Genomic DNA, 527,108 nt, shown 5'->3' with positions numbered 1-527,108 from the left:
GCAAACTCGTCCCGCGTTTTATAAAAAACAGGAGTTTTCTTTATTTACTTGCATTTACCACGCGGGAGTGCGCTCCGAGAGTTAGAAATGTACACTCATCATAAGATTAAAAAAACGCGGGACAGCGTCCCCAGGTAACTTTAAAAACTCACTCGGGAAGGAGATCTACCTGGATCGATTGATTTGGTCGAAGCATTCTTGCGTAATGGACCCCTGACGCCTTATATGTTTAGCTGCCATTGCATCAATGTTTGCACGCCCGCAAAATTTAATTCTCAAGTAAACTGAAAATCATTACCGAAAGTGGTGCATACCGGGTTCCCTTATTACAATTTGTCTAAAGCCGTTTACACACACGGAACTGATACTTCTGTTTTTTCATGGACTTAAACTTAACCTTTGACCGAGTGTGATGTGTCTTTTTTTTCAACCGTAGTGGCAAAGATGTCATCTTTTTTTTCTTCGAATTTTTGCCGACTTAAAACATCAAGCACAATGACTACCCGTGTTTCTGTAGGGAATTTGCTGTCCAGGGTTGCGAACGATTCGAATCGATTTTTTCTCCCGTCTGTCAATCAAGATTGGTTGCCTCACCTCGCTTCAGAGGCGCATCTAAGAAGATTGCTTTTTTGTGTCGTAATTGTGGGTATATTAATTTTGGCTAGGGAAGGCTGCGGCCCAATTGCTGGCAATAATGATTACGCAAACATCCGATTCGACCGCATACAAATCCAGCGCATGATTTTACTCTTCACTGCCCTTTTAATTTGCCAACATGTACGTATGTGTTATATGTGTATTTGTCTTACTTGACTCCTCAGGGAGCGAAAAGCGCCGGCGAACTTTGTAAAAGATCGCGTGGCACTACCTAGCGGTAATTTGCGTCCAAGCATCGGTTGAAAACTTTTCCGGAACGCCCATGACTTTCCAAACATAGATCACCCAGATAAAAAGGAGTAGTTACAAAGCCGAAAGCACCATTAATTCGCCTGTCAATCTTGTTCCACTATTCCATCGGCGACATTTTAAAAGATTATACAGAGCGAGAACAGGGTTCTGCGACTAAATAATTGATGGAGTGCTGGATCTAGCCGAGATCAAGACTGCCATTAGGAGATTTCGAAGAATTCAGTAAAAGAAGGCGTCCAAGGTACGGCAATCTCGCTTGTAATCAGGTCAAAGTCAAAGATATTCAAACAGAGGATGTTCTTTCGGCTAAATTAATTGTGTTATCACATTAGGACTGTTTCTCGTCACGAGTGAGAGAAACCCGGAGCGCTCTGTTGATAATTACAAACGCTTTATCGGTCGGTTGGCATTTCTGCCAAGTATACAACTGTCTTGTGTTACACATAACTTGAAAACTCTAGGCGGCGCCCTCCTTCACATGAACAGTGAAAAAGTATGGCTTGCCCTGTATGTTCAGTTCCTGCTGCGAAAGATGGGTGACCGATTCATTCGTTTATGTTTGAAATTAATGAATTAATTAATCTATTTTTATTTATTTATTTCGCAATTTCGGATGCTACTAGATCCTATCTTGTCACGGTGCCATAAATTCTGGAATGCTTATATTTTCTCTCACCTGTTTTTGCCTATCATTAAGTTACGGACACTATTCGGGAGTTCAAATTCGTATTTGGAAAAGATTATTGAGGTATAATAATGAAAGTGTTGGCTCAAGAATATCGCCCCCTCGCGTTTGAACACGAAAAAGAATTGTAAAGGTTTTCTTATGGACGTTGATGTAGTTTGAGAAATTTCTTCTTGTCAAGCAGCCTTTGCTTTTTATTGAATGAAAGTTATCGAAAATGATGTTTCATTTTGCAAGGTCGAATAATAATGAGGCATAGTTATTTTTTGTACCTTCTTTTCCAGTTAAATCAGTTCCCCCCACCCCCCCCCTCAGTGAAATATATGCAATACATCTTCATCGTATAACTCTTTGTTTGTACAACTTGAAAATCAAAGTAGGTAACTGATTTGCGCTTTTTGAGGGCCTTTCTCGTCAGACGTCGACTCGGAGATGGAATTTCAATTGTGTACCTTGTAAGACTATGATTCGTTTCGTCAGTAAATTGGTTCCTTTTGTGGCTTTACGAATAAATGTGCTGTTGACTAGTTTCCTTGCATGAAAATCTCGATTGACATCCACATCTCATCAATACAATATGACTTTTTCTAGATTTAATGATCGGTGTCAACAGATGTTTCCTTAAGGGAAGCATCCATAACTATTTTAACTGGCAGCATGGTTCATAAATGCAGGAGAATGAAATAAAGAATTGTTTAACGTGAGTAAATAATGATTCGTGATTTTGTCGTTGGCGGCGCACGACAGCCCTGGCCTGAGGTTCAATTCGGAAATCTTAATCACATACACGGATACGGGGCTTTTCTTAGAGACACTTCATTTTATTACCTTCTTTAAATGTTAAAGCTGTATTGAATTGCTATTTTTAAGCATGCATAATCGTATAATGACTTCATGGAACATATCAAATCCTGAAAATAGTCTTCTCAAGTTGCAGACATGGACTCGTGACTAATGAAAATACAAATCCATTTACCAATTTACCATGCAATGATAGAGGATGCTCATTTCATTTTTTGTCTCACTGAAGCCAAGAAAAGCTGTTGGTTCGTTTCTCTTCCAAGGTTCTTCCAAAAATAGTACGGCTTTTGTTATTTATTTCCTTATGTTTTTTGCTTGATTGTTTATTGCTTGAGTTCTGTTTGTTTGTTTTATCTCACAGGATGCAACTTCTGCCACGTGAAACAACAAAATCGATGTTTACATGCAGCAGTAATTCTGACTCGCCTCAAAGTGATGAAGATAACTTCATTGTTCATTACGATAAAGTGTAGCGTCGTCATCATTTCATCTTTTAATATTATCAAGCGAAAGAAAGGGGAGGGGGAGCCTACCCTGCCCCTCTCTCTCATACACAACTGACAACACCGTTGCACATGATGTGTTTTGCAGTGACGAGAACACATGCGCAAAGCGTTGAGCAGATGAACTCTGAGATCATTAAATATAACTATTATGAGTCCTCCGCTCCTTCATCATAATCGAGGTTATCACAATGCTAATCAGTTTTATCGGAAAGTTCTGCATCATTTGATAAATTGATTGCGTGGTTTTTTTTTAATACAAATGGCCACCTGTCCATCATAACGGTCCTTCCGGATCACAGTAGAAGACAGCGTTTAGTATTACGATAAAACTTCATTTTTATTCGAGAGGTTGTGTGTAGCCTGCGTAATGTAGATGTGTTCGATGAGGAGAACGCGTTGCAGTATCTGTTTTTCTTCTGTTTTTGTATCCTTTCGTTGAATTCTGTTTGCTAGGGGCATTTCAAGCTGTCACGCCTTCATTGTTAAGGTACTATTTTCACAGCGTGCAAGTAAGCTGTAGGCTTACGCTGTCCAGTACATTTCTTCAAATTCTTGTTTTCACAGAGAAAATCTATAGACAACTTCCACATTCGCTAAACCGGTTCTGAGAATGGGAAGGCGAGTGCACAGGCGCACTTTTTGCGTATTGACTCTCACGCTCTGTGCATCCAACTATAGTATTATATAGAGCTTGAGAATCGATGTGCAAAAGGTGCACATGTTGGCCTGTGCATGTGTTTGATTTTCCGTTTCGGACATAGCAAACTTAAACCATCAAAATGCCCGGCCTGCCAGTGTATGTAGCTTTACTGTTATAATTAAAAAAAATATGGGAACTTAGTAGCAGCTATACATTTTCATAAAAGTAATTATGATAACAATAAACTTTTATTTGAACTCAATGGCCTTGATAGATTTCCGCCTCCTTTAACAAGAGTCAAGTATAAAATACCAGTACTTGTTTATACAAATATTTTCAAAAGGAGATAAAAAATAACATTACAAGTTCTAAAAGATCTAATGGTAAAATTATCAGAAAAGCTTTGAAGATAAATTTATAACAAGCATATTGCGCAGCAGCTCCTACTGGAAATGGGTAACTCATTGTACAGTTTAGTTACAGTCCCTCCGAGGGACTGTGGTTCAGTGTAAATTTAGAAGTCTGCCGGGTAATAATACTCAAAGCTTTTTAACATGACCAATGTCTTTTTCGTTGTCTTTTCTTCCTTGTTCCCGATTCAAATTCTGGAGAGTCGCCAGTTCATGTGAGAAGGTAGTTCCCTGTGCATACAACGCTATCGATACATGTAATAAAGAGCAACTTCTGTATGTAGAAGCGCAATAAACGTTTGATTATGCGGGTAAAAGGGTAAAGGCTGCGGATAAGCTTATGGTAGTGTGAGGGCGCAATTATTTGCATACTAGTATTTTCGTTCTCCAAGAGTCACAAGATATACTTGCCCAGTTTTGTAACGATAAGCTTCAAGTACTGGTCAGCAGAGAGCATAGGCGTCAAATATAAATTAGCATATCATTGGTGTTATTCAATAAACTCATTGAATGACACGAGTCTATTAAATCTGAGTAAAGCTAATTGAATTAAGCAATGCTATCAAATTTAGTGAAACCTTATTACACGTGTTTAGCTAAAATTCAGTTTGTAAGAAGAATCTAATAGCTGCGTACAAGTACACAAGTTTTAATATTCCCAGTTATCAGCGATGGCTCAACATTATTCTATTATTAGCTAAGTTCACACAGCTCTTGCTCCACAATTAGATGTCTGAAAACTTGTAAACCCCTTACAGTTGTTTCGGTATACCGGTCCTACGTCCCACATTTAACGGTGTCAGATTCTTTCATTAAAAAATCGGGAAAATTGAAAATCAAGAAATAAAATTCACCTTCATTCTGTTGAGATCATGGGCAATAACGCTGAAGATGTCAGAAAGCCGGCCGAGTGTCCGAGAAAAACAGGTCGGGGAATTCATTTTATCGGACGAATCCTCTTGTCAAGCAGGTACGGTAACGCAGAGTCGCATCTTTCGCAGCTAGTCGAGTCTGAGTCTGTAGGGTCCTGTAGTGAGCGATAGAGTTTGATAAACTGTGAACCTTAGAAATTCATCAAGCTCGAGGTTTTTGTTGACTATTGTAACCAACACAGAAACGCTGGCTCAGCTCTTCTGCAAGACAGGAGCGTATGTGTTGAAATGTCTGGTCAAGGCAGTTTGTTTGTGTTTTTTTAACACCTGCACACAGTCACGTCTGAAAATGCACGCCGCTTTCGGAGATGATCAAATTGTACACGTGGAGAAAAGCCGAGGTTAATCATGGCTCGTTTAATCGAAATTGCGAGCTTCAAGACGATTTTTAAAGACTTTAGCCAGACGATCATAAGAGGATATTACATTTGTGGGAAACCCGCGTAAACAAATAGAGCACTCGTTAACAACGGTATGCAACCCGATGGGACAACAGTGCGCCCGACATTTCTGTTTGCTTCCTGATCGTACGTGATGTTCTCTGAGACGGCGGCATTACAGCGCTCTCCTTGACAACACGACGAGCACAGGCCTGTGCGAATTAAACCATTACACGTCTTGTGGTCTTCGATGCAGTAATCTTCTCCCGTACATCCGCGATTCAAAACCATCATCTTACCAGACATCGTAAACACAGATGTCTGGGGAGGAGAGAGAAAAGCAAATGGAAAGATTAAAGGACAATCGCACGATGGAAACATCCCAGACGGGGATATGTCAACTGTAAGTAGCAGAAATGCAAATGCATGATTCGCCTCTGAGTGTTACCTAAAACCTTTGTCTTTTCGTGAGTGCATGGGCTTGTTTCCTTTCATGTCCTTTCGAAATTTCGTCCATCCCATTCAATTCTTGTCTGTCTGTTTGCTGTCCACCTGTGACATCAACATGTCTGTTTCTTGTCCACCTTAAGCCAAAGTACTGGCGTCTGTGGAACCGTTCCGGTGTCCTAATATTTATCATCCTTATCTACCGCATATTAATAGTGGCACTCACACTTGGGAACATTTTTAAAGCACATTTTTTTATTGCAACGGTCGATATTTGACAAGGCGACTGCGCGCGGATCGCGAGATATCGATAAAAACATGTCTTCAAAAAAGTAAAAAATTGAATTCCGGTGGCCCACCTAAATTCAGCTTCCGAACATCGAACGTTCGGCACTGGGGCCATTGTCAACTATATAAGCTATGGAGTACGAGTCTATGCTGACGCTGCTGTACGCCACAGTACCACTGGCGTCGGTGATCGGTCATGGCCTGTGGGAGAAAGCTGAATCTTACTGACTTGGCGTATAAACGAAAAACAATTTTTGCTGATTCCACCAGAATTGGCAAAGATGACTAGCACAGTTACGTGCGGTTGATACATAGCGGCCGCCGCGTGATATGCATAGACGCATGCCACGCGCGCATACCACGCGCGCGGCGTACTGTGTGGCAGACGACAAAATGTAGTCATCGGAGGCGGCTAATATTTGACATGTAAAAACTGATGTTTATGTGGTATTGGTTAAAAATATAATACAACAAATTTAGAATAATGAAAACGACAAAAACTAAGGAGAAGTTTTTAAAAACTTACCTGAGGTAAAGGCATAATGCTGTATATAAAGTCTTTGCAGTGGGAAGTAAATTAATTGCGTCGTTCGAACTTATTGTAGACTCCTATAGAACATATCGTCAATCAGCACAACAACAAACCTTCGGGGGATTTCGAGTCAAAATTAGAACGATCGTAAAACTTCGGGATGTGAAAAATACGCTCGGGAAATGACAGTTTTTATCGATATCTCGCGATCCGCGCGCAGTCGCCAAGTCGATCAAATATCGACCGTTGGCATTAAAAAAATGTGTTTTAAAAATGTTACAAAGTGGTGAGTGCCTCTTAATAGAGATTTGTTTTTACAAAGTCGTCAAAGGAAAAAACATCAGTGACTCCTCCCGTCTCTCGCCTTACTGCCCATCTCCCTTCGTCCTTCCCTCTCGTTTATAACATATTCCCCTCCCACTCTCTCCCCATTTACGTGCTTATAGCAGGCTATAGTTTTTCAGCGTTCTTTCACTGTGTTTTGACCCCCGTCTCGCCCAGACTGTTGACCATTCTGTCGATCTTTTACCCGTTCATCATCCGTAATGATGCTTCTCCGGGCTTGCGTCACATGTTTCAGCATATACATTGCTTTCACCACCTATCTGTTTGATGTCTCTGTCTCTCCTTTAGTCCCCCTCCCAGTCGGGGAAGGTGCAAATTGACATAGTACGTACTCACATAACAGAAATGTGAATCATGGCAAAACACGGTGCTGCCGATAGCTTCTGGATCGAATTCACACAGCGAGCTGTCGTCCAACGTGGTCTGACAAGAGTAACAGGAAAATCCCTTTTCGCCAGACACAGGTGAAAACACCGATCCTGTGAAAATGACGTCATTGTCGGATATCAATTACAGCCACTTAATTTTGGTATTTGTATTTCATATCATATCAGATTTAGCACCAAACAAACAAAGATCAATCCAATCAGCAAAAATATTAAAATATTACTTTTGTTGACTGGTAAATCTCAGTGTGTTCCAGAAAATACATGTAATTCACTCTCCGCAACACAGAACTGCACTTTGTCTGCGAACGAAGTACATGCTGACTCGCTAGCGTATTCTTCCGGACGTCAAAGACCACGGATGAAAAATTGCCAGAAGTTGAAATATGTCAAAGAGAATTTTTAAGGTCAATTTCAACCGGAATTAACAATCATTAAATGTTCCGTGATAAGGCCAGCAGCATATGCCCGCTACTAAAAATTAACACATCGTCACTTGTGAATAATAAATGCAGGAACAGACACCTGGTCCAGTGGGTGTGTGCAGAGAATTTCCAGTGACGTGTGAGCTGGGAATTTCTTCTCGTCTTTCCAAGGACGATTTTAGAATGCCTTGCGTCATTCTGTGGACATACATTGCAAAGGTGACTTTTTAAGTGATGGTAGTGACCGACAGGCCACCCTGTAAAATGCATTGAGTAATCCAGGGCCAGAGCTCATCGATCACTGTGGGCATTTACTTGAAATAACTAACATGTTTATCTAATTTGTTGAGATTATAAGCTCATGTAAACACCTCTCCTCCTCCTCCTCCTCCTCTCCTCTCTCCCCCCCTCTCTCTCTCTCTCCCCTCTCTCTCTCTCCTCTCTCTCTCTCTGTCTCTCTCTCTCTCTCTCTCTCTCTCTCTCTCTCTCTCTCTCTCTCTCTCTCTCTCTGAAATGATTGAATTTTCGATAACCTGCACTTGTCTACTGAAATGAAAAATCGACTTCTAGTAGATAAGCATGAACCTTCGGTTATCAGGTAAAACGATTTCTCACTCGATATCAGAATTCTGTTCATGATGCAAAAAGCTAAAACCTATACTTTTGCTAGAGAGAGAGAGAGAGAGAGAGAGAGAGAGAGAGAGAGAGAGAGAGAGAGAGAGAGAGAGAGAGAGAGAGAGAGAGAGAGGGGGGGGGGAGGTATGGTATTGTTCAGCCGTACACTTATGACTAGTGACGTCACATTATTATGGTCAAAATTGTTCAAAAAGTAAATTTGACATTTCGAACTTCTTCAACGTTAATAAAAGATCGACGCATCGGAGTCGTGTAACGGGCTGAAACACTTGAGAGTTCGACTGGATTAGAATTAAATTAACGGTACTTATTTGCACCGGGGAACTTGTCAAAGATTTGACAGTATCGAATGTTCATGCGAGTGTTGTTGAAATATTATTACATAAATATTGGAAAGTTACGGTAAACTTAGGTGTTACCGACGGGAGCCACAGAGTACCAAACGTGACATCGTTGGAGCAGTGAAAAAATCTCCCAGCAATATAGGAAATTATTTAGTGATAAACTGAACATTAAAATTGGCACCGGTTTGATCAAGGAGGCTAACGTACTTCAAGGAACGAAATAAACAATACCTGTCCACAAAACCAATGAAATGAACACCATTAGCGTTACTGTTCTCAAGGTCTGACGTCCTGCAATCCATTCTGTACAAGCTTCCTTGCATATCATCCCTACATACGTTGCAGGCATCCCGGTGTAATTCACAGCCTTACAAATCCACTGTCTGCACAAAGAACTCAAGCTCTTTCATGACAGTAGAACGAATTTATTCGCTTTTCTTTTTTTTTCTCGCCCGATTATTTCCATGAATTATTTCCGTACACTTTTAGTACACGGGATCAAAACAGTTGAAGCGTATAGATAGTGTAAGCTACATCACACAGACAGACTACAAAGTCCCTAACATCCATTGATGACTTACAAAGCTGATCGACATTTCAATCATAACGTTATGCTACTTTTGAACGGTAAGGGGGCCCAGTAGCCCGGAGACAACTTTGCCCATTAAAGTCTCCTAAACGGGGAAATTGACATCATCTGATATCATCCCATGCGTATTTGAAATGGATTTGTCTGTCCCTAACATAAGTTTGAGTCGGGTCAAAGGTAGCGACCTAGAACACTCGCCCTGAGGCGACCTACATGTGTGCACGTATATGTTTCATATTTGGGTCGAAACCCTCTAAAATGGGATCACTAAACTGCAGCTGCCTTTCGAATGTAGATGCCTGATCAATTATTTCACGCATAATTTAAATCAACGAGTTGGCAAATCATATGAAAGACGTGAATACAAAGTGGCATTTTCAAATGAATCATCACGTCTCGAAAAAAATGGGCGTATTTCGGAATTTATTTTCGACTATTATAAATGCGCTGAGGTCTCGCCGTTATCATCAGAGTATTCCGGTATGACGATTATTTCACGCCACAAAATTTATGGTTCTCATGTGTAAGGGCAGAGTAATATTTTCTAATAACAGTCGATGCACGTGTTTGTTAATAGACTCATGACCTCATCTCGGTTGTTAAATGAAAGGTGGGTCCATAATTTTAAGAAAAATATTCAACACGATAATAGACAAATTTTCGATTGACTTTTGTGTCAACAGCATAGAAACCGTCATTAACTCTGCAGTCATGCATGAGTTGCCTCATTCGCATCTGACACGAGAGGGCGCTAGACTATGGCACGAACTAAATGGCGCGACCAAGTGTAATATTTATAGATACATTTTTGTATGTCGGCATATAAGGTATTTTTTTATCGTTGTGATCAGTTCAACTTCTTTGCTTTGCTGTGTCTACTCACAATCATGTTTATGGATTCCTTCTTTAATGCTTGTGTGTCATCATAGTAGTTATTTTGTAAAAGAAGAGAATGTAAACTTTTACTGACTGTCTTCCGTTATGCAAACAGTACCAAATGTGACCACAAATTTTGAAACAGTAGAATGCATATTCTGGGTCATTCCCTCAATTTATTGATCATAGACAACAATTCGAAAAATGACTATTCATAGTTGAGAGAGAGAGAGAGAGAGAGAGAGAGAGAGAGAGAGATTGGTTGGGCGAAGCTGCTGATATTAATTGATACTGTTGCAGGCCATTAAAACCGAACTTTATTGACATTCATGTTAATGATATTCATCCTAAAATGGCTGCATGGTCGTGTCATCAAGAACATCTCACATGTTTTTCTAGATACATAAATATAATTCATTTAATACAGTCATAAATTACAGCAAAGTAATACATCGTATCTGTGTCTAGTATCACTCCACATTACAGTGAAAGTTATTTGATCTGATATCACTTTATTTGTAAATATTGATGATGTCACGGCAAAAAATGTGAATCTAAAGATCGCAACAGTTGAACACTACTATCTGTTTGCCAGGAGTAAACAAAGACAAAATAGCAAACAACATAAGGTGGCAATTTGGAAAAAATCCTGCTGTATTACTTCTGAGAAGAAAACATTGACAATTTGCAGAGAAGGAAGTATCATTGTGGGAATTCAGGGTCACCTGATGGACCGTGTGACCGACTCTTCTCTGTGGTCATAATGAAGTTCTTGGGGGTGGGGATGGGGTATCTGGAACAAATCTTGACTGAACACACGCCCAAAAACTTGAAATCTTAGATATTGGTAAAAGTGAATTTCAGAATCATTTTGCTTTGCTTAGTTTCAAAGACTTTGAATAAAGATCAGCTGCTGGGAAAGATAAATAACACACAATGCCACTTGTCATCTACTGACGGATCCATCATAAAATGATAAACTAAAATGTTTGACACAATATAAACTGCTGAATTTCACAGTAAGTTGATTGTCATGTCAGAGTGACATATAAGAGCTGCATATATTTGATTGTTATATCAAGTAAAATGACTCTTCAAATGTATTGTGTTATCAATTATGAGTTAGTTATTCATTGCAAATTTGCTTATATCCACATCACACATGCATTATGAGGCATGTCAATCATATGTATTTACTCATGTTTTGGGTGTATGGCGCCCTCTCTCCTTCAAAGTAGAGATTTTGGCTGTGTGGTGCCCTCTCTCCTCCAAGTGGAAATCAATGAAATGCATGTGATCAAATCTCTGTATGGCAAACGACAATACTCATATAGTCAGGGAGTGATTTTGGTACAAATGTAGTGGCAAAATAATCAAGTGATTACTTTTGGAGAAATGTCAAAAAAACGCCGTATTTTCATCATAAAGGGGTAAAATTTCAGAGGTAAAAGTCCAAAAATGTTTACACTCAATAAAGGAATCAACAAACAAACAAAACAAGTAAAGAAACAAGCTTGGAAAGAGATCTTCCAACACAAATTAAGAATGCCCTTTATGACACCTTAAAATTGAGTACTGTATATGAGTTTCCTTGTCAAACCATGCATTTCAGTGAAATCTTTATATTATTGCATTCTGCACAAAGTCCTGTTTATGACTGCCATCGCAATACGGTGGATTTTTGGTCTGTTTACATCCACACAGGAGTAACTCTTTTGCCTCTTCAAGGGTAAACCGTAATGGTCGCATTCCAGTGCCTTTGTGAGCTCCATCGCAAAATGGCTGATCAAGAGAAAATTGGACAATAAAATTATGACATAGAACCTTAAAATAGTGCAATCATTTTACCTTTACACTGATGATTGTTCTGAGTGATTTCATATCACTTAAAATATGATAGAATCATTAAATGTAGTTTCTGATATGTCAAAAATATTCAAACAACAGGAGACATCACAATCGCTCGTGATCTATTCAGCTCTGGGACTATTCGCACCATAGACGTGTGTATATAAGCGAAAAAAACCCTCGCTTATGTACACACTTCTATGGCGTGAATAGTACCAGAGCTGAATAGATCACGAGTGACTGTGGGAGACATATACAGAATACTACGAAATCTTTCTAGTTCTTTCAACTATCATATGCTGTTTTAATATTTTCAGATATATACTTAATCTGTATACATTGTAGCAAAACTTGGTCTTCAACTGATAGGAAAAAGTATAAGAAAACCTTTTAAAATGAAAACGTCTTACATTTCATAAGATGTGTTTCTGTAAATCAAAGTTGAATTCTGAGCTTTAGAAATCATCTGAGACCCATACTTTCTCATACCTGTTTCTTACTTCTACCACATGAGCACCAACTGTACCGTTTATCTGCTTCACATGTTACTTTGAAGGGGCTCTTTGCAGCTATCACTGCCGTGGTCATCCTACGAACCTAGAACACAATGTTCCTGCACTGTTGATTGTCACAATGTGTGCAACATGAACGTGGCTATGATCTGATTCATGGTTTTGTCACTGTTGTGACACAAATTAACTCAAATGAGAACAAATAAGCATGACAGCATACTAACACGACTTCTTACACACTGCCATCACAGTGCAAGATCACATTTGTGGGTGGGTTTAACAGAGATTAATTTGACACCCTTATAAGATGGTTTAAAATCAACCAACCTCTGTACATAAACTCCCTGAGGACAGTGGAGTTGTATTTGAGAGCTTGCTTTTGTAATATCGTTGTTTTCATTTCTGGAAAGTTCAAAAGTGATGCTTCTTTCACCAATGCAAATATTTTGTTCATGAGAATTCTCCCTTTATGGGCGTAGTAAACTCACACAAAAATATAAAGAAATATATACAGGGCAATACATAAAGTGAAATTGCAGAGGTAGAAATTTGGTTTGGTTCACTACAGTGATTGAGGCGGGAATAGAGGGTGACTGTAACTTGGTCTCTGAAAACAGTCAAGAATTCATTTCCACCACACGTCAAGAGACTGGTGAAAAATTAGGTCATTTGTCAAATATTATAGAGCATTAAACTTTTATCGTGATCAGTTACTCAGAATTTGATTTTGGTCTACAACACAGCCCAGACAGAACATCCGCTATACAATACACTGCTTTTAGGACTGTGCACGGGCTAACACAAGATACCTCTATATAGAGGGACCGTGGACTGTGGTACAAAATTAGGTCAATGTCAAATGTTGTCTTAAACCGAACAATTAAACCACCTAGTTGTTTAATTTCCCGTCAATCTCGGCCATATGAGCGACTGGAAATACCAAAGCCACAGTCTATACTGAACAAGACAATGCGCTCATGCATGAGCGCATTGTCTTGTTCAGTATAGACTGATATATACACTGACAACCCGGTTAAACCCGGCCTAATCTGCTACCCTTGTACATTTATTGATACCGGACAAATTTACCTGAGGACGCGTCCGTGCTTCCACAACATAGAAAAACCTAGTCGTAAGGGGACATCGCACCATCCAGGACAGCGCAGACATGTTCAAGAGTTATTAGTGAAACTGACGTAGTAGTAGTAAACAGGCACCTGGTGACAGCCGAGTCCGAGTACTGTTGTACCTGCTTTGGCGTCTGCTGCAACAGGTCAGGTCGGCTCGTGTCGATCTGATGTAGGGTCATGCGTGTCAGGACGCCCTCTAGTGCTTTGACTATTAGACAACGCATAGGCTGTCTGTTCCAGATAATATACTGGTGTAAGATAACAGAAGCAGCTAATAGCTTACAGTTATCGCAGGAAAAAATACGCGATACTAAAAAGGAGAAACAGAAGAAAACTTTACAAATCCAGTGCTAAGTCCGAGTCACCCAGGGGTGGTAGTGCGAATCTTTATTGGGACGATCACAGTAAAAAAGTATGTAAATAAAATCCTCGAACACTGTCCTCGTGTGCCATCCACGCTTTTCGCTGTCGCTTGACTGTAGAGCCAACCATGGGATAATTTTTTTTTTTGCTATTATCTTACAAAACTAGCGATATTGCTACGATTACGATGGCGTAACTTTTGCAAAGGGCGTTTTACGATAACATTAAATTTTACAGTATTTATTTATATATTTATTTATTTATTTATTTATTTATACAGTAGAGAGTGAATTTGTAAGGAACAAGAATATGGAAGTGCAGAAACATCGAACTTCTCATTGAGTTTTACAATTTGTTAGGAACAACTACACAAGTGACAAACATAAGAATGAGTTCATTGCTTTCTATGAGATATTTGGTTAACATAAGCTCCACCAGAAAAAACTACCAAAATGGGGAAATTAGAAAGTGTTAATAACACCCGCATATTATCAACTTGTGTGCCAATTTAATGCCTTTGAAATAACCCTTTGATCTCTTTTTTCCTGTTTCCTTTTGGCATACATAACTTTGAAAGTAAGTAAAAAGGTAACAGAAAAGACAGTTGCAACCACTGGCGTTGCGCTCTGGCATCCGAAACTGAATCTATGACGGAAAATGTAAGTAATCTAAGCTTTGATTCCAGTTGAAACGTGTTATGCGTTTTGGATCAGTTTTCCCTTCAGCTGTGCCTGTCATTTGCATGAATTAAGGCAAATTTTGACATTTTGGTGAATAGAAACACTGTTATTCCAGCGACTGCGCTGTACGGACTTTGACTCATTTCACTAGTGCACTCCCATCAAGCAGCGCGCCACAATTGATCCTTGCACATGCGTACTAAGTACTTCCTGTGTTGGCCTTAGCAACAAAACAGAAACTCCTCATACCTGGTGTGGGTTCGCTTAGACGCCGATGCTCTCGGAAACCAGTGGTGATTTCTAAAACTGTTACTTGAAAATATCGAGGAATTGAACACAGTCAGCCACAATGAGTTCGAGACAGGTCTTACAAGGTATGAAGAGCTGTTATGAAGCTCGAATATTCACTTTTTCTAATTCGGAATCTGCAATTTCCGAAGGTTGTTTTCAGCTGTTTGCGGTATGCATGGCAGTTGACAATGACAACAGGCTCTCGTTTGTTGATGTATGCTTTGAAACTTTTCTTTCTCTTTGCCCAAAATCATAAATCGTAGTAAATGTTGTCACCAAAAAATAATGTAGGAAGACTGCTAATGAATTTCATTTTCTTTACAAATTTTGATTTCAAACGGGAGATTCGATGTCCGCTCTTTGTGTAGTGTGTGTACTATGTGCCAATGTGGGGACGTTGCATTTCCATGAAAGATAGTTCTGTTATAAATTTATTGGAAGAAATAATACTCTATGGAAAATATCAGTATTTTTCACTCGAAATTAGTCCTCGACAACATCGACCAAATTAAACTCTACTGCTGGTTAGCGCGTTGGATTTCCAGTAGTATGAACAGAACATGGAGGTAGGAAGAGAACAAGTTGCCACAAAGTTTGATGTCGTCTTTTCTTGTCTGTACTCGCAGTGTTCGAACAGTATCAGAAGTCAAGAACGCAGTTTGTGCAGACTATTGCTGAACTGTCATCTCGACCACAGAACATTGAGACTTTGCAAAATGCCGGTGAGTAAATCAGTAATCACGTTAACATAACGAATCTGTGGCCATTGCCACAACAAATAAATTGTAACATAAATGTGTTACAGATTTTGGAAAAATTAATCAATGATGCAAGTTTGATGAACTGCCATGACGCTAATACTCTAACTGCTAGGAGTAAGAAAATATTATTTTTTGTTACAATGACTTTATTTTTCAAAATTCTGTTTTATAGTTTTAAATTCAACTGATTGTATCCATGGCAATGTAAATCAAGATTTCATCATTATACAGTGTAAAGATACAGAAAACATCATGCCCGATATGAAACAGCTCTACTAAATAAACTGTAAACTATTTAGACAGGTAGATTGACTTTAGTTTAATCTCATTTTTCCAGGTGTTATGTCCTTGCTGCGTCCTCTCTTACTTGACATCGTCCCAACGATCCAACAGACTGCTGCCTTAGCACTTGGACGACTGGCCAACTACAATGATGACTTGGCTGAAGCAGTTGTCAAAGGAGACATTTTACCACAGCTGGTGTATTCCCTCGCTGAACAGAATGTGAGTCTACTCAATGTGAAAGACATCCTCACCAACAATAAACCGTGTATGCTCACTAGCAATGAACATTTGATTCTCTCAATAACAACGTGTTTGATAACTTTAAAAAAGTATAAAAACTGGAGTGATGGATTAGAATGTCATGTACAACATCTGTTAAATCCAAATTTCTACACCCTGTTAACTTAATCAATGGGTATTCAGTTGGTATGAATAGGTTAAGATTATGGTATAGTTGTCACTCATTTAAACCACGGTCCCTCCACAAATGAACTGTTGTTTAAGCAGAAGCAATCATTCATCATGTTTGTCACAGATTTCCATTGCTGAGAATACAGTGAGTGGAGGGACTGTGGTGGGAATGAATCTCTTATAGAGGTATATTCCTGATTAAATTAGAAAGCAAAATTTTCAAAATTCAGCAAAAAGCAAGGGTTTAAAGGTGTGAATTAGATAGAAGAAAATGGAGCAGATTCCAATAAACATTTAATTTGATTGTTTGTAATACACAATTAAGTCCTGAACAGTTATGCAAATTTAGAATAAACATTACTGGTACACAGAGTGACAGTTAATTTCTACCCTTACTCAATCCTTTGTCTCTATCTCTGTATATGGAGTAACATATATGCACTTACTGTCAGAAGTCTGATCTTTGAAGATGACATGACAGCAAAGGCTCACAATACTTTTTTGCCTTGCTCTTAGAGTCTTATGTGGTAATGATACATGAACTCTCATTTTTGTTTTATTATACCCAGCGTTTCTACAAGAAAGCCGCCGCATTTGTCCTGAGAGCTGTAGCCAAGCATTCACCACAGTTAGCTCAGTCTGTCGTCGACTGTAGTGCGCTTGATGCATTGGTTATTTGCCTTGAGGAGTTTGATCCAGGTGTCAAAGAAGCCGCTGCCTGGGCCTTGGGATACATTGCTCGGCATAATGCTGGTGAGTGGTTGAAGAAATTGAAGGTTTTTGTGTCTGCAGATCTCTGTTATCCTTGGTCACAATTGTTATAGAGTCACTTTGATTTGCAACTATGGTATTTCTATCATTGCAGTAAATATCAGGTACATGAATGGAGGATTTCAAATATTTTACCACATGGTATTTTGTCATTCTTTACATTTTATGTGTATTATTGTAAATTAGCCATGTGTACCATGGTAGTAACTGCAGTTGGTTCTACAAGGATAATAAAAAATTGGAAATTACTTTTAATCGTGAAACTTTTGCGTTCCTCTGTGCAGTGCCAAAAGCTTTAGTCAGAATTATACAATTGTAAGATATTATTTCTGAACAGTGTTATATTTACTAATTGGACTGTTGCTTTCACAGAATTGGCCCAGTCAGTTGTTGATGCCGGTGCTGTGCCACTGCTGGTGCTCTGTATCCAAGAACCAGAGTTGTCCTTGAAACGCATCGCAGCATCTGCTTTGAGTGATATCTGCAAGCATTCACCAGAGTTGGCACAGACTGTGGTGGACTCTGGAGCCATAGCTCATCTGGCACAAATGATCCTCAACCCTGATGCTAAATTGAAGGTTAGTTCTCACTGTTAATTAAAAATAAATCATTGATTTTAACTTTTGCTTATGAATTCCCTGATGTGTGACTTCAAAAGTCAAAATTTGTCCAAAAATTATCAAAAGATTTTCATAAACCCCATGTATTCTAACTTGAATTCCAAGAAAGTGCCTCTCATGAACTGCGTCAAGCTCAAGTTTGTTTTCAATTTCAGTGGAGAAAGTCAAATGACAAAATCATAATGTGGTATACACAGCAATTTTATGGAGGTGCATTTCTTGACTGTTCCAAAATTTACTCAAGACTTTTGCTCCATGAAAGTTACGGCATATGAAATGGTCAAGAAACAGACCTAACTATTTTGATGATAACTAATATTGTCATTTCATATTCTCCTACACAGAGACAAGTATTCTCAGCCCTGAGCCAGATTGCCAAGCACTCTGTTGATCTAGCCGAGATGGTGGTAGAAGCCGAAATCTTCCCAGCTGTCCTAACATGCTTGAAAGATGTCGACGAATATGTACGTAAGAACACAGCTACCTTGATCCGGGAGATTGTCAAACACACGCCAGAACTGGCACAGTTGGTTGTCAATGCTGGTGGTGTTGCTGCAGTCGTTGATTATGTTGGCGAATCACGTGGTAATGTTCGTCTACCTGGTGTCATGATGTTGGGATATGTGGCCGCTCACTCTGAAAATCTTGCAATGGCTGTCATCGTGTCAAAGGTATAAATCAGCTATTCCTTACACCAAAATCTTTCCTCTCTATTCTTCTGCTAGGGTTGCTTTTCTAAGGTAACAAGCACCTTGAATACAGCAGTTTGGAAATTTTTCTTCAATTTCGATATTCAGAAGGAAGCTTTATTCATTTTCATAGTAAAGAATACTAGTCAGGAGTCGCCATGCAATTTTTTTAATTTAAGAAGCAAATCATAATGATTTCACAAAAACAAGAACGTGATTGAAGAGTTTCAAAATAATTTTAGTAAATCAACAGAAGTAGACAGACAAATAACTTTGAAAGCCAAGTCTTTTCCTGAATTGAAGCGCTATCTACCTCAACTCAGTATTTCTAACCTATCTCTTTCATTTGCTTGCCTATCGACTGCACAACTTTTAAAATTTGTTTCCTCAAGACCAGATATGTTTAAATTATAGCCTATTCTTTGTGCTTGCATGTTATGTTTCTGCATACTCAATCCAAACTGTCTATAAAATATGACTATCATATAGGACTTAGACTGTGGTATTTCATTGTCAATTCTACTTTCACATTTGAGCTCACAACAAACTTTCCTGTTTTCATTACATAGGGTGTAACTCAACTTGCAATTACCTTGGCTGAAGAACCAGAAGATCACATCATGGCCGCCGCAGCATGGGCCCTTGGGCAGATAGGACGTCACACACCAGAACATGCCAAAGCCGTCGCCGTCGCCAATGTCCTACCCAGACTGTTGCAATGTTATCTACGTGCAGATGCCTCAGAAGATTTGCAGACTAAGGTAAAACCAGATTTTTGTTAAATGTAACCACAGTTCAAGTTTTCTGTTGGTTTTACTCAGTTGAAACAAAAGGGGACAAGATGCACTAAACTGAAATGTGACATTTAAATTTGCATATAGCCTTTTTGTTTCCAAAAACTTATGAGTGAAATCACTGCATAAGTCTGTCTAATAAATGCAAACATAATTGTCTCCCATATGTCAGTACTGAGTATTGATAGTTATATTAGTGTATAAAAACATCTTGAAAAATCTCTGCGTTTTTTGTATCACAAAATTACATCTAAGAGATGTGCAGAGAGAATTTGAAGACAAAATGTCCTTATTTCAGTGGTGTAACCACTTTACCACAATTTAGCCCCCTCGTTTTTTTATGCCAGAGTTAACCTGTTCACCCCTATTCCCTGTAAACAGGTCCTCAATTACCATTTATAAGTATGGTTTTTGGTCAAACTATGATGGTCAAAGGGGTGGGGTCTATAGTTGCGTTCCTATTACCACAATATGACAGTTTAATCCTACTATTTCATGATGATATCGGCTCTACATACTTGGGAGTTAGGGGTGAAGATGCAATACTAAAAATCAAGCTAATATTGATCAAATCTTCTTGTTCTTTCCTTATGCAGTCTAAGAAAGCCTTGAAGAACATCCTCCAGAAATGCGTCCACCTGCCCGCCTTGGAACCACTGTTACACGATGCCCCTGCAAACATACTCAAACACGTCGTCGGTCAATTCAGCAAAGTATTGCCACACGACGCAAAGGCTAGGAGACTCTTCGTCACAAGCGGTGGTCTCAAGAAAGTACAAGAAATCAAGGCAGAACCTGGCAGTGCACTCCATGAATATATCAACATCATCAACAATTGCTACCCTGAAGAAATTGTCAGGTAAGATTCCGTTCAGAATGTTTTGGTCCATCCATGTGCCTGGCTGTGACAAAAGATGTGCTAATTCTTATTCAGGTTACATATGTCGTATGTTAGCCAAACGATTTTGTAACATAGGGTACCTTTTGAGACAGCCAACAATAGAAAAGTCCAGAAAATGGTTGATAAGAATTGGTGATGTATGGCAATATATTTGTATATGAGAAACCACTTCTTTTACTGATCACCAATGATTACAAGTTGAAGTATTAAACATCTTCATTTTAACACAAGAGAATGGAAAATACTCATTCTTCTTGCAAAATGTTTCAAAGACCTTAAGTTAGCAATGTAAATGTATGTTCACCTAACTTTGCCCATTTTTATGTATTTTACCCTTCAACGTTTTCCCCTGTGATATTGTGGAACTATTTGAGAAATCTTAGTACTGTTTATAGGTATTTTCACATTCAATGTGATGAATGTAAAAATGAAAACCTGCTGCCATATTTACCAGTAGTAATTCGTTTGATGGAAAACGCAATAGGCCATAACTTCTGAAGATGCAATGCCTTTAATTCTTGTTGGTTACTCGTGGATGATCCTCGCCTCCAGGGATCTGTTTCCATGGAAAAGCAGCATTGCCCTCCAGAACCGTTGTAATTTTTCCTCTTCTATATTCCTTCATCCACAGATACTACTCACCTGGATATTCAGAACAGCTTTTGGAGAGAGTTGAGCAGTATCAGCCAGTGGCCTAAAACCTGAACTGTGTTTTGCATGAAGTAACAGCATGTACATGCTAAATGGATATAGAACACCTATCTACCTGAAGAAAGCTACAAACATTTGAAAGACACTTAAACAACACTGAGAATGCGTTAGTGCAAGAAACAAAATAACAATACAAAAAGACTTGGCATCTGTGATTTTTCAATGAAAGCTGACAACAAAACATTTTGCAATTGTTTCTTGGGGGAAAAAAAGATACAACTGTACAGACTGTAAAATTTGAAAGGAATGCAACTTTTGATGGTATTTAATCATCTTTCCCTTTCACAAATGTATGCAAGTGAGTCGAGCGAAATCCTCGTAGACAAATAAAGATATTTTGACTTAAACGGCCCACTAGCTTTGTAAATGTAGATCTGTTGATGTATAAAACCTGCAAAACTGAATGAAGAATAACAAATTTTCTCTTTTTAGGAATACACACTTTTGAAGTTTGTGGCATCCACATTGAATTGGTGACCCATTGTAATTGCATGTCACAGATCAATTCTTTCTTGTATATACATTTTCCATTCTGTTTTCATCTCAAAGCCTTTCTTGGACAGTTCCTGTGAAGTAAATTGATTCACCCACATAGTTTGTATTCTTAGACTCCTTTTTTTTGGCTAATAAAATATAAGTATTGTTGATATATATCTATATAATTTGGCTGTCTGTAGTATTTGTCGTTTGTTTGGAGGGGCACATTATGCAGATACCTAGCACTACCACTGTTTCCTATTGGAACTTACTGCAGAAATTATCGCAATGTGCCTTTTAGACATCTGGGACGATTTAGAATTTCTGCTTAAACTTTTCCTTGAAAGACGCGTATTGGTGGCTAGGCTTTCAGCTGATCTGAGACTTGCAGCACCCTTCACACCATAGGGATCACATACACTGTATATCATTTATGTTTTCTTGTTATGGTACATATACCGGTAGATTACGTGCTCAATCTAATACCTTTATTCTGATGTTAGTGGGAGTGTACGATTGATATACATTGTAAGTGCAGCCTGCTTTGAAGAAGTGTTTATTGTGAGTGCAGGTCTCAGACAACTGTTGCAATACTGGTAAGCTTTCATGATTTTGAGTCATTTCAGTAATTTCATAAAGTCCCAGTTGTCTAACACTTGTAATCTGTTGCAAGATCACTTAAAAATCTTTAGTTCTGATTTTGTCATAGTTTGGTATCAGTACCATATGAACCAATCACACACACGCTCTTGCTTGACAACACACTCAGAGTGTTGTAAAACAAGTCATCGTTGATGACACAGTCCCCACTTGTTAATGGGTACTTTGATTACATGTCCTAAGAGGATAGAGTCCTCTTCATTAATTAGGTCTGTGATAAAAATACTTTGATACAGATGGCGCTCAATGGCCAAGAATGAGTTCCATGGTGATGAAAACATAAAACCAATGTAGGCCACCATCCTAAAGTTCATAAAATGAGTCAACTAGGAATTAATCAACAGGATGTTGCAAAACATTTTTGCATACAATTCTAACACTTGACAGATTATCACTGGTACCATATTTCATAAAGTTTGATGCAGTATTTACAACACTATGAGATCAACATCTGTATCAAGTTTCATCACATTTGACGTTGTATTAATTTGTGGCTATATCACCCTAATTAGGAAAGTTCATTACTTATGCAATTACAAATTAATTAAAATGACACTGATAAATGTCTTTTTCAATGTTAAAGCAATGTGAGCTTAACATCAGTTAATATCTGTATAAAGTTTCATGAATTTGATGCAGTACGTATTTCTTGACATATCAGCCTACTTACAAAACTTCAATAATTGACATGTTGCTGCTACATGACGTGAAACAAATTGATGAGCATATGTATGGAATAGGTCAATGTCCTTGTACCAACTTTGAATGATACTGGTGGAAATATGTCTGAGTTATGGCTCTGTACATCTGAAAATTGTAACAAAATCACCGCCATGCAGCGATATTTGATCTTACTGTTTAAAAAATCAACATGTATATGTACCGGTATGACGTAAGTCAATGTACATGTACCAACTTTGAATAAGATCAGTTGAGACTTGCCAGAGTTATGGCTCTCGACATGAAACAACCATAACAAAATTGCTACCATGTGGCCATATTGGACCATCTCGTGAAACCAATCGACATACATATGTATAAATAAGTCAATGTCCTTGTACCAACTTTGAATAAATTTGCTTGATACATGTCTGAGTTATGGTTCCGGACATGAAAAAATCGGAAAACAATGGCCACACGGCGGCCATATTGGATTGTATCATAAAACAAATCAATGTGCATATGTATGACATAGGTCAATGTCCTTGTACTAAGTTGAATAAAATCAGTGAAAAAAATTAGTTGAGACATGCCAAAGTTTTGGCTAAGGACACGAAAAAATTGTAACAAAATGGCTGCCATGCAGCCATATTGGATCATATCAAGAAACAAATTGACATACATATGTATGACATAGGTTAATGTCCTTGTACCAACTTTGAATAAAATCGGTTAAGATATGCCTTAGAGTATTATGGCCCTCGACATATGAAAAAATCATAACAAAATGGCCGAAAGGCAGCCATATTGGATCGTATCACATAACAAATTGACATGCATATGTATGACATTAGTCAATCTCCTTGTACCAACTTTGAATAAAATCCGTTCTAACCGTTGAAACATGTCTGAGTTATTGCTTTGTACATGAAAACATCGTAATAAAATGGCTGCCTAGCGGCCATATTGGATCATATCACATAACAAATCGACGTACATATGTAAGACATAAGTCAATGTCCTTGTACCAACTTTGAATAAAATCGGTTGAGATATGCCTGAGTTATGCCTCTGCATATGAAAAAATCGTAACAAAATGGCCACACAGCAGCCATATTGGATCGTATCACAAAACAAAATGACGTGCATATCTATGACATTGGTCAATGTCCTTGTACCAACTTTGAATAAAATCGGTTGAAACATGTCTGAGTTATGGCTCTGTACATGAAAAAATCGTAATAAAATGGCCGCCTAGCGGCCATATTGGATCGTATCACAAAACAAATCGACGTGCATCTGCATGACATATGAAGTAATCCTTGTACTAAGTTTGAATGAAATCGCTTCTTGCATCTCTGAGATATCTGCGTGAACGGACGGACGGACGGACGGACGCACACACGGACGGACATGACCAAACCTATAAGTCCCCCCGGACGGTGTCCGTGGGGACTAACAACTTTGCAGAGTGCAATTTCATGTACAACTGCTAAAAGTACAGGGGCACTGAATCCATATTGGTCAGTGTTCCTGGCAAAGAGAAACTGTGGTCATGGCAACCATCCAAATACTATTTAGATCCACGTACTACCAGCAGTTGTAGGTCAAACATTTCTGGTGATAAAAATTTCTGAGGTACAAAATCTTTTGAAAGTCTGGAGTCCTCATGGATATCCTTTGAACATTTTCCACTCTTGTTCATAATAGCTTACTGGCAAACTTAACTTGAATGAACGGAGTCAACAACCATGTCTCAGAAACTAGATGTGATGGGGGGGGGGGGGGGGAGTTGTAAGGTAACATACAAAATTCCATATTCGATTGGAACACCTCAATTTGGATTTGTGAAGAATCGTGAAAAAGTTATGATCATGAATTAATGCAAAATGTCTTTGTAAAAATTTACATATGCATGATGTTGCATGCTACTTCTGGCGATTTGGTAAAAATATTAACTGGCTGACATTTTAAAAAATATTTTCTACCAGTTTGTGTTTGGAATGCTTTGAGTTGCCAACTATAACTTTGTCGCTATTACATTGAAACAAAACAGAAATTTCACAAAAACAGCACACAAAGTTTGTTGTTTTTTTTAGTTTTTATTTATTAAAGTTTTACTTCAACAACAGAAAAGACATGTTTTTTACAATAACCACGTCATTTACCATTGCTATTCGGCATGATTTCAACTTGACAAATCTTAATAAACTGTGTGTACACATGAAATATACCATGACATACATTGCGTAAATTTGATGATTCCTAGGTTTTCATACTCAACATGCTTACATGTACAGGGCAAATCACTTCATGTGATAATGAATTGATGTACAAAGCATTGGCAAACTGGTCCAGTTCAGCAGTATCTATGTTGGACCAGTTTCACGTCTGCATCACCATGTGTTGCATTTGTGGTAGATTTTTGTCCTCCAGGTGGTCCAAGTTTCCAGGACAAACATCCGGAACGAAAATGCACTGAGAAAATGTTCATTTTTATCAAGAAAATGGGGATTGATACTAGTCCATCCTTGCCTTCAGCGTCCTTGTTGTTACCTTGTCTTTTTCTCTGTAAGAAAAGAAAGAAGTGGACTTGAAAATTTGCAGGAAGCACGGAGGGCAGCATGAAACATGCTCATCACCCAGTGGGTCAGCTTGAATCCATACGGTCAAGTAAGTCATTGTGATATCATTTGATATTTTCACATTTACATTAGGTTACGGATGAACAAACTGAATTTCAAACACATCCTGATGCATCAAATGTGTTCTAGCACAGAAGTGAAGGTGCCGACGGATTGACTATAAAAATCACTGACATGGATAGCACCAAATCAGACCCATAGTTAAATGTGAGTAGACCATGCATGCATGCATCTGCATTCACCAGGGTATCCTGATCACTCGGTGAATGTATATCAAAGGAAGAAAGCAGGATTTCTATGGAGACACTTGATAGCAGAGAATCATTCTGAACTTACACTATATGTACAACTGCTCCCCAACCAGCCAGGGCGTCTCTGTCCACAGCGTTGAGTAAAGCTTGTGATATACATTCAAATAATTCATCTGGGCCCTGTGGAGTGAGAAAGATAACATGTTTACTCAGATGTTTCACACATTTGTTGCTCGGCAATATGAAAGGCAGTATTTCAATTAAATGAGTGATATAAAAGCTGGACATAAATTTGATAAGATGGTGTAATAGCTTAAAGAGGAGCTTCAAAGCTTGTTGAACAACGTACATCTCGCTACTGGTGCGCTTTCAAATACTTTGGTTTGGTAGGCTTGCAATAATGTTTGCTCAGGTGGCATCTATAATGATCTGATATCACATGAAATAATAGACAATGAGAAATAAGAGTGGCAGTTTTCATTCATCCTAAATGTCAATTGCATTAATGGCTAGAGTTCTGATGAAGTTGTCTATGTGTTTCCACGCTCCTCTTGCCAAATTGCAAAACCAAAGAAAAAAGTACCACCAGGTGAGAAATGTTTTTGCCCAAACTTGTAAAGCATGAAATAAAGCCAGGCGTTATCGATCAGCTTCATGCCCGACTGCTCTCGTAATGCATGTACGTACAACCTGACTGTAGTGTGCCACATGCAATCTTGGTGACCTCAGTGACCAAATGCATTGTTGATACACATGTAGCACTTGTAAAACAAATGAAATTGCAACAAATAACACACATAACTATGTTGCTTGTAGAGTGTTTCAAGGTAGTGTTTGATGTGAAAATAATGTTGCATAAAAGCTCCTGTGATGGCAAGGAAAACCGAACTGATCTGCCATATCTGCCTGTCAAGAAGAATTTCTCGGAAATAAGTACAGCCAGGAATACTTACCATATCTGGAAGCCAGAGAGATTCACACATACCATACAACTGTTCTGAACTAGTTCCTGCGACTACAAAGTCTTCAGGTTCCATGGGACAACCTATCAAGTCTAGTGAACATATGAACGGTTCTGACGTGTGTGGGTCTAAACCTGCAATGATGGGTTCTACAAAGTAGGGACCAAACCTGAAATATAAATATGCGACATAACGATGAGACTTTTGAGTTTTGAGTGTTTTCACAATGATTTGGCAGCGAAAACTGGTGACTGCACAAATCTTCCTATACTTGTAAAATTTGCAGAGATTACGTTTTGCAGTCATATATTATAATGCAGAAAAAGTTTACGTGAAGACAGCGTTGCCCATCATTGAAATTCAGTGAAGGACGACATAAACATAGTGCTTACTATATATACAATTTACACCAATAGAAGTTTGAGTCCGTACAGAAAATTGGCACTATCATGTCTGAGAACAGTTTATTGGTCTCTCATTCAGTAACTCACTACAGTACCTCAAAAACAGTCTACAAGATGGTTGCTTCTTTGTATAATGTCTGGGGCTACAGCATGTACCAGAAGTCTGAGGGAACCCTGATACCTACTGTGGTGAATAATGTTAGTCTTATGTAAACATTCGCAATACTGGTGATGACTTATGACTATGGGTATGCTATCCTAGAGTTTTGTTCTAACTTACCTCCTTTCATATAAGAGATTTGAAACCATACTCATGAATGTCTTGGGTTTTATTTGTCTGCTTTCCCTCAATGTGTATAAATTGAGCCTGAACTTCAACCTGTTGGATCTGCAAAATGAAAGAGGAAAACACAGTGATGTCCTGCAAAGTTACCTGAATGCCCATGAATGAAAACAAATGTTCTCTCACTATGTCCTGAACAAACCAATGATGCAAAAAAAAATGCTTTGAAATTTCTGCATTTACCATTAATTACTGAAGTTTGCACACAACCATAAGAAACAATATTAAATACAAGTCAAATTCAGAACAAAACTGCCTGGCGGTAATATTGGATTGTACCATGTCACAAATCAATTTGAATATCGAATCAAGTCCTTGTATCAAACTTTGAACAAATCGGTCCACATGTTTTAATGACAGCTCGAGACATAACAAATTTGTATGACATATGTTCATGTCCTTGTACTAAGTTCAAAAAAAATTAGTCCAGGCATCTCTGAGAAAAGCTTGTAAATGAACTGACCAACACGACCAAAACCATTAGTCCCTATGACTTGTCAGCTGGGACTATAAATAATACTTAGAAGTTGAAAAATATTTATTTTGATCAGATGACACTCTATTGTCCAAAGTGGATCACAAAGTTGTATCTATATACAGTTGAAACAATATTTTCTTGCCGCAATGGGTTACAGTAACTTTACAAAGAGACACATTAGGTAATGTTTTGATCAACACTACCTCAAGACTGGGAGATTATGAATGCTATAGTCTACAAGTAAAATCCAAATCAACCACCCATCCAACCAAAGATGTTACCATCTTAATTAACCCTGATTAATTAACTTGAATGCTGGAAATTTTTGGCACCATAATGACTTACCATACACCTCGCAAGCCAAATTTTTTGTTATTTTGCAAACGATAACAGAGGCATGGGGTTAAAATTTTGGGTTTGGGGACCAAAAGAAGTTTAAAATGGTGGATGTAACAAATGAAAAATTTCCTTTCAAAGCTTTGGAACTATTACAGAAGTGGCACTTGCACAAATCATTGCATTATGGATTACTGTGCTTTGTCTCTGGCAGGTATGATGTCATCAGATTGTGACAATACCACTTCAGTAATAGTGCCATAGATTATGAACAGGAATCAAGATACTACTTACACTGTTTGTACATCTGTTGCTAGACCTGGTAAACCTAAATAGAGCCTTGGTGCCATTTCAAATATCTTTTGGAAATCCATAGATACTGTCTGTGCTTGAACACCCAATCTTTTATCGGCTGCGATGGCAACACAGTCTTTCCCCTTCATGGCCACAATGGCCGAACCATTATATGACATAATAGACTGCAATGAAATTGAAAATATTTTGATGAGTCATAGTGGGAACTTCAAAATATGTTCACCAGGTGAATAAAATACACATATTTGATACTTGCCAAAGAAAAAATATGAGTTTGATTAATTTTTGCTGTCCTGCAAGTACTCACTGCACACTTTCAGACATGTGAGGAAAGGATCAGATGGTAAATATCAAAAGTACTCCATTTGAAACAGGGTTCTTTCCTCCTGACAAGATCTTGGACGACAAAAAACAAAAAAAATTATCAAAAAAAATTCTGAAAATCATTGTGGTTCATGATTGTTGATCCCTTTCCTCTGAAGATTCCCAGTGCAAAAATTGATTCAAGACACAAATAATTCTAAATCTCAGTTATTAGTATTAAATTGAAGTAATGAAATTGAATAAAAAAGTTTATATTTACTGCAACCCTGAACAAGGCACATATGTTTCTCATGAGCCCGTTTTCATGACTACCGTATTTGTCCTTTGAAGGACGATCGGATGGGACACTAATATTTCAACTCTGAAGACTGTTTTTACATGTGATTGTGAGCCCTGATTGTGGACTGCACAAGAATCTGTCGGGGGAAAGTTGTGGGCATCAGACAACTAAAAATAGGGGCAGAGAAGTATGTGAAATTTATTTGATAAGTAATGACCATGACAAATGGTGATGATTTGAATACTTGACAGCAAACTTTCTTGGTGCAACGACAATACTTAGAAGTGTGAATTCTCTTAGCTGAGAATGATCACACGTTTTACAGGTCCTGTCTGAATATCATTATCCACATAACAAAACATCATTTTCACACATTCCTTGAGCATGTACGTGTACGTCCATGTACTAAAAGTAAACTGAATACAATATGTAGTAATGTAAAAAATGTTATTCAGTTTGCAATCGTCTCCGGGACTGAGCACACGCTAAAAGCACATACGTAAGGTTTGATTGGTGATTGGTAGAAGCACGAAGAAGGCCATGGCAATGACACAGCTGAATCAGACTCATAACATCCGAAATGACATCGCAGATAAAACGACTACATGCAGCATGTACTTACCATGATTGCGAAAAATACCTAACCCAATATCAAGAAGAGTATATTGAGTTGATATTATTACAGGTGAAATTTGAAAATTTGCAATTTTGAACGACGATTACTCCGATGGATAATCCCGGTTCGCTTGTTGTCTGAAGTCCGGAGTCAACCCGAACTAAAATGGCGGACGTTTATATATGAAAGCGCCCCCTGTGTCAAATTTTCTCATGCCCTTTGTTATTACAGCTCAACACACTGTCCCAGGCCTGCATTTTTTTGAAAGAGATTACAAAAGATTGGGTAGCAATGAAACCGCGAGGACTGGGTTTTTTTTTGATAATTTTTTTTTTGAAAAAAAAATGTTCAGTAGACAAATATTGTCGTCCCGAATTAGAAATCAATCCAACACAGTTATTACCAAGTTGAAATCTTGTTGAAGGCAATTCTTTCATAAATTATCAGATGTTAGAAGTAGATAACATGACCAATTACTTATGATAATCCAACATGCGAGAAGACATTAGTTTTTAATTGTAAGTGGTAGTACTGTGTGCATATTGTAGCCATCCCAGCAAAGTCAATCAATTTTACATTGACCTCAGGGGTCAGGTTTTTGCGCGAAGAACCATGGGTAATACATAGGTCGCCATATTGGATTCAAGGATAGAGAGTGCATCGAAGCTGAAAGATTCTGATGTGACTCTCAAGAGCATGACCATCAAAACAGAGATGGAAAGTTAGTTGTCCAGACTTGCCGATATCCACCTTTACTCGTACCTGTTGTAGCCGTTCCGTTTATCACAACGTCCACTCGAAATGGCGACGAGCAAGAAAAAGCATATCAAAGCCGTTTCTCAGAAGGTGAAACTGTTCCGAGCGAACGAGCCGCTCCTCAGCGTATTTATGTGGGGCATCAACCACACGGTAAGATTTCTTCTTCCTTGGCAATTGTTCTCCTGTTTGCATCCATCATAGAAGATAATCTACGAATTGCAAGTTTGCAAACAGAATACTGTAAGCCGTAGGGCGTTCACCTCGCTCAGCTGCACAGAACGCACAGGAACTCGTAAACGTATGTACAATCAGTACATCCCCAGCAATGAAGTCCCCAGGCTTCATTGAAACCGACATCGTCAAATTAAAAATTATAATTTATTGGAAAGTAAGGATGTCTCATTTCACAAAGCAAGTTGTTTGACATGATATGTTTTGGGTACACAGTTTTAAGCTCCGACACAGCGAAGGGAGTGACCTTGAAAAATCGTGTGACTCACAGATAATAATAATGGAACGCAAAACAGGACACCAGCCGGGATGTTCTTGTCTTGCAGGGGAGCGCAAGTACAGTCTTTCCAAGTTTGGTATTCACTCTGTTTTTAAAACAAGGTCTGCAAACTTGTGGAATTGTTAACATATAACACGTCGTTTCAAATTTAATCGTGACTTAAACCTTTAAAGCGACCCTGTTCTACCCCATCGCAGAACGTTTTACTGGTATATGTAACGGTGTACAACTAATAGAAATGTCAACATTGCTAGATAATATTAACTGTTATAATCGAATAACAAACCCTAGATATAGATCTCAACTATTATGGCGTGCTATTTATCACCATCAACATCGATTCTTCCTACTAATTTCCAAACAAGGATGTCTTGGTCCAGTTTTTGGATTGTGTAGCATAGGGGAAGGAAGTGACAATGGTATATGTATGACAAACCCACACAGGACCATTATCACACCTACATCCACAGTTGTACACAAAGCCAAGGCCAAGCCCTCTCAGCTGTAATGCTTCTCAGCTTCCTTGTGTCAAAGTGTCAAGTGATAATCACAGGTTACAAACATATAACAACACTTTTACACACCCCTCTCACCCTATCAATAGAATCCCAATGAAAGCATGAAATGATTGATTACGTATGTAAAGTTTTCACACCCATTTATCCATTACATCATGTTCAGAAATGAGAACAGTACAATCTGCAATCTTTCATTACTGGGGTTGGCAGGGTGTTGTTGTTGGTGTTGTTGTTGTTGTTGTTTACAGTCTCTACAATGATCAGACGAAATTCTGTTGAATTACGTTGAAAATATGCTTACTTTTTGATGAACTTGCAAATAAGGTGATTATCTTTCCACTAGTGCTCCCCTTTTCAATATTACAGAGAGCATATTTCACATTGTATCTATCATACAGAATTATATAAATCAGTGAGTCAAATATGTGAAGAAGTTTTAGTCCTTAACCTACCATGGCTGTCACTTCCCCATCTGCATGATTAGCCAAGTCAGTAAATGCAGCAGTGAGACAAGACCTATATGTATTTTCACCTACTTAGCATATACCTATGTAATGTATGTAATAGAAGGTTAGTGATGGATACAATATCTTGTATTCAGGGCCTTCAAATGTGTATATATTGAACATGTTGTTATATCTCATTGGTTTTGACCAACTTGACTCGATGGTGACACATGAGCTTGGCATGATAATGGTCACCGTCATAGATTAATTGTGGAAATGTATGTGAAGAAAGATTCTACTTAGCCTGTCTCAAACTGATATGTAGCCAAGGAGGATTAAGATTATTGCTTGCTTTCATACCTCTTTAATCACAAAATTTCAGAAGGTTAAAAATTTCTGCTATCTTTGTTGTAAACTTATTTATGCCTCAGCTTGATCTCCATGCCAGTGTTAGGGAACAATTGTTTATCAGCTATCCTATAGGAATGCATTAAACATCACCTTGTTATTAAACCTAGAAGTTCAACTGGGGTGGCATTCGCATATTTTTACCTTTTCCAACAATTACTGGAACAATTACAGTCTAGAAATGGAGCAGTCGGCTAGGCCCGCATGTAGTCACATGCACTAGGGGTGGTTCCTTGTCAGGACCTTTCTTATCAATTGATTTGCAAATGTGTGTTTCAAATTGAGTGTTTTCCAAACTGAATGTGGTGTTTCAACAGCATAGTAAACAACATGAGAGACTGACTAGCCCAAGCACTGTGCAGGGACACCCCCTCTGCAGATCTTGTGATTTTAAGCTGTCACATGTTTAATTAAAGTAGGCATTTTCACAAAAAAATATTACCACTTCATGTTTTGAATAATCATAACAAATGCCACTGAAATTGCTTCTGTTTGCATTGGTTCAGATTTTCCTGTGAATCACGGTGACTTGGACACTTTGAATCACAAAAGGTGGTCCCCTGGCTGCGTCTGGCTGTGTAGGCCAAGCCGACCTAGTTTTCATAAATGGAAATCTGCTGTTTGTGAATGCCTCTTTATTTCCACTTGTCAAGTTACGTTTAATGTAGTCCATGGAATATGCCCAAGAGCATAGAACTAGAAGCATCCATAAAAGCATACATAGCAGCTGGGGTGATCCTCAAAACAGAATGAAAAAAAATCCATTAATATGAGCAAATGCCAGATGTGAAAGCTATTCACAAAATCATAAAAACACATTACCAATATCCTGATCGTGAAATGTTAACACCAATTAGTAAGCTATATTGATATTACAATTGGCATATTCAATTTTTCATTGAAACTCCTCTCGCAATACTAAGTCCCCTGTGTTATTGTGTAAATTAGCAAGGCTAAGCAAACAATTTAATCAATGCAGACATGAATACAAGTTTCCGCAGATGGTGGGATGTATTTCCCTCTGACTTGATTAAGCATGCTCCAGGTTACACTTTGCCATTTGCAGCCATCATTATAAAAACAAGAGATGTTGCCCTCGGTGGTATATTAATCACGGGTTCAGAGAATGAAACTCCCTCTCAAGGTTTGAGCTGGAAATTTCTTTTAGTGTGTCACAATCTACACTGTCCATGCCATAAAAATGTTGATGTACCAGTGCGGATATGAACAGAGATATCCATATTTTTTTGACGCTACGATTTTTAACCTTCAGTCTCATAATTGTCATGAAATGTTGCTGAAATTGGGAAAAATTTTAAAATGTGACGTGGTAATGTGCAAGGGTGGGCACACATTGAATGTGACTACTCGCACATACCATTACTACGCACAAATATAAATACAAACCACATATGTACACATACCTGGTAGTCGTGTCAGTGTAATATGGTGTATCTATAGATTTCAGTATTTGGCAGATGTGCCAAAAAACTTTATGACATGAATGTGAAATATGTCCTGATAAATATTGAATAATAGTTTTACTCAAGGAATTATCAGTTACAGCTGACTGATGCACTGAGATATGTGCATTTGAATATATATATATATATATATATATATATATATATATATATATATATATATATATATATATATATTATATATATATATATATATATAATATATATATATATATATATATATATATGTATATATATATATATATATATATATATATATATAAAAAAATATATATATATTTTATATATTTTGTATGTGTGTATATATATATATATATATATATATATATATATATATATATATATATATATATATATATATATATATATATATATACACACACATACACACACAAATTGCAAATGTATGCTTTAACATATAATGACATGAATTTGAAACCTTATAAGTAAGTATTCAATCATATTTTTACACCAAGAAGTCAGCTATTGGTCCTCTTGCATTGTAAAGCAATGAGATATGTATGAGTTCTTGAGTACGTATACAAATGTATATAAATACGCATACAGACACACCCAGACACACACATAGACTCTCACACACACTGAATGGAATGACGCATGCACTTGTATGCTTTAACATATCACAATTTTGCAGTGGTCTCAACTCTTCAGGTATTCTGCATGCACAGTAAAATTATATGCCCTTCCATCTGCCCCTTTGTGAGTTGCATTTATCATAGCCATCAACTCTCTCACTCAGCCTTGGAGAACATACCATATTTCCAGGAAATGACTGTATGTGTATGTTCATCAGTGCATGTGTCAAAAAGGCAGATGTAAAAATCTTTTCCACAATTCCAAATTCTGTTCTTTCCTTGAATTGACTGTTTAATTCATGCTGAACATCACTTTGAAAAAGTTTTACTATTATATAATTATATTCTTTTATCAGGAAAATACTACATCTTTTGTCTATGGTATACCAAAAACTTCATAATATGTTTTGACATATTTAGAATAGAATATATACATATATACATATACAGGAGATTTCTAATTCAGCAGAGTAGTTTAATCTGATGACATTTTTTTTACGTGACTCAAGAGGTAACATTTTAGATTTGGACACAGATCAAAGTTTTTTATTGACAGTAGGTGGAAGTAACGAAATACATCATTCCTATGAGGATCAAAGACACTTCCTACTGACAAGGATGAAAATAGTGCTGTGAATATTTTTACCAGATGTCTGCCTGTTGAGAGCTTGTCAGTCTCACATATTACAGAGAGATACGTTGCACTCATCGACAGGATGATACTTTCTATCAAGTGTGGTATTGTCAATCGCCTGCAGGAGGCATTCTCAGAAAAAAGCTCATAACCGAAACAACTGTTACAGTGTTGACCTTTTATTTCTTGTATAAAAGTCTAGTTAACAGGAACAACATTACTGCAAACTCATCGCCTTAACCTATTGCCTTCTAATGCCTGATATCTTTCTTTTGTAGTGTCAGTTGGTAGGGATGGCACAGTATGGTACAAATGGGTCTCTATTTAGGGGTCTGCTTTTAGCTTCTTACTTCTCTAACAGGACTAGGTCAGTGTACATATACATAAAATGTGCATCTTTGCAACACAAGATCACTGCACATCAAGTTCAATCTCTAGTCTTCTGCCCGTATTGCCAGTGCAGAGCAGTGCAACCAGAAACTTGAAAACAATTGCCCAGATTTATACGTGATTGCTGTAGATACATTGTATACCAGTACATGATATAGCAGTTCAAAATGTTCAATAATATTCACTCTCAAACACATTCATGTATGAGGACAGATTCCACATACGACAGAAGACTTGCCTATAGCTCAAATGTATCATATGATGTGAAGCCGTGATCCATACACTGCTGTATCTTTTGAAAAGCCGTACAGCTGTACAGTATTACCTATACGCATGTGAAGTAAAGTGTATAATAATATCTTGTCTGGTTTTCTTTCTCTCTCATGCTCATTTGTTGTTACAGCATAACCCGTCTACTTATATAAGAACCCAAGTACGTCAGTACATGCTCGGCATTTCAATATCCTCCGTCAATATTGATGATCCAAACACCGTCGGGGCAGTTAAATGTTCCAGCAGTGCAGTGCAGTTTGCACTGCTGAATTGCGAGATGATTAATACTTGGAAAAGTAGGCCAGGAGGCTACCATCCGTCTCGAAAGATGTGACATTCTTTCCTCCCCCCACCTCTGGAAAATTAAAAACAGAGTTGCTCAGCGTGGCAACAAACAGGAAACTGAAACACATGATATGAATTATTTCTCATATAAGCGCTGGAGATCAAAACTCTCTCTCGCCATCTTCAATGAAGCATTGAAATTTCTCATTTCCTGCCAGTTAACGCTGATGCACTTCTGCTAAGGAAGGGCTTAAATATGCAGGGTTCGGTTTCCTTTTTGTCTTCAGAGAACGCTTCCAGTCCCGGCTCGTGTATAAGCCTCTTATTTCCCGCTTATCGCGCTCTTTCACATGTGTGCTGCAACGGCTGATTTTACATATCTTTGTACCCTGACTTTTATCTTTTTTCAAGCTTTTCATATCTGATTAATGTTTCGTATTTGATGAATGTCTGTTTTAAAAACATGTAGGCTGCTCAGCATACGGTTTTACCACAAAACCATTTCATGTTTTAGGGTGAGTTGATCTTAGATAAGATGTTGGTTTTCTGTTGAGTAAGAGAAAAAAATACAATTAAAATAGTGGAGAAAGACGGCAACAACAAAAAAAAACAGACAAGGTGGGTGATGTTGACAGCTTATATGGACTGAAAAACAAAACCTGAACAACTGAAAGCACCAAGGAAAACATTGAATTTCTGAAAAAAATGCCTCAAGCCAGGAAGACAGAGCAGAGGCCAACATGTTCGGCAGGAAGTCAAATGTTTGTGAATCATACACATCCTGAATGAAAACATTACAAAACAAAAAGCAGAATCATTGTTTCTGTATCAGAGAAGTGGTGAGGCACTCGCACATTGTCTCATCTGTATAACATCTCATCTTGTCAAGAATGAGAAAATTGAACACAGCAGTCAAAATCAACAACAGTTTTACAAAGTGCTCCACTACGTATTTCAGAATTTGTTCATTGAAGCTGTAGTCTTCCAGAGCAAACATCATCTTATATCGTTGTAGTCTTCGAAAACAGATATCATCTTCTTGACTATTTTAACTATTTTGAAATCATATTTGCGTACCTGTATGTGCAGTGCCAAAAAAATGTTATCCCTGACATCCCAGAACTTAATGTACATACACACAATTACTTTCTACTCATATATGACTTACCAGCTTGAAAATAAAAGACAACAAATTTAGTTTCAACACTCAGGCAGCACAAACTGAATCACATGAGAAACAAACTTCAGTAGTACAACTGCGGCTATTGATCTGACGAATTGTGAGGGGCCATCCAAAAGGCAATGTAAATTTCCTGAATTTAAAAAGAAATATTTGCTCAGTTAGGGTTTAATATTTTGCATCCCTGATGCATGAATGATTCAGACTCAAAGCAAATTTATGCCATTAATACTACCACGAGTATGATGAAGGTAGTTTCATGAAAATACTATATCTTGTCTGACGTAATCTCAACCCTGTCAAAGCGAATGGTTTTGTCCAATTTCGTTTATTCACTGCAGTGGAGATGGACTTGTGAACTTGGAAATGGGGGGGGGGTGGGATGGGATGGGATGGGAAATGATCAAGCCAATTTTTGAAATAATACCTGTTTCGCAGATATAGAGATTTTATCATCTATCATAGAGCCATATAATTATTTTATACTTTTTAACACACTGACAAAGACAGCTTGTCATATTTGTAACACTGAAGTATGAATGCAAACATGCCTTGTAGTGGCTTACATATCCAGTAAATGTGAACATGTATAATCTGATGAGATAGACTTTCTCAGTTTTACGAGCTTTTGAAAACACTAATCAGTGGAGTTTGTTTCAGATAATTCATACTGTATACGTACATGTATAAATGCGACTTGTCAAAGAGCACAATCCCAGAGGGTTTGTGGTTATCAAGGGTCGACTTTACAAAAGTGACTAACTGCTTATCAAACACTGTATGTCTTCCATTGTGATCATGTCCAATCTAGAATATACATATAACCATACCAAGACAGAGTCTGTCACGGAAACTGATAATTCCGCTTGACAGATTTTGCACTTCAACAACTATTCTCTCGTGTATACAGGATACATGCCTGGGGAAAGATTAAAAAACTTGTTAAGAAATGCATTTGGTTGAACATTTTACCTGTAATCGTGGTAGATTATATATATATATATATATATATATATATATATATATATATATATATATATATATATATATATATATATATATATATTATATATATATATATATGTGTATATATTATATATATTATATATATATATATATATATATATATATATATTATATATATATATATATATATATATATATATATATATATATATATATATATATATATATATATATATATATATATATATTACACGTACCAACCTGCTGGTTCAAATAGTTTATTATATCTGCACAACGTTTCGTCCTAAAAGTAGGACTTCCTCATATATCATAACCACGCCACCGACAACACTGGGGACAACCTGAAAAACACAGTCGAACATATATATATATATATATATATATATATATATATATATATATATATATATATATATATATATATATATATATATATATATATATATATATATATATATATATATATATAAATAATAATTATATATTGTATATATCGGTATATATCAGTATATATCTATATATATATATATATATATATATATAAGTAATAATAATTTTATATTGGTATATATATATATATATATATCGTATATATATATATATATATATATATATATATATATATATATATATATATATATATATATATATATATCGGTATATATCAGTATATCTCTCTCTCTCTCTCTATATAATATATATATATATATATATATATATATATATATATATATATATATATATATATATATATATATATATATATATCTATATATATATATATATATATATATATATATATATATATATATATAGGTATATATCGGTATATATATATATATATATATATATATATATATATATATATATATATATATATATATATATATATATATATATATTATATATATATATATATATATATATATATATATATATATATATATATATCGTTTGGTTTTTCCTGTTCCTGTTCACCTCTTAATAGATGAAAGATGAAGTATTTTAAACAAAAATGTGAAGCTCTGTCACATCAGCAAAGCAGTCTTTACAAAAAAGATGACTTTCTTGTTTTCTTTCTCTTTCAGATTGGTGAATTAGGTCATGTAAATATTCCAGTCATGCTGATGCCAGATGATTTTAAAGCCTTCAGCAAAGTGAAAATAGACAACCATGCCTTTAACAAGTAAGTTCATTAAAGTGGCCATCTTAAAATAGAATCACCATCATAAACTCTCCTGTAACGTCAATTTGCACTGAGTATGACAATTTTATTGAAACTGTAAACTCAATACTGGGACATCATTGACTTTGTTTATGAGGTACTGTTCAGGATTACAAATTTCAGACTGGGACAATGAATATGGAGGTTAGTCTAGTATCTATATGGTTTATAGGCCCCTCTGGAAATCCCCCAAACTCTGTGGTTTTGATTGAGTTAGGGAAACAAGTTACCTCCAAAATAAATGACTGATTTAGTCGCCTCAACAGCTCCAAAAATATCCTGTAGGAAATGTAGAAATATTCTAACAAAATCATTTTGTGCCCATTGATGTCATGAAATCATTAGAATAGCCATAAAAATGCACGATTGTAGAACAATAGAGCCTGCACAAAAATTTGAATGCACAAATGATGTACAAGGTTGGCTCAAGGAGTTGTCTACTTTTATTTTTATCCCTTTTACTGCCAAGTCAGTCAAATGAGATTAAAATAAAAAAGAGGCAATTTTCCTATCGCATGGTGGCACGTTAATGCGCGGTGTATGCATACTGCACGCATGTAACATGAGGTGGTTTTGCAACAAGTTAGCAGGATGACATGTAACGTGTACGGCAAAAAAGGGGTTAATTTTGATACACATACCCAGGTTTTGAAATTTTGATTTTAGTGTGATGGTACATGTAGACCGCCAGAATATATTTTGATGGTCAGAATGAAAAAGGTGGTGGTCATTACAAAGCAAATATTAAGACTATAATCTGCTAATTAATATTCCTGTAACACCTTGCAAACCTATATAATGTGACTGATTTATTACATATTGTGTTTAATTAAGAACATCACTTTCGGTTGGTACATGTACCTAATGACATTCAGCTTAAGTTCATATGTAAATGGTATAAAGAGACCACAGACGTAGAAGACACTGCTGTTTGGAACGCCACATTAAAAATATTTCGGTTCAGTCACAGTGATTGATGAACTTGACTTAATCTGATTCAGAGGGCTGTCAGTATTTCTGTGACAGTTTTCCCAAACCGTACACTGTAAAATAATGGTGGTCCAACTGGGCCACCAACCTTTCTTATTTGGCAGTCCATATATTTCTTATTTGGCAGTCTTTGGAATCAAAAAATTAGAATAATTTTGAAACCTGGAGGCTATATGGAAATTAATTCATTCCTCTGCCCAGGTCAATGTAATTACGTGAGCAAAAAATATTCACAAATGATTAATAATAAAGGAAAATTGATTAATCTCAATCAATATTCATCAAGCTGCTTCTGTCAGAAAACAAAATATTGTAAAGCTTCCTAAATCCATCTGTTAAATTTTTAATTAGGCCTACTAATGATACAGGCAAATTATTAATTAGGTTGGCTCGCTTCACAGCGTGCGGTGATGTAGCTGACCTGTACGGTGACACTGTAAAGGTCAGTTTCCTCATCGGCCATCAATCAGGGACCCCCATATTGCAGGCAAGAGAATGTTAGATGTATTCTTGTCATGTGCAGACACATTGTGTGGTTTCCACTCAAAATGTCACAGTATTTCCAGTAAATCTGGCTTCTAGTCTGCGTAAGCCAGGTATTTTCAAGAATCACCAAGCCGCATTTGTAGTACATACAAAAGACTCATAAAAAAGACGAGTGTGAAAATAGCGGTGATAATGGATGAAATGGCGCCAGTGTTGATATAACGTACAGCAAATTCTCATGTTTATCAGCAATCTATTGGCAAAATGACATTTGGTTCAGTCTGAATTGCCTGAAACACTGGTTGTTATCAACTGGACCACTGACAGTTTACTATACCAATATTGGATTTCATCTCGTCAGGAAGCATACTTAAAAAAAATCATGGTTGCTTTTCCCAGGCAAATATTGATGTTTAGCAATTTGATATTCGCCAGAAAGTTAAAAGCGTTAGAATTGATGTTGTTTGAAAATAAATGATGCACATACAATATACATTGTACTGGTACTACTTAAAGGCTACATGTAGGATTTAATTTCATTCAATAGCTTTGAATGTCCAAGACAAATATGAACATGTACACAATGTAAAGGCACAACTATTGCTGTATATTATTGACATTTTTAGTGAAATTATACATTTTGAATGTTGGTCACCTATTGGGTGTCATGCTAGACAGGGCCTTCCTTCAGCCGTAGTTTCAAAGAGAAACTGGCACCATAATTTCTATCATCACAATCAATGCATGTTATAGCAAACATATAAAAATAAAAAATAAATACGTGACTTTGTATGCAAGCTGCAAAATTTTGAAAGTACAGCAAGGTATATTGAACTCGCCAAGTCTCATCGTGTCATAGTTTGATTATTCTCATCCATGATTGGTTTCAAGATGATTTCAGCTTTTCATAGATTTTCAAAAAAAAACTTTTCTGAAAGCGTGTTTTTGGTCCGCAAGTTTTATGTGACTACCATCAATGAAGCTAATCAGGCTTGTACAAGAAAATTTAATAATGAAATTTGATGTGCTTTTACAATGTGGGTATGAGCCAACCCCATCTGGAGAATAGGGATTAAATAACCGTCTTAAAATGTTATACTGTTGTGAAACTCCTTCAACCCAAAGATTAGTTTCATCTATAAGAAGTGATTTAGACTGCCCTAGTATTAAACCATACATCAGGGTCTGTGTGTGTGTGTGAGATTTGTGATGTCTGTCCAATTACAGCGACACCTATCCAAGATGTACACAAATACCAAAAAGGACATGAAACCTCTTCAGTGTTTTCACAATACATGATTGTGGTGTTTTCCACCAAGTTTACGTAGAAGTCTACTTCAAAAATTTTAGCCGGAAATCTCAGTTCAAGGCGACTCTGGTGACACTATGTTGTTAAATACTCTATATTTGGAATTGAATCCAATCAAGGAGTATGATAAGGCTGTTTTCAGATTAAGACGTTTAGCTTTTCTCAGGGTCAATTTCATTTTGGTTCTTGCTTTCAAATGAGAATAAAAAAAAATCCAACAGAACAAATCAAAATGAGTTATGGTAATAAATACATGCCACTTTGATGTAACACACAGATTCTAACATGAATTTGTTGAAAGCTAGGTTAGATGGCAAATGCATAGCCCACACTAGAGACTTACCACTGTGTTTACAGCAAAATTCAAATCCCTGGAAAAAATTCTCTGCCACTGTACCTGCCTGCCCTTATCAGGGTCTACCTCAAAGAAAAGCCCAATGATGTGATCTCATACTCAGATTGTATATACATCATACTTTAACCTGACCCATAGCACTCTTGGACCTCATCAGAATGAAAAAAAAAAGTGGACGTGGCCATGCAGATCTCAGAAAATTTACAGCGAAATTGGTGATTAACCTTTGTGGGTTCTGTCTGGTGGAGCCATCACACCAGACAGTATAGTACTTAAAGGGTATACACATACATATTGCTCACAGAGGTGGCAAACTGTCATTGATATATGTAGATGGCCAACAAATGGGAGGAATTCAGTTGATGTATTCCCTCCCTTTTGAGACAAGTTTTGTGGTGAAAAAACAGCTGCAATGAGTAAAGTACCGGTCAGTTTATCTCATGTCTGGCTAAAAATGTACAGATAATATTACGGTAGCTGTGCTTACCAGTTACCTTTAAAAATATAACTCTGCAATATTGCATGTTTTTTTCTCTTTCACCTTTGATCTAAATAAGCTTTCCTGTCTTCACCCTATGGGCATTGCTGTGCAAATCCCATCTCTTACCGTTATACTTTATCACCCCCAAAAGAATTAACTCTTGCATTCTTTATCTTCTGTGGTAGCCATAAATTTCATATGCCACTGATACAGTTTACATGTAGATATGCAAAGCAACAAGTAAGGCCAAAGTAGGTCATACAGGACAGAAGTTGTCTCTTCACATTCATAAATTTGATCTTTACAACCAAGATCAAATAGCGCTGATGGCAAATGACGTCACTTTTTCCCTCATTAATGTGCATAAATAAATATTTCTCCCCCGCATAAACGACGAAAATATGACCTGCTAGTGTTACAATGGCTACAAAAAGTCACACTAATTCGTATGAATTTATGGCTCTGTCTACAAGCTGCAACAACAGCCGCGCATTCAACAACAAAATTTGTCTGAACTTTAGGCAGTGTTGTCAGAAGTCGCATGCGTGCAGCTATATTTAGTAACAAACCTGGAATCGCGATCAATGCTATTTTTCCGTATCATGATGGCAAACCAACCCTTCTTAAGGCTTGCTACAGTATATGATCCCTGAAAGTTTCTGACTCAGGGCCAAGGGTGATATTAACTTTCCCAGACGTATTGATTGTACGAACATGTTCAGTGTGTGACCCTCTGTTAAAAGCAAAAATTTCCATTTTTCTATTTTTCCCTCATTCAGAGAAAATCTTCCAAGTCATTTCAAAGTGAAAGAATATTGTCCATTGGTATTCAGAAATTTAAGAGAGAGATTTAATATCAATGACCAAGACTATATGGTGAGTATTGTATTATTTCATGTTCTGTCACAACAATGACTTTTGCTTGCCTTCTACAGTGTTCTCCCAAGGATTTTCTGGTAGAGTGGTGGCCAATTTGCCTAACAATAATGTAACTGTTATGTTAATGAGTTTCTATTGTTCACCAAAAATTAAAAGTGGCGGCCACCACTCTGTAAATGCTCTTGGGAGAACACTGCTTCTATGTAATCAAGATCCCTCTACTAGCATTGAAAATGGCCAGCAGCTTTAACTTTTGATTTTTTCTCCAATTTCATGTTGAATTTCAATTTCTATTCTTGTTCTACTCTCCAAAGCATATTGAAACATCCTCCATGTATGCTTGTCAACACAAAGTTTGTAAAGGTAAAATGCACGGCCATTGTTTACATTTGAATTCTACTCCAGACCAGAATTCACTGTCAACAATAACAATAACAGTGGCAGTCTACACATGTACAAGCAGAGTTGACAAGAGCTCGACACTGTATCTCAATATGCCTTGGGCAGTCAAACAAGAAGCTGTACCTGACATTATAAACAATAAATGAATAATGGTGAAAAAATCATCAAAAGTTATAATTACAGTCCCTTTAATTTATGAGTCCATGTACTGATTGAAAAATTTGTGTGTGTATAGTATATCATTCCCTGCGGTCAAAACTGAGGTCTGTAGTAAGAAATATGCATCATGGTGTGGCACATCGGTAGCACACTGGGCCCAGATTGCATTATGAGAACATGGGAGTTTCTTAGGGGGCCCTCCATACCTTTATGATGAAGCTAGACCCCCTAGGAACATGTTAATATATGAAATTAGTCAGTGTAGGCAGTCTTGTTCAGTCATGCCCATAATTGGAAAGCATTGTAAATTATAGGTTTCACCAACCACAAAAGGACACTTTTGTCTTTTGAGAAAATACATCCGGCAATAAAACAAATCTGTGCAGCAAAGTCTATCTGAACAGTTGAAGATAAAAGTACTTTGATGTGTCTACAGATGAAGCGATGCAATTTTGTTGAAAGTGCATCATGAAAATTTAATAACACCTCTAGACCCTGCAGGCTTTTAAATACTTCAGTTCTTGCTTGTTGCTTTAGGCATAGTGAGTATAAAGACTTCATCATGACTGCTTCTGTCAGAGAAATCTGTGACAAGATGGATTGAAATTATAAACAGTCTTTCTGTAGGTTTTGGATATACTTAAAGTTCCATTAGCGTTAACTGTTGCCATATTTTCCAGTATTTTTCTTCTGTCTGAAAACAGTTTTGTGTTTTACTCCCAGTGATCATGCTGGGATGTTTTGTGTTCAACTTGTCGACAAATGATGTGATTAATGTTCAGATTTTTTCATGGATTAGAATTCATTTGTCAATGATAATACTGCATTCTGTGCGTAATGTGTTGTGTTGGCAAGGCAAATACTGTGTCCGTGGCACAGTAAGTGGTGGTACCCACGATGCTCCTTGATTCCTACACACTGAAGTTGCAATTGAGCTGAAGCAAATTTCTCCTGCATACAGAACAGCTTGGTCAAATTCTGACAGCATTCGTTTGAAGATCATGTCTTTCTCATTTCCCACTTTGATCAATGAGAAGATCAAGCTCTTTTCCACGGAGGAGATAACAATTTTGAAATTATGGCAACGGATAATTTTGACAGCTACACACAATGTTTTAAAGGAAACAATGGGAGTAAGCTGCACCTGTTTTGGCAAAAGAAAGGATATTGATTTTTTTTAATTGTCTGTGACATAGAACATTTAAGTTCTGTACAGGTGGTGTGATGAGACTATCTCAGTAACTGATAACTTTGCCTTGAGAAGTGTATAATTTGTAGAAACTACAAATATTGGCTGTTCATTTCAATTTACTCTTGAATGTGTAACATAAATGATATTTCAGGAGCATGCTTTCAACAAATAATCTTGAAATTAAATTGTAGTGTTAGTTTGATATTGCTCAAAATGAATAAAATTGAATGGGCCTTCGTCAAACAATGTCTGAGCGTACAAACAAAGCTGCATTGTGGGTAACCTTTACTGTGTGTGGAGAAAGAGTGAGCGGAATGAGAAGACGTGCTCATTAGTCCCCGCGGACGAAGTCCGGCGGGGACTTATAGATTGGGTCCCGTCTGTGCGTCCGTCCGTCCGTCCGTCCGTCCGTCCGTCCGTCATCAACAGTTTCTCAGACACTGCCTGACCAATTTCGTTCAAACTTGGCACAAAGGCATAGCACTATGACCTACAGATGCACGTCGATTTATTTTGTGATACGATCGAATTTGGCCGCGAGGCGGCCATTTTGTTGCGATTTTTCATGTCTTTGGACCATAACTCAGATATCCTTGAGCAGATTCTGTTCAAACTTGGCACAAAGGCATAACACTATGGCTTTCATATCCATGTCAAATAATTTTGCGATATAATCCAATATGGGCGCGAGGCGGCCATTTTGTTGCGATTTTTCATGTCTTTGGACCATAACTCAGACATCCTTGAACAGATTCTGTTCAAACGTGGCACAAAGGCATAACACTATGGCCTACATGTGCATGTCAAATTAGTTTGCGATATGATCCAATATGGCCGCGAGGCGGCCATTTTATTTGCGATTTTTCGTGTCTTTGACCCATAACTCAAACATCCTCGAACTGATTCTGTTCAAACTTGGCACAAAGGCATAACACTATGGCCTACACATGCATGTCAAATTATATTGCGATACGATCCAATATGGGCGTGAGGCGGCCATTTTGTTGCGATTTTCATGTCTATGGACCATAACTCAGACATTCTTGAACCGATTCTGTTCAAATTTGGCACAAAAGCAAAACAGTATGCCCTTCATATGAACACCAATTTATTATGTGAAATGATCCAATATGGCTGACAGGTGGCCATTTTTTTGCGATTTTTTCATGTCTTTGAACCGTAACTCAAACATCCTTGAACCGATTTTGTTCAAACTTGGCACAAAGGCAAAGCACGTACTATGGCATGCATATGCATGTATCAATTAACCTTGCGATAGGATCCAATATGGCTGCAGAACTGCCATTTTGTTGGAATTTTGCATGTCTTTGAAGCATAATTCAAAGGTCATTACACCCATTTTGTCCAAACTTGGCACAAAGATCAAGCACTTTGGCATACATGTCAATTTACTTCGTGACATGTTCCAATATGGCTGCCAGATTGTAAATTTTTTTCCAATATCTCTGCCCGATGGTCTTTTTTGGATTTTTTCATGTCTTTGGGGTTAATAATCATATGCAAATATTCCTTAACCAATGTTGTTGAGACTTGGTACAAAGATAAAGTACTATGGCATACATATGCATGTCTACTAATTTTGTGCTATGATCCATATGGTCAAGAGACAGCCATTTGATTTCAATTTTGGTGTGATTTTTTTATGTCTTTGAAACATAAACATAGGTCACTGTCCCTCGATGGACTGATTTTGTTCAAACGTGATACGAAGATAAAATACTATGGCTGCATTCTTGTGCACATTAAATTGTTTCATTATATGATCCGAAATGGCTGATGGCTGATTACAACAACATACCCAATCCCATAGCATTTCGAAAATTCCACCAAACCATGTGTATAGTATGTGCCGTCATGACACTAGAGGCAGTGAGGGCATCGTTATGTGTGATGTAATCAAAAGTTCCTTCAGTGGTCATTACCGGCAGAGATGAGTCATTTATTGAACGTTCCTCAGATTACTTTATTATGCAAGTCACAGGCCTGATGCACCTGTTGCATCAATGTCATTCCACAGCGACCTAGACCACAGCTACCTAGACACCAAAGATTATAACAAAATGGACAAGCGGGGACTGTGTCATCAACGATGACTTGTTGAATACTATAAATAGAACAAAATATGAGGAAAGCTATCGACTGTTACAGCCATTGTCTCTTGAAACCGATACTGAATATCAAATGTCACTGTCAGGAAACTAGGAATGGTGATAACACTCAGGGGGGTGTAACTAGCTACGTGTTTCTTTTTTTTTGTATTAAAAATTTAACTCCTTTGCACTTCCATGCTGACAGATTTCCCTGGCATCGTCACAGCCGGTGTGGAGTACCTCACCGGGAAGGAGTGGTGCCCGCTTCCTGATTTCATCCGATAAAAGATACGTCATCAAAACAATCTCCAGAGAAGAGGTGGAAATGATGCACAATATCCTCAAACAATATCACCAGGTAAAAACAAAATACAAACTTATGACTCACACTTAAAATACAGATATTTTTTATCAGCTTAGGGTATGTATGGGGTGACGGTTGTCTGGGTAACGTAACCCTTTGATAACAATTTCATTTTCGGTGGCATTTCATCTTGTTGATGCGTGCTGATCCTATCGATTTGTTTTATGAATACCTTTATGTATCTTCATGTTTCCTTTAAAAGGTTACAAATAGAGATCAATTCTCATTGGGACAGTGCAAATCTCAAGGTCTTGAGTGGTTTTAATTTAAGGGCCTGTCAGTGTGAGTGGAAACTCATCTGCGTATGTCCACATCCTGAAAATGTTTTTACACACTCGTGAATTCTCATGTGGCTATTCCTGTGTTTCTGAAGCTTAGGATGCTGTGGTTTGAAACGTCTTTTGACACAAGTTGGTTTAGTCTTACTAAACTGCCAACTTCATTGATGCAAACATTTCTGTATATGTATTGCTGCACCATTGTTAACAATTAGATTAAAATCGCCTCATAGATCAATGATATTTTTTGATGATAAATGATTTATAATAAATATCCATGTACATGGATATTAATGTTTTATCATTGTCTGACAATGTCAGAGTGACTTTTACGCAACTTCTCCCTTGCACAGTTTCCATATAATGGTACCAAATACATGTATATTTTATGTTGTTCGATATTTTTAAAGTATATTATTCCATGAATTATGCTCAATAGACATATAAGTTATTGTATTATGGGCATTTAAGGTTTTTTTAAAAAAAAAGAGCAGTATCAATGGAAACAGGCATAGATCTCTCTGTGTGTGTTTCAGTATCGTCTCATTAATTCCACATGCCAGATGATCTTCATTTTGTCATCCATTTTTTTTGCTGTAATAGGTTACAAAAACACCCTCATTGTTTCTCTGGAAACCAATTACGCCTGTAGGATGAAGTACATCAGAGAGCTGGGATTAATGAGGCTATCAGTCACAGGCTATGTAATTCTGACACAGGTTTATTTCATTTATTGGCTGTACATGTGTGTAAAAAAATCAACTTGTACTGACATTGGTAAATGAGTATAATTCAGGGTTGTACAGTCAGAGTGGCACATTTTGGCAAAAGGTTAAGAAACAGCTGCATAAAAAAAATTTGGTTCTGTTTGCTGAAGATCTGCCGAAGCCTTTGAAAAACATTGCTAGAGATTTCCTTTTAAGGTAGTGTGTGCCTTGAAAGTGAAAGACTTCAACTTTTGCTCAAACTCTTCTTGAGTTTTTTCAACAATTCTCTTTTAGAATCAAGAATAAAAATTTGAGGTCAACATGCAAATTTTGGTATTAGGGAAACAAATAACTCAAGATTTACCGATGTTTAAAATTCAAAATGCCGGCCATCCCTGAGTTAACTCTATGGAGAAAAATAAAATTTTCAAATTTCAAAAAACTTAGCCAGTAAAAAGATTTTTTACACCAAGAGCTTTATAATGAACCCCCACGAGTGGTAGATCAGAAAAGAATTGGAAAAGTTTTAGAGTCCAAGTATCTGTCCTCGAGGCACGTTCTACATGTACCTTAATTAGCCTTGGAGAGAAGAAAAAAAAAGTACAAGGGCTGGCTGTGTAAAACCTGTTGAAAGGAGGCACAGGAAAACTCTAGTCACCGCTTCAGTTGTACCGGTAGTTGAAGGTAACCACATTGTGCACAACAGCCATAATTTTCAAAACTGCAAACTTGAAAAGTGTGGCCAGGTTTCCAGACTAGTAGCCACAGTATCCATAGTAAACTGTGTGATACAGATTGAAACCAGTCTCTGGGCATTTGATGGATGGTAGATCAAGGAAGCCTGTAAGTTTCACCATAAAAGGGAGAGAGTAACCATCAAGGTATTACTCTCTCACAGGCCTGATTACTAATAGTCCCATGAAGGTTTGAATTCCAAACAGCTAATGAGTTTCGCACGCTGGCTATTTTTCTTAGTTTTCCTCCTAGCATTAAAAAATACTCTCATTCTTCTCCCATCACTGTAATTGTCAAACCCTGACTGATGCATAGCATTTGTATGTCGGTAAATTAACACTTTTGTGTTTACTGTTTCTTAATGGTTTGCGAATTTCACCATTACAAGTCATCTTAGGGGCATTCGTGTAATACCTGGTCCATTAGGCCGGCAGCACTTTACAATTTAAAGTGTGGAGATGATCCTGCAGACATGTTAACCTTCAACTTGCGTGACATTCTGAAGTACTCATTCCATCTTGATTGACAGATCTGGTTGTTTCATTCTTTTAAACCTTTCCAAATGACTGCCATGTCTTCATTGGCATAAAAATTAAATACGTGGAAAACTCCAACAGTTGTAATGTCCTGTTTTCTGTATTATGTTTGTGAAATACTGTAACTCCAAAAATTATATCCACATTTCAAAATGTTCAACTTTTAAATACAACCTGTATTGGTATGTGTGTGTTATCACCAATGGTGTGGTTGACAATTGAGTTTTAACAGATCCTGGTGTGAAGAATAAAATTTAGAAAATTTTGTTTTGTGAATCTGACACAGTGAAATATAATCTAAAGTTTAACAGCTATTGTCCTTGCCACTCACCTTTTACCTCATCACAGCTTTTGACTTGTGTTTGGATGAATAAGCCAGACCAGTTTGTATTCAGTTTGATTCAAAATGAACAGAGGCTAGCAGATATTTCAGTGCTAAGGTAGAATGCGCCTTGGGGACAGATATTCAGACACTCAAATTATTGCAGTTGTTCTCTGATCTATCACTTGTTTGGGTTCATTTTAAGGCTCTTTCATTAAATTAACTTTTAAATGTCTTAAATTCACTTTTTTAAGATAAAAAAAAATTATTTTTCCCCATAGTGTTGACACTGGGGTGGTGGCTATTTCAGTTTCACCTTAATAAAAGTTTTTCTGTGATGAATGCATGTAAATGTACTCTTCACTCCTTCATTTTGTTTCATGTTGCAAATGGCACTTTCTCTGAGTGAATCTCAACAACATTTATAGATAATTTTTCAATTTCCATCTGCTATTAAACTACATGTAGTCTAGCTTGTTTAACAAAAATGCATTCTGCAGTTTTTGACCGTTTTTACAAAAGAAATTATTTCAAATATAAATATGCTCAAGTTTTTTGACTGAATCTTAAGCTACCTACTTTTTGTTAGAAGCTTAACCCTTTGAGCACCAAAGTCAATTTTTATCACTTTATAAAATATACCCAAGTCAATTTTTTTTCACAGTTTTGACAAAGTTTTGATAAAAAACTTTAGCCAATGAAATGGGATATCCTTTTGGTCCAAAATTATGAAAAAAAAATTAGATAAAAATTGGTAAAATGTTTAATTTTGGTTTTAAAAAATTACAGAACTCAAAGGGTTAATACTGTCTATTAGACATGTTAGAGTGCTCTGACTTTCATGATATAAATGCTGTAATTTGATACTTGGTATCTGAAAGGAATACCCAGTACTGTTTTTGTAGCAGTGGAAGTGAATATCACTGTGCGAGTGCTTTGTGTGTTTTTTCAAACAAAAAAGAACATATGTTACAGTATCAATTGACTCAGCCCATTAAAAGTTGAGGGTTATTTCAGTACAAGAATTTAATATTGTAATGTAATGTCACCCCCCAAAAAAGTTTAGAACACCATCGAGCAATGGAAATGGGTAATTTTAGGGTTTTACAGTGGCTTCTAGATAAACCATTTCTACAGAAAGTGATTGTTTGGGCATCATGCAACGGATTTTCCATTGCCAATCTGGGAAAAAAGTACGACATCAGCTCATAATATTCATGCAGCTGTTTGCTTCAGTCATTTTGTGGAACTGTCCTTCATTGTCAGTGATATTTCTTTTGCCAAGAGCTGTCGCCAACAATTAGTCTGTGCTCAAAAATATTTCCTGCAATGTAAGATTGGAAAGCAACTGATGGGTGCGGAAAATACCCCACATAAGCTGGCACATGTACATGTAGGTCAGGGAAATCAAAGACCAGATTGGTAATATGCCTCCAAGATATCACGTTACAGTTCTGAATGTCATTTCACTTAAATGTAAAGAGCTTAGAAAATATCTGTCTGAAAATAGTTCAAAATTGTTTGCAGAAAGCTGCTTGGATTTTAAATGATCAGGTACACCTACATACAGGGTGATACATATCACCATCCACAGGGTGGTATGTACCATTATCCACAGGGTGGTACCATTATCCACAGGGTGGTACCATTATCCACAGGGTGGTACCATTATCCAGGCTGAGTATCCATTTTAATGCATAAGAAATTTTATGAATCCCACGGAGTGCATTGTAAATTATCATGGCAAAGCATACAGCTGACTGTGAGTGAATTGCTTATATTCAAAGACAATAAATTTTATAGAAAGACTCAGAAAGGTGACAGTTCTGAAGCCGACTCTGCAGTAATCTAATACAGGGCTTCAATATATTTGAATTTGATATTGTAGAGAATCGCAAAGATAAAATATTTTCTGTTAGATTTTTTGTAGTTTTATACAGACTGTAAAGACAATTTGGAAAGCAAAGTTTGAGAGAAGAAATATATGTAGTGCATATCCCTGCATGCTGTGCTATTCCAGCCTTTATAGTGTGCTGAGGTCACAGGTCACATGTTCATACGTAGCCATTTAATGTTTATTGTAGTGACCTTTACAGGAAAAGTACCATGAAATCTTATAACGGCCGAGTGGATTCCTCAATCATGTCATGGAGAGAAAACAAAGTGCTAGGGTTGGAGTAACTTTGTCTGATGCATTGAGAAAGAGATGAATGCCCCTTCTCATTGTCCCTTCTGTGCTGTTAGTGTATAAAACTTGAAAATTCAAAAATTGTTCTCATTATTTTACCATATCACCCAGTAAATCACCACTGTTTAGTAAGTTAATGATACATCTTTTACTTAAATCCTGAAAATGTTCACGCTTAGAATTTGTATTTATAGCATATTAATTTGATTATTATAATAAGATAGTGAATTTCAACTATTCATAACACATATCCACACATCTGTACATGTATTTGAAGAGAGATTTTTGTTTTTGCTTTCTGCAGGAGCAGGCAATTTGTATAATCCCTGCATGACTTTATCTGTACATACTTTAACATTTTGTTTTGATATGGCATTTAAAATCAAAAATTCAACAATTTGTTGTGAGAATACTAAAAAATTTTGTGTGAAAATAAATTTTACAGTGGCATTGCAATTTTGTTATGTAATTCAAGGAATGCTTTTAGACATTTAGTGGAACTGTTGAATTCCTATCCATGAAAGTACCTGGGTTCGTGTAAGGTCATGCAGAGTCAGGATGGAAGGTCACGTAAGGGTCATAAAAGAAACACCAATTTTGTCTTCAGGGTGATTATTATGGGCTATGTCCTGGTGAACTCAGTTCTCAGACCAACAGATAAATATGATGTAAAACTGATTGTGTGAACTTTCGATATAGCCCATTATGGATGTATCTGATACATTTCCACTCTTCATCTTTTATGATACAGTTCATCGTTGAACGTCACGGTAAGACACTACTGCCACACTACCTGGGGATGTACCGACTGACTGTTGACGGCACTGAGACGTACATGATTGTCATGCGAAGTATACTCAGTACCAGTCTAACTGTTCACAAAAAATTTGACCTGAAGGGGTCAACCGTCGACAGACAAGCAAGTGATAAGGAGAAGGTAGGTGAGGGGTCAGATCTCGGTGTCATTGACCCTGTATATATATACTCAGTTTCAATAAATCTCTAGGCTATGCTATTAAAGCTGTGCATTGTGACATGTTTCAATCTGTCTTCAAATATTTTAAAACTTTGCCTGTGCATCGGGTGCTATGATATGCTGCCCATTGAATTCTGCACCTCAACTCACTCCCAGCTGTTTACTTCAATTGGTGTTTTTGTTTTTATTTGCATATTTTTGATGCCAGTTTTCTGTTTGACGGCAGTGAAATAGAACTAGGTCACAGGATCACTGTCTATGGTATTTTCAGTACATTTTGATCAGATTTCAAACCCACAACGTGTGGCACTCAGTCACCTCGGGAAGGTATCTTCATTCTGGTGCTTCAAACCACAGAATCAAAGGACTTTGCTCTCCCCTTCCTAAAACTCCCCCTCCCTCACCCCCAGCTTAAGTAACAAAACAATGCTATCGACTATTCTCCAATCTGTACATGTACTTGTATGGCACGGAAGTCCAAAATGTGGAAGCATCTGTGATTAAATTAGAAAAATGTGATCAGTTCTAGCATGCTGGCAGTTTGCTTCTTAATTAGTTGATATTGTACATGGAAGTAAATGCACGGCAGCTTGTACCGTCCGTGTAATAGAACAGGGTGATTGCTTCTTTTATGAGCAGCAGTCACTGTTGATTTATCAACACTTAAAAATTTGTGGAAGTTGTTGTTACTTATCGAAAGACGTACAGTATCCAAACAGCGTTGGATTGTGGATACAGAAGTACGTGCTGTCATTGGAAAACCACTGAAACAGCACAACAATTAAATGTCTTATTGAGAAGTGACACTGATGTCAATACACTCTACCATATACAAAAGGCTTATAATTATACATGTATCTGATGCTCTTTCTGTCTTGATGAAGAGCTGTGTGCCCTGTAAAATTTTCCAAGTCATTATGATTGACAAATATCTATGTCCTTCCATCTTTATCTATTTCCCCTTGAGTTGTATGTTTTTTGAATGTTTTTACTATGGAACCGAACAGGTCTATGTGTGCATGTCTTGAAGGGGGCAGGGTTCTTATCAGCTTTATCTCTGAACAAATTTACCGACTGGGTACAACTTTCAAAGGAGAAGAAATGCAAATGACACATAAACAGTCAATGTTGACAACCAGCAATGTGGAAACTAGGGATTGAGGACTGCCAAGTTAAAGGGCCAGTGCACAGTGGATGTCAGTGCAGTTTAACAATGCAGTTGACACATGTACAGACTGAGTTGACAAGTCGAATACCGTTTATTTGAACATGCTTTTTGGGAGTAGAACAAAAAACTGTTGTTGCAATTAAAAACAAAAGTAAGGAATAAAAATCATCAGAAGTTACAGCTTCTGGCCTTTTAATTGAAACACATGTCAATTTTTGTCACTGTTGGTTTTTTTTTATTTTTACAATGTCACAGGTCTTTTGATCAAAGATTCTTTTTCTTCAACAGGCCAAAGAATTCCCCACTTTTAAAGATAACGATTTTGTCAAAGAAAATCATAAAATTTATATTGGATCTGAGAATAAAGAAGAATTTCTTGCTCAACTTAAGCGAGATGTGGAGGTATGGTATGACTTAAATCCTAATTCTGCTGCGATCGTGAAAAATTGTTTTGATTTTGCAGGGTGCCCAGAAACTGGTATGATCAGTCTGTGAAATTCCCTATTGTATAGCTAGCCAAGTCCAGTGACACACACCCTGTATAGGTGGATGTTATAGGGCTCAGACTGGCAAGCTGAGTTCAAGTAGTATGTTGCATTGTAGTATATGGGACTTGGTGTTCTCTAGAACTTTGGAATACAGAGGGGTGGATATTTTATATGACAAAACATAATTTGTATATCATTATGTTAGGCAAATGCATTGGTTTGTGTAGTCATTAACATATGAATAAATTTGTCCAAAAAACACAAGGGTTGCCCACCCCATAAATCTCCCTATGGAGAACCTTAGGAACTGCTTAGTTCAATGGTTATAATTCCCCATACCACTTTTCACTGATGCTGCAGGGTGGCTAGTGACAGGTCCTGCAGGAAAATGATAATAAATAGTGTTTTTTTTGAAAAAATCATCAATATCCCATTCTGTTGCAACAGTGTTGTATTTCTATATTAGGCAACAAAGAAATTCAGTTATGTAATTTTTATCCACACCCTGAAATCAAATTATGAATCACTCTTTGCACAGATGTCAGCATGACAACAGCTTGTGTGATAAAATGTAGCATCCATAACAGCAAGTCTATGAGAGTTCAACTCTAGTAGCATTTGTGAAATGCCCCTAGGTAGTAACATCCATCCGTGATCAGAGCTTTATATGACTCTCTCTGTAGGGAGTGTAACCTGTGTAGAAAATTGCAGAAGATAGTTGCTACGTATATCACATGTATTTATTAGAATCCCAGTGTCATGACTTAATTGTCAAGATGGATTTGTGTCATCAAATTATACCAAACTGCTTTCAATAAAGATGATCAGTTTATCAGTAAAGAAATGAACCATAGAATCATAAGGTGGGCGCGGGATGATTGGTGAGGGGGGATGTGCATTGTTTGTCATGAACTTGAGGGAGGGTAACTTAAGTAGGAGTACAGCCACATTCATATGTGTAGCATTTTAATATTTGTTTACTGTGCAGTGTATATCTATGACAGTCATCACCGCGAGGTGGAAAGAAATTCATGTAAAGGAAGAAGTTATCTCTGAGAAATGACACCGTTTGTGTGGAAGTGTGTGGTCACATGAGGAAGTACCTGTCCGGAAGTTGTGTTCCTGCATTCCAGATTGGCTAGCAATCAACCAACAGATGACATTTCTGATGCACTTGATCCACTCCAACAATTTTAACCTTTTGATCACTTCTGCATGGCATAGCTACAGTGCATTAATTAAAGCTGCCCCTGTTTATCTTTGCCTGAGTTGAGCCCTGTCTTTTGAAATTGCTAGAATCAGACCACAGGTTGGAATGGACAGCATTGTGCTGGCTTTGTGATACTGAGAGGAAATGTTAGCCTTTATCCTGGGAGGCCTGTCACTTCCCTATCTGCTGAGTCGACAAAAAGCGGCATTGAGCTAAAAACCTGTAATGTCACCAGCTTGGCATGGTACATTATATAGCAGGTCTCGTTAGTAACAATCTTGTTTACTGTGTCTATGTTTTCAGGAGCCTTAAAAATGTTCCAGTCTTTGTTAAAATGCAACATGAGACATGTTATGTCTGACAGGTTTCAAACAACTTGATACTTGACAATAATACATGAACTTGGCAGGATAAGGGTTAAGTCTACAACTCATCCCTTTCAAAAAGTGTTCTATATTATACTAAAATTCTCCAGTAAAATGGCCAAAAGTCTGTAGACTTCTATGTGTTTCTATGAATTAGGCCTATTGGAGTCCTGTCAGTGATGTTATGTCTTCCACCCCCATTTCTGTGTATTCAGGTCCGACCAAACCATTGAAAACAATAGGATGAAATCAAAGCAGGGTGTTCTCATAGGAGCAATAAGATAACAATATGCATCTGATTTCCTCTTCTTCTTCTCCTTCTTCCATGCAATAGTTTTTATCAGAATTAAAATTAATGGATTACAGTCTACTAGTCGGAATCCACGACGTAGAGAAGGCAGAACAAGAAATGGCCGAAGACATGGAAGTTGAGAGCAACGGTGTTGACGAAGAGGAAGACGACAGTGGAAGTAATGCAGCATTTACACCACCGGACAGTCCACAACCAGGTTATACATTTCAGCTGCCGCAACCTGGCCAGTATGACTCTGATGTGGATATATTCGGCTACAAAAGCTCAGCAGGTGCGGTCTTTTGTGCATAATTGTATCGAAGTTCAAGATTTTATCAGTTATGGGTACAGTTCATCAGTATAACGTAGTCCCTGCCGGATACCTGGGTGTAGGGAGTCTGCATGCTAAGTGTTAATGAGGCCAGTTTAAAGCCCCGTTAGCAGTATCTCGATGCATTTGACCAATCAAAATATACCGTCCAAACTTCAGAGAGATATTTTGGATTCCTGTAATTACCCTAAATTGTCTTTGAAAGTGTTCCTGTTTCAATCCTTGGTGGTGGATGAGACGCTAACACATATATTTACAGCAGCCATATTTGAATTGCAACTGGAAATGATTTAGTTGTTGGAATCAAAATGTGCATTCGTCACCAAAGTTTGAAAACTCTTCTGTGGACACACATCTGTAGGCACTTTTACATACGCTGCATTTGATGTCAGACCATCTTATCAAAAATGTGCAACAAGGTACAGCTAATGGGGCTTTAAGGAGCTTTGGATTAATTTAAAGATGCATATGACAAACAAAACTCATTGCTTTTAGTGACGGGAAGGGGTTTGGTTAAGTTATCATGTGCTACTCACAACTATCTGCCATGATTAGGCCATGGAAAATGTGTGAGTGCATGATACTCTGTCATAATTCAGATCTCTCTTTGAAATATTTGTTTTGAAAAACCAGTCGGCAATCTTCAACGTCAACGAGGTGTTTCAGTAAATTGTCTTGTTCAGAGGAAGCTCAAGTCATTATTAATGTACATGTAGGGCTTTTGCACATCACGATTTTTGTTTAGGGGAAGGGAAGTTTGAGGCCAAATGAATTGAGTTTCATGTGGTGTGTGTAATTATCCGTTGTCCCTGAGCAAGTTTTTAAAATGATGATGGATGTGTAGCCAGTAACCCGTAAGTATTGCAGGAATTGAGTGGATGAGGACTAAACATATACTGGTATTTTTTTCACTGGTAGTAAATGTATAGTGTTGGATATACACTGTTCATCTATATTTGTTTATTATGTGCTTTATAACTGGACAAAATTTGTTCCCGGGTTGTTGAACATCAGTTTAAAAAATTTGGTAATTGTTCACCTCCGATTCTCTATGTTGGCTTTAGATTGATATGACTGCACAAATTTTGCAGGCAGTGTCAGGGACACATGTTTACAACTTGCATTTGTTGTAGGGCACTCGATCTATGGCATAGCCATGTTCAAACACTTTTTATGTTGAAATTTTAAAACGGACAACCAGGGTATTTGTCCTCACTTACCAAACATCTTGGGAATAGTGACTGATGTCATATTTCTAGATCATTGCATATTACTATATCGTGTTTATTTTGATGATATATTCTTTCAGAAGCACCACGTAAGGAAATCTACTTCATGGCACTCATAGACATTTTAACCCACTGGGGTGCAAGGAAAAGGGCTGCACAGGCCGCAAAGACAGTGAAACACGGGGTAAGTGTTAAGACTTTCAAGTCTTCAGTCAGGACAATACTTCATCAGGGCAGGGTTTATCAAACTAGTGCTTCTTTCATAAAAAACACAAAACACTTTTGTAGGGCGTTTCTTTCAAAAATCGTTTATGGTTTCGATATCTTCTTTCATGATTTGCAAGAGATGATAGATTTGATACGCAGAGGAAACCAACAAAGTAATGTATGTTTGTTTTGCAATGGATGCCTTCATTGAAACTTGATTAAATATCTAGTCTTTTCTACTGCAAAGATATTTGATAGCCCAACCCATCCTCTTTTACAAGTAGGGTGGGAAAGGGAGAGGGAGGTTGGACATTATGTACTTTGGAAGTTATGGTGAAAAGGAAAAAAACACACATCAGTACATACCAGTACCGTTTTATAGTGTTTATAAGATTTATTATATTACCATGCCCTGCCCAGTCGCATTTTGATTGGTCGAGCTGAACCACGTGACTGACCACAAATACACAGTAATGGTTTGTTTACATGCCCGTGAATATGAATAATAAAATTAAGAACTCAAAGTATCGTAACTTTACAGCTCAAACGTAAATCGTAATCAATCACAAAATAAAATGGAGCACTTGTAGGTCAAGTTGAGATATTATTTTCTGAAAACATCTCCGGATTTGCCAATTTTTTAAGCGCGCGTGATAGTGCGTCGCGTATTGTTCAGTTTCTGGGGCCCAGTTGTCGTTCGCTCCGGAAATTTTCGCAAATTTTGACGGTTTTCTTGGGTTCGCTTATAATATAATTGAAATAACAGACTCCGCTCTGACCATTAACGTAAATAAACGTTAATGGTCAGCGCGTCGCCCGTTATTTCTATATTTGATGATAGCAACTTTGCAAACCAAACATTCAACGGTAGTGATTTGCCAGTTTAAAACCATCTGCAAATTTCAAATGAGTACCAACACAATTGTTCATCGTAGCTCTCCAGTCTCTAGTACTTTACAAAAGTATCACAATGAAAATGGTACAGATGTCAGAGTTTGAACAGTTGGTCCATCCGGTGTCAGCTAGATTCTGCCCTTTTCAAGTTTACTTTAGCCATTGAGAATACTCAATTGAAGCAAACTGGTTGTTTTGAATGGGGTTTGGCTCTTATTGAGGGCAGCAATAATAGAATGGGTACAGCGGAATGAATGTATGTGTGTATAGAACGTTGGGCTTTTGACATTAGAAAGTTTCAAGTAAATTCGTACTGATTCTTCTATCTTTCATTTGTGTTTTTCAAGGCTGGTGCAGAAATCTCAACAGTGAAACCAGAACAGTACTCTAAACGATTCTTAGAATTCTTGGCCAACATCATCGAATGAGGGCGGTATTTCCTCGCCTGGCTGGGCACAGGACAGTCTTACTGTGGATTGAAATAATTCTGACTCTCAAGAAAACCACCACAGATCACTTCTTTGTCTCAATAACTACAGTGTCAAGTAGGAACCACAAGATTCTCTGTTTGTTCCAGCACAGCTCGGCTGTGACTGAGGCGCGAGTTCTGCTGATGCCAGTCGGCCCAAAATGTGCAAATCTTAGACTTGTTTCAAAGATTGAAATACTTTTTTAAGTGTAATTCCTGAGTTAATGTTTACGTGAAAATTGTTCAGAACGTAGGTTAAAAAAAATGCTCAATACATACCGGTAATAATAAAGGAGTAAATCTGCCAGCTGTGTTAATATTGTACGATCCAGCTGATTTTTTTCATACATTTGCACGGGACACGCTCATTTCAATTTCTGACATCTTTTTTCATAATTATGTCATAAAAAATATGTATTTTTATATTTTTCATAATTCATTGGTTCTTTCAATTTTGCCATTGTTTGAAATCATTACCAAGAAATTACACATTATTCAATGACGCAAAGAAAAAACTTTAAAAAAATAAACTTTGTCGTTTAAGTCCATTTTTATACAGTTTTCAGTCATGTCACCATTTGCCCTTATGTCGCTTTGTTTACAATTATGAAATCAATTGTAATGCTTGTGACAATATCAAGAAACTTATTTCTTTAGTCAAATTTTACCGTTGTTTTTTTTTGCTGTATGTCAATTTAATGTACATATAATAACAGTTAATTATGTTTAATATCCTAACAACATGGAACTTGTTATTCTTCACCAGTTAGTGCAAATTTTTTGGTCAGAGTATTTTGTTCAGATCATGTGGCCAGTGAGAAAAGTGTTTAGCTCGGTCCTGCACATGGATGATGTCTGTTGATGAGTAAAACGTGTGAATCAGTGTGCCAGGAGATGTTTTAAATTTGTGTTCTCATGAAATTAGTGTTCTTCTCTTTCCAGGATAAAAAAAGGCACCTTTTAATCGTAGGAATGTGCTGATCAAGAGGAGGCATTTTTTCCTGTAGTCAGTTTTATTCAGCAACAGGTCAGATACATGTGCGATGTATCTCTTTAGGTCTGCAGGCTTTTTGATGTACGGTAGTTTGATGATAATCATGACGTCTATTGCATTTTCCCCTCCAATTGCATCAGTAGCTAGTCTCAAATCATCAATCAAGCCCCATCCATACTGTTGCCTGTTTTGAAAACTGGAAGTCAACACCTGTCCGTATCTTCAACCATTCGTATAGATTGATCCGATTTACAAAAGACTAATTTTTTGGGTCCACATGCTTCTGAAATAAGTCTCTTTCTCCAGACTGTGTAAACCAATGTCACCTATATAATTCTGAAATACAGTGACTTCCAACACAAAACTGTCTTTTCTTACACCACCTTTCATTGGTTTACAGACCTGAAAGCTCTTGATGTTCAGCCAATAGGAATAGAAATACCATTTGAACAAAGTACCTTTTGTACTCATGAAAAAAACCGAGTCATGGTATTCTGAATGTTACAAGCACAAAATTTTGACATTTTTTTTTCCACTCAGATTTGCTCAGTAGTACATAAATTGTAGAATAAAAATAAGATATGACATGGCTGTTGGTGAGATATACTTTCAAATGTGCCAACAGACAACATGTAGAACCTCCTACAACAATGCTACAGTAAGCTGACATCAGAACAAACCACCTGGCTTTAGTAATCATACAGCTTTTTTCACCACTAGGGAAATTCATGAGAAATGCATCACACACGCACACACACACCACACACATACACACACACAGAAACTGATGTGGTAAATGCGGACCAAGGATGAATTATTTTGTACCTCATTTCTGTCAAAATATCCGGCTCTTTGTTACATCACTGTGCAATGTTTGAATCAAAGTGTGAGAGAGATCTAATGTGTTTGTGTGTATGTGTCAATAACTTCCTTGTGTCGTCTTCAATATAGATATTTTCAGTAAATTTACAGTGTATTCATCCGTTTGAAGTGAATAACTATAGTTTGATATCCTTCAGCTCATAGCCTTTGCCTCTTTCTCAGTTGATACTTTATTCTGTACTCATAACAACATTTCAAAGAAAAAAAAATTAAAGTAAAAAATGTTAATGCAACGGCAAGCACAGTTTTAAACGGTTGTGAAAATTAGTAATCTTGCAGGGAGTTACAATTTGAAATGCTGTATGATCAACAAGTATGTTTGTCATGAAAATTGTCATCTTGAGAAAAAAATTCTGAATTTCATGAGAAAACAGACTCTTGTCATGTGTTGGGAATTCAATAACGTTCAACTTCTTGATATCAGTGTCTACAACAGGTGTATATGTATAGTATTTATATTTTGTTGTTGTACTTTTGTTTTGTGTTTTTGTTTTATTTTTTTTTGTACGAGAAACAAGGAGCACATTGTCTGTCAACTGAAATTGAATCAAGCTTTATCAGAACAAATGGCACACCAACGTATGAAAACAATGCACAAGGAACTTGTGTGAGAAGTTTGTCTTCTTGGATGCCGCCGAGTACATAACGTAGTCAGCACAGAAACATTGGTGGGCTGTCTTTGAGATTTTTTGTAAGACTTAAAAAAGCAGTGGATTCTTTCATTCTAGTGCAATCTTGTTAACATTGTAGCCAACAGAAATAAGGGAATAATAAAAAATATAACAAACAAGGTTAAAAAAGGGAAATATTCATAAATTAGTAATGAAACGTGAAAAGTCAAGTATGTGTCTAACCATGATCGTTGTTTGTAGGTAATATACAAGTAGCAGATAGCGTACTTTTGAAATTCTTTGTAAAACAACGTAGTTCTAATCTCTTGTAGTTTAGTATTAAAACTATTTTTCTTGAAAAACACTGTGATTCACAGATATACATAGATAGCTCAGACAAGTGAAATTAAAATTTTTACAGACTTCAAGACTTTGCCAAGGCAGACTAAGTGCAGAGTTGTCAATTTATGATGACTTTGATAGAATGTCATTTCATAGAATTGCGTGTATTGTCAGTGGTGATTTCATCACGCAGTAGGGGCTATGTATCTAAATCCATGGCACTCCTGTACTTCTCTGTGTTTTCCTTGGGCCAAAATGAAAATAGTGTACGTGAAAGTTGTTTGATATTGTTGTCCTGTTGAGATTAATAAGCCTACCAAGCATTTGCCGACTCTTTCAAGAGAAATCGGCAGAGACAACGTCACTTCAATAAGCAGCTCTGTTTCCTTACATTCCAAGTGAAATAATAAAAAATCACTCAACGTTGGATGCATTTTAGTCCACATAACTAATATCTGTCACGTGCCAAGGTGTCTGTTGTACTATGTACGATCACTGTAAATACAAGGGTCAAAATAATACGAAGAATTAAAGACGTGATATTCGTGGCAACTTTAGTGTTCTCATCTGATGTATGTTGACAGTTTGTCAAACGCATATTTTTATTACAGAGAGTAAAAACTGACAACCTAAAGCTTTTAAATTTGAATCCAAATTGTTATTGCTATCACAGCAGAATATGAAGTGGCAAGAAAACTACCTACAAATTTTGGACTGAAGTCGCCAATTTATTGCTTGCATTTCTGAGTGTATTGCCTGCTTCTCGGGCAAACAGATACTATTTGCAGAAATCAATAATCATCGTTCTCTCTGACAATCCAATCAGTTCAAGTTCCTTTCTGTCAGTGAGACATCGGTCAATCAAAGTGATCGTGAGAACACATTTGTTTGTGTACATGTCACACATGCAAATCACAGAGTTGTTGTGTTGTTGACCATTTTCTGTCCTGTATCGGTCACTATTACATTTGTGCTTTTGTCAAATCAACATAGGGTTGTAACATGGTCATAAATGAATATTCATGAGTTAATCGTAATTTACAACTTCTTCCAGTGGCCACATATAGTTTAATATAACATGCCATATTTTGCTCAGCTAAGCTGATTCTTCATATACTTTCAATGCCTTAAGTGACATTTTGCTATTGACCATGTATGCTAAAAAAAACCTAAGAAAACGTTTTGATAAACGACATCCCGCCACTAAAGACATTTAGGATGAGTTGCATGAAATAACTTTCTTTAGTGATTGTAGTGATTTGAAATGGTAACATAATGATGTGACATGTTTGTTTCAATTGCTTGTTGTGATAGTGAGCTAGCTATTTGACCCTTTGAGCGCCAAAGTCAATATTTGTCACCTTTACAGAATATACCTCCATCAAATTTTTTCGGATTTTTGCCAAAATTTTGATAAAGAACTGTAGCCAAGGAAATGTGATTTCCATTTGGTCCAAAATTATCAAAAAAACTACAGAAAAATTCATAAAATTTGGCAAAATGTTACACTAACATTTTGGTGGGAAAAATTACAGCACTCAAAGAATTAAATTGCTGGATCAGCATCAGCTGCACTTCAACATTTTCTGTATTCGTTAAGTGTTTGCGACAAGGTGTCAAGTTCATTTCCTGTCTTGAGAGGTGTCAAAGACAAAGTGTTGCGGCAATTACAAAGAATTCCAGATGCCCAATGGGCTCTTCTTACACAGCACCTACTAAACTCCAGTTTCTAGCTTAAATTAGCATCTGTAGAAAGGTGAAACTGTTTCATTTTTCCTTGAACATATTCACACTAGTTCTCAAAGGAGCCAATCTTGATATCTTTTGTAGCAGGCAACAACATCATACTTCTTGTGTCTGAGACTATCCTTGGCTGTAACAGTGTTGCCCGGCTTGAGTTTTTAACTGTGATGTAAAAAACAGTGACATACTTGGAGGCATTTTGAAACCCAGAATAACAAGTAGCATATAGATTTATAAAATCAGTGAAAAAAAGACAACCACTAATTGTAAAATGTGCCCGATTTCAGTTTATTTATTTGATATTTACATTTTTTGGTCTGAAAATCCTTTCTTGAATTTTCAGGCGTTTCTGAGTTTAGTTTGGTTTCTGGTTTTCTACTTAGTACTCTCTACGTAGGTCACTTGTGTTTAGAAAGGTGTTTAATTAATAATGGCATAGTTGACCAGATAAATTTTGTACCGTAAGTTGTCTCTGTTATAGTGCTGTCACCCCTCATTGGTTTGTCAGCATAACAGTGAATTGACTCGTTGACAACGTACAATGCACCAGACTTTTATGTCAAAACCATTTTATGAACTTCATTTTCTCTCTTCCCTCTGTTCCAAACAGCAGTTGATTTTTACAGTGGAGAGAGACCCACAGCAAATCAATTTTTTTTTTTGAGTGCACATGTCGATGAACTTAAGATGCATGATTCTGTATATCCTACTAGTTTAAGTACATTTAGTCAGTGTTTGTAGATTTGAATTTAGGTAGCACAGAAGTCCAAACAAATGATTGTAAACCAAATTACAGTATATGACATCACATATTTACAGTGAATACTTTCCCCGTGTCTTATAATGTAATTGTCTGTATTTTTATTGTTTTTTTCATAAAGTTAGTTGAAGTCCACCTGTAAGGGGACAGTAGCATTATGCTTCTATATTGATCCATACCACCTCCCCCCCCCCCCCCTGCCCGCACCCTCTTGGCATTCTTTGAAATTTTCCCTGCCAATATCATAGCTGATGACGCCACAGTCTGTTTCAATCTGTTTTCACATAGACTGGTGCCGAGGGCCCTAATATGTAGCGGCAACCACCTCAAAAATTTGTTCTTTTAGAACTGATCGATGATTTCCCACGCGGAGCCGTTTGTGACTAGGGGCACGTTCAACACTTCCTTGTCATGACATGCAAATACAATAATGACTTCTGTTCTGTTTTTATTTTTAAATTCCATGAAAGGCAAGGAAAGAGAAGGGGAAGTTCAACTTTGATGTAGTTGATGTAAAATTTAAGCGTAGTTTTATCGAAAAGTGTCACAATTTTTAAAACTTGTTCTGTGAAGGAAATAAACTGAATGAAAAGAAAACTCTGATGGTTGTTGTATTTTTTGTCCAAGTAAACCTGAATTGAAGGGAATTTTATTACACCGTTGTCTTTATTGCGAAATACAGTGATCTAATTCAGCGGTGTGAAAATAAGAGTCACTCATGTCATAGCTAGTTTGAACATGCACTATCATTTAGAGAAAGACCTCCCTTTTGTCATGCCAGAATATCAACATACTGTTATGATACAGTTGCAATAAACCACCTCGGCAAAGGGTATACCACTCAGTTTTGACCATTTCACTCCAAATATGCACTCATCCCATATGCCATGACCTAGTCAAAATCTCATGGTATACCTGTCGCCTAGGTTGATTTAGTGCCTAAATATAATACAGCAGTTTTTCATGGAAAACTTGACAATCCTTGTATACTGAAAAATATGTGAAATGATGGTGCGAATGAACCTTGTAGCAGTGTCCAGGTGTTTTCGTCACCAGGACTTTATTGGCATTTTGTGGGCGGCTGTGTGGCGTCACAACTAAATTTGAAGTCATCAGCACAATATGCCAGCTGCTCCCTCAGGAAAGTGCATCTTCAATAAAGTACTACAATGATTTTAACAAGTGCAGTATGTTTTGAGTCCTCGTAAAAATTGTGTGGGCTGTCGGACGAGGTGGTTGTTGCCTTAATGAGGGAAAATGATTTACGATTGACCTTGGGATAAAAATGCATGCACACTGTTCTGCAGTCAGTATTCCTCCACTAAAGATCCAATATTAATATACACACTACTTTGACATAAATATTTTGACAGAACTGAATCCAATCTAGTTTTTCCTGATCACCCAGCCTTCCAATGTAATATTCTGACTCTGGCATTAGAGCTTAATCAAAGCATGCCAAGAATATAGAGCAAATTAAAAAGACAGCTGGACTCTGACATGAATCTTTTCATCTGTGAAATGATCAGAAATGGTGTCATTTTAATTAACAAGATATTAAATATCACATCATCATAACATCAGACTCACGGCACACATCACAGATTGTATTAGACATTGATTACAAATTGCGTAGCTTTATGTTAAATTTCACAATGGCCTGACTTAATCTTTGACATGTCATTGAAAATGAAGATTTAAATGTCATTAAAAAGCAACCCTTGTCAGAAATTGGGTCAAAGGTCAATTATTTGAGAGAATTTTATGAGAGTACCTGATTTCTTGAAATAGACGCAGCATCAAACACCATATGTACAGAAAATAAAAACAAATATTTCCTTGAAAGAAAGTCCATGCATGTTGAGACAAATGAAACCTGCATATTCTGATATTGCTCTCGCCAAATCAGGTTCTCCAAAATAATTTACTAATGTACTGGATAAGTTTCTTACAAGTAATCCAGACCTTACTGCAAGATTGTTTTCGCACTCACTGGAAGTACTTCATGGTGGTGGAATTTGAGAAGTATTCCCACTGTCAATTGGGTGTATGAAAAGCACAAGGAAATACAGCAAATAGGTCGACATTGCTGATGGCATATGGCACACACACCTGATTGAGGTCATGTTTGATTTCATAGCCTCCCTGTCCTGATTCAACGTAAAGAGGGATGAAAGACAGACTCTTACAAAACATACAGAAATTTGTCTCATCTGTGAATTATGTACGCATCAATGCGAACAGCTCATTGACGTTTTGTCATCAATAATTTGTAATCTGCCAGAGGGATAATTTTCTACTGTGCAGTGTTCACGACGGTGATAACTGATCATTCTTCTGTATTGTGGAATTGTCAAGGGACCTATCTAATGGATTAATAGATAGGTGTACCTGTGTGCGCTTTTCCTGCCATCAATTGTTACATTGAAACAAGAGACGCATACTTTGAAATATAGTGGTGTGTGGGTGAAAACCACACCTGTTTATTCACCATAAATGATTTATCTTGAACAATTTTGTAATGTTGTTGCATCAATTTGAGGTAGAGAGGTGGAGGTGTACAACAGAAACATGTCCAGTGTTAATATCTTCACAAGCAGTGTGCTGACAACGGATTTCACATTCCATTTCCATTTTGATATTCACAGCAAGAAGATGTCATTTCATGGTGCACTTAATCTATTTTCCACATGCTGAAAACGTATGGTTGATCCAAACACATATGACAGCCACACTGACAACCAGGCATGCATCAGTAGCACCAGACTTTCCCATTGTAACTCATTTTTGACCACCTATCATCCAACTAGGGTAATAACATATTTTTGCCAATATAAAAATACAAAGTATACTTTTGACTATTCTTGCCTTATGACTATTCTCACATGTACTTTATCATAGTGTCAAAAAGTCAATTTTTTGTCTTCACCAAATAAACGGAATTAAGACAGCAGTGTTTTTCACATACTGCTGATATTGGGGATTACCACCCCACCTCTTGAGGGCGCTCTTCTCCAGCAACGGTATTCCACTGACCCTGATGAGTAGATAGGCTACAAACATTGGTGATAGAACACTGGTGTACTGATAGCCAGACATGATGGTTGATGCACTGACGAACAAGCCAGACCATAGAAGTATCTCGCCAAAATAATTTGGGTGTCGGCTTATGCTCCACAGACCAGTACTCATAAACTTTGTCTAAAATAGAAGAAGAATATATGAGATGTACTACTGTATCAGAATAGTTTCTTTTTCACCTTTCATTTATATGTATGACAGTCAAATTTTTTTATTAACATTGTTCATCAACATATTAAATTGTTACCAAAATAAAAGTATGACAATGATTTGTTCAAATAAGAATATTACCATCAGTCTCCTCTCATTCAGTTATGAAATGTACACGAACATATCATAGTGAAATGGGCAGAAATTAACTACACAAAACAGAGTATGAAAGAATAATCAATACTTAAGAGACAAAACACTTTCACTGATTATCAGATGCTGATATTGCATAAGAAATGCATTTTTCCATCGCCTGTTCTTCAACCAACAAAGTATATCAGTCATTTTTGTACAAATGGTCAGATTTATCATGTTCATTTGTACCATGTGGCAAGATTTGTCGAAAACCAAAGTCATGAGGCATTTTTTCATAGATGTTTGGCTAACTGACGGACTCTAGGCCTATTTTTCCTTACAAAAATTAATACGACTTTCTTTAGGGGCCTCTCGTCTACTCAAGACAGAATCCACCTCAGGAACAGATACTACGACTCCAGAACTTTTACAATACTTTTGTGACCTACAACTTGTCAGGTCTGGAACGTCGCTCGTATGCGCGATTATCAACGTCGCGCAAAATCGCGATGTTGTGTCACATGACAGAATATGTTTGCATATCGATCGGGTCACATCGATTGACGACCCAGTTAACCTTACGTTTGCAATTTGGTTAAAATTACCTACAAATTATCTATTTACCAGCCCGCCGAGTTCGCCTTCTGATTCATTTGCTTTCTAACTTTGGGCAAGAGGTCATTACCTGACGTCATTTCCGTATGGCTTCGCGCAGACGATAAGATATGAACGGGGGCGCGGACAGAATGGTAAGCGATTTTTTGTTGATGAAACGTCGGTTCGCAGATGATTTTGTGATATGTTTTGTGGTTAGAGAAGACATTCCATATTTTTGGCTTCATAGGGATATTTTACTTGAAAATTTGATGCACAAATATCATAATTTCGGCGATAAAGTGAGCAGTAATGTTTTATTACTGAAAATAATGTTTTGTGAACGACAGTGACGCATCATGTAAATCGATGCAATTTGTGGATTGAGCTAACGTATTACCAGTCATTTGAGGCAGCACTTTGGTCTAAATTCACCTTAAAAGTGTTGATACCGTACTAGTTTTTATCTTTGACGTAGTTTGATAATATTTACCTAAAAAACTCGGTCAAGACATTGTAATGTAAAAGAGTGATTTCGTAATGTTTTGATTTCGTTCGTAAACCCATATGGAGGTATGAGAGTGGTAAGCCTTAGCTTTTCCATACATTGATTACACGTAGCAAGTTTTAAGTCATACGTTTTAATTTCATTCGGAAAAAAACTAGCTTTTTGAATGCGTTATTTGATAAGTTTGAAGGCTGACTTTCTCACAGTCCTCACCAGCTGACATCTAGGTCTTCTCCATTTGCGCTGAATATGCCGAGGAAATGTCAGGCTGCTTTGTGTTAGACACAAAGCTCACTTGCTACCACAAGACAGCCTGGCTTATTTGGCACATTGCACAAATAGAAAAAACAACTCGTATGTTAGCTAGTGGACAGTGAAAAAGCCTAGACTCGTTTTACTACTAGAAAACATATTTTAGATTTGACTTTCGTCAACTTTCCAATACAGTTTGTCTGAGGTAGTACACTGTACAGATGATATGACAGTATTATTATAAGGTCAGAAGCTGTGGAAATAATTTTATTAGTGAAAATAGAAATCGAAAGCCCTGTAATAATTTTAACAAGTATGTGTGTATGTAAAACAGAAACAAGTGATACCAGAGTCAATATCATACATTACATTTTTTTAATTTATTTTGGTTGTAGCAATAAAGAATGATGTCATCTGATGCCCAACACCATTGTGAATTGCTGCTTCATACATGTAGGGTTTGCAGTGTCAGGTGTGATCCAACTCCATCAGCAGATAAAACCAAGTTTGCCGATGAGTTTAGATCTGTTTTCAACATAAACGTCATTGATGAAGACTCTGCAGTTTACCCAAGACTAGTCTGCCCAACCCATAAAGCGTTATTGTATCGATATAGACAGTGTCGGGAAAAGGATACTACTTTCTCAACATCCGTAACACTGTACAATTTCCAGCCCCATAGTGATACTTGTAAAATATGTTTTAGTTCATCTAAACATTGGGATCATGGATATGCAGCACCAAACTGTTCTCTTGTCGGGAGACCGAGAAAAAAACAACGGACAGCTGGCCCAGGCCGAGGTCACCGTGGTTCCAGTTCAGTTGACATAGACTCTCATAAAGCAGACTGGGAGCGAGCATGTGATGCAGAGCCTAGTCATTTAGATGACATCATAGATCTGAGTAAGACTCTTGACAGTGATGACAAGTGTAAACTTGTTTGTGAACTACTTGATACGATGAACAGTGACGAACTTTGTAATATTAGTTTTTATTTGGGTCAACAGCAGTCACAGCCTCTGTTATCAGATATTTCAAAAATATCTCAATATTATAAAGATTTGGAATTTCTCAAACTATTTGATGTAAATAGTTGGCTTTCTGAGAGAAACCAGGTTGTTTTGAATTTTGTCAAGGGTGTATCTTGTATTGATCCAATTGTATCAATGAAAACTAAATATTTGATGGGTTGTACACTGGAAAATATTTACAAGCTTAGGTGTCCTGCGTTTATCGGGCCACTATCATTTTTGACCAATTTAAGTACTTACACTGTTACTGGTAGTAAATCTGCTGTGAATATTGGCAATCCAGCTGGTGGTAGTTATTCCACAGTAGTTTCATGGTTAGATCATCAGGCGTCATCGGCCTGTGACTGTCCCCCAGGTGATATTGCTAATGTATTTGATAACCAGCAGGTTATAATGGGTCGGCATCAAGTGATGCCTGATAATAAAATCACAAGTAGTGTCATATGTAACCATTTGTGGATCCAGTTGGATTCTAATGGCAGTCTCCAGAAAAATGACCAGTTATTGCCAAGACAGTGGTTTAAATTAACAGGATTTGAGGACAAAGTTGTTGAAATTCGTGACTCTAATTCTAACCATTTTAAAATTCTTGATGAGATTCATTATGAGCAAGTGATCTATTTACTTGATTCGATTATAAAAGAAGTTGAACAAGAACAAAACTATACAGATGAAGGATATTTAGACCATGTAGACTATTTAGTCGAAAAAAATCAACATGAAAAATTGTATAGTAAATGTGCTAACTGTAATGTCGATGTCAAACGGGGAAAAGTAAAATGTGATTCTTGTGGAGTCAATTTAAAACAAGCCAAAGAACGTGCAAATGATTTTGAATTAATATCTGAACAATGTATTGCAGCAAACCGACAAACGTTCGCAGAGCTGACACTTTCCACTGACAACCAGAATACTTCTATTATTCACTGTGTAAATGATTCACCTTTGGGTAAATATAACCATGTAGAAAGTAACCATATATCTACCCCAAGGCTTTGTCTTTCTGATCCTGTTTTCTTAAATCCCAATAGTTATGAAAACTTGATTTTAATACTGAGAAAAATAGGTAAATCAAATGGAATCGAAAGATATGGGGGTACCCTTCGTAAATGGACCATTGTATTTGTGATGGTTTACCATATTTAAGCAATAATGCACCCCCTCCCGGCCCATAATGGACGAAAGCAAACTTTGCACGACATAATGTACGAGGCGAAGCCGAGTACATTATGGAGTGCAAAGTTTGCTTGAGTCCATTATGGGCCGGGAGGGGGTGCATTATTGCTATTATTTTATAGTTTTGGCAATGCCAGTGAATTTGTAGTTGTAGAAAACGAATAAAAAAGGAAATTTAAACTGAGTTTGAAGCCAGTGAGCGTCGTCCAGCATGATCGGCCCTGACTCTGTACATATTACATGCACTCCACACTGCACAGTGCACTGCACGTTCAGCACAAAAAATGACCAGCACTTTCACGGTTCATTTTGAATTGAAAAACGATGTATTTTCGAAGGAAATGAAAAGTAACTGCATCCCTACCGTCTATATCAAACTTGAAACATCACCTTTAAATATCATGCCATTCAAAAAATCGACACGGTGAAATGCCAGAGATGAAGAAAACGGAATGTTCATGCATCGACATCAGTATGATCAGCGAGCTGCATGGTATCAGCTGATCGATCATTATTATGTCGCTAGTAGTACAGCATTCATTGCAAACGATATCAACAGAGTTCAACATTGTTATTCAAATGTTTATATTTCAATAATAATTGTGTCTATAAATTTAATTTTCGATGGCTTCTTGAGAAGAGCTATTTTATTTCGGCGAACGACAGAACTTGATCTAAACGGGTGCTTGAAAGGTACAGTTTACAAACATACTGGAGGGTCTCGGTACCGTCGCGATATCGAGAACAAGGCAAGGTAAAATCACAGACATGGAGAAAAAAATGATGAATGAAAGTTGTCTCCGATTACAGTCAGTGCATCAGAATTAGGTGGCCGAGATGTTAGATCACGAGTCCACGGTCATCATGATTGTTGGTAGTAGAGTTGGACTGAGACTTGAATGGCTCCGTAGTATTTTAGACACTTCCGGTCAAGGTTGATGACAGCAAGCTGCCGTTGTTGGCCCGTTTACGGCTGGTTCGAGTAGCCTTTCACGCTTGCATCGTTTACATGGCCACGGACATACATAATATGCCATGTGTCAAACACAGTATCATCTAGGAGTTTGCAAATGTACACGGCAACGAAGCGAACCATGTTGTAAACAAACGTAGTAGTACAACCAGCGTATCGGACGGGGACTGCATGCTGAGCGCCAGCCAGCCAGACGACAAGTGCGTACGTGAGGACTCAAAAAATGTGATAAATCGTACAGTAAGATATTATTATCAATATTGTGCACCATTATCAAGATTTATAGTTTTGTGTATTACATGGTTTATCCGATATTTTCCCTCCTTTTAAATGCGCAGTCCTTTTTTCGTTTTCAAAAAAAAAAAACTTGCTCGCTGTGGGGCCGCAATGCTGAATAATGGAATACATTATCAGTAATAATGTATGGATATGACGTCACAAAATTCACTGGTATTGACAAAGCTATAATATAATTACTAATAATGCGAATTACTCAAGAAGTATTTGCATGTTTCCACTGTAATATATCTTTCATGGGGTACCCAAATCTACTGAAACACCACAATGAAATGCATGTGGGTTTAGTCTTACAATATTACCATGAATTTGACTGGGTTGTGCTAAAAATTGGGATGGGTCATTATGAAATGAATGTAATGAAATCATTCATGGAATTGAATTGGGTGCCATTTATGAGTGATATAGCTCGTATAATGGGATTCAAATCAGACTCTGCACAGGCAGCTGCAAAAAAATGCAGTGATAATCATAAGACTTGGATTTTGATACTGATTTATAACATAGGCACATTGAAAGAGCTTGTCTTACCTTATGTTAGAGCTTGTCTCTGCCATGGAATAAAACCAACAGCAAATTGCTTCATCAATGAATTTGTGAAGAAATCAAGAGCTCATGTACCAAATTTCATGTATGCAGTTGAGCAGTGTTTGACATATGCACAGTCCATTATCAATATGCGTATGGGTTTGAGAAGAAATAATTCTAGTCTCATCCAAAGTGCTAAATACAAAAGTGCAATGCTCTTCCATGGCAGAGTACATCCTCACTACCAGCAAATAGAAGTGCATGATGCCATTTACAGGTATATGATGCCAAGTGACTTGAAGGATTTGTTTGAAAACTATGAAACTATCAGTGTAAGTGGCAATGAATCCTTGGGTGAAGATTTTGACTTTGTTCTTGAAAATATAAATAAGCAACAAAAACACATGTTGCCAAAAGGTGTACCATCGACTAAAAAATGGTTAATTGTCTGTCGAAATTGGGAATCCCTGAGGGAGTTGAATACAAAAGCCACTGAACTGATGGGAATTGGAACAAATGAGAATTCACTAAAAGTAAGAAATATCACTCCTGCTGTAAATGCTTGGCGTAGCCGATTGCGTGAAACACAGTATCTCAATGACCATGGAGTCAATTGGTTGTCAAGTGTGTCTGGGGAACCCTTAGATCAGGATTTGCTTAAATTTTCCAGCTCAGCACAGCTGAAAAGAGCAAATTTCATCAACATCAATTATCTTTTCAGGAGCCGAATGATATACCTGAATACTATTTTCATCCAGTGTACATTACCTATGATGAGCGTATCATGTATAATGACATATCAAGGCAAACAAAAAATTTCATTAGAAATCAAATCTTATCATTTATTGATGATATCAGTGACACCACTGTCAAGTCTCTCCTGTTGGATGAGTTTAAAACAAATGTTGAGAAAGGTCGAAAAGAGCTGTATCTTCAGTTTTATCGAAAAGTAATAGACTGTGTAGATGTACAAAGTGCACTCACCCAAGCAAATGTTGTCATGGTCTCTGATGATGAAATTGAATAGACTTCAAATATCATGAAGTAAATCCCATCAACAAACTTTAAATCTATCAGAAGTTGAGGGGAGAATGAACACAGGCTTAATCAGCTTGTACACTGTAGTTGTCCATTAAAGTCACAGCTGTATCTTTTTGGATATTTTCAAGTAAAGCCCAGTTTCTTGATCAGTTCCCACAGTATTGTAAAATACCCAATATATATTGTTTGTCAACATGGTCTATATCTGCACAATGAAATCTGGATTTGAATGCAATTTTTGTCAACATCAATGCAAATTGTACAAAACAGTTTGTGTTTAGAACCAAAATATTTGATGTTTTATTCTGCTGTAGAAAGTTGAACAAGAAACCACAGATACACGGAACCAAAATAGAGTAAAAACAGCTATAGTTACAGACAGTGAAGTTTTAAATAATATCCTCAGTATACAGGTTTCCAATCTACTTTGTAGTACATGTCACAACAATCTGATGAAAATCAGATGTAGAGCACGGCGACGTCTATACTTAGGCGGTATTCTGCTGCTGTCGGCTCACACTACGTACATCTGATTTTAATCAGATTGTTGTCACAAATACTTTCCAAGTGCAAAATATAATATTTTGCTTCATTTTTTTTCTAGAAAGTGATTTTGAGTTCAAATATGAATTCAACTGCAAATCCTGCATTAGTGCATCAGAAAAATCACAATGGTGTTGGGCATCAGAGAGACAGAATGATAGTATTCATCTTTAATACTCTGACTGAATTATAGTATGTGGTTTTATAATGTTCTAGACTTTGCCAGTGTTGAAGAGGACTTGCAACGTATTCATGTGTTATGTACACTTAACACTATCAATCATAACTGCCCAGTTTTTGAGAATGTAAAACATGTACATGTTTGTATGAGTCTTCTGTTATGTTTCTCAAATAGATTTGAGAAATCCTTACAGATAAAGGCAGTGTTCCTTTGGAAGTTCAGAAATAAAAGCTGGTTATAAAATTACAAACATTTGACATATTTTGTCAGTCATATTTTATGGATATATACAGTGCCCTATTTTACTGGAATAAACTCAATTACTAACTGTCGTATTAACATACATTCATCAGTAATATGCCAATAAATGGTTAAAAAAATGTTGCTTGATATTTTAAATGGCTGTTTGAGGGCATATTTTTCTGAATGATTTCACAAGTTTAAATCCAAATCTAAATTTGTAACATTCTTAAAAACTTCATAAAATGCCAAAATTTGGCCTACAAATTTGCCCAGTGACATCAAACCCCAGCACAGCGTTTGCAAAAAACTGAAGCAATACTGGTGAAAAACAAAGTGGAACACTCCAAACATGAATTTATGCCACACTTCACACAATGGGGCCAGCTTTCCTTTTTACGACCATCTCGCTTTCTGTCGCATCCAAAGCAAACTACTTTCTGATTTTTGTTGGCTAAGTTTGCTTTACGACATGCATGTTTCTGAGAAGGGGTATCAGGGTTGTCCTGGTGAACAACTGCTGATCTTGAAATTGGTAAAGTGTTTTGTAGGAGTTTCTTCTGTTGGCCAGGAACAAAACTCATGTTACCATTAAGTTGGAGGGACTGGGTGGAATGACACTTAGTACATTTTTGGGGTCAATACCAAAGTTTTCCAAAGTCATACTGGTTGATTTTGCTGCGTTGAAAGCCATTATTGATTTGTTATTTACGAAATTCTGTTCCAGTTCTTCATTGCCACTGTAAAAACCTTTGCCTTGTATGTCTTCTGTAACTAGAAAGTACCTGAGTTGATTGGCCGGTGCATATTTTAAAGCATATCGGTGGAAACCACGAAGACGTCTTGATTTTCTACATATTGCGTTATGTTTTTGCTTGGCAACCTGACTACTGAGCTCCTGTGATAGTGTACCTACACCAGCCTGCCTAACACTAATAGCATCTTCAGCTGTTGGTTCATTGGCCCTACTCCTGATGCCTTTGATGTATGTATGATTGGGACCAAAGTCTGCATGTTGATCTCTATTACCCTGACTATCGCTAGTATCAGTAGTTGGCAGAGCAGCACCAGTACTAAGAAGGTTTGCAACCACACCTTCTGGCAAATAAACAACTGGTATGTTACCAGTATCTACCAAAATATGTTGGATAGCATCATCTATTGTAAATCAAAACAAATGATACATTTAAGTTAGCATTCCTACTTTTATACATCAATCTACTATAATATGCAATAAAATGTTGAAATAACAAACTGCAAAAATGGTATTGAATCCAGCACTTGCCAAATTTTAGAATAGATAATTTAATCCAGTTGAACTGTAACCAAGGAGACAGAAGTCAGTACACAACATTACAACATTGTTCATACAAAGTGAGTTAGTAGATTTACAACCTGTGGTCAAAATCGAAGTAAGAGAATCTACGATCAGCAATTTTCTATGTTGGCTCTGACGTAAACCACAGGATTGAATGTTGGACTCATGAGGAATATGATCGATCAGGCCATGGATATGTATATTTTTACGACTCCATGATGCCAAGGCCATATACAAATGTGAAGGCTGCCACTTACACCACTCAATCTTACTTTCGTCCCTGGCATTCATATTTTGAAACAATTGCAAATCTGTTAGCTCTGGCATAGCATGGGATCTATTAAGATATTTTGCGACACGACGGCAGACACACGTACGTACTTATATGATCAAGATCCCAACTGGGATACGATTTCAATAAAGGCTTACATGTACTCCCGGCATGTACTTTACTTTACTTTACGTAGCGACGGCTTACGTGCTCTAGCTTCATTCAACAGCCAATATTTCAAGAGAACGAACGAGCATTGCATTAATTTTTGAATAGCTACATTTTATTACAAATACTTGTTGCAATTCATCTTAATTTACAAGAAATCAACATAAATTTACATTGTGTTACAAAAAACTCACCAGACGTACGATCGTCCTCTACTTTCGGTGTGAAGGCCGCCATCTTGGTCGGCGCAATGGATTATGGGAGCAAACATCGCGACTATGCGCGATTTTGCGCGACGTTGATAATCGCGCATACGAGCGACGTTCCAGACCTGCTTGTAGGAGCTCATTTTGAAGCTCAAAGCGTAAATGAAGTTTTGACAGGCTTATTTTTGTAAAAATTGAAAATTCAATTTTTCCCTTGAAGTTAACAATGGGATAGAGGCCATCTTAAATTTAAAATGTCAATAAATGTCAGATGGTCTGTTTGTCCATTATCAAAATTTGCATGGCAACCCCTGATATCTATTCTTGAATTTGCAAGAGAATGGTTGAAAGTTTGCTTGTGATAAGTTTGAGCTAAAGCTTGTGCGTCTTTCATTTTCGAGGCGCAGACTACCTTAATAGTCGCGCCAGCGGCTTACTGACTACGCATGCGCTTATTCATAATATACTATGTGAGTAACCGGAAGTGTACCTTCTTTCGTGGGCGCCGCCATGTTTTTTTTTTGAGTACTCGTAAATAAACAAATACGAAACAAATTACTGTTATATAACATGCCTTTTATAAAATATACCTCTTTTATTAGCCAGTAAATGTTATTATGCACCTTGTCGCTGATACAAAATATCGTTAATATAGATAAAGGGAGAAAACTGTCGTGCATATGAACGGGGGCATACGCAAAGAATGCTGGGATTGAATTATAGAAGAGCGCCCCCTGTGTCAATAATTAGATTCAAAAATTGCCAGTTTTTAGACGGAACGCTATAGTTTTCAGCTTGCAAGTGGAAGGTGGGCAGTGCGGTTACCATTGCAATGATAATGATTGCATAATACGTCCCTTGTTTAACGCAATAGGCTGTTATCATTGTAAAAATTGCCAATTTTTGTCCAAAATTTTTACACGCTACAGAAAATCTATACCTGCCCTGCTGACGTCGTGTACGTACGTGAACTGCTTTCATCAGAGGGAAACTGGGCATAGTTGTCATATAAACGTTTATGAAGTAACAATTACAGTTTATCATGAATCAATATAAATAACATTGCCAATCTTAACCCTGGCGCGACACCAAGGGCTGAGCCCTATATAATATTCCTTTGAAAAAAATACCGTCAAGGACACTATGTGCTCACATTCGGTTTGAATTGGTCCATTCCAGAAATATTTAAACCAGGAAAAACAAGAATGACAAAAGCAAATAAGGTCTCAAACTTAGGTACTGGAGGTCATCTTTATGAACATGCATATCAACTTCTATAGCAATGGGACAAGCAGATCCTAAATACATAAGCAAATGTCAACAAAAAACAGAGAAGGCTTGATAAAAAGAAAAGGTGGGAGTGGGCAAAAAATGCACAAGGGATCTGGTAAAAAAGTAATGCTACATCATTGATCTTCTAAACCCTACCCCCTCCTGCATATCAAATGTTCCACCCCTTGGTATTACATAAGACCAAATGACAGGAAGTACATTTACAACCTTGGAGATTTTTAATTAATGCCATGAGTGTTATCATTCTAATGTAAACAGCATTTAAGTTAGTTACAGATAGTGAAATGCCTTCCACTGTGGGTGGTGATTACAACATCTGGAATTATCCTGGATCCAAATTTCTCATCAGTTTTTGTATGTCTTACATAGAAAAGTTGCAAAAATTGGTCAAAATGAAAAAAATCACCTCAGCTTTGTTTTCTGGATCAAATTTTCTACAAATGGTATCAAATATGACAAAATTATGTTCACAGCCTTCAAAATTGTCTCACAACATATCCTGGGTTAGTATAGGTCATTTAAGGTCACAAACTGAGAAACGTACCTAAAATATACAAATTTTGGGGTTTCCCAACACTTTGAGCAGAAAATTTATCTGATAACATCTTTCGGGACTTTATACCAAATTACAAAGCTATCAAACGAGGGACTTTATACCAAATTACAAAGCTATCAAACAGTAATGTTGAGACAAAGTTTTTTGACCAAAAATGACAATATTGCCTTAAAAATACAATTTTTTATATTTCAGGACAATTTCCACATATCTAAGTATTGTCAACTCTGTACGTCTGTGTACGAAATATGAAAGCTGTCTGTCCAGGGGTTTTAAAAAGGAAACACTGTCTAAGATTTTTTGACCAAAAATGACAGAATTGCACAAAAATAGATATTTTCCCAATTTTGTCATAATTTCAACAAATTATAAGAGTAACACCCTTGCAAAGAGACAACCCAAATTTGAGAGCGATTGGGCCGGCGGTTTCAGAGAAGAAGAATTTTTACTGAAAATGAGAAAAATCCCAAAAAATTCAGCAAAAATACAAAATCAAGGATATCTTCACAATATTCATAAAACTGTATAAGGTTAACCTAAGGTACTTGCACACAAATTTTCAAATCAATCAAAACAGCGGTTCTCGAGATATTAATTCTTGACCATTTTCACATTTTGTAAGCTCATTTGCATAATTTTGGCAATGCAGACTTCATTTGAACAAAATCCCATCTATAGCCCAGGATGCATCCACACACCAAATACCAAGCTGAAACGTGCAGCGGTTTGCGTGTTTTTGATGTTGACGGACATACTGTACATACATACATACATACATCATACATACATACATACATACATACATACACACATACATACAGACGCCATCGACTTCAGACTATATTATAAACTCACATTGGTAAAACCAAATGTGAGCTAAAAATACTAAGATGGCAGGTGCTGCAGTTTAGGAGTTTTCGATGTTGACAGACAGATAGACAAACACAAATACATACATACAGGCAATTTTTCCAACCTATAAGAATAGTTCCCATTGGCTCATATACGTATGGCCATGTGGGAGCTAAAAATGGGACCTCTTGGACGATGTTGCTTTGTGGGAAATCTGGACCCATTTTTCTTCAATATTCCAAACAAAGTTCAAACCTGATAAATGGCAAAAGCACTACCATGGAACTTACCGCATTATCTGGGTTACTACGGAAAGACGATTTCTGATAATCAGAAATGGCTTCCATCAGGAAACCTATCGCCCATAGTGACCAGCCAACGTAATCCCTAGTAGTCAGTTCCTTGTCTTTCTTTTCAGAGTTCAAGATCAAAGTTGGTGCAAGTGTGACCCAGACCCATAATGCTGTGCAGAAGAAAAAAACATAAATTTAATGAATTGGTTCTATGCTGAAGCCAATCTTAATTCTAAATTAACTCTATTGCATGTATATGCAAAGTATATTAACAAGCATTGTTTAGTATGCAAATCAACCAGTAATGAGTCATTATCAGTGGAAAATATTAATTTGCCTAAAATTGTGCATTAGAAGTCACCTCATATAGACTATTTTTTCAAAGAGGTATTATGGGTAAATGATAGTTATGGTGACATAGCACTTTATTTTGAGTAACAAAATCTGCCCAATGTGACTGAAGTCTCTCAAATTAAAAACGATCGTAATACGCATAATAAACACTTATAAAAAAACCAAGGGAGAAAATGAGGAAAACCAATGCACATTGGTAAACGGAGTACATGTTGCTTTTGTGGTATGCCCTGGCAATCTATAAATACTTGAAAATGTAATTTTGTTGAAGGCCAAATTGAGAAAGATAATTATGACAGCCTTGATCAAAATAACTCCCAAGCTTAAATCATCAATGAAGAGGTGAAGATTTGGTGTGTATCATGGTACTTGCTATTCAAAGCAAGGATAGCTGTTGTCATTAAGGAAGAATGCACATTGAGGACAGATATTCAGACTCTTAAACGTATACCGTACAACTACACTTTTTGGTCTACCTCTTGTGGGGGCTTATTTTAAAGCTCATTGAGTAAGAAAAATTTTCACCATCTTTTTTTTTGAAAATCAAATCTTTCTTTTTCTTCATAGAGTTTAACATACGGATGGCGGCCATTTTGAATTTCAAATATCGGTAAATGTTAGGTAATTTGTTCCTCCGGTACCAAACTTTGCATGGTGACCTCGGATTTTTATTCTCGATTTGGCAAGACAATGGTAGAACATTTCCTGGAGAAAAGTTTGAGCAAAAGTTTAAGTCTTTCACTTTTGAGGTGCATAACTATCTTAAGTCTTTGGATAAACCACAGGGCGTTGTCTATATGTCCGTCCCCAGGGATGGGTAGGTGTTTCGTTGTATCGCTAATAAAGATATATTCTACCAACCTTTGGTGTTTCGGTCTTAACTTAGCACTGCCCTTGACAATCTTGCGTATACGTTTTATCAACATGCTGCGTCTATTATCTGATGAGTTTGAGTGCCTAATTAGCCAAAGTAATCAAGGGTAAATTACTAATCTGTGGACGCTCTCACCAGATTATCACCAGATTAAATTTGACAAAGTCAACAACGAATGCACCAGCAAGGTCTTCAGTTATACCTTGCTGGTGCGTTCGTTGTTGACTTTGTCAAATTTAATACGGTGATAATCTGGTGAAAGCGTCCACAGATTAGTAATTTACCCTTGATTACTTTGGCTAATTAGGCACTCAAACTCATCAGATAATAGACGCAGCATGTTGATAAAACGTATACGCAAGATTGTCAAGGGCAGTGCTAAGTTAGGACCGAAACACCAAAGGTTGGTAGAATATATCTTTATTAGCGATACAACGAAACACCTACCCACCCCTGGGGACGGACATGTAGACAACGCCCTGTGGATAAAATGTCAAAAGGTAAATATTACCTTGGATAGTCCAGTAGATGAAAAATATTAATGGCTTGCCTCGGACTTTATCAAACCGAGAATCTTTACCTTCCCGCAACACTCTTGTAAACAAAAATAGACCAAGTCTGTAGAGAGAGAGATAGACAGATAGAAATAGACAGAGAGAAGACAACACCGTCGATATCCTTACTCCCAAGTTCTCCTACCCCAATGAAATCAAATTTTACTCGATTATGGTGCAGACAAGGGTTCACTGGGAAAACACAATTTCTTCTGAAACAGCAATAAATGCAAAATGGTAACACTATGCATTTGAATCATCATCATTCATTCGATTCTTTATCTCCTGGGTAAAGCTTACCTTGACCGTCACATGCTATAAGATAGTGACATGAGTGTTTAAAGGCGTAGTCTCCCTTTAAAAGGACGCGAACCTATGGCAGCGTTCATTGTGTAAGTGGACACCAAACAAGCAACACGTGGGCACATATGCTCCAGAAAATGCCACTTTTTAGTTTTCCCCGGCCGCAAAAACACAGAAGACTGCCAAGCGGTCAGCGCGAACTTGCTGCCAATCGAACTCTGTGGTTATATTCAAAGTCTAATGCGACTGGAAGACAATTTTTTAGGAAATTCGAGCGTTGGTGGTAGGGAATCAATGACCGTTGGCGATTTGAACTGACCATCAATCAAAAGCTTGTATAAACTCTGTTTGCAGGATTAGCAAAAGGTGACAAAAGGTTGAGATCAATTTGAGTAATTAATGTTATAGAAATCAAACATCGTACTGGCCAAGTGTTTGACTGGGAGGAGAACTCCACTAATGCGAGAACCTGGGATTGAAAAGTGCGGCTATAAGATAGTGACATGATTATAACAATGGGATCGTTCATGTACACACACAGTGTTGAATAATTGTGCACCAAATACATAAAATGATTAACATTGCACAAGCAGCTGAACAAAATTGTATATTATTTTCTTATATCTGCTGTGGTCTTTTAAACTGTGAAGAAACCTCGCTGAATATGTGACATACAATCCATATCTACATGTACCCTGGACAATTATTTGTGCCAGAATCCAAAACAGTAGATATGGCATGGCTTTCAGTGACTTTTTTACCAAATTACCTGAGTCCCCAGACAACGACCATTCCACTCTGTATCTTCTGTCTTGTAAAGTACGTCTCACCCCATCTCAGCGTCTGCAAAGCCAGGAATATGAATGTTCCTGAGCCTGAAGGAAACACAAACAAAACAAATGAATGATGCATCTAAGTAGCTTGTTTCAATGGTGTTCCCTGTGTCAATGAAGTGGTACACACAGTGACACTGGCACAACAAGACTGACAATCACCATTCATAATGATGCACGTATGAGATAGATAATAAAGATCAAAATTGTCTAAAATATCTTTCTGCTTTATCATTTGTGTTGGCTCATTTTAATACTTGTGGAGATATAAAATGGTCACAGTCTCATTACGGTGAAAAGAATAATTTAATTTTGCCCAATAGAGTTAACACAGTGATGACAACCATTTTGAAATTAAAGTATTGGTAAATTTAAGTAATTTGTTTCTCTAATAAAAATACTTGCACAGTGACCCCTGATTTTTTTTCTTCATTTTGGAACAGGATGGTTGAAAGTTTCCCTGGGGAAAAAGTTTGAGCAAGTTTTTCTCTCATTAGATACTACCTTCAACAATGTATAAGGCTACCTTTGTATTACAGTAAACTATGACTGCAGCAAATATGAGTAGACTGTCTATTTAGTCATTATTTGTTTGTTGTTTTTAGCCTAGCTGTTCCTTTTCAATTTTGTTATTCATTTTTGTCTGATCTGATTTTTTTTCCTTACTTGTTTGCTATTCAGTTTGTGACCCTTTTGGGCAGGCTAGCCTAAGGCTGTAAGTCCTCCAGCAGAGTTACGTAATCCTAGCTTTTTTTGTTGACCCTAGACTTTTACCTACCAAATTTACCATAACCCTTTAGCTTGTTGTAGCAAAATTGGATCTATTATGCTGAAATAGGGAGAAAGGGTTCCTACAAAGTTCCAAGGTTACACATTTTGACATGACAGCAAGATTTGTAAATTATTGCTAGAAGTAGATGATTGACAGTGGTTTTGTGATGTTATTCATATTGTTTTGTTTTATGTTATTTTTTAGCAAGTGTATTTTATGATGGATTCGGGGTTCTGACACTGAGTGTTTTCTCAAGAGTACATGATTGTGCAAATCCCTCTACTTAAACAAAACCCCCTTAAAAATAAATAGAAATACAAACAATGTCCCCCTCTACAAGGACATCTTGTTACCAGTACACAGAAAATTGATGCATTCCACACGATGTTTAACAAACTAACATTACATGCAGAATAATGGTACAAGCGATGCTTGATGGAGGTAGTAGAACGGAACGGCCACGGGATATCATTCTACCTCCATGATCCTCCTGTAGGTAATACGTGTACGTGCACTATGGAAGACCGGTCACGACATGCGACATGCGACCTGCGACTTCAAAACTGCGACCTGCGTGTTTGTCAAACTGCGACCTGCGACTTCACAACTGCGACATGCGACAACAACACGTAACGTTTCATGGTGTTTTCCTCAGTATTAGATTGGAGGCGTCTTGCGTGAACTTTAATCCTTTGAGCGCCAAAGTCTATTTTTGTCCCCTTTATATAATAAAACCCCTGTCAATTTTTCTCCAATTTTTGCAAAAAAATTGGGAAAAACCTGTAGCCAATGAAATGTCGATGAATGTTCGATTTGGTCCAAAATTATCAAAAAATTACAGAAAAATCATACAATTGGTAAAATTTTGCACTAAAATTTTGGTGGGAGAAAATTACAGCGCTCAAAGGGTAAAACGTGGAAAGGAGATTTAACGTTCAACATCGATCAATTAATAAGCCATTGCTTTCGCTTTGGTAAATCGTTCACCAAGTCTGGCAAAACTCAATTCATGTACACACCAGTTCACTCATTTTCATCTGGAGAGATAATTTTATGACGGAAATGTTGACAGTCCGTGTTAATGCATGGAAAATAATATGCTACGTGATAGGCATTTATATGTATAGGCCTATATTATAATTTCAAATTATTTTAGATATTCTTCGTCTGCCTTACCTCGCTTCTTTCCTTATGTTATCGACAAACTTTTTGATTTTTAGAAATCTCTGGTATTTATCCTCATTTCACTGTGGTATAACCATCTAGCTGTCTGTTTAATTCATCAGTTGTCCCCCCTGTATCATAACTGCGTCAGTGTCATTGCAAACATTCGAATTTTCAGTTATTGTCGTTCATTTTCTAACATTTCCAGTTTTGTTCCAATTCTCTAGTGATTGATCATCGGATGTTGTTACTTTTCGTCAAAAAATCGAATTGATCCAACTTTTGTTCAGTTGGAAAAATAAAATATTCTTACTGGTTAACTTCGGACTACATTTGTCTACACAAATAACATATGCAAAGTAAAGCAGTTAAAATAATACTGATATTGACAGAAGTGCAAACATATTTGCTAACCATGAATAGCCAGAGACCGACTCAAGTTCTTTATAGATAACGCGAGTTAAAACTGTAAAACAGGACATAATTAAACCCTCCTACAATCCTATTTTCAGTCTTTAAGCCTAATATGTACATACTATAATATGTACATATTATTTTTGTGTGTATATAATATTTTAGATCATGTAGGCAGAAAAGTTCCAGAAACTATTAAACACTGATGTAGACGTTTAAAACCCTATTGCTATTGCATTATTTCAGATCGGTTTGCCTTTCGTAAGAAGGAAAATAAATTTGTGCTCTTCGTTTGTGGAATTCTCTACCGTCACAGCTTCACGCACTTCTATCGCTGGTTGAATTCTTTCGCTGGCCGATTTTTGCGTAGGCCAGCGGTGCGAAAATAATGCTCTGGTCGCGAGAATGCGGTAAACCGGCTGTTTTAATATAGTGCAATGGTGTCCCTCGTGTTTTTCAGGCTCGTGTTCAGAGCAATGGTGCGAACAAATCAAGACTGATATCGCAGTTTGACAAACACGCAGGACGCAGGTCGCTGTTGTGAAGTCGCAGGTTAGGCCTACGCCTTGGTCTAAATGCCGAAGTCGCAGGTCGTATGTTTCAAACTCGCAGGACGCAGGTCGCAGTTTTGAAGTCGCAGGTCGCATGTCGCATGTCGTGACCGGTCTTCCATAGTGCACTGCATAAATCCAATAAAACATGCCGGTAAACGTGAGTACAAAGGTCACAGGACCTACCTGCCAGGTCGTAGAACTTCTCCGTCTGGAAGAATGCGGCAATAGCGAACAAACCCCACTGAATTCCAATATCGTAAACCAGACTACGAATCAGCATATTGCCCATGAGACCCGCCATCTTAGAACTAATTTGGCCCATGTCAAGGTCTCTTATGCAAGCATTTCGTAACAAACGGACGATGGCATGCAAATGCTGAGTGCAACAGTTGGCGCCCTGCCTGCGTTATGTTTATGTCACGTGATAAACACCTGACAAAGGTCAAGGGTCAAAACTCGTAAAAAATCATGCCTCAAATGAACATCGCGAAGCCCGCGTACATCACGGCCCCTCTATCGTGCGTACATGAAATATGGTTTGTAAAGAAGTGTTATGCTTTCGTAATGCGACGTGAACAGCCCAGATGAGTTGGAAAACAACGAATGATGGAGCTACCACACTGTACAGAACGGATACCAGGAATAGAGGCGGATGAAGCTAACAGTAACACAGTTTTACTGATCGAGCCATTCTATGGTGGATCACACAAACAGTTACTAGATTTACTGAACAGAGAAATTCTTGGGTGTGTGACATATACTTTACCAGCCAAAAAGTGGCACTGGAGAGCCAGGACCTCAGCTCTTCACTTCTCGCAGACGATACCCCGTAGCCATGGTTACAGGTTGGTAAACGCGCGTTCCCTTGTTCAAAGCTACCTCTCTGAGATCAAATACATACATTATTCTGAAGGGTGCCGGTTGGGTGGCTATGCCACAATTTGACACAAGCAAGAGGGTAATTTTCAAAATTAAAAAGGAAAACAAAGCAGAATAGAAGAAGTTTATTCGAATTAGGCATTGTAACTTAGAGTGACTGTGCTTAGAATAAGTTAGATGCAGTCATTGTATTCTTTGTCAACTAGCTTTGACAGTGCGATGTAAAAAAAAGATGCTTTGACAGTGCGAATATTTTAATAAACATGAATGAAGAGCAAATGTAACAAAAAAAGGTCTCACATAATGATGTGATGTACTTCAGTGAGTGACAACCTCAATCACAGGAATTCGACTCAATGCAAGCAAACCATCACTGATGCATCAGTGACGGTTTTGCTTACATTGAGTCGAATTCCTGTGACCTGCATGCTGTTCTCAATCTACATCATGTCTGTGTCTGTTTACTGCTGGCATTCCTCTCACCATGCAATTTGTGTATACGTATAAATTTCAAGCAACAATTTGGTTGCTCATTGATGTAGACCATCTTGTAATGACTTATCAAAGTGTCATGGTTGATAGTGGACAAAATAAGTTCAGGAGAAAAATCAAATCATTCACAAAAATAAAAATCTCCCAGGGACTTTGTCTAGAAATTAATGAATTTAATGTTTTCACCATTACTGGTATGTCCTTTTTCAGGGTTCTGTTTGCTAGTTCTGTACTCAACTTAGCAGAGCTTGTCGCCCTTAGAAGGGACCTTGCAGGTTTGAAGAAAGTTTTGTATTTTCATGAAAATCAACTCATCTATCCAGTGCGAAAACAACAAGAGAGAGATTTCCAGTATGGATACAATCAGATCCTGTCTTGGTAAGCAAGTTTGACACAGATAGAAAGAACAATTGCTGCACAGAAAATCCAAAAGTCTGACGGAAAATCTTTATACTGTAAAAACTTGTGATATAAATGCACCTAGAAACAGAAAGTTTTAAACTTTTGCTCAAACTTTCAACAAGGAAACCTTTAACTATTCTCTTTCACAACCAAACAAATCAGGGATTATTGTGCAATGTTTTGGATTCTAAAAGTGAATTACCTAAAATTTGGACAACTTTTAAAATATTGAAATTCAAACAGGTGCTACTTCCAAAGTTAACTTCATAGGGAAAATTAAATTTTTGTATGTTATAAAATACCAGACAGTGAAAAATTCTTTTCCTCCACTGTCTTGAAAATAAGTCTACACTAACAGCAGATCAGGAAAGGATTGTGCAGATTTGAGTGCCTGAGACACTTCAATGAGGTGCTTTTTTCCTCTGAAATGCAATGCATGATTCATCCATTTTACTGCCAGAGCAGTGTTCCTACATCTGTATCTTAAAACCCATAAGGGTTGATACAGTTTGTTGAAATTATACCATTTTAGTATCACATTCTTTATATCTTTCCATACTGTGTGGGCAAATATCATTAACGTTTGAAGACAAAACATGACGATTACAAATTTTTGGTTGCTGTCAATTATGTTTAATTTGATAACAATGTCAATGAACATATGAATCAATAAAGTAGTATATTGTTGCGTGAAGAAATAGAAATTTCTGAAAACTTCATGGAAACAAAACTCTCTGAAAGCCTCTTGATGTAATCCCCATTTTTGAACAAAATTTCAGAAATTGTTGTAGGTTGTAAAATCTGTAGGGCATAGAATTCAATAAACTTTAATTTGTGCTTTTTTCTTCCAGCCTTGTGGCTGACATTGTGCTTTTTAACTCGGTCTACAACATGGAATCATTTCTCAAGTCCATTGATACGTTTCTGAAGTTAATACCAGACCACAGGCCAAGAAATCTGGTCAGAGACATCCAACCAAAATGCAAGGTTCTCTACTTTCCAATCAAATTCCCAGTGATTGGCACAGATGTTCATACAAGCAACCCAGAGTCTGAGAATAGAAAACTTGATGGAGAGAAGGAAGGAATGAGTAGCTCAGAACACACTTTGCATATTGTGTGGGCTCACAGATGGTAAGTTTAACAATGCTTTACCAGGCAAAGCAAGATTCCTGTTTGTCAACATCAATAACAATACACTGTCGTCCATGAAGGGTGTAATAGTGGTGAGCAAGACTGTAATTATGGTATTGGCCAGTCAAGGGTGTTGAATATGTTGTGTAATATCAAAAAATCAAATATTTCACATATTTCCCACATCAAAGTAAACATATTCCTCATTAGTATATTTTTTTTGCAGACATATTACTAAATGAACTTGATGAGAAGTCTATCAACCTGTATTTGTATGAAAATAAATGGGTGCATAACTTCATATACAACAGCCTTAGATACTGATGGACAGAGTAGTCTCATATCTTCATCATTCTCTTTTTGACAGGGAACATGACAAAGGACCTGAGATATTCTTTGATACCATGTATAAATTAGCAGACAGCGGAGTACAATTCAAACTCTCTGTTTTAGGAGAAACATTCACTGATGTACCAGGTAAATATTTTTCAGGGATATTTCATCACATGTAAATAATCTTTTCATCATAGACTAATACTGACAATAATTGATCTAATATTCACCCATATTTTTCATAATTAGGTTACTGTTACTTTCTAATGTATAAGAAAATGATATTGAATTCTCTTTACACACTTTATAGATCTAGACACATGTATGGAATATGGATTTTTGGAAGGTGTTTACGTCATTGACAAAATCAATAAATAATGATTTTGCAAAAATGAAACAAGGATTTTTTGGAGTAATTCAAGGATTTTACCAAAGTAGATACCTTTTAACTGTTCTAAGGTAGAGCCATGAAAAGTAGATCAGTGCAGAAAACAATGAGTCAAATTCAGAAATGAAACTTTTGCTTCATGAGCACAAAGGGGCTTACCTTGAAAATGAGGAAAGCTGTCCGAAAATAATCTCCTCAAACAGATATGCAAAATATGACCTCTGACTGCTGACCTTTCATCTGTATTCCAAAATTTCTAAATTTCAATTTTATTTAAATTGCAGACATTTTCGCCGAAGCAAAGGGAAAACTAGAGGCTTACATCATCGACTGGGGTTACCAGGAATCAAAGGAAGATTTCTACAGAATTTTAAAAGCTGCAGATGTTGCAGTTTCCACAGCTGAACATGAATTCTTTGGTGTTTCAATGTAAGTCAATAATGCCAAGGAAATGAAATGTTTACTTTATTAACCGACTAAACCATCTCTGTCTGGTTTTCTAAGATATTATTACTCTTAAATTTTGTCCAAATAGGTTAGAGGCCGTACACTGCCAGTGCTATCCTTTATGTCCAAACAAGTTGGTCTATCCAGAAATTTTACCAGGTATGTAATCACATTTGTAATTGAAGTCAAGTTAGTGGCCTTCTCTCTGTGGTGTAGTAACATGAGGTCAGTAATCTTGGTTGTAAAACAGTTTCTTTTACAAACATCTAGTCAATGGATTCGAAATTTTCAATCCCAGGTTAGTGATTTAAAAGGCAAACTGTGTCGACTGCATCTCACATATATAAGGGAGTCATTATAATTGAAACATTTATGATTAATATATGAAAATTGATATTGACACAATTCTCAGTTAGGTCGCTTATTAAATTCATTTTCTTCTCAAAATGGCTTAGCATGTACAGCAGAGAACAGCAGAGTATGTACAGAGATCTCTGTTGTTGATCCAAAATAGGAAGAAATTTCATTACAAAAATGAGTCTTGCTGACTCAAGTTTTGAGACAATTATGTGTAAAATGTAATTCATTTGTATGTAAAATATACACCAATTGTAAGATATACAACAACGTGACTAAATCTGCAATCACTGAGAAACCTAATGGTGTTATTCATTCTTGTCTCATTCCTTCTTCCAGTTTTGAGTTAAATGTACCGTATATAATATGTACTCCAGTAGCATATATAATATACTCCAACTGTATGTACAATTTATGCAATATTGTTGTCAGGTTTTGCAGATAACACTTCACTGTGCAGAAGTGTCTACTTGTATTGGTATTCATTCCATGCCTCACTGAAACATACATACCGATTGTCGTTATGATGAGACGCATAATGATAAGAGAATGCTTTGCATATCTCTGTAGCAGTTTTGACATTTGCCGTGATTGGTCACATCTGCTCCTTTTCCTTCAGATGAGTGTCTGTATCGCACTCCACAACAGCTGTTCAAGAGATTGCGCGAATTTTGTCGGCATCCTCACCTCGTGCAGAAGAAGTCCCTGAAGGTGAGAGTCAACAGTCTTTACAAGGTTGAAAAATTTTGTAGATTTTAAAATCTCTTTGGGACTGTGCAATTATTAAACATAGGGCCAATGTCCCTGAAGCTACTATAGACATGGATACAAAATTAAGTATTTCCTGACTGTATGAAATTATCTCACTAAGGTCATACTAGGGACCTGTTAACTAAATATTAATGCTGTCTGACCAAAAAACAAAGGACCTAACAGTCAACAGAGCCCCGCTGTGTTATGTAGAGAATAACTTTTAGTGACACATGTACTGATGAAGAAAGTTGATATCTTTGATAACTCATTTCAGGATGGCCTGACCAAAAGGGCAAAATTAGCTGCAAAAATACAAAATTGATGATTTCATCATAATTTCAATATATTACATTAAGATAAAGCCTAGGAACAGCTATCACATGAGTAACTTTTGAGAAACAAATATTTTGACCAAAAACAGCAAAAATTGACCCAAAAATACAAAAATAGAAGATTTCATCAAATTTCAATATATCACACTAAGACAACCCCTAGGAACCTGTATACCAAATATCAAAGGCATCAAACGAGTAGTTTTTGAGAAACACATTTTTTGACCAAAAATGGCAAAAATTGCACCAAAATACAAAATTGCAGATTTTATCATATATTCAATATATCATATTTAGTTCATCTGTAGAAACCTGTATACCAAAATTCAAAGCTGTAAGACGAACGATTTTGATGAAATAAGTTTTGACCAAGAATGACAAAAAAATTCCTTAAAAATACAGATTTGTACATTTCATCACAATTTGAACAATCCAAGTTGGGTTATCTATAGGGACATGTATACCAAATATCAAAGCTGTCTGACCAGCAGTTATGAAGAAGAAGATGTTTTACCAAAAACGCCTTTTTTGGCGCTAATTTGCATATTTTCAACAATATCAAAAAATTTTTAAAAAATGTTTCTCATAATCTTATTTTGCATCTACACAACAAATATCAAATCAGTATAAGTACTGCGGTCTCAAGATATTTGAGTGGACGGACGCCTCACAAATGGACATACTGACATAGATACATACATACAGACTGACGCCGGACGCTGGACAGATACCCATCCAAATAGCTTCTATAGACTATAGTCTATAATGGCTAATGAAAACATTCAAATGGAACGATGTGATGTATGCCGTGACTTAAACATATTCTTCTTTGATCTGTTTCCAGATTGACATCGAGAAATACAGCTGGAACCAGCTTAAACCTCAGTACATGGAAATATTACAGAATGGATCTACATGTAGCTGACCATAACTTTGTTGCAGAGACACAACCTAAAAAACTTTGACTGTCTATACTTTTGATCAAAACTGATGCCATCATAAAATAACCGGGATGTTATTTTTCCCCCATCTTCTCTTTTTTTTGTACAATTACAAAGTTTCTCCCAGAACTTTCTTTATATTTTATTTTGTGCAAGGGCATTTATTGAAAAGCAAGCCTCATACTTTTTTTCAGTGCAACAAGAGTCAAATCAGGTCATGCCAGTCACAGTAGCTTGTGTGTCAAACCATAAGTTTCTATCCTTCCCAGTCCATTGGTCTCAAATCTATTCTTTTGTGTTTGTTTCTCACGCTGATCATGTCACTGCAATTCACAACCACTGTGTGAAATTTCCATGGAAAATTACTGTGAAATAAAATTTCTTTTTAGTGATTTATGTATTCACTTCAGGCCTGTAGCTCTCTCTCTCTCTCTCTCTCTCTCTCTCTCTCTCTCTCTCTCTCTCTTTCTGCACCACACACATGCCATCATTTGTGATATGAGGCAAATAATGTCAATCAATGCAACAGTTGATGTAAAAAAAAATAACTGACAACTTAAGTGTACATCATGATGTAAAAAGAATATCTGCATAAACAGAAAAAAACTTTTTTTTATTTTTAAACAACAGCACACGCCCAGTAATATAGTCTGTGGAAAAATATATTAAACATAGGGCCAAAGTCCCTGAAACTACAATAGACATGGATACAAAATTAAGTATTTCCTGACTGTATGAAATTATCTCACTAAAGTCATCCTAGGGACCTGTAAACCAAATATTAAAGCTGTCTGACCAGCGGTTTTGAAAAAACAAGCGACTCAACAGTTGACAGCGTTCTGCTGTGTTATGTAGAGAATAACTTTTTATGACACATGTATTGATGAAGAAGGTGGATATCTTTGATAGGTCATTTCAGGATGGCCTGAACAAAAGTGGCAAAATTAGCTGCAAAATACGAAATTGATGATTTCATCATAATTTCAATATATTACATCAAGATAAAACCTAGGAACCCGTATACCAAATATCAAAGCTATCACATGAGTAACTTTTGAGAAACAAATATTTTGACCAAAAATGGCAAAAATTGACCCAAAAATACAAAAATAGAAGATATCGTCAAATTTCATTATATCACACTAAGACAACTCCTGGGAACCTGTATACCAAATATCAAAGGCATAAGACAAGCAGTTTTTGAGAAACACATTATTTGACCAAAAATGGCAAAAATTGCACCAAAAATACAAAATTGCAGATTTCGTCATATATTCAATATATTATATTTAGTTCATCTGTAGGAACCTGTATACCAAATACCAAAGCTGTCAGACAAGCGGTTTTGATGAAATAAAGTTTTGACCAAAAATGACAAAAAATTCCTTAAAAATACAGCTTTGCAAATTTCATCACAATTTGAACAAATCGAAGTTTGGTTATCCCTAGGGACCTGTATACCAAATAACAAAGCTGTATGACCAGCGGTTATGAAAAAGAAGATTTTTTTTATCAAAAACGCCTTTTTGACGCTAATTTGCATATTTTCAACAATATTAAAAAATTAAAAAAGAACAATTTCTCAAAATCATATTTTTCATCTACACAACAAATATCAAATCAGTAAGTACTGCGGTTCTCAAGATATTTGAGTAGACGGACGCCTCACAAACGGACATTCATACATATTTACATACATACAGACTGACGCCGGACGGATAACCATCCCAATAGCTTCTATAGACTATAGTCTATAATATCTAATAATATCATGAAAGCACTCTGGAATACTTTGAAAACTACTGAATAGGTACAGATTACACTTGACAGGCCCACTCAACGGCATGTCCAGCATGTTCGCATGCGTAATATATACTTACATGATCTATAGTCTACTTACAGTCGAAAATATGCGAAAAAATGTACCTTGGAAACATTAAATATAATTCCTTCATTCAAATGTGTAAATTTCACTTCATTGAAACCAAAGTACAAATTCATGGATGTCAAAAGCTATGAGTACGTTTACAGATGGAACGTCGATAAAGAAATCGATGGCAAAGTGTATTCAAATCGATTTTCATACTACCCTTCAGGGTTGAAAGAAACTTAACTTTGACCCAGAATATTCAAGCCATGCACAGTGGTTATTTGTTTACCAATTTATTTATCCTAACGAACAAAGCAAAACAATCGGATACTACATACAACAAAACGCAAAAAAAACCAACATGAATGTTTGCAGATCCTTACAGTTACATCCTAACCTTATTAAACGTGTCCAATCAACAAACTCTGTTCAATATAGACATCGAATTATTCCTAACAAGAAGAGGACGCTTTGCTGACCTATTCTTCTCAGAAGCCAAATTGTGTCCCCCTTAACCCCTAAGGGTACTAGGGAAAAGCCATGTGTACTTGACCTGTCATCGATCAATCGAACTCGTCACAACCCGACGGAAAGAGCGCCTCATCGATCTCATTTCGTGCCAAGGTTAACGGTTGCTCCTGGCAAATTCATCAATGCTGACGGCTAGCATGAACACTCGGTACACAATGCGTCCACCGACCTAATGACTACCCTTTATCACGGTCCCTCCATGAGGGACCGTGCCTTTATGAGCAAAACGACACTCAAAGCGTAAATTAATACTAGTATAATTCCACGCTGATTCGGCAAAATACTGTACAGACAGAATAACTTCTCTTATGCCAAAATCGTCATTTTTTGAGCTCGTTATTTGTAAATGTGCTTTATTGGCAAGGAACGTCCGGGGCAGATAATACGAGAAAACAACTTTTGAAAATTGCATTACAGTGCTGGAACCGATATTGCACAATCTTTAACAAAATGAGCAAAGGATCAAGAAAAACTAATAAAATTGGTCCCTTTTCCGATCCGAGTGAAGTCTGAACGAATGCATGCTGCTACTTTGGATCTTGAGCACAAGTCTTGATAACGTAATGAAGGTTTGTTCAGACTGGACTAATTGCAAAATTTGGAGAAGTTCAAAGTTTTTTTTTAATCCACGTTCGTGAACACTCCTTTATCATGCACAGAATAAAAATCGCTAAGTGTAGTTTAGCAAAATAATTCTAACATTTCCAGTATGAATTCAGGTCCTGTGTTCATGGTGATGGTGGCCGTGGTGCGACGACGCCGTTGACGCCGAACTGACCCTTCGTGCTTTCCCGATGCGATACCTCAGGTACGCCAAAACTCCGACGATGAAGAAGAACACAAATCCGAAGACTGCCACACACACAACGATGGTTACTATGTCAACGGGTCGCAGACCCTCGTCTCCGTTTCCACCCTGCAGCGAATCGGTAAAGTTGGCAGAGAGTGACGTCACCGTGACGTTGATGGCGTACGCTATTTCGTCGGTCGTCACCCCTGTAGCGTTCGCTTGATATTTCAAGGAGAGACAAACAGAAAAAAAACACATTAAATTATCTAATATTAGTAGTAAATCTTCCCCACGGTTCGCTAGGATCGTGGACGTAAAAGAAGATCCATGCAAGGATCCAATTTGAAAACTATTTTTTCCTGCAGTAAAGCAGAAGCAGAAAGTTTGGCATGTCCGACCGACCCAATTCATCATTTCATTTGGAGTTCCAAGTGCTTGCTCGAACAAATCTTGAAATTCCTACTTTCGGTAACAATTTTCCCGTTTTAATGTGGCCAACACGACTGTGTCTTCTGATTTGTTTACGCACTATATACCAGTGCCACGTTCATGTTGTTTTCCCCAAAGGGTGTCTGGCTATTCAGTAAGAATGCAAAGTCGACGTGTAAAAGTCTTTGAAGAGGGAAATCATTTTTTCCCAGTTTAACAACAATACTATTGCAGTTCATCTAAACTTTCAAATGCATAAACTCCGAAGAATTGCCTTGAATCATTTCGAGCTTTTTAGATTTTTAAAGACCATGTAGACTCTATAAATTTAGCGATCTCTTGCTAGTGGTGGCAAAGCCTTTCAAGTTGCGGGCGACAGAAAGAAAAGAGAATGAAAGATTGTCCATTTTTCAGTCATCATTTATATCATGTGCACAGAATGGAAATCTTTCCGCAGACTACCACTCGCCATATGCATGACTACATGTTTCGGTATCAGATATCAAGTAACGGTCTTCACAGAGGCCAGATGGAGGTTTTTCATCACAGGCGTGCTGTTTTCTGGGTAGTTTCTATAAGTGTAGTTTATTCTACGTTTCGACGTCTCTTCCGTAGCCTAATCACCTACGGAAGAGAACGCGAAACGTAGAATAAACTACACTTATAGACAACTACCCAGAAACCAGCACGCCTGTGTTTTCATATATTGACATGTACTAAAGACTTCCAGTTACTTTTTTCCCGCTTAGGATTTGCCAGTTTTCAAGGTGACCCCCTAAAATTTGAATCGTATTCCCAAACGACTATAAAGTAGATTATAGCTTAAAATGATTGAACATTAAAATTTCATTAACGATATCGTAGATGTGTCGGGTTTCCGGTTAAGACCAGACCGTTGGTGCACTTAGCTGACCTCCAGCCACTATCTTAATCACATGTTTATAGTTCATCAAATGGTATCGCATTTCACCTCCAATGTCGTTTTAAAAAGTTTTTAACGCTGTAAGAGTTCATTGAGGGTGGCGATCCCTACCTGATTGCGAAGACGTACTGGTAGAAGTTAAAGCATCCCCTGGCAGCATTAACGACAGCAGCAGGCATATCTCCGCTTGGATGCCGCAGAGAAGAGTCGCAACGACGCGCGCACACTTCTTCACCAGCGAAGCCATCTTGGATCCGAGTTACAGGAACTAGTAGTCAGTGATGGAATGCGCCTAGAAGTATCATTACCCGTTGTTGCTATATCATCGTGTACTTCTAGAACGAAATCTTACCAATAAAAGAAATTGTTTGCGTATAAGGTACTTTCATAAAATATCCCACTGCACTGGCCACTTGGCAATGCCGAGAGATCGACGGAGAGAAATAAGAACAAGAACACGGGCCAGCCGTATGAGCCTTTGCTGAACAGAGGAGAGCTGGGCTTAGCTGACGATTTCCCAAGCAGAATGATCGATCCGTCTTGACACCGGATCTGCGAAAGTATATGCTTGATTATTTGTTCCAGTCCTTTCCAGGGAGGAGGGAGTCTGTCCTGGGATTAGTGGAGGAGTGTATGGTGATATATGATATAAACAAGGACTTAACCTCGAAACGGCAGAGGAGGTTTCTGAGTAAAGTTTTCATTCCTGTAGTTGCCCGGGCAACGAGTCGATACTTGGAGTTCTGCCACGCACTGCAGTCGACTTTCGCATAACGATATACCGCTCTTCCTATTTTTAAGCCAGCGTTCCCTCACGTACGCACCATGAAGCCTGAATGCCGCGACCGAGTATCTTGTCGTCATAGAAGAATAGACGAACCCCGACGTTTTGTGCAAACTTTCTAAATTTGACCGGTCTGTACCTAATTTGCAGTCATTTTCCTTCTCCGAGTCGGAATTCTCCCGCCGCCGCGGCTATTGAAATCCAATGCGAATCAGCACCACTCAACTCTAATATTGATTTGCGCTGACATGCAGCTGTCAGGTGGACGGGCAACTCTCAATCGCCAGTCTCAACGCAGCGAGCATTCAATAGTTTGATATTGAAAACCCACTCTCACTCAACAATCGAAACATCATTACAGATTTGAAAGAGGGCCAAACAAAGAGACATTGGTATAATCAGAAATGCATAAAAACGCGAAGCACATAGGGATCAATCCTCGTTATTCCCTGAACAAAAGCGGTCTGCCTTTTCAAGGGTGTGATTGAATCATTATGAGTTTCTCGAAATTAATTTTGAGCTGCTTTGGGCATTTAAACTTCCCTTTCGTTAATTTTGATAGACTTTTCTGTTATTTTGCTTGTCCTTATCACGGGAGTGTCCGTATACAATTACTAATTAGTAATTTGTGTTTGCGCAGTGCGAACATTGTCAATCGAATTTTAGGTACTGTCTTGATAATGGGCGCGTACGGCATATCATTCTGCGGTGAATACACTGTATTCGCTATGCTCTTCCCCGGGCACATTATTAGAATATTGGGGATGGGGTTGCCGGAATAACGACGGCAATTTATATTTTTCTCGTTCAGACGTTTTGAAAAATAATATTTCGGATTTGGCATGACAGGCAAACTTGTTCGCCAAGAATTTCACTCTTTTTCCAGCCGTCAGAGGTTTCCTACTGTCAGCAATATTCTCACTCGGATCCCTGTATATTAGTCAAGCGATAATAAGTAAGGGAGAGGCACCTTTTATGAGTATATCCTTAAAAGTAGATTAAGCATTAAGCTTATTTCAAACTTTTACGAATCACATCTCCCACTATTTCATCTGGACCCTATTTTACTTTGTTCTGTTTTGCTAGAGTGAATTCCGACGGATTTTACTTTCACAAATTAATCTCTACATTTTTCACGAAAGATTCTGCACCATACCAACTTGCCTGCAGATCCAAAACCCCAAATTTGGCTTCAGAGTGCACTATGCAATGTTTTCCTTGAAAACGAAGCAAATCTGGTGCCGTGACAGGAAAAGCGATAAAGATGAAAGTTCTGGTGGTAACACCATCTCATGCCATGTTCAACCACGGGCATCGTTGAACAATGAAGTGGATCGATCAAATACTATATCACTTATCACACACTCAGTTTGCTTATGGTTGCGTACCATGTCACCATCGTGACCCAGCTATTATTCCACGTGTGTTTAAAATAAACATATATTCGACAGTTAAATCACGATTATGGTATACTCGCTGTAAACGACAGTAGCTACGATACGAAAGACCACGTGCATCACTGCATGATATAGGAGGTGTTTTAGACGAAGCCACAACTGAACGTTGGAGGCGCAATTTCGCCTCCTCCCAATCCTCTCAATGCCCACCATCCCTATTTCGCTAGGGTTGAGACGCTATAGTCCATGCATTAGTATGGGTATGTACGAAATAGTTCAAGCATAAATACAATCGTAGATCAGGTGCCGCCAACAAGACTGCAAAAAGTGTTCGTGCACAGTTTCTCAGCGGGCGGTTAAATTAAAAAAAATCAGGGGGCGGGGAGAAAATGCAGTTTTTACTAAGGCGAGGGGATTCCAGTTTTTACAGTTGGCGGGGAGAAAATTCCTATCAGTAAGTACCGGAAAATTGGTATAGGCCGAAGGAACGAAATGCAGTGGTTGATAAAACTTTAAGGAAGATTAAGTAGTGTCAGTGGTGGGAGAGGGCAGGGGGGAGCTTGAACTGTTGTGGGCGGCGAGCGGGTAGATCATAGATAAGCTTACGGGAGGGCAACGGCATTATATAATTCAGTAGAAGAGCAGTTACGAACAGCTTTACCCTCCTATCCAAATTATAAGGTGAAGGTCAAGAATATGTAAAATCAGTATATCAGCTTAAGAAACATATTTTGTGATGATTTTGTAAAAATGACTGAATTTACCAGTCGGCTGCACCTGATAAATCAGCCCCATAGCACGTACACATACCGAACGCGCACTCCTTTTTATCACGTCGCGCATTCCGAGTACGTATGGAAATGGGGAAAAAGCGGGGGAGGGGGGGGGGGTATATTGATAGTGGCATGTGGTTAGGTACACGGCAAAGGCCTCTGTACCTTATTGAAAAAATGGTGCCCGTGATCTTCTAATCAGGGGCCTTAAAAGCGTGTCTACACACAGGCGACTTGGGTAAACTTTAATATGATTTTAATATACCAGAAAAATCACAAAAATATCTTTTTCAATTCCGTTATTGAAATATCATTTGCGTAAACATGTTTTCCTACAATAAAAATATGCCATAGGATGAAGCCATAAACAGTGTTTTAGAACTCTTGATTCAGAATTTGCAAATCTACAAAAGCAAATCATAGCGTCTCATTGAGAGCCCTCAGGCTAAACTGATACGCAAGCACACTACATTTGAATTCATTTGGGGAGGACTGGAGACAAATACACCAGATGAAGCTTTGAGTCTGACTCATTACAGTGAAGCTGTTCTACTTTTACTTCTTGACAATAGTCATATACACATTTTAGGAAAATGCTTATATGAAAGTTTAACAATAAGTGAATAGTAAAGACGGATGAATTCTGTTTTTACTTCAATTGAAACACAAAGTTGAAAGAACGTCTACGGATACCAGTGACAGTGTCTGCTCGTTTTCTTTTATGTCTATTTATTTAGTTGGGTTTTTGTAGGTTGTTTCCGATTAATTATTTATTACTTATTTGTTTGTTTTGTTTGATTGGTTGGTTGTTTATTCATTTGTTTTTTGTTTGTTTGCTATTTTATTTCGTTTCGGTTTGTGTTCTTGTTTGCTTTTTTATCCCGGCTTCCCTGTGATCTAGCTTGCATACATGTGCCCCTTGCCTTTACATAGTACTTACAGAGCTCGGATGTTACTGTCAGTATTTCAATGTCATTGTTGTTTTGTATTCATTATGCACATAATTCCCAGTATCAGACAATGATTAAATGAAAGTCGGGGACCTCACACGCTCTGATCAAGTAGTTGGGACCCTGTCGCTTTACGTGGAATGGTGGCAGTAGTTGCATGTCTCAGTGTACCAGAGTTGATGTTTGAAATGTGATCCTCGGCCGGGGCCGTAAATGTATGCAATTAGAAATTCCCTTCCTCTGCGCGCGCACAACTTCCGAAATTTGACCTTAGCTGAGCGCTCAAAATGGCTGAGAGTGTTGAGCTCCTCCAAGATATCAACCACATAACACTGGACGGCGTTGAAGAAGATGACGATGAGGGACCGAACGCTAGAAACACGAAGTGCGAAAATTATCTTCGTGGGATATGTATAGACGCTGTCCTTGACAACGGAGAATGCAGGTCCGGTAAACATCAAGACACTTTTCCTTCCGGAAGTGCCTGGGCGCCATGGACACTTCGAATGTTGAATTTTAGACCGATTCACATGGTGGCTAAAGAGGATATTTCTGCCGCGATTCAAGACTGGTTATATTTCTTCCCTGTCTCTCAAGTTCAGGTTCAACTGTGCGGTAACTTTTCAACTGAAGTTGGAGACATGTTCAGAGAGACTGTGACCGCCAGTCAGGAAGCTCATTTCAAACTACCGCGCCTTTCCCGCCAAGGTGAGGGGAGAACCATTTGATTTCGGGGGAGATGGGGATTTTTTGAGGGGAATTGTCGGTAGATTTAGGAGAAAAAAAAAACTTTGTCCTGTTATTGCTTAGGAAAAAAACTTTGTTCCAATAGAAAGAAATAAAGAAAATGTTGCCTATGTGCTCAGCAAATCAGCAAAATCCGGAAAATCTAATTCTCTCATATTTCCCGTAGGCGGGGGACTAATATTTTTAATATTATAATTGTTTGAGCAAGTTATATTTTTTTCACAAGCTTTATGATACAAAATCTGATATTGTCGTGGCTATGACAGACCCTGGAAAGCATATTTCTGGTCTTAATATTTGCAATAACATTCAAACAAACGGGAACTCTTTGACTTGCTCTGGAAATGGTGAAAATGTGAATACACATGGCAGGATTCAATAACTAGTTCTAACAGTAATACTCCGGTAATATGATTCTCTAAATATATTTTAATTCCCATGATTATATTGAAACAAATAAATACTTCTTGGCAGTGGCAAGTATACTGCTTCGAAGCCGAAGCTTAAATTGTCTCGTCATTTACAGGATGTCAAATTTAACCATAAGGGCGCCTACATGTCCGTCCCCGGGGTGGGGATGCGATGGAGGTGTCGTGGTCTCAGCATGGGCATAAAAATTGTCTCAGCACAGGTTTCTTCTTGCTACTGTTGATTTTATTGTAATTTTGACTACGATATGTATTGCCAATAAGATTTATACTGCCAACCTTTGGTGTCTCGGTCTTATGTCAGCACTGGTTTTGCAAAAATTTCTTATAATTTGTTTTCAAATAGAATGTACTAAATTCAGTCAAACATTGTCGTTTGTTAAATTAAGAAACGATAAATTATTTTTTATGTCGTCTGTGTCGTTATGAAGAAACCATTGAAACGATCCTGACTCTTGTGTGTAAATACACTGTACTAGCAAAGCCACGTAAGCTTACTCTCACACTTGCAGAGTTAGAGCCTTCTGAAGATGATGGATTTATGATATTCCTGAAAAAATTCTTAAAGCTTGTGCGTGATCCGAAAGACCATGAGTTGGACTACTTGATTCAGATGTCCATGGTAGGTATGGGACAGGTATTACTGCGGCTAATAAAATTTCTAATGTGATAAGCTGATATCATATCAAACACGCATACATAGACTTATGCGAGTGACATACTAGTTCGCACGTAGTATGCAATTGGAAGATACTATGCATTTTCCAGCCTACACGTAGTTAGCTTATTGTGTCACTGGACAGTCGTGAATATCAGTGAGAATGGATTGCTTGTATCTGGAGTTAATGAATACTTAGAACTCTTGCATATACTTACATGTTATTTACATTTAAATACTAATGTTTTCAAATATTATTGTTATTATTGTTATCATTTCTACACGCAATGCATTTATCTATCTATATGTTCGAGAGCAAATTATAGATTATATGGAAAGACGATAATTGATTTCACACACATCACCAACTTCTAAAACGATATTACCGTTTTTTACATTCATTGTCATGTTTTTTATACAGAAACGGTTTTTTTCCGAGCGGCAGTATTTTTGTTAACTATTCCTGATAATTATTCTGCAGTGTTTCTGAGTGATACATGGATTTCGTAATGTTGAAACAGTCGAAGTACCATCATGTTCATGCAAGAACCAAATGTCATAAGTTACATAGTAATGTTTACACTCTATATTTACAATAAAATATTTGTAGAATGCTTAGAGAAATATAATTTATCGTTGACCTGTCTAATCTGATTTTCATGCCTGTATGATAAATCAAGAATTCAAAAATTAAAAAAACGGTATTTGTTCCTTTTTCTCACAGAAAGTGGACGTGCGTGATATTCATCCTACACAGGCTACGATACATCGTAATACTATATTATCTTGGATCAGAGCAATGAAAATGAGTTCGGTTAAAGAAGCATTCCTTGATGATTTCTTTCACGCTTTGGCCATTTCAGTTGGAGCAGAAATAAATCTAAGCATGCTCATCAAGTGAGTTCTATTTTCATGTATTTCATCGATGCAAATATTAAATCTATAAATCACCTCTGCAGACCTGTCAATTAACCTAGAAATTTTGATCAGTCAACTACGCAAACGTAAACCATGCATGAAGTAATATGTTCGTGTACAGTTGTCAAAGAGATTAATTGAGTTGTTTACCTGTCTCTTGGGGCATTTATTCGTTTGAATATTACGCCATTGTTTTGACATTATGCATGAAACGTTTCTCTAGCGATTTTCTCTTCTGTGATTTGCGGCATCAAGAAAAAATAATATAGTTTGATAAAATATAGCTTAGTTCATTTTATTATATCATTTGAAGTAAAAATGTTCTAATGTCCTCCTAAATTACATATCCTATAATGATAAAAATAATGTGAATTTTGGGTTATTTTTAAAAGCTCAGACTGTTGTCAAATATACCATATTGCTCTATTATTTTCATGTCTACCAATATAAATCCTATTGTTTGAGCCTTCAATATAGTACCGGTTTTCTGTAACAAACATTGCCCCCACCCCTCGCCCTCTCGGCAAACTATGGCTCTGCTGAAAGACAACTTAAATTAGGCATGCCCCGTACCAGAAACAAAACCTGACAGGATTTTTAATTGTACTAAACGGTTATTTTTTGACATGGAGTATAAATGTCGTTGAAAGTCTTGCTTCGTTATGCTCTTCAGAATGTTGCTGTTTCGTTCCTGAAGTGTGATTTCAGTGTCCATGCATTACTTGTCTTTAAGATAACTCCACGGATTGCCATGAACTGAACGAGTGGATATTCATATTTCCTTCCTAAATGGTCCCTTTACTGAAGCATGGAGTTAGAAGACTTGTCATGTAGTTATTTTTTCCTTATTCAGGTCAAAATAATTGTTTTGTTCCACAGAGTCCGAGAAACGTGTACCCATGACGTCACAATTTGTGAAAAGAGAGTTCGCGCCATTGGAGGTGTTGAAGTGCGTGGCGTTGTGAATAATATCATGCGAACGACATGTCTATCAAAGGTAATGTTTTTCATTCAGCATTTAAATATATATACTGAAAGATTAAGTCGTGTGCGGGCGCTCCGGCGCACTGCGACCTACGACCCTTCAGGGGAATCCAAAACATCCGATGCACATGCCAATGTGTCGGTATTCCTGTGTACATGTGTGTATGCTAGACTTAAGTTTATAAGTTATAAGCTTATAAGTTTTTGTAGTAAAGGGTCGTAGGTCGCAGTGTGCCGGAGCGCCCACACGCGACTGAATCTTTCAGTCTATAAATACATTGAACTTTACAAGCTGAAAACTTTGCCAATTTCCTCAGCGTACATTTTCGTTGTTTAATAACCCATTTTACATGCGTATTTCCTTCTGAACAGAATACGATTGGTACTAGTTGCGGTACGATCCCTCAGATGGCAGCCGAAGCACTGACTGTTGCAAAGTTTAGCGCATTCGGAAATGATATTTCAAGAATCGTGTACCATTTGTCCATTCAAATGGACAAAAGCAGTAGTGGCAGCTATATAAGTATGGCACGTACTCACGTTGCGATGTCTACACTGGAACGTGCAGCTTCAAGTCCGATCCAGAATCCACTCGAACCCTCACTTATTTTTCACAGTTCAGTACCAGCGACAGATTTCAGGACAAAACGTGGCATCAAAGCACTTTACAAAGCCCTCCGTGGAGTATGTTTGGCACACAAAAAATTAAACGAGTTGGTTCAGTTGTAATGTGGGACGTATGTTTTGACTGATTATTTGCCTATATTAAAATTTATTTTTGTACTTCTACAAATCCATTTAGCTACAGTATTAATTCTAATTCATTTTCTGAAATTTACCCAAAATCATTGCACTGCCACGGGATTGCTGCAGCAGTGCCCAGTCCCAGTCTACATTCCATGACAATCCGGAAGCAGCATTGATCAAATCAAAGCCTGGTCCGTTTCGTTTCTCTGACCAGCAATTCGTTTTGTCTTCCTTTCTTTCGAGGCAATGAATCCATCATGGTAGGATGGCGACATCCTGTCATTCTAAAGTGTCAACCCACCTGTGTCCACTCCTGTTTGCCCTAGAAATGTGTCGGGTAAAGTTAATAAGGGAATGAACCATTTATTTGGATATCATAATCCATCAGTATTTTGCCAACAAGAAGACGTTTTCGCATATTTGGTGTGATTCTTTCTCAAGAAGGACAGTTTTATGCGTTAAGAATATGTTGTCTTAATTTGCATATATATATATATATATATATATATATATATATATATATATATATATATATATATATATATATATATATATATATATATATATATATATATATATATATATATATATATATATATATATATATATATTTTATATATATATATATATATATATATATATATATATATATAAAATATATATATATATATATATAATATATATATATATAATATATATATATATATATATATATATATATATATATATATATATATATATATTATATATATATATATATATTTTATATATATATATATATATATATATATATATATATATATATATATATCATATATCTTTGGAATAAAGGTCTATTTTAGCATCGATTACCTGCACGTGGTCGTTTTTCAGAAGTTCTGAGGGAGAAAATCACAATCTCAAAGCTAGTTACCAAAATAATCCTGTTTCATGCGTCGATACCCGTAAAAATAAATGTGCGCAGCCAATAAGAGTGATGTTGAAATCGTGATTGCGGCGTCGCACCAATTTTAAAATATGCTCAATTTTAAAATAAAAACAAGTGTTTTAAGACGTTTCGATTTCGTGATAACACTGAAATGATATGCGATTACGTGTACTTCAAAATCATTGGTGTTTTATTAGACTCGCCCGCTGGCCGCTAAGCTTTTCTCACTCAAGCATACGCAGTAGTTACTTGCCAATCTCGCGAGCCATAGCATACATGCAATTTCCACTCCGCTGACCTACACAAAAATTAAGGGTAGCGCTAAGCTGTTGCCGTAAAGAGCCACGTGGTTTACGACGAAGTTACTTGCTGATTGGCCATCGTGTACCTCCCATGATCTACACGAAAGTGTGCCAAAGTATATTAGTGTTTCAATTTTGCGATCACCGCGACAGGCTGTTGAAGTTTGTTCCCTCAGTTTACTCTGTTTTGATATTTATATGCCCATAGACTTGGGGCAAGTCTAGTATTTTATTTTATACGGGAATCCAATACATCCTCACATATCCACATGCGAATGTGTCGGTTTCAAGTAGCTTGAAAAAGTGTGAAATATACAGTGCGTTCGTAGGACTGAAATTGGCGTAAATGCGTCATAGATTATCATCATGTTGGAAAGCTTACGTCATCAAGAATGTGCGCGTATATGTTGAGCAAATGTAATCGACTGTCACAAATATGCAAACTGATGAACAGAACACTAACGAAAGAATGAAATGATACCATTTTTAAAGATGCATTGAAACTTCATCATATTTTATCCCATTTCATATCATGTTGGCATTTGTGCATATACGTCAAAACATATGTTTCCGTAGAGAAATGGATTATTTTCATTAAAAGTAAAGTCGTTGCTTTTCAGTCATGATGAATCTTCAGCGGGAAATATGTAATCACTTTACGATGTGCATCACTTGTAAATTGACTTTAACATATCACCAAAAAGCCTTTCATCAACCAATATATGCAAGAGAAAGAATTGGAGTAAAAAACTCTGGTTGTTTGTGTTCTGCAGACGTACGGGGAAATAGCCAAATTTCGTTCTTCCTGCTTGTAGGAGCTCGACACAGAGGGGTACCATTCCATGTATCTGTTTGTTTGTTTGTTTGTTTGTTTGTTCGATTTGCTTGGGCGCAGAAGTAAAGGAAAGGAGGCCAAAGAAAAATCCTGCGTACTTTATTTTGCAAGGACGAAGAAAAACATACCACAGAGAGTGCAGCAGTTATGCATTTTAGTTGCGGATGCTTCGTGTGAAAACTAAAACTATGACGTATGAGAAAAGAGGCCTAAAAAGAATAGTCTACATGGCCAAGAAAGCGGGATGTGTCCCAAAATCGCACGAAACGAAAGGCAGAGATTTTGACGGAGATATGTGATTGTGAGCTGATGTTAAAAGTTGTGTGTCAGGATGAGAGTCGGTGCGTTGCTGAAGTTGGGTTGTGTGTAGAGAAAACTAATGCTGAAGACTTCTTCCGAAAGAGCGATGAACGTTGAGTACTGAAAATACAAGTATTTCCGAAGGCAAAATAAATATGTCCTCTCAGGAAGACAAGGGCCACCCTTCACCATGCATTTTTTATGTTTCATGTCATTGTGAAATCATCACAGTGTGACATTTTTTAAATCTTCGTCGGTTCTTTGAACACTTAAAATTGTCTATTTTCTGGTTTCCAACGCCAAACATCCCCACTTTGACCAGTTTAAAGATGTGGAGGGCCGAGCCTGTGCAATCACTTAGGATCATATAGTCTCGGTAGGTCGGTGCGCCCTCAGCCGACTATTCGTGAAGACCCTTGTTTTTCTTTGCACCGTGACGCCGCGTCCCCAGGCTTACAGTAAAATGCAATCTTTACCTTCTCTCTTAGTTGCTGCGCTTGTGCAACTATATTTTGACAACTAGCGTTAAAAATTGCGGTTTAAAAATCAAAACGTAATCTTTTAACAAAAATAAGTGATGCCCATTGAATAGGGTTGGACACCACACTGGAAAGTGACGGAGAACGGGTCCATAAGCTGAAGCTTAGACAGCTGAGCGGAACCCAAGCTTCTGTCTACGGTCAGTAATTTATTCAGTGAGTTACTTCCGAGTTATGTGGCATATATTATATTGAAGAGTAACAGGTGAAGAGCAAGCTTGACGTATTACAAAGCAGATACACAAAACTTCACAAAGCTACACGCCTTTTTCTATTCACGACAAGTACTTTGTTGTGCACCCGCCCTTTACAGCCCCGGATCTACGTCATCCCGCCGAACAAACGTCACCCGGTATACAATCAGTAGACAAGTTTCGCATCTCATCGTCTACATCAGCGTTTTTTCAGAGGTATTCAATTCATGTTTTTATACTCTATGCCTGTGAATATTACTATTCTAACTTTAAATTTACTTTTCCCGAAACCCCATTGGCCGTATCTTTTTGCGTTTTGTCCGCCAAGACGATTTGGAATCCAATGCATCTCATGTAAAAATGCTTCTTGAAGTGTGACCACAGGTTGTTGTTCAAAATTGGCGATGAACACACAACTTAACAACTTAATTTTCGAGTTCAAACTCAAATATGGCCGCCGCATATGGGTCTTTATACGTGTAAGCGTGTGAATTTAATCGACCAAAACCAGCATTGACGATATTTTTCTGATATTTTAGTAGCCAATATGGCTTAATAACAGGAATCCAAAACATGTCTCTCAAGATTGGATGTTAATGTCGGGGGTTAAAAAGCACAGTTTATATCTGAGGTTAAAGCAAATGCAAAAAAGACACAGATAATGGGGCTTTAAGGGTCTCCCGTCTTCGGGTATTTTCCACGAGCCTAAACTAAATACACTTCGGCGTTCACGGCATTACGCATTTCTGAATACGCAGCAGTCTGTCACTTGTAGCAGCGGCTAACTTACAGCCCAACTCGAAGGAAAGTGTACACATCTCTTGGGCACAATTACTGTCAGTTTGGACGTGCCTTAGGGCAGTATTAACGCGTCAAATTGACGTCATCATTTGCACCAGTTTATAGACCAAGAAAGGTTTGTAGAAAAAGCATAGACAGACGATTCATTTCATTAATATCCGAATCGAGTTATTTTGGCATTTGTGGATAATGCATGTCATTGTTGTTTTTGTTTCTTTTAAATGTGCGCAAAAACAGCAGTGTATGCAAATTAAGCTCCTCGTACGTCGCAAGTTTATTCAAGAGACGATGGCTCATTTCAGATTCGACAATATCAGCTTTGAAATATCATGTGACGTAAATACACTCCATAACATTGGAATCTCGATCAAGTGCAAAATTTGTTCCCGTAATTCCATAATCCCGAAGGACCAACCTGCCACATGTGATCAAAATACCACAGCAGACGACAGTTATGGCTCGCGCTCCCCAGCATCCCTAACTTTCTTGGGCAGAATTTTGAAAAAGGCTTTACATTTTGACTTCACACTTCAACATGGATGAATCGAATAGAAAATTAAAAATTGGTTTGATTCCCCCTGACAAGTAAAATACATTTAATAAACAAGTTTATGTCGATAGCGGCGTACTTCCTGAGTATGATCGAAAAGTGCATCCTGACTTAAAAAAAAACCACGCGCCTCCTCTACTCAAAGTGTTCTTTGAGGGAGAGTACACGTTGTGACAGCGGCACAAATTTCTGATCTCCAGGCTTTTGGTGGCGCTTCTTGGTTTAAAATTATGTGTACAATTGCTCCTGGTGGTATTTACTAGTATTAATCTCCGCGTACATAATATGCATGAAAGCTTGAATGTTCGGCATAGCACGTCTTTACTTTTAATTTTTAAACACGGTTTTGGAGAGTAAGCTTAGGTTCTTGTCAAACACATACACAAAAATGCTATGTTTCTGAAAAAAAATAATTAACCTTCAGACATCCCTTGTTATGACACATGAACAACTTTTCAACCTCAGAAATAAAACAAAAAACCAACAAAAGGAAATTAAAGGGGCGGTTATCAATCTCAGTAACACGATTGGAACTTATTTGGGATAATTGGATGGTGAAGTAATGTCGATTTCATCTACAAATGTAACCTCGTCTGCTTTTCTTTTAACGTTACGCACTTGTTTTTATGAGTAATTTGTAATATTACAACATTAAACTATAGGGCACCTAACATTTTTGAGAAATTTGAAAAATATGAAAATCCAATTATCCCAAATTAGTTCCAATCGGTTCTCTGCTTCTCGCATGACTTCTTGTGTTTTCCCTTGGAATTTTTATGACGTTGTAAGTGTCAATTTGCCTTTTAAAAGCTGATAAACGGCCCCTTTAAGAAGTTTACTGGCCTGAAGTAAACGATTTATTTTATATTTGTCACTTTTGTCAATTATAAACCATGTTTCTCAATTGCACCTGCTTATTATATCTGGTAATAGAAAACGATCTGGTTTAGGCTTTTGCTGAAGGGACGGCTCAGGTTAAAAACGTTATAACAGTCACTAGGAAAGACAATAGGTGTTTAAACAGTCGTACCGCTAAATTAAGCCACAATGAACAGGTAAACATAACTGTCAAAAGGAGTTTGCGAATTATGTTTACTCGCACGGATTGTCAGGAAATGAGTAAATACACACAGCTCCACTGCTAATACAACTGCCAATGCAATGCATTGCTAAAATGAAGTCGAGTCGATCTGATCTCATTTGTTGTCAACGATCCGTTGATTTGCATATCAATAGTTGACGTCACGGGATCCGTGATAACAAAATACCTATGTGACGGTCACCGATCATCTGCGCGCAACGACAGGACCGGTATTTGCGCTGAAACAGGCGAAAATCAACTCGTCGCCAACCGAGTTTGAACAGGATTATATCTGTGACTCTATCTTTGGTTTCCACACGCTGTCATCGTCTCGGATGCCGTTTTTCTCACATTACGCAGTGGAGTAACGGTAAGTGGCCGGCGGTTGCTCAGGACGCCATCTTGAACTTTCTCTGGCAGGACAATAACACTGCACACTGGGCATTGTAACTCACACACAATCGAATCAGACCGCTTTGACAAATGACCAGAACTGCATTCGTGCGTCTTTATCGAGGTTGCTTATCTTTCGTGATCACGGACTCGTTTCCATGGTATGACATTGTCGCGTAACACGGTATACGAACGGTTAATACCAGAATACCCGTGCAAAAATGTATAAGCATAGGTAGCGTTGTAATGAGGGACTGTATTCATGCGAGCAGTTTTTGTTGCGCATGCCGCAGAAAATATTCTCGGTCAATCATCTACTCAAGATGTCTTCAAAAGTTCGTTTGAACGTTGTCAAATGCAAGTAGGTATATTTTTGTTCCTGTGAAATCTACCTTTCTGTCACTCAACGGTTACGGACTTTAAATATTCGACTGCGCATGTTTGTTATTAAAATTTTACAGTTTCATTACTTACTTATGGACAAGATAACGAACTGCAGCCCAAGTACTTGTAGGATAGACCCCACTCAACAAGACGATTACGTCAGGTTTGAGTACAATACCATTTTGATTGCATAGTTTTGTGTAATTTGCCCCGGCCGCCTAACGCCGCACACGGGTACACGTTTCAGCTCAACTGTGTCATCACGCCAGAGTTTGTGTACAGTTCACTGGATGCCACGCAATAAATAATTGTTGTTGAGCATTTTGAGCGAGTCTTTTAACTGCAACGCAACGCCTACCCCGGTCGACTACAGTACTACTACTACTAGGTAAGCCACAGGGTTTTACTCAAAACTCCGCCTTGGGTCGTTACACTTTACATTTGTATAAGCTATTATTTTGCAATTTATTAGCATATAAACATACACACCACATCCAAATCAATCTGATTAAAATCCGAATCATGTAGAAATTGGTCGGTCTTTTACCTCCGGTCTTCTTTTTGTGTTGTCGTCCTCCCTCGGAGCCGGACAGCACAAAGACCCTCATTCATATGATAACGTAAAAAACCGACCCATTTCTACATCGGATTTTAATCAGATTGCATCCAAATTATCAGTTTTATTAGACTCGAGTGTTAGTACTAGTGAAAGAAACTGAAAACTGCTTAATGAATAATTTATTAATAATTTGCTCAGGCTTTCAGGGATTAGGACACAGGAATGCGTAAGATTGTACGGCCAGGGCAGCTCAACTGTTCAACACGCTTTAGGACCGTAGACTCATTTTAAACCACTTTGACCATTTTGTCACACGCTACCCCGTTCGCTTCGTTTGAAATGTCGGTTAGAATTCGTAGGCAGCAAACTACACTTGAAAGTTAGAATGCCAATAATTTATTGTAGTCGTTCACCTTGAAATTTAAAAGATGACAACGGACTGCGACGTCACTGCACTTCGTCAACTGGGTGGCCATTGTTATTTACACAGGCCTCAACAAATGACAGTTTCAAGGAGTCCACAGTTTGCCTTGAAGTTCAATTGAATTCGACCTTGACCCCTGGCCACTTACAGCGTCTGTCGTACTATTTTCACCCCACTTGATCTGACCTTTATAACTATACAGTGAACAACAATGCCATAAAGGAATAATCGGCTTAATAAAAGCCTGGTATAGTGTGAATCGGTCGTTGTTATCACCCAACTGCGAAATGATCAGGAAGTCCCTGTCAAGTGTGGTCGTACGAGATGATTTGTGGTCCTATGTTTATGCTTTGGGTGATTTTATCATGATCAAGAATGTCGACAAATCGATAAGCCCAAACACGGCTGATAAAATCCGACACATGTTCATGTAGCTAGTGGCTCCACTAGAAATCATTATCATCTGATCATTATGTCTGAGACGTGCAGACGAGATCATTTCTCACGGTGTCGCGCATCACTGGGGCCTGTTCAGTGTACTCGTTGTGTGTGTCACCGGTAGACCCTCGAGGGCCTATGCTGTTACTGGCAAAAATCTTTCGTGAACAAGTCCTTGTAGGAACCGTGGTTTGTGTAATACTGATATTATGAAAACATATCGCTTTCAAGTCCCGCATTTTTATAAGCCCTTTCGGGAACCGATGATTGCAATGGACTCGTTCACTCGAACTGGGTCAACTGACTTGCCGCCTACAGTGCCCGCTACAGTGCAGACAACCACATAGTAGCAGACGACTATTTATTAAAGATCCGTCTATCGTGACAGAAGTATCTGTGATGGATGAGGATGCTAAACACATTGCCAGCAATCGTCCGAAATGTTCAAACTCAGTAATTTATGTTACCACACGTGAAGCATGCTCGTCAGAGCAGTTTGTAGTTAAAGTCTTGTGGAAGAATTTCAGCCCTCCATGATTCTGCACTCAGTCAGAGATATCGACCCCATCAGATCTTGATATCAAGGGTGGTGAAATGTGGAAAATCATCTGCAGAGCAAAAACATCCCCCTAAACTAAATGAAAGCCTTGCTCTGCTTGTGAAAAAAAATCAAGCGATTATAAATTTAAACAAAGTGTTTTATTCTTGAAACAGCTAAAGCAAGATAATATCAACACAACTGGTGGAAAAAAGTTGAAAGTCCCTCCACACCACCCCCTCCCAGCATCAAATGGTCCATCCCTTGTGAGGCTCATACATGCATACTTCACAAGTAGACCTGATACAAACGAGAAATGTATCCATTCTTCCACTCGGAAATCATAGAATAATAATTTATAAATCACTTTATTGCATAACAACACACTTCGGAAAGTGCAGTATAGCAAGAACAAAACTAAACATTGCATAAAACATTGTTGTCTATGTCTTTACCTGCAGCTGCTGGGGGAAACATAGTGTTTGTAATATAAAAAAAATATCAGAATTCTGGACATATTATTTGAAATAGGTTTATCAATAAGAGGTTAATGCACCACTTTACCGTGACATCATTACATATTGCATATATACCTATATATCATTACATTTATAAACCCTTGACTCTTACTGGTACGCCGCTTGTAGATCTATGCCAATGCTACGAAAATGGGAAATCAATTTGAACAAATACTTAAGTGTCATTTTGAAAAAAATTATTACATTCAAGGAGAGTTCTTCTATCCCTGTAACTTGAAGGGGGAAAAAAATTTTATATACTTGATGCATTTTGCAGTAGTTTTTCATAAACGATGAACTAAATTTTGCTGCTCTCTTTAATAGTGAGGTCAATACCCTTTTGCTCTTCCATTTTTCTATTGTTAGGCATTAAAGGCCAAACATAATTGATTCTGGCCATAATTATAATTCTCAGTGTAATTACACATGCCATTCTAATTACAAACCCGTGGGTTATGGAGTGTCCTAACCTTGGGTGTGATCTCCCTGATCCAATAATGATAACAAAAGAACTATTAACAATCCAATTTTTCCCACATTCTCGGCAATTAAACAGCACAATATAGCAAATGCGTGCCTAGTGGTTCAGCCATGGGCTTATGTAAGAGTTCATCAGCCTGTGGTATAATGAGCTCGTTATTTGCCAATTAGTGTTATTCAAATATCATGAGGCAACTCAAATAGATCCTCTAATATGATTTGTTTGCGTTTTTATAATTTCTAATGGCTTAAACCATCATGGCGCCTATAACAATCTACATGAATACACCAAGTGTGTACAGTGAGCCAAAGATTCACCATTAATGAGTTATTTTATGGAAAGAAGTCTGACCCGTATAGTAAAATTGTAAAGGCAATACATCGTCCAAGTGATTTTTTTCCTGTTTAAGTATGCAAGTTTTTATTTTTCATCAATGTTGGCCTGTAAATCATGGAACATCAGGCGACTTTCATGTACCTTACCTAATAACATTTAATGTCTACAGTAACCGCATAGTAACAAACAGTGATGCTGCAATTTAACATGTTACGGTTGCGGTCTTTTATTTTCAGTCAGTCTACTGGAAAGTGTCAACAGTGATGATACTGATGTATCTTTATTTGCGTTTTTAACCAGGTCACAGGTGTTGGGTTTTTTTTACTGTCTACGCCCTGTTGTAGCTCCCTTGTACGGCTTGTGAAGGGAGCGGTCGGTGCAATTGGCGGCTTCCAAGAGCAACCTTGTTATTTCATCCTATTCATTTCTCCTCACACACGCAGAGTTCTCCTCGGTTGATATGGACCAGTGAAGTGGGGGACACTGTCAAGCACTATAAGGACCGCTGCTGCCCGGCCGAGAGAGTTGAGTCAACAAATCTCAGCGGAAATGCTGAAATTGGATAACCAAGCTGTCTGACCAGTGCCACATCAGCCATAAGTCGTCTTCAACTGCTGGGGCGATGGAACATGCTAGCAATGGCAGTGACTCCGCAAGCAGAAAGCAGACCCACTCTGACCTCAAGGGGTGAGTAACCTAGGCAGAAACCTTTGGTTTCCACGGCTAGCAGATAAAGGATATCAGATTATTCCATTAATATAAAAGCGTTTCCATGGTTATAAAGTGTTAATCATTCCCAGTAATGTATCATAAAATTTGACTGTCGATGTGGCTGTCCACATTAATCAGAGCTCTAATCTCTCTTTGAATGGCCTTGATGGAGGTCACAAGTGATGTTTATAGATGACGCGTCAAATTTCCACAGGCAATATCTGATGTCTGAGAATATGAATTATCAATGCCTCCCATTGAAGTCTCTTCAGAATTGAATACAGATACCAGGAGTTTCAGCTCTGCTTATAATGACTTGATCTTTCAGTGTAGAGTTTATGTCAGGTCACTTCTCATTGTCCACAGACAGTCATAAAATCTATACTTAATAGAATGTGACAAGTAGGCAATGCTTATAAATATGATTCATTTCTGTTAGAGTAAGGCCAATGGGATTGGAAATATTTGGTACCAGCCCTACTCAAGTTTTGTACTCCATTTTCAGACTTCATTATGAATGAAATTGACCTGGCAAGGCAAGCAACGCTTTTTTCAAGCTGTTTTCCACCTCATTTGTATCAGTGAATTAATTTCGGCTGGAATGTTTAGAGAGTATAAAATTACAAGTGAGTGAATTCCATGCTGTTTTTTCGTCTATGTTGCATGGTATTGTGTAAAGCAAGTTGAAAATCACTTTTGAATTCTGAACTTATGGTTGATGAATATACATATTCCATTTTTGCTAGCCAAGTGGTGCGATGTTTATTCAGGAGGGACCCTCCCTCAAAACGTCACAGGGACACTGTACCATGTCAACGTAGCCACGCTGTGTTGATCAGATGATCTACTTATTCATGTTATTCCTGAAAAAATAAAGAAGTGATGTATTTTCGTAGGATTAAAATCTGTTGCCAACCCAATCCGTCACTTCCATAATCTAGTTCAGACCTTCTATACATTTGCATTTAATGGCTGTTAGTTGTAATTTTCAAGTCACAACCGTTCAAACCTGATTTTAAGGTTTTAGAGGTCCAAGTTCCCCTCCAAGTTAATCCATGGGTGAGTATTCATACCATAGGTAGATATGCTATCAGAAGATAGGCCTTATTACACTGTATGGTATTTGTACAAAGACTCAGAATTAACGTTTTTGCCGTGAAAGCATAAATACCGGTCAATCCCCTGTGCATAGCAACCCAGTAAGTGAGTAACCAATGCGATAAGGATTTCATCAGTCAAAACCCAAAGAAAATACTACATACATACAACAAGAATTGTAGAGTCTTATTGCGTGTTTTGCTCCTCATATTAAAATCTTATTATATATGATGAAAGTGACATGTCAGAAAGGGACACAGTGCCATCGAAATAAACATATGTTTCACATTATTGTGCAAGCTGTTGGCACTGGTTTAAAGATACGCCTATCTGTATGGGAGAGTGTAGAGTTACAATACACGACCATTTCATTCATGTAGTAACAAGATTTGGTTTGGTGGCAAACAATTACACCCAAGGTCTGTATTTTGCAGGAATGCAAACAGGCTGTACAACTTGCAACAATGAATCATTATAGAATTTCTTATTCCAACCATACTCGCCTGACCTAAATCGCCCTCATCAGTGCACCACCCTTGTGAATTTTCCCATTGTTAAATTATTAAGGCTGTTCTCCAGGTGGGCTTCCTTTGTTAGTTCAGTGTGAAAAACACCAATGGCATGTTATTTTTATGTCATAAATTGATTCTGAAATAAAAACTGCCAAAAAACAGGTGTTTTTTCTTGCTTGAACTGTTCCATTCTCATAGCCCAGCTGTAAGATATTGAATGGAGGAAATGATACTATCAAACTGACGGTCAACAGGAAAGCATTTAAGAAGTCAAGGTGAAATGGATTTCAAAACTGTCAGTGGCCTGATTACTAAGCAGTTTATTTAAACATGTTAAGAAATTCATGGAAAAATTTTAATTACTCAAAGTCTGTCAGGAAATGTGTAGTTAAGTCAGCAATTGTTGCATTCAATGTACACTGAACAAAAAAAGGGGTTTGGTCACCCCTGTACAATGCGCAAGCAATTTCACTCCTTTTTCAGTCGTCAAGGTGATACAAGAAACCTTGTACTAGTTACTGGGCAGTACTCACTTTTTATGGGACTGAATTTTTTTATTTCAGTTTTTCTTGAAATATGTGCATGCCAGTGGCACCACACACAAGCAACGTTTTTTTTAGCAAACATCATGCAGTTATAAGTAAAAAAAATTAAACATTTTCAAAATGTATCGTAAGATTCACATTTACAAAGGACAAATTATGACAGTTCATATTGAAGAGCAGCCAACTCAAATGCTTTCACTAAACTACAAAGAGAATGCAGTATATTTTATACATTAATAAAAAAATTAATTCACATCTTCAATAATTAAGCTAATATTGAAGCTGTACATGTAGGTAAAGTAATTTTAGTTCCGTCTGTATGCCAAAACCTCTTGGAATGATTTTTATATAATCTTGATTTTGAAAAAACAATTACTTTAAACATCACCATCGATGATTATGTATTAGGTTTATAATTTTATACATCATTATAATATGAGAAGTCAAGGAAAATAACATCTTTCAAATGATTTCCTTGTTCAAGCAAAAATATTAAAAATGGAAATAAACAGCTTTCAGTTATTGGTTTTCTATAAAAAATGTGTATTTGATGTACTCTGGGAGTTGCTTAAATTACAGACACTTTTCAGAATGAAATTACTGAAGAACTATTCAAAAAGTTTTCTAATATGCATTATAGCTTCTGTTTTTATGATTCACACCCATTTACTGGTAGAAACTGTCATTCTATTACTAGCATGGAATATTGACATTTTTTCTTCAAAGAACGCTATTTTTTGTGACAGCTTCAAGTAAAATGTGAGAAAGAAGTAAATTTCCTTGGTTTCAAGAGATACAAAAACATTAAGTCAATAATTTTATTGACCAAGTGTGTGAGTCTCATTTGATTAAATTATACCATGATCTTTTCACATCAATCCCTTTCAACGTATGAACCTTGAATTTTGTGTTGTGAACTCTTGTAGTATCTCTGGCTTTGTAAAATGTCACATATTCAGTTTGTAATCCCATTTAAAATTCTTAGACCTGAATGCACGTGTACATTTACATTTCAAAGGGTAAAATTCCAACACCCGTGTTGCCTGGCATACACAATAATAATAGTCATGTGGCTCATTCAAGGGACATTCCCGTGTATATAAGCGCTGAATGTAGTGAGCAAGCATTGAAGCTCCATTATGTATTTTACGGAGTTTTTGCTCTGTTTGTGAAACAGAGTTGATATTCAGGCTCTCAAAATCACATCAACCTGTCAGCACACAGTGTGTTAACATACATACACAGCGTGTATGTATGTTATAAAGTGTTTGATGTTATTTTTGAGAACTAAGTTTTAATCTTGAGTAATAATTTAATGCAGTGACATAGCATACCGGTATTTTACACAATGTGTATGTATGATTGCAAGGTTGATATACTTTGCATGTCAACATACTCGGGAGAAGAAGAAAACAGAGATTTTTCATTCAGAACAATAATGGTGGGAAAAAATAGGCACCATTCACAAAGTGGTACTGAAGGGAATGCTGCCATGGGCCGCTGTGCTTTGTCTATGGCAGATATGACGCCATCAGTTTGTGGCGATACCACTTCTTCCCAAGTGTTACTGAAAAAAACATTATCAAGCGTTACAGCTGTTAAATTTTTGATTTTCACTGGCATTCGATTTCTTTAATTTTATGCATTGTGCTCTCTTGAAGTGGCTGTGGATTTGAATTTCCGGGTGAAATAATGAAAATTTTTGTAATTTTACATTTCCAATGGTCTGTACAATTTGACAGATTTCACTGTTGATGATTAGAGTAATAGTGTGATAATTGTTCTAAGATGAACATAGATTTTTAGATTAAACAAAAATTAAAATTTAAAAAAAAATTCATATGACATGAAATTCCAAATTATCAATAGAGATATGAACAACACTAACTCATTAGAACTTGCAGATTTACTCATATTCTTACATTGATAATTATTTTAAACCAAAAAAACTCTTTGAATTGTGACTCTGATTTTATCAGAGCATTTGCCATTAATTATAAACTACTGATCTTGTATATGTGAAAAATTTTTGTCAAAGCTTTATGTTTGTGGAAAACTTAAAAAATATTAAAATAGTTAACATGAGTTCATCTTAAAGTTTATACCTTGAAGTGAAACAATATTGAAAACTGTTGATTAATCAGAAAAATAACATGCATATAGGATACACGCCAGTTTAACAATTTGAAACATATACTCTCTCCCGTACAGGATAAGCTACACAATAATTTTTTGCTCTACAGTTCCAAGGTATCGTTTGCCTCCAAGTCTTTGAACTTTTATTCATCTCAAGTAACACATGCATGTGTTTGTGCACTGTGAGAAGGGTATTGTGAAGTGGGTATAGCACTCAGAGGGTTGCCAGTGAGTACTCAAGTCTAACGCAGAGTGTCTTGTACACACACTTGAGGGACAGCTATTGATAACACTGTCACTGTATGATTATCATATGTCCATAAGACTGGCAAGGTCTTCAAGGGCCCTGTTTGCCTTTGGGATTCAGTTTCTCACCAGCGGGTCAACACACACACAGCCTTGGAGGTGGAAATGAAATGGCCACGTTGTGTAAGATTAACAAATTTACACCCACACTTGAGTTGTTTTCTTTGACCTGTCGGGGCAGCACCCTGTGTTTGAAATTGAACCTGAACATGAGTTTGCCATAAGCCAGTTTATTTAGCTTGCCTGTATGAAGGTCATGCGTGTGTCAGCAACTTATTTGCAGTGATTAAATTGCCCTGTTGAATTTATTGGCTTTCATTAGACATTAACTAGAAAACCCAATATTTATACTGTAATTTTCCCATAGTCACTTTGAACGGCCTGAAGAAAATACTTTTTGGTAACATAATTCAAACCGTGACCCTTTGACTATTAGAATCAACAAGTTCAAACTGGAATTTCTTGTCTTTGGAACACGATATCCACCCTCCCCCTCATCTGCCCACTGAAATATTTTGTGTGTTTGTCTGTCTGAAGGCCAAAGTAAACACTTTCACAATATTATTTGCATTCTAATGAATCTTTTCTTTATTATACTAATACTTACCTCCAAGGAAAAAAGAAACGGTGTGCCATAGAGAATTCCAAAATGCCTTAGTTTTGTTAATCAGCAAGTCAGTAAGCAAGATACAATTTAACCTATATATATATATATATATATATATATATATATATATATATATATATATATATATATATATAATATATTCTGCAGTTTTCTATCTGAAGATTGCAGGATGCATGAAACTTAAGTAACATATGTTACTGTACCGGTACTTGTCACTTGAAGTTGAAGTAATTTATGCTGTTATTTATAAAGCTCTGAACTCCAATCGTAACTATTGTGTGTACAATACATGTACACTGGCAGAGTTCTTTGTTATCAACGTTTGTCAGTCAAACAGCTTTCACATTTTTCACAGAGCCAGCAATCAGAAATCAGAAAGCTTATATTTCATCTGCTCAGAAAGAAGTTTGAAGAATACGTCATACAGGGTTCTCTGCATGGCTGTTAGTGATTCAGGTTTCTGCATCTACAATATCTGTGGAACCTATAACTAGCGTGATCAGCGTATCTATGAAGTGAAATCATCATTGCTGATTACTCACGGCTGAGCATGCTCATTTGGCATTGATTATTTCCTGTTGAAGGAAGGTAGATGTAGGTTTTCCCCATGAGATGGCACAATTTATTACCCAGAATAAAGGTGTGTCTTTGAGGAAATGGTGGATATGCTCATTAGTTCAAAGTAACAAATCTCAATATCTTGATATTCTGATTGTAACTTTCAAGGTTGATTCTGGACATCCTGATTAGCAAACAGGATTAGTCCATTAGATTTTTCCCGGATACAGGTAAAGCAAGTTTTTGTGTTGAGACCAAGTATGTTGATTGATTCATCCGTTTAAAGAAAAGGTTCTTTGTATTCTGAACAGGACCTATCCCTTCGAAAAAGATCTATGCAAAGTGTAATGAAATTACATGTAAGTGTTAACTAATAAGAAACTCTTAAGCAATATCGATTGATCTCTACCAGGAGGACACACCTGTAGTGTTGGTATGTGACAAAGGCCCTTTAACCTTCCACAGCTGTACAATAGAGAATTCAATTAAAGTTTTAGCTTTTGGAGCACGGCGGCAAACTATTAAAGTGAGGGATGTCTGACGGCAGTTAATGTCTGTTCCCACATGCTGAACGCACCAACAGGGACCTGAAGTTGAAGCACAATAACTTTTGGTTTTTTGTTGCCTGCAAACAATTTTGTGGTCTCCCGTGCTCCATTTGACAACTTCTAGTAGTTATATTCGGACTAATTCTTTGTTGAACACTGAACACTAAAAACACTGCTTTTAAAATACTAGTTTGAGAGGAAGCTGATCAGCAATACCTGCAACACTGCGGTGTATTGATTGAAATGTTTGCTGAGGCCATCCGACCACAATGGCCTTTGTACCTAAGCAAGTTGAATGGATTTCCGTGAGGGTTTTAAAGTCTCAGCCTTTGTTATGTTTTTTTTCATTGAGGTTTACATGGGATTCATTCAGAAATGGATATTTGGTATTTATGGATTGTGTAATCAACAATTGGGTGTAAATTTTAATGGCAGTGTTGATCATGAGCTGCAGTGTTTACAGGTATGATGGCGATGGTTGGCCAGTCCAGTTGACAGGTGAACTGCAAGTACCATACACTTGTCAGTGTACACAGTATGTGTGACAATAACATAGCCATGTGATTGAGTTGGTAATATAGCATCTACTCAAATTCAAAAGGTTGGCTTCACGTCTGAAGCAACACGGATACCTCTGCAGACTATTAATCCAAAAGGCAGTACATTGTCAAAATTACGCAAAGTGCAACCACAAGAGCCCAGATTAAGGAAGGCGTTAAGTCTCTGAGAACTATGTATAGATCAGTTGCTTGATCGCTGTTTCTTCACAATTTGTCTCTTTTAATTTTCCCTCTTGAATGACCTTGTCTCTCCTCCCAACTCTCCCTTTTTGCTGATCTTTTCTGTCTTTCTTCATCCCAACAATGATTCTACACCGGTTTATCTACCCGCTTTCACAACACTTTCTTTCACTGGTCAGGTTCACACTTCACAGAGCAATTTGTCAATTGATTTCTGTGTTGCCTCTTCCATTTGTTTCAGTTTTTTCTGACAATCCCTGCAATGTGTAAAGCTGTCACTAATTCCCTTGTGACTTCTGATCCTTTTCAGAGATATCCAGGAACTAAGCCGACTACTGGAACTTCTCCACACACCAGCCAGTAAACAACAGGTAAAAAATATATGTTTATCCATTTACTGTTTACGACCTATAACAGTCTAATCTCGTCTGCAATTATAAGGTAGAACTTGTTTCAAAACTGAAAGATGTAAACTATCGCTGAAACTCTTGTCAAGGAAACTCAAAAACTATTCTCTTTCAAAATCCAAAAGAAAAATCTGGGGCACTTGCAAATTTTTGTACTAGAAAAACAAATTATTTTTACCGTCGAATTTTTGAACTTCAAAATGGCCACTACCCTAATAGATTAACTCTTAGGGCAACTCTTAGGGCAAAAATAAAATTTTGTATTGTCACAAAAATACGATATGGAAAACCTCATTTGCACCACAGGCTCCAAAATGAATCAGCATGACCAGCATATAGTGTACCAGTAAAAATAGTTTAGAAAATTGAGTCTGAATGTCTGTACCCAAGGCCTTCTCTACATGTAATTCACTCTTCCTTTGGTAGCAACATGTAATATGGCATCAGGTATCTGCTGCACTTTCACAGCAATGTTGATCTACAATGTACTTGCATGCAAATTTAAATGTCTTTACAGCTTCATCAGCTGTGTGATATTTAATGGAGTTCCAAGTAATTTTTAGAATTTGTAAAATATAGTTTCTTGTTCCACTTCACAATCATGTGGAAAAGCTGAAGTGTTCAACTCATGTGACTTTATATTTGTAATGGCCAATGCTGTTGTGGATAACAGAATTTTAGTCCAAATTGGAGTTTGTTTGTCAATAACAGCATGACATGTTATACGCAATACAATACACATACATACATACTTGAACATGGGTCTAAAGATAAGGAAATTTTCTTCTTTTCTAAAACAAAACCACTGAAAATGTTATAAAAATAATCTGTTGTCCTTTATAAGTAAACACATGTTGGACTGTTTCTGTTCAAAAATGTCGACAATTGACACCGGACACTCACATATAATATGTACATCAAGGAGATTTCCTCTTAAACTCTCAAATTTCTCAGTCATCATTAACATACAACTCATGAATTTGATGAATGCATTTCTGCATGATCTAATTAAAACAGAAGACATGAACCAGAAAATCCGGGTTGAATTCTTTGTATGTCTTCACAAAAGAAAAGATGGCTTAGCAGTTCTTTAAGCTGGTGTTATTTTTAGATTTCAATGTCCGTGTATACACACAAACCACTTATCTTTAGGGCTGTTTCCTGCTACCTCAGTTTTTCCCAGTTTACTGCTCACTCTCCCTCCGCCCCACCCTCCCCTCAGATCTTTTCAGACATCTATTTTCAAGATGGGATATTAAAATTGAGAGGGTGTATCACAACAGCTGACATTCATTCATGTTTGTTCTTATTTTCAGTTGCCGTCCATAGAAATTGATACCTCTAACAACAATGAAATAAACAGCAAAACAATACAATGTTTACCAATACCAGCTGGTACATTTCAGAATCAAAGCACAGAGGCACTAGCATTAGAGCATTTAAGGTGAGTAACTGACACATAGAATACTTCACATGTATATTTCCATTCTCTTCCCAAGTCTCATTTGCATAATCGACTTCTAACATTGATTACAATATTATCATAGCTAGCTGGATCCACAGAAATATCTCAATAAAATGTCTCTTAGAAAAGACACCTTTTGCACATATAGAGAGAGATGAAATTTAAAAAGAATTTCTTTATCAAGATTTATTTATGGGAAATGTTCTTTTCAAATTCTTTCAGGACCTTGATATTAAAATGGTTTTATTTTGATGATATCAAATCATATTTACAATTCAAATCTTACAAAAAACAAAATGGTACTAAACTCTTATTTTTACATTTTTTTACGATTTTGATAAGTGTGTGATTATAATTCACATGCATCTATGTCTGTCATTATTTTTCAGTTTAAAATATCAGTCAGAAAGAAATTTTAGTGCACACCCGCTTCATAAGAACTTCAGTCTGGTAAGTACACATTTTTATGCTGATTTTCTGAATGTCCTGTGGCAATTTGCTTTATGTCTGGTGGAGTTGAAAGAAAGAAATGCGCCCTTACCAAAATTACAAATAACAGTTTGGTGTACTTGAGGTCTATGTTAAGTGTTAGACTAAGCATAAGTATGTCAAAGCTCTCAAGTACTGTACGTACATAGGTGAAGTTTTATCAAACTTATGTTTTAAGGTAGTATGTGCCTTGAAAGTAAAAGACTTAAACTTTCACTCAAATTTTCCTCAAGGAATCTTTCAACAATTAACTCTCATAATGAAGAATAAAATCGGGGGTCACTGTTCAAATTTTAGTACCAGAGAAACAAAGTCCCCACGATTTACCGATATTGAAATTCAAAATGGCCGCCATCACTGTGTTAATTCAATGGAGAAAAATTTTATTTCAAAAAACTAAGAAGGTGAAAGTGTTTCTTACTCCAAGGGCTTCAAAATGAAGCCCCACAAGTGGTAGATCAGAAAAGAATTGAAAAAATTTGAGAGTCCAAATATCTGTCCCCAAGACACATTCTACCTGAACTTTGTAAAAACTTTGATGTTACTAAGCTGGACACAAAGAGAAAAGAAATCAAGTGTAGCACAAAAGATTTCATGCAACTCCATCTCAATACGTCTCCCAGTTTCGGTACATCAGAGGTGTATTTCTGTTTGTTTTGCATCGTGTTTCAATTTTGTCTGGCAACTGTGACTCCATCATACAATGAAGTGGTTATTTTACAAGTAGTTTCTTGAAATACCATGGCTGTGTGACTTGAATACCCACCGCAAGACGAAAAACACTCGAGAAGTACTTGTTTAGGATTTATGATTGGGCGATAGACTTTAAGTGACTGTCAGTATTTTTTTGCCTCTCAATAAACAAGGATGAGCATTTGAATAGGGCTAGACAGAGAACAAAAACATCAAGGGGTTGTCAATGGTGACAGACAAGGGTGTTCAGAAAAAAGTGTGACGTCATGAGAGCAGATGCTATGATGAACTGAGGAGAAATGAATGCAGAAACGTTTCAAATGCTAAACCCATCGTAGATAAATGTACATAGGAAAATTTGCAAAATATATTTGTTAGAGATAAACTGAAAAGAGGTAAATAAAACGTAAAGACTTACAGATGCAGGATGCTGAATAAAGACTTGAATGCTTATGATGAACTTAAATGATGAGAAAAAGTTACAAAATAATTTGTATTTTGGATATCTTTTATATGCTCAAGGTGGCTCACTATCCTTGTAGGAATTTTGCCCCTCCATTCCAAAATAGTGTGTGGGTTTATATTTGTTTCTATATGTCTGATTTTATGTCTTTTCTTCTTTGAATCTACCTAGATATTTTCAGCATTGGTTCAAAACAGATTATGTAATAAGTAAGTACTTCACTTTTATAGTTTCACAAGTACCGGGAATAGACAGCATTTTCAAAGAGAGTAAAGATATCTGTTGACTGGCTTATGCCAAACAGAATTATTTGTGTCATTCGTGGCATTATGGCTGATCACTTTTCAGTCTGACTGACTTTTGCATGAAATTCAAGGTCCAGGTCATATACCTTATTTATGAGGCAAACTTAAAAAAAACATTATTATGGACTTTACCAAAATAACCATCATTGTCTAGCTTGGCCATCGATGCTTGAAAGAAGTATTTGTTGATTTCTTGGCCACTTAAAATGTTTTCTGATACCACAATCTTTCTTCATGACTATTGTTCAAAAAAAAAAAATTCTGTGAATAAAAAAAATGAACTCCATGCTTTCTTGCTAAAAAGTTATCAGTCAAAAAGAGATTGACCATATTATCAACCATACAGTGTTTGACACAATTAGCATCAGTCATGTCTTAAAATTTGTGTGCAATATTTTCATGATTCCCAGCGCAAGATGGTCGGAGTCGGCACATAGTAGGTATGATTAGCAAGAGTCTCTGCCAGTACATCTAATTGGCAATTTATCCTGTTTCTTTTCCGTAGTGAGTGGGCTGACCGAGCTCCCCCAGAGAATATATTAAGAGTTCTAATTTGTCTACGGATGTTTATGAGAGATTCAGCCTATCAGGTATGTATTAAAATGACATGTCTCCAAATCTGTTCAGTCAGCTTGAAAAAAATGTGTGAAATAGTCATTCTCGTTTCTTTTGCTAATTTTCTCCAAATATGAAATACATGATGATGATGAAATGCATTAGATGTTGATATATATGGTTTATAACCCTTTGAATGCTGTAATTTTTTCTCGCCCAAATTGCAGTGCAACATTTTACTAATTTTTATGAATTTTTCTGTAATTTTTTTTGATAGTTTTGGATCAAATGGACATCACATTTCGTTTGCTACTGTTTTTCACCAAAATTTTGGCAAAAATCTGAAAAAAATTGACTGGGGCACATTTTATAAAGATGACAAAAATTGACTTTGCCGTTCAAAGGGTTAATAGACATGACAGTACACATACTTATAATAATACTACATGCACTCTGCTAGCTGCAATAGCACTGATTGCAATGACGTCACTTTTCTTGCATTAATATGCAAAAAATAAATATTTGTCCGCATTTTCCACAAGAATGATGAAAATAAAACCTGCTAGTGTTACAATGTATACCGAAAGTCACACTTATTCCTATGAATTTATGGCTCAGACTACAAGCTGCAACAACAGCCGTGCATGCAACAACAAAATTCAATTTCAGGCAGCGGTGTCTGATGTCGTTTGCCATCAGTGCTATTAAAGATTATGTAAAATGTCAAACAATTAATATACCTCGATCTATTTTAAATTTCAGAAAACATTTTTTGATTTAGGGGGTGTGAAAGTACTTGCTGAGGTGAGTTGTTGTTCAGTTGTTCGTTACCATGTTAGACATAACGACAAATATAAAAAAAATCTTGTATCCAAAACTTCAACTGAAAGGGCCCGGCCCGTAGAGTCATAACTTGTGATGATTATATCTCTCTTTCTGGTTTTAATGTCAACTACTAGTATTTTCTTGTTCTACTCCCCAAATCATGTTGACATACTCAGCGTTTAGCTTGTCAACTCAGCCTGTACATGTGTACCCTGCATTGTGACAGTTGATAAGTGAATTCTGGTCATGACTAGAATACAAATGTAAATAATAAGAGTGCATTATACATGCATAGATGCTGTGTTGATAAGGTTAATAGGCATTTCAACATGCTTTAAAACAAAACTAGTGAAAACAACTATCAAAAGTCATAGCTACTGGCCCTTGAATGGAATATCCCATCTACACCAGATTAAAGCAAAGGATTTTTGTTGGGAGCATTGAGTGTCAACCTTGACCCCAAGCAATCAGTTCAGCAATACCAAATCAGAAAATTCAATATGATCAGAAAATTCAATATGATGTCTTTATAAATCACTTCCATATGTTCCAGTCATCAAACTGATGTACTATTTGAAGTAGTATTGAATGACAGAAACCATATGCATTCAAGGACTGACATGTATCTACTATGCACGCAGGGCAAGTAATCTAAGTCAATTTGCGCGTTGTGATTTTTATCTGGACATATTTTTATCCTCAACTACTTTTTGATGAAATTTATGACTGAACTAATCATGGACAACCTTCCTTAATTTGTAAGCAAGCAAGTAAAATTGATAATGGTATTTGATCAAAAAATTACAGACTGTAGCTTGAAGTGAGTCATAATCTAGCTGTGCTTTGTCTGGTTTGGTTTTGTGGCGTCCCAAAAACATGTGTACACTCTTTGTGCAGTGTAGGACATTGATACATGACGGTACAAAAGATTAGGTCATCCAAGAGACAAGTGAGGCACCCACCCATCTGCTAGCCTTTCAGAACAGCCAGTAGAATTTATGATTTTCTGGGTCACTGGATGAACAGTTATGACCTATAGTGACCTTTTAAATTCCACCAGCTGAAACCTAGATTTAAGTTCTGCATTGTATGTACCCCAAATTTCTGCAAGTGATGAATGGCATGTCGTGGCCCATTTGACCCCCATTTTCATATGCAGAGGTCCAACTTAGCCATTTTCAAAAATGAGACTGGACCAAACCATGGTATTTAAAGGGTCAAAGCCACCTGTCTTTGTCAGTGCAAAAGTACAGTTTTGGCACAGAATGCAATAAGGCTGTATCAAGGTTTTGTAATAGATGATCGAGTTGCCTGTAACATTTAAATTTCCCTGGAAATATCAATATTATCATTTGAAAGTTGCAATTTAGACAATAACTATATATCCAAGATATTTATTATTGGTATTTCTGTAGATCAGAAGCATAATTTCTCTTCATGTCTGGCATTTTCAGAAAATAGTAAACACTAGATTATTTTCATCTTGACAACCTTTTCTGTTCAGTTCAATTGACAAAACGCCTCCATTTTGGTTTTATTGGATTTTCAAGGTTTGTTGCACGATTTGCAATAAGTGTAATTAAATGGTTTCCTTGCACAAGTGCATCTGTGTAAAGAAATAGAATAAAATAACCAAAAATAGTGTGTAACCATTTTAGATTTACACAATAATTGTTGATAAGCAGACACGGAAGAGTAGATAAGATGATGGGTTTTTTTCTAATTCAGAATTCAGTAGACCTACCAACTAATATAGAAACCCATGACACGTAATATGCTCACAAACTGTAGAGTGATCCGTGGCACGACACACGAAGGTTACCAATTCAATTATCGCCATAGAAATTTTTGCCTGCAGCCACGCAGGTGGTAGCTAGAGATAATTACGACTGACAACTTGTTTATCTTCCTCTCAATGTACCTGAGAGATGTATTACACTTGGCTGGATAAATTTAACATAAACCCTGCGTCATTCCGTCTGAATAATTTTCCCCTTTTGTTGTATTTTTCCTCCTACCCATATTGTTCAGCGTCTACAAACTGCCACGGAGACATATTTACATTATGGTGAACAGCCTTTTATTATGGACATATTAAAAGAAATGACTAGTAAGTTATGATAAACATTTAATTTGTCAGTGACAAAATATCCATGCTTTTCATTACCGGTAGTACTGCACAGAAGAAAACACTGTGTGTTTATTTTGGTGTTAATAATTAGGCTTTTTATTGCTGATGTATGTGACAGCATCAGCCTGCTCAGTGAAGCACACAGGTTGAAATAAATCATGATGTGTCATGACTAAAACCAAACTCATAATTGTAATGAATTTATGTCACTAATTTGGTTTAGATGATCTATTTGCTGCCAATGTAATGCTAATTGTGAAAAATTTACTGACTAAAAAAAAAATAATTCTTAATATGATGGTTTCAAACTAGAAATTGTAATTGAGGTCATATTTCAATTTCGTTTCGAATCTGTAAAATATTTAATCATTGGTGAGTGGCAGTACCAGTGTATTGTGGGATAATATGAGTGACCTCTGCTGTTTTGAATGTGATCTTTTGATGCAACATTGCAATTTATTATGTTTTTTCAATTCACAGATATATTTCAGAAGCTATCTGCGTTGGTTTCCCAGCGACAGTGGCTGGTCGCATGTGGAGCTCATAAGGTTGGTTACCTCGCCTGACAAAACATCAAATACTTTCTTCAGATGCCCTTTTAAAAGAAGACATAAAATATAATGTTTTGTTTTCTGTTTTAGAATGCTTTAGGGAGCATTTTTTAGTCAGCACATCCGTGGGAAAGAAAAAAGTCGTCAAAATATTTTCAGGTAGCTGTGATCAGTAAAGCGTGGTTGAAATATTCGCTACAGTATGGCAGTATTACAGCATCTGAGCAAGCGTTCTGAAACTTTCATTGTCAGTAGTACACACAGTAAGATACATTGTTACAGATCCCAAGGATCCATGTCGCGAATGCCCCTTTGATTTGCCTTGAATGAAATTTCCATGATTAATTAAGTGTGACCAAACCTAATAGTAGTACTGTGTCGTATTTTTCAGCTCAGTTAACATTCTTCTGCAAATTGCTCAACCACTGCAATACAAAACAGGTTTACTCAACAAAGAGGCATTTGTTCTGTGAAAAAACCTTCTCCAAGCTTTGTCCGTTTGAATCCATGGCTTCAGAAAAGCAGGAGTCATCTCCAATTTAATTTCCCTATAAAATGGCCATTAAGGAAATCAAATCCCAATACCATGTGAAGCTGATGTTATCCTGGATCAAGTGAATATTCCCAAGACTGAGATTATTGTGGTTAGGAAAAAAGAGTTAGACACTAGTCGCAAAATGAGTAAAAATTAAAAATGGAAATGGACAAGTCTCGAGGAGATGAACTGAGGCATAGTGACAGGTGTTCACATTACACAAAAACCTTCAACCTCTGGATAAGTTTCCTGAAATTTATCAAAAAACTCCAAGTTCTAGATCAGTAATTGGGAAGTTTCCTTAAAGTTATCAGTAGCAGTAATCTGATAGTAGTCGGAGGGAACAAATAAGACAAAACTAGCTTTATGAAGAACATTCCTGTCAACCTGTGTATGATTTTCTGTGTTTTCTTTGTAAAGTCGAGAAAAGTTCTTGCACTTGGAGTTGGAATGACATATCAAAATTTGGGAGTAAGCATACTCATTACATCAATGGTTTTGTGAGAACAGCAGAACAGCTGACAATTTCAGTAAATAGGAAAAAAATAGTTTACTCTTAGCATGTTGCCTGTAGACTATATATGTTCAACCAGTCCAGTATTGTGACAACATCATGGAAGTGTGGTCATGCATAATTCAAACATATATCTCTTGAAACCTCTAGCAGTAGAGTGTGGCATGCTTACAGTGATTTCATAGCAGTTTGACTGATATATCTCAAAGAGAAAGCAAAATCAAAAGTTTTGACTGCAGACTCTGGATCCATAAGCAAACTGAGATACGTCACAACAGTTCACTTCACCCATGACATCTGAACAATCATTTCTTTCATTCCAGTAACTTGTGTGTTTTGACCAATAACAGCATTTTCTTGGGTTTTTTTCTCAACAGCCGTTAGTGTTACTTTTATCTGCCAACGATGTGATCGTGCTGCACTGTACCTTGTACGCCTTGATTAGTCTAGCTCAAAGGTAAGAAACACATTTACTGTGATTACTCTAATATGAACCTGTTGTGATTTCTCATATGATATGTAAAGAAAAGATTTGATGATTCCATAATTTATTTGGTGGTTTCCAATTTACATTGATGGTCAACTCATAATTATTTTCTTTCTGCCTTGCAGTCCTGAACCGAGGGCTTTAATAGGGAGTCTGAACTGCATTGAGACTTTATTGAGAATACTGCAAGACTATGACATCCCTTCCAAGAAGTAAGTCAGATGCCTTTGATGGTAAAAGTAGAAATGTTCAATGCTCTCACATCATTTGAGTTGTAGAGACAGTGTGTAGTCCATTGTACATGACTACCTGAGTATGGTATATCCAGCGTGATCAGGGTTTTTGCTTTCAGTACTCCCCAGAAAATTTGCCATGGGTTTTCTTAGGTATTGCAATGAAATGTTATTCACAGAAATGTTACACTCCGAAAGCCTGAATTTGTATTCCCCCTACCTGTGCAAAGTGTTGATACATGTGAGTACAAGTGTGTTACTTTGCACTTCATAGTGTTAGGATATGACTGCTGTTTGCATTTCTCTTAAAACACGTAATATTCATCCCACAGTTATTATTACACATGCAGGTTTCATAGAGCTGTTTCTTTTGACTCGTATAGTTGACAGCAATACCTACCTGATTTTATGTTCACTACCACAAAAGCGCCCCATTCTCCTCTTGTGATTAATTAAACCTGTTTAATTAACATAAAATTCTAGAAACTTCCGACAACAACTGTCAATCGTGAACAATGACAACACATTTGCAGACTCCCTGTATCAGCAACTTAGCAACCAAGTTGAATATTATGCATGATAATCTCTCTCACCAGACAAGCAGCCAGCTTACTTAGGATACTCTGCGCCGACTCCCAAGTACGGGAACAAGTCAAGATCTACGACGGCGTACCGATACTGCTGAGTCTCCTCCACTGTGATAATCTAAAACTTCTATGGAATGTGGTTAGTATTCCCAGCTGCTACTTGAATCTTTTCACCACCATGGTTTGTCCCAAATCCATTGTTTTCTATGGTAAAGTTGGACCTGTACACAGGGAACTGGGGGTGAAAGGGTTGAATCTTTAAGGTAGTACGTGACTAAAAATGAAAGACTTTGACTTTTACTCAAATGTTTCTCAACCAAAGTTTCAGCCATGCTCTTTCATAATCAAGAATAAAAATCACGGGCTCACCTTACAAATTTTGGTACTAGGAAACAAATTCACTCAATGTTTACCGATATTTGAAATTCAAAATGGCTGCCATCTCTGTGTTATCTCTTGTAGAGGAAAATAAATTCCCAATTTCCACAAAAATAAGCCATTGATGGAAAAATGTTATTTTACCCCATAAACTTCAAAATGAGTCCCCACAAGTGGTAGCCATAAAGAATATTGTAAAAGTTTGACAGTCCGAATTTCTGTCCCAGAGGAACATTCTACCTTAATGAAGAGACAATGTCATCATTTTGTGAAACCTAAAATGGAAATCAGTTTGTTAACCCTCTCACGATCATGGTTTGTGCCAATCATATTATTCTCTATGCTAAGATTGGACCTCCATACAGTGAAATGGGTGGTTAAAACGTTACCAGAGCTACTGTAGAATAAAATACCATGCACTGGCTATAGCTGTTTTTTCTACACACACTGACAGGGGTGAGCAAATCATCTCAAACCCACTAGTGCTTGGGCTAGTGACCAAATGAAATCATTTACCCAGCAAAGGAGTTTGACACCAGTACAAACAAAAGAAGACAAATATACAGATGCATGTTGACAAACATGAAATTTCATGCACGTTTCTGCAAGTGATTCTGTTTGCATCACTGTACACATTAATGCTGGATGTCACCTCATTATATGCAGTATTATGGGTATCATACATGTAACTCCCATATAATTTGTAAAACATCAAACTAAAAAAATCAACAAACAGCAAATATAGAAGAACTTGTGACATTAATTAACATAGGGTTCTGTGATAGGAAGGAGTCGCTAAAGAGTGAAATCTTTTATGTTTCTGCATCACTGCCCATTTTCTCCCATTCTCATGTGACCTTTGACCTTTTATTTCCAAACACATCTCACCAGCTAATAATGCCTTCATTGGAGTAATTTTAACCATCTCACAATGTAATGAATTGAATTCTCCACTGTATCCCCAAAGGAGGTTTGCAGTTAATGGAGCGAACCCCTCATTATTTATCATTACTGGAGGACTCATTGACATTTTCTGAAATGAAGTCACGACGGAATACTTACCCTCTCCATTATACTGGATTTGTTTTTCTTTGTTGCAGATATGGTGCATTGTACAGCTGTCGGAGGATCCTGACATCAGCAGTGACATCAAAACAATGGGCGGTGTTCCCCTGATCCTCAGTATCTTACATGACAGGAAGTTTGTCTCAGACAGTTCAAACAGCCTTCCTAAAAGTGCCGACAGTGTTGCAAGGAAAAACCCTCTAGCTTTTCCACTTGGAGATTTTGTAAGTGTTAGTAATAAAACACTTTACGTTTGGTTCTATTGATTAAATCTTAGCTCTTTCATACAAAGGTAATTTTAGCAACATTACTGAGAAACGACGTCTCTGTAAAATTTGCGGTAGTAATAAGTTTTTAACTGTTTTCATTTATTCTGTCACTGAAGTATTTACCTCTGTCAATACTTACCTTTCCCATGATGCATTGCTCCACAGGGTGATGAAGAACCATGGGAACATGTACTCTCTCTGCAATCAGGTAAGAATCAAGCATAAAGCATCTGGCACTGTGTGTATGTATTTCTTGGAAAGTGTTGTAAATTCCAACTCGAACCAGGATGCAGTGTGAATGACGCAAGAGAGTTGATCTTGCAATATATCTTTTTGAAATTTCAAGAACTGAATTTACCACACATTTGAGTTCCTTTCACTTTCACCAATCTCTGTTTACCTCGACAACAGTCCAGCTTCCATGTACATGTACCTTAGGAAAACAATGGGATTGTAGCAAAGTATGTATTGCTCAACCCATTCACCCCCAGTTCCCTGTAAAGAGATCCACAATCACCATTGATAACAATGGATTTGGACCAAACCATGGTGATGAAAGGGTTGAAGCTGCCAGATATGGAAAGGGCTTCTCCGAACATGGGAAAGGCTACATACTGGATGATTTCAGTATGCAATGTAATGTTCTTAACCCTGTGTCTTAGCTTTCACTTCCATGCCCTTCTACAGAGGTGCTGCCAATAAAAGTGGCACTGTATATTTGTAACGTTTTTCATAGTTCTATATTGATCGTAATTTGCTGCCAAGAGTCAATATTTGGCCATTATGGTTGGATGGTGAGGAACAGAAACATAAAAGTGGTGGTTTCAGAGAGTTACCCTCAAAATAGAATGTTTGACAACTTCTGATTTCAAGCTGATGTTGCGATCATTCTGATGAATAATATATTCGGTTGAGTTCACAAAAAGCAAGACCACTAGACTTGACCATGCTTTGCGTGCTCACTTGGTTTAGTATGCATCCATAATCCGAAGCTCAGATTGCAGGAGTACAGTTGAAGAACATTCAATCTTCATAAGTTATCAGCACTTATAGTTCATTGAGCAATCAAATATACAAATATAAACTTCGTCCAAAAATACGTTATCAGCAATCTACTGATTTTATGAAATCACATATAAGTGCCAGGTCAAATATTGATCATAGGTGTTGAATTTAAATGTTAGAAAGATTTTACTGGATAAGAATGCGACTCAAATGCTAAAAAGGTTTGATCCACAATACATATAATAATTAATTAGAAAGAGCTGTTCTGGCTGAATTATCCTGCATGGACACAATATCGCTTGTAAAGTATTCCACTCAGTCAAACACAGCTGTCACCTGATAAAGGGTCAACACACTCATTCATCAATTCCATACAAGCACATGTTAATCCACACCTATGGCGTGATTGTACTGCTCTCCTTCCTGTATTGATTTTTTGTTGGGTTTGGTCAGATCTTTTTATGAATCAGTAAAGTATATCTATAATAGGTGTGGTGTAATTCTCATCTGTCGATATCAGTACATCTCCACCCGGGCAATCGTACGTGGTCAGTGAACATCTGACTCATTCTTTCAAAATCGATTTCAAATTCCTGTTGATATTAATTGCTTCTACGTATAAATAAAAAACTCAACAAACAGCTTGGCAACTGTGACATCATGTCTTACATTGTAATGAATCACTCAAACCTATCTCCCCATTTTCCGGCATAGGCTGATCCACCCTATGGACAATGTCAAATTAAAATTTATAAATTTTCTCTCATTTATGTTTTGTTTTGTTTTGTTTTTCTCACAGCATGTTGTGCGGCTCTGACAGAATTGGTACTCAATGATGCAAATGCACAACAGTTGGTACAGGTAGGTTTCAACTCAAAGAGATTGCAGTCGATATAAATTCTTCATACAGCTTCTATTATCAAACTAAGTATTTTTAAAATAACCTTTTGTAATATCTTGTATAAAAATAATTTGACAGAGACAGTGGACGAAGTGAGTTTAATCATGTTTCCTCATGAGGTGATGAAATCAACAAAATGAAATTATTTGCTGTGCTGACAAATTTTTAGTATTGAATTTTCAAATCTCAGGTTGACAAACAATCATTCGCATACACACAGTATGTTACAATCAGTCATGTTTTCATCACGTATAGATGATCTTCTGATGTTGTCTTGAAGTAATGGCTGAATCAATGTATGCAAAATGCAAAACATTGAGGCAGGCATAAGTTTATGGCACGTCTATCCATATTTTACTGACAAGTGTAGTTTTCAGCACACATCTTCTGTGCTGTTAGTTGCCAACAAAAGGCAACAGGGAATGACGTCGAGGTGAATTCAATCTTTCTGACGCAGAGAACATTTCACCACCTTTGAATCATTCACACTGTATTCAATACAATGATTTAATCCATTTTTCACTGGATTTTTTTTTCTTTCGCAGAATAACGGCGTATATGTGATAGGAATGCTGATATTTCCACAGAAGACAACAAAGCCTCAAGATGCTGCGGCTGTGCACACTTTACAGGTACTAACTTACATCCAAATGTACCTGCCAGTGAATACCTCTATTACTGTTGCAGTGTAGGCTAGCTTCACACGTTTACATCCAGTTGAATTTCAAAATATATCAGTGTACTTTATTTGAAAAATCACATGTTGCTTTCTATACTCGCACACATTTTGACAATGTAAAGCTTGGTATCAATACATAGTGTTAGTTGCAGTAGTAATATTATATTCAAATTCTTTTTTTTTTTTGCATGTTCCAGGTACACCAAGAAAACAATGTAGCTATTATTATTAAATAAGAATAAAACAGATCAATTATTCAATAAAAAAATAAACAAGTAAAATAGAGATATGAATTAATTGCTTGCCTAAAGTGTGTTCAATTATCTTTTGAGCAAGGACACTCATTTCACTTCTTTCTTTTTCAATTACTCAGAAAAATGCCTTCCGTGCTCTGAGGTTTCTGTTCAGCATGGAAAGAAATAGACAGCTTTTCAAGAGACTTTTCCCTCCAGATCTTTTTGAAAAGTTTATAGATATTGGGCATTACGTCAGAGACATCAAAAAGTATGATGAGTTGGTCAACAAGTTGAACAGTCTTTCCGTAAGTTTTCTGGTATTACTTGGTGAAACTTTAATACTTTCATGTACTTTAGAAATGGTTCTTTTTTAAGTCACCGAGTCCTATGTTTTGTGTAATGAATTATATATTCTCCATTGATAATTAGTCACTCATAAATCCTTTGAGTGCTTAAGTCAATTTTTGTTGCCTGTAAAAAATATGACTCAAACAATTTTTCAGATGGAGACAATTTATTTTCAGATTTTCCTAAAATTTTGATTAAAAAACTGTAGCCAATGAAAAGTTACATCACTTTGGTCCAAAATTATCAAAACAATTACAGAAACATTCAAAAGGTAGGAAAAATTACAGCAATGAAAGATTTTATACACTTTGCACAAATGAATACATTATGTTATGCTGCAAGTGTCAGATGTGAAGACAGTGCAAAAAAAATGTGGATTCTTCAGTAACTTTGTGTATACCAGATAAATATAGAAATGAAATAAAAATGGAAGCTGTGCAAATACTGAAAACATATGTTTAGCTAAGATGCTGAAACAACAGGACACACAGACATGAAGAAAAGAACAATAAGTTTGATGGAAACCATAAAAGAAAACAAAATGCCAAAGGCGAGAATCAGATTGCAGAATTATATGGTTCATTATCATAAGTTTTGCATTTGTTGGCAATGCTCAGTGACACGCTTTGCATAAATGCCAAGCTTGAAGCATTGAAATGTTCGAGATACACAAAGAAAGAACATTACTAGAGAGCTAGAAGAAATGTGAAATGAGGAGAATGATAAATGGCAGAGAAAAAATGAAACCACTGTATTTTCATGTAATGTCTACTGTAATAATTACGTATTATCACTTGTTTCTTTTGCCCTGGATATCGAAGGCTGAACATTTACAAGAAATTGAAGAGCACTTCCAAGACTCCAACCAAAACAAAGAACCCACACGGTACATCGGTAATTATGCAGTCTATGAACACCTGGGTACTGGTGCCTTTGGCAGTGTCTATAAGGTGAGAAATCATTTTCTGTTTTCTCTTCTAATATCAGCAGTCTTGCGAGGTCTTTTTGCTGATACATATGAATGAAAAATGTTCATGTTGCTAGATGTGTAGACTATTTATTTCAAATTTACAAAACTGCAGAAGTTTTTCGGTTCTTGTGAGATATCACTCATATGGCATTATTAATTGGAAACATGAAACTTGCAAAAATTGTATGTATTCATTCAAATCCTTTATATTACAAATATTCATTATCATATTTTGTTGTTTGAATCAGTGTAGTTCAGGTAATTTTTTGAGTAAAGTACATGTATTATAAACAAAAAAATTCAATTTATTATCTGACATTTGTGTTAACTCTAAGTGCAAATTTAAAGATTTTAAATGATTTCTGAGATGACATTTTCCCACTAATCTCTTATCCTCTTGTCATTCCTCTACCATCACAGAGATCAAACTTCATTGTAGAAAATGATGAAATGTGTATGAAAATCATAAATGAAAAATGAAACCTTTTAGTTTCACCCCAACCCCTTTCATGCAAGTTCCACTCTCCCTGTTGAGAACAAAGTAATGTATAAAAGTCAGTGGTGCATGGGTTTTAACCCTTTCATAACCATACTTTAGCCCAAACCCATCATCATCAATGGGGTTTGAGGACCTGTGCACAAGGAATAGGGGATACCATCATTTCTGTCATTTAGTAGAGATAGGTCACTGTTTTCAGACTAACCTTTTGATAATCTGTTTCCTTCACAGGTGAAAAAGAAAATGGCAGGAACCTTTATAGCTTTGAAAGAAATCAATTTACTAAATCCTGCCATTGGTAAAACGGTCAGAGAGAGGGACGTTAGTGTCGGGCAGATCGTCAGTGAACTACCAATCGTCAAAGAGGGACTGAAACATCCCAACGTGGTCAGATACTACAAGACATTCAGTGAAAGTAAGTATGATGACTGTTCCGTCATACATCATCTGTGAGTGTCTCTGTCCATGTGTGTCTGTGCCTATGTTGGATAGTGTGTGTGACACAGTCCATCAAGTAAAATGTTTTGCATACTTACAGGGACGGTGTCTGTAATTGTTCATAATAATTTTATATTTCTGTTCTGAAATTCAAATGCATTTCTCATTTTTCTCCCTGTTAAAAAAGTACATATTTCAATATGAGGCAATACACAATGTGCAATGTTTATGTTGACAAATGAATTCTAGTCTGGACTCAAAGTCAGTTTCCCGCAATATCAGTGGCCACTACACACAGGCTTTGTGGACTGCTTAACTCTCTAACACTTCAACATAATATTTTAGCATGGACAAAGAATAAGTATTTTACAAACAGAACAAACATTACAAGAAATGCGTCAAAAGATACAGCGAATGGAAGTTTTAACTCTTTGAGAACCAAAGTCAATTTTTTGTTGCCTTTAAAATGTACTCCAGTGATTTTTTTTCAAATTTTTGCCAAAACTTTTATAAAAAACTGTATCCAATGAAACGTGATGTCCATTTAGGCCAAAATTATCAAAAGAATTGCAGAAAAATTCATAAACATTGGTAAAATATTGCATTAAAATTTTTATGGGAAATATTACAGCACTCAAAAAGTTGATATGCATTGAGTAGGCATTTATTTAGCTGCATCAAAGATGTTTTAGTATTAGGAATTTTTAAGTGTTTCAGTATCTGCTGTAAAATTTCCGTGTGATAATTCAATCTCAATAGTTTATGTTGTCTCATAACCTATGAGATGTCAGTCTTGCAACAGTATATGAACTTGAATGAGACTTTTTGTCATTTTATTTCAGGTGATAAGCTCTACATAGTGATGGAGTACATAGATGGTGCCCCTCTGAATGAACACTTCAATTCACTGAAAGAAAAGGGGGAGAGATTTTCGGAAGACAGGATATGGAATATTTTTATTCAGGTATGCAGTGCATTGTAGCATTTATTTTCAACCCTGTCCCCCCCTCCATATCTGTATGGACTGATCCAGCTATAACTACAGGGTAAAGCTATTTATAAAATATGTTGTGTCTAAGATTCCCAACAATATTTCCCTGCAGTGTTTTTACAGTCAATGCAAGAACTCTTCAAACAAATTCTTGGACCCTTTCATCAAAAAAGGTTAGCCCTATCTTGTTGTGCTACACTGCAAAGCTGGATCTGTACAGCAGGAATGGGAGTGAAATAATGAAAACTCAGCAGAAATTGACTCTATATGTTACTGAACTTTGAAGTAGAACACTCCACATGTAGCATATTTGCGTATCCACACATTAAAGACCTCTTCAATCACAATATTGAAAGTACGTAATATACGTAATGGCTTGTTTCATATTTGCTGTGAACAGCTCATCTGTCTTCTTTGCATGTCCTAAACATGAGTGCCTCTACAGATCAAAACCATTTTTTTATTAAATTTTTGTTTTCTTTGATGTCATTCTTACAGTTGGTGTTAGCCCTCAGGTATTTACACAAAGAGAAAAGAATAGTTCACAGGGATCTGACTCCGAAGAACATTATGTTGGGTGAGAACGACAAAGTGACCATAAGTGAGTAGACAGTGCTACCATATGCTAATATCTAGACACTTGACATTTTGCTTGTAATGTTTTGTATGGTTACTTTGGTATGCAGAGTAATTATTCATATTATGCTATTTAGGCAATTTTGCTGACTCAATGACAAGTAAGCCATTTCTCACTGTCACTCAGAACAAGCAAAAATTGATGTATAATAAGTTGATATTTATGAATCTAAAAATTGTCGTCAAGTTCTGCCCGTTTTCAAAAATATGAATGACTATTTTTTTGTGTATTATTTTGTTTTTGTTTTGGTTCACATGTAACAAAGGTAGTGAGAAATATTCCTAAAATTTATCATATTCAAAAACCATTTTTGTAATCAGAGAACCAACTGTAAGGCAGCTTTCCGGCATAACGACCATTCATTGATGAAGGCAAATATCGCTCATATTTGCCCGTTCATTTGAAATTGATAACTTTGACATTATACATGTAGTGATATCATACAGCATGATATATTGCTTGATTTATCACATGAAACTTACCGGGGCAATATGACTTTTATCAAATGTCAAATATCACTAGGATCAAAAGTAGATGGTCACAAAGATTACAAACTCTATCAATGTATGCATATATGGTCACAAATGTAACAAAGTATTGCTTTCTGACTGTTTTCAGCTGACTTTGGTCTGGCCCGTCAAAAGAGACAGGACTGCAGTGCAATGACCTCAGTTGTAGGAACAATATTATACTCCTGGTAAGCATTCAAAATCTGATGTCATCTTTGAAAATAAATATTTGGATTTTCCTTGCTGTTATTAGCAACATTTCCACAACAACAACAGCTGGATGGTAAAATTTACGGAAAAGCAAGTGTCTAGTGACACCGACTTTAAAGAGCAAAGGCTTTGATAGGCACTGATACTCCTTCCATGTCATCGGTAAATAGCGTTGATTACAAATGACGTCAGTTTTCTTTCATATTTTTCAGTGTTTTCCTCGAGAAATAATAAAACCTGTTAGTGTTACAATGGATACTAAAAGTCACACTTATTCATAATGCAGACTACAAGCTGCATCAATAGCCATGCATGCTACAATAACATTTGTCCGAAGTTTGTCCGATGTCGCGCACATGCAGCTATATTTAGTAACAAAACTGAAATCGCGATCAGTGCTATTTGCATGTGAAACGTTCATTGTGATTTTCTTGCCAGTAATGAACGTGAAAGCACAGGAGAATGGTACGAGTTACCTTATGATGCTTATGCACAGAGGCAGACATATAAGCTTTAGATATTATTTCCTTTCTACTTGTACAGCCCAGAAATAATTCAGAGCCTACCGTATGGAGAGAAAGCCGATGTCTGGTCCATTGGTTGCATACTCTATGAGATGTGTGCGTTGAAACCTCCTTTCTATAGCTCAAATATGCTCTCATTAGCCACCAAGGTGAGAATTCTTACTTCTAATTTTATCAAAAATTTCAGAAATTTCTTTCTGAATGACAAATTAGATAATACTGTATAAAAAATAAATCCTTTTGTTGTTACCATCTTCAATGCTTTGTCCCTATGGTGTTGATCTTATACTGTCATGACAATGTTCAGTGGTAGCCCGTGACCTATACGCAGGAATGGAGATGAATGTCGAGTTATTTTCTTATCTTATTCATATTTATGTGTTCTTTGTATTGGCTTTCATCAGAAATCTAGAAAAAATTACTTTATTTTATGGAGTGTAGAGTTTAATTAAATATATTGTAAAACTTTATTCTCATTCGTTAACCAAGAAAAATAGAATTTCCTGACACTAAATACCACATTTTGTCCAATCTCTGTTTACAGCATGTTTTGCTCTTTACCCTTGTGGATAGCTTTTGTAGTAGATGTAATCACAGAAGTTTTTAAAGAAAGGGCTCATATAACTTATAATTTTTCTGATTTTACTCAGATTGTAGAAGCTCAGTATGATGCTCTTCCGCAGGGGATGTACACAGAGAGAGTCTGTCAGACAATACAGAGGTGAGAATTTCATTCTTAATGTTAGGCTTTGATGTCTTCATAATTCTGTCAAGACACAAGAATCATCAGGCCCACATTGAAACATTTAACTAATCACCCTCATCATTAGGGGTTCTGAGTATAGCTACAGAAACCCCCTAAAAAGTCCTCACTGTTTATTTGTAATGGGGATTATGTCCTTTGTACTTCAGGTGCATTGAAAGTCTATAAAGTGTTATATACCATATTTGTCTATTATAGTACTAATGCTATTTGTGTATATTGTAGTTTTTACTTCCCATGGGAAATCTTATGTCTAATTTCAAAAACTATTCAGTTTTTTACCTTTTTGAAAGCCTAATCCAAACAGCAAATATTATGTAAAGCTTCTTTGGTGCAAGGCAATGCTCAAATGGTAAAATCTGTTCTTGTCAAGCATGCAGATCCACTTGACAGCTGTGTCAAACAAATTAGAGTTTCTGTTTATGCAAATTAATTTATCCAAGTCAACTAGGCAGATATGGTTCCAAACGTTTGTAGTCCATTCCTTTTGAGTCCATTAGTTTTTACAAATAAAAGTGAGATAAAGAGTTGAAAATCTCCATACCAAGTGCTGAAAAGACAGCACAAATGGCTGAAAAATAAAAACAAAAGATTTTGCCATTTGAGACACTAGTTGTTTTGCACATCAGTGTAGACACGGTACGAACTGTGGCTCTCATTTGACCTGTAATGTACTTGTAAAAAACAAATGGAAAGAAGGATTACATTTGCACACACACACTTTTTAGATAACACTGCAAGTATGAAGCCAGCAGAATACTTTGTGTCTCACATACTAACAAAGAAAAACATCAACGTTCAAGAAAGATATTCAAACAATATTTGATGCCATTAACACTATTTGCATAAATTTTCTTTTTAAAAAGCAAAGCTGACAAACAGTACAACTCCAGACAAAAATTTAACCATAATTCCATTGGCATTTTCCCTCTATTTCATGTTATATTTCAGGTGTCTAACCCCTGAAAAAGACGACCGTCCTGACATCATACAAGTGGCGGCCGTCATATCCGACGTCTTCATGATCCACATGGACAGACTCCGACAAAATCAAATCAGCATGGAGAGAAAACTTGAAAGAGAGCGCAAACGAACACAAAGGTAAGATTTAGCATTTCTGATTAAATGTACATCTCAAAACTGAGTTTTGTAACCATGAGGTGACCTCTTCATAAGTATACAAATATTTGAAACATGGAGTCATGTTTAATGTTTTTGACAAAAGGTGTAATTTCATTATAGTAGACAGATTGTCCTTTAGATGGATGTAATGTCACAGGTTTCTTTCAGGTAGATTGGAAATGATATTTTTCTGTTTGCTCCAGTATCTTCCATATTTTTCAGGAAGGCCTCCTTTTGTGAATAATGATGTTTGGATGTCTTATTTCAAAGGCTCTCCTGTCCAGATTTTTCTGTGTGTCTATAGGATGAAGGAGATGCATTTATTTATTCGTTAACATATTTTTCATTTCTGTTTTTTTTTATTTCAGACATTTTAATGACGCCAATCGTAACATGCAGAACTATCACCGTTTGTTCATCGCTTCCCAGGAGCGCTACGATAAACTGCTGGCCAGTAGTGGTGGGGCTTCAAGCATCAGAAGTGATTCTGACATGAGGTAAAAAAATAGAAACAATAGTTCTGTAACCCTTTTCGCCACCATGGTTTGGTCCAAACCCATTGTTATGAATGATGATTGTGGACCTGTTTACAAGGAATTGGGGTGAATAGGTTAAAAATCTATGAAATCCCAAAATGCTTACAGTAAAGTTCTTTTGAGGTGATTGTGCATTCTACACGTTATAATCTTGTGACACTCTCAGGTTTCTGTCATTATTTAGATACAGCCCTGTACATATACTGTATGCTACCACTTGTATGTACGTTTAAGAATTCAAAATGACGTGTTTTCTTGTGAAAATTGTATTCACATTTATAAGTGTAAACTGACAAAAGTAAAGCCAATATTGCTTGGAACAGGTTTGGTGAATAGAGATGTTAAAAAATTGGTGATGTTATTGGTTTCAAAAAATACTGATCGTCTGTTGTTAAGTTTCTGTGATGATAGGATATTAAGAGCAGCATCTTAACGAGCACGAGAATGTTTTGAAGAATTTGTAATTTTATACAGTTGACTCATCAGACTTAATTACCAGCAACAATCTCTGATGATAATTTGTTCCTGTGTCTGAACATTACAGTGATAGTGTCTTTGAAGGCAGTGAATCGACTTCCAGTCAAGTACATTATCATGTCAATGGGCAGAGTGGCAAGACAACGAACCCAACCAATGTCAAAGCTCAAACTGCAGTTTGCATTGAACCTGACAAAGGTGAGGGGAGTCAACTTAATGATTTCAAAGAATAGAAATTGTTCTTGTACATGTGTATTCCAGTATTAAATATCAAGCTGCAAGTTGAACAATCATTACAGTAGATAGAATTTTCCCACAGCAACTTTTAGACCAGAAGTACAGAAGTTCAAATGGCCTCCTTGTCTTCATGAATAAGTGCAACTTTCAATAAAATCAACAAAAACATATCTCCCTGATATGAAATTAGTCAGAAAGTATGTCAGATGTTATCAAAAAATAGACCTCTACATTTAGTAAAATGATTAATGTCAGATTTGATTTTGTCATCTAATTATCTGAGGTTGAAGTTAGCATTCATATCAGTGCGCCCTCTACAGGTCACTCATTGTTTTCTTTTCTTTTCCTTTCTTAAGATTCTTCAAGTGGTGCTGAGGAAGAAGACAGTGGTTACAGAAATGATGGCGGCACAAGTAGTCTTGAAAACAGTGGCAATAGTACTATATTGGGTAAGAAAATAACGGTTTTAACAACAAGAATCTACTACAAAGACTTTAAACCCAATGATTTGGCTACAGCTGAACTGCTTTTCTCATTGCATTAGCGATATCACGGTTCCTGTTACAGTAATTTGTGAAAGTCGCATCAACATTTTCAAGCAAAGATTTTTTTTCGCATGTCGACAACAGAACTCTGATGTTATTATGAGTGGGTCCATTGTAGGTGTTTACGATCTAGTCTGTGTATTTGGAACGCAATCATTCATACTCACAAAGTATAGACCAATCAAATGTAAAATTTGATTTTCACAACAGGTGGCAGTTTCACTGTACCCAGACCTCCGAGTGGAAAGAATGTTAGGAGATCGCTTATACTAGACATACCAGGTAAGAGTCCAGAATTTTTCATGTTTTTATCAGCAACGGAACTGACTATTTTCTACACTGCAGAAGAGCTCATGTGAACGTGTGGTCCAGCTGTAGTCTTTTTGGAAATTACATCAGGAAACATGATAAAGAATGTATCAATTGTACTGCATGTAAATTATGAATTCCAATCAAAAGTATACAAATACCACAGAAAAATTTGCAATTTTCTATGCTGCAAGACACTCTGTTAGAACTTGTTGTCCAGGTGCAGTCTTTGTGTGAAGCTGCCTTATGTAAAATTATGATGAAAATGTATCATAGAGTGTTTAGGACTGCAAATAAATGAATGTTACAGCTACACAAAGTATACATGCAGATATGACTCTTGCCTTTCAAAACTGCACATGCTTTCAAAAGTAGCAAGGAGTTTATCCAGTGACTGGTTCATTGAATTGCAAAGTTGCACAAGAGTTTGCAATCTGAGGAAAAAGGTTCTAATTTATGATTTCAGAAGACTACTAATGACAGCTGAAGTACAGACACCGTTGGATATTGTTGTGTTTCGGTACCTTGTAATTGAAAATGGCAAGAGTATGAAAGAGACTGTTGTCAGTATTATTTTCAGATGTAAACATTACTAACATTTTTCTGTCCTGAAAGTCATGTACAAGTGTTGCATCACAGAGTTGCAAAAGTCAAACGTCTTTCTTTTTTTCCTACCCTATGGCAGTACTTAGTTCCAAATCAGTCAGTAGCTCAGGCTCTCCGTCACCGAATGACGTCTCGTTGCCCAGTACGCCATCGGCCACATCGGCAGCCAGCAGTCCTCTCTCTGAAAGACCGCACATGATCAGATCACAGAGTACATCGTTCTCAGAGTTATCAGCAAGGAGACAAAGCTCACAGCTTAGAAACAGACCACGTAAGTAAATGTAACTTTTGACTGGGGCAAAATTTGATGAACATATTCAGATAAATGTATATGTACTACGTAGTCGATATGTATGTTCATGTGTTGTCACAGCGTAGAATTGGACTTTAAACTTTTTTCAAGCAATGTTTCGGAGTACCCAATTTGTTTCTTTGGGTAAACTGGACCTCATTATTGAGAAATTAGGTTAAACAGTATACAATATATATTCAGTCAATGGCATTTCCTTACAAGCTCAATTTAATTTTAGAATTTTTGCAAAAGTCAATCTTACACAGTATGTTAGATCACAGCAGTATATTTTTTCTGGACTCTTTTCTAATCATAGCATTTCATCTGTCACTGATGCTTTCATTCATGTAGTCATACTCATTGTGAAGACAGAATGAAAAGAATCGAAGGAAAAATTCTTGCTTTGCCAAAGGCATATTATCAATCCGGTACATTTATGCTCTCCTTGGGTTGTAGAGCAAGCGATATGAGGTCAATTACAACAATTAAGGAATATGCGACATATTTGTAAAACACAGATCAAAGTTCCCTTCACAGATACTCTTCATGTCCCGTTTCTCTTTTATAACCAAAATTAACGTAAGATCTCCATTTTGCTAACTGTAATGATAATTCTTTGATCATTTATGAAATTAAACTTTGTAAATTTTAATTTTTAACGTCTTATATAACGTCACTTTTTTACTGTAACAACATCATTTTAAATCCGTTTTTTTTAATCAACATATAACTTTTGTCATACATTGTAATGTTACTGTGAAAATATTTTTGCAGAATGCACTGAGCAGAAATTTTAGAAGGTCATTTTATGTTTCGGTACTATCTGTTTATTTGATGTTTTTAGTGCAGAAGTGTATCATGTCATTTCTTATCACAAAGATTCTCAACGTATTGCATGTAGCTTCATTTCAATAATTCTTTTTGTCTTATTTTTCTTGTTTGTCATATTTTATCGTTTGTGGCCATTCCATTCCTATGATTTGTCTCCATCATCACATATTTCACTGGTGTGTAGGTGCGGGCTCAGGTAGGCATCCATGGTGTGGTGCTTCAACTTTGCATGTTCTTGCTGTGAAAATCTTCCCAAATAACCACGCATACTGCCTTTTGCTCACTTCTGGATGCAAAAGCAAATGCTTGACTTCACTCACCCCCTTGCACTGCCAATGCTGTGGTACAACCATATTCTTTCCTTTACAAAAGTTGGACCTCTACAAATGAAAATAGGGGTGAGCAGATACAGAAGTGTAGAACTTCAGTTTGATCCAACCCTGGTGTTGGTAACTGTATCATTTAATGCATCATCTGGGTCCAAGCAAAGATCAGCTCTGTGTCTATGCCATACTATAGCACCCTCTTTCCACTCTAACTAATCCAAATACAGCTTAAAGACAAAATGGCGCGGCATGCATCTGGCCTAGTCAATGCAAAAATGTATAAAAATTACTGGCTTTACACTGGTATAGTGTTTAGAACTGCCTTGAAATGCATTACCAGTGATACAAAAAAGTAGCTAACGTGCCTCAAACGAATAATATTTGGCAATTATGATAGATTTCCTTTAAATACAGAAGGCAGCGTAATGTATACAAAATTATTAGTAATGTTCACAAACCATACATCTCATATCTACATTTCTCTGTTGCCAACAGTGTATTGACAACAGCAGAGAGTTGGGCTTGAAAAATACAAAACCTTAGAGGGAATCATGCTTGCAAAGTGAATTACTTTCCATCTCAATGTCGCACTTATACATGATATTTATGTTGGGTTTAGGAGTGTCACAGATTTTATGAGGGACACCCTTCAAACAAATCATGAAATTGTTAAAATTATTTTGTTGATCATCAAAATGTGGCATTAAAATGTCAACAAATACATCAAACAAAAAAAGGTGCGTATCATCTTCTAGTTTGGTATTGACATTATTTTTTTTCCCTCCAAAAGCTTCAGCAACGGCAACTCTGACTATTTCACCGCGCAAGGTTCGACAGATCAACGATCCCATCATGCAGATGCTCAATCAGCTTCATAAGATCATCTTTGTGACGCAGCTGCCTCCGACGTTAGCTCAGAATCCGAGGAGACGAGTCATAGAGAGATTCAAACGGGCCCTGTTTGCGCAGCAGAGCAGCTCGTTTAACTTAAAGACAGAACTGAAGAAGGTGAGTGAAAGTTTGGCTTCAAAGTTACATAACAGTGTGAAACCTGTTTAAGCTGGATGACAAAGATGCTGACATACTTATATTAACCCTTTGAGTGCCATATTTTTCCCACCAAAACTTTAGTGCAACTTTTATAAACTTTTCCGGAATTTGTTTGATAATTTTGGACCAAATGGACATCACATTTCATTGGCTACAGTTTTTAGTCCCCGCGGACAAAGTCCGACGGGGACTTATAGATTTGGTCCTGTCCGTCTGTCTGTGCGTGCGTCCGTGCGTCCGTCCGTCCGTCCGTCATCAACAGTTTCTCAGACACTGCTGAACCAATTTTGTTCAAACTTGGCACAAAGGCATAGCACTATGACCTACAGATGCACATCGATTTATTTTGCGATACGATTCAATATGGCCGCAAGGTGGCCATATTTTTGCGATTTTTCATGTCTTTGAATATTAACTCAAACATCTGTGAATTGATTTTGTTCAAACTTGAGACAAAAGGAAAGCACTATGATCTACATGTGCATGTCAATTTATTTAGTGATACGATCGAATATGGCCGCGAGGCGGCCATTTTTTTTGCGATTTTTCATGTCTTTGAACCATAACTCAAACATCCATGTACTGATTTTGTTCAAACTTGGCACAAAGGCAAAGCACTATGACCTTGATATGCACGTCAAGTTATTTCGAGAAAGATCGAATATGGTGGCGAGGCAGCCACATTTTTGCCATTTTTTCATGTCATTGAACCATAACTCAAACATCGATGAACTGATTATGTTCAAACTTGGCACAAAGGCAAAGCACTGTGACCTACATATGTAAAATTATTTTGCGAAAAGTTTGAATATTGCCGCAGTGTAAAAATAATCAACTTATTAAAAAACTGACATCAGCAGTCAATACCCACAGAAATGGGTCATTCATTGAACATTCCACAAATAACATTAGTTTGCAAATCATAGGCCTCATGCAATTTGCATCAAGGTCATTCCACAGCAACCAAGACACCAAAGATTATAACCAAGCAGACAAGCGGGGACTGTGTCATCAACGACGACTTTTTAATCAGAATTTTGGCAAAAATCTGAAAAAAATTGTGCTAGGTACATTTTATTAAGGCAACAAAAATTGATTTTGGCACTCAAAGGGTTAAGATATCAGTGGTCTTATGTTCACATACAGGGAAGATCACCCAAGCTGGATAGTCACCTAGTATATGTTACATGTACATTTTTGTGCAGCACATGCAAGTTAACTGCCCTCACGTCAGTTCATGTCCATCATTGGCAAGAAAGGCGCAGGCATAGTGACCTTTGAGTCTATTAAATCGTGTTTTCTTGTCTCCACAGTTGATGATCGGCTCACGTGACCTGATAGATTTGAACTTTGGAACCGGTGAAACAACAAACTTGTTAAAACACGGCAACCTTGAAGAAGAAAAGACAGGTATCACAAGTCAACTCAAATCATCCATACATGTATTTCAAATCACCTATATCTCAAATCAGCCACAGCTCAAATCATCCACAGCTCAAATCATCCATACATGTAGCTCAAATCATTTATAGCTCAAATCACCCATAGCTCTCAACTTAGAAGTTATGTAATACTGTTTTAGACAGTCACTCCACAATTATTTATGATATTTCATATGTGCAACAAATGCAACACTGTAACTTTGCAAGCGGTTTGGAAAATCATGTTGGAATAGCGACATATATGTCAAAATTGCCTCTAAATAGCACTTTCTGGTTAGCAGGTTTGTTATTAAATATAGCAGCATGCACATGACATCAGACTCTGCTGCTTGAAATGCAGACAAATTTTGTCAGTGTTGCATGCGTGGCTGTTGTTGTAATTTGTGGTCTGAGCCGTTAATATATCATTTTGTAATCATTGTAACACTGGCAGTCGCCTACTAAAGATTTATTTTCATCATTCTTGCATGTGTAATTTTCAAAAGTAATCCAAAAATGAAGAAAAAAATTTATTTTTATATATTAACATGAGAACAATTACAATATTTGTGAAAAGCCCTGTTGAATTTGATTTTTGCAACCATCATCAAACAACAAAATACAATTTGAGACTAAACACTTCATGTACATTTTCATTTTCTCTTCACTCAGGTATAGACACAAGTGATCTAGAAGTCGGTATAACTTACGAACAAATGCAGGATATTATAGAGAGTGTCCTGAAAGAAAGCGGATACTACGATATGACCCCAACGACAAGGTACGAAACTCCGTCCCGAGCAAAGTTTTTACTGTAGTGAGTCCCGTCTACACTGATGATGTACGCCACTCAGTCCCCCTGCAGAGGCAAACATGGGTCTGTTGTCTATGTGGCTGTTGGTATGGACAGAATCAAAGTCATGTAGTACTGCTCACAGTTCAAATAAACTTATCTGATCTTTGTAGAATAATAATTACTCCAAAATGTTGCCAAAATGAAAATAGGACAGACAGCCTAGCATTTGCTTAAATTTAAAACCCAATCTTCAGCTGGTTTTGTCAAAATTGTTTTGTTGGTTTTAATTTGATGTCATGTGTTGTTTGTGTTTGTTTTATTTACTGTGTACTGTTATCTGTTCAAATCTGATTGATTTTTATAAATACAAAGCATTTGAAAATTTGTTCTTCTTCCTCTATCTGATCGTTTGATTTAATTCAATGAAGGAGAATCCCAAGTTCAATCAGAGAATAATACAGAAAAGATCACTGTCAGTGTTAGTTTAAATATTAAATTTTTTGTTTTAAAAAAGAATGAACAGGGTTCTTTTGATCATTCTTGACTGAATGTCGTCTAAAATTGTCATACCTTATCCTGTGTTGCCTAAAACTTCTCTCCCTGAAAATTGGAAATGACTTTCAAAGATTTGACAATTTTCCAATGAGAAACAGTAAGAGTGTTATACTGACTTGCTGTTGTTTTCTGTTGTTACGTGTGTTCTGGTTTTTAGCTACTATAGACTATAGTCTATAGAAGCTATTGGGATGGGTATCCGTCCGGCGTCCGTCGTCAGTCTGTATGTATGTATGTATGTATGTATGTATGTCCGTTTGTGAGGCGTCCGTCCACTCAAATATCTTGAGAACCGCAGTACTTACTGATTTGATATTTGTTGTGTAGATGAAAAATATGATTTTGAGAAACTATTTTTTTTAATTTTTTGATATTTTTGAAAATAGGCAAATTAATGCCAAAAAAGGTGTTTTTGGTAAAAAATCTTCTTCTTCATAACCGCTGGTCAGACAGCTTTGTTATTTGGTATACAGGTCCCTAGGGATAACCCAACTTAGATTTGTCCAAATTGTGATGAAATATGCAAATGTGTATTTTTAAGGAATTTTTTTGTCATTTTTGGTCAAAATTTGACTTACATTGTATGCAATTCTTGTACTGTATAAACCCTATCAATTCACCCAGAAAAAAATAATTAATAAGATTTTAAATAATTGAATTAATTAGGAAATCATCAAAGCCAAAATAATTTTAGTGTGGAATTATGACAGTTCATAGTGAAATGCTTACCATCTTGGAGGATTAAAACATGTAAAGGCAACTTTCCTGAATCCCAACTTTGATATTCTGAACCACCATTTATGTTATCTAAAAGAATAATAGTTTGTCATGATAGGGTGGTCAAATAAATAGAGATAGAGAAAGTTCTAATTTCCATTTATGGTTGACTTGGTAAGGATAAAATAAGATTACTTTTTGAGGAAAAAAATAGAGTGGTCAATTAAAAGAGTGGTCAAAGTGATATGGTTTTTATGGTAAAGCTTGGCTGTAAGATTCCTCATGTGCTATTTATAGCAATTATGCAATCTGTGTAAACAGTGCAATGAAAGTGTAACATGATTCCTTATAATGCTTTTGATGACCTTGAACTTCTTAAGTTTCAAACATTTGTCTCTTCAGTGTGCTTTCTCTGAGTATGTACAGTCTCAACTTATTCAACAGAACTTACTGGTTTACAAGTCCCTAGGATGACCTTAGTGAGATAATGTCATACAGTCAGGAAATACTTAATTTTGTATCCATGTTTATAGTAGCTTCAGGGACTTTGGCCCTATGTTCTGGTTTTTGGTACATAATGTATGTTACAGTTGTAAAACTTCTCAAAATAGGTGATTTTCTTACAAAACCCCCTCAGGGTTTTGAAGAAAATGTGGAAAAGATGAAACATATTTTGTAAAAAGGCCCTTCCGTCCTTATCATGTGTTAGATAGCTACTGTAGGTAATATTCTACAGTTGTTTATTTTGAAATAGGTATTTTTTTCCGTCCTCCACTGAACAGTGTGAATTATAATACGTTAGATTCTTGAAGTCTAGGTTTGCTATCACAATCACTTTATACACAGAAACTTACCAAATGAAACTGAACAGAGCAAAAATACAATGAGATCAAAAGGGTGAGAGTATTGTGTGTACATCTAAGATCCAAGACCTATTCAGAAGATATACTTTTCTTGGCGTTTACAAGAGGTCCCTAATTTCTTCCAAGTTGCAAACATCATGTATACTTTATGATCTGTCATAGATGGCAATGAAAGTCTCTCTCCCTCAGGCTTGACTTTGAGTGACCTCCGTGTCAATTTGTGTTCAGTTATTGAAAATGTTTCGCCACATAATTGAAACCTGATAAAAAATACATGGGTCTAGTCCAAATAACTTGACTAACCAGAGATATATTAGAGTAGTTGAACGTATCAGTGTGTTGCTGTAAATGAGTGTCATAGACAAATGTGACATCAAACGTCACAATTATTTCTGTGCCACACCTAGCCATGAACGGTGTTCTCAAAAACAGTGCCAGGATTGATTACCAGAAGTTCAAAGCTGGTTTGTTGCAGAGTTAGCTGATCTAGGCGTTTAATATTTCGACAAGCTATATTATTGTGCCCATTTCGTTCATAAAACACGAAGTACTTCCCCACTCGATGAATGCAAAGGAAGGGGCAAAGTAATTCATATATCAGTAGAATGGTTGTAATAATTCATACGAAATCCTGACAGACCAACCATTAAGTTATGAACATTGTCCCTGTGTAGAAGTCATCATTGTTGCATGCATGTTACATTCATGGGTAACAATACCTCCACACCTCTTTCACAGTGTGAAGTTTTCAATTCTAGGGTACACTGCATTTCAAAAAAAATATTATTCTATTCACACCAGCCTCCCAAGAAACACCCTCATCCCATCTGCATGCACCTGTTATTATCCCTTACCTCATGTAATCTCCATCACATCTAAAATCCTCCCAATCAAATCCATAGCATCGCCAATTTTTTTTCATCTATAAAATTATCATAATTTTCTGCTTGTTTTATTATTTCTGCTAATAACGCATAAAATTAACTTTACTCTTGCTTTCACAGACAGCGCATGCTGCCACTGGCACCCATAGGATCCAGCCCTATCTTATATAGAAGAACCATTTCAATGCCAGCGCACTCCTAACATTAAAAATAAACCACTACCAGCCGTGTGCCTCTCAAGACACAAATCTTTCGTAACATCTTCACTGTACTTGTCATGTTACTGGTTATCAACATTTGCTACATCCTGCTGTGTAATTCTGCTTAAAGATTTTTTTAACTGTGACAAATAGTTTTCTAAAAAGCTGTTGCTTTCAACTTCTGCTCATATAGCTTGGCTAATTCATTTTTCACAGCTCTCTCACCCCAATCTCTGATATCCATTTAAGTTATCCTGTTAGTATAAATGCAACCTAGTTTATCAGTTTTTCACTGTTATGATGTGTGTATATTATTCGAAGTTCAACTAGGTATTGTCGCTTAAGACAAAGAAGACATTGAGTTAGCTAATTTCCCATCCATACAGTTCAGTGTATTATGCATATTGCTGGGTAAATTACCAACTTTGCTGTATGGAATACTGATACGCCAGCTGTGAAATATAAATGTTGTAAAATTGTAATGCATCTTTTACTTCTATCTCTAGTGATGTAATTGCATTTCTACATGAGTTCAAAGCCATGTCAAGGTCAGGGTGCAATCCAGACACTGCTACTCAGTTCAGATTAATTAGTCTCACAAGTTTGTGAATATATCTCGTCATCCCCATTTCCAAATGCACTAATCCAACTTTTCAGGGTATACAATAGGGCTTGTACCAAGTCAGGGGGAGAGGAAAGGTGGACCAGTTTAATACCTAATTTATATGTTGTATTTTTGTCAGCTGATCTGTATTTTTTATTTGTCCTTCAGCTAAACTGTGCCTTTTCAAAATGAGGCAGTTTTCTGGCAGAATTTCATCAGTGTGCAGAAAAATTGTTCAGAAAAGATAGATGATCGCTATTTTCACGCAAGATTGGAAAGTTTATCAGTGAAATCAGAGGACAATGTAAAGTGTGAATGTAATAGATGCCACAATCTGAAAGATGAAATTTTATTTTGCTTTTTTTTCCTGCTTTAAATTTCCTCTTCTTGTATAACATTGACTGGACAATGATAGGTGCTTACTTGTTATGCATTTGCCAACCGGTTCAGAATTTACAAACAAAAGACATTTCCTTTAAAAGACTTGCAAGAAGGTATGTGAGATGAAGTGACAATATATGCAAGAGAAAAGACTGCAACAAAACTACGCTAAACCTCGGTGTCAAGTCAAAAGTAATTTTGATGCATAGTAACGCTATGTGCAACTGACATCACCATGGTGATTCCCACAGTTGTTTCCATGGTGATGGTGATTCCCATGGAGAGCTCCATGGTAATTTGCCATTGCGATATTTGTCCACTATTTGCTTGTTTGAATACCAGTTTTATTCTATGGTAGTGCTCTGAAAATATTCAGCCTTGATTTCAAATATGTCTACTATTGTGTATTCTAGTTTTTCTTTTTCTAGAAAAAAAAATGTGAAAATATGAATAACCTGCAGATGTGTAAAGCTTTAAAAGTGATGTCTCACTGCTCCATCTGTAACTTTTCCTTGTCTGTAACTTTTCTTTATTCGAAAGTCATATGTTTTGTATGTACTAAAGGAAATACAAAGTGCAAAATTCTGTCCAAGTTTGAACTTGCAAAAAGTCTGACCTTGATCTTTATTCTAATTAAAATATAAATTTCCTTGAAATGGCAGAATTAATTGTACTGAACAAATTCTTTGTAATCTTTCTAAAAATTTGGCTGAAAAAAAACTGAAATCAGATTTGTGTGATACTTAGAGCAATTTATAAATTAATTATTACAGACTTGTCTATTTACAGATATAGACTATCAGGGCAAGGGTTTTATGTACTTAGTGACAAAAATAAAATAATACCGTCCAGTTGTTGTGTTGTTAGCTTTATAACGTACTTGCACGAGATGAAAATGCCAATCTTAAAGTAACTTATCTGGTGCTTTTTAATGTGATTTTTTATCTATTTTTCTATGAACAGAATGGCCTATACATTGGAAAATGTATGCGATAATGTGTACAGGGAACATGAATTTTATTGAATTGTACAATGTAGTATTAGCAATGAATTTTTGAACTGTAAATTGAATGATAATTGTGCATTGTATGAATGCATAAGTTATAAGAAAGATGAATTTGGAATTTTGTGTAAATGTACATTCAATGGTGAAATGCTTTTTTTAAATATACAAGAGAAATAGGCGTTGTTTTTTCTTTTGAAATGTCCACTTTATTAATACACTTGTTGTGTGTTTATTTAAAGGTATTGTACGTTTTGTACTATTTACAAGTCCTCCTTGAGGAGACCCTAATTTCTATGTACTTGCTGTGTTTAAGAGTGAGTGACATGATTAAACACAAAACCCCAGAAATTTTAGTTGTGCATTGATCTTGATTTTTACATCATTTAAAGTTTCTTACATACTCGGAGTGTGTGTGTGTGTGTCTGTGTGTGTGTGTTTGCAAAAACTGGAAAGTTTGTGTTTGAAAACATATTAAGAAACAGTCGTGCAATAACAAGACCACAACAAAATTGAATATTGCTAATTACTGTTACATGGATACAATGGACTTTCATAAATGTGTTAGTTCAATCAGTGACACATACAATTCATACATCACTGACAGCTATTCAACAGACCCTTTCCTGGTTATCCCACAATACATTGCGGCACTGTATCAGACCCTTATCATACACTGCAAACAACGAAAACATACTGATTTGTGTTGTACAACAGATTGTTATACAAGAATGACAAAAATTTGCAATGCCAAATAATGTGCCGAGTATATTCTACCCATCAGTGACGAAAATACAGGTCAGGGTGTAATCTGCCATAGAGTTGATGAGTAACGCACACTGCGTGTACCCTACGGCTAAAAAGTTCTATGAGTAACGTACGTTTTGTATACCCTAATGCGCACTGGATCATGGAACCGGTAAAAGAATCATGAGCATATGTACCAGTCAATTGCTGAATTAATAATTGCTTTATCGTCAGTCCATTTGCACAGTTGCATACTAACATATAAAGTGAGCAAAGTAGTTAATCTATCAACTCGATAAATGAAATGTCTATCTCGAGAAATTTCTACTTTCTTCTTCCACTGCTATTGAGTTCTGTAAGTCCATTTTCATGATAAGAACACTGCGTTTTGTATCGTCTCTTGGTAAGGTGTCACTTTTTTGCAGGTTTTCCCACAAATGTGAAAGGGGCACCACTGCTACATCGCGTCACCGCGGAAAAACAAAAGTCCAGTACATCTTTATTGTTGAGGGCGTTTGGTGTACTTTGAAACGCACATGTGGTGACGTACAAAGGTACTTTAAAGATGAATATACCATTGATTATTGTTGGATTAACGGTAAAAATCCACTTTTTATCATTAAGAAACAATGACATCCACAATCCGTTTCACAATATCTAACTTTTACATTGATGGTATTATAAAGCATGTCTTCCAATAATTTAAAGCAAACAAGTAAAAAAACACGAAAACAAACTAAAAGATTCGAGATATGCCCACATTTGAGAATGTAAAGCTATGAATCCTCATAATTCAAAGGGTAGAATGGATGTTGTATTATAAAGTGTTCAGTAAAAAAATCCTTTTGAGTTAAAAATTGCAATTTACTTGCAATGAAAGAAAGTTAACCATGAACCAATCAACTTTGGGTGTCCCTTAGATTATGCAGCGAGAGTTTTCCTGTCGTATGGATTTCAACTTTCTTGACTAAATCATTTTAGAATTACAAGGACACAATTCGTAAACACTTGTAGAAACTGGTTATATGTGTTTGAACCTACGAGTTACTGACACATCAAGTATGAAGCCACAATGTTAGTTTGAGGGCGCTACACTTTAGTCCATGAGCCAGATAGGTTATTGGTACCATTTGGGTGGGCAAATTCCACCATACATTTTCTGAAAGCCCAAAATCTGAACTTTCTGAAAATCTTTGGTGGACAGGTCGCAGAAGTAGCTTTCTGTCTCAAAAGTCGTTGTCATGGCAACAATACTTACAATCTTAAAAGCTAAGAATTTTAGATAAAACTGATTTTCTAGGGAACGGTAAAAGATATTTACGTGATTTCAAGACAGACACTGGTACCTCACATCATGGCCTTTCAATTGACCCCATGACCTTGAACATTCTGGGTCAAGGTCAATAGGTCATGCCCATAACATCTCAGAATTTCGATAAAATAGAGCATTTTTCATAAATACTTTTCTGCTACATTAACATAAAATATGATAGAAACTCAAAAACTTATTCAGACATAGCTAAATATATGTGCTCTTTGAAAATTAGTATGTTATGTATCAGGGACGTTGTTGGTAGTGTGTAATTACCAAGGCAACCATCAGTGTGTTTTCAGTTATACATGTACTCTATGAGCCAGGCCCCAATTATGGTCAATTCGTACTATTTGGGGCAAGCTGAGGGCAATCTCACACTTTATATATTTTTGAAAGTTGAAACTCTGAATTTTCTGAAAAGTTTTGGTAGCTTAGTAATGGGTGAAAACCGTTACCATAGAAACAAACATCTGAATTATTTAGAAAGTACTATTATATACAAAAGTGAATATCCTGCTTTATGAAAATGTCCATACCAAAATTGATAACATAAATAGGATATGTTACACATTCTAACTTTCACTCAAAATGTGACCTTAAAAGTCAAGGTCAGCCGTACATGACCAAATGAGGTCAAAGTTCAAAATATGGAAAGTTTACATTTCAGGTGGCTATGCACAGAAATAGTGTCTCTTTTGTTGTGCATTTTTTGTCATTTTCAAGCATGGTGCACTCTTGTCAGCAAAGGTGTACTCTTGTCTTTGATGAACGATACATGTGGCTTCTACCGGTATTAAATTTGACCACATTGTCTGATGCTCTTTTCAAACCAAGGTCAAGGTTAATGAAAGAACAAGGTTAAACATAGAATAAAATGGCGATTTCTATGGTGTTACGTATATGTTTTTACACGGAAAGAGTATTTTATGGTACCAGTTTGTATTAAACATCATAATTATCAATGATAAGCAATATCAACAAACTTAAATTTAGCTAACAGCCTATAGCTATTAGCTATAGCTATACGTATTGGCCAATAATGTATATCTTCAGAATTTTCATACTATTGTAAACAAACATGTGTCATTTTAATGTTTTTTCGAACGTTTACGTAAATGCAAATTCATTAGTGACATGACATCTGAACTTTAACGTGACAATTTGAACAACGTACTGAGCACCAGTACTTGTACCTTTATATGCGTGGCCCGCACCTGATATAACAAAGAAATAGACCAGTCAGAAATAAGTTTTCAATGCTGCTGGACATCAGCCGTAAATAAATCAACGATAGATAACAAAATGAAACGTGTCTGATAGAGCTAATAATAAAACTACTGTTTTGAACCGCTTGATCAAAGGTAAATAGCACTAAATAAAACAAACATATTAACGTTCATCGTTCATCGTTATGTTGACTTTCTACGATCCTCTACTTTTAGCTGGCATGGGTTTTATCAAAATACAGTACCAGTAATTCTTACGTACATTACTCAACCACCACTAACACACTATAAAGCATTTCATAAGAAAGAGTAGTAATATCTAGGTAACAATCTTTACATTGATCCTCATCATTATTTTCTTGTCCATCATCATCATCATCATCATCATCATCATCATCATCATCATCAGTAACCTAGCTGTTCTTCAAACTCAACAATATTTCCGTATGTCAGGAGATTATATATACCGGAGTATACCTTATTCCGTTTACCAGACATTGACGTGGCAGAAATTTGCACTATTTTGAACATTTACATGCCTCAAACTCCAACAACCCTGGTATGCCCCTTATCGATTTGATTAACAAACAACGGTCTTCAATAACCCAACCATGCTCTTCATGAAAATTTAGTATATACGGATGACAAGCAAGGCTTCCTTTCCAGACGGCAGTCTGATAGTTTGCACGCAAAGCATGCATGTAAAGGCAATCCTCACAAGGTGGTGGTATATGACGTACTGATTTATGTAAAAAAGGTGAAAATTGCCCAAAATCACATTTTTTCATGCCACACCACCTTAAAGAGGTCATCAGACGTCTAAACGGTATTCTGGTGCTGTGAGGTAACATCTGCAGAATACCGCGCAAGTATAGGCGTCGGCGTACCCTACGTCTGATTTTAATCAGATTCATCAGACAACCCGTTGCTGCCCAAGTTGCGCCAGTCGTTTTCGGATTGACGTATTTCCTATAATTACTATGTATAGGGCTCCTCGGGTCCTTGACGCAGAACAAGTAAGACAAGGGAATGCTTCTGAAAATGTATCAAGAGAAAATGTATCAAATTTAAGCGATCTAGATCTGCGTGTGTATGCTACTCAGCTGTACAAAGCCTTAATTTTGAAATTGGCGAAGGTTTAGACATTTAATATCTAATTTTACGGAACCAGCGGACAATGTAACCAGGACAACCTGTTGCTGACTGCATATCAACGCATTATATCATCGATATCAAGACATCAACTGTCAACCAAACGCTTGAACAAACTAACTGCGCATCGACGTAATGTTTATCAGATATTTATCAAATTTCCGGTAACGTTGTATTACATTTGTCGCTATGGGTCAATCTTGATGGAAGCAACTAGCTGGCAGGGTACGCGTACCCATTCCGGACAAGTGGTACCAAAAGTATTTCGTGGTTCAAGATTACCCCATTGCTTTTGTCATTTTTGATATATCCCTTGGACCTGGTAAATTTCTTAGTTACCTTGAATGATAATGATTATTGGACCTGTTTGATGTCTGTTCTTTAGTAAATTAAAAATAAACTTTCAGAACCACTTGCATGGCTTCATCTCCTAACGGAAGCCTGAGTGGTAAATGGACAGGCTACACAATTTTTTCTGTTACCTAAAATGAGGCCAGATGTCACGCCCTGCTGTCAAAAGTCAGTGGAAAACTCTGAACAATAATAGTTCTGTTATTCAGATTCTGGAAAAAATCCTAGCGTTAGTAATGTGCCCAAAAATAAAGACAGCTAGGTGTTTTTTTACTATTGTCCAAGAACATATACTATTTTGAGATGAGAAATAATGCCTGTCCATACATTTTAAAGAACAAAAAAGAAAACTTCGGCGTACTTTTTAAAAGAAAACTTGGCAGAAACGTAAAACGACATATATAGCGAAGGAAGGAAATATTTTCTTCTTTTGAGAATCTTCGTCGGAACATATTCGACGGGTTTCGAAATGACGTGAATGGCTCCAGCGGAATCAGATTCATATGACAGCTGAACGATAACGACCTAATGTCGTGTGGACGGCAATGAACGACTCTGGACTTTTACGACCATACAATCGAATTCCATTTTCCAAATATTTGGTTGCATGGTATCGGCTCTTTCCTTGACCAATTTTCATTTATGTTGGGAAAAATTACTGAACTCTAAGAGTACATATGTATCTCCATCACAGCACTGTATCTGAACTGAACTCCATCTTGTCACTTGTTTACGCCCCTGGCTGTCCTTCAGTCTTACAAGATGTGTTCATATTAGCCATTATATCGAATATTTGTTGAATATTATAACAATGAAGCATAAGCTACGACAAATGTTCCAGCTGCTGTCCCCAATCACGCCAAGGTAATGTTGGTAAAGGTATGCCAGCTATCACACACAAGCTGAGACTGTGCATTCTGTAAAATCAAGGTTTTTGTAGCAGATCCAGGCAAGCCTATGTGAGCCTGAGCTGGCCTGGGACAAGCCTGTGGCCTGACCGAGGCTTGCCTTTTGTTGCGTTAGTTCTGTCGGGTACTGTATAGCAGCTGCGGTGGCAGTGTGCTTCTGCTGCTTCAATACCCCTAGACATTATAGCCATCATCCTTTCAACAACATTTTCCCAAAGACTTATGTTTGGCCTCAAGTCTACTGCTTGATGTAGCGGTTCTCGTGTTTAGCCCCTTTATTACATATTTAGTTCTTTCACAAATTATACATCTTTTTCTGATAGACTCCAGTATTTACATTTGTAGCATCCCTTTGTGACACCCTAGACTCAGATTGCAGTTAATAGTAGATTGGACTGAATTTTCACATTCAAGTCTACTAAGTGTTTTCTTGTGGGAACACTTTTCTCCACGGTCTAGATTATACAATATGTAATACAGTTTCAAATTTGCGAATTTTGGTTGCTTTGAACAAACCTTTCCAAAAGTTGAGTTCCCCGAGCTTATTAAGATGTGAGCCATAGCACCTTAAATGATACGTGGACGTAATATTTGCACATTTTTCGCCCGCTTGTTTTGATTAACATCCTCTGAAACATCCATTACGTTAGATTTAACAAAATTTTTCACAAACTCAATCGAGACAATGATATTGCGTGAAAAAAGAAATGCCACTTAATCTTTTTTACTTTATTGAAATATATATTAAATTAAAGATTATTTAGGAGGTGACTAATTGTATTTTAATCACCAAAGGTTAAGTGAATTCCATGTCTGAAAAAATAAGTGAGTATATGACCACAAAACCAATAGGATGTACAACAAATGAATCACTCCCTTGGAGTATAGTGAAGTTTAATTTCAAGAAGTTTGATTTTATTACTTACACAACTCACTTTTCCAGTTTTATAAGAAATATCGCATGAAGCTGAATTATTTTATATGTTGATGATTTCTTTGTTACTTAATTACTCGGATATTATATGCGCATGATACATGTATGTATTGTATTGTATTGTACATGCCTAGACAATATTCAAAACTTTCAACAAAGGCGAATAGATAGATTCAAAAAAGGCGTACTGAAGTTGCAATTCTACTTGCTGTAGCAACATGTGTAACATTGAAACCGACAGTCATTAAATCAGCGCAACTAACTTGACCAAGATATTCACGACACAGCGATCATTTTTGGGAATTCAGGTGGTTACGCAGTTTTTACCTCCGCTGTCAGTGACGTGGAGCATATCAGATAGATGGATTGTCCGTCGTCATCCGTCATCTATCAACAATTGTTTTATTCTCTGAAACTACTGGTCTAATTGCTTTCAATACTGGTATGCAACTCATTTGGCTGAGTTCAGTTAGATTTGTTCAAATCATGGTGAAATTTACATATTTGTATTTTGGGGCATTTCTTCCTTTTTATCAACTTTGAAATGTGTTATGTGCGGGTTCCTAGGGACAACCTGAGTGAGGTTTATTCAAGTTGAGAAGAAAGTTTTGTACTTGAAATTTTTGGGCCTTTTTTCGTTTTTGTTTGAAAAACACAATTTTCTCACAATTATCCTTAAAGGTTCCCAGGTATTACTTCAGTTTCTTCCAATTTTGCTAATACTTGCATATTTATGGTAGAGATGAAAAACAAGAGCCCATTATTATATAATAGTAATACATGCATTTGCAAGGATGTCCTTGTTCAGTGTTCCTAAAATCAACATAAGCAGATGTATCAGTATTACAAAGTTTATTTACAAACAAAACCTGACCTTTTTTTATTTTTAAGCAATGCATAACAGCGGAAGTCTATCTGCTGCTAGCCTCTTGTTAAAGCTTTTCCATGTGACCTAAGCTCCGCCCCAATGGAAAAAAATAACCAAAAGCATTTATCTGGAGATACAGGGTAGCTCAACGTGAAATCCGGAAAAAGTTATAGTATACCGGTATCTCTTGAGACAGACACTCATTTTTGATAAGTGAACATGTTTACTTCAATCATGAAAACAAAAACATTAAACTTTGCCAAATTTTGTTTTTAAACAATAAAACACACTTACGTATATTTGCCTTTTGACCTCTTTTACTGTCGACATGACTTTAGTTGACATTGCTGTGTACTTAGCACACAAAAGTTATGATTTTATAACCATTAATATACATACAAAGGTATGTCCAATGTCGCTCTATTACTGTATCTGAAAATACATCGATGGTTGCTATGGTGATTGCCGCCCTGTCAACTAGGCATATGATAAAAAACACTGGTATTTTAAAGAGATCGCATTAGCTCTTATAGCTGACTAGGTTTTCATGTTTGTACTTTTTGGTTTGGTAAAAATGTTGCAAAGCCATTTGCGAAAAAATCCCACCTTAAACAATTTCTAAGTTGCTATAGGCAATGCCTATTGACCTTGACCTACAAATCTAAAGGTCATGGGGGTCAATTAAGAAGTAATGCGAACTATTGATATGCATCCTTAAATCAATTAAATATCTTTTGTCGTGTATTTGATAATCTATTTTACATAGTATGCTTAATTTTAATGCTTTTGAATGCTGATTCCATGACAACAATATCTACACTGAAAGCGTATTCAGCAAACTGTGCAATGAAGATTTTCTCAAAATTCAGATTTTCAGGTTTCAAAAAATATAAAGGCGGTTTTGTTTCCCACTCGCGTCAAATGGAGCAAATTGACAAAATTTGGGGTCTGGCTCATAGGCTACATGCATAACTGAAAACACACATATGGTTGCCTTGGTAATTACTCACTAACGACATCATCCTGATATAAAACATACTAATTTCTAAGAGCACACATCTGTGGCTATTGTTGAGCAAGTTTTTGAGTTTCTATTATATGTTATGTAAACATAGCAGGAAAGTATTTGTGAAAAATGCTCGATTTTACAGAAATTCTGAGATGTTATGGGCATGACCTATTGACCTTGACCCAGAATGTTCAAGGTCATTAGGTCAACTGAAAGGCCATGGTGTGAGGTACCAGTATGTGTCATGAAATCATGTAAATATCTTTTGCTGTTCACTAAATAGTCAGTTTTGTATAGTATTCTTAACTTTTAAGATTTTTTAGTATGGTTGCCATGACAACAACTTTTGAGACAGAAAGCTACTTCTGAGACATGTCCACCAAAGATTTTCAGAAAGTTCAGATTTCGGGTTTTCAGAAAATGTATGGGGGAATTTGCCCACCCAATGGTACCAATCGACCAATTTTGGGGGTCTGGCTCATGGACTACTTGTGCTACACTTACCATGAATAGTGTCCATTTAACGATGCATTAGAGGTGGTGCAATAAAATATTAAATGTAATGATTCATTTGTATTCTTTGCTCATTTGCTGTCGACTCCCGTTTTGTTGTATCACGTAAAATTACTGACGATATTTAACATGGTAATATTCGCCAATAATTGAAGAAGCGCATATTTGCCGCAATTTCGAAAATCAATCAAATTCGGCCAATGTAGGAGCGACGATTCCGAGGAACACTCTGTTTATTCTCCCTTGTCTTATCTTTGTCTTTTCAACACGGAAAACATTCTTAATTTGAGAAACACAGTACTGTAGTAAATTGAACCCAAAAACCATCCCCTAATTTCCAAAATCTAGGAGATTGACAGGTAATTTCAAATACGCTTAAAGCCATGATGTCAACGCTGTATAGAGCAATGCGATTGCTTTAATGGGATACAGTCGTCGGAACTTCGCTCAAAGTTCGTATGCGACCCATACGACCAATGTATACAATGTATACAAGGTACGATGGTGATTGATGAAAGTTAAAACATGTCGTCATAATCTGAATCGAATTATTTAAATGTTTCAGCTATGATGATGAGGTGCATCTAGATATCGTGCACAAAATACATTGTTTGTACACAAGAAACTCGCACAGGCGCAGTTCTGAAGACTGTTTCCCTTTAAGGTAGTATGCACACGAAAGTGAAAGACTTAAACTTTTGCTTAAACTTTCCTCAAGGGCTTTTTCAACAAGTCTCTTTCAAAATCAAGAATAAAAATCGGCGGTTACCGTGCACATTTTGGTACTAGATAAACATATAACCCAAAATTTACCGACATTTTAAATTCAAAATGGCCGCCATTCCCATGTTAACTCCATGGAGGAAAATAAAAATTTTCGATTTTCGAAAAACTAATACGGTGGAAATTTTTCTTTTACTAACAGAATTTTAAAATGACCCCCGCAAGTGGTATATCGGAAAAGAACTGTAAAAATTTGAGAATGGAATATCCGTCCCTGAGATGAATCTACCTTAACACATCAATGTAGTCGTTGTCTGTACCAGATTACCTGCAAAGGTTTCATAACAGTCTGAAACAACATGATAACTTTTGAAAAAAAAGAGTGTACATGATGACATCATTATTTTCAGTCTTGAGCTGGCATGGCTGTACATCTGAGAAAACTATTTTAGTGGGGTATGTTAATCCTTTCATGGGCCGGCCTTTGAAAAATACCTTTCCTGAACTATAGACGATCAACAAAGAAATCTCCCATTTTCTGTGACTTTTGGACCACGGATGGGTGCCAATTTTTCCCGAGAACGCAACCACCGGGGATATAGAACGGGGTTATGGAGATGACTCGCTGTGCACTTGATTCCTGCCGTGTAATGTGTGTATAACGACTGACAGCAATGATACTTTGTGTTCAGCATTTGGTATACTGATTCTTCTTGACAATTAGAATGTCGTACATATGATGACATCACCTGCATCATGGATTTTATTTATCCCATTACAGAACATGTCATATTGAAAATGATATAAAGCAATGGAAAATGGAAAAAAAATCACAAAAATAACATGATCAGACTTCATGAAATGCGAGAGCCCAATAGCTTGTGTATCATTTGACACCCATTCGATATGCGGTGTTATAATAGCTCGCCCCTCAATTTCGCCGTTTTTCAACTTATGCATGAGTTGTGGAACTTCGGATAATTTGTGCAACTTGTAAGAAATAGGCGTCATCTGAAAAAAGGCAGAGGCAAAATGAGGACAATTAATCTCTTTTATTGTTTTACAGGCTTTCCTGAGTAGAAAACCATTGTAAAACTTGTAAAACCTGTAAATGTAAAGACCGAAACTTTGGAAACAATAGAAACGTTTGATAGACTATTTGTTTAATGCGAATGCAAAAGTCTCCACAATACGTAAAATGAAACTTCAAACATCAGTCCCCGGTAAATTTAAAGACCGAAAGATCCGTCGCTCGAGGGCGCTCTCTACAAAGGGGGGCGTAGAGTGCCCTCAAGCGAAGGATCTTCCAGTATATCGGTAACCGGGAGTTTTCCGTAAAAACATTATGGTATAATTATTGTGTAGTGATAGTGTGCTATGGCTCGACATTATTTCTTTAAAATGTGAAGCGTAAACAGCTTGACAGTGTGGATATACAACAATTTGAAAGGACCACTTTATTGCATGTTATTCGTAGGTAGCAACCGTAACTGCAGTGATTTTAACGTAATGGGTTTTAGTTTTTTTCCTATTTCCAATACATAGGTATTTTGTGAAGTTCTTTCGAGGGCTGACCAAATAGTTTGACCGAATAGGTGGATAAAACAAACATGCGTGAATCTACGGGATAAAGGGAATAAAACATAATGTGTACGTTATATTCATTACGTTGAAGCGGTCACTTTCTGTCCGAGTAACTGGATTTTCAAGATTTTTCAACGTTGGCAATTTTTTTGGATAAAACTGCACCTAACGTTGGTGGTAGTAGGACTAATACTACCACTATGACTACAGTATAATTAATAAAAACTCGTTCCATAATATGGATCTCTGTATGACCACAGAACGGCCATACAACTCTTGTCTTTCACTCACCCGACCACTAGCCACTAGGTCCACTACCTCTTTCATTTGTTGCAGGGTGCCCACGTAAATTCCCTGTATACCAATGACACATCTGATGAGTGTTGGTAGTTCCACTTCCACCGTGTCACCATGCAATCCAACACAGACGATCACATCACCCTGTGATGCAATCTGCGTGTCATTCAGGGGTGACCCTAAAACAAATTGGGAAGGAGAGGGGAAGGGGGATCATCTGATGAGTGTGTAGTTCCACTTCCACCGTGTCACCATGCAATCCAACACAGACGATCACATCACCCTGTGATGCAATCTGCGTGTCATTCAGTACATACATTCTTGTGACAATTGTTGCTTCAAGGCAGAAACGATGTCAAGCACACGTAAAGAACTCTGGGTGAAATTCTGCTATGATAGAAACCTATCCTCGTCTAAGGGTGTCGTCAATGGTGAAGAGACACAATTATACCTCCTACGTCAGTGTGCGATTGTAGTAAAGCTTGGCATGGACCAACATGTTTCATTTTGACCTATTGGAGTATTGATTTACAATTAAATGAAATATAATAATCGCTAAAATATGTAAAATCCAGTACTACTTTCAGCGTCCATATATACGACAGCTGGAAGTTGTTGTACTGGATTTCTGTTGCATGAAATGATGATATTTATTCTTGATCTACTGTTTCGACAACTTGGTTATGTCGCTCCGTGCAATTTTGAATATCAGATAAGGTAACTACAGAATTGATTATTTTACTGCAACACTGGTTATTAGCTGGAGTTCAAGTATTTCGTCGATAACTTTGGACGCCAAAGATAGTATGCCCCTCGAAATTGAAAGACATGAACTTTTGCTAAAACTTTCCTCAAGGAAACGTGCAACCATTCTTTTACAAAATCAAGAATGAAATTAGGGGTTATCGTGCAAATTTTGTTGGTATCATGGAAACAAATTACCCAAAATTTCTCGATACCGGAAATTCAAAATGGCCGCCACCCCTGTATTAACTCTATGGGGGAAATTGAATTTTCGATTTTCACAAAACCAGGCTTTATTTATTCTACGATATTCAAATTGAGCCCCCTCAAGTGGTCAACAAAAATAATTATAAAAGTCTGTCCCCGAGGCGAATTTTACCTTAAGGCAGTATATGCCTCGAAAGTGAAAGACTACCTTTTCGTACACTTTGCTAAATGGAACTTTCAACTATTCCATTACCAAATCAACAAGGAAAATCGGGGTCACTGTGCAAAGTTTGGAACTTGCGAAACCAATTACCAAACATTTTGGGATATTTAAAATTCAAAATGGCCTCCATCCCCATGTAAGCTCTAGAGGGGAAACATTAAATTTCGGATTTTCGAAAAACTAAGACGGTGAAAGTTTTTTTCTTCAAGAGCTTTGGAATGAACGCCCACAAGTGGTAGATCAGAAAAGAATTGTAGAAATTTGAGTCCGAATATCCGTCGCCGTAACGCGTTCTACCTTAAATTTGAAAGTCAAATTACAAGCTCTGCATGTGGCACCGTAATCCAATAGACTATTGGACACAGAACAGACATGGCTACGATTCTGAAACTGGGTCTCTATACCTCGATATTTGGTTCTATTTGGGTGCTATATTTCATTTCTCTTACCGATAGCGCTGATTTGTAGGCCATGTTGAAGGTCTGTTTAGCACCAACGAAATCGATGATGTGTGGTCCACCTTCGTGAAATGCTGATCTTATTTTGTCCAACTTTTCTTCCTCCGAGCATTCCTATTTTAAATGGATCGTCTTAGAGCACCGCAGTCCATGGCTAAAGGCAGTTTGCTTTCCTGTGAAAATTCAATTGAGCTACGTTGTCGGGATTATGTGTAAACTTTTTAAAAGTAATTTGCATTATTAAATCAAATTTTGAGCAAATATTTTACGCTTATCACGCTCAGATGTTTTTAAATACGAGCATTTTGTTTGAGTCAGAGTTTCAAATTTGTGACACAGACAAATTGCATATTGGCCGCTAATCGTACAGCATAAAGTAAAACAAACTCAATAAAAAAACTCTTGGAACATTGGTCTCTTTGACGTTTGTTAAGACCTCAATCATGATGTCCCTGGCTTCAAACAAGTCCAGGAAACGTGCAATGAGCTTAGGTTATATTCAAGTCTGACAATACCCATCCTAAAATTGAACGTTTAATGTTATATGGACAGTTATAGGCATGCTGGTTGCTGTTATTTAATTCTTCAAGCTGAGAACTTGAGGTCTTAATAGACGACCCCTCACATGGTAATGCTATCAACCCAACTACCTTCCCTTAACGCAGTGTATTTTCAATTGAAGAAAATTGGATGCTTACCATTGCATCTGAGCTCACCAGTTCCACTCGGTCACTATATTTCGATAACACCAACGCTTTGATCAGCTTTATTGCATTCAAACCAAGTCCTCCTGCTCCGATAAGGAGTATGCCACATTTTTCTGAAGACGAGTGTGTACACAAAAATGTGTGATCTGTTAGGAAAAGGTAGGATTCCCTCCAAGACCGAAAAATAAACATGTAAATTCTGATACTTCCCAATAGAAGTATCTGACATGTATATATATATATGACCTCATTACAAAAAAAGCGTTGATGAATGCCGATGCAATTGACACTGTGTGAGATATCACACTTGAGAGGAGTTGAACACTTCTTTACCCTCCATTTGCAAAGATCCCGAGCGCTTTCTTTTCCAGCGGTGGCGCACTACACCAGGGCGGGTTCCCTTTGTAACAATGTTTACATTTCCCACAACCAAGCCATGGGTAGACAGCCACTTTATCCCCAACGGCAAGTCCATCTGGATTTAAGGCAGAGTCCCCGATGGCATGGATGCTTCCTGCGATTTCATGACCTGCATGAGTAGAATCAACATATAAATGTCGATAAACGAACATTCATAGCCCGGGACCGAGCATTGTAGACAATGAGGATACGTCACTCTGAACAGTCGGCTGACTTGCAGCGTGTCTGCAAGGTTATATCTGATTGGTTAATTGTCATTATCCACAGCAACTTAGGGAATTTATTTGTATTATTCAATTAAAAAAAATTAAAACAGTAAGATTCTGCCAACCAATTGGTTAACAGTTCCAAATCGCGGCAAGTCGGCCCTGAAAAGTAAAAGTGAAGCAGACGAAAAAACAGTCACGTTCATTTAGGTGGGGCGAAGCGCACAGCAAACATGATTCCATTAGGGGAGTATTTCAACCCGATATCAAAAATTTAAACTACTTTTCCAATAATCAAAATACTTTCAATCGTTATGAATACCAATTTTTCTCTGTTATCTAAATGCCCGTGGTTTCGATTTTAAAATTTGAGCTTAGGGTCTTGTTTGAGCACTGTGTATTACACTTCTGCCGCAGCCGGTGTGAGCTCTCGCCCGATGCTGAAGATGATCGGCGTATTTGACACACCATTGTGATATAACACTAGTTTACAACATGTGAATCTTGCATCAAGGAATTGACTAAATGTTAATGCTGAAAATAATCATCACATCGTAATTGGATAAGAAATATCTGACCAATCAACATCTTTTGTCACCTTATTTCACCCTTCGTGTATAGTTCAAGTCTTGAATAAATCAGGATGCAATGAGAAAAGTCTTGCAGCCATTGTCAATCTTGTTATGGTGTAGGGAAAACCTGGGCCAGCATTATTTCAGGAAAATAAACTGTATTTACCTGGAATGTACGGATTTTTCTGTGGTTTCTTCCACTTATGCACATCGCTGTGACACATTCCAGCAGACATGACCTGAACAGTTGATTGACCTTATGGTGTCAGTTGACAAAGTTCCCGATTCTCGAACTACTACAAGATTTCGTGACCTTTGCGCACGAGATTTTGTAATTTTGAAGCCAGAAATCATTTTATGGCGACACGGATATACAGACACTGGGTGCGTATAGTGGATGGTCAATATTTGTGCACTACTATTCATAATCCGATGGACTGTCAAAACGCTTGACAGTGCTTTATTGAGGCAATTACATGAGAGTCTATAGACCCGGGCAGCGGAACTGATGTAATAAACTTCCATAAGTGCTTACAGACGTTGCATGCAAGTAATGTGAACGAAAGTATATCATCATATAGGATCGATATAGCTTCGTGATGTAGCCTCGTGATATTCATGCATAATTTTGTAACATATAGACTTTTCAACAAAGTGATCATAACACTTAATATTATAGAAAAGTAACAAGGGGTATTGCATACCTTAATTATCGCGCCCTCTGATGGGAGAGCTGGAAATTCATGATCGGTGATGTATTGTAAATCTTTCGGGTAACATTCGAACATTTTCACACACCTCATAGTATTAACATTCGTCATATTTATCAATGGCTGTCTATCATGAAATAAAGAAAACATTTTATGAATATAGTGTGATTATATATCGAGTTGTCGTTTTGTCTTTCTTTTGCAACGTTTTGATTCTTTGCATTGTTTAAAAAACAATGCAAAATCAACCTCTCTCAAGATCAGTGCGCCAAAATACCATACGTCAAAATAATAAAACACCATGAAAACCTAATCCATGCATTTGTGACAACTAGACTACTGTAACAGTTTTTTATTTGGTATTCCTAAGGGCCAACTTACTCGACTGCAGTGTCTTCAGAATGCTGCAGCAAGATTAGTCGCGTAAATTTGATCATACCACCACCCATACGTACAGATCTTCATTAGCTACCGGCAGATATCCGCTTTAATTTTAAAATGTTATCCGTAAAAGATTGTTCACTGAAAAGCACCTATTTATTTGAGAGATTTGATTAAATTATATGTACCAGCGAGAGACCTGAGAGTCAATGAGAGGTGAATTTACATTTAACACCACATCGAGGTAATTTCAATAAGATATACGGTCAGAGAGCGTTTTCTGTTTGTTGATACGCACTCTTGAATGTTTGGCTGTTTGAAATAAGGCGGCTAGAGCTGACCTTTTAAAGTGCAATTTGAAAACTTACCTTTTTACTCAGCATTATTTGTAATTTTTGTATACGGCTTCCGTTCGTTTAATGATATTGTTTTTATCCAGTGATAGCTTTATGTGTGGTTGTGTACTTTCATAATTTTATTTTGCATTCTATTATGTACAATGTGCTGAGGCGTGTGTTGTGTATTTCAAACAAACTTTTGATAATAATATTAGCTTTGCGCGCATGCGCACTCAAGAAAAGGAGGGTACTAGTCTGGTTCCTGACCCATTTCCCCGGTAGAGGGCGTGGGGAAATATAGGGTCAGGTACCGGGTAGCCATCTTGAACAGAATTTTGTTCAAGATGGCGGAGGTTAGTCACCTGACAGAACATGCTACAACAAATATGGCTGCTACCATGAAAACGCCGGTCAAAATTCGACTGGATCAGAAGTATGTTCGAACACTGGTATCCGAACCAAAAACATTGGCACACAAGACGGGAAACATAAACTGAAAGGATTAATCCAGAAGTACGGGTAAATAGAGGTGATCGAAGGCTGGCTGTGATATCGCAGCAGTACTTGTTGCATGTATCGAACGTGCTAGGGTCATTGAGGTCATCGCGGATTGTGGCGTGACCCCAATGACCCGAGCACGTTCGATACACGCCACAAATACTGCTGCGATATCACAGCTAATTGAAAGCAAACTTTGTTGGAACTGTGAACGACGATTGACTTCGATGGATAGAATGGTGTCCGAATTTCGTGAAAAATGCCAGGCATCATGTCAACGTTCCAAAAGTATTAAGAGGTGTGCTAAGTCACAGTGGCTAAATCATGGAGGTAGAAAGTCTTTCTTTCTACCTCCACGGCTTTGTGGTACAAACAAGAAGTTGGTGTCAAATGAGCCTGAAAGTGCGAAACCCAAGAAAGATGAGAAAAAGTTACAGGTGTTACTTTCATCCAATCACAGCTTGTTTTATTTTAACCCAATAGCGTCCATGTTTACATTAGCCGGTACCTGACCCTATATTTCCCCACGCCCTCTACCGGGGAAATGGGTCAGGGAACCAGACTACGGAGGGTACATGCCAAATTGTATGATTTGCATATGCTACCTCATTGGTGACTCAGAAAGTTGCACGTATGCAGCTCAACTTTGAACCATTACATCTTTTCATAAGTTAGGCCTTGCCATAGTGTACTGATTGTCATAGCTTAGCGGATTCATATCTCGCACCATAAACAAGCAGATCACTGGTTTACCCTGGTAAGCCATTCCGTCCTCAAACTTAGTTCAAGTCTGTGATTTGTGAAAGGTTATTGTTTGAGTGGGGTAAACGCGATGATTTGTGTTCTGCTTTAATGCGAAACATGTGAGTGGGGTGAACGCTATACTGGGGAGTTTCTCCCGGAATCCGGCGGAAACTAACTCACGACTGCGCAGACTCAAAGGTAACGCGTTCTATCACTAGAAAACCTGGCCTGGGCTGCCAAATTCAAATAGGTTTGTATGAAAAAGGAGAGACCCATGAGAAACTACTGCAAATGATTTTATTTATAGAAATTCACCGACTTGAACCAAGTCTACTCCATCCTGTGCCTCACCCGAATTCGCGTATTGTAATGACATACTGATCGGCATATTTGTTTTTCTTTAAACTAGTGTTGACAAAATACTGGAATTCTGAGCTCAAAGCTCTTCAAGCAAGTCTTGATATAAGGGGCTGTTTAAAAGTCCATAATTCCGGCTTTGCATTTCCTGTGATAGTACCGTAAAATTAACTTTCAACGTGATTTCACCATAAACGATTGCGTGTGGCGTTGATCATAATGGCAGCCCTCTGAAAGCTGCGATTGTTCCCTCTTTCTGTATTTTTATGATAATTTTCGACCAAATGGATATCACTTTTCGTTTGCTTCAAGTTTTGATCAGAATTTCGGGAAAAATTTGAGAAAAATTGACTGGGTTACATTTTACACTGGCGAGAAAAAGCGCGGCACTTGAAGGATTACCACAGTTAACCTCAAATTGAGTATTATGGGATTGTAATACTGACATATGGAGGATCGAAGTATATATTACCTGTCACCTATAGGAAGGTGACATTGTTTTCATATGATCATGTTGGCCTTGGACTTCTAGTCAATATAGTTTGCTTACAAGTTTGTAAGATGTGCTCAATCAGAATGATGTAATCGGAACACGTATCAGAACATATTTTGTCCACCGAAGGCATCTTCACAACCTGTCTTCAAGATAAAAATCCCAATCAAAGTAAATAATATGAATGACGGGCCCTTCTACTGAAAGGAATGACGAGTAACACTTTTATTGACCTTGCACGTCGTTGGTGAAGGGTTTTCTGTCATCAAAACACTTATTCTTTCTCTCACGTCTTCGATACAGATTTTTATGGTATGAGAGAATAAATCAAGCCGGTTATCAGTATTGAAATGTTATATTTTTTTTGTAAATGAATGAACGGATGAATGAGTGAATGAACGAGTCAATACATGATCACTGACATGGTTGAAAGTGGCGAAAATGATAATTTTTTGATGTACAAATTTTACCGGTTTGTGCAAAAATTAGATCAATGCGATGAGGACATAAAAATTCTCTGAGTTTGTCAAGTTTGAACGAGAGCTTCCTTCGTGGAAAAACTATGCTTAGATATCGTTTTTTCTTTATCAAAACCACCAAAAGTCCGACTTTTAAACCCCTTTTACACAAAGATGCAAAAAACTGGACTTTGATCCACAACTGCATGCCGCTTGTTTTATCTTTTTAGTTGACTCGAGGCTCCTTGGTTGACTCGAGGCTCCTTGTCAAATTTTCTGATTAAGGTCCGCCACGTTGCGTCCAATACAGAACATGTCCATAGTTATGGGGTGTTAACTTTTGGCTGCTCCCTGCGAATGTCAAGGCAAACACTTCCGCAACGTAAGCTCGAGTAGGAAGGAGCTCGAACTAGAGTAGTAGAGAGTGTGAAAATGAAGTTTATGCGGCGGTTCCGGATTATGACGTATTCAGCCAGCACTTTAGCGTTACTCGTAATTTAAAGGGAACCGATTAAATTTCAAACTGAAGAGTCGTGAATGGACTGTGAGTGGGACTGGTACCCGCAGTGGGACTGGTACCCGCAGTGGGACTAGTACCCGCAGTGGGACTGGTACCCGCAGTGGGACTAGTCGTACTTGATATCAAAATGCAAGGCTGAATTAGCCTTGATAATGCGCCGTGCGTGGACAGCGTCAATAGTGAGAAATTGATACCCATATCTGTACACACATGGGTTGCCTACAAATGTGATTATGATGTACCAAGCGTTAGACTACGGTCAAAATTGGAGTGAGTTGCATAAAAGTTGAGCATGGCGTGTCCGTTGTAGAAATGGGTATCATCACGACGTAGGTATATTATCGCCCCGAAACTTTCGCAATTACCTCAAGATCTGTTGTAAGAATCTTATGACAGAAAAAGGACTTCGCCAACGGTTCCAATTGTGTCAAGGTGTATGAGTGCACATTTCCCCTGTCCCTCTTTGTGTAAACTTCAGTACAGCTGCTGAGACATTGATCACCATGTGTACATTGAGCTGAAGGCCAACCTTTACCACCACGACAGTCCAGACAGTCCATCCATGGTGGACGGACTGAGCCACTACAGTGTGTAGGTCATTCTAAGTTGCATGGTATGATGTTCGTCCCCGCTGTTGATAGGAGTCCATGTACCTTTTAGAACTAATTTTTAAAGCTTATACTTATTCGCCTTCGTTTTGTCCGACCTTCATGCCTATCGAGTTAATTCGAAATGACATCATTTTTTACTTTATAATTATCCAAACATAAAAAATGCTTTTTTTTACAAGATTAGGCCTACACAAATGAACGAAAATGGTACTCACTGAACGCTGAAAAAATGTAAAATATCACCAGTACGGATCCCACGAAGTGCTGTGCGCAAACAAGACAAGCTTTGTCCGATTGTCGCGGCAGCTATCAACCTCGCACTGCGATGCTATATAATGTTTTAAAATTTTGAAATTGTTATCAGCGCTATTGTACCATAATATATTCAGATAACATAGGACCTGTTCCGTCAGTCACGCGGTACTTCTGTTATCACTGCTGTCACCCTATCAGGTTATCACCGTATGTGACCTCCTGCAATGGGTGACCCAGTTTGCACTTCTACAAGCACCTAAAGTTCAGTCGACCAGAAGTGTGGACGAAGGCCGAAAGGGAAGTATAGAGTGTAGGCTAAATCGACCATTATTTGGGCAATTTATTCCCAAATATTCATATTACTGGCGACCAATTTCACTTTAATTTAAGACTTTTCACTTTTGATGTGTGAGGAATGTGTCAAGAAAGTTGTACATGCTTTAAGACCGGAGGAGCGTTTTTTCAGTTTCTCAAAATAACACAACACCGTCGACATGTTAAGACATGATCAAGACACGACAGCCAACACGATCTCTGGTACTTGGTTCCAAGATGGCAACCTAAGGCAACTTTTTGTCCAAAAGATAATGTCCCGTTGGTGAAAATCGCCTATCTCTCTCTCTCTCTCTCTCTCTCTCTCTCTCTCTCTCTCTCTCTCTCTCTCTCTCTCTCTAATTGATGCCATGGCTATCTGCTATCTGTCAATAGTACCCCTTATCTGAGCACTAAACTGTCGACCAAATTTTATCAGTCTTCAGGTGCCGCCAAGTGGTAAATTTCATCAATTTCGCAAAATCATCACAAAACATGTTTTGAAGGCTGATATACAAATTTTACTTATTTTGACCTTGACCCAAACTTTGTAGGGAAAATAGAGCTGTTCGTATCTGCCCTCCCACTGGCATACACGGAAAATGTGCCCTCCCACTAAATTTTGATGCCAACTGCCCTCCAGCAGCTATGTTCTGCCCGCTCCCCTCTCCCCGCAACAATTCAAGCTCCCCACTGCCCTCTCCCACGACTGAAATTCAGCATTGCCCACAAGATACCCAATAGGCAACCCAGATCAACACAAAACTTTGCGAGCAGTTAGCAGTATACCTAGGAACATTGCTCCCCTCTAAGTTAGTTCTATTAACCACGGCTTTTCCCTCCCTCTACGTATTTTCCGATACCCACTGTCAACATTTTTCTCCCCACCCACTGAAAATAATGAAATTTCTTCCCTGCCCATAGTAAATATCGATTTTTTCCCCGCCCGCTGATTAATTTTGAAATTTGCCCGCCCGCTGAAAAACTGCGCACGAACATCTTTTTGCACGAACAGCTTAGTTGGCGGCACCTAAGTCTTAAAATAAAAGTATATAAAAAAGTAAACATGCGAATGTTGCGTCATTTTGATATAGTAGGCAGCGGATATCATCATTATGATTTCTGTATTAATGCCGATTCCAATGGAGATATTCTTAGTAACGGCTATAGTGTAGAAACCTGATCCCTTCATAAGTGACCGGTTCGCTTATACACGAACAGTAAATACAATGCAATGGCGGTGATTGCCATGACGTTTGGTAACGAATATGTTTCAATAGAAAGCGTTTCACTCTCAAAGCAAGAGCAAATCGTTCGTCAGAAATAGTCCGTGGGCTGGAGGGGCCCACCGTGCACCCCCCCCACATCCCTACTTCTTGGGTATTTTTTTGTTCTTTAGGACCTGCTGAACAAGAAAAAAGATGTTAACATTGGATATTTGGGATGCACTACCTATCTAGGCTGGTTTTTGATTTGCATGTACCGCAAAAAATGGCCAAAAATGGGTAGGGGTAAGGGGTACTATATCCTCCCCTACATTGAGTAAACTAGCATGAAATAGCACAAACTATACATTTTGGAAAGCTGAGATTCTGCTCTTTATGAGAAACACCAACTTTAGCAAAATTAATTTGTGTACATAGAATAGGACGACTTTAAAATGATTTTTTTTGACAATTTGAAATTTTTTACCCAAAATACCATGTAACAATTGTGATTTACTTGTTATTAAGCAAAATTTTGACAGCTTTTTGTGTTTGAATTATTTATTCCCACATATTAAACAAGAAAAAAAGTGTTAACATTAGATATTTAACTATACACTACTTCTCTTGAGTCAATTTTGAATTGCGTGTATCTGTATGGGGTGTGCAAAAGCTAGGGGTAGGGGTACAACATTCTTCCTTGATGAAGTAAACTGGCTTGAAATGCCATATACCTTATAGTTTTAGAAAGCTTAGATACTGGTCTTTCTAAAATGCATAAAGTTTTAGTGAAAAAATATGACGTCATAGAATTGGATAACTTTAAATCGATTTTTTCTGGTAATTCAGTATTTTAACCGGAAGAAAATACGACAACTATTGTTTCCTCCTTATGAAGCAAATCAAACACATTTATGGATGTTATTTACTAATTGCAACGTGCTGAAGAAGAAAATAAATGTCAAAATTGGGTATTTACCATGCATTATTGTCTCTAGTCACTAAAATAGCAAGTTTGCTACATTGGTATATCGTGAATGGGCATTTTATTGTTATGCAATGAACTAATGCACAGCCTTAAAAAGAAGACTCGAAAACGTGCACACATAGTCACATTGCCATTTTCTCCTTCAAGTAAATAGATTATTGACGACTGTCTATGTTATCATTTAATTTTTAAATATTTTTCTATAAAATAATTTTGTTAAGGCGTATTTGGAAAATTGTCTATGCCTCCTTGTCTTACTTTATATACCGCAAGCATTACTAACAATCTATTAGGCCGAGGCTAGAGGGGGCGTCTACGTGCACCTCCCCCCTCACCCCACAGGATAACAAACCTGTAATTTTCAGAAGCCTTGGGATCCCTAGAATAAGAAATGGGATTTTAACAGACAAAATATAGGGACTCAATAGCTGTTACGGTCATGTTTTGAAGGGTACCACAAAATCACGATTTTGTGACCCACGTGGATTTTTGTCAAATCTGTCTTCTTGTACGTGATCTGCTGAGCTTACTGTTTAACATGACCTAGGTTATGGGGTATCATTAGAAAGGTGATTTATTCTTCTTGAAAATGGTATATAGCAATATGCAATATCTTCTATAGTTTTCATGAAATAGGGCCATAATTACCCCATACCCCAAAGTTTTATGTCACAAATTACTGTCAAAACTAATCTAAATTCCACCAATTATTTACCTATACATAATACAAAAGGCAATACTGTGTATTAACTTTGTCTTATTTGCTACAAGTACATGTTAGAAACTTGGAATAAACTTTTAACAGAAAAAATATTGGGATCCTGTAGCTGTAACAGTCATATTTTGAAGGGTACCGAAAAATCACAGTATTACTGACTCGCATTCGTTTTGTTAAACCTTTCTTCTTGTAAGTCTTCTGCTGAGCTTATTTTGAACATAACGAGGCCAATGGGGTACCATTAGAAAGTTAATTTACTCTTCTTTAAAATGATATGTTGCAATATGCAATATCTTCGATAGTTTTCATGAAATAAGATCAAAACTTACCCCATACTCCAACGTTTTATGTCGCAAATTACTATCAAAACTAATCTCAAATTCTACCAATTATTTTCCTAGACACATTACAAAAGGCAATTCTTTGTATAAAATATATTTTATTTGGTACAGGGACATGTCAAAAATATGAGTTAGACTTTTAAGAGACAAAATATTGGTATTGAATGACTGTTACTGGCATGTTTTGAAGGGTACCGTAAAGTCAGAGTATTACCGACTCGCATATGTTTTTGTTAAATGTGTCGTCTTGTAAGTTTTCTGCTGAGCTTACTTTTTACCATAGTCTAGATTATGGGCTGCCATTGGAAAGACAATTTATTTGGCTTTAAAATGACATATTGCAATATGCAATATCTTCTATAGTTTTCATGAAATAGGACCAAACCTTACCCCATACCCCAAAGTTTTATGTTGTCTATTACTGTCAAAACTAGCATTTAATTTCGATGAATTGTATAAAAAAGACAAACTTTGTATGAAACATATTTTATTTGTTACAGAGACATTTCCAACTATGAAAGATACCATTAACAGGATAATTATTGTGATTTAATAGCTGTTAGCATCATAGTTTGAAGGATGGCAGGATATATGTTGCTGAAACCCGTGAAATTTATTAATCAAGTTTCCTTGAAATTTATCTGCCAACCTTTATTTTATCCGTAACACAGATTATAGGGTATCATTACAAAGCTTTTATCACTCTTTATTTTAGCATATGATAAAGTGTATTATCATCTGAAGTTGTAATGAAATGGCAAAAACTTACCCCAGCCCTTAGTTTTATTTGCAAACTACATCTGTTCGAAAACTTTGCAGTTTGCGAATTTGGGATATGGGGTAGGTAAGTCTGGTCCTATTTCATGAAAACTATTAAAGATATTTCATATTACAATATGTCACTTTAAGGCAAAATAAATTTTCTTTCCAATGATAGCCTATAAGATAGGTTAGAGTAAAAAGTAAGCTCAGCAGATGACTTACAAGATGACACATTTAACAAAAACACATACGAGTGGGCAAGACTGAGACTTTACAGTACCCTTCAAAACATGACAGCAACAACCATTCATTCCCAATATTTTGTCTGTTAAAAGTCTACCCTATATTTGTAACATGTCTCTGTAGCAAATAAAACAGATTTCATACAAATCATTGCCTTTTGTAGTATGTCTAGGTAAAAGTTTGGTAGAATTTGAGATTAGTAGTGATAGTAATTTGCAATATAAACTTAGGTGTGTTGGGTAAGTTTTGGTCTTATTTCTGAATACTTAAGAAGATATTATATATTACAATATGTCATATCAAAGAAGAAAAAATTACCTTTCCAATGATACCTCAATAGCCGGGTTATGTTAAAAAATAGGCTCAGCAGATGACTTATAATAAGACAGGTTTAACCAAACGTATGCGAGTTGGCAATACTGTGAGTTTGTGGTACCCTTCAAAATATGACTGTTACAGCTACAGCATCACAATATTTTTTCTGTTAAAAGTTCGTTTCAAGTTTCTAACATGAACCTAAAGCAAATATACTAAATTTAATACAAATCTTTGCCCTTTATATTATGTCCCGGTCAATAGTTGTCAGAATTTGAGATTAGTTTTGACGGTAATTGGAATATAAAACTTTGGGGTATGGGGTAAGTTGTGGTCCTATTTCATGAAAACTATAAAAGATATTGCATATCGCAATATATTATTCTAAAGAAGAGTAAATTACCTTTCTAATGATGCCCAACTTGCTACATTATGTTAAAAAGTAAGCTCAGTAGAAGACTTACAAGAAGACAGGTTTAACAAAAATGTATGCGAGTTGGCAGTACTGTGATTTTGCAGTACCATTCAAAATATGACTGTTACAGCTAGAGCATCTGGATATTTTCTCTTAAAAGTTTATTTCAAGTTTCTAACATTTACCTGTATCAAATAAAACAAATTTGATACAAAGCATTGCCCTTTGTATAATGTCTAGGTAAATAATTGGTAGAATTTAAGATTAGTTTTGACAGTAATTTGTGACATAAAACTTTGGGGTATGGGGTAAGGTTTGGTCCTATTTCATGAAAACTATAGAAGATATTGCATATTACAATATGTCATTTTAAAGCCAAATAAATTGTCTTTCAATGGCAGCCCATAATCTAGGCTATGGTAAAAAGTAAGCTCAGCAGAAAACTTACAAGACGACACATTTAACAAAAACATATGCGAGTCGGTAATACTCTGACTTCACGGTACCCTTCAAAACATGCCAGTAACAGTCATTCAATACCAATATTTTGTCTCTTAAAAGTCTAACTCATATTTTTGACATGTCCCTGTACCAAATAAAATATATTTTATACAAAGAATTGCCTTTTGTAATGTGTCTAGGAAAATAATTGGTAGAATTTGAGATTAGTTTTGATAGTAATTTGCGACATAAAACGTTGGGGTATAGGGTAAGTTTTGATCTTATTTCATGAAAACTATCGAAGATATTGCATATTGCAACATATCATTTTAAAGAAGAGTTAATTAACTTTCTAATGGTACCCCATTGGCCTCGTTATGTTCAAAATAAGCTCAGCAGAAGACTTACAAGAAGAAAGGTTTAACAAAACGAATGCGAGTCAGTAATACTGTGATTTTTCGGTACCCTTCAAAATATGACTGTTACAGCTACAGGATCCCAATATTTTTTTCTGTTAAAAGTTATTCCAAGTTTCTAACATGTACCTGTAGCAAATAAGACAAAGTTAATACACAGTATTGCCTTTTGTATTATGTATAGGTAAATAATTGGTGGAATTTAGATTAGTTTTGACAGTAATTTGTGACATAAAACTTTGGGTATGGGGTAAATTATGGCCCTATTTCATGAAAACTATAGAAGATATTGCATATTGCTATATACCATTTTCAAGAAGAATGAATTACCTTTCTAATGATACCCCATAACCTAGGTCATGTTAAACAGTAAGCTAAGCAGATCACGTACAAGAAGACAGGTTTGACAAAAATCCACGTGGGTCACAAAATCGTGATTTTGTGGTACCCTTCAAAATATGACCGTAACAGCTATTGAGTCCCTATATTTTGTCTGTTAAAATCCCATTTCTTATTCTAGGGATCCCAAGGCTTCTGAAAATTACAGGTTTGTTATCCTGTGGGGTGAGGGGGGAGGTGCACGTAGACGCCCCTCTAGCCTCGGCCTAATAGATTGTTAGTAATGCTTGCTGTATATTAAGTAAGACAAGGAGGCATAGACAATTTCAAATACACCTTAAACAAAATTATTTTATAGAAAAATATTTAAAATTGAATAATAACAATAGACAGTCGTCAATAATCTATTTACTTGAAGGAGAAAATGGCAATATGACTATGTGTGCACGTTTTCGAGTCTTCTTTTTAAGGCTGTGCATTAGTTCATTGCATAACAATAAAATGCCCATTCACGATATACCAATGTAGCAAAACTTGCTTTTTAGTGACTAGAGACAATAATGCATGGTAAATACCCAATTTTGACATTTATTTCTTCTTCAGCACATTGCAATTAGTAAATAACATCCATAGATGTGTTTGATTTGCTTCATAAGGAGGAAACAATAGTTATCGTATTTTCTTCCTGTTAAAAATACTGAATTACCAGAAAAATCGATTTAAAGTTATCCAATTCTATGACGTCATATTTTTTCACTAAAACTTTATGCATTTTAGAAAGACCAGTATCTAAGCTTTCTAAAACTATAAGGTATATGGCATTTCAAGCCAGTTTACTTCATCAAGGAAAGAATGTTGTACCCCTACCCCTAGCTTTTGCACACCCCATACAGATACACGCAATTCAAAATTGACTCAAGAGAAGTAGTGTATAGTTAAATATCTAATGTTAACACTTTTTTTTTGTTTAATATGTGGGAATAAATAATTCAAACACAAAAAGCTGTCAAAATTTTGCTTAATAACAAGTAAATCACAATTGTTACATGGTATTTTGGGTAAAAAATTTCAAAATTGTCAAAAAAATTCATTTTAAAGTCGTCCTATTCTATGTACACAAATTAATTTTGCTAAAGTTGGTGTTTCTCATAAAGAGCAGAATCTCAGCTTTCCAAAAATGTATGGTTTGTGCTTATTTCATGCTAGTTTACTCAATGTAGGAGAGGATATAGTACCCCCTACCCCTACCCATTTTTCGCCATTTTTTGCGGTACATGCAAATCAAAAACCAGCCCAGATAGGTAGTGCATCCCAAAATATCCAATGTTAACATCTTTTTTCTTGTTCAGCAGGTCCTAAAGAACAAAAAAATACCCAAGAAGTAGGGATGTGGGGGGGGTGCACGGTGGGCCCCTCCAGCCCACGGACTAAAAGGCATGTGTCTTTAGTGCAGGGCTATGTTTTTTGAGAGACAATTGCGGTCCACGCGATCCGGTCAAAGATCAAGTGAAAGGTTACATGTAAATTTCGATGCAGTGACACCAGGTTCAGTACCCTGCATTCCCATCTCAATTAATCTCAGTCCCGTTCAGCTTAGCTTGCAACTGTCAAACATGGAAAATAAAGTATCAGCAATAACTATTCAGTAAGACATTTGGCATTCATGGGAAGGTTTGATGATATCTTTCAATCGATCGCTTTTCTTCATAAATGGTTTGTACCTTCTTGATAAAAGATGTGTTTTAATATCGCCAGCTTTTAACTTTCTCTCTCGTCAAGCATAACAATGTTACAGTCACGGGGATTCCAGAGTTCCCGTACCAACAAAACAAACACAAACTAAATATACTGATCATTAGAAAAGTAAGACTAGCGCATCGGCGGATAAATTACATGCGGAAATATTGCGAGGCTAGAGTAAGAAAATGACGCTTTTTCGTAATTGGCGAGAATCATTTTTTATTCTCACCGCTGACAGTGAGAGAACTCAAAAAAATGGTGAATATTGAAGTCCCTAATATGAATGAATCAGATATGACAATCTAATTTTCACCAGTGAGACTGGACATTCTCATCGCTGTTGGTGATATTTTCAAGTATTATGACATAATTAAATACAAAAGAGAGTAATTTTAATGCGTTTTGATCTTGATTTTGCTTCATTTAAAGGTATACAGTCACCTGTAATCTAAATATACCCATATATGGTCAAAGAGGCGTTCCTTAGTATTCAAAATGCCCATGTGAGGGCGTTGTTTTTAAAAAGCGGCCACCCGCTTAAAATCTGTGATTGGTTAGATTTTCTCTTTCCATGGTAACTGTGGCAAAATTGAAACAGGTGACACTATACCTTTAAACCACATTGAAAGTATTTTGGTATATTTGCATGAGCTGGCAATCATAAACAGTACATCTTTGACACAAAAAATATAATGATTTGTAGTGCCATTTGTGAACACCATCGTGTAAATATTATGAGATGTGACAAAACAACGAGACAGGAAAAGCAAACGTTTGGAATTCTTATACCCTTCACCACTATGCAGTCAGCCAAAAAATTTTCCAAATTATATTAATGATAAGGAACATCAGATTTCACAAAATACACGCGCCAACGGTGTATCAGTGTGAAACTCAATCGATATGCGGTGTTATAATAGCTCGTCCCTCAATTTCGTTGTTTTTCAACTTGTGCATAAGTTTTGGAACTTCGGATAACTTGTGTAGCTTGTAAGTAACAGGTGTTATCTGGGAGAAAAAAGCCAGAAATGTAATCATGACAATCAGCCATTTCTATTAAAGGGTTGCGTTAAGCAGAAAATCAGTGAAATCATGAGAATCAAGGAAACCTTAAAAACAACAAATATATTCAACAGACAACTGTCCCCAGACTTACTCCAAGTCTGAAGGTATATCAATACAGAGTAAACAGAAGGAATCAATTTCAGTAGGCTGTTGCGTAGATCTTTGGGTGAACGCGATGGTCTACAGCAAGCTGTTGGGCAAAGCAAAGTTACTGCCAGTAACCTGCTGCCGAGAAAAGCCAATCTTACTCTCCCTAACACAAAGCAAAACGTATATTTAAAGGGAGGGGGTCGTTGCAACTGCGCTTGTGCGACTTTCTTGCTTACAAACAATGTATTTAATGCATGACATCTAGATGCATGAGTTAGCATAACTGTCGCATTTAAATTTTACGATGTATATCATAACAAATATGTTTTAACATTCATCAATCACCAACGTACCTTAGATATAATATTTGCACTGGTCGTATAGGTGTAACATACGACCTTTGAGCCCAGTTTCGATGACCCCCTCCCTTTAACATGAACAATGTGGCTTGTAACGTCTATGCTTTGAAGAAAGGTGCAATGATCAGGGAGGGGTCTGTAAAGGACGTGATAATCATTATTCGTTGTGGGTCCTTCATATTATCAATACATCGATATTTATAAAACTCTTGTTTGGGCTGACCGAATAGACTTGCTAAACTTGATGAAGTTGATAGAGCAAATTCCATAATCTATATTTATAATCTTACTATAGTATGTGTTTTCACTGCTGTCAATCGGAAGTACATTTCATGGTAACACTACACCTATGGCTATATTTGGCGACTCTGTGCTCACTGATGTAGATTTCTGTGACCACAGAACGGCCTCATTTGCTTGTCCTTCACTTACCTGACCACTAGCCACTAGGTCAACGACCTCTTTCATTTGTTGCAGGCTGCCTACGTAGATTGCCTGTATACCAATGACACATCTGATGAGTGTTGGTAGTTCCATTTCCACCGTGTCATTATCATGCACTCCAACACAGATGATCACACCACCCTGTATCGAGATGCAGTCTTCGCTTTAATCTGTCTACAAGACACTCATTCACTCCATACTGTTTGTGCAATGCATTCTTGTTAAGGCTTGGCACATCTATCGCTCAGTTTATAATTGTTACTGGACAGTAAGAAACGATCTTTGGCTTCATTCTCCTTATGGTAGAAATCTCTGCTCGTCTGAGGATGCCTCCGCAGACAACACATGAAAACACGCCACCTAAGTTAATGTGCTGTTGTAGCACAGATTGCCATGGGCCCACTATCCTTCAGTTTGTCAGATTGGAGTATCAACTAACATCAACATCTAATACCATTATCAATTCTAGTACATTTTGTTGGATTCCAGAGTGTTTCTACAGTCCATATGGCCACTCGAGGAGGTACTTTGGAATTTTTCCGGGAAGAAACGACGATACTGACGCTAGACCTACTCTTTCGACAACTGACTGATGTCACTAAATACAATTTTAAAGTGTCCAATGATAGAATGATACGAGAAAAAAGGAATATTTCGTTGCAACATTCCTTGTTATCAGAATTTAAACTGAGTATTCTTTTGAAAGGGAAAGTCAAATTACAGGCTCTTCATATAATGCTGAGTCAATGGCCCGACACTGTAAACAAGACAGAGACAGAGACGACTATGAGTATGTAACACCGTCTCTATACTTTGATACCTCATTCGTACGGGAGGTGACATTTCATTTCTCTTACCGGTAGAGCTGATTTGTAGGCCATGTTGAAGGTCTGCTTAGCACCAACAAAGTCTATGATTATGTGCGGCCCATCTTCGTGAAATGCCGATTTCACTTTTTCCAATTTTTCATCCTCCGAGCATCCCATATCTAAATGTATCGTCTTAGAGCACCCGAAGTCCGAGGCTAAACGCAATTTGCTTTCCTGAAACAATCAATTGCGGTACAATACGTAAGAATATGAGTCTAGTTTTTTAAGTATCGGTACTGAAGCGGAATATGAGCAAAATATGTGCTTGGCTGGCAAAGCTCAATGTCTCAAATTTGTAAGGTAGACAGCCAGCGCATTACATTTCCAATATTTCATCCTCTGAGCATTCCGTGTCTAAATGGATCGTCTTACAGCACCCGAAGTCTGAGGCTTAAGGCAGTTTGATTTCCTAGAATAATCAGTCACGGCACGTCACATGAGAATATGTGTCAAGTTTGTAAAGTATCAGTACTGAATCAGAATCTGAGCAAACATTTGTTTGACTGGCATGTGACTTTGAGTCAATGTCTCATAAGTTTGAAGTAGACAACCAGCACATTACCTCGGGCTGTCCACTCATTCAAATATCGCTTTTATTGCATTTATAACCATATTGTGTAAACTAAATCTAAAATCTATAGCCGAATCATCTCTACGTTTATTGCAAGATTGTCATCGGCACATTGTTTGTCAAAACGTGACACACCACAAATGCTATCAACGCTGCTTCCTTTCCTGAAAGCAGTGCTATACATGATGAGAGTTGAATAAAGTGCGATGCTTACTATTGCGTCTGAGCCGACCAATTCCACCCGGTCACCATATTTCGATAACACCAACGCTTTGATCAGTTTTATTGCATACAAACCCAGTCCCCCTACTCCGATAACGAGTATGCCGCATCTATCTGAAAACAAGTTGTGAAAAAAAACGTTTGATCTGGTATTACAGGAAAAGGAGCAGTATTCCCTCGAATACCGAAAAATAAACATGTATAAATGTGATAAATTATTTCCTCAATAGAAGTATCTAAGAGTAGCATTAGATCCTACAAACTCAACTAATAATTCGCTTTCTCCTAAAGATAAACTTTTGTCTCTTCTAGGTTACAGTCGGAATAAATTTCCTCGACAAAAATGTCATAGGGGAGGGGTTTGCATTGGAGAGACTTCGTTACACTACGAAGCTAATAAAAAGTAACACCGTTTGCTTCCTTTACCTCTGACTGAGAGTATAGGGTCGATTCTTGTCATGGCGTGCTGAACAGCGTTGTAGGACGTCAGAGCACCACATCCCAACACGCCAGCCGCTTCTACCTCAATGGAGTCCGGCAACTTGATCAGGAAAGCAAACAGGGGAACTGCTACGTACTCAGCAAATCTGCAACACGTGTGAAATATCAAAATTTGTGCAATATAGAAATCAAACTAATTAAATTAGTTTTAACACATAGGTGTTATCAACCCACAGACACAGACAGAGACGCATTATTGTACTAGCTAGATATGGACATATGCAGACTCGTAACGGGTATGTCATTGATTCTGTTTTACAAACTGCGAAGTGATAACTATAGGCGAAACTTTCAGCTGTGGGGAGTTCACTCTCTTCGCAAACTGCATACTCTGGCTGGACCGTACAAGAAACATGATAAGTCTTATGCTTATACAACTACCGAAAGCCAGTGTTTTATCACAGTCTGCTTGCTATATATGCACCAAGTCGCTACCAACACCATAGATGTGCGTCCCTCATGCAGGTAAGCCAAATTTTAGTTGTGAACAGTAAATCATTTACTGTACATGACGTCCGTCGCGCGGGAACATGAAAAAAATTCTTGCGAAATACAAAAAGTGATTCTCTGCCTCTAAAACCAACCTTTTGGCTTAAACCTATCGTGGTCATTGTACAGGGTCCAAAGGTCGTATGCTATTATTCAAGTGGAGAATATAGGCACGATATTGCGCAAGTTTGCCAAGGTTGTCGAATTTATCAGCAGACGACGCGACGATATGAATAATGTTATGTGATAATTCAGGCGCGCACACCATTGCAGCAACTGGGCCGAGTATGTGAAGTACAATTCTGGTCGTGATCAGAGATGCTTGATGCAAGTTTAGTAAGTGGCAATACAATTTGATTAATATTGATCTTAGGTAAACGATTCAAAGTTAATCACTTTACCCTCCATTGGTCATGAGACCGAGTGCTTTATTTTCCAGCGGTGGTGCATTACACCAGGACGCGTTCCCTTTGATACAATATTTACATTTTCCACATCCAAGCAAAGAATATACCGCTACTTTATCCCCTAGGGCAAGTCCATCTGGATTGAAGGCAGAGTCCCCGATGGCATGGATGCTTCCTGCGATTTCATGACCTGCATGAGTAGAGTCAAAATATTTGTTATAGTCCGTCCAATGGTCTTAAAAGTTTTCACCACTGTTGAGGAAATGTCACACCAAAAGCACACATAGATTTTTATGCGTTTCTATAGGGGTTCGATGCACCATAAGTGCAACGGTGGTGGATATATCTGTTCGCCATCTATGAAGAGATCTGGACTTCATTTCTATACATTTGTATATTAAGCAACTTCCTTCTTAAGAAGCAAGTTGAATACATAAGTATCTTTATCAAAGCACAATGGCGAAACTTTCGCCTATTTTATATATATCATCCATGTTTTTCATTATATATTTTTGAAATGGGATTTTCCTTGTTATAAGAAAACATCTACCGAATAAAATTTCCAGCCAAAAGGCCCATTTTATCACTGGTATATTCCTATTTTAGAGAATATGAACATTAATCTATGGATTAATATATTAAAGTTAAAAATAATCGTTGTAGAGGAATGGGTGGTTGACTTGGTTTGTGAAATATATGGCTACCCGGCTTCATACAATTCTTTATTTGCACCCTTCATGTAAAGTTCAAGAGTCAATGAAAAATTGTTGTGTAGCTATTGTTGATCTTGATGTGCTGTAGGACATCTATGAACTCTGTTTCGGATAAAAATGAATAAAACTGTATTTACCTGGAATGTACGGTCTTTTCTGTGGTTCAGTCCACATATGCACATCTGTGTGACACACTCCAGCGGACATAACCTTAACAGATCATTGATATGATTGAATAATGCAAGTTGACGCAGTGTCTGCATGCCTCTCGAATTTTCGCGCGAGAGTTCGCAACTATGAAAAGAGAATTTGTGTATGACAAAGACTAAAACAATCACTCGACTCCTACTTTAATACTCAAAATTGAAACAAAGTTATCGCTAAGGCACTGCACTGATGTTTTATAATTGGACGGACTTTCAAAGCCCACTTCATGTCCATTATTGACTCAATTACAGGACAAGATGCATGACCAAGACAGCGTCTAGTTTACAGTTTGAAAGTTCAACACATGCTTCATATCGCTACCCATCAAGAAATTTATATATTGTAATGTGGAAAGCATTAATGTAGTCTTGCAGTATTCATGTCAGACAAATTTGTTGATTATGTTAGCTATTTATGAGTAATCAAGCAATACCTTAATTATCGCGCCCTCTGATGGCAGAGCTGGAAATTCATGATTGGTGATGTATTGTAGATCTTTCGGGTAACACTCGAACATTTTCACACACTTCATAGTTTTACAATCCGCCATATTTACCACTGGTTACCTAACATTAAAAAGAAAGAAAGCATTTTGAATTCAGTGTGATTTTATATCATGTTGTCGCCGTAATATCTTTCTTGGACCATGTTTCGTAGTTCGACATTGTTTGAAGACAATGCCAAGTTCGCATTCTCCCCATTCAGTGGACAAATACACCCTAAAATAAGCATTACAAGTACGAACGCTTAAATGTATTATTTTCATATTCTACCCCATTGGTTTAGATTGTTTATACATGTGAGCAGCTAAATTGAAACTTTTATCATTAGTTAAACACGATTTTTCACACCATGACGTCATTGTCTACTGATTGCCATCGTTCAGCGAGTTCGTATCTCGCACCATAAACTAAAGGACAAGGTATTCCACCCCATATGTAACATATCGCTTACTATCGCTGATATATCAATGAATTGTCGTTTAGCAGCTGTTATAGTTTTTCTGCTATGTTTTATGACAAAGTCGAAGAATTCTGAGCAACAAAAATATATCCAATACGGAGGTTTTAGGTTTAAAATTCCGTCTTATGCACTTCCTGTAAGATTCACTTTCAAACAACTATGATATGGGAGCCTTCAGAAATTACAGGGGGGGGGGGTGGGCCGGGGGAATGGGGGAGGGTCCCTTTTAGAAAACAGTTGAATGGGGACGGACACTTTTATAAACCTATCGGGGGGGAGGAGGGTCACTTTTGACAGAAGCTGATTTTATGTTAAAAACTTTGATTGTCCATGTGATATTTCAAGAATAGGAAATCACCAACAAAATACAAACACATTATGCACAAGTTTCACAAGCAAAGAAGATGCGGTGGTATCCTACATTAAACACGTTGAACAGTTAAAACTGATAAAAGACAAGATACAAACAAATATGCAACAGGTGGAAAAGTGTATATCAATTATCAAATGTACATAAATGCAAAGATATTGTCAGTTTTATATTGGAAAAAATTGTGCAGAGTTCTCTCATAGACAACCATGTACAGTAAATCAACTTTTTGGTGAGATTCCAAAATCAAATTTCTTGGACAACCATGGGCTTATAACCGCACTAGTTTAATCAAAAACATAATATAAATATTCAAGAGTACACAAATGAAAAGATTAAACTATTTTTGTATTGGAAAACAATTATTCATAGTTTCATCATAGACCGCCATGCATAGTGAATCATACAAGATTTCCGTGAAATTCCAAAATCAAATTTCATGCACAAGCATGGACTTGTAGCCACTCGTCTAATCAAGAACAATAATGTAAATAATCAAGCATACATAAATGCACAGATTATCTAATTTTGTACTGAAACAAATTTTTCATAGTTTCATCATAGACCGCCATGCATTGTGAATCGACATTTCGGTGAAATTCCAAAATAAAATTTCTTACACAACCATAGACTTGTAATTACTCTAGTTTAATCAAGAACATTGATATCAATAATCAAGAGTACACAAATGCAAAGATTTACCTATTTTTGTATTGAAAAAAAACTTTTCATAGTTTCATCATGAAGCAACTTTTAGATGAAATTCAGAAATCAATTTCTTGTACACAAATGCACATTTTATTTCCCAATTCAAGCAAAGTACATTTAAATACATTATCAAACATATATAATATACAGATATTTTTTATGAGGGAAAACAACCATGGACTTATAACCGCACTAGCTTAATCAAAAACATAATATAAATAATCAAGAGTACACAAATGCAAAGATTTACCTATTTTTGTATTGGAAAAAAATTATTCATAGTTTCATCATAGACCGCCATGCATGGTGAATCGACACTTTGGTGAAATTCCAAAATCAAATTTCTTGCACAACCATGGACTTGTAACCACTCTAGTCTAATCAGGAACAATAATGTAAATAATCCAGCATACATAAATGCACAGATTAATCTAATTTTGTACTGAAAATAAATTATTCATAGTTTCATCATAGAACAGCATGCATAATGAATCGACATTTCGGTGAAATTCTAAAATCAAATTTCTTGCACAACCATGGACTTGTAACCACTCTAGTCTAATCAAGAACAATAATGTAAATAATCAAGCATACATAAATGCACAGATTTATCTAATTTTGTACTGAAACAAATTATTCATAGTTTCATCATAGACCGCCATGCATTGTGAATCGACATTTCGGTGAAATTCCAAAATCAAATTTCTTACACAACCATAGACTTGTAACCACTCTAGTCTAATCAAGAACATTAATATCAATAATCAAGAGTACACAAATGCAAAGATTTACCTATTTTTGTATTGGAAAAAACTATTCATAGTTTCATCTTGAAGCAACTTTTTAGATGAAATTCAGAAATCAATTTCTCGTACACAAATACACATTTTATTTCCCAATTCAAGCAAAGTACGTTTAAATACATTATCAAAACATATATAATATACAGATATGTTTTGTGGGGGAAAATTGTCAATAATTTGCCTGATAGACTCGATGTATTATTATTTGATATTTTTGGATGAAGCACTAAATCAGCCACATCTTGCCTTCTTATAGTTGCACAAAATATGGTGACCCTCCCTCAATGTATGAAATACAATATCTCTTCAAAAGTTCTTGCGTGATAAATTGCGACTGTCCCTTTAAAAACACCAGCCCTCCCCACTGTAATTTGTCCCTAACAACACAATTGAACCCATTGTTATGTAAATAAGCTGATGCTGTTTCAGTTCTTGCTGGGGAGAATACCACAGAGGTTGGGGGGGGGGGAAGGGTCAAGTTTAGAATGTCAGACAAGGGGAGGGTCACATTTTAGAGAGGAGGATAGGGGAGGGTCACATTTTAGGGTACAGGTGTGCGCGAAATTCCCCCGGCCCACCCCTGTCATTACTGAACGTTCCCTGAGCTTAATGATTGAATCATGCACACACATCACATTTGCCTATAGGCATGGCGTTGCTGTACCAGCGACATAGTGAGCAGTCTCAGCATAAAGATACGACTAGTAACAAGATTGTAAAATGATGTCGCATTGTATTGTGTAATATCCCACCTTAGTGCGGCATTTCAAAACGATACTGATTTCACTACTATACCTCAAAAACTGTTGAAATACATACCTCCTCTCAGCACCTTTCCGGGAGATCGGGCACTGAAGGACTCGACTCCAAATGCGAGTCTACAGCGTACAATCATTTGCACAGCGCATGTTGTTGTGACTTCTTTGTGACATGCAAAGTATGGGCAAATTAACTTTGCTCATCAAAAGGAACTACTGAATATTGGCCTTGCGCAGTGCGTAGACAAGGCCACAGGTGCTCATGGCAGCTAAACTGTGATTTTTTCAGTGTGTGCTTAACCACTCTGAACAGTCAGAGTGTCTGTGGACAAACGTCTGTGAGAAATGTCTTCTGATGATGTTCGCACTTACAAAAATGTTCCGTAAAATTGTGATTCTGACGGATCACGTGTAAAGACACGTCTTTCAAAATGGGAGCGAGTCCCTATAAACTTGAAAGTTTGACCTGTCAGGTGCCGCCAACTGGTACATTTTATCAATTTCGCAATATCATAACAAAACATGTTTTGAAGGCTGATATACCAATTTTACTTCTTTTTGACTATGACCAAAAATTTGGAGGGGAAAGTAGAGCTGTTCGTAACTGCCCTCCGACTGGCATACACGGAAAATGTGCCCTCCCACTGAATTTTGATGCCTACTGGCCTCCAGTATCTATGGTCCGCCCCTCCCCTCCCCACAACAGTTCAAGCTCCCCACTGCCCTCTCCACATTACTGAAATTCCCCCTTGCCAACTAGATGCCCAATAGGCAACCCAGGCCAACACAAAACCGTGCCAGCAGTTAGCAGTGTACCTTGGAACATCGCTCCCCTCTAAGTTTGGCGCTTAATCTCCTCTCAAGTTCTATCATCAACCACGGCTTTCCCCTCCCTGTATTTATTTTCCGCTACCCACTTTCAAAAATTTCATCCCCGCCCACTGAAAATACTGAAATTCTTTCCCGCCCACAGTAAATATCGACTTTTTCTCTCCGCCCGCTGATTAGTTTTGAAATTTTCCCGCCCGCTGAAAAACTGCGCACTAACACCTGTTTGCACGAACAGCTTAGTTAGCGGTACCTGACCTGTCCATAATAAGCGTAAGTATCACTATGACATGCTGCACTACGTACAGTAGTTTGATATCTTGCCCGGGTGTTCTGGTTTTGCCGTCCAACCGTAAATAGCCAAGAAACAGCCACAACTCCCAGTCGCAAGCAAAACATTGAGCTACTCAGCTCTGCATGGCGGGGCTGTGCGTTACCGGCTATAGGACTAAAGCCGTTAGCCCTGCCATGCAGATCTACGAGCTACTGTACTGCAGCAACACAATGACAAGTAATATTGGCCTTCGCACTTCGACAATTACCTCCAGGCTCTAGATCCGATGCAACGATGAAATCGGGACTGGTTTCGCTCAACGGTATGAATTGTGTTAGAATGTGAAAGTGCGTACCGGTAAGTCAAGCCCCAGAAGCCTGCTCCGACGAGAGGACAAAAATCGTCCGCTGGGTACTTGATTGCAGCTGTGCACAATCTGTCCGCCATGCCAGTTTCTGTGCTGTGATGAGAGGCTGTTTACGCCGCGACCTTAACATGAACTCATAATGAATTCTCAACCTTTAACCGACAGTCAACATTTACGTGTACGCCGCGCGCTTTAAATATCCCGTCGCACAATCCTGGCCCTCAATGTTGTTTCTTATCTTTCACATTGTTTTTCTTTTTCAAATTTTGGGGTGCAATTTTGTGTCAACTTCACAAAAACTGCACCATTCATTCTGAACAGAACATAACTGTCGTCACTGCTTCACATATATTCACAGTAACTTTCGACAGTGTTTTCCGACACTTTTGTGTAGCCCATACAATAGTTTCTTGTTCTACCCACAATTTTCCCTCAACATCTGAAGTCTTTCTGATTGTTTTCCCATACAGTATCCATTCCAACCAAAATCATATCGAATAATCATTTGTTTTTGCAAAATTAATGTTTTAACTACATATATGAACATGATATTGACTGGAAAGAAAAAACAAAGAAAATGTGATATCATAGATTTGAAGAAATCAATCCTGACAGACTTTCGATCATGGTTCAAATCAGTTGATATTTGGCGTCAGGTAAATTTTTACGACTGACCTGATGGTGTGGATCTTATAATCCTAACACTGTCGGTGAAAATTTCCAGTCTTATAATTATATGACATAATTCAATACAAAAAAGAGACATTTTAAATACAGGTTGGTCTTGACTTTTGCTCGACTTTGTATACATGGTTGTGCTTGTAGAGAAATTTGTATGTGAAAAGGTTTAAGGAAAGAATTAGCCATTAAAAAATTCCAAACCTTGGTCGAGTTACTGAAATGACTTCGTAGTCTTTTCAAGTCAGCTGGACCTACGTTCTGCAGATTGCCTTCCATATTTTCATTGCAAAATGATACTCTCTTGAATCTCACAGATCAACGCACGTGTAAAATGGAATAAAGGTAAAAAACGAAATAAAGTAACATAAGATTTCACAAGGTACAGGGTCCAACAGAGAGTGTATCATTGTGAAACTCAATCGATATACGGTGGTATAATAGCTTGCCCCTCAATTTCGTTGTTTTTCAACTTTGGCACCAGTTTTGGAACTTCGGATAACTTGTGCAGCTTGTAAGTCACCGGCGTTACCTGGGAGAAAAAGGTAGATGTAATCATGGCAATCAGCACTTTCTATTGTTTAAAGGGTTATGTTGAACAGAAAATCAATGAAACCCTGTGAACAAGAGAATCCTTAAAAACAACAAATATATTCAACAGACAACAAAAAGTAAATGAAAAGGGAGGGGTCGTCGGTACTGCGCCTGTGCGACTGTCTTATTTAGAAAACGTGTTTTTATGAACAATATCTGGATGTAACACGATTGGAACACATTTGGGATAATTGGATCTTATTTTTCAAATTTCTAAAAGTAAGGTGTCCTATACTTGAATGTTGCAACATTACAAATTACACAATAAAACTAGTGTATAACTTAAAAGAAAAAGCAGATAAGCTTATATTTGCATGGTAGTTCCACTTCCACCGTGTCACCATGCAATCCAACACAGATGATCACACCACCCTGTATCGAGATGCAATCTTCGTGTAATTCAGTGCTTTAATTTGGCCAGCCTGCCATGAGATACTAACACACGTCATATTTTGTGCGATAAATTCTTGTCAAGGCTTGGCATATCTCTCGCTCAATTTATAATTGTTACTGGGCAGTCAGAATACAATTTTAAAGTATCCAATGACAGGATGATAGGAGAAAAGGTGACTTATTCCGCTGCAACATTGCTTATTATTAGGATTGAAATGAGTATCCTTTTGCACAGTCAGGAAAGTCAACTGCAGGCTATTCATGTAATGCTTTGATAATGGCCCCGTACTGCACACAAGACAGACAGACAGGCACGACTATGAGTATGTGAACCTGTCTCTATACTTTGATAGTTTATTCGTATGGGACGTGACATTTCATTTCTCTTACCGGTAGAGCCGCTTTGTAGGTCATGTTGAAGGTCTGCTTAGCACCAACGAAGTCCATGATAATGTGCGGGCCACTTTGACTCGTGTCAAGAAAGTATTTCAATCTGTGCTCATTTTTATTCCTTGTATTTCAAAGATGGGCGGAATGACATGGTGAATATTAAATGAGAGCGAGGCGCCAGCATTTTGGTTAACAACAGCTCGCCCTTCCATGCAGACAAAATTAATATGCAAATCTTTCGTCACTTTCGTTCAGCCAATCAAGAAAAAGGATGAAAACGAAAGAAACGAAAACTCTGTCGTCATTTTCGTTAAGCCAATCAGAACAAAGGATTGCCTACGAAAAGAAAGAACATTGCAGCGACTAGCCAATCATAGGGTACGGTGGCCCAAAACTACGTGTTCTCCGCATTTAAAGTCTGCGTCGCATTCAATTGTTTCTCTCTCACATATGTGTTCTCATTCAAAGTCTCGCCGCATTCAATTGTTTCTCTCTCACATAAGCTTATGTGTCCTCATTCAAAGTCTGCGTCGCAGTCAAATGTTTCTCTCAGACATATGTGTTCGCATATGTGAGAGAGAAACAATTGAATGTGACCAAGACTTTGAATGCGGACACATATGTGAGAGAGAAACAATTGAATGCGACGCAGACTTTGAATGCGGACACCTAAGCTTATGTGAGAGCAAAACAATAGAATGCGACCACATATGTGAGGGAGAAACAATTGAATGTGACGCAGACTTTGAATGGGAACACAATGTGAGAGAGAAACAATTGAATGCGACGCAGACTTTGAATGCAGACACATATGTGAGAGAGAAACAATTGAATGCGACGCAGACTTTAAATGCGAAGAACACGTAGTTTTGGGCCACCGTAATAGGGCGTGTGTCGTTCCTTTCGTTTCGTTTCGTCCATGCATTTAGCAAGTTCGCTAATGAAACACAGAACAGACAGATTTTATCTTATCAATATCGACAAGAAACCCAGTTTCGGTTTTGTTTAATCAGTCTTATTTCTGAACTTTGAACGAGACAAAATTGTTGCCGTCCTCCTTGTCCCTCCTTTTCTTTACTGTTGTAAAACATAGGATTACTTTAAGCAGAGTACAGGGTATTGCAACACACAGTTGAATGTATAGACTTAGAGAGTGGTGCTGACATCATACACAATAGAATCGATGTTTACACAGATGCAACATAAACCAGCAAAACTATCGCTTGTCACAGTTAAAATTACCGGGCCTTTTTAAGTTAAAGAGTGGTTTTTCTATAAATGCAGACGAAAATGATCAAGGCATATCGATGAGTACTGTAATAAACCATGGTAAACAAGAGATCCGACAACAAGGCTGAAGTAATTACGTTACTTGTTTTGCGTCCCCTGTCGCGTGGGTTTTTGGAATTTCTCTTTGGAAAAAACAAACCGTTTATTTACATAGGACATTACATCATAGCTTTTATACCTACAGGTCATTGCTTTAAAATTTTTGTAAAATGTATTTAGTACGCGTCTATAAAGCCTCATTGTAGAGGAAATTATGGATGTGAAAAAGCTACTATTTCTCAGTTGGTGTTACCATTTTAAGGACTGCAATACTCAGCGCAAAAATCTCCTTCCCTGTTCATGGCAATACTTCAACGTTTTACTCATAAATTTCATAATAAAAAACTGAAAAAATCAAATTTTATATCTTCCGATTTTTGTCTACTTTTAGTTTGTCACTAGGCAATATCCCCGAGCATAAAACTGCATAAGTGACTTGTGTTACAATTTGCTTGATGAGGTTTGGCTACTTTTTTCTTTATTTTAACTGGACTAATACTGATGAAAAGAGAAGTGACGATGGAGATGGCAGTATTCTTGAAAATATATTTCCTGAGCATTCTGATGTACAAACGGATACCGAGAGTGACTGATATAACAACAAGTGAGTGAGGCATTCCATGAATCTGTCAAACTAGTTTACACATAGACTGCAAACTCAGGGAACATTTCATCATTACATTTTTCACAATGCAAGTACAGTGAATATCTGTCCTTAGAAAAAATTGAAAATGAACAGATTTTGATTGATTTTAAGTCACATCTGCAAGAATTAGAATGTTTAGCACACTGCTAGTTGAACGCACACGACAGTTATGTTAACTTACTTCATCTTTTAAAATATGCATTGTTGTCATAAATATCTTTCACACTGTTATTAAAGTATGATCACTATCTTTAATCAGGCAATATAGTTGTTTCAATGTATGCTTTGAATAACAGATAGAAGAATTAGGTGAGTGTTCTTCGACAATCAAGATCAAGAGACTAAGGTGCCTTGTCAATACTGTGTAAATGAAAAGTAACCCCTATAAGTCAAACAACCCACACACCCAACACCCACCCCAGTAGCAGACGTGTGGAGGATGACTAGCATATATATTATGTGTACTTTTTATATCAATCAAGTACGCCCAATGTGCACTTTTTACCCACCACAGCAAGTACGCTCCATGCATACTTTTTCCATCGAGTTTGTTGCATGCCATCTTTTCAGGTGGCAGCATCATGTCAACCAATCACGAGCAAGGATCGTGCGTGGATTATTGCTATAACCATAGACCCTCGTTTTTCTCGAGGGTATACTAGTATGCATAACTCACTTCTAAGAGTTGGTTATGGGTTATAATCCACGCCGAGCCAGGCCTCCTATTGGCTGAAATGGTCTTGCCGTGTGATAAGTTATCAGCACCTTTTTTTGCTATGTTAATTATCTCTATTGATCGAAGTGAGGTGATATCTCATCAACAAATGAAAAGAAGTGTGGCCCATGATATAATCTGCATAAAGACAATAGGAACGGTGTGAGTTTACCAAATAAAATGCTCCTGCAAGAACAATAGGTCACATGAGCTAGAGTGGTGTTATGTTAAACCACAACAGACACTGGAGAACGAGGGTCTATGGTGTCAACGTACAAGCGCTGTAGGGTAGAGTGCAAATAGATTACCAATCTGTTTCAAACGAAATTTATTTACACCGATGTTTTGGTTCATTGAGTTGTAATCAGGAGAATAGCTAGACTGCTATTACAGGTGATATTCGCGACTTTGGTAAGTATGAAAAGCTATGGTTGAAAGGACTACAATCATTGATTTCAATCTTTCGTTTTATTTCCTTCTGGAGATGTACAACCCTTACAGGAATGAAAAAAAATGTGTCGTGGAACCGAAAAAGACTTTAGCTTCGGTAGCGTTTGTTAGTTATCTTAGCCAAACTTTAATTTTAATTGCATACATCGCAATTTGTCCAAAGTGATTTGTATGTGGTCAAAATTTCATGTATTACCGTTCTCGCATAACGTATTGTACCGTATTTTTCGTACTTATATTTGAAATTTATGATGGCAAGAGCGAAATATAAGCCAACGAAGCCATTTCCATGGCGATGTTATGCAGCCCCACAATATACATTTATTTAGGAAGCTTTCTTTCACTTTCGGTTCAACGGTATACATTTCATCATTCAGTCAATAGGCCTCTGTTGTGCTTATTCGCGTGCGCTTAAAAATCCAAGCAGAATTCAAAATGGGCAGCTCGAGAATGTGAAAGATGAGTTGACATTAAAAAGGTGCCGCAAACGAACCTTAATTTTACAAAAAAGTAAATGGTGAGAATGTTGATACATAATAAAATCAACAATCCCTTCCTATCGGGAAATGATTATGTCTTTAGGATATACTCATTTAATAAAATTACCGACGCAAGCGTTCGAATGCTGGATTTCACGAAATTTGATTAAGATTTCTATTTAAATTTTTCGACTATTTCTGTGTGTAACTAACAACAATAATAATCTATTGCCTGACATTGTCCCGCCTCCTTGACCTATTTATTGATTGATGACTTGCGTCTCTGTTGCAGATCTTTGTGACGTTTTATAAAATGGCAATGGAGATTGACTGTGGGAATCGTATATCGATTGGGATATAACAAAAGTCCAGCAAAAATTACTTGCATATCCGACCGAAACAGGAGGCTCTTCCAAGGTGCTGTTGGAGCGGTATCGGAGCTAGATTTCAACTATGTATGGAATAATGCCAATCTGAAAATCATTCTGACGGACGGACAAGAAATAGAGTGGTTCTCAGGCGACCAAACCTACAAGATGGTGATTCACTACAACGAGTACGACGAGTATGAATACCTTAAAGGGCCATTATTTGTAACTTTTGACCATTTTTTTACCTCTGAAAATTCCATGTTGGAGGCTCAAATTTGTTGCAAAATGTTGTTTTACGAAGAAACAAACATGATTAGTGATTCAATTCAATAGAACTTTATTTATCCCAAACACGGGCAATTAAAAAGCGTGGCTCAAATACAACATCAAAAATATATAATACAAATTTACAAAATGGTAGGAGACGCAGGACTATACAAAAAACAGTTTAGGAATCATTTAAAAGCCGCACAGCGGTTGGAATGAATGACAACTTGCGCCGTTTGACCTGCAAGCCGGGTATCTAAAACGCCGACCAGAGGGAAGTGTGTCGAACTCTGCTGATAAAATATGATCACTAGACACAATAATTGAGCGGGCTTTCCTGAGTACTTGCTGATTATAAAACGTAGAAAGACTTCTCTGGGGTATACCAATTAGTTTTGAGCTAAGTGAAACAATTCTATCAAGTGAATTTTGTTTTTAACAGACAGATTTTGATACCAACAAATGAATGAAAATGAGATAACGCTTTCAATGTAAGATTTATAAAAAGAGATAAAATTTGTCTATCAACCATGAATGAACGCAGTTTCCTTAAAAAGTACAATCTTTGATGATTAGTGATGTTATGGCCACATAAAACTGCTAATTTTTGTTCAAACGTGTTGCCCTTCCGAGCTCGTTTGTTGACGTCTGGCATGCTCAGCGTGCTGGGGAGAACGCAGATATGCTGACGCCGCATTCACGCGAGATGTACAAGTTCACGTTTATTGCTTGATCAAAACAGCATTGCATCGTGGATTGCAAGACATCTGGCTACGCAAGGTGCTCGTACGATGGACTACAACGTAAATACCGGGAATAAGTAATGAATATTTATTTTGAAATTGCTGTAAATGGCTCGCGCAGGTGCAGAAGAATGCCTACGTTGCAATCCGCGTGTCAACAGAGTTTGTATTTCTGTCCGGACAAAAAGTGAAATTTTCGTTGTAAAATCACATGTTATTTAGTTGTAGGGCGCGTAATGTTTCCGAATAATATGCAATTCTCTGTTATTTGACAGGCTATTCAACATGAGCCAGTAATCATTTCAATCAAAACTAACGGAAAAATCGCCAGAAGATACAGCTAATGGAACTTTAAAACAGAAGTAGGTTGGCGGAAGAAAATTCATGAACTGTTCATTGACTTAGGTCCGAAAGTCGTGGACAATGTGTTGACTTCAAGTTCACAATCTATTCTAGGGTTTTTCACGGAAGGAGCCATGAAGGTCATTGGATATAAATAGTACTCTTTATTACAAAACATAAGATAGCATATCCTAAATCCCTGTAATGTCAATCCTTTCCTCCGCGATATTAATTATTTTTGTAAAGGTAAAAGAAAGCAAACAAACACGGCCTTTAATGAGCAAACATTGGAAATGATTTCAGCAAATTAAAGATGAAAATTTTCCCATATGATGTTTCTTTCTGAATTTGCGATATTGTTAATTTTGCATATCAATATAGGAGGAGAAACATGTTTTTGATCGGCAAAAACGGTTTTCAGTGTTGCGGCTCAGTCTCAATCATTAATGTATTCAGTCAATGCCACTTTTGAAATGTGTCAGACTTTAACAATGCAGACTTTGTAATTTGTAGAATAAATCATTTGAAGGTATGACTCAGACCTAGGTAATTTATCTACGCACGACGGTACCAAGACACCGATAAAGTGGTCCGATGATATTTTAATCGACAAGGTAAACAAATCAGAATGTTCGCCATTATATATTTGTATCCAAGTGGTCTATTGTATATATCCAGTTGCACCCTGAGACAGCGAAAACAAATCAAGGTTAATTCGCATGATGTAAACAGTGGTAGTTTAAAACCGCATTGCTCCGAAAGTCACTTTGGCGCGTGACCTGTCGAACTGTTGCTCTGTTTTTTTGCATTTCCAACTGGTGTATATTTCTTTCACTTTACTGAACATACATTATCTCTCATAAGTTTGAACATAGACCTCTTTTTAAGTGTCTAAGGTTTGATAGCCTTCATTACATGACATGTCTATAGCCGGCAATTTCTTTGCTGAACACCGGTGTGGTTGATACCACCCTAAACCTGAAGAGCATGTTTGCTCATTAGGGAGTCAATAGGTTACAAGACTGTGTATTTTCCACATTGATTGAAAGCCTTAATTACGACTAAAAAGTTCGCAAAGAACAGCAAGAAAAAAATGTATAAATAAAAGCTTTTCCCACAAACTTTAAATTTGTGTATTCAGACTTTTGAGCGGTTTTTGCATGTTTTCTTTCAGCTTAACTTTTGTGTTTTTATCTACTATGGACTATAGAAGCTATTGGGATGGGTATCCGTCCAGCGTCCGGCGTCAGTCTGTATGTATGTATGTCTGTACGTCTGTATGTATGTATGTATGTATGTATGTATGTATGTATGTATGTATGTATGTATGTATGTATGTATGTATGTATGTATGTCTGTATGTCTGTCTGTCTGTCTGTCTGTCTGTATGTATGTATTTATGTACGTACGTCCTGACGTACGTTTGTGAGGCGTCCGTCCACTCAAATATCTTGAGAACCGCAGTACTTACTGATTTGATGTTTGTTGTGTAGATGAAAAGTATGATTTTGAGAAACTATTTTTTTTGTATTTTTGATATTGTTGAAAATAGGCAAATTAATGCCAAAAAAGGCGTTTTTGGTAAAAAATCTTCTTCTTCATAACCAATGGTCAGACAGCTTTGTTATTTAGTATACAGGTCCCTAGGGATAACCCAATTAGATTTTTCAAATTGTGATGAATATGCAAATGTGTATTTTTAAGGAATATTTTGTCATTTTTGGTCAAAATTTGACTTACATTGTATTTAATTCTTGTACTGTTTAGACCCTATCAATTCACCCAGAAAAAAATAATTAATATGATTTTAAATAATTGAATTAATTAGGAAATCATCAAAGCCAAAATAATTTTAGTGTAGAATTATCAGAAAGTTCAACTTCTTTGACAGCTCATAGTGAAATGCATACCATCTTGGAGGATTAAAACAACGTTCCTGAATCCAACTTTGACATATTCTGAACCGTCATTTATTGTGCCCTGTATGTTATCTAAAAGAAATTGCTCATAATAGTTTGTCATGATAGGGTGGTCAAATAAATAGAGATAGAGAAAGTTCTAATTTCCATTTATGGTTGACTTGGTCAGGATAAAATAAAATTACTTTTTGAGGAAAAAAAATAGAGTGGTCAATTAAAAGAGTGGTCAAAGTGATAGGGTTTTTATGGTAAAGCTGGGCTGTAAGATTCCTCATGTGCTATTTATAGCAATTATGCAATCTGTGTAAACAGTGCAATGAAAGTGTTACATGATGCTTTTGATGACCTTGAACTTCTTAAGTTTCAAACATTTGTCTCTTCAGTGTGCTTCTCTGAGTACCTACAGGCTCAAATTATTCAACAGAACTTACTTGCAATGTTAATTTGAAAGTTAAAATGTGCTTGGTTAATAGGATGAAAATACTGATAAAATAACCAGCTTAATATTCTTTATAACCTGACAGATATGCTGTTTTTCTTTACCGAAAATCTTGATTTAAGCAAGTCTTTTTTACTTTAATTAGAATGTAATTAACTCTCGTTTATTAGCTACTATAGACTAATATAGTCTATAGAAGCTATTGGGATGGGTATCTGTCCGGCGTGCACTGTCAGTATGTATGTATGTATGTATGTATGTATGTATGTATGTATGTATGTATGTATGTATGTATGTATGTATGTATGTATGTATGTATGTATGTATGTATGTATGTATGTATGTATGTATGTATGTCCGTTTGTGAGGCGTCCGTCCACTCAAATATCTAGAGAACTGCAGTACATAATTTGATATTTGTTGTGTGGATAAAATATATGATTTTGAGAAACTCTTTTTATTAATTTTTTGATATTGTTGAAAATATGCAAATTAGCGCCAAAAAGGCGTTTTTGGTAAAAAATCTTCTTCTTCATACCCACTGGTCAGACAGCTTTGTTATTTGGTATACAGGTCCCTAGGGATAACCCAACTTAGATTTGTTAAAATTGTGATGAAATATGCAAATCTGTATTTTTACGGAATTTTTTTCCACCCTGAGATGAGCTATCAAAGATATCCACCTTGTTCATAAATACAGGTGTCACAAAAAATTATTCTCTACATAACACAGCAGAGCTCTGTCAACTGTTGAGTCGCTTACTTTTTTAAAACCGCTGGTCAGACAGATTTAATATTTGGTTTACAGGTCCCTACGATGACCTTAGTGATATAATTCATACAGTTAGGAAATACTTAATTTTGTATCCAAGTCTACAGTAGCTTCAGGGATTTTGGCCCTATGTTTAGTGTTTCTTTGTCATTTTGTTTCTGACTATCGTATCTTATTTCATCTGTGATACGCAATGTTGCTTTCTTAAAATTGTAGAATTTAAGGAGAATGTCACAAATTTCGTGCTCTCATAATTTTGAGCTCATTTATTCATGATGTTACTTGTATGCATGTAATCTAAATCATTATGATTCATGTTCGTGAATTATTATTAAAGACATGTAAATGAAGGGAAGAAGTAATATTTTAACGTAAATGACAATAAATAATTTCTTATGATCACAAAGCACTACGTTATTTTTGATTAATTTCTCTTGCCAAGTTCAGTGTAAAAAGTTCAGCGTAAAACGTGTTATGGCAGAAACTTTGGTAAGAAACTATTTCTACCTCTACATTCATTTTAGCTGATTATACTGTCTGCCATCTCATGTCTGCCTCAGACGTTGTCTTCGGATTGCAATAAACACGCCGTCGGGGAATCCCGGTGCATTTTACCGCTTCGTTATTATTTTCAAGCGACGTTTTCAATCACTCCCTGTCCTAATGAATTTTTGCTGTTTTGAGTTCCTTTCTAATATTAGACACTAACATCTAAGAGTCATATATAAGACGAGTTGGGAAGTGTCGGTTGCTCAATATGCAGTTTTATTCGACAATATCGGATAAATTGATAACATCGTCTAACATCTAAGTCGGATTCAAATATTAGACGAGTGAGGAAGTGCCGGTTGCCCGACATGCAGTTTTATCGGATATTATCGGATAAAATCGATAACATTGTTTAACTTCTAAGTTACAGTCTGATATCAGAAGCTGATGGGTGAAAATTTTAAAAACGCTGTTTTGTCGGATAATGTCGATAATATTATCCATGTTAGATCACTTTGGTCTCATGATCCTCGAACTCTCTAACTAAGACATCTTAGACGATATTATCCGATAATAAGAAAAAGCCTATGTCACACCTTCGTGGATCATAGAGCACTCAAACCTCAAAACGAACCAGTTTCACATTGGAGTTTATGAAAATGGGCGAAAGTTTGAGCACTATGAAATACGGCTGTCTAAGACTTGTACCGTCAGCATCGATTGCAAATCCTACCTAAGGTAATCAGACAATATTCTGATCCAACTAACGAGCGGTGTGCTGTGCAAATATATGAACAACATCTGACCCTCATTGGTATTTCGGGTCGTTTTTTCGGACACCAATGCCAAATCGAGATCCTAAGAGTGTAGTGTTTTCCACCAAACTGTCGGCTTTATTACACTCCGGGAGCACCTAAAGGACCTGTATAAGGATGCCGGAATCGTCTACCGAGGCTGAAAACAGGAACAGCACAAATCACAGCGGTAAAGTTATTATTATTATTATTATTATTAAAGTTATTATTATTTTCTATTTACTGTCTGTTCTGTGCTGTTTTGTGTCTATGTTTACAACTATTGTCTTGCGAATTCTGACCTACTGTCATTGGATTATGGATTGGTATGATTGCGATTATTTTACATGTTGTACTAGACTATACGATCGGGGATTAGATGAACAATCGACCACCAGCAAAAGCGGCCACAGATCGACGGCTGTCACAAGCTACAAACGGCCATCGGAAGACATGTTGCAAATATTTCCACTGCCCTTCAGCCGCCTACTAAAACAACAAACACTGCTGTCGGAAAGCGAAGAAAGGAAGCTGGTCCTCTTCCTCGAAAAAGAGACAAGCTCTCAACTCGTGGCACGTCGTTTCTCCCGACGGAATTGATTCGGTCTGTTTAGAGCGACCCGGAAGAAAATGACAATTACTTTTGATTTCGAACGTGTTTTTATATTGTAAGTAGAAGATGTGCTGTTTGAATTACATTTGAATTGGTACAACAATGAATACATTAAAGTCTGTTGCATGCCATCTTTTCAGGTGGCAGCATCATGTCAACCAATCACGAGCAAGGATCGTGCGTGGATTATTGCTATAACCATAGACCCTCGTTTATCTCGAGGGTATATGCAATAACTCACTTCTGAAGAGTTGGTTATGGGTTATAATCCACGGCGAGCCAGGCCTCTGAATGGCTGAAATGGTCTTGCCGTGTGATAAGTTATCACCACCCTTTTTGATATGTTAATTATGGCTATTGATAGAAGTGAGGTGATATCTCATCAAGAAATGAAAAACAAGTGTGGCCCATAATAGAATCTGCATAAAGACAATAGGAACGGTGTGAGTTTACCAAATAAAATGCTCCTGCAAGAACAATAGGTCACATGAGCTAGAGTGGTATCATGTTAAACCACAACAGACACTGGAGAAGGAGGGTCTATCGTGTAAACGTACAAGCGCTGTAGGCTTGCAGTGCAAATAGATTACCAATCTGTTTCAAACGAAATTTATTTACACCGATATTTTGGTTCATTGAGTTGTAATCAGGAGAACAGCTAGACTGCTAGTACATGTGATATTCGTGACTTTGGTAAGTATGAAACGCTATGGTTGAAAGGACTACAATCATTGATTTCAATCTTTCGTTTTATTTCCTTCTGGAGATGTACAACCGGAACAGGAATGAAAAAAAAATATGTCGTGGAACCGAAAAGAGTTTAGCTTCGGTAGCGTTTGTTAGTTATCTTGGCCAAACTTTAATTTCAATTGCATACATCGCAATTTGTCCAAAGTGAATTGTATGTGGTCAAAATTTCATGTATTACCGTTCTCGAATAACGTATTGTACAGTATTTTTCGTACTTATATTTGAAATTTATGATGGCAAGAGCGAAATATAAGCCAACGAAGCCATTTCCATGGCGATGTAAGGCAGCCCCCACAATATACATTTATTTAGGAAGCTGTCTTTCACTTTCGGTTCAACGGTATACACTTAATCATTAAGTCAATAGACCTCTGTTGTGCTTATTCGAGTGCGCTTAAGAATCCAAGCAGAATTCAAAACAGGCAGCCCGACAATGTGAAAGAAGAGTTGACATTTAATATGGTGCCGCAAACGAACCTTAATTTTACAAAAAAGTAAATGGTGAGAATGTTGATAGATAATAAAATCAACAATCCCTTCCAATTTGGAAATGATTATGTCTTTATGATATACTCATTGAATAAAATTACCGACGAATGCTGGATTTCACGAAATTTCGGTTAAGATCTCTGTTTAAATTTTTCGACTATTTCTGTGTGTAACTAACAACAAATCTATTGCCTGACATTGTCCCGCCTCCTTCACCTATTTATTGATTGATGACTTGCGTCTCTTTGCAGATCTTTGTGACGTTTTATAAAATGGCATGGAGATTGACTGTGGGTATCGTATAACTGATTGGGATATAACAAAAGTCCAGCAAAAATTTACTTGCATATCCGACCGAAACAGGAGGCTCTTCCAAGGTGCTGTTGGAGCGGTATCGGAGCTAGATTTCAACTATGTATGGAAAATGCCAATCTGAAAATCATTCTGACGGACGGACAAGAAATAGAGTGGTTCTCAGGCGACCAAACCTACAAGATGGTGATTCACTACAACGAGTACGACGAGTATGAATACCTTAAAACCGAAGTAGGTTGGCGGAAGAAAATTCATGAACTGTTCATTGACTTAGGTCAGAAAGTCCTGGACAATGTGTTGACTTCAAGTTTACAATCTATTCTTGGGTTTTTCAAGGAAGGAGCCATGAAGGCCATTGGATATAAATAGTACTTTTCATTACAAAGCATAAGATAGCATATCCTAAATCCCTGTAATGTCAATCCTTTCGACCGCGATATTGATTATTTTTTGTAAAGGTAAAAGAAAGCAAACAAACACGGCCTTTAATGAGCAAACATTGGAAAGGATTTCAGCAATTTAGAGATGAAGATTTTCCCATATGATGTGTTTTTCTGAATTTGCGATATTGTTAATTTTGCATATCAATATAGGAGGAGAAACATGTTTTTGATCGGCAAAAACGGTTTTCAGTGTTGCGGCTCAGTCTCACATCATCAATGTATTCAGTCAATGCCACTTTTGAAATGTGTCAGACTTTAACAATGCAGACTTTGTAATTTGTTGAATAAATCATTTGAAGGTATGACTCAGACCCAGGTTATTTATCTATGCACGACGGTACCAAGACACCGATAAAGTGGTCCGGTGATATTTTAATCGACAAGGTAAACAAATCAGAATGTCTGCCATTATATATTTATATCCAAGTGGTCTATTGTACTTATCCAGGTGCGCCCTGAGACAGCGAAAACAAATCAAGGTAAATTGGCATGATGTAAACAGTGGTAGTTTAAAACCGCATCGCTCAGCAAGTCACTTTGGCGCGTGACTTGTCGACCAGTTACTCTGGTTTTTTTTTTGCATTTCCAAATGGTGTATATTTCTTTCACTTTACTGGACATACATTGTCTCTCATAAGTTTGAACATAGAGCTATTTTTAAGTGTCTACCGTTTGACAGCCTTCATTACATGACATATATATAGCCGGCAATTTCTTTGCTGAATACCTGTGTGGTTGTTACCACCCTAAACCTGAAGAGCATGTTTGATGATTAGGGAGTCAATAGATCACAAGATTGTGCATTTTCCACATTGATTGAAAGCCTTAATTACGACTAAAAAGCTCACAAAAACAGCAAGAAAGAAATGTATATAAAATGCTTTTCCACAAACTTAAATTTGTGTATTCGGACTTTTGAGCGGTTTTCGCATGTTTTTCTTTCAGCTTAATTTTTGTGTTTTTAGTGTTTCTTTGTCATTTTGTTTCTGACTATCGTATCTTATTTCATCTGTGACACGCAATGTTGCTTTCTTAAAATTGTAGAATTTAAGGAGAATGTCACAAATTTTCAACTCTCACAATTTCGAGCTCATTTATTCATGACGTTACTTGTATGCATGTAATCTAAATCATTATGATTCACGTTCGTGAATTATTATTAAAGACATGTAAATGAAGGGAAGAAGTAATATTTTAACGTAAATGACAATAAATAATTTCTTATGATCACAAAGCACTACGTTATTTTTGATTAATTTCTCTTGCCAAGTTCAGTGTAAAAAGTTCAGCGTAAAACGTGTTATGGCAGAAACTTTGGTAAGAAACTATTTCTACCTCTACATTCATTTTAGCTGATTATACTGTCTGCCATCTCATGTCTGCCTCAGACGTTGTCTTTCGGATTGCAATAAACACGCCGTCGGGGAATCCCGGTGCATTTTACCGCTTCGTTATTATTTTCAAGCGACGTTTTCAATCACTCCCTATCCTAATGAATTTTTGCTGTTTTGAGTTCCTTTCTAATATTAGACACTAACATCTAAGAGTCATATATAAGACGAGTTGGGAAGTGTCGGTTGCTCAATATGCAGTTTTATTCGACAATATCGGATAAAATTGATAACATCGTCTAACATCTAAGTCGGATTCAAATATTAGACGAGTGAGGAAGTGCCGGTTGCCCGACATGCAGTTTTATCGGATATTATCGGATAAAATCGATAACATTGTTTAACTTCTAAGTTACAGTCTGATATCAGAAGCGGATGGGTGACAATTTTAAAAACGCTGTTTTGTCGGATAATGTCGACAATATTATCCATGTTAGATCACTTTGGTCTCATGATCCTGGAACTCTCTAACTTAGACATCTTAGACGATATTATCCGATAATAAGAAAAAGCCTATGTCACACCTTCGTGGATCATAGAGCACTCAAACCTCAAAACGAACCAGTTTCACATTGGAGTTTATGAAAATGGGCGAAAGTTTGAGCACTATGAAATACGGCTGTCTAAGACTTGTACCGTCAGCATCGATTGCAAATCCTACCTAAGGTAATCAGACAATATTCTGATCCAACTAACGAGCGGTGTGCTGTGCAAATATATGAACAACATCTGACCCTCATTGGTATTTCGGGTCGTTTTTTCGGACACCAATGCCAAATCGAGATCCTAAGAGTGTAGTGTTTCGCACCAAACTGTCGGCTTTATTACACTCCGGGAGCACCTAAAGGACCTGTATAAGGATGCCGGAATCGTCTACCGAGGCTGAAAACAGGAACAGCACAAATCACAGCGGTAAAGTTATTATTATTATTATTAGCTACTATAGACTATAGTCTATAGAAGCTATTGGGATGGGTATCCGTCCGGCGTCCGTCGTCAGTCTGTATGTATGTATGTATGTATGTATGTATGTATGTAGTATGTATGTATGTATGTATGTATGTATGTATGTATGTCCGTTTGTGAGGCGTCCGTCCACTCAAATATCTTGAGAACCGCAGTACTTACTGATTTGATATTTGTTGTGTAGATGAAAAATACGATTTTGAGAAACTATTTTTTTTAATTTTTTGATATTGTTGAAAATAGGCAAATTAATGCCAAAAAGGTGTTTTGGTAAAAATCTTCTTTTTCATAACCGCTGGTCAGACAGCTTTGTTATTTGGTATACAGGTCCCTAGGGGTAACCCAACTTAGACTTGTTCAAATTGTGATGAAATATGCAAATCTGTATTTTTAAGGAATTTTTTTGTCATTTGTGGTCAAAATTTGACTTAAATTGTATGTAATTCTTGTACTGTATAAACCCTATCAATTCACCCAGAAAAAAATAATTAATATGATTTTAAATAATTGAATTAATTAGGAAATCATCAAAGCCAAAATAATTTTAGTGTAGAATTATCAGAAAGTTCAACTTTTTTTGACAGTTCATAGTGAAATGCTTACCATCTTGGAGGATTAAAACATGTAAAGGTAACTTTCCTGAATCCCAACTTTGACATATTCTGAACCGTCATTTATTGTGCCCTGTATGTTATCTAAAAGAAATTGCTCAAAATAGTCAATAGAGATAGAGATAGAGAAAGTTCTAATTTCCATTTATGGTTGACTTGGTAAGGATAAAATAACATTACTTTTTGAGGAAAAAAATAGAGTGGTCAATTAAAAGAGTGGTCAAAGTGATAGGGTTTTTATGGTAAAGCTGGGCTGTATAAAGATTCCTCATGTGCTATTTATAGCAATTATGCAATCTGTGTAAACAGTGCAATGAAAGTGTAACATGATTCCTTATAATGCTTTTGATGACCTTGAACTTCTTAAGTTTCAAACCTTTGTCTCTTCAGTGTGCTTTCTCTGAGTATGTACAGTCTCAACTTATTAAACAGAACTCACAATGTTAATCAAAGATATCCACCTTCTTCATCAATACATGTGTCACAAAAGGTTATTCTCTACATAACTCAACAGAGCTCTGTCAACTGTTGAGTTGCTTGTTCTTTCAAACCGCTGGTCAGACAGCTTTTATATTTAGTTTACTTGTCCGTAGGATGACCTTAGTGAGATAATTTCATACAGTAAGGAAATACTTAATTTTGTATCCATGTCTATAGTAGCTTCAGGGACTTTGGCCCTATGTTTATTAAAGTTATTATTATTTTCTATTTACTGTCTGTTCTGTGTTGTTTTGTGTCTATGTTTCCAACTATTGTCTTGCGAATTCTGACCTACTGTCATTGGATTATGGATTGGTATGATTGCGATTATTTTACATGTTGTACTAGACTATACGATCGGGGATTAGATGAACAATCGACCACCAGCAAAAGCGGCCACAGATCGACGGCTGTCACAAGCTACAAACGGCCATCGGAAGACATGTTGCAAATATTTCCAATGCCCTTCAGCCGCCTACTAAAACAACAAACACTGCTGTCGGAAAGCGAAGAAAGGAACTGGTCCTCTTCCTCGAAAAAGAGACAAGCTCTCAACTCGTGGCACGTCGTTTCTCCCGACGGAATTGATTCGGTCTGTTTAGAGCGACCCGGAAGAAAATGACAATTACTTTTGATTTCGAACGTGTTTTTATATTGTAAGTAGAAGATGTGCTGTTTGAATTACATTTGAATTGGTACAACAATGAATACATTAAAGTCTGTTGCATGCCATCTTTTCAGGTGGCAGCATCATGTCAACCAATCACGAGCAAGGATCGTGCGTGGATTATTGCTATAACCATAGACCCTCGTTTTCTCGAGGGTATATGCAATAACTCACTTCTGAAGAGTTGGTTATGGGTTATAATCCACGGCGAGCCAGGCCTCTGAATGGCTGAAATGGTCTTGCCGTGTGATAAGTTATCACCACCTTTTTGATATGTTAATTATGGCTATTGATAGAAGTGAGGTGATATCTCATCAAGAAATGAAAAACAAGTGTGGCCCATAATAGAATCTGCATAAAGACAATAGGAACGGTGTGAGTTTACCAAATAAAATGCTCCTGCAAGAACAATAGGTCACATGAGCTAGAGTGGTATCATGTTAAACCACAACAGACACTGGAGAAGGAGGGTCTATCGTGTAAACGTACAAGCGCTGTAGGCTTGCAGTGCGAATAGATTACCAATCTGTTTCAAACGAAATTTATTTACACCGATATTGTGGTTCATTGAGTTGTAATCAGGAGAACAGCTAGACTGCTAGTACATGTGATATTCGTGACTTTGGTAAGTATGAAACGCTATGGTTGAAAGGACTACAATCATTGATTTCAATCTTTCGTTTTATTTCCTTCTGGAGATGTACAACCGGAACAGGAATGAAAAAAAATATGTCGTGGAACCGAAGAGTTTAGCTTCGGTAGCGTTTGTTAGTTATCTTGGCCAAACTTTAATTTCAATTGCATACATCGCAATTTGTCCAAAGTGAATTGTATGTGGTCAAAATTTCATGTATTACCGTTCTCGAATAACGTATTGTACAGTATTTTTCGTACTTATATTTGAAATTTATGATGGCAAGAGCGAAATATAAGCCAACGAAGCCATTTCCATGGCGATGTAAGGCAGCCCCACACATATACATTTATTTAGGAAGCTGTCTTTCACTTTCGGTTCAACGGTATACACTTAATCATTCAGTCAATAGATCTCTGTTGTGCTTATTCGAGTGCGCTTAAGAATCCAAGCAGAATTCAAAACAGGCAGCCCGACAATGTGAAAGAAGAGTTGACATTAATATGGTGCCGCAAACGAACCTTAATTTTACAAAAAAGTAAATGGTGAGAATGTTGATAGATAATAAAATCAACAATCCCTTCCAATTTGGAAATGATTATGTCTTTATGATATACTCATTGAATAAAATTACCGACGAATGCTGGATTTCACGAATTTCGATTAAGATCTCTGTTTAAATTTTTCGACTATTTCTGTGTGTAACTAACAACAAATCTATTGCCTGACATTGTCCCGCCTCCTTCACCTATTTATTGATTGATGACTTGCGTCTCTTTGCAGATCTTTGTGACGTTTTATAAAATGGCAATGGAGATTGACTGTGGGTATCGTATAACTGATTGGGATATAACAAAAGTCCAGCAAAAATTTACTTGCATATCCGACCGAAACAGGAGGCTCTTCCAAGGTGCTGTTGGAGCGGTATCGGAGCTAGATTTCAACTATGTATGGAATAATGCCAATCTGAAAATCATTCTGACGGACGGACAAGAAATAGAGTGGTTCTCAGGCGACCAAACCTACAAGATGGTGATTCACTACAACGAGTACGACGAGTATGAATACCTTAAAACCGAAGTAGGTTGGCGGAAGAAAATTCATGAACTGTTCATTGACTTAGGTCAGAAAGTCCTGGACAATGTGTTGACTTCAAGTTTACAATCTATTCTTGGGTTTTTCAAGGAAGGAGCCATGAAGGCCATTGGATATAAATAGTACTTTTCATTACAAAGCATAAGATAGCATATCCTAAATCCCTGTAATGTCAATCCTTTCGACCGCGATATTGATTATTTTTTGTAAAGGTAAAAGAAAGCAAACAAACACGGCCTTTAATGAGCAAACATTGGAAAGGATTTCAGCAATTTAGAGATGAAGATTTTCCCATATGATGTGTTTTTCTGAATTTGCGATATTGTTAATTTTGCATATCAATATAGGAGGAGAAACATGTTTTTGATCGGCAAAAACGGTTTTCAGTGTTGCGGCTCAGTCTCACATCATCAATGTATTCAGTCAATGCCACTTTTGAAATGTGTCAGACTTTAACAATGCAGACTTTGTAATTTGTTGAATAAATCATTTGAAGGTATGACTCAGACCCAGGTTATTTATCTATGCAAGACGGTACCAAGACACCGATAAAGTGGTCCGGTGATATTTTAATCGACAAGGTAAACAAATCAGAATGTCTGCCATTATATATTTATATCCAAGTGGTCTATTGTACTTATCCAGGTGCGCCCTGAGACAGCGAAAACAAATCAAGGTAAATTGGCATGATGTAAACAGTGGTAGTTTAAAACCGCATCGCTCAGCAAGTCACTTTGGCGCGTGACTTGTCGACCAGTTACTCTGGTTTTTTTTTGCATTTCCAAATGGTGTATATTTCTTTCACTTTACTGGACATACATTGTCTCTCATAAGTTTGAACATAGAGCTATTTTTAAGTGTCTACCGTTTGACAGCCTTCATTACATGACATATATATAGCCGGCAATTTCTTTGCTGAATACCTGTGTGGTTGTTACCACCCTAAACCTGAAGAGCATGTTTGATGATTAGGGAGTCAATAGATCACAAGATTGTGCATTTTCCACATTGATTGAAAGCCTTAATTACGACTAAAAAGCTCACAAAAAACAGCAAGAAAGAAATGTATATAAAATGCTTTTCCCACAAACTTTAAATTTGTGTATTCGGACTTTGAGCGGTTTTCGCATGTTTTTCTTTCAGCTTAATTTTTGTGTTTTTAGTGTTTCTTTGTCATTTTGTTTCTGACTATCGTATCTTATTTCATCTGTGACACGCAATGTTGCTTTCTTAAAATTGTAGAATTTAAGGAGAATGTCACAAATTTTCAACTCTCACAATTTCGAGCTCATTTATTCATGACGTTACTTGTATGCATGTAATCTAAATCATTATGATTCACGTTCGTGAATTATTATTAAAGACATGTAAATGAAGGGAAGAAGTAATATTTTAACGTAAATGACAATAAATAATTTCTTATGATCACAAAGCACTACGTTATTTTTGATTAATTTCTCTTGCCAAGTTCAGTGTAAAAAGTTCAGCGTAAAACGTGTTATGGCAGAAACTTTGGTAAGAACTATTTCTACCTCTACATTCATTTTAGCTGATTATACTGTCTGCCATCTCATGTCTGCCTCAGACGTTGTCTTTCGGATTGCAATAAACACGCCGTCGGGGAATCCCGGTGCATTTTACCGCTTCGTTATTATTTTCAAGCGACGTTTTCAATCACTCCCTATCCTAATGAATTTTTGCTGTTTTGAGTTCCTTTCTAATATTAGACACTAACATCTAAGAGTCATATATAAGACGAGTTGGGAAGTGTCGGTTGCTCAATATGCAGTTTTATTCGACAATATCGGATAAAATTGATAACATCGTCTAACATCTAAGTCGGATTCAAATATTAGACGAGTGAGGAAGTGCCGGTTGCCCGACATGCAGTTTTATCGGATATTATCGGATAAAATCGATAACATTGTTTAACTTCTAAGTTACAGTCTGATATCAGAAGCGGATGGGTGACAATTTTAAAAACGCTGTTTTGTCGGATAATGTCGACAATATTATCCATGTTAGATCACTTTGGTCTCATGATCCTGGAACTCTCTAACTTAGACATCTTAGACGATATTATCCGATAATAAGAAAAAGCCTATGTCACACCTTCGTGGATCATAGAGCACTCAAACCTCAAAACGAACCAGTTTCACATTGGAGTTTATGAAAATGGGCGAAAGTTTGAGCACTATGAAATACGGCTGTCTAAGACTTGTACCGTCAGCATCGATTGCAAATCCTACCTAAGGTAATCAGACAATATTCTGATCCAACTAACGAGCGGTGTGCTGTGCAAATATATGAACAACATCTGACCCTCATTGGTATTTCGGGTCGTTTTTTCGGACACCAATGCCAAATCGAGATCCTAAGAGTGTAGTGTTTCGCACCAAACTGTCGGCTTTATTACACTCCGGGAGCACCTAAAGGACCTGTATAAGGATGCCGGAATCGTCTACCGAGGCTGAAAACAGGAACAGCACAAATCACAGCGGTAAAGTTATTATTATTATTATTAGCTACTATAGACTATAGTCTATAGAAGCTATTGGGATGGGTATCCGTCCGGCGTCCGTCGTCAGTCTGTATGTATGTATGTATGTATGTATGTATGTATGTATGTATGTATGTATGTATGTATGTATGTATGTCCGTTTGTGAGGCGTCCGTCCACTCAAATATCTTGAGAACCGCAGTACTTACTGATTTGATATTTGTTGTGTAGATGAAAAATACGATTTGAGAAACTATTTTTTTAATTTTTTGATATTGTTGAAAATAGGCAAATTAATGCCAAAAAAGGTGTTTTTGGTAAAAATCTTCTTTTTCATAACCGCTGGTCAGACAGCTTTGTTATTTGGTATACAGGTCCCTAGGGGTAACCCAACTTAGACTTGTTCAAATTGTGATGAAATATGCAAATCTGTATTTTTAAGGAATTTTTTGTCATTTGTGGTCAAAATTTGACTTAAATTGTATGTAATTCTTGTACTGTATAAACCCTATCAATTCACCCAGAAAAAAATAATTAATATGATTTTAAATAATTGAATTAATTAGGAAATCATCAAAGCCAAAATAATTTTAGTGTAGAATTATCAGAAAGTTCAACTTTTTTTGACAGTTCATAGTGAAATGCTTACCATCTTGGAGGATTAAAGCATGTAAAGGTAACTTTCCTGAATCCCAACTTTGACATATTCTGAACCGTCATTTATTGTGCCCTGTATGTTATCTAAAAGAAATTGCTCAAAATAGTCAATAGAGATAGAGATAGAGAAAGTTCTAATTTCCATTTATGGTTGACTTGGTAAGGATAAAATAACATTACTTTTTGAGGAAAAAAATAGAGTGGTCAATTAAAAGAGTGGTCAAAGTGATAGGGTTTTTATGGTAAAGCTGGGCTGTATAAAGATTCCTCATGTGCTATTTATAGCAATTATGCAATCTGTGTAAACAGTGCAATGAAAGTGTAACATGATTCCTTATAATGCTTTTGATGACCTTGAACTTCTTAAGTTTCAAACCTTTGTCTCTTCAGTGTGCTTTCTCTGAGTATGTACAGTCTCAACTTATTAAACAGAACTCACAATGTTAATCAAAGATATCCACCTTCTTCATCAATACATGTGTCACAAAAGGTTATTCTCTACATAACTCAACAGAGCTCTGTCAACTGTTGAGTTGCTTGTTCTTTCAAAACCGCTGGTCAGACAGCTTTTATATTTAGTTTACTTGTCCGTAGGATGACCTTAGTGAGATAATTTCATACAGTAAGGAAATACTTAATTTTGTATCCATGTCTATAGTAGCTTCAGGGACTTTGGCCCTATGTTTATTAAAGTTATTATTATTTTCTATTTACTGTCTGTTCTGTGTTGTTTTGTGTCTATGTTTCCAACTATTGTCTTGCGAATTCTGACCTACTGTCATTGGATTATGGATTGGTATGATTGCGATTATTTTACATGTTGTACTAGACTATACGATCGGGGATTAGATGAACAATCGACCACCAGCAAAAGCGGCCACAGATCGACGGCTGTCACAAGCTACAAACGGCCATCGGAAGACATGTTGCAAATATTTCCAATGCCCTTCAGCCGCCTACTAAACAACAAACACTGCTGTCGGAAAGCGAAGAAAAGGAAACTGGTCCTCTTCCTCGAAAAAGAGACAAGCTCTCAACTCGTGGCACGTCGTTTCTCCCGACGGAATTGATTCGGTCTGTTTAGAGCGACCCGGGAAGAAAATGACAATTACTTTTGATTTCGAACGTGTTTTTATTGTAAGTAGAAGATGTGCTGTTTGAATTACATTTGAATTGGTACAACAATGAATACATTAAAGTCTGTTGCATGCCATCTTTTCAGGTGGCAGCATCATGTCAACCAATCACGAGCAAGGATCGTGCGTGGATTATTGCTATAACCATAGACCCTCGTTTTCTCGAGGGTATATGCAATAACTCACTTCTGAAGAGTGGTGGTTATGGGTTATAATCCACGGCGAGCCAGGCCTCTGAATGGCTGAAATGGTCTTGCCGTGTGATAAGTTATCACCACCCTTTTTGATATGTTAATTATGGCTATTGATAGAAGTGAGGTGATATCTCATCAACAAATGAAAAACAAGTGTGGCCCATAATAGAATCTGCATAAAGACATAGGAACGGTGTGAGTGTGAGTTTACCAAATAAAATGCTCCTGCAAGAACAATAGGTCACATGAGCTAGAGTGGTATCATGTTAAACCACAACAGACACTGGAGAAGGAGGGTCTATCGTGTAAACGTAAAAGCGCTGTAGGCTTGCAGTGCGAATAGATTACCAATCTGTTTCAAACGAAATTTATTACACCGATATTGTGGTTCATTGAGTTGTAATCAGGAGAACAGCTAGACTGCTAGTACATGTGATATTCGTGACTTTGGTAAGTATGAAACGCTATGGTTGAAAGGACTACAATCATTGATTTCAATCTTTCGTTTTATTTCCTTCTGGAGATGTACAACCGGAACAGGAATGAAAAAAAATATGTCGTGGAACCGAAGAGTTTAGCTTCGGTAGCGTTTGTTAGTTATCTTGGCCAAACTTTAATTTCAATTGCATACATCGCAATTTGTCCAAAGTGAATTGTATGTGGTCAAAATTTCATGTATTACCGTTCTCGAATAACGTATTGTACAGTATTTTTCGTACTTATATTTGAAATTTATGATGGCAAGAGCGAAATATAAGCCAACGAAGCCATTTCCATGGCGATGTAAGGCAGCCCCCACAATATACATTTATTTAGGAAGCTGTCTTTCACTTTCGGTTCAACGGTATACACTTAATCATTCAGTCAATAGATCTCTGTTGTGCTTATTCGAGCGCTTAAGAATCCAAGCAGAATTCAAAACAGGCAGCCCGACAATGTGAAAGAAGAGTTGACATTAATATGGTGCCGCAAACGAACCTTAATTTTACAAAAAAGTAAATGGTGAGAATGTTGATAGATAATAAAATCAACAATCCCTTCCAATTTGGAAATGATTATGTCTTTATGATATACTCATTGAATAAAATTACCGACGAATGCTGGATTTCACGAAATTTCGATTAAGATCTCTGTTTAAATTTTTCGACTATTTCTGTGTGTAACTAACAACAAATCTATTGCCTGACATTGTCCCGCCTCCTTCACCTATTTATTGATTGATGACTTGCGTCTCTTTGCAGATCTTTGTGACGTTTTATAAAATGGCAATGGAGATTGACTGTGGGTATCGTATAACTGATTGGGATATAACAAAAGTCCAGCAAAAATTTACTTGCATATCCGACCGAAACAGGAGGCTCTTCCAAGGTGCTGTTGGAGCGGTATCGGAGCTAGATTTCAACTATGTATGGAATAATGCCAATCTGAAAATCATTCTGACGGACGGACAAGAAATAGAGTGGTTCTCAGGCGACCAAACCTACAAGATGGTGATTCACTACAACGAGTACGACGAGTATGAATACCTTAAAACCGAAGTAGGTTGGCGGAAGAAATTCATGAACTGTTCATTGACTTAGGTCAGAAAGTCCTGGACAATGTGTTGACTTCAAGTTTACAATCTATTCTTGGGTTTTTCAAGGAAGGAGCCATGAAGGCCATTGGATATAAATAGTACTTTTCATTACAAAGCATAAGATAGCATATCCTAAATCCCTGTAATGTCAATCCTTTCGACCGCGATATTGATTTTTTTTTTTGTAAAGGTAAAAGAAAGCAAACAAACACGGCCTTTAATGAGCAAACATTGGAAAGGATTTCAGCAATTTAGAGATGAAGATTTTCCCATATGATGTGTTTTTCTGAATTTGCGATATTGTTAATTTTGCATATCAATATAGGAGGAGAAACATGTTTTTGATCGGCAAAAAAACGGTTTTCAGTGTTGCGGCTCAGTCTCACATCATCAATGTATTCAGTCAATGCCACTTTTGAAATGTGTCAGACTTTAACAATGCAGACTTTGTAATTTGTTGAATAAATCATTTGAAGGTATGACTCAGACCCAGGTTATTTATCTATGCAAGACGGTACCAAGACACCGATAAAGTGGTCCGGTGATATTTTAATCGACAAGGTAAACAAATCAGAATGTCTGCCATTATATATTTATATCCAAGTGGTCTATTGTACTTATCCAGGTGCGCCCTGAGACAGCGAAAACAAATCAAGGTAAATTGGCATGATGTAAACAGTGGTAGTTTAAAACCGCATCGCTCAGCAAGTCACTTTGGCGCGTGACTTGTCGACCAGTTACTCTGGTTTTTTTTTGCATTTCCAAATGGTGTATATTTCTTTCACTTTACTGGACATACATTGTCTCTCATAAGTTTGAACATAGAGCTATTTTTAAGTGTCTACCGTTTGACAGCCTTCATTACATGACATATATATAGCCGGCAATTTCTTTGCTGAATACCTGTGTGGTTGTTACCACCCTAAACCTGAAGAGCATGTTTGATGATTAGGGAGTCAATAGATCACAAGATTGTGCATTTTCCACATTGATTGAAAGCCTTAATTACGACTAAAAAGCTCACAAAAAAAAGCAAGAAAGAAATGTATATAAAATGCTTTTCCCACAAACTTTAAATTTGTGTATTCGGACTTTTGAGCGGTTTTCGCATGTTTTTCTTTCAGCTTAATTTTTGTGTTTTTAGTGTTTCTTTGTCATTTTGTTTCTGACTATCGTATCTTATTTCATCTGTGACACGCAATGTTGCTTTCTTAAAATTGTAGAATTTAAGGAGAATGTCACAAATTTTCAACTCTCACAATTTCGAGCTCATTTATTCATGACGTTACTTGTATGCATGTAATCTAAATCATTATGATTCACGTTCGTGAATTATTATTAAAGACATGTAAATGAAGGGAAGAAGTAATATTTTAACGTAAATGACAATAAATAATTTCTTATGATCACAAAGCACTACGTTATTTTTGATTAATTTCTCTTGCCAAGTTCAGTGTAAAAAGTTCAGCGTAAAACGTGTTATGGCAGAAACTTTGGTAAGAAACTATTTCTACCTCTACATTCATTTTAGCTGATTATACTGTCTGCCATCTCATGTCTGCCTCAGACGTTGTCTTTCGGATTGCAATAAACACGCCGTCGGGGAATCCCGGTGCATTTTACCGCTTCGTTATTATTTTCAAGCGACGTTTTCAATCACTCCCTATCCTAATGAATTTTTGCTGTTTTGAGTTCCTTTCTAATATTAGACACTAACATCTAAGAGTCATATATAAGACGAGTTGGGAAGTGTCGGTTGCTCAATATGCAGTTTTATTCGATAATATCGGATAAAATTGATAACATCGTCTAACATCTAAGTCGGATTCAAATATTAGACGAGTGAGGAAGTGCCGGTTGCCCGACATGCAGTTTTATCGGATATTATCGGATAAAATCGATAACATTGTTTAACTTCTAAGTTACAGTCTGATATCAGAAGCGGATGGGTGACAATTTTAAAAACGCTGTTTTGTCGGATAATGTCGACAATATTATCCATGTTAGATCACTTTGGTCTCATGATCCTGGAACTCTCTAACTTAGACATCTTAGACGATATTATCCGATAATAAGAAAAAGCCTATGTCACACCTTCGTGGATCATAGAGCACTCAAACCTCAAAACGAACCAGTTTCACATTGGAGTTTATGAAAATGGGCGAAAGTTTGAGCACTATGAAATACGGCTGTCTAAGACTTGTACCGTCAGCATCGATTGCAAATCCTACCTAAGGTAATCAGACAATATTCTGATCCAACTAACGAGCGGTGTGCTGTGCAAATATATGAACAACATCTGACCCTCATTGGTATTTCGGGTCGTTTTTTCGGACACCAATGCCAAATCGAGATCCTAAGAGTGTAGTGTTTCGCACCAAACTGTCGGCTTTATTACACTCCGGGAGCACCTAAAGGACCTGTATAAGGATGCCGGAATCGTCTACCGAGGCTGAAAACAGGAACAGCACAAATCACAGCGGTAAAGTTATTATTATTATTATTAGCTACTATAGACTATAGTCTATAGAAGCTATTGGGATGGGTATCCGTCCGGCGTCCGTCGTCAGTCTGTATGTATGTATGTATGTATGTATGTATGTATGTATGTATGTATGTATGTATGTATGTTTGTATGTATGTCCGTTTGTGAGGCGTCCGTCCACTCAAATATCTTGAGAACCGCAGTACTTACTGATTTGATATTTGTTGTGTAGATGAAAAATACGATTTTGAGAAACTATTTTTTTAATTTTTTGATATTGTTGAAAATAGGCAAATTAATGCCAAAAAAGGTGTTTTTGGTAAAAATCTTCTTCTTCATAACCGCTGGTCAGACAGCTTTGTTATTTGGTATACAGGTCCCTAGGGGTAACCCAACTTAGACTTGTTCAAATTGTGATGAAATATGCAAATCTGTATTTTTAAGGAATTTTTTTGTCATTTTTGGTCAAAATTTGACTTACATTGTATGTAATTCTTGTACTGTATAAACCCTATCAATTCACCCAGAAAAAAATAATTAATATGATTTTAAATAATTGAATTAATTAGGAAATCATCAAAGCCAAAATAATTTTAGTGTAGAATTATCAGAAAGTTCAACTTTTTTGACAGTTCATAGTGAAATGCTTACCATCTTGGAGGATTAAAACATGTAAAGGCAACTTTCCTGAATCCCAACTTGACATATTCTGAACCGTCATTTATTGTGCCCTGTATGTTATCTAAAAGAAATTGCTCAAAATAGTCAATAGAGATAGAGATAGAGAAAGTTCTAATTTCCATTTATGGTTGACTTGGTAAGGATAAAATAAAATTACTTTTTGAGGAAAAAAATAGAGTGGTCAATTAAAAGAGTGGTCAAAGTGATAGGGTTTTTATGGTAAAGCTGGGCTGTATAAAGATTCCTCATGTGCTATTTATAGCAATTATGCAATCTGTGTAAACAGTGCAATGAAAGTGTAACATGATTCCTTATAATGCTTTTGATGACCTTGAACTTCTTAAGTTTCAAACCTTTGTCTCTTCAGTGTGCTTTCTCTGAGTATGTACAGTCTCAACTTATTAAACAGAACTCACAATGTTAATCAAAGATATCCACCTTCTTCATCAATACATGTGTCACAAAAGGTTATTCTCTACATAACTCAACAGAGCTCTGTCAACTGTTGAGTTGCTTGTTCTTTCAAAACCGCTGGTCAGACAGCTTTTATATTTGGTTTACTTGTCCGTAGGATGACCTTAGTGAGATAATTTCATACAGTAAGGAAATACTTAATTTTGTATCCATGTCTATAGTAGCTTCAGGGACTTTGGCCCTATGTTTATTAAAGTTATTATTTTTCTATTTACTGTCTGTTCTGTGCTGTTTGTGTCTATGTTTCCAACTATTGTCTTGCGAATTCTGACCTACTGTCATTGGATTATGGATTGTATGATTGCGATTATTTTACATGTTGTACTAGACTATACGATCGGGGATTAGATGAACAATCGACCACCAGCAAAAGCGGCCACAGATCGACGGCTGTCACAAGCTGCAAACGGCCATCGGAAGACATGTTGCAATATTTCCAATGCCCTTCAGCCGCCTACTAAAACAACAAACACTGCTGTCGGAAAGCGAAGAAAAGGAAACTGGTCCTCTTCTCGAAAAAGAGACAAGCTCTCAACTCGTGGCACGTCGTTTCTCCCGACGGAATTGATTCGGTCTGTTTAGAGCGACCCGGGAAGAAAATGACAATTACTTTTGATTTCGAACGTGTTTTTATATTGTAAGTAGAAGATGTGCTGTTTGAATTACATTTGAATTGGTACAACAATGAATACATTAAAGTCTGTTGCATGCCATCTTTTCAGGTGGCAGCATCATGTCAACCAATCACGAGCAAGGATCGTGCGTGGATTATTGCTATAACCATAGACCCTCGTTTTTCTCGAGGGTATATGCAATAACTCACTTCTGAAGAGTTGGTTATGGGTTATAATCCACGGCGAGCCAGGCCTCTGAATGGCTGAAATGGTCTTGCCGTGTGATAAGTTATCACCACCCTTTTTGATATGTTAATTATGGCTATTGATAGAAGTGAGGTGATATCTCATCAAGAAATGAAAAACAAGTGTGGCCCATAATAGAATCTGCATAAAGACAATAGGAACGGTGTGAGTTTACCAAATAAAATGCTCCTGCAAGAACAATAGGTCACATGAGCTAGAGTGGTATCATGTTAAACCACAACAGACACTGGAGAAGGAGGGTCTATCGTGTAAACGTAAAAGCGCTGTAGGCTTGCAGTGCGAATAGATTACCAATCTGTTTCAAACGAAATTTATTTACACCGATATTGTGGTTCATTGAGTTGTAATCAGGAGAACAGCTAGACTGCTAGTACATGTGATATTCGTGACTTTGGTAAGTATGAAACGCTATGGTTGAAAGGACTACAATCATTGATTTCAATCTTTCGTTTTATTTCCTTCTGGAGATGTACAACCGGAACAGGAATGAAAAAAAATATGTCGTGGAACCGAAGAGTTTAGCTTCGGTAGCGTTTGTTAGTTATCTTGGCCAAACTTTAATTTCAATTGCATACATCGCAATTTGTCCAAAGTGAATTGTATGTGGTCAAAATTTCATGTATTACCGTTCTCGAATAACGTATTGTACAGTATTTTTCGTACTTATATTTGAAATTTATGATGGCAAGAGCGAAATATAAGCCAACGAAGCCATTTCCATGGCGATGTAAGGCAGCCCCCACAATATACATTTATTTAGGAAGCTGTCTTTCACTTTCGGTTCAACGGTATACACTTAATCATTCAGTCAATAGATCTCTGTTGTGCTTATTCGAGTGCGCTTAAGAATCCAAGCAGAATTCAAAACAGGCAGCCCGACAATGTGAAAGAAGAGTTGACATTAATATGGTGCCGCAAACGAACCTTAATTTTACAAAAAAGTAAATGGTGAGAATGTTGATAGATAATAAAATCAACAATCCCTTCCAATTTGGAAATGATTATGTCTTTATGATATACTCATTGAATAAAATTACCGACGAATGCTGGATTTCACGAAATTTCGATTAAGATCTCTGTTTAAATTTTTCGACTATTTCTGTGTGTAACTAACAACAAATCTATTGCCTGACATTGTCCCGCCTCCTTCACCTATTTATTGATTGATGACTTGCGTCTCTTTGCAGATCTTTGTGACGTTTTATAAAATGGCAATGGAGATTGACTGTGGGTATCGTATAACTGATTGGGATATAACAAAAGTCCAGCAAAAATTTACTTGCATATCCGACCGAAACAGGAGGCTCTTCCAAGGTGCTGTTGGAGCGGTATCGGAGCTAGATTTCAACTATGTATGGAATAATGCCAATCTGAAAATCATTCTGACGGACGGACAAGAAATAGAGTGGTTCTCAGGCGACCAAACCTACAAGATGGTGATTCACTACAACGAGTACGACGAGTATGAATACCTTAAAACCGAAGTAGGTTGGCGGAAGAAAATTCATGAACTGTTCATTGACTTAGGTCAGAAAGTCCTGGACAATGTGTTGACTTCAAGTTTACAATCTATTCTTGGGTTTTTCAAGGAAGGAGCCATGAAGGCCATTGGATATAAATAGTACTTTTCATTACAAAGCATAAGATAGCATATCCTAAATCCCTGTAATGTCAATCCTTTCGACCGCGATATTGATTATTTTTTGTAAAGGTAAAAGAAAGCAAACAAACACGGCCTTTAATGAGCAAACATTGGAAAGGATTTCAGCAATTTAGAGATGAAGATTTTCCCATATGATGTGTTTTTCTGAATTTGCGATATTGTTAATTTTGCATATCAATATAGGAGGAGAAACATGTTTTTGATCGGCAAAAAACGGTTTTCAGTGTTGCGGCTCAGTCTCACATCATCAATGTATTCAGTCAATGCCACTTTTGAAATGTGTCAGACTTTAACAATGCAGACTTTGTAATTTGTTGAATAAATCATTTGAAGGTATGACTTAGACCCAGGTTATTTATCTATGCAAGACGGTACCAAGACACCGATAAAGTGGTCCGGTGATATTTTAATCGACAAGGTAAACAAATCAGAATGTCTGCCATTATATATTTATATCCAAGTGGTCTATTGTACTTATCCAGGTGCGCCCTGAGACAGCGAAAACAAATCAAGGTAAATTGGCATGATGTAAACAGTGGTAGTTTAAAACCGCATCGCTCAGCAAGTCACTTTGGCGCGTGACTTGTCGACCAGTTACTCTGGGTTTTTTTTGCATTTCCAAATGGTGTATATTTCTTTCACTTTACTGAACATACATTGTCTCTCATAAGTTTGAACATAGAGCTATTTTAAGTGTCTACCATTTGACAGCCTTCATTACATGACATGTATATAGCCCGGCAATTTCTTTGCTGAATACCTGTGTGGTTGTTACCACCCTAAACCTGAAGAGCATGTTTGATGATTAGGGAGTCAATAGATCACAAGATTGTGCATTTTCCACATTGATTGAAAGCCTTAATTACGACTAAAAAGCTCACAAAAAACAGCAAGAAAGAAATGTATATAAAATGCTTTTCCCACAAACTTTAAATTTGTGTATTCGGACTTTTGAGCGGTTTTCGCATGTTTTTCTTTCAGCTTAATTTTTGTGTTTTTAGTGTTTCTTTGTCATTTTGTTTCTGACTATCGTATCTTATTTCATCTGTGACACGCAATGTTGCTTTCTTAAAATTGTAGAATTTAAGGAGAATGTCACAAATTTCGAGCTCTCACAATTTCGAGCTCATTTATTCATGACGATACTTGTATGCATGTAATCTAAATCATTATGATTCACGTTCGTGAATTATTATTAAAGACATGTAAATGAAGGAAGAAGTAATATTTTAACGTAAATGACAATAAATAATTTCTTATGATCACGAAGCACTACGTTATTTTGATTAATTTCTCTTGCCAAGTTCAGTGTAAAAAGTTCAGCGTAAAACGTGTTATGGCAGAAACTTTGGTAAGAAACTATTTCTACCTCTACATTCATTTTAGCTGATTATACTGTCTGCCATCTCATGTCTGCCTCAGACGTTGTCTTTCGGATTGCAATAAACACGCCGTCGGGGAATCCCGGTGCATTTTACCGCTTCGTTATTATTTTCAAGCGACGTTTTCAATCACTCCCTGTCCTAATGAATTTTTGCTGTTTTGAGTTCCTTTCTAATATTAGACACTAACATCTAAGAGTCATAAGACGAGTTGGGAAGTGTCGGTTGCTCAATATGCAGTTTTATTCGACAATATCGGATAAAATTGATAACATCGTCTAACATCTAAGTCGGATTCAATATTAGACGAGTGAGGAAGTGCCGGTTGCCCGACATGCAGTTTTATCGGATATTATCGGATAAAATCGATAACATTGTTTAACTTCTAAGTTACAGTCTGATATCAGAAGCGGATGGGTGACAATTTTAAAAACGCTGTTTTGTCGGATAATGTCGACAATATTATCCATGTTAGATCACTTTGGTCTCATGATCCTGGAACTCTCTAACTTAGACATCTTAGACGATATTATCCGATAATAAGAAAAAGCCTATGTCACACCTTCGTGGATCATAGAGCACTCAAACCTCAAAACGAACCAGTTTCACATTGGAGTTTATGAAAATGGGCGAAAGTTTGAGCACTATAAAATACGGCTGTCTAAGACTTGTACCGTCAGCATCGATTGCAAATCCTACCTAAGGTAATCAGACAATATTCTGATCCAACTAACGAGCGGTGTGCTGTGCAAATATATGAACAACATCTGACCCTCATTGGTATTTCGGGTCGTTTTTTGGACACCAATGCCAAATGGAGATCCTGGGAGTGTAGTGTTTCGCACCAAACTGTCGGCGTTATTACACTCCGGGATTACCTAAAGGACCTGTATAAGGATGCCGGAATCGTTCTACCGAGGCTGAAAACAGGAACAGCACATTGTACATTGATTTCGAAGGTGTGTTTTATATTGTAAGTAGAAGATGTGCTGTTTGAATTACATTTGAATTGGTACAACAATGAATACATTAGAGTCTGTTGCATGCAACATTGCGATTATTTTACATGTTGTACTAGACTATACGATCGGGGATTAGATGAACAATCGACCACCAGCAAAAGCGGCCACAGATCGACGGCTGTCACAAGCTACAAACGGCCATCGGAAGACATGTTGCAAATATTTCCAATGCCCTTCAGCCGCCTATTAAAACAACAAACACTGCTGTCGGAAAGCGAAGAAAAGGAAGCTGGTCCTCTTCCTCGAAAAAGAGACAAGCTCTCAATTCGTGGCACGTCGTTTCTCCCGACGGAATTGATTCGGTCTGTTTAGAGCGACCCGGGAAGAAAATGACAATTACTTTTGATTTCAAACGTGTTTTTATATTGTAAGTAGAAGATGTGCTGTTTGAATTACATTTGAATTGGTACAACAATGAATACATTAAAGTCTGTTGCATGCCATCTTTTCAGGTGGCAGCATCATGTCAGCCAATCACGAGCAAGGATCGTGCGTGGATTATTGCTATAACCATAGACCCTCGTTTTTCTCGAGGGTATATGCAATAACTCACTTCTGAAGAGTTGGTTATGGGTTATAATCCACGGCGAGCCAGGCCTCTGAATGGCTGAAATGGTCTTGCCGTGTGATAAGTTATCACCACCCTTTTTGATATGTTAATTATGGCTATTGATAGAAGTGAGGTGATATCTCATCAACAAATGAAAAACAAGTGTGGCCCATAATAGAATCTGCATAGAGACAATAGGAACGGTGTGAGTTTACCAAATAAAATGCTCTGCAAGAACAATAGGTCACATGAGCTAGAGTGGTATCATGTTAAACCACAACAGACACTTGAGAAGGAGGGTCTATCGTGTAAACGTACAAGCGCTGTAGTGTTGCAGTGCAAATAGATTACCAATCTGTTTCAAACGAAATTTATTTACACCGATATTTTGGTTCATTGAGTTGTAATAAGGAGAACAGCTAGACTGCTAGTACATGTGATATTCGTGACTTTGGTAAGTATGAAACGCTATGGTTGAAAGGACTACAATCATTGATTTCAATCTTTCGTTTTATTTCCTTCTGGAGATGTACAACCGGAACAGGAATGAAAAAAAAATATGTCGTGGAACCGAAAAAGAGTTTAGCTTCGGTAGCGTTTGTTAGTTATCTTGGCCAAACTTTAATTTCAATTGCATACATCGCAATTTGTCCAAAGTGAATTGTATGTGGTCAAAATTTCATGTATTACCGTTCTCGAATAACGTATTGTACAGTATTTTTCGTACTTATATTTGAAATTTATGATGGCAAGAGCGAAATATAAGCCAACGAAGCCATTTCCATGGCGATGTAAGGCAGCCCCCACAATATACATTATTTAGGAAGCTGTCTTTCACTTTCGGTTCAACGGTATACACTTAATCATTCAGTCAATAGATCTCTGTTGTGCTTATTCGAGTGCGCTTAAGAATCCAAGCAGAATTCAAAACAGGCAGCCCGACAATGTGAAAGAAGAGTTGACATTAATATGTGCCGCAAACGAACCTTAATTTTACAAAAAGTAAATGGTGAGAATGTTGATAGATAATAAAATCAACAATCCCTTCCAATTTGGAAATGATTATGTCTTTATGATATACTCATTGAATAAAATTACCGACGAATGCTGGATTTCACGAAATTTCGATTAAGATCTCTGTTTAAATTTTTCGACTATTTCTGTGTGTAACTAACAACAAATCTATTGCCTGACATTGTCCCGCCTCCTTCACCTATTTATTGATGATGACTTGCGTCTCTTTGCAGATCTTTGTGACGTTTTATAAAATGGCAATGGAGATTGACTGTGGGTATCGTATAACTGATTGGGATATAACAAAAGTCCAGCAAAAATTTACTTGCATATCCGACCGAAACAGGAGGCTCTTCCAAGGTGCTGTTGGAGCGGTATCGGAGCTAGATTTCAACTATGTATGGAATAATGCCAATCTGAAAATCATTCTGACGGACGGACAAGAAATAGAGTGGTTCTCAGGCGACCAAACCTACAGATGGTGATTCACTACAACGAGTACGACGAGTATGAATACCTTAAAACCGAAGTAGGTTGGCGGAAGAAAATTCATGAACTGTTCATTGACTTAGGTCAGAAAGTCCTGGACAATGTGTTGACTTCAAGTTTACAATCTATTCTTGGGTTTTTCAAGGAAGGAGCCATGAAGGCCATTGGATATAAATAGTACTTTTCATTACAAAGCATAAGATAGCATATCCTAAATCCCTGTAATGTCAATCCTTTCGACCGCGATATTGATTTTTTTTGTAAAGGTAAAAGAAAGCAAACAAACGTGGCCTTTAATGAGCAAACATTGGAAAGGATTTCAGCAATTTAGAGATGAAGATTTTCCCATATGATGTGTTTTTCTGAATTTGCGATATTGTTAATTTTGCATATCAATATAGGAGGAGAAACATGTTTTTGATCGGCAAAAAACGGTTTTCAGTGTTGCGGCTCAGTCTCACATCATCAATGTATTCAGTCAATGCCACTTTTGAAATGTGTCAGACTTTAACAATGCAGACTTTGTAATTTGTTGAATAAATCATTTGAAGGTATGACTCAGACCCAGGTTATTTATCTATGCAAGACGGTACCAAGACACCGATAAAGTGGTCCGGTGATATTTTAATCGACAAGGTAAACAAATCAGAATGTCTGCCATTATATATTTATATCCAAGTGGTCTATTGTACTTATCCAGGTGCGCCCTGAGACAGCGAAAACAAATCAAGGTAAATTGGCATGATGTAAACAGTGGTAGTTTAAAACCGCATCGCTCAGCAAGTCACTTTGGCGCGTGACTTGTCGACCAGTTACTCTTGGTTTTTTTTTGCATTTCCAAATGGTGTATATTTCTTTCACTTACTGAACATACATTGTCTCTCATAAGTTTGAACATAGAGCTATTTTTAAGTGTCTACCATTTGACAGCCTTCATTACATGACATGTATATAGCCCGGCAATTTCTTTGCTGAATACCTGTGTGGTTGTTACCACCCTAAACCTGAAGAGCATGTTTGATGATTAGGGAGTCAATAGATCACAAGATTGTGCATTTTCCACATTGATTGAAAGCCTTAATTACGACTAAAAAGCTCACAAAAAACAGCAAGAAAGAAATGTATATAAAATGCTTTTCCCACAAACTTTAAATTTGTGTATTCGGACTTTTGAGCGGTTTTCGCATGTTTTTCTTTCAGCTTAATTTTTGTGTTTTTAGTGTTTCTTTGTCATTTTGTTTCTGACTATCGTATCTTATTTCATCTGTGACACGCAATGTTGCTTTCTTAAAATTGTAGAATTTAAGGAGAATGTCACAAATTTCGAGCTCTCACAATTTCGAGCTCATTTATTCATGACGATACTTGTATGCATGTAATCTAAATCATTATGATTCACGTTCGTGAATTATTATTAAAGACATGTAAATGAAGGGAAGAAGTAATATTTTAACGTAAATGACAATAAATAATTTCTTATGATCACGAAGCACTACGTTATTTTTGATTAATTCTCTTGCCAAGTTCAGTGTAAAAAGTTCAGCGTAAAACGTGTTATGGCAGAAACTTTGGTAAGAAACTATTTCTACCTCTACATTCATTTTAGCTGATTATACTGTCTGCCATCTCATGTCTGCCTCAGACGTTGTCTTTCGGATTGCAATAAACACGCCGTCGGGGAATCCCGGTGCATTTTACCGCTTCGTTATTATTTTCAAGCGACGTTTTCAATCACTCCCTGTCCTAATGAATTTTTGCTGTTTTGAGTTCCTTTCTAATATTAGACACTAACATCTAAGAGTCATAAGACGAGTTGGGAAGTGTCGGTTGCTCAATATGCAGTTTTATTCGACAATATCGGATAAAATTGATAACATCGTCTAACATCTAAGTCGGATTCAAATATTAGACGAGTGAGGAAGTGCCGGTTGCCCGACATGCAGTTTTATCGGATATTATCGGATAAAATCGATAACATTGTTTAACTTCTAAGTTACAGTCTGATATCAGAAGCGGATGGGTGACAATTTTAAAAACGCTGTTTTGTCGGATAATGTCGACAATATTATCCATGTTAGATCACTTTGGTCTCATGATCCTGGAACTCTCTAACTTAGACATCTTAGACGATATTATCCGATAATAAGAAAAAGCCTATGTCACACCTTCGTGGATCATAGAGCACTCAAACCTCAAAACGAACCAGTTTCACATTGGAGTTTATGAAAATGGGCGAAAGTTTGAGCACTATAAAATACGGCTGTCTAAGACTTGTACCGTCAGCATCGATTGCAAATCCTACCTAAGGTAATCAGACAATATTCTGATCCAACTAACGAGCGGTGTGCTGTGCAAATATATGAACAACATCTGACCCTCATTGGTATTTCGGGTCGTTTTTTTGGACACCAATGCCAAATGGAGATCCTGGGAGTGTAGTGTTTCGCACCAAACTGTCGGCGTTATTACACTCCGGGATTACCTAAAGGACCTGTATAAGGATGCCGGAATCGTCTACCGAGGCTGAAAACAGGAACAGCACATTGTACATTGATTTCGAAGGTGTGTTTTATATTGTAAGTAGAAGATGTGCTGTTTGAATTACATTTGAATTGGTACAACAATGAATACATTAGAGTCTGTTGCATGCAACATTGCGATTATTTTACATGTTGTACTAGACTATACGATCGGGGATTAGATGAACAATCGACCACCAGCAAAAGCGGCCACAGATCGACGGCTGTCACAAGCTACAAACGGCCATCGGAAGACATGTTGCAAATATTTCCAATGCCCTTCAGCCGCCTATTAAAACAACAAACACTGCTGTCGGAAAGCGAAGAAAAGGAAGCTGGTCCTCTTCCTCGAAAAAGAGACAAGCTCTCAATTCGTGGCACGTCGTTTCTCCCGACGGAATTGATTCGGTCTGTTTAGAGCGACCCGGGAAGAAAATGACAATTACTTTTGATTTCAAACGTGTTTTTATATTGTAAGTAGAAGATGTGCTGTTTGAATTACATTTGAATTGGTACAACAATGAATACATTAAAGTCTGTTGCATGCCATCTTTTCAGGTGGCAGCATCATGTCAGCCAATCACGAGCAAGGATCGTGCGTGGATTATTGCTATAACCATAGACCCTCGTTTTTCTCGAGGGTATATGCAATAACTCACTTCTGAAGAGTTGGTTATGGGTTATAATCCACGGCGAGCCAGGCCTCTGAATGGCTGAAATGGTCTTGCCGTGTGATAAGTTATCACCACCCTTTTTGATATGTTAATTATGGCTATTGATAGAAGTGAGGTGATATCTCATCAACAAATGAAAAACAAGTGTGGCCCATAATAGAATCTGCATAGAGACAATAGGAACGGTGTGAGTTTACCAAATAAAATGCTCCTGCAAGAACAATAGGTCACATGAGCTAGAGTGGTATCATGTTAAACCACAACAGACACTTGAGAAGGAGGGTCTATCGTGTAAACGTACAAGCGCTGTAGTGTTGCAGTGCAAATAGATTACCAATCTGTTTCAAACGAAATTTATTTACACCGATATTTTGGTTCATTGAGTTGTAATAAGGAGAACAGCTAGACTGCTAGTACATGTGATATTCGTGACTTTGGTAAGTATGAAACGCTATGGTTGAAAGGACTACAATCATTGATTTCAATCTTTCGTTTTATTTCCTTCTGGAGATGTACAACCGGAACAGGAATGAAAAAAAAATATGTCGTGGAACCGAAAAAGAGTTTAGCTTCGGTAGCGTTTGTTAGTTATCTTGGCCAAACTTTAATTTCAATTGCATACATCGCAATTTGTCCAAAGTGAATTGTATGTGGTCAAAATTTCATGTATTACCGTTCTCGAATAACGTATTGTACAGTATTTTTCGTACTTATATTTGAAATTTATGATGGCAAGAGCGAAATATAAGCCAACGAAGCCATTTCCATGGCGATGTAAGGCAGCCCCCACAATATACATTTATTTAGGAAGCTGTCTTTCACTTTCGGTTCAACGGTATACACTTAATCATTCAGTCAATAGACTCTGTTGTGCTTATTCGAGTGCGCTTAAGAATCCAAGCAGAATTCAAAACAGGCAGCCCGACAATGTGAAAGAAGAGTTGACATTAATATGTGCCGCAAACGAACCTTAATTTTACAAAAAAGTAAATGGTGAGAATGTTGATAGATAATAAAATCAACAATCCCTTCCAATTTGGAAATGATTATGTCTTTATGATATACTCATTGAATAAAATTACCGACGAATGCTGGATTTCACGAAATTTCGATTAAGATCTCTGTTTAAATTTTTCGACTATTTCTGTGTGTAACTAACAACAAATCTATTGCCTGACATTGTCCCGCCTCCTTCACCTATTTATTGATTGATGACTTGCGTCTCTTTGCAGATCTTTGTGACGTTTTATAAAATGGCAATGGAGATTGACTGTGGGTACCGTATAACTGATTGGGATATAACAAAAGTCCAGCAAAAATTTACTTGCATATCCGACCGAAACAGGAGGCTCTTCCAAGGTGCTGTTGGAGCGGTATCGGAGCTAGATTTCAACTATGTATGGAATAATGCCAATCTGAAAATCATTCTGACGGACGGACAAGAAATAGAGTGGTTCTCAGGGCGACCAAACCTACAAGATGGTGATTCACTACAACGAGTACGACGAGTATGAATACCTTAAAACCGAAGTAGGTTGGCGGAAGAAAATTCATGAACTGTTCATTGACTTAGGTCAGAAAGTCCTGGACAATGTGTTGACTTCAAGTTTACAATCTATTCTTGGGTTTTTCAAGGAAGAAGCCATGAAGGCCATTGGATATAAATAGTACTTTTCATTACAAAGCATAAGATAGCATATCCTAAATCCCTGTAATGTCAATCCTTTCGACCGCGATATTGATTATTTTTTGTAAAGGTAAAAGAAAGCAAACAAACGTGGCCTTTAATGAGCAAACATTGGAAAGGATTTCAGCAATTCAGAGATGAAGATTTTCCCTTATGATGTTTTTTCTGAATTTGCGATATTGTTAATTTTGCATATCAATATAGGAGGAGAAACATGTTTTTGATCGGCAAAAACGGTTTTCAGTGTTGCGGCTCAGTCTCACATCATCAATGTATTCAGTCAATGCCACTTTTGAAATGTGTCAGACTTTAACAATGCAGACTTTGTAATTTGTTGAATAAATCATTTGAAGGTATGACTCAGACCCAGGTTATTTATCTATGCAAGACGGTACCAAGACACCGATAAAGTGGTCCGGTGATATTTTAATCGACAAGGTAAACAAATCAGAATGTCTGCCATTATATATTTATATCCAAGTGGTCTATTGTACTTATCCAGGTGCGCCCTGAGACAGCGAAAACAAATCAAGGTAAATTGGCATGATGTAAACAGTGGTAGTTTAAAACCGCATCGCTCAGCAAGTCACTTTGGCGCGTGACTTGTCGACCAGTTACTCTTGGTTTTTTTTTGCATTTCCAAATGGTGTATATTTCTTTCACTTTACTGAACATACATTGTCTCTCATAAGTTTGAACATAGAGCTATTTTTAAGTGTCTACCATTTGACAGCCTTCATTACATGACATGTATATAGCCCGGCAATTTCTTTGCTGAATACCTGTGTGGTTGTTACCACCCTAAACCTGAAGAGCATGTTTGATGATTAGGGAGTCAATAGATCACAAGATTGTGCATTTTCCACATTGATTGAAAGCCTTAATTACGACTAAAAAGCTCACAAAAAACAGCAAGAAAGAAATGTATATAAAATGCTTTTCCCACAAACTTTAAATTTGTGTATTCGGACTTTTGAGCGGTTTTCGCATGTTTTTCTTTCAGCTTAATTTTTGTGTTTTTAGTGTTTCTTTGTCATTTTGTTTCTGACTATCGTATCTTATTTCATCTGTGACACGCAATGTTGCTTTCTTAAAATTGTAGAATTTAAGGAGAATGTCACAAATTTCGAGCTCTCACAATTTCGAGCTCATTTATTCATGACGATACTTGTATGCATGTAATCTAAATCATTATGATTCACGTTCGTGAATTATTATTAAAGACATGTAAATGAAGGGAAGAAGTAATATTTTAACGTAAATGACAATAAATAATTTCTTATGATCACGAAGCACTACGTTATTTTTGATTAATTTCTCTTGCCAAGTTCAGTGTAAAAAGTTCAGCGTAAAACGTGTTATGGCAGAAACTTTGGTAAGAAACTATTTCTACCTCTACATTCATTTTAGCTGATTATACTGTCTGCCATCTCATGTCTGCCTCAGACGTTGTCTTTCGGATTGCAATAAACACGCCGTCGGGGAATCCCGGTGCATTTTACCGCTTCGTTATTATTTTCAAGCGACGTTTTCAATCACTCCCTGTCCTAATGAATTTTTGCTGTTTTGAGTTCCTTTCTAATATTAGACACTAACATCTAAGAGTCATAAGACGAGTTGGGAAAGTGTCGGTTGCTCAATATGCAGTTTTATTCGACAATATCGGATAAAATTGATAACATCGTCTAACATCTAAGTCGGATTCAAATATTAGACGAGTGAGGAAGTGCCGGTTGCCCGACATGCAGTTTTATCGGATATTATCGGATAAAATCGATAACATTGTTTAACTTCTAAGTTACAGTCTGATATCAGAAGCGGATGGGTGACAATTTTAAAAACGCTGTTTTGTCGGATAATGTCGACAATATTATCCATGTTAGATCACTTTGGTCTCATGATCCTGGAACTCTCTAACTTAGACATCTTAGACGATATTATCCGATAATAAGAAAAAGCCTATGTCACACCTTCGTGGATCATAGAGCACTCAAACCTCAAAACGAACCAGTTTCACATTGGAGTTTATGAAAATGGGCGAAAGTTTGAGCACTATAAAATACGGCTGTCTAAGACTTGTACCGTCAGCATCGATTGCAAATCCTACCTAAGGTAATCAGACAATATTCTGATCCAACTAACGAGCGGTGTGCTGTGCAAATATATGAACAACATCTGACCCTCATTGGTATTTCGGGTCGTTTTTTTGGACACCAATGCCAAATGGAGATCCTGGGAGTGTAGTGTTTCGCACCAAACTGTCGGCGTTATTACACTCCGGGATTACCTAAAGGACCTGTATAAGGATGCCGGAATCGTCTACCGAGGCTGAAAACAGGAACAGCACATTGTACATTGATTTCGAAGGTGTGTTTTATATTGTAAGTAGAAATGTGCTGTTTGAATTACATTTGAATTGGTACAACAATGAATACATTAGAGTCTGTTGCATGCAACATTGCGATTATTTTACATGTTGTACTAGACTATACGATCGGGGATTAGATGAACAATCGACCACCAGCAAAAGCGGCCACAGATCGACGGCTGTCACAAGCTACAAACGGCCATCGGAAGACATGTTGCAAATATTTCCAATGCCCTTCAGCCGCCTATTAAAACAACAAACACTGCTGTCGGAAAGCGAAGAAAAGGAAGCTGGTCCTCTTCCTCGAAAAAGAGACAAGCTCTCAATTCGTGGCACGTCGTTTCTCCCGACGGAATTGATTCGGTCTGTTTAGAGCGACCCGGGAAGAAAATGACAATTACTTTTGATTTCAAACGTGTTTTTATATTGTAAGTAGAAGATGTGCTGTTTGAATTACATTTGAATTGGTACAACAATGAATACATTAAAGTCTGTTGCATGCCATCTTTTCAGGTGGCAGCATCATGTCAGCCAATCACGAGCAAGGATCGTGCGTGGATTATTGCTATAACCATAGACCCTCGTTTTTCTCGAGGGTATATGCAATAACTCACTTCTGAAGAGTTGGTTATGGGTTATAATCCACGGCGAGCCAGGCCTCTGAATGGCTGAAATGGTCTTGCCGTGTGATAAGTTATCACCACCCTTTTTGATATGTTAATTATGGCTATTGATAGAAGTGAGGTGATATCTCATCAACAAATGAAAAACAAGTGTGGCCCATAATAGAATCTGCATAGAGACAATAGGAACGGTGTGTGAGTTTACCAAATAAAATGCTCCTGCAAGAACAATAGGTCACATGAGCTAGAGTGGTATCATGTTAAACCACAACAGACACTTGAGAAGGAGGGTCTATCGTGTAAACGTACAAGCGCTGTAGTGTTGCAGTGCAAATAGATTACCAATCTGTTTCAAACGAAATTTATTTACACCGATATTTTGGTTCATTGAGTTGTAATAAGGAGAACAGCTAGACTGCTAGTACATGTGATATTCGTGACTTTGGTAAGTATGAAACGCTATGGTTGAAAGGACTACAATCATTGATTTCAATCTTTCGTTTTATTTCCTTCTGGAGATGTACAACCGGAACAGGAATGAAAAAAAAATATGTCGTGGAACCGAAAAAGAGTTTAGCTTCGGTAGCGTTTGTTAGTTATCTTGGCCAAACTTTAATTTCAATTGCATACATCGCAATTTGTCCAAAGTGAATTGTATGTGGTCAAAATTTCATGTATTACCGTTCTCGAATAACGTATTGTACAGTATTTTTCGTACTTATATTTGAAATTTATGATGGCAAGAGCGAAATATAAGCCAACGAAGCCATTTCCATGGCGATGTAAGGCAGCCCCCACAATATACATTTATTTAGGAAGCTGTCTTTCACTTTCGGTTCAACGGTATACACTTAATCATTCAGTCAATAGACTCTGTTGTGCTTATTCGAGTGCGCTTAAGAATCCAAGCAGAATTCAAAACAGGCAGCCCGACAATGTGAAAGAAGAGTTGACATTAATATGGTGCCGCAAACGAACCTTAATTTTACAAAAAGTAAATGGTGAGAATGTTGATAGATAATAAAATCAACAATCCCTTCCAATTTGGAAATGATTATGTCTTTATGATATACTCATTGAATAAAATTACCGACGAATGCTGGATTTCACGAAATTTCGATTAAGATCTCTGTTTAAATTTTTCGACTATTTCTGTGTGTAACTAACAACAAATCTATTGCCTGACATTGTCCCGCCTCCTTCACCTATTTATTGATTGATGACTTGCGTCTCTTTGCAGATCTTTGTGACGTTTTATAAAATGGCAATGGAGATTGACTGTGGGTATCGTATAACTGATTGGGATATAACAAAAGTCCAGCAAAAATTTACTTGCATATCCGACCGAAACAGGAGGCTCTTCCAAGGTGCTGTTGGAGCGGTATCGGAGCTAGATTTCAACTATGTATGGAATAATGCCAATCTGAAAATCATTCTGACGGACGGACAAGAAATAGAGTGGTTCTCAGGCGACCAAACCTACAAGATGGTGATTCACTACAACGAGTACGACGAGTATGAATACCTTAAACCGAAGTAGGTTGGCGGAAGAAAATTCATGAACTGTTCATTGACTTAGGTCAGAAAGTCCTGGACAATGTGTTGACTTCAAGTTTACAATCTATTCTTGGGTTTTTCAAGGAAGAAGCCATGAAGGCCATTGGATATAAATAGTACTTTTCATTACAAAGCATAAGATAGCATATCCTAAATCCCTGTAATGTCAATCCTTTCGACCGCGATATTGATTATTTTTTGTAAAGGTAAAAGAAAGCAAACAAACGTGGCCTTTAATGAGCAAACATTGGAAAGGATTTCAGCAATTCAGAGATGAAGATTTTCCCATATGATGTTTTTTCTGAATTTGCGATATTGTTAATTTTGCATATCAATATAGGAGGAGAAACATGTTTTTGATCGGCAAAAAACGGTTTTCAGTGTTGCGGCTCAGTCTCACATAATAATGTATTCAGCCAATGCCACTTTTGAAATGTGTCAGACTTTAACAATGCAGACTTTGTAATTTGTTGAATAAATCATTTGAAGGTATGACTCAGACCCAGGTTATTTATCTATGCACGACGGTACAGAGACACCGATAAAGTTGTCCGGTGATATTTTAATCGACAAGGTAAACAAATCAGAATGTCTGCCATTATATATTTATATCCAAGTGGGTCTATTGTACTTATCCAGGTGCGCCCTGAGACAGCGAAAACAAATCAAGGTAAATTGGCATGATGTAAACAGTGGTAGTTTAAAACCGCATCGCTCCGCAAGTCACTTTGGCGCGTGACTTGTCAACCAGTTGCTCTGTTTTTGTTTTTTTTTTGCATTTCCAAATGGTGTATATTTCTTTCACTTTACTGAACATACATTGTCTCTCATAAGTTTGAACATAGAGCTATTTTTAAGTGTCTACCGTTTGACAGCCTTCATTACATGACATGTATCATAGCCCGGCAATTTCTTTGCTGAACACCTGTGTGGTTGTTACCACCCTAAACCTGAAGAGCATGTTTGCTGATTAGGGAGTCAATAGGTCACAAGATTGTGCATTTTCCACATTGATTGACAGCCTTAATTACGACTAAAAAGCTCACAAAAACAGCAAGAAAGAAATGTATATAAAATGCTTTTCCCACAAACTTTAAATTTGTGTATTCAGACTTTTGAGCGGTTTTCGCATGTTTTTCTTTCAGCTTAATTTTTGTGTTTTTAGTGTTTCTTTGTCATTTGTTTCTGACTATCGTATCTTATTTCATCTGTGACACGCAATGTTGCTTTCTTAAAATTGTAGAATTTAAGGAGAATGTCACGGAAATTTCGTTCTCTCACAATTTCGAGCTCATTTATTCATGACGTTACTTGTATGCATGTAATCTAAATCATATGATTCACGTTCGTGAATTATTATTAAAGACATATAAATGAAGGGAAGAAGTAATATTTTAACGTAAATGACAATAAATAAATTCTTATGGTCACAAAGCACTACCTTATTTTTGATTAATTTCTCTTGCGAAGTTCAGTGTAAAAAGTTCAGCGTAAAACGTGTTATGGCAGAAACTTTGGTAAGAAACTATTTCTACCTCTACATTCATGTTAGCTGATTATACTGTCTGCCCTCTTATGTCTGCTCCCGACGTTGTCTTTCGGATTGCAATAAACACGCCGAAACACGCCGTTGGGGAATCCCGGTGCATTTTACCGCTTCGTTATTATTTTCAAGCGACGTTTTCAATCACTCCCTGTCAGAATGAATTTTTACTGTTTTGAGTTCCTTTCTAATATTAGACACTAACATCTAAGAGTCATATATAAGACGAGTTGGGAAGTGGCGGTTGCTCGATATGCAGTTTTATTCGATAATATCGGATAAAATCGATAACATTGTTTAACTTCTAAGTTACAGTCTGATATCAGAAGCGGATGGGTGAAAATTTTAAAAACGCTGTTTTGTCGGATAATGTCGATAATATTATCCATGTTAGATCACTTTGGTCTCATGACCTTGGAACTCTCTAACTTAGACATCTTTGGCGATATTATCCGATAATAAGAAAAAGCCTATGCCACACTTTCGTGGATCATAGAACACTAAAACCTCGAAACGAACCAGTTTCACATTGGAGTTTATGAAAATGGGCGAAAGTTTGAGCACTATGAAATACGGCTGTCTAACACTTGTACTTACAACATCGATTGCAAATCCTACCTAAGGTTATCAGACAATATTCTGATCCAACTAACGAGCGGTGTACTGTGCCAATATATGAACAGTATCTGACCCTCATTGGTTTTTCGGGTCGTTTTTTCGGAGACCAATGCCAAATCGAGATCCTGGGAGTGTAGTGTTTCGCACCAAACTGTCGGCGTTATTACACTCCGGGAGCACCTAAAGGACCTGTATAAGGATGCCGGAATCGTCTACCGAGGCTGAAAACAGGAACAGCACAAATCACAGCGGTAAAGTTACATGTTGTACTAGATTATCATTATACGATCGGGGATTGGATGAACAATCGACCACCAGCAAAAGCGGCCACTGATCGACGGCTGTCACAAGCTACAAACGGCCATCGGAAAGACATGTTGCAAATATTTCAAATGCCCTTCAGCCGCCTACTAAAACAACAAAAACTGCTGTTGGAAAGCAAAAAAAGGAAACTGGTCCTCTTCCTCGAAAAAGAGACAAGCTCTCAACTCGTGAAAAGGTTTTGCACGTCGTTTCTCCCGACGGAATTGATTCGGTCTGTTTAGAGTGACAAGGGGAAGAAAATGACAATTACTTTTGATTTCGAAGGTGTGTTTTATATTGTAAGTAAAGATGTGCTGTTTGAATTACATTTGAATTGGTACAACAATGAATACATTAAAGTCTGTTGCATGCCATCTTTTCAGGTGGCAGCATCATGTCAACTAATCACGAGCAAGGATCGTGCGTAGATTATTGCTATAACCATAGGCCCTAGTTTTTCTCGAGGGTATATGCAATAGCTCACTTCTGAAGAGTTGGTTATGGGTTATAATCCACGGCGAGCCAGGCCTCTGAATGGCTGAAATGGTCTTGCCGTGTGATAAGTTATCACCACCCTTTTTGATATGTTAATTATCGCTATTGATAGAAGTGAGGTGATATCTCATCAACAAATGAAAAAGAAGTGTGGCCCATAATAGAATCTGCATAAAGACAATAGGCACGGTATGAGTTTACCAAATAAAATGCTCCTGCAAGAACAATAGGTCACATGAGCTAGAGTAGTGTCATGTTAAACCACAACAGACACTGGAGAACGAGGGTCTATTGTGTAAACGTACGAGCGCTGTAGGGTTTCAGTGCAAATAGATTACCAATCTGCTTCAAACGAAATTTATTTACACCGATGTTTTGTTGACTTTTCTGTGCCTGTCTTTTCTTTTCAGAGCCATTTCTTGGCCGAATTGCATGTCAACTTCCTGCTTGTTTTAATTGAATACACGGTGCTCACTAACTTTTTATGCTTATCTTTTGATGTGTAGTTTTTTTAACTTTTAATTACTGGTTTTTTTTTATTGAGTTTTTTTTTATTTATTTTTATTCTGTATATGTCCATGTATTTTATTCAATGCATGAAAATCCATTACACCGATGGCGATGTAAGGCAGCCCCCCAATATACATGTATTTAGGAAGCTGTTTTTCACTTTCGGTTCAACAGTATTCACTTAATCATTCAGTCAATAGGACTCTGTTGTGCTTATTCGAGTGTGCTTAAGAATCCAAGCAGAATTCAAAACAGGCAGCCCGACAATGTGAAAGATGATTTGACATTAATATGGTGCCGCAAACGAACCTTAATTTTACATAAAAGTAAATGGTGAGAATGTTGATACATAATAAAATCAACAATCCCTTCCAATTTGGAAATGATTATGTCTTTAGGATATACTCATTTAATAAAATTACCCACGAATGCTGGATTTCTCGAAATTTCGTTTAAGATCTCTGTTTAAATTTTTCGACTATTTCTGTGTGTAACTAACAACAAATCTATTGCCTGACATTGTCTCGCCTCCTTCACCTATTTATTGATTGATGACTTGCGTCTCCTTGCAGATCTTTGTGACGTTTTATAAAATGGCAATGGAGATTGACTGTCGGTATCGTATAACTGATTGGGATATAACATATGTCCAGCAAAAATTTACTTGCATATCAGACCGAAACAGGGGGCTCTTCCAAGGTGCTGTTGGAGCGGTATCGGAGCTAGATTTCAACTATGTATGGAATAATGCCAATCTGAAAATCATTCTGACGGACGGACAAGAAATAGAGTGGTTCGCAGGCGACCAAACCTACAAGATGGTGATTCACTACAATGAGTACGACGAGTATGAATACCTTAAAACCGAGTAAGGTTGGCGGAAGAAAATTCATGAACTGTTCCTTGACTTAGGTCAGAAAGTCCTGGACAATGTGTTGACTTCAAGTTTACAATCTATTCTTGGGTTTTTCACGGAAGGAGCCATGAGGCCATTGGATATAAATAGTACTGTTCATTACAAAGCATCATATAGCATATCCTAAATCCCTGTAATGTCAATTCTTTCCACCGCGATATTGATTATTTTTTTGTAAAGGTAAAAGAAAGCAAACAAACACGGCCTGTTATGAGCAAACATTGGAAAGGATTTCAGCAAGTTAAAGATGAAGATTTTCCCATATGATGTTTTTTTCTGAATTTGCGATATTGTTAATTTTGCATATCATTATAGGAGGAGAAACATGTTTTGGATCGGCAAAAAAGGTTTTCAGTGTTGCGGCGCAGTCTCACATCATTAATGTATTCAGTCAATGCCACTTTTGAAATGTGTCAGACTTTAACAATGCAGACTTTGTAATTTGTAGAATAAATCATTTGAAGGTATGACTCAGACCTAGGTAATTTATCTACGCATGACTGTACAAAGACACCAATAAAATGGTCCGGTGATATTTTGATCGACAAGGTAAACAAATCAGAATGTCTGCCATTATATATTTATATCCAAGTGGTCTATTGAACTTATCCAGGTGCGCCCTGAGACAGCGAAAACAAATCAAGGTAAATTGGCATGATGTAAACAGTGGTAGTTTAAAACCGCATCGCTCCGCAAGTCACTTTGGCGCGTGACCTGTCGAACAGTTGCTCTGTTGTTTTGTTTGCATTTCCAACTGGTGTATATTTTTTCACTTTACTGAACATACATTATCTCTCATAAGTTTGAACATTGACCTCTTTTTAAGTGTCTACGGTTTGACAGCCTTCATTACATGACCTGTGTATAGCCCGGCAATTTCTTTGCTGAACACCTATGTGGTTGTTACCACCCTAAACCTGAAGAGCATGTTTGCTGATTAGGGAGTCAATAGGTCACAAGATTGTGCATTTTCCACATTGATAGAAAGCCTTAATTAAGACTAAAAAGCTCACAAAGAATAGCAAGAAAAAAATGTATAAATAAAAGCTTTTCCCACAAACTTTTAATTTGTGTATTCAGACTTTTGAGCGGTTTTCGCATGTTTTTCTTTCAGCTTAATTTTTGTGTTTTTAGTGTTTCTTTGTCATTTGTTTCTGACTATCGTATCTTATTCATCTGTGACACGCAATGTTGCTTTCTTAAAATTGTAATATTTAAGGAGAATGTCACGGAAATTTCGTTCTCTCACAATTTCGAGCTCATTTATTCATGACGTTACTTGTATCCATGTAATCTAAATCATTATGATTCACGTTCGTGAATTATTATTAAAGACATATAAATGAAGGGAAGAAGTAATATTTTAACGTAAATGACAATAAATAAATTCTTATGATCACAAAGCACTACCTTATTTTTGATTAATTTCTCTTGCGAAGTTCAGTGTAAAAAGTTCAGCGTAAAACGTGTTATGGCAGAAACTTTGGTAAGAAACTATTTCTACCTCTACATTCACGTTAGCTGATTATACTGTCTGCCCTCTTATGTCTGCTCCCGACGTTGTCTTTCGGATTGCAATAAACACGCCGTTGGGGAATCCCGGTGCATTTTACCGCTTCGTTATTATTTTCAAGCGACGTTTTCAATCACTCCCTGTCAGAATGAATTTTTACTGTTTTGAGTTCCTTTCTAATATTAGACACTAACATCTAAGAGTCATATATAAGACGAGTTGGGAAGTGGCGGTTGCTCGATATGCAGTTTTATTCGATAATATCGGATAAAATCGATAACATTGTTTAACTTCTAAGTTACAGTCTGATATCAGAAGCGGATGGGTGAAAATTTTAAAAACGCTGTTTTGTCGGATAATGTCGATAATATTATCCATGTTAGATCACTTTGGTCTCATGATCCTGGAACTCTCTAACTTAGACATCTTTGACGATATTATCCGATAATAAGAAAAAGCCTATGCCACACCTTCGTGGTCGATCAATAGAGCACTCAAACCTCGAAACGAACCAGTTTCACATTGGAGTTTATGAAATGGGCGAAAGTTTGAGCACTATGAAATACGGCTGTCTAAGACTTGTACTGACAACATCGATTGCAAATCCTACCTAAGGTAATCAGACAATATTCTGATCCAACTAACGAGCGGTGTGCTGTGCCAGTATATGAACAATATCTGACCCTCATTGGTTTTTCGGGTAGTTTTTTCGGAGACCAATGCCAAATCGAGATCCTGGGAGTGTAGTGTTTCGCACCAAACTGTCGGCGTTATTACAATTCGGGCGCACCTAAAGGACCTGTATAAGGATGCCGGAATCATCTACCGAGGCTGAAAACAGGAACAGCACAAATCACAGCGGTAAAGTTACAGGTTGTACTAGACTATACGATCGGGGATTGGATGAACAATCGACCACCAGCAAAAGCGGCCACTGATCGACGGCTGTCACAAGCTACAAACGGCCATCGGAAGACATGTTGCAAATATTTCAAATGCCCTTCAGCCGCCTACTAAAACAACAAAAACTGCTGTTGGAAAGCAAAGAAAAGGAAACTGGTCCTCTTCCTCGAAAAAGAGACAAGCTCTCAACTCGTGAAAAGGTTTTGCACGTCGTTTCTCCCGACGGAATTGATTCGTTCTGTTTAGAGTGACAACGGGAAGAAAAGACAATTACTTGTGATTTCGAAGGTGTATTTTATATTGCAAGTAGAAGATGTGCTGCTTGAATTACCTTTGAATTGGTACAACAATGAATACATTAAAGTCTGTTGCATGCCATCTTTTTAGGTGGCAGCATCATGTCAACCAATAACGAGCAAGGATCGTGCGTAAATTATTGCTATAACCATAGACCCTCGTTTTTCTCGAGGGTATATGCAATAACTCACTTTTGAAGAGTTGGTTATGGGTTATAATCAGCGGCGAGCCAGGCCTCTGATTGGCTGAAATGGTCTTGCCGTGTGATAAGTAATTACCACCCTTTTTGATATGTTAATTATCTCTATTTATAGAAGTGAGGTGATATCTCATCAACAAATGAAAAAGAAGTGTGGCCCATAATAGAATCTGCATAAAGACAATAGGCACGGTGTGAGTTTACCAAATAAAATGCTCCTGCAAGAACAATAGGTCACATGACCTAGAGTGGTATCATGTAAAACCACAACAGACACTGAAGAACTAGGGTCTATCGTGTAAACGTACAAGCGCTGTAGGGTTTCAGTGCAAATAGATTACCAATCTGTTTCAAACGAAATTTATTTACACCGATGTTTTGGTTCATTGAGTTGTAATCAGGATAACAGCTAGACTGCTAGTAGAGGTGATATTCGCGACTTTGGTAAATGTGAAAAGCTATGGTTGAAAGGACTACAATCATTGATTTCAATCTTTCGTTTTATTTCCTTCTTGAGATGTACAACCGGAACAGGAATGAAAATAAAATGTGTCGTGGAACCGAAAAAGAGTTTAGCTTCGGTAACGTTTGTAGTTATCTTGGCCAAACTTTAATTTCAATTGCATACATCGCAATTTGTCCAAAGTGAATTGTACGTGGTCAAAATTTCATGTTTTACCTTTCTCGCATAACGTATTGTACAGTATTTTTCGTACTTATATTTGAAATTCATGATGGCAAGAGCGAAATATAAGCAAACGAAGCCATTTCCATGGCGATGTAAGGCAGCCCCACAATATTGTTTTTAACTTTCGGTTCAACGGTATTCACTTAATCATTCAGTCAATAGGCCTCTGTTGTGCTTATTCGAGTGTGCTTAAGAAATCAAGCAGAATTGAAAACAGGCAGCTCGACAATGTGAAAGATGAGTTGACATTAATATGGTGCCGCAAACGAACCTTAATTTTACAAAAAGTAAATGGTGAGAATGTTGATACATAATAAAATCAACAATCCCTTCCAATTTGGAAATGATTATGTCTTTATGATATACTCATTTATTAAAATTACCGACAAATGCTGGATTTCACGAAATTTCGATTAAGATCTCTGTTTAAATTTTTCGACTATTTCTGTGTGTAACTAACAACAAATCTATTGCCTGACATTGTCCCGCCTCCTTCACCTATTTATTGATTGATGACTTGCGTTTCTTTGAAGATCTTTGTGACGTTTTATAAAATGGCAATGGAGATTGACTGTGGGTATCGTATAACGGATTGGGATATAACAAAAGTCCAGCAAAAATTTTCTTGCATATCAGACCGAAACAGGAGGCTCTTCCAAGGTGCTGTTGGAGCGGTATCGGAGCTAGATTTCAACTATGTATGGAATAATGCCAATCTGAAAATCATTCTGACGGACGGACAAGAAATAGAGTGGTTCGCAGGCGACCAAACCTACAAGATGGTGATTCACTACAACGAGTACGACGAGTATGAATACCTTAAAACCGAAGTAGGTTGGCGGAAGAAAATTCATGAACTGTTCATTGACTTAGGTCAGAAAGTCCTGGACAATGTGTTGACTTCAAGTTTACAATCTATTCTTGGGTTTTCAAGGAAGGAGCCATGAAGGCCATTGGATATAAATAGTACTGTTCATTACAAAGCATCATATAGCATATCCTAAATCCCTGTAATGTCAATTCTTTCCACCGCGATATTGATTATTTTTTTGTAAAGGTAAAAGAAAGCAAACAAACACGGCCTGTTATGAGCAAACATTGGAAAGGATTTCAGCAAGTTAAAGATGAAGATTTTCCCATATGATGTTTTTTTCTGAATTTGCGATATTGTTAATTTTGCATATCATTATAGGAGGAGAAACATGTTTTGGATCGGCAAAAAAACGGTTTTCAGTGTTGCGGCGCAGTCTCACATCATTAATGTATTCAGTCAATGCCACTTTTGAAATGTGTCAGACTTTAACAATGCAGACTTTGTAATTTGTAGAATAAATCATTTGAAGGTATGACTCAGACCTAGGTAATTTATCTACGCATGACTGTACAAAGACACCAATAAAATGGTCCGGTGATATTTTGATCGACAAGGTAAACAAATCAGAATGTCTGCCATTATATATTTATATCCAAGTGGTCTATTGAACTTATCCAGGTGCGCCCTGAGACAGCGAAAACAAATCAAGGTAAATTGGCATGATGTAAACAGTGGTAGTTTAAAACCGCATCGCTCCGCAAGTCACTTTGGCGCGTGACCTGTCGAACAGTTGCTCTGTTGTTTTGTTTGCATTTCCAACTGGTGTATATTTCTTTCACTTTACTGAACATACATTATCTCTCATAATTTTGAACATTGACCTCTTTTTAAGTGTCTACGGTTTGACAGCCTTCATTACATGACCTGTGTATAGCCCGGCAATTTCTTTGCTGAACACCTAAGTGGTTGTTACCACCCTAAACCTGAGAGCATGTTTGCTGATTAGGGAGTCAATAGGTCACAAGATTGTGCATTTTCCACATTGATAGAAAGCCTTAATTAAGACTAAAAAGCTCACAAAGAATAGCAAGAAAAAAATGTATAAATAAAAGCTTTTCCCACAAACTTTTAATTTGTGTATTCAGACTTTTGAGCGGTTTTCGCATGTTTTTCTTTCAGCTTAATTTTTTGTGTTTTTAGTGTTTCTTTGTCATTTTGTTTCTGACTATCGTATCTTATTTCATCTGTGACACGCAATGTTGCTTTCTTAAAATTGTAATATTTAAGGAGAATGTCACGGAAATTTCGTTCTCTCACAATTTCGAGCTCATTTATTCATGACGTGAATCGTCTACCGAGGCTGAAAACAGGAACAGCACAAATCACGCGGTAAAGTTACATGTTGTACTAGATTATCATTATACGATCGGGGATTGGATGAACAATCGACCACCAGCAAAAGCGGCCACTGATCGACGGCTGTCACAAGCTACAAACGGCCATCGGAAGACATGTTGCAAATATTTCAAATGCCCTTCAGCCGCCTACTAAAACAACAAAAACTGCTGTTGGAAAGCAAAGAAAAGGAAACTGGTCCTCTTCCTCGAAAAAGAGACAAGCTCTCAACTCGTGAAAAGGTTTTGCACGTCGTTTCTCCCGACGGAATTGATTCGTTCTGTTTAGAGTGACAAGGGGAAGAAAATGACAATTACTTTGATTTCGAAGGTGTATTTTATATTGCAAGTAGAAGATGTGCTGCTTGAATTACCTTTGAATTGGTACAACAATGAATACATTAAAGTATGTTGCATGCCATCTTTTTAGGTGGCAGCATCATGTCAACCAATCACGAGCAAGGATCGTGCGTAAATTATTGCTATAACCATAGACCCTCGTTTTTCTCGCGGGTATATGCAATAACTCACTTTTGAAGAGTTGGTTATGGGTTATAATCAGCGGCGAGCCAGGCCTCTGATTGGCTGAAATGGTCTTGCCGTGTGATAAGTAATTACCACCCTTTTTGATATGTTAATTATCTCTATTGATAGAAGTGAGGTGATATCTCATCAACAAATGAAAAAGAAGTGTGGCCCATAATAGAATCTGCATAAAGACAATAGGCACGGTATGAGTTTACCAAATAAAATGCTCCTGCAAGAACAATAGGTCACATGACCTAGAGTGGTATCATGTAAAACCACAACAGACACTGAAGAACGAGGGTCTATCGTGTGAACGTACAAGCGCTGTAGGGTTTCAGTGCAAATAGATTACCAATCTGTTTCAAACGAAATTTATTTACACCGATGTTTTGGTTCATTGAGTTGTAATCAGGATAACAGTTAGACTGCTAGTACAGGTGATATTCGCGACTTTGGTAAGTGTGAAAAGCTATGGTTGATAGGACTACAATCATGATTTCAATCTTTCGTTTTATTTCCTTCTTGAGATGTAGAGTCCCTGCCATTTGAAACCGAGGAGGTGCCAGTCTGCCTTTCGAGGGGGGCACAGTAGGCGGAATGCATTTTTAATGTCCACCTTGGTAAGCAAAGTATCCTTGCCATGTCTATGCACCATGGTGACTGCGTCGTCGACACGGAGTAGGTGAGGGTGTAGTCATCCTTGTTTATGTTGTGGTTGACAGAGTCATATCTCGGCCGTGATAGGTCCATGATGATTCAATGTCCCCCAGACTTTTTGGGGCGCAACCCGAGGGAGTTTATGATGAAGTTCGGTAGTGGTGGTGTGCGGAATGGGCCAATTGTGTGGCCTGATTGAATTTCCTTTTGTATGGCTTTGGTAACAACCTCAGGGTCTCTCATGGCCGAGTTTGTGTTGCAGGTGTAGCGTCGGCCATTGGTCCCGGTGAAGCCAACGTTGGCGCCGTAATTGAGGTCATGGAGTAGGGGGCAGAGTTCGGGTGGCCTTTAAGGGCTGTGGCTAGTTTAGCGAGGTTGATTGGTGTTGTTGGCTGTAACGTTTCGAGTATCGCCGGACTGGCGATCATTCCCTCGAAAGGGCTGGGGTGGCTGCTGACCTGTGACCAGGTGGTGTTGTTGAGCATTGTGGTCCGGTGAGGCGCACACTGTGCATTTGTGTATTCTCCCATAGGGACAGGGGGTCTTGCAAGTCCCACGGTTGAAGGAACGACATACCTGTTGCTGTTGTTGTTGAGTGGAGTCAGGCTGTTTCTTGGCATTGGTATTTTCCCAGTAGTAAGGGTTCGTGGTGCTGTTTGGACGTCTGTTGCACTCGGTCTTGACGTGACCTCGTTGCCCACATCCGAAGATGTGGGGATCAGTAGGTGTGGGTGTTGTTGGAAGTGGAAGAAGTGCAGCTCTGGATCCGGCTTGCCCCAGTTCTCCTGGTCAGGGTAGTGTGCCGCATTCAGGCGGAAGGCTTTGTCGTAGTTAGCCAGGCCTCAGGTTTATAGGCAGCTGCCTGTGCTGCTATGAAACAGTGGTAGTTAGCCAGGGGGATAGCTAGGTGCGGATGGTAGAATGATCTATACATCAAGAAGATACTGTAACACTGAGACCAGATCTCAAAGTTGTCAATGTTCTTTCGTTTGACTTTGTGGTGAACGTAGCTATACCCGGGTTGTCGGGATCAAAGGCTATTTGTGTTTTTGTGGCCCTTGATGCGCTCGGGGCAAGGGCATCGGGGTGTAGCTCACTGAGGTCGATGAACTTACCGATGTTCACCAGATTGTTCAGAGTCGTTTGCTCAATGTATGGTAGAAGGAGGTCAGCTGGCGGCGTAGCTGCGGGTGCGTTAGCCGGTGTTCCCGAATGAGGGGGGACGCCGCGTTGTTTCTGTGGAACTGGGAAGCTGGGTCCGCTGCAACATGGGCGCAGCCATGTTGGCTGTTATGTTGTTATGAGGCGCGCCTACTACGGTGGGTTGATCCACGAAGTGATGTACGCCATCAGCGGTGACCAGGTCAGTTGTGTGGGTCGCTGTAATGGCTGGTTGTTGTTGTGTTACAGCGTACACCTGCTGTTGGTGAGTCTGCGAGTGGGCCGGTCGGGCTGCCCGCTCCACACTGGTCTCGATGATCGAAGCAGGCAATAGAGGTCCAGTATCTGTGTGAGCGGAAGTGATAGGGTGGCTGATGGGTGATGTGCCGTCAGGCCAGCAGCATCTGTCGTTTGGACTTGCAGGTCACGTCGGATCGATTCGACGGCTGTGGCGATTCTGGCCTCAATGAGTTTGATGATGTGGTCTGTCCCTCCCTGCGTTGGTACTGCATCGGGGTTCGAAGCGGTAGGGCGCTGGTCATCGGGTTGAGCCTGTTGTCTCCGTACCAAGTAGGGATCAAGGTGCTTCGGAGTCCGCTTCGGTCACGATGAAGATCGGCGGGCAGCTTGCCCGGTCTTTTTCTTTGTTTTACCCATGGTCGGGATGCGTGAAGGATTTGTGATGTGTACGTTATCGTTGCAGGAGCTGAAGTGGCGGCAAATGGCTTTGGCCAAGGGGGGTATGCATGGATAGCTGATGGTCAGTGATGCGAGCAGATAACGGGTTGGACGTCATGCAAGGCATGCATGGCATTGATAGTGAGGGTGGACAAGAAGCAGCTGTGATTCGAGAGGCAAGGGTTTATGTGCGAGGCATGGTTGTGAGGCTAAGGTAGAATGGCCTGCGTCTCCGTGCCCTTCCCCGCGTTAACCATGATTATAGCAAGCCATAATCATCATTATAAGAAATAAACGGTGTTAGCTTTGAAGACTTGGAGTCTCTACGCTGCTTCTGTATCCCCATATCCTCTCGCATGGCGATTCCCCGAGGAAGATAATTGTCAATGGCAACAGTGTTCATCGGGTCGATGGCATATTCAAGCCAAATACCATTATGGAATATTATTAGACTCATATTCTCGCCATTGCTGCATTTGTAACGTTGTTGACTGTATAACCGACTCAATTGTGAAAGTCAGAAATTTATCAACGGTGAGTTTTAGTTACACGTTCAGTATTTTACGTGTGCGTCCCATCGGAAGCAAAAATTTTCGACTTTATACAAGCTGATAACTTGCTCTAGACCATGGCAAGTCTCTAGTTATGACGTTTGGCCAATTTCAAGACTAAACTGCAATGATTATTTCCATCTCACACAAATTAGAATTACGGTACGCTGAGAGACCACGCCCGATATTGACACGAGAGAGAGAGAGGAGAGAGAGAGGAGAGAGAGAGAGAGAGAGAGGAGAGAGAGAGAGAGAGAGAGAGCGCCAGTTTGTGAAAGTTATGTAATTACTGGGAAATAGTAGCTGTTACGATTGTAATTTTTAAAGTAAAAGTATTACAGGGAATATGTACAATTTTGTTACAATTTTGTTGAACTCATAACGAACGTTCACTGGGATAAACAATTCACACGGTACAACGTGGAGGGTCTTGTCTTTTGTTTACTAGAGTATTATTACTGGTAGTTCTAGCTCTTGGGGCTGGGGCTTTAAAGCCCCTAAAGCTGGAACTTTAGCATTAATTTTTCCCTGGCATATTGTCCTAATCTTCTCCAATATATTTTAAATCACCCCCATTAAGCCACATTACCTGCATTTACATTCATTTGTCTCCTACTGGCGACGGATTCGTTGAATAAAGTTTTGGTATCTTCGCGGAATTTTGAAATCGGCCGCCATTTCCAGGAGCTCCTCACGTGACTAAGAACGCAATGAATGCAACGTCACGCAGCGATATTTTAAACGAGAACGGGAACTTGGCGTGTGACTTACAAATGGGCCGAGTGAACTTCTCGTGAACTCATACAATGGACTCGACGGAAGACGTAAGTAATACATATGTATATATTTTTTTCAAAACAAGTGCACGTGTCTGGCAAATTCAACATGTTCATGTTCGAATGCAGACTTTTCTCACTCATCAGGTATTTACTTTGACCGTCATTTCTATCGAGAAAACACATCCAGCAACTTTTAGCGATTTAGAAACCTTTGTAGGACGCCTGAAATAATATGCCGATCACAAAGCTGTGGCCTGAATCCAGGATTGAGTTGTAAGAATCGCACAACACTCGCAGAATTGTGATTTTTCGATAAACGGCTATGATGTCTCGACGACATATGTGCAAAGTTTTCCGCTGCCGCCTGTGTTTGTGTAAGCTTATGCGTTGTTGCTTACGGCAAAGTAGTTACGTTGCAGTCGAGTCTACATGAACGTGAATACTTTCCCCGATACTTTCACATCAGCGATATCCAGCATTGTATTATTCGGGGGCTACGACGAAAGGACGGATCTGTCTTATTGCAAAAACAAAAATCGCTTGCAGTGCAGTGCAAGCCTCACTTTACAGCCGTAGATGTTGGGCGCGACGTTACTCCATGGCTGGGCTGTCTGATGAGTGATGACCGGCGCGTTGTGGCCGGAAGTTCATGTTGACCACGGGCTGATGTTGTTTTCTCAGACTATATAATCATAGCCTATCCATCTTGCTTATTTCGAACCAATGACCGTAGAGGATAAAAGAATTTACATTCACGCTAAACAAACTGGATTTACGATGATCAAACTTGCATTTTTACGTTCACGGATTGAGTTGACCCTCAAAGAGTCCAAGCATTTTATCGTGGGTTTATAGTGCGTATCCCATGAGCGTTTTTCTCTGATCTCAGGCGTAGCGTAGCCCAACATGGAAAACGTAAACACGATTTCTATTATTTGAATATGACGTTATTTTCTGATAGAATTTTAATAAAGATACGTTAGGAAAGAGGGAGAATCTGCAAGACAACGCTAGTTTGTTTGGACTGTAAAAGCTACAATGCAGAACCAGCAGTGAGCCACTACAGCTGTATATGCAGCGCACACAAACAATGTTTGTGGCAGCACTATGGTCTTTGGCTAAATAGAAACAGACTTACAGATAAAATACCTTAGAAAATAGGAGTGCAGTCAATACAAGATGTGAATAAACTATAACACAAAGAAAGATAAACAATCATGCATAACTATAAACTTACATAAATAAGAGACCCTAGAAATAAAGGCCTATGCACAATAAAACAATAAAACTGAGTAAATCAGCCTTGGGAAGTCGATTAAAAATAAAATGAACAGCAATGAAATCATGAAAGTAAAGAGCAAACTATATGGACGCTGAAAATAGCATAGTAGAGTAATTGAAAGAAATGAGTATGCAAGTTGATTCTAATGTAACGCTTTGAAATGCTCCGGCATACATATCATTTAGTGTTCAGATTTATTTTGCTTACTTGTTTTTTTTCACTGTGTATGTGTACATGTGTTTCTACATATTTCATTGTCTTGTTTTTGTACCCATTTTTCAGCCAAAGGTCCCTACAAATACAAATTTCATAATCTGACTGCTAGACCTGTCATAGTCTTCATAATGATTTGCTCTTGGGAGATGGATTGTATCGTTAGCATGGAATGTCTGTTTCATTGGTTTTGACATGTTTGCTCAACATTTTCACATAGACATCACCGCCACCTTCATCCGATGACAGCCAAGAGCACATCGATGTTTCAAGCACAGTTAGAGGCAGGGGCAGAGGCAGGGGCAGAGGCAGAGGCAGAGGCAGAGGTCGTGCAAGAGGAAGAGGTAGAGGAAGGGGCAGACACACTACCACAGAAGCCAGACCAACATCAAGTAATGAGGCCTTACTCAATATAGAACAGAGGAAGGTAACGTTACGGGTAAGCCATTTATCACATATGTGTGTGAATATTGCCTTTTTTTTATCTTCAGACCCAAAGGGTCCACATTAGCGCTGGTACAGCTATTTTACTATCATGGTGTGTGCTCTTATGCTCAGTCACAATGATGTCTTTATAAACTTGGTGCACAGACATGCATGTAAAAAATTTGTCATTTTCTTTCAGGCCATGATAGAACAAATGAACGACACAGAAAAAAATGACCTACTGCTAAAGATTATTGAGAAACAACCCAGTCTTGTGTTTAACTTGGCAGTACCGCAACCACAACAACCTGGAGTGGGCGGATACCATCCGTCAGAATCATCATCCAAACCAGATTGGTGTGTTTGCACATTTTGTAGGGAAATGCCCACACAACCAGAGAGAAAGTGCTGTGATAGACCTCATGAATTCTGTATGTCACAATCACCGGTGAGTAGTTAATTTGTAAGCTTTGAAACTGTGCTACTCATGCTTCTGAAAACTGAAAGCAATCCAGCAAGTTAGTCCTGATTCACTGACTTTGGGATTATTATAAGCATCAACATGCAGTACAGGTAGCTGCACTGACTCTACTCAGTGAAGTCATCGTATTATTTAAGACAATGCACAAAATCTGCAAGAATCATCAGTCTGTAATTGATGATAATTTTGATAACAATTAACTTCCATGTGTCATGTTCACTCACAGTTCCACAAAAGTTCCACATTAAAAGTCACCAAATCATGAAAATAACTAACTCAAGTTAACACTGATTTATCATAGGATACATTGATCTAGACCAAACAGAGGTAGGATCAATGGAATCAATTTTTTCCAAAACTCTAAATTACCTCTAACATTGTCTTTCTTTATCTTTTAGGATTTGAGAATCTTCTGCTTGAACGAAGGGGTCCTGGCAATAGCCAGGGCTTACCGAAGGGATGTGTTGGCATTGAACGAGGATGCAGACCTGAATAAGTGTAACAGACATGCTGCGTACAGGCAGTTTATTCTGTGGCAGTATGGAAGACTGGGTGCCGGGGACAGAAGGGTCATTCCTAGTTGTTGTGTGTGGGCCATCCGTGATAAGTTCCAGACAGATTTGGACAATACACAGGATTTAATCCTGGGAGATTGGCCTAAGTTTAATCGGTTGTTACATTTGATGTTATTCTGTCAGTGATTATGTTGTAACTTAAACATGTTGACTTTTCCTTTCAAATTGATGTTTTGTTATAAAATGAATAAATCTGTTGAAAACAATAATTTTTGTTTGCTCCTATCCCAGTAACTGGTGCATAACTGGTGCATAAAATGTGAAATAGTTAAATAAATTCACTAGCCAACACTGTTACCTTGCAAAAACAGAACAATCTTTATTTATACCTGGCCTGGCTGTTTTGTTGTCACTGGTGACACTGCTTATTGAGAGGTAAATGTCAGGGCATGTACAAGCCTGCGGGACGGAAGAGTTCTTCCTCCTGAGTGGTTCGATATGAAAACAACAACAACAACAAAACTTATACAGAACAACAATAAAACTTATACAGAAATCGATAAACTGCTTCAGGAAGAATAATGCTTACTAACTACCTCAACAAAGGAGTATACAGTGTAAGAATTTGATTCTCATTGACTGTACATAAAAGCGTTTTTAGCACAAACATCAAAAATCTCCTTATGTTGTTCCTCCTGTTGTTTCTAGTCAAAGATATTACCATTGCTTTCTTGGTTATGCTATTGGTGGCCCTACTTAGAGTACCACGGTATATCAATTTACCAAAAAAACAATTTGATTTGTGAGCTCTCACATTTGTTGCCCAAAGGCTTCTTCTGACCCTAACCCTAACGGCAGCACCTGATAAAACAACAAAATCAGCTGAAAATTGCATTTGTATGCCAAATGTGTTTGGATTCCACAAATTTTGAACTTTTAAACAGCAATGTACGTTTCTTAATCTGACTGAGTCATGGGATATCTCCTTTACAGGGCTACAACCCTAGTTGCACACCAATAGACTGTATAAATTTGTTGATCACATAGTAACTGAAGGCAACAGAAAATTTATAATAATTTATACTTTCTTTGGACTTTGCATAGCACAATGTCCACATTATAAAGCACCTTAGACTTTTTTCTTGCTATGTTCTGCTACAAAAACTGTGGCAAACTTAATGGCATTTCAAGAGTTTATTCACTTTGCTGCATTTATTGTCGACGTGAAACATACTCCTGGACAATTGAAGCTGTTGGCGGTGGGCTCAGAGGTGCAACGTGTGCGGATATTCTGCATGGATCTCCTGGTTCTGAATCCTTCTTCTTCTGCATCCTCCCCTGGTCAGCCTGTCGTTTCTCTATAATAAGCTTTTTCAATGGAGCTACTTGTGGGTATGTCTTGTTTACCTTCACTGGATAGGCACTCCACCTTCCACTTTTCTTGTTGTAATGCCTATGATAGCTGAATGAAGTAGAATGTAGTTCTCATCAGTCTCTCTGTGACCTTGGCTTAAAATGATAATACTAAAAGTTGTGTCAAGGACAGTGTGAGGAAAAATAATTGTCTATCAGTCATTCATGAGCACACAGACAATGCAATATTAAAAGTTTGGATAGTGTAACATTGACCTCTCAATCATGGTTGTGAAGTACATCCCTACAAAATAACTTTCAATGATGCCTTTTGATTTGCTGAAACAGGGTAGGGATGTGATCTTACTGCCAGCACCTCCCAGTACTAGTTTGACATTGCTAGATCAAATACACCCCAAAACTTCCATGAATGTAATGTGATACAAAAGTAGCACTGAGGTAAAAGTTCAACATTCTTGTTCCTGTTCTTTATTGGAATCCAATCAGCCTTTCTCCAGGGTAGTGGCTGTTTTTCATGGAGCCATAAAAATATAACCTTTGGAAGAACATAAAATTAAATTCTGATAAACAAAGACCCTAAATTAAAAAAAAAGACAAACAGTGATATGGCTATGAAAATTTCCCACATGAGTAGTAATAATAGTACTACTGTTCTGCAAAGTTGGCAAAGTAAATGTCGTGTTCTACTTACACAATTTCACCCTTTTTGTTTCTCATAATTTCCCTGCTGTGGTGAACATTGTGATCCACTGCTGCTAAACGATTCCGGGCTCTGTATACTGGTGGCACATATGAAAACCTCTTTGCAGCATACACAAGTATACTCTGCTGGAATGTCTCTAACTCAGCAGTACTTCTGCAAAAATTGAAACCAACAAACTTTGCATTATTCGAGCAAAAGGAATCAAAGATGTGTGGGAACAGAATATGCTACTGTCAGTTTGAGGACTTAAAAGAGAGGTTCTCTATCAGCTTTATCTGTGAGCAAATTGACTAACCAGATGCACAAATTTCTATGAAAACAAGGGACTAAAATCACATGGACAGTCAGTGTCAACAACATCTTATGCGAGAACCAGGGACTGAAGACTTCCTGTTTAGAGTTACATGTGCAGGTACCGCGGCAAATTTCCATCATTTACATCAGTGTATTACTTTGTAATTTAACATAAACCTGCCAACTTACCTACAATTTACGAAGTAGTGAATTTGATTTGTAAATCTCTTGTCCATGACAATTTTCACCAGTGCTACATGAGCTGGACTACCCTTTTCTAGCCATTCCTTGTCACTGTCTGCAGATTCTGTTAGAGGTCCATGGTTACAAGAATTAGTTCCCTGGCCATATGATAAGACCCATTCGTGTTCATTTGTAACATGATGAATCACACCACACCAAAGTCCCTGTGATGGAAGCATAATAAATACTTCAGTTATCATACATTTTAACATTCCTCATAATGAAAAATACCACACTAATAGTTTCTATAGACAGTCTCTATTAGCTAAAATGAAATCATAAAATGTCATGGGTCTAGAGAGTGAGATGTACACTTAACATAAATTATGAGACAAACAAGTAATCGTTGATGACACAGTCCCTACTTGTAAATGGGTACTTTAATTGCAAGTCCTCAGAGAGGATAGAGTCCTCTTCATTAATTAGGTCTGTGATAAAATACTGCGATACAGATGGAGCTCAATGGCCAATGAGTTCTATGGTGGTGACAACATAAAACCAATGTAGGCCGCCATCCTAATTACAAAAGGTCATTAAATGAGTCAATTAGTAATTAATTGACAGGATGACATTGCCAAATATTATTGCATCCTATCGTAACACTGACAGATTATCACCGGTACTATATTTTATAACGTTTGATGCAGTATTTACAACATTACGAGATCAACATCTGTACCAAGTTTCATCAAATTTGACACAGTATTTGTAGATATATCACTCAAATTAGGAAAGTTCTTTACTTATGCAATTACAAATTAATTAAAATGACACTGATAAATGTCTTTTTCACTGTTAAAGTAATGTGAGCTTAACATCTGTACCAAGTTTCATGAAATTTGATGCAGTATTTCTTGATATAACGGCCTAATTACGAAACTTCAGTAATTGACATGATAATGCTACATGCCATGAAACAAATTGATGTGCATATGTATGAAATAGGTCAATGTCCTTGTACCAACTTTGAATGATACTGGTGGAAATATGTCTGAGTTATGGCTCCATACATGAAAAAATCGTAACAAAATGGCCTACGGCAGCCATATTGGATCTTATCACAAAACAAATCAACGTGCATATGTATGACATATAAAGTAATCCTTGAACCAAGTTTGAATTAAATAGCTCCAGGCATCTCGAGATATCTGCGTGAACGGACGCACGCACGCATGCACACATGCACGCACAGATATTACCAAACCTGTAAGTCCCCACGGACACTGTCCTGGGGGAATAATAAGATTGAAAATGTGTACGGCAACACTCCTCCCTCACTCTGTTTCTTTGGCCAAATAATGTCCATACGAGTGGACTGCTAAGTGTGATTTCCATCAACAGAAATAAATTGAACGTTTTGTATTTCAAAAGGCATTCATACACTCTTACCAGGAACTCTTCATAAGTTGAAGCTTTTTGGCAGCAATACCAAAAATGATTCCTGATATGCCTGCTCCATTTCTGAAGGGCTTTACAGTTCTTCTGCTGACCAGCCTTGAAAGCAGATAAAAGAAAAACTTGACTCAATCCTCATAAAAGATAACACTTTACTGACAACGATTTAAGAAATCAGTAAATGTATATTAAAATGTAGGTGTCAGGGAAAAAATTATTTGTATGTGAAATGGGCTTTATGGTGGCATAAATAACTAAGCATTATTGCATGTATAGCAGCAGCTCACACTACAGAGGACAGCTAATTCAAACCAAGTGATGCATCATTCTTGATGAAAAATGACAAACATATAAGGGTCCTATGATTTAACATTGCAACAGCAACAAACCTTCGTTATTTTTTTCCCAAGGTTCTTGGCAGCATGCCATATATCAAATGAATGTGTGATACCAGGGTATGTGGTCTCTACACAAAAAGAGATAGAGGAAGGATTAACTGCCAATAAGAAGGTGCTCAGTGTTTCATCTACAGCATAGGTTCATGCATTGCAGGATTAGCTATGTAGTAACCCTGACTTGCCTTTACATACTTACCGTAAAATTCCCAATTGAAGCCGCGGCTTGTATTAGAAACATTTTTGAGGGACCCCTGGGACCACGCACTGAAGTCATGGTGCGGCTTCAATTAGGTACATTTCCTGTGTTTCGATATTTTTCTCAATGCTCACCAAGCATTGCAGGGGCAATCGCTATTGTTATGCAAATTAGTACCAATGAATTTTGCGTGAATAAATTACCCGCATAAAAAGCCCCTACCCTAGTGTAACTCCAAAAGAGAAACGTAGTGTATTTGGTCGTTAAACTTGGTAAAATTCCTTTTAAAATTCCTTTTAGATAATAAGGAAACTGTTAAAATAATGGGAAACTGGAGTTCCCTTGACAGCATCGTAAGGAAATGACACCTTTTCCCAGTACTTTCTTGATTCGCTGACATTGCTGACCCCCGTCCCCTAAATAGAATAGTCTCACTAAGGTCGGCCATGTTGACCAGCACTGCAGCGCATGCATGATGTCTTTGCTTCAAGTTTAGGGGTTTTTGGACGCTGAAATTTCACAAAAATGTCACCTCTGTATTCAGAGATTGTACAATCAATTTCTTTGGACGTGTACAAGTCGATTTTGAAAGCGATAGAAGATCAAATGGTGTTGAAAAAAAATCGTGCATAAAATTAGCATAAATTAAGCGTCCATGGCAGATGGGTCCCCTTGATTTACAGCTGTCTTGTGTTGCCAAACCGGTGGCTCATACTCGGATAGTGTAATAAAGGCAAGTGAATGACCTTTGGTAACTTTACTGGCATGTTTTTGTGAACTGTTTTGTGGTCAAATTTTATTTTCTCATGATCAAAAACGGAACCTGTACAAGCTTATATGCACCCACCATTGTCATTCAGCAGCCACAGTACAGTATAGGCAGTTCATTATGTCAATATGATGCAGGTGGTGTTGTTGTATGTCAGGCATCGGTAAGGGTACGTGGGTATTGAATGAAAACTACGTATTTGAGACATGGTATATGCAGGGCTCGAAATTAACGGTGGTCTTGCGTCCAAAGACCACCACTTTTTCATTTTGGACCACCAAAATTCAAATGTTGGTGGTCCAAATGGACCACCACTTACGTCAGAAATTTTTGAAGACGACGTACTTGGCCCGCACTACATTGCCTGAACGTGGTTCAATGCAGGACAAAAGTAGAACATATGCACCTGCTTGCAAGTGACATTTATCATGATATTGCAACATTTTAGACTTTAGCAGACCGCAGCACTTTATGCAACATTGTATTTCATCATCACAAAACGTCATGTCAATCAGTTCTGTACAGACAATGGCACTACAGATGCAAAAAATTCGAGAATCGATCGAGTCTACGTTGTTGGTAACACAATACAGTTAATGGTCATTACGTCGCATGTTATTTGGAAAGTGGTTTACGGGTGACCATTTAGACTCTGTCGGGTTGCATTCTTGAGAGGTCCGCTGGACTTTGAACAGTATCTGCTTTTGTTGGCCCTTTGAAAACACTAATTTCGTAGTCAGAAGGTATTTTCTTTGAACATGATCTCATTGGGCTGCTCAACGATCATATACGGGACATGCATCACAGCATGGCAAACGTTCAGCTACACCTTGAAGCCCCCAGGTTGTTGTTTTTTGTTAATAGAGCATGCGCATTACAGGAAACCCCCAAGTTCTACAGAAAAGACTGCCCAGCTCACTTCAGATACTGATTCCTACCGTGCGCATTTTGAATACATTTTACGCAAATAAAAACTCAGTTGCGTAAAATCGTACGCAAGTTTTGAAATTGTAACGGAAACGCTGCCCAGGCCCATTCGTGTTCAGGCAGTGTTCAAATCGGGTTCTGTTACTGGTTGCTATTGGTTTTTATGAGTGGAAGTATTTTGACTCTCTATAGTAGATAATAAAGTTCAGAAAAAATAATATTGTGAATTTCAAGTTCAATGGAGCAAATAGTGGGATTTTTGTCATCATAATTGTTAACAGCCGATACCTGGCGGAATAATTTTGAATATAAGAGTATGTGAACTGACAACTCAAAATCATCTTAAGGTAGCGTGATAGGTTTGTATTTTCCTTCAAAACTCCGAAAAACTATCCTTTCCATGCCATTTCTTCCTAAGGACATGGCCTTTGAAGGTGGTCAGTTTTCAGTATAGTATCATCAGATATGCCGAAAAAATTATTCGCTCTTGAAAATTATGCCAACAAAGGAATGCAAACAAACTTCTTGTGTTTTTCCATTTTCTTTTCTTGCCATTTTAGCACGATTCTCTTGGTCTAAATAGTGTAAGTCGACAAGGGATGACAGGTAGTCTACCAAATTTTCACAGGTGAAAGTCGTACAGATGGTCTCCAAACCGTGTCTCAGATTTTTCCAAACACATTTAAGGATTTTAATATTCGTAGTTTAAATAAACTAAGTAATGAACAAAACATGATTCAAAACCATGACTGGTGATTGTCAAAAAAACCTAAGTCGTCTTCAAAAATTTTAAGACACAGTTATGCTGACAGTATATTAAACTTTTAGATTGCTTTGTTCAAATGACAATCGGCTATGTGAGGTGATGGTTATAATTTTCATGGTGAAATATCCCAAATTCGGCCTTTTCAGATCCCAAAAAAACCAAAATGTAATGGTACAGCATTAAAATTCATAGAAAGAGCTTTCTGGTGATATGCACGTTTTACGTATATAACATAGTTTGGGCGAGAAGTTGTCGTTTGAATGTATGTCGTCACAAACCTATCACGCCATCTTAAACAATTGTTATATTACGGACCACCACATTTTTTATGTGGACCACCAAAATATTTTTAGGTGGTCCACATGGACCACCACATTTGAAATTTAATTTCGAGCCCTGTATCTCAATCTCTCAACAATTTTACTTGTAGACAAACACCGTTGCTCAAAATTGTTGCATCAGGTAATTGACTATGGCGGTGTTTACCACACTGACAAAAACTTCGGCCGTGTTCAAACATACACACAAACGTGCCGATACATGGGACATTGTTTGTACTTTTGTTACTATCGATGACAAAATGCACAATGGTAGTAGTGTTAAAAAGGAACTTTTTATTGGGTATTTTTTCTGTCAGAAAGACACCTGTCAATCATTTGCACAAGTCAATGACGCGACTCAAGCCAGCTGGTGTGAATTTCAGCATGCATTGTTTCATGATGGGCTCAGAGAAGGGGTGCGGCTTCTATTATGGTACAATTCAAAAACCCAAAATGGGCAAACAATGAGCCAAGACAATGTTTCAAAGTCAGGGTGCGGCTTCAATTAGAGGTGTGGCCTCAATTGGGAATTTTACGGTAATAGACAAGTTATTGTAAATGACATAGTCACCCTTTTCATTAATTTCAAAAGCATCATCAGAAGTTGTCATGGTGACAGCAATCATGATGAAGTGAATTTGGGAAAATGGCTGGGAAAGTATGTGCACTGCTGATGTTCCAAGTACTAGTGGAATAAATGTAGCTAAATTTGTGTAATGTTTGGCTATATGAAAAAGTACAACAAAGAGGTAGGAATTAAGTAATATGATGTCCTAGTGATGGTTTACGATAAAGACGGATGAACAAACCTTTAAGTCCCTCATCTTGGCTATGACTGCAACAACATATGATCAATATCAACTGAATTATTTCATGTTGTCATGTTCTTGTTATCAAGAACACAGTTCATTTATCATGAAAGCTGTTACACGCTCTTTTTAATTCTGACTACCGGTAGTTAATTTTACAGTTAAATATTAGTATGATGAAACAACTTTAAAAAAAGCAGGTTGATTTGCTGTTGTTTATATGGTAGTTAAAAAGAGAAATATTTTTATCAAACTTACTCATCAGGTATGCAATTTGAGTGTGGGCATCTGTTACTGCTTGCTTCTTTTATCTGCAGTCCCTTATCACGTAGCTGGTTTAACCCTTCTTGAAATGCTGCTCTTTCCATGATGGTTGATTTTTTGTCATTTGACGTTTGTCTATGGTTACAATCTCCAAAATGTCTTTGGATTCGTTTTCCATGATAGTGTATGTACAGTACTGTGCACAGTATCCAGGAGAGTCCATTCTTCCATCACCTTGTGATATCGTAAAATAAGCAGATATACCACAATTACACTGAGTGTAAAATTTACTACTTTAAGAGCAATGAATACGTATTCATATAAGCAAATTTCTCTATAATTTGTGGTAATCAAATCTCAGTTCAGTTCAGTTCAGTTCAGTTCAGTTTGATAAGGGAATAGATATCCAATTGCTGGATAATGGAACATCCCTCTGTTGTGGCATAGTAAAAACTGGTGAAAGTCAAGATTTTCCGTGCATGTAGCGGTCAAACATGTTCTTGAAAGAGTTAACACTGTTTGCGTTGACCACCCAATCTGGCAAGCTATTCCACAAGTTGACGATTCTTGGTGCAAATGAGAATTTCCTGATATCCAGTCTTGTAGTTGGCTTTACCAGTTTGTGCGCGTGGCCTCTGCTCCTTGACGATGTGTTTAAATTCAGTGATATGTTACAGGAGTCGATGTGGTTTAATATTTTGTAGACCTCAATCATGTCTCCTCTCTCTCTGCGACTTTTAAGACTTGTTAATTTTAAGACCTGCAACCGTTGCTCATATGACATATCGTGGAGTTGTGGAATCATTTTTGTTGCCCGGCGTTGAACTTGTTCAAGGATACTGCTGTCTTTAACTAGCCAAGGTGACCATGCCTGAACTGAATATTCAAGTCTCGGTCTGACTAGTTGCTTATACAGTCTTAAAATAATGTCTGTAGATTTGCATGAGAGTGTTCTCTTCATCATACCCAGAACTTTATTTGCCTTCTTAGCTGCTTCTACACACTGCCGTGACGGTTTCAGGCTTTTATGGACGATAACTCCAAGATCCTTCTCTTCGTCTATACTTTCCAACGGAATACTATTTATGTTATAAATATGATTTGTGTTTCCACTTCCGAGATGCATTACTTTACATTTGGTAATATTGAATTTCATTTGCCAGTCACATGACCACTTGTGTAGCTTATCTAGATCTAGCTGCAAACTCTTTATGTCATCGTTCTTGCTTACAGTTCTGTATAGCTTGGTGTCATCTGCAAATTTCTTTACTCTTGAGCTGATGCCCACCTCGATATCATTTATGTAAATTAGAAATAGGACTGGGCCGAGGACTGAACCCTGAGGAACACCGCTAGAGACAGACTGCCATACAGATGCTGAACCGTTTATCACAACACGCTGTTTTCTGTCACTTAACCAGGCCTCAATCCAGTTAGCGATATTGCCGCGAATTCCATGATTTGCTAATTTATTACAGAGTCTACAGTGTGGTACCTTGTCAAATGCTTTGGCGAAATCCAGATAGACAACATCCACCGGGTCTCCTCCGTCGATAAACTGAGTTATCTCGTCGAGAAACTCCAACAAGTTGGTCATACAAGATTTACTGTGGCAAAAACCGTGTTGTGAGTCAGTAATAAGATTATGTTTTTCCAAGTGCGTAACTATTCGATCCCGATGATGGACTCCAGGATCTTTCCGCATAGGCTGGTTAGGCTGATTGGTCGATAATTTCCTGGTTCACATTTTGGACCTTTTTTGAAGATAGGAGTAACGTTTGCTACCCTCCAATCATCCGGGACATTTCCTGAGTTCAAAGATTCGTTGAAAAGCAAGGTTAACGGTAAAGCAAGCTGCTCAGCACAATTTTTCAAAACACATGCTAGGATACTGTCAGGCCCAGGTGCTTTGAAGGAACAAAGACTGCTAAGTTTCTTGACCACATCTTCTCTATTTATCTGCACGCTGTGTAACTCCTCATCTTTGGATAGACTACTTGTCATGACTAATTGTGGTAAGTTCAGCATATCTTCATTCGTGAAAACAGACACAAAGAAGTGGTTTAGAATGTCAGCCATGTCAGCATTTTCACCAATAAGTGCTCCATTTCTGTCGGTCAGAGGTCCTATTGAGTCCTTTGTTTTCTGCTTAGAACGAGCATACGCAAAAAATGCCTTAGGATTATCCTTTATGTGTTTTGCTAGGTTAATTTCATACGTTTTTTTGGCTTTCCTAATCTCTGAGATGACATAGCTCTGTTGCAGTTTATATCGTTGATAGTCTTGTAGACTTCTACTCTGGGTGTAGATACGCCAAAGCTTCCTTTTCTTCCTCACCTGATGCAGCACATGACTCGTCATCCACTTAGGTTTGGATCTGTTCTTGCGTCGCTTCATTGGAATACATTGAGAAGTAACAGCGTTTACAGTGTCTCTGAAAAATTTCCACATGTCATTTGCTGTTTTTCCGTCAAGATTATTGTGCCAGTCAATATCAGCTAAACTTGAAGACAATTTGGGAAAATCAGCTTTGCGTAGATCAGGAGCATAGCCAGCTGGTGATGAATTTACAGTCACTACTTGAACTTCAAAATCAATAATTACATGGTCACTATTACCAAGATGGCCGATTGCGGTAGCTTTGTTTATCATTGTTGGCTCACTAGACAGGATCAGATCAAGGCAGTTGTTTTCTCTTGCAGGAAAGTCAACGTGCTGAGTCAGAAAGTTGTCTTGGACACACTGTAGGAACTTTTCACCCTGATTGTCAGAAACAATTGATGACCAACTGATGCCAGGGAAATTAAAATCCCCACAAATAACAGCATGGCGAGCAGCTGACTTTGAAAGTACCTTGTATAAATTATTATTGTTTTCTTCAGAGCTGTTGGGTGAGCGGTACACAACACCAAACAATAGAGGGGAGCTCCATCAAGGAAATTTCACACCAGACTGAATTTGTGAAGTTGTTTCTTGTAGCTTGGTGACTTCTACAGCCATGTAGTCTTCTTTTACGTATAGTAGTACACCTCCTCCTCTGCCATTGAATGTGTCCGTTCTATCTTGTCTGAACGGAGCATGATAACCATTGAGACATAACTCAGCAAGACAAATGTCAGCATATGTCCATGCTTTTGTGAAAGCAATTACGTCATAGTCCCCTTCAGTGATTAATGTCGAAAGTTCGTCACGTTTATTCATTATACTACGAGCATTTGTGCAGATACAAGATAGCGTAGTTTTCCTCTCCACATTGACATCATGTAAGTGTTGGTTCAGCTTGGTTTGTTCAGGATACTTGGACTTAGAGATTTCTTCATTTAATATATTACTATGTACACTATTTACATGCTGGTCTCTCTCAACTAGTCGTTTTTTGTCTGGTCACAGTCATCCAGCTGGATAATGTGGCCTCTTCTTATCCTCAAGTTCTTTTCACCCTGGTCAGTTCTCCTTTTTAACTCAGTTCTCAACGCCTGATCTTCCTCCTGTTGTTTTCTGGTTAGGTCGGGGGTGATGTACACTTTATTTAACTCCTTATCATCACTAGTTTTTAACTTCTTGGCGTTCTTGAAAATCCGTTGTCTGTCTGCTTTTTTCTGTAGTGTCATTTTTATTGGTCTAGAATATGTTTCACCTCTCCTCAGTCCAACACGTTGGACTGTGAAGTCAGCATGAGTGATATCAGGTAGACCTATCTCTTCCATAAGTTGATCCACTAATAGCTCGTCACTTTTTCCTTCTTGCTCTTTACAGTTTTTTATCATCACATTACTGCGTCTACTCACTACATCCATTTCTTCCCTGACGTAGTCGGGTACACTATTTCTCAGGTCAGACACACTGTCTTTTACTTCGTTTACAGAATCGTCTAACTGTTTTAGCGATACACTCATGTCTAGCATTTCCTTTTCTAGTTTTTCCTGCTTTTGTTCGAAAGTACTCATCATTTTCATTATGCGTGCGGCGCACGTGTTACACTTTTCACAATACCAATGGATTGGGCTGTTGTCGTCGTTCGCGTTAACACTCAGAAACTCGTACGTCGTTTTTGACACGTTTTCACACACGATGTGATGCCAAAAGTTACATATTCCACACAGAATAGCATCGTCGCCTTCCTTTACACCCTGCTTACACGTTCCACATCTGCTGATTGAATCTGTTACAGGAGTACTGTCGACTTTGTCTTTCTGTTTTGACGTACTACTTTTTCGGTTTGTGTTTTGTCTTACAGATGACCTCACCGCCGCCGCCATATTGGATACTCAAAGACCACGTTGTAGTTCAGAACTCAAACTGACGCTATTTTCAGGTCGATGGTAGAGCAAAAAAACCAAGTTTTACCTTCACTGGAACGCAGGATACTTCATAAACACATAGCGGAGGTTTATGACGAAAAAACTCTGCGATCAAAACGTATAAAACGGGGGGCTACGAAGCGTGACTTTACTTGACCGTCACCTCATACAGCGCCCTCAACCTTGTAGTCAATGTGCATTGTCATTAGGATTGCGCCATGTCTATTCAATGCACAAATTTTTCTTAAATGACATAGAATGCATGCTGGACGAAGACCAAATGTGTATAGTACGGTACTCTGCCTACAGTAACAGTCACTACAGTAACGTTACTCACCAAGAATAACAATCTCCTTATCTTGATACTTGGTAAGTATTTCCTGTTGATGTGAAAGCCAATATTCATCCACACATGGAACTAGATAGTGCCGCTGTATTTTGGAGAATGTACTACTACTGACTATCTTCAACCTTAACATCTTGGCAAATAAAGCAATTTTGCTGTAATTGTTTCCAGACATCAGTATGGAGGGCCGATGTAAGCAGGTCTCCACTGTGAAGCCGTCGTTTGAGAAGGGGCTGTGAGCACCACTTGTATTCTACATGACCAGAAGGGCATACCTACAATAAACAGTGTTTGATCTAGGACTTCAAAAATAGGGGCCATGGTGGGCCCACTCCCTTGAAGAAAAGGGGCCATTGGCAAAAAAAGGGGGCCATATATGTTGGGCCCCTTGCAATTTTTAAAGAGGGCCCTTGTTGATCCCAACCAGCGGATAAAAAGTGGTCCCCCAGAATTATTAATCAAATTAAAATTGCAATTAATTGTTTTTAAAAGGCTTATAATGGACAGATTGGGTTGTCAGGCACCATTTGCAAAGACAGATTCCACTGTGCTAAAGGAATTGACAAAAAGGTGCAGTAGCTGTAACTGTTGATATTTTTCTTTCTGTGTGTCATCCAACAACGGCAGTTTTCTATTGAGCTTGAAGTAATTTCACTAGCATTCAGTTTGTCAACTACGTTTTAGTTATTCACGTTTTAGTTGTAAAGTAAACCCTTATTGTTCACAATTTAATTTAGATTCAATTGTCAACAATACCACTGCTAGAAATAGAGTGGATATAGAGACTTTGTTGACAAACTTGATTTTTAAGAAAAACATTTGATACTCAGAATGAAAACACAGAAAGCAGCCTATTAAAAGTGACAGCTACTGTCCCTTTAATCAAATAATATGAAGTTACTGCAGTGACTGGCAGTTCACCCGCAAGAAGGATCTCTTCAAAAAGACAGACGTACAGGTGAGTCAACATTTAATAACACACTTTATTCGTTTTTTCTTCTTCAAATTTTGACCATTTTCTCAACTCAATACATGTACTGATGATTATGCATATGTTTTATTGCAGACATGTACCATCAGCTACCATTCATCATGTCCATATTACAGCCAGTGCCATTGTGACAGCCACTTCACCTGAGAGAAGAAAATATGATTTTTTTATTGAGCTGTAAACACTGAAATGCCAAATCTGATTTTAATAAAAATTTCACCCTAACATGTACCATTTCTGAATCAATTTCAAGTAAATAGTAAAGGAATAAAATAAAAAGAGGGGGTAAATAAATTAAAAAAATAAACTATTAAAAATGTTAAATACTAGATTTTGGTATCCAGAGAAATAATAAACTTAGATTTGAGAGTGTGTCCTTTATCTTATATTTCTTCAAAATTTCAAGTTTAGAGTAAAGGACTAAAATAAAATTTGGGGGTTCACGTAAATAAGTTGAAAAAAATAAATTATCAAACCTGTAAAATACTAGATTTACGTATACTAGAGAAAAATTAAACTGAGACAAAAACACTCACTCTCTTCTCTATTTGTTTGATGACAGAAATATGAAATATCTAAACCGTTTTTGTACGACTGGAAACCCCACGTGGCTACCACGCTGGTATGCGAATCACTACCAAACGAATAAATAAACAAGTGACTTGTCCTCGGAAACTTGCAGCAAGTTTACAAACATAACCATTCCCTACCACTTGGATATTTTGATCATCCCAAGAAATGTCAAAAATTAGCGTCCACGACACCATGCACTGAATACCAGTCCCGGCCACTCCATCATGTAAAATAGTTATACCGTATATAAGCATTGCTTGCTATTTGATCATAACGTGCTACAGTCTAAGCATGGTCTAAGCTTACATATGGTAGCCTTACATATCGAAGTCAAAGGTAAAATTCCCAAAATTGTATTCACCTGCGGGGTGCGGTTGTGTTGCGAACCGGCAGCATCGGTCTGCGTGTCAGTTTCTGACACTTCCATCGTTGTACCTCCTTCATCGTCGGGCGTGGGTGAGGAGACAACCCGACAGCTTTACAGATATAGCCACGGCATAGTAACCATCGTACCGCTGGCATCGTACCGCTGGCATAGCTACGCATGGCCTTCTGCACACGTCCCGTCAAAGACGTCATGCCAACTTACGTCATTGTCGCAAAAAGTCGTGATTGAATATATACCACGTTACGGTAAATCCTCGTGTTGTCGTAGACCAGGGGCGTAAAACTTAGTGGCCTGGCAGAAACAAACTACCAGGCGCCGGTCTTGAAATATTGCGCCCGAAATGGCGCCATGGCCTGTGAAAATAGCGCCATAGCTGATTTTTTTGCGCAAAATGCGCAATGGTGCACTCTAGATCAAACACTGCATAGAGTATCAAGATAAGTTTAACATTAACTCTGTTTGTAACTACAGATTTGTATAATACTATGTACTCTGGACATATGAACATTATGATCAAACTCAGAATCTTGTACAGGATTTAACAAGATATTCACACAGCAACCCCTTAGATCACAAAACAGGCCCTGATCTATCTTTGGTATAGGGAATGGCCTGTGTTTTTCGTTGGATTTACAGCTGCTTTCACAGGCATGCAACATACATATTGAACGTTCACGTATACAGTTCTGTAGTCTCTGTCCAGCAATTTCTGTGATCACATTGATGAAATTTGTGTCTGTATTGATAACAGACATGGAGAAGTGTTGAACCTACAGGGTTTGTTACAGTTATGTAAATTCACAAGATGTTTAAAACTGTTAGGATGTGAATGGCCTGATACTTCACCTATGTATAATATGGCTGTAACAACATGAATCCACAGTAATTATGACTTAGTCAAAATTCTTTACATAACAGCAGTGAACACTGTATACGTCAATCTTCCTAGCGTGATGAGAGCCATGCTGTCATGAGGACATTAAGTCTGTAGTATGTTATGTATGTCATTGCACGTCACCTTGTACCCAGTTTAAAGTAGAACATTATGAAAGGCCAGAGACATGAAGTGTCACTGACTGAATCAAAGTATTACATTAGGGTCAAAGACAATGTACATACCATGATAGATACAGTGCTGACCCTACTGTATTTGTTGAAATGGTCAGCATTCCTTTACAGTCTGAGTTGCTGCATGTTGACTTGAGTTCAGCTTTGGCCAACAAAAGTAACTGGCCTAGACTTATCAAATAGAAGTCCTCTTCAATAAGTCTGTTAACATCTGCCTCACTTCTCACTCTTGTTACACCCGATTCTCCTTGTTCCTGTATATTGGGAGAGGTGTCTTCATCACTTCTGTCATCAAACTCTGAATGGTCAGATGGAAAGTCTTCCATGTCAATTCCATGGGACCTGTGAGAAGTATCAATATACATGCTAATTTCAAATTATGATAAGAGTTGTTTAGCACGATGTATTTACTAATGTGTTGCTAATGATGGATAAGTAGTCTGTTTGCGATTAAAATTATGCCCTGCATTGAAAACATTACCCAGATTTTCAATTGTGTAAAAGTGCCACAATAGAAAATTAAATTTTTCCAGGATTTATTGCAGGGAAGTGTTGTTACTACTCAAATCAACATATTGTATCAGCACATGTAGACATATCAATTTGACATGATTTCTTGTGGTAAACTTCATCTTTGTAATAGTGTTTGAAAATTCAATGAATTTTAAGGATTTTGAACCTTATGAACATTACATGCATGAACTTCAGGCTATAGCAAAGATATGCAAACACAAATGCATGTATATCATAGTGTCCCAACAGCAGTTATGGCAGACCAGTGTCATGGTTATGTTACACACCATGTGCCCTCTTTGTACAAGACCAATTTGTAGCCAGCTACGTACACCTGACAAAACCCTTGTACAATAAATTGTTTTACTTACTGTATAGTTATATTGAAGCTTGGTTCATAATCCGGATCTCCATCATAGTATGACAGATCAATATGATCATAATCATTGGTTGGATCAATTGTCTCATCTATACTCACACTGGAGGTGAAACACATAATGTCATGATTATCACAAGGCAAATTGTGCAACTATTAAAATAGTCAGTACATATATCACGAAATATATATCTCTTCCAAAGTGTTGAACAATATTAAAGTAATCAACAATATTGATAAAGCTTATATTAATGATATGCCGGTCTGTTGTCATACTACTTATTGTCTTTTCTTTCAAAATACTAAAAGGACTTACTCAAATGGGTCCACAAAAGATTCTGATATGGTACTCTTTTTTCCTCTTCCCATTCTGCCACTAGCACTGCAATGTGGAAGTTAAATAGTTACATTCGTCATTTGGATAACACAAAAGATTACATATTGTTGTAGAAGTTATTTAGTGTGTTCTAGAAATTATGTAGAGTGACACTAAAATAAATTGAGCTTATGTACCTTGTTGTTGGTTCTGTTTCTGTTTGGTGTTCCTTGTCTTGCATTTCCTCCACTCCTGACATCAACATGTCACTGGATTAAAAACATGAAAAGACATTGTAAGCATACCCAAGCACAGGAAATAATTCATACATAATTATCTAACTTGGCATAGGTAACTTTGAACAAACAGAAAACATTTACAATGGAAAAGATTTTTGACTTTCACGGAAATTTTGTGACTTTCAGAGAAATTTAAATTCACATGCATATGAGCAGACACCAATTTGAGTAAAAGATACTTTTGATCTGTCCAACAAGTACATCTAGATCTAGGCCACCTCTTTCAGTTAACTACTTTTCTTTGTTAGTAATATTTAAACTACAGCTGCAGGATACAGTGGTCTAACATGATTTCTATCCTATTGCTTGGAGTTCTGTTTCCTTCACAAACATGTACACCAGGGCCATGAGAAGTTCATTACACAATGTTTATCTTACCCTTGATCTGTGGATACAATGGAAGACATCTCTTCAGACATCTCAGACATTTTAAATGTACTTGCAGTCAGTTGCTGACCTGCTGGCGTTGATGATGTGGGCTGTTTGGCACATTTTGTTTCTTCTGAAATAGAAATAAATGGAATCAAGTTATTATGTAAAAGCCACTGAGACCAGATCATTACTACGTTGTCAGTTCTAGTACCTCAGCTGTCAACAGCATACACTGTCTACTTTGTTGATCATACAGCTGCACAGATTTCTCATAAACAAATAACACTTCTTTGTTTGGAAAGTTTGAACATTGTACAGCTACCATAATGACTGAACAAACAACTATTCTTGTTTGTTGTTATTCATCTTTCCATTACAGTAAAATGTCTACCAGTTACATTTAACATTACACAAAGAAGTGAAATGATATCTTACCCATGACCAGATGAAACTGATGATGTACTAGACAACTCATATAGTTGCTCAATTATATGAGGTGATGCTGAATGCCTAATTGTCCTAGAGGAAGAAGGCTCATTTACAGGTGGTAATGCTTGTTCCAGCAACACTTCATGACTCCTGGTCCTGTGATAACTGAAGTCATTTATGAAAAAGGGAAACCAAAATATGTTACAAATGCCTTATAAAATGTACATGTTATTTTAGCGATCAATCAGCCGCCCCTTCCCATAATGTTCTTTTTTTTTTTAAAAAAAGGTAAGAAATTTCAAGTGCGCTGTGAATTGCTATGTTGTAAGTTTTGATCGAATTCTTGTTGACAAAAATTTCATGAAGCTGTATAACATACGAAAAGCTTTCGGTTAGATTTGGAGACACTGTTTTACATTTAAATTGGAACTTGGACCCATGATGTTTAGACAGTTGTTTCCGATATTTCAATGATTTTTCACCAAATTATTTAAAATGCTAAGTATTCTTCTCTAACCTTTTATCTTGTCCCGTGGGGTTTTTTTGCCGACTCTTTTAACCACAGCGGTCAAATTTTTAGCGAGCATATAACCTTAGTTTGCCTTCGGACCTGCGCTGTAGCATGATATTGTAGCTCTGCATGGCAGGGCTGTGTTACTATGGAAGACCGGTCACGACATGCGACATGCGACCTGCGACTTCAAAACTGCGACCTGCGTCCCGCGAGTTTGAAACATGCGACCTGCGACTTCGGCATTTAGACCTAGGTGTAACCTGCGACTTCACAACAGCGACCTGCGTGTTTGTCAAACTGCGACCTGCGACTTCACAACTGCGACATGCGACAACAACACGTAACGTTTCATGGTGTTTTCCTCAGTATTAGATTGGAGGCGTCTTGCGTGAACTTTAATCCTTTGAGCGCCAAAGTCTATTTTTGTCCCCTTTATATAATAAGCCCTGTCAATTTTTCTCCAATTTTTGCAAAAAAATTGGGAAAAACCTGTAGCCAATGAAATGTGATGTCGATTTGGTCCAAAATTATCAAAAAATTACAGAAAATTCATACAATTGGTAAAATTTTGCACTAAAATTTTGGTGGGAGAAAATTACAGCGCTCAAAGGGTAAAACGTGGAAAGGAGATTTAACGTTCAACATCGATCAATTAATGAGCCATTGCTTTCGCTTTGGTAAATCGTTCACCAAGTCTGGCAAAACTCAATTCATGTACACACCAGTTCACTCATTTTCATCTGGAGAGATAATTTTATGACGGAAATGTTGACAGTACGTGTTAATGCATGGAAAATAATATGCTACGTGATCTAGGCATTTATATGTTTATATTATAATTTCAAATTATTTTAGATATTCTTCGTCTGCCTTACCTCGCTTCTTTCCTTATGTTATCGACAAACTTTTTGATTTTTAGAAATCTCTGGTATTTATCCTCATTTCACTGTGGTATAACCATCTAGCTGTCTGTTTAATTCATCAGTTGTCCCCCCTGTATCATAACTGCGTCAGTGTCATTGCAAACATTCGAATTTTCAGTTATTGTCGTTCATTTTCTAACATTTCCAGTTTTGTTCCAATTCCCCAGTGATTGATCATCGGATGTTGCCATCTTTTCGTCTAATTTCATTTTTACTTTTCGTCAAAAAATCGAATTGATCCAACTTTTGTTCAGTTGGAAAAATAAAAATATTCTTACTGGTTAACTTCGGACTACATTTGTCTACACAAATAACATATGCAAAGTAAAGCAGTTAAAATAATACTGATATTGACAGAAGTGCAAACATATTTGCTAACCATGAATAGCCAGAGACCGACTCAAGTTCTTTATAGATAACGCGAGTTAAAACCGTAAAACAGAACATAATTAAACCCTCCTACAATCATATTTTCAGTCTTTAAGCCTAATATGTACATACTATAATATGTACATATTATTTTTTGTGTGTATATAATATTTTAAATCATGTAGGCAGAAAAGTTCCAGAAACTATTAAACACTGATGTAGACGTTTAAAACCCTATTGCTATTGCATTATTTCAGATCGGTTTGCCTTTCGTAAGAAGGAAAATAAATTTGTGCTCTTCGTTTGTGGAATTCTCTACCGTCACAGCTTCATGCACTTCTATCGCTGGTTGAATTCTTTCGCTGGCCGATTTTTGCGTAGGCCAGCGGTGCGAAAATAATGCTCTGGTCGCGAGAATGCGGTAAACCGGCTGTTTTAATATAGTGCAATGGTGTCCCTCGTGTTTTTCAGGCTCGTGTTCAGAGCAATGGTGCGAACAAATCAAGACTGATATCGCAGTTTGATAAACACGCAGGACGCAGGTCGCTGTTGTGAAGTCGCAGGTTAGGCCTACACCTTGGTCTAAATGCCGAAGTCGCAGGTCGTATGTTTCAAACTCGCAGGACGCAGGTCGCAGTTTTGAAGTCGCGGGTCGCATGTCGCATGTCGTGACCGGTCTTCCATAGTGTTACAGCCGGCGTTACAGTATACGGTGGTAACAGTACTAACCATGGATGTAAAAAACACAGCCCCGCCACGCAGAGCTACATGGATCATGGGTGTCTATTTTTTACATCCATGCATGGATACAGCCGTGACTAAACCACATAATAGATACAGTACATACGAATTACACAATTCGGGGAAAAAATCGTTTGTTTGGCACACGTTTATTGTCGGCCTGCTGTGTAGACGTGGTTGGCAAATGTGTATATTCTTTGCAAACACGGTTCAGTAGTACATGGTAGCCTAGCCCTGCGTACGATGCTGTGTGTTCCGCTACAGTTACATGTAATCGCCCCGCTCAGTGGTGAGCGGGGCGATTAGCTGTAGCGGAACACACAGCATCGTACGCAGGGCTAATGGTAGCCCAATCGGAAACAAAGCAGTGCCAAAACGTCTTGGGTCCCGGTGACGAAGCGTTTGGGACCGAAATATACTGGGCAGGAACACAGGCGTACGGAATGTTTCCTAGATCGTCGTCGGATGGGAAGTGACGGACACTGCATGCACCGTGAGGCCGAAGGCCGAACCTCGGTACTGTATAACAATACCAAGGTATGACGCGGAAAAATCGACCGGTGGCCCGAAACAAACGAAATAAAGCATCTACCTAAAAAAATTACATCGACCGGTCGGAAATACCTTCAAACTTTCAAATCTTTACTCTGGTCACAGCATTTCTTTCAAATCTGCCAGTTATGGGCGATAATTAACTGTCCGGCGAGTACTCGCACTTGCATTGCCACTTCGCCATTTTGAATAGCTTTTTTACTCCCGAAAGCCTTTGCAAGTGGACGAGTGACCCTGTGAAGAGTTTGTTTACAAATGTCAGATGGCGGGATTCACAAGCATAAACTTTCCCATCGTTTACGTTGATTGCCTTGTTGCCAGATAGCTGAAGTTGTATTCACTGACAGTATAAATTTACCTATAAACGGTTAACGGTTGAATTTAGCGGGTGTGGGGTCACGGGGTCACTCTTCCACTCGCAAAGTCTTACGGGAGTAAAAAAGCTATTCAAAATGGCGAAGTGGCAATGCAAGTGCGAGTACTCGCCGGACAGTTAATTATCGCCCATAACTGGCAGATTTGAAAGAAATGCTATGACCAGAGTAAAGATTTGAAAGTTTGAAGGTATTTCCGACCGGTCGATGTAATTTTTTTGAGGTAGATGCTTTATTTCGTTTGTTTCGGGCCACCGGTCGATTTTTCCGCGTCATACCTTGGTATTGTTATACAGTACCGAGGTTCGGCCTTCGGCCTCACGGTGCATGCAGTGTCCGTCACTTCCCATCCGACGACGATCTAGGAAACATTCCGTACGCCTGTGGGCAGGAATGGTTGGCTTAGAAACCATGATAAATGTTCAGACTACGAAGAACGATGCGTCCCCGATCCCCCGAGGCACAAATTATGTGAACTTAGTAACGCCAGACGCGTCGGGCCGCACTCTCACAGTATCTCATTACCCTTACCTGTCGATCAATTCTGCCGCCAAATCGGGATTAGAAAGGCCCTGCCATCTTGTGATCTGGTTGTCGATGTATATCTTGCATTGACGCTTCAATGCATTGCCACGCAGCTGCCTTCGCTTTTTTTGCCGAGCTCGTAGTAAGGGAGCGTTCAGTTTTTACGGCCTGGGGGGGGGGGGGCGGCAAAATCTTGTCGCCGGTGTTCAAAAAAATATAGACCCCCCTGCATTTTTTGTGAAAAAAAGATGACCCCCCCTTTGTCAGACGAAAAAAATTGATGACCCCCCCCTGAAAAATAACCAAAACCCATATGTCAAATTTACCCGCATGGTTTGGATTTGAACTCCGGTACGCGGCGCACTTTATTCGATGCCAGTGCACAAACTTCTCAGCCACATCCATTGAAACGTCTGTTAATTAGGACGACTGTAAGGCAATTTTTAACTTCATTTCCATAGACAACTCATGTCCATGGACATTGTATAAAGTAAACTTTATTGGAGTGGTTCGCCAAAGGCAGCCCTCCGGTTAAGAGGGTCATGGGCCATTACGTAAAGTCAACTTTATTCTAGTGGGCCACCAAAGGTGGCCCGCCGGTAAAGAGGGTCGATCATGGCTATTGCATAAAGTAGACTTTACTGGACAGACGCGCAGCCATTACAATTATTCAGTGCGTGATCCCAGGGGTCCCTCAAAAATGTTTCTAATACAAGCCGCGGCTTCAATTGGGAATTTTACAGTAAGATTGCCGTGGGGTATTACATAAAGTCAATTTATTGTAGTGGGCCGCCGCAGGCGGCCCGCCGGTAAAGAGGGTCAATCATGGCCATTGCATGAAGTAAACCTAATTGGAGTGGGCCGCCAAAGGCGTCTGCCCGTTAAGAGGGTCATGGGTAATACATAATGTATATTTATTGTAGTGGGCCGTCGAAGGCGGCCCGCCGGTAAAGAGGGTCAATCATGGCCATTGCATGAAGTAAACCTAATTGAAGTGGACCGCCAAAGGCGTCTGCCCGTTAAGAGGGTCATGGGTAATACATAATGTATATTTATTGTAGTGGGCCGCCGAAGGCGGCCCGCCGGTAAAGAGGGTCGATCATGGCCATGGCATAAAGTGAACTTTATTGTTGGTATTATGTTTTTGAAATGTGGTGACCCCCCCTTTCCTACCAGTGAAAAAGCGATGACCCCCCCTTTGCGGATTCCAAAATTATGATGACCCCCCCCTGGATTTTGCCGGCCCCCCCCCGGCCGTAAAAACTGAACGGTACCTAACAGGGCGTCCGCGCGGGCCCCGTCCACGCTTAGCGATGGACGACGCCATGTTGAATCTGTGAAGATTCTAGTACACATGCGCAGATATAACGTAGCTGCGTACTCTTGCTGTGGAGGCCGATTAAACGGGTGCGGCACCCGTTTAATAATTATTTTGTTCGCATTTAAACGTCCAGTCACGAACGAAGGTCGATGATACGCGTATGCACGCCCAATAGTAAGTTCATCTACAGGGACAAATCGTGGTTTGAATGTAAAATCATGAAAATAATGTCAAAAGTTCCAGCTCTTGGGGCTTTAACAGATCATTGATATGATTGAATAATGCAAGTTGACGCAGTGTCTGCATGCCTCTCGAATTTTCGCGCGAGAGTTCGCAACTATGAAAAGATAATGTGTATGACAAAGACTAAAACAATCACTCGACTCCTACTTTAATACTCAAAATTGAAACAAAGTTATCGCTAAGGCACTACACTGATGTTTTATAATTGGACGGACTTTTAAAGCCGTCTTGATGTCCATTATTGACTCAATTACAGGACAAGGTGTAGGACGAAGGCAGCGTCTAGATTACAGTTTGAAAGTTCAACACATTCTTTATATCGCTACACATCAAGAAATTGATAATTGTAATGTGGAAAGCATTAATGTAGTCTTGCAGTATTCATGTAAGACAAAATTGTTGATTATGTTAGCTATTTATGAGTAATTAAACAATACCTTAATTATTGCGCCCTCTGATGGCAGAGCTGGAAATTCATAGTCGATGATGTATTGTAGATCTTTCGGGTAACACTCGAACATTTTCACACACTTCATAGTTTTACAATCCGCCATATCTACCACTGGTTACCTAACATTAAAAAGAAAGAAAGCATTTTGAATTCAGTGTGATTTTATATCATGTTGTCGCCGTATTATCTTTCTTGGACCATGTTTCGTAGTTCGACATTGTTTGAAGACAATGCCAAGTTCGCATTCTCCCCATTCAGTGCACAAATACACCCTAAAATAAGCATTACGAAAGCTTATTTTCATATTCTACCCCTTTGGTTTAGATTGTTTATGCACGTGCGCAGCTCAATTGAAACGTTTTATCATTAGTTAAACACGACTCCATTGTGTACTGATTGCCATCGTTCAGCGAGTTCGTATCTCGCACCATAAACTAAAGGTCAAGGTATTCCACCCCATGTGTAACATATCGCTTACTATCGCTGATATATCAATGAATTGTCGTTTAGCAGCTGTTATAGTTTTTCTGCTATGTTTTATAAGTAAATAACTTGGTTTATTACCGTGAAAAGTAGTAGTAGTACACTTCACAAGTCATAACAGGCAAATACAAAATTTACATTTCAGTGGTAATGTGGAGCCAGAAAATATAGCTGTTCGCTAGTCGAGCCTGGCCCATTTACAAAATTTAAATTAGTCAGGTCAACACGTACGCTGTTATACAAAGAGTTCTACAAACATTATTTTATATTTATATGATACAAATTTGATATCAGAGCGAGGTATTCCTGAAAATTCATACACAATGATGTGACGACTATTGTGATTTAACTAGTTCACTGTAGGTATTCCTGTAACAGATACTCTCTCAGTGCTTTTGTAAAGCTATGCCTGGAAGTATGAGCTTTAATTACATTAGGCAACGAGTTCCATAGTTGAGCACCCGTGTACGAAATTGCCGATTGACCTTTACATGTGTACATTTTCGGCAATGTTAAATCATCCCTACTTTTTGACGGGTGTCATAACAATGATCCACAACTTGGAAATAGTCTATCATGGGATGTGTAACATTTTGATGATATAAATCAAACACAAATTACCAACAAGCAACTTGTAAAGCTTATAAACATCTAAGATGCGTAATTTAAAAAATAAAGGTAATGACGGCGTTCTTAATCCAGAAAAAGTTATTGTTCGCATACACATTTTCTGCGTGATGAGAATGGAATTTAAATAGGATGAATACGTATTTCCCCATACTTCTAAACCATATGTAATGTATGGTTGTATAAATGATTTATAAAGTAATACTAATACATTTTGTGGTACAAAATTTCTTATTCTAAAAAGAATTCCTGCCTTCATTCTAATTAGTGCGTTGACTCTAGTAATATGTTGTTTCCAAGTTAGGTTCTCATCTATATTTACACCAACAAATGACGCTTGATCAGACTGAATTAAAGGCACACTTTTAACACAGATATTACCATGTAAATACACCGATTTACGTTTCTGGTGAAAAAATACATAGGTGGTTTTCTTAATATTTATAGTGAGCTTGTTTGCATCACACCAACAGATTACATCTCTCAACTGGTTTTCTACTAGTGAAAGGTCTATACATTTCGTATCACTCGAGTATGTGTGGAAAAGATTCGAATCATCTGCAAACAGTCGGAAATCAAAGTAGTCAGATGAATTAGGTAGGTCATTTATGTAAATCAAAAACAGGGTCGGTCCAAGTATTGATCCCTGAGGCACTCCACACGTAACTGGCAATTTCATAGAACTAATACCATCTGCAGAAACATATTGGAATCTCTGATTTAAATAATCAGTAAACCAACGAATGGGGTTTCCTCTGACACCATAATTATGGAGCTTTGATAAAAGAATAGAGTGGTCAATAGTGTCAAACGCTTTGGCGAAGTCTAGAAAAATTCCTATTGTAGTATTTCCCTTGTCAATTTGTTGCGTCAAATTGTTCAGTAAATTAATTAATGACAGTTTTGCACTGTGTTTCTCTCGAAATCCATACTGATGTTTGTAGAGGAGATTATACTTATTTAAAAACGTAACTAATCGATTATTTACAATCCTCTCCAAGATTTTGCTAAGAAGTGGTAGCACAGAGATAGGTCGATAATTTCCAGGAATGTCTCTTGACCCTTTCTTAAAAATTGGAACTACTCGGGCTACTTTTAGGGCATTTGGGAATCGACAACTTGTAAAAGATAGATTGAAAATATAACAAAGAGGTCCAGAAATGTGTTCTGCAGCGTTGACTAACAGTTTTGCTGACCATTGTCATAACCAACGGCTTTTTTCATGTCAAGCCTGTTCAATTGACTAACAATTTCAGCTTCACATGTAGGAAATAGAAAAAAAGACTGATTTGAGGGGTGTGAGAGAAACTCCTCATATGAAGAACTAGAGCTACAAATTTTACTCGCCAAGCTTGGACCAATACCCGTAAAAACTTGTTAAAACCATCTACAATATCTTGAGGGTTATTGTAAGTTAACGGAGTACCCTCATCTGCATTTACAATGAGCTGGTCAGGCAAACAAGTACATGGCTTTCTGTTACGAGAGCCAAGCACTTCATTGATGGTATTCCAAGTTGCTTTTGAATTTCCATGATTTTCCCTAAAAAGGGTAGCGTAGTAATCTCGTTTTGCAAACCTTAAAACTGTTGTCAGTACATTTCTATAACGTTTATACTTGGAGACTTTGCTCATTTCATGACCTGATTTAATAACCTCAGCATATAAAGAGTGTTTTTTGTTAATTGACTTTCTTATTGATTTAGTAATCCATGGTTTACGTTTTAAGACAGATTTAAGTGACCGTGATACTATTGGAGCATGTCTATTACAACATTCAATAAAAATTGAAAGAAAATTATTATAAGCTTCATTTACATCATTATGCATGTAAACCTTATTCCAAGTTTGTCTTGACAGCTCTTGTCTGAAATTATCTGGAGAAAAATTCTTAAAACTTCTATAAAATACTGTATCGGTCTGAGATACACTACTATTGGTGTAGATATTCTCAAAGATTGTGAACACTGGTAGATGGTCGGAGATATCTCCAACTAAAGTACCAGAGTAGACTGGACAATGGTTTATATTGGTATAAATATGGTCAATAATAGTTTTGGAGGTATTTGTAATTCGTGTTGGCGTTAAAATGAGCTGTTTAAGATCTAAACATGTCAATTTCGTATAAAACTGTTCTACACTATTATCTTGTTTTGAGAAGTCCATATTTAGATCACCAATTAGAATGCAATGTGTTTTGTCAAGTTTGATACTATCTAGTACTTCTAAAATACTATTTTCAAATTCTCTTATGCTTGTATTTGGTTTTCTATATATGATACCTATAATGAAAGAGTAATTTTTATCACAAACTTCTAGCCACAGTGACTCCGAGTGCAACACTCGAAAAGATAATACTTTATATTTTAGAGAACTATGGATGTAAGCAGCAACACCACCTCCCCTTCCCATTTCTCGACAGTTGTATTCTAATGCATAAGAGTTCAGATTGAACATGTCACTGTTATTCATATTCCAAGTTTCAGAGACTCCTATAATTTTAAACTTCTCATTCAATAAGTCCTCGTACAAAGTTTGAAATCTTCGAAATTTCTATTCAGTGAGCGTACATTTACATGAGAAATTGCTAAAGACTGATCGAGTTTGGAATTAAAGTGTCATTGAAATAGGAGGGAGTAATGGGAGCGTCCATACATTCAACTCTCTGGATATTCTCATTTACAAAAGTATCCATACTAAACTTAAATCACTCAAAATTTTAGATAACTACTTCAATTTTTTGTTGTTGACATATTTCAAGTCTAAACTATCTTCATCAGGTCTCTCTCGTTACGAATCACTATTGACCGCATACCTTGATCTTTTTTCACATATATAATTCCGTTGTGTGACCATAAGAATTTATATCTCAAAGCTTTCCGCTTTTCATTGGATTGTCTAAGTAAATTGCGTCTATATGTTGTCAAATTCTCATTAACAAAATATTATTCTTAACTGTGTAACCTAGCATGTCCGTTGTCGTGTTTTTTATCTTCTTTCTGTCCTTATATATCTTGTCACGTTTCTGTCGCCTTGTAAATCGTACGATAATCGGTCTTGGTCTTGGTCTTCGCTGTTCTGTGTCGCCTCTTTCTTGAGCTTGTGCATCTTGTCGTCCAACTCGATGTGTTACTTCTATGTCTTCTTGTACAATGTCTCCGTCGATTTTTTTCAGTACTTGCATCGCCACGTTATCGGTATTCTCGTCAGGGATTTCAGGGATACCATGTAGTTCCAGATTTCCCCTTCTACTGTACTGATTTTGTTCCTCAACTTCTCTTTCCAGCTCAGTCAATCTTTTCTCCAGGTTTTCATTTCTTTGTAGCAATTGTATATTTTTGGTCTCCAGTGACTCCACCTTGCCTTTCAATTCTTCAACAATGTTGTTGAAGAATTCTAGTGACGTTGATATTGTCTTCTGTGTTTCTTGAACTTCCTGCATTGCAGACTGAAGAGCGGGCAAACATCTTAGCTGAGTATGAATGTCTGTTAGCTGGTTATTGATATGCATTATGGCAGTATCTGGTGGAGTTGTTGCATTGGCAGCGTCGTCTGAACTTTTCTTTCTAGCTGTTGGAAAGCGTCTCTGTTTGCACTCCAGGCACAGGTACAAGTCGCCTTGTGTGAATGTCACACCTCTCTTCCTTGGGCAGTCGTGGCACTGAGGCATTTTAGCTTCTGATTTACATACAGATGACAGATTGGAATGTTTGCATACAGATGGAATAAATCTGAATGCAGAACAATAGGTTTTCAAACGTACCTTGACTCAGTTCCCACAGATCACCAAAGGATATCAATATTGAAATCCTGAATTTTCATCATTTTTGGCAGGGAAATTACTGTTCTTTGCACAGTATCTGACGCTCGGAACATTCACAAACACGTTGCTGTGAGCATTGGTGGTATGTATCCACATACAAGGTTGAAAATTGATGAATTTGTGCACACGAAATGATCGGAATTCCTCTCAGTAAAACAGCGCCCTCAAATAGACAAAGTCGAAGAATTCTGAGCTCCAAAAAATATATCCAATACGGAGGTTTTAGATTAAAAATTCCGTCTTATGCACTTCCTGTAAGATTCACTTCAAAACAACTATGATAAGGGAGCCTTCAGAAATTACAGGGGGTGGGCCGGGGGAATTGGGGGAGGGTCACTTTTTGGAAACAGTTCAAGGGGGAGGGTCACTTTTTATAAACCTATCTTTGGGGGAGGGTCACTTTTGACAGAAGCTGATTTTATGGCCAAAACTTTGATTGTCCATGTGATATTTCAAGAATAGGAAATCACCAACAAAATACAAACACATTATGCACAAGTTTCACAAGCAAAGAAGATGCAGTGGTATCCTACATTAAACACGTTGAACAGTTAAAACTGATAAAAGACAAGATACAAACAAATATGCAACAGGTGGAAAAGTGTATATCAATTATCAAATGTACATAAATGCAAAGATAATTGTCAGTTTTATATTGGCAAAACATTGTGCATGGTTCTCTCATAGACAACCATGTACAGTAAACACTTTTCGGTGAAATTCCAAAATCAAATTTCTTGCACAACCATGGACTTATAACCGCACTAGTTTAATCAAAAACATAATATAAATAATCAAGAGTACACAAATGCAAAGATTTAACAATTTTTGTATTGGAAAAAATATTCATATTTTCATCATAGACTGCCATGCATAGTGAATCACATTTCGGTGAAATTCCAAAATCAAATTTCTTGCAAAACTATGGACTTGTAACCACTCTAGTCTAATCAAGAACATTGATATCAATAATCAAGAGTACACAAATGCAAAGATTTACCTATTTTTGTATTGAGAAAAAACTTTTCATAGTTTCATCATAGACACCATGGATAGTGAAGCAACGTTTCAGATGAAATTCAGAAATCAATTTCTCGTACACAAAATGCACATTTTATTTCCCAATTCAAGCAAAGTACATTTAAATACATTATCAAACATACATACCATACAGATATAGCATGTTTTGTGGGGAAAATTGTCAATAATTTGCCTGATAGACTCGATGTATTATGATTTGATATTTTTGGATGAAGCACTAAATCAGCCACATCTTGCTTTCTTATAGTTGCACAAAATATGGTGACCCTCCCTCAAATGCATGAAATACAATATCTCTTCAAACATTCTTGAGTGATAAATTGCGACTGTCCCTCCAAAAACACCAGCCCTCCCCTCTGTAATTTGTCCCTAACATAACAATTGAACCCATTGTTATGTTAATAAGCTGATACTGTTTTAGTTATTCCTGGGGAGAATACCGCAGAGGTTGTGGGGGGGGGGTCAAGTTTAGAATGTCGGACAAGGAGAGGGTCACATTTTAGACAGGAGGATAGGGAGGGTCACATTTTAGGGTACAGGTGTGCGCGAAATGCCCCCGGCCCACCCCCCTGTAATTACTGAAGGCTTGCTAAGCTTAATGATTGAATCATTCACACATATCACATTTGCATATAGGCATGGCGTTGCTGTACCAGCGACATAGTAAGGAGTCTCAGCATAAAGGTACGACTAAGTAACAAGATTGTAAAATGATGTCGCATTGTATTGTGTAATAGTCCCACCTTAGTGCGGCATTTCAAAACGATACTGATTTCACTACTATACCTCAAAAACTGTTGAAATACATACCTCCTCTCAGCACTTTCCGGGAGATCGGGCACTGAAGGACTCGACTCCAAATGCGAGTCGACAGCGTACAATCATTTGCATAGCGCATGTTGTTGTGACTTCTTTGTGACATGAAAAGTGTGGGCAAATTAACTTTGCTCATGAAAAGGAACTACTGAATATTGGCCTTGCGCAGTGCGTAGACAAGGCCACAGGTGCTCATGCAGCTAAACAGTGATTATTTCAGTGTGTGCTTAACCACTCTGAACAGTCAGAGTGTCTGTGGACAAACGTCTGTGAGAAATGTCTTCTGGTGATGTTCGCACTTACAAATGGTTCCGTAAAATTGTGATTCTGACGGATCACGTGTAAAGACACGTCTTTCAAAATGGGAGCGAGTCCCCACAAACTTGAGAGTTTGACCTGTCAGGTGCCGCCAACTGGTAAATTTCATCAATTTCGCAAAATCATCACAAAACATGTTTTGAAGGCTGATATACCAATTTTACTTATTTTTGACCTTGACCTAAAATTTGGAGGGGAAAGTAGAGCTGTTCGTAACTGCCCTCCCACTGGCATACACGGAAAATGTGCCCTCCCACTGAATTTTGATGCCTACTGGCCTCCAGTATCTATGGTCCGCCCCTCCCTCTCCCCACAACAGTTCAAGCTCCCCACTGCCTCTCCCCATTACTGAAATTCCCCTTGCCAACTAGATGCCCACTAGGCAACCCAGGTCAACACAAAACCGTGCCAGCAGTTAGCAGTGTACCTTGGAACATCGCTCCCCTCTAAGTTTGGCGCTTAATCTCCTCTCAAGTTCTATATCAACCACGGCTTTCCCCTCCCTCTATATATTTTCCGTTATCCACTTTCAAAATTTCATCCCCGCCCACTTAAAATAATGAATTTTCTTCCCCGCAAACAGTAAATATCGACTTTTTCTCTCCGCCCGCTGATATAGTTTTGAAAATTGCCCGCCCGCTGAAAAACTGCGCACTAACACCTGTTTGCACGAACAGCTTAGTTAGCGGTACCTGACCTGTCGGCCATAAGTATAACGATGACATCATGCACTACGTACAGTAGTTTGATATCTTGCCCGGGTGTTCTGGTTTTGCCGTCCAACCGTAAATAGCCAAGAAACAGCCACAACTCCCAGTCGCAAGCAAAACATTGAGCTACTCAGCTCTGCATGGCGGGGCTGTGCGTTACCGGGTATAGGACTAAAGCCGGTAACACACAGCCCTGCCACGCAGAGCTACGACTACTAACCTGCAGCAACACACTGACGAGTAAATCTTGGCCTTCGCACTTCGACAATTACCTCCAGGCTCTAGATCCGATGCAACGATGAAATCGGGACTGGTTAACCTCGCTCAACGGTATGAATTGTGTTAGAATGTGAAAGTGCGTACCGGTAAGTCAAGCCCCAGAAGCCTGCTCCGACGAGAGGCCAAAATCGTCCGCTGGGTACTTGATTGCAGCTGTTCAGAAACTGTCCGCCATGCTACAGTTTCTCTGCTGTGATGAGAGGCTGTTTACGCCGCGACCTTCACATGAACTCATGATGAACTCTCAACGTTTAACTGACAGTCAACATTTACATGTATGCCGCGCTTTAAATATCCCGTCGCACAATGCTGGCCCTCACTGTTGTTTCTTATCTTTCACATCGTTTTTCTTTTTCAAATTTAGGAGTGCAATTTTTGTGTTCCTGCGTCAACTCACAAAAACTGCACCATTCATTCTGAACGGAATATATTAAACTCGTCACTGCTTCACATATATTCACAGTTGCTTTCGACAGTGTTTTTCCGACACTTTTGTGTAGCCCATACAATAGTTTCTTGTTCTACCCACAAAATTGTCCCCAAAATATGATATTCAACTTGTCGTAAAATCTGTATGGCTTTAAGATTCAATTTCATTGCTGGTCTTTCTGATTTTTTCCCATACAGTATCCTTTCCAACCAAATTTCATATCGACTCGGAATAATCATTTGTTTTTGCAAAATTATGTTTTTAACTACATATATGAATGTGATATTGACTGGAAAGAAAAACAAACAAAATGTGATATCATAGATTTGAAGAAACCACTCCTGAGAAAATTTCGATCATGGTTCAAATCAGTTGATATAAGGGGGGTCAGGGAAATTCGTACGACTGACCTGAAGGTGTGGATCGTATATTCCTAACACTGTCGGTGTGCGAATTTCCAGTCGTATAATTATATGACATAATTCAATACAAAAAAGAGACATTTTAAATACAGGTTGGTCTTGACTTTTGCTCGACTTTGTATACATGGTTGTGCTTGTAGAGAAATTTGTATGTGAAAAGGTTTAAGGAAAGAATTAGCCATTAAAAAATTCCAAACCTTGGTCGAGTTACTGAAATGACTTCGTAGTCTTTTCAAGTCAGCTGGACCTACGTTCTATAGATTGTCTTTCATGTTTTCATTGCAAAACGATACTTTCTTGAATCTCACAGATCAACGTACGTGTAAAATGGAATAAAGGTAAAAGAACGAAATAAAGTGACATAAGATTTCACAAAGTACAGGATCCAACAGAGAGTCTATCATTGTGAAACTCAATCGATATGCGGTTTATTATAGCTCGCCCCTCAATTTCGTTGTTTTTCAACTTGTGCATAAGTTTTGGAACTTCGGATAACTTGTGCAGCTTGTAAGTAACCGGCGTCATCTGTGAGAAAAAGGTAGACGTAATCATGACAATCGGCCATTTCTATTGTTTAAAGGGTTATGTTGAACAGAAAATTAGTGAAACCCTGTGAATCAAAATAACCCTTATAATAAAACAACAAATATAATTCAACAGACAACTGTCCTGTATACAAAGCAAAATGTATATGTAGAGGGAGGTTGGAACTGCGTCTGTGCGACTTTATTGTTTAGAAAACGTATATTTTATGAACAATATCTAGATGTATCTCATCATCATGGCTGCAACGTTTAAATTCTACGAGGTACATTATGATAAACATGTTTAGACATACATCAATCACTAAAGTACCTTGGATATAGAGTTTGCACTGGTCGTATGGGTCACATAATGCAGTTCCGATGACACCTTCCTTGAACATCTACAATGTTGCCTTAAATATCTTTATTTTGAAGAAGGTGCAATGATCAGGGAGGGGTCTGTAAGGACGAGATAATCGTTCTTCGTTGTGGGTCCTTCACATTATCAATACATTGATATTTATAAAGTTCTTGTTTGGGCTGACCGAGTAGCTTGGCCGAACATGATGAAGTTGGTAGAGCAAAATGCATCATCTATATTCTTAATCTTGCAACAGTAAATACGTTTTTAACTGTTGTACACCGAAATTGCATTTTATGGGAACACTACACATATAGCATATTTGGTGACACTGTGCTCACTGACGTAGATTTCTGTGAACACAGCATGGCCTCACATCGCTTGTCTTTCACTTACCTGACCACTAGCCACTAGGTCAACGATCTCTTTCATTTGTTGCAAGGTGCCTGAGTAAATTCCCTGTATACCAATGACACATCTAATGAGTGTTGGTAGTTCCACTTCCACCGTGTCACCATGCAATCCAACACAGATGATCACACCACCCTGTATCGAGATGCAATCTTCGCGTAATTCAGTGCTTTGATTTGGCCGGCCAGCCTGTCCATGTAATACTCACACAGGCCATACTGTTTGTGCGATAAATTCTTGTCAGGTTTGGCATATCTGTCGCTCAATTTATAATTGTTACTGGGCAGTCAGAATACAATTTTAAAGTATCCAATGACAGGATGATAGGAGAAAAGGTGACTTATTCCGCTGCAACATTGCTTATTATCAGAATGTACACAAGACAGACAGAAAGGCACGACTATGAGTATGTGAACCTGTCTCTATACTTTGATAGTTTATTCGTATGGGACGTGACATTTCATTTCTCTTACCGGTAGAGCCGCTTTGTAGGTCATGTTGAAGGTCTGCTTAGCACCAACGAAGTCCATGATAATGTGCGGCCCGCCTTCGTGAAATGCAGATTTCACTCTTTCCAATTTTTCATCCTCCGAGCGTTCCATGTCTAAATGGATCGTCTCAGAGCACCCGAAGTCCGAGGCTTAAGGCAATTTGCATCCCTGTGACAATCGATTCCGGCACATAACATGAGAATATGCGTCAAGTTTTTTAAAGTATCGGTACTGATTTGGAATCTTGACTGTCAAAACTCAATGTCTCAAATTTGTAACCAGCGCATTACATGTTCCTCTGGTTGTTCACTCATTTAAATTCCACTTTGGTTGTAACCATATCGTGAAAACTAAATCTAAGGGCCGCATAATCTCTACATTAATTGTAACATTGTCATCGATCTGCACATTGTTTGTCATTATATTACAATGCTCTGTGCATTGCGTTTAATTGGTCGAGCTGAACCACGTGACTGCCCACAAATACACAGTAATGGTTTGTTTCATGCCCGTGAATATGAATAATATTGTAAACACAGTAACTTTACGGCTGAAACTAAAATTGTGATTTGTACAAGGATCATATTCAATGGTGTATTTGTGGGCAAAGTTTGACGCTTTTTTCAAAAAATCTCCGGATTTGCAAAATTTTTGCAGCGCGCGCACAACTCACTGACAGGTTCTGGGGCCCCGTTGTCGTTCGCACGGGAAATTTTCGTAAATTTTGACGGTCTTTCGGGGTTCGTTGATAATATAATTGAAATAACAGACTCCGCGCTGACCATTAACGTTTATTTATGGGCGCAGGCGAGAGGAAAGCCAAATTAACGGACTCGGCAAGCCTCGCCCGTTAATTTTTGGCTTTCCTCTCGCCCTTGCCCATAAATAAACGTTAATGGTCAGCGCGTCGTCCGTTTTTCTATAATACAACGTGACACTCCACAAAAAAATTTATCAGTCCAGCTACCTTTCTTGAAAGTAGTGTTATACATTATCGAAGAAAAACGCAATACTTACCATTGCATCTGAGCCCACCAATTCTATCCGCTCACCATATTTCGATAACACCAACGCTTTGATCAGTTTTATTGCATACAAACCAAGTCCTCCTGCTCCGATAACTAGGATGCCACATTTATCTGAAAACGAGTTGAAGAAATAAATGTTTGATCTGGTACTATAGGCAGTATTGCCATGAATACCGAAAAATGAACATGTAAAATTGTGATAAATTCTTTCCTCTACGGAAGTATCTATATTTTTTATCTAAGAGTAACATAAGATCCTACAAATTCATTTGATAACGCACTTTCTCCTCACAAAGATATGCCTACGTTTTCCGCTTTCATTGCTACTAGGCTGAGGTTGGAATAAGTTTCTTCGACAAAAACTTCATACGCGACACAGGGTGGGTGTTTGCATCGGACAGACTCCGTAACACTATGAAACTACAGGGCTCGAAATTAACTTTTTACCCTGGTAGTCCCCTTTGGCTACCATTTTCTGAAGTCGGTAGCCCAGCGACAATGTCTGGTAGTCCATGCATATTTTAGTTTAGGGATACCGTGTTTGTCCAAGTATAAGCCCCGGTTCAGCAACACAAAAAAGCAGTAAAACTATAGGGGCTTCCACTCGAGAAACCCTATGTTATGTGTCACGAACGCTTAATTTATGCTAATATATGTACATTTTTAACTCTTTCAATCACTTTCAAAATCGGCTTATACATCCAAAGAACTTGTAACTTGGGTAAAGAAAAACAAAGAAAAATATATTTTTATGATCTTTATGAACTGGCATGCCTTGTTACAACCGAGTCTCTCCATACAGACTGTAATACATTGATACTGATCGACAACCATAGATAAAAGACAGCGCAACCCAGCCACGATTTTCAAGCTTGTCTGACACAGTGTTTTATATTACTATTTCAAATCAAACTGATAACACAATCTCTGAATACAGAAGTGGCAGTTTTGTGAAATTTCGGCTTCAAAACACCAAAACTTGACACAAGTACATCTTGTATGCTGCCGATCAACAGCATAGTGGGAACTGGCATGCAAAGACTGCACACGGAAAAGCAATTCAACATTCTGGTATCAAACGCTCTGCATCTTGTGAAAACAATAACATAGCAGTGAAAATTGTAATAGTCGCCAGGAAAAAACTCTTCACAGATGCAAGGATAATTGCTTCGAACAAATGAAACTGCATGTTGACTGCATTTAGCTCGTCCCAAAGTGACGGGCATCGCACGTCAAGCATTTGTCCCAGGCTTTGGTAGTCCGTGTGGGCTACCATTTCATGCACTTTGGTAGCCCCAGGGTAAAGTTGGTAGTCTGTGGACGCGGGACTACCGTTAATTTCGAGCCCTGAACTAATAAGAAGAAACATCGTTATCTTCCTTTACCTCTGACTGAGAGTATAGGGTCGATTCTTGTCATGGCGTGCTGAACAGCGTTGTACGATGTCACAGCGCCACATCCCAACACGCCAGCCGCTTCTACCTCGATGGAGTCCGGCAACTTGATCAGAAAAGCAAACAGGGGAACTGCTACGTACTCAGCAAATCTGCAGCACGTGTGAAATATCAAAAATTGTACAATATTTAAATCAAACTAACTAATAAGTTTCAACACATATGTGTTTAACCCGACACATTGTACTAGCTCTAGATATGTGCACATTGCAGACTCGTAACAGGTATATCATTAATTCTATTTTACAAACTTGAATTGAAGAATATATAGACAAAACTTTGAACGGTGGAGAGTGCTCTCTATTCGGCAAATGCAGACTCTGGCTTGAGTGTGCTAGAAACATAAGATAACTTAAACAGACGACAACCGAAAGCCAGTGTTTTATCACAGTCTGCTTGATATATATGCACCATGTCGCTATCAATACCATGGATGTACAAAAGCCGAATAGATCATAGGGTGATAAGGCGTTATCAGTCATAGCAAGAGTATAAAAATTAATAAATTTATGGTTATGAATACTGTTAATAATAATTAATATTTCTCTGCCATTATTGTAACAGTGCACAAATGTGCACTTTTATTTGCGTTCAAAGGCCTCCGGCCCATATGCAAAGGGGGTACAATGGCTGGTATATTACAAAAAAATGTACAGAGGTAGCTATCTGACGTTTTAAGTAAATTACTACAAAAAAGTTCTATACTGGCAACAACTGCCTTCAAAATTACAATTTAGAGGTAGTTTCCGTTACAAAGTAGTCTGCAGCACTCGAATCCTGAATGATGATCAGTATTTCCAAGTTGTGGATCATTGTTATGACACCCGTCAAAAAGTAGGGATGAATTTAACATTGCCGAAAATGTACACATGTAAAGGTCAATCGGCAATTTCGTATACGGGTGCTCAATTATGGAACTCGTTACCTAATGTAATTAAAGTTCATACTTCCAGGCATAGCTTTACAAAAGCACTGAGAGAGTATCTGTTACAGGAATACCTACAGTGAACTAGTTAAATCATATAGTCGTCACATCATTGTGTATGAATTTTCAGGAATACCTCGCTCTGATATCGAACTTGTATCATATAAATATAAAATAATGTTTGTAGAACTCTTTGTATAACAGCGTACGTGTTAACCTAACTAATTTAAATTTTGTAAATGGGCCAGGCTCGACTAGCGAACAGCTATATTTTCTGGCTCCACATTACCACTGAAATGTAAATTTTGTATTTGCTTGTTATGACTTGTGAAGTGTACTACTACTTTTCATGGTAATAAACCAAACCAGATTTATTGATGCCCAATTCACGCAGTTGTATCACAGATCCTAAGTCAATGTTGTGTTGCAGCAGTAGCATTGTACTTCCTCGGCAGACTCTCTAAACAGTAATATAGGGAGAAGGCCGACTCTAACCTTCAAAGCAGTACACAGGCTTCAATAACTCACGTGTTCTTTACTGTTGCTTCTTGATTTCTGTCGCTTTGGGGCAAGTCGATAGGTCAGGCATCGAACTGGCCTGGTTTTAAACTCTCGGTCGTGCGACATGTAAAGCCTGGGCCATCGAGAAATGACGTGTCGTTGAGAATTCGGGCCATCTTCAGTGTAATGTCCTTCAGAATTTAATGTATCCGCTTCGTATAATTCAAAATTAGCGCACTAGGCTGAGTTAACGAATAACAGTTAGGGAGGGGCGGGGGCTGGAGGAATAAGGATTGAAATCTTACTTTTTTGCAGACCCTTCTCGATACCCTCAAAAAATTTTAAGCCCCCCGGTCTATATGATCAACATTTTCAAGTTCTCCCTCTCAAAAATGTTCATATAGCCGCATATTTATTGGAGATGCACGCAAAAAAATAAACATGTAGTTGGCAGTTCTGCTTGCAGATTTCAACATTCCTTGTTATTGGTAGTTTATAGAGCCATATTCCTAAGGCAAGGTCTTACATTTATTCATTTTTAAACACATCAGAGGACTTTTTTTGATTTATCAGTCAAAGCGGACTTGAGTTAATCCAACCCAATCTGGCCAAATCGTAAGAATCGTAAATTTGATAAAATTAAGTAATTCTATTTAGTCACACATTGTTTCATTTAAATTTTATCTTTACTGTACAAAGTTTTACTTTTTACACGATTGGAAATAATTTGGGATGATTGGATGAAATAATGTCGGTTTAAATTAATAATATAAGCTTATCTGCTTTTCTTTTTAAGCAATACACTTGTTTTTAGGAGTAACTGGTAATATTGCAATATTCAGCTTTAGGGCATGTAAAACATTTGAAAAATTTAAAAAATATAAAGATCCAATCTCCAAAATTAGTTCCAATCGTGTTTTTTGTCTTATTTTACGATGAAAATGAGAAAATTTAGGAAATCAAGCATGGTGACCCAATCATTGTTTCTTTAATATTTGATTCTCATATGCCAGAATTCATAAGCATTTATTAGGTATGCTGACATCATTGACAGAAAGGCCATAAGGGCTGAATAGTGTAGCCTATGGACAACATAGTCATAATAACAAATGTATTAATTTTTCTACACTCTTGCTACGACTGATAGTGCCTTATGACCCTATGAATACATGTGTGTCCCACCCGTGAGCCAAATTTACTTTGTGAACAGTGAATCATTTACCGTACACGACGTTGGTCGCTCGGCCACATGAAACAAAATTTCTCTTGAAATACAAAACACTATTCTCTGTCTCTAAAACTAACCTCTTGGCTTAAACCTATCGTCCATGAACGTTATCCAAAGGTCGTAAGCTATTATTCAAGTTCAGAATATAGGCACAACATTGCGCAAGTTTGCCAAGGTTGTCGAATTTATCAGCAATCGACGCGACGATTTGAATAATGTTACGTGATAATTCTGGCGCGCAAACCAATGCAGCATCTGGGCCGAATACATGAAGGACAATTACTCAAGTACACGTAGCAGCGTAGCAGTCCTGGTTATGACCAGGATTGCTTGATGCAAGTTTAGAAAGTGGCAATACAATTTGATTAACAAGTCTTCAATGTTGGACTAAGCTACTATCAATTTAAAGTAAATCACTTTACCCTCCATTGGTGATGAAACCGAGCGATTCCTTTTCAAAGGGCGGATGATCACACCACGACACGTTCCCCTCGTTACAATATTTACATTTTCCACAACCAAAAAATGGATAGACCGCTACTTTATCCCCTACGGCAAGTCCATCTGGATTTACGGCAGAGTCCCCGATAGCATCGATGCTTCCTGCGACTTCATGACCTGCATGAGTAGAGTCAACATTTTTGTTATAATCCATCCACTGACCTTGTCTAAATGCTTTGTGTCTAAGCCTTAAAAGTTTTCACCACTGTTGAGGACGTTTAACGCCAAAAGCACACAGACTTTTACGCTTTTCTAGGGGTTCCATATACTATAAATGCAAATGTGGAGGGTATATCTGATTACCATGTATGAAGAGATCTAGACATAATTTCTACATATGAAGTTCTTACGAAGCAAGTTGAATACAAGTGGAATACAAGTTGAAGCACAATGGCAACACTTTCGCCTATTTTATATTACGGTCCTTTAATTTATATACGAAGCTAAACTCAAAATATTCATTGCACAAAAATGAGGATGCTGACTTGGTTTAAGACATTTTTGGCTGCTTGCCTTCTTTCAAGTCTTTATTTTCACCTTCATGTAAAGTATAAGAGTATACAGAACATTGTCGTGTAGCTATTGTCGATCTTGATGTAATGTAGGACAACTATGAAGTCTATTTCAGATAAACTTGAATGAATGAAACTGTATTTACCGGGAATATATGGACCTTTCTGTGGTTCCTTCCACATATGCACATCGCTGTGACACAGTCCAGCAGACATTACCTTAACAGATCATTGATATGACTGAATAATGCAAGTTAACATAAAGTCTGCATGCCTCTCGAACTTTCGTGCGAGAGTTTGCCACTATGAAATAAGAAAATTGTGTATGACGAAGACGAAAATAATCACTCGACTCCTTTAATACTCAAAATTGAAACAAAGTCATCGCTAAGGCACCGCACTGATGTTTTATAATTGGACGGACTTTCAAAGCCCACTTGATATCCATTATTGACTCAAATACAGGATGAGATGCAGGACGAAGGCAGAGTCCATTTTGAAGTATGAAAGTGCAACACATGCTTCATATCGCTACCCGTCAAGAAATTTATAATTGTAATGCGGAAAGCATTAATGTAGTCTCGGAGTATTCATGTATGATATTTATTATTGGAAATTTCCACAAAATTGTTGATTATGTCAGCTATTTATGATTAATTCAATTATACCTTAATTATCGCGCCCTCTGATGGCAGAGCTGGAAATTCATGGTCGGTGATGTATTGTAGATCTTTCGGGTAACACTCGAACATTTTCACACACTTCATAGTTTTACAATCCGCCATATCTACCACTGGTTACCTAACATTAAAAAGAAAGAAAGCATTTTGAATTCAGTGTGATTTTATATCATGTTGTCGCCGTATTATCTTTCTTGGACCATGTTTCGTAGTTCGACATTGTTTGAAGACAATGCCAAGTTCCAATTCAGTGCACAAATACACCCTAAAATAAGCATTACAAGTACGAACGCTTAAATGTATTATTTTCATATTCTACCCCATTGGTTTAGATTGTTTATACATGTGAGCAGCTCAATTGAAACACTAGGACGTCATTGTCTACTGATTGCCATCGTTCAGCGAGTTCGTATCTCGCACCATAAACTAAAGGACAAGGTATTCCACCCCATATGTAACATATCGCTTACTATCGCTGATATATCAATGAATTGTCGTTTAGCAGCTGTTATAGTTTTTCTGCTATGTTTTATGACAAAGTCGAAGAATTCTGAGCAACAAAAATATATCCAATACGGAGGTTTTAGGTTTAAAATTCCGTCTTATGCACTTCCTGTAAGATTCACTTTCAAACAACTATGATATGGGAGCCTTCAGAAATTACAGGGGGTGGGGGTGGGCTGGGGGAATTGGGGAGGGTCGCTTTTTAGGAAACACTTGAATGGGGACGGACACTTTTATAAACCTATCGGGGGGGAGGAGGGTCACTTTTGACAGAAGCTGATTTTATGGCAAAAACTTTGATTATCCATGTGATATTTCCTGAATAGGAAATCACCAACAAAATACATACACATTATGCACAAGTTTCACAAGCAAAGAAGATGCAGTGGTATCCTACATTAAACACCTTGAACAGTTAAAACTGATAAAAGACAAGATACAAACAAATATGCAACAGGTGGAAAAGTGTATATCAATTATCAAATGTACATAAATGCAAAGATATTGTCAGTTTTATATTGGAAAAAATTGTGCAGAGTTCTCTCATAGACAACCATGTACAGTAAATCAACTTTTTGGTGAGATTCCAAAATCAAATTTCTTGGACAACCATGGGCTTATAACCGCACTAGTTTAATCAAAAACATAATATAAATATTCAAGAGTACACAAATGAAAAGATTTACCTATTTTTTTATTGGAAAAAAATAGTCATTGTTTCATCATAGACCGCCATGCATAGTGAATCAACATTTCGGTGAAATTCCAAAATCAATTTCTTGCACAACCATGGACTTGTAACCACTCTCGTGTAATCAAGAACAATAATGTAAATAATCAAGCATACACAAATGCACAGATTAATTTTGTACTAAAAATAAATTATTCATAGTTTCATCATAGACCGCCATGCATTGTGAATCGACATTTCGGTGAAATTCCAAAATAAAATTTCTTACACAACCATAGACTTGTAATTACTCTAGTTTAATCAAGAACATTGATATCAATAATCAAGAGTACACAAATGCAAAGATTTACCTATTTTTGTATTGAAAAAAAACTTTTCATAGTTTCATCATAGACACCATGGATAGTGAAGCAACGTTTCAGATGAAATTCAGAAATCAATTTCTCGTACACAAAATGCACATTTTATTTCCCAATTCAAGCAAAGTACATTTAAATACATTATCAAACATATATAATATACAGATATAGCATGTTTTGTGCGGGAAAATTGTCAATAATTTGCCTGATAGACTCGATGTATTATGATTTGATATTTTTGGATGAAGCACAAATTCAGCCACATCTTACTTTCTTATAGTTGCACAAAATATGGTGACCTGCCTCAAATGTAAATACAATACAATATCTCTTCAAAAATTCGTGCGTGATAAATTGCGACTGTCCCTCCAAAACACCAGCCCACCCCTCTGTAATTTGTCCCTAACATAACAATTGAACCCATTGTTATGTAAATAAGCTGATACTGTTTCAGTTATTCCTGGGGAGAATACCGCAGAGGTTGGGGGAGGGTCAAGTTTTAGAATGTCGAACAAGGAGAGGGTCACATTTTAGACAGGAGGATAGGGGAGGGTCACATTTTAGGGTACAGGTGTGCGCGAAATTCCCCGGCCCACCCCTCTAATTACTGAAGGCTCCCTTAATGATTGAATCATTCACACACATCACATTTGTATACATGCTTGGCGTTGCTGTACCAGCGACATAGTAAGGAGTCTCAGCATAAAGGTACAGCTAAGTTACGAGAATTGTAAAATGATGTCGCATTGTATTGTGTAATAGTCCCAACTTAGTGCGGCATTTAAAACGATACTGATTTCACTGCTATGCCTCAAAAACTGTTGAAGTTCATACCTCCTCTCAGCACCTTTCCGGGAGATCGGGCACTGAAGGACTCGATTCCAAATGCGAGTCGACAGCGTACAATCATTTGCATAGCGCATGTTGTTGTGACTTCTTTGTGACATGAAAAGTGTGGGCAAATTAACTTTGCTCATGAAAAGGAACTACCGAATATTTGCCTTGCGCAGTGCGTAGACAAGGTCACAGGTGCTCATGGCAGCTAAACAGTGATTTTTGTTCAGTGTGTGCTTAACCACTCTGAAAAGTCAGAGCGTCTGTGGACAAACGTCTGTGAGAAATGTCTTCTGATGATGTTCGCACTTACAAATAGATTCCGTAAAATTGTGATTCTGACAGATCACGTGTAAGGACACGTCTTTAATAATCCGGGTGAGTCCCTTAAAACTTGAGAGTTTGACCTGTCAGGTGCCGCCAACTGGTAAATTTAATCAATTTCGCAAAATCATCACAAAACATGTTTTGAAGGCTGATATACCAATTTTACTTATTTTTGACCTTGACCTGAAATTTGGAGGGGAAAGTAGAGCTGTTCGTACTGCCCTCCCACTGGCATACACGGAAAATGTGCCCTCCCACTGAATTTTGATGCCCACTGCCCTCCAGTATCTATGGTCTGCCCGCTCCCCTCTCCCCACAACAGTTCAAGCTCCCCACTGCCCTCTCCCAACTCCTGAAATTCCCCCTTGCCAACTAGATGCACAATAGGCAACCCAGTTGAACACAAAACCGTGCCAGCAGTTAGCAGTGTACCTTTGAACATTTCTCCCCTCTAAGTTTGGCGCTTAATCTTCCCTCAAGTTCTATCATCAACCACGGCATTTAGCTCCATCTACGTATTTTCCGTTATCCACTTTCAAAAATTTCATCCCCGCCCACTTAAAATAATGAAATTTCTTCCCCGCCAAAAGTAAATATCGACTGTTTTCTCTCCGCCCGCTGATTAGTTTTGAAATTTGCCCGCCAGCTGAAAACTGCGCACGAACACCTGTTTGCACGAACAGCTTATTTGGCGGTACCTGACTTGTCGGCCATAAGTATAACGATGACATCATGCACTACGTACAGTAGTTTGATATCTTATCTTGCCCGGGTGTTCTGGTTTTGCCGTCTCCAACAAATAATAGCCAAGGAACAGCCACAACTCCCAGTTGCAAGCAAAACGTTGAGCTACTCATCTCTGCATGGCAGGGCTGTGCGTTACCGGGTATAGGACTAAAGCCGGTAACACACAGCCCTGTCACGCAGATCTACGATTTCTAACCTGCAGCAACGCCATAGGACGAGCAAATCTTGGCTTTCGCACTCTGACAATTACCTCTAGGCTCTTGATCTGATGTCACGATGAAATCAGGACTGGTCTCGCTTAACGGTATGAATTGTGTTAGAGTGTGAAAGAGCGTACCGGTAAGTCAAGCCCCAGAAGCCTGCTCCGACGAGAGGCCAAAATCGTCCGCTGGTTACTTGATTGCAGCTGTGCAGAAACTGTCCGCCATGCTACAGTTTCTCTGCTGTGATGAGAGGCTGTTTACGCCGCGACCTTCACATGAACTCATGATGAACTCTCAACGTTTAACTGACAGTCAACATTTACATGTATGCCGCGCTTTAAATATCCCGTCGCACAATGCTGGCCCTCACTGTTGTTTCTTATCTTTCACATCGTTTTTCTTTTTCAAATTTAGGAGTGCAATTTTTGTGTTCCTGCGTCAACTCACAAAAACTGCACCATTCATTCTGAACGGAATATATTAAACTCGTCACTGCTTCACATATATTCACAGTAACTTTCGACAGTGTTTTTCGACACTTTTGTGTAGCCCATACAATCATTAATGTCTTGTTCTACCCACAAATTTTCCCCCAAAATATGATATTCAACTTGTCGTAAATCTGTATGGCTGTAAGATTCAATTTCATTGCTGAAGTCTTTCTGATTTTTTCCCATACAGTATCCATTCCAACCAAAATTCATATCGAATAATCATTTGTTTTTGCAAAAATAATGTTTTTAACTACATATATGAATGTGATATTGACTGGAAAGAAAAACAAACAAAATGTGATATCATAGATTTGAAGAAACCACTCCTGAGAAAATTTCGATCATGGTTCAAATCAGTTGATATAAGGGGGGTCAGGGAAATTCGTACGACTGACCTGAAGGTGTGGATCGTATATTCCTAACACTGTCGGTGTGCGAATTTCCAGTCGTATAATTATATGACATAATTCAATACAAAAAAGAGACATTTTAAATGCAGGTTGGCCTTCACACTTGCTCGACTATGTATACACGGTTGTGCTTGTAGAGAAATTTGTATTTGAAAAGGTTTAAGGAAAGAATTAGCCATTAAAAAATTCCAAACCTTGGTCGAGTTACTGAAATGACTTCGTAGTCTTTTCAAGTCAGCTGGACCTACGTTCTGCAGATTGCCTTCCATATTTTCATTGCAAAATGATACTCTCTTGAATCTCACAGATCAACGTACGTGTAAAATGGAATAAAGGTAAAAGAACGAAATAAAGTAACATAAGATTTCACAAAATACAGGATCCAACAGAGAGTGTATCATTGTGAAACTCAATCGATATGCGGTGTTATAATAGCTCGCCCCTCAATTTCGTTGTTTTTCAACTTGTGCATAAGTTTTGGAACTTCGGATAACTTGTGCAGCTTGTAAGTAACAGGCGTTATCTGGGGAAAAAGGTAGAAATGTAATCATGACAATCGGCCATTTCTGTTGTTTAAAGGGTTAAGTTAAGCAGAAAATCAGTGAAACCCTGTGAAACAAAAGAATCCTTAAAAACAACAAATATATTCAACAGACAACTGTCCCTAATACAAAGCAAAAAGTATATGTAGAGGGAGGTTGGAACTGCGTCTGTGCGACTTTATTGTTTAGAAAACGTATATTTTATGAACAATATCTAGATGTATCTCATCAACATGACTGTAACGATTAAACTCTACGATGTACATTATGACAAACAAGTTTTTAAAAAAACATCAATCACCAAAGTACCTTGGATATAGAGTTTGCACTGGTCGTATGGGTCACATACGACCTTTGAATGCACTTCCAATGACCTTCCCTTGAATATCTACAATGTTGCTTGCAATATCTTTACTTTGAAGAAAGGTGCAATGATCAGGGAGGGGTCTGTAAAGGACATTATAATCATTCTTCGTTGTGCGAAATCCTTCATATTACCAATACACTGAATTCTATAAAGTTCTTGTTTGGGCTGACCGAGTAGCTTGGCCAAACATGATGAAGTTGGTAAAGCAACAGTAAATACGTTTTTAACTGTTGTACACCGAAATTGCATTTTATGGGAACACTACACATATAGCATATTTGGTGACACTGTGCTCACTGACGTAGATTTCTGTGAACACAGCATGGCCTCACATCGCTTGTCTTTCACTTACCTGACCACTAGCCACTAGGTCAACGATCTCTTTCATTTGTTGCAAGGTGCCTGAGTAAATTCCCTGTATACCAATGACACATCTGATGAGTGTTGGTAGTTCCATTTCCACCGTGTCACCATGCAATCCAACACAGACGATCACACCATCCTGTATCGAGATGCAATCTTCGTGTAATTCAGTGCTTTAATTTGGCCAGCCTGCCATGAGATACTAACACACGTCATACTGTTTGTGCGATAAATTCTTGTCAAGGCTTGGCATATCTCTCGCTCAATTTATAATTGTTACTGGGCAGTCAGAATACAATTTTAAAGTGTCCAATAACAGGATGATAAGAGAAAAAGTGAGTTTTTCCGCTGCAACATTGCTTATTATCAGAATGTACACAAGACGACAGAAACAACTATGAGTATGTAACACCGTCTCTATACTTTGATAGTTCATTCATAGGGAGGTGACATTTTATTTCTCTTACCGGTAGAGCCGCTTTGTAGGCCATGTTGAAGGTCTGCTTAGCACCAACGAAGTCCATGATAATGTGCGGCCCGCCTTCGTGAAATGCAGATTTCACTCTTTCCAATTTTTCATCCTCCGAGCGTTCCATGTCTAAATGGATCGTCTCAGAGCACCCGAAGTCCGAGGCTTAAGGCAATTTGCATCCCTGTGACAATCGATTCCGGCACATAACATGAGAATATGCGTCAAGTTTTTTAAAGTATCGGTACTGATTTGGAATCTTGACTGTCAAAACTCAATGTCTCAAATTTGTAACCAGCGCATTACATGTTCCTCAGGTTGTCCACTCATTTAAATTCCACTTTGGTTGTAACCATATCGTGAAAACTAAATCTAAGGGCCGCATAATCTCTACATTAATTGTAAAATTGTAATCGGCACATTGTTTGTCAATATATTACAATGCTCTGTGCATTGCGTTTAATTGGTCGAGCTGAACCACGTGACTGCCCACAAATACACAGTAATGGTTTGTTTCATGCCCGTGAATATGAATAATATTGTAAACACAGTAACTTTACGGCTGAAACTAAAATTGTGATTTGTACAAGGATCATATTCAATGGTGTATTTGTGGGCAAAGTTTGACGCTTTTTTCAAAAAATCACCGCATTTGCAAAATTTTGGCAGCGCGCGCACTACTCACTGACAGGTTCTGGGGCCCCGTTGTCGTTCGCACGGGAAATTTTCGTAAATTTTGACGGTCTTTCGGGGTTCGTTGATAATATAATTGAAATAACAGACTCCGCGCTGACCATTAACGTTTATTTATGGGCGCGGGCGAGAGGAAAGCCAAATTAACGGACTCGGCAAGCCTCGCCCGTTAACTTTTGGCTTTCGTCTCGCCCTTGCCCATAAATAAACGTTAATGGTAAGCGCGTCGCCCGGTTATTCTATAATACAACGTGACACTCCGCAAAAAGATTTTTCAATCCAGCTACCTTTTTTGAAAGGAGTATTATACATTATCGAAGAAAAACGCGGTGCTTACCATTGCATCTGAGCCCACCAATTCTACCCGCTCATCATATTTCGATAACACCAACGCCTTGAGATATTTCATTGCATACAAACCAAGTCCTCCTGCTCCGATAATGAGTATGCCACATTTATCTGAAAAAAGAAGACAAAAAGGTTTGATCTGGTACTACAGGCAGTATTGCCACGAATACCGAAAAATGAACATGTAAAATTGTGATGAATCCTTTCCTTGACGGAAGTATCTAAATTTTGTATCTAAGAGTAACATAAGATCCTACAAACTCAATCTGATAACGCGAACGCACTTTCTCCTCAGAAAGATGAGCCTGTATTTTCCGCTTTCGTTTCTACTAGGCTAAGGTTCTTCGACATAAACTTCATACGTGACAAAGGGCAGGGATTCGCATCGGAGAGACTTCGTTACACTGTGAAGCTACTAAGACTCGAATTAACTTTTTACCCTGGTAGTCCACTTGGGCTACCATTTTCTGAAGTCGGTAGCCCAGCGACAATGTATGGTAGTCCATGCATATTTTAGTTTAGGGATACCGTGCTTGTCCAAGTATAAGCCCCGGTTCAGCAACACAAAAAAGCAGTAAAACTATAGGGGCTTCCACTCGAGAAACCCTATGTTATGTGTCACGAACGCTTAATTTATGCTAATTTATGTACATTTTTAACTCTTTCAATCACTTTCAAAATCGGCTTATACATCCAAAGAACTTGTAACTTGGGTAAAGAAAAACAAAGAAAAATATATTTTTATGATCTTTATGAACTGGCATGCCTTGTTACAACCGAGTCTCTCCATACAGACTGTAATACATTGATACTGATCGACAACCATAGATAAAGGACAGCGCAACTCAGCCACGATTTCCAAGCTTGTCTGACACAGTGTTTTATATTACTATTTCAAATCAAACTGATAACACAATCTCTGAATACAGAAGTGGCAGTTTTGTGAAATTTCAGCATCAAAACACCAAAACTTGACACAAGTACATCTTGTATGCTGCCGATCAACAGCATAGTGGGAACTGGCATGCAAAGACTGCACACGGACAAGCAATTCAACATTCTGGTATCAAACGCTCTGCATCTTGTGAAAACAATAACATAGCAGTGAAAATTGTAATAGTCGCCAGGAAAAAACTCTTCACAGATGAAAGGATAATTGCTTCAAACAAATGAAACTGCATGTTGACTGCATTTACCTCGTCCCAAAGTGACGGGCATCGCACGTCAAGCATTTGTCCCAGGCTTTGTTAGTCCGTGTGGGCTACCATTTCATGCACTTTGGTAGCCCCAGGGTAAAGTTGGTAGTCTGTGGACGCGGGACTACCGTTAATTTCGAGCCCTGAACTAATAAGAAGAAACATCGTTATCTTCCTTTACCTCTGACTGAGAGTATAGGGTCGATTCTTGTCATGGCGTGCTGAACAGCGTACGACGTCAGAGTTCCACATCCCAACACGCCAGCCACTCCTACCTCAATGGAGTCCGGCAACTTGATCAGGAAAGCAAACAGGGGAACTGCTACGTACTCAGCAAATCTGCAGCACGTGTGAAATATCAATAATTGTACAATATTCAAACAAACTAACTAATAAGTTTCAACACATATGTGTTTAACCCGACACAGACATTATTGTAACTAGCTCTAGATATGTGCATATTATGCAGACTTGTAACAGGTATATCATTAATTCTATTTACAAACTGTGACGTGAAGAAATAGGCAAAACTTTGAGTGATGGGGAGATCTCTCTCTCTTCGCCAAATTCAGACTCTGGCTTGAGTGTGCTAGAAACATAAGATAACTTAAACAGACGACAACCGAAAGCCAGTGTTTTATCACAGTCTGCTTGATATATATGCACCATGTCGCTATCAATACCATGGATGTACGAAAGCCGAATAGATCATAGGGTGATAAGGCGCTATCAGTCATAGCAAGAGTATAAAATTAATAAATTTATGATTATGAATGCTGTTAATAAAATTATCTTTCTGCCATTATTGTAACAGTGCACAAATGTGCACTTTTATTTGCGTTCAAAGGCCTCCGGCCCATATGCAAAGGGGGTACAATGGCTGGTATATTACATGAAAAAAAATTAAAGAGGTAGCTATCTGACGTTCTAAGTAAATTACTGCAAAAAAGTTCTATACTGGCAACAACTGCCTTCAAAAATTACAATTTAGAGGTAGTTTCCGTTACAAAGTAGTCTGCAGCACTCGAATCCTGAATGATGATCAGTATTTATACCAAATTCACGCAGTTGTATCACAGATCCTAAGTCAATGTAGTGTTGCAGCAGTAGCATTGTACTTCCTCGGCAGACTCTCTAAACAGTAATATAGGGAGAAGGCCGACTCTAACCTTCCAAGCAGTACACAGGCTTCAATAACTCACGTGTTCTTCACTGTTGCTTCTTGATTTCTGTCGCTCTGGGGCAAGTCGATAGGTCAGGCATCGAACTGGCCTGGTTTTAAACTCTCGGTCGTGCGACATGTAAAGCCTGGGCCATCGAGAAATGACGTGTCGTTGAGAATTCGGGCCATCTTCAGTGTAATGTCCTTCAGAATTTAATGTATCCGCTTCGTATAATTCAAAATTAGCGCACTAGGCTGAGTTAAAGAATAACAGTTAGGGAGGGGCGGGGGCTGGAGGAATAAGGATTGAAATCTTACTTTTTTGCAGACCCTTCTCGATACCCTCAAAAAAATTTAAGTCCCCCCGGTCTATATGATCAACATTTTCAAGTTCTCCCTCTCAAAAATGTTCATATAGCCGCATATTTATTGGAGATGCACGCAAAAAAATAAACATGTAGTTGGCAGTTCTGCTTGCAGATGTTCAACACTACTTGTTATTGGTAGTTTATAGAGCCATATTCCTAAGGCAAGGTCTTACATTTATTCATTTTTAAACACATCAGAGGACTTTTTTTTGATTTATCAGTCAAAGCGGACTTGAGTTAATCCAACCCAATCTGGCCAAATCGTAAGAATCGTAAATTTGATAAAATTAAAGTAATTCTATTTAGTCACACATTGTTTCATTTAAATTTTATCTTTACTGTACAAAGTTTTACTTTTTACACGATTGGAACTAATTTGGGATGATTGGATGAAATAATGTCGGTTTAAATTAATAATATAAGCTTATTGCAATATTCAGCTTTAGGGCATCTAAAACATTTGAAAAATTTAAAAAATATAAAGATCCAATCTCCAAAATTAGTTCCAATCGTGTTTTTTGTCTTATTTTACGATGAAAATGAGAAAATTTAGGAAATCAAGCATGGTGACCCAATCATTGTTTCTTTAATATTTGATTCTCATATGCCAGAATTCATAAGCATTTATTAGGTATGCTGACATCATTGACAGAAAGGCCATAAGGGCTGAATAGTGTAGCCTATGGACAACATAGTCATAATAACAAATGTATTAATTTTTCTACACTCTTGCTACGACTGATAGTGCCTTATGACCCTATGAATACATGTGTGTCCCACCCGTGAGCCAAATTTACTTTGTGAACAGTGAATCATTTACCGTACACGACGTTGGTCGCTCGGCCACATGAAACAAAATTTCTCTTGAAATACAAAACACTATTCTCTGTCTCTAAAACTAGCCTCTTGGCTTAAACCTATCGTCCATGAACGTTATCCAAAGGTCGTAAGCTATTATTCAAGTTCAGAATATAGGCACAACATTGCGCAAGTTTGCCAAGGTTGTCGAATTTATCAGCAATCGACGCGACGATTTGAATAATGTTACGTGATAATTCTGGCGCGCAAACCAATGCAGCATCTGGGCCGAATACATGAAGGACAATTACTCAAGTACACGTAGCAGCGTAGCAGTCCTGGTTATGACCAGGATTGCTTGATGCAAGTTTAGAAAGTGGCAATACAATTTGATTAACAAGTCTTCAATGTTGGACTAAGCTACTATACAATTTAAAGTAAATCACTTTACCCTCCATTGGTGATGAAACCGAGCGATTCCTTTTCAAAGGGCAGATGATCACACCACGACACGTTCCCCTCGTTACAATATTTACATTTTCCACAACCAAAAATGGATAGACCGCTACTTTATCCCCTACGGCAAGTCCATCTGGATTTAGGCAGAGTCCCCGATAGCATCGATGCTTCCTGCGACTTCATGACCTGCATGAGTAGAGTCAACATTTTTGTTATAATCCATCCACTGACCTTGTCTAAATTGTGTCTAAGCCTTAAAAGTTTTCACCACTGTTGAGGACGTTTAACGCCAAAAGCACACAGACTTTTACGCTTTTCTAGGGGTTCCATATACTATAAATGCAAATGTGGAGGGTATATCTGATTACCATGTATGAAGAGATCTAGACATAATTTCTACATATGAAGTTCTTACGAAGCAAGTTGAATACATCCGTTTTTTCGAAGCACAATGGCAACACTTTCGCCTATTTTATATTACGGTCCTTTAATTTATATACGAAGCTAAACTCAAAATATTCATTGCACAAAAATGAGGATGCTGACTTGGTTTAAGACATTTTTGGGTGCTAGGCTTCTTTCAATTCTTTACTTTGTCACCTTTCATGTGAAGTTCAAGAGTTAAAATGAAAACAATTACTGTGTAGCTATTGTCGATCTTGATGTGATGTAAGACAACTATGAAGTCTATTTCAGATAAACTTGAATGAATGAAACTGTATTTACCGGAATATATGGACCTTTCTGTGGTTCCTTCCACATATGCACATCGCTGTGACACAGTCCAGCAGACATTACCTTAACAGATCATTGATATGACTGAATAATGCAAGTTAACATAAAGTCTGCATGCCTCTCGAACTTTCGTGCGAGAGTTTGCCACTATGAAATAAGAAAATTGTGTATGACGAAGACGAAATAATCACTCGACTCCTTTAATACTCAAAATGAAACAAGTCATCGCTACGGCACCGCACTGATGTTTTATAATTGGACGGACTTTCAAAGCCCACTTGATATCCATTATTGACTCAAATACAGGATGAGATGCAGGACGAAGGCAGAGTCCATTTTGAAGTATGAAAGTGCAACACATGCTTCATATCGCTACCCGTCAAGAAATTTATAATTGTAATGCGGAAAGCATTAATGTAGTCTCGGAGTATTCATGTATGATATTTATTATTGGAAATTTCCACAAAATTGTTGATTATGTCAGCTATTTATGAGTAATCAAGCAATACCTTAATTATCGCGCCCTCTGATGGCAGAGCTGGAAATTCATGATTGGTGATGTATTGTAAGTCTTTCGGGTAACACTCGAACATTTTCACATACTTCATAGTTTTACAATCCGCCATATTCACCACTGGTTACCTAACATGAAAGTAAAGAAAACATCTTGAATTAAGTGTGATTTTATATCATGTTGTCACCGTATTATCTTTCTTGGACCATGTTTCTTAGTTCGACATTGTTTGAAGACAATGCCAAGTTCCAATTCAGAGCACAAATACACCCTAAAATAAGCATTACAAGTACGAACGCTTTTATGTATTATTTTCATATTCTACCCCATTGGTTTAGATTGTTTATGCATGTAAGAAACCATCGTTCAGCAAGTTTGTATCTCGCACCATAAACTAAAGGACAAGGTATTCCACCCCATGTGTAACATATCGCTTACTATCGCTGATATATAAATGAATTGTCGATCAGCAGCCGTTATAGTTTTTCTGCTAATTTTTATGACAAACGCGAAGAATTCCGAGTATGTATCCGAGTCTCGCATACGGAGGTTTGAGCTCAAAATTTCCGTCTTATGCACTTTCCAATGACTATGATAATGATTGCACTATTCACACATATCACATTTGCATACATGAATGGCGTTGCTATACCACTGATGTGTGGTCAGTTTTAAAATCGTGCATGAATCGTAGGCAGTGCAATGCAAATAGTATAAGCTTAAGGAATGGTATGATTATTTTAAAAATTTATTTTATGAGCAATGTGGTGACACAGTGTCAGGAGATAAAAATCTTACACACACTGTAAATGATTTTTTACATGGCATGGACACGTCGTCGACCAGTATTCAAGATGACGATATTTTGAACAAGAGTATTTCTACTATTGAGGAAATCGCATCGAGTCTGAAAAGATTAAAATCTTGTAAATCACCCGGAGTTGATGGCATTCCTGGAGAATTTTTGAAATTTTCTGCAGATGTTACTATTCCCTTTATACACGTTTTGTTTAATAGAATTTTTGAATCTGGTTATTTTCCCGAAGAATGGGCTAGAGGTGTTGTTATTCCTCTGTTTAAAAAGGGAAATATAAATGACACCGGTAATTATCGGGGTATTTCTCTTTTAAATGTTTTTGGTAAAGTGTTTACCTCAATTCTCAATGAGGTTTGACATCATGGGCGGAACTCAATGAGTTAAGATCTGACTGTCAAGTGGGTTTTTGAAGAGATCACAGCACTGTCGAAAAGTTTTGCACGCAATGATACAAAAATATTTGAGTGTAAGGGGTGGGAAATTTTATTGCCTTTCGTTGATTTTGCAAAGGCATTTGACAGTGTGAATCATTCTTTACTTCTTTATAAGCTTTCTCTTCTCGGTGTCTCAGGTAAAATGTTTTCCATTCTTCGCTCCATGTACTCTAATGTAAAATCATATGTAAAGTCTTGGTCTAAGCTTTCAAATTATTTTCATTGTCCATCTGGTGTTAGGCATGGGTGTATGCTTAGCCCTGTACTATTTACTTTCTTTATTGAAGAATTGAACGACATGTTAAAAAACTCTGGTAGCATTGGAATTCAATTAACACAAGATATGTACAATTCATTTTCACTGCTGTACGCTGATGATGTTGTAATATGTTCTGACTCTGTTGTAAACTAGCTACAGAAGTTGATTAATATTTTGGGGAATTTTGCACTAAATGGGCGATGGCTGTAAATATTAATAAGACAAAAATAACGGTTTTTCGTAATGGAGTTCATAGAGCTCGCACAGAAAAGTGGGTTTTGAATGGTCAAAATATTGAAGTTGTTTCCTATTATAAATACCTAGGTATTGTTTTATCTTCTAGAAATAGATGGGGCAAAGCGGTTTCTACATTAGCGGAGCAAGCTAATAAAACACTAGCCATGCTATCTGTTGCGACAAAAAAAATTGGAGGATTGCCATGTAACACACATTTTATGCTTTTTGACACAAATATCTTACCAATTATGATTTACGCTTCTGAAATATGGGGCTTCCAACGTCATGAAAAACTTGAACAAATACAAAGAAAGTGGTTGTAGGGCCTTTTAAGGTTTGCCACCAAGTGCAACAAATGAAGCTGTTGTGGGAGAATGTGGCAGATTTCCTATTTTTGTGTACTCTCTGAAACGCTGTATTAAGTTTTGGTTAAGGTTGTTAGAACTACCCTCCTCAAGATTACCACGCCAAGCATATGTCATGCTTTTCCAACTTGATGAATAAGGGAGGCATAACTGGGTTACATATTCTTATGGTTTTGGCTTTGTATGGCTGGCACAGGAGATTGGTAAAAAAGAAATGTTTTTAAGTGATTTTGAGAAAAGGGTAAAAGATATTTGCAAGCAACAATGGCGGGGAAACATTATGAAAATAAATAAAATGCGTACATATATTGAGTTTAAGAGCGCCCTTGAATCAGAGAAATACATTTCTTTAAATATTAATTTTAAAATCCGCCAAACAATAGCATGCTTCCGTTGTTCATGCCTTCCTTTAAATATAGAAAAAGGTAGACATGTGGGTTTAGTTTCAACTGAAAGATTTTGTGAAATGTGTAATTCTAACAAAGTCGAAGATGAGTTTCATTTTTTGTTGGAATGTCCCACTTATCATAATATCAGATCATTGTACTTACCTGAAGATATCTGTATTCATCCAAATATATGTAAGTTTCAGCGTTTATTACGTTCTACCGATGAACGTGTATTGCGTAAGCTTGGTATTTTTCTGTTTAAAGCTTGTCAGTTGCGAAAAGAATTACTTTGTAAGTTAAATGTAGACAATCCTTGATATAGAAATTGTTAATTACGGATTGGTCTATTTTTGTATTGTAAATTTGAAAGTTTTAATTTATTTGCATTTTTGACGTGTAACTCCTCTGCAGATGGGCGGAGGCCTTGAAATGCAATAAACAGATTGATTCCATTTTATATAAATGAATTGTCGTTCAGCAGCTGTAACAGTTATTCTGCTATGTTTAATGACAAAGTCGCAGAATTCTTCGCTCCAAACTATATATTTTCTCGGAAACGGCGGTTTTAGGTTGAATATAGTTAGACGATATTTTGATGCAAGTAAACAGCAAACGAACGAAAATGACAACAAGGAATGCAATTTCTGTGTTCAGCGACTATGCAAGCAACAAATTTGAATACGCCACGAGGAGATAGGCAAACTTTAGCGGCAACCCTAGACTCGGCACTGACAACATTTTACGCTGAGGTCCGGACTCAGAAGGCGAACTGTACTCGAAGAAGTCTTTGTGTTTTTGTTTCTTTGCATGTTTGCTTGTTCGGCGTAATAAAAATAATAACACATGAGAGCTTGGACAATATCACGATTTTTTGCCTGCCCTCGGGCTGGTGGTCATGATCGAAATACTGATGATGCCCGAGCCGTATCATCAGTATTTCGATCATGACCACCATCCCTTGGGCAGGCAATAAATCGTGATATTGCCCTCGCTCTCATGTCTTATTATTTAATTATTCCTTTGCTTTGTTTGACCCATTTGTATTTAAGTTAAGTACTATGTGTTGCCAATTTCCTGAATTTATAACATTTTGTAAGGTGTTGATAATTCCAAGATTCGGCACGAAACGTCTGCGTATGACCCGAACTTGACGTCTGCAACTGAGCTTGAGGAAACGTGAGCATACAGGGTGATAGTTCGCAAGTATTCTCGTCTCGTCTGATCTGCAAAACTTTCGAAATTTCTTGATTTTACGTCTAGAAAGAGGCCAAACGATCAAAAAGGCATTCATCATGGCATTCATCAACGTGTGATTTTTCACGCTGCCAAATGATAGCATGAATTATAACAGTGTGAAATCATGACATTGTGACATGTCAGCATCCGGGCCCGGCTTGGAATTATTAGTCGCTGGAGCAGTTATCTATGGTAAACCTTCAGAATGGGGTATCGAAGTGTCAAGAAGAAGATCCAAAATATTTGACTACGCTAATCATAACGCCAGAGACCATGAAAAATACGTTCAGTCAAAGTCACCTATGTTCTATTCCGCTCTGCGTCAATGCGCCCTATAGACGTGTGTGTACATATGCCTGAGTGTGTAGTGTACATACGTCCTTCTCAGGCATATGTACACACGTCTATGGGGCGCAGATATTACATATTGTATCTACAATAATTTACAAATTCCTATCTACAGAAGAATGCGAAAGACTGGCCCTTGGTTTAAAAATTGCAGTGATTGTTGTATTTGCGGCCTCGTTCGTGGTCAAATTGCCTGATCTAGGTCACGCCTGCAAGGTTGTGGCAAGGTAGAATAATGCCCGAAGAAAGCTAGGGGACCTCTACCATAGTTAATACACTAAGGACTCCCCAACTTCTTCTTATTTGGTCAGTTTTACAGAAGTTTCAACAGGCTATAACTCTGCAATGCCTTTGTGCCCAAATGTCTAGTTTTTTTTTATTCCACAGAGAATGTTGACTACTTTTATATTTTAATAGTTTTGTTGAAATTTATAACTGACGCTCTAGCCTTTCCAATCACCTTAAACAGTTAACGGCTGCACGGAAGAACCAGGGGCAATCGTCTGTAAATTTAGCTGTGTCAGACGGAAAGCAGAATATAAGGGACTGGTCAGTGTCTTCGGCCTGGGGGTGGTGGAATCAGGGGGGGTTCACCCTGTTTTTGACTTTGGTGATGGGGGTCACGTTTTTGAAATGCCCAATAGTCGGGCGGGGGGAAGGGGGTCAGTGTGTTTTTAAATTTCGACACGGGCTCATACTTGCCTAAAATGCATCGTGCCAGCCATACATTTCATCATTCAGATGCATTTTTGGCGCACCCTTCGGGGCGTAATAACTTTAATAATAATAAGACAATTTTTTGAGCCCCCTTAAAGAGTGAAACTTGAATATATCATACATAAATATATCAAGATATCTATATGTTTAAAATTATTTCGGCGCGCCCTTTGGGCGCGTTACTTTAAACATCAAACAAAGTGTTCAGCAACCCCCAGCCGCATGACTTTCAATTATCAGATACATATATAAGAGAAATCTGGATGTTAATATTTTTCGGCGCGCCCTTCGGGCGCAGTACTTTTATATATCAGAGATATACTTGGGGGTTATTACACGAAGTTTGGGCGATACTGCGTCGTATTTGAGTGATGTGTCCGCATTTTGACTCGTTGCTGCGCAACTCGTCAAAATACGGACACATCACTCAAATACGACGCGGTATCGCCCAAACTTTGTGTAATAACCCCTTTATCATACATGCATGCTTCGGTTATGACTGTTTTCCTACGGACGTTCCGAAACAACGAAATCCACTGAAATCGACCTTGCTTGCTTGCTGTACTGATAAAAATTTGGTTGCTAAGGAGTGATGACAACCGTATCACTTCTTGATATTATTCCGCTGTTAGGCCATTCCACTTCAAAAGGAGGGTTTATGGCACACTTTTGAAGCGAACAATTTAAATAAGATGTCGTCACAGGTTTTCACACTTTAAAGAAGATTTATTTTTAGCTTAAAATGGCGGTGGAAGTAAAAAATAGGCTGGAGTGTGTAAAATGAGTGTGTTTTCGTGTTTTGAAACGTACACTCATCCCTTCGCGAAAGTTATGAGGCCGGCCAAAATCGGGTCAAAATACTCGCGCCGCGCCAACGTTCGATTTCAAACTCGATCGAGCAGCTGATCAGCATAAAGCGAGCAGCTCTGCGACATCTATGAATGCACAGTGGATATAATAGCCGTACCAGTCAGTTATCTCCAAGAATTATACATGTCCTCAGTCGTCAAATATGCCGAATTTACCATCTTAGAAAGGAATTTGTGAGCGGATTAGGAAAACGTGAAGTGAGTAGCGTCGTAACTCGTTCGTGATTATGTTGCTGTACGAATAAAACATTTCAAAGGTATTTTCATCGTCTGCTCGTATATTCTCGTTACTGTCTTGCCTAAATAGAACTAATTTTCTTTAACGACAACGTAAACGAAAGTTTTACTTTCCCTGGTATCTTACATTGTCTCCGAAACCCACACCGGTGTCACCGGGCACAATCATGACCTGTGAATTTCACTGACAGACCTGTAAAAATCGGGAATATATAGGCCTATGTGCACATCGTCTGTCGCAAGTATTTTCAGTGCAGTTGGATTTTTGTGGCCCATTTATGGCAGTGAACGATGTAATTCACCACTCAGATACTTAAACTCGTCAACAGGAAACTTTTCATATAGCGGTTCTGTCAACCGAGATCGTAATCTTCGGCAGCGCAGAGTAGACGACATGAAAACACCACCGTATGGGACTGGCCGTGAACGATGACAGGTGTCGGGTCGGCAAAACATACACATTTTCAATGCGTTCGTTTGTATGTTTTTGGTACAACTGTACTTGTACCTAAGTGCAATGCCCATGAACTGACTGCAAACAACAAAATTTTGACCATAATCACATTCACAATGACGTTTCGGAGTGTCACAAGTCTATTCGCTGAGCAGTTTTACATACATTATGTGAACATCCCAGCAAAGGTCACGCGTACGCGTCTGTAAGTAGTTCGGTTACAGTGAAAATATAATTCGTATTTTCACTAGTTAAAATACAGGTTCATATTAGTACCGTCTAAACAATAGGAGAATGGCAATACAGGCATAGCATGTATCAGAGAGATATATCAGAAATATCTTGATGTCTGTAAATTGAAAGTCTGTTTTCAGTGTTTTCAAAGTGTACTAATCATTATGAAATCTGCAGTTCATATGAAAAGCATGGCAAGTTCCTGTTACTTTTTTGTTTATGTGAGAATTTAGTAATAGAAAGCAACATGCATTAATATTTCACATTCACATTTTTCTTACAACAGTTCTGGACATCTGGTTATGCATAAAAAGTGTGTAATACATTCATAACTCATTCAGAATACTGTATACAAAGTTAAGAATTGTTACTTTTAAGTTCCTGCCTTACAACGTACATGACAATTTTATTAAAACACAGAATGACAGAATTTTTAAAATATACCCCCAAAATTATACATATACATACATATATATATATATATATATATATATATATATATATATATATATATATATAATATATATATATATATATATATATATATATACACACACACACACTGAATTATTGAATTTATATTCCACCTTTTGTTTTACCTTTGTCGCGCACAAGGGGGTTACCCTGTTTTCGAAAGTTGAGATGGGGAGGGGTCAGCCATTTTTGATGTCGGCAAAAGTAATCCACCACCCCCCCCCCCCCCCCGGAGAAACTGACCAGTCCTCAGCTATAAAATTAACTCAGTCTACATTACAGCGTGCTTTCGGAATTTCAAGGGAACTGAGCAGTCATCAAAAAGGCACGGCCGAATATTTGCCTTGCGCAGTGCGTAGACAAGGTCACAGGTGCTCATGGCAGCTAAACAGTGATTTTTGTTCAGTGTGTGCTTAACCACTCTGAACAGTCAGAGTGCCTGTGGACAAGTGAGACATGTCTCCTGATGATGTTTGTGATTCTGACAGATCACGTGTAAGGACACGTCTTTAATAATCCGGGTGAGTCCCTTAAAACTTGAGAGTTTGACCTGTCGGACATACGTATGATTAAACACCCTGATATCTCTGATATATATGTGTGATATATAAAAGTCATGCGCCGGAAGGGCGTGCTGAAAAATGTCTGATATATTAAGTAATACGCTCGAAGATATCTCTGATATATGTATGTCTGATATATAAAAGTCGGGCGTGCTGAAGAATATGTCTGATTATTAAAGTTACGCGTCCGAAGGGCGCTTCGAAAAATGCAACTGAATGAAATTTGTGGTTAACATGATGCATTTTAGGCAACTATGAGCCCATGTCAAAATTCAAAAACACACTGACCCCCTATTGAACATTTTAAAAACGTGGTACTATGACCAAAGTCAAAAACAGGGTGACCCAATGAATCCACCCCCCCCCGCAGAAGAAACTGACCAGTCCCTTAACATGAACTCAACATAACTCTCAACCTTGACCTGACAGTCAACATTCACATTTATGCAATTTTAATATCCCGTCCCACTATGCTGACCCTCACTGTTGTCACTTATCTTTCACAACGTTTTTTTTAAAAATTAGGAATGCAATGCATGTTCAATTTCTGTGTTCCCGCGTCAACTAGACAAAGACTGCACAAACAAACCATTCATTCTAAAGAGAACATAATTGGCGTCACCGTGTCACATATATGTTCACAGACGAGTATAACACCCTAATGAACATCGGCAGATATACTACGATGAAATTCGCATTATCCAGCTTCGTGGACTGAAACTTTCTGTCCAATATTTTGTGTGTGTGAGTATTATTAAAGTAAATTTTACTCTGTCACGTCCAGTTACATGAACATCAACTTTTGACAGTGTTTTCCGACTCTGTTGGGTTGTTCAGATAATTGTTCTGCCCAAAAAGTTACTAAATGTACGACATTCAACATGTTGACACAATCTGTATGCCTGTAAGATTCAATTTCATTGTTGAGAACTGAATTTTTCCTGATTTTTCCCACAGAGTATACATGCGGGATGCACCAACCAAAGTGATATCGAACATTAAGTTATTTTTCGTGTGTAACCACATACACATTGTAGATGGACGTCATATTGAATGGAAAGAACAACGAAAAGATGTGATATCATAGATTTCGATCATGGTGTAATCAGTCGATATTGGACGTTTAAGGAAATCATTATACGACTCACTTGATGGTGATGATGGTATATTCTCAATACAGTCGGTGCGAATTTCCAGTCTTATGATTATATGACATAATTAAATACAAAAAGAAATGTTTTAAATACGGGTTGATCTTGACTTTTGTTCACCTCTGTACATGGCTGTATTTGCAGAGAAATTTGTATGTGAAAAAATTTAAGGAAACAATCAGCCATTAACAAATTTCAAATTTGGGTCGAGTTACTGAAAGGACTTTGTAGTCTTTCAAGTAAACTGGACCTACGTTCTATCGATTGCCTTTCATGTTTTCATTGCAAAACGAATACTCTTGTCACGTGGCGTGGTCGAGTTAGGTAGCTACGGGTTATCGTTGATAGGCAGACTCTGAGGTGGAAGGTTTGAGTAGAAGAGACGGCAACAGGTACACAGAAATACTCTAATTCGTCGTACTTTATTAGCTGAGGAACATACAAGTTACACGGTATACTTCTATGACTTTGCTGTCTAACGAAGTCGTCAGGTCACGGTCGTATGTCCTCTCGGGCGTCTCCGGCGTTCTCCTAAATGTCCCGAATCGATATCCGTCTAACACAGTAAAATGCACAGTTTATATTGAGTGAGAATCTGAATATGTCACGACTTTAGTATTAACTAAAGACAATCGGCAAGTGAAAGGCAGGAAGGTCGCTCCCATCGAATTTCATCTACCAACAGGGTGGAACTATCTATCAACGCAGCATCAGGTCAATGTTGAAACAATAATGGGCTACTTCAAAGGCCGCAAAAATAAATATGGGAGATCCTTCTCACCATAGGGTACAGCAGTAAGTCCCCTGGGGTGGGGAGGGGTGTTAGGGATGGTTTTTTGTGCATTGGTTTACTTTATTTGATTTTGTTTATTTTGACTGTGATATTTCAAATAAAGATTCCAACTCCAAACCGTCTGATTGCTTTCTTTATTTTATTACAACAAGTAATTTTATTAATTTTGACTTTGGTATTTCAAATAAAGATTTCGACTCCAAACCGTCTGAGTGCTTTCTTTATTACTACAAGATTTAGTCCATATCTTCTCTTAAACATGTGTATACTCCACTGTAATTGCTCCGCAAACATTGCCAACGGCTAATCCACTATCCATATCAGCAGATTAGCCGTCACACACGTAGCCACATGGAGAGAAAGCAGAGAAAAAATTAAATAAATCTGAACAGACTGAAGGAGAGCAGCAACGTTACAAAATTGTTTATACACAGATTGAGTTCCTGACTACATTTTTCCTACCTTAGAATTTTAAAAAGCTAAGTCCAGGCTTTTAGCTCAATAATGTTATGTGCTGCTGTCGTTGAGTTGCGTTTTTGAAGAATGATAATGGTGGAAAGTGCATAATAATACAGCGAAAATATATAAAAGTCAGCGTGGACCCTCTGTTGTGCCGCGCAACAACCTAAACGCAGCCGCTGACGTTTTCACAGACAAAATACACAGACAATGTAGCAAATACCATGAAATCGTTTTTTATTGAAAAGGCATGCTGGCAGTACCAGACCTGTTACTTTTTTCATGAACGTGTTAGACAGATTTGGCCTGATATATCCATGTCTTGAATAGACATAAAAATGAATAACAGTTGGTGATTTTGTCCATCTCAGATCTCAGAAACAGAAGCGAGGGCTGTCCGTATTTAGGAACAGACATTCCTGTACACCAAAAGTTTACTGTCGGTCAGTTCATTGTGAGTCGTTACAATTAAATTCAAGGGTAAAATTCTAGGCAATCGTCGGGCTATATCATACTCTTGAACCTTGTCGATCAACGTACATGTAAAATGGAATAAAGATAAAAGAACAAATTAAAGTATCATAAGATTTCACAAAATATAGGATCTAACAGACAGTGTATCATTGTGAAACTCAATTGATATGCGGTGTTATAATAGCTCGCCCCTCAATTTCGTTGTTTTTCAACTTGTGCATAAGTTTTGGAACTTCAGATAACTTGTGCAGCTTGTAAGTAACAGGCGTTATCTGGGGAAAAAGATAGAAATGTAATCATGACAATCGGCCATTTCTTTTGTTTGAAGGGTTACTTTGATAAAATAAGTGAAATCCTGACCACCAAGGAAACTTTAAAACAACGAAGATATTCAACGGACAATGTTCAGTCCCTAGACTTACTCCAAGTTTGAGGGTACATAAATATCAAAACAAAGCAAATTGAAGGAATAAATTTCAGCAGACTGTCGCCTTGGTTGTAGGCTGTTGCTCAGATCATGGGGTGAACGCAATGGCCGACAGTCATCGCCAAGTTACTGCCAGTAACCCGCTGCCGAGAAAAGCAAATCTAACTCTCCCTAGCACAAAGCAAAACGTATATTTAAAGGAAGGGGGTCGTTGGAACTGCGCTTGTGCGACTTTCTTGTTTACAAACAACGTATTTAATGCATGGCATCTGGATGCATGAGTTAACATAGCTGTTGTATTTAAATTTTGCGATATATCTCATGACAAATATGTCTTAACATTCATCAATCACCAACGTACCTCGGAAATAGTGTTTGCATTGGTCGTATGGGTAACATACGACCTTTGACTGCAGTTCCGATGACCCCTCCCTTTAACATGTACAGTGTGGCTTTAACCATCTATCCTTTGAAGAAAGGTGCAGTGATCAGGGAGGGGTCTATAAAGGACGTGATAACCATTCTTTGTTGTGGCTCCTTCATATTACTAATACATTGATGTAAATAAAGTTCTTGTTTGGGCTGACAGAATAGCTTGGCTAAACTTGATGAAGTTGATAAAGCAAAATCCCTAATCTATATTTCTAATCTTGCAATAGTATGTGTTTTAACTATTGTCCTTCTGAAGTACATTTCATGGTAACACTACACCTAGGCCCTATAGCCATATTTGGCGACCCTGTGCTCACTGATGTAGATTGCTTAGGCCTAAAAAAAAAAATTGTGTGTTTCCGGTAACCCGACCTACCCTAGTTCAAACCCCCCGACCCTAAACTTTTTTTTGGACCTTGAAAACAAATCCCGCGAGATTGGCTGGGAAAAGTTTTAAATCACGCGTGATTTCATGACGTCATTAAACAACAATAGCGACTGCTTGTGCAAGCGTGTTTTCCGTAACATATGAGAAATGCGATCACGTTCAAGAAAAAATGTAAAAAGTGTGAGAGGCTCCCACCTAACTATCCAAAATGTTTTTGTGTCGAGTTTGTGTTTAATTCGTTTCAAAAATGTGTTCCTATATTCTTATCCGATTTTTTGTGTAAATGAAATTGTTTGTTTCACCTCGGATATTTGTGGGGAAGTTTGGATTAGTGTGTACGGTAATGTTTTGTTTGTGTGGGGAAAGCTTATGGCGATTGTAAAAAGTGTGAAAGAGGCTCCCCACCTAACTATCCAAAATGTTTTTGTGTCGAGTTTTGTTTGATTCGTTTCAAAAATGTGTTCCTACATTCTTATCCGATTGTTTGTGTTAATGAAAATGTTTGTTTCGCCTCGGATATTTGTAGGGAAGTTTGGATTAGTGTGTACGGTAATGTTTTGTTTGTGTGGGGAAAGCTTATGGCGAGACGCAGCCGGACCTATGGTGTTACAAAGTTGATGAGTGGCCCTTTGACGCTTGCGTTTCGAAACCCGAGTGTGGTTTCTCATCAGTCGCAATGTAGATTCTTTCGTTAGTTTGTGTTTGTGAAAATTTATTTTAATGTATTTTAGTGGTCTTGCTTTCGAATAGCGAGGCAAGAATATCAATGTTTGGGTCTCGTTGTGAGTCCGTTTGGTGGTCTGGTTTGTTTGGTTTTGTTTCTTTACTTCTGTAAATTTTGTTTTGACTAGTGTGTCTTTTAGGTTTTTGTTTCTCTTGTAAGCAATGATTGGTGATTCTGGGAATAGATTCCTTAGTGTTGAGTCCTTCTCCAGTTCAGCCAAATGTTTCAAAAGACTTCCCTTAAGATCTTTTGTTTTTATGTAAGGGCTGTATGTTGTACTGAAGATGAGTTTGTTTGTTGCTTCTGTACGTGTACTTGTACAGTTTGTTAGTGTATTACGAATACTGTGGTTTATTTTTTCTGTTATATTCGTGATTTCATTGTTTTTGTATTCTCTGTCGAGTAGTTTGTTTCTAAAGAAAGCGACTTTTTTAGTAAAGTCGTCATTGTTGTTTCAAGTGCGAGCGTATCTAAGGATTTCACCTTTGATAAAGCCATTAAATGTTGCTGTCGGGTGACAAGATTCTCTATGTAGAAATTGGAATGTGTCTGTTGGTTTAGTATGTGTTTTGATGTCGAGGATATTTTCTTTGTGGTATCTTGCACCTTTGAAAACTACTACATCTAGGAATGTAATTTCTTGTGTTGAGTTTTCGTATGAAAACTTAAACGTTGGGTGCATTGTGTGGATTTTTTGAATGAAGTTAGTGAGTTCGGTTTGTGTTCCCAGAAAGATTGCAAAGACATCATCTCTGAATCTTTTCCAGAAGTGAATGTTGTTGTGGTTGTTTACGATTATTTTCTTTTCAAGTTCATGAAAAGCAATGTCTGCTATCTCTGGCGAGGCATTCGATCCCATGCTGCAGCCGCGGGTTTGGCGGAAATATTGCTTGTTAAATTCAAAACTGTTGTGTTTTAGAATTAGTGAAATCATTTCTATTAAGTCTTCCGTGGTGGTTTTTTGATGCTGTAATTTGTTTGAAGCGAGGTTTGTGAGTTTAATGTTTCACTGACTAGCCGAATCGCTTCGTCGTGAATTGTGTTTGTGTCCATCGACACCACGTCGAGTGTTACAAGAAATGCATGTTGGGGGAAATTTGTTTTTCTATTTCTTGTATGAAGTTTGTTGTGTCTTTTATATTTGACGGTTGTTGCTGGACCAGTGGTTTTATGAAGTAATCCAGCAATTCTGAAATTCTGTTAGTGGGACTGGAGCAGCCACTAAATATTGGTCTCCCTGCAAACGTTGAGTTTTCAAGCGGCGGTTTGTGAATTTTAGGCAATAAGTACCACTGCGGGGTACGGATTTTTATGTTTTTTGGATCGAGATACTTATAAGTATCATGGTCGATGTGTTTGTTCTCGTACATTTTGTTTAATAGTTCGTGTACTTTGTTTACTGTTTGTTCTGTGTCGCACTGTCTAGTTGTGTATAATACTGAGTGTTGCGTAATTGTCTTTTGCATTCGTGTATGTAATCTTTTGTGTTGACAATGACGATGCCTTGACCCTTGTCGAAAGGTATTGAAATTTTCACATTTTCTTTTTTGCAGAGAAAAAAAAAATTACCAAAAAAAAAATTTTTTCCGACCTACCTACCCTATTTCTGAAGAGCATGTTACAGGAAACACACAATTTTTTTTTTTTGGCATGCTTATCTAATTGACCCAGAACGGCCACATATCGTTTGTCTTTCACTTACCTGACCACTAGCCACTAAGTCAACGACCTCCTTCATTTGTTGCAGGCTGCCTACGTAAATTCCCTGTATACCAATGACACATCTGATGAGTGTTGGTAGTTCCATTTCCACCGTGTCACCATGCAATCCAACACAGACGATCACACCACCCTGTATCGAGATGCAATCTGCGTGTCATTCAGTACTTAGTCGACAAATCTGTCTAACAGACACTCATACAATCCATATTGTTTCTTGTTAATTACAAGTCTTTCTAAAAGCCACTCACACAAACCATACTGTTTCTTGTTAATTCTTGTTAAGGCTTGGCACATCTATCGCTCATCAGTTTATAATTGTTACTCAGCAGTCACAAACGTCTGAGAATGTTTCCGCGGTCCACATATGAAAACACGCTACCTCAGTTAATGTACTGTTTAGAACAGATTGCCATAGGCCCGCTATCCCTAAGTCTTGCCGGATTGGAGTATCAACTTACATCAATATCTGTTATCATTATTAATTCGAGTACATTATGTAGGATTCCAGAGTCTTTCTACAGTCCAAGTCACCACTCGATGTGAAAAAACAACTACACTGGTCTATTAGTGCAAGATCCGAGGTATAATGATATTCAAATATGCAGATTACCTTAATGAGCATTGTTTTGGTATTAAAATTCTATGCTAATGACCCTTAATCAATGTGGAATATTCATGTAGCTCGCTCGGCTCTTGCATTGTATAACACTGGTGGCGAGAAGTGTAAGGAATTTTTTCGTGAAAAATGACGATACTGACCCTAGACCCACTCTTTCGACAACTGACTGGTGTCACTGAATGCAATTTTAACGTGTCCAATGATAGGATGAAAAGGCGAGTATCCCGTTGCAACATTCCTTGTTATCAGAATTTAAACTGAGTATTCTCTTGAAAGGGAAAGTCAAATTACAGGCTCTTCATATAATGCTGAGTCAATGGCCCGACACTGTAAACAAGACAGAGACAGAGACGACTATGACTATAGTATGAGTATGTAACACCGTCTCTATACTTTGATACCTCATTCGTATGGGAGGTGACATTTCATTTCTCTTACCGGTAGAGCTGATTTGTAGGCCATGTTGAAGGTCTGCTTGGCGCCAACGAAATCGATGATAATGTGCGGCCCACCCTCGTGAAATGCAGATTTCACTTTTTCCAATTTTTCATCTTCTGAGCATCCCATATCTAAATGGATCGTCTTAGAGCACCCAAAGTCCGAGGCTAAATGCAATTTGCTTTCCTGAAACAATCGATTGCGGTACATATACATGAGAATATGTGTCAAGTTTTTAAAGTATCAGTACTGAATCAGAATCTGAGCAAGTGTTTGCTTGACTGACAAACGTATTCTTGACTGGCATGTGATTTGGAGTCAATGTCTCAAATATTTGAAGTTGACAACAGCACATTACCTGTCCACTAATTTAAATATAACTTTTGTTGCGTATGTAACCATATTGTGTAAACTAAATCTAAAATGTATAGCCGCGTCATCTCTACGTTTATTGCAAGATTGTCATCGGCACATTGTTTATCAAAACATGACGCACCACAAATGCTATCCCTGCTACCTTTCCTGAAAGCGGTGTTATACATGATGAGAGTTGAAGAAAATGCGATGCTTACCATTGCGTCTGAGCCGACCAATTCCACCCGGTCACCATATTTCGATAACACCAACGCTTTGATCAGTTTTATTGCATACAAACCCAGTCCCCCTGCTCCGATAACGAGTATGCCACATTTATCTGAAAACGAGTTGTAAACAAAAATGTTTGATCTGGTAGTACTGCAGGACAAGGGGCTGTATTCCCTCTAATATTATTATTATTATTATTATTAAAAATTGTTTAAAATGCACTACACGTACGTCTCAGTGCATTGTACATAGCTGGATAAAATGATTTAAAAGTACAACCACGCAAGAAAATTAAAACAGAAAATTACACATAAAACTGAGTAAAAAGATGGGTTTTCAAATTGCGCTTAAAACTATCTACACTTCTGGCAGTCTTAATTTCAAATGGCAAATCATTCCATAGTAAGGGTGCACATACTGAGAACGCTCTCTGTCCATATGTTTTGTTAAAATTGCCACGGGGCTGGGTTAAACATAATTTGTCACGTGATCGCAGGTCTCTAGCTGGTACATATAAATCTAATAAATCTCTCAGATAAATAGGTGCATTTCCATGGATAAATTTGAATGTTAGCAACAAAATTTTAAATCTGATGCGAGCCTCTACCGGTAACCAATGTAAATCTTTGAGAACGGGTGTGACATGATCGAATTTGCGCGTACGAGAAACTAACCTCGCCGCGGCATTCTGCAGACACTGTAGTCGTGCAAGTTGTCCTCTAAGGATACCAAACAAAAGACTGTTACAATAGTCTAAGTGGGAATACCGAAAAATAAACATTTATAATTGTGATAAATCATTTCCTCAATAGAAGTATCTACTCCTAAGCTAAGATCAGCATAAGATCCTACAAAGTCAACTAATAATTCACCTTCTAATAAGAAAGATAAGCTTTTGTCTCTTCTAGGTTACGGTCGGAATAAATTTCCTCGACACAAACATTGTACGTGACAGAGGGGAGGGGTTTGCATCGATTAGACTTTGTAACACTATGAAGCTAATAAAAGTAACACTGTTTGCTTCCTTTACCTCTGACTGAGAGTACAGGGTCGATTCTTGTCATGGCGTGCTGAACAGCGTTGTAGGACGTCAGAGCTCCACATCCCAATACGCCAGCCGCTTCTACCTCGATGGAGTCCGGCAACTTGATCAGGAAAGCAAACAGGGGAACTGCTACGTACTCAGCAAATCTGCAGCACGTGTGAAATATCAAAAATTGTATAATATGTAAAGCAAACTAATTTAATTAGTTTTAACACATTGTAAAGCAAACTAATTTAATTAGTTTTAACACATGTGTATACACACCTACAGACACAGACAGAGCCACACAAACACATTATTGTACTGGCTCTATATGCACATGCAGACTAGTAACAGGACTGGTATGTCATTGATTCTGTTTTACAAATTATGAAGTGAAGAATATCTATTAGGCGAGTTCTCTCTCTTCGCCAATTGCAGACTCTGGCTTGTCTGTACAAGAAACATGAGAAGTCTGTTGTGGACGACTACCGAAAGCCAGTGTTTTATCACAGTCTGCTTGCTATATATGCACCATGTCGCTACCAACACCATGGATGTAGCCTATACCAGCAAAATAGATTTGCGTCCCTCAGGTAAGCCAAATTTTAATTGTGGACAGTGAATCATTCACTGTATATGACGTCGGTCGCGTGGCAATACGAAAAAAAAAATAATTATTGCGAAATTCAAAAAGTGCCTCTCTACCTCTAAAACTAACATTTTGGCTTAAACCTATCGTTCTCGTACTGGTTGTAAAGGTCGCATGCTGTTATTCAAGTGAAGAATATAGGCACAATATTGAGCAAGTTTTCCAAGGCTGTTGAATTTATCAACAGACGACGCCACGACATGAATAATGTCATATGATAATTCTGGCGATCACACGATTACAGCATCTGGGCCGAGTACTTGCAGTTCGATACTGGTTGTGATTAGAGATTCTTGATGCAAGTTTAGAGAGTGGCAATACAATTTGATTAACAAGTCTTCAATATTGATAAGGTAAACGATTCAAAGTTAATCACTTTACCCTCCATTGGCAATGAGACCGAGTACTTTCTTTTCCAGCGGTGGTGCATCACACAAGGGCGAGTTCCCCTCGATACAGTATTTACATTTTCCACAACCAAGCCATGGATATACCGCTACTTTATCCCCTACGGCAAGTCTATCTGGATTTAAGGCAGAGTCCCCGATGGCATGGATGCTTCCTGCGATTTCATGACCTGCATGAGTAGAATCAACATATTTGTTATAGTCCATCCACTGGCCTTGTCTAATTGTTTTGTGTAAATACCTTAAAAGTTTTCACCACTGTTGATGACGAATCACACCAAAAGCACACAGATTTTTACGCGTTTCTTGGGGTTCCATGCACTTTTAGGGCAACTGTGGTGGATATATCTGTTCGCCATCTATGAAGATATCTATACATCATTTCTATATATTTCTATATAAGCAACTTGCTTCTTGAGAAGCAAGTTGAATACATATTCATCTTTGTCAAAGTACAATAGCTAAACTTTCGCCTATTTTATATGTATCATCCATGTTTTCATCATTTATTTTTTCAATGGAATTTTCCCTGTTATCAGAAAACACCTATCGAATAAAATTTCCAGCTGAAAGGCCCATGTTATCACTGGTATTCTCCTATTTTAGAGAATATGAACATTAATCCTTGGATTAATAAATTTAAGTTAAAATAATCATTGTACAGCAATGATGGGGTTGACACGGTTTTTGAAATCTCTGGCTACCCGGCCTTCTTTCAAGTCTTTATTTTCACCTTCATGTAAAGTATAAGAGTATACAGAACATTGTCGTGTAGCTATTGTCGATCTTGATGTAATGTAGGACATCTATGAAATCTATTTCAGATAAAAGTGACTAAATAAAACTGCATTTCCCTGGAATGTAAGGGCTTTTCTGTGGTTTCTTCCACTTATGCACATCGCTGTGACACATTCCAGCTGACATAACCTTAACAGATCATTGATATGATTGAATAATGCAAGTTGACGCAGTGTCTGCATGCCTCTCGAATTTTCGCGCGAGATTTCGCAACTATGAAAAGAGAATTTGTGTATGACAAAGACTAAAACAATCACTCGACCCCTAGTTTAATACTCAAAATTGAAACAAAGTCATCGCTAAGGCACTGCACTGATGTTTTATAAGTGGACGGACCTTCAAAGCCCACATCATGCCCATTATTGACTCAATTACAGGACAAGATGCATGACCAAGACAGCGTCTAGTTTACAGTTTGAAAGTTCAACACATGCTTCATATCGCTACCCATCAAGAAATTTATATTTTGTAATGTGGAAAGCATTAATGTTGTCTCTCAGTATTCATGTAAGATATTTATCATTGGAAATTTTCACAGAATTGTTGATTATGTTAGCTATTTATGAGTAATACCTTAATTATCGCGCCCTCTGATGGCACGGCTGGAAACTCATGGTCGGTGATGTATTGTAAATTTTTCGGGTAACACTCGAACATTTTCACACACTTCATAGTTTTACTATCCGCCATATTCGCCACTGGTTACCTAACATGAAAGTAAAGAAAACATTTTGAAATAAGTGTACTTTTATATCATGTTGTCGCGGCAATATCTTTCTTGGACCATGTTTCGTAGTTCGACATTGTTTGAAGACAATGCCAAGTTCCAATTTTCCCCATTCAGTGCACAAATACACCCTAAAATAAGCATTACGAAAGCTTATTTTCATATTCTACCCCTTTGGTTTAGATTGTTTAGATTTAGTTTAGATTGTTTATGCATATGTGCAGGTCAATTGGAACGTTTTATCATTAGTTAAACACGATTTTTTCACACTATGACGTCATTGTGTACGGATTGCCATCGTTCAGCGAGTTCGTATCTGGCACCATAAACTAAAGGTCAAGGTATTCCACCCCATGTGTAACATATCGCTTACTATCGCTGATATATAAATGAATTGTCGATCAGCAGCCGTTATAGTTTTTCTGCTAATTTTTATGACAAACGCGAAGAATTCCGAGTATGTATCCGAGTCTCGCATACGAAGGTTTGAACTCAAAATTTCCGTCTTACGCACTTAAGCTTCCAAATGACTATGATAATGATTGCACTATTCACACACATCACATTTGCATACATGAATGGCGTTGCTGTACCACTGAGCGACATGGTAAGGAGTCTCAGTATTAAGGTACAAGTTAGTTACGAGAATTGTAAAATGATGTCGCATTGTATTGTGTAATAGTCGGACCATTAGATCTTGGGAGGGGGTGGTCAAAACAGAAAAAAAATTTTCAGAGCAGAAAGTTAGGGGAAAAAAAATCTTCAAACTAGTTTGCAAAATAAAAAAAAATAAGAAGACAAAGGCGTAAAAAAAATCTGCAAAAGTCTTTAAAATTTGGAATTTTTTTTAGATTTTACCGACAGTAAGCAACTTTCTGTATTTTTAATACATCCTCCCGGCACATTTTTAATTTTAATTTATACATTTAGAGTGACTGTATCCCTTATACTGGAAGTTGTGATTATCTTATCTTTTCAGGACTTTTGTATTCTGATCACTTGAAAATTATGAAATTATAGAGCCTGTTTTCTACTTGTTTCCTGCGTACAAACCAAGCAGGTACACTAGGTAAAACATTGAAACTATGGTATGGTTGTCAAGACAGAAAGTTGTATTTGCCTTTTAAGATCAAGGTAAACAGATGCAGGCCACATCAGTTTCATTTTTTTCACAATATTTTATTACAATGATGAATGCAAGAATGGGTGAACAAGTAGAAACACGTCAATAATGATAAAACAACATATCAAGTCATTATGTATTATTTTGCTTTTAAAAAGGCATTTTCAATTCTTTTTACTCAAAAAACAGCCTCAAATAACAACAGCAACACATGTTTTAACATTTAACAATACACTACGTAGAATGCCATCTATCCAACAAATCTCAACACAAAAACACATAAAAGGATTGAACTTTGAAATTTTCTCGATAGCAAATACTGAATAAATCTGCATGTTAATCGTTTTTGTGTAGCAAATTTCAAAGAAATTGGACAAGCCCTTTCAGAGATTACAGATCTTTTGACCATGAATGGCATAAATTGCCCAAAAAGACAAATATTGAAATTTCAACACATCTATACACATCCAATCAATTTGGACATGCTGCTACAGAGAAATAGATGTTTTGATCAAAAAAGGGCAACAATTGCTCTAAAAACACAAATATGCAAATTTCACTATATTATTTAGCTTATTTTAGCTTCTCAGCTTGTCAAAATCAATTGTAAATCATGAGATATGCATGATGTTTGGTGGGGTGAATGTAGGCATTTCACCACGCAGTAGAAAGGGAAGCCAGGAAACCAAAATAGTCAATTTTCAAAACTATACGAAGCTACTGAGGAGCAAGAAGACCATGTTTCAGAGGAAGATGTGTAATCCGAAAAAAATGCTCCCAAAGTGCCACCAAATAACACCATTTTTATCTCTATTTTTCAAAAGCTCCAACAGCAGGAGGGGGACACCCCCCTCCTGACCTCCCACGGCAAAAATACTCCCCAAGTGCCACCAAATAACACCATTTTAATCTCTATTTTCAAAAGCTCAAACGGCACCTCTTCCCAGTGACCGCTTGCGTGGCCGCTTGTGGTGCTTGGCACCACATGTTTGCCCTCTTTATCTTCAGACAGCGACGAACGAAAAAAAATTTATAAATCTGAAAATTTACTCTGAAAAAAAAAATTGCACAGCTAATCTCAATTGGAAAAAAAAAATTTCAGAAATTTACAATAGTAAAAAAAAATCACAATTTCATTGTGACCACCCCCTCCCAAGGTCTAATGGTCCATCCCTAATAATCCAACCTTAGTGCGGCATTTAAAACGATACTGATTTCACGACTATGCCTCACAAACTGTTGAAGTTCATACCTCCTCTCAGCACCTTTCTCGAAGATCGGGCACTATAAGGACAAGACTCCAGATGCGTGTCAACAGCGTACAATCGTTTGCATATCGCATGTTGATGTGACCTCTTTGTGACATGAAAAGTACGGTCAAATTAACTTTGCACAGCTTCCATTCTCTTGACAATCCAAAATCGCAACGCGTTACAGTGAGAATTGGACCTCGACCTATTTCAGTATACATTGGTATATTTTGTGACCCTTCATAGGAAATCATAAGCAACAGAAGGCTTTGTTGGGATGACGTTATCGACCTTGGCATTGCATCGCATCGCATGTACGATGATGTGGAGTATCTCTCGCACACTGATGTATACGATTGACACAGGAAGCTCATAAAAGTGACGATTACTCAGACATATTGTTGTGGATTGAGATGATTTCGAGAATAATATCAGTAACAACGTTTACGGTGGAAAGCGTGTTGTATTATGAACTTCCATAACTTACATCGGCCAAGGTTACCACCAAACGTTAGAACAATAGAAACAATAGACCTAGCCTACGTACGATGTTCTCGCAGTAGCGATTGATAATAACTGGCTACGAAACAAGCGACCTAACGTCCTATATAACTCCGCAGAGATAAGAGATGTGGAAACAGAGTAAATAAATGCAGTGTTTTGTTTTGCAACCCGGGTATTAGTCGGCTTTATTTGAGTAAATAGTAAATGCAAATATCCAAAGTGGAAATGTGACATTCTTACATATACCATTTTATTGTTGTATGTAGACTTTGTGATATCTATTTTGACTAAAATTGAGAAAAATTGCTCAAGGAATACAAAAGTTCAAATTTTGCTACAATTTTAAGGAATTCGACTAACGGGAAAAATTGACCCAAAAATTCAAATATGGAAATTTGCCCACAATTTGAACAAACTTGACATAGGTTACCTTTAAGAACCTGCATACTAAATTTTAGAGCAATAGAATCGGCGGTTTCTTTTCTGAGAAGAAGGTGGGTGTTGACGAACGAGAGAGACGACGACAGACAAGTATCTTATAAGCTCGGCGTCATTGACATTAGACCTAAAAAGTAATCCGGAAATAGAATTTTAAACTTTATTCCTTTGTTTTGTTGACCAATTCGTCTTTAAGTTAAGTACTATGCGTTGGCAGCTTCCTTAATTTATAATAGTATTGTATGGGGTTGATAATTCAAAGATTCGGCAAGAAACGCCTGGGTATGACCCGAACATGACAAATTTGTCTATACATTGTTATTAGAGTGTAACCAATAACATTTTACTTCTTGTCAACCGAGTAGAATGCCGGGATATAGGATGGTTTATTTGCGTCCCAACAATAGAAATGGTCATCACAGCGGCAACATATTTTCACCTCGGGCATAATAAACCGAGGCAAAGTTGTAACAAATACATTATTAAGCGGTCGGAAGGTATGTTCTTATCACGATAATGAAAAAGGATGTGATATCGACAATATCTTTCCTGACATCGAATATAAACGGGATTGATGAGTTAAGATTATTATCATGTTTCTACCATGTGTCTAAACCCTGAAAGAAAGTCCGCTATTGTGTCTGGGAATCATACAGTACGTGTTACACCAATAATTTTACGTCTACCTGATTGGAAAAAATAATTTCGTCACGAAAATGAAAATTACGCGATATCAGCAAATTTGTCCCGACATCGAACACGAAAGAGTTAGCTGTTAAAAAAGAGTTGATATGCGTTCCGTGTACATTAGGAATAGCTGAATATATCATACCAATACTTACTGTCGTTACATAAGTAATACTTTATTTGGTATAATTCTTGAGTACTAAACGTTACTACTTATTGACTAAATTCACACAAAAACTAGAGCGAAGTTAAACTTTCTAACTGGTAAAATGTGACCGATTGAATAAATTGAACAATGAGATGCATGTTTGATGCAATGCAATGCGACCTGAGATGATCGATGACTGTAATGCGCTGGGGTTTGTAGATTTGCAGACAGGTTTATCACGGCCGATTGCAGTAATATTACGCGAAAATGCCAGCATTTAGGCTGACCAAACTATTGTCGTTGAATTCACGTCTCCATATTAACGGCGATCGTTCTCTGACAACAGCGTTAGTTTTTTATCATAAGCCATACTTTTGCCTTCACCTGGATTAAACTGTCTTGCCGACAAAACTGTCACATGGGTAGAAGTGACAAAGATTTTGATTTCGCTAATCATTAACGCCAGAGACCATGGAAAATATGTTCTGTACATGAAGGTGGGGGAGTATGCGAGCTCTTTGTTTCCATGGTGAATGTGTGCCTGGAGCGACGCGATCTGACAGAGCTGCTATACCATATTTTAATTTGACGCTCAGCTCATATTAGCGCTCATTTGCTATTTACAACAAACGAACTGCGCCATCGAACACTTTGACGCCCTCTATGTTAATTTTGAGACCCTGAACTAAAACACCTATGCCAAGATATTACTTTTTTTTATCAAAATTCTCTCTACAACAATAAACAAATTCCTATCTACAAAAGGATGCGAAAGACTGACCCTTGGTTTAAACATTGCAGTGATTGTTGTTTTTGTGGCCTCGCTCGTGAGCAAATTGTTTGATCTAGGTCACGCCTGCCAGGTAGTGACAAGGCAGAATAATGCGTTCAAACAGTTGATGGCTGCCTGGTAGAACCAGAAAACTATTCTGCAAATTTAGCTGTGTTAGACAGAAAGTAGAACATAAACGTAAATCTAATCCAGTCTACACGACGACGTGCTTCGGGATTTCAAGGGAACAGAGCGGTCATCTAAAGGTACGGCCGAATATTAGCCTTGCGCAGTGCGTAGACAAGACCACAGTTGCTCAGCTTGGGTGTATGGTTAGTGCATACTTAACAACACTAAACACTCAGAGTGCCTGTGTACAAACGTCTGTGAGCAATGTCTTCTGATGATGCTCGCACTTGCAAATACGTTTCGTACAAATGTGATTCTGACGAATCACGTGTAAGGCCAAGTCTTTCAAAATGGGAGCAAGTCCCTTAAAATTGGAGTTTGACCAGTCGGCCTTTAGTATCACGACGACTTGCCTCACAGCAGCTCGATATTTTGCCGGGGTGTTCTGGTTTTGCCATCCAACCACAAAAGCCACACAAAAGCCACAACTCCCGGGCACTAGCAAAACCTCGAGCTACTGAACTGCAGCAACATAATGACAAGTAAATGTTGGCATTTGCACTCGACAATTACCTCTAGATCTGATGTAAGGATGACACCGATGACAATTGAAATCAGGACTGGTCTCGCCGGGTTTCGTCAGCGGTATGAATTGCGTTGTACACAAGTCAAGCCTCAGAAGTCTTCTCCTATGTGAGGCCAAAAATCGTTTGCTAGTTGCTTGATTGCAGCTGTTCAGAAACTGTCCGCCATGCAACAGTTTCTCTGCCTTGATCAGACTGTTTACGCCGCGACCTTAACATAAACTCAACATGAACTCTCAACCTCGACCTGACAGTCAACATTTACATATACACACTTTTAATACCCCGTCGCATAATGCTGGCCCTCAAAGTTGTCACTTATCTTTCACAACGTTTTTCAAATTTAGGAATGCAATGCATGTGCAGTTTCTGTGTTCCCGAGTCAACTAAACAAAAACTGCACAAACGAACTATTCATTGCCAAGAGAACATAATTGACGTCACCATGTCACATATATGTCGACAGAAGAGTATAACACCTAACCCTAGTGAACATCGGCAGATATACTACGATGAAATTCGCATTATCCAGCTTCGCGGATTAAAACTTTCTGATCAATTTTTTGTGACTATCTTTGAAGCACATTCACTCTGTTTCGTCGAGTGACATAAACAGCAACTTTTGACAGTGTCTTCCGAATCTGTTGGGTTTTTCAGACAATATTTTTTTTGTTCTGCCAAAAACATCATAAAAAGTATGATATTCAACTTGTTGACACAGTCTGCATGCCTGTAAGATTCAGTTTCATTGTTGACAACCACAGACAAGGGTTTCTCCTTGTCTGTGTGATAACTGATTTTATTCTGATTTGTTCCAATACAGAATACATGCTAACCGAAATGCATATCTAATATTAATTTATTTTTGCAAAATGATGATGATTTTAACCATATAGATGTATATGATATTGAATGGAAAGAAAAAGAACAAAAAGTGATATCATAGATTTCATCAAGAAATAAGAGCCAACAGAATGTCGATCACGGTGCAAATCAGTCGATATTAGGCATTAGGGAAATTCTTACGACTGACTTGATGGTGATGATGGTATATTCTCAATACTGTCAGAGAGAATTTCCAGTGTTAAAATTATATAACATATTAAATACAAAAAAAAGAGCTATTTTAAATAGGGGTTGGTCTTTAGGTTTTTTGGCTTTGTACATGGTTGTGTTTGCAGAGAAATTTGTATGTGAAAAGTTTTAAGGAAGCAATTAGCTATTAACAAATTTCAAACTTGTTTGAGTTACTGTTTTCAAGTTAATTGGTTGTGCTATCTGCAGATCGCCTTTCATGTTTACATTGCAAAACGAATACTCTTGTCACGTGGTATGGTCGAGTTAGGTAGCTATGCGTTATCATTGATAGGCAGACAGAAAGAATTAGGCATTAACAAATTCCAAACCTTGGTTGAGTTACTGAAAGCCTCAGAGAGGACTTCGTAGTTTTTTCAAGTTAACTGGTGTTACGGTCTATAGATTGCCTTTCATGTTTTCATTGCAAAAGGAATACTCTTGTCACGTGGCGATGGAGGAGAATAGCTATGTGTTATCGTTGATACGTACACACTAGGGAAGAACGTTGGAGTAGAAGAGACGGCAACAGGTACGCAGAAAAATTCTAAGTCGTCGCACTTTATTAGTTGAATAGCATACAAGTTACACGGTATACTTCTATGACTTTGCTGTCTGACAAAAGTCGTCATGTCACGGTCGTATGTCGTCTTCGGCGTCTGAGCATGTTCTCCCTAAAACGTTTCCGGCAGTCTCCTAAATGTCCAAATCGATCTCTGTCCAACACACTAAAGTGCACAGATTATGTTGAGTGAGAATCTGCATATTGTCATGACTTTGCGTCTATAATTAACTAAAGAGAGTCGGCAAAGTGAAAGGCAGGAAGGTCGCTCCCATCGAATTACATCTGCCAACAGGCTGGAACTATCAACGCAGCGTCCGATCAATGCTAATCACTTAAATAATCAGCTACTTCAAAGGTCACGAATATAAACAAAAGAGATCATTCTCACGATGCACCACTTGCAGAAGGTTACTGTCGATAAGTTCATTGTCACTCTCTTGAACCTCGTAGATCACCGTACATGTAAAACCGAATAAAGGTAAAAGAACGAAATAAAGTAACATAAGATTTCGCAAATTACAGAATCCAACAGAAAGTGTGTCATTGTGAAACTCAATCGATATGAGGTGTTATAATAGCTCGCCCTTCAATTTCGTTGTTTTTCAACTTGTGCATAAGTTTTGGAACTTCGGATAACTTGTGCAGCTTGTAAGTAACAGGCTTTATCTGGGAAAAAAGGTAGAAATGTACACTGCAAATTCTTCTGGATTGAAATTTCAGAACACTGTCTAGTATTTATTCCAATTAGGTTTGCGGGCAAGCTTATGTGTCTTTGAGCATGAAATACTGATTAATATCTTAACCAGAAAACTTATGGTTTGTGAAAGGCACTGACCAGAGGCGAAATTAATGGTTTGTATTCCACCCGACAAGATCACTGTGCAAAAATTGGTCATCATTGGTTTGTTGACAAACTAATCCTATTCTATGATCTGGCGAGAATTTATTCCATTTTGAAATAGAGATTATTATCCACTGCAGAGGTTGATTTTTTGACCGTTTTTCATGACATGCGGGATTGCCCCCTGGTTTGAAAATATAACAAGTGGAGCCACACTCGCAAAGTGCGAATAAAACTCATTTGGCGATTTTTTATTTGATAGTCATTATATAGCCATGCATGCGAATTCAAATTTCGACCCGAAAAACGGTTTGGTTGGATCGATCACTCAATTGCGACCGCCTTTCTGCACTGTTACTTCCGGGTTCTGGAAGCGACCCGAGTACGCCGTTCAGAATGGTATTAGAATGCAAGGGTGAGCAAATGCACTACCCAGAGCTCACTGGCTAGCTGATTTTACCGCCGGGCAAGTACTAATTGTTGGTGCCTACAAGCCCGACGGGTTAGCGTAGTTTAGGAGAGTAGCAAAGTCATTCGGCATCAAACGCCATGGAGTACTATGAGAACTGTATTGCCTCACGATAGCACAAAGCAAACATAAGCTTAGAGACGGTTTCCGAGCCCAACCAAACTGACAAAAAGTCTTCAAGGTTTGAATTCAAAGAGCGTATGCAGTTCCCGGATGAAGAAAACGTAGCTCTGAGTAAATATAGTTTGAATTTAATCTTGGAAAAAAGACAAACAATCAATACGATTTAGCGTCAAGCGTTTTACGTCTAAATTCAACTGATGTGGGTCTAGTACATGTATCATGCAGCGTAGCTGCAATAATTGTAGCCTTTGTTGTTGGTGCGGCGGGCAAGGCGCGAGCCGCACGATAGAAGCCAATCCCCACCAACAACCAAGGCTACAATTATTGCAGCAACATGCAGCGCAGTGAGAGCAGCATACGAAAGTACAGACCTTTCAAAGATCAAAATTAAAACAATTGCAGCAATATTAGTTGTAGTCACACTTAAAGTTTTCGAATAAAAAAATCTTCATGTGGATCGTGCTGTGAGAGATGAATTCTCTTGTACCAAAAGAGTAAATAACCTTCTGTCGAGCTTGGTGGAGGCCGTATAACGCCGGGAACACACAGACCTGTACGAAGGGCTAAGTTCTTACCAGCGCGTATTTATTGCAATTATGAAGCGCGTATTCGAAGTGCGGCGGAGAATGACGCGTGCGATGCCGATGGTACGTTGCTATGACTGCCGTATTGAACTTGCACGATTACGCACATAGGGTCAATTTTAAGCGGGAAGACTTGCCACGTTTGCATGTCATTTCCAAGTGACACACTGAGTTACACAACATGTTTAACTTTCAAGTTTCTCGACCTTCGTTGGACGGGGGGGGGGGGCGGAGGCACGAATATGTAAAGAGGGTAAGAGGTCAATACGTAGCCCAGTTTGCTTTCCACTGCTTGATACTTTTACCCCTGAAATCATCATGAGAAATGTTCATATTTACGATAATGAGTGTTAACGTTCAGGTGTGAATAAGATAGAGAAAAAATATGGTAATAACGTTACTTATATTTTTGATCGGCCATGTCATCAATTACTACACGTGGACACAATTATAAACTGCTGAAACCAACTGTCAGACTAAATACACGGAAATACTTCTTCTCATCTAGGATAGTCAATACATGGAACAGTTTGCCAGCCAATATTGTTAATGCACAGTCTGTCAATGACTTTAAAAACCAGTACGACGCTCTTCCAATACTTGAGAACTAAGGGATTTTCATTATCCTCTGGATACCTTATCCCTCATCTAAACTGAACTGAACTGAACTGAGTACGAGTGGGAGCGTCTCATAACCTTTGACCCTGCATCCGCTGTCATAAGTGCGATGAACCGCGCCTTTCAGTTGTTTTTCGCTTTCGGATGCCGCAAGTACGCAGGACAGTATTAAACTGCGTTCTACAAAAGTATCCGCCCGCCCTTTGTACCCGGTATACGGTGAAGACAATGGCCAACTCTGGACCAAAAGCCCGCCTGTCGCTAACATGTCACAGGAAGAGCTTCAGCTGCATCTAAAGGACAACCGTTTCCCACAGACAGTTTTGAAAATTCTCAACGGTAAGTGACGATCGTCCGACCTCCATGACAGGCCCCACGGCGACCAAATCTTATTTACAGTGTTCTCACTCATGTTTCCTTAAATGTTGGGTGTTTCATCATTTTATCGTCAACGCATAGGCAACTTGCAGCTGAACTTAAACGGGACTACAACATGATCTTAAACGTCTTCAAATCTGCTTTGTTATATATCTAACACATTTCATGTCAACGTTTTACAATCGACATTGTGTAGCAGAGGCCATTAAAGGTAATTCTGTGAAGGAATTCATACATCATTTCACCACCACAGTAAGACAGACGGAGAGAAGATAAGTCGTGTTTTATGAGATACTAATTCGTTTTGCCAAAAACTATTGTGTAGGTATGTTTATGTGTGTAGAAGGCTAACAAAAATCAAATTAAACCTCTGCTAATCTTCAACTAGAAGGGATTTACCCGCCAAAATTCTTTTTCGCACCGTTTGTGGTATCAAGTTACGATTGGGTTTGCATAAATGGTGAGCCGTGTGTTTGACTTTCACACGTCATTGCTATACTATACGTTTTACTATTTTCACGGCAGGAAATTTTCTGAGCAGCGAAAAACTTATATAGGTGATTATTCCTCAACAATTTCAGCTCTGCGGTCAGTAATGCAGAGCTGGGAGAGTGCTGAGAAATGTTATGGTAGAACATATAAAACCCTCTCATCTGCTCCTCACACAGATGTCCCTTGTTTACACTTCATTCTAATTCAGTCTCGCAAGATTTATCTGTAACCAATGAAAGGCATTTGCCCGTCTTACTTACCCGCCAAAAGCGATTAAATTACTGCCAACGCAGTCATAAGGTTCAGTGTCTCAGACTTCATGTGTTCAATCTTATTGGTCAACATGATAAAGCAAATTAAACTTGTTTCCTAATTTTATTTTTCTCTTGCAGATCAAAAGATTGATGGGCCTGATTTTCTTTCCTTACAATGGAATGACGTCAATAACCTCTAGGCTGAAGGGCCATTTTGCAGTTCATAGAGAAAGTTAAGGTAAGGTTTAATTCCTTTCTCACCATAGCAATGTATTATACTGTGTATTCTGTGAGTGTCTTCTATCAAATGAATAATCTTCTCAGAGATGATAGGCCACCCTATCTAAATCCAATATTTACAGTATACTCTAACAGTTATCATAATTGATCATGCTAAACTAACCTATTTTACGTTTAATCCAAGTTGATCATAAAATTTATATGCAAATAATCAAACTTTATATTTGAAATATCAAAAAACTATATCATACAGAGAATTTTGTAAACTTTGTGATGTTCACATTTGCCTAATTAGCTCCGCTGTCATGAGCTTATCAAACAGGCTGATTTTCTGTCGTTGTCCATATGTCCGTCCATCATCCCTTAACAATTGCTTTCTCCTATGCAACTGCAAGTCTGATTGCTTTGAAATTTGATCTGCAGCTTATTTGTGATAACCTTGTTCAAATAAGTTGTTCAAGTCGTAGTGAAATTTGCATATTTTTATTTTTACGGCAATTTTCATCATTATTGGTTAAAAAAATATTTGAAAATCTTCCCCAAACTCACTGGTCAGATAGCTTTGATATTTGCTACATAGGTCTGTAGGGATGATCTATTTCAGATTCATTCAAATAGTGGAGAAATATGCAAATTGTTATTTTCAAGGCAACTTTTGTCATTTTTGGTCAAAACAATTGTTTCACCAAAATCGCTCGTCTGACAGCTGTGATATTTGGTATACAGGTTTAAAGGGATGAGCAAAATGTGATATATTCACATTATGATGAAATTTACAATTTTGGGGCAATTTTTGTCATTTTTGGTCAAAAATTGTATTTCTCAAAAAGTATTGGTCTGATAGCTTTGATATTTGGTATACAGGTTCCTACAGATAAACTGAATGGGATGTATTTCGACATTATGATTAAATCTGCAATTTTTAGTCCCCGCGGACGAAGTCCGGCGGGGACTTATAGATTGGGTCCCGTCCGTGCGTCCGTGCGTCCGTCCGTCCGTCCGTCCGTCCGTCATCAACAGTTTCTCAGACACTACTGAACCAATTTTGTTCAAACTTGGCACAAAGTCATAGCACTATGACCTACAGATGCACGTCGATTTATTTTGTGATACGATCCAATATGGGCGCGAGGCGGCCATTTTGTTGCGATTTTTCATGTCTTTGGACCATAACTCAGACATCCTTGAGCAGATTCTGTTCAAACTTGGCACAAAGGCATAACACTATGGCTTTCATATCCATGTCAAATTATTTTGCGATACAATCCAATATGGGCGCGAGGCGGCCATTTTGTTGCGATTTTTCATGTCTTTGGACCATAACTCAGACATCCTTGAACAGATTCTGTTCAAACTTGGCACAAAGGCATAACACTATGGCCTACATATGCATGTTGAATTATATTGCAATACGATCCAATATGGCCGCGAGGCGGCCATTTTGTTTGCGATTTTTCATGTCTTTGAACCATAACTCAGACATCCTTGAACCGATTCTACTCAAACTTGGCACAAAGGCATAACACTATGGCCTACATATGCATGTCGAATTATATTGCGATATGATCCAATATGGGCGTGAGGCGGCCATTTTGTTGCGATTTTTCATGTCTTTGGACCATAACTCAGACATCCTTTAACTGATTCTGTTCAAATTTGGCACAAAAGCAAAACATTATGCCCTTCATATGAACACCAATTTATTTCTTGATATGATCCAATATGGCCGACAGGTGGTCATTTTTTTGCGATTTTTTTCATGTCTTTGAACTATAACTCAAACATCCTTGAACCGATTTTGTTCAAACTTGGCACAAAGGCAAATCACTATGGCATACATATGCATGTATCAATTAACCTTGCGATAGGATCCAATATGGCTGCAGAACTGCCATTTTGTTTGAATTTGCATGTCTTTGAAGTGTAATTCAAAGGTCATTACACCCATTTTGTCCAAACTTGGCACAAAGATCAAGCACTATGGCATACATATACATGCCAATTTACTTTGTGACATGTTCCAATATGTCTGCCAGATTGTCATTTTTTTCCAATATCGCTGCCAGATGGTCATTTTTGGATTGTTCATGTCTTTGAGGTTTAATCATATGCAAATATTCCTTAACCAATGTTGTTGAGACTTGGTACAACGATAAAGTACTGTGGCATACATATGCATGTCTACTAATTTTGTGCTATGATCCATATGGTCAATAGACAGCCATTTGATTTCAATTTTGGTGTGATTTTTTTATGTCTTTGAAACATAAACATAGGTCACTGTCCCTCGATGGACTGATTTTGTTCAAACGTGATACGAAGATAAAATACAATGGCTGAATTCTTGTGCATGTTAATTTGTTTCATTATCCGAAATGGCTGATTACAACAACATACTCGATCCCATACCATTTCGAAAATTCCACCAAACCATGTTTATAGTATGTGCCGTCATGACACTAGAGGCAGTGAGGGCATCGTTATGTGTGATGTCATCAAAAGTTCCTTCAATGGTCATTACTGGCAGAGATGAGTAATTTATTGAACGTTCCTCTGATTACTTTATTATGCAAGTCACAGGCCTGATGCACCTGTTGCATCAATGTCATTCCACAGCTACCTAGACCACAGCTACCTAGACACCAAAGATTATAACAAAATTGACAAGCGGGGACTGTGTCATCAACGATGACTTGTATATTTTTGCTCCTATTTTTGCCTTTCTTTGTCCAGCCACTGAAATGAGCTATCAAAGATTTCACCTTCATCAATACATGTCAAAAAAAGTTATTCTCTACAAAACACAACACAGCTATATTGCCCGCAAGGTCGCTTTTTATACTACTGACAGCTTTACACAATGTTTTGTTGCATACAAGTCAGTAAAGTAACTGATACACAATTGCACAATATGGATGAGAACTTTTAAAAAACCAGGTGGACCCAGTGTTCAAAATCGTGTCAGTGTGAAAACCAACTACATGTCATGATACATTGTGTTCATTAATATTTACCATTTTCAGTATCAAACAATGAATGCCATCAACTTTATTTCCTATTTTCTAAAAGGGTTTCCTGAATTATTATTGGAAGATAGTTTGTAAAGATAGGAAGAAGCAAACACAATTGCACAATATGGATGAGAACTTTAAAAAAACAGGTAGACCCAGTGTTCAAAATTGTGTAGTGTGAAAACCAACTGCACGTCATGATACGTTGTGTAGGTGTGTGTATGTGCAGTGTGTCTCAAAGCGTAGCTGCCTATGGCACTTGACACCGGAATGCACTTATTTTAAATAGAGTCACTGCCAGTGAAAATAGTGTCCAATAGGATTGCACGCGATGTATAAGTTTTTTGGCTGTGTTGTGCGTGCAATGTATGTTATCCTATGTTTTGGTTTTACACCTGCCTATGCGTCAATTACATTCACAATCCATAAGGAACGATGGCAATACACAAATATGTTCATATATCCTCAATGCAAATTATCTTCAGTTTCAAAGTAGCTGGATTCAATCTCAAGTGTCAACTGCTTTAATTCCGCACACGTTGTGTTCATGAATATTTACCATTTTCAGTATCAAACTGTGAGTACCGTCAACTTTATTTTCTATTTTCTAAAATGGTTTCCCGATTGATAATGGAAAGATAGTTTGTAAAGATAGGAAGAAGCGAAGGAGGAGAATAAGACATATAAGTATATAATTAATTTTGTATTACACTTTGTAATATGTTTTTCACTCACACAGCACTCTATCCTGTAGTCACTTCCTTCAGTACTGAACCAAAGAGTTTAAATTATGTAATACAAACTACAAATTCAAAAGCATACATTTTCCCAAACTTTTCTTCAGAAAACATTTCACTATACATACTTCAGTGCCAGGGCCTCCATGGCAATCTTGGTAAACATTTTACATACTGTTAACATTCAAACAAGCCATCATTTGCGTATGAAGTTTGTGGGGGAAATTACATGTCAACTTTCAATGTTTACAAAAATATGTATGGCGAAATCTTCTTTTGCTCCGTGAATATCATCGTGATTGCTCATATATAATTGTGATGAACTAGCGAATGTTTCAGAGTCCAAATACCTGAGCAAGAGGTGCATACTATGTATTTCAAGATCCAACATCTTTTCTCTGTACAGATTGTAGAGGATATGATATACATCATCCAGCAAAATCCAAGTTCACCACAAGTAACCAGAGATGAGCTTCAGGTTGATTGGAAAGCAATTGACGACAGTCTCATCACGTATGGCTTGTTACAAAACATTGATGCCAAAGGTAAATCTTGTTGTCAGGTATTACAAGCATGAAAAACGGGCATATTATGATAGACAGCAAAGCAATGACACGTAAATTGCTATTCTGGTACCTTAATGGAAGTTTCATAAACAATGTACACATAAATGAATAGACACTACTCCAAGATCTCTGTTTTTAACATCTATAGACTATTGTCTATAGAAGCTATTGGGATGGGTATCCGTCCGGCGTCAGTCTGTATGTATGTATGTCCGTTTGTGAGGTGTCCGTCCACTCAAATATCTTGAGAACCGCAGTACTTACTGATTTGATATATGTTGTGTAGATGGAAAATATGATTATGAGAAACTAGTTTTTTTAATTTTTGATATTGTTGAAAATATGCAAATTAGTGCCAAAAAGGCGTTTTTGGTAAAAAATCTTCTTCATAACTGCTGGTCAGACAGCTTTGTTATTTGGTATACAGGTCCCTAGGGATAACCCAACTTAGATTTGTTCAAATTGTGATGAAATATGCAAATCTGTATTTTTAAGGAATTTTTTTGTCATTTTTGGTCAAAACTTTATTTCATCAAAACCACTCATCTGACAGCTTTGATATTTAGTATACAGGTTCCTACAGATGAACTAAATATGATATATTGAATATATGATGAAATCTGCAATTTTGTATTTTTGGTGCAATTTTTGCCATTTTTGGTCAAAAAATGTGTTTCTCAAAAACTACTTGTCTGATGCCTTTGATAGTTGGTATACAGGTTCCTAGGGGTTGTCTCAGTGTGATATATTGAAATTTGATGAAATCTTTAGGTCACTTTTTGCCATTTTTAGTCACAATATTTGTTTCTCAAAAGTACTCATCTGATAGCTTTGATATTTGGTATACAGGTTCCTAGGCTTTATCTTAATGTATATATTGAAATTATGATGAAATCTTCAATTTTGTATTTTTGCAGCTAATTTTGCCATTTTTGGCAGGCCATCCTGAAATGAGCTATCAAAGATACCCACCTTCTACATCAATTCATGTGTCACAAAAAGTTATTCTCTACATAACACGGCAGACCTCTGTCGACTGTTGGGTCACTTGTTTTGCAAAACTGCTGGTCAGACAGCTTTAATATTTGGTTTACAGGTCCCTAGGATGACCTTAGTGAGATGATTTCATACAGTCAGGAAATACTTAATTCTGTATCCATGTCTATAGTAGCTTCAGGGACTTTGGCCCTATGTTTTTAAATTTGGAAAGGTTGGCATTGCAATAAATCTATCCATGTTTGCTTTGTTATTGAGTAGTACAGTATTGAGTAGGGTAGAATATTGTGCTGTACATAGTTGTATAGTCAATGATTCATTGACTCTCTATTGCCTTATATTGTTTTACATTTCGATGCAATTTTGAGTCAAATGCACCTGAAATTTAAAATGTAATGATATGCAATATGCTGGACTTATGTAATATCATCAACAGGTTTGCCCTAGAATGATTGTATAAAAAGACTTTATTATAATGATAAGACACATAATGCACAATATTTTTGGCATTTACACTATAGGGATCAGAACATTAGCAGTTATCAGAGTGTTGGAGATCACTCTGTGTTCACATGCTGGACAAATTTAAGAACAAAGCCTTTCAGAGTTATATAAAGAACCTTGTCTTATATTGGTTATATATTTTTTACCATGATTATTCTTTCTTCATAGGATGCTAGAAAACTCTGTGAAAGGAAGAAAGATGCCAGACTACCTCGTTTGGGTGTTTTGGTACACGAGGAGAAGGTTATTATATATATAAGCAGTTTGTTATTTTCCTTGAAGGAATAATCTTTTGCAATATTGTAGTCAATAATCTGTTCTTACACTCATTTCTTATATGAGAGTACATTTTCTGTGTAACATTGACTATGCTCGAGCTGTAATAGCGCATGCCAAGTTTAGAGTACTTTTGCCTCACATCTAAAGACAAAAATACAATCCTGGGTAGGGTCAGACAGTTAGCCTTGCAATTACGGGAAATGTGTAATTCGGTCATAGCAAGACAATTTTCTCTGAAAATTGTCACACGTCAAAAGCAGGACTTTGTATGTATGCCTATTTTCTCAATGGCAGCATGAAGAAAACTTCATTTTTACTATTTTTTGCTTTGCTGTCAGAGATGGGAAGCTGATCAGATAAGTTGACTCATTCATTTTGTCTGTCCTCAAATTTAGTCTTCACTAAAACTGCTCAGATGACATTCACCATGTGATATGTGGAGTACAAGCTACTGACTATGACTGATTTATGGTATTGTCAAAGGACAAATACCTTGCATATGCAAATTTTTTATCTGATTTTGTTAGTGTTTTCAAACAGCCTCTTTTCTAATGTGGTTGGTTTGACAGCTTCTTGTCTGATATGGCTGGTCTGACAGCTTCCAAAGACAATGTGCAGCTTACTGTTAATGTCAAAATGTACAAAATATTTGTACAATGTACATGTGTTAGCATTTCTTTATATTGCTCAACTTACTTCAAAAATCTTCATTGAAATTGTCCACTTCGAATATTTAGAAAAATGTTTTGGTAAATTTGCTACTTTCTCATAAAAGCATTTTCTCACGTAGTGTTTATCTGACAGCTCTCAAGTATAGCTTTTAGCTTTGTAGGGATGCTATTGGTAGGTGTTTGTTAAATTAGCATGAAAATAGATATTTTAACTTTTGCAAGTACTCTGACTTTTATGCAAATGTTGAATTGGTCACATTTGTATCAGCAAGTTTTTTGGTATTTCCTATGATAAAAATATTGTTGGTATACCACCGGTCCCAGGAACTCCTAATTCAGCAATCTAGCACCTGCATAATATGTTGTTTTGAAATTTTTTTATACTTTTCCAGCTTATTTTTTGTGATCTTTATCTCCAATACCAATTGCAATTACAATTGATTTTGCTCCAAGGATGACCTCACTATGGTTTGTATGGTCATAACAAGTACTTACTGATCTGGCATGTGCCACTAGAAATTATAAACATTATTCACAATTGTTTTTATTTTATATAAAAATCACTGAGGATAACCATACTTGTCATATTGATATGATGAGGATAATTTCTCATATAAATTTTTAGTAGCTCATTTTATCATTTGTGTTTGTCTGACATTTATTTAGATGTTACCAGTCGAAAGGTTTTCAATTTTGCTGTGTCGCTGTCTTTCAATACTCCCATGAAGTAGCGTAACAGTTACAGAAACATTGTTAGATGTGTAGAGTAAAGAATGAGGCTGTTCAGGTGGTAGAGTTATTAGCTCTGCTGTCAGCATGCAGACCTTATCAAATATGTGTGGCATTGTCCATGTGTTTATCAACTTTTAACATTCCAATTTGTGCCTTCAAAAGAACTTCTCCAATTTCTTTCATTTTTTTAGTACAGGCCCTCAAAGATAACCTTATCATAATGGTTCGTATTTTAAGGCTTTTTTCATCAATTTTGGTCAAATATTTCTTTTACTATAATTGCTTGTCTGATAGCTTTGAAATTTGGAATATATGTTCCCAGGTATTATCCTTATTATCATGTATATATAGCAACATGATGAAATCTGCAATTTTGTATTCTTCTGACAATACTTTCCCTTTTTTGTTAAAAAAGATTGTTTCTCAAAAACTACTTGTTTGATAAATTTGATATTTGGTAGACATTTGGTAGGCACGATCTTTATGTGATCTGTCAAAATTATGATGACATCTTTAATTGTGTATTTTTGCAGCCAGTTTTGAAATATTTGGTCATGCCATCCTGAAATGAGCTATCAAAGATTTCCAGCTTCATCAACCCATTTCTCACAAATTGTTAGTCTCTACTTAACATAGTAGAGCTGTATTGGCAGATAGGTCGCTTGTTTAAAGAACACCAACATTTTGGCAACACACACATTGCCTTCTTCAGGGTAAACACTGTTAAAGGATTTCTTCTATCATGGTTTACCCTGAAGAAGGTGAAATGTTTATCGCTGAAACATTGGTATTCATTAAATAAAATATTTTACTGAAGATTTGAGACCTGTTAAACTTCCTCATTCTTTGCTCCCCACATCTGCTATGGTCCAGGCATGTTCCCAAACTCCATTCGTAACTTCAATGGTTGTAGGAGGACTGACTTTTTCCACCAAACTAAGACATTTTTAGACTGACTTTTTTATAAAAATTAGTTATTTTTTACATTATTTCTTAAAATACTTTTTCTTGTAAACTGCTTCAGTAGAAGTGATGACTTTTGATTTATAGCAACAATGAAATTATTGTACTGAGTCTGCAATGGTGATGAAATTCACAAATGTACATGTACATATTACATGTACGTTATTTGTCAAATTTTCTCACTATTTGTTTCAAGTATTGTTTTTTATATGCAACTTGTTAGATTATTTTAAGCTTTGTTCTGTAGCTTTCTAGGAATGGAAAAGGTTATGTAGTTGCATTATAATTTATTTACAAATTTTTTTATTATTAATTATTGTTATTGAAATTTATATACTTGTTTTTCAAGGGGCAGTTTTACAGTTTCTGGTCCAAAAAATCATTTTTCTATTAATCAGCTCGTCTGACTAGTTTGAAACTTGGCATTTAGATTCTTTGGAGTGACCTCAGGTTTTTGGCTTCCCTGTTAGTGATGCAAAGCTTATCTTTTAGGTGGATTTGTGGCATTGTCTGTCGTCCGGTCCGGAAGTGTTTACATTCCAAGCTTCCTCATCAAAACAGCCAGTGTGATTACTTTAACATTTGAAATATATATTTGTTCAAATTGTGATGAAATATGAAAATTTGTTTTTTGAGGGTAATTTTGCTATTTTTGTTCGTCTGAAATTACTTTTATCAAAACTGCTTTTGTGATAGCTTTGATACTTTTCATACAGGGTTCATATGGATGATCAAAATGTGTACAATATATTGAATCTGTGTTATGAAGTCTAGAATTTGAATTTTAGCCATTTTTGGTCATTTTTTGTCCTCACAAGTGTTTGTCTGTTAGCCGTGACATTAATTATACAGTCACCAAGGGTTATCCTATTGTAATGCCAGGGTTTTACATGACGCGCATTTCTGCGTCCTTTACGCATAAAACCGGACGCAGGACCCCTCAAAAACTAAACCACGCGTCCCTTGGGACGCAGCAATATCTGTTGCTGGTGTACACCTTGCGAAGCTGCTGAACACGTAAAACACATCCCAGTAAACCTTACCGACCCCGTACTTTAACCCTTAAAGTGCCGCGTCGGTTTATAAACCGACACGGCATTCTCGCTCTCAGCGCCACGTCGGTATATAAACCGACAGTGATTGCGTTCTATGCTTATGCCTAACTTAGCTATGCATTGCCGAACTCAGCCAGAAGGAGGGTATTCCTGACCCTTTGAACCCAGTTTAGTACCATATAAGGACTAAAATAATGACATCATGCAGCCTAACGATCGAAAATTCCAGTAATTTATGCGAACTTTCTTCAAAAGAGGTCAGCGGTTTTCATGAATATTTAATCAGGTCTGCAGTTTCACCCGTACGCGGATACGGCCACAGTGCATTGAACGAAACACGTACGTACGTTTTGAAAGCTTTACCATGCCGTAGACACGGAAGACAACTATATTATGCCAAGCTACTGCCCTCTGGGTGATAGAAATGATAGATTTTACAGTTTTTTTGAGAATATTTTATGGAAAAATGACGCGATTTGGTGACCAATCGATCGCGATAGTGAACTTCGAACGTATCGGCGGCCAAGATGGCGGCACTGTGTGATGCCTAACTCTCGACATGGAACCCGAGGTTAAGGTTTTCGAAGTCCAAAACATGCAAGATTGAGAAATTTGTAAGGATTCGGTTAAATTGAAGTGTATTTTGTGAATTTTCAAGCGTTTGACTGCCAAAAAGCCCCTTTAAACTGTTGATATTTGACCTCCGGCCGTCCTGAAGCGAGACGGCCATAACAGTCGACCCGGTTTGTAAATGAAATGTAGTTGTTCTGAACTGTTGACATTGCGAGACATTTCCTACGTGTTACGCATTTTTTTAACTGAAATAAACCGGACATGAAACTTTTTTCTCGATACTTAGTGGTTTCTTTCCATTTTGTGGCGGATTTTGTGGCGTGCTTGTCAAAAAATGTGATCAAACTTGGCGAACGGATTGACTAGTATGTATGGTAGTACGAGTCCGTGACTCGATAAGCCACAGATAGTTACACACGCGTACGTGAATTAAACTAATGTAAGTTGGGTCAAACACCAAAATTAATCGATAAAAAGGTTAGTGAAATGTGTTTTTGTCTTCAACTCTTCATTATAGTTATACAGGCGGTTCAAACTATACAGAGTCAGTTGAATATGCCCTATAGTTGTGTGCATGTGTTGCACAATAGTTACCCCTCCATGTACAATATGGAACCTTGTTGTCTCTGTGTATGCAAATTAATACTAATTGAACAGAGTGAAGACCATGGCATTGATAAACTATAAAACATTTTTGTGAAATAAATTGGGACCCCATATTTTGATGTAGGACTCCCATTTTCTAACACCAGGAGTCCCAGGGACTCTCAAAAGTTAAAAGTGATGTAAAACCCTGTAATGTGTATCGAAATTATGATAAAATCTGTAATTTTGTATTTCTGGTGCAATTTTTATCCGAACATTTGGTTTCCATAAATTACTTGTTTGATAGCTTTGATATTTGGTGTAGAAGTTCGTAGTGTTTATCTTAATATGATATACTGAAATTATGCTGAAATCTGCAATTTTGTATTTATAGGGCAAATTTTGCCATTTTTGTCACAAACTTTGTTTTCTAAAACTGCTTGTCTTATAGCTTTGATATTTGGTATAAATGTTCTTACGGATGATATTAATCTAAGTCAAGGTCAGCCAGGAAAGTGTTATCTTTCCTGCCATTCAGGCTGAGCAGAGATGCTTTGCCTTTCATCCTATTGAGTCCCATGTCTTTCTTCACCTTCAAACATATCAAAGGTTGTGGAAGATTTCCACCTTCGTCAAAAGATATGTCACAAATAGTTAAATCTCTACACAATACAGCGGAGCTCTATCGGCTGCAAGGTCGCTTGGTTACCGATTTTTGTGAGATTTGCATATTTGTATTTCTTTGGCAGGTTTTGTGCCTCCATTTGGTTTTGTTTTATGCACAAATACCAGAGAGCTTCTATAGTTGTCGGTATCTGTATGTCTGTAAGTATGTAAGTATGTCTGTCCACATCTAAATATGCAAAACTGCAGCACCTACTATCTTAGTATTTGGTGTACAGGTGCACCCATGGGTGGAGATGTGAATTTGTTCAAACAAATATGTCAGTGTACAAAATATCTAATGAAGTTATAAAGGGAAAATCCAGTAAATTGCTCAAAAAATTCGTTTTCTCTGAATTAACCGTTCTGATTGCTTTGAAACTTGGTATACATGTACCTAAGGCAACCTTATTTGAATGTCTTCAAATTTTGGTGAAATTTTCTTATATTTGTATTTTTGGGCAATTTTTCCAATTTTTTTGTTAAAAAGATCATTTTCTCTGAAATTGCTCATCTGATTGCTTTGAAACTTGGTATGCATGTTCTCAGGCGTTATTTTTAAATATACACACTCTGGCCTGCCACATCAAACCAAATGTGAGCCAAGTGTCATTGAAGCAATGTTTTCAGTTTCAAGTCAAAGAATTTATTCTTCAGAACTACTTATTTGACAGCCTTAATGTATTCTAGTCACTGGGAATGACCTAGTTTAAATTTGAGCGACAGTGTCATTGACACTATGTTTGGAATCAGATGTTATTTTATGCCATTAATTGAACAGTTGGCCAGTATATTTTTTAAATTCTTCATCAGCACTTTCTCATTTAGAGTCCTGTAGTTTTTTAAATATTTTCCACATACAGCAAAACCTGTCTACCTCCACTTGGACTGGAATTTTTTTGAAATGATATTTAGGAATATTTGTCATTGTGCTGATAGGCAATGGACTTGAAAACCTCTAACGTTTGACTGTGCTATTTAGGCAAAGTTGAGATAACACAGGTTTTGCTGTATTTTATTTCTTACCAAGTTACACTTGTTATTGTGCACATATATATATTCAAATCTATTATTATTATTATTATTATTATTATTAGCATAAATGTTTGTAAGTCATATTTACCGTAATTGTAAAACTTTGTCAAGAATTTTCATTTTATCAATAATAATCATAATAACACTAAAGACATTTCTCTGTGTGATTTCTTTCACAGGTTACCACCATAGCCCTCTCCCTTTCACTGGACAAAATGCCATTGTATAGGGGTGTCTTTTACTGTTTCTTACAGGATTATGCAGTTTGTCAGTGTTTAGTGTACCGGATATATACATCAAGACTAAGTCATTTTAATCCTCTTTCTCCTAAGTGATATTAATATCCAAGCTTTGTCTATGGAACCTGATAGAAAGAGGATTAAATTGACTCTAAGAGGACAACAGACAGTAAAGGTGTCGTCAGTGCCCAATCACTCCATGCCAGCCCCATATCCCTCCTTCCCCGCCCAGCCCCGCCCTACCTACCTAAAACTGGATGCTCTCCCGGCCTGCCGACAGACCACAAATGTATTATGGATGGCTTGCAAGCAAACCACATTCATGCCAGTCTAACAAGGAAGACCTGGCTTGCCTGTAAACTGATGTTTTTTTGAATTTGGTCTAAATTCAAGCTTTTTTAGATACATGTAGTGGATTGCCAGCAAACCAAGTCCTACACTCTGTGTGGTCTGTTAACTTGCCAGTCTGTTCAATCAAGTGGCCTGTAGGCAAACTGAAAACAAACCAAAAAGCAAGCCAATTTAGGGAAAATGAAGCAATCCGTTCAGCGACAAATAAACCGGTGCGAATTCAGCACGAATTTAGCTTGCCAGCAAGCTAGAAGAATTTGCAGTGTAATCATGACAATCGGCCATTTCTGTTGTTTAAAGGGTTAAGTTAAGCAGAAAATCAGTGAAACCCTGTGAAACAAAAGAATCCTTAAAAACAACAAATATATTCAACAAACAACTGTCCCTAATACAAAGCAAAAAGTATATGTAAAGGGAGGGGGGTCGTCGGAACTGCGCCTGTGCGACGTGTATTTCATGCACAATTTATAGATGCATCTCATTAAAATGGCTGCATCACTTAAATTCTACAATGTACATTACGACAAACATTTTAACATTCATCAATTACCAACGTATCTTGGCTACAGTGTTTGCACTGATCGTATGGGCTACATACGACCTTTGAGTGCAGTTTCGATGACCTTCTCTTTAACATACACAACGTTGCTTGAAACATCTATACTCTGAAGAAAGGTGCAATGATCAGGGAGGGGTCTGTAAAGGACACGATAATCATTCTTCGCTGTGGCTCGATATTCCTTTCCGATATATTTGTTTTGCAAAATCCTTCAAAATACCAACACATTGATATTTATGAAGTTCTTGTTTGGGCTGACCGAAGAGCTTGGCGAACATGATGAAGCTGTTAAAGCAAAATGCATCATCTATATTTATAATCTTGCAACAGTAAATGTGTTTTAACTGTTGTCCACTGAAATTGCATTTCGTGGTAACACGACACCTATAGCTATACCTGTATTTGGTGACACTATGTTCACTGATATGGATCTCTGTATGACCACAGGACGGCCACTCATCGCTTGTCTTGCACTTACCCGACCACTAGCCACAAGGTCAACTACCTCTTTCATTTGTTGCAGGCTGCCTAAGTAAATTCCCTGTATACCAATGACACATCTGATGAGTGTTGGTAGTTCCATTTCCACCGTGTCACCATGCAATCCAACACAGATAATCACACCACCCTGTATCGAGATGCAATCTGCGTGTCATTCAGGGGTGACCCTAAAACAAATGCGGAAGGGGAGGGGAAGGGGGGAATACGGAGAGGTTATGATATTCACATTGTATGTAGATAAAACTTGGATAACACTACACAGAAATGAAATATTGTCCCGATTTTGATAAAAACTTGCATAAATGAAATATTACCCTTACGCTTATGGGACATGTTATTGGACGAAGGGGGCCTTTATGTACAATTCAATATACACAAGCACTAGTACCATACTGATGGGGCCTATAACTATCACTGATGCTACAGGGTAATATGGAATCGGCACGAGGAGGGACTTTCTCTACAGTGCAGATATACAAGCTTCAAATTGAAAGGACATATCACTTTAAGGTAGTACGCTACAATTCTATATAGGAGAGCGCCCTCTTTTGTGCAGAAGATGTACATGTTCCTTTTAGACTAACTAACCTGGTGAGCGTGAATAACAGGACAAAATGGCAAAAAATCATGCTAGTGCCTTATAATATTTCTTTCAGAAGTTTTTATGAATGAAAAGAACCGAAATTATGTTTTTGCACTGAAAAAATCGACAGTTATTTTTATTTTGAAAGATCAGTGGAGAATAATTAACAATTGTAGCGCTGACATAATATCAGTAAGCTAGAGGGCAAATCTCAGGTCTAACAAAATTCACCTTTTTTCGTCACTTTTTGCTGTTTAGTAAGAAAATTTGCGTAGTAACCCCAACTTTTTTTGCTTCTAAATCAAAGAACACTGTCTGTTCGATAGATATTGTTGTACTTTTTAACATTTTGAAAATTATTTTGTGCATTTATATGAAGTTCATATTTTAAAAAAAGACTAATTCTACAGTTAAATGATAAATTTAGGGTCTAATATTTAATTTTTAAGACAAGACATCACAAATTTTAGTTGATTGTCCTAATTCAGCTGTCCTGGCGATGCAAAAATGTGGTATGCACACTACGATGGCCCTTGCGATAAAATACAGATTCTGCTGGTAAGTTGCAAATTTCGCAAAATGGGAGATTTAGTGGTTTTCTGTTTATTTTGGCATGTGTTTTTCACAAATTTTGCATGGGTACCCCATATTTTTTTTATATCTTTGCAATGTACACATAAAGATTATTCCAGAAAAGTCAACTTCAAGAATGTCCCAACATTTTTTGGAATCGTAGTGTACCTCCTTAACAGATGCCATGAAGGGGGATATGATATTCACACAAAGCCCTCCCCCTTCGTCCGATAACATAAGTGCCTTAAGCGCGAGGACAATATTTTGTTTTTGCATATTGTTATAAAAATGTTCTCTACTATCACTGTGAATATCATATGCCACTTCAGATCATTGGTGACAGTTATTTGCTCCCTTCAGTCTTTTTCAGTCTTTTCTGTTTTTCGATAAATACTTTTTAAGGCTTGGCACATCTATCCTCAATTCATCAGTTTAAAATTGTTGCTGGGTAGTCAGAAAACAATTTTAAAGTGTCCAATACGTGAGTTATTCCGCTGCAACATTGCTCATTATCAAAATTAAACTGTATTCCATGCTCTTCATATAATGCAAGGACAATGGCCCAGTACTATACACAAGGCTGACAGAGACGACTATGACTATGTAACCCTGTCTCTATACTTTGATAGTTTATTCGTATGGGAGTTGACATTTCATTTCTCTTACCGGCAAAGCTGATTTGTAGGCCATGTTGAAGGTCTGCTTAGCACCAACGAAATCTATGATAATGTGTTACCCACCTTCGTGATATGCAGATTTCACTTTTTCCAATTTTTCATCCTCCGAGCGTTCCATATCTAAATGGATCGTCTTAGAGCACCCAAAGTCCGAGGCTAAATGCAATTTGCTTTCCTGAAACAATCGATTGCGGTACAATACATGAGAATATGTTTCAAGTTTTTAAAGTATCAGTACTGAATCAGAATCTGAGCAAATATGTGCTTGACTGGCAAAACTCAATGTCTCAAATTTGTGACATAGACAGCCAGCGCATTACATGAACCTCGGGCTGTCCACTCGATTAAATTTCACTTCCGTTGTAACCATATCGTGTAAACTAAATCTTTGGACCGCATCATCTCTACGTTTACTTTAACATTTAAAATTGTTATCGGCACATTGTTTGTCAATACAATGTGACTCACGATAATGCTGTATCAACCCAGCTACACATTTATGACAGTCGAAGAAAAACACGATGCGTACCATTGCATCTGAGCCCACCAATGCTATCCGCTCACCATATTTCGATAACACCAACGCTTTGATCAGTTTTATTGCATACAAACCAAGTCCTCCTGCTCCGATAACGAGTATGCCACATTTATCTGCAAAGGAGTTGAAGACAAAAATGTTTGATCTTGTACTACAGGCAAAGGGGCAGTGTTCGCATGAATACCGAAAAATGAAATGTAAAATTGTGATAAATTATTTCCTCATGGAAGTATAATTTTTTTGCTAAAAGTGCATAAGACCCTACAAATTCAACTGAATTCAGATCCTAACACTCTAACGCACTTTCTCCTACAGAAATATAAGCCTACGTTTTCCTCTTTCGTTTTTATTAGGTTGAGGTTGGAATAAATTTCTTCAACAAAATTCATGAGCGACAGGGGAGGAGTTTGCTACTGAGTGACTTGGCAACACTACGAAACTTAAGAAGAAACACCGTTTACTTCATTTACCCCTCACTGAGAGTACAGGGTCGATTCTTGTCATGGCGTGCTGAACAGCGTTGTACATTGTCAGAGCTCAACATCCCAACACGCCAGCCGCTTCTACCTCGATGGAGTCCGGCAACTTGTCAGGAAAGCCAATAGGGAAACTGCTACGTACTGGGCAAATCTGCAGCACGTGTGGAATATAAAAATTTGTGCAATATTTAAATCAAACAAACTAAATTAGTTTTTTACACATAGGTGTATACAACCCCCTCCCCCACACACATTATAGTATAAGCTCTAAGATATGTGCATATGCAGAGTATAAATAGTTATATTATTAATTCTCAGGGGCTGAATTCTATTTTACAAACTGTGAAGTGAAGAATATAATATAGGCGAAACTTTGAGTGGTGGGGAGTTCTCTCTCGTCGCCAATTGCAGACTCTGGCTGGACTGTATCAGAAACAAGAACACTTAAGCACACGACTACCGAAAGTCAGTGTTTTATCACAGCCTGCTTGCTATATATGAATCATATTGCTATCAACACCATGGATGTACAAAAGCCGAATAGATCATAGGGTGATAAGGCGCTATCAGTCATAGCTATTGTATATAAATTAATAAATTTATGATTATGAATAATGTTGATAAAATTATATGTTTCTATCATTATTGTATACTTAAAAAAGTAGCGTACTGCAATCGAATCCTGAATGATGATTAGTTTTCATGCCAAATTCACGCGGTTGTAGTACAGACCCTGTTATTGTATAGTTACATAAGTACCCGTCAACACTCGAATCCTGAATGATGATCAGTATTTGTGCCAAAATTCATCCAGTTGTAGCACAGACTTTCAGAAATATGGTCAATACAGTTGCTGCAGTAGCATTGCACAGTACCGTGATGCGTGCAGTCACTGTACTGCCTCGTCAGATTATCTAAACAGCTATTAAGAAGAAGATGCAAGCAGTGCAAAGTCTTTCAAATAATTAAGTAAACGTTTTCTTCACTGCTGCTTCTTGATTTCCAAAATTTATACTGCACAGGGGCAAGTAGATAGGTCAGGCATCAAGCTGACCTGTTTTAGACTCTCGGCCGTGCGACATGTAGACCATCGAGAAATGATGCGTCGTTGAGAATTCAGGCCATTTTCAGTGCAAGTCCCTTCAGAACATTATGTATCTGCTTTTCATAGATTCAAAGTTAGCCCGTTACACTTGCATGACGTCGGTGATGATGGATCGACCATCAGCATTTATCAGGTATGCTGAATCATTGACAGAACGGCCAATAGCCACTGAACTGTGTGGCCTATTGACAACATAATCTCAATCATAAATGTATTAATTTTTCTACACTCTAGCGCCTTATGACCCTATGAATAGATGTGTGTCTCTCCCGTGAGCCAAATTTAAAGGGAGGAGGTCGTCCGAACTGCGCGTGTGCGACTTTCTTGTTTACAAACAATTTATTTTATGCATGATATCTAAAGGCATTACTTCAACGTAGCTGCCTCATTTAAGGTTTTACGATATTCATTGTTAACAAACATATTTTAACTTTCATCAATCGCCAACGTACCCTAGATGCAGTGTCTACATCGGTCGAAGGAGTCACTGGCAACCTTTGAGCAGAGTTCCGACGACCCCCTCCCTTCGCGCGGCCACATGGTACATATTTCTTGCGAAATACAAAATATGCTTCTCTGCCTCTAAAACTACCTTTTGGCTTAAAACTGTCGTCAATGTACAGGGTCTAAATGTCGTATGCTATTATTCAAGTGAAGAGTATAGGCACAATATTGCGCAAGTTTGCCAAGGTTGGTGAATTTACCAGCAGACGACGCGACAACATGAATAATGTCATGTGATAATTCGGGCGCACAAACCATTGCAGCATCTGGACCGAGTAAATGAAGTATGATTACCAAAGTACACGTAGCAGAGTAGATTGTCGACACAGTCCCTTATGCCTTCTGTCTCTTATTAGTGTAGTCTCTCGCACATACGACGGTCGGGAGAGGGGGGAGGAATCGCAAGCGTAGCGCCGAAGCTGCGAGCCGCAAGTGCCGTAAGACAGGAGGTCTAGCAGCTCGCGGTTACATCAATAATAGTAAAGAAAAGGCACAACGGACTGTCGACAGTCTAGTAGCAGAGAAGAACTTCTGGTTGTGACCAGGATTGTTTGATGCAAGTTTAAAAAGTGGCAATACAATTTGATTAAGAAATCTTCAATTTTTATCTAAGGTACTATGATTTAAAGTTTAACACATTACCCTCCATCGTTAATAAAATCGAGCGACTTCTTTTTTAAAGATGGATGATCACACCACGACAAGTTACAAAATTTACATTTTCCACAACCAGGAAATGGATAGACCGCTACTTTATCCCCTACGGCAAGTCCATCTGGATTGAAGGCAGAGTCCCCGATGGCATGGATGCTTCCTGCGATTTCATGACCTGCATGAGTAGAATCAACATATTTGTTATAGTCCATCCACTGGCCTTGTCTAAATGTCTTGCTTCCAAGGCTTAAAGCTTTTCACACCAAGAGCACACATATTTCTACGCGTTCCTAAGGGTTCCATGCACTATTAGAGCAAATTAAACGTGGCGGTTAATTCTGTTCGCCATGTATGAAGAGATCTAGACATCATTTCTACATATATAGTTCTCATGAATCAAGTTGTATACATTCATTCGCCTATTTTTCAAAGCACAATGGCAAAACTTTCGCCTATTTTATATATCATCCATGTTTTTCATTATTTACAGTTATATTTCTTGTTACACTCAACTGAAAATAATTGCACAGAAATGGGGGTGCTGACTTGGTTTAAGAAATCTCGGTCTGCTTGCTTCTTTCAATTCTATTTTCACCCTTTATGCGAAGATCAGGAGTTAATGAAAAGTGTTGTATAGCTACTGTCGATAGTGATGTGATATAGGACAACTATTAACTCTATTTGGTATAAAAATGAATAAAACTGCATTTCCCTGGAATGTAAGGGCTTTTCTGTGGTTTCTTCCACTTATGCACATCGCTGTGACACATTCCAGCTGACATGACCTGAACGGATCGCAGATATGATTGAATAATGCAAGTTGACGCAGTGTCTGCATGTCTCTCGAATTTTCACGCGAGAGTTTATAACTATGAAATCGGAATTGGTGTGTGGCGACGACGAAAAACAATCACGTACTCGACTCTTACTTTAATACTCAAAATGCAAGTCATCGCTAAGGCACTGCACTGATGTTTTACAATTGGACGGACATTCAAAGCCCACATGATGTCCATTATTGACTCAATTAAAGGACAATGTGTACTGCAGGTAGCATCCGGTTTAAAGCCCCGCTAGCTGTAACTTGAAATTTGTTGACCTCAAAATATCTTCCTATTCTCTCCTGGTTTGCTCTGATTATTGCCCTCAGAAGAGATATGGGCTTTTACTGCATTAGGAAACCATTCCTTTGTGAAACATTTGACAAGTAAATTTAAACGGTCATTTTGATTTCCCGCCATTTTAAAAATTGGTAATATTACAAAGGAAACAGAACATACAATGTCACAGTTGAAAACATTCACCCCTATGCATAACTTTGGACTACTCTGTGCAGTTTATGACGATTTCAGTGCAGATATGCCCAGTATCCAAGGTTTCACCTCTCCGCATGGGGCTGCGATTTGGGCAAACATTTAATTACATTGTAATCGTAATCTGAATTGTTCAAAATTGCATATGCAGTCCCTGCGGGTAGTTGATAATAAATGTATACACACACCTGAATTAGTCCATTCTCACAAACGTATTATAGCTTGAGAGTAAAATCATAAAATAATGCTAAAAGATACAGCTAGTGGTGCTTTAAAGTTTGAAAGTTCAACACATGGCACATGCTTGAAATCGCTACACATCAAGAAAGTTAAACAACATTATACAATGTGTATTGCGGAAAGCATCAATGTAGTCTCGTGGTATTCATGTATGATATTTATCGATGGAAATTTCCACAAAGTGATTATATTAGCTGTTTATGAGTTATTGAACAATACCTTAACTATCGCGCCCTCTGATGGTAAAGCCGGAAATTCATGATCGGTGTTGTATTGTAAATCTGTCGGGTAAGACTCGAACATTTTCACACACTTCATAGTTTTACAATCCACCATATTCACCACCGGTTACCTCACATTAAATAAAGCAGACATTTTGAATTAAGTGTGATTATACATCATGTTTTGGCCGTATTATCTTTGTTGGACCGTGTTTCGTAGTTCGACATTGTTTGAAGACAATTATGCAACTACCCATCCTCCACATTCAGTTCACAAATACACCCTAAAACACTACGAAGGCACATGTATTTTTTCATATTCTACCTCATTCGTTTTGATTGGTTACGCATGTGTACAGCTCGATTGAACTGTTTCATCACTGTTCACACTATGACGTCATTGAGTACCGATTGCTATCGTTCAGCATAAACTGTTGATTAGATGATGACATAATCTGACCTCCTGCTAGACAATGTTTCAACTATTGCAGACGGAGTGGATTCCTCAATTACCGCCTAGCCGACGACATGATACAGTCTTTCCTCATAAAATGTAATTAAAAAATCGTTGACCACATCGATTTTACTGTTGTTCTTGTCAGACTTTCGATACACTAATGCAATTGGTGTAGCTTCGTTGATTTTAGCAACTATTCAATACCAATAACCAGTTTGCTACTTTTTCGTAGATGGGCATGTGGTTTTAAGATTCTAAACATGGTTTCATTCGGGATGACATCAGCTTTAACACGTCAAATCGTAAACATGACATGATTCTGACGCTCTAGACTTCCAAAGATCCGATACGTTGACGCACAGCCCAGGAGGGTCTGTGTTGACGAGAGGAAAAGAAAGTAACATGAATAGAAAACGTTAGTACACATGAGATACGAGAATAAATGATATTATTTCACAATCTATACTGCTCAAAGTTGCTAATTATGGCTTTGAATTTCTGCCATAATTAAGCTGTGCCATTTTTTATTACGACATGCCTTTAGTAATTACGGCATGACAAAATGAGATGTAAAATGCGATCATTTTGACATGAATACTTGAAAAATGCGATCATTTTGACATGAATACTTGAAATTCGTATTACGACATGACATAATGTATGTATATACATTACATATACATCCCATGTATATTTTATTCTACTAGAAAGTTTATAATTTATGTACTTACATTGATATATAATTTATTTCAAATCGCGAGGATAGGCCTTAAATTTCAACATGGCGCTCTATGTCAAAAGGATAGAGTCAGCGATAGTGAATGGTATGGGGCCGGACTCGATTAGTATGATACTTTTTTCTTGTCCCTACCCAATTTACTAATCCTTAATGTGTCTGTATTTTTTTTCCTATGTTTCTTTTCTGTTCTATTTGGAAAATAAATATCCTTATCCTTATAATGAGATGCAAAATGCGATTATTTGGGAATGAAGACTTGAAAGTCGTAATTACGACATCACATAATGAGATGCAAAATGCGATCATTTGGACATGACGTCTAAATATAACACAAAAGCGACTGTCATTATGTAGGTGATGTAATATTTTATTTGACGTAATTCTTGAACACTAAGCCTTTTACTTATTGACCAAATAGACCCCCCCAAAAAAAAAAACAAACAAAAAAACAAAACCAGAACCAAGTATAACTTTCGAACTTCTTAAATATGACCGATTGAATAAATTGAACTTTCAATAAGATGCACTTTTGATGCAATGCAATGCGACCTGAGGTGATTGGTCGATGCTGTGCGTTGGGATTTGCAGATTTTATTACGACCGACTTCAGTTACAGTGTGCGAAAATGCCTGGCATTTAAGCTGACCAAACTATTATTGCTGAATTCATATCTTCATAGTTACGGCGATTGTTATTTGACAACAGCGTTAGTTCTTTATCAAGATCATAAACAGTACATTTTCGTCTGCCAGGACTACCCGGATTCTCCACCAGTGTCGCAACTCTTTTTACCTTTACTCAGGGTTTTACTGGGGAATAGCCTAAAGCTGTCTGTTGCAAACAGTATGCGTACTACTGTGTCCAGTCCCTAACAGATATCGGAGGTACCACGGGTACCAAAATTCTGTCAACAATATCTACATATCCCTATCTACAGAAGGATGCGAGAGACTGGCCTTTACATGTAGTTTAAAAATTGCATCGATTGTTGTTTTCTCGGACTTTGTCGTGTTCCAATTGTGTGATCTAGGTCACGCCTGCCATGTAGAACATAATTATGTTCCCTCAATTATGAGTTCTGACGTTGGCTGCTGCCTGGTACAACCAAGGAAAATCGTCTGTAAATTTAACAGTGTTAGACTGAAAGTAGAATTATAACCGTGAAATTTACTCAGTGTACACTGCGACGTGCTTCGGAATTTTAAATGTAAGGGAACCGAGCGATCTTCAAAGGGTACAGCTGAATATCAGTCTTGTATTGCACAGTGCGAAGACAAGGCCCCGGGACAAAGCCACAGATGCCCATGCAGCTTTGTGTTTATTAGTGAGTACTAGAGCGCCTGTTGACACAGGTCTGTGAGAAATGTCTTCTTGTGATGCTTGCACTTAAATTAGGTTCGTGAAAATGTGACGAATAAGGACACGTCACGAATAAGGATATGTCTTTTAAAATGGGAGCGAGTCCAGTAATGCTAACTTTTGATAATTTTTCACCATTTTTGTTTTGAATGTCAACCATAACTCCTCGTTCTACTTCCCAAAGCATGTTGATAAACATAGTGTTCAGCTTGTCAACTCAGCCTGTACATGTGTAAACTGCATTGTTATTGTTGAAAAGTGACTACTGCTCCGTACTAGAATTCACATGTAGACAGTAACAATACACTTTACACACTAGTCGCTAAGTTGACAAGCTAAATAGTGGGTGTTTCAACATTCTTTCGGGAGTAGAATAAGAAGTTGCAATTGATATACAAAACAAAAATAATGAAAACATCGTAAAAGTTAGCATCACTGGCCCTTTAAATTTGGATTTGACCTGTCCGCCTTACCGTAAGTATCACAATGAATTTCTGCAGTATGTACGGTAGCTCGATAATCCCCCCCCCCCCCCGGATGTTTTTTCCAATCCAATCCACAACAGCCACAACTCTTTGGCGCTAGCAAAAGCTCGAGCTACTTTAAAGCAGCGACGCAATGGCAAGTAAATGTTGGCCGCTGCACTCCAACAATCGCCTCTAGATCTGATGTAAGGATGAAAATTGAAATCAGGACTGGTCTTGCCGAGTTTTGTCAACGGTATGAATTGTGTCAGAGTGTGACAGTGCACGAGTATTAAAACCTTTAGAAGCCTACTCCGATGTGAGGCCAAAAATCGTTTGCTGGTTACTTGATTGTAGCTGTTCAGAAAGTGTTCGCAATATGCTACAGTTTCTCTGCCGTGATCGACTGTTTACGCCGCGACCTTAAGAACTCTCAACCTTAACCTGGCAGTCAACATTTACATGTAATGCACTTAGAATATCCCGTCGCACGACGCTGGCCCTCACTGTTGTTACAAGTTTATCTTTCACAAAGTTTTTCAAATTTAGGAATGCACGTTCTGTGTTCCTATGTCAACTTGACAAAAACTGCACCATCCATTTTGAACAGAATATATTTAAATAATAACACATGAGAGCGAGGGCAATATTATCACATATTGACTGGCCATGAGGGCAACAGCATACGTCTGTACCCCGAGGGACTGTGAGTCACCCCCAAAACAGACTGTTTCCCGAGGCCGTAGGCCGAGGGAAACAGTCTGTTTTTGGGGGTGACTCACAGGCCCGAGGGGTTAAAGACGTATGCTGTTGCCCTCATGGCCAGTCAATATGTGTTTTGTAACACATCTCATCCGTAGCCATGCATAAGAACGTACTATACACAAAACTTGTCTCATGTAGGCCTATGATGTAATATGTTGGAGTGGTTCAGTAAGAAAACGTTTTTCCCGACAGGATCGCAATACTTCTGCAAAACGTTCAATGCACCTTTCAGTTTTCGTCCGTTTCGAGTCCTTGTTGGAAACCAAAGCATTCAATTCTTCTTCAGAAAGTAGGATAAACCAAAAAAATCTCGACTATCGTTTCGATCGGCCGCAGACGACATCTTTGTTTACATTCCGGTCGACGGTCCGCGCACGCGTCAATGTCGTTTTTGACGTCAGCGGGCATCATTTTTCGGAACTGATGCCTGGCAGGCAACAGTTCCAACAAATGATGCCTGATGACGTCGTTTACGTGGATCAGCACAAAAAGAATGCATCCCACGTGACTATCAACTGGCGAATTAGAATACAGACTGCGGATGAGGTGTGTTACAATACGATTTATTGCCTGCCCAAGGGATGGTGGTCATGATCGAAATACTGATGATGTAGGCGAGGGCATCATCAGTATTTCGATCATGACCACCAGCCCGAGGGCAGGCAAAAAATCGTGATATTGCCCTAGCTCTCATGTGTTATTATTTTTATTACACCGAACAAGCAAACATGCAGAGAAACAAAAACACAAAGACTTCTTCGAGTACAGTTCGCCTTCTGAGTCCGGACCTCAGCGTAAAATGTTGTCAGTGCCGAGTCTAGGGTTGCCGCTAAAGTTTGCCGATCTCCTCGGTGGCGTATCCAAATTGTTGCTTGCATAGTCGCTGAACACAGAAATTGCATTCCTTGTTGCCATTTTCGTTCGTTTGCTGTTTACTTGCATCAAAATATCGTCTAACTGTGCCGGTGACAGCTCTGCATGACGTTTCGCAGCCATAAGTTGCCGACTGCAAAGTACAACAAGCGAACGACAATTTGTTTTGCGCAGAAAGGGTGCGCAGTAAGTAAAATGACGTCATCCATGTAATATCAAATGCAGAGGGCATCATCAAGTTCGCAGAGGGCATCATCACATTCGCAGAGGGCATCATCACGTTTTGTAACACACCTCATCCGCAGTCTGTGTTCTAATTCGCCAATTGACAGTCACGTGGGATGCGTTCTTTTTGTGCTGATCCACGTAAACGACGTCATCAGGCATCATTTGTCGGAACTGTTGCCTGCCAGGCATCAGTTCCGAAAAATGATGCCCGCTGACGTCAAAAAACATTGGCGCATGCGCGAACTGGAATGTAAACAAAGATGCCGTCTGCGGACGAGCGAAACGATAGGAGAAATTTCTCGGTTTATCCTACTTTCTGAAGAAGAACTGCATGCTCTGGTTTCAAACAAGGACTCGAAACGAACGAAGACGATAATCAAAGGTGCATTGAACGTTTTGCAGAAGTATTGCGACCCTGTCGGCAAAAACTTTTTCTTGCTGAACCACTCCAACATATTATATAGCTTACATGCGACAACTTTTGTGTATGGTACGTTCTTATGTATGACTACGGATGAGGTGTGTTACAAAACACATATTGACTGGCCATGAGGGCAACAGCATACGTCTTTAACCCCTCGGGCCTGTGAGTCACCCCAAAAAAAGACTGTTTCCCTCGGCCTACGGCCTCGGGAAACAGTCTATTTCTGGGGTGACTCACAGTCCCTCGGGGTACAGACGTATGCTGTTGCCCTCATGGCCAGTCAATATGTGTATACTTTTACATGTCACGTGAGTCGTGTCTAACCAGTGGCAGTGCACGCTGAATGAGTGAGGTGTAATAAATTGGTGTCACTGCTTCACAGATATGTTCACAGTATAACATCCTAATGAACATCGGCAGATATACGACGATGAAATTCTCATTATATCCAGCTTTGCGGATTGAAACTTTCTTACCAATTTGGTGTGACTTTCAGTACATTTACTCTGTTTCGTCAAGTTATAAAAACAGCGACTTTTGACGGTGTTTTCCGACTCTGTTAGGTTGTTCAGACAATAGTTTTTTGTTCTGTCCATAAAATTGACGAAAAGTATGATAATCAACTTGTTGGCACAATCTATTTGCCTGTGCGATTCAATATCATTGTTAACAACCGATGTTTTTCTGTTTTTCCACACAGTATACATGCCCCCGTAATTTATATTAAACATTAATTTGTTGCAAAATTAATTATGTTTTTAACCACATAGATGAGTGTCATATCGAATGGAAAGAAAACATGTGATATCATAGATTTCAAGAAATGAGAACCAACAAAATTTCGATCATGATGCAGATCAGTCGATTCGGGGCGCTATCATAGCCCGGCCGTCGATTTCGCTGTGGTAGTGTTTCAGCCACAGTCGCCCGTTTTCTAAAATTCCGCTCTGCGCCTACGCGCCTCATAGACGTACAACCAAGAAGAACAAATTCAGAAAACAAAATGGCTGTAAAGGACTATGCCATGTCATCTTCCGCGTTCGATTTTACTGTAAAAATTAGCAAGGTCATTTATCATTTCACATCGATCGTTCCCTTTTATCCTAAAAATTCATACCTGATGCTTTATCTGCTTCAAAAACGTTCGTTTCGTGTGATTTTAGGCTGAGTTCGACAGACACATGGCAGCATGTTCAATATTCCGGTCACCTCTTGGGAACCTCTACTTTATACTGATGTTGGCGCCGCCTACCCATGCAGGAGAATTGGAATGTTGCACACGCTAATGTTTTGGCTGTGTGTCTTTTGAACTCGGCCGAAAATCACACGATATGAGCATTTTCAAGCAAATGAAGTTATACATTTTTGTGTGATTTTTAATCGAGTTCGAAAGACACCTCGCCAAAATTTAAACATAAGCGTGAGCAACAATCCAGTGTCCCCGCACGGGTAGGCGGCGCCAACGTCAGTATAGTAGAGGTGTCCAACGTTCAATGCGAGGTGACTGGAATTTTATGTATGCATATTTTATGTTTAAGCCAAAGTAATTAAATTCTTTGTTTTGCGTCCACTCAAAATGGGAAAAGGTACGCGTCTGAGCAGCTGAAAAACGCACACAAGAAAATGAGCACAATGTAATTTAATTGCAGCATATAAAAATTTGTATAAAAATTTTAGGTCAGAAAAGAAAAGCGGTAATGTCCTTAAATTTCCTATTCAAATACACAGTGTGTGTTTTGCATGAAAACCTTAAAAACCTAAGGGGGTGGGGACGCAAAACAAAGAATTTAATTACTTTGGCCTATTTTATTTAACATATCTATGGCACTATAAGAAGTTACACATGAAATTTGAAAACTATTGGACATTGGCATCAGAGAAACACATTTTTGACAAAAAAGGAGGGAATCGGCCTAATGAACTTACATATGCTAAAGGTATATTCATCTGAACAAAACTGAATGACGTCACTTCTGGAAATATACCGCTATCGGACAAATAGTTTTAGATGACAGTTTTGAAGAAAAATGACCAGAACGTTTTCCAAATTTTACGTTTGCAAATTTTATGCCAATTTCAGAAAATATTACTGAAGGCATGCGGTTAAAGAAAAGAAGGTTCTTTGACCAATAATGAGATAAGAAGCGAGAAGAGAAGCTCTAAGCATTCGCCATGCAAATTTCGTCATCAATCGTACATATCAAAATAAGGTCACTCTTTATTTAGGGCTTGTGAACCAAATGTGAATTTCTTTTTACCAACGGCTTCAGAGATCGAAGTTGAACGGACAACGACCAGTGACGTCACCGGACAGTCGACATCTCTTATAAGCTCAATTACTCAAACGGCGGAGCGTATAGGGTCTCATTAGGGACGAACCATTAGATCTTGGGAGGGGTGGTCACAATCATATTGTGAATTTTTTTTACAATTGTAAAGTTTTAATTTTTTTTCTAAGTCGGAGTCATAGTGTGCGTATTTTTTTCTAAGTAAACTGTCAGATCTATAATTTTTTAAGTTTGATGAAGTCTCTTTAGACGACTTTTTCATTCGTTACATCCATATAAATAAATAAAGATTGTACACCATAACCCCGCCATATATATGGCTAAGTGACTACCTGATAGTATTTCTAAGTGTTGCAGATCTTGTTTTTACCAGCCCCTCCCAAGAGCTAAAGGTCCGTCCCTTATTTACAAAAAGATGCTACTCCCTTCATGATGCACGCCAACCCCTAATTTTCCAAGTTGCAAGTTGAGCAAAAAAATATTATCCCTTGTCCTCCGATAAATTGCTCCAAACCCTTTTGTGCTCGCCTCCAATGTAACGAAAACTGCCTGTCCGTTCACCAAAAATGATTACGAATACTTTTTATCGTGAATAGATTTGTTGGTTGCCGATGATATTGCATTGAAGACCTTTAATGTTTCCTTGACACGGTCAGGATTGTGCCACAGCAGCAATATCTGCAGTGGGTCAATTAGACTCGCACAGCCCCTTGTTCGCTGAACAGCTCTATCTTCAACCATATAGTGATGCGCCCTCAACGGTCTTTCTAGCAGACGAGGCTCTCTGAAGAGAAGGTGCTAAGGTGTAATACTTAGGTCGCGTCACCTTTATGCTTCTAGGTCTGCTGGATATGGACATGTTTTCATGCATGTTTGTAACCCCCTACAAAGTTGGGTGGTGGTGGTTCTGGGGGAGGAAAGTTATACATATTATTCGACGAGTTGTGAACAGTCCTCAGGCTGAGTCACTGTTCTGAAGTAGCTGTGATCCCGGGAATATAGCGAACAGTTCCAAGAAAAGTTTTGAGATACGGATCATCATGCATCAAATCAACCGCGTCTTTTTGGCACAGAAATATTGCCTTCGGTGGAATGAAAAAAGTACGTAACCATGACAACCAGCAATCTACCGACATAGTGAGTAGTGCTGACTGATGCAGAAACCTCATTCATAGCTTGAGATATTATGTGACGTTGAAGTATTCAATGTGGTCTCTCCGGCATTTGTCAGACGTGTTCGTGTCTAGACCAGTGTGTTAGCTAAGCCTGATCCGCCAAACTATGTTTGCAGTCTCTCAGAAAGTATAAAGAAAATAAGCATATAGTAGATTGCTGATAGTGGTTGTTTGGTATGCAAACTCTTCGCCAGACGGTAAAATTTACCAACTTAGTGTAGGCTAATGTTAACCGGCGAAATGGCGAAATGACGACATAGCGAAATGAAGAAATAAAGAAACTGAAAAATAGAGAGAAAAATAAATCCGACAAACATCGCATTGTATTGCCACGATTAACAGACGGTTGTTAACAACTCAAACGTGTCCCTGACCTTAAACTTGTTCCGATGTTTTCAGATGAAATTGATTTGAACGCAGTCTAATGAATTTTTTTATTCATATCTTGGTATGAAGTTTAAGAACTTTATAACCGTCCTTGATTTATTTACGTTTGCCAAACAGGGTCGTGGAACAACCTTGAATAATGTTACTGAAACTACAGTAACTGTAAACTTGAAGCGCGTTATTGAAGTTGTTTAAATTGATTTGCAACACCTCTAGCCCCCGTTATAAGGGTACTTGTTCGGAAACGATAGTTTTGATGCAAATTATATGCACTCGCAAGACGGTGTATCTTAAACTTGCATCTTTCGGAATTTCACATGGCATGACCACTGTACAACTCCCAGGTGTGCCTGTGTGTTTTATTTTCCTCGGCGTCTTGCACAATGTCAATATATGGGTGACTTCATTTTTCAAATGAATCATTGAATAGGATAACGCGGCCTGCTGATCTAGATCAAGACCAAGAAGGTGTGATAAAGGCCAAGGTATGAGAAACAACTTATATTTTTGTTGGCTATAACTTTAATAGCTCAAATGATGCTCCATTTATAACATTTTTTACCTTTTCATATTACAAGAATCCAACATTATAAAAGTAATGAAGCTGTACACTTTATGGGTGTATGTTGTCAATTGTGAAGATCCCAATTTTTTGATTAACTGACAATATTAATTATTTCAACCACAGGCCATCAGTGGAGTCTTCTAAGACTATGAAGCGGCAACTTTTGACCTCATAGATATCGATGTTACTCTTTATACTGTTGATGAAAATGACGGACGACGCAGCTCTTGAAACCATGAGGAAATACAATTATTGCTTGCTGCCTAACATGGTACATGAAAAGAGCGCCCTCTAACAGTCAATTATAATAATCATAGACTTCAAGAGCAGTTAGGTCGATTTGATGGGTCAATTAGGGCACATGGAATCATGTCTGTTGCTACATACGTCTGTATTCTATTCTTCTAGGAAATGATTTGCTTCTCATGAATTTGAGCGAGGCCGAATATTTACATGACAGGTGAAATTTGCCCTTTTTGGCTTTTATTCAATCAATTTCTGTAGCTAAGTTCTACTAACTATGCGCCTACAGCACAGGGGGCTCGTACTCCTTGCTTATTTGGTGTCTGTCTTTGTTTGTGTGTATGTGTTTGTGTTTGTTTATTTGTTATTTTTAATAAAATAACAGCGAAAAGCTATTTTGTTAATATTTGTCAATAAAGAGCAGTTTATTTATTTGTTTGTGTGTTTGTTGATATGTATTTCCGATGGTTAGGGTTAGGCTTAAGTTAGGGTTAGGTTAGGGTTAGGCTTATGTTAGGTGAGGGTTAGGGTTGGACACATTCACTCTTATATATAGAGGGAGTGAATGTCTAACCCAACCCTAACCCTAACTTAAGCCTAACCCTACCCTTACCATCGGAAATACATATCAACAAACAAAAAAACAAACAAATAAATAAACTGCTCTTATTGACAAATATTAATAAAACAGCTTTTCGCTGTTATGTTATTAAAAATAACAAATAAACAAACTCAAACACATACACACAAACAAGCACAGACACAAATAAACAAGGAGCATGAGCCCCCTGTGCCTTCAGTTGACCTCACACGTTTTTTGCATCCGATTAGAAATGTTGTCTTGGTACTTTTCAAAATCTAAATATATTGGTGACAGAAAAGAAGCTTATATAAAAATGCTCTGTTAAAGGACAAAGTCGCCTTTTTTTACCGTTTTCCTGAATTTGCATGGTATGAAAAGTAGTCTGTGTTGTTTGACTTCATGGAATACTGGTCTACTGTGCACAACTTCAACTCTGCTTACAGGCAGACAAGATTAAACATGCAGTGAAACATTTTACGGTCTGTAATAAACATTCAAGTTTCGCGCATAACTGTCTCCATGCAAGGCTGAACATACACTGTTACAAAATTGTTTCTCATGCAAACGTTTGCGATGAAATCTGTATTTGCGGTACCTGTCATATAGATATGGATAGCAGCTTTTCTTTACATTGTGACAATATTTATTAGTCATAAGGAAACCGGTTTGAAAAGGAAAAATCAATTTTGTCTAGAGGTCACAAACAAAATAATCTCTTTGCATTCAGCAAAGGGGTAATTTTTGACACTTTGGCATATGTACTGTCATTATTTTGTACACTTCGTACACTGAGTGACTTTATACTTGATATAACAAAAAGGTCATAAAGAGAGACTTTGTCCCTTTAAATGGATAATAATGACATATTAAATGTAAATGTTCATAGTCTTTACGGTATTTTGCTCCTAGATCTATACTCGTAACGACTTAGAACAAAATCTCCATTTCCTCAAGTCCATCCCAAGAAGCCTAAAAATTCGAGCGTCGAGTATTTCGAGTTAGTAGCTGAACAAATATCTCAGGCTTTTCTCTTGTGTAGTTTAGACTGATGTTCTGGGAATATATACACGTTAAATTATACTGATGATCCTATGGCAAAACGTCTGGTACTAAACTAGAGTTGAATTAACGATGTGATAAATTTCTGACACTGAAAAGTTCAGCGAAATGGCCATATAGAATATTCCTCCCGGATCTTCTTGTAATGGGAATCGCCCGTTATCAAAACAATAAAAAACGGCGAATAAGACTAGAAAGGTATACAAAGGTAGCATCTAAAATAGCTTATTTTGAAGAACATTCGAAACAACTCGGCTGTAACCTCTCCATCAGAAATATTCCTGAAATCAACGGCCGCTGCAAATAGCGTGATCGCAACTTAAGTAGGAACACTTCAACGCAATCACTCGCACCGAAATCGCCTACAGCACATACACACTTTACTTTCATCAACATTCTCAGTCCAAGGACTTCAAACGTGATGATTTTTATAGACATTGAATGATGCTTGATTGCTATTTATTTGAGGTCTGCATTTTGTGTGACTAGAACTGACATTACTGGTAGAGTCAACTTGTTCTTTTGCAGTAATCAGTGTCATTAACTTGAGAAGCCTGTACAAGTTCATTCTGCATTTTTAATTGAGAGGGAAGGTTCCCCTCTACTGTTTGTAATTGCAAAGAAACAAGTCTAGCAGACTTCTAATCAGGCTAGATTACTTCTGCGTTGCATTCTACACAGAAAAACTGAAGTGAGACTATGAAGCTGTTTCGGTTTTTATTTTTCCAGGAAGGTACGAGTTTATAAACCCGGGTTCTCCATCATCTGATTTTGACAAAAATTTTACTGACAACAAAGTCAATGTATGTTCGTTCACCATATATAAATCTAAACTTCCGCTTCTTATTACTCTCTGTTGTTTTTTTGTCTGTAAGATTGTGCACGCTGCATGTTTTAGGCCATTGTGCCCATAAAACAGCTGAATGCACAAAAATTACGCACTGCACATGTAATCATATTTCAAAGTATTGGTTATGTTTTTTTATATGGCAATTATAGACACAGGAAAGGGCTTGATGGGCTATATGTAGTCAGTTCACCTCTCATCCGTTCACCATCTTGTAGTAAATAAGCAGGCTTTCTGAATGTTTGTACATAAACGTTTCTAAGATGTAAATGAAAATGGAAAAGGTATGTCTGAAGAGACCTTTAAAATACTAAGTTCAAAGAGTGTCTGTCAACACGTACTTGGCAAGATGAAACTTTTGCTGCTGTAAGAACTCTAAAATAATCATCTGCACTATGACAAAAAGCATACAAATTGTACCCTTCACTCAAGCACCATTAGAAAGCACAGCATCATGTCTCCCTGAAAAGGAAGTAATCATGGAGACACAATTATAATATACTAGTAAGGAGTTCGTATCCACAATCAATAGGCTCATAACGTTTGCTGGAGAGAGTTTATTACACAGGCTTTAAATGAAACAAGTAGACTCTTTCTATTTAAAACTTGTTTGTATCTATAATAAAACAGTTGAGAGTGAATCAAGAGCAATAGCTTTATTTTCGTTTTGCAAAAACATTTAAGACTGTGACATACTAGTGCAGTCTTCATGACTTTGTAATGTACACAGACTGAGAAATGTTTACATGGAACAGGTATTTCAATAGATATAAAAAATAGAAACAGACGACACAGGAAATCAAATGCAAGTTTCCAACAATGTGCTGTTTTAAGCTATGTAAGTAGCTTTGTGTATTTTCAAAGGTAATGGTCAAGAACTGGCTTACTGATGGTTCAGTTTGGATTGTATGACATCAAAGCTACATACAGTGATTTTGAATATTTTCAAAGACATTGCATTATTTCCTCTTAAGTTGCAAAACACCTACAGTCAGCAGACTTTACCGTTAGCAGATTTCAACCAGGATTGATTGAACTGCTGGAAATACACATATTTTTGTTAATATGATATTATAGTGTCAATCATAAATTGCACACCGCATTTTCCATGGACATTCTTTCTATTTATCAGGTGGACAGGTGACATACCCTGGTGTACTAACTCTTGACAAGACATACCATTTTACTTCCGGTATCACGAAGATCTAGTTTCAGTTATATTGCAGCTTTTGCACATTGGTCCGTCATTTTTGATGTGCATTCTTACCAAGTATTGGTTCTTCTGGCAAGGCTAAGTCTCTGACATTCACTACAATGTGCCTGACTTTGGTGCTTAGCTAATTACCGTACCTCTGGTAAGTGTTACTTGATACATCTGTATCAGTCAGGGTAGAGTATACCATGTTACAGATTAATCTTTGTGCATACGTTGTCTGTTTGCAAATTTGAGCTGAGCACAGTACAACAAATTACCCACAATTCAGTTTGACTTGTACACACGAGGTTAGAATTTTTATCGCTTTTTCAGTTCTGCCTGAAAGCAATAATATAAACCTCTGGATAATTGATTAATTGTATCTATTAAAAGTATGTTTACATATTTCAGTATAAATTTCAAAGAAACCATTAAATAACCATAAAAGTTACATTCTGCAGGTACTACAAATGCCATACTTTTGGGAAGCAAGTCATGACGAACTGAAGGGGTCATTCTCTGAGAAAAGTCAGCATGTAAATTTCTTTTGTCTTTCTGTTTAGGAAAAATCAATATTTGGTTGGTTTTTTTAAAGACTAGTCTGTGAATTTGTGTACACATGAGAGACGTGGTACACTGCTGAGGAATCTCTGAGTGTACAAATCATGATGAATTATGGGAAATCTCCATAACTGTGCTTCGCATTACAGAGTCATTCCTTCTGGTGACATGTTGTAACATGTGACTGGTGAATATCCTTGGTATTTTCTCTCTCTGAAGCTCAAACATTCATGGATCCTTGTTCTAATGACAGACCCCTTGCAAAATTGCAGTTGAGTAAATATGCCTTACAAATGCAGTACAACTGATTGATCTATCCAATCATGCTGGTTGTTGGTAGGACATTTAAATACTAATGTAGATGTTCAATACTTCTGAAGAAGTTGATGCAAATTTCTTCCATCAAAGATTGAATTTACACCAAGGCCTGAGTCCATTGAGACACTTTTGATGTCAAGTTCATCACAATGCCCATCTTAGAGGCTCAGAGTTTTGCTGAATGAAATGTTGTAATGTTGTAAATGCACTATGCCATAGGTGTTGGGTCCCAGCAGAAACGTGTTCCTTTATGCAGTTTTTCAAGGTCTGTAATTTCATCCTGAGTCAGATCAAAGTCCCAGATGTCAATGTTTTCCTTTAAATGATCTTCATTTGTTGACTTTGGTATGACCCCTAAAAGAGTTGAAAAGAGACAGATAATGAAACCAAGCAATGCTGTTCATGAAAAATTAAAAAGGAAGTGGAAATCACTTACTGACTTTATCCTTTTTGGCTACAAGCTGCGAGGGTTTGCTTTTGTAAATACTCAGAAGAAGTGGGGCCTAATTGTCAATTTTAAGTCTGGGCTAACTGTACATAAAAAGTTTCAGTGATTAATTGCATCTACTTACAATAACTAAGCATACTATGAGTTTCTACTAGACATGCAATGGGTAAAATGAAAAGTAAGGTCAAGTAATGCAATGAAGTGTACAGGTCTTGTAAAAATATTCTTGGCTTTGGTTTTATTGATAAAGTGAATACTAGAGAGACTTGACAATGAATTCTTAATATGCAAACTCTGGAATTGAAACACAGCACCTGGGCTGGTTTGATTTCTTTTAAAGTCAATAAATAATAAAACCATAACAAAACAAGCACAAAGCAGTTGAATGCTTTTCCATTAATTGCTCACCTATGTCTTGTTGGATGGCCCACTTCAGCAACACTTGTGAGACAGTTTTGGCGTGTTTTTCCGCAACGCCAATCACCAGTGGATCAGAACGCCCCTGCAATGAGTATAAACAAAAAGTTATTGTTCACTTATTACTAGAACAACTCCATGGTAGTATTTTACACTATACTGAAATAGTTTTAATCACACAAGCATGGTATCTAATCATAATGTAATCCACTTAGGCCACATCAAAATATCAATATTTTTGAAGCAATAATGCCCAGTCATTCTTACTGATTTTAACTTTGTTTGTTTTCTCCCTGTGTTGCACAGTATTTTGTGTTTAAGCAATAAAGCACACCCAGCGACGGTTTACCATGAGATTTTGACCAGTTCATGACATATATGCATGAGTGGTAGCGAGTGCATACAGATATGAAGTGAACTGTCAAAATTGAGTGGTATACTGTCGCTGGGTGTGCTTTATTGCTATTATTGAAATTCTGGTATGGAACATCACAAACAGATTTTTGCTCAAGCTGAGAGCTCACGCGTGTACCAGCCGTGGTATATTGCCAATATACCACAGTTCTTTTCGCGTCACGACCAATCAGATCACTGTATTTGTGCCATCAATATACTGGTATGATATAATTGGTGTTAGTAACCATATGCAAATTTCCTTATGGGAGATAATAAAGTTTTCTAAAAAATCCATCTAATTACTTCTGTTATGAATTCTGGCATGAATTGTCCTAATCGAATATATGAAACCCTCATTCAGACAGTAAATTTCAAATACAATAGAGTTTTAAGTTGAAAGGTGAGGAGAGCTATATATAAAAGTATCTTAAACTGTTGTTAAACTAGGTTGGGTGTATTTTTTCAGTAATTTTCTAATATGGACAATGTCTAATGATTTATATGTTGTCTAGCATTCTTCATTGTATGTGTACACCTGTTTTCTCCAAAAAGTTACTTATCGGACAAGTTAAAAGAAGACTTGACATGATATGAAATTCATTGTGAGCATTAAAATACTTCAATCATGAACAGAATTTGGGAGTTCACATTTAAAGTTCCGCTGCCTTTCAAAAAAATAATTTCCAGCATTTCAATTCTGTTTACAAAACACTTTCTTGTTCCACTTGTGAAATTATTTCCAAATGCTCTGTGTCAAGATAGCCTGAATGTCAGTTATGGCAAAAGGTTTGTTGACAACTGAATTCAAGTCAAGACAAGATTTGTTTAGCAATCACAAAATTGCTTATTGAACAGAATAGAATTTGTGATGTTGGCAAGGCAAATACTGTCACATACAATTAAAAACATTCACATTACGTCCAAAACATTTATATTATTGCTTAAAGGTCAATTAACTTGTGATCTGTTCTTCACTTCTGTCATTATAGTGCCTTTCATAAAATTCTTTGTTTGTTGTACACGGGCGGGTGGGTTTTTACACAAAATGATGGAAACAAACACAGTGTTACAACCAAAAAATACATTGGAAAATTAGTGTACGCATTTATATTGTATTTTATCTGCGTGTCTGGTTTTTAATATGGCAAACTTTTTTACAGAGTAGGTTTAAGCACTTCATTTTGAAAAATAATTAATTTTACTTGATTCTAGTTATCATACCGGTATGTTCTTTCTAGAGAACTATCGACGTTACGAGACGACTTCACGAGCCGAATTACAACGGCTGGACCTTCTGAACTGAACTGAACTATAGCAGCCTAAAATTCAGTTCTTGTTCTACCCTCAAAATTATGCCACAAAGCACAATCTTAAAATTCTCAATACAGTCTTTGTACATGTACCGTACATGTATTGTTCACTGTTATTGTTCAAGGCCATATTGTAGACTAAACTAGATTAATTTGTCAACAACAAATAAACAAATAAAAAAGCATATTGTACATAATTAACCATGTCAGAAAGGCTGATACTCAGCATTGCAACATCACTTCAGCGGAAGAATAAGAAAATGCTCTGTTTCTGGGAAAAAAAATAACAACAATTCTATCTGAAGTTACAGCAACTCTTTCTTCAATATTACATACAAAAATCACAAAAGGATTATGCTGCACATTGACAGACTTTCGCTTTGCATGCAACATACCTCTTCTATTGCAATGGACCTGTAGGCCTGTAAATGAACTTGCTGTTTCTGACACCACGCTACTAAATCTTTTTGCACCAAGAGTGGATGGTACTCTACCTGAAAAGTAAATCATGAAAAGAAAGGGTTGCATTTTATCCATGTCCAAGTTTCCACATTATGCGTTTGCTTTCAACTAGAGCAAAAGAAATGATGTACATATCAATTAAACATATTCCCAAAGTAATATTCCTTATAGCTGAGTAGAACCATTTACCACATCACCATTTAGAACAGCTACTGCAATTACAGAGCACATACAGTTATAATTGGCCTTTTACTTGAAGATATTCATCTTCCAGAACACTCATTGACATTAACTGAATTTCTTATTTCTGATACCATAATCACAGAGATACTGATCACACAGTGTTCAAAATACATTTATGGGAAAATCTTTTCATATCATAATTGCCTGCACTTTCCATATGCATTATCATAATTGGTGATATTTCACATTGTTCACATTTGTAAGAGATGGAAACAGAACAGACAGCTGAAATTTACTCATCGTGTACAGACTTGTTGTTGAAACTACAGTAAATCCAATTTAAATTCAAAAATGGATCACATAGTATCTGTTCAAACGAAGCAATATCTCTGGTTTTTGCCAAGCCCTAGTTTGTTATGAGACAAAAAGAAACACAAAGCACTCTAGACAAGGATGTTTTGATTGTCATGTATTCATACTGATAATGGGCGATAAAAAAGTACATTTCGAACAATGAGTATTGTACACCTTGTCTTGATCAGCAAAGCGAATTTGCACCCATCCCTAAAACTGACATGCATTTCTTGGCATTCAGATAATCTGTGTGGAGAGACTTTCTCACTCATTTAGTCTCCTTGGAAATTAATTTATTTTCTCTGAAAAGAAGCAAGTTCTGTTATTTTATGTTATTGTACGCCGCTGTGAAAAATTAACTTCCCAGCAGATTGAACAAGTTTAGTGTTAAACAATCTCTCATTTTGAAATATTAGGGAATGAACTAGTAGGCCATACACTTTGGCTCTTTCTCTCAGAATGGATGTTTGAATATACGGCGACATCATTGCTTTATACTGTGGCCATTTTTGAGGCAGATAAAATATCGACATGACAACTTTATCTATGGCAGAAATCATGTGTGGAGTACAAGAATATTAGCGTAAATATTTTTGCTGGGTCACCGTTTATTTGCAACCCTTCATGCCAGTATTATTATCTTCATCTGCTCTTTACTCAGTAGATTTTTAATCTTCTTACTTTGAAAACTTTTCATTCTTTACATTTTTTTATCATTTTAAGTATTAACCATGTAAATGCTTTTTCCAAAAAATATTTTGTTTATGTACACAGTAAGTTTTTTTCTCTTTTGCTTTAGCTTATATATTTGAAGAAATAAATATAAAGATCATTACAAGATGTGATGACTCTTGTTGCAAACCTGAAATCATTCCTATGTTTTCTATTAAGACTTCCATCAGTTTACAAATATATGAATGTCTTATGTCTATTCAAGGATTTATCATGCTTTTATATTAACCAAAGTTGTGAATATATGTCTAATCAAAGTAAACTGTTGTGATTTTAGTTTGGTGTGTTGAGTGGTGGGAACAAATGTGATTGGTACGGTGAGTCAAAATCTGTTGTCAGTAAAACGGCTAGCAGTACATGACTTTACTTTGAGTTGCAAGTAGATCTGATAGAAATGTGCTGTAGCATAGCCTTAAGTGGATAAAAACTTACTTGAAGAACAGCTGGTGGTATAGTTGAATAAGTCAACATGTCATCTAAATGCCGGACGTTGTAATTGGATACTCCAATATTTTTCACCAAACCTGCAAACGAATACACAAATTAATCAAAACAACAGGAAATCATTGAAGCAAAGTGTTGAGAAGAGTGAAGACTTATTTACTTACTCTCACTGTGAATTTTAAACATAAACAATCTTTAAATGTTGTTATTTTGTATAGTTCACAAGTGTTTCATCATAATTATACTTGAACTAGGTTAGGAGTGTTGCTAAAATACAGATTAAAATTATCGTTGTTGATAAACCTGGCAATTTAACATCTATGTAAGGGGAAATAGTGAGTGAAAATTTGCCTTTTTACAGAACCAGCAGTAGAGTGATAATTATATGTTAGGGAAATGCTTTTTCCATCTACCCTACCAGTTAGTAACTGTACTACGACATTTGCATAGGAGGACTTCTTTGCAAGCATGTGTATTTTATTGACAAAATCAATGTTGTCTTGTTCTGTTTGTAAACATGCACATGTTTATATATGTCATTATAAAAATGCTTGAATTAAGAAATAATTAATCAGTACCAGTGCCTTAAATCCTTTCATAGTAGTATGAAATCTGAAAATTTCACAATGAGGTTTCTTTGAAATACTAAACCCCTATTCATTAGATATACCAATATTTAATATTTGGATATGTTTATACTTTCCAAGCTGGCACGCTTTTCTTGAAATGAAAATAAGTGCTTGCATGTATAGGTGACACTGATGTTGATTTCTGGTTTCACTCAGTGTGACTTTGCGACAGTAGATTTAAGCTGGTTTGATGCCTGGTCATTATGAATAGTGGCTGACATTACCAGTTACAGTCAGAGCTTCCACCCTTCATGTCATTCCAGTAGACCTACTGATGTTATATTCCACTGTATTATCAAGTACTATGACAGATGTCAATTGAAAACTGTGTTTTGTTGACAAATGCACAAGAGGATCAAGATTTGGTCTCAGATTGAAATTCAATAACCTTTTAAAATCATTATTTACATTGGCAAAATGCAGAAAAACAGAAATGGCAGTATGACTGCATAAGCAACGTCTGGTAATATTTCATACAAATGCATATTCTATTGCACCTGTAAATACATGCAACATTATTCAATATCAATGTCAAATGTTCACGTCTTTGTTAAAATGCAAAACATGACACATGGTACACCTCAATAGTTTTTACCAGCTTGACCTGATGATAATGATATATGAACTTGGCAGGACAAATAAAGGATAAAACTCTACATGCTGAGAACTAGAAGACATAAAACTGATTCTAAATACGTCATAGTTTACATCTCAATATTAAGGTGGTTGGAAAGGCTATTTTTGCACCAATTCTTTTCTCAGAGTTAATGTCAAGTTTCAAGTGTTAGAATCAAGATATTTAGTTCAAATTTTCAGGATAACTCCCTTAGTTAATATTTTCTCCAAAGAATATAAAAATTGTATATTTGCAGCCATGATTTTGAAATATGACACCAGTAAATATTAAAATTTAATTTTTCATATTTTTTTTACATATTTGAATTTAATAATAATTGGATAGTATTAATATTACCAAATTAGTTATAAATATGTTGACACTATTTATTGTAAGATTTGTACGGCAGGATTTGTAAATAAAATTTGTTTTTATGATTTTACATGGTTTATATATCAAAAAATTATTAAAAATTCTTTCAAATTTCAAAATGTGATTTTTCCAAAGTACTTCAAATACAGGAAAATTGTGCCGTACAAATCTTATCTGTAACCTTGTTAATAGGCTGTAAAAATTCCATGTCCATATCTCATTTCAAAGTTGGATTTAATTGGTATACAATTATGTAGGAAAACTGTTATTATTCTGTCAAAAATGTTGAAAACAAGCCATATTTGCACCCCTGGTTTGAAGTCATAGAGCAGTTTTTTTGATTAATCTCACTTTTGACACCTCTTTGACACTCAAAGAATCTAAAAATGCATTTACAATAGCAGTCACTCACTCTGAATGCCAGCACTGCCTTGTCAAACTTTCCTGAAAAACAGCAAATAATGACTTTCCCTTTTCAAACATTTTATTAAAAGCTAGGGGACCTCTACCATAGTTAATACACTAAGGACTCCCCAACTTCTTCTTATTTGGTCAGTTTTTCAGAAGTTTTAACAGGCTACAACTCTGTAATGCCTTTGTGCCCAAATGTCTAGTTTATTTTTATCCCACAGAGAATGTTGACTACTTTTATATTTTAATAGTTTTGTTGAAATTTATAACTGACGCTCTAGCCTTTCCAACCCAATATTAAAGCCATCATAACAGTCCAAATTAACTGCACATCTGCTGATCCTAACTGTCATCACAAAATATATTTGTAACAGAACAATACTTTTTGCTTGACCTCCGCATGAGTCAGATCTATGTGTGCAATCTATGTGAAGGGCATTGAACTTTCACTGCTAATGGCTTAAACAACAAGCGAGATACAGTAGGTAGGGAGGGAGGGAGGAAGAACAAACGTAATAGATTACCATCATTCAAGAGTTTCTCCAAATCCAGCCAACTTTCCATTCGAAACTGTCTGTTCCTGACATCATGAGGTTTGAGTTTCTGTTTTCCTGGCCAATGTATGAGGTAGAGGTCCAGGTATTCGCATTCCAACCTTTCTATCGACTTCACACAGGCTTTGTATGCAGCACCCTCCCCTTGATCCTTTGGAGCTGTCAGGAGAAATGAAATGACAAACAATTAAAGCCTCAGTACCCTATCCTATGACGTGCGCAGGAATTTGCCAGGAATTCTGATAAATGAAAAAAAAAACGTTATCTTACGGAATCTGAACGACATGTTTGGATTGCATGGAAGCACAGTCGGTATCCCTGGTACAGATACAACAGGTCATGCTCCGGCTTAACCTTCAATTTGTGGGAAAAGATTAGAAATGGAAAAGTGGCGAGCAGGAATTTGAGGAGGTATAATTCTTGCTATGCCCTGTGGTAAGGATATTCCCTGCGTACAAGGGGATTATGGGTAATTATGCAAATACCGTAGTTCACACAGAATGGGTGTTTGATCGCCACCTTGAAAAATATTTCATTGATCTCATTTAACTTGATTGATACAAATTAATGACTGTGACAAAGTATATGGGTTTCTGGCAAATGCAGTTAAAAGTGAGATCACGGTCTGATCACTCACCAGGCTTGAACATGTGATATTGTAGCAGTATATTAAAGATGAGGTCAGCATAGCTGTCAATCAAGTATGGATTAAAAAGATACCAACATACAAAGCTGATTAAAGGATTAGTGAATGTTACGGACAGAAAACATAATATTCAGTATGGGTAAATCTGTTCCATTTCTTTCCATTGAGAGATAAGTTTGTCAGAGCTGACAACGGGATTGTGCAATGTTTTGCTGAGTACAAGGTTTGTGTCATAATTTGCTATATCTAATGATTAGCGATCATCAGATTTATTCCCCTTATGATAATTAAATTTTTTGTGAAAAAAAATAACCCACAGATAATGCTAGTGTTGATAATTATATCAAATTTTAAATTCAAAATGACTACTGTACTGTATGTTACTTCTATGGATAAAATTTTCAATTTTCACAACACAAGATGGTGGAATTTCATTTACTCGACACAGTCTTCAAATATGAGTCCCCCAAATGAGTAGAGGGTCAAAAAAATCTTATAGAAAAGAGTGTACCTGATGAACTTCCTAAAAAATCAACTCCTTTTTGCCTAATGTATAAAATAAGAAGGCATATCTGACTTGCTTTAGACAATATCGATGATTATCATGGCAGAAATACTACTAATAATTCACAGAAATCAAAAATCAACCACAGCTGTCATGACTTTGGGGCCGACTCGCAGCGATTTCGAAGCTGTTATCCAATTGGGTGACTGAATCTTACCAATATAATGAAAACAATACAAATAGACTCCCTAGGTGGCTGTGAATAGTGACAATCGACCAATCAGATATTACCTTGCAAACACGCTGCGAGTCAGCCGTGACTTTGACCAGAATTCATACCTAGCTTACTGGTAATAAATATATCACTTCTGTTGAGTCCATATTTTGGCAAGAGTTCTTTCAGACATGTTCCAATGTCCTCTTCATTCCTGTACACGGCTGCAGTATCTACAGAAAACAGGCAATGTATTTAGGTCATTTTTGCTTCCAGGGACTAATAAATACAAAACATCTAGATTCAAATATTCCAGAGCATTGTCAATGCTTCACTTTTGAGCCTAGTCAGTAAGACAGTTAACAAATTTTCTTGCAATTTATCATATTACCAATAGTGAACAATTTGCTCCTATAGTATATTGGCAGTTGTATGCAGAATGCAAAATAAGTTGATGATCTTGAAAGTAACAAATTCTTGATATGTTAAATAGCTTTGTCTTGTGCTAAGGGGGCAAGCTACATGGTATTGAAATGCATTGTGGGTAAAATGTTGACTTCTCACCATGGCAAGAGTTTGAGATAGTAGTCCCACAAAACGGTCAAGAAACGCTTTTGTTCAAAGGTGCTAATCACCTACACAGTTGCAACAGTCCGCGTTGCGGTGGACGCAGGAAGCGAATGACGTCATTTGTGGAGGGACCGTGGTTTGAGATAGTAGTCTCATAAATACTATTACCATAAGTGTAATTGCTGTGGCAGAAAGTTCTCTTTGTTTATGAAAATAGCTCAACTCATTCGTCTTTTTAGGCATTTCTGACATTAAATTCTTGTATTACCTAAATATTTACTTTTGCTCAGCTTACATGTACATGTTTACTTGTGTAAATCTGCCATTTTGAAAATAGGGTCGACCACCTAAGACTTTAAAGTCTCACTTACATGTGGCAAAATTATATTTATTATTGGTACTGAGAATAAATTGCTCTTGTTATCATGCCTTAATTTACTTTTGCTAAAAAACTTCATATGAACACAATCTGGCTTGCTGCTTCTGTTTTCAATAAGATTCCTGCTGCTGTATTGCCAAGTATTTCACTTAAATGGTGCAGTGGCAACTTTTGAATCCACAGATCTATTACCATGGTGATTCCTTATCAACTTCCTTGGCTCAGCAAAAGTGTTGTATCAACTGACAGCATACAGCAATGTCTTGGCCATGTACTGCAGCTTGTGCACACACCTCTAAATAACCATATTTTGTTTTTGTAGGAGAGGAAATTCTTATGAAGGAAAGTGCTTCTTGAAATAATCACATATAACACAGTAACAGACTCTGAGTTACTCACCTATTAATCTGTATCCCAGCTTAAGTGCTTCATCTAGCATCCTGTATACGTTGCTATAACCGACCGCCTTATGTGTGCCGACTGTAAAAATAAGAGAAACGACGAAAACAAATTAGATTGAAAGTCCACTTTAACCAATGTCATCAAAGATTCTATAATAATCTATACGATTATTTTTAACAAAACTGTAGTGAGATGAGCATGTTTCCAAAGAAACTTGTGCCTAAATTTTCTTTTCAAAAGGAACTAACATCTTGAAGGTTGTTTTAATTTACTTTTGTTAAGGAGGTTCGCACCTCCAAAATGAAAGACTTAAATTTTTTGTTCAAACTTTTCTCAAGCAAACCTACAACCATTCTCTTTCAAAATAACGTATAATGGAGGGTCACCATGCAAATTTTGGGGAAAATAAAATTCCTGATTTTCACAAAACGCTGGTAAAACTCTATCAACTCAATAAGCTTCAAAATGACCCCGCACAAGTGGTGGGCCAAAAGAATATTGTAGAAGTTTGAGAGTGTGAATATCTGTCCCTGGGGCACATTTTGACTTTCATTCATATATATTGGTAAACATACTATACTAGTATCGCAACTGATCCGAAATTGAAGTTTTCAGAAAGTCTTCATGAGCAAATAATAGAGGTATCCAAGTATAGTGGCAAGAGTACTTGACATTTGGTCATGTGAGAGTAAGTATGAAACTACAACATCTACATCTGTAGTAAAAACATCAGACTTTAAATTTTGAAGAGTTTGTGAATTTGGGATATTATTTGAATGTCTTCTGGTCCCTGTGTGTGACACATCAGACACAAGACAATGGGGGGGGGAGGCACGGAAGGGACTGCTAATTGGTTGATGCAAATTGCTGAATGCTGTGTCCCATACTGATCACCCTCAGAGTCACTGGACAGGCACTTGTATTGACAGTGGGGGCCAGTCGTGAGTTTGCGTCACTACACTTCACACCTAGTAGTCCAGTTGTTGTTGTTTGTATTTTCAAGAGTTTATATTTGCATTTGCAAATGAGATTGAAGAATACTAATTTGTTGCAGTTATCCGTATGACATTTCAATCAAAATTTGTGGTTGCAAATTCTGGTATGTGTATGAGACCATCATAACAGTTGGGAATTGATAGCAACGAGATATCACGAAGGTATTGGGTACAGCACCAAATACTTTACTAGTATTCCTCGAAGCTCACATACATGTATGTGTGTGTATGTGTGTGTGTGTATGTGTGTGTGTGTGTGTGTGTACACATACACACATACACATACATGTAGTCTTGCAGCCACGAATTTTAAACCAGGGGACAATGTATCCCACTACCGTTTATCTTTAGGGCCATTTTACACATTTTTTGGACAACATGCGTCAGTTGTCAATTAAATTTTGTATTATTTTATTATAAATTAATATAACAAAACAAAATTCAAGCTACTGGGACCACTTCACTATGCTTTAATTTCAGGCAATTGTAACAGTATACCATATCTGCCTCCAATCAGAGCTCATCAGTCGAACTACAACATTGCAAGTGCAGTGTTTTAGTTCCTTTTAATCAAAGCTTCAAAAGTATGTACATATAAGCCTCAAAATAGTCAATAAAAGATATCACTTGCAGAGTCACCACAGTCCCTCAACACAGAGAGACCGTGACTACGCCCATAGAACATAACAACATAACACATTAGACTCATGAGTGCACCTGAAGTGACCTGCATTGCATGTAAATGCGGGTCAACAGGTTCTGTTTTGAGGACATTGTCAAAAGGGTGTCCTGGTTGCAAAAGTATATATATATATATACACACATATATATATATATATATATATATATATATATATATATATATATATATATATATATATATAATTATATATCTATATATATACACACACACACACACACACACACAGACACACATGTCCTCATGGGAATTCTTGCTTGATCAATGCTAAAAGCAGTGTTATAACACAAATTATATTTGGATAGATCATGGAGATCTCTTCCATCTCCATGGATAGATATACCACTGGTAGATATCGCTCGATAACACACTTTAACAGTTATGATACACAAAAGATAACAAAATGAGGTCTGTGTTCTTTAATTTTCCTATTGTATACATCATGGAGGTAGCAGAGACCTCCATGCATACATACACAAAAACAAGAAGATCACACAATTCCACTATCTCAGTTATCTGAGACCGAATATAAAGATACTGTTGCAAAATAATGGCTCCGTGCAGGGCTACTTCGAGCGTTCCCCTCGTGTGTAAACCACATTGGAATCTCAATGCGCCAGTGGCCGAGTGTAGCGTGACCACAGCATATGGAGGACATATTTACATGTATATACATGTATTTATACATGTATGGAGGTAGCTAGTAAATCTACAACATAATACTGAGGTACACGTGACATAGTAGTGCTACTCACGTCCAAAGAGTGGCATTTTCAAAGCTGTGTTGAGAGTTACAGAAGGAATGCAAGCCATTGCTGTGTACTTTCTCTAACTATTTCCGAGTCAAACGTAAATATGAGTCGCTGTGACTACTCTATGAGATAGGTCAAATCATGGAGGTAGTAGAGACTACCTCCATGGTCAAATTAAAAGCGCAGATAGCGAGTTCATGTTCGTGTCGAGGCATTGTGCGCCTGCGTGTCTGTAACCTTTGCCTTTTGACCTAGTCATGTGATTATTCCAAAAAGTAACGTGATCAATATTCAATATTAGCTCAGCGTATAGTTTTGCTGGAGTCAATCGAGTCGCTACCTCTTGATATCTGCCTACCAGGTCGTCGACGCATTTTCTGTTTCATGTTTGCAGTGTATTCTCAGCTTAAGGGCTGTTTGCCGACTTTGTCTGTCGTTTGGAAGCGTTGTGAAGGTAAGTTTTAGTGCATTCCGGATTTATATAAAAGTGTACCATTCCGTAAAAGCGATCAAATGTAGGGATATCATAATCATGCATATTGAAATTTCAGCGGTCTATCCATAGATTTAATAGATGTATTATCTTCATTTGGACGTTTCGTTGAACGTAGCGCAGATAATAACTTAACGAAAAAATTGTACACAGTATTGATTTATTAAGATGTGGAATACATATGGAGAAAGATTTCTCCGAACGTGACAAGTTTTCAGCCGTGAAATGTGATTGAACTTTCTGTGCACTTGACCATGCTGAAGCCCAAGTTTGCAATGTGCACGTTCGGAGACTACATTTTTTACAGTGCAGTAGAGCACAGCGCAATCGGTTCATAAACAAACAAAGCATTGACATTGGAACAACGGCTTCCCAGTACATTCCTTCAACTTCAGGCACGGTCCTTCTATCACATAGAGGCACCGTGCTTCAGGTAATCATTAATTTATTCAATGTTTGGCAGAATTTTTGCGCTTTATTTTTTTGAAGCATTCAGCATGCGGTGTCAATGGACTTGTCCATGAGTCACACAAATCAGGAGGAAATCATCATGGTTTTCACAGATATAAGAAAGGAATTTTGAAAAAATATCATGGAAAAATATATGGAATTTCAATATTTTTTTACTTTTATGCTGATCAAAGATTTTATCAAACAAACATTTCAACACACTTATACAGGCACACACACACACACACACACCTGTATACATGTATATACACACACTTGTGGTGTGTATATTAATTAATATATTTATTTATTTATATATTATAATTTCTTTATTTATTTATAACTGTAATCCATCACTTAGCACAATCAGGCTGTCTTGCATGGAAATACATGTAGCCCTCATACCAAAATCTTCAGATTATGATTATGTATAGGTTTGTATAAGCTCACTTCTCTTTCAACACAAAATACATTTTTAACAAGGATTTGTGAGAGCTCAATACTCAGCTTTCCATCTCAAAATATTTCTTTCAAGTTTCAGACTTTGTCCTTGGTTACTTAGCTACGGGCACCAGAGTCTTTTAGGTCACAGCTTTTAACTTTGTATGATTTATGCTGGCAAATAAATACAGTGTAGGTTAAAATGTCCAAAAATTCCAAGTTGAAGCTTGAGACCGATGTCAACACAGATGGTCAAGGATTATTTTATTATGTGCAAAGAACAACCAATTACTATTTAGTAGCAAAGAGGAAAACAAAGTCAGAGTGCCAAGCTTGGCACCTTGCCCTGTGATTAAAATTATAGTTATATTCATGGAGAAAGGAAATGTATGCTTTCAAAGTCAACTGCACAACTTTTTTGTCCTATGTTGGAGATAAATGTAAGGGCTCTGATGCATGGTCAATTAAAATGTCTTACAAAACCGACCAATCAAATCCTATAGGTAACATGTTTTACAGTATCTGCCATAACAAGTTCCAGTCAAAAAGTGACGAGCTGCAGCATACGGGTATCAGTGAAAGGAATTTAACAGTCATCACATGACAAAGAATTCCTTTCTCTTGTGATGAAGTTACGAGCAAGCATGATGATGTGGAGTGTTTGCGCAGTCCAGGGTCTCTGATACAGATTGTTGAAAAAGCATGTCACTTGCACTTTTTGGACAACTCCCTGACCCCAAAACACCACAGAAAATACCTCATCCTGAGAGTAAATATTTACAACTGATGCTTCCCATAAAGTATTGATTCAGTTTGCTCAAGGAGGCTTAGGCTGTTGCCATTTGAATATTTTTTATTGGGAAAAGTTTTAAACAAAGCACAACCATGGTACAATCAAACATATCACCTGACTTTCCTTACTCAACATGGAGCTTTGAGTATTTGCCAGTTCCCCTCTAAAAGGTTTACGGTTTTACTTGAGGGCTGTACCAAAATTTTACCGGTGAACGAATCAAGCTCCATTTGATGTGCTGTGCCTAAAGCAGCCTTAGAGATATATATCTACTGTACAACAGACAATTTTGAAATGCTGTTTAACATCAAGGAAAGATTACATAGTGCATGACCCTGCAGATTGTTTAGTTCTCTTGCAATACATTCAGTGCGGAATTTAAATGATATATAGTTTAGCGAGACCACTTACAACTGCGGCAAAGCCAGTGCATAGGTAACTGATTGTAATACAAACACTAACAGTAATTAATATGTAGTCTAACTGCGCCTTGTTTATCTATACTTTGTCGCTGTCAGTTAAAGAAATCTCAGCAGGGTGGCGTTAAATGGTACTGTCTTCAGGAAGTCCATGCCAAGTTGATTTCTTATATTTATGTTTGGCAAGGAGACTTCTCATATCTAAACCAAGCACCCCGTGGTTTATTAGCTCTTTATCAGTAAAATAAAGATGCCGCTTCTATACTTTAAGGTTTTCCAGTACTTGTTGCTATTGTAGTTTCTGTTTGTATTACAATCAGTTATCTATGCACTGGCTTTGCCGCGGTTGTTTAGCAAGACCACTTAATTGTTCACCAATTCTTTGGTAGTTCTTTCTTCATTGAGTCTGTGTAAAGCTGTTGAACAATATCCTGTTTTTATTTATTCATTTCTTTGAAATGATAGTTTTAACCTTTCCATAGTGTCAATTGTAAAGTCATACAGTGTACAGTCCTGTTGTACACTGCCAGGAAATGCATTGTTAGGTGATTGACAATGAGTTATTATCTGTGGATTTGCATACATAGACAACGTGCGCCATCACGCAAATGAATGCTAGTGTATCACTCTTCAGCATTTAAACACGGTACTTATGTGACTTATGTGGAGGGACCATGATTTAAAGTACAGTCAGGCAGTTCACCTCAATGAGCAGACTTTACAGATACAATATATACACGTACATTAACCTGATGCAGATCTTTACTACATAAGATTATAGAGACCTCCAGGCATATGATCACTCCTAGATTATGCCAAATCAGAATTTCAGAGTACTGTAGCTACATGTGAAATGATCGAATCACGTATTAGTCTTTACAGAAAATTAGTTCTGTTCTGTGAATGCAGATTCAGTCTTTTTTTTCAATTGTGTTTTTCAGTGGGTAAAACTGAAACACGAAACCAAACACACATGTACTTTAGGTTAACAAAGTGAATCAGCATGATCAGCCTACTGTAAGTGTTATGCATAATAAACAGGCTGTTTATCTTCTTGTGACGTAAATCATTGATAATTCATTGTTAATGCAGGGACTTCTGTCTACACACTGAAATGATATGAAAATACAGTTTCAAATAGCAAATTTTCACCATGTACTAGTATAGCAATTCAGCATTGACATAATTTTACAGTTCATTGTGATGGTAACATAATATCAGGGCATTTATGTCTGTGCTGTAGAAATATTTAGAAAAAAGCTGATGGGTATAAGTTGTATGAGTGTGCTTCCAATACATTATGCACCTTAGAATTAAATGACCAATATCTCCTGAAATAACCACATAAAAGTGGAAAACCTGCAGGTACTTTACGTGCATAGTTTGCTGTGAGGGTTCATTTTGGAAATTTAGAAGTGGACTGGAAATAGAAACTAAAACATCTTGTGCAAATTTGAGCTTTTGAATTGAAACACTAAATATCTACTTCCATACATCATCCATTTCTGTTTAAAATGCAAAGAATTGATAGATTATATATTTTAGCTTCATTAAATTGGACCCGAAATGAAAACTGAAATATTGTGCTCAACTTGATAAAAATATCATTGAAACTTTTTGACCTTAAATGACAAATATCTTGTGTATATTTCATCAAAATCTGTTCAAAAGACCTAACAGGGAGATTTTAAAATTTGTAACTTTAGTAAAGAGCCTTCTTAGATCCTCGCATACATGTACATGTATATTCAGTCTGGTAGTTTTGCATATACAATTTACCTGCAATTTTCATTTTGTTGTCATATGGACCCCAATCTTTCTATCCTCGCCAAATGTGTTCATTACATTGTGGTTGTCCATATGGCAAGAAAGGAGGATTGTTTATAATGCTGATCCTGTGCATAAGGTATCCCTCCTGGAATTTTATGTTAAAGTGTAAAATCAAATTAATTTTATGAAGAACAAAAGTTATTAATTTCTCTCTTTCTTTGTTTCTCAAGGATATAATCCAGCCATTTCAACTCGCCAGTCAGTGTCAAATCTGAATGAATTATATTAGCTGATTTACAATAGGTCTTTTATCAACAATGAAAATGTCGTTGGTGAATTTATAATAAAAATGTCAGTGTCCGTAAATTTATCAAAGAGCATTTACAAGAATAAAAAATGCTAAATGTATGTACTCTGTATTAAAAAAATAAAGAGATGACATATTTATTGGATATAATTGTCAGATTCTTAAAGTGGCATATGCTAGTAATTATTACTCAACTGATCCAAGTCACTTGTGATACAGTTTGACTGAACTTGAAATTGAAATTTTTTCTTAAATTTGTACCATACTGCAAGAACTGTTAAAGGAATAGTCTAAATTATATTAAAGAATGGTAGTCAAAATATTACTGGATTTGCAGAGAGTTTTCCATCATGGCAAGAGTAAATTATAGAACCAGGTGTTTCATCAAAATTAAAAATGCAAGAATCAATATTTCCTTTTACAGAGAACAACAATTACAGAATCCACATACAATCCCTTAACACAAATATTTATCTTGTTTCAAATCACGCCTCAGGATGTGAATAACCTGAGAGGTTAATTTCATCGAATTATTAAATACATGTAATTGATAAAAAGTTGATTGTGATCTCCAGGTCAAGAAGGTGAAGATTTTTCAGTAACAAGAGCTATTGCAGTCAATACATGTACATAAACTTTAAAAAGAATATTTCGCTGTTTTTTATATGTACAATTGTCTTTGAATTATGATTTAAAGTGTAACTTGAACATGTCGTGCTGATGTTATGCAAATAAGCTGTCACACTCACTTTGCCTTTGAAAGCTCAGCTCGTAATAATTCAGGAAGTCACATGACCCAACTCATTTACATAATGTATGAAGAGCAAATGAATTGGTGATCTCTCCACCCCCCCTGCTCTGCTGTAGTATGTTCTGCGGTCTTTACAAGACCTTCTGCATGAGCTAGCTGCCTCTCACACCTCGGCAAGTAGGACTAGACCAGCTCCGCTCTCTTTTCTTCCTGTCACGTCCAACTCTCTGATTAGCGAGGTGAGGCATTCAATTTTCTCCTTTCACCGTCCAAACGTGTTTTTCATTGTGTCCGGTTGAAAAGCCAGTCTTGAATGGGGAAGAGGTAATGGAAGACAATCCCTTGGTAATAGTACATTAACGTTTACATTGGATGTCTTATTTCCAAATGAAGTGACATCCTGTATTGTGAAGCTGTTCTCAGAAAATGTCAATGACTGGCATTGATGTAAATTCACTTACTGATGAGAAATTTAGATTAGTTGAAGGAAGAAACGATGTGATTTTGTTAATTAATAACTTAACCATCTTTCTTTTGACCAGGTAGTATAGAACCTTCAAATCTGTGTCACATCTTTACCCTTCTAACGTGACATTTTTGATAAGTCTCTTTTCCATTTTCCATCTGTGTCTTCATCACATATTTCTCTGTACAAAATCTATGCTTCTTTTCGCATCGCTGTTCTCGCAAAATGAATGCTGTTTTCACGAATCATGCCATTTTGCCAGGTAAAGCAACAAAATTCGCAACATTTTCATCAGACTCCCCTTGCATAATTGATAATCTTGAATTTTGAATCTCCGCTGAGCTGTCAGGCGTTTCTAAGAATAATTGGATTTCCATGGAAACATATCACAGCTGTCAACATCGCGGCGATTCAGCAAAGTCCAATTTATAAAATGCCAATATCCTGCAACCCGACTGAATTATTACAATCGGAATATTGTTCATCTGGAAAACGTTTCCCAAGTTCAAATTTAAACGATGTAACAGCGATGTAAAAAACAAGATCATCAAAGACGTGAGAAGACATTTGTAAATGGATGTGGCAGCGATATCTGATTGTAGATGCATTGAAATTCTGCGCAGGTAGCAATCCGTTTAAGGCACGCCTCAGGTCCCAAAATCATTTCATTCTATCATTATTTCTGTCAACTTTGACTCTTGTCCCATTGAATACACATCCAATGTTATTTGGAGGCCGTTAAAGACAACAAATCTGGAAATGAAGCCAAATTCCAAGCCGGCAGTGTAGATTTAGAGATATTCATGCACATAGTGAATAATGTATCGCCCAACATATGCTTCTCAAACACCGTCTTCAATCTGTCAAAGTGGCATGCTTCACAGTAGCTACATTAATCATAGCGTGGTTTGATTTTCACTGATATTTTTATTTTAAAAAAGCAGCCAGAAAAAAAGAAGTTTTACGTGTTTTTTCTTTTAAATTTCTTACATTAAATGTAGTTTATTTGATTTCAATGAATTTTTTTATTTAAATAAACCAGGAAAGAAGTCCTTTTTTTCTCACATTACCGTACAGTAACAAAAAAATCATAGAGTAGAATTATTCTTGCCTAGTACATGTATGTATACAGTGTGCAGGGAGACATTTTACTGGAATTGATATATTGTATTTTTATTGCTTGTGCAGTTTGACATATTCATCTCCATTTTCACAGTCGTTTTGCCAAATGCAGTCTTTCAGAATTCAGAGTTATTTAAATTTACATACATGTACCAGTACTGCACAGGAGGAATTGTTAATGTCTTGCATATATACAGTGTGCAAGATATACCTTGGTCGTACCCTAAGCATTGTACTGTCAGGAAACAGATTCCGTGAATACATGTAAGATCAAAACTTCACGTGATACTGACAGTGATACAAAGATACATCAGTCTCTCTTTATATTTTCATTGAAATATTCAAGAGTTAAATTTCTTTGAAAACAATAGTCTGTGCTGATTTCATTCAGTGTGACCCTATTCGGAAATCACCAACACACAGAGTATAATACAAAAAAATTTTTTCTGACCATAATTTGAGTTGATTTCTCTGTTGCATTATAATATAGAATACCTGTAAGAAAGCTAACAGAAAGCTTATTTTGACTGTCGTTTTAATGTTTCAGTACATTTATTCAGTATTCTGGGGTTTTTTTCCAAAATAGAATTCATCGATATAAGAATGGCTTTTTCCAAAACCTGTCCAATTATCTTTATAATAGTTTGTATTGTTTTTCGAGCATTTTTTTTCCTTCTAATTAGTTACATAATCTTGAATTACACATTGTACCAGCAAAATGCAACAATGCTTTACAAAACGTGCTTGCTTTATGTAAGCAAGCGTAGAAAATGGGGGTGTGTTTAATAATTGTAAAGATGAATTTTACATTTTCTAATTTGCCATAATTACCATACTGTTTCTTAGTAACTGAAATGTTAATTTGCTTAACACTGGTGGGATAGCTTATGAACTGGATAGGTTTTCGCTTAACTTCAGTCCAAATGATCCATTTTTAAGCCATATGCCATCGGAACGTTAAAAAAAATGTTTATGCAAGTTAGTGCCATGAAATAAATATCATGATGTGCCTCTTGTAGCAAAATGTATTCAGTCTTAATCCTTGTTGCCCATGAACTTTGGAATAATCTTGTTGCTTTCAAGGGGCATGGTGGATTTATTTTGGGAGAGAAGAGTGCTGATAGTGTAACTCTGTGAATCATACAGGCATTAGACCAGATCACAGTTGGTGAATATATAAAGCATGACCAATGCTATTTCATCTTGGCCATCGTATCTATATTTCTCAGTGTGGAGGTCTGATTGTGCCATACCAAACTATGGTACAGGGTTGTGCACAAAATTTGATTGCAAATAGGAAAATGGCTCAATATAGATTCCTAGTGTGGTTCCTGAGAGGTTGAACCTGTTTTAATTGCTTTTTAGTCCCCGCGGACGAAGTCCGGCGGGGACTTATAGATTGGGTTCCGTCTGTGCGTCCGTCCGTCCGTCCGTCCGTCCGTCCGTCCGTCCGTCATCAACAGTTTCTCAGACACTGCTGAACCAATTTCGTTCAAACTTGGCACAAAGGCATAGCACTATGACCTACAGATGCACGTCGATTTATTTTGTGATACGATCGAATTTGGCCGCGAGGCGGCCATTTTGTTGCGATTTTTCATGTCTTTGGACCATAACTCAGACATCCTTGAGCAGATTCTGTTCAAACTTGGCACAAAGGCATAACACTATGGCTTTCATATCCTTGTCAAATAATTTTGCGATATGATCCAATATGGGCGCGAGGCGGCCATTTTGTTGCGATTTTTCATGTCTTTGGACCATAACTCAGACATCCTTGAACAGATTCTGTTCAAACTTGGCACAAAGGCATAACACTATGGCCTACATGTGCATGTTAAATTAGTTTGCGATACGATCCAATATGGGCATGAGGCGGCCATTTTGTTTGCGATTTTTCGTGTCTTTGAACCATAACTCAAACATCCTCGAACCGATTCTGTTCAAACTTGGCACAAAGGCATAACACTATGGCCTACATATGCATGTCAAATTATATTGCGATAAAATCCAGTATGGGCGTGAGGCGGCCATTTTGTTGCGATTTTTCATGTCTTTGGCCTATAACTCAGACATCCTTGAACCGATTCGGTTCAAATTTGGCACAAAAGCAAAACAGTATGCCCTTATATGCCCTTATATGAACACAATTTTTTTCGTGAAATGATCCAATATGGCTGACAGGTGGCCATTTTTTTGCGATTTTTTCATGTCTTTGAACCGTAACTCAAACATCCTTGAACCAATTTTGTTCAAACTTGGCACAAAGGCAAAGCACGTACTATGGCATGCATAGGCATGTATCAATTAACCTTGCGATAGGATCCAATATGGCTGCAGAACTGCCTTTTGTTGGAATTTTGCACGTCTTTGAAGCGTAGTTCAAAGGTCATTACACCCATTTTGTCCAAACTTGGCACAAAGATCAAGCACTGTGGCATACATGTCAATTTACTTCGTGACATGTTCCAATATGGCTGCCAGATTGTAAATTTTTTCCAATATATCTGCCCGATGGTCATTTTGGATTTTTTCATGTCTTTGAGGCTTAATCATATGCAAATATTCCTTAACCAATGTTGTTGAGACTTGGTACAAAGATAAAGTACTATGGCATACATATGCATGTCTACTAATTTTGTGCTATGATCCATATGGTCAATAGACAGCCATTTGATTTCAATTTGGTGTATATGTCTTTGAAACATAAACATAGGTCACTGTCCCTTGATAGACTGATTTTGTTCAAACGTGATACGAATTCGAAGATAAAATACTATGGCTGCATTCTTGTGCACATTAATTTGCTCATTATATGATTCAAAATGGCTGATGGCTGATTGCAAACAACATACCCAATCCCATAGCATTTCGAAAATTCCACCAAACCATGTGTATAGTATGTGCCGTCATGACACTAGAGGCAGTGAGGGCATCGTTATGTGTGATGTAATCAAAAGTTCCTTCAGTGGTCATTACCGGCAGAGATGAGTCATTATTGAACGTTCCTCAGATTACTTTATTATGCAAGTCACAGGCCTGATGCACCCGTTGCATCAATGTCATTCCACAGCAACCTAGACCACAGCTACCTAGACACCGAAGATTATAACAAAATGGACAAGCGGGGACTGTGTCATCAACGATGACTTGTTAAATTTTAAACACTATTTAATTTAATCGTATGCACCAGTACATATCCTGTCGAAAAACGATGGAGATGTGTACAGGTAGGTAAAGATATGAAAGAGTTGTAAATGTATGGTATATTCATTTAGGAGCTGATATAACACACATGATATCACAACAATAGCAATACAGTAAGCCTTTCTTGAAATCATTGTCCTATTACGATCTTCATCATAAAAGACAATATAAGATTTGCTAAATAAAGGATAATAAACAACAATGAAGTATGAAAAGATATGTAAATACATTTTTTCTTTTGTTTAAAGCATAGTTAAAATAAAAATATTTACATATTTACATATTTTACCTACTGTTGCATTGATGTGTCCACTTAAAAAATTTTTTTTGCAAGATTTGTGTCTTTTGTAGGTGTGTATTGAGTCTAATATGTGTTGCTGGTGCTCAACTTTTTTACAGTATTAGGTACATGCAACTGTTACTGATCCACAAAAAGCCAGTCAGTGAGGCAACCATGATTATGGTAATAATACTATTAATTTTGCTTGCATGTAAATGAAAGATTTACATCATATAAAAGTAACTTAAAAATTTTACTTTCTAGCATAACAAGATACATATGGAATTGTAATAATATTTGAAAATATGTCCAGATATTTTTTAGTATATACATGTACATAATGTAAAAATAAAGTCTGCAAGTTGTTGATGACTCTTGTCAGTAGAAAAATGAGCAAATTTTGGGTGTTTCAATTTGGTGTTTAATTTTGTTGAGAATATTGTTTCTTTGAACTTCATACTTTGGACAGACAAACAAAAAGTGTATTTGAATGTTAGTGTTACATTGAATACAGCTTCTTTCAATAATTTTGTTTTGGAATAGTATGTCTGCACTACACGTGTCACTAGTGGTAGGTGCACCTGAAGAACATGGACAGTCCAATCTTCATTCTGGAAACAATCAGGTTTTCCTTGGAGGCCTTCAATACCTTTGTCAAGCATATCTAGTGATGTATCAGTGAAATTGTTCAGTGTGTTGTTGCCCATTCACCTATAAGATTTCAGAATTCTTTGAGTCAATTTTCGGAATTTCTTGAAATTTCTGCAAGTCATTTGTACCTGGTTACAGTACATGTATTCTGTAAAATTTTCTTGTGTGCTGTACAGTCTTTTGGCATCAATTCTTACTGTTGCACAATCAGATGACGAAACCCCAGGGATCATGTATCCAAGCATGACCCCTGCTTGACCTTGTCACATCCTGGTACAATTTTGTTGTTACAAGTACACCAATTTATTCAACTCTCTTTGTATACATCAGACCTGGAATTCAAACAGGTCATATGGTTCATGTGTACCGTACAAGTCACAGTTACTTGTGGTTTAATACCAGCCCCTACACACTGCGAACACCCTTTCGTCATAGAAAAATCAACAGCTGGGTATCCGCGTGTACCTACAAGCAACTGTCTTTCATACAAATTAAATCATTTGCAAAAACGTAGACAGAACGATGCGCATGTTTACTGGTTTAACCATGTATTATTTGTATGCTATAATTTAACCCTTTGAACCCGGCTCGGACATAAATGTCCGATGACGTCATAGAGTACCAGGGGTCAGGGTGCAATTTATTAGGGTTAACATCTTCATCAGTGTCCATATCTACCGTATAGAACACCATACAATATATTTGTTGGATTGGACATCGTCATTTTACTATGTATTCCAGGGTAGGGCTACTGCATGTGTTTTCAGGGAAAATTTGCATTTTATCATTTGAAAATGCTGAATATCAACATATCCCATGATGCAATGTTTGTAGGGGTCATGAAAATTATTACAAGTAACAAAGTGAAACTACCAGTATTGTTTAGAGCTCTGAGTGTTATAACATGTACACCATGCACATCTATGAAAATTAAAAATAAGTTTTCTAGGATAGATTATTATTCAAAAAGACAATTGTGACATTTTCCTTTGGTTCAAATTTAGTTTTTAAAAAACTAATCTTTGATGCTGGTACACTGGGGAAAACAAGATTTTAAAGATGCCAGTGTTCTCCACAGGTTTGGAAAACAGATGGATGGCAAATTTACATGATAATACAAAATTTGCATATTCGTTTGTTGTGAAAATATGTTCTTTTGTGTAGTTATTAACATATGAATAGGTTGCTCCAAAAGCAGAGGGATGGCCCATTGCTAAAAATCCCCTTGTGGAAAACCCTAGATGCAGGCTCTCAAAGATGCATGCTCCAGTTTGTTGTTGTCAATGTATTAGCTCATTGACAACTTCTTTAACCTTTTCTGCCGAGCGCCCCTGTCCGTTATCCTGCCAAGTCGGTCAAAACCGGCCCCCTTTTCCGTGTCTACAGAAGATAGGCTCTCCTGGACGCTTTCCTGCCAGGCATTTGGCGGGAAAATACCGCATTTTCGGGGTACGATTACCGACCATATACGTGTTAGACTTCAAAAATTTTTGCATGCCCGTATAGAGGGGCAACCGCTGATGAGGTTGTGTCCAGAAAATGACGAGGTCACGGGCGTTGTTTGCCCCGGGGGACGTGCACTTTTATGCCCTTTTCTAGCTTACTTTTGCGGAAGTAAAGCTCGTTCGCCGGCACGCACGGCCACACCGGGGAAACGTCACCTCTCTCGTGGGTTAGTAGAAGACCCAGGGGTTAGTGCTATGGGTGCGGGAGCACCCTCAAACCTGTCCTGTTTCCCCTGGGTTGTGTCACTTGGCCACGTACTTTGAACGACTTGGAAGAGTCGCACAGTGCAGTCTGCTTTGACGTAGTGTCAACGACATAGTTCCGCCATTGAAGGAAGGCGTGTACGTAGTTTGGCCAGTTCAGTGAACAACTGCAACTGCTCTATGCACTAACCCCAACGACAGATGGTTGGTACAACGTCTACGTCGCACGAGCACAGCCTCCGTTGGGCTGTGCCCCTCCCACGTGATACAACGCACGTTCATCCATTACTATAGCGTCCTTACGGATCTGCCAAAAACGAAAGTGGGGGTAAAAACAAAACAAACGAAAATATGCGATCATAGATAGTATTTTATTCGGGAATAATTTACATTATGCCGAACAATAAATCTCGGAGTCTGTCTCGACGTCCGAGTGCATGGTCCGTGTTTCAAAAATTACAATCGGGGTGGCAGATCCGTGTTTCAAAAATTATAATAGGGGGAATTGTACAAAATAATCCGTCTAAACAAAACAAACGAAAATATGCGATCCATAGATAGTATTTTATTCGGGAATAATTTACATTATGCCGAATAATAAATCTCAGAGTCTGTCTCGACGTCCGAGTGCATGGTCCGTGTTACAAAGATTACAATCGGGGGATTGTACAAAATAATCCGTGTTTCAATTTACAATCAGCGGGATCGTAAAGCACAAACAAACGGCACAACCGTGCTCAAAATGTGATCATGGTCCGTGTTAAGAATACAGTCAAGCCACTGTTAGGCGAAGCTGTCCCCTGTCCGTTATTACGTCGGGTTCTCTTGCTGATGGGTGTCGTTGGGCTGTGTGAGTAGAGGTCTGCACGCCAATGCTCCTCTTACCTCGTAGCATCATGCGATGATGAAAAGCCGCAAAACACTCGCCCTCGTGAAGATGAACCCCGCACAGACTACATCCTTTGGACGTCTCAGACAGTCGTCCGCTCGCAGTGGTCTTACCCTCTCTGCTGCATACTTTACAGCATTTCTGCCGCCCCTCCAAACGGCTGACAACGTGCATCGGCTGATTTGTGGATTGATGTACGAGGCAAGAGAAACGGTGGCCTCGCCCTCTCTCACACTGGGCTGCGATCGCCCACAATAACCGCCAATGAGTTGTTTCCCGACACGCAGATGAAACATCTTATGGGTCAGCTTACTATCAGGGTGTACATGCTTGAAGCATATATATGCATTTACCAGGGCAACATCAATCAGGTAACATGCCAGATATGTCCACCATCTGTGGTTCTTGCGCCCAGTGTGAAAGTACTTGCGCTTCTGGTTGGCTCGGTCGACGCCCCCCATGTACCGGCGATAATTATACAGTGACAGAGGCACTTGTCGCCGCTCGTCTCCCTCCCCCACTGGCACGCACTCCAAGGGTGGATAGACCGTATTCAAGATCAGCACCTGAGCGTTACTATCCTGATAAGCAGTGATGTTAAGACGAGAGTCCGTTCTGGTCGTGGCTTTCATATCCCCAACAGACAGAGGAAGGCGCTTCCTCTTACCCGGCGGAATTAATTGAGGGGGCATGGTGCGACGATTACGGCGGTTAAAACTCCCGACCATGTAGATCCCGGTCTCCATCAGCTCTCTAGCAGTAACGACCGTGCTAAACAGGCTATCACAGAATAGGCTGTGATTATATCCACAGAATGGCTGGACCAGCTCCATCGTAATTCTTTTCACCACACCTCGCTCCTGCCGTCTCCCATCAGTCCGATCCCGAAATTTCACACCTAGGTACGGTGCAAAGTTAGCGATGTATGCAGTGGTGGAGTCGCACAGCTGCCATATCTTGAAACCGTCTCGATCAGGCTTATGCGGTAATCTCTGCTTAAATTTAGAACGGCCCTTAAATCGCACCATGCCCTCGTCGATGGAGATCTCTCTACCCATCTTATAATTATTTACGCACCGGTCAACTATGGGCTCCATCCATGGATTGATTTTTATCAGGGGATCCTCCTGACACCGACGTCGGCGGCGTGCCTCATCAGGATCACGACGTGGATCGTTCTCTGGGTCTGCCAGATGAAAGTATCGCATAAGCTGCTGAAAGCGACTGCGGGTAATCACAGTAGAAATACCCTGGTTTCTCAGAAAGGGATCGCTAGACCAATAATCCTCCACTGATGATTTACGGTCGACACCCATACAGACTAAGACGCCAATGAACGCCTGCACCTCTCGGTAGTCAGCGTTACGCCAGTATTTATCTATTTTCCTAGCGATATATCGCTGGTGGAATTTGGCGTATTTATTAGTCTCGTCCTTGGCCAATCTGATCAGTGTAGCTGGATAAACTTAAAAAAGTAATCGAGCTCACGGGCGTGGCTGGGCAAGGTGAAAGTCGGTCCTTTAGTCGGAGGGGTAGGGAGTATGAAGAAGTCGGTCCTCTCTCATGGTCAAAATCGGTCTCCTCAAATATATTAGCATCGGTAGTCTCCGACATACGCCAGAAGGAGGGGTGTCGTCCTCCGCCAACACAGCAGCAACGTCATCATCGTCGTCAGAGCTTGCCTCACCTACATACTGCCTGTCATAAAAGTCATCGTCCTCTGCCGCATCCTTGTCAACCTCCGAGTCAGACTCAGCGGTGATATCACCGTCGTCTGGGCGTCTGGGCCTGAACTCGCCCGTAGCGGCATCAAGGATCATATCTGGCTCAAAATCAGGTGGGCTATCCTGATAACGAACCCTCCGCACTATCTTTTTCGGCGGGGACATCGCAGCACACGAAACTATGGCAGGAGCGGGCTGGGCAGCCTCTTCTGATGACGAGGACTCAAGCTCTTTCGCACTGGGCACAGGAAACCTCTCCTGACGCAGGATGAGGGCTCATAGTAGCAACAGGTGGTGTCTCTCCCGGAGCAGCCGGGGGAGAACCAATGGCATCAGCCGTCTCGTTACTCACTGTCTCACTAGCAGCAGCAGACGTAGTCTGTGCAGGTGAAGTATCTCCCACAAGAGCAGATGTAGTCTCTGCAGGTGAAGTAGTCTCTCCCGGAGCAGCGGGTGAGAACCACTGGCGACCGGTGACCCGTCATCATCCTCATCGGCAGAACGATCGCTCTTACGTTTACGCTTACCACTGGGTTTTTCAGCCGGAGATGGCTTCGCCTTACGGGAGCGTTTCTTGCCCGACTTCTTAGAACGTTTACTAGGGACATCACAACGATCGCTACCACTACCGCCCGGAGACTCTGCATCTTTGAGCTTCAGTCGTCTGCTCGCCTTCAGAAAACTTTTGCGGTCCGTCAAGCTCATGTCTGGAACAGTGTCGACAGACTAGCAGGTCCCTCCTTTTAAAGCCACAGGGAAACAAAGCCCTGGACATGATTGGACGCAGGGGTGTTAATATATGCATCCACCTGTTATTATAATGGACCTACGGCAATCAGTCCACCAACCGGCGCTGACATTCCTACCCGTCATGTAAATTGCATGTCCGCACCATTTGATATGCTAATAATACTCATTTGCGATGCAAATCCCTCGAGCACTTAGCATAACATAGTCAATGTCATTAGCATCTCAACTTGACATTCCGTCCAGCTGGGTACGTGGCATGCGCACCTGCCACCCAAGGACGTTGGCCCAAGCCCATGTTTAGTACGGGTGGGAAACCCGTCTCTTTAACCTCATGTCCCTTCTAAGTACGCCTGCGCAGGGCGTATTGTCATCCAAGTCGGTGACAAGCCAACCCGACAGATCGCCCATTAAGCAGTAATGGACTGGCCGTCTTGTCTTGTACGGCAACGAACAGTGCTTCAGCGGCTTGTTTAGGTCATAACCGTCGCCTGCCGAGCGGCTTACCCAACTAAGGCGGTCAAAGATGAAGGATGCCAAAATTGTCAACGGCTGTCTCGGCCTCGTCCGTTGGGCAAACATGGCTCCTTCAAATAACGTGGCCAGCACGTCTACGTCATCAGCGGTGATGACGACCCGTCATTGACGCCCGAGTGCATAAAACTCGGAATATACCGACAGGTACCTCTACCTGAGTCGGTCATACTACGGTATAAACCAAACACAGGTCTGCCAACTCCCGTTAGACTCGGCCGTTAGCCGAACTTCACAGGGACAACATAGGCGTAACAAGTCGGTGAACAACAGTTCACGCACCTAACCGCAGCCGCCAAGTCGGTGAACAATGGTATCAAATTTTGAGGCCATGTTCCTGAATGGCAAGGCTGAGGCGGTGTGTTTCGTTGCACGGCTTGAACGTCTAGAGCCAAGTGCAGCCGACAACGTCCGACATCTGAGTGGGTAGTCTTTCGAGAAGGTAACAAGTCGGTTAAAAGCGGTGGTTACCCTTCACAAATGTCGCTCAAGTCCGTTCGGATCAGTTCCATGTCAGGGACTAATCAAGCCGAGTCCGTCAAATCCGTCCGCACTTCCCGTCAATCAGGACCAAGTCCGTGATTTTCGTCTCGCACCATTGGCAAAAAATTGCACCGCCAGCTGAGGCGGTCTTAGGCGGTTGCCTAACAGAAAGCCGAGTCCGTCAAATCCGTCCGCACTTCCCGTCAATCAGGACCAAGTCCGTGATTTTCGTCTCGCACCATTGGCAAAAAATTGCACCGCCAGCTGAGGCGGTCTTAGGCGGTTGCCTTACAGATTAGCGTTGCCGAGACGGTCAATTTCGGCCGCAATCTATGTAGTGCCTCAGAGCCAAGTTAACCCAAACTCCGCTAGAATACGTCAACGTGCTAACCTGCCAAGTACGCTACTCGTCCCCCCAAAAAAAACCAGTCCCCCACCGGGGTGGGGGACTGGCTGGGTAGCTTCCGCACCTTTCCCTGTCGTTGGACTCTCTGTGAACCCATTTCGAGAGCAAACGCCGTTCCTCGCCCAAAACCTGTCCTCGAACGACCCCTAGCGCGAGCAAGGGTTTGCTACACGTAGTTCCGTCGACTAGGCAGGAAAGGGGGTACCAAAAAGTAGCCCGATTTCCACCGCCTTGGCAGGATAACGGCCGTGGCTGCTCAGATTCTAGCTACACCGAATTTCAAGCGGATTTTCACCGACTTGGCAGGAAAAGGGTTAATGACATATAATGTAATCCTTCTTTCACAAAAAAATTGATTCATTTTAAACAAAGATGCTCTTTGGTACACGTATACATATATGGAAAGTTAGGAATTTGCCATTTTACCAACAATGGTTGTGAAGGTAATACTGGTACACTTTATTAATTTTGATTTGCACATGAATTTCCACCACAGATGCTTATTACATTTAGAGGAACAGAATGTGGTTTAATTTTTTTAATTTTTTACAAAAAATTTAAAAATCGAATAATACAAGTACTGTGTCTCACAACCACAAAATACCTACAATCACAGTGAATATTAATAGTGTAAATGGAAAATATTCCTCTTCAAACCAGACACAGATATCGTAATGTTAAAATAATCACCACATTTTTTAAGAATATTTGAAATTTTATCATAAATGCTTTCTTCAAAGAATTCTATTGCAGGGTGTGTACTTAAAAATCGTCAATTCTGTGAATTACTTATTTACAAACCCCCATGGGTCTTTATTTGACATATGTCTGTGTAAATTGCTTGCAAACTATACCCGGAGCAAACATGCGCACATACATAAAGCATGTGAGCAAGGACGTCATTGGCAATGCCCAGGCTTTCAAGATCCTATTTACATTCAAATGATTTCCTGTGGATTTCATGGAATTGCATGATCCTTCTAAAAATGTGATAGAATCATATTCTGAAGAAATAGAGACATACCCCCAGTACATGTACAAGTATCCTGTACCCAAACGTTAAACTGACAAGATTATTATAATTTAAGCCAATGCGTTAAATTTTGAACAACTCAAACCTCTCAATGTACCATACGTCTTGGATATTGATTACTCAATACATACAGCTGTCTGTATTGCTATTATTTCAAGAAAAATAAATTATCCTTTAGGCGGATTTGATAAAATTGGAAGATTTTCTAATCATTCTGTTATTCACTATAATGTAACAAAACAAAGAGAAATTGCCATCAAGGTTTTGATAAATTTGTACTAATTATGAATAATTTCCTTTTTCAAATCAGTTTGTCAGCGAATTTGAATCTTGAATGTATTGTTTGATAATTTCCTTTTGAATTCATTACACTTTTTGTATTGAGATTCAATATTTTTGTTTAGTCTGGTTGCTTTGACTTCTGGCAATTCTTCTAGCCTTTGCCATAATATATACAGAGTGTACATCATACACATGTATAGTACGTGTATGTCTGGGATTTGGTTGGAATAACTATCATGCAAAGGTGGAATGACCCATAGAATAATGTTTTTGCAATATCTGTCCATGTGTTCTAACTCTAGTACTCTGTCAAACCAATGTCTGAATATGGCCATGAATTGTCAACTCTGTCGTTTTGTATTGAAGATTATTCTACTCTCTTGTGACCAAGAATGGATTAGATTCATCTTCATGCAGTAACAGTGCATACATGCATGTCAAATTTACAAATCATGTTACCAATATGTATTATCTGCTGTTTGGTTTATGGTTATGTAATTAAACATGTATGTACATGTAACATGTACTTATATCTTGAAACTTCAGAACATTTAGCATTGCACATTCTGATCCTGTGCTGTCATTTCCAAATAACAAATAACACATTTCATATTTGTAATCAGCATGAAAATCACCCAGTATAGCAGACCACAGATACCTTTACAAAATACTATAGGACAGTATCACTATCAGGTCAAGTCAGTAAAATAACCATGTTTTTTTTAATCTTTGGAAGAAAACTTTGTGAAAATAAGGCCAAAGTAATTAAATTCTTGTTTTGCGTCCACTCACAATGGGAAAAGGTACGCGTCTAAGCGGCTGAAAAAACACACACAAGAAAATTAACACAATATAATTTGATTGCAGCAAATAAAAAATTGTAACAAAATTTTAAGTTCAGAAAAGCTAAGCGGTAATGTCCAAAAATTCCTATTCAAATACACTGTGTGTGTTTTTCATGAAAATCTTAAAAACCTAAGCGGGTGGGGGACGCAAAACAAAGAATTTAATTACTTTGGCCTAATGTGTTTTTTCTTTGTGTGTAGGGTCTCTGAACGGTCTAAACCTGTTTAAGTCTGTATACAAGACATTTCTGGTTTTGACCATTTTCTAATTTGATTTACAGTAATAGTGACAGCTGAACCTGGGAGACACAGGGTTAATATATTGTATTGCCTAAATGTAATAATTACTTACAGTGTATAACTGTGAATGTTAGTCTCGTACCTGTAACTAACTAGCCTAGATTCCTTTTCCGTCCGCTTGCCTCCGTACCTCCGTCCCCACTACCACTGGGGACGGAGGTACGGAGGCAAGCGGACGGAAAAGGAATCTAGGCTAGCAACTAACACAAAGGCATACATTTGTACATGCACATATAATACTCATACACATACTGTATTCTCAAATTTGTGATTTCTGTACATTTTAAGTGAATACAACAGGCTACAGCAACCCGCAATATACTGAACATTGTACATGTACATGTATGTCCTTGAATTAACTTTATTTGCAGAATTGTTTCTACCGGATATGTATTGTGCAGTGCAGTAGATACATGTAACATATTAACAAAGCCCAGACTCAAACTTGGTGTCAACCAATGTTTTCAATATGCAGACAATAGTGATACTTAACAAAGTGAATATGTGATTTCCAAACGAGAATGAATAATTTTTTTTTTTAACTTTACAGTAAAGAGGGTTAAAATCCAAAACAGGAAACCTGATTAGCATAAATGCTAATCTTCACCAGGGTCTCCTAGACTCACAAAATACAAAGATACTCACTGAGAAAACAGAATACAATGAGAAACACTGGAAAACTAAATTTTAAGCTTCAAAAGCATTGTCCAAAATGACAATGAACTCTTTATTGAAAACTTGCCATTTTTTTGTCAGCAGTGTACACAAATGAAGTTTGATGAATTTGTTTGTATTTTCTCTCCAAAAGATTAGCTGTTCAAATAGTCTTTACAGGAACCATTAAAGGAACCATATGGATGTAACATATTCTTGTATACTACCAGTATGTATACCTTGTATGTGCAGGGTATACCATTACTAGTACTGGCTATTTCATATTTCCCAGGGCATTGCAATGGTGTTACAGTATGTATGAACGCATACACATGTGTCAGGCCTGCACATGTGTAAACATGTAATGATGGATGTCATCAACATTATAAATGGAATGAAAATTCACTTGTCTATCATATCAATTCTGATAATATAGATATAGTCCATTATATGGAGTAAAGTTGACAAGATGATTACACTCCGCAGGCATTTCAATATGCTTACAGAATTAGTACTGCTGTGTACCGTAGGTATGTTAGTGGTGGCTAGCTGTCGATACAAGAATGTTGTATTACATGTATGACGTCGAATGCCACAAATGATCAGTTTTCTATAATTTCTGAAGAGGTAGCACATTTTGTGTTTATTTTCAGAAATTACATCATAAAAGATCCAGAACACATTATAACTGCTAAAGTTGTGCTAGGTGATGCTCAAGTTCAAACCAAATGAGAAGGTGTCAAAAAATTTCAGTCAGCATTATTAATTTGGTAGATGATAGATATCCATGGAAAAAAAAACTTTCTTTCGGTTTCTTGAAATCTCCATTAGCTGTTACATTCTTGATATATATTTTCCATTCTTTTTATTAGTCCCCACAGACACCGTCCGGGGGGACTTATAGGTTTGGTCATGTCCGTGCGTGCGTGCGTGCGTGCGTCCGTGCATGCGTCCGTGCGTCCATTCACGCAGATATCTCAGAGATGCCTAGAGCGATTTCATTCAAACTTGGTACAAGGATTACTTCATATGTCATACAGATGCACGTCGATTTGTTTTGTGATACGATCCAATATGGCTGCCAGGCGGCCATTTTATTACGATTTTTTCATGTACAGAGCCATAACTCAGGCATGTTTCAACTGATTTTATTCAAAGTTGGTACAAGGACATTGACCAATGTCATAGATATGCACGTCAATTTTTTTGTGATACGATCCAATATGGCCGCCATGCGGCCATTTTGTTACGATTTTTTCATGTACAGAGCCATTACTCAGGCATGTTTCAACAGATTTATTCAAAGTTGGTACAAGGACATTGACCAATGTCATACATATGCACATCAATTTGTTATGTGATACGATCCAATATGGCCGCTGTGCGGCCATTTTGTTACGATTTTTTCATGTACAGAGCCATAACTCAGGCATAACTCAACCGATTTTATTCAAACTTGGTACAAGGACATTGACCTATGTCATGCACATGCACATTGATTTGTTTTGTGATACGATCCAATATGGCTGCCGTGTGGCCATTTTATTACATTTTTCATGTCCAGAACCATAACTCAGACATGTATCAAGCGAATTTATTCAAAGTTGGTACAAGGAGATTGACCAATGTCATACATATGCACATTAATTTGTTTTGTGATACGATCCAATATGGCCGCTGTGCGGCCATTTTGTTACGATTTTTTCATGTACAGAGCCATAACTCAGGCATAACTCAACCGATTTATTCAAACTTGGTACAAGGACATTGACCTATGTCATGCACATGCAAATTGATTTGTTTTGTAATACGATCCAATATGGCTGCCGTGTGGCCATTTTATTACATTTTTTCATGTCCAGAACTCAGACATGTATCAAGCGAATTTATTCAAAGTTGGTACAAGGAGATTTACCAATGTCATACACATGCGCATTAATTTGTTTTGTGATACGATCCATTGTATGGCTGCTGTGCGGCCATTTTGTTATGATTTTTCATGTACAAGCCATAACTCAGGCATATCTCAACCAATTTTAATCAAATTTGCTACAAGGACATTGATGTCATACATATGCACATTTATTTGCTTTGTGATACGATCCAATATGGCCACCGTGTGGCCCTTTTATCAGACATGTATCAAGCAAATTTATTCAAAAGTATTTTTATCACAGATCTAATGAAGAGGACTCTATCCTCTCTGAGGACCTGTAATCAAAGTACCCATTAACAAGTGGGGACTGTGTCATCAACGATGACTTGTGTTCTTCTTGCAAAGGATCAGTATTGTTTCGAAAACCTATATATGATTAGGGTTCAGCTTGTTGACTAGGCCTTTGTGTGAGTGTTAACATCCAAAGTAATTGTTGATAGCTTAGTTTACAGTCTGGACTACTGTAGAACTCTTCCTTCAGCAGAAACAATGCGTATTAACCCTTTGAGCGCAAAAGTAAATTTTTGTCATCCTTACTAAATATATCCCAGTCAATTTTTTAAATTTTGATAAGAAACTGCAGCCGATATAATGTAATGACTATTTGGTTCAAAATTATCAAAAAAATTACAGAAAAATTCATAAAATTTTTAAAATGTTGCACTGAAATTTTGGTGGGAAAAATTACACTAGGGCTAAACATGTAGTGTGTTCCATTTGAAAGCTCATACTTTATGTTTCAACACATTTTTAGGAGAAGAAGAAATAAAGGTACATCGTGTTTGAATTTGTGAACAAACATTTTGAAAATACACTGTATGAATGCACTTTAGAGCTACATGTACAGCACTGGTATATGTGAATTTCCCCTTCAACATTTACCAAAGCCTTCATCTGAAGAAAAGAAAACCTGCTACACATGACTCATATCACATTCTTTGATTGAAAACCAAAGTGGTAAATGCCATAAAACAAACATGAAAAGATTAACCAGTTTACCGTTACCATGGAAAGAGCATAATCTGTCCAATATTGACCTTAAAAATCTCAGCAAAGGCACATGCATAGACTTACTGGAAATGTCTTATTTGTGCTCTTCCGTGATGCATTTTAATACATAGAATCCAAACATACCGTGTCGGGTTTAATAAAAACCACCAATGTCATGACCTGAAATTGACAAATATTATCCTTGGCTGTGTTTCACCTGCAGCAGTCCTTGGAAGAGTACTTTGATTTATCGTGAATCTATGCAAATTTCAACCTGAGAGTGTCGTGCATAATCTTGATAATGAAGTCGATGTGAACTACAGTAATCATATTCTAGTTTTACGATTCATTAGATTCAGATCCTCCGGCTTTTTTTCCATTTCTACTCGAGAAAGGAAAAAAGAGAACTGACGTAGTTTGTCCCACGGCAAAAGTGAAGTACTCTGGGCGCCTCGAATGTGGTTAGAATTACCATTTTGGAAGGTAGTAATGCATAAAGTGTCGTATTGAGAATCGATAAAAACACTGTACTTTGCCTACATTTGCACGTTTTCAGTGCAGCATTTTAATGCTTCTAAGTCTCTCCATAAACATGTATATGTAGTAGCCAGGCAATTTTCAGTTCCTTAATTGTTCTGATTTAAATTTCCATTAATATTGTTCAGGTTTTACTTTCACGAGGCCAAATAAAAATATACAGGTATATGTGTATTTCCATTGGCCCAGCCTACCCTGTTTAAACTCTCCAACCCTAATTTTTTTCACATTTCTAAAAAAATCCCTCATGCTTTAACCAAATTTTGCATTTCTTTGATGGTTTATACTCATTTAAAAATATAAAACACCAAAGCTTCCAAACTGACCTATCCTATTTCCTCAAGGCATGTTTAACAGAAACATCCTGTCATATTTCTAGCGCTGACAACAAGATTTATGCCCAATATTATTATAAATATTGTATTATTCTTGATATTATTCAAAACATTAGTCAGAATGGCATAATCTTGCTTTCCTTCAAAATTTAAAATACTGTAATACTCTGATCTCAGTAGTGAAGTTGGTTGAAATGCACAACTGATCATGCTCAGAGGATATCAAGTCCGTTTTCTACCATGGGCATGCACATCACAACCAAACTGAATTTAGTTAACTGTGTGCTAAATTTCTGAGAAACTTGCAATCAAAATATCTCGTCTTGGTTCCATTTTATTGGATATGAAAATTTGACCTGTAGCTGTCCAGAGTGTGAGCAATTGGACGTTGGTATTTTAAGTGTCAAAATATACTCAAGTTCCGGGTTGCTGTCTTAAACTTTAATTTCTCTTAATTACCTTCTCGTGTCTATTTATAGACAGAGAAGGTATTAGAGTTGAAAACCAGTATGCTGGTGTCAACTACTTCCGTCTGTCAATACTTCCGTCTGTCAAGATCGTTGACGTTATGCCATTGTGATGGGTCATATCATAAACTGGTGGGGGTGTTCATGGTTCAGGTTGAGGTGTAGGAGAACGATTTTGAGCTGTGACAAAAATCAAAAGGGACTTAGTGGCACATAGCCACAGTGTTACATATAAGCCTTTCTCCAAGGTTCTTAGTTGACTACGATCTATTACAGACTACTGAGCTGACGTTAGGGGTACTCACTTTGTGTTTGCTCACCCTGTGTGCGCTAGTGTTTGGTACTGAGTTGCGTGGATATTCCCTCATGGCCTCACGTGATATGGGCCTGTTGCATAATCTGCAGATGATCATATGCCTCTGAGTCTGAAAACGGTCGTTGTGTAAGCCTGTCGGCATTTTCCTTGCATTTTTTCTCATTTAATTTTGCAAAATATCGGCGAGTACCTCAATATTTCAAGATAACTCTTTCTTCCCAATCGTTTCCTTGAGTTTCAGAGTCATATGAACGAAAATGAGTGAAAGTTTTAGACAGGAAAATCGGACGTCGGCCATGTTCAATGTTTACAGTACAATCAGAAGTTTATGTGGAGGAAATAACTAACAAACACTATTCATGATGCCCGCCCTCTAGAGGCAGACCTTCCTATATGAAGTACAACATTTGATGCTTGTGGAAAGCTTGACCACACAATGGAGCATTTAAACTTTTAGACCAGATATGAACTGAATGGCCTCGCGTGCACATTTTGTAAAGTACTTCTTGGGGTATTGGCTTTTATGACATTACATTGTTTTTATTCCCGAAATTAATCCAATCTATCTAAATTTGACATTATCCCCACTGTATTACGCAATGAAAAAAAAGAAAAGAAACCATTTGAAAAATTATGATCCAACAATATCTGTCGATGCAAGTGCAAATGGCTGAGCAGGCTCTTAACTGGCAGAGGTCGCGTTTGCGTATAAATTCTGCATATTTCACATATAATTGCCATGTAGAACGAGTTGACCTACTTCACAGTATCTCAATGTGCCCAAAAACGATACAATCATCTGTGCCGCGCCGTGTAGCAGCAAAATGAGTTCGTGACCTTTGAAGTACGCGTTTCAAAAAATAAATACCCATGGGAACCTGCTCACCACGCCACGCAACTCATGTACAGCTGACTATGGTGCACTTGTCAGGCGATGGTCGATGATTCTGGTTATTGCCTATATTGTCAAGTCAATGCCTAATTTACGGAAACACGAACTCTGTCTAGTGTATTCGAAGCTCTGCGTACAGGTTGTGCACACGGCCTCTACCACGTGCTGTCCTGTGGACAGTGTGGTACAAGCCGTCGGCCTACCACCGTACCGCCGGGAAACGCAGACCTATTGTACGCAGGAGCATGGCAGGAGCTAGCCTACTGCTCCTGATTTAACATCAATGCCAACATGGAAATCTCATGAAAAATTTGTCATTGTTGGTTCTGTAGCTAATACAATCTTGAAAAGCAACTTAAAAGACACAGACTGTCAATACGTCGCCATAATATTATGCTGATCTCAGCGGAACCATGCCGGAATATAAATTCGCTGACACACACACAAGATTGAAAAGTGTCACTCTACATCTCATTCTCAGAAAAATGCATTGATCAAATATTATGACGCTAACCTTCGATAATCTAGCTTTTGGTTCGCTATGTCCAGAGTAACCCACACGATTCTTAAAGTCAAACGTCGACACGACGACATCAACAGTCAAAACTCAAGATTAGCGATCAGCGCGGCCAGTGACTGAATTCAGAAATCACTTTGTGTAAAATGTTTTAGTATAGCGCCCTCAAACATACTTATTTAGCCTCCGATAGACTTATACAGGCCACAAATTTTCTTTTACTCATAACTTGATAAATTCGCAAAGCACAACCACCAAAAACTAATCAGTTCTTGCAAATTTGAAGAACAAATTGTGTGCGAAATGTGATCGGAATCTGCCAAGCCGTTTTTGAGATATCGTGCTAACAGACAGACAGACAGACACACACACAGAAACGCCTAAACCATAACCTCGCTGCGCGCATGCGCACGCGAGGTAAAACGAGGTAAAAATGAGGTGTTAAAATGTCTGAAAAAATTAAAATCAGGTAAAGCCCCAGGTCCAGATGGCCTTCCAAATGAGTTCTACAAGTATGCCTCAGACATTATTCTACCTTTACTTGTGAGCTTTTTAATTGTATTTTTGAGTCTGGAATTTTCCCGTCAGAATGGACTATCGCTATTGTTATCCCGCTCTTTAAAAGGGTGACAGAAAAGATGTGAACAATTATAGGGGTATTTCTCTTCTCAACGCATTAGGAAAATATTTACTGCGATCCTGAATGACAGATTAACTAAGTGGTCTGATAACGTAAATATCATTTCAGATTGTCAGGCTGGCTTCAGAAAGAACCATTGTACTACAGATAACATCTTTGTTCTACACGCTATTATACAACCAGATATGAACTGAAAATGCTCACGTGTTTCATTATATATTGCATTTATGTGCAAGTTTGAACCTTTGCTACATGCTTTGCTACATTAAAGTGTTATGATCAACACAATGAATTTCACCACAGATCAATTCTAAAGGTCATTAAGTATTCAAATATGTAATTAGCTGAAATAAAAATAATTAATTTCTTTGAGTACTGTCATTGTATCACATATAGCATGTGTAATTACCTTTGGTCAAGTCCTTCAAGCTCTATATGCCAAACCGTGAAAGCTTGTTAGCTATTTATGCAAATTATGAATTAGCTGACATGAAAATGCAAAATGACTTTCAATACTGTTATAACCTGGTATAATGATCAATGTACACAGCATGTTTCGCCATATTTTATCAAGTAAATGCCAGTATATATCCCTAATTTGGAAGGTTCATTAAATATGCATATTGGGAATTGGCTGAAAAAAATGTCAAATGACTTTCAATAATCTTGTATCATAGTATCTTTACGTACATAGCAAGTTTTGCCAACTTTGGTCAAGTCAAAACAGATAAATATCGCTAATAAATGCGGGATATCGGACCGCAGGCGGGCGAAGATTGCATTATAAGCTAGCTCTGCATGGCAGGGCTGTGTGTTACCGGCGTTACACGGCCTCCCACCTGTGGTGGGAGGCCGTGTAACGCCGGTAACACACAGCCCTGCCATGCAGAGCTACATTATAAGCGCGCCAACCCAAACTCACTGCATGGACATCACATTTACGAAATCGAAGTCCAAAGTCAACTACGTCATTGTTAGAATAAGAGAGGTTTTCCATCAAACGGGACCATACCACCACAAATTTTGCACAGATGGCGTTGCACTGGCATTGAAAAAGGGTGCATGGGAGCATGGGAACGCGGGCAGTTTCCCTCGCTATGGGTAGGAAATGCATTGAGCAAGACACACTTCCGGGTTCGCAAAAAAAACGAGGATCCCATTACGGGGCGCTCAAATATAACTATTTGCTGTGATACATAGCAGAGGCGTATATGTTTGTGATGCTGAGAATAACATCAGTAAATAAATGACGGGTTTTAAAAGTTGCGATGAAACAGACTTCTGAAGGTAGCTCGCTTGGGGAACACGTCATCCCGGCCGCTGTCCGCTTTGACCCCAGTAATTCACACTGGTTTGGTCGGCCCCAGGTACCCAAGTCACTTCGACCCGTCACACTTTTGCGTACATGTCCACGGAGACGATTCACATGTTCAACAACAAAGCCAAGACAAAAATTGAAAATATCAATAAAATGGCTTCACAAAGGCTGAAATACACGATACTCGATGAAGTATGAAGTTTATGAAATGAAATCAAAATTGACAACACAAGTGTTTGTCTCGGGTAATACTATGCCTACCAGTTGAAGTTGAACTATTCTACAGACTGTTTTTTCCATACAGTGCAGTATTTGTCAGTGACAAATTAATCTTTGCAATACATTTTTTTGCGATGAGCTGGAAATTTGATTAATATCGAGTTAATGTACATAAATATTCCGTTATTTACTGGGACACGTTTATTTTCTCGATCCGCTATCTGCGGACTACGTGCTGAAGTACATTGACTGTTCATGTCAACGATCGTTTCTCCCTCTGCAGAGTTTCTGTATCCCGTTCAACAACGCTGTACCTCGATCACACGATAGTGACGCTATGTAGCTGTGCAGTATTGAAACTTATCATAAAATGGCCACCTCGTCTAACAGTAACACGTATTGTCAGGATTATCGTACGGAAAAAAGACTGCAAAACTAAGACTTATGAATCTTCATCAGAATTGAACACATCATGATTGTACACGAGTATCAACCGTGAATGCACGTTGAGCTCGGCAGTTACACAAGCATGGTACGCTACATGCATAGCCCTACGAGTATGGCGACAGTGTCCGGCTTTGGCTACGCCGGGGGCTACGCTGCCTACCGGAGGTGGGAGGCGGCGTAGCCAAAGCCGGACACTCTCGCCATACTTGTACGGCTAGCTACATGCACTGCCGCGATGCCGATCGTATGCATTCCAAGGCCTATCCCGGAATTTGTTTCACAAACAACCTCAAAGGAGAGCAAACATACTTCTAGGACAATGACGAATACGTTTCTTGGCGAAGCAAAATCAAAACAGTGCAGCAGTACATGAAGTAGGTCATGGCCTTGGACTCTGTGCACGAACCTGATTGGACACTTCAATACCTTTGACCCAAAGTTATTATTCATCAGCACTTCCATGCCATGAGGCTAGGTAGAGAACGTATTACGTACGCAGTGTACGCTGTGTGTTAGGAACGCACACAGGGAATGCACAGCGTACACTGCGTACGTACGCAGGGCTAGCGAGAGAGTTGCCGACATCGACGGTTATTTACGAAAAAAGAATAAAAGACTGGCATTTTTGGAAGCGATCGAGTAGCTGCGGTAGGCAGGGATACGACTTGGGCCCAAGAACGCTGAATTTCGGCAGTAATTTGGCTTTTTTACGTCAAGTCCAAAAATGGATTTGAAGTCACCAACTCTACGTACGGGTCTTTGCAGGGCTGTGGTGAGCGGGGCTATTAATAGCTGTAGCGGAACACACAGCATCGTACGCAGGGCTAAGAACGTATGTACTCATTTCTGGCGATCGAGCAGCGAGGGAAACAATCAATTACCAAGGATGAAGTAATTTGCTAAACGATATTTTATCTTGAATAGTGAGTTGAATGAGTAATAAAATATCATATTTTTAATGTTCAATACGAGGTTGAAACACGGAGGGACCGTGGTTGAAACCAGAGCTATCCAGCTGTAGCCAACCTGGACAAGCACATTTCACAGCGCCCTCAAACAGTCGATTGTTTTCACTTGTCATACGCGGCGTAACAGAAAAATTAAAACTTTCATAACTTCATTAATATCCAAGCCACGCCCACCAAAACCTTTTCAGTTCTAGCCATTTGAATTCTGAAGATGTCTACCAAATTTGACTGAAATACGTTCAGCCGTTTTTGAGAAAATGGACCAACAGACAGACAGACAGACAGACAGACACACAGAAACGCCTAAACCATAACCTCGCTGCGCGCATGCGCACGCGAGGTAAAAATGACAAACTGAATAAGAAGGTATTCAGAAAATGTCAAATACTGAGGAAAAATGCGCAAATATTCAAAATAAACAGGTTAACTGATTGGTCAGCTATAAAAAACAATGAAAATGTTTATGATCAAAAGTTTTTGAGATGCGCACATTTTAACAAATACAGAAATTATTAACATTATAAATATAAGACCAAACTATTTTTTCAGGGATGGGACAGGTTGGAAATGAGGGGTGAGAGACAAAGGCACTCCTATTGCTGCATGTGGATGCAGCCACACCATTTCATTTACAGCATACTTATTCACTGTGTTGTGTTCAAGTTCCATATTGTACTGACTGTCATACAAGGATAACATAAGCAAATCAAATCAAATTAGAAAAGGATCAATGCTGTTGTGTGGATTTTGCTGAACACAGCTGATTTTAATATTTCGCCCTACATATTTGGTATCCAGCAAAGGCATATTTTGATGTAAAGTCAAAATTAACACTACATTGCTGACAATATATGTTACCGTTTCTGCATGAACTTTTCTTTTTTAAATTATAGAAAGTACTTCGAACAGATTAACAGTTATCGTGATGTCAACCCATGATTTTACATCACAAAGACTGTAATTTTGCCAATTTTTTATTTTTCAGTCATTTTATAAATTTTGCACTGCACAAGATGATTGAACAAATTGCAATGTTTGAATTTGTAAACTCAAAGAATAAAAATCCTTTGGTCACAGATTAAATTATTTTTGAAAAGAAATTTACTCTTAAACACTTTTAGCATGTATTCTTTACATGGTCATGTATTTCAAGGAAAATATGCCTATTAAAAACAGTAATTTCTTCACTTTCAATTTCTTTTGAATACTATGACAATTATCAGCCATGAGGTTTTACAAACACAAGACCAGATAAGCGTTTTTCATCATTTCCACAGGACTCTTTGGAATATCCATTAAAAACAGTTAAAAGTGACTTAAAATGATCACTTGGTATACATTTAATTTACAGATGCCAGGTTGTGTATTTCACATGCACTCAGGTCAGTAAGGAAGTGCGTCATTACTATTTTGGACTGTTAATTCTTGTTTCTGAATTATTTAACCTTTTTTCCACACTGAACTATCTTTAGGCAGTTTATACTGTAGCTTAGAATCTTTTTTGATTGATGTATTTAATCATCTTTTGGGTTCTTTGGGTCCATATCCCACCTCATGCCCCTACATCATCAACTATTTACCAATAACTCCATGCCAACAACCAATTACCTGACCTGGCCACACATTAGAGAAGGTACAGCGTCATTGACGGTATTTTTTTTGGATGTCATGGGCTTGGATGAGGCTTTGCACAAAATTCAACTCATTGGTAAAATGATGAATTTTAATGCAGTCATCAGAAAAGAATATTTTAGAAAAAATACAATGTGAGGTATTTCTGACATTGTTTTGTCTTTTCTTCTCTTAGCAGTTGGAGACTTGGATGATCTAAACCAGAAGCAATCAAGATGATTCTGTTCCAGATTCTAGTCTTACTTTCCCAGTTGGTGGGATTAGCCGGAATCACACTGATCGGTGTGTGGATGGGAAAACTAGGCGGATTTGGCTGGGATGGCTCCGGAAAGGAATTCAACCTGCATCCACTGCTTATGACCATCGGATTAATATTTCTTTATGCCGAAGGTGAATTTGCTTATACGGTATTTTGTCAACCGCATATGCCTGACCTTTAACCTTTCAACTCAAACTATATACATGTACATGTACATGATGTATACATGTAGTCATTTGACTTAGAGATGAGAAATGCAGGGATGGTTCTAAATGTGTAGCAGGGGGAGGGGGTGATACATATTTTGTTAACATGATATTTTATCGCAAAGTTGCTCGGAAGCAAAATCCACTTTACTTTCAAAATTAAGATGCAACAGTTTTTGAATGCAACCCAAAAAAGTGTACATTTCAAGATAGACTGTTACGGCAATTCTGAAACAGTATGCTCCAAAAGTTTGTCATCAGACAGACCTTACACCATTCACCATTCTTCATGTACCTGGTACATAGTCCACAAGAAGCAAGGTGATGTGGAGTGTATCGTGCTGTATGCGTATTTATTTTTGGAAATGTTATTTTAGAAGCTTGATCAGTATAAACAGGATTACAATTGATGAGCGTTCCACCCCTGGAAATCAAAAATTCACTGTAACAGTATAACTAAAACATTTCCCACAGGGCCAGTAAATTTGCTTTTTCATATGAGTAAAATTATGTCAAAAAGCAGCAAAAATATACAATATACCAATATACATATACCGAGGAACATTTCTCTAAGGAACATTTCTTAGCTAAAAGGATTTGTCTGATTCAGAATGGAGGCAGTGAAGCTCACTGTGCATATAATGAGAATCAAGTAAAATTGTTGATAGACATGGATGAAAAAATCCCAGACTCAGTTCACATTTACAGAGAATGATAAGTGACTGGTTGTTCAGTTATTTCTAGGGTTGCAAGCATTTCTTCAGGTGCAGTGAATGAAAGTGTTGGAGGAAATTCCAGTTGAAATATGTATCTCAGGCGATTATTCAATAGCATTCACTGCAAAGACTTATAAGCACTGATTGCCTTGTTTAATGTCATATTAAACATTATACTATGCAAAAAGTGGCACTAACATAGAGCTTGTAAAATTTACTTCATTAAATTTTACAAGTCATCAAGGCTTAAAAAACTGCAGCTTTTGAAATTCAAGGCATGATTGCCTTGCCACAGTGATGTTGTTCAAATTTGTACATGTCAATTTATAATTGTACGTTTGATAGGCGTACAGAAACATAAAATATCCACTACGAAGATTTTGTCATAAAACTATTTTCAAGTTGCAAAAACTTTTAAATTTTGTCACTTTTTGTCAATTTTTCCTGTTTTTATCAAATGTCTTCAAACTGGTCCTACATGTAAATACTTACTGTATACTAGTTTTACAAATTGTCGTACTTCTATTTGAATCTATAGGTAAACCTAAAATTGTCCTGTCATACCATTTATCATTGAGTGTCAATTCTCCTTTCTGTCTGGTTTCCCCAGAACACAATGTTGCTGGGGTTGAACTAAACATGTGGGTAGAGAGAGAAGGGACAATATGAATAATTTACATGTCAATAGAACATTTCATATGCAAATTTATCATAGCATTAATAGTACATGTACCCGCAGGTAAATATTTCGTTGAATTATTCGAAGTTGTTTTTCATCTGTCCTTAGCATTTCAGAAAGACTTTATTTTATGCAGAGAGTTGGTTTGTGATACCAGCTGTCTTCCAATGGTCATAAATCTAGGTAAAAGTAGGAAAGCGAAACAGATGATGAATTTTAAGTCAGATTTCTCAGAATGGGTTTCAATTGAATCTGAGATGAATAATTGTAAAATTTGCTCATACACTATGATAACTACATGCAGTTTAGGGAGAGAGTTTTGCAGCTTCTAATCTTGAAGAAATTCTGCAAATTCACTGCAAATTTTGCAAGAGCCATGAAAGCAGGCCATTAGTAGGAATGAAGTGACTTGTCGCTAAAAAATTATGAAACATAGAAAATTGAATGCCCAGCCTTATTGATTAAATGAGAAAATGCTAAAAGTTGATCATTACAAAATAATCATACCAAAATTTCAAAAAAACTGAATTTCTACTAACATATGTTTTTGAAACATTTTTTCAAATTATTGCTGATTACATTCATATCACGTATGAATATTGTGAATATTGATTCAATTAATCACCAGGAATGCTACCACAGGGCTAATTTTTGTAAAATACACAGTATGAACAAATGTTGATAGAATTATAGTGACAAAATTTCAGTCGTTCATTCACAGGACTTCACATGCAATATATTATGGAGAGATTGCTAACATATTGTATCAGTACATACATGTAAGTCCACTCATTTTGTAATCATGAATGGCTTCAGGGGTTGGGGGAGCTGCTTTTGTAGTCCTTTTCTTAGGCAGATGTACGGTGTGCTGTACTTCAGATGTCAGATGTGATCATCAACGTTTCATGTCACATCAGATAGCATGACCAGATCAATCAAGATTAAGCATTTGAAGACTGAAAGTAAAAAAATGCGCCCTTTTTTATTGACTGGGGAATTTGGATTGTCAGTCACCAATTGTACTATGTTGCTAATTGTATCTTGTTTCCGTTTACTATGGATTGTTGTCATGTCTATTTTGGTACCATTTGTTGCAGCTTATAGCATTCACTGATAGAGAGTTTAATTTCCCATGCATACCGGTACATGTAAGTCCTGTGTATGTTCATAATGAGATCTGTGCCTGCTGTACATAGTTGCAGCAGTTCAAAAAATTTATGGCGCTGGTTTCCCACTGAAGTACCATTTATATCAATGTGAAAAGCAAGAGAGAACTGAAATTCCAAAATTGAATCATTACTGTATGTCATTTATAATATTCTTTACTGTTCTATGAAATATAATCATGAAATGCCATAGATACAGGATCTTTTCTATGGCAGTTTTATACGGTACAAAACTGATGCATTATATAGCAGGGTGCAGGGTGACTATAATCTGAAAGACATTACAGTTTTCTCCTCCGATGTACTGTAAAACATTTCTTCTCAGCTGTTTTTGGTGAATATTTAATATCTAAGTCTGTCTCTTTGTTAGCTTGAGATGCTGCTTATTAGTCCCCACGGACACCGTCCGGGGGGACTTATAGGTTTGGTCATGTCCGTGCGTGTGTGTGTGCGTGCATGCGTCCGTCCGTCCGTCCGTCCGTCCGTTCACACAGATATCTCAGAGATGCCTGAAGCGATTTCATTCAAACTTGGTACAAGGATTACTTCATATGTCATACAGATGCACGTCGATTTGTTTTGTGATACGATCCAATATGGCTGCCAGGCGGCCATTTTATTACGATTTTTTCATGTACAGAGCCATAATTCTAGCATGTTTCACCTATTTTATTCAAAGTTGGTACAAGGACATTGACCTATGTCATACATATGCACCTCAATTTGTTTTGTGATACGATCAAATATGGCTGCCATGCGGCCATTTTGTTAGATTTTTTCATATACAGAGCCATAACTCAGGCATATCTCAACCAATTTCATTCAAAATTGGTACAAGGACATTGACCTATGTCATACAGATGCACGTCAATTTGTTTTTTGATACCATCCAATATGGCCGCCAGGCGACCATTGTATTACGATTTTTTCATGTACAGAGCCATAACTCAGGCATGTTTCTACAGATTTTATTCAAAGTTGGTACAAGGACATTGACCAATGTCATAGCTATGCACATCAATTTGTTTTGTGATACCATCCAATATGGCCGCCGTGCGGCCATTTTGTTACAATTTTTTCATATACAGAGCCTTAACTCAGCCATATCTCAACCAATTTCATTCAAAATTGGTACAAGGACATTGACCTATGTCATACATATGCACATCAATTTGTTTTGTGATTCGATCCAATATGGCCACCATGTGGCCATTTTATTACGATTTTTTCATGTCTTGAACTACAACTCAGACATGTATCAATCGAAATTATTCAAAAGTATTTTTATCACAGACCTAATGAAGAGGACTCTATCCTCTCTGAGAACCTGTAATCAAAGCACCCATTAACAAGTGGGGACTGTGTCATCAACGATGACTTGTTCAAACTTTTTCCGTCATAGGATGCTAAATTAAAAACCTACTGATTGCAATGAAAATCCAAAGACACTAATAAAGCACGTAGCTTGTTCAAAGTGTTTTACAATTATACAGCAATGGCTTTTTGTTGTCTTCATGGCTGTGTTCAGCTCATACATGTAGTTTCACTTCCTCTGAGAAAGTCTGTCTTGCCAACAAATCAGTTGTACGTACAGTGTGTGTTTTAAATTTGTCAATAGCTGCTATTGCATATTCTTCTAAGAAAGCAATTTATATCGATAATGAAAATATGGATTCAGTGAACTGCATTCATATTTTTTTCTTTCATATTGAATGTAATGCCTGCCCTAGAGAAGAATTAGTGAAACAGATTTTTCTTAGCATACTGACTACTTGAGGTGTCAAATTTCAATATCCATTTGCTGTTCATATGACATCTTATAAGTGCTTCACTGATGTCCTCAAGGGGTTGTGAGGCATATACGTGTGTAGTCACTGATTAAATTACATAAAAACTTGTCTGTTACGACTCAAGATGTCCATGATGTACAGTTCATATTCCTACAGCCATTTTGAAAGCGAAATTGGAAATCTTCTCTGAACAGATTTGAACAGAACAAAGATGAAATTTTCAAAACAGAAAAAGTTGTTCTCTATTTCATAAGAGAAGATGTTGATGAATACTTGATATTGTGATGCACTTTTAACAAGTGATACGTCAGAATTGCAACACTCTGAAAATTTTTCTGTTTCCAAAAATATTTTTGTATTATTGAAATTTTACATGATATATATGCTATAAACCTCCTTGATTATTTGTTGTTTTTCAGCAATATTGGCATACCGAGTTTTCCGTAATTCCAAAAAAGTCTACATCAAAAGCTTGCACGGCATCATCCATATGCTGGCCTTTGTGTGCGCCGTGGTCGGTCTCAAAGCGGTGTTCGACAACCATAATGCCAACAATATTTCCAACATGTACAGTCTACACAGCTGGATAGGACTCACCACGGTTATTCTATTTGGTCTCCAGGTAAGAATGACGACGAGTGGGTGATCAACAATGCCACAGTCTCTGTGCTTTAGCAATATTTGCTCAGGTGCTCAGTGTGGAATCTAGACTCTTTCATGACCCCCTCCTCTTCCTCCTCCATGTAGTTTATCATCCAGTTTCTAATCTCATTCTTGCTTTGGACGTGCCCTCAGTGGTCTGGCCAAATGGCAGATCTGAGGGACCAGTCACATTGCATAGCAAAACCAGGCAAGTCTGGTGAGTCAAGTACGGAATGCTGAGTCAAATTGTGACTTGATTGGCAGGAGAGAGGTGTCATGGTATGAAGCTAATCAGAGATTCTACAGTGCTTTTGCTAAGGTTTGGAAATATTTGTATTGGAAGTTATTCAGAAAACCTGGTAAGCTACTGTAGTATACTAGCCCTCCCCATCAGGAGGTGATATACAAAGGGGAACACCAGTAAAATGACATTCAAAGTCATTCCATTTTGAAGCACTCTGTTTAAGAACTGTACTCTGACAAAAAAATCTTATATCCTTTTCCCTGCCAGATAGTATCACTTCCCCATCAGCCAACTCAGTGAAAGGTGGTATTGAGCCCAAATCATATACTGGTATTTCCACCCATTTGGCTTGGTCTGTTCCAACAGCTTTAGTCTATAAAAATCATTGTTACAGTATCTGTGATTTCAGAAGCCTTCAAATGTCCAATTTTTCATTAAAATACAACACAAGTGACATACCGGTACATGTATTGTGCTTCGAATCACTAGTTTTAATAAACTTGATCTGATGGTGAAATATGAACTTGGCAGGAAAAGGAACATGGGTGACACATTTATAGTCTTGCTGTAAGATTCAGCACCTCAAATCATGTACCAGTACACAACTTCAACATCTGTACTGGGCATGTGATATGATATACATGTAGCAGAATTAGCAGTACACCTGACATTTTGTGAAAATTGATCAAATACAGATCTCGAGTCTCAAAGTCAGGGTATACAGCTGTTCATTTGGATGTAGCGAGTTCAGTCAGGAGTTTGTTCTGTACAAAATTGCTTCATAAAAGTTTTTTTTTAATCACTTTTCATGGCAAAGAACCCATAAATTAGTTTTTGTTCACTGAAACAGTTACTCCATAGGAACAGGCCCCACCATGTAACACAGCAATATGGCCTGGATAGGTGATTGCATCAGAACAACGACAACAACCAACATCATATAAGGATGGTCAATGAGTAATGAATATTCAAATTTATGTAAATGACGTTGCTGCTATGTACCGTACATGCAAGAAATTTGGTCTGTCAAAGGGACTTGTTAAACCAGTGAAAAAAAAAATTGAGAGGATTAGAATTCTCAATTTTATCTCTGTGGCTGTTTTGTCAAGCAACAAGGAAGCTTGCATCACTGTTATGAGAAAAATGACCCTTCAAAACATTAAAAAGGATGCATGTAAAATGTGACGGTAAAGATATGCAAAAATCTTGCAAATGGCTGGTAGGTAGTGGCATTGAGACAATTACGTTATAGTGGTGAGTTATTTGTGGTTGCCAGCACATCTCGCATGATCAGTTTATATCAAAAATTCTGCTCAAAAGGAGAAATATTAGGTAAGATTGTGTAATTCATAGAGCAATTTGCATGACAAAAACTGTTCTTTTTTAGAATTTCTAAAAATGAAGTGATCGTGTAAATATTAGGGAGAGAAGCAAAATATGGTACAGTGCAGTGTAAGGTACAATGAAAGTAAAATCGGACCACGCAGAGCTTTTGCAGTAATTGGAAGAAAAGTACTTTATAAATGAAGCACAAAAATGATTATGTTATAGCATTGTGTAGCAAAGCATTATCCCAAGTATAGCTTTTCAACCCTTTTCCGGTTACATCACAAAGTCGTCTTCCTTTTTGTATTCCTGAGGTTATTTGTTTGTGAAGGAAACATGTGAGCAGGTCTCCAGGGAAAATATTTTGAAATGAATGAACAGGAAATCTATCTAGATTCTGCATACTTTAATTGCAGTTACTTAATTTAGTAATACTTTTTATCATTAAATGTTACTGCTAACTTAAATATCAACTCTGAATTAAAATGAGTATGATTGATTTGTAGTCATGAGACTTTACGAAAACTTGATATCATGTTTGATAAACATTTATTTCCTGCCCATAGACCTCATTACCGAGATATCATCATCTGAGCTGACATGAGTGTATGGGTGCGGCTTTTGTTTTGCTTATTCCGTAATACCGTGGTAAGAGGTAGCATGATCTATATAAAGCCGAAATAATTAAAATCTTAGTTTTGCATCCTGGATGTGTAGGTTTTTTGAGGTTTTTGTTAAAAAAACACAGTCAATGTGTATCGCAGTAAATAGTGTTTTACTACATAGCTTTTCAGCCTACAAATCTTTGTTTACAAATTCTGTGAAACGTACTGAAAAAACCTGCATACGTATATGTAATACTTGCAGAATATCACATTGTAGTGTAAACTACATGTATTTTGGTGAAAAAGAAACTTCTCCTTTGATTCTTGAATTGACACTCATATTACAGGTGTACATGGAAACAATCAAGTAAATGTAAACTTGCTTGTGTAAAATTTTCTGTGTGTACATGTATATGTACATGTATTTACCTGCCTACCTGTCAACGCATTTGGACACAAAAGAAAGAATATTCCTCTGGCCTTATCATTATTGCCCAATACATACTTTCCCCTTTCAGTTCCCCCTCGTAATGTGGAGAGGGTTTTGGCAGGGTTAGCAACCACACCAAGGAAGGAATGAACGGTCTCCTCTGAAAATTATGGCACACTGATGAATATGTGCCATAATGAACTGTATTTAGATTAAAATGCAATAGGATTTCATCTGTGTGGCTACCATAAGTGCACTGTATAGTATACAGTCCTGGGAATGTTCTTCATATGACGTAGCCGTAATGACACAATTATGACTTCACCAGCAATAAAATATTGATTTATCAGGAAATTTCAAAAATTAATTAAGATAGTGCTTGTATTACGGGGTCAGAAAATAGCATTATTATGATATATTGCCTGTAGTATTTCTGTGCCCTCCAGTGCACACATCATAATGTTTCCTTATGAGTTTATGGAATTGTTAGCAGTCTCTCAAGACTAACTGGCATTTCAATGTGACCTTTGTGACCTAAGGTGATATAGTTCTGCCATTCGCAATATACATATGATCTCACTGCCCTTCTGTGCAGCCACTCTTCCGTCTATTGCACAGCGCCACAGAGCAAGTGTGATGTAATATTATCCATAGAAGGCAGATATACATGAGTAATGTCAGTTTGGTTCTTCTCTGTCTGGACTATTCATTTACTACCTAAATGTTGTCTAAAATCCCCATTAGCTGGAACTTCTTGCATTTTTTTTTCAATCAGATGTCTTGAAATCAAAAGTAAGTTATGTAAAAATGCTCACTGAAGTGTGAAACTAGCAATTTTTTTCAAAGCATTGGCGACAAACGAACAACTTACATTTTGACAGCTTAATAATTTTCAACTTGCAAGTCAAATTTTGCTGCCGCAAGTAAATGCACAGAAATTGAACAATAAACCAAATGAATTACGTAACCAAAGATTGAAATAGTGACAGTTTCAAACACAGTATCAAAACACCACAGGAATCAAAAACATTTCCTCCAAGATTGAATATTATCTATTGTTTGATAAGTAAAATGGAGCAACATAAATAAAAATGTGGCTTTCAGAAATTTTGTGTTCTTGTTCATTATTGAGGGAAGATGTGTCACACAAATAAGACTGCAACAATCTGTTCTAATCCACTGTGACAAAAATACCGACAGGAACAATTAAAATGCAATGTATGCAAACCATTTGTATCCATGCATGTATTTGTTTGAGTGTAGGAGTTTTATCCCTGTTTACACATGCTTACAGTGTTTGCATCCAGTTCTTCTGTTAGTAATTTTAAAACTTTGTAAATTTATCAAGAATCTAAACAAAATAACATTATTATATTTGTGTGTCTAGATGAATTCTGCCTCAAACAAGGTTTAGAAAATTCCTTCATGCCAGTATCAGAAAAAAAAATCCTGGTAGTCAGAACAATTAGGGTACAGAGTGACCTTGAATTAAAATCCAGTTTGATAAAATATATGGAACTGGCAGCTTGCCGGGTCACATGACATTCCATGAACAAAGTCTATGGATGTTATGCAAGGAAGTAAACATTCTCTAGGTCATTAGCAAATCCGAGGCTAAAAATAACGGTTTCCATATGGCACCACAAATTTACTTTAGTTCCATATGGTGATATTCATAATCACAGGCAGCGATGCAACATTTCAAAATATTAACAATTTTAACCCTTTCACCACCATGGTTTGACCCAAATCCCTTTGCTATCAATAGGGGAGTCAGACCCATCTACAGGGAATATAGGGGTGATCAGATTAACTGTCTGTGCCCTATCCTGTTTAATGAGGAAGTGAAACCTAGATAAAAAAAATGGCGGTAAAAAAGTCAGGAAAGATTTATAGTTATATATCATGTATATTGTGCTACTCTGTATGTATGGCTGCATTTGTCATCACTTGGATTCTTTATGGTGAAGATAAGCAGCTCAAGTGCCATCCTCACCTTTTTCTTTATTTATACAGTGTTAGCAATAAAATAAATGTATTTTATAAGACTGTCGCCAGCACAAAATTGTACAAGTGTGATCAGTGTTCGTATTTGTTAAAAAAACATTTTAAACAGCTCACCCCTGTTTGCTAGTGTAGAGGTCTAACTTTGCCGTAGAAAGCAATATGACTGTTCTAAATTTGATAGCGAAAGGGTTTAGATAAATTTGGTAACTCAGAGAGGGGATTATCATACCACAGGACATATGCATTAAATTTGACGAGACAAGGATAATTGCCCGGGGCGGTTTTGCTCAAAAGATTTGAATTAACTCTGTTCATTTTAAAGATAGACAGTCTTGCATCAATTCCAGTTTTCAGTTTTGTACACCCTCAGGTGTGACTTGCCCCGTGCAACCTTTCCATCAATGGTTTATGTACTCTCTTTCTTTCTCTCATTCCGTTTCAGCTTTTATGTGGCTTCGTCACTTTCCTCTTCCCCGGATTACAGCAGAGTCTTCGTGCTGTGTACCTACCGACTCATGTCTACTTCGGCGTGTTCATATTTGGTATGGCGGTGGCAACCGCGCTGATGGGCATCACGGAAAAACTGTTGTTTACACTGTGAGTATCTAAGTGGGAATTTATTCCAATATTCAGTTTTCATGTAAACACATCCTTCTCAAAATTGAAATCACATGTACATGTATGCATGGATTAGATGTAGATCATATGGGATTTTTTATTTATATTTTTCATGGTCTTTGCATTGGTGTGTTTTGAACTTTGAATTTGGGATTTCACTTGATTGCCTATCACATACAGCTGTGTAGTTTTATGGCCAACAAACTAATTTGATGCCAAATGAAAATTGTTAGTGCCAGTATGGGAAATATCAAAGTTCTGTAAAATTTTATTTTTTATCTATCTTTGAATACATGGATGTAAATCACCATCCAGTGCCATATGTTAGCCGTGTCAAAATTGCCCATTTTTCTCAAGTGAAGGCAACCAGCAGTGTAGGAAGCAACCAGTTGTATAGCATACATTTTTGTGAAATTTGGAGGATGGGTTTTGAAAAACCGCTTCTCGACTGTGAGGGCGCTATTTACAATGAGGTTGCAGTTTTTGACAAAGCTTGAAAGCCATCGCGTAAGGGTATTCTGAAAAAAGGGTGCAATGCAATTTTACAAGTCATTTTGAAATGTCTTGCTTTTTGGCATGTGGTGGGTTTTTTATTTGAAAGCGCATTATGTGCATGCATCGTGTGTTGATATATGTTTTTTTGTTCTTTAATCCCGTGATGTTACACTCTTTTGTTGGTCAGTACCCTCCCTTCTTTGCTGCCTATTGTGTTCAAAGTTTGTATAGATGTGCCAAGTCATGTTTGTGTAACTATTGATGTCATAGACAAACCCTTACATACACTGTACTCTGGTGAGAATGAGTCATATGCTGACTATAACTGCACTAACTATGTCATGGTGAAAGCTAGGTTGAGTCAGAATACAGTACAGTCTAAAGGCACACTGCTTCTATCCCTATTAAACGGTGCCTGCATAGATTTCCTAATCTAACAACTCAAGCAACTAATCATACATGTAACACCAGAGGGTTAGCAAGATCTAGTGAATTGTTTGAGGTTTACTGTAGTACACGCCTCAAAGTTTAAAGGCTTCAACTTTTGCTCAAACTTTCCAAAAAATTGTGGGACTGGGAGAAAACTTTTCTTTTTCAACAAGCTTCATTATGAACCCCAGAATAAGATGAAAAATTTCTAAAAGACACTAGCAGCCAATTTTACCTTGAGCAACATGCTGTATAAAAGTTGACAAAGAAACATACTGTAAAGTCTCTATAGAGACAAACAATATAATGTCTCTTTCACATGTGATGTGTTACATAAACACTGCTATTCCGTTCTGATGTTTTGTAAAGTCTTGACATGATTCAGGCTAAAGTTAACAAAAGAGTTCCTGTGCAGGAAATTCTTTATGGCGCACAAAAATATAGAGCATATGTGTAGACAGTGGTATGTTACTTATTATACACCACTATTTCACTTCGACGTTTTTTAATATTTTGACATGATTCGGGCTTCTCGTAAGAAGTAAGTCATGTTATGAAACCTTGATGACACCAGGTGAAAGAAACTGTAACAGAGCTTGTCTGTTAATATTGATGTCGATGTTCCATCTTTAAAGCCCCAGTATTTGTAACTTTTAACCTTTTTTTATGTTCGAAATTACATATTATTCTCTTACATCCATCGTGAAATGTTGTTCAGTAAAGGAATAAGCCAAATTTGTGCTCCTGTAGTGACATACAAACGCTAAATATTGCCCGATCGAGTTGGATTGCCGCGCGGGTTTGTTGACACTTTGTAGGCTGTGCACGTGATCGAGAACGCCGATTCTGATGACATCATCGAGCCTGCAACATTCCTGGGGCCTTGCCATGCCACGCCACACTGCCTGGGTATCGCCCATGGTCGACGGCTGAATGACCTGCGAATGGTTTTATTTTGTTCTTCTCCGTTCAAATACGTACTGCTACTGTGTTTCAGAGGATACTGAACTTTGGCAGAGGAGGCTAACATTCTATTCTGGTACCGTGTGCGTTATATACGGATTATTCAAACTGCAGTCGGCAGTGCACCGTGCGCACCATGCAGTTGGTCACTCAGAACTCCGGGTACCGATGTAAAATCAAGACGACACTATATACACTTGGCTCACTTCTGTAGGCAAATAGCTATCAAAATTGAGTAACTTGAAGTAATAAATTTCAGCTGATTGTCGCTTTAGCGGCAAGGTGATTGCGAAATTGAAGCAACATAGTTTGGCAATGCTTGGTAGGCTGTTGAATCACGGTCCCCCTTTGTGGAGGGACCGTGGTTGAATGCAGTGAACGCGATGGCCTTTGGCAGCAAGTAAGGGAACCGTCAGTATTTACGACCTGGGGTCATTCAAAAATTGAAAGTTAAAAGGGGGTGCTCAAATGTTTTTTCTTTGTCTTACTCTGTCCTCAATGACATAATGATCAGTTGATTATTTATATATTACTCTGATACATATTAATAAAAAGAAAATAAATACTCTAACAGTACAAATAAATATCAACTAGATGAAGCAAGGCAAAAAACTACAAGTAGCTGCTACTACTAGCAATACTTATTATGAAAGAGAAGATAGTGACGATGAGAATGATATCGTTGTTCATGTACGCAATGACACCACCGACATTAAAGATGAGGATCAATAGTGGTGATGATGATGTCACACAGTAGTTTTCTGCAGTCGTTACCAGGGTTGGAAGGAGAGGCTTGGTCATGGAGAAATATTCTCGACAGATATCACTATAAGTGCACAGGGTCTAGGACAAAACTGAACTGTTGTGAATTCATCCTTTATATTATCATAGAAATGTACTATGTTTTATTTGACTTGAGTTCAACAACCATTTGGACATTTAACCATACCATAATGACATGCTACCCATCCAAATTTAACAATACTATATGGTCGGAGACTGCTTATTAGGTGAGCTTTTATATCTACATATTGTTACATGGGCTCAGGTAAGCCAAACTTTCTGTTAGAGAGGGGGTTACTCAAAGTCATCATGGTTGGCTGGGGTGTCACTCAAAATTTCGGAGTTTCTAATGTAACTTCTCTGACCCCCCCCCGATCGTAAATAATGACGGCTCCCTAAACAGCTGTGAACGCCCGAGTCAGAACGATCGGGACCAGTACACGCACTGCCGTATCTCAGCGAAAATTTAGAAAAAAACAATGGAGCTACTGCTAAGAAATTTACAGACTCTTGGCTCTTGATGCATCAGTTACTGAGCTTTTATACTGGTTAAAAAGGCATTCTGAATACAGCGGTAAATTTCCTCCCAAACGAGAAAGGATAACACGCGGGCATTCTGCAATGGACGCTGTCAATTTTACCTTGCTGCAGGCCCCACACTAATCTCGGCCCTGCCCCGCTGCACTTGTACAGTCTACTACCTCCATGTAGTACAGCCTTACAGGACTAGTAGCCGGCCAAACACACAAAAAACAACGTCGCAGTGTAAATCCGTAGGTCAGAACCGTTGATCATAAATTTTCAGAACCAGTGATGTTTAAAAGTTTTGTATTGATCACTTCATTTAGGTTTATGTGAATGACTTTCTCATCGAGCTGCGTCTATAATTGTCCCGGGCATTGTCCATGCGAATTTGGGGCCTGCCTCAGCTCCCTCGATCGTCTGTAGACTACAGCCAAACTCACAGTCCTGAGCAAATTGTACAGTTGTGAAAGTCAGATATATGTATCATGAATTTTATACAAAAATATATAAACAACAGAATCAAACCAAGAGGTTAGTTTGCTGTCGGGCCGGGTGCGCAGGGGACGACTTTGCAGTGAGGCCGGGATCTCTCTAATGTGTTCGAACTTCTAAGCTTACAATGCCTGGAGCTCAATCGCATCGCAGCTAGCCGATAATTGTACTACTGTAGTCCTTGTGAGGATTAGATACCCGTTACGTTCGATATTATTTTGAAATATTTTTAAATTTAATAAGTAAGACTGTTGTACTGCATTCAAGATATAATTTTTCCTTTCTGAGCGTTTTCAATTACGCCGTACGGCAACGATATGCGAAGTTGATAGACTGTGTTGCCTGCAGCGTAGCCTGGCCGTACACAAAACTTCGTTTGAGTAGACGGAGCAGAATCAGTCCCTCATTTATTTTCAACGAAGTTTTTATTATACTCCATTATGGAAGAAACGACTAGTTCAATGATTACAATGGTGAAGTGTTGAATTTTTATTCATATATATGTTTTTCTCTCTCAATTCATTCAGCAAACTTGATCTCCGTACCGTTGGTCACAACGTGCAATGCCTTGCATGAAGCTTACAATCGACTGCCTCCGTCGTTAGTTTAGCTGTTCAAGACGTTTGTTTGCACGGCTCATTATAGTCGGAACAATCTGTGAACACTTACATATTTATATCTTTCCGGTATTTCACCCAACTTTCGCGCGTTTTTAGCTGAGTCTCCAGTTTCGATGGACCAGACCTTTTCGAAGAGCGTATGGTTTCTACGGACGCCACAGTAAAACTTGCGTAGATGTGGTTGAGCATGCGCGGTGGTGTGATTACGTTTCGTTTCGTGTGTCAACAAAGCTGACTTCTGGTCCGGACAAGAAGTCATTTTTCACTCCTTTTACTGTTAATCGTGAGGCGGGCTGGGCATGCAAACCATGCGATTCAGTATTAATTATGGTCTACTTTCACATGCTGAGGATGTCATTTTAATCAAAAATATGAAAAAAATTGTTAAAATTACAATACTGGGGCTTTAATATGTAAATTGAAATTTGTCTGAAATTTTTATCATGGCTTTTGGTAAGAAGTCATGCAGGAGTTTGTAAACTGGTACTTTGTTTCCACTCAAGTTCAGATTCAAACTTTTAAAATCACGTGCTGAAGGACCCCGCCCAAAGCTTTGGTAATAAAAGCGTACAAATATTGACCAAATTCCTCTCTGCAGCGGCAAATGTTGAGCTCTCGATGCTATATTTGGTAACAAACCTAGAATCACAATCAGTTTCATTGATGCCTCCTAAAAGTAGTCAGAATGTATGACAGCCTTTTAATGATAAGTGGCATAGCGCCACCACTGGCAGTCTTTTGAACTCCTTTCTTTTGCTCCACCATGCAGTGCTAAAGGTAAATATATAAACCGCATTGCAAAATTGCTTTCTCCTAGCCATTACGGGAAAGCTCCATTAACTTAGGAATACCTTACTTCCCTACTTAGTTATCAGAGGATCAATTTCACAGACCTGCCTTTCCTACAATGGCACTACAATGGCACCAGCTGGATTAGATAAACATAACGATGGAACATTCACACCTTGGGGGGATTAAAAGTCTTCTGTTTGTCACCCGAGTTGGTCAGGGAAGGACCCGGGTTTCAGGTACCATGCAGGTTAATGCAGTCTTTCCCTAATGCATTGTATAGCGGTAAACAAGTAAAGGAAGATATCATAAGCAAGGATAACATGGCCAGAGTAGCAAACCTGGCCAATAATAGAAAGTCTGACGGTGTTCACATCGTGCAAGTGGTTCAGATTTCTCTGCTAGAATCCGCACAACCCTCGACATGGCCAGCTTTTACGACATTAGATATAGCCAATTTTCACAATGTTTGACATGTCTGTTTCCAAGTTAATTCAGGTGCAAAACTCCTGTTCACTTCCATTGTTTTACCAAACGCATCGAATGTGGCTTTGAAAGTATAAACCATCATTTATTGCATGATAACCACTTGCTGTCATCAATTTCATTTACCAAATTTTCCCACAATTGAAAATTCTCCTTTCTCATGGGCTTTTACACTTTTTTTCACATCTTCTCTTTCATTTCAGCAAGGTACCACCAAACGATTACGCTTCTCTGCCAGAAACTGCCCGGATAGGCAACTCGGCAGGTTTCTTTTTTGTCATATTTGCGGCCATTGTCGGCTTCCTGGTCACTTACCCCGACTACAAACGTGAACCGACAGAAGATGAGGAATACGAACATCAGCCAATCATCATGAAATAAACTCAACCAAACCATCTCTTACCATGTAAATCATCTACTAAGTTCACTTACTGCTTACTTTTTATGTTTTATATTGTCGGTATCGAATTTGTTATGCGCATATCTCATAAATAATTTCTTAATGTTAATAAGTTGGTCTTAATATTTCATATGTTTCTGTGTTTCATTTTCATGTTTTGTGTCTGTCTTGTTTCCGCTATGCAATAGGTGGCATTCCACGGCATGTTCATTTCATATCTTCGCTTCCTTGGCCCCTGCACATTTCAAGGCTAACTTCCTGTGCCCTGTATAAAAGATTGTGTTGGACCACAATCCGTCATTATTAGCATGTTTGTTATGCAACACAGCATGGGGTATCATTATAATATCATTATGTGACATGTGTTTTTGTTTCACCACAGTTATGATAGGTTTGTTTGCATGATAAAAATGCATGTTTTGTACTAACTTACATTTTTGTTTCACAGGTGTATGCGTGTGTTCTGATTGAGTTCAAAATATATCACACTGCTCCCGGACAACTTTCATCAAATGTATATGGCACAAGTGATCTGAAAAACAAAAAGAAACTGGCCAACTAATTTGATTGAGTTTTTTGCAACAGACTTTGCCACGTGTCTAATCAAATAACTGGTTTATTTCATGTGATCATAATTTCATAATTTTAACATTGAATGATATTGATCAGACATCCCTAATTTGTAATTGCGAAAAAGACAAAATTTCTGTCAGAGAGCCCGCTCAGTCATTTTGGTTTCACTTTTTGACAAAAATCAGGTCTTTTGTTTTGTTGAATTACAAATTTTTTAGTACTTTGTGCCCTGTGGGCACAAGGTACTAATGTGATGGCGCGGCCCAATATGGCCAACATAGTGGGCCGTATGCTGTGGACGCAGGTATCTCAGAAACGCTTCAGTAACTTTTTCTGAAATTTGGTCTGGTGGTCACTTGGGCATGTATCTCAAACGGTCTTTTTTCTTTTTTTGATTGAATCATTTTAAAGTCACTTTTTTAGCTTTTTTCTGAAAACCACTATTTTCACTTTTTCCTCAAAACCACTGATTTGATTATTGTGATGTTTGGCATGGGTGTTCGTATAGTTGAAATACCGTCAGATATGTTCAAGATTTGGTGATACATGCCTCACATTATTTTTAAACAATATTTTTATCCATTTTTATTTTATATTTACTTGATTTTGCCTCACTTTCGCTAAAGCTATCGTCTGCGCATGCGCACAACTATAGGACAAAATCTGAGTTGAAGAATCGAAACGGACGCCATCTTGTTTCTCGGTATGGGCACATTTTTGGTAAAGTTGACAGTGATGCACTTTTGCAGCTGTCGTGTATTTTTTGGTACGAAAGGCGCCTTTGATCGACTGAAGAATGATGGCCTCCGTAGGCGATAAACACCGGTACTGGCAGGCATATCAGTTCTACTGAGGAAGTAATCCACTGGCCCGTATAGGTCAGGGGCTCACTTAGGGGAGAACCACTTGATTTCTGGGGGGTATAGAGGATTTCGAGGAAAAAAAATTGTCACCAGGTGAAATAAAAGAAAAAAATTAAGCCTGTAATGGCTTGAGAAAAAAATATTCTCATAACAGACAGAAATAAAAAAGGAATTGTCACAATGCTGTTGAAATGAGCAAAATTTTGGAAACTCATTCTCATGTATTCTTTGCTGGCATGCTGCCAAAGGCACGCAAATGTTTTTACCACAAGTAATTCTTATGTGTTTTCTTCCAGCACTTATGATATAAGCATTCACTACTTTACACCTCGGTGCACTCGATGTTTTTCTTCCCTTTTCTGACCCAAGAAATCATGTTTCAGGATTTCTGTTGCAATATCTCAATGGTATAGGCAATATCTAGATGGGACTATTTGACTTCTGTAAATCGTGAAAATTTAAAACACAAGATAGGAGTCAATAAACTAGTGTTAAAACAATACATTATTCTCTCAATATAAATATGTTTATGTTAGAAAGATTACAAGTTGACAATGAAAATTGAGGAACAACAAATATAATGAAATACAATGTGTGAGCCTTGTTTCTCTGACCACAAAAGATAACATCTCCCCTGAGAACATAAAAGGAATTGACTGTTTTAAAGAAAAGCAGGTATAGTACTGATCACAGTTGATTTGCTAAAAAAGTGTTCTATAATTTAAAGTTGTATATATAATAGACTTTCCATTTTGTTTGTCATTTGTTGGAATGTAAATGAATAAATAAAAACATCCTGTGATATGTGAAACACTGGCTTAAATTTGAAAAATTGCACTGCTACTCCATTTGAAAAAAAAATTGATGCAGGTCTGACTGTAGAAATCAAAAAATGCTGTCTCTCTAACAAAAAAAAGTTCCCATACCCACTTCCTGCATACCCCCCCCCCCCGAAATCAAATGGGTCTCCCCTTAATATGCGCATGCGCACATAACAAGTTAGCGTTGTTTTTCGAGGACTTTGAAAAAAAAACCCGAGGCCTTCATGTTTCTCGGTCAGTTGCGAATTTTGACGTTTTAAAGGTTTTAGCGTATATTTGATTGCTGTCATGTATTTTTTGGCACGAAACGCTCCTTCGATAGACTGAAGAATGATGGCCTCCGAGGCTCCGTACTCGGTACTCCCCAGTACCGGCGAATCCATTGCTTTTAATACTAGCGAGGCAACCCAACCGGCGGCCCGTACATAGCTGGGTGAGAGCGAGGGAATGCTCTGTCCTTCTACCTCCGGCCTCCATGTCATAACAAACTGGCGTCTTTTTATGTTAACGTACTGTCCTTTCGACACAGCGATTCCTTTTAGTTTTCTGTTGCTTATTTTGGGTAATTTCGACAGTTGTGCATTGATTTTGACATCATTTTTTACTTCGATCGCTAAAGTGTGTGCTTTTAAAGTTTTATGTTGACCGATTTACTAAGGAAGTACGCGCACTTCAGAATCACGGCATAATCCGACATGGTAATTTGGCATGATCATCAGATCATACATGATCCGAGATTGCACTTTAGCAAGGTCACGATAACTAATGTTGTTTGTTTCACTGTCGTTTAATACCTATATTTCCACTAAAAGACCATTAGAATTTCCTCCTGGCTACTTTGAAATCGTGCACTGGCATGCATGTAGTTGTCAACATCACTATGCTTGTTTGTGGCGAACAAAACCCATCGGCAATCGCCACGATCTCAAAAGCGTGGCGACAGCTGATTTCGTCGAAATTGATAAAACTAAGCAGTCCAAATATATGCTAAAGACAAAATAAAAAATTCTTTATTTAAAGCGCTTACTTGAAATTGTAAAGGAAGACAAAATATTACAATTACATTCTCGCGATCTCCATGAACTGGCCTTCCGATCACGCTGATACTGAGATCATGGAGGTAGTGCTGAGATAGACAACCATAGCCAAAAGCAGCAAAACTCAGCGACAATTCTGAGCTTTATTGACACAATATTTCATATCGCAGTATCAAATCAAACTGATTACAAAATCCCTGGATCAGCGATATTTTTAGTGAAATTTCCACATTAATCATAACTTGTGAAAAGTAAACGTGAAACAAAGACGTCGTGTATGCTGTCGATCGACAGCATTGTGTGAACCATAAAACCAGCTGGCATGGCATGTGCATTGACTGCACATGATAAAAGCCACAGGCTCTAGAGTCAATGCAGGCGAACCGCTAGCCGCCACTGATACAATAAAAATCAAAAAGGCGAGCAACAGCGGAAGCCATGCACGGAGATCGAGTAAATTTCAACACACGGTTTTGCCTTCTTTTATCTCAAACACAACTTGCTTATTGGGGTCGATCGATGCTCCAGTTCATCAACTTCATGAATACTCACACCAATATCCAAAATCTCTCTGTTAAGTCCATGAAAAAGCTGTGTTTTCGGAGCAGTGTCAGCTAGGAAACGCTATAATCATACATGACCCGCACTGACTGGGGTCAATGGTCATGACCCACAAGCGGAAGCTTGTGATTGGATAACGACTTTACGAACGGAAATTCAAAATATCGGTTAACTTTCACTTGTCCGCACCACAAGCTTCGCTATGGCAACGTTTTCATACTGGTAAGTAAGATTTACAGTTTTCCTCATTAATGTTCTCACTTCTTATCTTACTTTGAATAAAATTTTCTTCAACATTCCTGACTTGTTGCCGTACCTGACAGGGGGTTTGCACCTAGTGCAAATGGGAGGGGAAGCACATATTGTACAGGCTCCTGCTATAGTATTTTGTTCTCGTTTTGATCATGTGTTGTACATATGTGAAACAAGCTTTAGCAAAATTCGTGCAAGCTCTAAGAAACATTATATTCTCTACGCGAGGACTACTTTATTCTCTTAGATAAAATTATTTATATCTGAACTGCACAATTCCTTTTCTTTTTTTTTGGCCTCAAAGATAATTGGCAATTTACAGTGATACTCTACAAGATTGCTTGTCACTATTCGCGGAAATCATTAGAAAATCTGAAAAAAAAACACTATTAGTAATTATGACTACGTGTAAAGTGTCATTCGACGTTACAAACTACTGCTCCACACGCACGCAACGTCTGGTTATCACATGAAAACAGCGTGGCGAATTCACGCTAACCCGATGGCCGGAGACCAACAGTTTCCATGCCCGACGTACCAGTAACTCTTGAAAGATGTCCCGGTGCTGTTCCTTTCCTATTGTCCAGAAGTTTACCAGAATGTTTTGCTAAGCTAAATACCTGACAAAATTATTCAAAGATACGGTACTGCATCAGAGCGAAAGACCTTACATGTGTTAGGGTGGAGATCTCGTCGTGATCATAGAAGAATAATAGTTTAGCGTATCGATCGAGTTGCATGTGTCGAGGTCAACTGGATTTCGATGACACTTCAACATTGGACTTTTATATGATATCGGATATATGCAGCTACTGGACAACACAGTATCGAAATTAGAATTGTTTGGTCTGATCATAGACCCTTGACAAAAACATGGTCAGATTTGTAAGATGGTGAAACCCCCATATATATTGGATATTTACCCACCTTTTAGACAAGTCTAGTATCGTATAGGCCTAATTTAAGTTATAGTCAGACTACTGAAATCGGGCTTGGCTAGACCGCGGGGCAAAATCTGTAAGGTTTTGATCTCCAAGATATACATCGATTATTTACCCCCTATTTAACAAGTATAGTATCGAAGTTAGAGCCGAAATGATGAAGTCGGGCTTGGCAAGATCTGTGAGGTGGCAAATCTCCGACATAAAGAGTCGGACGTTTGTCCCGAAATCGCCGATAAACATCGGTGATTTTACATACACCACACGTGCCCGAGACACGAGGTGAGTCATTCTGGTGACGATATTGGGGTCCCAATCGCCGATAAATATCGAGTAAATATCTGTGATTTCACAGATCCCGCGTGTCGAGACGCAAGGCAAGTCATTCCAGAATTGCCTAGTATTGTTTACTATAAAGAGTCCTCAAAATCGCCGATATCTATCGGCTTGGGGTAAAATACGGGCAATTCCTCAAACCCGGCGTGCAGCGACAAGAGGCAAGTCATTCTTGTATTGTCTAGTATCGATTTTAGACCAGATAGTATAGATCGTTACGATGACGGATATATGACGGACGTCAAACTTCGATACTAGAAAGTAATGTCCGATATTTAAACATCGTGCAAAGTACCGTTTTCATTGACTTGATGGCCATTTGCCTTGGTCACTGTAAAAATCACGCTCACATTTTAAATTTGTGATTTGTCTTTTAACGTGGGTTTAGACATTTCAGTATTATTTCTCTTTATCAGTTACCCTATTTTTTGTATTCCCTTCATTGAATTTGATGATGAGTCCCTCAAAAGGGAGAAGTCAGAATCGTTTTTTGAAAAGTCATGTGTTATTGACTCAATTTGTGTGTGATCCGGTGTTTGTGCTGCCAAACCTTACCCATCCCTGATCGGAGTTCTGGATGCTTAGCATTTCCGTGTTGGGACGTCTTTCAAGCCCACGCTTGTGCTCTTTTTCTCAATGTTAGAAATATTTGTCGTGGAAAGGCTATTTTAGGAAATGAAAACGTTTATGTGTTAGTGCTTAACCTTTCACTGATTTTATGATTTTTTAACACTGAGATCAGTTGCCCCAACTTTCGGTTTTGATAGTCATCTTCATTTGAAGAATTAAAAAAGAATAAAAGAATTAAAAGGCATAAAAAACAGTTTGATGTTAGGATTTTGAAGTGGTGTCCTTTATTCATTTTTCAATCCCATGTTCTGGGCCCCTATACTGAGCGCGGGTAAAAAATCTTCACTATATTTGGATTTGACCTGATAACGAACCAGTTGATTTCCTTCAGGGCCAGTGATTTTTTAAAGTTGCTTGCCCGCTTGGCCAGTAGAGATTTGCATGAGTTTCGCACACTGCATGACAAGGACGTTACGGATACTGATCGAACGTAATTACGTTACCTAAATCTCTCGAGTGTAGCACCCCCTGAAACGGATGACGTATTCCCTTAAAAGCAACAATCAATCAGAACATTTCGTGATAGGTCAGTGCGGGTCATGTATGATTATAGCGTTTCCTAGCTGACACTGCTCCGAAAACACAGCTTTTTCATGGACTTAACAGAGAGATTTTGGATATTGGTGTGAGTATTCATGAAGTTGATGAACTGAAGCATCGATCGACCCCAATAAACAAGTTGTGTTTGAGATAAAAGAGGGCGAAACCGTCTGTTGAAATTTACTCGATCTCCGTGCATGGCTTCCGCTGTTGCTCACCTTCATTTTTAGCTACTATAGACTATAGTCTATAGAAGCTATTGGGATGGGTATCCGTCCGGCGTCCGTCGTCAGTCTGCATGTATGTATGTATGTATGTATGTATGTATGTCCGTTTGTGAGGCGTCCGTCCACTCAAATATCTTGAGAACCGCAGTACTGACTGATTTGATATTTGTTGTGTAGATGAAAAATATGATTTTGAGAAACTATTTTTTTTAATTTTTTGATATTGTTGAAAATAGGCAAATTAATGCCAAAAAAGGCGTTTTTGGTAAAAAATCTTCTTCTTCATAACCGCCGGTCAGACAGCTTTGTTATTTGGTATACAGGTCCCTAGGGACAACCCAACTTAGATTTGTTCAAATTGTGATGAAATATGCAAATCTGTATTTTTAAGGATTTTTTTTGGTCATTTTTGATCAAAATTTGACTTACATTGTATGTAATTCTTGTACTGTATAAACCCTATCAATTCACCCAGAAAAAAATAATTAATATGATTTTAAATAATTGAATTAATTAGGAAATCATCAAAGACAAAATAATTTTAGTGTAGAATTATCAGAAAGTTCAACTTTTTTTGACAGTTCATAGTGAAATGCTTACCATCTTGGAGGATTAAAACATGTAAAGGCAACTTTCCTGAATCCCAACTTTGACATATTCTGAACCGTCATTTATTGTGCCCTGTATGTTATCTAAAAGAAATTGCTCAAAACAGTTTGTCATGATAGGGTGGTCAAATAAATAGAGATAGAGAAAGTTCTAATTTCCATTTATGGTTGACTTGGTAAGGATAAAATAAAATTACTTTTTGAGGAAAAAAATAGAGTGGTCAATTAAAAGAGTGGTCAAAGTGATAGGGTTTTTATGGTAAAGCTGGGCTGTAAGATTCCTCATGTGCTATTTATAGCAATTATGCAAGCTGTGTAAACAGTGCAATGAAAGTGTTACATGATGCTTTTGATGACCTTGAACTTAAGTTTCAAACATTTGTCTCTTCAGTGTGCTTTCTCTGAGTACGTAGAGTTTCAACTTATTCAACAGAACTTACTTACAATGTTCATTTGAAAGTTAAAATGTTCTTGGTTAATAGGATGAAAATACTGATAAAAAGATAACCAGCTTAAGATTCTTTATAACCTGACAGATATGCTGTTTTTTCATGATGAAAATCTTGATTTAAGCAAGTCTTGTTTACTTTAATTAGAATGTAATTAACTCTTGTTTATTAGCTACTATAGACTAATATAGTCTATAGAAGCTATTGGGATTGGTATCTGTCCGGCGTGCACTGTCAGGATGTATGTATGTATGTATGTATGTATGTATGTCCGTTTGTGAGGCGTCCGTCCAACCATATATCTTGAGAACTGCAGTACTTACTGATTTGATATTTGTTGTGTGGATAAAGTATATGATTTTGAGAAACTCTTTTTATTAATTTTTGATATTGTTGAAAATATGCAAATTAGCACCAAAAAAGGCGTTTTTGGTAAAAAATCTTCTTCTTCATAACCACTGGTCAGACAGCTTTGTTATTTGGTATACAGGTCCCTAGGGATAACCCAACTTAGATTTGTTCAAATTGTGAAATATGCAAATCTGTATTTTTACGGAATTTTTTATTCCATTTTTGGTCAGGCCATCCTGAAATGAGCTATCAAAGATATCCACCTTCTTCATCAATACATGTGTCACAAAAGGTTATTCTCTACATAACACAGCAGAGCTCTGTCAACTGTTGGGTCACTTGTTTTTTTCTAAACTGCTGGTCAGACAGCTTTAATATTTGGTTTACAGGTCCCTAGGATGACCTTAGTGAGATAATTTCATACAGTCAGGATATACTTAATTTTGTATCCATGTCTATAGTAGCTTCAGGGACTTTGGCCCTATGTTTATTGTATCAGTTGCGGCTAGCGGTTCGCCTGCATTGACTCTAGAGCCTGTGATAAAAGCAAGTCGACATTGCAATATCAAACGGTCTACATCTTGTGAAAACAACGACGTAGCAGTGAAAGTTGTAATAGTCATCGGTAAAAACTCTTCACTGATGAACTGATAATAGCGTCAAACAAATGAAATTGCATATTTAGAGAAGGAAAACCAACGTCTCATCGTGGCCTTGAGTGAGAATAAACAATGGCGGACGTGCGGAGTGGGACTATTCTATTTAGGTAACGGGGGTACGGAGGGACACAGATTCATGAAGGTACTGGCAAAACGTGCCATTTTCCTAGCGATGCTGTCGCGGGAACTTCAATGTCCCATTGTTGTAACACCTTTTGAATAGTTTTTCTGATCGGAAAAGTAATTTTATTAACTGTAATGATCTATTATACGCTCATCACCTTTCTGTATCGGGGTTTAACCAGGGTAGGAGCACATAAAGTAAAGTGAAGTAAGCCTTTATTGAAATCCTATCCCCATTGGGGATCTTGATCATAAAGTGCAATACAGGTTTTGCAAATCAACAACAAAAGAGTATATATAGATGAGGATGTAACATGTTCATCAATATTTTACTCTTTTTCATTTTTATTTTGGTCTGAGTTCAAACAATTTTCCCAAATCACATAATGATGATTTGTCTGTTCTTGAAAAATGTTTATAAGGTCATGTGTGTCTCTGAATGTGTTTTTACAAATGTTTTAATTAGTTTACTTAAACATCATGTCTACTGTGTGGCTAATGAAAGTTGCGTGTGGCTAATAAAATTAGGACCAAATTAGCCACACTGAGTAAGTGTGGCTACTAACTTGAAAATCCTACCGCTAACCCTGATTGTATGTCCTTTCCTGCACTACATAATTCAAAATTAAATATTGTTATTGGCCTATACATACTTGAGGGGTAAGCTTATTTAGTCTCATACATTAAAGATGCACTGTTGACCTACAGAGTCCAAACTTTTTATCATTGTATTGTAGATAGGTGTACACTCCAAATACTAAGTACAAGTGTGGTGAGTGTAACAAGCAAATGTTTTTTAGTCAATGGTTCATATCAAGGTTGTTGATACTTACAATCCACACTTGGACTTATGCTGGAGCGGTAACCAACCAGTTCAAATAACTTTCATTTATGTCAAAACAATTTGACATTTTGCCAAATTTCACATTTATGGCAATTAATAAACAGTAAGGAGGTACAAAGGACGTCGGTGCCCCCGGGCCCCATGTTTAAATATCATGAGATGAAAACTGGTCAATCAGAAATAACAAACAATATAGATCTTGGAAGGGGTTGTCAGGATGCTTACAAGCATTTCTTTCTTGACTTGCAAAATTTTAACAAATTGATTTTGTACAGCATTCATTCCACTTCCAAAATTTACCACTTTTGGGGGTCATTTGGCAAACTCCATGTGAATATTTACATGGCTGCAAAAAATGTTTAAGTAGTTTTTGCCCTTATTAGAGGCATTTTTCCCAATTTTTGATGACCCTTCTAAAAATATAATGGTCCATCCCTTACCAAGTGTCTAAATGAAATGACCAGAGTTTTCCTTCTCTAAAAATACACTGTAAACCAATATTTGAAATCAGAATAATGATTAATTATTGTTTTTGTAACTCAAAAAGCTGTGATCTACATGTAAAATGTTATCTTAAAACTGTATTGTTATGCAAACTTAGAGTTTAAGCCCAAATTTTGGTAGAGGATGATAGACACATTGTCATCTTTTGTTTTTCATCAAAATATAGATGGAATATGTAATTTTACAGCAGATGTTAAAACCTGATCATAAGAAAACCACAAGGCTCTAATTTAGATCTAATATTTAAAATAATCAGCATTTTTACAGATATCCAAATCTTTTTTATTCTCCTAATGGTTAATAGCACTTTGCTCTGATGAAAATACTTGCATAATGTCATAGGTCACCAGGGTTCAGGGTTCAAAACTTAACCTGTTTGACCCCAATTTACTTGAAAAAGATCCATAATCACCATTGATAACAACGGGCTTGGGCCAAATCATGGTGAAAGAGTTAAAGTATTCTTCTGGTCAATCTTCTGATACAATCATTAATGAGAGATAACAGTTGATACTTATTTCACACAGCATAAGTCATTATCAGAATGGAGTTTGCTGTCCCGAAACTTTAAATGCCCTGTTTTATTTATTTCCATGGAAGACTAAATGTGGTTCATATTTCTGATTTTGTTTGGAGATAAACCGTAAAGAGACATCTCAAAGCTAGTAATAGATTTAGTGTTGCATGCGCAAGTGCTACAGGGAAGGCGGAATGAGCTTGGCCTCTCTGTTGTGTAACACAATAAAATAAACGCAACCACAGATGTTTTTTTATCAGTCAAACACACACATTAACCCCTTGACTACCAAGGCTAATGTATTCCTATATACCAGGCCCCTTATGTAAATATTGGTAAAATCTTGGGTGTGGTCATTGCATGAACACTGCTTAGAGTAAAAATTAAGTAAGTACCAATAAACCATATATTTTCTGAATCAGCATGAAATTTCCCACTTTTTCATACATAAATTTTGTATTTCCAGGTCATGTGACTGATCACATGACACATCAAGTGACCAGAGTTGGCAAAGAATATGAATATTTGAAGCATCAGGACGTGTTTTGAATCCATAAAATGATGCAAATTTGAATACAGTTCCAATTTTCATGGCATTGTCTTTACATATATATAATAATAACTACCCTTAACTTTATTAATAGATGTACCTATTTAAGATTTTTCTCACAAAAGGCAGAGTAAATGAACCACAAACATCAGCATCTGACATGATTCTGTATTTGAAAATCAATACATTTATATTTGTGAACACCTGCTTTATGTCTTCCTTGCAGAAACATGCATCTAAAATGGTTATGATTTATCAAAAAATAATTTACAATATTTAAAAATACATTTTAGGTAACAACATATCACATGACCAAACACATGACCAGTCATGTGACCAGTCATACCGATAATATGGCTGCTATAAAATTTCACTGGCTTAGGGCCTAAAAAATTGTATTTCCTCTAGTTTCATTCACGAATATTGCTGTTAATAGAACATATTTACATATAAATCATTTGTTTTCAATAAATAAACATTTCATTTCAATAAAAAAAATAAACCATAAACATCTTCACGATCGTCCATACTTCTGAAAACTGTAAATAACCAGCGCAATGCTTCTGTGATCAGCCTGACCTTTCTGGGTCGAGGTCATGGGTCACGACATTTGCTTCCGGATTTTGGCCATACTCGGACGTACGGGGGCGCAATCACAGTCACGCCAGATCGGAATACATCAATCTTAGTCATGCTGCGTGCCGACGCCGAAATTACGGGATTTTTAGCGACAAAAACGAAGGAAATATGCCTATTTAACTGTGCCGGATATTTCCGGCACTCAAGGTATATGGTAATTCAATATGGCGCCGGATATATCCGGCGCCATAGGTAGTCAAGGGGTTAACTGCCATCAAAAGTAAGCCATTGATACTACCACATCACTCAAAGCAAACAACATTCAGTTTGTACTTTTGTGTACATGTAGCCATAGACTCTAGTTTTCTAGCATCTATGGTGTAACAAAAGCTGATTGATGCAGAATTCTTCTGTAGCATAGAGGAATTAATAATTTCACTTGAAAAGATACCATAGTATTTTCTTGTTTATGAATTACAGCACAATGAAAATATTATTGAAAAGGCCCATATATAAGAATATTTTTGATGACAATAAGGAATAAACTATTTTGCCAGCGGTAATGGAAATAACCCCTGGCTGATTGCCACTTTTTTGCCTGCAAAGTTACATATGTAATTGTCCTGGGTAAGACTTAACAGGTTGTTTTAGAGATATTGATTGTGCTGGGAACATTTCTTCCCATTACACTGGCACCACCATCCACATAGAAACATTTCAGTACTCATTTTTCCAGTTTATACCAGTTGCAATGCTGTATGTTGCCAGAAGCAATTTTCAAGTACAAGAAATGCAGGCCCTACATCTGTGTCTAGCCAAATCTTCAATGTAACATAAAGAGTGGCATCTATTTAGTGTGTTCCACCAGTAAAAAACTTTTGTGGTTGCGCTCATTTTATCGTGTCTCACAACGGGGAGTCCGAGCTCACCCCTCTCCCCTGTACTTCCTCCAGCAACTTTTCTAACCTATCAATTGTGTCACACTATTTTCAATATATAAGCAGGTGACTGTCTGTTGAACATTTTATCAATTTTAAGTCTTTTTTTTAAAATTGTTTTTGGCCTGAAATATTGTATTTTAATAATAATATTTTTTTCTCTATATCTCTTTATTACAGTGACGAAAAGTACCACAATTTACCCACGACTGCCATAATAGCTAACACTGCTGGCGTTTTACTAGTGCTGTTTGCTCTGCTGGTTGGCTACGTAGTGTGTAATAGCACTTGGAAAAGGAGAGACGTCATTGATGCTGAAGAGGCAAACAACCTGCTTCCAGGAAGATCGGGCTACTGACCCCTGTTGAACATTGTAGAAGTAGTGTAACCCTATTTTTTCTGTAGAAGTGGTATAACCCTATTGTTTTCAATGAAGCGGGTAGATTCTTACGTAGGAAAGTGGGGTAAAAGGGTAAAATGAAGAAAAAGATGATTTTTTTCCCATTTCACCCCACTTTTTTGTGTTTTTATAGATGACCTTACTTCATATTTTGTACTTCCGTCTCAAAGGGACAGTAACTGTAACTTTTGATGTTTTTCGCAAAAGTTTGTTTTGCATGTCAGTTGCTAGTTCTTGTTCTACACTCCTCAAAGCATTGTGAAGACTTCAGCTTGTCAGCACAGCATCTGTATGTGTAAAATGCACTTATTGTTTACATTTGAACTCTAGTACAGACCTGAATTCAATCGTCAACAATAAATTGCACTTTAAGTGTACATGCTTTGTTTACAAGCTGAATACTGGGTATCTTGATGTGCTTTGTGGAGTAGAACAAGAAAACTGTAGTTGACATTAAAAACAAAAGCAGTAAAAGAAATCATCAAGATTTCAACTTCTGGCCCTTTGACACATGCAAAATTGTCTGATTTTTTTAGTCATGGTCCCTCTGAGCTTTTTTGTGTCATTTTAAAAAATACCAACCACTTGATATACATGATACTGTATGAAGGAGACTACCAAAGATTTCAAGTAAATTATTTTACCTCATTCATTTGCTATGAAAGAAAAAAAACATCAGTGAAAGGTCAAGCTTTGATGCAGCAAAGCACAGTTTTATTGCATACTGCCACATGAGAACAGTGTATTAAAGTTCATGCAGAGGTCAGTGAAAATTTGAATTTGACCTTTGAACTGTCCCTTCCCCTTTTTATTCAGGGACCCAAATGTTTTTGCCTTTTTTTATCTAAATTAAAATTCAAAGAGACAGGGAATGCTCAGTTGTGAAGCATTTCCAAAGTCAAGTCAATGAAGTTTATGAATTGGTTCTACATGAATTTATCAATTTGCTGGAGCTTTCATCAAAAATGAGATCAGGTAAAGTATATGTAAATTGGGCTGTAAATATCATGACTACGTGGTGATTATAGCCTCATTTGCATTTGTTCGATGCATACTACAACTTCTGTGATTCAAGTACATGCAGACATTAGGTTGAGAAAACAAAAACCAAATAAACAAACATACAAAAGACTTGCATCCATTTTCTGTTATTTAAATATCAATTTTGAACAGCACATCAAATACAGTTGTTCTTTTTACATATTTATTGATTGGGCCAAGCAGGCAATGTTTGTAATTTTATTTCAATCTCAGTATTGTGTGTATTTACACGGTACGGCATAGGTAATGTTGTACTACCCATCGCTGTTTGCCTAGGAGGAAAAGAAATTTAGATAATGTGTGCATCTTCACATGCGTTTTGTATCAAATTGGCTACAAGTTGTTGTTTGTCTCCTCTCATCAATTTAAAGATTTGTTATGAAATACTCTGTAACATCTCTGCAATTTTATTTCATTACTTGATACCGGTTTTTTTATTTAGCACAGCAATCATTGTTTTTATTAGTTGACCACAGGGCTCTATTTTGGCCATCACCACAAATGTATTTTCAACCACAGTGATATACCGGTATATGTGCAAATCAATGAATATATATATTTATCTATTTGATTAATATCATTCAAAGTCATAGTTAGAAAATGCAGAGTTTCAAATATTCAAGAGGTGCATTAGATGCTCATTGCATTAGAGCAGGTTGCTCGTGGCCTCGGTAGCCAACTGGACAAAAACGCACATCTATGCACAATGCAAAGACTAGTATGAGCAACTCTGTCTAGCAGAAATTAGTCAGAGTTTTAAAATGAGTTATATGAAATATCTGAAATTAAAACTGATAATTTGTGATTACTCAGAGACAGTATTGACAACGCATCCAGATTTAGGGCACCTCCACAACATCTCTTTGTAGTGGTGCACAGTATGATAATTTGAGTATGACGATCTGATACCCCTCTGTTGCAAGAGATGTAGGATCTTCCTAATCCCTTTTTCTGCGTGGTACCACTATTTATGAATTATTTGAAAATGGTCTGTACGGCATATATCAGAACATTTTGTACTTTTCCCCCATGTAAGACCGAATTTCCAGGGGTGTCACGGCTCTGTATGACTCATTTCATATTAACCTCTTGACCTTTGGGCATCATTATCAACCATGTGTTGTTTTTAAGTCACCAAAAGAGACCATTTCTTTTTATTATGGTGGTGTTCATAGACAGCTGAGTATCGAAATATTAGTGTAATATCTTAAAATGAGATTTTTTTTAATGTGCAATTACATAGAAGCAAAAATATGCCAAATTTCATCCAATATACAGAAATGAATTATTTTACCCCTTTATTTAAAAGGGAAGTTGATTTACAGTTTTTCTGCAAAACAGAAAAGTAATCCTTCAGCCTTTGTTATCTTGGGGAGCGTGATGTAAAATCGTACCCAATCATTTCATGATTGTTGGTTTCAGTATGCGCCCTTAGATCTCACTTCAGGTCTGTGGTTTCAGATTCTGTCAGTAAATTTTAATCTTTGCCGTTTCTGTAGTGTAGCCAGCAAGCAGCTAAATGTTACCAAAATCTTCCTCACCATACCTCATACTCAAAGTCAAAATACAAAGATATGTCTTCGTAATGGCTGACTTGTTTCTTTCAATTGCTCTCATTCAAATTCTATCTCTGTCATGTCCCGGTTAGTAGAAAAAAACACACCAGTAACCATTAGTAGTGTACTCTCAATCTGCAGCTAACTTTAACTCTTGTTTTGTCTTGATTGGTGAATTTTTGTTGGTCATGATATGTACAATAGTGTAGGCAGTAGCAATGATTTCACGAGAATGAAAGTGAATTTCATTCCTGCTCATGTCACATTAAATATATCTACAAAGTGCTATTTTCAACATATCATTACAAATTTATTAAACTCTAAGAGCTAAGTTTAAGCTGCATTATATTATAAATCAATGAAAAAATGTATTTTTGTGAGAGAAAACTGTAATATCTTGATTATCTCTCTAATACTTGCATTAATTAGTGTATATAAGTATAGATAGTGGTTTTTTTCAAGTGAATAAAGTGTCTGAAATTTAGAAATAGGATTGTATCATTGATGTCAATAGTAAAAATGTAAATTTGAAATAAATACTATTAGGATGTCAGAATATTATTTCAATTGTACCTTTTCACCACTTTGGTTTGGTCCAAAGCCATTGTTATCGATGGCAGTTTTGGACCTCTTTACAAGCAATTGGGTTGAACAGGTTCAGTGCTACAGTTGTAACTGTGTTTTTGTTTTTGTTGAGGGTTATAAGCTAGATGTTTTCAGGGTTTCCAGTCATTTTTCCGATATTCCCCTCAGCATAGCAATGCAGTCACCTATTGTGCAACAAAAATGTCACCTGGGTTCCCAAATTAGTGACCTGTATATTCTTTGAACTTGTGCAAATACATGTGATAAATAAATGACTTTCCACATCACAAGTTGTCCTTATAAGGCAGGTATGTTCTTCTTGTCTCAGTTGGCAGTATTATAGTATACAAAGTTATAATCATTTATACCCACATGCTGAAAACTTCATTAAACAGTATAAATTATATCTTCAATCTGCTTGAAAATACACATCACATACATGTATGTAGAGTTGTGAGCAAAGCTGCACTGAAAACAAATTTTGTAAGTGAAAGTTGTCATTGACAAGGATGGATAAACACTCACTGTTCGACATGCCAGGTTCAATCATACCATTGTTTTACTACCATGCAGGAAATACAACCATCATTTCAAACTATGACTGCATTAGCATGGCATATTTAAGAGCCAGTAACCATAACTTGTAATGATTTTGTTTCACTACTTTTGTTTTAAATGTCAATATCACAGTTTCTTGTTCTTCTCTGCAAAGCATTATGAGATACAGAGTGTTCAGCTTATCCACCGAGTCTGTACATGCATGGACTGCATTGATCATTATTGTCGACAAGTGAATTCTGGTCCGGACTAAAATTCAAATGTAAACAATAACTGTTACACTGCACTTCACACGTAAGGATGATGTGTTGGCAAGCTAAATAGCTAGTGTTTCAATATGCTTTGAGGAGGGAAACAAGAACTTACAGTTCACACACAAACAAAATGTTGAAAAATCACCAAAGGTTACAGTTGCTGACCCTTTAAACCCATTGTCAGATGCTATAAAGATATATAAAGATTTCCTCCATGATAAACTCCATCTGGAACCATTTTTCAGATATGAAATATCATGATTTTTGAACAAAGCTGGCATGGGAATGAAAAATCCTAAATATTCCTTGCATCTCTTCTGTCTTTACAAGTCCGTTGTCTTACTGGTTATCATTGAATTCTATTTATTTATTGCCACATCATGGTCAAGTACAATGGTGAAATTTGCTCTACAATAATTATTGTTTTACCGTTTCGATATAAACATCTAAAAGATACAAGTTCTCCCCACTTAAACCCGATTCCTAACCCCGAATAAACCACACAAACAAACAAGACTCTGTGTATCAGTTTGTTGAGTCTACACATTGGTTTAATATTCAGTATTACAGTGTATTCTGCCATTTCTTACCTGTTCCATTACAGCTGACAGCCATTACATTTCTGTTCTCTTTTGGTGAATTTCCACATTCCAGGCTGTCTTTTCATGAAGGCGTTTGTTGAAGACACACTATATTCTGACAGTAAGACCGTGGTAATAATGTTTCATGAAATCTGGACATGCTAGAGTGATATCGTCAAGGAATCGTCCTTGTGATGTACTTGTCATCGTTTGTCTCGTATCTTTTAGTCTCACACATGTTGAGTACGACAGTCTTTCAGCTATAGCTATAGAAGCAGTTAGTTCAGTAAACACTTTACACTTGTGCCACCGTGGCAAATTCGATAAAAAGTCGTGCCCTGAAAGAGATTATAACTTTAGCCGTAGAGGGCGCACACCACCTGGTTAATACAGTTATATCAAGAATTCACTGGCGGGTGGCTCCTTTCAGCTTTTAGGTACCGTTCAGTTTTTACGGCCGGGGGGGGGACCGGCAAAATCCAGGGGGGGGGTCATCAAAATTTTGGAATCCGCAAAGGGGGGGTCATCGCTTTTTTCACTGGTAAGAAAGGGGGGGTCACCACATTTTCAAAAACATAATACCAACAATAAAGTTCACTTTATGCCATTGCCATGATCGACCCTCTTTACCGGCGGCCGCCTTCGGCGGCCCACTACAATAAATATACATTATGTATTACCCATGACCCTCTTAACGGGCAGACGCCTTTGGCGGCCCACTCAGGTTTACTTCATGCAATGGCCATGATTGACCCTCTTTACCGGCAAGCCGCCTTCGGCGGCCCACTACAATAAATATACATTATGTATTACCCATGACCCTCTTAACAGGCAGACGCCTTTGGCGGCCCACTCCAATTAGGTTTACTTCATGCAATGGCCATGATCGACCCTCTTTACTCCAATAATTTGACTTTATGTAATACCCCACGGCAATCTTAATGGCCGTGCGCCTTCAGCAGCCCTGTCCAGTAAAGTCTACTTTATGCAATAGCCATGATCGACCCTCTTTACCGGTGGTACCGGTGGCCCACTAGAATAAAGTTGACTTTACGTAATGGCCCATGACCCTCTTAACCGGAGGGCTGCCTTTGGCGAACCACTCCAATAAAGTTCACTTTATACAATGTCCATGGACATGAGTTGTCTATTGAAATGAAGTTAAAATTGCCTTACAGTTGTCCTAATTAACAGACGTTTCAATGGATGTGGCTGAGAAGTTTGTGCACTGGCATCTCTGCTACACGAATAAAGTGCGCGGCGTACTGGAGTTCAAATCCAAACCATGCGGGTAAATTTGACGTATGGGTTTTAGTTATTTTTAAGCGGGGGGGGGGGGGGGTCATCATTTTTTTCGTCTGACAAAGGGGGGGTCATCTTTTTTTCACGAAAAATGCAGGGGGGGGGTCTATATTTTTTTGAACACCGGCGACAAGATTTTGCCGGCCCCCCCCCCCGCCGTAAAAACTGAACGCTCCCTTAGGCTCACTCCAGTAAGAAAGATGAAGTTAATGAGGACGAAGTAAAAAATGGCGGGTATATCGAAGCTATAGACAGAATAAAACATATTCTCTCTGATCAACTTGATTGTTAATTCAGGTACACGTTATGCACCAAAGTGTTATCTTGGTAAAGTATAATTGCAGTGCAACGCAGGTGTACGTCCGTTACTTCCCTGGCTGTTTAAATCTGAAATAAACTAAGTAATTGTATCAAATGTCGGTCGACTCTGCCCCAGTCAAAGTTGATTTGGTATTCATCATATGTGAATGAACGGATGTGTTAATATTGTCAAGTTGAATTCACGATCGAAGTATCCGATTTCAAAGAAAACACGATTGAACTAATTTGGGATAATTGGATGTTCATATTTTGCAAATTTCTCAAAAATGTTAGGTGCCATATAGCTGAATGTTGCAATATCGCAAGTTACTCATAAAAACAAGTGTGCAATATAAAAAGAAAAGTAGATGAGATAACATTTGTAGATTAAATCGACATTAATTCACCATCCAATTATCCCAAATTAGTTCCAATGGTGTTAGAAGGAATTTACTCATAATCACTGAAAAGAACACTTATAACAGAAGCAACAGTGTCTCAATAAGTAACCTGTGTTTTACAAAACTCTGCTACCAGTTTGAATAGGACACCAATGATTATTTTATTTTCTTCATAGCAATGTAAAAATCGTACTTATTTTTCAATCTTTGTTCATGATGTAATTAAATTAGAAACAGTTATTATATGATGAATATTTGCGGTTGGAGACGCAATACGGTCATAATTCGTTGGTATGTCGATAATAATAAATAATTATGACATGAAAATTTTCACGTACACGCCCCATATGCATGTGTTAGAGATTGGCCAATTTGCAAGGTAACTGTGTAGTATGTTACCCATAATTTACGACTTTTTATTTGCTTAGTGTGAAATCCAAACCTGCTGGGCGTTATCAACAGATCAATGTTCTCGCTTTTTATCAAATTGAGTACACTATGTATCACTCAATGTTGGCAGTCTTGTAATTTTTCAATTTACCGGTCATTAAAAATAATCCATCGTTTATTTTTCGGGATTTCTTAGGAGAAACTTTAAATCATTTATGATATTTTCATCTTGGTATCATATGGTCAACCGTTTCATGCATGCATCTATTACCTTTGCAGTGCAACGCAGCTGTACATCACTCCCTGTCACTGTTTAAATCTGAAATAAATATGGTGTATGTGTCAAAGGTAGGTCGATTCTGTCATAGTCGAGAACTTACGCATATGTTGTTTTTTCCCCAAGAAAACTGTCAACCTTAATGCACAATTATCCGTGACATCGAGTGAGAATGACAAAACAGTTTACCACAACGGTACAAACGCATTCAATTATTGTACAGGAAAGTATTTATAGAAATATATGAACTTTTGGGAATTTCTGCATTCATGTATACGGTATGCTGAATCCGAATCTTGTCTGAGTTTGTAATTCTGCGTTTTATTCCTGATTTATCCTATTGGAAAAGTTGTCTTGAACAGGATTGGAACAAATTTAGGATAATTGGATTTTCATATTTTTGAAATTTCTCAAAAGTGTTAGGTCCCGTACGCGTATAGCTGAATGTTGCAATATTGCAAATTACTCATAAAAACAAGTAACATAAAAAGAAAAGCAGACGAGATTACATTTGTAGATGAAATCGACATTACTTCACCATCCAATTATCCCAAATTAGTTCCAATCGTGTACTTGGCCTTTTCCCAAACGGCTTTGTTGTGTCAAGGAACCCTTCCTAACCTTACATTCTAACTTCAGTTATGTAGCTCCTTTGCTGAAGTCTAGAGTGATGACACCTCCCGCATGTATCAATCTAGGGCTGCCATACCTCCGGGGCGTTCGTCTGGTTCGAGATACAATCTCTGGATGTTCACTTTGTTAGCAGACACAGAGATCTTATCAACGATCAGATCTCAAGGGATCGTTATGAACAAGATTTTGCCTTTCTATGTTCAGAAAACTCTTGCTGAGAAAAAATAAGTACTATACCTCAGAATTGAGCAGAACTCGGAGGAGGTGCATGTCAGTATTAGTAAACCGTAACTGAAAATGTAGCGACGAATGTTCAATGTGAAAAAGTTAGCTGTAGGTTTCAAATCAAGAAATACCACCATCTAAGACTGAATTTTTTTTATTTCCTATAAACAAGGAGCAAAATTACAAATTCGACTCAGGCACAAACAGGACATTCGCATATATGTGTACATCAGTTTGTTTGGTTTTTTTTTCATTTAATAATATACAGAAAGTTTGTCCACAGAAAAAATTACCGTAATCCATGTCAGTTGGTCAGAATTTGGTCACGTGATTTGTAGCCTTATATCTATCTGTGGAAGAGTCACTTTTTCATTTGCAAAAGGCACTGGTCATATCATATCATATCATATCATATCATATCATATCATATCATATCATATCACTTGGTGTGGGCAGTTTTGTTCTCTGAAAGGAAGGCAAAGGAAAGTCAACAAATCTCATCCAACGCCAGCTTCTGATCGGATTACCTTCGATGGCGTTGGAATACACTTTTCAAGTAGTAGTGCGGCTCGAAGATTGTCACATCACTGTAACAGACAACTTGGCATAACAAAGGCGAATGAATACTTCCGCCGCATACCGCGTTGAGATACAGTCTTTCGGCGTTACTAAACCTATATCCACAAGTGTTGGACAAAAAGACCCATTGATACGTACAAAGGTAAAGATTCTTGTGCATCATTCTCAGTCTCATAAAACAGCAGTAAAAGCGTGGTATCTTATCAGTCGTCTTCATTTTACAAAAATATTGTAAATCACCACATTTTGGCAATAAAAGTTGAATAAGCTTATGTGGTGTTGAAAGTGTTGGAGTACGGTTGGAAGATCGTCGGTCTTTACTCATTCGTCAATACAAGTTCCTGATTGGTCGCGATTGGCCAATAGGCTGGAGCTTCTCAAATAACCTTGGTTCGTTGTAATTCCTAAGCTGATTGGCCCTTTAATGTTTTAGAATGAGATGATAACGTTCCCAGAGTCTTCATTTTACACGCAATATGTCACAATTAATATCCGATTGGTCTTGGAGGTAGTCAATGGATCAAGCGACATCTTTACAAAACGGTTACAAGTCTTATTACAGAGATTTAAGCAGACCGGATGAAAAAATAAAACGCCGAATGAAAATATCCGATTTTCCAAGAATTAGATCAAATATTTAGTTTCCGGTACACACATTGCAATAACAACATACATCCTTGATAATTTGATTCGCGCCCCTCGAGAGCACATTAAATACCCTGTTATTGACCCGAACAGTCAGAGGAAAGAAGAACATTTGAAGCGGTTGGGAGAAAGTTCACAGAACATGGAGGCGAAAAGTACGTAACCATGGTTTCAAAAGATGTTGCAAGGATATGGCCAGAGGATTTTTATAAAATGTGAAGGATGAAGTAAACGTTAATGCAACTCGACTTACCAACAGAAGAGTACGATTTTATCTTTGGGTTATTTTTACGATTCATAGAATTCGAAGTGGTGTTTTCATTTGAGTGGGAACTGCCAGGTGTAAAGGTGTAGACGCTTCGAAACCGCTTAAGCCTTGAGTCGGTGGTCGACAAAGGTGTTTCAAGGTTTAGATTGAAAAATCATAAGTTATTCTGATCACGTTTCATTTCGTAATCCCATAACATGAATGCACTTTGCTACAAATCCGACTCCTTCGCTTATGGACTGTAAATGCAATACATGCGCATGTAAGACGATTCGAGATATTAAACCATTTCAGATAATTGCCTTTGGAAGCAAATAGGAAATCTACATAATTGCTATTTTTTTATTCTTCTCGCATATTCTATCAAGTCTTATATAGAGCTGATATAAATGATACTCGCAACCGATAGGAATAAAGTCAAACAAAATGATTCCAAACCCATTCAATAATCCAAAACGAGTTCAAATCGTATGAAGTGCAACGTGCTATAGAATTACAGGAGTTTACACATCTGACAACACCTAGCTTTATCGTTATCAAAAATAAACCTCCGACATTGTGTTGGAAATTCGTGATCGAATAATCATATTGTCACTCAAGGAAATGTAAATTGCATCGTGTTCAAAGAAACGTATTAATATATATTCATCATGTATGGTGGACCAAGTGATCACAGCGGCATTTGAAGTACAAGACCAATGGTCGTTGAAAAAGTGCAGAACACGAAAAGGATAAGGAAAGCCCTGTCGATAACCCTTGCGACCTGTTTCCATTCTTTGTGGAGTTCCTCCTCCAGCACCTGGTCGTTGTATCGTCCGACCAATTCATCGAGCTGCGAGGAGATCTGGCGCAATATTCTGACTAGCTGCCTGTTGCTTTCCAGATAGACCTGATCAAAGCGGCGAAGGTGATCAAGGCTACCGTCATCCGGGTATTTGTCGTGAATGCGATTCGGGCGGCGCTGTCCGTTCTCAGCGATGGTGTTTCTGTGCCCGACGATATCGTTAAAGTTCGTGAAGACTTTCTCGAGCCGTATGTCTTCACTTTTGTGTTTGGCTTTCCGCTTGCTCGCCAAAAGCGACACTGTGTCCACAGTCCTTTCCCGCTCTTTTTTGTTGTGCCTGTGCGCGTTCACGCTGAAGTTCGCGTTCTCCCTCTTTTCCTGCAGAAACGGCGTAGGCTCCATCCGTATGCACAGTGCTTTTCCCAGCCAACCGAAGGCGAGCCGGTGAAGCCAGGGCGGAACTTCGTGCCAGCCAGGATTACGGTGATAGAAGTTCAAAACAATCACAGTCATGGCTGTCGACAAGGACACCAATATCATGGTAATGACGTAATATTGGACTGAAATGAAAGAAAACTGTTAAATGCAGCAACTGTTTGTAAAGACAGACTGTATTATTTTAAGGGCCCTGGTGTCTGCGTCTTTACGCATTTTTAATTCACAAGATATATCGTCCAATTTTACTCTCACTGGATATGAGATGTATCAGTGTCAATACCAAAGCTGACCTCTGAGTAACTTGCAAACATCGGGCATATTCAAATTTTAACTGTCAGTTTAACAGTACCCGACATGCTCACTTCCGTGCTTTTATAACATAGTGTCTGCCTATAAACTTTATTGCAAGGGGGTATGATGGACACATTAGGTTTTGTGTTATTACACTTATTAAGCATATAATGTCCATATTTTAGCAGAAGCTATATTTTTGGCGGCTATGTTCTTCGATTAAGCCTACGATGTTGTCTGCACATTAACATATAGCTACAGTACTCTTAAAATTCTGTACTGCCAAGTAAATACACATTTCATAGTAGGTACACACGACACAACATGTAGTTTGGGAATAAAATCACGACAGAATTGTCACAGTCGCCCATATTTGGGCTCTAGAAAGGAAAAAGTCGCAATTTCTTCTCATCCAGGTTTACGTAATTTGAGAAGTCGGCCATATTGATAGGAGCCTACAAAACGTCATCAAAATTGCAGAGTGGGCGACAGAGTGGACATGAATATCAAGAAAACGATGACTCAAAGTCTGATCTCCAGCTGCAATACCGTGCATGATGGGTATTGTTTAAACCAGATGAGGTATATGACAACAATAGCAACATTCTACTACGAGTAAAATGATGCGCCTAATGAAGTCTCCGATAGTACACATTCATGCACCGTTTTTTATCATTGTTTATAGTTTATTGTAAACTTAATGTACACAGTTAGTTAAATGTGATCTGTCACGTATTCAACATAGAGATAACCACAGAGATAAACTAGCATGGCGACTTTTTCATTCTAACTCTGACCTTGTCTTTGGTTAGTTCTGTTTAATTGCTAAATTTAAATGCCGGTAGCTATATTTTTTGCGGTTTTTTTTCACTATTTTTGTTTATGATATCAACTATAGTTTTTTGCTCTTCTCCACAAAGCTATACGGCATTGTTATCGTTAACAAGTGAATTCTGGTACCGACTAGAATTTAAATGCAAACAATAACTAACAGTGCATCATCGACGTTGTACTGGCAAGATAAAATTACAGTAGGTGTTTTAATATGCTTTGGGGAGTACAACAAGAACATACAATTGACATACAAAACAAAAATAGTGAAAATATCAATAAACGTTCCAGCTGCAGGCCTTTTGAGGAGAATGTGATGCAAAGTAGAATGCTATTGATCCTCCCTATTTGGAAAAAAGGACTAACCATAGTATCCTAACGATATTTCAGAGAGATTCGAGAACATAATAAACGAATGAAGTTCGCAGTCGGTTCACCATTCGATTCCTAATCGATATTCGATTGAGGTTATACCACAGTGGGATGCAGGAAGTGCAGGTAGCGATCCTTTTAATGATATCTGTGATCTTTCTTTCTGGTCATTAGAACATGACGAGATGTTGACTGACCTTATCCCCTGATAAGGTCAACACGGTATCTCATTAGGCAGTGTTTTATGGACAAACAGTAGTGGTCATGTAATCACGGGTTGCGACTGAAGTGTTCAGCCTTAAAAGGAGAGGAGACCATTGGTAGAAAATACACATCTTTATTTGAAATATCGCAGATATCATTCAAAGAATCGATACCTGAACTTCCTACATCGCTTGTGGGTATGAAGTTGCAATCAACTAAAGAGTAATACTTTTTTTCTTCTTAGACAATTAGGTGAAATTAGTTTTTTTTCATTTTCATAATTTGCGCGAATGCACTACGCGTTGGAAAAGATACCATAGGATCCGTTACAGTACCTATACAGCACAGCACTGGAAAGTGCCATAGCGAAGATTTGACGAACACACACAAGCTAACTGCAAACAAAGATACCCTTTCATCTATAAACTACATGATTTGTAGTCCTGTCGACAATTTGTTAAAACTATGTACACAATATAATGTCATACAATGTAGGAAGTTTCTGCTTCGTAACCAAGTTACTGACGATAAAAAAGCCTACCATGGCAACAAGTCGACACATGCAGCTATGGACGTCAGAGGGCGTGATAGGTAGTGAATTAAACGCAATCAAAACCCACACTGACTTTTTAATCTCTTCCTCATTTAGACTGCATGACATTACTGACATATCATATTCCTATGAGATCGAAGGCATCAAATTTCCAATTTTCCCATCGGGGCATTCGAAAAGAGCTACATTACTTACCCGACAACAAACTCATTAGGGTGGATTCGTTTTGATTGGATGAGAGTTTGCATAATTAATGACCATTTCAGCGATTTAAGTTACATAGCATAGTGTGAGAGGGCTAAGCCAAGCACATTTATTCAAATGATCTTTGTATATTTCTTTACTCGCACTCACATGTTTACAAATAAGTATGTCGGCAAGGACATGTCACTAACAAAGTACAAATCCGCACTTTGTTGGACTCGGAAAATGTCTACTAGTAATATTTCATAGAAATGGCGAGACAGGCTTTTAATATTAATTGCTCATTAGAGGCTTATTGAATGTCTATTAGGAGAAAACTCCAGCTGACAGACGACAATAAGTCTCATAAAACTCTGGCAGTTGTAATTTTTGATATGTTTTCCAGTATAATTTCTTTCTGTTTGTAAACCACCGTTAATTTTTAACCACTAAACATTTGTGGAAGGATAGTTTAAAACTTGTAAACACGGCCTGTAGTGTGTATTGGTTGATTTTTTCATTTAGTCGTGACTAGAATTCATTTATCGACAATAGTTGTTTATCGTATACAGAGCGTTGTGTTCGCAACGCTGTGGCTATTTGTTGAGAATTCTTTGTTTGCCGTCCTTCGATTTTTGAAAAACCCACCGGCCAGCCAGGGAAAAAAAACAAATACAGACAAAAAACACAAGTTAATTAACATCACTTCACTTTTTATTTGGTTTCTTTTGGAAAAATAATATTTTTATTCGTAATAGTGTTAACATTGTGTTTGTTTTCTTAATTTTCTCTGAAAACCTACCAGCACGCGGACAGCAAACAAAGAATTTTATTTAAAGCCCCTAAGGCCAGATAAAAGAAATACTCGTTTCCTATACCCGACCTACCCTATGTAAAAACCCCCGACATTAAAGCATGATTTTGCCTAAATTTGCTGTTTTGTTATGGGTCACACCGATATGAAAATTTAAAAAGTTCCTGACCGACCTACCCTATTTGAAGGGGGCTTGTTGTTCCCCTTACGCCTAATATTTAATATTTCAACCCCCAAAAAGTGTTTGTTTCATGGAAGAAAACAAATGAAAATATAATTTTCATTATTGCCCCATGTAATGTAAAGATCACCGATTTTGTTTAAAGGTATGCAGTCACCTGTAATCTAAATATGCCCATATATGGTCAAAGGGGCGTTCCTTGGTATTCAAAATGCCCACGTGAGGGCGCTGTTTTTTAAAAAGCGGCCACCCGCTTAAAATCTGTGATTGGTTAGATTTTCTCTTTTCATGGTAACTGTGGCGAAATTGGAACAGGTGACCGAATACCTTTAACGCAAGGAAAGTCACACCAACGAACTTACCTATGAGCGGGATTGTGTCTGACGTAGGGGGCATGAACTCCGATGCTAACAACAGAAAGACGGTCAACGACAGCAGAATAGTGATATCCAGCGTCACCTTTTCGCCCGAGTCGCACGGAAGGTAAAATCCAAGAACGGTGACGGCGAAGATCAACGCGCAGGGCACAATCAAATTCAACACGTAGAACAACGGTCTCCGGTGAAGATCCATGGTCACCGTAATCTCCGTGAACGGCGTGCGGGGGTCGTCCAGGTGGTCGTAGAACGACGTGTTGCGGGATATGTTCAGCCCGTCGAGGTCCCATTCACCGTTGTCCACGAAGTAGGAGATATTCCCCATACCCACCTTCATGTCGATAAAGAACTGTGGGTACTGCCAGGAGCCGAAGACCAGGGTACACTGCTGCCGGTCGAAGGGAAACAGTCGAATATCGATCTTGCAAAAGCTCTTCAAGATGACGGACGCACTCCAATCAACATGGCCGTCGTTGCGAACGATCATCAACGCCTTGTCCATAAAATTCTCCCACCTGGTATCAGCACTAAAAAGGAATAAGAATCGTTGACAAAAATGGAATATGATAATATCATTTTACGATACTGATTACCCAAAGTCATAAAATACTGAGGTGTTTTACCCCAACGTTAACACGTTCACAATGCACTTCTACGATGGTAATTTCATGTGATTTCAGTTTTAAATGTAACGAAAAAGAAATATATAATAGGTGACGAAGTCATCGAAATCTTCGCCTGTAAGGTTACTTTATTATTTAGAAACCGATAATTCGTCTCTGATATTATAGACCAGAAAAAAGTGTAATGTTTACACTAATCGCTTAGTCACGTTATCGCTCGAACTCTTGTGGAAATCAGGCGAAAACCGTTCTTCGGTAATCTTTTCTCTGTCGTTCTTTCTTGACTCGAGATCGATGCAAATATATCTTCATTTTGGGTTTTGCACACGCCCTAAGGCATACTGCACGATTTATTAGACAGTCTTCCGTAAGACGTTTGACATTTTCGGTTACAGCAAAGTAGAAACGCGGTGGTTCCAATCACGCTTCTTCGAAAACTAGGTACTAATAGGACGGGAGAGGTTTTGAAAAGCTCGTTATTCCTTCCGTGAGACGTGGGAGGTACATGCAATTTCAAAATTGATATTTGGATACTTCTGCGCGCAGTCGACGGGGAAGTGAAATGAGATGGTTGCAGTCGTGACCATCCTTTCAGACTACGCTGGTTGTTCACTATGCTGGGATGGGAATTTATGAACTTTTGGCTTCTTGATGTCGGCAACTGCTCACGACGGAAGACATTACCCAGCTTTACCGGCTGAGGTATGAACTTGGTGGTGTTTTCTTGTAGAATTCATAATGACTTGAAATGTATAAGCATGCATTTGTTTGTTGACATTGGTTATGTACGCGAGGTCAATTCTTTTTTCTCCATCGAAAGACGTGTGGACCATTGGTTAAACGATGAACCTGACAAAAAGCATGTCCCCTCCAACCCCACCCCAACCCATTCCCCCCATTGAGGGAGCTGTCATTATTTACGGCCTAGGGGTCGGAGGAATGTGAGGGGTCACTCAAAAAATTGAAAGCTAACAGGGGGTTGCTCAAAAATGTCAAGAGAAAGAAGGGGTTACTCAATTTTTCGTGCAAAATGAATTGAAACACCTCTCAGATTGCATCATTTCACACCGCAATTTCTCAATTTTTTTATTCAAGAGGGGGTCACGAGACGGGAGACACCTCCTCTCGCACACCCCTCTTGGGGTATTCTGACAGTTTACTTATTAAAACACAAACTAAAAAACCCCTCTCATATTGCACCAGATTGCACCATTGCACACATCAATTTCTTAAATTTTTACACACAGCCTCACAGGAGAGGATACAACTTCCTCTGACACTTTCCCCCTCAGCCTCCCGCATGTACCCCCGCCTGTACTTTCAAAGTCTGCCCTACCAGATATCTTTATAGTAGAAATCCTGCCATGATACCCATCCAAATTAAACTTTATAGTTAGATACTGGTTATAGCGTGAACTTTTATATCTACCTTTTTACTGTGACTTGGAATATCATTTTGTTGGTTTAACCTTTTTCAACTGCCATGAGATAACTGATGATTATCTAGCAGGGTTCACCGGGATATGGAGGGTTTTTACATTTGCTGTATTTTTGTAAATTTTACAAATACATCTCTTGATATTTAACTTTTCTAAGTGAGGGTCAGTCAAAATTTGTAGGTTAGAGAGTGGTGTAACTCAAAGTCATCAGGGTTCGAGGTGGGTGTACTCGAAATTTCAGTTTCTGATGTAATTCCTTCGACCCCCAGGCCGTAAATAATGACGGCTCCCTAAGTAGAGGCTCGGAGTCCACAACAGCCTGATAGGCGTCGGGATTTGATCACAAAATATGTATAAAAACAAATGCACAAATATCAATAAATGTCTTATCGTTTATACTAGTCGGATCAACAATGTCACTCAATAACCTTAGAAACGAAACTTCTGAACAGAGCAGAGGTAATGACGTCACGTTAAATTTCTTGATTGTCAGACACACACGTCATGTAGAATTAATCTTTGTTGAAAAAATTGGTGACTGATGTAAGTCGCACAGTAATTTCTGTCGATTCACCTGATATCAGTTCCAATCATCTCTTTATCACACACAGAATGTTCATACCTTCAAACAAATCGGGAAAAAGATGCAACACCGCCTTCGAGGTGAAAGGTCAAAATACAGTGACAAATGGAAGTTCGGAACAGAATCATCGTTCAGTGGTTTAACGTTTCAATTGCAGTCTCAAGTCACTATTTCCACATTTTTCCGATGAAAAGTTTTCACTTTAAGCGATAAACAATTTCCTTACTCGAAATTATGACGTGATAATTCAGTTTGCCGGAAACATAGGCTTTTTGAAGATGCTTTCACGGTTGCAGAGCGCTAAATGTAAGGTTCTTCAATGTCCTTTTGTTATAGTTGGTTGTCAGTATAAGCTCTGCCAACTGCATCGAAAACAGTGGATGCACAGGCGTTCGTAGGGTTGGTAGTCTGCTTAAAGGGCCGGAGAGGCAACTAGTATACGCAATCGATAGATCGAGCAGAGGATCGATGAACAAAGCGGACTACCCAGCCCACAAACGCCTGTGTGCGGATGTATAGCCAACGTGTTGGCGAGCTGCCACATTCAACACATCATCACGGCGCAACTACGTCACTCGATCTCGACTAAAACACGTTTCCAGAAGTGAACTTTCCATTACATGACATCATTATATGTGATAATTATTTGCCAAATTACTTCACCAAACTTTTTATTGAAAATTGACGATGATTACAAAAACGCCACAAACTATGTAAAAATTTGCACATTTATGACGGCAGATATGGGACATAGAGGAAAACTAAAGAGAACAGTGGTCACCATGTAAAATCTGGCACTCAGAAGAAACAAAGTACCAAAAATTTACCGCTACTTGATGGCCGCAATCCCTGTGTAAACTCTATGGAGAAAAACTGAATTTTCGATTTCACAACAACAAGCCTGTGAAAACTTTGTTTATTCAATGATCTTCAAAATGAGCTTCCACAAATGGTTGACAAAAATGTCCTTCGAATGTAAGACTCCGAATATCCTTCTCAGAGGCGCATTCTTCTTTAAGAGACTGGATCTTTCTTTATAGACAACTAAAGAACTATGTATAGATGCGATTTATATCGTAGCTGTCTTCAAGTCATCATATTCATACGCATTCGGCGGCCGCAATCGCTATATTTGGGCAAATATCATATTTCACGTAGTCGAGGGCAGATATCAAGTATAAAGGGGAGAAGGTAGGACCGGGGAAGTGTCTGCTTTGCTGACACCACATAGTGAAGATAAAAATAAAGGATTAAAAACGACAAAGACTAGACTAAAAAAACTTACTTGTTGTATAGGGTGATATCCGGTAACCATATATGGGATGTTGGCAGCCAAATATGGTCAACACCGCCATAGTGGCTGGTTTTCCACTGTAAGTATTCATCTACCCACCACTGAAGGACAAAAGACAAGAAAACGGTTGAAGAGTAGAAAGTGCATAAATGTACTTCCTGAATAGGGAACCTTCTTTAACAGGATGAACGTGATAAAGATCGACACTTGTACAACAAAATTAATCTCTATGGAGAGGTGCTTTTTAATTCACAAGCTCTGCTTTTTTATCCTCTGAAGGTAGGTCTTGGTTCCCGAGACAATCTCAATGTCGTTTGCACGGCAAAACTCAGTGCTGTCCGAGTTCCAAGGTTGAAGACACAAAGGATTAATTTCGTCGAGGCGTACTTTGATACAACGTACCATTGTTATCCAAGCGTTGACTGTCATTCTTTGCTCCTTTTCATCCTGCCGAAGAGAAAAAAAGACGAGGCATCATTTGCCCTGTAATACGTTTAAGGATCGCGGAAATGGCTCAAGGTACCTTTCTGAACAGGGATCATTCATTCTGCACGCCAGGAAAAAGCCACTTGAAGCGCAATGTCACATGGAGCCCGTTTTCATGTTTTCCTGGATAATGTTAATAATGTATGGTTTTCTCTGGTGAAGTTCATTTCGGTTTAAGGCGGGTATAAATTAGACAAAGATTATTTTAAAGATGTAATTTAGAACTACCAAAATTCTGAAAATAGACGAAGTACACTGTGTTTACTTTATTCCATTTCTGAGCCATAACCGAACAAGGGAACACAAACTTTCTAAAATTATGCTCCCCCCTCTCTCTCTCTCTCTCTTCCCCCGTCGACTATCCAACTCATTAACCCTTGTACACGAATTCTGACAAATTTAAAAGTAGATATCATTCCTACATTAAGGTCACGAGCCAAAACCAATGAACGAACAAAATGACTGCCACCACAGCTAGGTAGGTATATGACATACCATATTGATTATTTGAGCCGGCCATACACTAAACTCCACCGTGGTGGTGGTGTTCATGTTGTAAACGGGTCGAATGTGAACGCTGTAGTTGGTGAACAGTTTGTTCATCAATCGCCTCTGATCCTCGGATGATAATGTCACGCCAACTGAAAGACGACAGGAAGAACGGACAACAACTGTTAAGGGTGAGTTGATACATCGCTAATCCGACGATAATTTGCCTTGTCAGACAGAGCCAAGTATCGAACAGAAACGCAAGTAGAATATCGACAGTATCGAAGCAGCTGATTCATCTTAACTCACGATAATATACCCTTAAATTGTACATTGTTGTCATTAGCACCAGTTGAACAGCAATAAAGATTAGATCAAAGTTTAGGTATGGCGCCAAAGTGACAGTATCACAGAGACAATATGGATATCGGCACAACAGATTAAGGTATGGGCAGCTCAATGTATATAGAGGAGAATTCAGTTTAACATGGATTGGAGGTAGAAGCTTCTGCCTCCATGATTTTAAGGGGATAGTTCTCAATGCCTCGTTCTCGCATTAGTTGTTGCTGACATATATAATGGTGTTGACTCATTGTTTTCCTTTGAATTTTTCATCATGTTGGCCAATTTGCTTTCAGATAAAGTCGATAAATGACATGCCCCTTTAAGTATTTGAGGGGCAGTGAGCACATTTCCTGCCATATATCGGCGACATGAATGAATTCACGTATTGGATTTAGCGTGTGGTATCTTGGGACAGATAAAATTATCCTGAAAGATATCGTCACATGATATCAGGTGCATCAGTTTTACTAACGGAAGCTTCAAAACAACCGGCACAGGGTGTTTGCTTTTGGTTGCAAGTCCAAAACCGAAATGGAGTTTACGGCGATGGCTCTTGATTCGATTGATACAGAGCTCAGATGAAAAGAGAGCCGTAGCCTCGTTTGAATATATACCTTGAATAAAAGTGAATACAAATAACATAAGCCACTTCATGTGAGCCATGGCGCAGGTTCCGTGGGAGATAGTATCGATGTATCACGTGGTCACGCTACGTCACCGTGTCCAAAATATCCTACTTTGTCCATACTTAGTTCCCCTCATCCATCAACCAAGTCAGGCTGTAGAAAAGTTAAAAAGAAATAGTATACGTGAGTCACATTTGCGACAGAAACATTCTGCCTGAAATAAAAAATCTTGAAAGGAATCCCTCAAGTTCACCACGAAAACAACGCTCAGGAGAGAGGGCGCGAGCGAGTCGGAGTGGAAAGACTTTGAATCTAGGAGCTGCGATGGTGATTCACCGATGAAACATATGATATAATTTTCCAGTAACTCGATAGTACGTAACCTAATGTTACCCACAATTGAGTCAAGGGCAATCAGTCTATCTTTCTTGAGATCCTCTTTTAGCTTGACCCTGCCGCCAGATCGATCTCTGTCCACACGTCTCTTCACCGATGATATACGCGCATATGACAGTTTGAATAAAGTGGAATTACCAAACACGCACAGAGGCGACCACTGCCTAGAGAAAGCATCTCAAGACAGATGATATATATTAACTTTCAATTGGTGCGCTTACCCGAAATCTGTCGGCAGAATATGAAGTTTCTGCATTCGTTGTGTTACAAAATTCATCAGGAAATAAAGGATGATGATAACGATGAGAGAAAAGCGGAAATTGTACAAATACAAACAAGTTGATCCCTTCTTTCGTCTTTCACTTTTGGCATAGCAATTATGTCAAAACTTGAATAGGGAAATGATGGGTGTCATAAGGGATGAACCATTCCATTTTTGGGAGGGGTGGCGGGGTCTTCTTGAAGAGGTGATAAATCTTATTCCCTTATTGAGGAAGTTCATCGTCGAGATACTAGCGTTAGTTTATCCTCACGAATGAATGACCGCGTTGCGGAACAAAATGTAACTATATTTACTTCTTAACAGTGACGGATTTTTATTGCCACATTGAAAATACGACAGACATCTTAGGACTAAGGTTTTTTAATTGCGACAGGTCAAATAATCAGTTGGGCGATGATTGAGTTTAGGACAATTTTGCACTCTCCATCAACCCAGATGGAAACGATGAAGGATATTGAATCGAAATAGAGAACACATGTCAATCAGAATTGAGTATTCGCTCTTCACGGACTGCGATGCAGAGAAATGTGATTTTAACAAGTTATCGTCTTCGCCTCGGGGTATACGGACAACTCCGTGAAATTAACGAGATAGGGTTGGCTATTGCCGAATTCCCTGTAACGACTGTATTATATATATATATTATATATATATATATATATATATATATATATATATATATATATATATATATATATATAATATATAAAATATCTATATATCTATATATATATATATATATATATATATATATATATATATATATATATATATATATATATATATATATATATATATAATATATATATATATATATATACACATTTTGAACTCGTCCAGAACAGACTTGTACCCTTCTGCTACACAGAGGTTAAAAGTTTTTTATGACTGCACAGTAGGCTAATGATGATTTCCTCTAAGCTTTTACAATTTGGTATTTGGTACATGAATACAGCATCGTGAAATCGTCGCTTGTGTAACTTATAGCGCTTTGTTTCTCTTGGGACCACAATGGAAATACGTTTTCAGGTAGGTTTTTTTTTCTGTTGTTTATTTCCTGTATTTTGACATATATATATAATCAAATGTACAGAGATATGGACACCGGCTCATCAATTTTGGGGTTACGCCCATTTCCTTTTCGCTTGAAGTAAACTTATTCAGAACTGACTTTGTGTGTCATTTGCAGCGTGGACTTGATCGGTTATCCACCGTATAGACGCTGAGGTGAAAAACAAATCATTCTCAGACTATCATTAACTTTACCAGTTCATGGTCTTCTTATTCCTCAGTTTCATGCCAATGACCTTTGAAGGTCAATTTCCAAACATACGTATCTGGTTTAATTTAGTTGCAGGGGTGCAGTAGACTGTACGCCTGAGAGAATGACCTTATGTGATGTCAAACGTACCCTTGAGAAATCCTGTGTATTCATGCACGAGTCAAATTCTTCACATTCGCATTTACCTCAGTCTCGAGAAAAGAATCCAACTCAATTCCCCCCCATATTGCCCGCGAGTATGAAAAGTAAATAGTCGCTGCGGCAAAGAGTAGCGTAATTGCATCAGTGTGTGGTTGAGACGAGAATACGAAGGCCATAATATGGTGAGACTGGTGCCATTTACATACCCTGTCCAGATACTCTGACAAAATTAACGGTATTTCGGATTAAATTTCATCGCTAGTGCGGCAAGCCCTTGTTGAAAATGTCACGATTTATAATGCATTTGGGGAAGCCAGGCTTTGTTGAACGCACAATATCCCGTTATTTTATTCACAAAGTTAAAAAACGCCAAAGAAAACCGAGAAGTGATTTTTCTCGCAGGGTTTTCCTATTTGAAAAGACGTATTTTCTGAAGCAAGTCGGAATTTTCGATTGAAGTTATCTATGAGAATCTTTCGAAAATCGACGCTCTATATCTCACAGCTTCAAGGAGACATGTGAAGCAGAAATTCCGAGGAGAAAAATAAGCGAAACTTTTCTATATACGGCGGGGAAAATTCTTTATCCCCGAGGCTATTTCAAAATGTATTTAACCGACATATATGATCTGGAATACTATTAGCGAGCGATCCAAAGCCGTCGTTTCTTCACCATTGACACGGGAAGACGATCTCCTTTAAAGAAGAAACCAGATTAGCGAGTGCAGAAAGACATGGAGAACGACGTGCGTCATCACTTTCGATGGACTCGATAAGCTGCGTCCGAGGCGAGTGTTGTAAATTGACAAACATACAGTGGATGTAAAAGCACACTTCAACTATAGACGTATTACAGAGACCTAAATAAATTAAACCTCGTTTCAGTAGAACCTATTAACACTAACGTGAAGACATGCCATCGACGATATCGAAACGTAGAAATGGATATTTGAAAACACCCGATAAGGGCCGCATTGATAGAGTACAGTATCTCCTTTCTCATACAGACCTTCCCAGGGACACTATCAAAACTTGTCCACGCCGGGTTCTCGCTGTCCTTCGCATTAAGGACGTCAGTCTAATTTTCTGATTGATTTAGAATCCTAACAGCTCCGAAGGCAGCTGCAATTTCTAAATAGGCGTGGATATGCACTTTAAAGAATTGAATGGAGATAGGTCGACTTTGCTGTGGATTGCTCCATTGATAACTTGGCGTTCTGGCTTGCTTTATATTTCCATGCTTACCTAACAAAGCCAGGCGAATACTCAAACAGGGCGCTGAACAAATCACATCTGACATTTAATCTGATTACTTCGACCAATTCAGCTGTGGGTCAAAATTCTAATGGGCGCGGTTCACAAAAAAAGCCGTAAATGGCAGTGTTATGAAGGGTGCATTGAACAGGTCCCCGACTGGGAGAATTCACTCGCTTTTTTCTGGCAAGTATTTGACTTCCTGATTTCATACATTCCAAGGTTGGAAAGTCAACTTACCAGCCGACAGGCGGTCGGAATTCCGTGCCGAGTCTCTTAATGCTGGAATGTATTACGGTTGTCGGCATTGTATAATGTCAGAAAACTGTTCAATGATTTTCTTTCTCTGGTGACACTGCATCTGAGAAGCAAACGTCGCCTTGATTTAGCGAACATGTCAGGCTTTTGCCAGCCGAGTAAGTTCAAGAAATTAAGAGTGTCACTTCGTATTAAGTTTGATGGCTTTCATACACTTTCAAAAGGGTTTAATATGAAGGTAAACGATTTTTTGATCGTTGATTCATTTTAAGGAGAGGTTTGATAGAAATGTTTTTGTGAAAATGAAATTTGTGTATTTTGTCAAATTTCTAGTAAACTTCAGAGCCAGTGATAACCATGTAGGGAATAAATCTTACGGCGTTCTCATTGTATTTTGAAGCGTAACTGCAGTTTATTTACCATAATCACCTTTAAGTTGGAGATTCCATCGGTAGCTGGCGCGGAGAAAAACAACCCGTATGGTTTTCGGTCTCAAACCGTCGATATTTCACGTAAAGCGCGATTCTATTCGCTTACTTACTGGGCAAACGCATTAAGTAGTTTCAATTTTGGCTCTCTGAGACTATGTCACCTGAAAAACGCAAATGTATAGAGTGTCAGACGATAAGAGATTAGGGATACATTGATTAGATGTTCATGGCTCTTTGTTAGTAGAGCCGAGAATTGTATTTTATCATTTTGACAGTCTATTTTAGAGTGGTAGCGTTCCATATATTGTATTTTTAGATTTAAACTGAAAAAGTCAAGATTTTATAAGATCATGTTTTCCTATATTTTAAATTATTAATGTATACTTTCTCCGCCATAGGATTTAATGCTACCGGTGTGCTTTTCATGATTAAGAGTAAAACTTTTAGATTTTAAGTTTAACTAAGATTTCACGACAAAAATTTACCACGTTTTACCGCTACAATGTTCTGAAAGGAGAACGATTTAGACAAGAAGACCCGTTTATTTTGCAACAGGCTTTGAATCCCTTGTTTCTGGAGCGCAAAATTTCAGTCTATGAATGACGATGAACGCATAAAGGTTGCTTTTCTATATTGCCTGCCACAGCGTGGCTTTTCAAGTTGCTAGAATCGTGACACACTCTCCATGCACACTAGAGGGCAAGAAGCATATGCCCCGGACTGGACTACGAGCTACAATAACATGATGACGACAGATTCTAGAGGAAACGTCGATAGGTTGCGACGATATCAAAAATCAAAATGGCACGTACACTGTACATACAGGCATATGAGCAAGATATACATTCTCGCCGATTCACCAGACATCCATGTTTGCCCGGTACTATCGTAAACGATGCAACATTGGATTCCCCAGTAGGCCCTAAGTGAATTAAGGTAGTATATGCACCTCGAAAGTAAAAGACTTAAAGTTTTTCTCAAACTTTCCTCAAAGAATATTTCAACCATTCTCTTTCAAAATCAAGAATAAAAATCGGGGGTCACCGTGCAAATTTTGGTACTAGAGAAACAAATCACTCAAGATTTACCGATATTTGAAATTCAAAATGACCGCCATCCCTGTGTTAACTCTATGGAGAAAAAAATAAGATTTTCGAATTTCGAGAAACTAAGCCAGTGAAAAGTTTTCTTACACCAAGAGCTTTAAAACGAACCCCAACAAGTGGTAGATCAGAAAAATTGAAAAAGTTTGAGAGTCCGAATATCTGTCCCCGAGGCGCGTTCTACCTTAAAAATTTGTGCAATACTTTTCCGGTCTACTACTTGTGGGAGCTCGTTTTGAAGCTCTTGGAGTAAGAAAAAATTTCATAGCCTTAGTTTTTTTTAAATCGAAAATCTTTATTTTTCCCCGTAGAGTTAGCACAGGAATGGCGGCCATTTTGAATTTCAAATGTCTGTAAATATTAGGTAGTTTGTTTTTCCAGAACAAAAACCTTTGTGCAGAGATCCCTTATTTTTATTCTTGATTTGGCAAAAGAATGGTTTAAAGTGTCATTAGGAAAGTTTAAGCAAAAGTTTGAGTCGTTCACTTTCGAGGCGCACACAACATGAACCTTCAATAATTTTCGCACTTCTGGGAGGTATATTTTAGAAAGATACTCGAGATTGTAGTGGAATTCTGGAACAACTTTAAATTTCAAAATCAGTCGTGAAATCAGAACGATCAATTGAAGTGCCATAGATACGACCCCATCATAGTAGAAAATGGCTTCCTATAAAACAGTTGTTATGAGAATGACTAAAAAGTCACGACGTTTGATTTAATTTGTCAGCTGTAGGTCTATAACGTTAAAATGCTATGGCAGTTGGCATACCATTTTACCTTTTATAACTCAATTCAGCGATGATATTAAACATCCATGCGATAAACGATCGGCAAGGTTATTCATTCATGGCCAAACATGCCAATCAGAATACACCGTGGATACGTGACGGCTGTCAGAGTGTTTGTCATGGCCAACAGCAAATTTTACTTCCCAACCATAACACCATAACGTCAAAAGCACCAGCTCTCCCATCTCTAACATGCGCAATGCAATGACCTCGTAATGTGAAAGGGAAAATACAGACAACTATGGGTAGATCATTAACTTAAGTCAAAAACAGGAGCGGGCCAAGAATAGATCCTTGGGGAACTCCTGTTGACATTGTACGACTGTCAGAATAAATTCCATTATATAAAAGCAACATTGGTTCTGTTATTCAAGTATGATTGAAACCAGATGTACCATTATAGTTCTACATGGTGTTAAAATTTGATAGATAATATTTGTTTTGGTGGCGACATTTTGAAACCAACTCAGAGCGTTTGTGTAACAGTGTAGATTTGTCAGCATTGATAATGTGCAGCTTTTCTGATATACAAAGATAAGATCGCATATCGCAATTATGACTACACTGTATAGAATCATAGTGTGCGGAATTCGGTGAAGATGGCTTCAGACGGTAAAGGGCAACGCAACTGGGTATCACACACATATTTACTGACATGCGCAGTGTAATGCCATTAAAAGTTCATAAGAATAGATAATTCACTTATTGCCAGGTAGAATAATTAGCTCATTTACATATTAACTGCTAGTTGATAGCGATCCATTGCCCAGTGGTACTTCACTATTATGACGGACGTTAAAATTTATATACAATGAAACATTTATCAGACTTTCATCGCACCCCGAAGACCATCCGGTATGAATTGTTTCGGCTGAATCTTAAGACGGTAGTTTATTTATAGTTAATTGGAAAACAGGTCTACAAGCCACTGCAAACCTATCTACAGCGTTATGCTTTAGCGTAGATTAACCACGGTCCAGGAGGGACCGTTGATTGACTTATGTTGCATCATATTTGGTTCATAAACGATGGGTCATTGTGCCACCAATCGATTCTTTTTATGCCAAGTGGTATTTTATGTAAACCTTACTGAAAAGTATAATAGAGCGAATTCTTGCATGACGACGTGCATATAACTGCCAATGATTTGGATACTACCTACCTATGCCAAATATGGGATGTGCAAATATTTATAGCTAGTCTAGTAGATTATTCTAAAAATGCACCCTATGACAAAAAGAGCGTTTAAAACTTGCTCTTGATAACTGTCCATGACATCGTAACTCATCGAACGATTGGATTCACGTAGTGAAACACGTTTATAGCAAACCCACTGTGTAATGATGCGAATAAAACTTCAGACTGCAAGCGCGCCTCGGGGACAGATATTGAGGCCTCATCTTGAAGCCTATGGAGTTAATGAATGAAGCCGGGTCCGGCCTAGTTTTGTGAAAATCAGGTATTTAATTTTTTTTCCCATAGAGATCGCACAAGGATGACTGCTATTTTGAATTTCAAATTTTGGTAAATATGAGTAACTTATTTCTTTAGTACCAAAATTTGCAGGAGGACACCGAATTTTTTTCTTGATTTTGAACGAGAATAATTTAGAGTTCACATGATGAAAATTTGATTAAAAGTTTAAGTCTTTCATTTTCGAGGCTAGAACTAATTTAAAACTAATCAAATTTTTTTATTTTAATGGTTTCCTCATTGTACTACAATTGTACTTGAACCCGGTCTGTTGAACTCATCACGACAACGTTTTCAATGAAAGCTGGGCCTTGATCAGTCACGTTGCCATTATTCTACTTAAATGTTTTCAAGTTTCTACCCCTTTCGCCGTTTTCATCATTTCGCGTATGTCTCTACACTGACCAACAGATTGGTTGGATCTCGATAAGCAGGCGTGCGAAAAGGAGACGACAGAAAATGGCAATTTTACGACTCAATGAGCAATGACGACAGGAAATTCTCGGAGAAGCTTTCACTTATCGAATTCGAGGTCTATAATTGGAAATTCTATTAAGTAGAGCCACGGGGTTTTACAACAAATCGCAACGTTAGAAATGTTCATTAAAACAACGTTATATTTGCATGTATTTTTTACAGTAGTGTAGCAAATTGTTGTATAAAAGTGTAGTATAGCGCCGTATGGTATGGTATGGTATGGTATGGTATGGTATGGCAGGGCTCGAAATAAGCGGTAGTCCCGCGTCCACAGACTATCAACTTTTCCCTGGGGCTACAAAAAACCCATGAAATGGTAGCCCACACGGACTACCAAAGCCTGGGACATGAAATTACTAAGTGAGTGACATGATGTTGATCGCAGTGAGATGACTGACGCTCATACAGTCAACCTAGCTAGCTGGACACAGAAAGGCAAGACTATGAATTTGTTATGCAAATTTAAAGGCGACACTGCTACTATCGAATTTGTCGCGGCAAACTTTCAATAAAATATCATCTGAACTGATGTACTTGGATGACAGGCTTGGGAAATGATGGCTAATAAAAATTCATTTTCATACTTATTTAATCACAATGTATCAATCACAATTAAACACAAAATTATTCAAACTGCAAAGAAAAAGCTGTCGGGCCATCCACAAATTACGCTTTCCGAAGTGTACGAGATCATTCCATGATATTTTACTATGGTGGAGAAATATAGCCAAAACTGCCACGAAAGTATTAGGAACATGACCGTACCAAGTTGTCATCCTAAAATTCATAGTCAATCTATTTTTAGCCATATTATCTTTACACGTGCTGAGTGAAACGTCGTTGTGACAGTCATGGAAAATATCAAAATTGATGTATAAGCTCTGCCTATGAGTGAATAGATCGTCAAACATTGAGGCGTCACCGTTGTCCACTATACATGCTATACCGTTCTTCTAGGCTATGATCTGCAGGTATTGATGTCAAATGACTAGAAAATTCACTTCCTGGATAGAATCATGCAAAATAAATCTTTCATTGTCTAGATATAAATAAAAATATACTTTACAAAAAACCTCTTCATTCATGCATGGGCTACCAGACTTTGTCACTTGGCTACCAACTTCAGAAAATGGTAGCCCAATGGGACTACCAGGGAAAAAAGTTAATTTCGAGCCCTGTATGGTATGGTATGGTACTGTGTGGTCCCGGGTATGGTATGACATGGTTTTAATATGTAGGCCTATAGTATAAAGTATGGTGACCCTTCCTTAGTGCATCTCATGCCATGTCATATCATGTCATGTCATGTCATGGTTTGTTATCATGTACTATGTTGTGTTACTTTATACCACAGAGAAACATAGACTGTCTATGTTCCTCTGTGTTTATACACATAATCACCATCCCTCCACAAAATAATGACTGGCCATGAACGTAACAGCATAAGTTTGCTGCCCGAGAATTGTCCGAAAACAAGCTGTTTCCCACAGCCTTTCGTAACTAACAGGCTGTTTTGGGCGACTCAAATGCCTTCGGGCAGCAAACGTATATTCTTACATCAGTGGTCAGTCGTAAATGTTTGTATCAAACCTCATCCAATTTTCTCCCGGAAAAATCGAGAAGTTCCTCTGCTATCACTCGTCTCGGTCGCAGACGACATGCACGTATTCTTTAAGCGTTCTAGAATGTGCGCATGCGTTAACAGTTGACCCGAACTGTTAACCGGTATAAACAGTTTTGGAAACAATTAACCGGTAACTGGGCTCTTTGCGTGTAACTGACCACGTGGCCTTAAAATAACGAATCGTGACAGCAAATTCGGACAAAATGTGTAACAGTGTCTGGTGTTATGTTGCGCCATATTATGCCACTTCATGACATGATGTCGTTTGAATACTCTTCTGCTGTTGGATGTTATGTAGTGCACGCAGATTTACATAAGGTTATTGTACATATCACACGACATCATATCATATCATATGATATCATATCATATGATATCATATCATATGATATCATATCATATGATATCATATCATATCATATCATATCATATCATATCCTATCATATCATATCATATCATATCGTATGGGATAGTATGGCCATCTTTCTCACTTTCTTTTATTAATGTTTCCCGAACGTGTCATGCAAAACAATATACTGAAAGAATACCAAGTTGTTCAAGTATTGTGAATTTGAAAAAAAATATCTCATATAATGATGACAACACTTTGCAGTTTCTGTAATCAATCTCCAACTTGGACAAGAAAGACTTCGCACACTGGCTTGCAATGCCACCCTAGGATACCTATGAGTCCTTATCACCAATAAATGAGGAAAAGTGAAATGTATTATGGGTATACAAAATTGGAACTGTACTCAGTCGTAGCATTCAAACAGTGGAACGAATAGAGCACAAGACTCAAATCCTCAACCCCGCATGACAAAAATCATCTCTCATTTAAAAGAATTTCGGCATGTGAACTCTTTTGAGACACTTTCAGTGATTATTTCGAGGTGGATCAATTTTTCCCCTGCTATTATCATTAGACATACGATAACATAATAAGGTACCGGCGCCAAACCTAAGCGTGTTGACAGAGGTAAGACACAATCAGGTCCCTACAAACGTCGCTGTTCTGGTCAACATGATGTCTTCTTCAGCTCTGTTCACCTCTCGCTGAGAGAATGGCACACAACTAATCAACAGGCTGTCATTGTCGAATTTTGCGAAAGTAATTTTGGGAGCAATCTCGAGAGAGCACACGTGCCCTTTTCCAACGTGCCTTTGTCTGATGTCCCCGCGAATTGACAGGAACGACCAAATTGCACGAAATTGAAATGCATAGCGATTGTATGGATCGTATGATAATGATCAGGAATCGTGTACATCCGTGAGAGAGAATAAAAATCCTTTCGCGGTATCAAAGCTTGCAACTTCATCTTTCAACACAAATTGCCAGAAGCAATAGCGATCATCTGAAGTCTCTCCGTAATGAGCCGTTTATAAATCACGTGACTTAGCGTTGACTGGGTCCTCAGTTGTCCAACAGTCAAATAGGTCATATCGTTTTATCGACCACCCAAACTCCTTGTAATAAACCCTTGATGATTTCCTGATTTCTACATCAGAAAGACAAACATATCGTTGGAAAATATTATAAGTGACAAAACTGTTGTTCACACCACTATGTCAAAACTTCCAAGAGGAAAGGACTGAACGATCATTTTGGCGGCAAATGCCAAAACCAAGATCATGGACAGACATGATGGAAACGGTTTTAATTTTTAAAAGTTCAATAGTCTAAATGATTTTCCAATAGCTAGGCAGTCAGCCCAAAATTACTGCGCGCTTCTAAAACCAACCCGATTTTCCCGAACGTTGTTTGTACTTGATATTTTACACTTTCACTGGATATCACTCGTATACAGATGGTTAGCTTTTGTGTTGGATTATGTTGGAGAGAATGTTTATTACTTTAAGTAGAATGCCAGTCGAAGACGTTCTTATCAAACACAAGAAATCCATTGTCATCATTTATAATACCTGTGCCTGAGGCAAACATTGAAAATAAAAAGCAACATGTTGAGTTCAACGGTCATTATGAAAGCAAATAGTTTAATTTCTGAACCAAGAAGATGAAAGTAAATTATTCAATTATAATAACATCAATTACTTTGTTTTCTTTCTTTATCTTTTACTTGCCTCAAGGATATTGCTCAAAAATTATTTGAGCAAAGTTTTAACTGAAGTTTTCCGTTTTTCAGGGTTTTTTGAAGTACACATAACATTGACTAAGGCTTCAAGGACTGATGTAAGGTATGCTTTGGTTCAAACTACATCAAACGTGATTGGAACTAATTTGCGAGAATTGGATATTCATATTCTTCAAATTTCGACAAAGGTTAATAATTTCACAATCATAACAGCATATCTACATATGAGGTGTTTCCAAGAATATGCGTTAAGAATTGTTTACCCAACGGTATAAAGCTGCTACGTTTGTCAATTTTCAAAGATTTTAGAATAAGCCTGATGAACTGTTAATAATCGGCCAAAGCAGAAACAATGCCTCCGAAGGATAATTGCGCAAAGAGCTCTCAGTGGCCTTGTACGTGACATGTCTACAGACGCATAACTCTATGACACTAATTGAGGCCGTTGCACCTATACAGGAATCTCTGAGGTCATGCATGACGTCATCTTTGTAGAGGAGAAAGGTCGTCGATGTTCTGATGTTAGGGTTCAAAAATCGATGCACATGCATATGGCAACATCTGCTGTTGTGCACACCGACGAGTACTTTGGACGAGAAGGAAGCATCTGCAAATCAAGTAAAATACTACGATGCGTTCTTTAGCCACGCGATGAAAACACTTAAAGGATAAATACATGTCTATAGCCGTCAGCATTACTGCATAACAGTCATGCGATATTAGCGTCACGCGATCGCTTTCTCGAAAACACTGATATTAAAATTGCTGTTTAAGTGAAAAAAGTTCATATTCCTACAAATTGATCCCTGAATTGGACATTAAAGACGCAAACTGTAATTAGGTCAATTAGATCTATGAAAACATGATGTGCTTCTTTGCGAAACAATATCTCGCCCGAGTGTACTTGTATGCAGGTCTGACCTCAAAACATTAAAATTTGATGAAATCTTAACGTTGAGCTTTGAGCGCGAAAGTTCATTTTTTTGAAAGCATGCACAGTTTGTCAACGCTCATTTAAGTTTCCGTCGGTACTTAAATTGCAAATGGCAGGACATCCTACGAGGCCAAGTGAGATACATGCGCACGGATCATAACTTATATTTCTGTCTCGCCTTTGATGGCCGCTCGCTCACATTGCTGTGATGGAAAATTGATTGACAACGGCCACGGGACTTGATGTGTGGCGTCGGGTTTGGGGAGGGGGGTCCCGGGATCCAGCGTCACGTTTTGAAGGACGCTGGATGTGACGAAGGTTATACATAACTCAAGGGCCAATTGTCGATTATGCAAACCTTACTTGGCATTGTGTACAAGTACTAGATATGACATCCTAGCCTTGATTTGAGCTGCTAGATCTAAAGAAATTCATATTTAACAGGAAATGCCGTTGAAACGATTAATGGTTAACCAGCTGACGAATTTTACCGCGTTGGGTTCATCCCTTTCTCTTCATATTACTGCATCATTGTACGTGCTTCTACAAATCAGTTCTTCCCAGCTCATATACAAAATGATATTTTCGCATTGCTTTATGATCCAGTCATTGTTGGACGTAACTCTGTACTGTTGAAAATTACCCAGTTTCCTACCCACCTCGCAATTTTCTTCGAATATAATGGAGACTTGTGTACAATAAAATCGCCAATATTTAATGATCGACTGCCGTAAATACATTCTATAGAGATCAGACTGTGATAATAACTATGGTTACAGTATGACTTTGAATGGTACTTTTGTCAGGTGGGCAGTAACGCGAAAAATAATTTAAAGCTTGCTTCAAGGCCCTGGGTGGCTTAATGGGATAAAATTGTACCAAGCCCTGTTTAGGACAGACTATTTTCTCCTACCGTTACGTTTAGGAAGAACTTATATCTGTCGGTCATTTAAAGGTAGTGGGTCGTCGATTTGCGCATGTGCAATTTTTTGTTCGCTTGCAAGTATTTAACAGGCAGGGCATCAGCGGTTTCTACCCGAAGTAATTATGACGCTAAGTTTTTGCAATAACGAAATCGGAACTGAATGAAAATGCCAGTCGTTAAACAACCTGAAACAGAGACAAGATGAACGATTGATGCGCATGTGTGAGTGTGTTTCCTCGCTTTAACTCGGTCACAGATTTTCGCCCACAAATTGAAAATATACGGTTGTAGCTGGTCGAACAAAACTGAATTAATTACTGTGCATTGCAAAAATTAACTTATTAGTGAGCATGTGTCGATGTTCCTATAAATGCAGATTGTCGACATTTGACTTGTATCTTGCACATGCGATCTACCATTTATACACATCAGCGACAGTTTATCATGCACATCACCGGTTCTGTTTTCGGCAAACGACTAGATAGTGATACGACGGCCGATGGAAGGGCAGTTTAAAGGAAACATCTGTCGTTACTGTTCTACAAGCATAAAATGTCTGGCTCTCTCGCTCTTCATTTGAACCATTATTGCGTTATTATAACTTCACAGTACAATCTTAGAAAAGTGCCTATCACAGGACAGTGGTTCATCTTGCGTTACACAGGATAGCTGTATGCACACTGTTAATCCCTCAAACATTGCTCTTTCAAAGAAGTTTTAATTAAAATGCGCTTGTATAGGTGTGTTTGACGTTTTCCATTTCTTGCTGTCTGTCGACAGATTATAAGCAATTTGACCGTAATTCTAGTCGTAAATGAGTAATCTTGATGTTATTATTCCCGATATTGCCAACCTTATTGAATTTGTCCTTCTTTTTTGCCCGTGTCTGACAATCTTTGTTCGATTGAATTGTATTGATTCTCAACCATTGACATGTAAGTCATGTTTCTTAATTCAACGCTCACAGCAACAAATGCATGTGAAATCATTCGCGGGGCAACTGCTCCGGAAACATGTCGGTTGTACTGCCGCTAATTAGATCGACTAATAATCGCTGTCTATTGGCGCGATTTCTGTTGAATGAAGTACCTTCTTAACAATCAAATCGATTTATATTGATCGAACATGATATTTTTGCAAGATGGAATTTCTCTGTACCCTACATTAAGGTTTGCAGTGTGTTCGAGGGCGAGGGGGCTTGGTGTAGTTAAGTTAGTTCATTTGAAGATACTCGGGGTAGCCTACAAGGCTGCAAAAAGCAGATCGTAAGCGATTTCCCGTCGGACGAGCAATATTTCTCCGTCATGGTACGAGCGGGCGGGAAACGGTTAGGCTAATCAGCGAATAGGGGAAATTTCATTCTCTCTTGCTCGACGAGCCATTTGAAAAAGACCCGAAGAGGCTTGGCAGGCAGAAAGTACGGATTGGTTATTTCAGAGCTTGCCAACGGGCAGTGAGGCGACAAAGAGATGTAAGGGAGCATTCGTTTTTTTAGGGGGGGGGTCGATCGAAATTAGGGCGGTTGACTTTTACGAAAGCGTTTTTAGGAGGTCAAATTTTACAATCAGTGATTGAGCAGTCAAATTTTACGGAGGTTTGTATGGAGTTATGGCAAAAAAATTGATTTTGGAATTTTACCGAAATGTTGATTCACTATTCATTGTAGCATATAAGGAAACTATGAATATTTTTTTGAATACAAAAGTAGCTAAATCTGTGTATCTATAGACTCTTGATTATTGATATTAATGTACTTGATTAGACTAGGTGGTTACAGGTGCATGTGTGTGCAAGAAATTGGAGATTAGAATTTCACAAAAATGTTGATTCACTATACATTATGGTCTGCGAGGAAACTATGAATAATATTTTTACAATACCAAACTAGCTAAATCTGTGCTCTTATAAATGTTTGACAATTGATATTAAATAATGTATGTGATGAGAATAATATGTTTGAAAAAGCAGATTTGAAAAACAAATATGATATTGGAATTTCACCCAAGAGATTATTTGTAAAATCAAAAAGGATTCTTTGAAAGTTCAAAGGTCAAATGAGAAATTATAAATTATGTCAATTAAGATATTATTGATAGGGACTGTGACATCTGGGGAGGGTTGCTATTTTTGTGCATGAAAATTGCAGTTTAGAAACCAATGTCACCAATCTTGTGATAAAAAGACTGTTCAGAGAGATTTTAGTCATTAAAATATGCAATTAATCAAGCTTACATCACAGGCAAAAGTCACCGTTTTTTTCGGTTGAAACAATCCAAGGCTTTCAATATAATTCGTTCGTACTTAATACCATATTAAATCCAAACGTGAAACACAGGATACGACTGAGTTATGTTCGTTATATCGATCGCAACAAACAAGGATGTCTCTACTTTAACTGCAGCGCTGTACTATAACGCTGTCACTAGGCATCAACATGAAATCTCATTCATAGAACCCCTCAATATGAGAGAGAGCTGAATAAATCATATTTGAACAAACTGATATTTTTCCAACTGGCCAAAGTTATCGAAAGTTGTCTGTCCTGCCCAAAAGCACCGCTTGCATGATTAAATTCTTGCCTGGGCCAACGGTTTAGAATTTCAAATTGGTATCTGGTTTGAATTATGCTCATATTTTGCTTCAGCGCGGAGGCCGTGTCTTTTCACTCCCAAAATATGGCTATCAAAGTTACAAGGCCATCGTACTTTTCAAACTATTAGAGTCGATGTGACCTTTACATGGCTTCTATGGGAGCAACAAGAGTGAGACCCATCCAGTAACTAAATTGGTACTTTCGATAAAAAGGCGCGTGTTCAAGGAAGGAAATTAGTTTCAGTTCCATTCGAAGTCCGCTACGAAGTTAATCTCACGCTCACATACAACACTCAAGATGACGTGGTGCATTGAGACAGATGCATCTGTAATCCCAAAGTAAATAGCGTTGCGGAGTTAAAGCTTTATCTCCCATAATGCAGTATCGTGACCTAACAGCTTGGGAGTAGGGATGCTAAAATCAATAGTGACACTTTCGACCGAGTCTCTCGTATGAGTCAGTGACTAGCCCTTGTTTTGCTGCCATTTTGCAAGTTCCAAGCGACCCGATGCTCTTTGTCAACAAACGAACGCTGAGAATAGATAACGAAATCGGCGAGACATTTTCTTGCAAATCTAATCACAAAACAGCTGCAATAGCACAGCTGACATTTTCCTCGCCGTCTCTTCTCAGCCGTTCGCCGACAAACGTAGAAAGTTGAAGAGACTGGAAAAATATGTGGGCCGGATCTGAATCGGTTACAAGAAAGCACTGAGTTCTATCAAAGTTCTGCGATTATGCAAGTAAATGGGGATCTTTACTAATGTAAAGATTTAATTCAGCTGAGTAAACGATCCTGTGGGGGGCGATGAGCCTGCAGTAGATTTTATCATAACCGTTGGGGGGAGGGTGAGGGACACTGAAAGAAACACACTCCATGCCGGAAAATGCCGAGAGAGTTTGACCGGTTAAGAAGGGCTTGACTACGCAGTTTCTGCGTAGTGAAGCTTCATTACGTATTCATGGTGACCCCTGGCCAGCTGTCAATAACTTTGGGGGCTTTTGTCTTTTGGCCTGCTTTGCATATGCGTCGTTGGACACGACCTGCCAATCACCCAGGTAGTCAATTAAACTATTAGTTGACTGTTTACCGACCCAATTAACACTATCCAGCAGTATCAGTCATATTTTAATCGCGTGGCCCGGGTGGGCACAACGTAGGAACGCGTGTATTTCTATGTGTACGTTTCACTTGTGGTGTTGTTTGTACCATGGAGGTAGGAATGTTTGTACCATCGTGCGTTTGAAGTAAGCTTACTTGTTTCACCTACAGCATTACCTTCAAGGTGACAGGCTAACTATTAATGTTCAGTATCATTGCACCGAGTTCTGCCCACGGTGAAAACCACCTGTTTTGCCACGGTCCCTCTGTGGAGGGACCGTGGTTTTGCCTACTAATTACTGCCCGTCGCTGCCCGTCCTGAATGTAGCCTATCTATAGCTACAGTAATCAGTCAATATATAATACCCCGCGCCTTATAATTTTTATATAAACCACAGTCTCTCTATCCACGAGGGACTGTGTATAAACTTATAAAATCATAGTCCGTGCCGTAAAATTGTTGACTTTCGATGCGATATAGAGGTTGGTCGTTGAATCGCACCGGCGCATCCATATTTACTTGCCCCATAAGCTTACTACTCTGTAAAGGGTGGGTAGATGGATTCCTGGCCAAAAATGAACACCGGGGCGAAACTTTTTGTGAACCCATGTGAAAACATAAATCATTTATCAGTTTTGATATATACTCCTAAATTGTAAGTTTGATCATGGAGGTACCTCCATGGTTTGATCAAAATCGAGACCACATTCAAGGGCTATGCAGACTGTCCATGTACGCACACACAGTGACAAGAAGGCGGCAAACACCTACTTACCAAGCACATCGAATCGGCGAAAAGAAGCATAAAAAAGCTATAGGCTCATCGCCAAAACAAACGCGCCAAGCGCTAACAAAAACCCATACCAAGCGGCCCTTTTCAGGGCCACCAAACACTCCAAAAAGAGAACTACCCAAAAAACCCATAAAATGACATAGAACACACAAACACTTAAAAGAAATAACAAAAATCGTACACATAAAAATAACGTGACAGAAAAAATGGCCGTGGAAATAAATCAGCTATTTCCAAAGAAAAGCCGACAACAACATGAAATTCAACAACAACCTATCATCGCTCAAACTATGAAACTCCGAAAAATAGTACTAGGCAAAGGCCTTAAAATTAATTCGGACGCCAACAAAACCAAACAGAATAAAACCACCTCAGGATTTCAACAAATAAAGTCGTAAAATGTGACTACGCTACATCGTGAGACACAAACAATCGCAACAACACAAATTCAAAGAAAAGTCAAATTGGGCTCCACAAACAACAAACACCAAAAACTTGAAAGCTATCTGAAGCTGCTAAACTCGCACTTCTAGAGATACCCTTTCAAACATGGAAACATGTCGCGTGCTAAAAGAATCGCGATAAACCAGCTTGCAAACAATAGACAAATTTCGGGGAAAAAAACCCTCGACAAGGGTCGGGTTTTCGTCATTGTCAACACAAACGATTACGTACTCGAATGCGAAAGGCAATTACGCAACACTCAGTATTATACACAACAAGCCAGAACAAACAGTAAACAAAGTAAACGAACTATGAATCAAAATGTACGAGAACAAGCACATCAACCAGGATACTTGTGAGTATCTTGATCCAATAAACATAAAATATGTACCCCCAGTGGTACTTATTGCCTAAAAATTCACAAACCTCCGCAAAAATCTAAAAGACACACCAGTCAAAACAAAATTTACCGAAGTAAAGAAACATAGAACAAACAAACAAACCGAACCACCAAACGGACTCACAACGTGACCAAAAATTAATATACTTGCCTCGCTAATCGAAAAGCAAGACCACTAAAATGCATTAAAATAAATTTTCACAAACACAAACTAAGGAAAGAATCTACACCGCGACTGATGAGAAACCACACTCGGGTTTCGAAACGCAAGCGTCAAAGGGCGACTCTATCAACTTTTGTAACAACATAGGTCCGGCTGCGTCTCGCCATAAGCTTTCCCCACACAAAAAAAACATTACCGTACACACTAATCCAAACTTCTCTACAAATATCCAAAGCGAAACAAACATTTTTATTAACACACACAATCGGATAAGAATGTAGGAACACATTTTCGAAACGAATCAAACACAAACTCGACACAAAAACATTTAGGATAGTTAGATGGGGAGCCTCTTTCACATTTTTTACATCTCGCTATACTGTCTATGATTCTAAAAATAAAGTCATCTGCCACTTTTTCTGTATACGCGGTTTGGCAAAACTCATCTCTTCAATCGAAAGTCGGGCGATTTCATGGTTCTTTGGGGTACGTCGAGCTTAAGGAATGTAGTTATATTCGCGATGTTTTATTCGAAATTATTTATTTCTTCTAGGGCAAATGCACGTAATTCATGCTGTTGGAAATACTGGCCGCTCATAAACAAGACAATAAACTCGATATCTGTGCATCTTTACTTTTATTGTCAAAGTACCATCGACACCCAAAAAAAACCAAATGGTTCAGTCCACGCGTGGGTTCAGTCCAGGTATTTGCAACGCAAGTCACCTAGGCGACGGTAATCCGCACCACTTATCACCATCGGGAAGGTACTCCTCCCCCTATACCACTGGCGATCCCACCCTCAAGGCACTGCGTCATTCGACCAAGCATTGTTATTGTAATTTCCTGCATAAAATTAACAGCGAGGTCAACCGGTCAAACTCTCTCGGCATTTTCTCTCATGTCGGCATCGGTGGCCGAACCGTTAAACGAAAGTTGCAGGTGATTGTATTGGCGAACATCGAGTACTGGGGTCTTATTACCGTTCCTAGCCCTTGACTAGCCCTTGTTTTGCTGCCTGTCACACGGCTTTAGAATTCGAATTCCCGGATGCCATTTGGAGGTAGTTTGCTCCCAGGGTATCAGGGTGCACACTCAAAAGGAACAAAACTGCGGCACCCTTTTACTGTGCCCGGTAACTCGTCTACTGCCGCAGATTATCTGCCTCTCGGAAAGAAATAATCTAACACAGAGCTTCCAACTATGGACATATATAATTCAGACACTATCAGAGATTACCTTAATAATCAATTTGGAAATTTAACAGAGATGTGACCAGGAGAGGCTGGCCTCGGTGTGTAGCATCTTTTAGCATCAACTTTCATTTTCGAATGTACAAGGAGTGCCCGGAGCATGACGACATAAGCTTGGCTGACATGTGAATATTTTTACCATGGTCCATCGGATTTAATATTGCCCCCGCCGTTCGAGCAAAAATATATATATCGAGAAAATCATGTTACCCGAAGCACCGGCGTTCAAGTAATTTTCTTATCGAGTCAGAGAAAATTGGGAACAAGGAATGCAATATTATCCGAATTTGAAAACGAAAATAAAAACCGCTTTTCGTGACATGAATTGTAAAATTCGTAACACGTGAAACACACACAGATTTTTTTCATGTGCCAAGGCCTTGAAGAAATCCATAATAGAACCGGGTACTTTATGCGTCGGGGACGTGGATTAATCGCGAATACAGCTATTCTGGACGGTCGGTTGTTTTTCTGATGCGCTACCGATCCTGTGATAAAATAATGACCCTGGAGAGACATTTTACGATCATTTGATTTGGTATGATTTGATACAATCATCTCATAAGAGTTAATTTCATCTCGTTTGATGTCATGTTCATTGCCGCTGGAGGCGCTCCTCCCTTCACAAAATGTGATCCGGGGTCATTAATCATAAAACAAATGTGATTGATTCCAAAAATGAACGTAAGCTTTCAGTATAAACTGATAGTTGTCAAAAACTTCATAATTCGTATTCAGTTTTGGTATTGTTGATGTTGAATAACCGAGGCTCAGCCGTGCTGCGTTACATTGAGCGAATCCAAAGCGTTATAGCTTCAGCTAAAACACACCCTAACCCATAATGGGTGTTTTTCAGTAAACGAACACCACGACTAGGGATTGGGCAAACAAATGTCTTGGAGAATTAAGCACTTGGTATGACAACAACAATATTTCGTTGATCCATGAAAGGCTAAAATATCATTCGGAGGAGGAAGAGCATGCACAATTTTTCACTAATTACTTTGAGCCTCTTTTTTGTTGAGGTTCCATTCATGCGACTATTTGTTTGCAAAAGCGGCAAGGCTAAAGATAATATCCATAATTTTTGTTGTCAACTATTGTAGTTTAAATGGCCAGGGTTCGAGACCGTGGCTGGGACGGTCCTGGGAAATACCCCCCCCCCCCTCATAGTTAACCATAACTGTTTTCGATCTTCGAGCGTTCCCCCTCCCATTTTCACTACCCCTCCTAAGGTTGTGGTTGATCCCTTACACAATGACCGCCATACTCAGCAGCCTCTATAATTGGGTCAACCGTTTGATTTCCGACATCCTCAGTTTTTTAAGAACCTCTTTCTGCATATAAATAGGCCAATGTTGTAACATCTACTAAAGGAGAAATTAGATGAATTAGGCGCCAATGCTTTTATCAAAAATTATGTACTGGTATATATATATATATATATATATATATATATATATATATATATATATATATATATATATATATATATATGTATATATGTATGTATGTATGTGTGTTATATATATATATATATATATATATATATATATATATATATATATATATATATATATATACTTATTACCGTAAGTATGTCAAAAAGAGCGTTAAGATGGGATATAGAATTGACTGATCTGTTGAATGCCAATCTTATCTGTTGCCATCTAATCAACAACAGGTTTTTATTTTTTTGAATTATTACAAAGAAATCCAATCATCCTACGTATTGTCGACCTCTGCTAATAGAAATGGAACTGTTTGTTTATAAAAAAAAAAACTACTTTTTTAAAGAGAGCTTCCGGGAATTTCCTTAATATTGGACGACAGCAGTGGTGTTGGATAGTATGACAACTGCATAGGTGACCATTTCTACTCGTAAACGTGGAACAGGTCATCGCTTTTATTTATCCCGTTCTAAGATGTCCGATTTACCCCGTTCCAAGATGTCCGTCCACCCACACAACCATCATCATAGATGGAATCGCGTGTACTTGGGTCTCAAGCTGAATAGATATCTAGCGAATACAAAGCAGGTGCATCCAACGAACAATGCACTTTTAAAAAGGTCCTTACTATGACAAGATATGTTGTGCATGACAAATAATGTGAACTGACTGATTTTTAGTAAAGAGGGTAATTAATTAGCTGTTCATAATTTGCCCTCCCACAGAAAATTTTTCGACTTACCCTCCCACACTCAAACTTCATTTTTACCCACTCCCCACTTATTTTTGCCTGTTTCCCCTCCCCACTGTGAATTTTTGAAGCTCCCTCGCCCTGTGGCGAAAAAAACTTGCCAATTTCCCCTGCCCTGGAAACAATTCCCCTCAAAAAGTTTTTGCCAAGCCCTGTCCCCAGGACAATCAACCGATATCCGCCCTGCCCTACAAAAAAAACCCTAAAATTTGTTCCCCTACCACCTAAAAACATGTCCCCTGCCCTAGCAAAATTAAACTTTCCCCTGCCCTCAAAAATTGCTTCTGGAATAGCTTTTTCGATGAATAGCTCCGTTGGCTACACCTGACAAAGTCTCTATCGCCGGAAAATGTGCAACAACCAATAAAAACGGTCGTCACAAACGGTCGTCACAACACTTTCACGACGGCTGAGGTATGCCAATTTGCTAGCTGAAGCAACCGTCGGTGTTAGGGGAATATTAAACAGCAATGCCGTGAAGGAACACGCGATGTCAAAGATACAGGCAGCTCCAAACTCACAGTTAAAATTAAACTTTCCCCTGCCCTCAAAAATTGCTTCTGGAATAGCTTTTTCGATGAATAGCTCCGTTGGCTACACCTGACAAAGTCTCTATCGCCGGAAAATGTGCAACAACCAATAAAAACGGTCGTCACAAACGGTCGTCACAACACTTTCACGACGGCTGAGGTATGCCAATTTGCTAGCTGAAGCAACCGTCGGTGTTAGGGGAATATTAAACAGCAATGCCGTGAAGGAACACGCGATGTCAAAGATACAGGCAGCTCCAAACTCACAGTTGTGTAATACTTCTAAATTTAGCATAAGACGTTGTGTCAATCTAATAGTTGCTGCCGTGTAAGGTCGAACAACTTGTATATGTAATGGCAATTGATTGGTTCAACGTAAATGTCAATTTGTATTCTGAATTCAAAAAACCGAATCGTTCGCATTTGCTTTATTATTTTTAGATTAAGGTATTGTTAAGTCACATGGAATTTCCCGGAATTTTATAGGATTAAAATTTATCGTCTGCGAAGTATATAGCGATTTTAAATTTTAGGATGTCATTCCAATTCATGAAAGCAATTCGACGATTGACAACGTTCCTATTCTCATAGCTATAGTCTGCCTGCTAAACGACCATTGCGTATAGAGACCATAGTGCACCATTGGCGGCTTCTGTCACCGTAAGCCAAGAGTGTCATGAAGTCACGACAATTTTTGACAGCGAGCTGCCTTCTTCAATTACGTCATTTTTTTTAGTATTGGTCATAAAACGGCCACATTTTGTGGAGAGTTGACGCTACTACAGGCTAAATGGTTGTGTTGAGCTTTCGAAACCGAAGGATTGTCCGACTTCAAAGAACTGGGAAAGGTAACCGCTCGACGGCGGCCGTTTACGAAACTATAGTTCAGAGCAGAGCAGAGACGGCCGTCCTCGCCGCTTTGACTAACGATCGCCACTTTACAGAACATTGGGTTCATCGAGAGATGAAACAGTGGACAAGGTTTTGATGGAAAAAAAAACTACCGGTTAACTGAAGCGAGAACTAGAGTTATAGAATAGAGCAAAGCCTCGATACAAATCAGAGCACTTCGTAGTACATACCTTCATGCCATATTACCGAAAATCGAATTGAGATTTTCAGCAGAACTGCAATAAAGACGTCGACGTCCGGTCTCGGAAGCTTACTTAAGCGTTTTGTGTACTAACTATATATTAGTTAAACTTATACAAATTATAGTACAAAAAACCGTTCATTTTTTTTTCACACCAATCAAATATGCGATTTCGTATGATAAAACCATAATGGCAACCTAAAATGCGCCACACATTTTTATCTCAAAGTTCCACTAGTTTCTTTTGACATGTAAAATGAGATACAACAACAGATTAAAAACTACATTACCTTGATACTTGACGTGCGATGCGTATCGGTTCCCGGGAGATTTTTATCAATCGGGATGTTGTATGGCGGTGTATGGTTTTCCCTGATACGTGGAGCTTCCAAAGACTTTGATCGTTACATACGATCTGATGTCTCTCACCATACGTTGGCACTGCAAGCCGTCAACTATGATGGCCGGTATTTTTTTTTTCACAAAAATTAGTCCTCGGCGATAGTGTTCATACTTGTCATTCGACCTTCAGAGTAAATATAGATTAGGGTTCCCGTCCGGAGTCCAGAAACGACGACTTCTTCTCCCCGGTGGTATCAAATATCGCTGAAGGAAGACCAACAGCGGCGGTGTTATAGCCCGGGATGAACGTGTTTTCCCTTATGAAGGAGTGAGCGACAGAGTCAACTATACAGTCTATCAGTTGGCAGCGTTGCCAGGCCTGGAGTCACGTGACTGCTACCAGGAAGCTGCCGAACTGTATCACGTAGCCGGTTATGGGAAGGCGAAAAGCACGACATCACGTCCCGTCATGCTTTGCGAAAGTACAACTCGCCGAAGGGGAAGTCGAAAATGAATTTCACGAAAGAGATTGAAGCACTTTTCATACAGTAATGTTCATTAAAATGTGTTGGTAATTTGATTGACAGGGAGATCGCTGTACGACTTAATACAAAACGCCTTGATCCCACTGTTAGACGGGTCTAAATTATTCAACCGGCTTGCTAGATTGAGTGCATCACTGAAATAATACAGATGAAGGTCTTCTATGTTCAATAAATTCCCTGATGCCGGATACGTGATGCAAAAAATTAAGATCACCTTGCTGAAAAAGCAATAATTTCCTCTTATCGGAGCAGCTTATTTTTATCCTAGAAAATCAATTTGCACGCCGTCTTCATAATCCGTGTATGACTTACAGATTCAATTTTCTTTCTAACCATGAATTCGAAATAGACTTTTGTTTAGCAAACGCAAATGTCAGTTTAATGGCTCGAGCTCACTGCTATACTTGATACACAGTAGATGCCCGACAGTATTGATTGAAAGCAGCAAGGTCAGTTTCAATGCACTTTATAAGCTTACAATATTCGATATTAGAAGCCCAAGCTTACAAATTGGTTTGGCTCCTAATTTTAGTCCCGAAAGATCATTTCGAACTTCCAGATCAAAAATATCAGAAGGTGACCCTCCATTGAATGTTCTCAGATGATCGACATCCACTCTCGTGTTTGACCTTCGGCGAGAATTTAACGTGAACAGTAACGCACAGCACTACTTCAGGTGCCGGTGATTGACTTGGAAGTTCTATTCTGCTGGAGTAGACCTTAAATAATTTCAAGGGGGTGGATGGAGAGAGTGCCTACAGCTCAGTGTGGGAATTTAAAGATACTTTGTCAACGTTATTGTACCACTAAATGATATACAATGTTTTCATAATTCGACACAAGGAAATTACCGTAACTTTCAAGCAAGTTACAGATTTCAAACTTTCGCTCATATTTTGCTCCAGAAAGATTAAAGTATTCTCTTTCAAGATCAGAAATAAAACTTCAAGGTTCAATGTGCAAATGTTTGGATCATAGAGCCTAACTACCTTACATGGAGGGGTCGTGGGAACTGCTTTCAAAAGTCGTATGGGACCCATAAGACTAAATATAAATATTATATCCAAGGTACGTTTGTGACTGTTGAAAGTTGACAAAAACGTTTGTCATAACGTATATCGTGAAATTTAAATGTCGACGTGATGCATCTAGATATTATGCATGAAATACATTATTTTTAAAAAATCGCACAGGCGCAGTTCAAACGACCCCTCCCCTTAATGTCGATATTTGAAATTTAAATTGGCTGCCATTCTGTGTGTAAATATAACGGGAGAAAATTAAACCTTGAAAACATAATTTCTTCTCAGATTTCAAATCTCGTCCGCACATCCTCTTGAGACCAGGAGAGAATTGTTAGATTTTGAGCGTTCAAAAATCCGTCTCCGACGCCATGATATGCATTTGAAAAGAGACTGTGAATAATGTTCTCGTCATTCGTATAGTATGTCAAACGTCTCAAACAGAGTAATGCATTTAATTATCGTACAAGCTACGTCTAGTTATAATCCTGGCCTGACAAAACGAATCTCCAGTTTACAAATACTGCTGTTTAAGTCGAGTATCGACAAATTTTAAAATTTTATCGACGCTTCTCTGTCACTCTTTCAATTATCAGTGTGACGTACAGCACAATACACAAATGTATGTAATAGCTTCGGATTGTGTATTACCCCGTACAGCTTGTATGATTATGTTTTCCGTGTTTCGGATGGACAATACGACAAATTCAGACCGTATACCACAATCATGAATGTTATCAGTCTCAAAACAATGAAGATGATTACACTGAAGAAGGAGCTATTCAAATTAAAACGGATGGTGCATTCCCATCGGTCAGATTGAACGGACACAGAGGCAAAATTACTTCCGGATCTATCGACCTCTTTTGTGGCACAAAGAAATTGGGGCATATTGAATCATTACATGATGACAGAAAACGGTTTTTTGCAGTGAATAACAGGACGAAAACACGTTTTACATCATAATTATCAATTAGGCTTGAATGTAAGCTTTCCATCGAATATGCAATTGTTGCACAAAATGTGACACTGCACTGTTCATTACCATAAATTACGAAGCAGGGAATGGCAAAACGAAACATACGGGTCGTTATACCTTTGATTTGATCTGGAATCTGGAAACAAAGTAGGTAACTACGTAGTAGGAAAGTGTGAAAGGAAGTAAGCGAAGAAGTAGTTAAGATTAAATAAATAGTAAGTATGTAGGTCGGTAGGCAGGGAAGTAGTATAGATAGATAGATATATATATATATATATCGGTGCTGTTGTACTATCAAGTTTATGATTCCACAAAATCAGCCGTCTGTTAATTGCTGTATTTCACCTAATATTTTGTCAGTGTCTTTAAAATTTTGTAATGTGAGTGTAATAGGGCAGATGAAATAGATTATTCCTTTGAGAATTTCAACATGAGTGCGGTGTTCATACGCCAGATGTGAACACAACCTGACAAGATAGCATAAAGCGTATTGCCAGGAAATATGTCATTGTTTCATAATTTGATATGGGCAATTTTAAAGCCATTAATTTCAAGTTTGCTCAGAAAAGATGGGTTTGCAAAAACAATGCTTAAGGGAGCAATCGGAAAACAGCGGAGTATACTCAGTAATCGTGATGGTTGGAAGGTTCAATCAACGCTTGGCTTCACAACTCTGTAAGACGGTGAGCGTAATTGATATGATCATCACGAACGATTTTGCCCGTATCTTCCGGGTTCTTTGTCAAGTCTTGGAGGTATTTGGAACTATGATCTTTTATCGTGACTATGAAGTTATTCATGTTTTACCAGACTACGAAAAATTGTATTTTGTGAGGGTTGAAACAGGGTTTCATAAAATTAAAAGTTCAGGGCCCAGCCAGTTTCCTGTGTCTGGCTATATATGTATCATGGATTTATTGAGAATTCGTAACATGATTCTAGTCAGAAAAAGCTTCTAAGGTCGCACGTGTTAGCATAATGCCATGATACATAAATGCACAGTGGATTTAAATATGTTTTAGCTCACAATTTAAGTCGTAAAAGGATCTGATGAACACTAACGTAGGAAAGATACAACGATTATAGGACATATAAAAACACTAGATATTAAAAGACTCGTGTATATTTTCAAAGGGATGGTGCTCTCTGAATCTTCTGATCTCCAAGTTCTATGAACAAATACGCATGGTGTATGGTCCGTTTAAAATTTCAATCAAATATTTCCCTATCAATTACAATATTTAACGTATAAATGACTTAAAAGATTTCTAGGTCCAAGTGTTACCATGAAGATGTACTATTTTATTGGATATTCATCCAGTTTTTTTTTTCACAGACATTTATTACCGATGAAAACATGCAAACGCTCATAGCGTCCGTTCCCCTTTGTGATCGACATGTTCACCAAGTTCCGTCACCTCAATTTGGTGCTAATTTGAACTATTTCTTCTTTTCAGGGAGTACGCGCCTAAACATTGAAATACTTAAAAATATTGCTCGACTTTTAAGCAAACTTGACATCATTGCCTTTCAAAATCAAGAATAAATGTTCAAATTACAAACAATGTTTACCGCTACTTGAAATTCAAAATGGCCGCCATTTCTGTGTTAACTCAATGGGGAAAAATAATCTCCAACAAGCGGTAAACCAGAAAAGTATTCTAAATATTCGTGAGTCCGAATATCTGTACCCGAGGCGATTTGTACCTCAAGGAAAGGCTTTATCTCGACTGTGAGGCGTCACTGTACACACCTTACAGGCAAGTTACAACTCCTCATGGGTTTTGAATACGATTATGAATCATGGAATCACTTTAAGGGGGCAGTAGTTGTAAGTTTTGATGTTATTTTTTCACGATTTACTTTCAATTTATGTCAACTACAGTTTCTTTTTCCAACCCAAAAGCCTGTTGAAATGTACAGTATTCAGCTCGTCAAATCAGGCTGTTGATGTGTAGACTGCATCGTTATTGTTGGCAAGTGAATTCTGGTCCAGACTAGAGAATTAAAATGTACACAATAACACTGCGTTCGTAGTATAGACGCTGTGTTTGCAAGCTGAATGGTGTGTATATCAACATATTTTCTGAAGTAGAGCAAAAACTTGCCATTGGCGTACAAAACAAAAATAGTGAGAGAAGCCATCAAAAGTTACAAGTAATGTCCGTTTAATTCAAATTATATCAGCTATCGTCCCTTAAAGGTTAACATTAATTAATTAAAATGTGAGTGAGATATGATGATCCTAACCATATGGCTTCAAAATAATGAACACTGACCGTCATCAAATGGAAAACAACAAACTTGAAATTTAATAATATTGTACGTGATATCACCCATTCCTACCGCGGCCGCATTGGAGTAAATGAAATGCATAGTATACTCTTCATTTTAAGTGATCTCTCTTCATGCTTTTGTTTGTTTTTATATTTGGTTCGTCTTTTTTCACTTTTATTTCTGGAAGTCAGTCCGTATTCTTTCATAACAATAGCCGTGTTGCCAGCAACGAGAGAAAAAAACTTTCTGGATCAGGCAATCAGGCCACACAAATATTAATCTTTGTAGAAGTGGAGGATTAAATCCATGCAGCTGCTTTAAAGAGCGTTCTTGGACGAAACAGAGATGATTATAATCGGTTTAACATTGCTCGCAATTAAGCGTAGGCATTGGAACAATCGTAACGCTTTTGGAATCCGGATGGAAAATTCCGGTGGAGGAGGACGCTATTGACACCGAGAAGGTATAAATTAATCACGCAAACTTGTTTCCAATTTTGCAAAAGACTGGCCAACGGTAAATTTGTCGGTTGGATGTCGGGTTAAATTAACATATGGATGACCGCCTTACGTGAGTGAGTAGGCACAAGAGGGAGCATCATAGATAATTTATTGTGAACGATGAGTGGAGAAATGGACAGACGAGCAGACGATTTCATTAAGACTGCATTCACAAACACCTCCTGGGGGGGAGGCGGGCATCCATGGCCAGTAGTCAAGAATTCTGCACGTTTTACATTTTTCACATTTATTCATTGCACGATATACATTCTTCACATTTAATACATTATTTGACACCCTCGAGGCGGGAGATTCAAAAAAAGTTCTCAGATGTTTTTTCGAATACCCTCTTGTTATGTAGGTCATTTCCCCCACACTCATCATACCTGAGTTCAATTAGTCTAGAACATTCTCAAGGTCACTGCCCTTGATGACCTCACAACCTTGAATTCAATTAGTCATGTTTGGAATGTTCTGGAAAGTTGATTAGTTGTGTAAGGGAGATAATTTTAGAACAGTAATTAGCATGTCAATAAAAGTTCTAGATTGTTCTTACATGCCTTTATAAAAGGGACGTGCACAGCTTCCAGTCAGACTTTTGGGATCGTGTCTCTTGTGTGTTACTAAACTCCAGCAGTAGTCATTCTCAAGACTTTTCAAGACCTTCACTGTCAACGCTGGATTTATACTGTGGACTTTGTGCAGCTTCAAGCCTGCAAGCCAAAGGACTGTTCATTCATTCGACTGACTGTTACAACTCTGAGACTGGAGCTTTGCCGTCCCAGCTGAGATAAGTAGTCTGTACACTTTTAAAGCTTGTACTCTATCCCTGACTTAGCAATTAGTCTTATTTTCGTAATAAATTTCGTTTAAACGTTAACTGCTGAGTTCACCCTTTTGTTCGTTTTCTCTGCACGTAACAAAATTGGGGCTCGTCCGGGAGACGAATATTTTGAGCCGTTTGACAACATTTTGACAGCCTTTTCAAAACTACTGTATACTGTGAACTCAGCGAAATTTAATCATGGCGGAATTTAAACCAGACGAATTTATGGATGACCTTGATCAGGACACATTTAATTCCCTCAGAAAAGACAACCTCATAACACTGGCCAATTTCCTTAAAGTAGAAGTCAAAAGATCTATGCGCAAGAGGGAAATACAGTACCGTATTGCCAAACATCTAGTTGATTTAGGCCAATTTGAGGAATCCACCCTGAAAGATTATGAGCCCGAGTCTACCTCTGAACTCAGAAATTAGAATTAGAAATGCAGACAAATTTGGAGATCAAGAACTAGAATTACAAATGAGGAGAAAGAATTACAAATGGAAGAAAGACAGAGAGAAAAGGAGAGAGAATTGGAAGAACATCGACTACAGTTAGAAATGAGACGTTTAGAGCTTGGACAGTCAGGAAAATTCTTCCCTTCAGACAAGTTTGACATCACTAAGCATTTCAGGTTAGTTCCCCCTTTCCAAGAAAAGGATGTTGATAATATTTCCTTCATTTTGAGAAAATTGCTCAGAGTCTGAACTGGCCTAAGGAGTCCTGGTCTATGCTTTTGCAGAGTGCTTTGGTGGGTAAAGCCAGAGAAATTTACATTCAGTTGTCAGTAGAGCAGGCTTCAGATTATGATTCTGTGAAGGAATTAATTCTCAAGGCTATGAGTTGGTGCCTGAAGCTTACCGTCAGAAATTTAGGGATTGTGAGAAGGTGAAGGATCAAACTTATGTTGAATTTGCTCGAACAAAAGAACAACTGTTTGATCGTTGGTGTTCTTCGAAAAGGTCAGTCAGAATTATGACAAATTACGACAACTTGTTTTGATTGAGGAATTTAAAAGGTGCATCCGGAGTGACATCAAGACGTTTATCAATGAACAAAAGGCAGATACATTAGAGGTTGCTGCACGTTTGGCCGATGATTATTCATTGACCCACAAATCTTCATTTCTCAGCAAACCATCCCAGTCCTTTTCATACAGAAACAATGCAGGTAAATTTAACTCGTCCTTTTCATCCAAGAATTTCTCAAAGGAAAGTAGGAAATCAAATGACAACAGTTCACAAAATTTAAGTAACACTCCACATCATCAGATCCAAGTCTCAATCTCCTTCTGACAAACAGTTCGGTACACTTTCTTGTAATTATTGTAAGAAAGACGGCCATTTAATGTCAGAGTGTTTCAAATTGAAAAGAAAACGTGAAGGTCAAAGTGGTCAAAGTGGATCTAAGCCCACCGGCTTTATTTCTTCATCAACTCAATTAGAGTCTAATAATGTGTGCAACACATTTTCTGAGGTTAAATCCCTCTTATCCCCAATTAATGAGGTCAAGGTCAATTCTTCTCAGGATAGCATTATGGTATTTTCGAGCCATTTATTCATGATGGTTTTATATCACTTTCTAGTGATTTTTCTTCTGCTACCCCTGTCAAAATTTTAAGAGATACCGGGCTTCGCAGTCTCTTTTGTTGGCAGATACCCTGCCGTTTTCTGAAAAGTCATTTTCAGGTTCTAAAGTTCTTATTAAGGGGCAGATTGTAATGACTACATTCCTGTTCCTCTCCATAATGTCTATTTGTCTTCGGACTTTGTTTCTGGACCTGTGGCTTTAGGTATTAGGCCTTTTTTGCCTTTTGAAGGGATTCACCTTCTTCTTGGAAACGACCTTGCTGGGGACAAGGTCATTACTAATCCACTTGTGACTGATAATCCTACTTTAGATCAGGATCCAGAGCCAATTGAACAAGAGATACCCGATTTATTTCCTTCATGTGCTATTACTCGAGCCATGTCAAAGAAAACTTCCGAGAATCAAATACTCTCAAAAATAATGTCACAGATGTTGACTAAATGACACCTTTCTCAGTCAGGTGTTTGACACGGATCATTCCGTTATCCCTCGTGGATTTGAAACTTCCAGTAAAACTTCTGCTGACCAAAGTCAGACATTTTCTAGATCAAATCTCATTGCAGAACAACACAAAGACCCAGATATTTTGTCTTTGTTTGACAGGGTAGATGATGAAGGTAAAACTTCAGATAGCTCTGTTTCCTATTATACAAAGTCTGGTATTCTCATGCGTAAATGGAGACCTCCAGATGTTTTGGTTGATGACGATTGGGCTATAAAACATCAAATTGTGGTTCCAAAGCCCTACCGTGCTGAAATATTGCGCCTGGCCCATGAAACGCCCTGGCTGGTCATTTGGGAGTAAGGAAAACTTATCATAAAATTCTCAGTCACTTTTATTGGCCTAATCTCAGGCAGGATGTAGCACATTTCTGTAAAACTTGTCACACATGTCAAATGGTAGGAAAGCCGAATCAGACCATTCCAAAGGCCCCTTTACAGCCAATTCCTGCATTTCAAGAACCATTTAGTAGGATTCTAATAGACTGTGTTGGGCCCCTACCAAAAACAAGATCAGGAAATGAGTACATGCTGACAATAATGTGTACATCAACTCGGTTCCAGAAGCCATACCACTGAGAAATATAAAGACAAAGACTATAGTGAAAGCTTTAGTCAAATTTTTCACTTTATTTGGCCTCCCTAAATGTGTCCAGTCCGATCAAGGCTCCAACTTTATGTCTGGAATTTTTCAACAAGTAATGGATCAGCTAGGCATTAAACAGTATAGGTCATCCGCCTATCATCCAGAAAGTCAGGGTGCTCTTGAGCGATTTCATCAAACTTTGAAAAACATGATTAGGACCTACTGTTTTGACACAGAGAAGCAGTGGGATGAAGGAATTCATTTTCTGCTCTTTGCTGTTAGAGAGTCAATTCAGGAGTCTCTTGGTTTTAGCCCATTTGAGCTTGTATTTGGACATACAGTCCGTGGCCCACTTAAGCTCGTTAAAGAGAAATTCCTGTCAGACGATGATGATTGTCTGAATATTTTGCAATATGTGTCAGATTTTCGTACAAAACTCTCTAAAGCATGTGAATTAGCCAGAGAAAATCTTGAGTCATCTCAGCAGTCAATGAAAACCAAATATGATAAAAGCACCTCAAAACGGAAGTTTGAACCCGGTCAAAAGGTTCTTGTTCTACTTCCAATTCCTGGAAACCACTCCATGCTCGTTACTTTGGGCCATATCTAATTGATAAGAAATTGAGTGATTTAAATTACATCATAATAACACCTGACAGGCGTAAACAAAAACAGCTATGTCACATAAATATGCTTAAGCCATATTTGGATAGGGATAATCCTACTATAACTCAGCCTGTCAGTGCAGTCAGTTCAAGCCATTATGAAGATAGTGATACTGAAACTGACTTGAGTGAAAATACTCTAAACTCAAAGCTGGGCTCGGTCAAGCTTCAGAACTCAGAAATCCTGGAGAAGCTGGAGTCTACAAAGTTGGCACACCTCCAGCCAGAACAACAACAACAGGTGAAAGAACTGCTCCACGAATATAAACACCTGTTTCAAGATGTTCCAACGAGGACGAACGTCATCTATCACGACGTTGATGTTGGGGACAGTAAGCCTGTAAAACAACATCCATACAGACTGAATCCAACAAAAGCGAAATATCTCCAGGAAGAAGTCAAATACCTGCTGGACAATGACTTTATTGAACCCAGTAAAAGTAACTGGAGTTCGCCGTGCATACTTGTTCCCAAATCAGACCACAGTTATCGTATGTGCACGGACTTTAGGAAGGTCAACACTTTAACAAAGACAGACACTTTCCCAATCCCGAGGATTGATGACTGCATCGACCGAGTGGGAAAAGCCAAGTATGTGACGAAATTTGACCTACTGAAGGGATTTTGGCAAGTCCCTCTGACGGATCGTGCTCGTGAAATATCCGCCTTTGTTACACCAGACGGATTGTTCCAGTACAAGGTGATGCCATTCGGAATGAAGAACTCTCCGGCAACGTTCCAACGGATGATCAACGACGTCATATCCGGGCTAGACGGGTGTGCAGCCTACGTTGACGACGTCGTCCTGTATAGTGACACCTGGGAGGAACACATCAAGCTCATGCGGAAGTTCTTTGAGAGACTGAGCAAAGCAATGTTGACTGTCAACCTTGCCAAATCTGAGTTTGGTTGGGCAAGGGTAACTTACCTCGGACATACTGTAGGACAGGGTGAGGTAAAACCTGTTGATGCCAAAATCAGTGCCATTTCAAGTTTTCCCATACCAAACTGCAAACGACAACTGATGCGCTTTCTCGGTATGGCTGGTTACTACAGAAAATTCTGTCCAAATTTCTCCACAATTACTGAGCCTTTGACTAACTTACTTAAAAAGAAAGTAAAGTTTGTTTGGTCAGAGCAATGCCAACAGGCATTTGATACACTTAAAGCCATACTGCAAAGTGCCCCAGTGTTGTCTGCACCAGATTTCACTTTGCCATTCAAATTAGCTGTAGATGCTAGTGATACGGCTGCTGGTGCTGTTTTATTGCAAGAGGATAGTCATGGTATAGATCATCCTGTTTGCTATTTTTCACGCAAATTTAACAAATCCCAGAGAAACTACTCTACAATCGAAAAAGAGTGTTTATCTTTGATATTAGCTTTACAGCATTTTGAAGTTTATGTTACTTCTTCAAATCAGCCAATAGTGGTTTATATTGATCACAACCCTCTTGTTTTTTCTGCAGAAATTTAAAGGCAAAAATCAGAGATTGCTAAGATGGAGTTTAATGTTACAGGAGTTTAATCTTGACATTAGACATATCAAAGGCAGAGACAATTTAATTGCAGACTGTCTCTCTCGTATTTAGAGTTTATTGTTGTTCACTTTCAAGAAATTTTATTGTTGTTCACTTTCAAGAAACTTTACTTAGAGTAAAACAAAATTTGAGTACTTAAATCCTTTTCAAGATTACATTTGTAAAAGAAAGATTTTTCTTTGAAAAATTTTCTTTTTTTTGAAGAGGGGGTGTGTTATGTAGGTCATTTCCCCCACACTCATCATGACCTGAGTTCAATTAGTCTAGAACATTCTCAAGGTCACTGCCCTTGATGACCTCACAACCTTGAATTCAATTAGTCATGTTTGGAATGTTCTGGAAAGTTGATTAGTTGTGTAAGGGAGATAATTTTAGAACAGTAATTAGCATGTCAATAAAAGTTCTAGATTGTTCTTACATGCCTTTATAAAAGGGACGTGCACAGCTTCCAGTCAGACTTTTGGGATCGTGTCTCTTGTGTGTTACTAAACTCCAGCAGTAGTCATTCTCAAGACTTTTCAAGACCTTCACTGTCAACGCTGGATTTATACTGTGGACTTTGTGCAGCTTCAAGCCTGCAAGCCAAAGGACTGTTCATTCATTCGACTGACTGTTACAACTCTGAGACTGGAGCTTTGCCGTCCCAGCTGAGATAAGTAGTCTGTACACTTTTAAAGCTTGTACTCTATCCCTGACTTAGCAATTAGTCTTATTTTCGTAATAAATTTCGTTTAAACGTTAACTGCTGAGTTCACCCTTTTGTTCGTTTTCTCTGCACGTAACACTCTCCTAAAACCCATAATGTGTTCAAGTCCCCCTTCTGACTTGCTATAATTTTTAAGTCCCCCACCCCGCAAAATGTGGTCGATATAGTACTTCGTCCAAATATATCAAGTCATAATACATGGGAGTCTATTGGGCAAACTATTTACATTTTCCCCATAAAACAAGCCATATGTCTACATTTATATGTGTCTGACAATACATGTAAATTTACCTTGCTTGAAGTGGCAGGTAAAGTGCATGTGTTTACAAAAAATTTGATTTTTGGATATCATCGATAATGTTGATTCACTATACATGGAACTCTATGAGAAAACTGTGACAGCGTATTTTCCAATGTAAAACTAGCAATATCTGTTCATCTTTAGACGTTTGATAACTCATATAAGTGTACTTGATTAGCATGGGGTGTTTACAAGTACACATGTGTACAGGAAATTTAATATTGGAATTTCAACGAAAATGTTAATCCATCTATACATGGGGGTCTATGACAAAACTGTGAATAATTTTTTCCAGCACAAAACTAGCAATATTTATATCTTTGCATATATGAACCCTCAATAATTGACACTATTGTAGTTGATTCGAAGGAGGTGGTTATTGCATATATGTACAAAAAAAATTATTTTGGAATTTAGCCGAAAATGTTGATCGACTATACATTGTAGTCTATTAGAAAATAAGAATATTTATTTTACACTACAAAACTAGATAAATCTTTATTATTGATATTATTGTACTTGATTAGACTAGGGTGGTTACAGGTGCATGTGAATGTGCAAAAAAATTGATTATGGAATTTCACCGAAATGTTGATTTATTGTAATCTATGAGGAAACTATGAATGACACGTAGGTCATCATCTCCCAAATCGTTATTCAAAGGTTGTTTGACCTGAAGCTTCCAGTTGTCGTTGATGAAACTATGCACTATTCTAAATAATTTGTATTCTGTCAAAGTCCTCAAAAAACAGAAATGTACATATGGCGACATGAACGTTTGACACTTTAACTAGACAAAATGTACGTATTGTCAATGGCAGAATGTTTTCCGATAAGTTATCTTCCAAATTGTCATTGAAGTTTAAATTGAAACTTTTAGTCATTATAGAGGACAGTTATGTACAACAGAGGGTTGGGTAAGTATACTGACAACCTCAATCTTCTGCCTCAAGGTGGCTGCTGGGATAATGAATAGTTGTTAAATATACCCTTAAAACTTGGAATGAAAGTGCTAGAAGGTATTTGAGAGAGAGACAGAGAGAGAGAGAGACAGACAGACAGACAAACAGACAGACAGAGACAGAGACAGATAGATGGATAGATAGATAAATAGATAGATAGATAGATAGATAGATAGATAGATAGATAGATAGATAGATAGATAGATAGGTAGATAGATAGGTAGGTAGATAGATAGATAGATAGATAGATAGATAGATAGGTAGGTAGGTAGATAGATAGATAGATAGAGGATGGATAACATTAATTGATTGATTTGTAGATTGATTGATTGATTCAATGAATTATTGACTTATTGATGATTCATTCATTAATAGTTTGCGAGTGGGTATCGAGCAAACAGATATCCATAAGATAGTTGATAGATAAAGTAGATGTTTGAAATCTGCATCTTTTCTATATCGTATAGTTAAAGGCCTTACACTCTACGAAGACAGGAGTTCAACGACACACGCAAATCTCAAACAAAATGTCTCGAGTTGACCAGCTGTCGGGACACTGATTGGTACGTAGTGTTTACTGTTACAGTAATAATCGTGTGTTCTATAAGGAAGGGAGTGCATGAACAAAGCCGGTAACCATCCTTGACTGTGTATAGGAGTTCTTTAAATACAAAATATGTAAGGCTATCGCAGAAAAGAAGTGAAGGTTGTTGAAAAATAGCAGTTAATTGCGTGTGAATAGCAACCTGAGCTCCATGGAAACAGATCACTGAAATACGCTACAGAACACGTTCAGACGATGTTCGCGACTTTTACATCCACATTCTGTGAGACTTTGCCGATGAGATCAATAATCAAGGTTGTTTACTTTCTTCCAGGACATCCTCGCGAGCCGGACCTGCGCAAAAATAAAAAAAAAACCCTTTAGGGAGCCTTCAGTAATTACAGGAGGGTGTGTCGGGGGAATTGGGGGGAGGGTCACTTTTTAGAAAACAGTTCAAGGGGGAGGGTCACTTTATATAAACCTATCTTGGGGGGAGGGTCACTTTTGACAGAAGCTGATTTTATGGCCAAAACTTTGATTGTCCTTGTGATATTTCCTGAATAGGAAATCACCAACAAAATACGTAAACATTATCCACAAGTTTCACAAGCAAAGAAGATGCAGTGGTATCCTACATTAAACACCTTGAACAATTAAAACTGATAAAAGACAAGCGATAAAAACATATGCAACAGGTTGAAAAGTGTATATCAATTATCAAGTGTACATAAATGAAAGATATTGTCAGTTTTATATAGGAAAAAATTGTGCATAGCTCTCTCATAGACCACCATGTATAGTAAATCAACTTTCAGTGAAATTCCAAAATCAAATTTCTTGCACAATCATGGGCTTGTAACCACTCTAGTCTAATCAAGAACAATAATGTAAATAATCCAGCATACATAAATGCACAGATTTATCTAATTTTATACTGAAAAAAAAATATTCATAGTTTCATCATAGACCCCCATGCATAGTGAATCGACATTTCGGTTAAATTCCAAAATCAAATTTCTTACACAACCATAGACTTGTAAACATTCTAGTCTAATCAAGAACAACAATATCAATAATAAAGAGTACACAAATGCAAAGATTTACCTATTTTTGTATTAGAAAAAACTATTCACAGTTTCATCATAGACACCTTGGGTAGTGAGCCAACTTTTTAGATGAAATTCAGAAATCAATTTCTTGTACACAAATGCACATTTTACTTCCCAATTAAAGCAAATACATTTAAATACATTAACAAACATATATAATATACATAGCATTTTTTGTGGGGGAAAATTGTCAATACTTTGCCTGATAGACTCTCTGTATTATGATTTGATATTTTTGGATACAGCACTAAATCAGCCACATCTTGCCTTCTTATAGTTGCACAAAATATGGTGACCCTCCCTCAAATGTATGAAATACCATATCTCTTCAAAAATTCTTGCGTGACAAATTGCGACTGTCCCTCCAAAAACACCAGCCCTCCCCTCTGTAATTTGTCCCTAACATAACAATTGAACCAATTATTATGTAAAGTAGCTGATACTGTTTCAGTTATTCCTGGAGAGAATACCGCAGTGGTTGGGGGGAGGGTCAAGTTTTAGAATGTTTGACAAGGGGGAGGGTCACATTTTAGACAGGAGAATGGTGGGGAGGGTCACATTTTACGGTACAGGTGTGCGCGAAATTCCCCCGGCCCCCCCTGTAATTACTGAAGGCTCCCTTAGGTAACGCAGAGCTGTTGTCGTAAAGGGGCATGTGGTTTACGACGATGTTCCAATAATATCAAAATCGCTTTAGATATTATCCGCTAAGGGGCTTTGAATAAAATTCTTTGTTTGCCGTCCGCATGCTGATAGATTTTCAGAGAAAATTAAGAAAACAAATACAATGATAACACTACATGTATTACACTGAATAAAAATATTATTTTTCTAAAAGAAACCAAATAAAAATTTAGCGTACGTTAATACACTTGTGTTTTTGTCTGTGTTTTTTTTCTCTCTGTCTGGCTTGTAGGTTTTCAAAATCTACGGACGGCAAACAAAGGATTTTCTTTGAGTGGCGTAACTGACATGTCTTGAGAGAGGATATCACATCAAAATGGCAGTAATTTAAGTATTGGTCTTAACGTACGTGTTTGACAAGTCAGCTGCCCTGTACAATTTCCGAAGGTGTAGTACTACATGGAATCATTATCAAGGTATCATACAGATAAACTGCAATTACACTCCGAAGTAACTGGAAATATCCAAGGTTAGCTCTGAAATGATAAAAATCAAGCTCGATTTCTTTCTTTTTCTTTGATATAAAAGTTTCCAGGGAAACGGCAATGGAGCTCATCCGAAAGGTGTAACAGTGCAGTCTAAATTATCAGTGGTTGTTGGTAGTATTTTAAATAATTTACAACAATATGCCTCTAGTTCGTCTTTTTCCATATCAATTTCGTATTCAGTCTAGTGGTTGGGTTTTACTTGTTTTAAATACTACGCAAATGGTTTCCTATCATTCATTTCCATTGCGTAGATTCATCCTCTATCTATATGTATGAGATAACTGGAGCCCTCGTGTCTCCAAGAAGGACATATGAAGGCTGGGTCTCATAAGACGGAGAAGGTACTCTTTGTATAGAATTTATGAAGTTCCTCCTAGGAGGTACCCAAAGAAAACGCAAAATTAAATAAAATGGCCTTCCGTTTCATTGTTGCTGTAAGAGATAGGGATGAAATATTCCTACCATGCTGAGATTTGTTAAGAGAGTTTTATTTGAAAAATCGACATAAAGCGGCTTGCTACGCCGTTTGTTCTTATAGCAATAACTTCCCTAACAAATGTCTCCATATCCTCTTGAACGAAAAGTACCTATTTCACTATTTGAAGCATTCCGATATTTATTACAGAAAGCTTTGTTAAAAAGGAAAATAACATTTCAGATCCTGTCGGATCTAGCAAGGAGTATAAATAAGTACACAATATTCGGTGACTTGCACCAAAGGGATTACATTTGCACTGAAGCTGATACTGTATGTCTTGAATAAAAAGGAATTCAGTGCACCTAGCTTAATAGCGAAGATTTTCACAGTTGTTCTGATGATGAAAATGAAACGTTAGATTCAATCATTAGGAAATGATGAGACGATTTTTACCCAAAGATGATTCTATTCCGAGAGCGAACGGCGGATACTGTCTTTTCTCTCTCTCTCTCTCTCTCTCTCTCTCTCTCTCTCTCTCTCTCTCTCTCTCTCTCTCTCTCTCTCTCTCTCTCTCTCTCTCTCATACATACATACATACATACATACACACACACACACACACACACACACACACACACACACACATACATACATACATACATACATACATACATACATACATACATACATACATACATACATACATACATACATACATACATACATACATACATAATATCAGGGTGGGGAAGTATTATATACAAAGTTGCAAGAAAGTTTCATTTGAAAGCCAGGCACTGTTCGTTGTTTAAAGATACACCCAATGATAGTTATCATCAGATGGGAAACATATCAACCGCTATGTGTATATGTATGCTACAGAAATACGTCGACGATTTCATCGATTCTGGTGAAATTGTTCAAATGAAAACGGCCTTCATCTGTTAATCTGTTTGTCGTCGATCTAAAAAATATGGACACTTGACGCTTCCTCTAAAATTAGCACATAAACTTTGTCGTCTAAATTAGTGACCCTTATTAAGTTGAAAGGCCAGGCAACGTTATAAAACCCCACAACTATTAAGTGATTGTCATGGCAACCCTTCATTCGACTTCGACCCGAACACAGTCGTTAAACGGTTCACTTTTTCCCTGCTTATAAGATGTAGCTCTATTCAAGGGTAGACGGAAAACCTTCAGGTGCTATTTACAGTCTCGGTTAATTGGACGTTTGTAGGCTCCCGAGTTTCAACCTGTTTTATTCATATCACGCACGAAAGAAATTCAAAATAAGGAAAAGGTGGCATTTGAATCCTGTATAGTTGTTATAGTTCGGCATTTTCTCTGTTCCTTTCCACTGACTTTTTAGAGTTCGCCTGGCGGAAATTATAGGTAAAAGCTGTTGGTTTATCTGTTCGTTGAAGTTGTTCGTCAAAAAAGGCATTCATATTGTTCAAAAGGCATATCAATAACCGCTTGTTTGTTTGCTTATAAATTCATTGTTTCTTTTTCATTTATTTCTTCATTTATTTTTCTTTTTTTGTATCTATTGTTTTCTGATAACTTTTGTATTTTCTTTTTCATGTCGATATAGATTACAATCTACAAACATAAAGCAAAAGAGGACATGACAAACACTGGCAGCCACTTTGTTGGTAAACGTAAGTCAGCTGTGACACGCTAGGGTAAACTATAACAGCCTTATGCCAGGAGATTTTTGTTCAGTGGATCTCCATGGATCCGGAGAGACCCTCCGTTACTAAGTAATAGCAAGTGGAAAGAACCCTGTACCCTTTGGTTCTTTTCATTAATTCATTTTCCTAAAAAACTGTCAATCAGTCCGAATTTTTGAGGATAGACGGTTGAAAGCTTGGATTAGACCTTCTTTCGCTGAAATTGAAATCTTGGATAATTATGAAGAAACTGATGTTTACTAAATTCATGATATTCACAGTGATCGATATCAAAGTTCCTTTAGATCACGTGACTCGGTACACCGGAACACAACTATGAAGCAAGAAGGTCATCACAGGGCAGGACTGTCTCATCAAATTTAGCCGCCGGTCACGTCTCTCTTGCTAACTCCTCCATAGCTTATAGGTTTTCCATCCACTTCTCTGTCTTATCTCTCTATCTCCTGTCTGTCCATAGATTCTGGGAGTCGCCCCGGGGGCCTATATGGTCCGTCTGACCTAGATTTAATTTTGTAAATAACAATGTCAGTATAAATACCATTGATTTTGTAAAGCTGATTGTCTGATTACCTGTCCAGGGCATTGTTGTCCAGGTATCTGCAGGTCGCTAGTGTCTGTCACTGTCTGTCTGTGGATGTATCTGGGGTTATTTTACCGCTACCCGTCCTTCATTCGATCTCTCTGATTGACTATTCGTGTAATTATTGTATCTGTTCCTGTCTTTTTCTGTCCTTTTTTCCCTCTGTCTAATATGTCTTCGCCATTATAGTCATGGATGCCACATAAATATATATGTTTTTATTTTGTTTTCTGCTGAATTCACTCGTAGTGTTGCCTCTATGATGAAAAAGATGCCAATGTTGTCTTAGATATTGTGTTTTGGTACATCTCATCTCAACACGTTCCTGGACCATCAGCTTCATATTTTCTTGAAACCTTAATGAATCGAAGAGAGGGTTCTTCAGAATAATATTTTAGACCAGCCTGATATGAATCACGACAGTAACTGTGGCATAATTGAAAATAGTTCATCATCAGGAAAGAGACAATATTTAAAACTTTCTAGAAGTAAGCTTATAAACGAGGTTGCGATCATTTGGTTGAACCGTTTAACACATGTGTAGTACACCGCATCAGCCGATGCAGTATCCTTTTTTCGATAAAATTTCATACATTGTATTCGGTGATGCAGAAAGAGGCCATGGAATACCACAGTTATAGCATTATCTCAGATTATAGTTGAAATTCATGGAGTGTTGCTGTTTTTGCTTTATATCTATCCCTATCATTTTATACATACGATTTTTAGTGATAGAGTTGACGTGTAGTAAAATATTTATCAAATCTCTTACAGTAGGTTAGTGCGTGGAAGTCACGCTCAACAATTGCTAAAGGCAAACTATGCGGTTCAAAAGTATCATGCACAAAATAGAATTTTGAGTGTTGAGATGTTTTGCCCGAGGGTCAAAAAGATGAATTATATGAATAATTCAAAAAAAGCTAAAAATTGGTCATCCTATTGTAAATTTCAATCTGTAACTGTTTCTGATGTTTCTATTTGTTTAATGTCACAGTGATGTATACAACTATTCAAAATTTCAATTTTGAAACGCAAAGAGAAAATAGAAACTTGCAGTTTTTCAATCTCATCTGCGTAGAAATTTTTTATTTTTGATGTATTTAAAGTATTAAAATGAGGATGTCGTTCTTGTTTGAAAGCTAACTCTGACCTATTATACCTACACATCCACCCCTTCTTCCGTCCGTCCGTCCGTCCGTCCGTCCGTCCACTTATCCATTTTATCCACATGCATGCATGCATGCATGCATGCATGCACTTATCTATTTATCCATCCATCCATCCATCCATCCAACCATAAAGAGAGACATACATGCATACATGCATACATGCATACATACATACATACATACATACATACATACATACATACATACATACATACATACATACATACATACATACATACATACATACATACATACATACATACATACATACATACATACATACATACATACATACATACATACATACATACATACATACATACATACATACATACATACATACACCCACATGTATCAAACATTAGATTGTAGATTACTTGCTGCCTTCCTTGGAGATTACCCGATGTGTTGGTAGAATTGCACTTCATGTAATTGCTAGGCAGTTGAAGTGGCTTCTTAAGATGTTTCGGAAACTGCCTTGGACAAAAGTCTTCATTACAAAGTAACATTGAGATAGGCCGCTAATACAAAAATTACATTTAATCTCGATCGCAGTGAAGACGTACAAAGTCTTTAATTTCAGTTTTGAGAACTCATCTGTCTTATTTATTTAACATTGAATAAATGACATTTGATGAGTCTTAGAATTGCACATTGTTTGAAAATTTAATTTACTTATTTGAAATTTGCGACGGTTCGGCAAAGAGTAAGATTTTCGACTATTCGTCTACAGTGCCATCCTCTTCCATTAGATCTTGCTCGAATGAGTCGACGAAAATCGTGCATTCATTTGATGTTGTAAAGAACCCAAAGAGGAAACCGTTGCCTAGAAACAAAATGATATGATCAAGACTGGATAGTGTGCACCACATAGTACTTCCATCATCATCTACGAGAGTTTGAGGCACGCGCAATTGTCACGTTGATATTAAAATATGCGTTATCGCCCGGAAGGCAGGTCAATGACCCCTGAGAATTATGTAAGGTAAGCCATCATTAAAGGGAGCCTTAATTTCTCGTTTTCTTGTCGCGCAAAAGGCTTTTTGTCGGAATCATCATTTTGCCTCATTAGCGACCCCTTTGCTCTGCACGTCGTTTCAGGCCTAAGCGCCCTTCTAATAGAATGTCATTGATTTCCAAGCCCATTTGAACAGGTAATTCAATTACAGCGCCAGTGAGCGTGCGAGATCAGAAAACATTTGCAAGTCGCATAAACACTTGACTTTGCCCCTGAAAAACCTGTGCCGAGAGGCAGGCATCTTTTCACAACTAATTGCGTCTCCTTTGATTCGACCCTTCGCCATCTCGTCGATGTTCTTTTCAGATCTGGGTCATCAATGATTGGCACAAGTATTGTATCTAACAAATTGGTATAATTAAGCTAAAAGCCAAATGAGACGCCATGAGTGGCGCTATGCAAAGCTACGAGGACATGGAATAAGAGCCTATTTTGACAGATCGAGAATCAAGAGCTTACATCAAGACCAAATAAATTAGCTTTGCTTCCAGAAGCATCGCGGAAAAACTGTAAAGCTCTCGTCAACGAACCATTCTTTGTTATTATCAAGTGTTTCTCAATCAAGCTTTTCATACTCAGTGGTAATTTAACGCTTCGTAAAGTTAGTCACCTTAGCGTTCCGATCAACTGATCTTTCATTCTCTGGTAAACGTCGTGTCCACATTGTATTTGATTCAAAAAGCTATTCTTACATCACACATTTATAGATAAAATTGCCAAAAAAGAACGAAGAACTGGAAATTCTCGTTGATATCGACCTAACAGACATGTATATGGCAGCGGTATAGTGGCAGTTATGTTGTTGCCTCCAGAGCCATGTAATTTTACTGAATATTTGTATCTTTATAGCTTTCTACCTCCGATATCCAAAAGATAAAGTGATTAGTTTAGCAAATGCGGGTACCTGCAGGTAGTTTACGCGGTGTTTTTTTTAAAACTTTAATGACTGGTTCTGTACAGCAATCGATTTCGGTTGACAATTCAGTGATTGCTTATACATTACGCGATTATGTTCTTATGTATTTGTCAAGTTCGTGGTACATACAAAAATAGCACGAAAATAGTATGTACTTATCTCGCTCCAGGTTTTTCTTTCTATCTATCACGCATGGGTAGGCGACAATCTGCTGCCGACATCAATGTACTCTGTGTAGCATCTGTATTTACATGTAATACAGGGTGAGGTTACAGAGCCTTCGGCGTGGGATTTTCGTGGTTTCATCGTAACACGAGAACTGGCATATTACTGTTTTCGATATTCTTGTTCTTTGGATTTCAGAAAGTGTTATCGACAATTTGGAGAAAATACTTTTGCATACAAATGTGACGTCACTTGGAATAAGTCCTGTTTCTACCTCTGACGTGTACGTGTCTAAGGTTGTACAAATGCGTGATCTTCCGTATATTGATGACGTCAAGATCACATTGGTCCGCTGATTATTATACCTCGATCGATATTGTTCAGTTTCATTCCTTTCATATTTCATTCTCTTTTCCCATACCTAACAGTAAAACCAGATATGAACTGAATATGCTCACGTGTTTTACAACAGGTTAATTAATAGTAGTACGCTTCACAGAACCATGAGATATATGTTATCACTATATGTAGCAGGCTTTTTTTAAACTTCGCACAGTACTCTCAGAGTTTAATCACTAATGACAAAACTTTATTTAATATGCAAATGAGCTGTCAATTAACTTGACACTGCTCAATGCTTTATGGGACAATTAGATATCCATCAGATCATTATTTGTAGCACGTTTTATTTTATTTAATGCTGTAATTTTAGAGTAATGTCACTTATTAGAAAGTTCATTAAATATGCAAATAAACCCTACATTAACTTGACACTGTTCAATGATTCTTAGCACAATTAAATATTTATCAAATCAATATCTGTAGCACGTTTCACCAAATTTTAGTGCCGAAATTTCAGAGTTATACACCTAATTACAAAGTTTATTAAATATGCAAATGAACCCTTAATTAACTTTATACTACTAAATGCTTTACAACACAGTAAGATGTCTGTCGTATCAGTATGTGCAGCAGTTTTCATCACATTTGATGCAGTTATTTTGGAGTTATATGACTAATTATAAGACTTCATGGAATATGCAAATGAGCTAATTATTAACTTGACACTGCTCAATGCTTCTCAGTACAATTGGATATTTATCAGATCCACATCTGTAGCAAGTTTCATCAAATTTAACGCTGTAATTTTGGAGTAATATCACAAATTACAAAGTTCATTAAATATGCAAATGAACCCTTAATTAACTGCATACAACTAAATGCTCTACACCACAATTAGATATCTGTCGGATCAGTAACTGCAGCAGATTTCATCACATTTGGTGCAGTTATTTTGCAGTTATATCACTAATTACTAAACTTCATAAAATATGCAAATGACCTATTTGTTAACTTGACACTGCCAAATGCTTCTCAGTACAATGAGATATTTATCAAAACAATATCTGTACCCAATTTCACTGACTTGGGTGCCGTAATTTCAGAGTTATATACCTAATTACAAAGTTCATTAAATATGCAAATGAACCCTTAATTAATTTCACACTACTTAATGCTTTACACTACAGTTAGATATCAGTCGGATCAGTATCTGCAGCAGATTGCATCACATTTGGTGAAGTTATATCGGAGTTATATGACTAATTACAAACCTTCATAAAATATGCAAATGAGCTATTTTTTAACTTCACACTGCCTAATGCTTCCAAGTATAATTAGATATATATCAGTTCAATATTTGTTGCAAGTATCATCACGTTTGGTGCAGGAATTTCAGAGTTATCTCACTAATAACAAAAGTTCATTAAATATGCAAATGAGAAGATAATTGACATGACACTCACAGTATCATCATAATGTTCTTAGATTGTCATCTGTGAAAAGTTTCATGAAATTTTGTGCAGTATTTCTTGATATATGTTTACACTGTCATTACCGTCTCCATAGGGAAACCATTGTATGGAAAAAAACGATATTGCATAACTTCATTAATATGCAAGCCACACTAACCAAAATCTAATCAGTTCTTGCAAGTAGCACATGGTACCTGTGTACCAAATCTGACTTGAATCCGTTCAGGAGTTTTTGAGTTATCGTGTAAACAGACAGACAGACACACACACACACACACACACTAACACACACACACACACACACACACACACGGACAGACAGACAGACATCGCTATGACAATAGCCCACGTGTTTACACACGTGAGCTAATGAAATGTTCAGCCGGAAATACCGAAAGATGCAAAATTTGATCCTCAGGCTTCAGCACGGTGCATGCCTTTGAGCAAGACACTTATAATGGCTTCTCCGAGTAGTGGATACGCCATCATATAATTGGGCTGCGCATGTTTGGTGATGAACTGAATGAAATAAAATTATTGAAAAAAATGGAAAGTCTTTAATATCAGGTTGAACGTAATTTAAATTTCTAAACTACGGAATAATAGACTGGACAAGCTTTGGTGTTTACTTTAATTTAAGCGCGTAAGCAGCTTTTTGATCGTATCCACTGCATGTCGCGCGTCTGAAAACCACTGGCGAGGTCGGGAGCCGGGCTGCATGGAACCTGTACGCGTGACCAGCGATGCGTCGCGCCCGTGCGTTGGAATCGAAAGCGCGCACGGACGCGTACATGGAAGGATAGAAGATTTCGTTCTGTATCTATAGATATACGGCGGAATTTACTCCTTGCGCGCATTAGAACACAGAAGATCCGCCATTGTCGGTTACGACTGCTAATCTACTTGAGAGTTATATTTCATCCTAATTACCATTTACAGTGCTGCATCGCAATGGGGTGTCGTGTTTGAGTGTAGGTAAGCACTAAGGTAAACTGGAAAATGTAATTTTGTGAATATTTCCACGGTGACGCCATTACGTAGGAAGTTATCGATATGAAGTTGCAGGAACGCGGACTTTACAACCAACGTTCTACAAAGTGGAGGGGTGTCCATGCTTGTCATTTGAACTAAAAGTGTATCAGTCTCTAGGAGAAGCTCTTCATAAAACATTTCAATGATCGTTAACGAAAAAAACTTACAGAAACCGAATGTGATTCACAACCAAGTTATGCAGGGACAGAATATAATTGCCAGAAAGTCATCAGTATCGGTTTATTTAGAAAGAGAGTATTCTAGAGAGTACAAC

At 37.7% G+C, this 527,108-nt stretch overlaps 19 protein-coding genes and 5 long non-coding RNA genes across 40 annotated transcripts; 8 read left to right on the top strand and 16 right to left on the bottom strand.

Moving 5' to 3' along the window:
- Positions 1-10,623: 10,623 nt before the first annotated feature.
- On the bottom strand, positions 10,624-13,804 carry LOC139140113 (CDGSH iron-sulfur domain-containing protein 3, mitochondrial-like). The gene is made up of 3 exons (XM_070709143.1): positions 13,581-13,804; positions 12,469-12,576; positions 10,624-11,913 (listed from the first exon to the last, which is right to left on the bottom strand). Exons 1-3 carry the CDS (start codon positions 13,659-13,661, stop codon positions 11,752-11,754), a joined length of 351 nt encoding a protein of 116 aa, XP_070565244.1. The 5' UTR covers positions 13,662-13,804; the 3' UTR covers positions 10,624-11,751.
- A 1,048-nt stretch (positions 13,805-14,852) lies between these two features.
- On the top strand, positions 14,853-21,560 carry LOC139140112 (sperm-associated antigen 6). Its single transcript, XM_070709142.1, has 9 exons — positions 14,853-15,038; positions 15,582-15,677; positions 16,054-16,220; positions 16,982-17,165; positions 17,556-17,761; positions 18,148-18,474; positions 19,062-19,253; positions 19,883-20,145; positions 20,819-21,560. Exons 1-9 carry the CDS (start codon positions 15,014-15,016, stop codon positions 20,883-20,885), a joined length of 1,527 nt encoding a protein of 508 aa, XP_070565243.1. The 5' UTR covers positions 14,853-15,013; the 3' UTR covers positions 20,886-21,560.
- Positions 21,561-24,777: 3,217 nt separating this feature from the next.
- Positions 24,778-29,833, bottom strand: LOC139140111 (proteasome subunit beta type-3-like). Its single transcript, XM_070709141.1, has 6 exons — positions 29,656-29,833; positions 28,409-28,593; positions 27,238-27,345; positions 26,545-26,722; positions 25,677-25,771; positions 24,778-25,264 (listed from the first exon to the last, which is right to left on the bottom strand). The coding sequence occupies exons 1-6, from the start codon at positions 29,656-29,658 to the stop codon at positions 25,216-25,218; spliced, it is 618 nt and encodes a 205-aa protein (XP_070565242.1). The 5' UTR covers positions 29,659-29,833; the 3' UTR covers positions 24,778-25,215.
- Positions 29,834-30,261: 428 nt separating this feature from the next.
- Positions 30,262-66,397, top strand: LOC139140108 (phosphatidylinositol 5-phosphate 4-kinase type-2 alpha-like). 2 transcript variants are annotated; one of them, XM_070709136.1, is made up of 9 exons: positions 30,262-30,558; positions 39,209-39,306; positions 43,746-43,842; positions 47,915-48,067; positions 53,591-53,776; positions 55,272-55,385; positions 57,381-57,630; positions 58,979-59,082; positions 60,347-66,397. In XM_070709136.1, exons 1-9 carry the CDS (start codon positions 30,451-30,453, stop codon positions 60,425-60,427), a joined length of 1,191 nt encoding a protein of 396 aa, XP_070565237.1. In that variant the 5' UTR covers positions 30,262-30,450; the 3' UTR covers positions 60,428-66,397. The 2 variants fall into 2 exon arrangements, with proteins under 2 accessions (XP_070565237.1, XP_070565238.1); XM_070709137.1 differs by having other exon boundaries at positions 30,264-30,558; positions 58,982-59,082; positions 60,347-61,130.
- A 1,854-nt stretch (positions 66,398-68,251) lies between these two features.
- On the bottom strand, positions 68,252-87,711 carry LOC139140110 (uncharacterized). The gene is made up of 5 exons (XM_070709140.1): positions 87,493-87,711; positions 84,342-84,447; positions 83,227-83,333; positions 81,485-81,657; positions 68,252-69,001 (listed from the first exon to the last, which is right to left on the bottom strand). The coding sequence occupies exons 1-5, from the start codon at positions 87,629-87,631 to the stop codon at positions 68,726-68,728; spliced, it is 801 nt and encodes a 266-aa protein (XP_070565241.1). The 5' UTR covers positions 87,632-87,711; the 3' UTR covers positions 68,252-68,725.
- Positions 69,798-72,000, top strand: LOC139140106 (uncharacterized). Its single transcript, XR_011553945.1, has 2 exons — positions 69,798-69,915; positions 70,916-72,000. It is a non-coding gene; the product is annotated as an uncharacterized lncRNA (long non-coding RNA).
- A 35-nt stretch (positions 87,712-87,746) lies between the features above and the next one.
- Positions 87,747-94,158, top strand: LOC139140109 (tRNA-queuosine alpha-mannosyltransferase-like). The gene is made up of 8 exons (XM_070709138.1): positions 87,747-88,154; positions 88,891-89,058; positions 89,934-90,215; positions 90,583-90,692; positions 91,221-91,365; positions 91,472-91,542; positions 92,360-92,451; positions 93,670-94,158. Exons 1-8 carry the CDS (start codon positions 87,913-87,915, stop codon positions 93,748-93,750), a joined length of 1,191 nt encoding a protein of 396 aa, XP_070565239.1. The 5' UTR covers positions 87,747-87,912; the 3' UTR covers positions 93,751-94,158.
- Positions 94,159-95,913: 1,755 nt separating this feature from the next.
- On the bottom strand, positions 95,914-99,146 carry LOC139140105 (uncharacterized). Its single transcript, XM_070709133.1, has 2 exons — positions 98,420-99,146; positions 95,914-97,175 (listed from the first exon to the last, which is right to left on the bottom strand). The coding sequence occupies exons 1-2, from the start codon at positions 98,553-98,555 to the stop codon at positions 96,883-96,885; spliced, it is 429 nt and encodes a 142-aa protein (XP_070565234.1). The 5' UTR covers positions 98,556-99,146; the 3' UTR covers positions 95,914-96,882.
- A 3,349-nt stretch (positions 99,147-102,495) lies between these two features.
- Positions 102,496-107,172, top strand: LOC139139603 (uncharacterized). Its single transcript, XM_070708484.1, has 5 exons — positions 102,496-102,920; positions 103,900-104,009; positions 104,770-104,942; positions 105,843-105,960; positions 106,320-107,172. Exons 1-5 carry the CDS (start codon positions 102,500-102,502, stop codon positions 106,674-106,676), a joined length of 1,179 nt encoding a protein of 392 aa, XP_070564585.1. The 5' UTR covers positions 102,496-102,499; the 3' UTR covers positions 106,677-107,172.
- Positions 107,173-112,381: 5,209 nt separating this feature from the next.
- LOC139140107 (serine/threonine-protein kinase Nek10-like) lies at positions 112,382-158,845 on the top strand. 2 transcript variants are annotated; one of them, XM_070709134.1, is made up of 35 exons: positions 112,382-112,594; positions 116,739-116,982; positions 124,388-124,448; positions 125,801-125,928; positions 126,339-126,399; positions 127,766-127,803; positions 128,405-128,489; positions 129,217-129,258; positions 131,311-131,389; positions 131,891-131,958; positions 133,388-133,467; positions 133,623-133,709; positions 134,327-134,456; positions 135,796-135,984; positions 136,195-136,237; positions 137,834-137,895; positions 138,481-138,567; positions 138,988-139,155; positions 140,020-140,148; positions 140,899-141,082; positions 141,948-142,069; positions 142,595-142,697; positions 143,352-143,430; positions 143,996-144,125; positions 144,627-144,697; positions 145,691-145,840; positions 146,230-146,358; positions 146,942-147,072; positions 147,468-147,560; positions 147,867-147,938; positions 148,651-148,842; positions 150,811-151,028; positions 152,384-152,480; positions 153,164-153,272; positions 156,427-158,845. In XM_070709134.1, exons 2-35 carry the CDS (start codon positions 116,918-116,920, stop codon positions 156,506-156,508), a joined length of 3,564 nt encoding a protein of 1,187 aa, XP_070565235.1. In that variant the 5' UTR covers positions 112,382-112,594; positions 116,739-116,917; the 3' UTR covers positions 156,509-158,845. The 2 variants fall into 2 exon arrangements, with proteins under 2 accessions (XP_070565235.1, XP_070565236.1); XM_070709135.1 differs by lacking the exon at positions 112,382-112,594 and adding an exon at positions 112,682-112,978.
- A 9,840-nt stretch (positions 158,846-168,685) lies between these two features.
- Positions 168,686-294,656, bottom strand: LOC139140114 (alcohol dehydrogenase-like). Of its 5 annotated transcripts, none has more exons than XM_070709145.1 (9): positions 294,607-294,656; positions 286,556-286,688; positions 193,126-193,198; positions 192,270-192,465; positions 191,305-191,465; positions 190,871-190,992; positions 190,074-190,259; positions 189,205-189,357; positions 168,686-169,251 (listed from the first exon to the last, which is right to left on the bottom strand). In XM_070709145.1, exons 2-9 carry the CDS (start codon positions 286,670-286,672, stop codon positions 168,961-168,963), a joined length of 1,299 nt encoding a protein of 432 aa, XP_070565246.1. In that variant the 5' UTR covers positions 286,673-286,688; positions 294,607-294,656; the 3' UTR covers positions 168,686-168,960. The 5 variants fall into 5 exon arrangements, 4 of the variants coding, with proteins under 4 accessions (XP_070565246.1, XP_070565247.1, XP_070565245.1 ...); XR_011553946.1 differs by lacking the exons at positions 168,686-169,251; positions 286,556-286,688; positions 294,607-294,656 and adding exons at positions 186,741-188,266; positions 188,767-188,908; positions 193,629-193,790; XM_070709146.1 differs by lacking the exons at positions 286,556-286,688; positions 294,607-294,656 and adding an exon at positions 193,629-193,752 and having other exon boundaries at positions 168,687-169,251; positions 193,126-193,282.
- LOC139140116 (sorbitol dehydrogenase-like) lies at positions 172,466-173,899 on the bottom strand. The gene is made up of 3 exons (XM_070709150.1): positions 173,825-173,899; positions 172,794-172,989; positions 172,466-172,573 (listed from the first exon to the last, which is right to left on the bottom strand). Exons 1-3 carry the CDS (start codon positions 173,892-173,894, stop codon positions 172,486-172,488), a joined length of 354 nt encoding a protein of 117 aa, XP_070565251.1. The 5' UTR covers positions 173,895-173,899; the 3' UTR covers positions 172,466-172,485.
- On the bottom strand, positions 263,339-275,508 carry LOC139139704 (uncharacterized). The gene is made up of 7 exons (XM_070708563.1): positions 275,223-275,508; positions 270,579-270,818; positions 266,525-266,601; positions 266,130-266,234; positions 264,687-264,904; positions 264,192-264,356; positions 263,339-263,588 (listed from the first exon to the last, which is right to left on the bottom strand). The coding sequence occupies exons 2-7, from the start codon at positions 270,580-270,582 to the stop codon at positions 263,339-263,341; spliced, it is 819 nt and encodes a 272-aa protein (XP_070564664.1). The 5' UTR covers positions 270,583-270,818; positions 275,223-275,508.
- LOC139139703 (uncharacterized) lies at positions 278,091-280,234 on the bottom strand. Its single transcript, XM_070708561.1, has 6 exons — positions 280,134-280,234; positions 279,654-279,725; positions 279,457-279,522; positions 279,136-279,243; positions 278,303-278,593; positions 278,091-278,148 (listed from the first exon to the last, which is right to left on the bottom strand). Exons 1-6 carry the CDS (start codon positions 280,181-280,183, stop codon positions 278,091-278,093), a joined length of 645 nt encoding a protein of 214 aa, XP_070564662.1. The 5' UTR covers positions 280,184-280,234.
- Positions 280,563-285,192, bottom strand: LOC139140104 (uncharacterized). The gene is made up of 2 exons (XR_011553944.1): positions 284,561-285,192; positions 280,563-280,721 (listed from the first exon to the last, which is right to left on the bottom strand). It is a non-coding gene; the product is annotated as an uncharacterized lncRNA (long non-coding RNA).
- Positions 294,657-296,821: 2,165 nt separating the features above from the next.
- LOC139140115 (alcohol dehydrogenase-like) lies at positions 296,822-308,264 on the bottom strand. The gene is made up of 8 exons (XM_070709149.1): positions 307,846-308,264; positions 304,122-304,254; positions 303,600-303,672; positions 302,863-303,058; positions 299,718-299,878; positions 298,322-298,443; positions 297,287-297,472; positions 296,822-296,948 (listed from the first exon to the last, which is right to left on the bottom strand). The coding sequence occupies exons 2-7, from the start codon at positions 304,236-304,238 to the stop codon at positions 297,455-297,457; spliced, it is 687 nt and encodes a 228-aa protein (XP_070565250.1). The 5' UTR covers positions 304,239-304,254; positions 307,846-308,264; the 3' UTR covers positions 296,822-296,948; positions 297,287-297,454.
- A 745-nt stretch (positions 308,265-309,009) lies between these two features.
- Positions 309,010-311,554, bottom strand: LOC139139602 (alcohol dehydrogenase 1-like). The gene is made up of 4 exons (XM_070708483.1): positions 311,474-311,554; positions 310,442-310,627; positions 309,964-310,113; positions 309,010-309,225 (listed from the first exon to the last, which is right to left on the bottom strand). The coding sequence occupies exons 2-4, from the start codon at positions 310,568-310,570 to the stop codon at positions 309,112-309,114; spliced, it is 393 nt and encodes a 130-aa protein (XP_070564584.1). The 5' UTR covers positions 310,571-310,627; positions 311,474-311,554; the 3' UTR covers positions 309,010-309,111.
- A 15,418-nt stretch (positions 311,555-326,972) lies between these two features.
- LOC139140103 (alcohol dehydrogenase-like) lies at positions 326,973-334,873 on the bottom strand. The gene is made up of 6 exons (XM_070709131.1): positions 334,619-334,873; positions 333,592-333,752; positions 332,549-332,670; positions 331,977-332,162; positions 330,900-331,049; positions 326,973-327,498 (listed from the first exon to the last, which is right to left on the bottom strand). The coding sequence occupies exons 1-6, from the start codon at positions 334,849-334,851 to the stop codon at positions 327,385-327,387; spliced, it is 966 nt and encodes a 321-aa protein (XP_070565232.1). The 5' UTR covers positions 334,852-334,873; the 3' UTR covers positions 326,973-327,384.
- Positions 334,874-335,497: 624 nt separating this feature from the next.
- Positions 335,498-342,041, bottom strand: LOC139140117 (uncharacterized). Its single transcript, XR_011553947.1, has 3 exons — positions 341,794-342,041; positions 336,016-336,148; positions 335,498-335,571 (listed from the first exon to the last, which is right to left on the bottom strand). It is a non-coding gene; the product is annotated as an uncharacterized lncRNA (long non-coding RNA).
- A 4,215-nt stretch (positions 342,042-346,256) lies between these two features.
- LOC139139601 (uncharacterized) lies at positions 346,257-353,559 on the top strand. 4 transcript variants are annotated; one of them, XR_011553830.1, is made up of 5 exons: positions 346,257-346,417; positions 347,341-347,440; positions 351,096-351,140; positions 351,597-351,735; positions 353,425-353,559. It is a non-coding gene; the product is annotated as an uncharacterized lncRNA (long non-coding RNA). The 4 variants fall into 4 exon arrangements; XR_011553831.1 differs by having other exon boundaries at positions 351,092-351,140; XR_011553829.1 differs by lacking the exon at positions 351,096-351,140.
- Positions 353,560-363,830: 10,271 nt separating this feature from the next.
- LOC139139600 (uncharacterized) lies at positions 363,831-368,435 on the bottom strand. The gene is made up of 4 exons (XR_011553828.1): positions 368,348-368,435; positions 366,564-366,750; positions 364,304-364,463; positions 363,831-363,946 (listed from the first exon to the last, which is right to left on the bottom strand). It is a non-coding gene; the product is annotated as an uncharacterized lncRNA (long non-coding RNA).
- Positions 368,436-382,905: 14,470 nt separating this feature from the next.
- LOC139140101 (glyoxal reductase-like) lies at positions 382,906-395,611 on the bottom strand. Its single transcript, XM_070709121.1, has 8 exons — positions 395,374-395,611; positions 392,921-393,001; positions 391,698-391,805; positions 390,178-390,366; positions 387,614-387,705; positions 385,846-385,944; positions 383,736-383,829; positions 382,906-383,233 (listed from the first exon to the last, which is right to left on the bottom strand). The coding sequence occupies exons 1-8, from the start codon at positions 395,429-395,431 to the stop codon at positions 383,088-383,090; spliced, it is 867 nt and encodes a 288-aa protein (XP_070565222.1). The 5' UTR covers positions 395,432-395,611; the 3' UTR covers positions 382,906-383,087.
- Positions 395,612-395,640: 29 nt separating this feature from the next.
- On the top strand, positions 395,641-460,798 carry LOC139140102 (transmembrane ascorbate-dependent reductase CYB561-like). Of its 8 annotated transcripts, none has more exons than XM_070709123.1 (6): positions 395,641-395,824; positions 427,516-427,730; positions 432,576-432,778; positions 437,853-438,007; positions 443,814-444,016; positions 457,094-460,798. In XM_070709123.1, exons 2-5 carry the CDS (start codon positions 427,556-427,558, stop codon positions 443,989-443,991), a joined length of 711 nt encoding a protein of 236 aa, XP_070565224.1. In that variant the 5' UTR covers positions 395,641-395,824; positions 427,516-427,555; the 3' UTR covers positions 443,992-444,016; positions 457,094-460,798. The 8 variants fall into 8 exon arrangements, with proteins under 8 accessions (XP_070565224.1, XP_070565228.1, XP_070565227.1 ...); XM_070709126.1 differs by having other exon boundaries at positions 395,660-395,824; positions 427,519-427,730; XM_070709124.1 differs by lacking the exon at positions 395,641-395,824 and adding an exon at positions 400,851-401,033.
- A 4,757-nt stretch (positions 460,799-465,555) lies between these two features.
- Positions 465,556-502,523, bottom strand: LOC139140100 (neuronal acetylcholine receptor subunit alpha-10-like). The gene is made up of 7 exons (XM_070709120.1): positions 502,150-502,523; positions 477,810-477,974; positions 476,857-477,002; positions 476,278-476,322; positions 475,867-475,976; positions 471,922-472,463; positions 465,556-468,252 (listed from the first exon to the last, which is right to left on the bottom strand). The coding sequence occupies exons 2-7, from the start codon at positions 477,856-477,858 to the stop codon at positions 467,579-467,581; spliced, it is 1,566 nt and encodes a 521-aa protein (XP_070565221.1). The 5' UTR covers positions 477,859-477,974; positions 502,150-502,523; the 3' UTR covers positions 465,556-467,578.
- Between the last annotated feature and the right edge of the window lie 24,585 nt (positions 502,524-527,108).

The sequence above is a fragment of the Ptychodera flava genome, chromosome 9 (assembly GCF_041260155.1).
Source record: "Ptychodera flava strain L36383 chromosome 9, AS_Pfla_20210202, whole genome shotgun sequence".
Taxonomy (NCBI): Eukaryota; Metazoa; Hemichordata; class Enteropneusta; family Ptychoderidae; genus Ptychodera; species Ptychodera flava.
Note: the sequence above shows the minus strand (reverse complement) of the source record. Positions and strands in the feature narration are given on the sequence as shown.

Excerpts from the sequence above, each read along its gene's own strand:
- LOC139140113 (XM_070709143.1), bottom strand. The coding sequence starts at position 13,661 with ATGTCTGCGCTGTCCTGGATGGTGCGATGTCCCCTTACGACTAGGTTT. Across the intron at positions 12,577-13,580 it reads AAGCACGGACGCGTCCTCAG|GTTCGTAGGATGACCACGGC; the intron begins GTAAATTTGTCC and ends ATTGTGTTCTAG. Across the intron at positions 11,914-12,468 it reads GTGGTAGAAGTAAGAAACAG|CCATTTTGCGATGGAGCTCA; the intron begins GTATGAGAAAGT and ends TCTCTTGATCAG.
- LOC139140112 (XM_070709142.1), top strand. The coding sequence starts at position 15,014 with ATGAGTTCGAGACAGGTCTTACAAG. Across the intron at positions 16,221-16,981 it reads ATTCCCTCGCTGAACAGAAT|CGTTTCTACAAGAAAGCCGC; the intron begins GTGAGTCTACTC and ends TATTATACCCAG. Across the intron at positions 18,475-19,061 it reads TGGCTGTCATCGTGTCAAAG|GGTGTAACTCAACTTGCAAT; the intron begins GTATAAATCAGC and ends TTCATTACATAG.
- LOC139140111 (XM_070709141.1), bottom strand. Across the intron at positions 26,723-27,237 it reads AATCTCTTATATGAAAGGAG|GTTTGGTCCCTACTTTGTAG; the intron begins GTAAGTTAGAAC and ends TTTATATTTCAG. Across the intron at positions 25,772-26,544 it reads CTCTCTGGCTTCCAGATATG|GGCCCAGATGAATTATTTGA; the intron begins GTAAGTATTCCT and ends CTCACTCCACAG.
- LOC139140108 (XM_070709136.1), top strand. The coding sequence starts at position 30,451 with ATGGCGACGAGCAAGAAAAAGCATATCAAAGCCGTTTCTCAGAAGGTG. Across the intron at positions 48,068-53,590 it reads TCCTCAAACAATATCACCAG|TTCATCGTTGAACGTCACGG; the intron begins GTAAAAACAAAA and ends TTTATGATACAG. Across the intron at positions 55,386-57,380 it reads AACTTAAGCGAGATGTGGAG|TTTTTATCAGAATTAAAATT; the intron begins GTATGGTATGAC and ends TCCATGCAATAG.
- LOC139140110 (XM_070709140.1), bottom strand. The coding sequence starts at position 87,631 with ATGGGCCAAATTAGTTCTAAGATGGCGGGTCTCATGGGCAATATGCTG. Across the intron at positions 83,334-84,341 it reads GTCGTTGTCTGGGGACTCAG|ACTTGGTCTATTTTTGTTTA; the intron begins GTAATTTGGTAA and ends CTCTCTCTACAG. Across the intron at positions 69,002-81,484 it reads GTAGTAACCCAGATAATGCG|ACAAAGTTTATGAGTACTGG; the intron begins GTAAGTTCCATG and ends CTTCTATTTTAG.
- LOC139140109 (XM_070709138.1), top strand. The coding sequence starts at position 87,913 with ATGATGGAGCTACCACACTGTACAGAACGGATACCAGGAATAGAGGCG. Across the intron at positions 88,155-88,890 it reads CCCCGTAGCCATGGTTACAG|GGTTCTGTTTGCTAGTTCTG; the intron begins GTTGGTAAACGC and ends GTCCTTTTTCAG. Across the intron at positions 90,693-91,220 it reads AACATTCACTGATGTACCAG|ACATTTTCGCCGAAGCAAAG; the intron begins GTAAATATTTTT and ends TTTAAATTGCAG.
- LOC139140105 (XM_070709133.1), bottom strand. The coding sequence starts at position 98,555 with ATGGCTTCGCTGGTGAAGAAGTGTGCGCGCGTCGTTGCGACTCTTCTC. Across the intron at positions 97,176-98,419 it reads CAGTACGTCTTCGCAATCAG|CGAACGCTACAGGGGTGACG; the intron begins GTAGGGATCGCC and ends TGAAATATCAAG.
- LOC139139603 (XM_070708484.1), top strand. The coding sequence starts at position 102,500 with ATGGCTGAGAGTGTTGAGCTCCTCCAAGATATCAACCACATAACACTG. Across the intron at positions 102,921-103,899 it reads ACCGCGCCTTTCCCGCCAAG|AGTTAGAGCCTTCTGAAGAT; the intron begins GTGAGGGGAGAA and ends TCACACTTGCAG. Across the intron at positions 104,943-105,842 it reads AATCTAAGCATGCTCATCAA|AGTCCGAGAAACGTGTACCC; the intron begins GTGAGTTCTATT and ends TTTGTTCCACAG.
- LOC139140107 (XM_070709134.1), top strand. The coding sequence starts at position 116,918 with ATGGAACATGCTAGCAATGGCAGTGACTCCGCAAGCAGAAAGCAGACC. Across the intron at positions 138,568-138,987 it reads CGGCTGTGCACACTTTACAG|AAAAATGCCTTCCGTGCTCT; the intron begins GTACTAACTTAC and ends TCAATTACTCAG. Across the intron at positions 143,431-143,995 it reads GGAACAATATTATACTCCTG|CCCAGAAATAATTCAGAGCC; the intron begins GTAAGCATTCAA and ends CTACTTGTACAG.
- LOC139140116 (XM_070709150.1), bottom strand. The coding sequence starts at position 173,894 with ATGTCTGCTGGAATGTGTCACAGCGATGTGCATAAGTGGAAGAAACCA. Across the intron at positions 172,990-173,824 it reads GAAAAATCCGTACATTCCAG|GTCATGAAATCGCAGGAAGC; the intron begins GTAAATACAGTT and ends CTACTCATGCAG. Across the intron at positions 172,574-172,793 it reads GGGATCTTTGCAAATGGAGG|AAAAATGTGGCATACTCCTT; the intron begins GTAAAGAAGTGT and ends ACTCGTCTTCAG.
- LOC139139704 (XM_070708563.1), bottom strand. Across the intron at positions 266,235-266,524 it reads TTGGGAAAAAAATAACGAAG|GCTGGTCAGCAGAAGAACTG; the intron begins GTTTGTTGCTGT and ends TCTGCTTTCAAG. Across the intron at positions 264,905-266,129 it reads CAACTTATGAAGAGTTCCTG|GGACTTTGGTGTGGTGTGAT; the intron begins GTAAGAGTGTAT and ends CTTCCATCACAG.
- LOC139139703 (XM_070708561.1), bottom strand. The coding sequence starts at position 280,183 with ATGTCTGAGATGTCTGAAGAGATGTCTTCCATTGTATCCACAGATCAA. Across the intron at positions 278,594-279,135 it reads AGCTTCAATATAACTATACA|GTCCCATGGAATTGACATGG; the intron begins GTAAGTAAAACA and ends TACTTCTCACAG. Across the intron at positions 278,149-278,302 it reads TCAGCACTGTATCTATCATG|CATGGCTCTCATCACGCTAG; the intron begins GTATGTACATTG and ends TCCTCATGACAG.
- LOC139140114 (XM_070709145.1), bottom strand. The coding sequence starts at position 286,672 with ATGGCGGATTGTAAAACTATGAAGTGTGTGAAAATGTTCGAGTGTTAC. Across the intron at positions 193,199-286,555 it reads CAGAGGGCGCAATAATTAAG|GTTATGTCCGCTGGAGTGTG; the intron begins GTATTGTTTAAT and ends TGATCTGTTAAG. Across the intron at positions 190,993-191,304 it reads CCCTATACTCTCAGTCAGAG|ATAGATGCGGCATACTCGTT; the intron begins GTAAAGGAAGCA and ends ACTTGTTTTCAG.
- LOC139140115 (XM_070709149.1), bottom strand. The coding sequence starts at position 304,238 with ATGGCGGATTGTAAAACTATGAAGTGTGTGAAAATGTTCGAGTGTTAC. Across the intron at positions 303,673-304,121 it reads CAGAGGGCGCGATAATTAAG|GTAATGTCTGCTGGACTGTG; the intron begins GTATAATTGAAT and ends TGATCTGTTAAG. Across the intron at positions 298,444-299,717 it reads CCCTATACTCTCAGTCAGAG|ATAAATGTGGCATCCTAGTT; the intron begins GTAAAGGAAGAT and ends ACTCGTTTTCAG.
- LOC139139602 (XM_070708483.1), bottom strand. The coding sequence starts at position 310,570 with ATGGAACGCTCGGAGGATGAAAAATTGGAAAGAGTGAAATCTGCATTT. Across the intron at positions 310,114-310,441 it reads CCTACAAAGCGGCTCTACCG|GATGGTGTGATCGTCTGTGT; the intron begins GTAAGAGAAATA and ends ATCTCGATACAG. Across the intron at positions 309,226-309,963 it reads ACCTAGTGGCTAGTGGTCAG|ATAACGCCTGTTACTTACAA; the intron begins GTAAGTGAAAGA and ends CTTTTTCCCCAG.
- LOC139140103 (XM_070709131.1), bottom strand. The coding sequence starts at position 334,851 with ATGGACTATAACAAATATGTTGATTCTACTCATGCAGGTCATGAAATC. Across the intron at positions 332,163-332,548 it reads TGGTCGGCTCAGACGCAATG|GAAAGCAAATTGCATTTAGC; the intron begins GTAAGCATCGCA and ends CGATTGTTTCAG. Across the intron at positions 331,050-331,976 it reads CCTACAAATCAGCTCTACCG|GGTGGTGTGATCGTCTGTGT; the intron begins GTAAGAGAAATG and ends ATCTCGATACAG.
- LOC139140101 (XM_070709121.1), bottom strand. The coding sequence starts at position 395,431 with ATGGCTTGCATTCCTTCTGTAACTCTCAACACAGCTTTGAAAATGCCA. Across the intron at positions 390,367-391,697 it reads ATTTATTACCAGTAAGCTAG|CTCCAAAGGATCAAGGGGAG; the intron begins GTATGAATTCTG and ends TTCTCCTGACAG. Across the intron at positions 383,234-383,735 it reads GGCCATCCAACAAGACATAG|GGGTCATACCAAAGTCAACA; the intron begins GTGAGCAATTAA and ends CAACTCTTTTAG.
- LOC139140102 (XM_070709123.1), top strand. The coding sequence starts at position 427,556 with ATGATTCTGTTCCAGATTCTAGTCTTACTTTCCCAGTTGGTGGGATTA. Across the intron at positions 427,731-432,575 it reads AATATTTCTTTATGCCGAAG|CAATATTGGCATACCGAGTT; the intron begins GTGAATTTGCTT and ends GTTGTTTTTCAG. Across the intron at positions 432,779-437,852 it reads TTATTCTATTTGGTCTCCAG|CTTTTATGTGGCTTCGTCAC; the intron begins GTAAGAATGACG and ends ATTCCGTTTCAG.
- LOC139140100 (XM_070709120.1), bottom strand. The coding sequence starts at position 477,858 with ATGGCTCACATGAAGTGGCTTATGTTATTTGTATTCACTTTTATTCAA. Across the intron at positions 476,323-476,856 it reads CGGCTCAAATAATCAATATG|GATGAAAAGGAGCAAAGAAT; the intron begins GTATGTCATATA and ends TCTCTTCGGCAG. Across the intron at positions 468,253-471,921 it reads AGACACAATCCCGCTCATAG|TCCAATATTACGTCATTACC; the intron begins GTAAGTTCGTTG and ends CTTTCATTTCAG.